Below are 576716 nucleotides of genomic sequence, written 5' to 3' on the forward strand. Positions count from 1 at the left end.
GCTTGAAAAAAAAGTATGAGACTGATATACGTTTGATTAAAAAATGACCGTTTATTTTGATTTCGTGAGATTTTCCTGATCTAGAAGGTATGCTGGATTCATGAATAAATCAAATTAAGTTAGTAAAAAAGTTACATCTACAAAAAATAATTCTAATTGACAAAATTTTCTTAATTATTTTACTGCTTTGAAAAAAGTCCAATTTGATAAAAACTTATTGTATGCTAACCAAAATCGAGTTTAATTGATCGAAATATTTTTACGGCAAAACAATATTTCCGAAATTTATTTCTACACTGAATAAATTGATTTTTTTCTGGTCATTTTAAATTATTAACCAACCTATGAATTTTTTGTAAAACAAATTTATTATTTTCTGATGCCTGCATATTTTTTAGATCAGAAAAGTTTCATAAGATCAAAATTCACATCTCTTTCCTTAAACGCAATCCATATGTCTATTCTAGCCTTTCGCGCTGTTATTCTTTTTTGAACATCACAACAAATTCAGGCTAGTTCAATTAAATTCGACATGGTTTTTTAATTTATTCAAATTCAATCGTAAGTTTCACCTCTTTCTTACAAATTGAAATCTAGATTCTATTTGTCTCTTTCTGAGAAATGGACATTGAAATTTTAATTTCATTTTTTAATTCAAAAATTCAATTTACTTTTGACAAAAAGAGACAATTATATTTGATTTAAGTTTGAAAAAGTAAGGGGCAATATTTAAATCGATTGAATTTCGCTCAGTTGAAAACGTGTGCCAGTGACATAAGGAATGGGAGGTAGATCATAGATTATGGGAAAACGTTAGAGAAAGACTGGAATGTGAATTTTGATTTTATGCAATTTTCCTGATCAGTTTGATACAAATTGATTTTTTTTATTCTTTCTTCTGAAAGGGTGTTGCTTGGAACCTTGTAAAGAGTTTACCGTCTTTATTTACTCTAAAATCATTCTTTATACATTTTAAAATTAATAAATGCACCAAAGCTATTTCGGTCACCTTCATTCTCAAAGTTCCTTGCCCTTCGGGAATTCATCCAATATCTTTTTCACGTCATCTCGTTTGTCGAATTCGAGGAACAAAAAAGGTGGCCGAAATTGCAAGCTGGCCGGAATTTGGCACACTTACGCTAAGCTTAAGGTTTATGAACCTAATTTATTTTTTCAAATCTTCCCATAATATCAGTGTGCTTTAGTAGAGTGTGAAGTTCTTCATCTTTTTGTGCCCTTAATTCATCAATAATCGGTTCTCTAAAATCCGTGTCCTTTATTGGATCTGGTGGAAGAGGAGCAATGGAGCTATCCTCTTGTGGAATTGCTCGACAAAATATTGCTCCAATTGCCTCAAGATTTTCCGCACTAAATCCAATGCTATTCCATGAATCCTGCCCAAAAGGCACAGATAGAGGAGCATTGTAGTCAGTCTGGAGATTCCTAATAGGATTTGCTGGACTTCCGAAGCCACAGTGATTGAGAATGTCTCTCACTGTCCGTCCCATTGAGCTGTTTTGAGTGGTATAGAAGGATACAGAAGCACCAATTTGATGAGCAATTGCCCTCAAGCATTTACAAACTTGTTTCTTAATTTCCGGATCTTTGTCCTGGAACATATCATACTTCCCGCCAATAATATAAACGGGAACTGGAAAGAGATTTTCTGTGATGTGCTCTTTAGAAAAGTTCTGCAAATGAGTGGCATTTTCTGGAGGTTTGCAATTACGAAGGACATTTTTTAGTTCGACCAATATTGAACTGATGTCATTCCACAATTTCTCAGGCCTCGATAGATCTATCATTATAACCACTGAAGCATTCTCCAGTCCATTGGACCTGAAGGGAATACAGAGGAGCTGTTCTGAATTCACCACCGTCCCGAGTTCCCACACATGGCAGATTTGCTTCTGAATGCCTTGGCCAGGACTTGTACGCCTTCCGTAAGAATACTCCAGGGCTAGTGTTGTCTTGGGACTCTCTTCCCGATCCAGGTAACGATTGATAAAGGTAGATTTCCCCTGAAAACCGCCAAATGCTAACAAAAGAGGAACTTCATACTAAATCCGCGATAACTTACGACATTCTTACTGCCAAGTATAAAGATTGTCCTTTCTTTGGGTCCAGTAAGAGTCACTTGACTCTTCACTTGGTCTTCAGCCAATTTAATAGCAATCTCCCTGAGACTTTCTCTCTGAATCTCACTCATTTCCTATAAATTACTTCCTACAACTAATGAAATTCTCGATTTGTTGTTTCATTTGGTTTCCTTAGCAACTCATTTAATGTTTGTTTAAAGCCTTTTGTAACTTCCGCAAGGGAATTATGGAAACACCGGGTTTTATTTTATTGGGAATTTCAATACCGGTCAAAGTAAATTACCCCTTGCATGATAAGTGTTCTAATTTTTTATCAACATAATGAGTATTAATATTACAATCATGAAGAAGAGAATACAATAAGGTCATTCCGTTACTTGGTTGTTTCGATTTTATTGATACAGGACTAGAGTCCCAAAACCTTTGCAAAATATCTTTAAGTCTCTGAAAATCGAGGAAAATTATTTTTCCAGGGATTGTTCCTTGATTCCTCATTATTAAAAGCTAATGAATCATATTTTTAATGGTTCATTTAAACTAATTTTTAAAATTTTGAAAAGGCAAAAGAGCGCCCTTGCGCCCTTCTATTTCATTGAAGGTCCATGAATCAGAAAAGTTGTAGAGAATGAAATACTCTTTTAAGTTTGAGACAAATAAAATTACATAAATTGTATATAAACTTTTGAATTTTGGAAAGCACCAAAAACTCAAATCTGACATTTTTAAAGGATTCTCTAATGATTTTATCTGAGATTTTACGACTCTCATTTAAGCGTGAGGAACAGAGGCTAATTCGGAACCGCTCTATATAAGTAGCAAATCAATTCAAGATTTTTTAGTCAAAAATATCTTTGCAAAGAAATCAATCGATTCATTTTGTTAAAAATACATACATAAGAAAATAACTTTTTAAGATGCAGCACAGATAAATGATTTTCATTTATAAATTGTCTCATATAACTGAAATATTAAATTAAATACCTTATTAAAATCTGTAGTTTTGTTGCTTAAAACTGGCCCAAGCCAAGGGGGAGATATTAGGATGAAAATGTGTACACCACTTCCAGCCAGACACTTCCACAATTTGTATGGAGGAGCCCTTTACACTTTCAGCATTTGGAAAGACTCCTGAAAATGCTGCAATACTTTCAGCACTTCTTGCACTTCATGCACTTCTCAGGAATCAATAATTTATTTAATATTATGAAAAATATAATAAAGAAACTTTAAAAAAATCTTAAGAAATTTATTTTTACATGTATTTTTTTTCTTCAAAATTTTCTTTATATTTTATAATAATATTTTAATAATAATATAATATTTTTTAATAATAATATTTTTTAATAATAGTATTTTAATAGCAGCAGATATTTTTGCATACTAACGATATTTTATTATTATCTGTATATTATGACCTACAGAATTTCTTTCTATGCATTTTCTAATGGCCTCTACACACTAGAGAAAAATATGTCCATATTTTAAAGTATTCCTACACAAGCGTAGGCAATTTGCTTCAATATGGACATAAATTTCTCTAGTGTGTAGAGGCCACAACAGACCAGTGAAGCTACTTCTGGAAAAGAGGTGCCAAAAAAATGTATTGTCGTTTATAATTGATTGAAATTATTTTGGAAAGTCTGCAAGAGACCAAAAGTACGAGTGCAACAACTAATTTAGCACTTTAGAAGTACAGAATTAATCAAACATTTCTTGATAAAGTTATATTCGAGAAATCAGGTGGAAAAATGCTTTTTTTTAATTTTTCTTTTTAAAAATGAGTTGCATGTAATCAATAAATATTATTTATGTATTTCAAAAAAAAAAAAAATTTATTTAAGATCGTATCAAAAATAATTGTTTTCCAAAAGTTAATCATTTTTATCGTCTAAAATTTTCTTGTCACATTTGAAAAAGTTATTTAATTTACTCTGCAAGATAGATCATCCGACAGCATATAGCGGTTAGATCAGTGAAATGTTTTTAGGGTTATTCTCGGAACTGCATGCACCACCACGTTCTTATTTCACTCCCGCTAGCCCCAAAGACGTCATACCTCATACCCGTTCAACCACAGCACAGAATCCGGCAAATCCTCTACTCCGGAATTGGATAGAGAAGTCTTTGATTAAAGTTACCACTAAAAAGTACCGTTATAACACGTAATACAGTTCCTACAGTTCCCTTTATTCTTATCAGTGAAAAGATGTGGCAGCCATGTATCAAGCTTTTAAATACATCCAAGCTTTTCTAAATAGCTGAAGTCGATCGAATTATTGTTTTCCAAAATCTTAATAATCTCTTTAACCTCTTCAATTGTCTTCCACTGGAATACGCACAATATTGCCGTTAATGTTAGAGACCGTTTAAGATAGAGTTGATCTTTTCAAGAATAAATCTCTATATCGAAATTTTTCAGGTCACTTTTCAGTCATTTAAACATGATCTAAATAAAAAACCCAAAATACCCAATGGAATGGAATGGAAGTCTATCATTTAGGCCTTTCCAAAATTGGATTAACATTAAATAACTACAAAGACATCTTTTCGTTCCTTACGTATTTTTGGCACTCGAATTTAAAATCTGAGCTAAAAGTAGCGTATAATCTCTAAAATTCGAAATTAAACAGAGAAGACTTTATTTTCGGACACTCCCACTTCCAAAGACTTCCAAGTACTTCATTTTCAGCTGTACACCTCCGACCCTAATATCTCAAGGTTTTTCAATGATTTTCGGATATGTTTTGTTGTTAATTAAGTTGAACGTTAATCCTTAGACATCTTTTACCGGAAAAATCGCCATCTTGAAATATTCTAAATCAAAGGACTTAATCCTTACCAATTTTGGTCAAAAATTAATTAAAATATTAATGATATTCTAAAATACCCTCTTCTTGAACAATTTTCAACTTCATGATGGTTTTATGGTGATTTATAAATAGATAAATTTAAATTATAGGTGACGATTTAAATTTTAAATCGTCACCTTTTTTTAAACAAAATTAATTATTTATTGATAAATTTAAATTTTCTACTGTCCAATCTACTAATTTACTTACCAAAATTTTTTTTTCCTTAATCATGTCGAGATATTTGTATTACAATGTACTCATTTTGAATGTCCTCGTGTTGTACAAATCTGCTAAGGCCAGCAGAATGTCCAGGAGGGTCTCTCAGCATTGTCCAATTTAATTGGTTTCTCCTTCTCACAATACACAATTAAAAAACCAAAATAGATTATTACCTAATTATTTATTTACACAATAGTTATATTTGATAAATATGTATAATTGTTACTCCTATTGCACTTAAAGTTTAAGAAACATTTTTCTTTTCTTTCATTTTAAAATTCACTTCTGTGCTCTCCGCAACAAAATGAAAGTGTTTCATGTTCTTTTTTTTAATTTAAGTTGCAACTCTTGCCATTTACTGTACAACATAAATAATTCTAATATACAAAAGAAATAAAGACTGAAAATTTATTTAAAAGAGAATCTAATTGGAGGAAAGAAATGTGGATTTGGTGAAGTGTCAAATAGAATCATTTGATCCAGATATCATTGAGACTCTCATCACGAAGTTCATTCGCCGGCATGGCCTTCAGTGTCCTCAGAGTCTCCAAATAGAAGGTCAGCTCGGACGTCACAACGCCATGCTGTGGCCCTCCATTGTTAACAATATTATACTTGACAATCTGCTCCCGGAGTTTATCCTTGAAGCTCCTATGGACAATCCTGTAGATACTGTGCACCTGAACGTCCGGCAAAATGGGCGCTATGGCCTCATGGAGCTTGACAAAGTGCCTAGAGATATTCCGGAATGCTTGAGATGGAACTGGTGGCCTAGCATCCCAACTGCCAAGTTGATTGGCCACCAGGGAACAAACAATCGACAGCACTTTATTCTCAATTTCTTTAATGTGACTCACAAAGTCCTTCTCAACAGTCTCATATCCCGTCACAACTGCCCCATTGCCCTCCAGCCGCTGAAAGTGCTCCTTGACATGCGGCAAAAGCCACAGCACGAGCTGCAGGGCTCTGGAGACAAGAGCCAAGTTTCCACTGGTAATTGTCTTAAGGCCAGCGACATGGAGTGCTCCTGCTCCGAGAACAAGTTGACAGCAACGCGAATTGAATGTTCGCAGGAGATCAACAATGCTCCGGGAGAGCTGAGCAGAGATTAGGGGCAATTGCTGAGCACAGCGACAGTATTCACTGACAATTTGTACGAGAAGCAGAGCAGCTCCCACCAGGGCATAAGGTTCACCATCCACAAGAAGAACCGCAGAAGGCGGAGAGCCTGGATGGATTTAAAATTTTACAACAATCATCATGGTGCTCAAGATCCTCAAACTCCAATATTAAAAAGGGACAGATAATCCTAACCGGCTTATGTAGGTGAGATTCTTAACGTGAGCTAGCTCGGAGTGCATGCAAATTCGATTTAGAGCTGAAGTTGGGAGACGCCATTCAGTTATCTTGAATCAAATTCGTGAAATTATGCAAATTTTGTATTTAAACCAAAATATCAAGGATTGAGATGAACTGGCAGAAAAGTGATATATGGGTGAAATGTAGACCAGAATGTTCTCTATAATTTTCCCATAGAACATGATCTCATCGATTACTCAGAAGCCAAGATAAGCGAGGTTTTTTGTTTCTTAACTCGTTTTTTCATCCAGAGTGCCCCAAGTAGTCATTTGTTGAGCTTCAACTATTTCAAAGAATTGTTGTATTTTGTGGGACTTTCCATTTAAACCCTATTTTAAGTGTCTTGGTGGAGTAGAGGCAGTCAAATTGGCATCTGAGTGATTTCAAAGCGTTTTTATGGGAAAAATCATTTTTTTCACACTTAAACGGCAAAATCGGAGTGATAGCGTAGTCTGAGCGGAAAATGATGTATGGACGAAATGTAGAGACAAATGTGTTCTACAATTGTGTCGAAGTAATCATCAAAATCGGTTCAGCGACAGTCGAGATAATTGAGGTTATGTGATATTGAAATTGGTTTTTCGACTGTGGCGCCCCTGGTGTTGGTCCCACGAAGTTCAAATATTCTAGAAAGTTGTAGCATTTGGTGAGATCTTTCGTTTAAGCCCTCACTCATCAAAATCGGTCACATAGAACCGGAGATATGATTTTTTGAATTTTGTGAACTTTGACCCCTCATATCTCCGGTTCTGTTTTAACCACAGCGCGCATACGCACCATTTTGGAAACGTCCTAGACTGGACTACAACATACTAAAATTTCATTAACTTGCACAATGCCGTTTTTGAGAAAAGTGACTTTGAATTTCGATGAATTTTGACGCTATCACAGCGCCACCTGTGGTGACTTTTTGAACTTCCATCTGAAAGTGCTCATCGAGACGAAACCAAAAAGGTAAAATTTAGGTCGCTATGTTAATTAGAACCGGAGATAGAGGCCGGTCAATGTTCGAACTTTGACCCCTTATAGCTCGGGTCAGGGGTTATGGATCGACTTAAGGTTTTTTTTATTTGATAGGTATAATCAACGGCTACAACATACTAAATTTTCAGCCCGATGCACAATGGAATTTTTGAGTTATTTAACTTTTAAGATTTAAAAATTTTCTTTTTAAAAAAAGCGCCCCTAGCGGTGGTTTTAATAACTTGCGATGTTAGAAGGGGAAGTGGCATTTCACGAGAGCTTTCCAAAAAGCCCTCACTTTTTAAATTCTGACAATTAGAACCGGAGTTATGGCCATTTTAAGAAATTTTTTTTGGACCCTTATAGCTCGGGTCAGGGGGGTCGGGGGACCTTAAGTTTGGTATTGATGGAAAGCTCTAAGGCCCAGCTATAACATACTAAAATTTGAGTCCGCTGAATGCCATAGGGGCGGAGCTATTGAGAAAACAAAAAAAGGGGGGTCTTCAAAATGGCGGAAGGAGGGGTGGGGGGTGGGGGGTCTATGCACCAAGTTGCAATTTTCACCCGATATATAACCTTTGCCGAAAACCGCAAGTCGATATCTTTTTTAGTTTAGGAGCTATTAAGCTCCAAAGAGCGGCCGGCCGGCCGGCCGGCCGGCCGGGAACGTAACTTAGCCACATATATATTCGGAATCAGGAAGTGGCGAAACACATTTTGGCCAAATTTGAGGTCGATCGGACGACATGAAATTTTGTTAGGATTATAGTAGGTGAGATTTTGTTAAGAATCTCACCTAATATTAACATGGAATATGGATGTTCCTGGAGTTTGAGATAAGGGTCTGAGGGACTTTGTTGACTGGGAGTTCCCTCATAACACAAAAGACTCATAAACTCTAATCCTTCGAGAGAATTATTAAATAAATTTTTAGTCACTGAGAGAAATTCGAAAAAGTTATAATAACATTCCGGAAATGTTTATTTTACCCTTCAGTATTGATCCAAAATAGGTGTAAATATTACCCTTTTTAGGTGTATTGAGGGTTAAAGTTACCCTTTTTCATGTTAATTTTACCCTTAAAAAGGTGTAAAATTAACATTAAAAAATGTTGATATATTTTTACACCTAAAAAGTGTTAAAATTATGAGGAAAAAAAGTTAATCGCACCTTCTTTTTTTCTCAGTAAAATAGAAGTTCCTGGAATATGGAAAGAGGTACAAGGGGACTTTTTGACTTTTGACTGGGAATTTTCTCATAACACAAAAGATTAGCAATTTATTCTATTTTCATCCTGAACAGGAATCATTGAGTAAGACCTTACTGTCTTCGCTCAGGAAGAAGTTTAAATTAATATTAACATTAACATTTAGTAATTTATTAGGTCAAGTAAAAAGTTCTGAGTCCTTTCTGCTAGATATCTTTAGTTAGCAATACAGTGAGTGTAAATAATTTGTTGCCTAATATATGTATGTTTGAGAAAACAAATTGATAAGTGAGGGCTTAAACGAAAGATCTCACAAAATTCTACAACTTTCTAGAACATGTGAACTTCGTGGGACCAACACTAGGGGCGCCACAGTCGAAAAACCAATTTCAATTTCACATAACCTCAATTATCTCGACTGTAGCTGAATCGATTTTAATGATTACTTCGACATAATTGTAGAGAACATTTATGCCTACATTTCGTCTATACATCGTTTTTCGATCAGACAATGCGATCTGTCCAATTTTGCCGTTTAAGTATGAAAAAATTGACTTTTCCCATAATAACGCTTTGAAACCACTCAGATGCCAATTTGACGGCCTCTACTCCACCAAGACACTTAAAATAGGGTTTTAAATGGAAAGTCTCACAAAATACAACAATTCTTTCATATAGTTGAAGTTCATCAAATGAACACTTGGGGCGCTCTGGTCGAAAAAACGAGTTCAGAAACAAACAACCTCGATTATCTCGGCTTCTGATTAATCGATTAGATCAAGTTCTACGACAAAATTATAGAGAACATTCTGGTCTACATTTCAGCCATTATCACTTTTATGTCACTCCATCCAAATCCTTGATATTTTGGATTAAATACAAAATTTGTATAATTTCACGAATTTGATTTAATATAACTGAATGGCGTTCCCCTACTTTAGCTCTAAATCGAATTTGCGTACATTTCGAGTTAGCTCACATTAAGAATCTCACCTACATAAGCCGGTTAGGATTATCTTCCCTTTTGTAGGTTTACACATTTCTAAAGTTTTCAATGGTAAATATATGTACATCAAAGTGGTGATAAATAAAAATAATAATCTCTTTTTATATAATTTATAATTTAGGTAAAAAATGACAAAATACAAAAAATTCAAAAGGTAGGAATTCGCCCAGAGATACTCCTAGGCGTCGTTAATTCAGGGGGTGACATTAGCTCTGAAAAATGCGACCGGTTTTAGTGTAATTTTTTCCCTGTTTTCGTACACATTTCACGAGATATCTCCAAAACTACGTATTTTGCCAATATAGGGTTTTCGGTTGTCTCTTCGTTATTAAATTGGCTATTATTTTCTGTTAGTATTGCTTGCTAATTCATTCTACAATGACAGAAAACAGCTAATAAACTCAAAAGTTTTTTCGGCTCGCTAGGAACATATGGGACATATGGACATATGGGAAACATAGGAAACGTCATGCCCCTGGTTAATTGCTAAATTTTATGGAAAATCACGTCAGTGTATACATAGAATATTCAAAATTTATGGTGAAGAGGTACGAGTACATTCGGAAAAACTACTGGTAGCCCCATGGGTTCGACTCAGAGGGTTTATAACCACATTATACGTATCTCTGATAGTGATCCCATGATGTGCGTCCTAAAAAAAATTCAGAGCTAGTTGAATGGACGTTTTCTGCGAGGCGACGCTCCACGATGGACAAGGACTAACAAACTGACTGACGACGACAAAACGAGATTGGACGTCGACAAAAAAAATGTGAGTGAAATAAATAGAGTCCAAAAGTATGAAAATTTGTTCTTTTCAAAAATATCATCTATTAATCTATTAATATTGACTGAATGGGTTAAGAAGCAAATTTATGTTTGTTCTCGGCAAAAAAAATTTTTTCTTGAATCTTGTGTCAGAATTTAAGCCTCTGAAAATTGTTTCAAATTATAATACTTTACCCTAAGGACAATTACTTCTCTGACCGTGAAATTATGGAATTGCCACAATGGGTACATTTTTTCTGACAAAGGTTTCTGGTTTCTCAGGTTCCGCGATGCAATTTTTTTTGGGTTTCTTGGGTTTATCAATGCATTTTTTGGGGTGCTCGGTTTTCGCGATGATTTTTTTTTTATTTTCGGGTTTCACGCTGCAATTTTTAGGTTTCTTGGATTTCACGATGGAATAATTGGCTTTCCTGAGTGTCGCGATAAAAAACTTGTGTTTCTCGGGTTTCGCGATGCAATCCTTGTGTTTCTTGGGTTTCGCAGACAATTGGCAGGGGTTTTTCTCAATATGAGTTACCCCTTTTAATTCATATAATCCCAACTGTGTCAGTTTCATCTTCAAAAAAAGCTTTAAAAAAGCCTCAGAACTTTTTACTTGACTCAATTCTTTAAGGACGATAGGGTCAAAAATTTAGGTTCAGAAAAATATTCTTTTTTTTTTACTTTTTATAGCAAATCAAGACTTTTTAGATGGATTTAGGAAAAATTTTTTCTTTGAACTTTCGATGTTCCGATGTAAGGATCAGATTTGGCTTTTCACATAAGGTTTTGTTAAGATTATAGTAGGCGAGATTGTTAAGAACAAGGTTAAGAATATCACAAATAATTATAAAAAAGAAAAAATTCTTACCGTGCGTGCCATCTTCATGACTCCACTCAAACTGCCCGCGTCCGATATGTTCGACGATCCTCTGAAATTCCGCCGGAACATCCGCCTGCTTCCACCTTTCGTTGTCCAGTAGCAGCGCCAACTTGGATTTTCGTTCTGTGTGGAATTTATTGGCAAAACGAGTGCCTTGATTAGTCACAGCCACTTTGAGAGCCACACTCTGACTGCCACAGATCTCCCTGCAGCCACTGCAGAAGTCCCCAACAATCCCACTTAGCCTTGAAATATCCTCAGCTGTCACTGAACTCCTCTCGAGGCTCTCATTGGACACGAGATTGGCACAGCGCTCATGGCAGTAATTGGAGATTGTGTGCAGAAGATCACCCAGCCTCAGTTGCACCACCCGATGATCTTCTGGCGAGAGGAATGCTTCAGAATCCAGAAAAGTAGCATCAACCTTTCCGGCACTTGCATCAGCCGTATGCTGCATGACATTGTGCACAGCTTTGACCCGTTTCAGGAGCTTTAGAAGTGTCCCTGTCGCTGATTCCAGAAGTCTTATCCATTCTCCCAGCGACAGACTCTGTGCCTCTTCTCCTGCACCCGTCAGACAAATCTCCTCATCTGCCGATGCTATCACCTCAATCACAAGTTGCTTCACAATCGCTTTAATCGCCACAATCGCTTCCTCCTTGTAGGTATCGATAAAACTGAAATTCTTCTTTCGCAGCATCCCAGAAATTATGCACACGAGCTTATCTTCATCCAGAACCTTCTCATCGGCACTCAGAGGGCGATTTAGATCAGCTGTGGAATACTTCTCAAAGTCCGTGGCCAGCATTTTGTCCACAAGACGCTCCATCTCCATCAATTGCGACGGAAGATGCCGGAAGCAGTGAATACCAATGAGTTCTTGAGCTACAATTTCCTGCGTTGTCCAGATGAGATCCAAGGCTGCTACGTAATCCTGAGTGCCCAAAAGGAGCTGAATCATTGGCTGAGTCTGATGCACAGTGGCCATCAGACGCAATTTCTCCAAAACGCTCCAATAGTGAGTTCTTGTTCTGGCCAATTTGGCCACCAGAAGAGCCTCCTTCACCTGAAAATTCATCATCAATCTTCAACAAAAATATTAAAGAGAAAAAATCAGAAATTTAAGCATATTGAGGTTATTGGCTTTTAAAAATCTCTCACTTAAAATAGGCCACGCCTCCAAATAAAACAATTATAAGGGACAAAAGATATTGTCACTCTGAAAAGAGATTTTTAAGCATTTCGAACAATTTTACGATTAAGCAGATAGAATTGATTGCATTTATCTGGAGAAAATACACAAGGGGCGTGTTTTATCTAAGAGAGTTGTCCATGGAGGCGTGGCTTAATTATTGACCTTAAGCTTTGGATAAAATTGAAACCAATGAGAAGCTTGAATCAACTTATTGTAAGTTAGTTATTAATTCCGAAGTATGGGAATATATTCTCCCTTCGAACGTTCATGCCTTCGAATAATGTGAATTTTCTTTTAGTTTTCTTAAGAGACTTACACATTTCTATTAAATATTAGTTGGCTTTCAATTGTTGATAATTCCGTGATAATTTAGTGTAAATCTTATACGAAAAACAAAAGAAATTCACATTATTCGAAGACATGAACGTTCAAAGAGAGAGCACTTTCACCTAATCATCATAATCGGTTAAATGGGAATCTGATACTTCAGCGTTGAAACGTCCAAGTCAAGTCCTAGAGTCGAGATAATTGTGGCTATGTGTTATTGAAATTAGTTTTTCGACTGTAGCGCCCCTTGTGTTGGTCCCACAAAGTTTAAATGTTCTAAAAAGTTGTAATATTTTGTGAAACCCTATAGTTGCACACTCATTCAACAAATTCGGTCACATAAAATCAGAGATACTGTGTTTTGAATTTCACGAACTTGATCGCTCATATTTCTGATTCTATTGAAATGACACAGACTCCTCGTGACTTTTTCCATATTTCAGAGCCTACACGGTAAAAAATTTTGGACACTGACCAAAATATTGGAACAAGTTTTCCTGGGACAAATATTTTTGGAATCAATTTGTACCTAGAGAAGATATTTGTTTGTTCCAAAAGGTTTTCTTTACAATTTTGTTACAAAATATAGTCACAATTTTGTTAGTTTTCCTTTGGAACGGTTTTGATACGGTGGAATGTCTACAATTTTGAGTTGATTTCGTTTTATACAAATTTATTCCTGACCCTGACAGTTGGAATAAAATTTGTTGCACACGGCTGTTTTGTTTCCTGTGTAAGGAAAAAATTGGTACATTTTCTTTATAACAATATTATTCCTACATCTGTAACATATTTCTTCCAAAAATTTTCGGTGTCCGTGGACGAGCTAATTTTTGAAACAAATATGTGTCAATTTTTTTTTACCGTTATCTCATTTATTTTCAAATGAAATTCTTGGAATTTCATTTAAAGAAATTAAGTTTCATCGTTGCAGTTTGCTTGGTCGATTTTTAAGCATTTGTATAGGAATGAACATCTTTTTAATTTATTTAAAACAAACAGCTGTACATTGTAAATATTCTTTGGAGAGCGAATAAATAATAATAATAATAATAATAATAATAACTATGATCGCAGAATTCCCCATTTTAAATTTTTCAATCTCAAAGTTAAACTATTCTGGGAGCCCTAGACTACAAACAACATACGGAAATTATATCAACACGGACAATGGCATTTTTGAGAAAAATCAGTTTCAAAAACGTTTTATATAATATTATAGGGACTTGTGCCAAATTTCGGACGGCTTGCAATATCGGGCATTTGTTATAATTCTCAAATGTTTATAAATTGTTACTTTTTTTTAAAGGCTATACATTGTCAAAGACACAAAAAATGTCACCTGTATCAACGAGATGTTATAGAGTTCTGGTAAGATAAGAAACTTCGAAAACATTAGTGTCCGATATTGCATACCAAGCAATGTTTATTGTAGTGTATGAGGTTAGACGGTTAGTTGATTGGTCGGGGAAAGCTGAAATGTCACTGAGAGATCTATATATAGAATCCGGTTTATTTCAACTTGTCACCGTTCCGGAGCGTAAACGGTAAGGGACATCAACTTCCGGTCTTCGGTGATACCTCTCCCCCTTCTCCCTAAAAAAAAAACGTTATCTAGAGACGTTTTTTCTTGTCCTTCAAAAGCATTCCCACCAAAACCATAATTTCTTGGTTTTCTCGAAAACGGCTCCAGAGATTTCTTTGATTTTTGGATATGTTTTGGAGGTAGTCCATGCGATTGTTTTATTGAAAAAAAATTTCGCCAGCGAATTTTCAAAGGTCAAAGTTAAACCACTTTGGAGGGCGCATTTTCAGACAGATTTGCTTAAATTAAGATTTTTTAGAAAGGTTTTGAAATTTCCAACCGGACTGTACTGGACTCAATCACCAATTAATCGATAAAGTACTCGTCAATTACGTATTTTGTTCGAAATTTTTTATTTATCTTTCGCATCTATTTTTTTCGATCTAGAGGCTAAATAAGAGATATCGACTTCGGGTCTTCGGTGACCCTACCATAACTATATATCTGCTCTAATTACTAATTACTAGTAGAACTAATTACTAAAAATGCATGCTCTTTTCCCAGCATTTCTTGTTATTTAGGGGAAGTGTACCAAATTTCGGCTGGCTTGCAATTTCGGCCATTTCTTTTGTTCCTCAAATTTGCATTAATTTTTAGTTTTTGCATTACTCCAGAGATTGTACAATATTTTGTCTAGGGGAAAATTTACTGCCTTTTCCTCTTAACCCCCTTCATCCTCCCCAAAACCATGATTTTCTTGGTTTCTGCTTTAAATCGGTTACAGCGATTTCTTTCGTTTTTGGGTAACATATTTGCGAAAATTTCGTCCAATATTTTCGACATCGAATTTTCGAAATTTGGAGTTAAGCCATTTTAGAGGCCCTATATCTCAGGATATTTGCTTTAATTTAGAAAGTAAACGGAAAGTAAAACCAGTGATAAGCCCAGATAAGCTTATGGTAGCTGAGATTCTTTACAGGTGACCTCGAAATGCGTGCAACTCGGGGTGCTTGCAACTTCCTATTGCATTATTTCTATTACATTATTGCAACTATTGCAGTTGCAATAATGAACATAGAATCGATGAATATTAATTCTATCTTATTTGGCAAAAGTGCCTTTGGTTACTAATTCAAATTTAAGAAATTCACTGAACATCCTTAATTATTGAAAATTTATCAAGTTCAATTTAAATTTCTCTGAAAAGCTGTTTGCTTACGCAGACAAAATAGATCTTGTTAAAATTTTGACAAAAGGATATCATTTACCCATTTTACAAAACATTTGCGTACGTTTTACTGCTCGAACTGCTCGAACTCCACAGAAAGAGCAATATATAATCCCTCATTTTTGAGTTATATTTTGACTCCTTGCCTCCAAAGGATCGTATCTTGATAGAATTTTGAAAACCTGAAGTTTCGAGTTTTTTGACGTCACGCAGTTTGTCCGTTTGTGCGTCTGACCGTCCGACCGTTACCAGGTTTAGAGTCCAAACGGTTACAGATAGACTAGGGACCTTCGCGGAACCCCCCATAAGTCGACCCTGGGTCCATCGACATGTCTCTCGTTTTCCTTCCAAAACCACGTTCTTCAGTGATTTCTCGAAATCGCGTCGGTTTTTCAAGGTTCAAAGGTTAATATGCTCTAGATAGCTTATCTATCAACCGACTGAGATCATGATTGGGCTCATTGGAAAGGTCTTGGAATTTCCGATAAAATTGAACCGGTTTCAATCAGTTCTGAATTGGTAAAGAACCAATTTATAACCGGTAGCTAATTTTTATCCGAAAATAATTTTTATTACTCCTAAGCTATTTTGGGCGCTCTTTTGAGTGATGCAATCTGTTCAATAAATCGGTTGAGAATCGGTAAACGTTAAGTTACGTAGAAGTACTTTCTAGATATAGCGTCTAAGTCACGAGTTCGAGCTTTCCGCAAAACTGAGACACTTTGTCACTCCTTTTTTCAAAGTAGGCTATACCTCTCCGGAAGGTGTAAAATTTTTTTCAGTCTTCATGGAAGGAAATGAAGTTAAATAATGGAAATAATCAAGTGTTATGGCTGAAATTAATCCTCAAGAAACCATGATAAGCCCGTATAAGCTCATGGTAGTTGAGACTCTTTTCAAGTATCCTCAGAGAACTTCTAAATTCGATGAAGGCAATAATTTTATTCACGAAGTTTATCGCTTTTTTATTTGTCTATTGCCACTTTTATTTTTTTATTTCATAGTCATTATGAATATAATATTCATAAAAGAATAGTAATGTGTATACAAAAAGAAGTAAAATGTTGCTATCTAGACTATGAAGTTTCCACTTTCTTCTGCTTCAGCAAACACATAGAGCAATTTACCAACAAAAAAAATAATTATACAAGTAAATAAATTGCCTTACTTATGTATTCTGAAAGAAAATGGTCAGAAATTTCTTAATATAAAACTTAATTACCTGAGCTTCATCAATTTGGCGCAATTTGTTCCGTAGTTGCCTCACATCGGCACTCGCCTCCCTCATCTGTGCCATAATCGTGTCCTGGGAAGTCATTGCATGGAAGAAAGCTGATGATTTTAGAGAAACCTGCCGTGCTATTTGCACTTCCACAATATCCAGATAGTGACTGAGTTTTTCCTGCAGAAGCCTTCCGGATTGACTGGTATTGGCACTATCCCCGACACCCGGGAACACCGAACTGAATGTTGCCGGATTGCTGAGCTCGAGATGGGGCTTCATGAAGATCTGTGGAATGTCTTTGAGTCCGTAATCCCCGGATAAATCACTGCCATTGAGATGGTGTCCAATGTGACTAGATGAGACAGAAAGATGCTTCTCAAAACGACTATGACGCTTGTATCGCTTTCCAATCTTCGTCAGGTAGATCTGAAAGTGATTCCACGTGATGTCCGGAAGGCGTCCAGTTGGCGGAGAAGCCGTGCGATCCACAAAGGAATCACCCCAGGTCCGTGTGAAGAAGGTGGTTTGTTTACTGCGATTGGGATCATTGAGCACTGCCGGGAGATTCTGAGCTGCCGAAAAGACTGACCACTGTTCAGGACCTTTGCTGATTTGACTGACATGGTATCTGTTCACATGACTCTCATAATCCCGGTCACTGACACCGTCCAGAGGAAGAGTGGCACAGACACTGTTGCTGCCATAGCGACAGACAAAGGAGCCACCTTCTCTGGTGCAGTGCTTCTCCCTGAGATGCCTGCCCATCAAGAAGAGTATATCAATTTTAACTCAATCGATACATGTTCTATATTTGCACGTCTTTGCGTGACTCCCGAGGAGACCTCCGGAGTCGCCCTGTACAGGGTACATCAAAAATTCCCGGACATACAGCTAGAAATTTTCATATTTAGGCTGGAGACTGGGCAGTGTTTTGGTAAAAGTGGCCAATTAATATGAAATATGCACAGTAAATCATAAAATGATAAATGGGCAAAACTAGTAAAATATTTTTGGCAAAGGGAAATTCATTTTTGAATATTCATATTCAATTCATATTCATTTTTGAATATTTTATTGACCAACATTGAACTTTTTAAAGAACGTTTTGAATTATTAACTGACTAAATTGTTAATTTGATGAGCAACAAGCGCCTGGCAAGTTGGCCTTGTTATATGGAGCAATTTGAAGCCAATTCCTAAATTGATCTCGGACTCAGCTCACAGTGCTCCGAGGAAAAAATTTATTTAAACAAAAATTTAGTATATTTATCTCTGCATACGGAAAGGTATCATATAATACGGAAAAACTTCTCACTTTTTAAATATTTAGCATAACGATCACGAGTGCAGAAATTTTCCCATACGCATTTGTATGTGAAAGTAAAGAAATTGGCTTCAACTTTGAAGGCCACTCGCCGGGGACTAAATGAGCAGAAATATTTAATTCATTTTTATATTTCCTAAGGTTGAAAACCTAAAAAGTTCTACAGAAGACATTAAACATTTATTCCGAAATATTATTGAGCCAAATTCTCTAATTTTGTAAATTTAATGCTATACAAATTGAGGTTATGTATAACCAAACTGACCTAACCTAAAAAATAAGAGGAAATTTTCAGGTTAGATTTTACGTGTTTACTTTTAAACACTTATTGCATTTCTAAATAAAAATTTTGAAACACGCTCAACAAATACTGACATAACGAAGTAAAATTTGTTGAGGTTAGAAGTAATGATCAAAAAAATAATTAATGGTGACACAGCGTTTCATAGAAGACCTAAGCCTTCTCGTAAGCGAAATTTTCGGAACATCCATTACCTCCATTACTACTTTTTTCTTATACAGGGATGGAATTATCAGTTTTAAGCTTCGTGGAAGCAAGAACAGTTTAGCTTACTGAACGCAATTTGAACACCCTTAATGCCAGAAAAATTCCTGATGACTCAAAGTAGATTCGACTCCAGGAAAAACAGTTGCATAAAAGAGTGAGAATTGGAGTCTATTAACTTATAAGAGTATTAGACTAAAAATAAGATAAGCTGGACTTCAATAAAGATATTATAAATTGTTTTGTTTTATTCGAACTAAACGAATTCTAACCTTAAAAGTTTCTAGTATGAATAGAAATTGGTGAAATAAAAATGCATAGTTCTTTTTTGTAAGTTTATTTTACAGTAGACTATCTCAAATTCGGGCTTTTGGGACCGAAATGTCACCCGAATTAGTGAGAAATTCGGGCGACAAATTTTTTGGAATGCAACGATTTTTTATTCATCTGCATTACATATATTGAGTTTACATACTCATATTTATGGTAAATTTCATGAAAGCCCCTTAATAATGCAAAAAACACATCAGAACTAGGACAAACCATGCCAAATTTGAGCATATTTGATTTATTTGATAATCATAATCAAATTTGAAAAATGTCAATAAATTTTTTTCAAATTTAACTGCTGCCCGAATTAAAAAGTAGTCCGATCTTAAAAGAGCCGAATTAGCGAGAGTCTTCTGGATTAAAACTACTAAGCTACTATAGCTTAGCGGCTAAGCGGCTAGTAGATTGGACTCGGAAGTTAACCAATAGGGTCAACCATAAACAATAAAGGCAAAACTATAAGAGAATGAATAAATCAGACGGTCTCATCATCAGGAGTCTTCTTTCTACGCATAGAAGTGTTTCAAATGATTGAATTTCATAAAGATTAAAAAAGTAAAACATTCCCGTTAATTATTGTTCAGTTGATACAGTTTTAGTTCAATTTTTTTTATAGAAATTTGACTTTTTATTGATCTTAGAATTGAGGCGTTATTAGCCGTTTAAAGATAACAAGTAGTTAAACTAATTACTGAAAAGACATGCTCTTTTCCCGGATTTTTTTTTGTTGTTTAGTGTAAGTGTACCAAATTTCGGCCGGCTTGCAATTTCGGCCAATTCTTTTGTTCCTCAAATTTGCATTAATTTTTAGTTTTTGCATTACTATTGAGATTATACAATGCAAAAAATGTCACTTCTATGAGCAGGACGATGTAAAAAAGGATTAGTAAGAATTCCGGAAGGTCAAGGAAGTATGAGAATGAAGGTGGCCGAAATATGCTATCAAAGCTATGTCTACGCTTTTATTTATTTTAAGATGTAATAAAAAATAATTTTAGAGAAAACAAAGGCGATAAACCATCTACAAGGTTCCAAGAAACGCTATTTAAAAAAGACGTAACAAAAAATTCAATTTGTATTAAAAATATTACATTTCAAATTTGAGACTTTGGCACTTGCATGCGACTATGCCGAAATTTTGGCACACTTAGGGGAGACTGGGGCAAAACTTGTCAAAACGCATATTTAATTCTTTCACGAGCTCTGAGAAAACTTAAACATTTTATTATGAGCATCTTATAGAAAATTTACTGCTCTACAACATTGTAGAAGACTATTATCCTCTATCTCGAAAGAAATGTGATTTTCGAATCATTTTCTAAAAGTCGATTTTGTGGAGATTCTTAAAATTGCTGGGGCAAATTTTGTCAGTCTTCGGATAATTTGTAACGTTTTACTCTCGCAAACGTTAAAAATATCAAATAAACATATTTTTATAGGAAATTTATTCCTCTACAACTTTGTCGAAGATAATTTTTCTCTATCTTAACGAGAAATGTGCATAAATTGAGCTAATCAGTATTGATATTTACTGTAAGCCAAATATTCCAAAAATAGGGCTCAAAATTTCATTATTTTTTATTTTACATAATCCTTCTTCGAATCCCTTGAAACTTTGTAAGTTTAAGAAGGTTCATGAAGGCTATCTATTATAAAAAAATTTCAAGCCTCAGTCTCTTTTATTTTAGAAAATAGTGAATATTGATATTTTCGTTTTGACAAATTTTGCCCCAGTCTCCTCTAACCCAGTAAAAAACATAATTTCTAGCTTAAGGGGTTACGTGGGTCACGCAGTCTAAAAAAACAGCATATTTTCTTTATATCTTTTTTCAACATAATACCAAAAATATTTAATTCGAGCTCTTAAAAGGATATAATGACAAGCGCAGAATAATTTTGTTTGTAAACATGTTTTCAAAATTTCCCATGAGAATGAGCGAGGTGACTAGATCTAGATCTCACTCACTCTCACTGAAATCTCAAAAACATGTTTACTAAACATAAGTTATTGTGCGTTGGGCATAAAAGTCATAAAAGTACAACATTTCAAGTAGATTTTCTGAACTTTTCATTTCAAATTTTTTACAAATATCACTAGTTAAGGACCAAGTATTTTATCTATTCCAATCCTGTCTCAAATTTTTCTGAAAGTTTTAAGATATTAAAAAAAAAACTTTAATATCTCTGACAGTTTCATTACACTTCAAATGTTTCGTAGTTTGTGATATTTCAATGTAAAACGTGTAATTAAAGGGTTAAAAAAATATTAAGAACTTTAAATTAAAATTAAAGTTTTGAGAATTCCGAGAATATAAATCTTATAAAAATTCTCCAATTTACAAATCTCAAGATTTTTTGGCGGGAAAGTTTTTGCAAATAAAGGGAAACTTCCTTTTACACTGAAATGCTTCTATCGAGAATTAAAAAAAATTAATAGATTAAATAATTTAGAACAATAATTTTTCGAATCTTAATCTTTCGAAGGTTCTGATTTCTTTATCAATAGAGATATCAAAGTTTTTTCAATGAAAAGAAAATAAATAAATGTTGTTCAGGAACTTTTGACGCACCCTGTATTTCACTGTAATCATTAAGTCCCAAAGACCTAAACCTAAATTATTCTTATGGCCAATTAAACATTAAACTATCTTTGCAATTTAGATAAAATATTTTACGACCACCCGAACCATCCTCCTGAATATTGCAGATAGCACAACTTACTATAGTTAATCAGAAGATAAGTACAACACATTGAAACTTACCTGACGAATTCCGACGATGACTTGAACACTTCCATTGGGCAGAAATCGCATGATTGCCAGGAATATTTTATATCACCCGCAATCGGCGCCTTCGCCATTTCATTGTGCACCGCTGTATGCATTAATAACTTCACAATTTACCACAATTTTCACCAATTTCCATTCCCTGAGACATCGTCATTTCTGCCAACGTCTTTGACAGCTCTCTGGCTCACTAAAAAGTCTCGCTGGCACCACCAAGTGACGTCATACTTTTCTTACCATATGGACTGCAAAATCGATGTTTTGTGTATGAGAAGTTTTAGTAGGGCTTCACTTAATAACTTTTATTGAGCACTTATTCAATTTAATTGAGGTAAACAATTACACGAAAGCATACTACAATGCACTATAAAATTTTTAAAATAGTGCTTTCCCAGAAGAAACAATATTTCTTCAGTGAAAATTCTTATTGAAATTTCAAGAAATTGTGCGGGAAAAATTCAAAAGCAGAAGAGATTATAAGTAATGGAGAGAGCATAGGAGAGACTCTTGCTAAACATAGACTAATATTTTTGGCGCCAAATGGTATGGACAACATAGAACTTTTACTTTTTTGGCGCCAAAACAGTAAGTTTCATGAATTCACTTAATGTTTGATAAAATTGATAAAATCAATTTTATCAAATAATTCGCCAGTTCCAGGTTCCTAAAAGTTATTTATGAGAATCTTGAGCATTCTCGATACAGTTTCCAACAATTATATAAATTTTCTGAAATACGAAATTGGCGAATTTCGTGTTCACTGATTTCAATTTCTTTACATTATTTCATTGCAAACACAATTTATTTTAATTCGTAACTATCTAAGAAAATAAATTGCTGTCTAGACTTCCAATTAGGAAAGAGAATGAAGGAAAATATTATCAAAATCGACGCGATGTCAAACTTTCCGAGCGTAAATTTATGTATAAAATCTGCATAACTTTTCGCGAACCGAGAAAGGAGCAACAAAATGTATTTCCTCATTTTCAACCTCCACTATAAAAACTCTCTCCGGAGGAATTTCACCTGAAACAAACAATCCACAAATATTGTTGTCCTCCTGGGCCTCGAGACAATTAGTTATTCCCTTTTCATAACCCAAGACACGGAGCTCATGCTCTCCCTGCAACGGACGGCCTTTCGAAGCCTGTCCCCTTCTCTACAGGAACTCTCTCCTTTTGGCCCTTTTCTAATGAGCGAAATAAATTGACTCGAGAATTTCTAATATTATGATCGTTGTTATTATAGAAGAACGGAATTTTCCAAAATTCCTAACCAAGAATTCCAGTGCAATGAGTATAGAATTTTTCCTGCAGATTGATAGAAAATGTCTGAGAATGGCCTAGAAAATTTTAGTGTAAAAATATTTGAGAATTGGGGTATTGCAATTGGTAATAGCGTTCGGCTCTTGAGTGGTGTGACCCGGTGCAAATGATTGAAGCGTCTGAATGGATATATTTCACGAAACACTGTAAACGCTGTAAACTGTAATAAATTTGTAAACTGAACTATGTGCGAAATGGCAAAAATAGCCCAGTACATCAAAGAACATATAAATAAATAAAAAATATTTGGGAATTTTTCTATTGGAAATCTTATAGAATTCCATGAGATAATTCAATTAGAAGTTTCTACTAAAATGATCTGGGGCAGAAAATTCAATTTTTCAGTAAGTACAAGTAAGTATAATTTTTCAGTAAGTAAGTAATTTCAGTAAGAATAAGGCTGTAAGTAATTTTTTTTCTTTTGGTCAAATAAATTTATTGATATATCTTGCAAGAGATATTGCTTTGGTAAACAATTAACGGGGATAAATTTTTAATTTAGTAGTACAGCAAAGTTAAAATATAACCATGAAAATGATTATGGCTAGCTAGCAGTCACATACACAGTTTCTGCACCTAACCTGTTCTTAATTTAACAAGGGGTAACTCATAAACAATCAGAGTTTCCGGTTTCCGGAAACTTCCCGTTGCCCAAAATAATATGTAGGTTCTTCGTTTTCCCCAAGTCCTCCCTGAAAATATTCATGGATTAATCTGTATTCCCTGAAAAACTTATGTTAGCACTAGTTTCTCCCCAACAATGAACCCCCCATTGATATTTGAAATTTGATTTGACATAATAAATGTCTTTCGGAGCGGAGACGATTTTAGTTCAATTTTAATTTAAGTTATGTTCATCTGATTTCGTCTTTTTGCTCCCCTTTCCATGCGTCCATCGCTGTCTTTGCGTTGATTCCAGCCTCCAGGACTAAACGATGGAAATATCTCTTCGCAGGCTGTATGTTATTTGCTAGAATATCATTATTACATTTGTTTTGGGAATAGGTAGGCCAGATAGAATTGAGAGAGAAAGAAAGACCACTTCCGAGCCAAAGGCTGTTTCTCCTAAGAGCATTCCTAGTGTAAGCCTGTTAGTTACCTCTTCAGGAGGGGTATCGTAGAGAGGATTAATATTGAGAGTTAGTTCATGTTAGATTGTTGTAGGGAATAGATCGTTGGGGGAACGCTGAGGATTCTAGTCTAGAAAAATTCCTAGCGGCCAGGGCACTCATTCACGCGATTTCCTTAAGGGCTTCACCCATATAGATTTCATGACTGATGTAACATTTATGAGTTCCCCAAAAAAATGTGTAATCCTCGAGATCACTAAAAAAAATTTGGATTTAAATCAAGCTTTAAAGAAGCAAATTAGATGCTAATTAAATGCCTTTATAGTTCCAGAAAAATTTCAGTGGATTCGAACCCGGGGTCCTTACATTGGAGCGTGCACACTACCTCTTTACCTACTAATTGCTTCGAAAATTTTAATTAAAAAAAAATCACAAATTATCTTATCAATACTGTTATAGATGTCTACCTAAACGGCAGAATTCGAATTGTGCAAATCGATGTGCAAAAGTCAGAGTGACTTATATAAAGTGAACATTGAACATGCTCTCCTTTTATTTATAAACTCTTGGTGTAAAATGGAAAGAGAGCGAGTAAAATGTTATCTCGTGAACTTTTCTCACTGCGTGCGTCGCGATGAGGCAGTCGGAAGAGAGTTTTCTCCCATTCAGCATCTCTTTTGCCTCATTCGTGTGCGAAATGTGAATGGAAGAGGCTGTGAATCCCTATCGAGACCACGAAAGTGCTATTTAACTCCACTTGAACTAGAAAAAAAACGTTAATTTTCGTGATAACAAAAATTGTTGCTTCCACTTTGGATGTTGACTGTGGATTTGTGAGGGCGCAGAGAGTTGTTGGGGCCCCCAATTGACCCTGGGTGGAAGAGACAAGAGTTGGGGTTGTGAGATTACGACGAAGTTGTGTATTGAAAAAGGTGTTAGCCATGTCAGTGGATGAGAGTGTTGGTGAGGAAATTGGCGGTAAAATGTGTCCCATGAAACTCATTGAGGAGTTATCATACGCCGGAACGGATTCCATACAATTACAGCAAGTTGTGAATCAGTATGTGAGTACCCACTTTTTTTTTAAACTCATTTTATCTATATATAAACTTCTGTTTCCTTATCAACGACGCAAGACAAATAGATTTTTGTTTAGATGCGGTTTTTTCTATCAAAATCATTGCAATTTAATAGAAACAAAATTTATTCTAGTGATTTAAAACTTTTGCACTTTTAATTAGTTTCGCAAACCCAGATTTATAAAGTTCTGAGTGAAAAGTTAAACCATAAAGCACTAAAAACTTTTCAATGCACTCATAATTTTTCAAGAATGTTCAAATTAGAGAAGAAGTGCAATAGAAGAGTAACTTTGACGAAAATTAAAATGCAATTAAATTAGAAATTATATTACTTCGAGTTTTCCAAAGACCCTAAAATGAATTTTCATTTAGTATATTCTTTAGGAAATGTTTTGCACTTGAAAAAAAAATGAAATGTTTAAAGTGCAAAAATTTCTTGAATGTATAGTCACGTATTTAACACTTTGCAGGAAAAGCAAAAAATTAGCACGTTTTGCTTTCCGTTTCTGAAATAGAATCTCTTTTTCTTTCTATTCAGATTTTTCCCTCGCTTTTTAGATAAGCATTTTAAGTTAAATATTTGCTTCAAGTTTGAGATAAAGTAAGCTTTAAGCTTTTAGAGCTTTCAAATATTTAGTGTCAAAGTTAAAGATGTCATATTGTGGGTTAAAGGTTATTGACGCTTTAATATTACAAGCTCACTTTGACATTTTCAGCATTTAAAAGGTTGAAAAAAATCCTCGTGACAGGATTTAAAATTTTCAGTTTCTGCGTTTTTACTCAAAAGCTTAAAAAAATTATATTTGAAAATAAAAGACGCTTATCGAATAAAAAGTTGATTTAAATATCCATTGCCTAAAGCTAAAGATTTCGTCCGACGGTTTCATTGATTATTATCGTATCTGAATTTGTTTAGTGCAGTCGAGCTTCTCAATATGAACAATATTTTCCGAAATCTAACGGAGTTCATGTCAAATTTAAAAATACCTTCAGAGAATATAATAAAATATTTTATTAATAAATAAATAAAAATTGTTTAAGAAGTTAATAAATACGATAATGTTGAGGAAACACCAATAATGGTTCTATTTTTTAATTCATATTCCACGCAAAATTTTCTTCACATAACCTCAAATTTTACCTTTTAAGTACAGTCTTTGTTGCAAAATGTGACGTTTGTATTGTGGTTTGCACAAAATGCAGATACGACAGCGGTAGATGCACTCGAATATTTGTATAACCGGGGTGTCATAATATTAATACTTTCTGAGCTGCGAGAATGGTAAAAAAAAGATGGCAAGTGTTTTATCTTGCCGCTCTACTGCTTACAAAGTTGGCAGTCATGAAATCGCTCGAAAACTGACCGAATCACAGTTGGTAACGCATAGAAAATTATTCGAATTGCTTTTCAGATGGTTCAGAAAATGTAGATGATCGTCGTGATCGTCCATTTTACTGATATTCCACTGGAGTGCATTCTTTCTAAAAAAAACGTAGTTTTAATTTAAAATTGTTTAATTTAAAGATGTTGAATTTCAAGATGTTGAATTTAAAAATTGCTGAAGTTTTATGTGTAAACTCAAAAATTGTTGAATTCTGTTTATGTTGAATTTTCATTTCATTTCGAAGATTTTGATTTTTTGCCTCTTTAGACATTTCTAATGTTTTTCTGTACTCGGGATATCCCCCCCCCCCCCAATGCGAAATGATTACATCTGATGCTCGAATCTTCACGATATACTTATTATACATATAAATATTTGATGTTCTATATGACTTTTTCCCAATGAAAAGCACCTCGACTGAAGTATAACTCTCAAAAGGAAATTCAACAATTTTTACACAACTTTTGTTTAAAAATTCAAAAACTTTAATATAATAAAAACTATAATCATACTATAATGGTGGTATTTTTTTAAATTTCTTCAACAGTTTTAAGTCACGAAACACTGTTGAAAAATTTTTATTACTATAATTGTAAGAAATTTTACACAGATCGCAATTAAATAATTAATTTATCCGATTTCACACTATTATCGTGTTAAAATTTTACACATTTTCAAATTAAACAACATTGTTGAAATTTTTTTAAACTATAATAGTGGTAATTTTCAATCACATGACAATAAATTACCAAAATGTTGTGTATTTTTTTAAACATTTTTAAATTAAACAACTAAAATCGTCGATTTTGCACTATTATAGTAGTAAAATTTTACACATTTTTTTACTGCGCATTTAAAATTTTGCATACTATACAATACACCTGTCCTTCCCCCTTTTCTTAAACTTAATATTAATATTACATGTGACACCACGGTAAGAATATAATATTAAAGATTTTCTATTTTGCGTGAGACTGATTTTTAAATTAAAGAAATTTAAAAACAATCAAAAAATTAAAATCCATTTCAGTTTATTTATTGCAGAGTTTTGTGCATTTTAATTTACAACATTGATAAGAAATTTTACACTTTACAATTAAAATTTTTAACATAAGAAAGTCAAGGAGTTGGACTCCTTCCAGATGCGTCAAGGGGTGCAATCCTTTCAGGACAGGAAAACACAAAATTCTTTGCCAAGTTTTCGACACTTTCACGCGCCTTCCTCGTGGTCAAATTTGTGATTTGTCTCTGAAATTTTGTCCACACGTCTATCCACTATTCTAATTGAGAATTTATAGGGAAAATTGGGAACTCTTCGCGGCTTCTACTTCCAACTGTTGGCTATCAATGTCTAAGAAGGAGCACATGCGACGAATTTCCAATTTTCAAATTACAGATTTGACCACTACTGAGGAAGATTCGTTGAAGCGTTGAAAGCTTTGGCAAAGAATTTTGTGTTTTCTTGTGCTGAAAGGATTGTACCCCCTAACACATCCGGAAGGACTCCATCTCCTTGACATTCTTACGCTATTGCTGCCGTCAGTAATCTAGCAAAAATTAAATTTTTTAAAAAAGAATAATATTTATTGACTTCTTTATTTCGATTTAAAGTTTAGGGATCTATACCTTGCATATAGCGCATATAGCATTTTTTCGGATTCCTCAGAGAAATGTCTCAATAAATATTGAATTTCCTTTCTTATTCGAAAGGAAACCCAAACCCCAAAAATAAATATTTTAGAATTTTTGCGACAAAAAAAAGGGAAAATATTTCCAATGATGATGATATACGTATATTTAAAGGCTGGCGCCCTCGAATACTGACCACTTTCTATAATTTTAATAAAGATTTGCAACTTACACTTTTGACTTTCGAACAAAGAAATTAGTAATAAAAGGATTAAAATGTTAGTAATAATCCATTTAAGTTTTACAAATCAAATTAATTCTCTTTTGCTAATGAAAGAGTTAAATGTTTTCGATAAAAACTTTAACGTGCTCTTTTACCCTAGAGCTTAAATACTGAAAAAAAAATTACAGGAAAAAGAAATTAGAGATCATAAATGGGTCATTGGAAGTATTTTAATTTTTTTTTGTTTTTCATTGAGTATTTTATTCACGAAGACTAAAAAACAGAATGTTTTCTCTAATTTTTTTTTTTCAATATAATAAAAGTATGCTTAAATCAATATATTTAGTGTATTAAAATAATTTATTAAGCTATATTTTCCGAAATTTTCATTCAAAAATGTTAAATATTCAATCGTTGGAACCTGATTTTCGGAGGCTTAAAAAAGACTTTGTAGGAATCACGATTACTCAGAATAGATTCATCTGAAGTAAAATAAACCAAATACTTCTTATTAAAAAATGATAAAAGATTCAATTAGACTAGATTATTATAAAATTGAAAGAAAAATTAATTTTGGACTTTTGGAAGAATTTTATATTAAAAAATTGCCATTTTCGGCGTATTTTACATCACGTTTCATCTTGTAAAATAAGTTGTGATCAAGGAAATAAAAAATCTTTCGTTTAAGTACTAGTTTATTTCATCTAATAACAGGAAATATTCTATTTTTTTGAGGAATCCACTATGAGTTAATCGTTACAACTGAAACCGTAAAGTGAGTTTGAGAAAGGTTTCTGTAAATTAGGCTCCAAAACCTCTGATTTTTTTTTTTAAATTTTAAACGAAAATTGTACTTTTAGGCTTAAGACTTTAAATTACATTTTTTATTGTAATAAAAATATATATTGACAGAAAATATGCTGTTTTTTTAGTGATACACATAATCCCTCTACCCTATTCACATTCAATTTTCTAAGTGTTATGTCAGAAGATAGTAGACTCTCAATAGAAAAAATGCAATATTCCGAATTTGAGTATATACATTAAAAAGCATCTTTAAAAAAAATACCTGCTCTTGGACACGATGATTCATCAATTAATTCCAATGTAAAAATTGGCAAGTTAATTAATAAAACTTTCACCTTCCCCTTAATCTTGTGTCAGTTGCCGAAATATTGCAGTCGTTCAAACACGTCGAAAATATCCAATCATAAAAGTGTGATAACTAATAATTCAGTTTCACATACCATAAATGAAAAGAAAAAAATATTTTTCAGATATGTTTATTAGTAAAAATTCTCAACAAACTCGCCTTTCATAAATGAATTTACAATGCTTCCTTCAGAGAACTATATCTTAATGCAGTTTACGTTTTTGAACTTTCAATATTTATAATGAAAGAAATAGTGGAAACTTTATATTATATAGGAGCAATGTCTTGGCAGAAGCAAAAGCACTATTTCTAGATATGCATTATTAAATATTCCTCTTTTGTTGAAATGAAGTTGTCAATCCCATGCCCCGTGAAATATAGTGCAATGAAGCTCAATGAATATTCAAATAGTTTTTAAGGCAAAAAAATGTATTGACTTAAAGGATATTGAAACTTGAGAGACTTGTTTCATTGAGCGATTGCTCTACTCCTTCATATATTACGAGTCTTAATTTTATTTTATTTATTTTAGACTTTATTTTATATAGTTTTTTTATACAATATTGAAATTTAATTATTGCATCTAATAAAATGCAAGTAGTACAGCGTGTCCACGACAAGATTGTTCCAAATGATTTGATATTTTTATGACAAATGTCACTAGCTCCGCATTTTCATTGTACGTAAGCATTGTAACACGTGTTTTTACCTTTCTTTTGGTGAAACTCTCATCAAATTCTGTTCATTTTTCACTGAGATACGAAATAATAATGGAAAAGAGAAGGAAACTGATCGTATACACATATCTAAAAAATCCTGGAATCAATCACGCGGACCTTGAAAAACTCACAAATACTTCACGCCAGACCGTCCGGAGGCTGATTCTTTGATTCTTCTGGCCGATCTGGTCGATCGGACCGCCCCCCGATCTTCTGACCAGATTTGTCGTCGTGGCATTATTCAAAAGCAACCAAAGAATGGTATGAGAACGACGTTCGTTATGTATCCAAGGAGATGAATCCGCCAAACAATCCAAATCTCCGTCCAGTTGAAACATATTGAGCTATTATCAAATACGATCTGAAGAAGAAGGCTAAACGCGTCTAGAACATCGAGGACTTCGAGAAAAATGGAATGAAACAATCAAAAACCGCGGTGATAATCTTGTACAGACATTGATGGGAGGACTCAAAAAGAAGATACGAGATTTCGCCAATCAAATATTTGAATAAAAAACTAATATATTTAATAAATCTACAATGAAAAGTTTCAAAAACTATTTTTTTTTGTAATATTACATAGACTTTATTATTTAAGCATTTTTCTTGAGAACAATCTTATCGTGCACACGTTTTAATAAGACATATTTTCATTAATCAATTTTCTCTTAAGGATAGATGTTCAAATTTTATATCCCAAATGATACAAAATATGATGCCAATATGACATAAGCTCTGAAAGTGCCAAGAAATCTTCCTTTGACTCTATAATAACATCTTTGAAGAAGATCTGACATACTTAACCAGTGCTACAACCATTTGCTGGTCTTGTCCTGACTCACGCTCACCTGTCTCCTTATCAAACCATCTAAACCACTTCCAATGTTGCAATTTAGCCAGAAATACGAAAGGCACCGCCGACATAAAAATTGGCCACGCCACTTTTTATACTATATTTTTAACATTTTGAATTTGATAGTTAAATAAAAAGAAATTTTCAAGTGATATTAAAAAAATAATAATTAAGAATTAGACGTCTTGAAGATGTCTCTTGGTTTATAATAATATGAAGGAGCTTTTTTTCCATGTTTTGATCTGGAGGTTGGATACCAGAGGTAAGATGGCAGTGGACACGATAAGCTAATAATTTTATTTTATTTCTTTTCTGCAGTACTTTTCGATTAATAAATATCTATCAATTATCACATTTTCAACAGAATATGTCAATTTTAATGCAAGTTTTTTTTTTAAATAAAAGTATTAGATTCTAAATAAATACAATGTCTTTCTATTTGGTCATCTATTATTATCGAACTTTGTAACGCTAAAATAAAATGGTATTTAATATTTAAAAAAGAACATGCTTTCGTGAATTAGATAATTTGTTCTCGCAAAGCGTCAAGTAGAAACTTTGAATTTTTCACGGAAAAGAATTAAGAACACTATATAAATACTGTATTTCCCTACCAATTTCAGCAAGGTTGGACTTGTTAAAAAGGTCTTGGGATTTTGGACAATTTTAAACTGATTCTAAGCAGATTGACAATTATTTTTCAACCAAAACGTGATTATTACTTTTATGCAATTTTAGGAAAATTATAAAGGAATTGTACAAAATTTCGGCCAGCTTGCAATTTCGACAATGTTCCCCAAACTCCCAAGAATTTTTAGTTTTCGTAAAATAAAAACAAAAAATGTCGCTTCGACGAAGGTAATGATGTGCAAAATGCTTTGGACGAATTCTGGAAGGGCAAGGAACTATGAACATCAAGATGGTCGAAATATTACCAAAACCTATTTCTATATTTTTATTCATTAGGGGAGACTGGGGCAGAAAGTTACAAATCGAAAATTTCAAAATTCAATATCTGCCAAGATGAATAAGATAGCGGCTTCAATTTTTTTCCATAGACAGCCTCCATAGGTCTTCTTTAATGTCGTAAGTTTGTTAGAATTTGAACAAGGAATTTAGAAATTAAAAAATATCGAAATTTTTATCCCTATTTTTGAAATATTTTCCGTGCAGAAGATATCAATTATTAGCTACTTATATTAAATTTGATGCACTGGTCAATATTTCCCAAATTATCTGGATATTCTTTGAATACGAATCTGATATCTATTATAGAATTTTACAAAGATTCTTTTCTCCAGAAATCCTTTTATTAAAAACGACCACTTGGGGCAAAAAGTAACAAAAGCTATGGAGCAAAAAGTAACAAAAACCGAAACAATTTCTGATGTTCCACGGTGAAAAGAAACGTGAATGCTATGTGTCGCCGCTTGTTGTTTGCATTGGTCAAATGATTTGCAGTCTTTTGTGTGTTTTTTTGTAAAATAGCTTAAAGTATGCTTTTCTCGCTCAGATAGAGAAAACGGTATTTTACAAAGGTGTAGAAAAATAAATTTCCTATGAAAATATGTCATCTAGGTATTTTACTTAAATTTTCGGAATCCCATAATAAAGCGAATCAGAATGTTATAGTATCTTATGCCTGATACTTTTTGCCCCAGTTTCCTATACACAATATAAAGATTTTCTAAAATGAAAAATAGAGCAGTACAGGAGAAACTTAAAATATTTGTGAAGATTAGAGTCAATCAAAAATACCGATGTTGACAATGTATGAACTATGTATTTTCTGAAAGGTCCATAATGGATGCTAATAAAGGATTATTATTCGTTTTATTCATTTTAAATTGTATTAAGAATGATTTTAGAGAAAATAAGGGCGATAAACTGTCTACAAGCTTCCAAGCAACACTCCTTAAAAAGACGTAACAAAAAAAATCAATTTGTATTAAAAATATTTACATTTCGAACTTAAGACTTTGGCGCTTGCATGCAATTACGCCGGAATTTGGTACAGTTGCCCTATATAATTTATAAATTGGTTTAAATTCTTTGTGGCTATAATTTTCGCGGACATTCATTACAATCTCTTTCGTGTATATTTGGATTCTAGAACAATTTTTTTTAATCTTAACAAATTATGCAATCTTCTCTTGAGGTATAATATTTAGGTTTTACTATTCAAAATGGCATTGTAGCCAAAGTTTGAAAGCCTGCGTTGAAAAATTGTAAAATTGAAATTAATATGTAAAGGGTCAAAGTTATGACTGGTGATATTTCTTCTGAAATTTATTCCTTGTCCCCAAGTGAAAAGTTGCAAAATGTCAATTGTATAATTTGCACCAGGAATCTTCTCCATCAAACCATCCCTTTTCTTGGGGGGATTTGCATAATAATGTGAAAAGATACGCTGGGGTTCAAATTGTACAAGGATCGATTTCACATAAATATATAAGCATCCAATTTATATCTCTAAAATGTTACCATCTTTTTTCTTTCTTCTTTTGATAAAAGTTAAAGGACGTAACAGGAGCTCATGTGGCTTTTCTCATGCCACTTATTCCTACCAGTGAAGAGGGTCTTCTCCAGGTAGTCGGAGGACGAGCATTGGATAAAGAAATTCGATTTTCGGTGGGTCCTCTTATCCAGCAGAGATTTTAAGTCTCTGAGGAGCTTTTCCTATTCAAAGCCCTTTTTTCCTGTTGCAGGTAACATCATCCGATATTGAAAATTTTTCAAAGAGTGGATTTCCCTTTTCTGTCAATAATCAGCACAATGATTTTTCAGAGATGATTGAACAGGTAATGCCATATTCTTATAAATATAAATCATATATTATTTACTTTGCTCTTTTTGCTCTTCAGATCATTGGAAGGGATAAAAATATCCTATTTTTCGGCATAAAACACCCTAAAGTGAATTCCATGAGCAATGAACATCAAATTGCGTTATTTGTGAGTTTGGTAATTGAGAGTGAAAATGACGAAAGTAATCCAATCCAGCGAGAGAAATACGAGAACAGTATTCAGAAAGTATTTAGGTAAATTATTTTAATCAGACTAATGGTGCAGAAGACTAACACAATGGCAATCTTTCAGCTATATTCTTGGACATCTGCTAACTGCTTTTGAGTTGTTCGAGGAAAGGCGTGTAAGGGGTCAATGTCAGAATCTTCTAAGGGTTGCTCGACGTCTTCTCGGGAAAATTGGTAAGATGCATTCTTTCTTCCTCCTTTTATATCAAATTATATCTTATCGTTTCGGATTATAGCAAAGTATAATTGAATTTTGTAACTTAACTGTCACTCGCTCTGATTGACGATTCTTTGTACAAAATAAATTTTATATTGCGCGTTTAAATTGTTAAATAGTTAAATCGTTGAATTGCTCGTAAATTCTCGCTATAAAGCAGCTACGTCCGACTATTTCTTTCCAATCTTTCCCTACTTAGTAATTCAAAATATTCAAATAAACTAAATTTGTACTTGAAATAATATTACACGATTTCGTATACGGTTTTTTTTAAATAGAAGAAACATAATAACAATATTCAATCTGTATCTCAACGGGACTAACATTTTTAATATTCATTGGATATTTGGTCTAATCCTAATCCTAATTTCATTTTTAATAATTTAGCTATTCATAAAATGAGTTCAACTAAAAGGTGGTTCATTGAGAATATTTTCATAATGGCTTGAAGAATGAATTGCTAAACCGAAAATGTTTGAAAAGTGTTTGCGAAAGCTAAGAATAAAGAATCCTTCGCCATTGAATAAGTCACCCCTTGAGTATAATTCTAGTTTCAATTGTCTTAATTTGATATTCTACAATGACCATTAGTATTGTTATTTCTCGTGTTGGTTCAATTAAAATAGAAATTAGCACTCTTCAGTAATATTAAAGTTACGTATTTTAGAGGTTTTGGTATCAAATTCTATTGATGGAAAATTTTCCAAGCAGCTTTACAGCTGAAATATAATTCTGCTTTAATTTTGTGATCTGTACAGCTGTTCATGTATATTAAATAAGATGGAAGGATGAAATTTAAGGCAAATTTGCGTACATAAAGAATAGCGTAAGAGTCAAAACATTGCTCTTCTGCTAAGTTATTCAAAACCATCTTCAACAAATTTACTCAGATTAAGAAATTAAGAATACTTTTGAATATTTCATATGAATAAAAGGGAAGATACAAAACTGAGCTAGTATAGATAATGAATATCAAATTAAATGATAAAATTCTTCAGAACAGGACAATTTTATGTTAGTCGAAAAATTACATTCGAATTTTCGAAGTTGAATATATCAAAATATCCATTTAGATTTTTATAAAATATTAATAGGGAAATGCTTCCAGGCTTCGTACATTGGTTATTTTTCTCTACGGAAATATATTTTTATAGCTAGTCTTAAGTTACATACATATTTTCTGAAAAAATAGGTCAGATTCATAAAAGGAATATAGGAAAAATATGAAGTGCTCAAAGCCAGGATGTGTGCGAAGCCTAAAAGCTTTCTCTTATGTAGTATCTGACCTCGGAATCCTTTTAACAAACTCTCCTAAGTAGGGGAAACTGGGGTACCACCAAACACGGGGTACCACCAAACACTGCGATTTTTTAATCGGATATTGGATATCAGAGGATAAGACCGATAGGAATTTATAGGCACTATAGGGATTCTTGTCTACCGAAGGAATGATCGGGATACTCCAAGTAGTTTAGAAATAAAAATTACTGTTTGGTGGTACCCCGTGTTTGGTGGTGCCCCAGTTTCCCCTAATTGGCCTGACTAGAACTTTTAAGGATCAGAAGGTCATAGCTCTGCTGAACCATATCTTTCGTGCTTCTTGACCGATCTCTATGACCGTTTCTTTATCATGACCTTAAACCAGCAACCCTAGGGTCACTGACTAAATGAACGTGTTCTACTTTAGTCATTTACATCCCTCAAGTGACCTACATAATTTTGGAAAGTTTCCCATTTGAGGTTAATATTGTATCATTCGAGGATACATAAGGAAGGATATAAAGAGCTGATGAATGTTCAAAACTTTTAACCAATTAAACAGAAAAGGTCAATAATAGGGCACAATGGAGTAATTAAAAATTAAACCAAATTTAGAATTTCAAGATTTCCTCACAGAAGACATAAAAAATTACCCTAGAGTGCAGGCAGGATACTTCCTGTTCCTCGTGATATTTGTTTCCTTTTTTACCATTATAAAATAGTGTGGAGATCTTGAAATTCTGAATTCGGTCTGATTTCAAATTACCCCATTCAAGCGCCTGGCAAGTTGGCCTTTTTATATTGAGCTATTTGAAGCCAATTCCTAAATTGATCTCGGACTCAGCTCACAGTGCTCCAAGGAAAAAATTTATTTAAACAAAAATTTTGTATATTTATCCCTCCATACGGAAAGGTATCTTATAATACGGAAAAACTTCTCACTTTTTAAATATTTAGCGTAACAGTCGCGAGTGCGAAAAAATTCCCATATGCATTTGTATGTGAAAGTAAGAAATTGGCTTCAACTTTGAAGGCCACTCGCCGGGGACTAGACCCCATTGTACCATGTACTTTAGTTGTGATTAAGAAACACTCGATCTTAAAAAGAAGATATGTACTGATGGCTTAAATTGTTTCATGAAACATAAAATCCAAAAAAAAAACGAGTAAAAAACTAAGAAATTTCTAGAAAAATTCATCACTTGAGTTCGCTGTTACTTGTCAACAACCTCAAATATTATTATTCATTCATTCATTCATTTTCAACCGCTTATCCCTATTGGGGTCGCGGGATATTATTATTATATTTCCAATATATTTTTGCATAATGTTTGGCCCTGTTTTGTTGTAGCTTTTCCTTTTCTGAACTCTATCTACATTAACCTTCTTACAGAAGGGAACTATTCAATTACATAACATTCGAACGAGATGATCAATCATCTTTCGAAAAGTGAAAAAAATTAAAATCCTTATTCTGGCGAGACCCTACTCCCTGTAGGGCTCATACCAAGTAGTCTTACATTTTGTTTATTTTTGAAAACTCAAAATTTTTGTGTCTAACTCCAGTGGACCGACACAGAGAAACCGACGAGAAACCTACGTTTCTCTAAAAATTACTTCACGCTGTTTGTCTGATCCGCCTGACTGTCACCAAAGCTACAGTTCAAGTAGTAAGGTGCGAAGGCATAAGGACACTTTTTTAAATTCAATTCACAAAAGTCTATAAAGAACTTTCTTTCTCAAACAACTTCGACAAGTTTTGGGTTCGTTAGAAAGGTCTTGACACCCCCGATGAATTTAAATTGATTCTATAACTCTTTATTAACTAGTAATTTAGCGGTTACACACCAAAAATATTTTTTTTATCTGAAATCCAATCGAATTGTTATCACAAAATATTTGTAAATTTTAAGGTTATCTCTGATCTCCAATCCGTAGAGGAATTCTGTAACGATATGACAATGTCATATGGCAAATTTTTGTGATAAATTCGGGAACAGGACAACATTAAAGACTAACGAGCATCAAATGACGATTACAAGGAGCTCTATGAAACTTTTATACTAACTGATGTGAATCTGCGGTGACATAATAATTTATTTTCGACAGTAGCGACTGTCTGTTCCGAAAAAATTAAACCACATTTTTTTTTTGTATCACATTGTTAGGTGTGATTCCTTCTAATCACACCTATTTTAAGAATGTCGCAATAAATGGCCCAACGATGCGTAAAAAGTTGTCATTCACTTAATCTAAGAGATATCTAAAAGTTATTCCACCCCTGATTTTCAATTAAGTTTTTCCGAATTTTTCATACAAAAAAATTAAATTATATGACATTGCCATACTGCTATGAGATTTCCCTATTGGTTCAACCAGTCCCGAGTAGAAGCATTTTAAAACTAGGACGCGTTGTCATCGTTTTTCTCTCAACATTATCTTGGAAAAAAAGACTTAGGGGGAGGTGGGGCTACTTTGAGCTGTAGGGCTACAAACTTGGTTTTGATATAACACTATGCAACACGGTTTTTTCTCAGAGGACTCAAATATGGTGAGTTTGATAGAGTCAAGTCGTCGAGTCCCCTGATTAAGATTATGGTCTTGGATTTGCTCAAACACGTCATAATTTTTTTTATTACTTTTATATTCTTTCTGCTTTGCCTTACATTATCTGCATTATATGTAGTCTTACAGCTTAAAGTAGTCCCACCTCCTCTACAAGGATTCTTTTTTTCATTCTAAAGTACCTGTATCTTAGGGCTGTGGCAGCCAAAATCCCGAAAGCCAAAATCCCGAATGTTCAAAACCCTGAAAGGGATGAAATAATATGAAGGATAATGTGTAGAATAATTTCCTACGACAGAGAAGATTTCCCTTTGCTTCCAGTAAGCGCGGTTGCAATCGTGGAAGTAGCTACGACACTTTTAAGAATTCTGGATTTTGGCGTTAGGGATTGTGGCTTTCGGGATTTTGACCAGGACCCCCTTAGAGATAACCCAAGATTATAAAGATTCAAGTAAAATATACATTTTTTAAAAGAAAACGTAATTATTTACTGATTTTTGTTTAGAATGGATTTATTTTAAAGGTATATTTTATTTCAAAATCTGGAACGGTATGAATCAATAAAGGTTTTTATTACAAAAACGTCATTTGTATTATTTCTATCTACTTTTTAGCGTATTCTATGTGATGATTTATTAACTGATTTGATGAATCGTTTAATAAAGTGGTACACACCCAAAAATAACAACAAAGGAAATTTAGCAAAATGCTCGAACATTCAAGAGTTCGAGCACTCTTCAAATTTTCCTTCTCCATTATTGCTTCATGCATCACTGTGCATGCAATTTAAATAATAAGTCAATTAATGTGAAGATTGGTTCTCAATTAAAATAACACTTGTATACATGTGGGAATTTTTTTCAGTGGTATCTCTAACATCAGTGATATGAAAATAAAATAATCTATAGCACAAAGCAAAATTTTTTTGCAGCACTATTATTATCGGTATTATCTAATATCTAATGTACATATCCACGATTTTTTTATTTACTTTACAATGTACATAAAAAAAATTCTACATATGTGGTGGTGAATCAATTTACAATTTTCACATGATATTTCATTCATTGTGCAGTCTCGAGGCGATTTTCATTCATTGAAACGCAGAAAAAAACTGTAACCATTCTCAACTCTCAATTGTTAATGGTATAATACATTCCGGAACATTCAATCGTTACCCCATCCAGTGAGAGATGATTGCACGAAAAAGAATGATTTTTTTAAAGTTTCTTCGTTTTATTGGATACATTCGCTAAAAATCAATAGAAAATACGTATGTATTTAGTGTTCAATTTATGTTTTGTTCTGCATTGAAAAATATCATGGGACTATCGCTGATTTTATTCAAACAATTTTCTGTTCTCTCTTTTTTTTATGTTCGTCGTGACAATTTTCTATACCCAGATATTATTCCTATTGTATATTTACTAAGTGGCTTTCCAAACAGAATTTATAGTTTAAACCGTAAGGATAAATATAAAGTTCTTCCTATTATCTCTCTTTGTACAATGCAGCCATACATCTTTTTGACTTTAGTATCGATTTCCCACTCTTCCAGTGCAATTATTTCTACTATAAATTATAAGGCACGTAGGTGTTCGTTCAATCATACTTTATAACATTTTTTTGTCGACATGGCGTGTATCCCAAGAGACTGAAGCTTCAACTCCCCTTTGGCCAAAGTGACTTTTATTATACCAATATAATGAATGTTTTTTGAAAAAAATGTAGAAAAGCTCTTATCAAAAGCATCGTAAAATATTTGGGTTAACTGGTGAAAATTCTTTTGGGATTCAGTAAGAAAAAAAATAATGAAATAAATTTGATTGGTATAAAATATTCGATGTGCTTTCATAGTGTCATAAAGGAAGAAAAATGCAATTTTGTCGTCTTTTATATCCACAAAATCGAGCAAATTGTAAGCTAGACAAAGTGCTGACTTAAATGTTATTTGGAAAAGAAAATCATTTAAATCTATTTATCATCAGTCACTGCATTCGATGTTTATGTATTATGATTTTTCTCTTTTTTGACTAAGGGCAGAATAACATTGACAATCAAGTGCTCACCGTCAATGTAAAAACCTCATTGTTTTTCCTTAATTTACGCATTTTCATTGCAATTCTCACGCAATTTCTCAAATATTGTATTACCTCATCAAGAAAATTGAATAAATAAAACGAAAATTCGATAAACGGTGAGCAAAACAAACTGTACGAGTGATTAATCGTACATTTTTTTTGCTCACCGTTTATCGCATTTTTATTTTATTTTTTCAATTTTGTTATATTATTTTCATCTAGTGCCTCTCAGAGTATAAAGCAGTCTTTAGACTACAGGTTTAACCCAAGTTCCGATGGTCTTAAAATCGTAAATAGCGAGCATTTTAATTTTTTATGTAAGCCAAATAGGTCACTTATCTTTAATAATTCAATTATAAGTCAATTTTTTCCAACAATTCATAATTGTTAAGAAATTAGAGCAGTTAAGCCATATGGCAAAGTTTTAAGTCTGAAGCCCGTATAAGACAAGGCAGTACCGTAATTAAGAATTCGTGTAAGAATTGCAATGAAAATGCGTAAATTAAAGAAAAACGGTCAATGTGATTCTGCCCTAAAGCGCCACAATTCAACGATCACACTTTATGTATTCTGGAATGTTCAAGTGTTTTGCAAAATCTACATAAGATGTTGAAATTCAACCAATCAATCGAAGATATGGTATGTTTTGAAGTTTATGAACTTTGAACCATGTCATCTGGTCTAATTAACATTTTAGGACAATTAATTACCAGTCTGAATAAAAAGAACCATATTAGCCGGTGGGTAAAAACTTCCAAATAGGATAGATATTGGAATTAACTTCATTTGAATATAAGTTCGGCAATTTTGAAAGCAAGACAAAGATATCAACAAACCGGTTTTCGGAAACCCTTCCATAAGTGAACACTCTCCCTAGACTTTTCACTTTTTCTTTGAAAAAGCTTCATAGAATTTCCTCTGTAGTTATTCCCAAATTCAGATAAATAATGAAAGATTTTTATCCATATCAATACTTATTTTAGATAATAATAGAGACAGAAAAATTGTGGAATGCTTGGAAGATCTTAAAGACTATACTTCGGTGTATAGTCTAAATTCTAAATTTCATTATCGTTTAGAAAAATATTTGAAAATACAAATTTATATAAAATAATTTTTAAAAACTTTAATAATAATAATAATGCTGGCACCATAGAGGAACTTGGTCTTCTCTCAAGCGAGATTTCTTGACATACACTAACCCTTTAAAATGTTAATTTAAAAAAGAAAACAAAAAAACTATTTTATTGAAGAAAAGTAGAAACTGAATCGTTGGCGAAAAATATTTGTATGATCCTAGGCTGATTTTCGAATGCTCGTTACTGTCTAACGCTCTGAAAGCCGTTTAAATAAACTATCGCTATTCGAATGATCTAAGGATCTATAATATTTAAATTTTTAGATTTAGAGTTTGAATTCTAGAGAGTCTTCCAAAGATATCGAAAATTATTAATCGTATCGAGACACTTTATTTTGTATTACAATGTAATCATTACAATTTGCCCCAGGTTGGAAGAATCTGCTGATCGTAGATCGCCCCAGAAACGTCTTCCCCATAGTGAATGCTTCTTCCATGCTCCTGAAGTTTTATTTTTTTTTAGGCAGAGGTAGTGCATTTTATTACGTTTTATCACAGTGAAAATGTATTTTTCTGACATTCGGTTTGCTTGCACCGGGCGGAATCCGTTAGAACTTCTTTTCTAAGGGCCAAAATAGCCTCAGGCTGATCTTCGGAAATATTTCGCATGTAACATTTAGCAGTAGAAGATTAGTTTGAGGAAACTTATGCAAACGACCTATATTCTATGATTCTAAACCTCAGTGAATAACAATTTGGGATAAATCTTTATTGCCAAATTTTTACAGGCTAAATATTTTTGAGGATCAGCCTAAGTCTAATTAGGCTCCCTAAAGGGATGAAACCTGAGGATCACCCCGTAGATTCTGAGGACTTTGGAGATGTCTGTCACTTGCGAGAAACAATGCTCTATATGTCAATAGAACCGTCAGAGTTTAGGAAATCTATTTCTGAAGCCATCATTAGAACTTTCCCTTGACCACCCCGAAGCAACAACCCCGAATCATCCCCTAACTACGCCTAGAAGAGTTCAGACATTCGATTCTGGGGTATTTTACTCGAATTGGAATTTAATTAGGAAATAAAATATCAGTAAAGAATATCACAATGTTTTTACGCCATGGTGGACGACACGAATGGGTTTTCTTCACCCCCTAGGAGGTAGTCGGTCCGCCAGGGTGCATTTTTTACAAGGGCAGGGGCTCCGCTTATTCATAACAATATTTTAGGTTTCTGGAACTCCAAAATATAGAAATCTAAAGATTCTAAAATTTTAAAATCTAACCAAGAATTTCTAAATTTCTAGGCGTCTATATTTTAAAATTCTAAAAATTCCAAATTTGCCAGATTGTAGATTTTTAGAATTTCTAGAATTATAAAATATAGGTATCTATAAGTTCTAGAGTGTATAATATCAACTTTCTTAATTTTAGGTTTATTAATTTCTAGATTTTTAAACTTTACAAATTTTCTATTCTTAAATTTCTAAAATGTATAATTTTCTAAAGTCTAGATTTCGAGTTTTATCTGAGCTCTTTACGATTAATTAGGATGATTCAGATTCAGTTTTTGAATTTGAACAATGATTTGAATGTGCTAAAGATGAACATATTTAAGAAAACGTCTAAAAATCAATGAAATTGTTTTGAACAACCCAAAACTGAAATTAAGAGAGCTTAGCGGCCCAATGGCCGTTTGTTCAACATACTATATTATATTTAGGATATAAAGTAGCTCTTCACAGATTAGTTGCTACATTTGCATACTTAGACCAAAATCGATAAACTAAAAACGAAACGAAATAAAATGAAATTTGGTTTTGAGTTAGCCCTTCAGCCACTATATTCACAATCCCAGGACTCAAAGGAGTTTTATCCGAAGATATAGCTCAACGAATAGCAATTTTACTTAAATGACAAACTAATACTTGAAATTATAGTCTATTTTGGAGAGTTTTCAATTGTCTAGTGCTATTCTTCTTGTGAAAATTACTTTAGATTAATGTTCGTACGAAAACTGCAACTTCATTCTATTTTTTTTTGCCCTTCCAAAAAAAGGTGACTTGGGAAAATTGATGAGGGGAGTAATGGCCGAAGCTAAGGACTTGGCTCAAGCTGAACGATGTTCCCTCTTCCTCATTGATAAATACACGGGGGAACTGGTGTCAAAGGTTTTTGATGGCAATGAAGCTACAGAAGAATTTCGCATTGAAAATGGCCAAGGAATTGCTGGTCATGTGGCCAACACGGGAAAACTGTTGAATATCAGAAATGCCTATCAGCATTCACTTTTTTATAAAGGCGTAGATGAAGTCACTGGATTTAAAACCAGGTTGGTGCAAAAAAACTCATTATTGATATTTCCTTTAACTTGAAGCATTTTTCCGTCTTAGAAACATACTCTGCTTTCCGATCTGCGACGAGGAAAATATAATCGGTGTTGCTCAGTTGTGTAATAAGGTGAGAATAGTTGTAGAATTCTCGAGAAAAGATTCCTGTAGTTAATTATTTTACTACATAAAACTGTTTTGCTTTTTTTCTTTTACTAAAATGAGGAAATAAAGAAAGTGTTCTTGACTCTTAATATATTATTATTCTCTTGCAGGCAAATGGTTTTCATTTTGATAAATGCGATGAAGAAATTGCCACAGCATTTTCAATTTACTGTGGCATAAGCATAATGCATGCATTAGTTCATGAACGTGTTCAAAAAGCTGAAGCTCGCCATAAACTGTCACAAGAACTACTTCTTCATCATATGAAGGTCAGAATTTAAAGTTCTATTTAAATATTGTCCAGAATTTAAGCAATTTTTAAGGATAAAAAGCATCAGCTAATAAAGCGTTAGTTTCAATATGGCGGACGCTTTCCTCGGCTTCAGAAAAATTCTTTAGAACTCTGTACTAATTTTTTAGTACAAAGACTTATAAATTGTATATATTGCAGGTACCGGAAGACGATGTCAAGTCAATTTTGCAAGATATGCAAACATCCCGCAATAAGATAGATTTCAATGAATTCACTTGCTTCACCTATTGTCCACGCGAAATTGACAAAAATGCATCAATTCACATGTCTTTTGAAATCTTTAGCTATTTGAAGCTTGTGCACAAATTCAAAATACCAAAAGACAAATTTCTGCGGTTTCTGCTTCTTGTGCAAAAAGGCTACAGAGATATGCCATATCACAATTGGACGCATGCCTTTTCTGTGACACATTTTGGATTTTGCCTCTTCAATAATTTAAAACTACTGGAAAATGGAATTGTAACGTAAGTTCAATTAAGACTCCGGTGCACCTTTTAGATCAGAAAAATTTTATGAAATCAAAATTTATATCCCTTTCTTTCTGAAATATATTGCGTATCTCTATCCCACTCTTTCGTACTCTTCTTCTTCTTGTGGATGTCAAATGAAATTTAATTTAGATTTGAGTGCGAAAGAGCAGGATAGACATGTACAATATGAGTAAAAAAGATGAGTAATAGATTTTGATTTTATGAAATTTTTCTAACCTTAAAAGAATTAAGTTTAAGGATCTTAAGATAACTCTACCAAATTTCGGCATAATTGCATACGAGCGCCAAAGTCTTAAGTTTAAAGTGTAATATTTTTAATACGAATTTATTTTTTTGATACTTTTTTTTAAGGAGTGTTTCTTGGAATCTTGTAGTCAGTTTATCATCTGAGTTTTCTCTAAAATAATTCTTAATACATTTTAAAATGTATAAAAATATATAGACATTGCTTTGGATAATATTTTGGCCACTTTGATTCTTATAATTCCTTGCTCTTCCGGAATTCTTCCAAAGTCTTTATGACATCACCTCGTTCGTCAAAGAGACATTTTTAGTTTTTTTTTTGCACTATACAATTTCTAGAATATGCAAAAACTAAAAATTCATGGAAATTTGAGGAACAGAGAAGTGGCCGAAATTGCGAGTTGGCCGAAATTTGGTACAGTTTCCTTATACTTTATTGCTTAATATTATGATTAGGAAAAACTAATTCTAATTATTTATAACGCAAAACAAAAGCAAAATTTGACGATGAACAAACAATAAAACTGCTTGAATTATCCATTTAGTAAAACCACGTAAAATTTTAGAGTGCAATATTATTCAAATTCGGTAGATAAAAGGAAAGTCTAATTAGTAAAAGCCATTATAAAGCGAATATTAAGATAAAATTAATAACGATGTCATCAAGAAGTTATGATGGAGCAATAAAGATATTGGTTTAATGCAAAGTGATAGAAAATAGTACATTTTATATGCACTCAATTTCCGAATTTTCACCGAATTTCCGCAAAAACAATAAGCTCTCTTTTAAATAAAATCAGTTATATTTCAGAAATTAAATTGCAGATTATTCGATTACAATTTAATATCCTTCTGTTTAATATAGTCGAAAAAATATTTTGATTAAAATTTCGATAATTTCCCATATTGCCTTATTTTAGCAATTCAAAAATAAAATTTATTTGCTGTGGGAATTATGTTGTTCTAGGAATATTTTTTTCCTGTCAACTACAGAATTTCAATTTAAATTAATTTTATGTTGAAATTGAAACTTTTATGAGTGTTTGATTTTGCGTTTTGTTGGTCAGATTTCACAAAGAGAACAAATAATATCATCGGTTGCATCGCCCGTTGTTGTATCTGCATTTGGAGACTGCTACTATACAGATATCGCGTTTTGACTGTATTATATAACAAGTGATAATACTCCTATTTTCCATCCTTCAAAAATTCTACCTTTCACATTTTAAAGAGTATCCTTGGATTATTGCCTTTGAAAATGTCCTTGAATCATTCCTAATAGAGTGTTTTCAAGGTGAAAGATAAAAGGACTTCAAGGAACGTGTTTCTCAACCGATTGTAACCATTGTGAGTTCATTAGAAAGGTCTTAGAACATCTAAATAGTTAGTAAGTACAGATTTCTAAGCGATTATGAACCGGTAATAAACCGTTTACCAATAACCAATTTTTGCTCGGAATTTAAGAAGTATTGGCATCAAATCTGAGACCAAAATCAAGATCAAGAAAATTTCAAAATTTTGGTATTCTGAAGTAAAAAAATAAATAAAATCGAGATGTCAAATGTCTTGGAATCTTGAAATCCAAGACACAAACCGTGTGGATATCAAGATTTGCAATTCTGGAACCAATATTTCAAGATTTCTAAACGTCAAATTTCTTGTTTTCTTGAAATAATTCCAAGATCCTCTCGGAGGTGCTTGGAATTTTCAAGATAGTAACAATTTAAAGAGTTTCATGCGGAAATCTTTTTTGATGAAGAATGTTTCTATAAGAAATGATACAAAAAGAGAGTGACTATGAAAAATACTATGTTTGATCTTGTAATTTAATCATAATGGTTCAAAACGTTCTGGATGTACGTTTTGAAGTGCAACACCCTGAGAATTCCTGCAAAAGAATGACATCTTGCATAAGCATTTCAGGGTTTATCACACGCCAAAAGTTTTGTTTGAATTTCTTTTATTCCCGATTATGGCCTGTCATATATTATTATTATTATTATTATGTCATATATTATTTAATACAACCTATAATTATTTTTTCTAATTTATATAGCGAAATTTCAACAAATTCGGCAAAGAAATGAAGATAATTGTCAGAAGTGACGTTTCGTTAAGTTTGGAAAATCTTGAAATCTTGGTTCTTAGCTAAGACATTTTAAATTAAATTCCATAAATGCTTTGCATCAGAATATGAAATCTTGATCTTGGAAATATTTGACAGCTTGAAATTTCGATCTTGATCTTGGTCTCAGAATTGAGGCCAATGTTTCTATAAGAGATGATACAAAAAGAGAATAACTATGAAAAATGCTATGTTTGATCTTGTAATTGAATCGTAATGGTTCAAAACGTTCTAGATGTACGTTTTGAAGTACAACACTCTGAGAATACCTGCAAAAGAATCACATTTTCGATAAGCATTTCAGGGTTTATTACACTCACAAGTTTTGTGTGCACTTCTTTTATTCCCGATAATATCCTGTCATATAATATTATTTAATACAACCTATAATTATTTTTTCTATTTTATATAGCGAAATTTCAATAAATTTAGCAAAGAAATGAAGATATTTGTCAGAAATGATGTTTAGTTAAGCGTGGAAAATCTTGAAATCTTGGTTATTAGCTAAGACATTTTAAGTTCCACAAATGCTTCGCATCAGAATATGAAATCTTGATTTTGTAAATATTTGACAGCTTGAAATTTTGATCTTGGTCTTAGAATTGAGGTAATTATTTCTCTTTGAGAAGATCTTGAGATGATTTTTGGGTTGGTTTAAATCAGTGGTAAATCGAAAAACATCGCTAAAGCTCATTAAACTGTTAAAGAGCTTTGTTAAGATCTATAGACAAAATATATAAAAATATTTTTGGCTTGAGTTGAGCACCTTTGAATTAAGGCGCCTTTAAAATAGGGCTTTTTCTCCTATTTTTAACTGAAACTTGACCTTATCATAAAATAATTGAGCTCTACAAAGCAATTGTGAAGCTAAATTGTATCATGATTGATAAGGCTCAGTTCCGTTTAAAAATAGGAGAAAAAACCTCAACTTTAATAAAGCTGCCCGTATTCAAAAGTATCCCACTTCCACCTAGCATTTTTTTCCCAGATATTTAAATTTAAAGGATTGGATTAAATTAAAAAAGTAATTACCGATGGAAAACCAAAGCACAATTCTCAGGGTCAAATTAAACAGTGTGGGACGTTTTTGATTTAGAGGGAATATTAAGATAGTCACTATTAAACCAAAACCAATCACACAGACCCAATTTCCTTAAATAAATATTTATCACTCCATTACAGGTATCCACACCTGGGTCAGATTGCTCAGAGGTATTGATTATCAAATGATAGAACCGAGAAATTCCAGTACTAATTATTTATTGATTTGTACGACTTAATTCAATAAATTTCGATTCATGATTAATTTTAAAGATAAATGTTTGCAAAAGATTTTATTGGCAGATTAATTCCAAATATTATTGATTTAACGCCAGAAGGAAATCTGTTTTGAAAATTTGATCAAACCCAAAGATATTACAATATTCTATTTATCATTTTACGAAATTATAAATGCTACCATCCTTATTTTAACATTTCTATTGTGTTGCACTAAAAATGAGTTACTAAATTTTACAAGTTAAATCGTTAAAATTTTGCAATTTTTTCAGGGATCTTCAAGCACTGGCATTTTTAATAGCGTGTTTGTGCCATGATTTGGATCATCGTGGAACAAATAACTCCTACCAGAAGCAATCCAGAAGTCCGCTAGCAAAGCTTTACAGCTCTGAAGGGAGCGTCAATGAACGTCATCATCTATCTCAAGCTATTTGCATTTTGAATGATGCAAATTGCAAGATACTCGATTCGCTGGACAATAGTCAATTTAAGGAGTGTATTGATGTGATTGGTGAATTAATATTAGCAACAGATCTTGCGCAGCATTTCCGCATTCTTGCAAATTTGCGTCAATTGACACCGGAGAATCTCAAAGAGAAGCCTATGCACCTACTATCCCTTATGATGACCTGCTGTGATTTAAGTGATCAAGTTAAGCCCTGGCCCACCACACAAATCGTAGCTGTAAGTTGACTTTTTCAATCTCGATTATTACATTAAACATTTCATGATTGAAAAGTATTGAGAATCCCAAAATCGATTTAATTTTAAGTTCGATTTAATTTATTTTAAAGTTTTACGGCATGATCATATTAATCAATTTGGAAATATTATATATTGGATGAGATTCTTAACAATCTCACTTATACTATAATCCTACCAAAATTTCATGTCACTTCATTAAGATTAACACTTAATTTCGCATAATTTTGCCATAAATATCACACAAATGTAAGAAAAAAAAAACGAAAAACGAACAATCACCTTATTTTGTCTTTCACTAGAAAACATGGTTGATCAATGAAAAATTCGATTATGGATAATGTACACTTTTAATTTTTTTGAGAAATTTATAAGTTAAAATTTGTGAATATAAATGGATTTTCGCTTTATTCGAAGCAAAATTAACTAAATAATGAAACTGAAGTATGGAAAATATATAAATAAAAATTTAATACTGCATTTATCAAGGAAAAAATGATGTTTCCATTTGCAGTAGCGAAAAGTTTCCATTTGGAACAGGTTTTGGATAAGCTTAATTTACCCTATGTTGTAGCAGCAGATTTTACCTATCAAGCAAAAAAATACTTAACCCTTTAAGGACGAGTGGAGCACCGGTGTCCAAAAAACGATAATATTTTTTTCTGACTATATATTTAGAGGACAAAATAACATTCCATAGTCTTATAAATTGTTTTTGATTTTGGGACACCGATGTCCCACTCGTTCTTAAAAGCTTAAATCGATCGATAACCCCTGACCCGAGCTATATAAGGGGTCAAAGTTCGGAAATTGACCGGCTTCTATCTCCGGTTCTAATAAACATTTTGACCTAAAATTTGGGTTTTTGCCTTCGTCTCCATGAGCACTTTCGGATGAAAGTTCAAAAAGTCACCACAAATGGCGCTGCGATAGCGTCAAAATTCAAACTCATTTTTCTCAAAAACGCCATTGCGCATTTTAGTGAAATTTTAAAGTGTTATAGCAACGACTCCTTCATATTATCATGGTACATATACAGGAGTCGTTGGTTATAGTCTAGGCTATGAAGTTTCCAAAAAGCGGCGTGGATTCACTGTGGTTAAAATAGAACTAGGGATATGAGGGGTCAAAGTTCACGAAATTCAAACCGCCGTATCTACGGTTCTATTTGATCGATTTTGACGAGTAAGGACGTAAATTAAAGGTCTTGTAAAGCACTACAACTTTCTTTAAACCAATTTTCATATTACATAAACTCAATTATCTCGACTTGTAGAGGACATTTATATACCTATATAAAGTGGTGGAAATAAGTATAATTCCACCCACTAATCCTAAAAGAAACTCAACAAAAAATGAAATGTCGAAAAAAATTCATACGTAGACCATAACATCCTTTCATGCCAATATAAAAAATAGACATTTTGATTTTTTATTCTAAGTATTTTTTAGAAATATATAATAGAATTTTGTTTTTTAGGGTGGAAATAAGTATAATTCCACTCAATAAATTGAGCGCTAGGGTATTTATTTTTGACCAAATTTAGGTTAATATCTTTTATTAATTACATTTTTAACTATAATTAGTAAACTAAGTTCCATTTTCTAAAGTTTTGCATTAACTTTTAACCGAAACATCGTAGGAAAAATGTTTAACGAACAAAAATAAGGGAAAAAATTAGTCTTGGTGGGGATGGATCTTAGGAACTAAGAAAAATGACTAGGTTCTATCAGATAATTGTCAAATTTGTCAATATATCCACCATACATGCCTCTTAATGTACCCCAAGGGTCAAAAACCTTCAATTGTTAGAGGCCAAAAGAGTTTTTTGCCTCTAACAGTGTTGCTTTTCAGTGGAAAAAAGAACTTTTCCACAGAAATTTGATTGTAAAACGATGGTTTCTGTTTATTCTGGTTAAGTCCTGATGCTTTTGTCTCAAAATGGCATTCGTTAGTGACCTCGGGTCATCGTCGCATAAAAACTAAAAATTATTGCAAAAAAGGTTTTTAACAGTTTAATCAACATGACATGTTTTACGCTCTGTGGCACTAGGTTAAAATATTTAAAAAATACTGAAGAAATAAAACGAAAATGCGATAAACGGTGAGCAAAAAAACTGTAGCAAAAAAAATCCTACAGTTTTTTTGCTCACCGTTTATCGCATTTTCGTTTTATTTATTCAATTTTCTTATACTATTTTCACCTAGTGCCACCGAGTATGAGATAAGGTAATACGGTAATTGAAAATTTGCGTAAGAATTCCAATGAAAATGCGTAAATCAACGAAATACGGTGAGCATTTTACTGTTAATGTGATTCTGCCCTAAGATCAAGTTTTGGGGCAAAATTAAAGATGAGATTCTGATCTATATTCCACTGTCATCTTTTTATCAGTTCACTTATATCTTAAATATTTTGATTTAAATAGAAAGTTTGCAATTTTTAAGAATGTCATTCCAAATTACTGTATAATGTCTCTCATCTTAAGTTCGAAATCGAATTTGCATGCAATCCGAGTTTGGTCACATTAAGAATCTCACCTACAATAAGCTGATCTAGGTTTATCACTAGTTTTTAATAGCAAGTCTTAAGTCAAATATTTCCTGAAAAAAATAGGACAGATTCATTGAAGAAAAACCTTTCCTTAGTTTTTTTAGCCTCAATAAGCAAGTACTAAAATGATAATTTCTTTAATTTAGGAACTCGTGTATGCAGAATTCTTTGCACAAGGTGACCTGGAGAAGGAAATGGGACTCTCCCCTAAAGAAATGATGGATCGTCAGAAGGCTTGCATTCCAGAATTGCAAATTGAATTTATTACAACAGTTGTGAGACCAACATTTGAAATTTTGGCAAATATTTTCCCAACTATCAACATTTGCCTGGACACCATCGACAATAACCGAAGAAATTGGGAAATTCTGAGGGATCAACAATCTCAATACTGTCTCAGTCCTTAGGAAAGGAAAGCAAGACACCTTGAGACATTTATCATAAAACTGTATTGTGATGTTCTGTTTGGCTTTTTTCTTAGAACAGAACTAAAAAGTGATCAATTGATAGAATCTAGAGATTTTCTCTTTTAAATATTTCAACTTAAGGTAAACTTGAAGGAGCAATGAAATTTTGGGACTCAAAGAAATTGATGTAGAAATGCATTTTTTTCATTTTTTTTAAGCTTCATTTTATTCCTCTTCACAGAAAACACTTTAAATAGCTTAACACAATTTTATTCTTTTGTGTATTCTCACTGGGCTAGAGGTTTATGTACTTTTTCGATAGGGGGTAAAATTTGTGGTTTCAATCTACGTAAGCAAATACACTTAACATACGCTAAAGATTATTGGTTTTTCTTCGCACACAACGAATGTTTAAATGTCTTTTTTCTTAATTTCAATAAATATTTTTTCATCTCATTTTAAAATTATTCTTTTGTGGACAATTTTGGTCACTAACATCACACTAATTCCAATTAATGTCTTAGATATCGCCAAAAAAAATCAGCCAAAAAATAACAATTCAATCAAAATTAATATCGGTAAAATTATTCAAAAAAAAAATTATCATAAAATTAGATATTTCTTCAATAAAACAAAAAAAAAATGAACTAAAAAATGTTTAAGTCACAATGCATAAATTCAAAACCTTCAATATTGTATTATCACAATTTCCGAAAATTTGAATATCAATTTATTGTTTTTCAGTTACTGTAAAACCGTAAAAAATGCAATATTGCAAAGACAAAGAAATAATATTAAAACCATAAAATGTACTTAATGAAAACTTTGAAAAGGAAATATAAATTAAATAGACAAAACAAAATTAAAAAAAAAATGTTTCTTACTTTTGTTTTATAAATTGTGACAGCGTTAAAGTTAAAATCACTGAGTTTCTTACTCTGGTTTTGGTATTAAATTGTATTTTGCTGGTTGCAACAGTTCCAGGACGATACCTTCTACCATCTCACTGAGTGTCTTCTTCAAACCACTCCAGTCACTTTAAGAAAAAAAAAGTTGGCAATATAATTCCAAAATCCTGACTTAATGTTATTTATTCGGATTTACCTCTGATTGGGTTCAGCGCACATTTCAGCGTAATATTTAATTTTTGGTTCAGTTCCAGATGTCCTCAGTGTTACCACTGTTCCATTCTTAAACGTAAACGTAATCATTTGTGAACTCCTGCTAACGGGAAAGATAGCCTTTCCATCCGATTGAGAAGTATCAAAACCAGTTGTTAAATCCCTAACATGCTTTACTTCGTACTTCCCATCAACAACCGCTGTAGGATACTGCAATATTTTATTTATTTAGATTAGAGAATTATAATTGTTGCCCGAGGAATACAGAGAAAGCAATAAAAAAATATTACTATGTAATAAATACGTCGTTTCCGGACTTAATATTCGTATACGATTTAAGTCTATAGACTTAAGCTTAAATGAAAAAAAAACACCAGTAATATTAAAAATCTCTAATTTTTTTTCTTAGTAGTATACTGAACGAAACCGAAATTTTATCGGTAGTCGAAGGCTAAAATCGGGGAAACGAAAAAAAATGAGAGTCGAATTAAAGAAAATTTAATGAAAAAAACTGATTAAAACTGAACGGAAATTGCATTACCGAAAATTAAACGAATGTCAAAACATCAAAATACCCAAACGATTAAAATCTAACTAAATGCTTGAAAAAATGATCGAAAATCAAATTGATGAAAATTTAACGCAAATCAAGTGTTTAAAAACTGAATGAAGATCATTTTACCGAAAATTGAACAGTATCCAAACATCCTTAAATTAAACGAAGATCAAAAGATAAAAATGACAATAAGCCAAACGATTAAAATCTAAGAGATTGAAAAAAAAAATGAACGAGAATCGAATTACTTAATATCTAACGAAAGTCAATTGATTAAAAACTGAATGAAGCTCATATTACTGAAAATCGAAAGTAACCAAATAACCTAAAATTAAACGAAGATCAAAGATCAAAGTGATTATAAACCAAACAATTAAAAGCTGAATTTTTGAAAAAAATTAACAAGAATCGAATTACTGAAAATCTAACGAAAATCGAAAGATTAAAAACTGCACGAAGATCATATTATCGAAAATCAAAAAGCAACCAAATAACCTTAAATTAAACGAAGATTAAAGGATCAAAATGACAATAAGCCAAAGGATTTAAATCTAAATGATTAAAAAAAAATGAACGGGATCAAATTACTTAAAATTTAAAGAAAGTCAATTGATTAAAAATTTAACGAAGATCGTATTACCGAAAACCGAACAGTAACGAAATGATAAAAAAAATTAAACGTAGATCAAAAGGTCAAAGTGACCATAAACCAAATAATTTTAAAAACCAATAATTCAAAAAAATATCGAGAATTGAATTACTGAAAATCTAACGAGTCAATTGATTAAAAATTGAACGAAGGTCATATTATCGGAAATCTAACAGTAATCAAAACAACCTTAAATTAAACAAAGATCATAGGACCAAAGTGACTAAGCCAAACGATTAAAAGCTAAATGACTGAAGACTTACTAAAAACAAAAAAATATATATATTGTAGTTCATTGCGAAAATCAAATGGTCGACAACAAAATATATTCAAAAAATAAAACTTGAAAATTATCGAAAAACTGATGACCAAAAACCTAACGAAGAGCTAATGACCGAATAATGAACGAAAGTTCAATGATCGTTTGGAACATTAAACCGTAGGTTATATTGACTGGAAGCTAAATCACTACAAAATAATCAAAAATTATTATGCCAGATATAAAAATAAATTTATGAAAAATACCATCTGTTAAAAAATTACAAAGTGAACGAAAATTAAATGACCGATTTAAAAGTACTAGCAAACCAAGTGACATAGAATAAGATAAGATAGATTCTTACAATAAAGAACAAAACGATTTATTATTAATGACTAGAAACCTAACCAGAAACTTTACGGGTCACTTAACGAAACTTAACGGTAACCAGAAACTTTACGGGAAAGTGTGCTACCTCCGGATCGGAAAGATTTGACCGGTTTGGATGAATTTGATACATTTGATCAAGGTGTTTTTTTCGTTTTTTTTTTTTTTAGAAAATATGAATTATAAGGTAAAGTACCCTGTAGTCGGCCGGTTTCTCAACTCGACCAGTGGGACTATTTATTCAATTTACTTAGATTTGCTATAATATGGGCTTACCGATCTAACATTATAAGGTCTATTATATTATATTTAACGTAACTCTTTTTATAGCATTAGAAAGCTTATATCAAGGCAATATAAAAAAATAAAGGACCTCCTCTAAAATCTAGGAAGCCACGCCCATTCCTGTACATTGTCTTTACCTCTTCATTGCTAATTGTTATCTTCTGTCATGTAAAATTGTGGAGAAAAAAATGGACATTTCTAAACATTGAATGATCATAACAATATTCCTGTTTTAATACAATCGTTATGGGGGGCGTGGTCTTTTTTTAAAATGGGTAGACTTTTCCGAGTGCGCTTATTTTGAAATTACGGTTCTGGCTTGTTTGGAGAGTTTTGTTCTAGTCCCTTATAGACAATTCCAAAAATTCACCATCCATTCGCAATTATTACAAAGGGGGCGTGGCTTTAATATTACTGGGCGGAGCTTCACTTCCACACAGTGAAAAACATAAGACCGCATTATAAAAATGTTTTTTTTTTAATAAATATTTTTTAACTCTTGATTTTCTAGTTTTAGATAATTTTTTCCGGGATCGGGAATTTTTGTTTTTCCATTTTGTATTTTACACTTTTGTTTTTCCCAGTTTGTCTTTGGAATCTTTGTCTTCGGTAATTTTTTTTTTTGGAAACTTTGTCTTTGGAAATCTGTATAAAAAACAAAATGGAAAAAAACAAAGATTTCGCCAACCATTTTTCCAGCTTAGGAAACTCGTATTACGAACCGAATTATTTCAAATATTGCTTTCTCATTGGTATCACAATAAACGTGAAATTACTCACTGTATTTTCTCCAGTGAAATTGCGAATGCGTTCAAAAATCTTCACAATAACTTCTGGATCGTAGCAAAGAAAGTAAGATGTGATGGTATAGTGAAACCCGTATGTTCTATAGAGATCCTCCAACTTCTCCGTAAGTGATTTATTTTCTTCTTGTCTGATATAGCAAGTCATTGTGGCCAGATAACATGCTGCACTAACCCCATCCTTATCGAGGACCGTGGGTGAAAACATAAAGCCAATTGCCTCTTCAAAAGCAAACAGGACAGTTTTGCCCTTTTCAATCAGTTCAACAGATTTATTTCCCATCCATTTGAACCCTGTTAGGGTTTCAATGAAATGCAGTCCTTCAATTTTTGCCACAGCAGCGAGCATCTTGGAACTCACAGTACTAGCTAGAAGGTAGCAATCATTGAGATTTGCTTTTGGATGATCTCTTCTGTAGCAGAAAATTGACCACCATCCGAGTAGGGCACCAAGTTCATTCCCTGTAAAAACTTTCCATTCTCCAGTTTGAGGATTTTTTTCGGCACAGGCCAATCTATCGGCATCTGGATCATTGGCCAAGATGACATTGCAATTGGTTTCGTTGGCAAGTTTAATGGACAGAACGAGGCTTGATTTACCCTCTTCGGGATTGGGAAATTGCACTGTGGGAAATTCTGGGTCAGGATCCCGTTGTTCTTTAACTGCCAGCGGAGGCTTGAGACCAGCTGTGGCAAAACCTTGTTCAACAAATGGCCAACCAACCCCATGCATTGCCGTATAGACAAATTGCACTTTGCTCTTTGCATTGCAATCATTAACGAGACTCTTGGGAATTACCCTTGAGAGCTTCTCAAAGTACAACTGTACCATTTCATCATAGGGATCACTAAGTAGGGGAGAATCGAGCTTATCCACATTCCAGCTTGTCGGCCACGGAATGAGATTTTGCAGGATACTCTCCTGTATCCCTTTGTCATGGGGCGAAATAATTTGGGCACTATTTGTCCAGTAAACCTTATAACCATTGTCATTTTTGGGATTATGTGAAGCTGTTACCATAACACCAGCTAGGCATTTTTTCTCTAGCACCGCAAAAGGTACCATTGGGGTAGCTACAGTCTTCCCATAGAGGTATACAGGTATATCAGCATGCAGAAAAATTGATGCTGATATCTCAGCAAATCGTTTACTTTGGTATCTTCCATCATAACCAAAAACCACCCCACGTTTTTGATCTTCAACATTCGGATAGCACTTCTGAACGTACTTAAGCAACCCTTGGGCTGTTTGAAGTACCACAAGTTCATTCATGCCATTGAATCCGGCTCTCATGGCTCCACGTAAACCAGCCGTACCAAATGAGAGTCGAGTTAACAAGAGCAATTTTAACTTTTCCCATTCGGAATCATTCACTAATTTCCTAATCTCCTCCAAAGTTGCTTCATTCTACCCCAAAAAATATAAATAAACACATTTTTTAAATTAAAATTGTGCTTATTTCTTTTACATTTAAAAAAATACTACCTTATCCCATTGCATCCATTCTGAAATTTTTCCATTTAACTCTTGTGAGCCTGAATTCAGGTTATCCATTATTTCAATAAAACTTCTTCACAATTCAGTTTAAAAATCTATCTGCAAATACCAAAAAACACGAAAAAAAATTGCTAAAATACCATTTTTCCCTTTGTTCAATTCACCATAAATCCAATTCTAAAAGGGGACTCTTTCACAAACATTCCAATTCACGCTCAAATTCATCAAATTGCCCCGATAAACATTTTTCAATTCACACATTCCATCAGCATCACAAAATTAAACAATTCCATTTGCAAAAACATTAAATCTCCACAAAATTGTCTTGATATTATACTGAGAGAGCGATAATTCATTCTCAATTTACTATTTACGGCAAAAAGTACAAAAATACACGCGAAAATCATATAGCAACTATCTTTGTATTAACACTGAACACAAAAAAAGTATTTTTAACTTAAAAGCTTATTTAAGAAAAATTTAGCAATGCATATTTTCATAATGAAGCAATATGGGAACATTCAATTCAATTTAGGTTATTAAATTCTATAAATAATTAGTTACTTTAAAACTTAATGAAGTTTGAGATTCAGATTAGTCATTAAGCATTCTTCTTAATTCAGAGATAAATCTTTAAGCCTTTAATGTTTGAATTGGTCCTTGAAGACTGATTTATAATCTCTGAAAAGGATCTTTAATTTTTAAGTGTCACATTTAGTTGAGATTTTACACGTAAACACAACACAATACACAATAATGAAGTTGAAATGAAAGTATTAAAGTCCATTGAGATTTCCTTAATTTCAAAGTTGGTGGAAATGACCTATAAAACCTTTATGTAACAGAAAATTTAATACAAGTAACTTTAATTTTGACAATAAGTACCTAATCTTTGAGCTTTCTCCATCTCAGAAATTATGGGATAGATTTTAAGTTTAAGGTTTAAGTTTATATAAGTTTAAAGCAAATATTCGAAATAACTATTGATTAATTGAATGAATGTAGGGATGAATTTATAACAGTATTTGCTGATGTAAATTAGTAAAACAACTGATTTAACCACATTCAATCATGATATATCGCTCACCTAACAGAATAAATTAGCAATCGAATGATACAATTAAGTACATACATAATTAAAGAACCATAAAATTTGCAAAACAATTCGCTTTCATTTAAATAAACAAAATAACGTAATCAATTAATTCATGACGAGGTAAACAGGGTAAACCAATTGTCAAAATCAGGACGTTATAGTAACTGTAAATTAGTACCTGAACGCCGCCGGCCAAACAAACCGCGCAAATTCACAAACATAAAAATTGTATACTCACAGAACATAGCCTCGAGTTCCCCAATAAAATATTCAAAATTTTATTTTAAAATAGAAAGGTGTTAAAAAATTATTACAATAAAGGTACATAAAATAACATTTTCAAACTTACTGCATAAAATATTGCATACTTTAAGACGTATTTGAAAATTTATTTTGCAAATTACGCTAGATCCCGGGATTATACGATTCGGGATTATGCACACACAATTATGCATATTTGCTTACCATTGTGTGTTAATTTGTGGAATCATTTTAGAGGAACTCGGGGCAACAGGTATTATTAATTGATATATTTTATCAGTTTTTAACAGTTGAATCTTTTTGTTCCGACTACTTTTGCGAAATTCGTACAACACTGGGTATGCTAAATTTCTGGACGCATATTGCCATTTCGCGCGTTTTTTTTTAGTTTCGAAAATATAAATAATCCCGGGATCAAGTGTAGCTCCTAATTGTAGGCAAAAGTCTCTGATTGTGTGTTATTAATAGAATAATATTACTCATTCCAAAGTATTTATCCCTGATTCTTTTTTTATCCTGTTTTTAGCAAAGCATTTAGGGCAGAATCACATTATTGGCAGTAAAATGCTCACCGTATTTCGTTAATTTACGCGTTTTCATTGCAATTCTTACGCAAATTTTTCATTACCATATTGCCTTATCTCATACTCAGTTGTCACTAGATGAAAATTAGTTATATAAGAAAATTGAAGAAATAAAACGATAATTCGATAAACGGTGAGCAAAAAATAACTGTACGAGAAATTAGTCATACAGTTTTTTTGCTCACCGTTTATCGCATTTTCTTTTCATTTCTTCAGTTTTCTTATGTTATTTTCACCTAGTGCCACCGAGTATGAGATAAGGTAATACGGTAATGGAACGTTTGCGTAAGAATTGCAATGAAAATGCGTAAATTAACGAAATACGGTGAGGCTACGGCAAGCATTTTATTGTCAATGTGATTCTGCCCTTATCCCTGAGTAATTCCTCTTCCGGAAATTCGGTATCCGGCCAAATACGATTTTAGAAATTCATGACTTTTGCACACTTTTAAGATTAGGAAAATTTCGTGTCAACGAAATTCACAAGAAAAAAAATAACAATGGATGTCCCGAACTCCCCTTGTTGGAAGGCCTAGTTCTTCTATGGAACGTTGTGCCACCATTATTATTATTATTATTATCGAAATTCACATCCATTTCTTTCTCAAACGTTTTGTACATGTTCATCCCACTCCTTCAAACTCTTCTTTTTCCTTTGAACGTTATAACAAATTCAATTTAGCTCAACCGAATTTGGAGTGCGAAAAAATAAGAGACATTATGCAAAATGTGTGAGAAAGAAAGAGCTGTGAATTTTTATTTCATGAAACTTTTCTGATCTAAAGGGTTTGCCAGAGACATAAATTTATAATTCAGTATACATTATTATTCTTACAGTAGAGTAACGGCGTTATCACACTTGTACATTAAAATTTTAATGTGATTCACATTAATTGTCGCTTGTGAGCGTCCAAATATGTTATTTGTGCCTTTGAATCACTCAATATTTGGCGTTTTACTATTTATTGATAAAGAAGTGGACTTGGCCTGCAAAAATAAGTGTAAATTTACCTAAAGCATAAATATTTTTCACATTAAAAAATTAAAGAGAAAATCGCATTAATTTTTCGCATTAATGCTATAAATCAATTGATATCAAATTTTGCGGGCCAAGTCTACCTTTTTATCAACAAATAGATCAAATTTTGAATATAAAATGATTCAAACACACAAATTACACATTTGGATTCTCACCAGCGACAATTAATGTGAATCATATTAAAATTTTAATGTGCAAGTGTGATAACACAGTAAGAAAGTTTGATTTGAAAGCAAAAAAACAACACATTAAATTGAAAATTTTATTTAGAATGGCCAGAGAAAAACAATGCCAGCAAAATTTTGGTTAATATTTTAGTAGTTTTAAAATTGTTCAATATAAATAAAAACTTGAAGATAAATTTTGAATACTTAAATAGTGAAATGTTCTTGGCAAATAAAAAAAACAAGAAGTTGTGATCTATTTTGGTATCTGAAGCAAAGATAAAAGTGATTTTAATTTAATTTTTATTAATTCACTGATCCAAAATGAAATATTTTAATTAACAATTTTAAATAATTTGAAATTCGCAATGTAGACCAAAAATTGAAACAGCGTCTAATTAATTGTAATCAGCTAAATAAGCGCTGGCTGTTTCAATTTTTGAATTACATTCCAAACCTCCAAGTTATTCTACAACTCTCAGTCGTTAAATCATCTTTATAGCACTTTTGAAAAGCTTATTTTCTGACCCAAAATACTTCGTATGGAAAAATTAGAATTCCGTACAAACCAATTTTAAAGTTCGGACTTTGTTAATCTGGTTACGTTTCAGTAGTCAGTGTAATTCCATAGAGTACGATGAAAATCGTTTGATTTTATATCAAATTTTAAGAGAGCTATTCAAACTCTGAACAGATTAATCCCGCATTCCGGATATTCCGGAACTCTCCCTTAATCGGAATTTTAAATTTTACCTCAATCAAATTTATTTTTCGTTCATGTGAATTTTGAAGTACTTTTTAAAAGCTAGATATTGCTGTAAGATTTTTTAGAATCCGGAACACGCATAGTCTTTATTTCATTTATTACAAACTTAAGAGAGATTTTGGTAAGATAATTCAAAGAAAACTTCTTTAACGTGTTAAGTGTTTCACAGTCGAATCGTTTTGAGAAATATTTTTTATAAAGAGAAGTAAAGGGCATTCGTTCCTAAAATAAGGCAACTGTACCAATCATTCTTAATACATTTTAAAATGAACAAAAATATAGTTATAGCTTTGGGTAATATTTCGGACACCTTGATTTACATAGTTCCTAGCCCATCCGGAATTTTTAAAAAGTCTTTTTCACATAATCTCGTTCGTAGAAATTACATTTTTCGGTTTTTTGCATTGTTCAATCCCTGGAGTACGCAAAAACTAAAACTTCATAGAAATTTGTGGACCAAAAAAAGTGTCCGAAATTGCAAGCTAACCAAAATTTGGTACAGTTCCCCTATACATTTTTGGAATAATAAATTTACAGAAGAAAATGAGGAAATTCCATGATAGATGATTCCGAAATTAAAAAAAATTGGAATAATAAAATTACGAAGCATAAATTGCTTAAAGTCAACTTAAATACATCTAAAGTTGATCTGTTTTTAAAGTTTCAGCCTTTCCAAATTTTAACCTTGATTTAATCTGAATAAATAACAATAATTAATATTTGGGAAAAGTGCTAACTGGCAAATGAGTTTAAAAAAATCAACTATTTGAAAGTTCCGTACCGTACCGTATATAAAGTAAATTTTGAATTATTATTTTAGACAACAAAACTGTATATCAATAGGTTCGAAATATGGAAAGGTTTCTCAAATTTCCCGCTCCCCCATTTAGTTAAAGAATCGAGTTTTCTGTCTTTCCTTTTCATCTTATTGCTTCAACATTTTACTACTTATTTGTGTGTTCTTTTACACCCGAAATATTTCTTCTAATGCCACTTATCTAAAGCACTGAGATTAGTGGAAAAATATTTGTAGTTCTTTTTTTGTCTATATGCTAACACAATTATCGCAGCGGCAAATGTATGTGAAATATAGAGCAAAATTTTAGCTATTTATTACATCTAAATGTGCTATATTTACAGGACATAGAGAAGTCTTAAAAAAATGCTTTGAACTCTAATAAACAAAAATTAGATAGAAGATAATTTATACACGTGCATACAGAGGCTTTTTTCTCTCTGGAACTTACTGACAACCCTGTAAGATTACAAGTAATTTCCCCATGCAGGACAATTTCCCCAATTTTAAAACGGAACTTGCGCAAAGCTTTACCCAAAGTTACTTCATCAATCAAGACTGTAGCTTTTCCCATCCACTAAAAGTCCACAGAAAGCCAGTGTTTTTATAGTTTTATCACACAAAAAATTAGTGAACTGCATTTTAAATATAGTGCTGTGTTTGGGTCCTAAAGAAATTCTCAATAATTGTTTGTAAAATTTAAGTTTCGTGGCAATTTGTAAGTCTGTAAAAAAAATCTTTACTCCACAATGTAAATCCCACTGCGGTATGAAACTGTCGGGATGGCAAAAACATTGGAAAGTAAGATTTTTCGTCTGTTAATACTACATCAATTTTTGTAATGAAAATAAGAATCTCTCTAATAAACTAAATTAATTGATTGTTATATTGCAGGTAAGGTGCACCAGTACCTCCTCTTACAGGACTTAATACACCAAACAAAATGACAAAAGCACTCACGTCCTCAAAAATATATAATGCAATCGATAATTGTTCCTAATCTTACTGCACACATACACACACAGTCAATGACAAAGTCTTTGAGGAAAGTATGTTAAAATTCTCACGCAATTAGATATTATTACGCGATTTAATGACTGATTGAGAGAAAATTGTAGGCAAGAAAAATACACTGTCTCTAATCTGATTGCAAAATTGGTGCTGAACTCAGTAAAATATTTCACTAGTGTTTAATCGACAATCTTCGGACGAATTGACTGCGTCACATTCGGAACTGATATCAAAGCCTATAATAGTACCAAGGGGAAATATATTCCAATATTATCAACAACATTCTGAAGAAAGATTGTATATTATTTTGGTCTTTGGGGCATATACCAAATCGATAAGATTATGGCTCGTATAGCCGACGACACAGACTTCGAGATGCTAAAATATCTCGTGGACGACAACGAAGGTTGGACACTGGAACTCTCAAAAGCCAACACGGAAGTATGGACACGTCCAGTAGACGGATGCAATTTTCACATGGTCAAAATAAATACATTGTTTGACGACATTACATCAGATACGCTTTTTGATGTCCTGCATGATCCTGACTACAGACGCGTCTGGGATACTCATATGCTAGCCAGTGAAGAAATTGGCATTGTTAACGTTAACAACGACGTGGGATACTATGCGAGTAAGTGGATTTTTATACCAAAATAAATTTTTCAGATAAGGAATGTGAAATACCCAAGTAGCGAAACCTAGTTTTCAGGACGTAAATCTTTAGTAAGTTCGACGTAATGATTTAGTCATATCTTAGCCTTATGAATGAAAATGGAGAATTGTCAAGACTTGATCGTTTTAACTATGAAATGTGCTTGCCGTGCCAAATGTCAATCTTGCCAATGAATTGTATTAAGTAAAGTCTGTTAAAACGTAAGAGCGTCAGTCAGTTGTTCAGTGGTAAGATCCACGCTTCATCCGATTAAATCGAAGGTCCGATTAATCGAAGTATCACTTTTAGAAAATTCAATGTCGAGCATTTCAAAAACTAGACAATGTTTTTTCTTTAATTTTTAATATGTTGTTGCTTAGGTCAAAACCGTTACAGTGATGGATCGCACTTTGTCCTCTATTTTTCCTAACTTGAACTATAATTAAAAATAACTTAACCGGACCATATCTTCGGTGTTAATGAAGCGAATGCATTAAGAATTCAGTATAATATAGGGTGAAAGGAACGTCTATTGATTGACACTTTAAGAACTCGTGTCAGCACCTATTGACACCCTACTCTGTACCATTTGGGATATGAAATTTGAACATATCTGTTTATAGTAAAATGTATATTACAGAAAAAAACGTTATAAGGGAAGAGTACCAGCGATCGGCAGTGTTCCTCGGATCGTCATCTTAATACCACATTTTTGCTCCAAATTAAATGATTTTTTAAAAATTATTAGCTACTTTTTACCATTTAACTCTCACAAGAATACAGTGCATTAACTCAGATTTAATTTATAAAACCAATTTTTCCTGAGACACTTGATTAAATTCCTGACGATCCGAGGTACAGACTGCAAGTTTGCAATTTCACATACTTTTTATTAATTTATTGTAAAAATTAAAAATTCAAAAGCCCAGATATAGTTAAATGGATCACTAATGTATCAATTAGCATACATAAATTTACCAAATAATGTTTTGTGGATTATATTTTCAACTAAATATGGAGCATGTCTCTTAACATTCCGATCCGGGGTACTCTTCCCTTATTACTTATATTTTACTAGATACATTAAATAATTTTCATCATTTTGACAAAAGTGTCAATAGGGGTTCCCTGTCGAACAGACGTTCCTCCGACCCTATCTGTGTTCGATATTTTTCTAACGATGGGTCCCATCCACCCCAACTCCACTTCAATGTACTCCAATCCTTACTAGGGTAAAAGGAACAATTGTTGAAACTTTAAGAACTCGTGTCAGGACTTATTGACACCCTACTTTGTACTATTTGGAATACGAATTTTGAACACTTATCCTTATCGAAAAACGCAGATTAATGAAAAAACAAAATATTACTTAGATTTTGTTAGATGCATTAAATAAGTTTCAACATTTTGAAAAGATTACCAATAGGGGTTCCCTGTTGAAGAGGTGTTCCTTCCACCCTATAATAAAATTAACCATATATCTCCAATTTTTATAAATCGATCTCAATGATTTTTTTCTTTTATTCATCTTCTGTACTCGAACTATTTTGACCAGTGATAAGCCCAGATAAGCCTATGATAGCTGAGATTCTTTACATGGGACCTCGGAGTGCTTGCAACTTGGAATGCGTGAAACTTCGATTTTGAGTTGAATTTTACCAAAACAGATAAAACTGGCTCAACACGATTCTTTACTCTTAACCCTTTATCGACGAGACACTTTTTACGGACTGAAAATCAACAATAAAAATTAAACTGAGAAACATAATCAATGATAAGTCTTACATCTAACCTTGGAAAGTCCAACAGAGTCTGATTCGGTGTATTTTGTGCTTTTATGAACGATAGGGACAAAAATAGCCCAAAAATTTAAGTAATTTTTCTGACAATAGCAATGAATAATATTTTTCGCTTTAATGAAAAATATTACGTATGCGTATTGTAGTTTTTATTGCCAAAAGGCTTTTGCTTAAAAAAAATGGGAAGTATAAAAAATAAATAAAATCAATTATTTATTATCTTTATTTATTATCAATTATATCAATTATTTATTATCAAATTAAATTAAAATCGCACACAGCGATTGATATTCAATAAGATTAGCATCATTGTAATGCATCAAATTGTAAAAGAGGGCTCTAAGTCCTATGAATGAATAAAGATTATTATTATTATTATTAAAAATTATGAATTTGAGAATTTAAAAATTCGTCATTTTTTAGCTTAAATATTTACTACATAGCAAATAGCTAGAGACTTGCAAAAAATATTCTAGATTCCTTCAACCTTCTACTTTACAATTATGTACAGACATAAGAAAAAAATAACTTTAGGTAATCCGGAAAAATTATTTTCTTTATGGAACACCGGTGTTCCAATCGTCCTTAAAGGGTTAAAATACAAGTCTGTTCGTTCGGCTATTACCACGTCTATAGTCCAAACTGTTAGAGATAGAGCATTGGGGCCTTTGTTGGGGAACCCCCGCCCCCATAAATCGATCATGAGACCATTAACAACATTTCCCCCCACCTCTCACATATTTTTCCAAACTCGTGTTTTTTTAGAATTGTTCGAAAATGCGTCGTACGATTTTTTGTTCGTTGTAAAATGTAAATAAAAAAAAAATGTAATGTAAAATAAAAATGTAAAGGAAATGTGAATAGGAAAACAATTTAAAGATAAAATATGATTGGTAAAATTATATCTTTTATACAAGAAAATTTCAAAAGTTGAATAAGTTTTTAACCCGGAAAATTTATTAAAAATTTGTTTTGTTCCTTATGAACTAAATTTTTCAATGATCAAATTTAATGAACTCGTTTTTCCAACCCCTCGATTAATGCTACTGATCTCACTTTGGTATATTGAATACACTTCTTTTTTTAATGATCAGTAAGTAATCGTACTGGTCTCTTTGACGATTTACCTGGTCAGTTGCACAAATTACTGTCCAAAAATTATATTATCAAATCAAAAGTAATTATAAAATTTTCTTTTGATTTATTTAAAGTGAGCTGCCCACCACCTCTAAAGCCCCGGGATTTTGTGCTTTTGCGCTCGTGGTTAGATACAGGACCCTTGGGAGAACAAATGCTAATCTCCCGTTCAGTTACCCATCACGACTGGCCACCTCGGAAAGGATACATAAGAGCTACTTCCCATTTAACTGGTTTCGTTTTACGTTCCCGGGGAGAAAAATGCATCTTGAGCTATGTTACGCATTGTGACCCCCAGGGAGCCCTTCCACCATGGCTGGTCAACAAAGTAACCCATACATTAGGTCCTCGAATGATCAAGGACCTGAAAAAAGCAGCTCTTGGCTACATCGCGTGGAAAAGTACACAGGAAAATTACCGAAAGCCTTGGCGTTTTCCAGAGGAAATGTCGCTACCCCGTATTTCACTATCAGAAGTAAAGATCTTTAAAAAAAAAACTATATAGCTCAAGAATATTGAAATATTTTAATTTCTTTTCCAGTTCCACAGCATAGATAACAAGCCAGCGGAAGAAAATGCTACTAGTGAGAATATAATTAAAAATATAAATGGCAAGTCAAACAAAGAAAGTAAGAAGAAAAAACGTCTATTCTAAGATTTGTAATACAGATTATCTGTATGATTAAACAGATAACACATAGAACTCTAAAAAAAAAACTCTTTTAGTTGAAATAAAGAGTTATTAACTGACTATTAGAATATTAAATATATTTAGAAAATCGTTTAGCTCTATAGACTATGGTGATATTTATAAAAGAATAAAAAATATTCTGAAGAACATAAAATATTTTCTATACTCTGAGATTGAAGGAAATTTGTCTGAGTCTGCAGAAAAGTTAATCATAAAACGATATAAGATCAATTAAAATTTGAGCCAATATAAATGCAATCATTGTTTTTCTAGCAGACTTTCTCTTCTAAACTCAGTGACAGAATATTCTGCAAATGTACAATGCCACAAAATAATGATATAAAGAAGTCTAAAAACAAATATATAATTGTTATTGTTGAAGAAAAATGTTGTTGACATATTATTGTCCACGCTCTTCCAAAAAACAGAACTCTTATTACTTTAATCAAATTCTTTTAATAACTCCTAATTCTTTGGAATTCAATTTGCGACATAAACAACAGTCAAACGATTATAACTTCCGATCTTTTCACATTTATTACTGAGCATTGAAATTTCTAACTTAGACAGACTGCATGAATTATAAATTAGTATTCTACTATTAAGAACTATATCAATTGGCCTATTGCTATTGTCATATTGATAAATTAAATTAGTGATTTTTACTTAGTGAACAAGAGCAACGAAAATTTCGAATACACGTATCTACTGAGCTTATATAGACGACATTATTTAAGTAATTCTCAATTATGAAAAAGATGTGAATTCTTGTTAAAGAATAACAACTAAAATTGATAAATTTACAGCACAGTATGTATAGTGTTGTTTAATTGCAATTATCATTTACTGTAGTTGTATTAATTAATGTATTATTGTTATTAAAACAAAAAAAAATTGTTCCTTAGCAAAGCACAGTTGAAATAAACTTGTGTTACCTTAAAAATTTTCTAAACACTTTTTTAAAACTTTTTTTTGTTCTTACATGGTACGTTACATTCTAACAGCATCGAGTGTTACAGACGTCAAAACAGGTATGAAATATTTAAGTAAATGCTGCCTTTGTGAGGAAGAAAAACTCTTTTAATCTCTGATTTTCGGCTCTTTTTGAAGTACAGGTTCTTTGGATATTTCATCTATCACTCTATTTTTCAAGAACAAAATAGAAAACTTCTGTGGTGTCCACTGTTCAACAGAATTAGTCAATAGTGGCTTAATTTGAAAGATATTTTAATTCTTAATACAACTAAATCGGTCCCAGCCGGTGATCAATCGGTTAAGTACCAATAGGGTAAGTGTACCAAATTTCAAACAGCTTGCAATTTCGGCCACTTATTTTTTCCTCAAATTTCCTCGATTTTTTTTTAATTTTTGCATACTTCAGAGATTATACAATACAAATAAAAACAAAATAACATCGCTTCGATGAACGAGATGATGTGAAAAAAAACTGTGAAAGAATTCCAGAAGGGCAAGGAACTATGAGAATTAAGGTGGCCGAAATATTACCCAAAGCTATGTCTATATTTTCATTCATTTTAAAATATATTAAGAATGATTTTATAGGATAAAAAAACTGTCTACAAGGTTCCAAGTAAAAGTAACACTCCTTAAAATTAAGTAACAAAAAAAAAATTGAATTTGTATTAAAAAAAAATTACATTTGAAACTTAAGACTTTGGCGCTTCCATGCCACTATGCCGAAATTTGGTAGACTTACGCTAATTAATTTTATGTCGAGATTTCATTTTTTTCGTATGATTCGTCTAAAGGCCTCTACACATTGGGAGCAATTTTTGTCAAAAATTGCATTTTTGACAGAATTTTGACGTTTCTGCCTACAGCACTGCAGCCAATTTCCATCAAAAAAGCAATTTTTGACGAAAATTGTGCTCAATGTGTAGACACCTTAAGGGCAAGGAATCATCTCGCTTAGATTATTAACAGTAGGATAGAGTCATCACTTATGGACGTTATCGACGTTATACAATTATGGACAGTTTGTAAAAAACTTTATTTCTTACTCAAAAAAGATTTGGAAAAACCACAAAAATTTTAAATCACATCATAAACTGATAAGTTTATGATTTTTCAAAATCCGTTTTAGGTCAAAAATTTGAGATTTTTGCAAGCTGTTCATAATTGTATAATGTCCATAAGTGATTACTCCACCCTAATGCTAATAATTTGCTGTGTAGTGCAAAGCCAGTGCAGTTAGAATAGTTAATGATGCAAGCAGCGATATACAAACTTCCTACCATCGATCATATGTAAGACTATCTTCCTTAGAAAATGTTGTTCCCCCACTACTATAACGCCTCACCAACTCTTTTAAAACTAAGTCTTTTACCAAAAGGTAACTGCGTCAAAATTCGGACATATTTCTTATAAGCCTCGCAGCCTTAAGTTTGAAGTGATATCGTCGGTTGTATCGGCTGTTGTCGTATCTGCATTTGTTTTGTATCTGCATTTAGTGCAAGCTACAATATAAATCGTCACTGCGCCGCTTTCGTGATATACTGATACAAAAGAAATATAGATACTACAGCGGTTGATGCAACCGACGATATCGTTTTAATATAAATTAAAATTCATTGTTAATTCTTTCTCAAAAGCTCTATTTAAAACCTTTAAAAGGAGTATATCTAATTTTCTCTAAAACAATTTCCAATTTAATATTGAAAAATAAATATAATAATATAGACATTTCTTTGTATGCAAAATCGGACACCAAGTTTCTCGAAGTTTCTTGGTCTTCTGGCAATCGTGCAAGATATCTCGTTCGTAGTCAGTGCTCTTTTGTATTTCTGATACAATACATCCTTCAGAAATTTAAAAAAAAAATAAATAAATAAATATTTATGGAGTTTTCAAAAACAAAAGAATTGTCTGATATTACAAGCAAAGCAAAATTTGGCACAGTTCCCCTATTTCGGAAATAAATTCTGAAATTTCTTTTTAACCATTTTCGGAAATATAATAAGGTCTAGCTTTTGACGAAAAAAGTTAAAGCCCTCTAAAATTTTATGGCAAAAAACAAACGAGCAGTAAAAAATTCTAAATGGGCAGTAAAAAATTAAAAATGAGCAGTAAAATTAATATCACTGTTTCAAATTTTTTTGTTACTGATCAATTTTAGCTTTTTACTGCTCATTTATTCAATGCCAAATTTTATTAATCGACCAATGTGTATTATGATTCTTTCGAGAGAAAAACGTTTAAATGCAAAATGAGACTTTTCGATTTACTTAATTGCTTCAATTGAGGACACAAAAATTCAATAATATCTTCTTGAAAATGTATGCCAAGTTTTGAGGAAAACTTTGAATTCACAGCTCTAGTTTGATCCTCCAAGTGTTCTGGACAAAAGGTAAATGGAACTCTACGTGCAGAAAAAATGAATGATATTCGGAAAATTCAAAATTTATTTTGAATCTTTAAACTAAATTCTCGCATAAGGTGAGCAAAAATTATGAAATACATGAAATTAGACTAAGAAAGCATAAAAAGTTAAGTATTACTCAGTGATTATGAGCCTTGTTTCTTGGATCTCAACATTGTCTCTGAATCTAAATAGTCCCGTAAAGATTCAGTTTTCTTTATTGTTTCGTTTATGGCGCTGCGACCGTTTTTTCTTCTGGGACATTCTTTTACCGCTTTCAGCCTTTTAGTGGGCTGATGTTCGCTGAAGAAAAGGGTGCATAGACAATGATCTCGTGACATATCCACTGGTAAAAAAAGGTGGATCATTTTGATTCATTCGCGATCCTTTTGGTGAATCAAATATGATCCATCATTTCAAATGTTTCATTTCGATCCTTTTTTGAAAGATCATTTTGATCCATTGCAAAAGAATCAAATTTTGATACTTTGAATGGTTCACTTTGAGGATCTTTTCAATGGATCAGTGAATGATACTCTAAAATTGATCAAATGGAACTTTTAAAATGATGACTTTTTAATCTTTTTTAAATGTAATGCATTTGCCCTTCAAAACAAATTAAAAGAAAAACATATATATCTGATATATTTTCAGATATGCGCTTCTAAATGTTCCGAAGCTTGAACGTAGAGCAAAAAACACTTTTTACACAATGAAAATCTAAGGATTTTTTTTTCACTATTTGATCAACAGAAAGTTCTCTCTTTCCGGGGGTGGAACACCGACAAAATTACTTGGAATTGTACAAATCCGTGCAACTGGGGATTATTTTAATTTTCGTTTTTTTTACTCACTTTTGGCAAATTTTTCACGTTTTTACAAGTCTCCAAACTTAATCCTTTTTAACCTATAACATTATAATTTGTAGAAAAGCGCCACTAAATATCTAAAAGGACACAAATTCCACGACAAGCGCACCCCGTTTATTTATGCGCTCAGCGAGTGTCAGTGACTGTCACTGACGTCACTAAAAGTGGCGTGATTATCCAAGTGATCCATTCAAATGTATCACTTTTGACATATCGTACCAAATTTTCAATCGCTGAAATATCACGGTTAAAATTTTAAAGCTATCAATTTATTAGTTTAGACACGTTCCCCTTATATGAGCAAATACAGTAAACACATTTTTTACTGTTTTAATGGTTTTATTTAGTAAGAAAATTCGTGGAAAATAATCGCAATAGTGATCCAATTTAAATGTTCAATTTGATCCATTTGAATGTATCCCATATTTTCTATATTTTTTGGCGTAATATCCTGAATATTGAAAATAGTTGTCTCAAAAATGTCTCATTCTGCCTTGTTATATTATTCCTTTAAACCTAAAAACTCATTTTCGCTATTTTCCTTTTATTAGTTGGCAGAAAAATATTCTTGAACATCGATCTTTCTGAAATGATCGATTCGAGGAACCTTTCAATGTATCATTGAATGTGATCTTTTACTTGGATCACTGAAGTGATTCATTAAAGAAGAATCAATTCAATTCAAGTGATTTGATGAAAATGAACCTTTTAGGCCATGATTCTTTTGAAATGATCCCTGGTGATCCATTCATTTTTACCAGTGTCGAAATTCGAATAGAAAGTACTTTAGCCACCATACGGACGGAACGAGAAGTAAAATTGTCTTATATTTGGCTTTCGAAACCTATCTTCGATATTTTTAAACTCGAGCTGTTAATAAACTAAAAGGATATTCATAAAAATCATGAAGTAGAAAATTTAACAGTGCGCTATAACTCATGAGTTCTAGAGGTTCCAGTACTCCTTAATGAGAACGACTTTTCGTTTTTATTACCGGTTCAGCCGTTAAAAATTGATTTATAAATCTCTTTAATATTTCGTAAAAAAATATGCGTAGATGTAATACAACTAAATTTTAAATAAAACTTCATAGTCTGTTCATGACCGGTGAGGACTTGTCAGCAATTCAAAGGCCTTTCAATACAATCCACTTTTGTTTCAATCGGTTGAGGAACAAAAGCGTTTTTTTCTAAATAAAAAAAAGTTAAAATAAAAAAAAGAAAGCGGATACCTTTTGGAAAAATCTTTCACTGAGAAAAAAAGAGGCTACGATTAACTTTTTTTCGACATAACTTTAACACTTTTCGGGTGTAAAAATATATCAACATTTTTTAATGTTAATTTTACACCTTTTGAGGGTAAAATCAACATGAAAAAGGGTAACTTTAACCCATAATACACCTAAAAAGGGTTATATTTACACCGATTTCGGATCAATAATTCAGGGTAAAATTAACATTTCCGGAGTGTTATTTTGACTTTTTCGGATTTATCTCAGTGTTATAATCTCATTTTCCTTCTTAATGACAAGTAACAATGTAATAATTTAATTGAAGCTTTGAGTAAAATACCCATGCGACTTCCTGATATTCGCAACTTTTTTTTTGCTAGTAAAAGCACCAAAAATTACAACATTATGTACAATGTACAGATGCTGTGTACCATGATGTATGAAAAATGACCCAAATATCCTCTTTTGGGCATTTCTTTACTTCGAGACAAATATATAAGCATAATAATTGAAATATCTTCACGTATTAATTGCAATTATATAATGTGAAAAAAGGAGTATTGGAAGTTTCCAAGCTTACGACGACTACCCTTATTTCCAACATCCTAAAATTTAGGAAGATGCCTTTTCGTTGGGTAATTACATATTCACACATTACTTGACAGTCCCTTTGAGTTTTGTATAACATATAAAAAAAAGAACATCCCACGCAAAAAGATAAATAATCATGTATACAAGTATACATACCCCATCTCAAATGTCCCCATATAGCTAAAACCCTGAGAATATTGCCACCCTTAAGATTTTACTTGCGAGGGAAATCTATGGAATACCACAAACCAGTCAGTGTTTGCTATCGAAAGGGAAAACATCCCCTGTAGGAGAGATCGGAAAATTTCTTCCTTGAACTCTCAGTATCACTTTTGTCTGTAGAAGCAACAAGTGACTAGGAAATTTAGAGAATTTTTTAGTGCTTCGTTTATTGATATCACGCGAATATTTGGCGCCACTTTCTAAAGACACGAAAGAAAATTATGAAAATTTTGTTTGAGATCAATTTAGAACAATTCTGTGAACTAACAGTGACTCTTTATGATATTTGAGCCTCGATATTTGCCCAATTTTATCACCTCAATACATATGGTAGCATTTGAATATTATAGCGGATATTGCAGTCATAAATCGTGAGGAAATATCCTGATAACATTTATGACTTGAAGAACCCAAGGATTGTTCTTCACACACAAATATTTGGGCACATTAGTGATAATTGCTATTAATATTAATTTTGTGGGTGAAGTCTTGAGGATGGAGGAACAAGAGAGACTATCTTTAGATGGCTTGCCCGTGTACAGTATATCATTATCACCCCCTAATCGCTGTCTTAAACGACTTCTCCACGTGAGTGACACAATTGTCTCTCTTTTGATCATCACACCCTTGGCTGTTGCCCATTGGAGAGGAACTTGGACATTTATGGATAGCCATGAGGATATATTTCCTGCCTGGCACTGTTTTCTCTTGGGCAGTGTTCTTCACACAGCTTTTGCCCTACTGAGAGAATCCCTTCATGAGGAATTCTCCAGCACAAGAGGAACCAAATCCATCTGCCGAACTATCCAACGATTTATCATCAGTAAAATCTACACCTACATTTTCAGTATTGCCTGCATTTTGCAATGGCGTGGAGGATGGGCTGTTCTTGATTTGCATTTTGGACACGGTGCCAATACCGCCATCATAGTCACAATCGTAACTTTTGTAATTCTTGTGTCTATACGGTGTGTCCGGAATACCTTAGCACCACCATTTGTCATAATAATGGACTACAAAGATTCCGTCTTCATCTTTCCAACAAGATTTCGCATTGAAGGTGTCCACAAACCTGGACTCTATGTATTGGATTGTGCATTTTCTGTACTTGGTGTTGGAAGTCTTGTAGTTTTCGTATGGCGTGGTGTCTGGCTACTAACGGATATATTCATTTTCCCATTGGATAAGGAACTTTCGGCATATTTCTCACTAGTGAGTCTTTTATTATTTCTTACGAAAACAATCTTCAAGCCTAATGCCCTAGACACACTTACGACTTATGCCGAGAAACGGCTTAGTGGAAAATGATAGAAATTCGGTTTAACCATTATTTTGAATACAATTACGCTAAGTCGTCTCTTGGGCTAATTCTCAAGTCTGTCAAAGCCCTAAGGTTTGATCATATTTCTCTTAATTGTTTTAATGCATTAAAAGAAACTCTAGATTTATGATTTTATAAAAGGGAAATTGATTTAGAAGACTTTGAAAAATCACTTAAAGTGTTTGTGCTTTATAAATTTGACTCTCGGGAACTAGGGTAACCTAGAACTGTACCATATTGTCAGGCAATGTGAAAGAAGAATGATCCTTAAAATAGAATTTATTATATCGTCCCTGGGATCAGGAATTGTCGTACGTATATTAGCAATTCTTTTAACAATATGGAAATACACAGATTAGGGGAAAGTGCCCATACTTCGTACGGTCCCAAGCTTCGTAATGATTAAATTTTTCCTACGTTTTGAACTAAATGTGACTCAACGCACCCATATTTTTAAAACTACAGGAAATTGCTCAATTTTTAACATATATTGCAGAGTCTCATTTATTCAGAAACATAGGAAAAATTTAGTCATCAAGAAGCTTATGATCTAACAAAGTATGGGCGCTTTCCCCTATATAAGAATTGCTGATAATTACAAAATTTAATTGTACAAATGATAAATCCAATTGATTAATTTATTAGATTCAATCGTAGAACAGGATAGAAGCAGTTGCAAAACCGGATAAAATTAATTGTAAAATAGGGCAAAAGCAATCACAAAATGGAAGTCAATCACTAAAAACGGTTAAAATCAAACACATAATTTGGATACAATCAATTGCAAAATATTATTAAATAAATCACAAAATTGTGTAAAATCAATCGTAGAATGGGAAAAAATCAATCAAAAAATGGGGTAGAATTAAACGCAAATTTGGGGTAAAATCAATTACAAGATAAGGTTAAAATCAATCAAAAATGGAATAGTATCAATTGCGAAATCCGATAGTAAGCGGTAGAATAAATTTTAAAATGGGGTAGAAACAATCGTAAAATGGGATAAATTCAATTAGAAAATCGGCCAGTATCGATCGCAAAACTTTTTAAATTACAATCCATCTTAAATTGGGATTTAATTAACTAGTTAGTAAATTTTATACATTTTTAGTTTTACAATATGATTATAAATTTCACAGCCCTTGCAAATGTTTGACTTTTCCTCCGCCCGGTTTTATTATCGGTTAATTCATTCGGTTTTATTATCCTTTTATTTTACAACGTTATTTTCATGCTATTTTAATTCTTTTATCAGAGTGCAACAAACCCATTTTATCTTTTTCAAGAAGTAATGCGGAGGCAGCCAAAATCCCGAAAGGGCCAAAGTCCCGAAAGACAAAATCCCGACAGCCAAAATCCCGAATGTTCAAAATCCTGAAAGGGATGAAATTAATGTGTACACTGAGAAAAAAAAGAGGGTGTGATTAACTTTTTTCCTTATAACTTTAACACTTTTCAGGTGTAAAAATATATCAACATTTTTTAATGTTAATTTTACACTTTTTTAAGGGTAAAATTGACATGAAAAAGGGTAACTTTAACCCCCAATACACCTAAAAAGGGTAATATTTACACCGATTTTCGATCAATACTGCAGGGTAAAATTAACATTTCCGGAATGTTATTTTTACTTTTTCGGATTCAGTGTAGAATAATAGACCAAGACACAGAAAATTTCACTTGGTCTACATCTACATCAAGCGCGAATGCAATCGTGGGAGTAGCTATGACACTTTTAAGAATACGAGATTTTGGCTTTTGGGATTTTGGCGTTCGGGATTTTGGCTTTCAGGATTTTGACCGTTAAATGATCCACTTTGGCCCGCAAATTTAGCATATTTCATAATTTTAAGATTTTAATTTTTAAAATTTAATCTGTTATTAATACGTAGGGGAAGGGTTTCAGACTTTACACGCGGTCTGGCTTCAAACGCTTCACTTCATATTTTTCCCATATCTCCTTAATGAATCTGACCTAGTATAGCAATAAATTTTTAATAGTTTTAAGTCACACATTTCCTGATAAATATTAGATCAGATTCATTAAAGGAACGTGGGAAAAATTTAAAGTTTTCGAAGCCAGAGTGTATGCAAAGCCTGAAAGCCTTCCCCTATTAATTTTAGTCCATTATTCCATTATTCTTTCTAAGGCAATTGGATATGGAACCGTGGTTTTTATTTTTGCCATACAACCCCTAATGAGATGGACATGTGAACGTCTTGATGGCTTTTGGCGTGTCGCAGCTACAGACGTTTTTCTTACTCTAAGTTTCATCGGTACAGTTAACATTTGGCGTGGAGTTTGGTACACCATAGATATCTATTTCTTGCCAGAATCTAAAGTAGAAAGTATCTGGATAACACACGGTGTATCCTTGATACTACTGGCCCTCCTAAACTGTTCCAACTCTGTACTACTTCGTGGTGTTTACATCGATGCTGAGGAACCAGCTGGACAATGTGTTGTTTTTCCCGTATATTATATTCGTCAACTCTTTCAAAAAGAAAGGTCACGCAAACAAAAACGACTTCTTAACTCATTAGAAAGGCAGGACAATAACACCATACTCCTAATAGAAGATCCATCAAATAGCACAATAGCTAATAGTAGAAAATGTGAGAAAAATCTTAAGAATAATTCAACTAGTAACGAGCAACAAGTGAGCAAATTTTCCTTGGGCAATAACAATTAAAATATAGGAGAATTGTTTGAAAGATTATTTTCAATCAATACATATCTCAGATGCAAGGATTTTCTCTGTGAGAGATAAGCTTTCAAAAAAAAAAAAAAAGAAAAAACATCTTCATTGAACAAATCAACTTCACTTCCTATCCTATTATCGTGCAATTCAACAAAATCTGTGTACTTGTTAACAATTTGAGAATATTTCATGGATATTAATTGAACTTGAAATGAAACACTTGTGGATTGTATTACATTGGAGTATGGAGAAATCTTATCATATGATACTTTTAAAATACACAAGAGGACACATTTCTCCTCAAAACTGGATCAAGATCATAAAATAAGAGATTTTGCGGAAAATGAGTGTATATTGCAAAATCGACATCAGTAATCGTGATTTTCCATCGAAGACATGACTTGAATACTCTCTGGGGATGGTGAAGAAGGAAATAAAACGCAGTGAATATATTTTGAGGAAAATTACAATACAATTTGTCTGGCTTCTTGGACAGTTTCATGACCTCATTAATTGAGGAAGAGATAAATATTTGTTGATACATTTGTGCTTTCTACACTTAGAGAAAGGTGAGTGCAAGTGGGAACACCAAATGAGTATTATCGCAAAAAAAAAATCAAGTTTAAACTTATTTTCAATAAGTGTTGTAATTACACACATGTGTTGAACATAATACGATTAAGTGTTAAAATAAGTGTTAGATTTACCCCTTGATGTTGTTCAATATTACAATGGGCAATAAAAAAGCGATTGCTTTAGTTTGAACATATTTAAACTAGCCCCATTTATACCATCTTTACAATTGGAAAATGGAAAGTTATACCTTTAGTAAGAATTGCCCACGCACTTAAGATATTTACACATTAGCATCAATTTTTTCCAATAACTTTTTTTGACGGAGTTTCGACACTTCAAAATTTAATTTCGGAATTTAAAAATATTTCAGGGAGCGTAAAGTGAGGTGTACCTTTCCAAAACGCGGTATTCTTATTCAAAAATGAATTTTTTTTAGGTAAACGAGTAAAAAAGGTCAGAAATCGTTCAATGTTTGAGAATTTATTCAACATTTAGCACTGCCTACGACCGTAAGGCTATCGGTGAGCCTCCGGAATTTGAACCCACCATTCATTACTTAAGGCTAGCTTTAGCTCATCGATACTTTGATATTCTTTAATCTCGGCCTTGGGCAACAAAATATCATTGTCACATAATGTCGAGCAGATTTGTATCAGGCGACTGTGTAGGACATTGTGTACTCGGAAACGTAATTTTTTGTACAATCTTATTTCGCGCGCAATTTCCGTACTTATTCCGAGTTTTGATAGAACATCCACTGCTTCTCTTCAAAATTTTTTGCGTACCTACGGATTCAGTACCCCTTCCACGACATTTTTCAATACACATTATCATTCATTTCATTTGTACACTGAGAAAAAAAGAGGGTGCGATTAACATTTTTTCCTCATAACTTTAACACTTTTTAGATCATTTTTTAATGTTAATTTTACACCTTTTTAAGGGTAAAATTAACATGAAAAAGGGTAACTTTAACCACTAATACACCTAAAAAGCATAATATTTATACCGATTTCGGATCAATACTGAAGGGCAAAAATAACATTTCCGGAATGTTATTTTAACTTTTTCGGATTTCTCCCAGTGTACCTCAATTCAGGTTAAGCGGATGAAAAATTTTAAACGTTTTCTGATTTTTTGTTTTTTTTCTTCTACCCTAGTTTGAAAATTGGGGCTTTCTTTCTCGTAGTTGAAGAATGAAAGAAAAAAAGTTAAGAAAATTCTAATTCCTACTTTCTCTTACGTCATATCAGACCGAAATCAATCAAATTAATTTAGAATTATTGAACTGTGAATTTTTGTTTTTAATTATGCCAATACAAACGTGTGTTATTTCAACACTCACTGTTTAATTCAATCCCAATATGTTTAAAATTTACACAAAAATAAGTATTAACAAAGTTTAATATTACACTTATTTTTCAGCAGCACGTGAAAATCAAAATTCAGTATTTAAAATGTACATTCAAGTAAGTACTTATAGCCAAAAATTATTAAATTCACATCTCCTCAGAACTATTTCCACCGTGATTGTGAATAATAGTCATTACTATTTTGCAAATTACAAAAAAATTAACACAAAATTCACCCATCAATTGTGTCATTATCATCATCTTTAGTCTACATCTTTGTGGATTCTAACGATTAGTGCAAATGGTAAAAAAGCATCTTCCAACGTAGATGAAATGGTGAAAACAAATCAGGTAAATAGAGGTAAAATAACATGCATGATTCAAAAATATATAATCCAATTGTAGTCAACAAATTATTTTCAGTTGATTTCTGTATCCATATCGATCTCCATCTCATGGGAAATCTTTTCCATTTTTCTCTGGTGTTTGCCTTAAATTTCTGTCTTTAGATTAATAATTTATCTTATAATTCATTAATGTGATTGTTCTCCTTGTCTCCTAATCTATCAAACATCCTAAATATAAATATATTACGTGCATAAAAATACAGTGAAATTATTATTAACGTGTAAATATTCTTGAAATCTATTTGTGTTAATATCATAAAAGTCCCTTCTCACGTAGACCTTGAGATTTGTCCTTTGACATCAATAGACAATATTAAATATTTGGTGAGACATTAACCTTCTCCCTATTCTCTATCCTTTTCCCAAAGTGTTTGTGTCCTGTGGAAAAATTACTAAAAATGTATGTGGGAAGAAGTTGATTCATTCACCCAATAAACGGAAAGTTCCGCAAAAAAAGGAATCGCAGTTGTTCACCCAAAAGATATCCTACAACAAATCTGTTATTTTTTTTTTGACTTCTGACAACGCATGGAAAGATATTTTTCGTAAATTACCAAAGAAAATGGAAAAGATGGAAAAGCAACCCCTACCTACAGGAAGTGACTTTTTCACTGTTTGGCTATCATCACCGCCTGATAAATGTACAAAACGTCTCCTTAACTTTGGTGACACTCTCCTATCCTGGTTCCTGATCTCACCCCTTGCAATTGCACATTGGCGCGGTACATGGGATTACATGGATCAGCGTCCAGATAAATTTCCTGCTTGGTATTGCTTTATACTGGGTGGAATTCTCCACACGGCCTTTGCCCTTCTCCGTGAACCCCTTCATGATGAATTTTCTCCACCAAGCAATGGCAACAAATCCCTCAAGAGGACAATAAGACGTATCATTGTCACGAAATTATATACATACATCTTTTCTGTTGGCAGTATTATGCATTGGAGAGGAGGTTGGGCCATGATGGAGCTCCATTTAGGTAATAATTATTCCTGATACTTTAAAATACTTCTAATACATTTTGCACACAATAGTTATAGAAATATTATAATGATAAGCTTATTTAATCTATGCTTGATGTTCTTAATATTTAGAATTCGAACTTTTTCTTAGCAATCCCTTTACAACAAACTTCCGCAAAAAGAGAAAATTATATTTATTAAATATTAAATAATATGAAGAATCTAATTTAGAAAAAAAATAAAATTTTAATTTTCAAGGTAGAAATAGGTAGGACTTCATTGAGCTGGAGCTACATTGAAAACGCTATTTTTCTCATATATTTAGAAGAAGTTGTACATAGTCACAAATTAATTTTAATCCTTAATTATTAATTCTATCTAAATTACATTGCGTGAAAATCCAGCTTCCTTTAGAAATATGCGAAAAAATAGTGTTCTCAATTTAATCGCAGCTTAATATAGCCCCACCTCTCAATATAAAGTATTTTTGTTACTTAAGTATCAATAAAGTGATTCTTCTTTGGTGATACTTAGATTGCAGGACGAACTAACGTTAGGCTTTCATTTAGAAGTTAAGAATGTGGAAAATTACTGGTTTAAATTTTATAAAGATTAATGACTATTGTCAGATTATTCCCTCAATTCTGAGATAAGGCAGTCTTAAAGTTTTAAGTTAAAAATTTTATGTAAATATTAAAAATATTCTATTCTGAGATGGAGCATAATGACGCTTTATATTACGAGCCCAATCAATAACATTCAGTATTTAAAGGTTTCAAACTTAAAAGTCCTTACGCTTTAAAATTGAAGAAAACTTGAAAAAGTTAGATATTTCCGTTTCAGCTTTGTTATGGTATGGAATTGTTTATACGTTTTTGCTTAAAGGATTAATGAAATATTATACTTTAAAGACTTTTGCCAGAGAATACGAATTCAAGAGTTAATTTAAAGATTGAACACTTAAAAATTTATCTCAGAATTTAGTGATATAGGGTCATAGAGGCTGTCGACCTTGGGGCAGACCTAGGACAAAGTGGCTGAATCAAATTCAGAATCTTGCTCTGGAGCGCTTTGAGATCAAACCCGAACATCTTTCTGAAGTGACGGAGGATCGATAAGCGTGGGCTGCCAAACTGGATGTCATAGGCCCGCGACCCTAATAGGAATAAGCGCGTGAAAATGATGAAACATATGGGCACTTTAAGAACTCATGTTAGAACCTATTGGCATCTTATTTTGTGTAATTTGCCATACAAATTTTAAACAACTATTCTTATAAGAAATGGTAGGTACACATCATAGTATTGAAAAAACATCTTAGTATTGATTTTTTTTAGATACATTAAATAAATTTCAATATTTTGACAAAATTGCCAATAAGTGTTCCATATCGAGCAGGTGTTCCTTCGACCCTATTTATAAAACTAAAATATAAAAACTGAAAAACGTGTTTTGATTAAAAGATAAAAAAATTAATTTAGGCAGCTTAATTTAAGTCTGGACAAATCTGGAAGCCAAACGGTTAGAGAATGCAAATTGTGGTTTTCGAATATTCGGTATCAAGCACATCACGAATTCGGCATTAATATTTTTGGGGTTTATCACGGTTTAACACGGGGTTTATTTATTTATTTACATTGGTTTGACAAACCATCAAAATTTTGAAAATCGAATAGAAATAATATAAAGTGCTTTACCGAAATTTCACGAATTCGTAAAGAGTGGTGACCTCTTGTAGTGATTTTAAAAGTATTCATGCTTTAAGATATTAAAAAAGTTGGGCTAAAATTTAAAAAGTCGGACACTTCTGTTTGACTTTCAGCATTGTCTAACTTTTAACAAACACCGTTATTAGTATCTTTCGAATAACAAACGGGTTGACAAACATGTCCTTTAAAATGTATTTCTGATCTTGAGAAATTCAAGAATTCGGACATATTTTTATATCGACGAAATCTTTATCTGTTCCACTTTCGAAACATACCCAAAAACGAAAAATGGAGTTGCATTCTAAATATACCAAAAACTCGGTTTTAGAGAGTTTAGAGAAAAAACAAGAGGAAAGGTGTTTACGAAAGAACAAAAACGTTCCTCAAAAATATTCACATATGGGAGGAGGAGTTCTGAAAAACTGAAAGCCAATATTTCACCCATCAGGAACCTCAGTAAATCAGAGGATAGAGTAATAGACTTATATTACAGAAGCCCCTGGTTCAAACGACGTTTTCTGTAAAACAGAGCTTAATTCTTGGAAAAAAATCAACTGGTAAAATTGCATTGTCAATAATCTAAATGTAGACTGAAATTTTGATAGAAATTGCATTATACAGAAACTGAAACAAAAAATGTCAGTATTATAAACGCATTAATTCAAAATCTGTAGTCGGTCTGTTTCAAAAAATGCTTTTGTGAATCATAAATCGCAATGTATAACGGTTTTTTTTTTACAAAGCTACATTTTTACGATTACAAAATATAGGTACTTATGGCTTCGGTACATATTTAGGATTGAGAAAATGCCATGAAATCAAAATCCACATCCCTTTCTTTCTCATACGTTTTGCATGTCTGTCTTATTCTTTAGCACTCCAAATTTGATTGAACTAAATTTAAATTGTTTTGATGTTTAAATGAAGAAGAAGAGTTCGAAAGAGTGGGACAGACATATGCAAAACGTGTAAGAAAACAAGGGATGTAAATTTCGATTTCACGAAATTTTCCTGATCTAAAAGGTGTGCCGGAGCCATTAAAAACGGTTTGTCTGAATTTTCTTCGTAGTGGTTTATTTCTATAACTCAATAAATTGTAAGCGAAAAATTTTGAAAAATTTGAAGAGATTTTCTTCTATAGAACAAAAATTAGGAGAAGGCTATCAGGCTTTGAACACACTCTGACTTTGAACATATATTTTTTCCCATATTTTTTTAATTTATATGACCTATCGCCAATATATTTTAATAACCAATTTTAAGTGATACATTTCCTGAAAAGCTTCGATCAGATTCATTAAAGGAATATGGAAAAAATATAAAATGTTCGAAATCAGAGTGTGTGCGAAGCATGAAAGCCCTCTCCTAATATTCGCCTTTCAATTTTATTTTATTTTATTTTTTTTTTTTAATAGGACCCGGAGTTTGGCCAGCCGTAATAGTATCATTTATTACACTCATCCCACTTCTTTTTCTACGTTCACTGAGAAACTCTCTAGCACCCCCTTACATCATCTTATTGGATTCCAAGGATGTTGCATTTACATTTCCCACCAGATTCAGAGTTGAGGTAAGATATTTTAATATTTTCTAAAAGTTAATTATTCTTATAATTAAAAAACAAATCAAAATGTCATGTAAAAGAACGAACTCGCTGTGGGTTGCACAAAATGAACTTTATGTCAGGAACTTTGTAAGTTTAGGGAAGCTTTATGGTTTTTATGTCACTGCAAGTATCAACTACATACATTTATTCTAATATTTGCCAAACACATCTAGCCAAATATTCTACCCACACATCAAGATAATCTAACTACATATAGTTGTGTTTATCATGGAGATCAAACTGATATAGCATCTCCAGAATCTCCCGTAAAAGTTTGATATTGTTAGAGCGTACAGTAGCAATATTTCACCTATACAACTGAAATATTAAAGAGAGAATTAAACGGAATATTCAGTGTCCATATAAAAGTTGACGACACACTAAGAGTCTCTTCAGAGTGATAAAATTGATAATACCAAACGCGTCTCTAGTGTCATTGTTAAAAGGGAAGATCGCAAGAAAAGTCATTCTCAGGAAGAAGTTTTATCCTCATTTCTTCCATTTATCGCCATAATCATTGAAATGTGAACGTTTTCTTATCATTTTTTCCTATTGGATAATCTCTATCAGTGGAAAACTCCAGTGAAATTAGAAGTTCAAAAACTACCATCAAAATCGCAATTCAAAGAGTGAAAGAAAAAGAAAACGAAAACATAATCTTATAACTGGATCAGTATCAGCTTAATAGACTAAAGTGATCTACATAATCTAATAACAAAAGTATATATAACTTGTGTATCAAATGTGTAACTATTGTGAGTGACAGACAACATGGAAATTGCATCTATTCAGGTGCCATAAGATGATTGCTAACCAAACGGTTGAATCTCTTATCAAAATAAACACATTTTTTCCACAAAAACTCTACCAAATCGAAAGGTATATAAGTGCAAATTGAGATCAATAGATCTAATTTATTGAGTTTTTTCCCGAAAAAGCACAGTTAAAAAAAACCTTAAATTGACAATGATATTGTGAGTTTTTTTTTTCTAAACAACCACTTCTCGGATTCTCATATGGTGACAATTATGGTGCTGTCGTTGACTAAAATGACCATAAAAATTCAGTGATAAGCTTATTTTAGTTTATGGTAGGTGATATTCTTATTGTAACCCTAAACATGCGAAAACTTCAGACCTTTAGTAAGGGATTTATTTGAAGAATTTCACTTGTTGGAGTTTTGTATCAAAATCGGACAATTTAAGAAAACTATAAGCACTAAGCGGAAAGCATTGTGTTAAAAGATAGACCCTAATGTCATGTGATATCAAGCAAAAACTGTAATTAAAATAGAGTAATTAGAAATCGGTATTAGAACAAAAAGATCAGTACAGAACTACAGTCGTAAAATCCTAAAATTAATTATTTATATCTTAGATTAGGGTAAATTTATCCAGTGAATTTTCTTAGGATTGAACACTGACTGAGAATATTTTCAAATTATTTAAGATCAATCCCGTTGGGACTGACTATAAACTAAAAATAAAAATAACTACATAATAAACTGTGACATTTTGATCCTAAAATTATCCTATAAGGGGAAATCATTCAGGTTTCGCACACACTCTGGCTTCGAATACTAAAAATTTTTCCCATACTCCTTTAATGGATCTGACTTATCTATGACAATGCATTTAATAGCTAGGTCAAGTTACACTTTTCCTGAAAAATTCAGTCAGATTCATTAAAGGAAGACAGTCATTCGAAGACAGTGTATGTGCGAAGCCAGAAAGGCTTCCCCTAAGTATCCTTAACCCTTTAACGACGAGACACTTTTACGGACTGAAAATCAACAATAAAAATTAAACCGAGAATCATAATCAATGATAAGTCTTACATCTAACCTTGGAAAGTCCAAAAGAGTCTGATTCGGTGTATTTTGTGCTTCTATGAACGATGGGGACAAAAATAGTACAAAAATTTAAGTAATTTTTCTGACAATACCAATGAATAATATTTTTCGCTTTAATGAAAAATATTACATATGAGTATTGTAGTTTTTATTGCCAAAAGGGTTTTGCTTAAAAAAATTGGAAGTATAAAAAATAAATAAAATCAATTATGAATTTGAGAATTTAAAAATTCGCCATTTTTGAGCTTAAATATTTACTACATAACAAATAGCTTAGAGTCTTGCAAAAAATATTCTAGATTCCTTCAACCTTCTACTTTACAATTATGTACAGAATTAAGAAAAAAATAACTTTAGGTAGTCAGGAAAAATTATTTTTTTTATGGGACACCGGTGTTCCAATCGTCCTTAAAGGGTTAATGTACGACACTATAAGTTATGATTGAGCAAAAATATCTAATTTTCTACTTAAAATGGGCTAATTTCACGATATTTTTTTTATATCTAAAAAAAAATTGTAAAGAATTGATTAAAAGAAAATCACGCATCCTACATACAAGTGGGATTGCTTTTCAGATGGATTTTTAGAAAATTTGTGACTGATTTCGTATTTTGGGATTGATTGCGAAACACGTTTTCTATAAGTGGGACTCATTTCAGGATATTTCGGAATTAATTTTTAGACGTGATTTTAAAAATGGTACGCTTGATCGTGCTTCTATTATTAAAAAAATAATTTTAGAACACATTAGAAGAATATAAAGAAATGTGATTAATATATTTTCACATTGTGGGATTAATTAAAGACTGTCAGATCAGGTACTTTGCAATAAAAGGAAATCGAGTATCGTTGAGAAATATGCACCTGGCCAGGGATTTTCTTAGAAGCCCAGTGATCTTTCTAACGATATGATATGAAAATAAAGATTAGGCTACATCCCCATTAGTAACTCCCTGAGCAGTCTCTCGGCTTAAGCCGTATGTCTATCTAGGGTATCACATTAATATACACTACCTTCGATACTCATTAGCAGGGGTAAGTGTTTAGCAGAAACGGTTTTAAAAGGAATCGATAGCTATAATTTCAATCCCAATACCAATGGGATGTATTTATTAATCGTATGGAGATATTTGTAAGGTAATCATTTTTACAATAGGGGAGACTGGGGTAAAAAGTAACAAAACGGATATTTAATTTTTTTACAAGCTACCCTAGCTCCCCAGAAAATTCTAATTAGTGCAGTTTTATAGGAAATTTACTGCTCTACAACTTTGTGAAAGTCATTTTCCTCTATTTTGTAAGCTTATTTTCGAGCTGTTTTCTAAAAGGTAATTTTGTGACCATTCTCAAAAATGCTGGGGCAAATAGTACCAGATATGGGATATTATCACATTTTGATTTGCTTCATTACGAGCTTTCGTAAATTTAAAAAATAGCTAGGTGACATATTTTCATAGGAAATTAAGTCCTCTACACCTTTTTAAAACACAGTTTTCTCTATATTAACGATAAAAGCGCTTTTCAAGCCAAATTAGAAAAAAAACACTCAAGAGACTGCTAATCGTTTGACCAATGAAAACAAAAAGCGACAGGACGCGGAAATTATGTTTCTTCTTGCCGTGAGACGTCAGAAATTGCTTCGGTCTCTGTTACTTTTTGCTCCATACCTTTTGTTACTTTTTACCCCAAGTGGTCATTTTTAATAAAAGGATTTCTGGAGAAAAGAATCTTTGTAAAATTCAAAAATAGATAGTGGTTTCGTATTCAAAGAATCCAAATCATTTAGGAAATACTTAACAGTGCATCAATTTTAAAAATAAATAGGTAAAAATTGATATCTGTTGCAAGGAAAACATTTCAAAAATAGGGCTAAAAATTTCAATATTTTTTACTTTCTGAATTCCTTGTTCGAATTCCAAGAAACTTACGACTTTGAAGAAGGTCTGTAGAGGCCATGTATGGAAAAAATTTCAAGTCGATATCTCTTTTATCTTGGAAGATATTGAATTTTCAAATTTTCAATTTGTGACTTTTTACCCCAGTCTCCCCTATAATATCTCGTAATGGAAGAATATGCTAAGTCCATATAGTGGACCAGGTAGACCGCACAGAAGCGCCTCACCGTACTGTGGAGGCTTCATTCGTGTTCCCGACGTTGTTGGGCAAATCATTTTTCATTTTTCCACCTGATTTCTCGAATATGACTTTGTCAAGAAATTTTTGGTCAATTCTGTACTTCTGAAGTGCTAAATTAGTTGTTGCACTCGTACTTTTGGTCTCTTGCAGACTTTCCAAATCAATTTCAATCAATTAGAAACGACAATACATTGTTTTTGAGACCTCTTTTCCAAAAGTAGCTTCACTGGTCTGTTGTGGCCTCTACACACTAGAGAAATTTATGTCCATATTGAAGCAAATTCCCTACACTTGTGAAGGAAAAACACTAAAATATGGACATATTTTTCTCTAGTGTATAGAGGCCATTACGCATTTAAATGTAAAAATTGTTCAAGTCGAGAATATTCAAATCTTTGTGACTGGAAATCACAAATGTGAGTCAAAGACAAGGATCTATTCGTCTAAAAGCCAATGTGCTTACCAATTGCACTACGAGATCCCCCCAATCTAACTTCAGAACTTTTTGAGATAGACAAATTATATATTTTTTTTAATTTCGGGATTTATTTTAAAATTCCACATTTTTTATTGTTTGAGATTAAACTTATCTAAGATTTTATGAGTCTCTAAAATGATGTAAAAACGGCCAAACGTATCGCGTAAACTTTTTTACGATTCTAGTTTTAGTGCTTTCCCTACTTCACTTTCATTTATTTATTTTTTACGCAAAAATTGCAACAATAAGAATCTCACCTAACATTAGCAAACTTAAGTGTTCTGTAGTAATAAAATAAAACCCATTCGTTAGTGACATAAAAACATACCGCTTTGGAATAATGAACAGATGCTTTAAGTAATTTAGTGCAAGTGATACCATCTTACAAATGAAAATGATTTAAGGTGATTCAAGCAAGTCATCCAGAATGGAATAATAAATATCTGGTAAAAATTGTAAAATTACTGTTGCGCCATCGAATTAACATCCCCAACATTTCCCCACAAGAACTGGTGGAATTATTAGAACAAGTGTTAGTGAAAGTTTATAGAGAAATCTCCAAGAGATAAGATGCGTGGAAGTACCGCTGGTTTGGCGGATGGTGTTCTCAATTCATCAAGAGATGCTCATGGCGTTCTCTTGGACTTTCTGGACACAATGCTATCAACCGTAGTTGTAGGACCACTTGTTATATCCTACTGGCGTGGCACTTGGAATCTCATGGAAGACTACTTGTTCCCTAAGAATTTCCTACACAGTTCCTACGCATCCTGCATCATTGGCGCTGTAGGTCATCTGGTTTTGACCTTATATCAAAATTCTCTAAGGAATAGTGTTCATCCTAGTCGTCATCGAATTGCCTATTACATCATCTCACGTCTCTACACCGCTATTTATGGTGTAATATGTGTCAATGGTTGGAAAGGTGTATGGCAATTAATTGATTACTATACACCAATGACAATACCATCTGTTGTTCTGTTTACAATTCCACCGATTGTATGTCTCGTAGTTCTCAAATGCCTAAGAAACATCTCAGCGGCACCCTTTACAATATGCATCGATGCACCAAATGAATATTTTGATATTCAGACGATGTTTAAGATATCGGTAAGACAACCAACGTCAATTAGTAGTTTCCTCATTTAAATTAATTGGCATATTTGTGTCATAAGCATAAGGTTTAACAAGTAATTATCAAAACGATACCATGAGAAGGAAAAATGTCTGAAGGTCTCTACACATCGGGAGCAATTTTCGTCAAAAATTGCATTGACAGAATTTTGACGTATCTACCTAGGATAACGTGTGGTATTTCGGGACACTTTTTAGCACTTTCAAATTTTAAACAGTTTAGTGACTTCTCAAATTACTTTTTTCTTTGTTGATACAAATATTTATGTTCCTTATTCTATCCAGAATAAGATTCTTACTGAAAAATGTTGAAAAATGTTGAAAAATGTACAATTTTTATTCAAAATAGCAAAAACTGTAAAGAAGGAAGAATTGTGTATTTCGGGACAATTGGGTATTTCGGGACAGACAATAATCGCTATTAAGCAAATAAATGTCACTGAGCCTGACTATTTACCTTGAAGTAGAAAGTCTAAACTTCACTCTTTCTTAAAAATTTTGTTTAAATTTCACTTGTAAAGTGGCTTAAATCGAAAAAAAATCAGCACTGTTTATGTTGACATCTGTAAAATTGACCACACTGAAGGTTTTGTAAAAAGTGGAATGTGATACTCACAATTCACGCATATTTCACACTTTAAATTAAATAAAATTTCAGAAGTATTATGTTTGTCTGATACGTAAAGAGCTTAAAATGTCATCTTAAAAATAATAAGAAAATAAATATTTAGAGGATTTTTGATGTGTCCAGAAATACTCATATTATGTCCCGAAAAGCATCTTGTCCAGAAATACCACACATTACCCTACAGCGATTCAGATAATTTCCTTCAAAAAAGCTATTTTTAACGAAAATTGCTCTCAAATTGTAGAGGACGTTAATTCTGAGACTAATAGCCTCTACACACAAAAGAGTTTTATGTCCATATTTAACTTTTTAGCTGAGATTCTCTATACAATCTCATTTTGGAATACCCTCAAATTTTGTTTTTTTCAATAACTCCTCCCCTATGGCATCGATCGATCTGAAATTTTAGTATGTTATAGCGGGCCTAAGAGCATTCGATTAAAAAAAAAGTTGGGTCACCCGACCCCCCTGACCCGAGCTTGAAGCTTTGGAAAGCTCTCGTGGAGTACTTTACAACGCTTATGGCATCCCAATTTCATCCGATTTAATCGAAGGTCCAATTAATCATAAAACTGATTTTCGAAATTTCAATGTCGAATATTTCAAAAATTGTCGAAGCTTTTTTTTAAATTTTAGTATTTTAAATTTTAGCTGAGGTCGAGACCTTTCTAACGGTAGATCACACTCCTCCCCCGAGCATAGGTAATTTGTTTCAATAGGGACATAAATTTCTCTAGTGTATAGAGGTCATAAGGTTGAGATTATTGGTCTCAATTTTAAGAGCAAGATCAAGAAAATTCCAAGATTTTGATATTCTTAAATTAAAAAGAAAAGAATATCAAGATGACAAACCTACCAAATGGCTTGAAATCTTGAAACAATTTATCGATTGACTGATTTTAACTATAATTTTGGTCATGACTTTATTTCTCATTATCTCATACAATACACCATCATTTTCCCTTTATCCGAGACACTTTTTATCCTCTTCAGAGTGAGACGAAATGTTCTGAAAAATTGAGTGTTTAGATTTCATTTCTTATGGGCTCTTGAAAGTAAATTAATTATCGAATTGACAGTAGGAAATTTATTGCACTACAATTTTGTCTTCCATAACAATTCTTCATTCTTTTTAAATGATTTGGGAGAGGCAGAAAAGGAAAACTGGAGACTAAAAGAGCTGAGTAAAAATGTTACTAAATGCAGATTTGTATTATACTTTTTATTTCAAAGTCATTCTCGAAAAGAAATTTGTGCCGGAAAATCATATCTTCGAATTCCTATTCAATGTATCTACACTGTGAGAAATCCAAAAAAGTCAAAATTACATTCCGGAAATGTTAATTTTACCCTGCAGTATTGATCCGAAAACGGTGTAAATATTACCCTTTTTAGGTGTATTATGGGTTAAAGTTACCCTTCTTTCATGTTGATTTTACCCTTAAAAGGTATAAAATTAACATTAAAAAATATTTTTACACCCAAAAAGTGTTAAAGTTATAACGAAAAAAGTTAATCGCAGCCTCTTTTTTCTCAGTGTAAATTATTCTGCAACCATGCTAAAACGTTTCTAGAATGATTAAATTTTAGAATTGCTAAATGCTTAAATTATATATTTCCCTAGATTATCCCCTTCTCTTGTTCATTTGCCTCTTTTTAGGGTGCCCGACAGCCACTATTGTACGTTCTTGATTGTTGCTTCTCTGTTCTTATCATCGGATCACTCGTGGTATTTGTTTGGCGTGGTGTTTGGGTATTTCTGGATCTTGTATTATACCCGAGTGATGCTAAACTCTCAGCATGGTATTCATTGGTAAGTCCATTGCTTATTATTTATAGAAAAATCCAATGCAAATATATACAAAAGCTTTGTTCAAATTCACATTGGAACATTTCTTGCACATTAGCAAATTTCTACTTTTCCCGCAAGAGATAAGAATAGATCTGTTTAGCATTCTAAAATCAACAGAAATTGTATGATTTATCATCTACAAATAACATTAATTATACTAGTCTTGTAAATCTTTGGGAATGAAAAATAGTGGTGATACGAGACATTTATTTAATGAGATTTGTAAATGAGATATTTTCAGCGGAAAACTCCATTATACCATATGTACACAAATAATTACCACTGGGGCATTTGTGATCTCGTTAAACAATTTGTTTTTGCTAATAAAACACTTACTTTAAATGCTGGATTTTCTCACTGTAAAACAGCAAAGACCTTTTCCCCATTGAGTTATGAAGTAGAAAAAAACATTTTTATAAAATATACTAAAATTTCAAGTTTGAAAACAAACTAAACCACGTGAATACTGTCGAATGGAAATATGTGATTTCATTCACCGTCACTCTAGTTTTCGCAGTGTGACAAATTCAATTAATTCGATTGCCTTTTGTTATCTAATCAAAATTTCGACAACACTCAGTTTAGAGCTACATCATTAAGTCTTATGTTGAGCCTCTCTTATACTTGAGATTCTTTCCTAACAGACACAGACTGTTAGTAAAACATACAAACTTAGTATGTAAACAGTTTGTCACTCCTTTTATTGCTCGAATTCTACAGAGCTTAATATAGTTATTTAATCTGCCGAGAGATGACTCTAAATTGACCAAATTCAAGCTGATCCTCGAGAACATCAAGTCTGTAAAATTTGGCATTAAAGATTTATTTGAAACTGTCATACACTGAGAGCTTAGGTTCCTCGATTAGATGACAGCCTAGAGGCTAGGCAGTAGGAGATATTCCCTTCGGGTTTCCGGTGACCCCTCCCCTATATATATTCATAAGGCTTTTTTTTATAATAAAACAATGTTTTTAAATTGTTTCGAAAACGTATATTATTTAAACGTGTATTATTTTATTTTCTGTTATATTTTTGAAGTAGATTATGGCCTCTACAACTAGTGAAATTTATATTTAGGGTGGAATTACCACATCTCGCCAGTGCCCCACTTCTCGCCACTTATATAGAAGTCGCTATTTTTCACGATTTATGAAATAAATGAGCCGCAAAGTTACTTGTATTTTTATTGCTGCTATGTATAGAGTCAAAAAACACTCATTTTTTTGTTTTGAATTTAAATGTTTGAGCATTTTTTAGAGGAATATTTTATGCAAGTGCATCGAATCCAATATTTCTTACCAAATATAATAAGTGTTATGAAACTTTTATCGAACAAAATTTCCGATTTTGAATCAATAATTTGTCTATGGACCATTTAATTACATTCGACGAATACATAAAATTTGTATTTAGTTAGTTAATATTTCATTTTATATTATTTTTATGTAAAAATGAGGCATGGCGGAAAGTGGTAATATTCTAAAATTGATTCACCACCTGTCGCCATAGCTTTTCAAAAGGCGACGCTAACTTCACTTCATACATTCTCAGTTGTCAAATTTGCTTTGTTTACTTCCTGCAATAGTCTAATAATTTGATTTCTCAAATAAAAGTGAAGAAAAAGCATTTAATAAGAATAATAATAAGGTGAACATGAAGGAGAAAAAATGCTAAATGTATTCTTTGCATAATATTGCTCAAAATAATCGAGTTTGAACTTTTCCAAGTGGGTGGCGAGAAGTGGTTACAGAACTGGCGAAAAGTTGTAAAAAGTGGCGACGAAGTGGTTATTTTTGCATTATTAATAAAAATCAGTTTTTTATTTACTCCCGCGTTAAATTGTAGGACAATTGTTTTGAAGAATCTAGAGCCAATATACCTAAGTTGCTTTGTATTAAATTTGAGTTATCTGATAATAAGTGATCAAAAGTTATAATACAATTAATTTCACTTTTTCCTAAAAGTGGCGATAACTGGTTACTCCACCCTATTGAAGAGTTTTTCTTGTAAAAATTTGCGGAATTTGCTTCAATATGGATATAAATTTCTCTAATGTGTAGAGGCCATTAGGGTGCATTACATTTTTATTTAACTGCAATGAAGGTTTTTTCTTATAAAAACTACTTCTCAACAAATTTGATTAATTCAACGTTAATAAACTACATTGTAAATTAAAAAATCTATTACCTATTTTTATGATTTTTAAGTGATTTTTGAAGAAAATAAATAAATAGATCCGATATAGTCAAAAATAAATGCAAAAGAAAATTTTTAACTTATCAAGATCGAATATCTCGCGAAGCTGAGACTCACCGTCACCTCCTTTTTTGGGATATTTTTTTTTATTAATTTATTTAATTTGTCTTTTTATTATTATAATAAAATTAATAAAACTCTCATAACCTGCAATTCAGTTTCTCTTTTTATCTTTTTATTTACTTAAACAAACTTACAATTAAAAAAAAAATACCCAAGTGAATAGTGGGTCTAGTGAAGATTTACACTAAGAAAAATAAAAGAAACATTTCAATAATTATTTCAGAAGGCAAAATGGTTTATTACATTTTTAAAGAACCAGTCTGAACTTTTCTATTCTTGATACACTTCCTGTCTGGATACTTTCTCAAGATATCTCGAGTCGACTAACTATTTTTAAAGAAGGATTACTTTATAAAACCTAAACTAACCATCCCGTAATACCTTCAAATAAAAAAATACTTTCAATGGATCTAATAGAACATCTTAATCCATTCTTTACCATGGTATTATACATATCATACGCAAATTGAGTGATTTTGGATGATTTATTCCTGGGCAACTGATACTCGAATTGCTGTCGGGAATGGATTTTTAGTAACTTTAGTTCTTCAATTACTTGAGAAAAATAGTCCGACAGTGATAAAAATACATTGTGTTATTGTTTTCTTAATTTGCGGAAGGTCATGCAAAATTTTTGCTCAAAATGGCGGACGGAAAATTCGACATCCCGTCGAATTTATTAAAATTGCCCTTTATCCTTTTTCCTGATTTGAATTCTGGTTGCTAATTTGTTTTCTTGGATAGTTACTCTATGTAAAACAATACAGTTTGTAATGAATTAATGCACAGAATTTAAATTCAGTGACCATTAAGACGTGTGTTTGACGGCGAATCCCCGCACCCCCATAATATTTTTTTTTTTTCTTTTCAAAAAATTAATCTATCAATCTGTAGGAAACTAATCACAAAATATAAACAATCTATCTCAAGTATTTTTGGTACATTGACTGAATGGGTTAATCACTGGTAAAGGATGCAAGAAGCATCCCGGATTACGAAGAATATATCTCAGTTTGTAAGATTTTCCTTGGATGTAGTTAAATTCAATCCTATTATTTTAATTTTTGGAACTCATTTACGTTTAACTCTTTTAGCATAGCATTTTATGTAGTCGTTGCTTTAAAGGTTACTCTCCTGAAGTATAGACTTAAGTGTTTGAAAAATCCGTTATCGGATTATATTAAGGGAAGCCCTCAAATGAAACGTGGGGAGTGAGCACCCTCGTTGCCTGAGATTCAACAGAGCCATTAGCGATGCTCTTGACACTCCTACGTCCTTCTTTGTCCATTCTTTTCTACGATACCACTCAGACCACCACCCCCTTGTCTAATACCAGAAATACTCATAGGAGAAATCGAAGCTGCTTCGAGAGACATCTATGACGTCAGTTTGAATACTAGACAAAGGTTTAAAGATTTGTCTAATTGTCGATTATATTCCTTTCGGAACCGCTGCACCCAGACCACTACTGTGGGTCCACTATGCACTCCCTATTCACTCTGATACACACAATACCGCTTTATATCACAGTAGACCAGTCTCGGATTGCGGATCTGGCTAGTTTTTCTATACCAACCTCTCTTTTTTAAGCAGTTCATTGCCAATGCATTTCCATTACTTTTCCATTCATTAACTGAACGAATTCGAGACTACTACAACAGCAATAAAATCTGCAGTTGCCTAGGCTCGAATCCAAGACCTCACAGTCATAGAGACACTACTCTATTCCACTGACCAACTAAGAACCCTAGTTAGTGTTTAAAAGAATAAATTAATCAACTTTGAATAACCTAACTGACTTTAATGAAGTGTCATTATCAATCGAAAGCTCTGACGAATCAGGTCCCTTTAGGCCTCCATTCTTTCAAAAGTATTCCCAATGATCCTTTTATTTTTTCTAGTGTAAGATATTTAGATTTACATCTCCCTTATCTCCATATAATTTGAGCAAGATAAAAATCAATGAACAGCCATTTATGAATTTCCATTTTATTTACGTTTAAGGCCATTGGATACGGAATAGTTTTCATTACATTTGCTCTTCAGCCCGTTATGAGATGGACTTGTGACAAGCTCACTGGATTCTGGCGACTTGCCATAGCCGATATCTTCCTTTTCTTCAGCTTTATTGGCACGGTTAATGCATGGCGTGGAATTTGGCAACTACTCGATAACTATTTTCTACCAGGTAAACAAATTTTCCCACGTCCTTTTTTTCTTATCAATCTCTATATTTAGCAATTAATATATCTACTACAACTACTATTTATTTTATTTGCAGACCAACGAGCCCTTAGTGATTGGTTAACCCATGGAATTTGCTTTATTCTTCTGGCTCTTATGAATTGTGCCAATACCGTTCTAGTTCGAGGGGTTTTTCTCGATGCCGAAGAACCTGGTGGCAAATGTGTTATCTTCCCAGTATACTATATTCGGCTGTACTTCCAAAAGGAACGTACGAAAAAGAATCAAAAAGCTTTGGACACAATGGACAAGGACGAAGGGGCAAATACTCTCCTTCTTATTGAAAAGCCTGCCAATAATGTGGTTGTAGTGAAGAATATTAATGAAAAAAATCAACTAAATAATGAAACAACAAAGAAATGATACATATTTCTACATAATTCACATTATTCCATTTTGAGAATAATTTATAATATTCTTGAATTTGGAATTTTAGTACCTTTTCATTGAGAAACAAGAATCCAACTGTAAATTAGTGATCATTTTATTGTAATTACTCGTAGATAAAAAAAAGAAAATACAAATATGCTAAATAAAATTTTCATAATTGGTTTTACCAAGAAAAAACACAAATAAAAAATTAATCTTAGAAAAAAAACCGGTGAAAAAAAAACAATTAGGACACCCTTGTACGGTTGTATTTGATTGGCTGTGGGACATAGAGAAGAAAATTTTCCGGTATGTTTACAATAAATTATTGAGTAATTATTGTGAAAATTATATAAAGACAATTACTATCTTATCTGTTAAGAAATTATCAATTTGTAATATACAAAAGAAACATGTGTATAGAATTAATAACATATTAAGTGAACTGCTGTAAGAATTAACTGCCTCAGAAATGAAGAAAATAAAACTATCGAAAAGATATTTCATTCCCATGTATTAAACAGCATTTAGTCACACTACAATAACCATTTGTAGTTCAGCAAATTATTGCCTATGTTGGCTTGGCAGACAGAGAAAATCAAACAGCTTGAAATGGACCACCAAGGGAGCTTTTGACGGGAAAAACCCTCTCAAAAAGACTGACGTTAACACAAGAGAAAATACATAATACTGCATATCCCCCTCATTTTTGCTGTTTTACATCCAACTTCCGACTATTTTGAAATTATTTCACGACCTACAATTCACAAATTAACCCTAAATTTGTAAACTTTTTCTCTTGCTGATTCAACGCCAATTAACAAATCATTTAAGAGGCGGAATTACCAATTAATAATACAACGAAGGTAAAAATTTATTTTCCCTTTGATCACATTTTATGCTCAAATTCTAAAGATAGACCAGAGAGAGAGATAGAGACAACTGCATGCATGTATAGTATTTTGATTTTGAGATATCTATATACGTGATTTGACCCCCTATAAAAATAAAGTAACAGTACTTTATAGTTTTTGCATCAGGAAAGACTTAACGACTAAGGAATTTAACTATATTTACTTAAGTTTTTTAGTTATAAAATCATTCAAAACTTTATGGAAGTTTTTACGCAAATACCCGGTTTTGATGATTAAGTGCAGGTGTTGATAAATTAAAAAAAATTATATCTGTTTACAAGTAGGGTAATTTTGCGAAAAGTTGGACACTCCAAAAGGCGATCTTAGCACAGATATGAAATCGAACTTTTCAATCCGATTTCGGCAGTTCGTAACCAACTTTTGTCGAAAAACGTTTTGACGCTTATAATTCAGGACTACGATACAAGGTAAAAATTAATCTCTTAACCATTTTTCCTATCCGTTTCTCCGTAGTACGAACTGTTCTGGATAGAGAACGAGAAAAGATATTGACTTGCGGTTTTCGGTAAAAGGTAATAATAGATGGATGGCCTAAGATATTAATACCAAATCCATCCTCTACTACGCCTTCCGCCATTATGAAATATTCTCCAAATTTAATTTTCCCAATAACCCAATTATTATTTTAAATTTTTAATTTCGGACAAACTAATTTGGAATTTAACTCCTTTATTTTACACATAATATTGATGTACTCTACTTTGCAATTATGCAATTCTAGATTCCAGAGTATTTATAAGATTATTATTTTATTAATTTTCTTTGTAAAAATTAAAGAAAACCAACCAAACTCTATAGTGGTATGGCGGGTACGTCATAAATATACTGCGTTGTCCGAAATTCCAAATTTTGTCATATCAAAAATCAAATTTTGAGCTAAGTTATCCAAGGTTCTGGTAATAAATACGCAAAATTCAGGTTTGTAATTTAAGTAAATCAACCCCTCTCCTTACAATTCTGTGATAAAGAAAGCTTAAAGATTTAACCCTCTAGCGGTGTTTTCTTTAATATGCGAAAAAAGTTCTAAAACAATGTTTTCTAGGATAATTATGATCCAATAATGTCGAAAAAACCATTCATTCTTCATTATCTTTTTTAGTTTAGGCGCTAGGTGATAAAATATAAAAAAATTTTGAAACTTTTTCCTTCTAAAATTCACATTTTTAGTTTTTTTCAAATTTTTTAAATAAAATATACAAAGTTGAATGACATATCTTTCCAGTAAAAAATAAATTTATTTTAATCAGATAACTTTAAATCAGTATTTTTATGGAAATTAGAAATGAGTTTTTTTGCAAAAATATTTTTTGTTGCTTTTTTTTTGACCTGTCACACAAAACTGGGAATAGCAACAAAACGAAGAGTCAAAATGAGTTCAAACTTTCAAGAGATGTTTATAAGACTATTACCGAGGACACTATAGCACTTTTAAATAAATAAAACCTTTATTGTCGCTGTAAATGTGATTTTTGTGAAGACCGCCTGGAGGCGGTCTTACCCGTTAGATGGTTAAGTTAAATATTTTGTGAAGAAAATCCTAATAAGGCTTTAGTAAAGTTTAAAATTGGCTTCAAATAGCTCCATATAGAAAGGTCAACTTGCTAGGTGCTTGAGTTTAAAGATTGATTTAAAGATTTCACGCTTCACGATTACCGAAAAACCGGTTTACCGCCCTGTTCATGAGACGATTTTAAAACCAGTTTTAAGCGGTCAAATTGGTTAAACCGTGTCTTTTTTTTAAATTCTTATAAGCTCAGATTTATTTATTGAAAGGCAAGTAGCACTGCATGGATAATGCGACACATAGCCTCTTCCCCTCAACATCCCCGTAAATGCAAGATTGTTACGAAAACTCGCAAGGAGCCTCCGATTGGACAGGCTTTACGACAGCGACCTATGCTACGTTTCTGGAGCGAGCTAACGGAGAGTCGCCAGAATTTTAGGAGGTTAGTTCGAGAGGCCCGGTCCCTTAAAGGGACGTTGCAGCCACGTAAGTTAGTAAGTAGCACTGCAATATTTGTTCGTGTATTATTTATTTGCTTAAGAGGATCGTCAAGGAAAAAAAAGCTCCAGATTCAAGCTCCCGCGGAGCTACTCAAAGCATTCGTGATGTCCTCTGGTGGTGAAAAGAGTCATCACCCGCCATCAGCTGTCTCGTTTTTTCTACTGTTTTTTGTTCACGCTCATCGTCTGTCTATTTTTCTCCGAAGCGCTCCCCAGAGCACACAAAAAACCCATTGAAAAGGTTAAAAACCCAAAGGCGAATTTTTAGCCTTGCGATGCATTATGAGATTTTGTGAAGGAAAGAAAAAATGAGACATGCATGTTTTACGTATATCTTTGTCTCTAAAAATTGATAAAAAAAATTAAATTTTCAAGTGACAAAATTTCTTTTTTTATTTTCTTCATAATCCAAAATTTCTATTTCTTCAAAGGACACGTGCATATGAAACATTTGAAAGATAGGGGGAGGTTTATTTTTTGGTCTTTTTTGGTAGGGGAAAGTACTCTCCTTTCGAATGTTCATGCTTTCGAATAATGTGAATTTTCTTTTTTTTTCGTAAGAGACTTACACATTTCTATTAAATATTAGTTAGCTTATCATCAATATTTATGATTATGTGATAATTATTTATAAGTCTCTTAGGAAAAATAAAAGAAAAATCACGCTATTCGAAGGCATGAACGTTCGAAAGGAGAGTTCTTTCCCCTATCCCTTACGATTCGAAATTTAAAAACTTTATAATATTGGCAGGTCAAACTAATAAATAATTAACATGACCTTTATTTTTCCTTCATTCTTTCCAAAAACCGTGTTCTTCTTGGGAATCTTTAAAAACGCATCCTGCGATTTTTTTTATTTTTAAATATGTTTTAGAGGCCGACTCGGTGATAATTTCATATAAGAAAATACTGTTGAATTAAAGATTTTTCAAGGTCAAAGGTTAAAAATGCTCTAGAGAGCGTATTTTTATAAACCGAATAGGGTGACATTTGGTATAGTTCCAAAGGTCATGCAATTTCTTACAATTCTGAAAAGGGTATAATTGATTATGAATCCATATAATAAACCAGTTATGAAACTATAACTAATTTTTATCTGAAGTCCAATTGTAGTATTGTTAGCAAATTGTACAATCACAGTAAAAACTTTTGGACACTGACCAAAATATTGGTAAAAATTTTCTTTAGAACAATTTGTTACAAGACAAATATGTGCCTAGAAAAGGTATTTATTCGTTCCAATATTTTTCCTCATGGTTTTGTTAAGAATAGTGACAATTGGGTAAGTTTTCTTTTAGAACCGTTTCGATACCGTGGAATACCGTTGGAATAGAATTTTGTTGCGCTCTACTGTTTTGTTCCCACTGTCAGGAACAAATTTGTAGATTTTTTTTTTCATAAAAATACTATCCCTACATTTGTAACATATTCGTTTCAAAAATTTTCGGTGTCCGTGGACGATTTAATTTTTGGAACAAAGATCGTTAATAATATGGGGAATCCTTTTGTCTCTCTTAAGAAGTACAAATTTGTTGCTAAAAGTCGGAACCAAATATAGACATTTAGTTCCAATTATCGGGAACAAATTAATGCAATTTAAAAGATCTCGTCCGTTTCGTCTAACAGTTAAGGTCTGTACTTAAGTCGAAATGGATTTCGATGGCGAAAGTTCACAAGGAACATCAAATAAAATTCAGCTTAACAGTGTTTTATACAGACTTGTGCATTACAAAATCACATGCGAGTGCTGGTAGCAGGAGGGGAAAAAATCTCGGGAATCTCGAATTAAAAAAAGTGAAACCGTAAATATTATAGCTTGAAAAATGCCACAAATTTAACGTCTTCCTCGCTGCGATGGTGACTTTCGGAACAAATTAGTTACTAATATTGAGTATCTTTTCGTTACTCCTGGAGGGTACAAATTTGTTCCGAAAATTTTCAGTGTCCATGGATGAGCCACGTTGCGGAAAAAATTCGTTTTCATATTAGGTATCTTATTGAGTCTCGTAGAAAGCACAAATTTTTTCCAAAAACTTGTGTGTCCGTGGACGAGCTAATTTTTGGAACATTATTTTATTATTTATTTATTTTGATGTACCAGTTTTTCTTCGCCATTTTGTACATTTTTCATTTTACAAGTTTTTATACAGATTACATTGTGTATGAGAAATATGTCCATTCAGATGCTTCAGTCGTTTGCACCAGGCGGGACTCGAACTCACAACTATGACAGTCGAGCCGGAGATCACACCGCCCAAGAGCCGAACGCTCTTACCAATTGCACCACGAACCCCCTATTTTTGGAACAAATATAGTCATTCGACGAGAGATGGAACACCTTTTTTATTTTCAATATTGCGGATGCGTTTTGAATGCGAGACAAAGACGAATCTCACTGGTTTATCATTTGAAGACTCTAAATTTAAAATACCAATATTAGAAAAGCTTAGACGAAAATAGTCACTTCGAAAAATAGGATTTAAAAAAAGTTGCATTTTGAGGCACTCAAAAAAAGTGCGCGTGAGATGGAACACCCCTAATTTTAGCAAAACATTTCTAGTTTATTTTATTAATTTAGAATAGTGATTTTAGACATGAACACTATTTCATTGAATTTATTGGGGTTTATTATATTTTTTCAGTATAAATGATTTATTTTGTGGAATATGTGGCTCATATACTTCGATGGCAATTTCGTTGAGTGTATCAAATCAATCTTACCATAAATTTTGGGAAAATAATATCTAAGATTTACTTGAAAAGATTTTGAAGAACATTGACCAAAATTCACACCGGAAGTGTTGCCAAAACTATTAAGTTCCATCTCTCCTCAACCCCCAAATACACATATTCTTATGGCGAAATAAATATTTTTGGCCATTTTTCAGACATCCAAAAAAATTCAATTTTAATTTTTTCGTACAATTTTAAAGGTAGAAAGCTGTAACTTGGGGGTTTCCAATAGAATGTTGAAGGGCACAAATAGACCAAATGAGGTGGAGATTGTGAATAAGGTGTAGGCAGGAGGCGAAGTGGTCCATCTCTCTCACTGTTCCATCTCTCCTCGAATGATTATATGTGTCAATTTTTTTCCGGGGAAGAAACTTCCCGAAATCGTCAAACTCGTGAACACTATACTTTTAGGTGCGATTCTTTCATAATCGCACCTACTAATAAAGAGTATATATTTGGAGCAAACCCTGATGCCGCAAATGAGCAACCGAATTTTCAGAAATCGGCGGTTCCTGAGATATTTTGAAAAATGTGTAAAAACTCAGTTTTTTCTGAATTATCTCGAAATACTATTATGCTTTTTCGCTCCTTTTAGGTTTATTTTGTAACTTCGCGGATCGCGGTGTGTTCGTGGATTTTAGTGGGCCGCGGAATTTTTCGTGTATTTTCGTGGATCGCGGTGTTTCTCCCGGATTTTCTCGGATCACGGAATCGTTCACGAATTTTCGCGAACCGCGAAATTTCTCGCGGATCGCGGAATCTTTTGCGGACCGAAGAATTTCTCACGGATTTACGCAGCCGGCAGAATTTATTGTGGATTTTCCCGGACCGTGGATTTTTTCGCGTATTGCGGAATAGTTTCTGAGCCATTTTGGCATTAAAGTTTTACATGTATTTTTGTGCATTTCTGGCAAGCGAATTTGCACTCTTCAATTTTCAACGACCTCGAGTTGCACGCATTTTGAGGTTTCCTGTAATGAATTTCAGCTACCATAAGGTCATCTGGACTTCGATTTTGCCCCCAATTCGAATTTGCAATGAAAGAATCACACATAGCATAAGCCCATTTAGGCTTATCACTGACTTTTTTCCTCTCCGAGAAAAATTATATCCGCATATTTTGTAGTCACCGATATTAGCTAGTTTTGTGAAATGCCAATGACGGTTGACGATTCATAATTTTTACGATTTTTCTACAATTTTTTGAAAGAACGAGACTGATCGTGAAAATCATAAAAATTCGCTCAGCTGTAATTCATAAGATTTCTCACACAGGAGATGAGTTTTGTTGTTTTGTATTCTTTTTTCTCCTCCGCCTGATCGCAAAAAACTGCAGGCGTGCTGAAGGTCAGAGAGAAAAGGAAAGACATGGTGAAAAATGCGACCAAAAATCCACGCGTTATCTTGTGGCGAATTGCTGAACAGTTTTGAGTAGAATTTCTCGGAAGCTCGGAAAGCTATCAAAAGCTCATGAAAATTTCCAATTTGCAGCATATTGTTTAAAATTTAATTGCAAAAAAACTATTAGGAGTTTTTCCAATTCTAATGTACCATTTGAAAGCTAATGAAATGTAGATTGGTACAAAAATAATTATTTATTCGGAAAAAATTATATTCTCGGTACAAAGATGCAATGAAAACTGTCATTTTTTGGACAATTTTTAATTGAAAAATACTTGGAAAATTTGTATGAAAAGTGAAAGAAGTGAAACAGGCATTTTATAGAGCATGTCTTTACGAACAAAATTAAAAAAAAATATACCTCTCTATCTTTCATATTCTAGGAGATAATGCAGCCTCTTTGTGGCATGTTTTAGGAGTATACGAATGTTTGGAAAATTATATTACGAAAGGAAAACAGTTTTTCAAAAAATTAAAACATAGAATTAAAAGATAATATAAAAAACTACCCTCAGTTAAATTTTCAAGGAAATATCTCAAAAATTGTAAGACTTGATACACTTTTAATTTTGGGTTTTTGTATGGAGCCGCCATTTTCTGGCTTTATGATCCTCTTAAGTGGTCGCTGGTATTTTGCTTTCTTTAGCCGCATTTTGCACCAGATTAAGATAATTAAATTCTACAACAATTTATCATTTTTACAGTAATCTATATTGCATTAATTTTTTCATGGTATTTATTATATTGAAAAAATTACCAGTAATTTTTCTCCATTTCGAAGTTTTCTGAACTATTCTAAAATATTATTTTAAAACAAAATAAAGCAATAAATAAACAAGTAAAATATATAAACTATGTGAGAAAACATTTTTTTGTTAAATCCTATACCAAATTTTAAACCCTGATAAATTAATCAAAATTTACTAATCTAATCCGAATTTTTAAACTGGTTTATAAGCGGTTACCCAGGTTCGCAGTCATCGAAAACCGGTTAACCGTCAATTCTGAAAACCTAGTTGGTAAAATCACAACTTACCATTCGGGGAAAATTATAAAAGACCTTAATGTTGCATTTTCACTTTAAACTTCGAGTGTTAGATTGTTAGTGCAAGTTTCGTATCATACAAGCTTGCAAAAATCTTAACTTATTATCTAAAACAGATTTCGAAAGGTTACAAAAGTGTAAATACATATCCATAAACTAATAATTTTATGATTTTTCGAAATCTATTTTAGGTCCATAAATCGTTCATAAATGACGACTCCACCCTATTCGAAATAACATTGTTATGTCAAAGGGGTTCATTGGAGTGTTTCTTCGTTCGTTAGCATACCTACTTCGAAGAGTGCAGACGACCAGAGATATCGATTTGAGGCAATAAGAGAACAAAATTTTAGTGTTTGTACGCACGGAAATGCCCTTGAATCAATTCTAACAACTGTTCTTCAAGATCAAGAGTTACAAGAGATTTCTGAGAGCGTATTTTGCAACCGATCGGGGCAAATTGGAATTTATTGGAAAGGTCTTGAATTTAATGCCATTTAATAATGGAAAGGTCTTTTAATTTTAATGCGAAATATGTGTATATGTAATTTAAAAAAAAATTAATGAAATCTGTGAATTAAGTTGTGTATGAATGGAGAAGAATTTTACAGAAAGCTCATTATTATGATTCTTTTTCATACAGTAGACTCGCGCTCAATCGGCTCTTTTTTAATCAGCGAAAAATTTTGTAGACAATATTCACGTTTGATTTTGAAACAAATTTGCTCAAATTCCCTTTAGTTCTTCTTGTTTTATCGTGATTCTTTATAATTGAAAGCTTTTTGTGGAATTTACAATTACTTTGACGCCCGATGCCCGAATCTCTCGATAATTTGGATGACATTTTGCCCCATATGCCCGATTGAGAGAGGGTCTACTGTATATATTTGACCGGTAAACAATATTCATAATCTAAACAAATAATGCCAAATTAATTTTGGAGTATACAATCGAAATCACGAATTCGAGTATTTCGGCAAGCTTGGACGCTTTACCATAGTTTTTGTTTAAGTTTTATATTAAATTCCCAATCAAGCAATAATTTCGCCCAATATCTCAATAACCCTTATTCCTCCTTCTAAGAATTTTCCAAAGCCAAAACCTCTTAGGATGGCATCTGGTTGGGATAAAATTAGAATCACTTGAAGGATTTTATGTACATTTTCTTAAATTTATACGATATTATCTCAAATATTTAATTCTGCTTTTAAACCTAAAGAAGACCTCCTACAATACCCAAAAATTTGAACTTGATGTAAGATTTTCCTCGCTATTGTCTTTCAGCTGTGTGATTCGTGAATCTTGCACAATTTTTGTTGTGTTCAAAATTGCAAAATTAATTTAAAGAGACAAATTTTTATTCGTTTTAGAAGAATCAAAATATTATTATGTTAAGTGATCTGCGCAAGTTGCAAAATCAAGTAAAAGAAATGCCTAATTTAAAGTACATAAGTTTTCTAAGTATGTCTGTGTGCTTCACAATCCCATCGTGAAAGTGCCTCAGAAAATATTCAATCACTCTCTTTTATAAATAGTCTTTTCAGTTTCGATCGTGAACACAATGATTGAAGATCATCCATCTACTGTCTCGCCATTATTATTTGTGAATTTCTAGAAAGGACTATCGACTGCAAAAAAAGTTCTAGTATTGCAAGTTAAAGTGAAAATATAAAGACTTTTCTTTCTTTTTTTTCAAAGAAATATCTTAATAGAAATATTAAAAAAAAAAATGGTTGAGTTGAATATATCATTTGTATCAGTGGATTTTGAAGTATTCGGACATGTTCAAGGTACTTTTTGTACTAGAGAAAAATAACTTGATAAATTCAATAGCTAATATTTTTAGAGCATGTTTAAATTACTCGTGAGATTAAAATCATCCGCAATTGCTATTAAAAAGCATTTCATTGAGCTTTCCATCATTAAATTAAAATTGGAATAAGTAATTGGATGAAGTGCAGTAATTAATTGCGGAAAACGCATTGACAGAAATATTAGTTATTGACAAAGGGGAAATAGAAATGTAATTAAGACAATCCCCTTTTCTGGACTATTTTCTATTATTTTATTTATTTATTTATTTATCACATGGTATGCCTCTAAAAAAGGATGTGGCTTTACAAAACACTGCCGTGATATGTGTGTTAAGCGAAAAATTGGTGGATGGGTAAAAAACTCCAAGACAGGCACAATTGTAGGGAAAATGCAGGGCAGCAAGGAATCCATCGATGAAATGTGAGTATAAAACAAGTGCATTTGTGACCCAATTAACATTCTATCACTCTCCCCATTTGCACATTCAATCCCCAATTAATCTTATAGATTAGATATTTTATTGCGAATTTATTAAGGATTTAACCATTTTGGCATAAATTAGTTATTACGATTTAGTCAAGTATCAATATCAATACTTTGTGCTCTTAAGATGGTTATGCTTCCCAAATGCGCATTAATTAAGTAATTCAGACAATAAAATTTTCTTATGCAATTCTTTTGGTTTTAACCCTTTCACAACGACAAAGAATCTTACAATAATTGCAAGCCAGATATTTAAAACAAACTTGTTTTTATTGGAATAGAACAAATTACGTAGGGAACTGTATTAGGGATAGTCAGGTTAAGAAAAACACTATACAATTAGTGGAACATAAGTTTTGAAAAATATTTAGAAATTTTGTTTAAAAAACTTAAATGGTTTTTAATTTTTACATTTTACAGAAATTAATTTAAAAAAAAGCGTAATTGGAAATATGCATCTGTTTTTCGAACAGTCATGCATTTATTTAAGTATGACGCGGATAATTGGTTTTACAGATTAGGTATGAACTAAACACAGTGTATCCTTGCGATAGTTAATTAGTAAAGTAAATTAATAATAACTAATTAGTAAATTAATTTGCTTTGGAACAACAATACGGAGGACTCCGGTGATCGTTTTTACCTTCTTATATAAAGATTTTTTTTAATTAGTTTAGAATTTAAAAAAAGAACTAGGTTAATATAGGATGGATACCCCGAATGATCCCACTGCCCCATTTGATGCAATCTTGAATTAAAGTGCCATTTTATCAATACTACGATATTTAAGAATCATTAAAGAAGTCTTTACAAACGTTTTGTATTTTCTCCTTAGGGCTAACAAGGGTAACATCTACCAGAACGCCCACAATCAGCGATTGTTTTTAGATCTCTTTTTGTAACTTTGCTAATGAATCGATCAATATGCAATATTCAGGGGTTATTACATACAAGTGTCTTGATTAAAACAAAAATATATTTTATTATTAAATATTTGATAAGACTGGTACATTTGGTACAGCAGAACTTGTATAATTTTTATCCGATTGATTTGAAATTTTCAGGGTCACATAGGGAAGCACATAAGATTTATTAGATTTATAAATAATTACATTTATTGCAAACACATAAAGTCAATTTTTAAGACAAAAAATCTTGTTTTTTTGTTCTTCAAGTTACTGGAAATTTTGCAAAAATCACTATTTTTTTTTTTTTTTTCAAAAAACAAAGCTAAGTAGAGAAGCTTAGATTTTAACCCTTTAACGACGAGACACTTTTTACGAACTGAAAATCAATAATAAAAATTAAACTGAGAAGCATAATCAATGATAAGTCTTACATCTAACCTTGAAAAGTCCAACAGAGTCTGATTCGGTGTATTTTGTGCTTTTATGAACGATAGGGACAAAAATATCCCAAAAGTTTAAGTAATTTTTCTGACAATAGCAATGAATAATATTTTTCGCTTTAATGAAAAATATTACGTATGAGTATTGTAGTTTTTATTGCCAAAAGGCTTTTGCTTAAATAAAATTGGAAGTATAAAAAATAAATAAAATCAATCATGAATTTGAGAATTTAAAAATTCGCGATTTTAAGCTTCAATATTTACTAGCAAATAGCTAGAGACTTGCAAAAAATTTTATAGATTCCTTCAGCCTTCTACTATATAATTATGTACAGAAATAACAAAAAAATAACTTTGGGTAGTCTGGAAAAATTATTTTCTTTATGGGACACCGGTGTTCCAATCGTCCTTAAAGGGTTAAGTACAGTGAGTGTCAATAGTTTGTTGCCTAATGGATGTTTGAGAAATCAAGTGAAAAAAATGATAGAAAAAAATACTTTTCCAAATTTTTCTTTTTGCAGATGAGTTCCTTGTAATCCGTAGATATTATTTATAGTTTTCAAAAAAAATAATTAATTTTATTTCATATCAAAAATAATTGTTTTCCAAAAGTTGGTCATTTTTGAAAAATCAAAAGTTTGTTGCCTCATTAAAAAAAACTAATTCAAAATGGTGAAAACGTGCAACCAACTTTATGTAAACCGGTTACATTTTGAGCTTATGTCATTTGATAGGCAAATGGTGGATTTGTACATTTTTAAGGCTGTCAATGGTAAATATATAGGTGTAAAAGTGATGATAAATAACAAGAAATAATCAGTTTTTTGATAATTCATAATTTAGGTTATAATGGCAAATTACAAAAAGTTGAAAGGTGGGATATTGTCCAGAGATACTGCTGGAAGGAATCGGCGTCGCTTAATTGCCAAATTTTATGGAAATTCATGAAAAGTTATACATAAAATGGTCAAATATTATAGTTATGAGGCACGAGTACATCTGAAAAACGCTACTGGTAGACCCAGGGTTTCGACTCAGAAAGTCGATAACCGCATTCTAGGTATCTCTGATAGTAACCCCATAATGTTTGCTTCAAAAATTCAGAGTCGGCTGGTTACAGAAGGCATACAGGCTTCAAAACCAACCGCAATTTAATGAAAGTGGTAAGAATAATTACTTGGTTTGCAGGTTTCCATTGGTAAACAAAACCAATCTGGTTAAAAGGTTGTAAATTCACTTGGAGCATGCTAAAAACGTAAAAATACAACCTCTTACGCAGTTTGGTTTTGCTTACCAATGGAATCTTGCGAGCCAAGTACCTATTCTTATATTTTCTTTCATTTTGAGTTTGATTTTCGAAGCATTTGAAGCCTGTATGCCTTCTGTAACCAGCCGACTTTGAATTTTTGAAGCAAACATGATGGGGTTACTATCAGAGATACCTAGAATGCGGTTATCGACTTTCTAAGTCGAAACCCTGGGTCTACCAGTAGCGTTTTTCAGATGTACTCGTGCCTCATAACTATAATATTTGACCATTTTATGTATAACTTTTCATGAATTTCCATAAAATTTGGCAATTAAGCGACGCCGATTCCTTCCAGCAGTATCTCTGGACAATATCCCACCTTTCAACTTTTTGTAATTTGCCATTATAACCTAAATTATGAATTATCAAAAAACTGATTATTTCTTGTTATTTATCATCACTTTTACACCTATATATTTACCATTGACAGCCTTAAAAATGTACAAATCCACCATTTGCCTATCAAATGACATAAGCTCAAAATGTAACCGGTTTACATAAAGTTGGTTGCACGTTTTCACCATTTTGAATTAGTTTTTTTAATGAGGCAACAAACTTTTGATTTTTCAAAAATGACCAACTTTTGGAAAACAATTATTTTTGATATGAAATAAAATTAATTATTTTTTTTGAAAACTATAAATAATATCTACGGATTACAAGGAACTCATCTGCAAAAAGAAAAATTTGGAAAAGTATTTTTTTTCTATCATTTTTTTCACTTGATTTCTCAAACATCCATTAGGCAATAAACTATTGACACTCACTGTAAATCGGATAAAAAAATACTAAAGTTCTATTACTAGCCGCAGAGTGCCTTACAAAACCAATTTACCCTCAGTTCGCACAGTGCTGCCGCATTATTTTCTATTCAAGATTTAAATAAATAATATTTTGTTTTCCCCAAAACATAGGTGTATAATAACTCGTGAAAATTTCATTAGTAAAATCGTAAAAAATTCACAAAAAACGTTAATTTTAGGCGTTGTGGTTGATGTTATCTCGTTTCTTGATCATTATTACAAAAAGTAATTAAAAATTCTCCAAAAAGTCCCAATTGCATCATTCCAAAGAATAGTTAGTGATATTTGGGAAAAAAATAAATGAATAGTGAAAAATTAAAATTGGTCAATAAAAAAATAAATTTGATCAACAAATTATTCCAAATGATCAGTAAAAATATTTAATTTTGACAGTAAAAATTTCGACTTTTTGTGTGAAAAGTAGAAATTTGTCCGTGAAAAGTAAAATTTAGTCGGTAAAAAGTAAAATTTGGTTAGTAAAAAGTTTAAAATTGATAGAAAACTTCAAATCGATCAGTAGAAATATTCGAGTTGATCAGTGAACCATATTTTATTTTTTACTGGTAATTTTTAATTTTTTGCTAATCAATTTTTGTTTTTCTCTGGTCATGTTTTATTTTTCACTAACCAAATTTTGTTATTTTTTTAATGACCGGTTTTAATAAAATAAGGTAAAGCGCCCTCACTCGACCAGTTCCTTGTCTCGACCGGTAGATTTATTTATTCAATTTATTTACATTTGCTATAATATTTTGCGTATAACTTAACATTAATAGGCCAATTATTCTATGAATAATACAAACCAGTGACATATTCTTAGAAATTGACCATCAAACATTCAAACACCTGCCGAAAAGAGGAACCCGGGCGAGTGAGGAAACTTGACCTTACTGCTCTTTTTTATTTCTTTACTAATCATTTCGAATTGCTGACCAAATTTTATTTTTTACTGCTCGTTTATTCGATGCCAAATTATATCCTTATACCTCCGGCACACCTTTTAGATTGGTAAAATTTCATTAAATTAAAAATTCGGGTCTCTTTCCTTCTGAAAAGATTTGCATAAAGGCCTCTACACATTGGAAGCAATTTTCGTCAAAAATTGTATTTTTGACAGAATTTTGACGTTTTCGCCTAGAGAAGTGCAGACGATTTCCTTCAAAACGCAATTTTTGACGAAAATTGTTCCTAATGTGTAGAGGCCCTAAGTCTATGTTCTATTCTTTCGGACTTCAAATTGGACTGAACTAAATTTAATTTGGTGTAATATTCAAAAGAAAAAGAAGAGTCCGAAAGAGTGAGATAGACATATGCTAAACTTTTAAGAAAGAAAGGGATGTGAATTTCAATTTTATGAATTTTTCCTGATCTAAAAGGTGTACCGAAGCCATTAAGAACTTTTTGCAATAAAATCTAAATTAGAAATGCTTCAACAATCCAATAAGTTTAAAGCAATATGTTTAATTTTTTTGTCTCAAGCACACGTTTTAAGTTATTCAAATTTTCAAAGTTTATTTCAAATTTGAATTCTAGGAAATCAAAATTCGCATCCTTTTCTCTCTCAAATGTTTTCATATGTTTATAACCACTATTTTACACAGAAAGTTCGATTGAACTAAATTGAATTTGTTGTGATGTATAAAAGAAGAAGAAAAGTGCGAAAGAGTAGGTTAGATATACGTGAAACTTTTGAGATGGATGTGATATTCGATTTCATGAAATCAAAATGGGACTTAATGGCTCCGGCACATCTTTTAGATCGGGAAAATTTCATGAAGTCAAAATTCACATCCCTTTCTTTCTCACATGTTTTGTATATATCTATCTCATTTTTTCGTACTCCAAATTCGATTGAGCTGAATTGAATTTTTTGTGATGTTTAAAAGAAGGAGAAGAAGAATACGAAAGAATGAGACAGACATATGCAAAATGTGTGAGAAAGAAAGGGATTCCAATTTCAACTTCATGAAGTTTTCCTGATTTAAAAAGTGTGCCGGAGCTATTAAAAATGTGTCAGAGGAATTAATAAAAAGAAATAATTGATTTTAGCTAATGTTCAATGTGATAATGTGTCTCCCACGTTTCTCTATCTTAGTTCCTTTATTTATTGTTTGTTCATTTTGAAATAAAATAAGATTTATGTCCAATTAAATTTTGTTTTGTAAACATGTTTCTGACATTTCAATGAGAGTGAATGAAATCTAGATCTTGTCGAACTAGTCATCTCGCTCTCTCTCATAGGAAATTTTAAAAATATGTTTACAGATAAAAGTAATTGTGCGCTGGGCATTAGGGTTACGAAAATAGAATTGAAGGTTTGCCTAGAATATATTTGAGAAGATTTTATTATTTTTTTTCGACAGCATAAAAGCCTTTCCATAACAAATTCGACTGCATTTAGGGAATCTAATTGTTTTTAAGAAATGTGTGACTTTATTAAAATATAGTACCATCACTGAGAGAAATCCGAAAAAGTTAAAATAACATTCCTGAAATGTTAATTTTACCCTGCAGTATTGATCCAAAACCGGTGTAAATATCACCCTTTCTATGTGTTAATTTTACCCTTAAAGAGGTGTAAAATGAACATTAAAAAATTTGATATATTTTTACACTGAGAAAAAAGGGGTGCGATTAACTTTTTTTCCTCATAACTTTGACACTTTTTAGGTGTAAAAATATATCAAATTTTTTTAATGTTAATTTTACACTTTTTTAAGGGTAAAAATAACATGAAAAAGGGTACATTTAACCCCTAATACACCTAAAAAGCATAATATTTACACCGATTTCGGATCAATACTGCAGGGTAAAATTAACATTTTCGGAATGTTAATTTAACTTTTTCGGATTTCTCTCAGTGTACACCTGAAAAGTGTTAAAGTTGTGAGGAAACAAAGTTAATCGCACCCTCTTTTTTTCGAAGTGATAGGTCAGATGCAGTAAAGGAATATAGGAAAAAATATGAAGTGTTTGAAGCCAGAGTGTGTGCGTAGCCTGAAAACCCTTTCCCTATCCCTATGTGTATTTGGCATTATTTTTCTGTTAAATGCAGATTAAACATATTTCATTTAAATATAAAAAATTGTACAAAATAAAAAACGATTTTTCTGCTGGACTTTCCAGTGCTAAATCTGGGACTCTGGCGCCTCTAGCGCCACTCAGACAAAGCTCAAATGTTCCAGAAAGTCTCTAAGAGGCCAAATGTAGTTATTTTGAAAAAAATAACAATAACATGCCCCAAAAAATGGTATTTTTAGACTAATGCCCAACGCACAATAAATTTTGTTTATTAAACATGTTTTTGAAATTTCAATGAGAGTGAATGAGATCTAGATCTAGTCATCTCGCTCATTCTCATAGGAAATTTTGAAAACATGTTTACAAACATAAGTTATTATGCGCTGGTCATAATGCTATGTAAAAAAAACTCTTCCGGATCGTTTTTGATTGAGAAGAACTTAAACACTGAGAGAAATCCGAAAAAGTTAAAATAACATTCGGACAATAACAACGGAAATGTTAATTTTATCCTGTAGTATTGATCCGAAATCGGTGTAAATATTATGCTTTTTAGGTGTATTAGGGGTTAAAGTTACTCTTTTTCATGTTAATTTTACCTTAAAAAGGTGTAAAATTAATATTAAACAATGTCAATATATTTTTACGCCTAAAAAGTGTTAAAATTATGAGGAAAAAAAGTTAATCGCACCCCCGTTTTTTTCTCAGTGAAGGGTTAACTGCAGAATACGCAACATTGAATAGAGAAGCTAAAATAAAACGAATCGTTCCCAATTGTATTTTCGTGTAATCTTTTTTTCAGTACCTAAACTTGTTATCAATACCCAGGGCAATATTTATTTTATTTTGCTATTAATTTGCATCAGAAAAAGGACTAAATAGTCAAGAGATTTGTCTAGGAAAAGTTTATTATGAAAATGATAAAATACGCCTTTCGATTTCGGGATCCTTGAAAAAGAAATTGGTCAAGGTTCAAATTATGGTTTATTGTCAGAGCACATGAACTATTTGGCAAGATGCAAATGAAAATACTTTGATAATGGGATTTACAGATGAGGATACTTTCTCTGCAAAAATCAGATGCCAACATGAAGATCACATTAACAAATTGAAGAGAGTTGAGGTATATAAATCATTACAGAGATCATTGAGGAAAAATATAAAGTGAAGGTCAATTAAAATAAATATATCAATGTTTAGTCTCGCTTATTGGCGCCCTATTATTCACTCAATTAAACAAATCATGTCCAAGTAATTAGTTGTTAGGTAGGATATTCAATGAAATCAAAATTGATATCAGAAAGAAATAGGAGATTTAAGGATGTTTTCTTCTATCTTGCAAAAAGTACAAGTAGCTTTTTAATGATAGTTTTTTTTATACAAATCTTGTCCCTATTGCCCCTTTATCCCCTATTTTTTCTATGATTTTGGTGAATGAACAAGGCATTTCCTCAATTAAATGACTCACTTAGGGTTCACTGCACTTTATCAAACTGTTTTATATGTTATTTGTAATTAAACAATATCTTTTTCTCTCAATTTTCAGGACAGATTGGCTGACGAACACCGGATCACCCGGATGCAAAATAGAAAGATGCGAGTTCAAAAATTGGCTAACCTTGCTTCGACCCGACTACCGGGACTTTGCAATTAGGTTCTAAGAATACACAATTATACAAATTTTAATCAATTTCTTCTATTTTTAATCACCAAGTGCTAAAAAAAGCTCCTGTTATCTTTGCAAAATAAAATCAACCAAAGCAAAACATAGCAACATAACCTCAAATTCAAACATCAATCATTCACTCAGCAATTTGATGATTTCAATCGTTCAGCTACATCAAGGGTCATAGTGCACCATGTACTTACCAACTCTGTAGCAATAAAAGGCTTTTTTGATGTTTCAATAAAGGTATTTCACAAAATATTCCACAAAACACAAATTGAATCTTTTTCAATGACGCCGCTAACTGCGCCCCCACCACTTTTATGATGAAACTTTTTCGCCGTACTTCGCCATGACAAAATATACCATCCGCCATTTTGGGAAATTTTCTTCGATTTGTGGGCAACTTCATGTAACCGCCATGGATGGGAATTTAGAAAAAAGCCGACAAAAAACAATGCAAAATTAATAAAATATGCAGGTAGGCTACTCAATTAGCAGTTATTTTGCAAAAGTCACAGATGTTTTTGTTTATCTTCAATTGCATTTTCATGTAAAAGTTCATTGGCACATTCAAAAGAGATGAAGAAGAAGAATTGAAAGCGAAGAAGAAGAAGAAGACGCTAACTTCAGTGCGATAAATTTCTTTTGTCAGTGGTGTGAATGATTTTGGTGGCTGCGACTGAAAAAGTAAAAATTTAACCATTTATAGAGCTAAAAAAGCCTCAGTGGCATTTGCAAATCCCAAAGAGACAACTCATGAGTGTTTGTATCATGTAGTTTGTACAGAATTGTAGGTAAATTGGTGAGAAAAACGTGCGCAAAAAGGCAACGATTGTCATTTTGGGTGGTCAGAGATTTTCTCTGCATTTTCTTAATTATTTCGGGTATTTGATCAATTTGGGGGATGCCTTTGGCACCAGAAAACACCTAAGCAGTGATATTATTGACCAAACTAATCAGTTTTCCAGTCTATATGGCTAAAAACGTATTTGCGTCCTTTAAATTTTCCTCCAATATAAAATAGGTTAGATTAGATCGAATTGCACCTTCTTGTGTGCAGAGGGACAAGAAAGTAAAGACGTCATATCTGTCCATTCTTTTCTAACGCATGGGAAATGTGTATGCGATAGTCATGCTATCTCACTCACTCAATCTGCAGCAGGCCGCTTTGGAGCGTGTTCACGCACGAAAATCTTCTGTTGTGGCTTCAGTGAATTTCCATGGAGGCTCCTCCAGATCAGACAGCCCAAAATGTCTATTTTCTTTTCTCTGGAAAATCATTTTAAACTCCCCAACTCGCAGATTTAAGTCAATAAAATCTAAATATATCACAACAGAGTCTCCATGGGGTTGCTTAGGTGAACAAAACCATAAGAATTGTTTTCTTAACAAACTTTTTCTTACGATTTTCCCTTCCGGACTGTTGATTTTTACTGCAGAACTCATTCTTCTGATCACTTCCCTTCCTTCCAGACAAAATACTTAATAACTTTCTCAGGGAGTAAAGTTTTCATTGCATAACCTCACAATTTTTGCAGTATTTTTCCGGGGAATTTTCTAACGAAGAAATCAATTCCGCAATGAATTTTATCAAAAATAGATCAAGCTTAAAACTAGGATGAAAGGTTTTAAAAGCTAAGGATAGCCTGGCCAATTGTCGGTCGTTTAAGTTCAAGTGAGACTGAATCGTGAGTATTTAATAAAATGTGCGTCATTGGATTTGGGTGACGCAAATGGGGTCCAAAAATTTTGCTATGAAAGGAAATCTGTGTGGAAAACTGTTGATCTTGGTGATCTTATGTGAAAACCTTAAATTTATCCTGATTTTTAATAAATGCATTCGTATTTGGCCTTTGCGTCGAGGCCGACATTCAGTCACAGTACCCTGTTAACCCTTTAAGGACGGCAAGGACTCGAAGCTTAAAAGCACTTTTTTTTTCTCTTGTTCAGAATTAGACTAAACAGCATTGATTTACAGATCTTATTTTATTCTTTTTAGAATCGAAGAACAGCACTTCAATATTTCTAGAAATTTCGAAACAGAAAGTTTCGGACTTGATATAACAACTCGGTAAAGTAGGGAAAGGTTTTCAGGCTTCGCACACACTGTAGCTTCGAACATGTTAGCATTAAGTTCTCCCCAATAGTTAAACCCCTTTGGTATTTGAATTGACATCATAGATGTCTCTCGGAGTGCGCCGATTCCTCCTAAGTGCGTTCCCTGTGTAAGGGCCTTGACAAACCTGAAGATTAGCCGAGAGAGGGCTTATGCTCTAGACACATTTACGACTTAAGCCGAGAGACGACTTAGTGGAAAATGATGGAAATGAGCCTAAACAGAAGTAGATTTTGATTTTCCAATAGTGTCTTGGATAAAAGGTAAATGGAACTCTACAGTAGACTCTTCGATATCCGGCACTTCGATATCCGGGTGACAGCTGCCAAACACTGGCGGTTGATATATTCAAAATTATTTTCACTAAACATGAAGTTTGTCCAGAGTGAATTAAAGTATTATTAACATTGTATCGAAGTTTTTAATACATAATTGTGATAAAAAATGAAACATAAGCACACCATGAAGAAAATTCTCTTTTTCTTTGTCAGACAGAAAATAAATTCACACTGCACAAAATAGAAAAACCGTTGATCATTCAAAAAACCTAAATGTCATTTTGTCCCCCAGTCAGCCGGATATCGAAGAGTCTACTGTATTTGCACAAAAAGTCGTTGAAGTTCGAAGAATTCAAATTCAATTTCGAATTTTAATACTAAATTTTCGAACAAGGTGGGGAAAATTTATCAAATATCACACTAAAAAGCTGGCAAAAGAGTTACTCAGTGATTATGGAGTGATTAAATACTGGGGCAAGAACAGTAATCGTCGTTGTTCTGTTTTTTCCTCGCCAATGTGAAGACCGTCACATTTTGACACTTGAGCACTTCGAAATTCGAACAGGATGTAACTTCCGCCACCTTGCGAAAGTATTAAGAAGTAAGAAAGTCTCTTTTTTGGATCTTCAAATAGATTTTCGAATTTTTCAAGATCTACTTCTGTACGGAATGAATGTAGTTTAACCATTATTTCTAATATAATTACGCTAAGCCGTCTCCCGACTAATCCTCATGTCTGTCGAGGCCCTTAGCGTAATTTTATTCGACATAATGGTTAACCCTTTAACGACGAGACAGTTTTCGCGGACCGAAAATCAGCAATAAAAATGAAACCGATAAACAAAATTAGTAAAAGGTTTTACATCTAGCTTTAGAAAATCCAACAGAGTCTGATTCAGTGTATTTTTTACCTCTATGATCGATAGGGACAAAAATAGCCCGAAAATTTAAGTAATTTTTCTGACAATACCATTGAATGATAATTTTCACTTTAATGAAAAATATTATGTTTGAATATTGTAGTTTCTTTTTTCAAAAACAGTTTGGCATAAAAAAATTGGAAGCATAAAAAATAATTAAAATTTATTTTCATTATGAGAATTAAAAAAAAATCGTCATTTTTTAGCTTAAAAATTTACTATATATATAACAAATAAATGGAGACTTGCAAAAAATATCCTAGATTCCTTCAACCTTCTAATTTGTAAAAACGTACAAACATAAGGAAAAAATAACTAGGTAGTCAGCAAAAATTATTTACTTTATGGGACACCGGTGTTCCAATCGTCCTTATGGGGTTAAACTTCATTTCCATCATTTTCCATTAAGTCGTCTCTCGGCTTAAGTCGTTAGTCTGTCTAGGGCATTAGCCTGTGAGTAGTGTTTGTGTTGTGATAATTAACAATAGCAGGGTAGTCTAAAATTAAAGACGATCAATTTGAAAAAAAAACTGCTGTCCTGCTAGTACAGTAGACTCGCTTATCCGTGGACTCTTTTTCCGGGTGACATAAAAAAAATCCGTGAGGCAGTTGAATTTTCAAAATTTTGATGACACATTGTTCCCGTTTTGGGTTTTTTTTTAAGCAAATGTGCTCTATCTACTGTAATTCTTACTCACTGTAACTTTTTTGGACAGTACGCATGTTTAGAGAGACTGTCGGATTCAGTCAGGTTAGGATTCACTCCATAAATTTTCAATGTAAACAAAAAAACCTTGAATTTCAAACAATTTGATGGATATCACTCTCAAAATCCATATGACATTTGGTCCCGCTCTCACGGATAAGCGAGAGTCTACTGTAGTTAAGTTTAGTGCCATCAAGTGTCATTGGATGATGAAATAACGAGTAGTTCCCTGTAAAGACTTTCTTTTTGTTAAAATACATTAAAGTTTACTCTACTTGAATGTTTCCTTTGATGATTGATCTAAAGAGATCCTCAAAAACACGACAGTTTGCAGGACTGGGTACCCAGTTTCTGAAAACCCGGGTACCCGCCAGTTTTTTCAACGGGTACTGAAATCGGTTCCCAGCCACGAAACCGATTCTGGAATCGGTTCTAGAATCGTTTTTTTTTTTTTTTAAGAAAAATTAAATTAAATTTTACCTCAAATCAGGCAAACTCCGGTTAGTTAGAGGTTAAAGAGTTAGTTCATGTTCGATCATCATAGGGAATAGATCGTTGGAAGGAACGTGGAAAGTTTTGGAGAAATCTCAGGTGGCCGAGGCGGTCATCCACGCGATTGCTTTGAGGTCTCTGCTCTTACACAGGTTCTCTGACGGATCTAACACACTTCACAGTTTTCCTATATTCTTCTAATGAATCTTACGTTATGGCAATATATTTTAATAGCAAGTCTTGTAAACATTATGCTGAGCAATGCTATTAACAATGAAAAAATAATTTGGGACGTTAATAATGCGTTTGAGAGTGAAAAATGTCAAACCCGGTGAAAAATGTACCACACTACCCTACTTGTAAACTGCTAATAAAATGTATATTCTTTTTTATTGTTTTTTTTTTTCAAAAAAAAAGTATTCGATCTTGATTTTATTTCTGGGTCTGCAGAACAAAAAAATATAATTGAGCCGTTCAGAATTAAAAAAAAAAATGTTGTTTTAACACTTAAAAGTCCGAAGTGACATTTTACGCAAATTTCTGTTTTACTCTGAAAAAAAGCTTTGTCGAGCGGAAAAATGAATCTTGTTAAAAGGACGGTGTTTGCCCTGTTTACAAACAAAAAAACACCTTTTTAACAAAATTCTCTTGTTAATTTGACAAGACATTTTGTTTATCAGAGTAGAATGTCCCGCAGTTCATATATTTCCTTGTTCTTCTGGAACTTTTCTAAGATCTTTTTATGAGTCTATCGATCGTGAAGACGATTCTTCTTTGTTTCTTTAGAAATTTCGTACAACATTAGCATCACAAAAATTAAAAATTCAAAGAATTTTGTGAAACAAAACATCTGTCCAAAATAAGAAACATAATTTAAGCTTCGCTTTAGCTGTAATACACTATTCATTAAATATTGAAAGAAAATTCAATAATTTTATTCAATTTAATTGTAGTGTCCAACTTTACACTTAAAGTGTCCAAAATTACAAGCTGTCCCAAATTACAAGCCCTCTCCCTTCTAAAAATTATAAATATTTAGAAGAAAAATTTTGCAATATTTGAATTGCTTTTAATGGCAGTGTCCGATATTTTACTCAAAATGGGCGGTATTTCAATCTGTGCGATATATCGCACAGTTTCCAGATACTGACGTTCTGAAAACTGCTGAAAACTTACTCTTGCCAAGAAGAATCAGAAAGTATTCGGATATATAAGCCTAATCTAAAAATTCAAGATATGTTTCGTATTTGTTTAATTCCTTTAATTATGAAAAAATGTAAAATTTGCCTCGCTTATTTATTTATATTTTTTAGCAGAAAACATTCTAAACACGCCGAATAGTAAAATGATAATGAATAAAAAAGTATAACAAAAAATATCACCGTCCTTAAAGGGTTAATATTGTATTCAATTACACGCTATTGAGATGTTTATTTTGAAATTTTTGCCGTAAGCATTTAACGATAGATCTCAGTGTTAATTTGAATCAAGTGCCAACAAACCAATCTGAAGATTCCATCTTTTGATGACGTTTTTTAAATGAAATTTTCCCAATCTAGAAATCGCCTCAAAAAGTTTGTATTATTTATTTACTCATTATTTGTTAAGTAAACAAGAAACCAAAAGTAGAAATTAATGAAATATTTGGATCCAAAATGTGCTTTAGGAAAATATATAGAAATTTTTCTACTTACATTTATAATTTTTATTTTTTAATTTAAAATAAAATTCGCGACGTTCTCACCTTTCCATATTCAAAAAAATCATGATACTTTCCATTAATGCTGCATTTAGGGCTAAAACATATTGACTGTGAAAACTATAAAATAGTGAGCCGAGACACATACCAATTGCTGATTAGGGGAAACTGGGGCACCACTAAACAGGGGTACCACCAAACACTGCGATTTTTTAAATAGGTATAAGATTTCAGAGAATGAGACTTACATGAAATCATAGATACTATAGGGATCTTTGTCCAGAGAAAGAATGATCCACATAGTTCAAGTAGTTTAGAAATAATCTTTTTTCGCAAAATTGTGAGTTTTTGATAATTTTAGTCATTTATATATTTACCTGGAAAATAAAACTGAAATAAGTTACATCAAATTTCACTACACCAGTACATTCCTACATGTTTTGGGATAATATTTATGTATCTACTAAAGAAATTAATGTTCACATTTTTTTAAAAGAATATAAAATCCATCACAAAGCAGTGTTTGGGGCACCAACAAACAGGCAAATTTCTCACAATTGCAGATGTCGCGAGCGTAGCTTGAATGGCAAAATTTTTCCTCTTATATTTCTTACTCTTCATCTCCCTCTTTGTTCGATTTCAGAAATTTATATCCATTCATGGGATTTTCATTCAAGACTCAGGAGAAATATAGTTTCAAGAACCCAATTTTGCATTAAATGATTCTTATTAATTCTTAAATGATTTTAATCAAAGATTGACGAATGATTTCTCGATTTTATTACAAATAATCAGAAGAGCGCGCAAAATTTGAACTTCAGGTATAGTGTTTGCCACGATTTTAGTAGCGCTGCTTTCCATTCAGAAGTCGAATGTTGTCAAAATGATGAAAAATCCCTTGAGAAATATGTTCGGTGTGCAGTGCTTTAGTTTTTTGTTATTTTGGTCACTCATTCTAAATTTTGCAGTGCTTTTTTGAGAATTATTTACATTTTCAATACCTTCTTTATAACTAAGAGTTGTGATGAATGCCCTAAATAACTTCAATGGGTGAGAAAACGAGGTGTTTTTTGGTGGCCCAGAAAGTGTTTGGTGGTACCCCGGGTGGTTGGAGAAAAGCAAAAAATGCATAGTGACACAATTTTCCTTTTTACGGAAAATTGAAGTGCTTCACATAATCAATGTATACATTAATATGCAGCCTATACCTAAGACTATTACATGGGATAAGCAACATTTTTCTAAAATTCACAGTTTTCTTAGGAAATTAAGTCAAAATTGCTTCTTTCAAAAGTGTTTGGTGGTACCCCAGTTTCCCCTACCTTCGCTTTCGTAACATTATATTCTCTAAGCTAGAAGGCTGAGCTAGAAGGGGTCAAAAATTAAATTTTCGAATGGCGATATCTCCGGTTCTAATTATCGGAAATCGAAAAATTTTGGTGTTTTGGAAAGCTCTCTTTGAGTACTACAACCCTTGTGACATCTCAATTTCATCTGATTAAATCGAAAGTTCGATTAATCAAAAAATCGATTTTCGATTAATCGATCTCGAATATTTCGAAAACTAGACGATGCTTTTTCCGTAAATTTTAATATGTTGTAGCCGTTGTAGCTGAAGTCGAGACCTTTCCAACGATGGTTCGCACTCCTCCCTCGATATTCCCTGACTTGAGCTATAACCAAAAATGTCTTGACCGGACCATATTTTCGGTGTTTATGATGCGATTTCGATGAAATTTTATTACTTTGTATCTGTGATCTAGACTTTTTGACGATAGGTCGCAACCGTCCCTTCCCCACCCCACTGTACGCTGATCCTTACTATATCGAAATTGACCGGACTTTATCTCTAATGTTTATTAACCGATCTCAATGAACTTTTTTTTTCTTTTATTAGCCTTCCCCACTCAGACTATTTAAAATAGAAAATGACCAGTGATAAGCCCAGATAAGCTTATGGTAGCTGAGATTCTTTACAGATAACCTAGAAATGCGTGCAACTCGGGGAGCTTGGGACTCGGAATACGTAAAAATTCGATTGTGAGTTGAATTTTGGGGGAAAAGAATCGCGTCGAGCAAATAGTTTTCGAACACCGAAATGGATAAAATTGGCTCGACGCGATTTTTTACCCCCAAAATTCAACTCACACGCGAATTATCACGCATTCCGAGTTGCAAATAAATGAGCCGCAAAGTTATTTGTATTTTTACTGCTGCTACGTATAAAGTCGAAAAATAATAATTATTCGTTTTGGATTGACGATTTTGAGCATTTTTAAGAGCAATATTTTAAGCAAGTGCATCGAATCCAATATCTCTTACCAAATATATTAAGTATCATCAAATTTTTATCAAGCAAAATATACCTTTTTGGATAAATAATTTGTCTATTGAATAATTAATTACACTTGTGGAATACATGAAATTTGTATTTAGTTAATTAATATTTCATTTTACATTATTTTTATATAAAAATGAGGCATGGCGAAAAGTGGTAATATTCTGGAGTTGATTTTACCACCTGTCGCCATCTCTTTTCACTAGGCGACGCTAACTTCACTTCCTAGATTCTCACTTGTCAAATCTGCATTGCTTACCTTCTACAATAGTCCTATAATTTGATTTCTCAAATAAAAGTTAAGAAAAATCATTGAAAGTGAGTAATAATAAGGTTATCATGAGGAAAAAAAAATGCTGAATGTATTCTTTTCATAACATTGCCTAAAAAATTCGATTTCGGACCTTTTCAAGTGGGTGGCGAGAAGTGGTTACAAAACTGGCGAAAAGTGGTGAAAAGTGGCGACGAAGTTTTTGCATTGTTAATAAAAATCAGTTTTTTTTAAGTAGTCCAGAATTAAATTGTAGGACTATTGTTTTCATGTATCTAGAGCTAATATATCTAAGTAACTTTATGTCAAATTTGAGTTATCTTGTAATAAGGGTTCAGAAGTTATAATAAAATGAATCCCTCTTCTTCCTAAACATGGCGATAAGTGGTTACTTCACCCTACCATAAGCTTATCTGGGCTTATCACTGGTTTTTAAAGCGTGATTATAAGAAAAGTCAATATTTCACACTTAAACGGCAAAATCGGAGAGATAGCGTAGTCTGAGCGGAAAATGATGTATGAACGAAATGTAGACACAAATGTCTTCTACAATTCTGTCGAAGTAATGATCAAAATCGGTTCAGCGACAGTCGAGATAATTGAGGTTGTCTGATATTGAAATTGGTTTTTCGACTGTGGCGCTCCTGGTGTTGGTACCACGAAGTTCAAATGTTCTAGAAAATTGTAGAATTTTGTAAGACCTTTCATTTGAGCCCTCACTCATCAAAATCGGTCAAATAGAACCGAAGATATAATTTTTTGAATTTCGTGAAATTTGACCCCTCATATCTCCGGTTCTATTCTAACTACAGCGAACCCACGCCTCTTTTTGGAAACGTCATAGATTAGACTACAACACTCTAAAATTTGATTAATCCTTTAAGGACGAGAAGGTCAAAAATCGGAGAACAGAAAGAATCACTTTTTCTGACTTTTTAGAACACAGCATAACTTTAGAAGATCGTAGGAATAATTTTATTTTTGGGTCACCGGTGATGCAATTGTCCTTAAAGGGTTAACTTGCACAAAGGAATTTTTGAGAAAAATTAGTTTGAATTTTGATGGATTTTCACGGATAATTTGGATGGATAGGTATAATCAGCGGCTATAACATACTAAAATTTCAGCCCGATACCCTGAGACTGTAATAAAGCATGAGAAATCTTTTGAACATGACAACCTAGCGAGCACCAAATGCTAACCGATTTCAATTCAGCTGAAAACATTTTTTTGTTCGATTCAGCAAAAATATGCTGAAAACACTGCTATTTTTAGCCAGCTGTGCTCGCTGGGAAGATGAAATTTATAATTCAAAATCGAATAATTCAGAATAGAGCTCGATGATTTTGGTATGTTGCAATGGCTAGATGTTGTGTGTCTCGGATAATAATTTTCCATTTTTGGCAGTCAATGTGGTTTTAGCTCTTACATTACTTTTAAATACTGAAAACAAAATGCAACGAGCTAAAGCTTCATTTTTCTCTTCTGTTGCAGGTTTGTGAATGTTGTGAATGAAAAAAAAAAACAGTAGCTGGAAATTGGAGAATTGTTTGATGCAGGAAGACGTGTAAAATTTAGCCCTGGGAGCAGCAATTTGATGCCACCTAGATGTGTTAATTTAACACGTGAGGCCGAAAGAATTGTGAAAATATCTTCACGATAGAACGAGACCGCACGAGAGAGAGAGAGAGAGTGAGAGAGAGACAAGGAAAGTGTTAAAAGTGATTGAAGTGATTATAAAGTGAAGTGTGTAAAATATCTTGTGTGAAAGGAAGAAGAAAAGCAAAGACGTGATCATGGCAACATTGAGTTCGGAAGAAGCACGCAAATTGCTGGATTTCAATGAGAAATTGGATATTGGTTTATTGGATAATATTGTGGAGAGTCTGTATGCCAGTCAAGGGGAACAGTTGAGGATGGCTCAGGATGTCCTGACGACACTCAAAGAACATCCAGATGCATGGACACGTGTTGATACAATATTGGAATATTCACAGAATCAACAGACAAAGTATTATGCATTGCAAATTTTGGAGGAGGTAATTAAGACACGATGGAAGATTTTGCCGAGGAATCAGTGTGAGGGTATTAAGAAGTATGTTGTGGGATTGATTATAAAGACATCATCGGATTCAGCTGTTATGGAGGCCAATAAAGTGTACTTGAATAAGTTGAATATTATTTTGGTGCAGATTTTGAAGAGGGAATGGCCAAAAAATTGGGAATCATTTATTGGGGATATTGTTGGGGCATCGAAGACAAATGAGAGTCTATGTCAGAATAATATGCAGATATTGAAGTTACTGAGTGAGGAGGTGTTTGATTTTAGTTCGGGTCAGATAACACAGACAAAGGCAAAACATCTCAAAGATACAATGTGTTCGGAATTTTCGCAAATTTTTCAACTATGTTCATTTGTACTCGAAGGATCACTCAATGCACCATTGATAGCGGCTACACTCGAAACGCTACTGCGTTTTCTCAATTGGATACCGTATGGGTATATTTTTGAGACAAAATTGGTGTCGACGTTGATCAGTAAATTTCTGTCTGTACCAATGTTTCGAAATGTCACACTCAAGTGTTTGTCCGAAATTGCCGGGTTGACCGTTAACAACTATCGTCACATCTATGTTGAGATGTTTGAACAAACAGTCGAACAATTCAGCGCCATTATCAATCCAATCACAAATATGAATCACATTTACTACAATGGTTCAGATGCTGAACAGAATTTCATACAAAATCTCGCAATGTTCCTCTGTACGTTCCTCAAAGAGCATGGACAATTGGTGGAAAATAATACAGCGTCCTTCAACAAAGCCCTTCACTACCTACTTCTCATCTCAGAAGTTGAAGATGTTGAAATCTTCAAAATTTGCCTAGAGTATTGGAATAGCCTAGCGGCAGCCCTCTACAAAGAGATACCGTACCAAGGACCCTTCCGTATCACAACGCCGTCACGGCGAAGTGTCTATGCGGAGACTCTTTCAAAAGTACGTTGTATCATGATTTACCGAATGGCAAAGCCAGAAGAAGTACTCGTTGTTGAAAATGAAAATGGTGAAGTTGTACGGGAATTCATGAAAGATACCAATGCCATCAATCTCTACAAAAGTATGCGAGAAACACTGGTTTACCTAACGCATTTGGATTATGTCGATACAGAAACCATCATGATATCAAGACTAATGGAACAGGTCAATGGAACAGAATTCTCATGGAAGAACCTAAATACCCTGTGTTGGGCAATCGGATCAATTTCCGGGGCATTTCATGAAGAGGATGAAAAACGATTTCTGGTCACGGTTATCAAGGAATTGCTGGGATTGTGTGAACAGAAGAAGGGAAAGGACAACAAGGCCATCATAGCGTCAAATATAATGTATGTAGTGGGACAGTATCCGCGATTCCTCAGAGCACACTGGAAATTCCTCAAGACCGTGGTGAATAAATTGTTCGAATTTATGCATGAGACTCACGATGGCGTTCAGGATATGGCATGTGACACATTCATCAAGATTGCCCTCAAGTGTCGACGTCACTTTGTTACAATGCAGACCAACGAAGCGTGCACATTTATCGATGAGATTCTAGGATCCATGAGCACCATCATGTGCGACCTTCAGCCGCAGCAGGTAAGGCAAAAATCAAGAAACAGATTTTTTTTCACAGATGGGCAAGGAGAAAACTGTTCTCAATCATCTGCATTACCGACTTGTCTCTGTGTTGGTTCCTGTCACGCCTATTTCGTGATTTTAGTACACAGCGGGTACAAAAACTGGGGAAAACAGTCAAGACAAGAACCAATACAAAGAAAAGACGATATTGCAGAACTACTTGAGAACAGTTATGTTCTAAAAATAATAATCAGAAAAAAGATTTCCTCTTATCTTTGAAATGAATATGTTTTTTAGCACGACTGTTCTCAATCATCTGCATTATTGACTTTTCTTTGTATTGGTTAGTATTGGTTCCTGTTACGACTGCTTCGTGATTCTAGAACACAGCGAGGACTGCGGAACAGTCGAGACAGGAACCTACACAAAGAAAAGTCAATGATGCAGAACCACTTGAGAACAGTTATGTACTAAAAACAATGTTCAGGAGAAAGATTTCCTCTTCTCTTTGAATGAATATGATTGAAATGAATATGTTTTTTAACGCTTGACTGTTCTCAAAGGCTTTTTCCTAATCGTCCTTTATCTGAATTGGTTGCTCTCACAACTGATTGCTAGTTTTAGAACACAGCGAGGACTGCGGAACAGTCGCGACAGGAACCAACGCAGGGAAAAGTCAAAGATGCAGAAACACTCGAGAATAGTTATGTACTAAAAATAGTGTTCAGGAGACAGATTTCCTCTTTTTTCTTGAAATAGCACCATTATGGTGCTATTCCAATGAATAATGAATATGTTTTTTAGCGCGACTGTTCTCAAGGGCTTTTTCCTAATCGACCTGTATTGGTTGCTGTCACAACTGTTTGCTAGTTTTAGAACACAGCGAGGACTGCGGAACAGTCGAGACAAGAACCAACACAAAGAAAAATCGATATTGCAGAAACACTTGAGAACAGTTATGTACTAAAAATAATGTTCAGGAGAAAGATCTTCTCTTTTTCTTGAAATAGCACCATTATAGTGCTATTCCAATGAATAATGAATATGTTTATTTAGCGCTTGACTGTTCTCAATCATCTGCATTATCAACTTGTATTAGTTCCTGTTATAACTGCTCGGTGATTCTAGAGTGCAGCAAGAACTGCGGAACAGTCGAGACAGGAACCAAGAAAAGTCGATGGTGCAGAACCACTTGAGAACAGTTATGTACTAAAAATAATGTTCAGGAGACAGATTTCCTCTTTTTTCTTTGAAATAGCGCTATTATGGTGCTGTTTTAATGAAAAATGCATATGTTTTTTAGCGCGACTATTCTCAATCATCTGAATTATAGACTTTTCTTTGTATTGGTTTGTATTGGTTCCTGTTATGACTGCTTCGTGATTCTAGAATGCAGCAAGGACTATGGAACAGTCGAGATAGAAACCAACACAAAGAAATAACGATGATGTAGAAACACTTGAGAACAGTTATGTACTAAAATCAATGTTCAGGAGAAAGATTTCCTCTTCTCTTTGAAATGAATATGTTTTTTAACACTTGACTGTTCTCAAGGGCTTTTTCCTGATCGACTTTTCTCTGAGTTGGTTGCTGTCACAACTGTTTGCTAGTTTTAGAACACAACGATGATTGCGGAATAATCGAGACAGGAACCAACACAAAGAAAAGTCGATGATGCAGAAACACTTGAGAACAGTTATGTACTAAAAATAATGTTCAGGAGAAAGATCTTCTCTTTTTCTTTGAAATAGCACCATTATGGTGCTAATAGCACCATTTTTCTCCGTGTTGGTTCCTGTCACGACTGTTTGGTAGTTTTAGAACACAGCGAGTAGAAAAACTGGGGAAAACAGTCAAGACAAGAACCAACACAAGGAAAAGCCAATGATGCAGAAACACTTGAGAACAGTTATATACTAAAAATAATGTTCAGGAGAAAGATTTCCTATTTTCTTTGAAATAGCACTATTGGCTCTGTTCAGTAACAATTTTTCGATGAAACAAAGCCACTCCAAAGTCAAGCCAAACCCATTCGAAAATCTACCGGAAGCCTAAAGTGCAAGTTCACGTACTCGCCGCTTCGCGAATTTCGATATTCTTGACACTTCAATAGTGTGCAAACGTTTGCTGCAAAAAACTAATTTTTGTGTAGTTTTGTGGAATAGAATGGCAGAATGTTTTAATTGCAATTTTATTAAGATAAATGTCCTTTCCATGAACTTGCTCACTTTAGTATAACTCGTCGGTTTAAAAAAAGTTCGAACTTTCAACGAGTTTTTGGGTAAGTTCTCTTTGATATTCCTTCGAATCGGTAAAGGAAAAACCTCAAACGGAGAGAGTTCTCAAATCTGGAAGGTTACTACTGAACGAGAGGAAAACCCTAAAAAGTCGCAGGCTATTGTCATTCATAGTCGCTTTCGGTGCCCTGCTGTACCTCCTATTGTTCTGCTGGATGAGGTGATTTCTTTCACTGATTGTGTGAAGAATCTTCGAGTAAGATTCAATGATACTCTCACGTGGAGTAATCATTTCTCTGAGGTGTGTAGGAAGGTTTATTATGGTCTTCGGACTTTGCATCGACTCCAGTCCTTTACCCCTATCGAGACTCGCCTACTTTTGGTGAGAGCTTTGTTCGTTCCACATTTCGTGTACGGAGCGGAACTTTTTTTTGCAACTGACAAAACTTCTTTAAAAATGCTGAATAGAGCATTTAACTCTCTTGCGAGGTATGTATTTGATCTTGGCCGTTTTGATCATGTCTCCTCTTGGGTCACCAAGATTCTGGGACGGACATTGCTGGACCACTTTCAGTTTCGGGCTGTTGAGTTTATCTGTCGCCTGTTATGGACAGGTCGACCGGCATATCTTGCGGAGTTGATTGAGCGTGGGCCGTCGAAGAGGTCGGTGGGTCGCATCCTGCATTGCTCTTTATTCGTTGGGGGAGTCATTTTTTGGAATGAAGTCCCACGAACTCGTAAGCGGGAGCGAGTCGTTTTTCGTCATTGATTGGGAGTGTTTAACTTTAAGATCTGTTTTTCCTTTTTCGTTTTATTTTCCTGTTGTTCATTTGTATTTTTTTCCTTTTATTATGTACACTTTTCTTGTATAAGAGGACATGCCCTACTGTTTTATCAATAAATGTAAATGTAAAATGAACGAGAGGAATGAAAGATTTTCAATTTGGTGTGAGTACAACTTCAAGCGCTGAAATCGGTTTTAGAAAAACGATAGTTAGAATCCTTATGTCCAGTAAAAACCTTCGCGATTTGAGAGCTCTCTCCGGTTGAGATTTTTTTTTCTTTACCGATTTTAAGGTAAATCAGAGAGAACTTAACTAAAAATTCGTTGGAAGTCCGAACTAGTTTAGTTACACAAAAGTGAGTGAGTTCATGAAAAGTACATTTTATTTTAATGAAATTGCAATTAAAACATTGTGCAATCCTACAATTCCACAAAACTACACAGAAATTCATTTTTTGCAGCAAACGTTTACATACTTTTAGTTAAGTCAAGTGAAATCATGTTCAATTATGTTTGTATGATCACTGAACTCTTACTTTTTGTACACTATAATTATTCTATTTTGTATTTAAAATCTTGAAGAATCATTAGAGTTGAGAATAAATTAAAAGAAGTTGACACTTTTATCGCCTTCTGCATTTAGACTAGTTAAAAGGGAGAAATTCAGAGAACCTATTAATGAACCACAAGGAAATGGTGATCTCATTATTCTTACTATTGAATCACAGAGATCTTGAGTAGTGTCTCAAAAGTTATATAAGATGTAAAAACACAATTTTAGATAGAATAAAGTAGACATCCAAAGAAACAAGAAGTCTTCTTTATTTTCAACTTTCTGATTTCTCCGCTCGGAAATCATAATTTTTTTGTTGAGATTGTTCTTCTTCTTCGCTTTAATGTAAAGACCGGACGTTCTGACAACATCCACACAGCCTGTTGACATTGTTGACGATTGAAGTGTCAAAAAGTCACGAATACCGGCAATTCGAAATGTCAGAACAATCAGCGCTAAGGCAGCGAGTTCGTGAACTTCCACTTTAGGTCTCCGGTAGATTTTTTAATATTGGGTTGGCTTTGGAGTGACTTTGCCTCTTTGAAAAGTTGAACAGAGATAACTTCGGAGATAGATTAATTACCGGTTTAGAAACGGTCTAGACTTGACGAGGTTTCCAAGACCTTTCCAACGAATCTAATGTGTCCCAAATTGGTTGAAAAATATCATATCTAAAGCTAATTTGACATTCGACCTTGAAAAAAAGGTATTAGGAATGGTTCAAGGTCATTTTCGAATTTTGCTAAAAATGGGTCTTTGCATGATGATCAAGTGGATTGTAAGAGTGAAACCTTTTTTTTTTGCTGTTCAGGTTCACACATTCTATGAAGCTGTGGGGTACATGATATCCGCTCAGGCGGACTGCGTGGCCCAGGAGGCGCTGATTGAGAAGTACATGATGCTGCCGAATCAGGTTTGGGATGAAATAATTTCGCAGGCGTCGAAGAATGTTGATTATCTGAAGGATATGTCGGCTGTGAAGCAGCTGGGTAGTATCTTGAAGACAAATGTGCGCGCATGTAAGGCACTTGGTCATGCGTATGTGACACAGTTGGGTCGCATCTATCTGGATATGTTGAATGTGTACAAAATAATGTCGCAGAACATTAGTCAAGCCATTGCACTCAATGGTGTCAATGTGACAAATCAGCCATTGATCAAGGAGATGAATGTTGTGACGAAGGAAACGTTGACGCTCATTTCGGAGTGGATTTCAAAATCGTGCGAACCGCAATTGGTGATGGATAATTTCATTCCGCCACTACTTGAGGCTGTTCTGGTGGATTATCAGCGCACCAAAGTGCCAATGGCCAGGGAGGCCAAAGTGTTGAGTACGATGGCATCAATTGTTAATAAATTGCAGGGCAGGATAACACCGCATGTGCCGAAGATACTGGATTCGGTGTTTGAATGCACATTGGATATGATTAAGGATAATCTTGAGGATTATCCGCAGCATCGTACCAATTTCTATGAATTGCTCAATGCTGTCAATGCGCACTGCTTTGAGGCATTCTTAAATATTCCACCTGCCCAATTTCGACTTGTTTTTGATTCCATTGTCTGGGCATTTAAGCATACAATGAGGAATGTGGCAGAAAATGGATTAAATATTCTCTATCAGGTGAGAATATTTTCTCTTTTTCTTTTCAGGAAACCAAAATAAATATTTTTTTAAAATAAAATCTCAGATGCTGGTGAATCTGTCATCCCATCCGCAAGCGGCACAGAGTTTCTATCAAACCTACTTCACTGACATCCTAACACAGATCTTCGCCGTGGTCACGGATACGTCGCACACGGCAAATCTTCTGATGCACGCCCAGATACTCGCGTACATGTTTACGCTCGTGGAAACAGATCAGATCACGGTGAACCTGGGTCCTATCCCGAGCAACGTCCTCTACGTTCAGGAATACGTTGCGTCACTGCTCAAGAGTGCATTTACCCATTTGACCGATAATCAAATCAAGGTCTTCGTCACGGGACTCTTCAACTTGGACCAAGATGTTGCTGCATTTAAGGAGCATTTAAGGGATTTCCTCGTTCAAATAAGGGTAAGTTCAAAAAAACTTTAAAAAAACCTAAATTTGAAATTAACAGCCCCTGAATGAAACGTTTTCGAAAAACAAAAAAATTGAACAGAAAAATCAATGAAATCCTCTGCCTACTGCGATCTCCTTTTAGAAAATGTTCCTTCAGACAATTCGGTTCTCTTATCAATTTCTGCGCCGATTTTAACTCTTTCACGATTTAATCGAGGTATAGTAAAGAAATGTAATCCCGATGCTTTTCATAGAGTGCGACTTTAACTCTTGTTTTTGGACTGATCGAATATTTTTACCCCATTCCAAATCAATAGAATTATTCTTTGTTTCATTTAGAATCATGATAGAAAAAGAATTTTAGCAATAATATTAAAGAAAATGTTAATATATGCGCAAGAACCTTACTGCGACACTTTTTTTCTAACTCCGTTGAATTCGATCAAACTCGGATGCTCATTTCAAGAAAAAGTTTAATGCATAAAAATGAGAAGATATTATTTCAAAAATATTTTTTAAAGTTTTATTTCATCAATTTATTTCATTAATTTATTAATTTAATTATATATATTTTTATTTATAGTAAAGAGAGGTAATTCTGATGCTTTTCATAGAGTGTGACTTTAACGCTTGTTTTTTGACTGATGAAATATTTTTTCCCAATTCCAAATTAATAGAATTATTCTTTGTTTCATTTAGAATCATGATAGAAGAAGAATTTTAGCAATAATATTGAAGAAAATTAATAAAATTACGATAATATTAATATATGCGCAAGAACCTTACTGCGACACTTTTTTTTCTAACTCCGTTGAATTCGATCAAACTCGGATGCTCATTTTAAAGAAAAGTTTGTTGCATAAAAATGAGAAGATTATTATTTCAAAAACATTTTTTTTAGTTTTAGTCCATCAATTCATTTCATTAATTTATTAATTTAATTATATATATTTTTATTTATTTGAATATTCTACTCAATTCTTTGATTTTTCCTCGCGATTAGCCGAGACACGGCTTAGCGTAATTATATTAGAAATAATGGTTTAACTACATTTCCATCATTTTACACTAAGTCGTCTCTTGGCTTCAGTCGTAAGTGTGCCTAGGGCATAAGTCTCAAAATCTTTAATAATCCAATCCTAAGTTAAATTTTCCCAAACAAAAATCATGATTGATAAGAAATTAGAGCAGTTAAGTCGTTTGGCTAAGCCTTAGGTTTGAAGCCCGTATAAGCTGAAAGCTTACTAAAGACACCAAGAAGGCTTTTCTTAAATGCTTCTAACAAGTAACAGGCTCTTTATAAGTCACAACAACTTTTTTGCAAAGTTTATTCAAAAAAATGCCTAAAATTCAATGCTAAACCGATTTCAATTATTTTGAGAAAATGTGGAAACGTGGAAAGTTTCAAAACTTCCCAGAAAGCTCTTCTAAGGCGATTGTAGCTTTTTTTGAAAAACGTTGATTTTATTAATCATATCGGGATAATCGGAATGATCGGAATATATTTTTAACAATGTAATTATGCTGTAAAGTCGTATATGCCTTTTTGAAAGAATGTGCTAAGTCCATTGTAGACCGTCCAGAAGCGCCATCTCCGTGATGTGGATGCTTCTTCCGTGCACCCGGAAGTTTTTTTGTAGGCAGAGGGGGTACGTTATAATACGTTTTATCGCAGTGAAAATGTCTTTTCCTGACATTAAGTTGCTTGGACCGGGCGGGACTCAAACTCACAACTGTGCTACTGATCAAAAGCTCCACCAGGGCTTTTGATAACGAATTTACGAACTTACGTAAAGGACACGAGTTTAAATATTTCATACAGTTTTACTTCATTACGGAATTCATTTTGAATTTTTTTTTTGAAGCGTCCCAGGCTTTGCGAAATGCTCGAACTCGTGATTTAGATGCTATACCGCAAAAGTACTTTCGCATCATTTACCGTTTACCGGTTCTCAACCGATTTGAACCGATTCATAAATCACTCAAAAGATCCCCCAAAACAGTTTTAAAAGTAATAGAATTATTTTTTTCATAATAAATTAGTTATTGGTTATGAATCGGTCCAATACCGGTTCAAAACCGATTGGAACCGGTTCAGTTTTGTCGGAAATTCCAAGACCTTTCCAACGAACCCTAAAATGACCCCATTCACTTGATAAATGCGCTCTCTAGTGTCTCTTTAACCTTTGACCTTGAAAAACCGTTGTTTAGACTGCCGAGAGCAGATTTCAAATCGTCTGACAAAGTTGAAGTTCGTCAGAAAGCATTCTGGCCAAAAAAAACGATTTCAAAAACTAATGAAATGAATTATCTCAGTTCACTTATTCATCGTTCTTCACTTACCTTCAATTAACAAAAAAAATGAGAACTTACCATTTTAATTTATTAGTAAGTTAATATAATACGATAATATTTACGAAACACCAAAGAAAAATGCTTCAAATTCAGATTCCATGCAAAGTTTTCTTCACAGAACATTAAGTTTTACATTTTGAATTCGATGATTTTACATATTTGAGGAACTTTAAGGGTAAAAGTGCCAAATTTCGACATAGTTGCACTGGAGCATCAAAGTCTTAAGTTCACTTCTTTTTAAGAAATGTTGATTGGAACCTTGCAGGTTCGAATGAGCACCTCTTCGACAGGGAACCCCTATTGATACTTTTGTCATAATCTTGAAATTTATTTAAAGTACCTAAAAAATGTAAATAATATGGCTTTTTTTCATTAATCTACGTATTTCGATAAATTTTTCAAATTTAGTATTCCAAATGGTGCAGAGTATGGTGTCAATAGGTCCTGACTCCTGACACGAGTTCTCAAAGTGTCAATAGGTGTTCTTTTCACCCTAGACAGTTTATCGTCTTTGTTTACTCTAAAATCATTCTTAATATATTTCAAAATGCAGGGGCTTATCAAGCCTATTAAAAAGTGAAGATGTTTTTCACTTTTCCTTGTAAAAATGTTGCAGATCTTGCACCGCGACTTAAACAAATTTGCTCGTAGTTTTTGTATTATTTCGGCGAACATAATGAAATATGTATTTTTAGATAGATTTTAATGCACGATTTCGAAATATATCAGACTGATAAGTTAATTCTCTTTAGGAAAAAACTTGCCAAGAGTCTGCAGTGCCTCTATGCAAAAACGTATGAAAAAATGAAATGTCGAGAGGCCCCTGTCAAAATGAGTAAAAATATAGACATGGCTTTGCGTAATATTTCGACTACCTTGGTTTTCATAGTTTCTTGCCTTTCAGGAATTCTTACAAAGTTTTTTTCACATTATCTTCTTTTTGTTGCATTGTATAATCTCAATATTATGCAAAAATTAAGAATTCATGGAATTTTAAGGAATTAAAAAGTGTCCGAAATTGCCAGCTGGTCGAAATTTGGTACACTTACCCTAATGGTAAAATTAAATATTTTTATAAATTAAGCCAGTATTGACCAATTCAGTTGAATAGTAGACACCACAACAGTTTTCTATTTTATTCTTGAAAAATAGACTAAAAATAGACATTGCCCTTCTGGATTTTTTCCAGAGTCTTTTTAACATCATTCCGTTCGTCGAAACGATATTTTTTGTTTTTTTTATTGCACAATTTTTAAAGTAGGGTAAAGTGGTACAAGTTGGACAGTGATAGAATTTGGACAGTAATGGTACAATTTGAACAGGACTTTTTTTCAAGATAAATTTAGTACTTCATTTTTATTTGTATATTTTTAATGCTTTAGTTTTATAATTTGGTTCCTTGTGCTTAAAAACAAATTTTGTACTGTATTTATCAAGAAAAAAGCCATGTCCAACTTGTACCGGTGAATTGTCCAACTTGTAACACTAATTCCAAATTATATCACTTTACCCTATGCGGAAAGTAAAAATACACGGAAATTTGGGGAAGAAAAGAAGTGGCCGAAGTTGCAAGCTGTCCGAAATTTAATACAGTTACCCCACTGTATTTCAAAAATTTGACTCGGAATTACTGCATTACGGTTACGTGCTCCGCCTTAAGAATATCACCTACAAGTTGATCTAGGATTATCACTAGATTTGTTTTTTTGTTTTCATTGAACTTTGCAGGAAGTGACTGGAGAAGATGATTCGGATTTGTACTTGGAGGAGCGAGAAAATGCACTGAGACTGGCACAAGAGGAGAAGAGACGTGTTCAAATGTCGGTGCCTGGCTTACTGAATCCACATGAAATGCAAGATATGCAGGATATATAATGAAAAAGAAATGATGGTTGAAGAAGAAAACACAAGAAAAACCATTTTGAATATGAACGTGAAAGAATGATTGGGTGAGATTGCTAAAAAAAAACAAAAGAGAGGATAAAAACAGACAAAAAAACACAAAAGAAAACTTGAGAGAGAAACTATTTGGAAGAAGAATCATTACAATTTAATTTAAGGTACGTACACATTGATTATTACTTCATCGAATGGTAAAGATTATTTGTTTAATGTTGTGAGAGAGAAGAAATAAAAGAAAGGAAGGTGAAAAAATGGTAAAAAAAAAACAATTTGACAAATAAAATGAATTCAAGTAGATTGAACAAAAGTTAGAAAAAGGAAAAAATGGGGAATAAAAAGAACACAATGATTTAATAGAGACAAATTTTTACAAAAAAAAAACATAAGCAGTTTTGAAATTAAATACAAACGTCATTAAAATGTATAAAAAATCACACACGTTAAGATTAAAAAAAAATAAATAAATAAAAAGAAAAACCAACTAATGGTTGGAAGAATTTTTCATTACGTAGGTAAATAAAAAAACAAAAAACAAAAAATATTTCATACAGCAAACAAGAAAAAATCCATTTGAGTGTGTGTGGTGTGAGCAGATAAAAGCATTAAGTAAAAGTAAAGAATTATTAATAAAAAGAAAAATGAAAATTTTAGAAAATAGCGCGTAAATCTGATTGAAGAGAATTATTCTGTTTTCTGTTATTTAAATAATTAAAAAAAAAAATAAATAAACAAAATGAGATAATTTGAAAAAAAAACTGCTTTGAAAAACTTTTGGGAAATTTTATTTGATTAATAAAAAAAAAGAAAAATTGAGAAAAAGCGATTTTGAATGGCGACTTAATGAGTTTTTTTTTATATTTAGGTACATTTATGGGAAAAATAACAATTAATATATTGATTAAATGTAGAAGGATGTCAAATCACCTTTTTGAATTTGAGAAATCAAGTGTAAGTGTTATTGTATTGAGAAAGAGTGTCTTTTTTTCATAATTTCGAGCAACACACTTTTAAGTGCGTAGATGATGGAAGAAAGCGAGAGAGAGAGAAAGATAAAAAAAGCAGTTTATGAACTGTTTTTGTGTGTTTGCTTTTAATTTTTTTTTCTTAGAAAGAAAATCATGTAATCTACTTTTGAATATTGAATAGAAAATCCATATAATTTTTTTTTGTTAGAGAATTAATTTCTTTTTTTTTCTTTTTGTGTCCTTTGAGTTGCGCAAGTAAATGATTAAGTTTATTTACAAATTGTAATAGATGCTTTATTTTTTAATTGACACACCTCAACTTCTTTTTTTCTCTTCCTTTATTATTATTATTTTTTTCGACAAGGAGATGCGATATGAATTTGATAACAGAAAAAAAGAAGAAAACTTTATGTATAATTCTTGTATCACGGAAATAAAATTATTTGAGAATTTCTTCCGTAATAAAAGAAAAGGACTTTTTTTATAATTACAAGAAAAGGAGGTCCTCTATCTGAATGTGGTTCCATTGAAAGAAGTGGAGAAGTTCAAGTATCTCGGGGTGTTATTTACGAGTGATGGTAGAATGGACGTAGAACTCTCGTCGCGGATCGGTCAAGCTTCTGCAGTAATGAGGGAGCTTGGCAGAAGCATGGAGAGGAAGGCCGAGATTAGTCGGTTTTCAAAGCTGTGTTCATTCACTGAGAGAAATCCGAGAAAGTCCACTGTGAGAGAAATCGGAAAAAGTCAAAATAACATTCCGGAAATGTTAATTTTACCCTGCAGTATTGATCCAAAATCGGTGTAAATATTACCCTTTTTAGGTGTATTAGGGGTTAAAGGTACCCTTCTTCATGTTAATTTTACCCTTAAAAAGGTGTAAAATTAACATTAAAAAATGTTGATATATTTTTACACCTAAAAAGTGTTAAAGTTATGAGGAAACTGATATATCTGGCGAGAGAAAGACTTTTGTTGGGTTTGGCCTGTTAACTACCTTATCATTCTTAGGTGGCCGGGGAGGAACAGAGCGAGGCTAAAGCGATCTCGCCTTTTATAGGATGAATACTAGTAGTGCCTCCTGAAGGGCGGCACTGGAAACATGTTATACATAACAGAAACAATGTTAATCGCACCCTCTTTTTTTCTCAGTGTCAAAATAACATTCCGGAAATGTTAATTTTACCCTGCAGTATTGATCCGAAATCGGTGTAAATATTACCCTTTTTAGGTGTATTGGGGGTTAAAATTACCCTTTTTCATGTTGATTTTACCCTCAAAAGGTGTAAAATTAACATTAAAAAATCTTAATATATTTTTACACCCGAAAAGCGTTAAAGTTATGACGAAATAAAGTCAATCGTAGCCTCTTTTTTTCTCACTGTTCCTATTCTCATCTAGGGTAAATGTTCTAATTCAAAACCATTTCCAGACGCTTTAATTTTGACAGATGATTCAACATATTAAGTTCATATTTTTTCTGAAGAGAATTACATAAATTTGCTCCTTGACTCTTCTAGTGAAAATTCTTTAGATATAATTTGAAAACTTCTTAAATACAAGAAAAATACGCGAGTGTAAAATGCTTCTATTGGAAACAAATTAATCTAAATGGAGACAAATGAATGTTTCTAATTGGAGACAAAGTGTAAGTGAAACCATGACGACAGACTTCCAAAACCTTGTTGAGTTGCTCTTGAGTGCAGGATTTGTTCTTATTCCTGGGGGTAAATTCTCTAACTTTGTGAGAACGTGAGAAGTGCTAAAAGTGAGAAAATACCGAAAGTTGTCATTAAGTGTGATTCTCTATGCCCATTTTTGTGACACCTGTCACGATATTTTCGTGACACTTCTCAATGGGCGATTTTTTTCGCGATTCTGTCACTGGTGACCAACTCACGAAAATTAGAGAATTTACCCCCTGGTCTTTTCTCCTTTCCCATCTAAAACAATAAAAAGATCTCTCCAAAAAAAATCATATTATATTTCCGGGGTTTCCTATTGAAGCATTTGCAGACACTTCAGAAAAACCCCTTTTTCTTCACGAAATAGGTAATTATTTCATTTGAAAACTTGACGTACCGTTAACAATAAAGATTAGCACTTAATTTAACTAAAATTAGCCAGAAATATGACATAAATGTTAAACAAAACGAATAAACAACAGTAATTTTATTGTGTTTTTCATTGGAAAACCTGGTCGATCGATGAAAGATTCGATGGAGAAAAGGTACACTTTTATTTTTTTTATGAAATTAACAAATTAAAATTTGTGAATATGAATGGATTTTCGCTTTATTTGGAGCAAAATTAACTAAATAATCAAACTCTGGTATAGAAAATATATAAATATAGCAATTTAGTACTGTATTTATCATAAAAACAATGACGTTTCCATTTGGAGTAGTGAAAAATTTCCATTTGAAGCAGGTTTTGAATTAGCTTAATTTACCCTAATGCTATTTCGCGCTTTTTCGGTCCCGAAGATGTGCTTTCTCTGTAGCAAAGAATCTTGTCTTGGTTCTAGTCCCTGAAAAAAAGAAACACCAGTGACGCACCCGGAAGGAGATCTTCTCTCTGCTTCTTAGAATTCTACACATCGCCAGTTATCGTTTGAATGGGTAAAGGAATATGGGAAAAATTTTAAGTGTTCCAAGCCAGAATGTGTGCAAAGTCTCAAAGCCTTCCCGTATGCAGGACTTCCAAGACTGAGCAGATTTATGGAATTAAAGAAAAACACGCGAATTTGCAATTATCAACATAGAATAATGCAAAACATCACTCAATATTTGAATCAATAACCCAAACTATTCTTACCATTTTCTCTCAATCTGACTGAATTTTTGAAGCAGACATCTTGGGGTCAACACCCGATATATTTACAATTCGGCTATCAACCCTCTGAGTCTGACTATCTTATGTATATCCTGTCGTGCTTTCCCATACAATTCGACAATTGACGACGTAGATTCATTCCGGTAGTATTTTTAGGTTTTAATATAATGTAATTTGCCATTTTAAATAAGATTATAAATTATCGAGCACACGAGAGAAGTGCTCAGTAGGGGAATTCTGTAACACTTTGGCAATGTCATATGACAAATTGCGTTGGAATCTCAGGAGAGGTTTTTCGAAAATGTGATTCTGTAGTAGTGATTTTACCATTTCAGCTTACGTGGCATTGCTAGAAGTCATATATTTGAGATGCCTGTAGGGGAATTCTGTAACAATATGACAATGTCATATGACAAACTTTCATGATAAATTCGGAAGCAGAATAACATTAGAAGCCGTTGAAAAGAGCTCTATGAATCTCTTAGTAACAGACATAAATCTGTTATTCGATTAGTTCTTCCGAATTAACCACTTAAAAAAATCACATTTGCTGTATGACATTGTCATAATGTTACAGAATTCCCCTACTAATAATTCAAATAGCAATGAATTTTATTAAACAAATCAAACAAGACGAACTGTAATATCGCTCAGTAAAGGGATTTTATTAAAAACATCAGTAAATTGCATTTTCGAATTCATGCGATATGTGAAAAAGCCCAATTGGTATTGTCAGGTTTCGAACTCACGTGTGACAATGCCGGAGAAATTTACAGAATATCCCATCTGGAGGGGAATTCTGTAACGCTCTGGCAATGCCATTTGACAAATTGGGTTTGAATCTCAGGAGAGCTTTTTCGATAATGCGATTCTGTAGCCGTGACATTGCCATTTCAGCTCACGTGACATTGTCAGAAGTCACCTATTTAATTTCAATTTCAATTTATTCAAAATACCAACACAAAATAGGGTTCAACCCTCTTACAAGTGTGTGGCTACAAAAAAAAGAGAAAAAAAAATGAGAAAGACAAAAGCAGAACGCATCAAGCAAGCCTGGACTTGAAATAACCCTCAATGTTTCTCACAGAAGCGCGAGCATCACGAGGAAGTGAATTGTAAAGCGATACTCCTCTGACAAAGAGTGTGTGATAAAACGTCTCTTGCATCGCTCTAGGGACCAGGTATCCTCGAACCCTGATCGAACCCCCCCTCGTCAAGAGGGAAGCCAGGTACGCCGGACTCCCAGTTGTTATTAGGCGATGCAGAAAGATAAGGGCACGCATCTGCAAGAAGGATGGTAAGTCACAACCAACAAAAACGTCCCTGTGCGGAGATATGTGGTCACGTGAGCCTAGAGCACAGATGTATCTCACACAGTTATTAAAGATCACCGTTAAGCGGCGAATGGTTTCACCATCCGCAGAAAAAAAGAGTTCAGCTCCATAAGAGATTATGGGCAAAAGTAGCGTTCGTGAGAGAAGCAGGCGAGTGTCATAGGGTGTAATGTCCCGGTAGCGTCGAAGGGTATAAAGAGAATAATTAATTTTACGACAAATGGAAGTAGCATGATCTGACCATGATAGGGTTCTGTTGAAAATAATTCCAAGGTTTTTAACCTGATCTGTAAATGGAATGATTTCGCCGCGGAGAAAAAGAGGGCTTAAAGGAAAGTTAGCAGATCTTTTAGAGATAACAAGGGCCTGTGATTTTTTAGGATTTAAGAGAAGTCCATTACTAGACGACCAGTGCTCAATTTTAGATAAATTCTCATTCATCAGATCGAAAGCTGACGAAGGATTTGAAGGGTCACCTTCCACATATATTTGCAAATCATCCGCATACAAGTGATACGAACAACCTTGCAATACAGATGGAAGGTCATTGATGAATAGTGAAAACATAAGTGGACCAAGTATTGAACCCTGGCCTATCCCTTTAGATAATGAGGCAGGTGAAGACACCTGATCTGAATGTTTGACAAATTGAGAACGTTGGCTAAAATATGAACGAATAAGTGAGATGATTAAGATGATTAAGATGATTTAAGATTCCTGGCAATTCAAATGACAATGAGTTTTGTTAAACAAATCAACCGAGACACACTGTACTTGCATAACATCACTAAGTAAAGGGATTTCTTTAAAATTATTAAAATAATCAGTGAATTTCATTTTCGAACTCATATGATATGACAAAAAAGCTCGATTGACATTGTCATTTTTCGAACTCACGTGTGACAATGCCACAAAAATTACAGAATTCTCCTACTGAACCTTTTTTTATTATACTTCTAGTTTAAGTTAACTCTTCAAGATAATTTTTAATAAAATAATAATAATAAATTTAATATTAAAATTAAAAAATGTCTTTGTTACCTAAAATCAAATCTCAAGTAAAATCTTTGTAACTCAGTGTTTCCAAGAAGAAAAGGAAGCATTTTTTAAAAGAATTAGTTCACCAGACTCATTTTTGTTTTGATACGGGTTAAATGATTTCTGCCCAATTCTGAGATACTAACTAAATATAGATTTTTGAATTTTCTACTGATTTCATTTAGGGTAAGTGTGTCAAATTTCGGCATAGTTGCATATAAGCACCGAAGTCCTGAATTTGAAATGCAATATTTTTAATTCATATTGATATTTTTTGTTACTTCCTTTTCGAGAAGTTTGTGTGGAATCTTGAAAACCAGTTTATCACTTTTGTTTTCTTTAAATCGCTTCCTAAAATATTGAAAAATTAATAATAATATGGACATTGCTTTCGGTAGTATTCCGGCCACTTTGAGTGAAATACCGGCCACCTTTTTTCTGACCACCTTTTGTGACGGAACGGATAGAAAATTTCAAAACGTCAAACAGAACGAGTTTAATATTTAGTTTAATACGTTTATATGACCCACAAACCCTGAGATCTTCCGTGTAATTTGTCATGAAAACCTGAAGAGTAGCATCTCAAATTTACGCGCAGATTCCCGTAGCAATTTGCCCCTTCTGAACTTTTTCAAGGCCTTTTCCACATCATCTTTTTCATAGAATTAATGGTTTTTTTCTCTGGGCATTGTAGAACTCAGAAATTGAAAAAAAAACACAAAATGAATAAGAAATTTAGGAAAGCAACAGATGTTGCCGGAATTGGCAACACTACCTCACCGAAGAGACGCTCACAAAGTATATACCTTTTTACGCGAAATACAGGATCCAGCTGTGAAATTTTACTCGAATTTTAAAGATTAGTTCACTATTAATATAAACAGAAAAAATATTTAATGAAAACTAAGCAATTTTCATGAGAAACACCGAAAGAAAACCTTATGCATTTCACCACAATTCGTAAGACTGTTAGAAACACAATCGATCTGTCACATTTTTTGTAAGACTCTTTCCACACACTGAGTTTTTACAACGCAATTTAAATTCAAATTATACCTAAAATTTAACGGTCTTTGTGTTAATACATCCTAAAATGAATAAATATTTAAAAGCAAAATGAATTCATTGACTATTCGAAGATTGCATACATAATTTTAATTAATTTATTTGCATGGCCGAAATTACACTCAAAGTGGCCGAAATTAGAAGCTAGCCGGAATTTGGCACACTTCCCCTATCAAAATTAATAAATAACTAAACTATTGAAAAAATCTGTGCTATACACTTTTACGCATTTCAGCGGAAGTAATTGCGTATATTCTTTTGATCTTACGTCTATCTCTATATACTTCATAATTTTCCTATCTCACCATGTGTTTATCTAGTAATGATGACAGAGGCTGAGACGTCAGAGGGCTATTTGTGACGAAATATTAAACATCTGTTTGATTTTCCTCGTTTCCTCTTCTATCAGATAAAACTGTTTTTTTTTTATCAAACCACCAAAGCCGAATTTATGAAAGTTATGTCAATGTCAAAAGAATTTTCCTTGGATTGATATTACTTTTAAGAATATTTTCCATATAGGCAAATCCTGTGCCATTCCCTCAGGATTAATTAATTCTCCGGATGAGGTGCTGACCTCAAAATGATGATCCATTAATTCTGGCAAAAGATGTTAGAATTTTCCTGATGCATAGAATCATGTCCGCATGAGAATGAGACCTTTGAGAGACCAAAACACAAACATTAAATTATTGATTTTCCATATATTTTCCAACAAAATTCCTCCACCCGTTTTCTCGCCCGGTTTTTTTTAGTACTTTGATGTGTGTGAGTGTTTTCGTTAGTTGGGCTAAAGTAATGCTATATTTTCCCATACAAAATCCCTTAAAAAATGTGCTTTTCCTGACAAGGCTATAGTGCATGAGCAGTGAGAGTTTTCGTACTCACACACACGGGAAATTCCGGTGCTTTTCGATGGAAATCTGCAATCCAGTGCGTCGAAGTGCTTGGGGAAAAGGGTGATTTTTCAGTTTGACTGCAACACAAGAGCTGTGAAGTTCGAATTTCTCTCCACTCAGCTTTTACTCCGCCATCCACTGAACTATATACTTATAAAATAATTTTCCAGCTTCCCATACCTTTCTAGCTTTTTTTTCCCCCTAATAATAGTTATTTAGTTGGTGTTACGAGGAGAAAGAAAAAAAAGAATCAAAGAGACTTTTATAAATGTGAAATTTTCCCTCCTAGAGATGTACAAGGGCAAAGTAAGTTCTCAAAAGTGAAGACGAATAGCATGAGAAATGTTCAGTGATGCAAAAGCTGTGATATGTTTGTGTTGAGGAAAACTCCTTGAAAATTGACCCCATGAGTGTATTTTCAAATAATTGTGTTAAGGCTGGAAAAAGAGGGTAGATTTATGGCAACTGACACACTCTCTGAAAAACCACATTAGGAAAAATATAGGTGCTCTAGTAAATCGATATTAAATAGTCTCTTTGGTTTCACGTGAGTTGTAGTAAATTGAGGAAGTCTAATTGAATTTCGTGTGAAAATAGTGAAACCCATTTTCAATCACTTGACACTGTCTAACCGCTAAAAGAGCTAGGGGGAAAATGGTTGATTGTCCATCAACATCACAGAAAACGAGTGGTGATGTGTTGAAAATGAAGCAACTTATGGGTCGAACACCTGGAATAATTAAATCGAAATTTTTATCAGTAATCGGCAGTAGCAATGAAATTTTAAATGGCATTTCAAGTAAGGTAAGTGTGTATGGAAATAAGTCATTAAAAAAAATATAGAACATGCAAAAGAATGATAAATTTTTTAACAAATGGGAAAGTGGAGCTGTTACGGGCAATATAAATTAATAATTTATATTGAAAGGTCAAGCTGTAAAATATCCATTTAGTCTTAAGCAGTACAAGATCTTATCCGGTTAGTAAAAAAAACAACTAGTCTTGAGAGAAATCCAAAGAAGTTAAAACAACATTCCCGAAATGTTAATTTTACCCTGCAATATTGATCCGAAATCAGTGTAAATATTATGCTTTTTAGGTTTATTAGGGGTTAAACTTACCCTTTCTCGTACTAATTTTACCCTTAAAAAGGTGTAAAATTGACATTAAAAAATGTTGATATATTTTTACACCCGAAAAGTGTTAAAGTTACGAGGAAAAAAAAGTAAATCGCACCCCCATTTTTTTCTCAGTGAGGGTACTACAACTGTGTCGGATGAATAAAGAGAAAACAAAGACCACGAAATAGAAGAAAAGGACGATTAAGAAGAATAGGAAAAGCTTTTCTTTTTTGAATCTCTAAAACAATGAAAAAATCTCAAATGTCCCAAATTTTAAATGGTTCCAAATTACCTCATTTTACCCTATTTTGTAAAAAAATTAGCAAAATATTCAAAATAACTAGTGACGAGGCAGTTAAAATATAACTTTAATCAGTAAAAAGTTAAATTGATATGTAAAATATTTAAATGTAACATTATTGATTGCTAATATTGCGTCATTGACATTAACTTAGTAATAAACAAGCCGAACTTGGATCACAAAACTATTTGAAACACACAGCAAAACAGACCTTAATATAGTTACAAATATGTAATATTATATAGTTTTAAAAATAAAAAATATAATAAATACGATTTTTGTCTTTAGGCTACAATTCTTGTAAGTAACATATGCCATGCGATGGTAACTTACAGCCAACGAATGAAAAGTTTCACTCGATACAGCCAGTGGCGTATCTAGACACTTATGCGGGGGTGCTGTTGTACACGAAGGCGCCCTTACCACGGTAAAAAAAACCCATTCTTAAAAATTTCAATTTTTTTAATATTTATCAGTATCATTGAGTACAATATTCCTTGAAAAATGTAACTTTTAATTTTGAGTTTAACAGATTTAATTTTAAAAACGCAGCGAAATGTTAATTATTTTTAATAAAAGCAAAAGTGGAAGTTCTCCTTTTCAAGGAATGTAGTACTCATTGTTGTTCAACAGTAAAAAATCAAAATTTTGAAGAATGGTATTTTGAATAAGATTGTTTTGAAAACATGCACAGCTTAAGCATGAAATGGTTAAGATTGTGCTGAAAACATGAACTGCTGTTAGACTTCTTAAAACAGATGGTGCTCATCAAAACCGGTACAGCCGAGCACGGCTCAAGAATAAAATGGATAAAATTGAGCATAGTCCTGCATAGCTCAAACAAATTTGAATCTACATTTTCAACAGTTTTCTTAATCTTAATCGGTTTACGTTTAACAGTTGTGCGCGTTTTCAGCGCAATATCCGTTTTATGCTTGACCTATGCAGATTTCATGCACAATATCTGAGAAGTACCAGTTTTATACACAATCTGAACCATCGTATACTTGAGCTATGCGTATTTTCAGTACAATTTTAATTTAATAATTTGAAGTATTCTTTATATTTCAACTCGAAACTTGAAAGAATATAAAGACAAAATGCGTTTCAGGACAGGAGCCAAGAGGAGCGCCAAGAAAGCTCTGTAAGAAATTAGGCGCCCCCAAAAAAGCATCTGAAGGAATTTAAAGTATCCTTTTTCATTTGAACACCAAATCTTGCAAAAATATAAGGGCAAAATGCTTTTTGAGAGCTTTATGGGCGCCAAGAAAGCCTATAGAACAATAGGACTCCCCAGAAAGTCAGGGAACTAAAAAAGCTTTATCTTTATTTCAACGCGAAATTTTGATAGATAGGGTCAAAATGCATTTTAGGAGCGAGAGGAGCGCCCTAGAAAGTCTCGTGAATAAATTAGAAGTTTTTTATTTATTTCAACGCGTAATTTTGGTAGATTATAAGGACAAAATGCAACTTAAGAACTAGACATCGTCCCAGAAAGTTTTTGAGAAAATTAAAAGTGTTAACGCAAATTTTGGTAGATTATAAGGACAAAAGACATTGTAAGAACTAGAGGGGCACTCTAGAAAGACTCGGAGTCTATTATATTAATTTTTTTTAACTTCAAAATAGCAATTATAAAGGGTCAGGGTTCAGTTGTCTAAAAAAGAAAAGGAACATCAGCGCCCCTGGAGGCTCGGCCCTGGGCGGACCACCCCGTCCGCACCCCCTTAGGTACGCAACTGGATACAGCTTAAGACATAGCTCAGAATTTTACTTTGAGACTGAGAGAATTATCTTTCATTTTGTAATACTGGAGATCGCCTCTGTTTGTCTGAGGATGATCTTGCAGTGGATACGGTGCATACCATTCTTTTGCCGATGTCTAAAGTTGCCCTTTTAGACTCCGGATAGAGACGAAGTCCAGCCTTCTAACTAGTTCACTTGACCCCTGGAAAAGGAAAAAGTGAACGCTGGAACTTAAGGGATGCTTTCAAGCCACGTGGAAGACGCAGGGAAGCAGATGAGATTCCCCGGGCGTACTGGAGATTCAAGGTGGCAACAAATGGTTCCGAGAAAAGCAGATATGCCGGAGCTTTATCTCAGAATCCTAATGGATTCCTTCCTATCCTTACTGGTAAAGTGGTCCATCTTGCCCATGGATGTTTTGAGGAATCCCAGCCTTCTACCGGGGGCTTTCCTAGACTATTTTAGTTAGGAACAATTAAAATAGTTTTGTGGGACTCTCTAAGTAAAGCTTTATATTTAGTACCAAAATTCTAGTAGTGCTTAGCGCTCTTGGTTCCGTTGCTGAGACTAAATGTAAAGTGGTGCACTCTTAAAGGCCTTTCAACCCTTTAAGTACGAGAGGGTCAAAAATTTAAGGTCAGAAAAATGGTTTTTCTGACTTCTTACAGCAAAATAATAATAATAACATCATATGAGAAGCAGTGCAAAACATAATTTTAGAAGACTGTAGAAAAAATTTTATTTTTGCGTCCCAATCGTCCCTAACCCTTTAAGAATGATTGGAATACCGGTGTCCCAACGGTTTTTTGCTACGGACTTCTTAAATTATGTTTTGCTCTTAGAAATCAGATGATAAAGTGATTTTTTCTGACCCCCAATTTTTGACCCTCTCGTACCTAAAGGGTTAAGTTAAAGGGTTAAAGGTGCATGATAAGACTTTTGAGTGACTTGGTTCTATAAGGCAGCTGTTTTGCTTCTTGGGTTATTTGGTCAACTCTTCGATGGCTAGTCAATTGAGGATGGTTTCATTGTGCTCAATCAGTACAACAACCACATGTAATCAAATACTTCAAGAGAAAGGTGTAAAATCGTATGCTTTCAAGATTTAAGTTATTAAGGGATACAATTGTCCAAGCTTCCACCAAGTTGAGAAGCTTGACCTAGAAGACGGATTATCTCAAAACGCTTGAGATAAGCCTTGCTCCTTTGAGATGGCTCCTAATTTTGATCTGAAGCTTTTTGTGACTATTGGATTGTCCCTCAGCGACTTAGCGTGTTTAGTAATTTGACTTTATACATTCGTCTCATTAATTTGCGTCAATCAAGAAAAAATCCCTTTCTTTACGTCTTTTTCGGATAAAGAAATAAAATGGACGATTTAGAATAAAAGTCGAACAACTCGATTATTTACAAAATTCGCTTTATTCGCTTTTTGGATACTTCTTTATATACCCTCTACCTTCCTTGTGAATATTATACTTGAAAGATAAATATTTTCAAAGTTATAGAGATTTTAAATCTCAAAAATCCTATACTCTGCATGTAAAATCTCAGCTTCAAATCGCTCTCCTGTAAAATTTGCCCACTGTGAGTTATTCGTAGAAATGCTGAGCGCGACTTTCAGTGCATTGCACTTTGCATTGGTCAAGTGATCCATATTTCGTAGTAGTTTTAAAATAGTTATATCTCCTTAATTGTTACTAGTAAAGAGTTAGAATGAATTCTAAAGTATTTTTAAAGTATTATAAAATGATCCTGATATAATTATATTTAGAAAAAGTGACCTAAAAGTAGTTTAATTCCGAGCCAAAGTTGTGCTATTTTTAAGTGAAAATAGCTCAACTTTTTGCCTAATATTACAAAAATATTATTTATAAAAGATTTTTATATTACTATTATAGTTTTTAAAAGTCACAAAAATAGTGTAGTAGAATTGTTTTTAAATAGGACTTATTAATTTATAAATTATAAACGTAAAAAGTTTAGTGGGGTATTTTATACAATAACTGATTTAATAGGGGAAAGCACTCTCCCTTTGAACGTTCATGCCTTCGAATATTGTGAATTTTCTTTTAGTTTTCCTGAGATACTTAGACATTTCTATTAAATATTAGTTGGCTTATCATCAATTGTTGATAATTCCGTGATAATTTAGTGTAAATCTCTTACGAAAAACAAAAGAAATTCACATTATTCGAAGACATGAACGTTCGAAGGCAGAGCACTTTCCCCTAGTGGTATTATCCTAGAAATGTTCATCCTGAACAACAATGGAACTAACACGCATTTTCGGCAATTTAAAATTTTAACTACATATTGTAAAAGAACCTTAAAAAATCTCAGTTTATTAAAAAGTATATGAAAATATCACAAAATAAATCATAATAAAATAATAATCAATAAGAAATCTATAAGCATAATTATGTATACAGAAATATTTTGCAAAAGTACTATGTTCAGAGCCAAGCAAAGAGCATTTAAAATTCTTGTTTTGTTACCAGTGTTATTGTACGCTGAGTATTAGAAAAAAAACAAGGAAAAAGTATTTTGTTTGTTTTTGCCAAAATAAACTTAATAATTTTAGTCAATTAATAAGAAAAATAGTGTTTTCTTAAATCCTCAAATTTATTTTACTTATTGAATAATTTCTTTAATTTCAAGCTCTTTAAAAAAAATTATTTAAGTGCTGTTTTTTGAAAGTTTACCGATGCCTTCATACAATTAAATTGTCAAAATTAAAATAAAATTAAGAAGGAAAATTTTATAAATTTCCTGCATAATTCTAGAAAACTTCACACCTTCAAAATGGGATAATAATATCTAATAAATTATTTTTATTTTTTAGGATGAAAAAAGAAACATAATATTTCAAGAAAAAAAATTAAAAATAATGTTATTTTAAAATTATTCAATATTCAATTCAATTTTTCAATATTTTTGTCCGAACAGCCCTACTTGCCCATAGTCTCTATCGTGTAAGGCAGAACTTGTACATAATTTCCACTGTTTTGAGTAATTTATTTTTCACAGTGAATTTAACTACTTTCCAGCTCGAAGCATTGAGTTTGAGTTCGTCCACAGAGACATCCAGAGAGACAGAAGACGAATACGATATTTTTAAGCCACAGCCCATCCCCAAGAAAACCCAACCAAGTCCGCCAGATTCAACTAAAACCAAGGAAGAGGATGAGGATGACTTTGAGGACTACATGATTGACTTTGAAGCTAGAAGAGTAAAGGAGAGGCGAGCTCACGAAGAAATACTGTCTGGACGCTATCGACATCCTAATATTGTTCCAAGTTCGACAATAATCCTTCATAAAAGAATTTTATTTACATAAACCAGATGAAAGAACTCAATCAATAGAGAATCAACATTTTCAATATAACGGAAAGATTCTAAATTCTATTGGTTGAGATTTTCTAACGGTTTAATCTGAATGAAATTCTAAGTATTTCATTTAAATAAAAAAAAATGTTTTAAATTATTTTTCTTTGTGTGATTTGTAGGAATGGCGCCGGAAAACTACGATATGTTAGATTTAAATCATCACGCGATTTCCTCATCAATTTCCACGGATATCAGCAACTGTTCCATTGACTCAAAATCCCTTCATATTGAAGATGATGAGACCGTGGATGGGAATAACTGTGAGAAAGTGACCCCAAAATCCACAAAACTTCAACTTCCACATCCTGCCATTGACATTCAGGCCCCAAGTGGACGAGCAACGCCCATTGAGGACAAGTTGAAGCCGGAAGTGAGTAGTGTCTCAACCAGTGAGTACGATCTCTGTCTCCCAAGTGCTGGAAGTTATGAGTCATCGGACTTAAGGGTCTGGATCCGATCGGAATCTGTGAATTCTGTTCCGTCCTGGGCATCCTCGATTAGCCTGGACAGTCAATCGGAGGAGATGGTGCTGGAATTCATGAGGCGCTTCCTAACCACACTCTTTGACAATTCTGGTGCCATCAGTTTAGAACTGAAATCAGAATTTGGTCAGATGTCCAGAACTGAAGCTGGACGGTTGTGGTTCTCTCGGTTGGTTAATGCCCAGCGTGCAAAATCAAAGAGAGTTGATGAGACGACATTCTACTCTCTGGTTCAGTACTTTGCCATCGTTTTATTTGAGTGCCACGAAAGTGAAGATTTCTCCCCTGCAAAGAGTCTCATGAACATGTGCTTTACCTTCTACCACGAGAGTAAGTATAATGATCAGGCTTAAATTTTGTTGATTACAGTCATACACACAGTACCGGGATTAAGCACATTTTCGGGATCGAAAAAAACGCGCGAAATAGCATTAGGGTAAATTAATCTATAATTCAAAACCTGCTCTAAGTGGAAATTTTTCGCTACTCCATATGGAAACGTCATTGTTTTCATGATAAATACAGTACTAAATTATTATATTTATATATTTTCTATACCACAGTTTCATTATTTAGTTAATTTTACTCCAAATAAAGCGAAAATCCATTCATATTCATAAATTTTAATTTGTTAATTTCTCAGAAAAATTAAAAGTGTACCTTTTCACCATCGAATTTTTCATCGATCGACTAGGTTTTCCAATGAAAAACACAATAAATGACTGTTGTTTATTCGTTTTGTTTAACATTTATGTCGTTTTTCTGGCTCATTTTAATTAAATTAAGTACTAATCTTTATTTCTAACGGTACGTGAAGTTTTAAAATGAAATAATTACCTATTTTGTGAACAAAAAGGGTTTTTCTGAAGTGTCTGCAAATGCTTCAATAGGAAACCCCGGAAATATGAATTTTTGGAGAGATTTTTTTATTGTTTTATTTGGGAAAGAAAAGACCAGGAATAAGAACAAATCCTGCACTCAAGAGTAACTCAACAAAGTTTTTGAAGCCTTTCGTCGCGGTTTCACTTACACAGTTTGCCTCCAATTAAAACATTTCCCTTGTCTCCATTTGGATTAATTTGTTTCCAATAGCAGCATTTTACACTCGCGTATTTTTATTGTATTTACGAAGTTTTCAAATTATATCTAATGAATTTTCACTAAACAGTAACATTCTAGAAGAGTCAAGGAGCAAATTTATGTAATTCTTTTCAGAAAAAATTGAACCTAATGTGTTGAATCTTCTGTCAAAATTAAAGGCTTCTGGAAATGGTTTTGAATTAGGACATTTACCCTACGCATCGACAAAATTTGCATACCCACAGGGGCTTTCTTTTGGGTAAATCGGCCGTAGAACGCATTTCGCGCGGAGTAAAATTAATCTGAACAAAAAGATTCAACTGTTTAATAAAAATGCTTTAACAAATAGTATTTTTTGTTCAGAGTTCTTCATTAAATGGTCAGAATATTTAAAAAATTTACCTTAATAAAAGAAATTAAAGTTTTATTCTGAAAGAGAAGCAAAGTGTTTGCAAATTTCCCGCGCCATGATATAGTATACATTCAGGCGCGTTTCAAAAAGATTTCAAAAATTGACTTCCAATGGTAGGCAAACTTGCATAATTGTATGTGTATAATTCCGTCAGGTGCATAATCCCGAAGTGCATAATGCCGGGACTTAGTGTATTCGTTGTCACCATCAACCAATGTCGTATTAAAATGGAGAATTATCAAGGGGCGAATAAGTATGGCGAATTAGTGAACTGTGAGTGATAGTCTAGCTAATCGGCGCCGATCTGTCTTCATGATCAGCTGGTTGAAACCGGTCAATTTCATAACCAGCTGATCGGTACCGATCGTCTCCACAACCCGTTTATCGGCGCCGATCAGTCATCATAATCAGCTGAGCGGTACCGTTAAGTCTTCATGATCGACAGATCAGCAGATATAGTGAACCGCGAGTGATAAATTAGCAAAATAGCACTGATTGATCTCTATGACTAACTGATTGGTATTGATCAGATTGTATAACCAGTTGATTGGTGGCGATCAACCTCTATGAACAGTTGACCGGCGCCGATAAGACTTCATGATCCGCCGATTGGTGTCGATAAGTCTTCATAATCGGCTATAGCTATAGTGAACAGCTGAACAGTGAGTGATAGATTAGATTAGCAGATCAGCCCGGATTAGTCGCTGTGACTAACTGATTGTTACCGATCAGTTTCCATGACTAGTTTATCGGAGCCTATAAGCCTCTGTAATCGGCTGATCGACAATTATAGTTAACCGTGAGTGGCATACATATTAGCTGATTGGCACCCATACACACAGAAAAATTTTGACTATAAATTTAAGAATATATAAGATCCTGGGAACTTAAATTGGACGTGAATCCCCGAGGCGTTTAAGCTTAGAAGCTCTGAGCGAAAAAAAAGGGCTAGAATCCCTAGCTCTTTCAAGTTAAGAGATCGGGAACTTAAGTTCAGCATTAGCTGGAAAATGAAAAATGTCTACAGATTTGCAAATTGAAACTAAAACTAAATGATCAAGGATTTAGAATTAGGGCATTGGCATTCATTGGATGGGATTTGAAATTAAATTCCTGGGTATTTCTGTTTAAGAATTTTCCATTTTTCTGTGTGTAAACCTTCCTGATCAGCTGATTGGCACCAATCAATCTTTCTGATCATCTAATGAGCGCCAATCAGTCTGCATATCCAGCTGATCAAGGTCAATAAGTCACCATGATTGATTGATCGACAGCTATAGTGAACCGTGAGTGACAGATCAGCTGCCCAAGAAGCAAAATAGCTGCCTTATGGAACCAAGTATTAGACAAGTCTTTTAGTGCACTTTTAAGAGACTTAAAGTGAAAATTTTCTGCTGAAATTCCCATAGCAGCTCCTAAGACCCTTAAGAGTGCGCCACTTTACTCATAGTAATCTCAGTGATGGAACCAAGAGCGTTATAATTATAAGTAAATAAATAGATTTTTGGTTCTATAGTGCCTTTCTTAGGGAATTCTACAAGACTATTTTAAGAAAAAATTGCTGCTTGGGTGATCAGCATCGATCGATCTCCATGACCAGCTAATTGACGCCGATCAGTCTCCTTGACCAGTTGATCGACGCCGATCTATCTCAATAGCCAGATAATTGGCGCCGATCAGCTCCATTATCGGCCGATCGGCATTTATACTAAACCGTGAGTGACAGACCTGTTTATCCCCTGGCAATTATGCAAATTACAACACATTGGCTGATAAAGACAATGATATAGCAAAAACCAGTTATTAAGAACCCCAGCTTCCACTGTTACACCTACAAATAAATTTTCTCTCCTAAAATTCCAGTCACTGTGCCTGGGATTGAGCCTTACCGCGAGTATTTGTACATCTACCTTAGAGATCAGCCAATTTGGCATTCCTTGCGATTCTGGAATGCAGCATTTTTCGACGCTCTGCAATGCGAGAGGGCTCATCGTCCAGTACCGCAAACCAAGCTAAAATCCTCCACAAAAGCCTGCAATGGTCGTCGAAATAGTTTACCCCGTAGTGACAACGATAGATCCCTATCAATTTCATCCAAAGACGATGATGAAATAGACGAAGAAGGTGATTTGAATGTGGCAGAGGATGCCATTGAAGAGAAAAATCACCTCTTTGAACTAACTGAAGATGTTAAATTTCAACAAAATATCACATTTGGACAATTGGGGTGAGTTGTCGTCAAACTTTATTTCCAACCAGAGTTTCTATTTTCTTCTTTTAATATTTAATTTTAGAACATTCACGTGCAATATGCACGCTTTCGGTCTAAGCAAACATCTGTGCCTTGAATTTCTCCGAAAGCAATGCACAATAGCAAATTTGAGCAAGGAGCACGAAAAACTCCTGCGAGACAATATTAATCGCATGTATCGAGAAACAGAACGTTGGAGCGAGTAAGAAAATACATTTCTTTAATTTAAACTTCACGGTCATTATTTTCTCAGAATCGGCTTCTTTCATGCTTAAACTTATTACTAAAATCTTATATTTTGCAAGAATATGGTATTAGATTTTTGGAGTAAGTTTCGCCCAAAGACAATTTTAGGCCACGCCCATTTAAGATTCAATGATTAACTGGATTTAGAATCTTTTGTATTTTGCAAAAAACTAAAGAGACAACCCATTCCTAAAATATTTATCGGAGGTTGAAATCTATGAGTTTGTATTTAATTTTAAGTCACACCCATTTCAGATTCTATGAGAAACAGACGTATTTATTATTTGAAATTTTAACGCGTAATATTAATGTATCGGCGAAATTAAAGAAAGAACCGTTTTCACATTGTTCTCATTGCTTAAAATTCTTAATGTTTTGTACATTAAGAAAGTAAAGCGAAAGCCTGTTCTCATAATTTTAATTATCAGCGAAGTTAAAAAGTGACTGAACATAATTTTAGGACAAGCCCATGACCACTTTACATACCGTAAAAAAAAGATTTTTTAAAATTATATTTATTAAAAACTGTTTGTAGAAATTTTTTAAAATTTTAATACTGGAGTGACAAATTATTCGAACGAATTCAATTTTCAACGGAATTCTACGTGGCCGAAAACAATTTTAGGTCACGCCTACTTTAGGTGAGATATCCAATAACATTTGATATATTTCAAACTTTAATTGTTTTATTTTAATATAATTTGGTAACGTGAAATTTAAAATGCTTCGTATCTTCTTAAACTAAATCGAGAAATCGTGTCTAAAAATTTAATTGTGGGCGGAATACCACGAGTCTTAAGATAACTTTAAGTCACGCCCACTTTAAATGGGAATGTCTACATTACTTTTTTTTAAGATTAGAAAGAGTATTATCATACAACGTTTCAGCACTGTCCTGATACAAAGTGCCTCATGATAATCACGGGGCGTGTCGCTTTCATGAATTTCACAGTGAGATCAGTATCTTTCAATTTCGATTTTTTAACGCCCAAAATTTCCACCTTCCACTCTCCGGAGAAGATTTTTCTCAACAAATCTTCAGCGTTTTAGACGATTTTTGGTAAATGATGTCACGCTGTTTGTCCGTCTGTCCGTCTATGCGCCTTCGTCTGTCCGTTTGTCCCTCTGTCCGTCCAGTCGTTAACAATACGATTAAAGCCCAAACTCTTATAGATAGAGACTTACGCCCTAGAGACACTAACGGCTTAAGCCGAGAGACGACTTAGTGGAAAAGTATGGAAATGTAGTTTAACCATTATTTCTAATATAATTACGCCAAGCCGTCTCTCGGCTAATCATCAGGTCTGTCAAGGCCCTTAGGACCTTCGTTGTATAAAGGGATAGCCGACGGTGGTGTAACTGAGCTAGGTTTTTCAGGACAATCTGTCCTTCCGGTGAGCGCCAGAATTTGTTGATCAAATCCTATGAATGAAACACACAATTTCACCAGAGCTTTCGACACTTATCGTGTTTTCCTCAATGGTTCTTGGTTGGTCTTTTCTTTAGGATTTTTGTCACTAATTCCTCTACTTTCCTATGCATCAGTTTTGAATTTTGAATTTTGGTTAAGAGCTAATTCTTCATTCTTCTATACACAGCGAACGGACTGGTACTTGAAATATAGACATACTCTACATGCTCTATATTTCAAGTACCAGTCCGTTCGCTGTATAAAAAAGAAAGAAGAAAATTAGCTCCTAACCAAAATTTAAAATTGCTGCAGAAGAAAGTAGAGGAATTAGTGACAAAGATAAGATAAGATTTTGCCAGGGGTCAGTTCTCCATTTCGGATATTCCGATGCATCCAGGCCACCAATTGGGCCCCTTATGCTTCCCCACTCCTATTCTATCTTATCCCCCGATACGGGTAGCCGCTCTATATCGCAGCTCTGTGTGGACAGTCAGTGCCGTCTCAAGGTCTTAAAATTCCTGACAAACCTGAATTGGTAAAGAACCGGTTTTTAACCGATAACTAATTCTTATCATCAATTCAATTAAATTATTTCTAAAATATTTTGGGCAATGATTTGACTGAGTTACAATCGCTCCAAATCAGTTATGAATCGGTAATGAACCTGTTATGAGCTGATAGGGGAATATAGGCATGGTTCGCACAAAGTGAACCTTCAAACGATGTGAATTTTCGGAATTTTTTGTCCGAAAATCAATTTTATTACTCTTAAAACTATTTTGTGGGGTCTTTTGAGTGATTTATAAATCGGTTCGAATCGTTAGGAACCAGTATGAGGTAAATAATGAGAAATTAACTTTTGAATCAATAAATGAAGTCCATGAATATCAATAAATAAATAAATGAAATCAATAAATCGGTTGTGAACCGGTAAACGGTAGACAAATGATACGAAAATACTTTTAAGCGTCAAGTCTCGAAATCGTGCGTTTCGCAACTCTTTGCCATCCCTTTTTTAATTTTGGAAAATTTCGGAGGTTTCTTAAGGATATTTAGGGCAAGATTTGTTTTTAGTGGGTGGGATTCCGTTAATGAAACGAATTTATAGGAAACACAATTAATTCCGAAAATGTGAATATTTTCAAATAATCTTGAAATGTAATTTAGCAAGGGCGAAATCATAAATCCAATCCGTTGGTTAATAATTCCGCGTTTAGATGATAGTTATAGGATCTTCGCAAAAAATGTTAAATATTAAGAAGTGGGCGTGGCCTAAGATAATTTCTTACGGATCAAACTCAGAAGTTCAAATACTACCTTCCTGCAAAATATAGAATTTTTATTGGAAATAAGTAAAGGCATTCCGAATTTCTTTCATTTTCCTTTAAATTGACAAAGAAAGACAAGTTTTCTTTTCCAATCAATTTACTTTATCTTTCTCTCTTCTTCAACAGACAGTAGAAAAAATACTTTGAACACTGACACATTATTACAGAGTACATTGTAAATGCAATAACATATTTTTGTGACTTTCAACAAACTTCCTGCACAGTTTTCAACTTAAGGGACAAGAAAAAATATGTCTCTTTTTTCTAAACTCCTAAAAAAGCATTTTTGGAGACAAATAAAATTCCAAAAAAAAAGATATTTTAATAACACATTTAATACACAGTTCTTCTCGAAATATATTGATAAGAAACTATCTTTAATCTCAATTTAAATTCAAATGTTTCAAATGTCTCTTATTTTTATTCGCTATTACTAAGAACTAAGAGTGTTTTAAGAGATATTTTAAGAGTTGGACATGCATCACAGTCATGTGGTGGATGTCTTGGATGATAAATCTTCTTCCTCGTCTTATGGAGTTGATTGTGAGTGTGAAAGAATTTCAAATAAATTAATTTTTTATACCTACATACATTATGTGGAATAAACTATTGAAATTTACACTTGAATGTTTATTATTTTTATTTTTTTCCGCACCCATTTCCCAAGATTGTTATTCAATATCCGCACAGGTTTTCTTATTTTCAAAAGAAGTTTTTTTTTCAGAAGTTATCATAGCACTTCAAGATACCAGATTGCCTTTGGGAAAATGTTGCGAAAAATTCTCTAAGTACTTCTTTTTAAGTTATATAATGTTAATCCACTATATGTTGAGTACCATTTATATAATAATTGTAAGTGTTAATACAATGACAAATAGTACAAACGTGATAAACTAAATTTTATTGGTTTATTTATCTGCAAGCGCCTTAGGAAAAGAGGCAGTCATTTTTGCAAGATTGCTTCAGTTTGAAAAGTGTCTATATTTGCTTAAGATAGAGATATGTTCCATATCAAATATTCAATACGGAGACAAGTGAAAATTTCCTCAAGGTATTTTTCACTTTAAAAGACCCCTTGAGATGCATGCAAATGGATAAAGTTACTAATAGCATTGATCAATAGGAGAAAAATTCCAGATAAACAACTAATTGTATTGTTTAATTTATCTATCTTTATACTGCTTTATATCTGGCTTTGAGCCAATCCAAGTCAATCAAAGAATAAGTTTTTCTTCCTCAAATGCTGTACAACCGCATTAGAATATACGTTAGGAGTCAGAAGACATCCTTTTGTTTGATAATGGAAAGTAAAAAAATAAATAATTTTTTTCTGTGTCCCTTCTAACTCAAACCTCAATATTAAATTGCACAATAACAAGATTAAAAGTTAATAAACTTCAAGGAGTTTATTCAGGTGAAGTACCTACTTTATTATTTTACATAACATTAGTTCTACTCATAAACTCCTTAAGGTTTTTCCTCAAGAGGTGTCTTATCATCATACGACCGTAATTATAAGGATTTTAGATCTCAAGTTTGTCTACATGGTTTAAGATCTATGATTTCGAAATAGACAAGTCAACTTTATACTTTTATAAATCAATACTCTTGATTGTTATTTAGTAATCACAAACGTTCGAAAACGAGGTTAAACCTCCATTTCAAGATCATTTTAATAATATTAATAACTCCTAAAGTACCGTTTAAGATTTAGAAAATTCAAATTACGAAAACCTATTTCGAATATCGATATACCGTAGATGTTGGTGACTTTTGTCCTTCGTGGCTGTGACTTTGACCCCCTCTTGTTCGTAAGTCTTTCTTTAATTCTAGCATTTAAGGAGGGTTTTTACCAGATGCAATCGGGTTAAAAATAAAAAAAAAGCTTACGAACAGTAGGAGCTAAAGTCACCCGCATCTACGGTACTAAGTTAAATGACCGAAATAAAATACCTTATTATACTCAAATATTTTGATTAATAATTTCCGTAAAATCTAAGTTTTAAAGGCCATTAACTAATCAGTGAATAATCTAGAACTTTTAATGTTAATATGCCTAAAAAGTTTTTATATGGTTTTAGCTCTACTACGGATTTGGTAGACTTGGTTGGAGAATTTGAAGATCCATTCATTTAACCACTCGTTCTTAATGGGACCAAGAGCTAAAGATGCCCTGAATAACCCTCCACACTTTTAGATCTTCCCCCATTTAAGAAGTTCGTTATGAGAAGTCCCTATGTAGATTATTTATGATTCTCGTTCTAGACTAACCTCTAAAGTTGTCTTCAGACTAAAGGTTTAGCCCAGTTCCCAAAGGTTTCAAAATCCTAAATTACAATCACTTTTGCTTGGTTTACTGGTTTTTGAAAATTTCATTGATCATTTACTTTCAGTATTTACGGGTAAGCCTTAGGTCTGAAGGCCGTATAAGTCGTCACTCCTTCATAGAAGTTTGCCTTCTAGGTAATCTTTCTTCCCTTATGGGCGAAGAGTATCGCTTAGGCGTCTGAAGTAGAAAATAGGAAAAGGCTCTTGTAAGCCACCTTAAAGCCAGCTACAGCCTGAAATTTTCGTATTTAGAAGAGGTCCTTTCAACATAACACCCTTATCTTCTGAGTACACAAAGAGGACCTCAGGTTTTTATCTTATCTTACAAAAACATCTTGCTAAAATCGTGGAGCCCTTAGGCCCAAATAGACTCAAGCAGATCCTCAAAAATACTAAGCCCATAAAATTTGGCAATAATTGACTAAGTAAAGGAAATTTATGCAAATAAGCTCTAATCCTTGATCAAAAAGCTCTCTCTCGCGTATATTTTACACGGATATGACCTGGTGCTTTTACACAAAGAATTTGTGGGAATGCTGAGATGAGATTGTCGATGAAAGAGTCAAAATTTCCGATTAGGTCAATTAGATTACTTGACGTTTTTTCCCAACATTTTTCCATATCTGAAAAAAAAGCACCAGGCCATATCCGTGTATATTTTACTTAATTATTTCGCTGACCGTAAAAAAATATCAAAAACTGTCAGTTTATGATGGTTTGTGTTGGTTATTGCGAAATTTAATTAGCTAAATATGCTCCAGAATCAACCTGAGAATATTTGGGGTTTTAGATGAAGGATGAAACATATGAAAAACCTGTTGCTTCAACTTTTCGTCGGGACACACCAAAATGATGAACGAGTTTCTGAAAAAGTTATAGGGTTGAAAAACCTAAAGACGACGACAGTATTTGTAAATATTTCTCACAAATGTGACAGGCTTTTGGACAGTACTAAAACTAATAAAAAAAAAACAAAAGAATAATTTCAGGATAACGTCAACTGCAGAGGAGTCATTCGTGGAATGACTCCTCGTCATCAATCAGAGAACAGTTGGAAAAAGTCGATATCACTTACCAAAAGGCCTTCAAGATCCGAAAAACCGTGAAATCACGAAGTCATAAAAATTAAGCAATAACCGGAACTTTATCGATTGATTATTGATTTGAGACCGATGCAGTTGGACAGGAAATTTCAAGAACTTTAAAAAAGCAAGTTTAAGTATTTTAATTGAAAACTCAGCTCTATAGAGCGGTTGAATTTTGACCTTTGAAAATTAAAAACGTGGATTTTTTCGGTCATAGTTTTCTAAGGACGAAATGTCTATCCTCATCAGTAGTATAGCATATTCTAAAATGTATGAAATCGCTATGGTCAATTTAGGGACATTCTAAGGATAACTAATTTTGAAAGGAATGGAATCGGGTTAGAGGCTTAAGATAAAAGGAATCGCTAATGATACTTTTTATAAGGGGGTTCACCAAAGACTGAAAATCAATAATCTTTTTCCGTTTAAGCTCTAAATCGATGACAAGTACAAAAAAAAAACGTAAAAGTATTCTCTCTTTCCTAACAGTTTTATATGACAAAAAGAAAAAAAGAACAACGAAGAAATACTCGCGAACGTAAAGTCTTGTACTTCTTCTTGGTTTTCTTTTTCTCTTTATGTATCTGACACAGTAATGAAAAAATTTAAAAATTTAAATTAGACATGGTTCCGAATTACTCCATCTTGCTTCGAATACTTCATATTTTCTCCATATTCCTTTAACAAATTTAACCTAGTGACAATGTAATTTTAATAGTTAGTATTAAATCACATATTTCCTGTTCAAAAATAGGTCAATTTCATTAAGGGAATATGGGAAGAATATGAAGTATTTGAAGTTTGAATCTAGAGCATGTGCGAAACCTGAAAGGGTCCCCTTACTAACTTACGTTTAATTCAATCAAAATTGGATTGTAATATTTTGCCTGTCTTTGAGTTCTAGCAATAAATAGATAAAAAAATATGGTAAGTAAAATATTTAATTTTAGTCATAAAGAAACCTAAATTTAAAAAAAAATAATCTAGTTTATATACAAAAAATAATACTTAGAATTATAAGTTTATTTCAGACTAAGCGATAAAATCCCTTATTTTTTGTTGCTGAAACCGCTGAAACTTTGTTTCTCTTTCGAAAGTGAATAAAAATTAAAATATTTTCTTATTTTTCCCTTAAGTTAAATTTTAGTAAATTGTATTGAAATATTGTGTAATCTCAATTATATTAGGTAATTGTTTTTCAGCTTTTCTCTCGAGATATTTTACGATTAAAAATTTAAAAAAAAGTTGAAGGACAATATGCAATTTTCTGATAATTATTTTTTTTTAATATTCAGTTAATCTGTTTTTTAATAATTTATACCTCAGAGAAAATAAGATATTTTTTCTTAAGATATCAATCCATTCAATCTCTTGTAAATTCCCAAAATTTTATAAAACTCTTTGCAATTTCTGTTAATCGACTATTGTACCCCTTATACAATTTGTATTAAATAGGGATTTTGAGTTGTATTAAATTTGAATTTAAAATTTCAAAATTAGGTGAACATTGCCTGAAAGTTAAGAGTTCACAAGAATGTCGTGAAACTTTTTGCCAAACTTATACAAAGTTCTGAACATATTTGGATTGTACATTAAGATATGGATTATACAGTTTTACCGTTCAACGAGAATTTCAAAGAAACTTCTAACTAATTTTGGATCATGGATTATTCAAGAGGATTGAAAAAAAGACGTGAGATAGTTATAAAACAAATTAAGCCAATAAAGTCCTTAAAACTATTTTAAATTATTTGTTTCCTTAAAATAAAAAAAAAACTTACAAATTGGTGATCAACCTCAATCTTTGTAGTCTCCGTAGTCCCGGCAACAATCAAATAAATAAAACACAAAAATTTGTAGAATTTTCTTCTTGTAATTCAGCTAAAATAACACGGAGAAAAGAGTGTTGTTTTTTTATTTAGTGTGTTTTCTTCATTTTATCTCATTCTTTATAAATAATATAACTTATTATAACTTAAAAACTTCTTTACAGCCATTTCACTACACAAAAAATTGTTCTCTTTTTGCAAATTTTCCATGGACATTATTTCTGTTCTTTTTTTATTCTTACTAATCTCTGTTCAAAGAGACAAGGGAGAAAGTATATTTTTTACATGAATTTTTTCAAGTTACTATTTTGATGAAGAAAATAAATCTACTTCCTATTGTATTATTATTGAATAACTAACATTAACTCATCATTTCTGTTAGAATGTAAATTAATTTATGCCATCAATTGAAAGATCCCTTTCCAAATTGTCTCACTGTATTTTTGCCTTTTCAAGATTTATTAAAAAAAAAAAAAACATCGCGAGAAAACTTTCAAAATTGATTATATTAGAATTTCTTTCTCTCATTTCTTTTTTTTTTGGCAGAATTGGAGGCATTTGGAAGGAATTAAGTGTCAATTGTAGTTGATCCTAAAAACAGAATTTTATAACACTCCCTCTCAGTTGTCTCAATCAACCATCAATTCTATATGCACAGATCCAGTTCGTTCTCGTCCACCTTGATAGTGAATATTCTTGGCCCATGCACGGCATTCAATATTGATCACTCGATTGACTGCAATGAGATAAAATATATGCATAGACTTTAGTCTTGTGGTTTTGTGGTGACAAAAAAAAATAACATTGAACTTCATCACTGAGAAGTTTTCAATGGTGAAGCCACATTAACATGGAACATAGCATAAAATATTTCTTTTCTTTTTTTGGAATTAAACAATTGCCAACATATTATGAGAACTTCACATCGTAATGGATAAAATGGAAATCACCAATTTTAAATAATTAAATATGTTCTGAAGATTTAAAAATTAATCAATATTGACCGGATTTGGATGAATAGATCAGTAGGTCTTAGGGTGCGGTTCGTGCAGATAATATCGTTGAAAAAGAGGATAGTTTTGGCCATTAAAACCAAGTTTAGAATAAGGATAATCCTATAAAAAATCTAACGAAAATGAAATTATTTCAACATTTTTATGATGGAAACGCTAGAAGACTATGAAATAAAGTCAGTGTATCTTAAACATTTAATATAGACCACTCAGAATGCTCAGAATATAAGTCGAACTACTAGATTTCTTACGAAAATCCCTTTATTCGTTTTTTGGATACTTCTTTATATCCTTTACCTTCCCTGTGAATATTATACTTGAAAGATAATTATTTTCAAAGTTATAGAGATTTTAAATCTCAAAAAACCTATACTCTGCATGTAAAATCTCAGCTTCATATTGCTCTTCTGTAAAATTTGCCTACTGCGAGTTATTCGTTTCTTATTCTGAGTGGGCGATATTTCCTAAATTTATCTATTAAAAAAATTTACGATAACAGTATGATCGTAAATTGAAAACATTTGATGAAATTATGTGAAATGGAAATATGAAAGATTAAAATGTGAAAGTATCACATGTGGTTTAACTTAGAACAGTAATCTCGTATCTAACCTAGACTGCCTTATATTCTGGAAACACTTATGACTGAAGCCGAGAGACGGCTTAACGCAATTAGTTATGATCAAAATAACGATTGAACTACTTCCCCATCAGTTTTCCACTAAGCCGTCTCTCGGATTAATCCGTAAGTCTGTCTAGGGCTTTAGGGTCAAAATAAACTCACGTTGATCCTCGAAAATATTTAACCTGCAAAGTTTGGCAGTAAAGATTTTTACTTAGGATCATCGATTAAAGGTGCTTTAGATAAATATCCTTTACTACCAATTTGGGCCTCTACGGTTTTGTCTCTTGAATTATAATTTAACTTTTTTTTTAATATCAATTCTTTAAAGCTCGCCTTTTGGTTTGCGTGGCTGAAGCCGTACAGTTCCAAATTGTCGTACTTTAAGAGTGGTGAATTATTTAGCATTTGTCATTAAAACTTAAAAAGCGGAGTAAAATCTGAAATTCTGGACAAACTAATTGAAAAGTTCAAAAATAATACTTTGAAAATTATTTCATTGATTTTTTTTCAAGTTTTTACGGAGTTGCCGAATTTTGAATTAGTTTGTTCAGATTTTTTTTCCAGGATTCCAAAATTTTGACCTAAGAAGTTACACGAAATGATTAATATTTCTTCCCTACTAGAAAATAATTTTTTTTAATGATATTCTAATGGTCCCTTAATCATTTTGACGTGTAAATCCAATATATAACAGTACAAAAGAATATAATACAATTTTTATGTTATCGGTTTGAAGAACAATTTTAACAATTAAAAAGAGAATTAATAATTTTACCTATTTTGTAAATGTTGTATAATTATACCATACAAATCTCATTTAGAAAATCCTGTTATTAAAACATTAAATATAGACCCCAATACATTTGAACAGATTCTAGACAGAAAAAATATATTTCGCAAAATTGTTCGTAAATGATCGTGAAGTCCCACTGGGGACTTACTCGTAAGAACTCGTAAACTCGTAAACTGGGAAATACTCGTAAGGGCAGAATCACATTGACAGTAGAATGCTCACCGTATTTCGTTAATTTACGTTTTTTTTTTTTGCAATTCTTACGCAAATTCTCAATTACCGTATTACCTTATCTCATACTTGGTGGCACTAGGTGAAATTATACAAGAAAATTGAAGAAGTAAAACGAAAACACGAAAACGGTGAGCAAAAAAACTGTACGAGTAATTCGTACAGTACCGTTTATCGTACTTTTCGTATCGTTTATCGTATTTTCGTTTTGTTTCTCAAATTTTCTCATATTATTTTCACCTAGTGTCACCGAGTATGAGATAAGGCAATAAGGTAAATGAGAATTTGCGTAAGAATTGCAATGAAAATGCGTAAATTAACGAAATACGGTGAGGCTTTGACGGTGACGGTGAGCATTTTAATGTCAATGTGATTCTGCCCTAAAACGTAATTTTAATTTTTCACAACTTGGTTCGTAACATGACTACTTGACGAACATTTTTTGTTATTTTACAAATATTTTTTCGTAAATGTTTGTAAACACACAGAAAAATGTTGATGAAATTTCCTCATTAGTTCGTAAAGTTTTGCCAAGTAAAGAAAAATGTACGAACAAATTTTTGGTAAAGAAAAAAATACTCGTTAAGCGATCGTATTACGAACAATGTTTGTGAAAAAAGTAAAGTACAAACTTTTACGAACTTTTTTGCAGTTTATGAAATTTATGAGCTTTTTGTAAGTCATTTGTAGGAATTCACAAACATTTACGAACAATTTTACAAAATATATTTTTCCTGTGTAGAATAAGTACAGCTAGGGCAATTTCAAAGAATATAAGCCATCACAGAATTTTCGAGGTACTCATGTGCTATGTTAATGTGTTTCCACCGTTTCATAAATATTTAAAAAGAGGTAAGAAATGAAAAACTTACGAGCTGGTCGCTCAAGATGCACTGCAATCAGAGGGCTGAGGTATCCGGGAATGTTAGTGAATGGATAGTAGTATGCTGCCATACCACGCTGCGGAACATACTTAATTGGTCCTAGGGCTTCACGATCGGACGGATGTTCACCCTGGCATGAGATCCAGACTTGTCTTCGCCTCTCCTTTTCCACATTTGCAATATGTTGCTTCAGATCATCAGGCATATCCTCCGGTAAATCATTTACATCATCGTAATATTCCGGTAACCAATTGAAGATCCTATTGAGCTTAACAAATATGCATGGGGATGATTTGTTGAATCCATAGCCATTTTCACTGGTACATTCACCAAATGTTGACATATCCACCGCACAGACACGACCTGGTTTTGGTGGACTATCATAATCACAAATCTCCTGATTTTTTCCACCTCCTGGGAGCAAAGTCTTATTCATATATGCTAGAAAACAAAAGGTAATACTTAGGTAACAGCGGTTAAGTGAATTAAATTGTTGAGATTTCGAGGTTCACAAAGAAAGTAGAGAACTGTTCTACAAAATTTCAACAAACTTCATTAAAAAGGAAGGAAAAAATAAATCTTCAACATTTCAGAACGTGTAAAGTTTTAATGCTGACCACAAATGGCGTCAAAATCGTAATTAATGGGAAGGCAAAACTAGTTAATTTGGTTTTACTTACGTGCCAGGAAGTTATCGAGTAGCTTAGTCCATGGACGAATGCTATCCTCATCGGAAGCCTTGTACCAGATGAGAGATCCTTGCGCGTCATCGTCTGAAATTGGTCGGAAACCAACTCCCGGATTAGTGCCTATCAGTGATCTATCCAACTGCCACTTTGGGTATTCTTGCGTGACTGTGTAGAAGAGAACTTGGAGACATATGGCAAAAAGTGCCGCCAATACTGTATAGAAACACGCGTAGAACAATAAGATTTTTGCTGCAAAAAAAAAACAAAAAAAATCAATAAAAATCTTTTCGAATCGTTATATTTTTGGAAAATAGATATATCAAACAATTTAATTTTTATATGGAATGTATTTACGTATGTTTGCCGGTTTATCATTTATTTATATTTGGGAATTCATTTGGGAATCATGAATTTATATTTAGGACTAGTAAGAAAATGAATTATCTGAATAATCATGCAGTAAGGATGATAATTATTTGGAATTCAAGAAGTAAAAGGACCAGATCCACTTAAATTATATAAGAGAATTATATAGAATATAGATAGATTTGGAAATTACGTAAATTATGTTTGAGATAAAAGCAGATATTCTAGGCTAAAATACTAGAGCTATAAATATGTAATAGATGAGCTCCATTGAGTTATGTTATTCAGTCTTTCATGGACTTAGGGCTTTAATTAAAATTTATACTCATATTATTTTCATGGTATTGAAAAAGGAAAACAAATGATTTCTTGTAATACTGAAACTCGTCTTATTGCATACATAGAATAAACAAAATTGTCAATATATCACCATCAATATTGTCAAGATATTATTTTTAAGAATGGATTAAAATTAGTTTTTTTTGTGCGATTTTTGAGAAAACTCTTTTTCCTTCCGTTCAAAAAACGTACGGTTTTGATGGAAAACTGTAATATATTTCATTTTACCTTTGCATGTATTTTTCCACATAACGTGAATCATATTGTACAAAAACCAAAACTTATAAAAAAAAATACTGAAAGAAAGTAAATATTGAAACTTTCAGAAAATAGATCAAATTGCTACACTTAATTTTACTCTGAAAAATCTTGTCTACTGAAAATAAGTTTTTTTTAGCCCAAATAAGCCCCAACAGGAGATACTGATAACTTCATAAAACATAGAAATTTTAACTTTGCTCCAACGGGCGAAACTAATAACTTAAAAAATACCGAAAATTTCCCTTTGCCCTAACAGTAAAGACTGATCATAAAAAGCTTGACGTTTGACTCTAAATTCAGCCTAAATTCCGTATCATTATAAAATTGTAAAATATATTTAAGACAAGATTTCCAAAGACAAAGTTTCTAAAAATCAAAGATTTACGAAAACAAACTCCAAAGACAAACTGAGAAAAAAGAAAATAAAAAAAAAACAAAATGGAAAAAACGAAAATTCCCGATCACCTCCAAAAATGATGTCTCCAATAATTGATTTTTTTTAAATTTTTAAATGAAAATTTCAAAAAATATAGGTTCTTTATAGTATTATTACTTAAGAAATTATTAAATACATTTTGTAATATAATGGAAAAAATGGGAACAAATTATAAGAAAATAAACTGTCTTTTAGACCTTTAGACCTACGTAACCCCTTAATAATTTTATTTAGCATATAAACCACAAGTATATTTTTAGGATTAAGTGCACTACACACTAAGAATGACAATTAGTATAAAAAACGAGTTATCTGAGACACATACCACATGGCTGAGTGCTGCGCCAAATATCAATTTAACTTTACAATTCTAGATAATAATAGTGGTTTCATAAAGTTTTCTTGATGATTTTTTTTTACATCTGTTTTGTAATGCGAGAAAGACTTGTATATAGTATAATAACAAACATCATAATAATGCATGAATAGCGACCGACTAAGAAAATATTAATGTGTTTTATTTGTGTTTAACCCTAAACCTACCAAGACCGGACAAATTAACCGGTTTATAAATCTTTTAAAACTAACACGCATTTAAACGGTACAATGTCACTATCAAACTTTATGAATTTCTTAAAATATGCATGTAATATATTTTAGAGAAATTTGTTAGGTATCCTACCCTATCGCGGTCTGTCATTTGACCGAGAGCGCTAGCAAAAAAAAAATCAAATATGGTCAAAAGGTTTAGGTCAGAATCACATTGACAGTAAAATGCTCACCGTCACCGTAAAAGCCCTCGCCGTATTTCGTTGATTTACGCATTTTCATTGCAATTCTTACGAAAATTCTCAATTACTGTGTTACATTATCTCATACTCGGTGACACTAGGTGAAAATAGTACAAGAAAATTGAATAAATAAAGCGAAAATGCGATAAACGGTAAGCAAAAAAACTGTAGGATTTTTTTGCTACAGTTTTTCGTACAGTTTTTTTACTCACTGTTTATCGCTTTCTTGTTTTATTTCTTCAATTTTCTTATATTATTTTCACCTAGTGTCACCGAGTATGATATAATGTAACACAGTAATTGAGAATTTTCGTAAGAATTGCAATGAAAATGCGTAAATCAACGAAATACGGCGAGGGCTTTGACGGTGACGGTGAGCATTTTACTGTCAATGTGATTCTGCCCTTAATGTTAATGTTTTTTTTTAAGTCATTGTTTTTTTTTTATTTTTGAATTTAAAATCTACTATGTCTAAGCCCAGATAAGGCTACATAAATAATATTATAACATCTAGAAAGAACTGAAAAACTAAGGCTGCCAGGATAGGATTTGGGTAGGTTGTTACAGCCGTCGTCGACTGGGGTTGACATGTGTTAAATAAACCGGTACGCTCTACACATTTTAAGTAATTTTAGCAACACTTTAAGAAAATTGTATTATCTCTGGTATTATATTGTTAATTAACCTTTCCTGTTATTTCGTTATTTATTTTTTAAATTTATAAACATACTTCACTTCAAAATTTTATATTCTTAAATTCTACAATTGGTCACTGACTGAGGCTCTGACTTGGTAAAAAAGTAATACTAATAAAAAGTATAATAATAATACTAATGCTGGCACACCATTTCATTAGGGGATCTCTAGACAAGCATTTCATAACCCACGGAATCAAGTTTAGTGAAGCTCACTGGAAGCAATGCAAATACCTTTAACTTAAAAAAAATCCTTGTGACCTAAACGAACCCGAGACACTTGCGAGTGCTAACAAAAAGGATATTTATCAAAATGAGAGTAACGGTGATAAGAAAATGACGGTGAATGTGCTTAAACCTTAAACTTTCAATCAAATAAATTGTTCTTATTGATACAATAAATTCAAATAATGTCTGTTTTTTTGTTCATATTTACAATAATTCGCTGTTGGTATAGTTGATTTTTTTTCTCTCAGTGTTTTAAAGAAATGTGCAAGTTATCAAAATCTGCATTACTATATGTATCGATGACGATCGCCTCGATCAATATGTACATATAGTATGTCAATAAATATATATACATATATGCAGGTAGATATATCATGAGATCGTCTGATGGTATTTATTTACTCCGCAAATTAACTTCTCAGCACGCAATTATTACCACCTTTATGCTCTTGACGTTGTCTGACGACTCTACTATCTAGTTTCAATTGGAATCTCCGGACTAGATCTTGCTAAACAACTTACATGGGTTTTGTCTCTTCCACACAATATATCACACATCCACCGAAAAAAAAGGAATGATTTTCCAGGGAATTTCATTAAAAAATTGTGCGTATTTTCCCAAGAGAAAAACAACAAAATTTAACAAATTTTCTATCAATTCTCTCATTCATAGACGATGAGATATAATAGAAAAGTTAAATATTGTACTTTTTACGAATAACTTTTGCTCACAATTTATCACAATTCTATACGAGGTTGTCTTTCAGTCAAAACCTCCAAATGATGTGTTTTCCTTGAAAATTCATTTATGACTTTTTCATTTAAAAAAGAAACACTTTGTGCGAAAAAAAACTGAAGCTAAAGATTAATTTTAAATAAATGCTAATATAGTGATGATAATTTCTTAATCTGGGGAAAACACAGGAATTTATGTAAAAATATAAAGATCAATATGCCAGTGAATTTCCATTAGGTGGTTTATCCTTGTTGGTTTTTTTTCTTGCTTCCTCATTTATCTTCGAAACTCTGAACTGAAAATGAACCATTGAATATCAAATAAGAGCGCATGGTTCCAACATACGTAGTTATTTTTTTTTGGAAGAGACAAAAAGTGATCATGAAAGAGCCAGCGTAAACTGCATAAAGCGGTTTAGGCAGGTAAAATCCCAAGCCAGTCATTATGAACATTTTAGTGATGTTTAAAGGCAGCAAAATAAGGCATAAGCAACTAAGAAATAATATTCCGACACACGAATAAATATCTACATATACACCTTATTTAAATGTTTATAAACTGCTTCTTGGAGGGAGTTTTAAGTAACATTTGTATTATGCAAATATTAAATATATGAGAAAATATTTGTAAGGCATAGTTTAACCTTTCTTTTCTTTTTTAGCTTTTATCATAAGTCAGAAATTATAGCTATATCATATAGGAAATTTCCATATCTTACTCCATCTATCTGTTATAGTATGGCTTTCCATCAGATGGAAATCTACAATAAAAGTCTATTTATCTTGGAAAGTCTTGCAAATAATTCCCCCATTATCAGTCTGGACTCTTTTCGCAAATATTGAAAGATACTCTGTGTGGAATTTTTGCTCATATAATGGACTGTCTGACAAAATTAGATTAACTTGGACACGAGATTGTTTACATAGAGGAGAATGGGGCAGTCTTGTTTTGGCAATACCTAAAAGACGATTATTGGTAATGTGGCTAAGTTCCAAACGTTAAAAAATTCAATTGTAGAAATTAATTCCCCTCCCTAAGGTGCACTGCCCTCTAGCGGAGGTGCAGCGATGCGTCATTTGGAACAAATACAGACACAAATCAAACGCAGTTAATACAGTTAATCCAAGCAACTAAAGTTTGAATGAGTTTGTAAACAGCTCCTGACTCGTCCATTTGTTCCTGATACCGAACCCAGGGTTTAGAATTTTGCTAGCACTATTTTTCTGTCTAACTGTGTTTTCATACTTACACATTAAAATTTTAATATGATTCACATTAATTGTCGCTGGTGAGAGTCCAAATGTGTAATTTGTGTGTTTGAATCATTTTATATTCAAAATTTGATCTATTTGTTGATAAAAAGGTAGACTTGTCCCGCAAAATTTAATATAAATTGATTTATAGCATTAATGCGAAAAATTAATGCGATTTTCACTTTAATTTTTTAATGTGAAAAATATTTATGCTTTAGGTAAATTTAAACTTATTTTTGCTGGTCAAGTCCACTTCTTTATCAATAAATAGAAAAACCCCAAATATTAAGTGACTCAAAGACACAAATAAAATATTTGGACGCTCACAAGCGACAATTAATGTGAATTACATTAAAATTTTAATGTGCAAGTGTGATAACGCCGTAATACACTTAAAGGGTTACATGAGTCACAAAGATTAGAAAAACCAGTATTTATAATTTTTATGTTTTCATTTCATTTTCAAAAATTCTTTGAGCTTAAATTAAATAAATTTTTGATTGTTTTGAAAATAACAATAACACTTTGAATTGTGAAGGTTTTTACCTAATTGGCTGAGTGCTCAATTTTCGTTTGAACCTCAGTATAAAGGTTAGAAAACAATCTGAGAAAAATTTGTATATGGACAAAACTGTGACTTAGGGCTTTGACAGATTTGAGGATTACCCGAGAGACGTCTTAGCGTAATTATATTCGAAATAATGATTAATCCGCATTTGTATCATTTTCCACTATAAGCCGTTTCTCGGCTTAAGTCGTAAGTGTGTCAAGGACCTAACAAAATATTCTATCAAACAGTTTTAGTTTTCTAGATATACAGTAGAGCCTCGCTATAGGCAATATTTGGTTGCAGATTTGACACTTGGGTTGCACTATAGTCCATGTTATTTTTTAAAATTATCAACGACTTTTAGTATTGTAATTGCTCGACGGCTTCTACTTTCTTTGCGATTGTGGTACTTGTCCTCGCTCTCTTCATTATGGATCACAATTATCACAACAACATTGCATGTCGTGTACTAAAAAACATTACCTTACTTAAAATCAGTGTTTTGAAATCAACGGTCGATAAATTGTGGACTATAGAGCGATGGCCTATAGCGGGGTTCTACTGTAATCGATTAAAGTTCTTTAAAAAAAATCTATTTTCTCAGTTTTTCTGATATATAATGAGACTGCAGCGCCTCTGGTTTCCGTTTTATGAACTTAATCCGTTATTAAGAACTGTCGGGAAACTAAAGGAGAATAACCATTCCTTTATAAAGAATTGAATCGGTTCAGTAGAATCGGACATTAGACGCTGAAGTATTAAAAATTTGCAAAAACGGTTTAGGCCAGATTCCAGGCAACATTGCCACTGGTTGCCTCGGTCATATGGCAGACAAAATACTCTTGAGCACTTCAATGTGTCTTGTCAATAATATAGTTGTGAAAATTTCGAGGAGAATCCACCTTCAGTGATTTGGAAGAAGGCAGTTTCAGCCAAAGTTATTAAGAAAAAGGTTTAAGGTAATAAAGCATGTATCAACCATGAAGGGTGAATCATGACTCGTCGTCTTAAAATAAAACTATGATTTTTTGAAAATTATTTGTCACTTAACTAATTGTTTTTTGAAAACTGTTTTGATCTAGTTAAGGCATTACATGTTGCAAAAAATAATTCGTTAAATGTGACGAATGATTTTGAAAAATCTTTTCTTTTCAGACGATTCAACCCTCATGATCGAAAATAATAATAAAATATTCTGACTAAAGGCCTTTACACATTGGGAGCAATTTTCGTCAAAATATTGCATTTCTGACTGAATTTTTGACGTTTCCAACTACAACATTGCAGGTATTTTCCTTAAAAATAAAAGAATTTTAACAAAAACTGCTCCTAATATGTAGAGGCAATAAAAAGGCTCGTAGTGTCTAACAGGTCTTTTTTTTTGTAAAAAAAGAACCTAAATAGCCTAAATTGTCTAAATTGTCTAAATAGTCTAAATTGCCTAAATAACCTAAATTGTCTTTAGTAAAAACTTGCCATTAGTCTTCAGTGCCTCTATGCAAAAACGTATGAAAAAATGAATGTCGGAAGGCCCCTCCTTCATGTCAGAATAATTTCAATCCAAATTCTAATTCAATTTTTGATTAATGTATTTCGTTATATTGTATTTTGACGCAAAAAATGCTTAATGTTTTGAAAGTCCAATTTTATTGTGATTATTATCTTTCTCCAGACATCGTCAATACTCCAATTTAATTTCAATTTATTTAGATTTAATATCGAGTCAGTGTATAATTATTTAACGGATTGGTATTAGTCCAATTTTTGTTTTAAAGTAAATTTACACTTATCGCTTATTAAAAAGTTAAGTAATCGAAAGAATTTCCTGAAATATCATAGATTTTAAACTCTGATTTAATCGTACCTTAACTCTTTCGTCTCTTTTGGGACTGTAGTACCCAAAGAAGCATATGAATGTTCTGTGAAAAATAATATTTTTTAATTATTCAGAACTGATAAAAATCCTATTCTTGTGGATGATTACAAACTATAAGGATATCCAAATGTAAGATATTTTTTGTAGGGCCTCAATTAATTCCTGAGCTTAGATATTTTTGATTAAAAAAAGATGAAATTGGCTTGCAGCATATGCTGCGGTCCGGAAAGAGTTAACCGATTTTCAAAGGCTGTCATTAAATTTTTAGATTTTTAGGTTAAAGAAAGAAATTAAAAAAAAAAATAATGAAAAAAATAAAGAGAAAGTAATAATTTTTTATATAAAATTAAAGGCCTTATTGAGTAAAGTGATACAAGTTGGACAGGGATTTTTTCTTGTTAAATACAGTACTAAATTTTTTTTAAGCACAAGGAACCAAATTATAAAACTAAAGCATTAAAAATATACAAATAAAAGTGAAGTACTAAATTTATCAAGAAAAAAAGCCCTGTCCAAATTGTACCATTGTCCAACTTGTATCATTGTCCAACTTGTACCACTTTCCCCTAATTCTTATGAAGATTGAGTAATCAATGTTAGGCTTATTGGAAAATAGAGAAAATAGTAACATTATGTGATATTCTAAACAATTTCATCTTTTTTCTTCATAATGAAAATATTTTGAAGACTTCTAGAATCAGATAGGGTAAGTGTGCCAAATTTCGGCATAGTTGCATGCAAGGGCCAAAGTCTCAAGTTTGAAATGTAATATTTTAAATACAAATTGATTTGATTTTATTCTTTCTTTTGTAAGAGTGTTGCTTGGAACCTTGTAAAGAGTTTGCCGTCTTTATTTACTCTGTAATCATTCTTAATACATTTTAAAATGAATAAAAATATAGACATAGCTTTGGTGCCCTATTTCGGCCACCTTCATTCGGATAGTTCCTTGCCCTTCGGGAATTCTTCCAATATCATTTTCACGTCATCTCGTTTGTCGAAGCAACTTTTTTTTGTTATTCTTTTTCATTGTATAATCTCTAGAGTATGTAAAAACTAAAAATTCATGGAAATTCAAGGAACAAAAAAGGTAACCGAAATTGCAAGCTGGCCGGAATTTGGCACACTTACCCTAAGTGTCTTCATTTTCATAAACGAAAAACAAAATTGTGTCAAAGGCACATTTTTAGTACACATTTTTTGTAAAATTACTATTAAAATATTGCATTTAATAGTTTACCAGAACTCGAAAAACTTTTTGTTTGGCTCTGATTTCTTTTAATTAATTCTTTTCTGAAATGTAAACTCTAACTGGGGATTTTTCCACAGATATTTTATTGAAATTAGCCTTTCATATATATATATAAAAATATTAATATTTCATATTTAGAGTTATGTTTACTAAATTTTTAGGAATAAAGTAAACAAATATTTTGTTTAACGTGTTTTTGTAAATAATTTGAGAAAAAAATAAAGCCAATTTGCAAAAAGAAACTGCCTCATCTTTCTTTAACAGTAGGATGATCTTGTGCAAATATTGTGACTTCTCTTCATTAATTTCTCACTCGCATTGTGAATAATCAGATCAAAAATGTAAATTTCATATAATTGTCCACTTCCACACCGTTCACCATTGAAAAGTGGTGCAATGTCATCTTGATCTCAAGTTAGTTCTCTATACCTTTAGAAGATAATCTGTATATAGGATTGATAATGAGGTAAGATTTCAGATTTCGTATAATTTTCATTGAAACTAGTATTACTTTCCGTTCGATCATCTTCGACTCATCTTCAGTCATTCGGTTTTGAGAACGTGATCTAAAAATCTAGGGGTATTTTTAAAAATATTCTCCCAATTTTTGGCACTTGTCCAATTTATTTCTCTCTCACTCACGCAAAATCAGAAATATTTATGAATACAATAGCAAACGATAGAATAACTTTTTTTTCATGCTCATCACTCTTTTAGTCTTTCACCCAAGAAAAGAAAAGAGACTACTTATCATTGACATCTTTATAAACTCCCTTGATAGGCTCTCTGCGGTGTTGATGGATAATAAAGTATAAGTAACATGTACAAATTAGGTGGGGAAAAAAATTGAAAGTTGAGGTCAGTGTTAAAATGAAAAAAGCATACAATAAAGTTTTGTTACAATACAATCAACCGTCTTCAAATGAGCATATTTATATCGTGTTGTTTATGTGAGGGAAATTGTTGGTAAATTAACACGACGTGCAATTCAATAGAGCCACCCAATTAATTTGCATGTTATTTAATATTTAAGTACAGGGTGTGTGAGTATCACATGCCCTGCCAAATTGTGACACCGTCCAGCATTTTCCATCCTTTTAATTAAAATAACATCTCACGGACATTTATTAAAATTATATATCAATTCTCTGTCATTTTTTTCTTTGTCCTTTTTTTTGTAGCTTTGTAAAATTTCAATGCCAAATACAATTGGACATTTCACATGGAAAATGCGAGAAAGGCAATAAGGAGCATGGAATTTGTGGAATTGTTCAATAAAAATTTCAATAAGAATAGAAGGAACTGTCTCTCATGGTAATTTTTACTTCAATTTATTCCTCTAATTTCCCAGTAGAATTTAAAGAAAATTTATCTAATTCTGCTTGGTAAAAGACAATTATTTAATTTTCAAACTTTTCCTATAAAAGTCTGCAATTTTTGAATTTAAAGTGTTGTATACTGTTAATTTTTAGTTGCTATACAGTGTTGTCGGACATAAGTTTTTTGACAAATCTATGTTCAACAAACTAAGTGGGAAAAATGATAGAAGGAATATCATTTTAAAATTTTTCTTTTTGCAAATGATTAGCTTACAATCCATAAATGTTATTTATGTATTTAAAAAAATTAATTAATTTTATTTCATGTTAAAAATAATTATTTTCCCTAAGTTGAGTAATTTTTTTATCGCCCATAAGTTTCTTTACACATTTGTAAAATTTACTCAAAATGATCAAACACGTACAACTAACTTCTTCTAACCCAGTTATATTTTGAAGTTATGTCATTTGAGTGTAGTCAGGGAACACTTACGTCTTTAAAATATTGAAATTTATTAAGTGTATCTAATAAAATGCACGTAATACAATGTTTTTTTTCATTTATACCATTTCCAAGAGGTACAGGTGTTTAAATTTCTTATCCCAAATGGTACAAAATAGGGAGCCAATAGATTAGGATAGCATACGATTTTTTTAAGTACCACTTCCTTTGACCATATTTTGATAAAAAATATTCAGTAAAATATTAAATTTAGTAAATGGATAACTATAGCAAAAATCATAAATTTTTAAAACATTGAACTGATGAAATACTTATTGGAAAAAGGAATATTAGAAAATTATAAATCATTTGGGCAATTTAAATGAAATTAAAATTAATTTACGATTTATTATTTTGGGCTATTCATCAATTTAAATAGAATATTATATTGGTCAAAATTATACTTTCGATTGCCAAAGTTCTGGTTTACTGACCAGAAATATTTGCTATCTTTATAATTGAAAATATTAGATTGCACAATTTTTTTTATCTTCAAATTTTTTATTGTGTTATAAATAAATGCAAATTTTTTTACTCAGAAAATCAAAAATTTATTCTAATATTTGCAACTAACCTTTCAATTTATACAAAGATAATTACAAAAAATTAAAAAGAAACTGTCATAAGGAAGATATTTACTCACACACATATTTGAATATATATATTGGCTTTCTGAAAAATATTTGCGTTATGAACAATATTCAGAGGATAAGTAGCGATATTCACTAGGGGAGACTGGGGCAGTAGTACACATCGGATAGCTCGAAACATTGATATTTTTATTTGCACTATTTGGGCGTATTTCGACCATTACTTCAGTGGACAAAGGATCCCTTTAGTATCGATAAATTCATATAGATCTCATACATCAATAGTCTAATATCTAAAAAAAATTGCAGTGTTTACAATTACCCCATGTTTACTGCTGCCCTAGTTTCCCTTATGTTTATGAAATATTCGCAATATTCACGTAAAAGTGTCGCCCCTCGCCATATATTCATAGGCAGATATCGTAGATTTGCAAATTGTTTTCATATTGAAAAAGTTTAGTTTAATGAATAACCCAAAAACAGATCACAAGAAAAAGTTTTTCCATATAAAATTTAGTAGTTATTTTTAGTAGAAGATTTGATAAAGAACGAAATAATAAAAGCTATATTCATACAAATAATTGACAGAACATCATTTTAAACACTCGGAAAATTTTTAAATAAATCCAGAAATATTGTTATACAAATTATGTTATTTTGGTTTTGCATCTTAAACAGCGTTTCGGATTATAGCAAATGATTTTATTTTCACTCGGAATTAATAACATTTTCCTTAGAGAATAATGATAAATTGTAATATTAAATGTGAGGAAATCGGTCTTCGAATTGTTAAAGAAAATAACAACAATTTAAAATATTTTATGGTTTATGGGTATGTGTCTCGAGTTAATGTTTTCTTTAACGATTAACTATTCTAGTCTAATGATTAATTAAAAAAATGCAAAGCAGAAATTAAAGTTCATTCTAAATAAGAATTTGAAAAATATCGAAACTTTTGACCGTTACAGAAGTAAAATTACTCTCTAGAAGATCCAAGAGTTTTTTAAACGACTCTAAAGGTCCATTCAAATTATGGTATTTCGCTGCGCAATCTCCCTTTTGAAATAAAAATCTCCTTTTAAGCTATACTCCAGCTAATTATTGTCTAATGTATATTTTTCGATTAAAATCTCCTTTGAAAAGCTTTAAGTTCAAATTATTTTTAAAAATTTGAGTTTCATTAATCAGTTACAATTTAAATGCAATTAGTATGGTTGGAAATTGAAGCATTTTCATTAAGATAATTGGAAAATTTACACTGTCGCAGTAAGTAATTTCTCGATTATTTAATTGCTCTTGATATTCCAATATTTTATCCTTATTTTAGGCAGTGTTTTTTGCGATTGTAAATTTCAAATATCTCAAGGAATAAGGTGAAAAGCACTACGAATTAAGTTTCAGACAACTCAATTTTTTATGTTCCTAATGGATTTCACGCTTTTCACCCATAGCTCTTTTCTGAAAATTTTAGACATTGGACAAACTATTAAAATATTATATTGGCCCAAATTAATTTAACACACATTTAAAAAAAGAAATTGTTCGAATCTTAAGTCGTTCGAAGGTAGCGCATTTTCCCCTACTCCCAAACGTCAGTTTCTTCGATTTTATGATTTATTAAGTGCGACCATATCAAGAGCTTGTTAATATATCGCTAATTGAAAAATTCTTAAGGTACTACTAGCTTATAAGGCTTTGCAAATGATATTTCCAGAATTTACAAAATATCCGTTACGTTCTAATTTTCAGTACATTTTAAATTTTATTATTTTAGTTATTCTGATTGCTCGTAAATAGACAGAGATAAACAAAAGAGTAGAAGATTTTTCTAAATTAGTGGCAATGTCAGTCACAAAATTCTAAGGTGAGATGAGATTAATATCCCATATGGTTTCTCAATCAACATTTTAGTTTAAAAAATGTACCACTTTTCCACAATTTTATGATATTTTTAAGTATCAAAAAGTTTGCAGGACATTTTAATCCAAGAATTTTTAGCCAAGACACACATGAGGAGATTATAACAGATAGCAAGGAGATTTTATCTCAGAAACGAACATCTAGGGAAGATTTTCCAAACTCACCGATGCCAGTTTATAGTATAGTACGGTGAATTTAGAAATATCCTCGTTTAAACGAACCTTCTTTAATCGTATTTAACACGAATTTTATAGCAATCTTCGAGACTGTTATCAATGCCCCACTTTTAAAGCACGTTTTAAGAATTATTGGTCCTTTAACTTATTTCTTGCGGAATTATAGAAGTCTATAAGAAATTGCGTATTGGCATTGTACTATGTCGAAAGTTTTATGTAAATGTGTCTTTTTTTTGTATAGTTTTAATTACAAAGATCACTTACCCCAACTCGCTGGTGTCCGTGACAGAAAGGTTCCTTTTTCCTTGTCATAGAAGAACTTGGCCACGCTCTTCTTCTCAGGTTGCCTCATGTACGGAAATTCATAAGTCACTTGACTCATTCCATTCTTGTCCTTTGAATTCTCCATGCTTTTTTCTTTACAAAAAAAGTTTCACCAATTTTTCTATCGACACACTTTCTTATCAATATTTCTCTTTTCGTTTTCCTCTGTCCAAATCGCCTCAGATACATGCACTGCAAAAATTTGCCAATGATTCTTCCGATTTACTCTTGTGGATTTTTACTGCTCGAAATGCCTTCACGTGGTGGCAAAGAAAGAGACTGGTATTAGGAATATTGATTGATTATCACACAGAAATTAGATAAATATTGAGGCAGAAAGATATATCGCGTATAATTGTGGTGGTAGAAGAGGTGATATCTTTTATTTTCAGCGAGTTTGGTATAAAACAGGTTAACTTTTTCGACTTTGTTCGTGTTAAATAAGATAAAAGAACTTTTTTCACACTATATTTCTTCACTAAATTGAAACACTTTTAGTTGGGATGTTTCTTTTTAAGTATCAGCAGCATATTATTAAGCGATTCTCACGAGGCACAAAGGATGGTTTTCTGGATTATTAAAAAAAAAAACCCGAGGAACCGTTTTATTGCAAATTATTCCCGTGACTCTATAATTTATTTTTAAAACAGTTGTAACCGTTTTTTTCGTTGGGGGAGTTGGAAGATTTATTTTTTATTTTAGAAAAGGAATTGTTGAAAAAAAGCACAGCAAGAAAGATGGAACACAGAGCTAAAATTGCTGAGCGACTTTTCAACTTCCAACTGGTTTACTCCAAGTCCAGAAAACGACTGAATCACATTAATATAGCATTAAAATGTGAGGCTCCGATTAAAACTCTAAAAATATATGGCACTATGCATTTACACACGATCTCCACCACTTTTACACCCAAACCATTATATAAATGATCTTTTCCACTGTTTTATCTGGCTTTGACGTCTTTTTTTCGATTTTGTCTCTCCTAGTTGCTTTTGTGTAAGAGATTTTTGTTGAAAAAGACAACTGTGTCTTATTTTTGTCGATACCGCAACTCTTATGCTCAAAATGTTGGAACATTGAGGGAAAATTTGGTTTGCAACACAGACATACAACTTATAATGAAACTTATGGTATGGAAGTTGATGAAAAAAAAAACCGCCAAGAAATGAGGAAGAAAAACGCGACAGACTTTGAAGATTTTCACTGGTTTGTGTGGAAGTTTCTCTCCCTCTCTCGCTCTATTTCCCTGATAACGTACACACATGGTATCAATTTACCACTTTTATCAGTGATACTGATACCAAGAGACTCCCAACTTTGTTTGTTCACTCTCTCTACCACATGCTTCATTTGGGAAAAAAAGCAATATATTTTATGAAATAAAATATACTAATTTTTTCTGGGCTTTGGCATGAAACTAAATTCCACTCTGAGTAATAGAAAATTTCAAAAATGAACAAAAAATAAAAAACGATTTTGCAAATAGAAACACCTTGAACGTGGCACAAGGAAATCCACAGGAAATTTAAGCAGAACAACATTTTGCAACTTTAATCACTTTTCACGCTTCATGTTGTTTCTCTCTTTTGTAAATTTAATTGATCTAATACACAATTCGAAAAAAAATTCAAGGAAAAACAAAGGTTTTCATAAAATCCCAATAGACGTTTTTGACCACAACACAATCCATAATTGATAAGACCATTGAACTACCAATGCTTATTTACTTGGCCAGTGATTTTGCTCTTTTAGCCCCAAGTGAATAATATCTGGGAATTCAAAAAAAATATTTTTAAGTCACGACTTCTGCAAAACTAAAAAAATACTGTTTTGTCAAAAGTTTAACACCAGGAGACCGATACGTCATCTTAGTGTTTTTATCAAAAGGAGGTCAATTTTAACGATTTTCACAAACATCTTTCTCGTTCTCAGATTGTCAAATTTGTTGTTAAATAAGAATGGAAAAATTGTTAAAATGCCGAAATCTTGTAATATCTTACCATAACGTTTTGCGATAATTTTGTCGAAAAAAGATTAATTCTAGCGAACAAGTTTGTGTTTCTCCGGAAGATAAATTTAGGAAATAAAAGTTTATTACAGCTTTAACTGTTTTGTTAAAAGGAGATCACTTTTAACAAAGAAGTCTTTCATTTTTCGATTTATTAAACTTTAGGCAAGAACAGTTTCTAGTATTAAAATTTACAACAGAGATAAAAATTTAATAAAGTAAAGTGCCCTAATTCGACCGGTGTTTTCGACTCAACCGGTGTCTTCGACTCGACCGGTGTCCTCGACTCGACCAGTGGGTCAATTTTTGAATATTTGATGGTCAATTTCTATGAAAATTGATTCGTATTATTTGAATAATGACCAACGCACAATAACTTTTGTTTAGTAAACATATTTTTGACATTTTAATGAGAGTGAGTGAGATCTAGATCTAGTCATCTCGCTAATTCTCATGGGAAATTTTGATAACATGCTTACAAACAAAAGTTATTGTACGTTGGGCATAATGATTGAATAAATAATTCTACCGGTCAAGTCGAAGAACCAGTCGAGTGTGGGCATTTTACATTGAATTGTTTTGTTATCTTCTTAAGACAAAATATTTTCTAAAAAAAAACTTTTCCTTCAATGGATGGATGTTGAATATAAAAAAAAACATTATATCTCGTAAAATAGTTCTAAGTTGTTCAAAATTTGTAGAATGCTAAAAGAAGAAAACAAACCAATTTTTCTTCTTTTAGAATTCATATTAAGCAAACTCTTGGAAAAAATTGCAAAGTTTTCTTTTCACACAAAAGAACCACCGCCAACGCTAAGGCAGCAATGAACACTGGAAAATAAATAGGCTCTCATCCTAACGTAAATTGTATAATATTATTTTTTAATAAAAATTGTTGATGATTAAATCTATTTTCATCTCTGTCTATCATATACGAGTGTTCACATTCACAAATTCCCACGAGAAAATGTATTCGAAAATCGGTATCGAAAACCAAAGGAAAGACTTCTAGTTTCGTCCGCATGGTGGCCGTAGTATTTCCTAATAGAATTTCGAAGTGTCTCGAGCATATTTTGCATTTTCCGAACATAAACGTAATTTTGTTCAAATAATAAGACTTTTAGCCTGGACACTTTGTAGAATCAAACTGTGGCTGTGAGCACACCGACTTAAGCAAATTCAGTCTCAAAAATTAAGTTACACCAAAAATGAGACTTAATTTACAGAAATATAGAAATTAGTCAAGAATTATTGTGAAAAAATGCTTCGCACAATGAAATTAACATTAAAAGGTGATACAAAAAGGAAAACTTTAGCAATTTCACGCTAAATTGAGTGGAAAGATGTAAGTCACAAGTTTAATCACTTCACAAGAATAGGATGCATTTAGTGCGATCTCAACCGGAGGTTGTTGATCCAAAAGTGTCTTAGCTAAAAGTCTTCTATATGAATAAAATGACGTTTAGGAGAAAGGCTCATAATTTTGGACAGTTTCTAAATTTGAACACAATGAGGGTAAAATTGGACAATAAAAATAAATTGATTTAATTTATGGATTTTTACTCCAATATTTGATGAATAAATTAATTCTATCTAAATATATGTTCTTTTTGGAAGATTCTAACACTGGAAATAGAGTAACAAAACAAAAATCAATTAGTATTGAAAATATCGTACTTCAAACTTGGAACATTTATGCCTGTTGATGACTGACTGTCCAAAATTATGAGCCTTTACCCTATATTCGAAAAATGCAAAAAATGTTCATTTAGATTTTTTTAGATTTTAGCACTTCATTTAGATTTTTTAACCTCCCAAAATTATCGCCTTCTACCCTCCAGGGACTACTTTTCTCGACAAATCTTCACATTTTAAACGATTTTGGAGAAATATGGTGTTTCGCTGTTGGTTCATATGTGCGTCTGTGCGTCTGTACGTCTATGTATCCTACCGTTACCACGTTTAGAGACCAGACAGTTAGAGATAGAGACATGGGATCTTCGATGAACCCCTCCCTCCCTTAAGTCAACATTGATACCATTAACGTACCCCTCATTTTTCCCTCACTCCTCACCATCCCATCCAAAACCATGTTTTTTTTGGGATAGCTCGAGAACGATTTGTGCAATTTTTTTTCTTTTTACAATTGACAGATACGTCATTTAAAATTTCCAAAATTTTCTATAATACTGAAAAATTTGAGTAGTAAGAAGATTATTTTTTTATTTTGATTGAAAAAAATGTATTAAATATATAACTGATCTCTCTTCAAGTTCGAGCAGTAAAATTAAATTTTGTGTAATGAAAAACAATGAATTTCAATATTACAAACACCATTTTTGACATTGACATACCTGACAATATAAAATGTATCAATCTTATGAAGACAATTGTTTTTTACTTTCATTAGAAATTTTCATGTTGTTCTAGATATGTTTTAGAAATTATTCACACGGATATTTCGCAAATGTACAAAAATCCCGTTCAATCATTCATAATAACGGGTTTTCAATATCAAAGGATAAAATAGCTCCAGAGAGCGTATTTCTCAACCAAATGATATTATATTTGGGGTCGTTGGAAAAGTCTTAGAATTCTTGACAAGCTTGAACCTCTTCCAATTAATTATGAACCAGTGATGATCTGGTTAATAACCGATAAATAATTTTTGTCCGAAAATCAATTACATTACTCCCAAGGTATTTGGGTGATTTATAAATCGATCCAAATCGGATGAGAACCAGTTAACGGTAAATTATGCGAAAGTACTTTTGAGGTATAGAGTCTAAATCACGTGTTCGAGCATTTCGTAAAGTCTAGGACACTCTGTAACCTCTTTTTTAATAGTAAACTCTCGTTCCTTTTCCCCAGGACTTCCTAAAATCAAACTAATTCAGTTTTTTCTTTATGATAAAAATTTTGAAGTCTCGGCTGTTAATGGGCGTGGTCTAATTTCCAAACGTTGAAATTTTATTGCTATGACATAAGGTTGATTGTAGAGAAATCACTAGGGGAGACTGGGGCAAAAAGTAATAAAACGGATATTTTATTTTTTTACAAACTACTCGAACGCCCCAGAAATTTCTAATTAGCGCAGTTTTATAGAAAATTTACCGCTCTACAACTTTGTGAAAGTAATTTTCCTGTATTTTGTAAGGAAATACGTTTATCGAGCCGTTTTCTAAAACGTAATTTTGTGACCATTTTCAAATATGCTGGGGCAAATAGTATCAGGCATGGGATGTTATCGTATTTTGATTCGCATTGTTTGACCAATGCAAACAACAAGCGGCGACACATGGCTTAGATGTTTTTTTTGCTGTGAGACATCATAAATTGTTTCGGTTTTTCTTACTTTTTGCTCCATACCTTTTGTTACTTTTTATCCCAAGTGGTCGTTCTTAATAAAAAGATTTATTGAGAGAAGAATCTTTGTAAAATTATAAAATATATAGCGGCTTCATATTCAAGGAGTCCAAGTTATTTAGGAAATAACCATCAGTGCATCAATTTAGGAAAATAAGTAGGTAATAATTGATATATTCTTCAAGGAAAATATTTCAAAAATAGGGCTAAAAATTTTGATATTTTTTGTTTTCTAAATTCCTTGTTCGAATTCTAAGAAACATACAACATCGAAAAAGGTCTATGGAAGCTATCCATGGAAAAAAAATTAAGCCGCTATCTTATTTATCTTGGAAGATATTGAATTTTGAAATTTTCGATTTGTGACTTTTTGCCCCAATCTCCCCTACTTTTTTTTTAAATTTGTATGGATGCAGATGAACCATTTGTTACTATCCCTAATAAATATATATTCTTTTTCAATTTTTTTTTCGTAACTTAGCATCCCAAAATGAAACAAAAATACCAGTTGATTAAGGTTGCATTAAATGGGGCATGGCATTTAATGGTTTCTCTACCCTAAGAATGGTAAGGACCCTTTACACATTTTTGAAAAATTAAAAAAAAAAATGTCATGATGTTTCCGGCAGTAATATACATTTTCTCACTGTGTAATTAGGAAATTATAATCAAGATTTACGTTTAATTCCACCATTCTCACTAAATCATAAAGGTAAATGTATCTCCTAATTTCTAAATCCCATTTTTTTGCCCAATTTTGTCCCTTAAGAAAAGGTTTTCTGTCTAATAAAATACCACAGAATTCTGAGTGAATTTTCTTGCTAAAGAAGATTTTCCTGCTTGTAATTGGAAAATTTCCCCCTGGCAACACAATTAATTGATGTGAAAGAACAATGTAGACTTATTAAAGGCTTGTGAAGTATAAATTAGTGAGGGAGGATATTTTCATAGAAAATTATGTGACAATATAGAAATCAATTGTCTCTTCATTTTCTCTATATTCTTGTGTATAGAATTTTGTGTATCGCTCCGAACATATCAATCACAAAATTTACTAATTTGTGGAATGAATAATCATTTTGTGGGGATTATTGTGCGGAAAATTTCACCCTATTTGTTCAAGTATTTGTAAATTGCAACCCCTCTTTTGGGTCATCTGACTTAATCATTATCCCCAGTAGAGCTACCATGGCTTTGGCATTATGAAGGTGCGGTACAATTTTCTGTCAATCGGGTCAATGAATAAATAATAAATTTGCATTTTATGTAAATTTTCTATTGCACGCAAAACATTGTGGAGAAAGAGAGAGAGAGAGAGAGAGAGAGAGAGAGAGAGAGAGAATATCTATGAAGGTGTTTTGAATTGTTTAACTATCCAAATAACTTATTTAATTTTAAAGTTGTTCTTTTTGGGATGTTATATAGGTACCCCCCAAAAACTTTTAGGATGCTTCATATTAAATGGACAGGAAACTTAAGGGCAAATTTCTGCTCTAAAGGGGTTCATCAGTAATTTAATTTGCATGAATGTGGCTAAAATAATTTGTCTAAAATTTTGAGGATATTGAGAGTATGTTGAAACTCTATCAAACAATATTATTCTTAAATTATTCATTTGTAAAATATACATGAGAAAATTTGAACTATGTGTTACATGAATCTCTATAAATTAATCAAGCAGTAAAGAAGTAATAGAGATACCCCAAATTTTCTCAACTTTTCCACCTCCTCCGTCATTTTCTTTGGACAGCGGGAAAAATAAACAATGTGGGAGAGTGTGTGAAAATCTATCTTTAGCCAATTTTCTCCGAGAAAAACCTTCAACTAAATAATTTTCCACCTCTTAAGAACTTTTTTCTTCACAATTTGGCATGGGTCTTAAGTCGAGGATAATTTTATAGCACGCGTGTGGCAAATTTGTTTAACAAATTATGTACAGGGGACACAATTGATGGGAATCGATGGCAAATGTTGTGGACAAGGATAGTATAATGTGCCTAATTTTTGCTCGGTGTCCTGCTCGTCTCGACGGAGGAAATTTATGTGACGTCGGCGCCTGTTGCTCTAAAGCACTCAATTCACGTCTCATTTGGAGGACAAACAGAGCTTTTACTCCACAGGACTTGCCCCTAAAATTCTCTAGGAGCGAATAATAAAAATGAATTTTTCACATGATCCGAATATTTGCCTTATAAGCTTTAAAATTTAATTAAGAGCTCTGAAATTTTGTATATCTCCCTGCTGAGTATTAAAACAAAAAAAACTCGCAAATATCTTTTTTTCTGGGATTAACTTCTTCTACCACCAATCCAAACACAGATTTCACAAACCCAAAAAAAAGTTTGCACAGTCAAAAAAAAAAGAAGATTGTTAAAATGTGAATGACACTCTTCCTACACTGACCTCTGATTCAGAGAAAAGAACAGGAATAAGATTGGAACACTGCGAAAGCGTGGATAACTTAACAGTGTGGCTCTCGAGGCGCCACTGAATCCAGAGATTAATTCTGGTCGCTGTTCATCTCCAAGCTCAGCCGAGTTTTCCCTCGTTTTCCGCCTTCGTGAGGGCATCCGAAGCTCACCACTGATGCTGAACATCTATGGCCAGTTGAGAGGCTCCGGCGCATTTTATAAAGATTTTATATCTGCGAATTTTACTTAGAAATTCTCACTATCTTAGTAATTTTATCAGTGAAGTAATTTTTGCCGATACGTGAATGCAATTGCATCACGAGGAAAAATTATCTCCAATCTAGTTGTAAAACGAACAATAAATGGCAATGAACCATCTTTTAGATGACCAACAGAAGATTTTGCATAGTAAAACTTGTAGAAGATGTGGCCAAAATTTCCATGAACGGATCTCATTGTTCACTTTTTTAAATTCTAACATCCGTCATGGATTTTCTCCCGTAAAAGATTAAAAAAAATTGAATTTCACTTTGTCAGATTATAAATTATTAAACTTGTAATAGAGTGCTCGAAAATTCTTAAGCCTCATGACCATGTCACATATAAGATTAATATTAAGATTAATACTTTCTGAACTGCGAGAATGCTAAAAAAAAAGGAAGTATTTTACCATGCCTCTCTCTCTCGCATTTATCCACTATGAACAAAGTTGTCCAGGGTTGTGCCTTTACATATTAAAAAATATTTTTTACATTTTACATGTAAAAAATATGTAAAAATGTAAAAAATACCCAAAATGTATAAAAGGAAAATTAAGCATTTTTGAATCTTTTAAACATTTCCTGTAAGCAATATCAATATTGATATTGCTTTCGAGGAATATCAATAAAACATTCCTGGGAAAGCCATGAACAAAATTTAGAACAACTTAAGCTTAAATGATTTCACTTGTATGTAATACACTAATAGCTTCAACACGAAAATGTTAAAATTGCAAATAAAGAGCGCACAGTTTCAGCACAAAATGGTTAAAATTGAATATAAAATCCTCACAGCTTCCAAACGAAAAGTTTAGCAATTTAGATCGTTATTACTCGAATTCTATGCAGATTTTATTAAAAATCGATATAATATCATAATTTCTGTGTGAATTTTTGTTTTTAATACGTTATTCTCATTTTAGTAATAAAGCGCGATGGTTTTTTTTAGAATATTATCACAGAAACATTCATTACCACAGAATCAGTGTTAGCAAGAATACACTGATTCTCTTCATGAACATTGTTTTCTGGAATGTGATGTCTTGGACAAGGTATATAGCAAAATCCCTCAAAAAATTACCGTTATGAAGAGAGTAGGAAATAAATCTAAATTTCAATGGTTTTTACAATATTGTTGATTAGCAGAAACCACAGAATGGTTACTATTATATTGGTTCAACCGGGTAGTAGAAAATTTGAATTAGGATTACCAATAAATTTCATCATGCATTTTAGACGACAAGCTTTACAGCAAAAAGCTGCAAAATGTTTTACTGATTACAGCGAAATCTTTGATTGAGTAAAAAAAAAATTAAACTTGTTATTTGATGGGTATCAATAAATTTTACATTTTTTACATTTTAACTTTACATGTTAAAAATGTAACACATGTTAAAGGCTTTTTCTACTATGTAAAAAATTATGTAAAATGTAACAAATTCGCCCAACTCTGGTTGGCAGCCATACAATCGCCCGAAAACCGACCGAATCACAGTTGGCACGCCTGAAAAATTGTTGGAATTGCCTGTGATACGATTAAGAAAACAATTAATACGAACAGTAATATCTTACTCATCGTAGTACTGCATTAGAGTGTACTCTTTCTAACACATGTATTTTTTCATTCGAAATTTTGCATACTACCCCATAGCAAAAGAAAGCGGAATAGGAATAACAAGCGAAAAAATCCTCGGAATTTTCCACTATTTGCCTTAAAAAATTCCATATGAATTTTCCATAATACGTTCCAAGGAAAATTTAATGGATTTATGCTGGATTTTTCATATAGAATACATCCATGGAAATGCTCGTGGAATTTATGTGGATTTTTCCACCAAAATAAAATGGAGAAAAAATGAAGCTGTCACATGCACCTCGTGATTTTACTTCCGAATATTAAAGAAATAGCACAGATTACGAGGATTATAATATGTTTTACTAAATCAGCAATAACGAATTAACACTTTGAGCAATAAAAAAATATTTTGTAAAAAAAAATAATTTTTTCGAAAATATTTATTAATTAACATAAAAACAGCATTATTTTAGGTTGGCGACCTATTTAATGTAATCACTTCATTATTATCTACACGAAACGCAGTGTCGCATAATTAATTATATTATAATTGCCACATGAATCACTAGAAATGTTTGCGGAAGGTTTGGAAACAAATTCTAAAAGTTGCCGCAACACCATTTTATTTGTTTGACATTTCAGAAAACTAGTGGAAAAATCCATATAAAACACTATGGAAAGATAGTGGAAATTTCCATATGTTTTTTCCAGCTTATCCCGCGGACGTTTCACGTGTGAGTTTCCATATAAATCTTCCGCGGAATACCGCGGAATTTAACGCTGGAATTCCAGCATGTCGTACTAGTAAATTCCATGGAGCACTATGATTTCCATGGAATTTCCGGCTTTAAATTCCATAGGAAAACTTAGTGGAATTTTAGCGTCAAATTCCAGCGAATTTAGCCATTTGGACGCAAGTTTTCCATTGGAATTTTTGCGGAATTTTGCTATCGGGTAGGGGAAACTGGGGTACCACCAAACACTTTTGAAAGATGCGATTTTGATTGAATTTCCTAAGAAAACTGTGAATTTTAGAAAAATGTTGCTTACCCCATGTTATAGTCTCAGGTATAGGCTGCATATTAATGTATGCAAGGATGATGTGAAGCACTTCAATTTTCCGTAAAAAGGAAAATTGTATCACCATGCAGTTTTCGCTTTTTTCCAACCACCCGGGGTACCAATAAACACTTTCTGGGGCACCAAAAAACACCTGTTTTTCTCACCCATTGAAGTTATTTTGGGCATTCACCACAACTCTTAATTATAAAAAAGGTATTGAAAATGTAAGTAATTCTCAAAAAAGCACTGCAAAATTTAGAATGAGTGACCAAAATAACAAAAAACTAAACCACTGCACACCGAACATATTTTCCAATGGATTTTTCATCATTTTGACAACATTCGACTTCTGACTGGAAAGCAGCGCCACTAAAATCGTGGCAAACACTATACCTAAAGTTCAAATTTTGCGCGCTCTTCTGATTATTTGTAATAAAATCGAGAAATCATTCGTCAATCCTTGATTAAAATCATTTAAGAATCATTAAGAATGATTTAATGCAAAATTGGGTTCTTGAAACTATATTTCTCCTGAGTCTTGAATTAAAATCCCATGAATGGATAAAAATGTCAGAAATCGAACAAAGAGGGAGATGAAGAGTAAGAAAGATAAGAGGAAAAATTTTGCCATTCAAGCTACGCTCGCGACATCTGCAATTGTGAGAATTTTGCCTGTTTGCTGGTGCCCCAAACACTGTTTTGTGATGGATTTTATATTCTTTTAAAAAAATGTGAACATTAATTTCTTTAGTAGATACATAAATATTATCCCAAAACATGTAGGAAAGTACTGATGTAGTGAAATTTGATGTAACTTATTTCAGTTTTATTTTTCAGGTAGATATATAAATGACTAAAATTATCAAAAACTCACAATTTTGCGAAAAAAGATTCTTATTTCTAAACTACTTGAACTATGTTGATCATTCTTTCTCTGGACAAGGATCCCTATAGTATCTATGATTTCATGTAAGTCTCATTCTCTGAAATCTTATACCTATTTAAAAAATCGCAGTGTTTGGTGGTACCCCTGTTTGGTGGTGCCCCAGTTTCCCCTATACACCTCTTTTTCAGTCTTTTCTCACCCTTTGTATTAATCTTATATGTGACAGCACGGTCATGATACTTATTCTTAGACTGCAATTATACTAAGAGAAGATTAGGTTTAAGTATAAATTTATAATAAATTTTAAAATTAAAATTTGGTTCTAGATATTGAGAAGACAAGAGCTTTCTCAAAACGTGTAATCCTATCTATCTATACCTGGAAATACTGGTGAAATACTTTGATTTTGCAATTCTGAAATGCTGAGATTTTGATAAACATTAAATTTATTTAAGATGGCATTGCATAGGTGAAGTAGCAAACTTCAAACTAAAGTACGAAATTTTGAAATTTTGAAATATTCGACATATAAATTTTTAAAATCAATTTTTGTGATTTTATAGAGACCGATTATACGACCTAAGGCTTAGCCATATGACTTAACTGCTATAATTTCTTATCAGTTAAGACGTTTTGAAAAAAATAATTAAGGATTGGATTTTTTAGGGAAAATAATCTCTTATATTCTAAAAAACAAATGAAATTAGTTGCTATTTCGGATTTTGAGATCTTCGGGAATTGAGCTAAACGTCTAGTCTGAAGATTGCTTTATTTATTGTACTCATAATAGAGGGACATAAATTATAATTATTATGATTATTTTATTGGTTCTTCTAAAGGTACCCATATAAAGTTGTGAAAATTGGCGGTCATACATGGCAAAATTTTGCCAACGGCCTAGGGAATAGGGATGGGAGCTAAAAAAAAAAAATAAAGTTGTGATGTTTTCAAAGACCTCCAAGTGTTATAAATATTTTTGTTTGAAAAATGAACAATCAAATTCTGACAATTAGAATGACTAAGGACTAGATTTTTAGATTAGATCGTACTGCTTGGCGACAATGTACAAGGAGTGCTAACCCGACCTAGTGGAAAGATGGTAAAGTATGTCTGTATTGTTTGATAGATTTGAACAAAAAAATCAAGGGGTAACTCATTCCCATTTTTTCTGACAAGGGTTTCTGGTTTCTCGGGTTTCGCGATGTAATTTTTGGGTTTATCAGGTTTCGCGAAGCAATTTTTGAGTTTCTCGGGTTTCGCGATGAAATTTTTGGGTTTCGCGGGTTTCGCGATGCAATTCTTGAGTTTCTCGGGTTTCGCGAAGCGTTTCTCGGACAATTGACGAGGGTTTTTTAATATGAGTTACCCCTTGAAAAAAATACATAAAAGAAATATAAAATATTAATACAAATATTTTGTTTAAATGGGATACTTTTCTTATATAAACCTAAAAAATCTAAGATTGAATTTAAAAATGTAGAATATTCAAAACGTTAAAAACACGCCGTAAGCGTCCAAATAGACTCAAGCTGATGCTTCAAAAAATTTTCAACTTAATTTTTAATTTCTTTAAAAAAAAAGCATTTAAACAAATTGCTCCTAATGCGTAGAGGTCTTTATGCAGCAGATGCCGAATTTCGAAAACTATTCCAATGTTTTTTTTTTTGGCATGAAAGGAGTATCAACCAATAGAAAATGATTATTTTCAATATGTATGTCATCATACTTGAGCCTCATTGGCTGGAGCATTTCCTTTCACAAAAATTTGACCGAAATATTTCTCGTCTTAGGATATTTGAGTCATAAAATTTTCTCAACTTGTCAGAACTTTAATGCTGACCTTCTATCCTGGGTTGAATGGCAAATGAGCTGAACTGAGATGTAATAATTCTATGTGGGAAACTTTTAGTCGCGCGGCAAAATTGTCTATTTAAAAATACCCTCAAGCTTCTATCATTTCCACTTTCTCGCTTTCTCTCTCTGTTCCATGTTATATATTGTGTTTTTGGTCCCTCCCACCCCCGCAATCCTGAAGGGTGGAATGCGGAAAAGTAATGTTTGGTCATTGGGGATATTTTCCCCAACACTTTGGAGGCATGAAAATTCACCCTTGGCTTGTCAAGCTTTCTATGTGGTATTTTTATGTTTCAATGAGAAATATTTTCCCAGTCCTTGATTAAATTGGCGCCTTAGTGATAAAATTCCTCAACTCACCCTTACTGCTGCAGCCTCTCTTGCATCCCTTGATTACTGGAAGAAACTTTCTCTGCACTAGTTTTATTATCACTATGAACTTGATGAAAACAAATGTCTCAGCACGTATTTGATTTTGAAGTATTTTTCTTCTAAAGTCAAAATAATATGACATAAACTTAGAGTTAATGTCCGAATACCAATTAAAATTCTCAATGCATTTTTCTCACGTCAGACTTTGGCAGCTATCGGAGACGATAAATACCAATGATTTACGTAATGAACAAGACTTTGTGGACGTTTTTTTTTTCCTCAGACTAGTCGCATTGCAGCAGTTTATTCAGGTGTAATCAGCCAGAACTGGATTAAACTGAATAGATCAAATATCTTTTATTTAACCACGAGATTTTAACTCTTCTCTAGACCCACTTAAACCGACTCAGCACTTTAGTCTCTGGAGAATTTTAATTTCCTCATGACACAGGGAACCTGTTGCAATATTTTATCTAATATCATTCATTTTACCACTAATCTCTAGCCCTAAAGAAAGCTATTGATGTTTAGTCAATAACATTTGCCCAATTTTTCCATCTTTCTTTTAACCTCAATTACAGATCGTCTTCATAATAGCCATCAGAAGTGTGCAATTTGCTTTTTTTTATTTTTCACGAATTGAAGCAAATTGCTAAACTAAATACGAGCTATTTATTGTTTATCAAAGTTCTTATCACGCTCCTTTTGTTCCACTCATCATGCGCAATTTTGTCGTCAATTGTGTGCTTTCGGATTGTAAACTGATATAGAGAGACGGTGAAGGGTGAATAAGTAGATCGTATGGAAAATCATAAGGCTTTAATTGTAAAGACTTTTCAATTTAGGTCACTCACTTCATCATCGAACATTATGAATTTTGACAAAAGACTTAAACATCCACAAGAAAATGTTTTCAATAGAAAATAGGGTACGCGATACAAAGCATATATTTTTTAAGGGTTTATGACTTTAATATGATTTTTGTTTAATTTATTATTATTAGTAAATGAATTGAAAGTATTAAAAAAAATAAAATGGTGAAATTTTTGGGATAGTTAAAAACATATACAAAACAGAAAAAAAACAAAAGCACGTAGAAATGGTTAAACGAAAACTTTAATTAAATTATATGAATTATTAAATTTACTAATTTTAAAAGAAAAGGGATAGAAATAGGGGAAAGTGTCCTACCTTCGGACAATTGACTTCAACGGATTTCACCAGTAGTTCTTTCTAGAAATTTGAGGCACTGGACTAGCTGTTAAAATATAATATTATAATGTGCCGATTTAATTTAAAATACATTGAAAAATATTTTTTTGTAGTCTGAGTCGTGCAAAAGTAACGCGCTTTCCTCTAATTAGATATTGGTAGTTAGGTGTAAAGCCAATACAAATGTTTCCATCGAAATCTGAAATAAACAATAAAATATAATAGTTTTGAATAAAATTATTAATTGGCAGGTTAAAGGATCTAAAAGTTTATGACCGAAAGTATAAGATCGCGAGTACAAGCTACCGAGATGAAGTACCTCTGAACGGTTAAGAAAATCCTTCATCGAGATCGAGTAAGGAACTTAGCCGTTTGTCGGGGAGTTGGTTCTTCAGGTTGAGACATAACAACTTCAATGGTATGATAATGATCATTGCATAAGTGAAGGAAAATTAGAGGCCTCGATCTCCGAAAAGACTTAGGACAAGGTGACTGAATCAAATTCGATATCTTGCCTTGTAGCGCCTTGGGATAGATCGCGAACATCTTCCTGCTTGCCAGTACCCTAGTAGGGCACTTGAAAATAATGATCATGAATCTAAAATCAAATTTATAATCAATTTCCATGGTGGTATAAAAAAGATTTTGTTGTTATCTTTACCTATACCCCATGCAGACTGAAATGTTTGTTTAATTTTAAAACCGATTCTATTACTTTTTTTTAAGATACATTTTGACTCATCAAATTAAATTTTTTAATGACCGACCAATTAACTCAATTAATTTTTTTAATTTTAGAGTGTCAAATTTGTTTTTCAAGACTTAAAAGTGAAAGTTAAGAATAAATAAGCGAAAATAAAAATAAACTTCTTTACACTTTCTTTATTTTCAAAGTTGATTGCAAGCGTTAATAGTTTTTAACACGGAATTGATTTTTTTTATAGTTTTTCTATTAATTTTTTTTATAGATTTTTTTTATTACATTTAATAATTTCAGAATTGTGGGGTAGACTTACTAAAGTACTCATTAACTACCTTTGGAATTATTTAACAAAAAAAAATCTTAAAGCACCAACAACGAATTGAAAAGAACAAGGATTAATTAACTAAAAAATGAAATGATGAGAAATAAAAAATAAAATTCCGATTCTAAATATCTTACTGATCAAAATAGGAGTGAAAACGATTTACATACAAATTTAATAGAGAATATTCATCGGTATTGAATTGTTGAAGTAGGAAGAGGTGAGACTACTTTGAGCTTTAGGTCTACATTAATATACGACTTTTTCACATATTTCTTAAGGAAACTTAAATTATGTCAAGGCCCATCATCCTTTAGAAATATTTTTAAAAAATCGTATATGAGTGTAGCCCCACAGTTCAATGTAGCCCCACCTTCTCTACTGATAATTCAATAACATTTTTCGGGAATTATTTTTTAAATTTGACTTTAAATTTGTTCCCGAGTTAGTGGTCAAATGGTAAGGGATAACGACTTCCGGTCTTCGATGACCCCTTTCATAAGTGGACATTATCTCGAACGGTCTATTTCAAGGTCTATTTTATTTAGCATTTTCTCTTTTTCTCTCTCTCCCTCCATCCTTGTCAAAATCATATTTTTTCGGTTTAGTCCAAGCTTTTTAAATGATTTTCGGTTGTGTTTTAGAGGTAGTCCTGACAAACATTTCGCCTAAACACATCTATGACTTCAATTACTATGTCAATTACTTTAAAGGGGGAAATTTTTCAACCGATTTGGTTGAATTTGGATTTTTTGGAAAGGTATTGACTTTTCGTATCCGGCTATATCAGTCTCAATCGGTAATGAATTAGTCAAATAATCGTAATTGATTTATTTTTCACGAATATCTCATTTTATTTGCCAGTAAGACCATTCTTAACTGTACTGTACACTTCCCAGAAAATGTCCTACACAGAAAAAAATATTTTGTAAAAATGTTCGTAAATGTTTGTGAATTCCTATGGCGGAGTTACAAAATGCTCGTGAATCGTATAACCCACAAACAAGTTCGTAAAAGTTTGTACTTTTTTCACAAACATTGTTCGTAACATTATCATTTGACGAACATTTTTTGTACTTTTACAAACATTTGTTCGTAAATGTTCGTAAACACACAAAAAATGTTCGTAAAATTTTGTCATTTGTTCGTAAATGTTCGTAAAATGTTCGACAGGAAAACAAACATTTACGAACAAATGACAAAATTTTACAAACATTTTTTGTGTGTTTACGAACATTTACGAACAAATGTTTGTAAAAGTACAAAAAATGTTCGTCAAATGATCATGTTACGAACAATGTTTGTGAAAACAGTACAAACTTTTACGAACTTGTTTGTGGGTTAAACGATTCACGAGCATTTTGTAACTCCGCCATAGGAATTCACAAACATTTACGAACATTTTTACAAAATATTTATTTTTTTTTGTGTAGTTCAGAATTGTTTCTAGATTTTTGAACAAATTTACTCGGTAATAAACCGGTAAACACCCAAAAAACATCCAAAAAACATCCAAAAAGATAATTCACGGATGGTTCTATCTCGTGAGTTCGAGCATTTCGCACAGCTGTAACGCTTTGTCATCTCTTTAAGGGTCATAACGCGGTATAATTTAATCATAAATAGTCATCCTTAAAAATAAATGAAATCTTTTAAAAAAACTAAAATTTACAATTTATATAATAAATTTTTTAAAGGGTCCTAATTTATTTGTATTTTCTATTCTTAAATATCTCTTGTTCTCTCAACAATTGGGCTTGAAAACACAAGTTTATACAAAATCCTTAACAAAATCAAAGGCATTTTATGAATGGGTTTCAATCAAGGTTTCAATATTTTATTTTCAAGCACCCTGTCTTACAAAGATTTTTGGAATACTACGTGTCATGAGGTTATGTAAAATTTAAAAGTATTTATCTCAAGACCCATCGATAACGGGGAAAACGCCATAGTCCAGTGACGTCATTGGTGTGATAGTAAAGAAATTTTTGATTTTTTTTTGTAGCGGCATCAGCGATAAAAGACCAGAAACACGGTATATGGACGTTGGAAATGTATATACCAGAAAATTGATTAGGACAGAGATCCATGACACATATTTCTGCTATCTAAGCGATTTAATCTTACCTTTAGGAAAAGTACCATACTTCTACATGAGGTAAAAAAAACTTCAAAATAAATATAAATTGTGAAGATTGAAAAAAAAGGATCATTTTTGTCCGTTCTTCAAATATTTGCTATAGATTATTTTCACACCCTGACACAAAAATCACGAGGATGAAGTTGAAAAATGTTAACACTTGAAAAATTTCTCAATATTTTCTCGTGTCTCATACCAATCTGTCGAAGCTCTTTTGCCCTTATCGCAACGGTTGGCATTTCTTGCGCAACGCTGAATTCACGTGTTGAATGGCAATCTATCTAATTGAGGTGCAGAAGGATTTTGAGAGGGTGTGATAGAGTACCGACCAAATGTTTACGTCATATCTATCAACAATTCCAACTTTTATCATATACAAAATTCTCCATGAAAAGAAGAAAAATCATCAAGGAATATGACGGGGGGATTAAGGGATTTTTGCTCTCTCTGCAGTGTTTCTATTTTTTTTTTTGGTGTGAACCACGCAAAATTAATTAGATAAGTTCCAATGAGATTTTCTTCATGGAAAACTTTTTTTTATGCCATTGACTTAGTAGATTTTGGAAGTAGATCACTTTGACGTGGATTGAATAATTCTTTTTCTCAAAATAATACTCTTAATCTTTCATTACAGCACGTGAAAGATTATCCCTTTGCCCATTGAAAAATATCTTTCTGTCCTCTTTGGCTTTTCTATTTTTCTATCTCTTCTTATCACCAAGAGGGAATATTTTCGACTTTCCTGATTCATACTCGGAGTTTTCCATGGAAAAATTCACAATTGCTATAAATTATTTAACACCCCACAATAAATGATAAGGGTACTAAGGAGTAATTTAGTTGGAATGTTGATAGAAATGCTTGTAAAAATTAATTATTTCCCCTCGGGAGGTTTTGATGGCCTTGCTGTTGAATTGTTCGTAATAAAAATAATATCAAAGGAAAATTTGTGGTTTTCGAGCATGCTGCGAATTTACCTGTTTTGAATAGACTCATAATCTTAACAACTGGAATAGCATGATGAAACAAGTCGATTAATTTTACAAATTTCAAATCTGGGGCGGAATGATAAATTTTCGATAGGGGAAAGTACTCTCCCTTCGAACGTTCATGCCCTCGAATAATGTGAATTTATTTTATTTTTCCTAAGAGACTTACATACAATTATCACTTAATTATCAATAATTAATGATAAGCTAACTAATATTTAATAGAAATGTGTAGGTTTCTTAGGAAAAATAAAGAAAAATTGACATTGTTCGAAGGCATAAACGTTCGAAAGGAGAGTACTTTCTCCTACTATCGAATCGAACAGATTACGCGGATTTTTGCAGGTAGCGATTTTTTCACGTATTTTAGCGGATCGCTAAATTTTTCACTGATCTTCGTGGTCCAAGGAATTTTTCACGGATTTTAGCGGGTTTTTCTGAGATAATCGACTTTAAAGTCTGTCAGATACTTTTATGCATTTCTAATCCAATTTTCCAGATCTTCAATTGAAATTTTTTACATCTCAAACCTATAAAAAATGCTCTAAACGGTTGTAAAGTTTGAGGTCTCTATCCCTCATAGTTTCCGAGATAATCGACTTTAAAATTTTTCAGACACTTTTACGCATTTCTCATCCAATTTTCCTCATTATAACAATAATAAATTACATACAGTTTAAGAATTACTAAACGAAATTTATTTTATTATTTATGTAAATATCACTCGAGTTTGCCACAATCCAAATTTGCAATGAAGGAAATGCATCTCTCTGCAATGAAGGAAATGATCTAGGCTTATCACTAGCTTGAGAATAGTGATGATCAAAACAATGAAAATAGTTAAAATATTAAAGGTTTTCTCATCTTTTGCCAATGAATATAATTTAAGCTAAGAAATCGGATGATAGGGAAATATTTGAAATAAATTCTAAATCTAGAAAAATACAATTGCTGAAAGTTTGTTTCTCAGCAACAAATTTTGAATAAATCACGAAAACGAGACAAAAAAATTATTAAATTTTATTTAGCAAATTTTGTTAATAAACCGCGTGATTGTCAATTATGGTTCTCTACTCCAAAACATTTAGGAGGGGATGATGCAGTTTCAGGCAGCTGAAGTTTCTTACAAAAGTTATTCCAAGACTCATTCACTAAACATTTCTGAACTTTTAAGCTAAGTCCTGTTAGATTCTTTTTAATATTGGCTATTAAAATATATAAGGGGAAAGCGCACTACTTACGCACGACTCAAGCTTCGGCTAACACATTTTTTCTATGCTCCTGATAGATTTGTTCCATGGCTCTTTTGAATAAATTTGAGGCATTGGACCGGTTTGAAATATACCTAATATTACAATGGATCAATTTCAATAAAATATTATTGCAGAAAATGAGTTGTTCGAAGCTTGGATCGTTCGAAGGTAGCGCGCTTTCCCCTACAACGGATTGCCCATATATATTAATCTTATGCATTAAAATTTTAAATTTATATTATTAAAATTACTTATACTTATATTTTAAAATTTTAATGTGATTCATATTAATTGTTGCAGATAGGGAAAACTGGTGCACCACCAAACACGGGGTACCACCAAAGACTAATTTTTATTTCTAAACTACTTGGACTATCTCGACCATTCCTTCAGTAGACAAGCATCCCTATAGTGCCTATAAATTCATATAGGTCTTATCCTCTGAAGTCGAATACCCGATTAAAAAATCGCAGTGTTTGGTAGTACCCCGTGTTTGGTGGTGCACCAGTTTCCCCTATGTGTCCTAATGTGAAATTTTTGTCTAGAGCTTTTAGAAATTGATTCATTCAGTGATAAAAGAGTGGACTCGGGTCACAGAAAATTGGTTAAAATAGATTAAAATAGCATAAATACGATTGATAATTAATGAGCAAAATAATGAGCAAAATTTGCTCATCGAATTTTCATCGGGTAACACTTTATTGCAGTTATTAGGGTAGTTTATTCGTGATTAAATTGTTATAAAAAGTAGTTCCATTCCAATACCTATTATTTATCGCGAACGAGATAGAGAAAGGACAAAAGACATTAAAAAAGATCGGTCAAGAACATAAGTAAGAAAAAATCTAAACAAAAATATGCTCGATCTACATTTTATATATTCCTTCATAAACTTCTAGGATTTCGTGGTCAAATGAGATGGTGGCCAAATTAATTGAGGCTGTGCATCAGGAATCCGTCATTTGGGACTACAAAATGCCGGGAATACAAAAAATAGAGGCAACCGATCTGATGGCTTTCAGTCCGTTTGCGACAAATTGAGAAACCAATCGCCAAAACTCACACATAAGTCGAGATGATTTGGGTGATATTGGTTCCCTCATTTTCGTAGTCTTCTTTTATAAATAAGGCAATAAGATTTGAAGCAGCTCTTCAAATTCCTCCGAAGTCATCCGGAGAAAATTATTATGTCCAAAAAATCGTCACTTACGATGTTGTCATAGAGATTTTCAACGAAATCGCCATGTGAAGATCGTATTAGAATCCAATTTAACACGGAAGAGAACTTCCTCTTCTTCACTGAAATTACTCATTTTCACTCAAACGACTGAAATGCTTCAAAAACAAAATCATTCATTTGACAACCCGCGTGCCATCGTGACATTGAGCAATTTGAGCAATGTGTCCTGACTAAATCAGCAATTTCGAATTATTCTAGAAGTTTTAATGAGCAACTTTTCACTTTAACTTTAACGTGAAATTTTCTAGTGTGATAACTCCGTAAAGCCCAAAATAGATACAGGGATCGGCTTAGGGATCAGCCCGAAAAATGAGGATTGGTATCGATACACTCAGGGATCAGCCCAAAATTTGGAGGATCAGGCTGATCTTCTAAATTCGTGAGGTCTAGTGAAGTTACGGGGATTAGGCGACATCAGCGCCAGTGCTGAAAATAAAAAGCTTCACTTTGGATGTTTTTGGGTGCTTTTCGAAATGTCAATTGGGTGAAAAAACATGGAGAGTAATGGTACGCAATGTCTCAAAATCTTAAAATCCATTAAGATTGGAGTAACGGGAAGGTCAGAGTGCATCTTTCTGTACGAAAAATCCATTGATATTGCACTTAAGAAGTCTTTCAGCACTCAAAGTGTGGAGATTTAATAGAAATTTACGCTGAAAACGCTAATCCTTGATCCTAAATCCTCAGTGTATGATAGTTTAGGCTGATCCTTTACCGCCAAATTTTTCAAGCTGAGTATTCTCGAGGATCAGCCTGTGTCTATTTTCGGCATAAGGCTATGTTTCAAACCAACTTACCTACCCCAAAACCGCAAAATAAAGCAAATTTTCTTTAAGGGCGGTCTAAGAAAGCATCACCAAAGAGTTAAAATAAACTAAAGAATATTAGGCAGTAAAATAAGTGAAACTTAAATTTAGTAATTCAAAATAAAATAAAATAATAAATTTTGAATTCATAAAAATGCTTCATAATAAATGCTCTTTTCCAAAGGTATTATGAAAAGGTATTGATAATTTTGGAAACTTATGAATGAAATAAAATAATTAAGATCAAATTTTCCGTTATTCATTGGCTTTTTTACTACCCTAATTATTTTTTTTTTTTGAACCAAATTGCTAATTTAATTAACCAAAAATGTTTATTTCAGCAAAATTCATATGCTTCTAAAAATGGCGAAATTTGGAATTCTGAAGAACGCGGGATTCTGGATAAATAAAAATCGTAAAAATTTTCGTAGACACATATTACTAAAATATGACTACATTATAAAAGTCAAAGCCACGAAAATGGTTTTTCAGTAGTTCACCCTTATTCAGAAATCCAAATTTTATCCTGTGTTTCCTTCCAGTGATGAGAAATCGAATAATTTGCATTTTTATTGCTTTTGTTGTTAATGAATCATTTTAATTTTTTAATTATTTTTGTATAATATCAATTATGTTCTACTAATGAAGAGGAATTGATAAGTGTTACGAGTCTGTTCAGCTGAAGAGTCAGAAACAAGAGGAACAGACTGTGTCAAATTTGTGAATACAGAATTTGTTCTGTATTTGAACTTACTTTTAGCTGTTTTTCACGGCCACCAGTAACGTCTCTTTCAAGCCACCGGGCTCAGTAATGCCTCCTGTTGTAGGCTACCCCCAGGTGTGCATTTTTTACGCAAATTTTCCATTATCGTATTACCTTATTTCATACTCGGTGGTAATAGGTGAAAATAATATAAGAAAATTGAAGAAATAAAACGAAAATGCGATAAACGATGAGCAAGAAAAGCTGTACGATTAATTTCTCTTACAGGTTTTTTGCTAACCGTTTATAGAATTTTCGTTTTATTTCTTCAATTTTCTTATATTATTTTCACCTAGTGCCACCGAGTATGAGATAAGGTAATACGGTAATAGAATATTATGCGTAAGAATTGCAATGAAAATGTGTAAATTAACGAAATATGATGAGGCTACGGCGAGAATTTTATTGTCAATTTGATTCTGCCTTTAATCTTGAAATGACTTTCAGTTTTGCGAAATAAAAGTCGGTAAATTAGTTTCTAATTTATTTTTTTTATCATAAAATCTACATAGAAATTTATTCTTTTTATCATCTTTAGAGGAATATGATTCCAGGACGCAATTTTTTTTTTGAAGAAATTTTTCATTCAGTGTTCACACAAATTTCAGAAAAAAATGTGAAAAGAAACTGACATAGAGTATTTGCAAAATAAATTTCGATATAACTTTTCTTTGTAATAATCTTGGCAATAATAAACTAATTTGTGCTTACTTGAGATTCTCACTCAGATCTTATTCATTTCGTAAATTGTCTTTTTTTGTATTTGTCAGTATAAAAACGAATTAAAAAGAAAATTATAAAATTGTCAGCACTTTTCATGCAAAGTCGACAGAAAACATGTCATAATATTGTGATCATGGATGATAAGAATTTTACCTAGCATTGTGCTCTTTATCACTGCAAGGAATTTCAATAGAGAAAAAAAATTAATAAAATATGGCTAATTGTCACTTAAAATTATTAACATTGAACCGATGTTTTTTCTACACTTTTTTTGTCTTTTTTATCGTCACAATACAATCTTTCATTCGAATTGTCTTTCCAATTGTCGCCAAATACTTTGAGAAACATTTGTCTTTTGTGTGGTGTAAATTTTGGAGATTCGTGATTTAATGATTTTTCGCCACTTGCGAGAAATCTTTAATTTAATTATTAAATTAGAAAAAAAAGATAAATTTCTTTTTTTTTTGGAACACGGAAGGTGTTAATCGATCATCAATTCAAAATGAACCGATCCTATTCTCTCCTTTCGATCATGATGGATATTCCTGGCCCAGGCTTTGCATTCGATGTTGATGATGATACCACCTGTGAGGGAATAATATTAGGTTAGTTAGTGCTAAAAAAAATATTGAGAAAATAAGAAAAATTGTCGAAAAATCATTTGTAACTTACGAACTGGACGAACAAAGTGAACAGCAACCAAAGGACTTAGATAACCCTCGGAATTTTCAAATGGATAGAAATATCCTGGGAAACCTTGACGTGGGTAATATCGAACTGGACCAACATTCTCAATATCTGCTGGATTTTCTCCTTCACAGGACACCCAAATTGTATTGAGCTGGAAAGATAGTAGTAAATATTATTTAGTAATTTCTTAATTTCTATGAGTTTAAATTTCTATGAGTTTTTTTGTTTTTTCATAGAGATTATACAATGCAAGAATAAAATAAAAAGAATAAAATAAAAATTGTCACTTCGATGAGCGAGATGATTTGTTAAACACTGAGAGAAATCCGAAAAAGTTAAAATAACATTCAGGAAATGTTAATTTTACCCTGCAGTACTGATCCAAAATCGGTGTAAATATTACCCTTTTCAGGTGTATTAGGGGCTAAAGTTACCCTTTTTCATGTTAATTTTACTTTTAAAGAGGTGTAAAATTAACATTAAAAATGTTGATATATTTTTACACCTAAAAAGTGTTAAAGTTCTGAGGAAAAAAAGTTAATCGCACCCTTTTCTTCTCAGTGAAGGATTTAGTAGAGGAATCCGGAAGGGCAAGGTACCACGAGAATCAAGTTTGCCGAAATATATAATATTACACAAAGCAATGTTTATATTTTTATTCATTATAAAATATTACTTCCTCTGTTCCAAAAAAGTCGTATGTTTGGTAAAAAGTTGGGAATTAAGGAACGGTTATACGGAATGTTTTTGTTAATAGTAGATATCTTAAGTAGGAACTATTCTCTATCTTAAGTGGTAATATTGAAGTCTACCCACGATGGTAAAATAAGGAACTGGTGTCTTAAAGATTTCTTTTTTTCGATTAGCTCCGATGGATATCCAACTTTTGAAAATTATACTGTAATTAACGTTATTAAATAGAATTTCTTTCAAATTTTTCGTTTTGTCATAACTATTGCTCTGGATTCACAAAAAGGGCAATAAAACCAATCTTTCTCTTTTTCTCTATGTTTATGATCTGGGTGTTGAATGGTTAGATTTATCGACTTGGAGTCTTCGAACAACCCCCCTTCCCCATAATACCAGCTTCAAACTGGAGGTTTAACTCAGTTCCCAAAGGTCTCAAAATCTAAATAACAAGAAATTTCATTGATTTTTCAAAATCTATTGGATCATTTGCCCTTAATATCCAATTCTAAACAACAATTTCAAGTATAAGTCAACTTGATGATTATTCAAGACAATGAGGCCATTTACACCGCCGCATTGGATTGAGATTGAATTGTCACAAAATCGGTTTTTTGGACAATGCAGTCAAAATCTAATATGTCAGTCTAAATTACCTTAATGAAATCGTTTAGAGTGCGACCTTAGATTAAGACTTAATTATTCGAAATCCGATTTTGGAACAATTCAAACCCAATCTAATACGGCGGTGTAAATAGCCTCAATGTTTTTTTTTTTTTTGATTGCTTAAAACTCGTATGATTTTTTTTCATTTCTGGGAACGTTTTAGAGGCTGTCCGGCGGTCATTTCATTCATATATAAAAATACCGTTGAATAGTTCATAAGAACGTTTTTTTTTCAAGGTCAAACATTTAAAAAAAATTCTATTAACTTATTAATAATTCATAGGACATTTTGTCCTCTGTAAAATAGGAATACAAAAAGTGTAGCTTCAAAAGAACAGCTCGTGTGGAACACGACGAATGCGTGGTAGCCACAAATCTAAGGATAAGCTCTCCCTACCGCTCGCGATGCAAGCCATTCCAGAGAACGATTCCTTCAGCAAATATGGCATCGCGGAGTATGCGACAACCCGAACCAGGTAAATAGAGACACGAAGCCCTAATGGATGATCCAGCCACCACAAGCTACACGAGATACCGAGGCACTCCAACACTCAATAATCATGAGACAAAGTCAATAGTACGAGTCTCTAGGTAAGGAAAATGTGCAACAACTAGGGATTGAAACCCTAGACGTACCGTACACAGGAATTGAAAGCTCTATTCCGCCGATTCTGCGTCTCAGTGTTATGCCCTAGATACACTTACGACTAAAGTCCAGAGACGACTAAGCTCGTTCATAGCCAAGCCAGTTCCTGACACACTAAAAACGTGGCTTAACATTCACTGGTATCCACAAAACATAGAATTTGAGACTTTTTATTCAAATATTTTTATTTTAATGTACATGTATACTCTATTAAAAAGGAAACTATTTGTAAAGTTGTATCTCAGTTCACGTACAATATTATTGTTAATTGCAATTATTTGTGAGGTGGAAGCTATTTTGCGACTTAGCCAATTTCTGCGATTCTAGTGAATAATTCTTGTTGTTATGCGTGAATTGTGAAGTAAATTTACAAGTAATTTCATTTTCAAAAGAGACACGTGCATTTAAGTAGAAATATCTGTTAATGTTAAATAATCTGTTAATATCTGTTATGTTAAGCCTCGTTTGTAGTGTGTCAGGAACTGACTTGGTTATGAATGAACTTAGTCGCCTCTGGACTTTAGTCGCAAGTGTGTCTAGGGCATTAGCACTGAAAAATAGTTTCATTCTCATATGTAAAAAAATGAACAATCAAAGCACTAATTAAGAGAAGCCATGTGCCCTGGGGTGTAAAGGACTGATAACGTTGTAAAGTTCGCAAGGTAAGGAAGACTTTCCTACAAATCTCAGCCGCATGATCGGACCAAGTAAAAATGAAAATGAAAGGTTGGTTCAGACTTGTGAGAAATTCCAAGACCTTTCCAACAACCCCAAACATGATGTCAATCGGTTGAGAAATACGTTTTCTAGAGCCTTTTAAACCATTGACCTTGAAAAAACGTTATTAGGAATAATTTTTATGTACGTATATGGACGAAATGTTTGCCTGAGTAATTTTCTTAAACATGTCCAATCCATAATGTTCGAGCAATCCCAAAAAACATTGTTGTGGAGGGAAAAGGGAGGGGTAGAGGGTATATGAGAGGCATGTTAATGGTCCTAGGGTCGACTTATGGAGGGCTCCCGAAAGTCCCAAGTCTCTATCTCTTCTAACCACTTGGCATTTAAATTTTACTGAAAATATTCGCAGGAAAGACGTTTTAAGAACACCTTTTTCTTATCTTACCATCGTGGGATGACCTCCATGTTACTACTGAAGATGGAGAATAGTATGTAAAAAAGATATTAACAATACACAAAACTTTTACTTTACACCGCCTCTTCATAGTGATTTTCTTCAAAACGTACGATTTTCTTTGGGACAAGAAGTTTTCTCAAACATACGATTTTTTTGGGTGGGACAGAAGGAGTATTTTATAAGAATGAGGGAGTAATAAGAATGATTTTAGAGAAAACCAAGACAACAAACTATATACAAGGTTCCAAGCAACACTCCTTAAAAGAAATAACAAAAAAATTGGTATTAAAGTATTAAATTTCAAACTTAAGACTTTGGCAGTTGTACACAACGTACACAACTATGCCGAAATTTGGTTGGATAATTCTTTTTGTTCCAAATCTAATCTAGTCTATTTAAATAAATAAATAAAATAAAATTATAAAGCAAAATAAAATAAAGAAATAAATTTGTCTAATTTTGTTACAAATTTTCTACTCAAACCCTCATGTAATGTTTTCTAAAAATTGCAATTTTAACCCTTAATTGACGATTGGAACACCGGTGTCCCATAAAGAAAATAATTTTTCCTGACTACCTAAAGTTATTTTTTTCTTTCATCTGTACACAATTGTAAAGTAAAAGGTTGAAGGAATCTAGAATATTTTTTGCAAGACTCTAAGCTATTTGTTATGTAGTAAATATTTAAGCTCAAAAATGGCGAATTTTTAAATTCTCAAATTCATAATTGATTTTATTTACTTTTCATACTTTTCCAATATTTTTTAAGCAAAACCCTTTTGGCAATAAAAAACTATAATACTCATACGTAATATTTTTCATTAAAGCGAAAAATATTATTCATTGGTATTTTTCTGAAAAATTACTTGAATTTTCGGGCTATTTTTGTCCCTATCGTTCATAGAAGCACAAAATACACCGAATCAGACTCTGTTGGACTTTCCATGGTTAGAAGTAAGACTTATCATTAATTATGTTTCTCAGTTTAATTTTTATTGTAGATTTTCAGTCCGTAAAAAGTGTCTCGTCGTTAAAGTGTTAAGAAAAGGTCTATTTTACTTTCTTTATTAATATTTAAGATAATAACACTGTGCGACACGTTGTGGGTGTCTTTGGCGAAAGGGCTAAAACTTGTTAGAGGGTCATTTAAGAATCTCAAATCTGAAGTCCAATTTGTCCGGGTTACGTCTAAATTTTTTTTTTTAAATTTATTTTTAGTTTTTTTCAGCTCTCTAAAATTCAAAAATTTATATCTCCGGATTTAATAATTCGATGATAATTATTTTAAGCTAAAACGACGCGCAATTTCATCTTCTACAACTCTTATAAACGCTGATGAACTACGATGAAATTAAAATATGTATTTTAAAGATCTTTTTAAAAAGTGCACCCTGAAATGTGCATCTTTCTGTATTTTAACTGCTCGAACTCCAAGAGAGAGCAGTTTCCACAATCGACTTTTTTTTCGACTTTTCAGCATCCTAGTTGCCAAACGGAAAGAGATATTCACTTCTGGTCTTTGGTGACCCCCCCCCCCACAAGTCAACTTTCTCTATAGAACTAACTTACCCAAATTACCCCCACCCCTTCTAACCACTCCAAAAACATGTTTTTTTGACTTTGCAAAAAATTGGCCCTGACGATTTCGTTCATTTTTGGATATGTTTCGGAGGTAGTCCAGCTGAATATTTCTTCCTGAGACACCTATCACCGGAAAATTCGTTATCTTAAATTATTGAAGATCAAAGGTCAACCAACCTGGAGAGCCTAATTTTTAACAGATTTGGACAAATTTGGACTTTTTTGAAAGATCTTTTAATTCTGTACCCAACTGCATCGGTCATAATCGGTGATGGATCGGAAAAGTAACGGTTATATCTTTGTTTTAAAAATAATGTTTTTCGCACTTTTTCAATCTATTGATCCATACAAAATTTAAACGGTAAGAGATATCAACTTTCGGTCTTCGATGACCCCTCCTCAAATGACGTGATCTCGAATCCAACCTCTTTATTTTTCTCCCGTCCCATTTAATGCATTGCCTATCCCCCAAAAATAGGCAAAAAATGAGGTTTTCAAACTTTGCAAAAAATTGGCATTAACGATTTCATTCATTTTTGGAAAGGTTTCGTAGTTAGACGAGCTCAACATTTCGTCCTTAGACACCTATCACCGGAAAAATTGCCATTTTGAATTATTGAAGGTTAAATGCCTGATTTTCATATAATTTGTTCAATTATTTAATTAAAAGGTTATGATTTTTTTGAAGCCCTCTTCTTGAACAATTTTCATCTTCAAGATGGTTTTGTGGTGATTTATAGACAAACTAAATGCGAAAATAATTTTATATGAACGAGAAAAATTGCGAAGATATATAAGGCAGAGCTCTTTCTCGGGAGTTTGAGCAGCTCGCAAAGCCTGGGATGCTTTGCCACCCCTTTTTAACATAACTCTATAACATTTTGAAGGATATGTGTGACTGAATTCTACCTATTAATTTATATTGACACTAGGTCAAATTAATTAAAGGAATAAGGTAAAAAATTTTGAAGTGTTAGAAGTCAGAAAGTGTGCAGAGCCTGAAAGCTTTCCCTTATAAAGAATTATTTGCAAATTTGAAGAAATTTTCATCTTTGATTTAAAAAGTAATATTAATAATAATAATAAATCTTATTTCTTTTTTATTGTCTCTTTAATTTTCTATTTATTGTCTTTTATTTATCTTTATTTTATTTTAATTTTGCCTTTAAAGCTTTGCGATTTATTAGGTGATAATTGTTTTAATGACGACAATTTGATATAAATACTGCTAAGTTTCCCTCTACAAAATCATAGATATTGCTCACCGTGTGTGGTGTCTTAACTTCCTCCTCATGAATGAGATCCTTCAGTTGCTGTGGCATTGCACTAGGCAGAGTACGAGATTCATTGTAGTATTCAGGGATCCATCCGTAGATTTTGTTCAGCTTCAGGAAGACACATGGTGCACTTTTGTGATAATTGTAGTTGTTCTCTTGGGTGCATGGAGTCCAACTCTTGATCTCTACATCGCAGACCTGTCCAGGAGGTGGTGGCCGTTGGTAGTCACAATTGTAGATATTCTGACCACGTCCCAGAGTTAAACCCGGCGTTTTGTAAACTGTAAAAAGAATTCAATTAGAAAATACTCTCTATAAATATAGTTTTATTTTAAAAGAGATTCTCTACTATCTGATTTTTAATTTGCAAAAAAGTCCAATTCTTAGAATAATTTGTAAAATTACCAACAATTTAAACAGTGTCAGTTTTGTTACTAAGCAGCGTGCTAAAAATTAATAGTTTCCTCAAATACATTCGTCTAAAAAACAGTCATAAAGTGACTTGGAGGAGAAATGTAAGGCAAAATTGCGATAATTGAGTGATAAAATTGAGCAATTAAGTGAATATACAAGGATTTTCTATTTCAAGAGAATCACGTAAATTTCAAGTGTGAGGATTAAGCACGATCATATGTGATCTTAGCATCAATTCTTCATGACAATTCCACCCAAAAAGAATATTAATAGATGAGTGTTTTGCATTATTATGTAACAGAGTGATTTCTGTGGCTATTTTTGCAGCAAAAAGTAAGAAAATGTCTCTTGGCCCAATGTGCACAATTATTCTAAACAGCTTTACATTTATTGCAACATTTTTTTTTCCAACTGAGTAAAAGTGTCGTGAAAGTTTTGGGTGATCATTAATTTTACCTGCCAGGAAGTCATTGAGAGCTTCAGTCCACATTTTGTAGTTATCATAGTCAGTGCCTTTGTACCAAATCAACGTACTCTCGACATTTTCCTCAGGCGGTAGTGGCCTAAATCCCAGACCTGAGAAGAAAGAGTATTTTAATTAGAAAATATACTATCTCGATGAAAATATGTAGCAATATTGACCACTAAAGTGTCCAATCAATCCATCCACAATTGCATTAACAATGACCCAATTGCACCTCAAACAGTATAACCAAAGTTAATCAATTGTGACACAATTCAATTGAGTTTCCGCCAGTAATTCTGTTATCGCATATTGCATGATAATTTTATCACTTCACGTGACACTTAAATATGCGTACCTGGATTTGTTCCAATCAGGGATTTATCCATCTTCCACTTTGGTATACGGGGATCGAGTGTTTGGAAGAAGACCCACATGCAAATTGCTACCAGAGCTGCCAGAACGCCATAGAAGACGGTGTAGAATATACCGATTTTTACTGAAATTATAATTTAAAATCATATATTAATTTTATTTAAGTAATTTATAAATTATCGATAGCAGGATCTATCAAATAATAAAAAATCTTATAAAATCTTTTTTTAAATAATATTTTTAATTGAAATATTTATAGCCATTGCTCTTATTTATTTATTTGTTTGCTTAACCTTAAGAAACACTGCATATTCTCTGGAGAACCTTTCTTGAAAAACATTAATAGATTTAGGGTCGAATGAACACCTCTTCGACATAATGTATCTAATAAAAAGTAAGTAATATGTCGTTTTTCATTAATCTATGTTTTTCGATAAGGATAAGTGTTTGAATTTCGTATTCCAAATGGTACGAAGTAGGTTGTCAATAGGTCCTGACAAGAGTTCTTAAAGAGTCAATAAATTTTTCTTTCACCCTACAAAATGGAAGAGCTTCTCTATCTAAAAAAAAAGAAACTAATTCCGATGTGAATGAATTTCATAAATAATGCATCTTGCCAAAGGTTAATTTATTTTTAAATTCTACCTTAATAGCGTTTCACACATTTATTTCTTAGAAAAACATGGGGTAAAATGTAATAAAACCAGATAAAGCCCATGTTCTATTTTTTTATGAACTTCTAGAATGCTTGAAAGATTTCCAAATTCACTATTCTAAATTCTAATGATAATTTTCCTTTGGCTTAAACGGAAATTTGCTTCTCAATCTATTTTCTTAAGTTTCTTTTCTTTTTTGTCGAAAATAATTTAGTCATGGGATTAAATGAAGCAGAAAAGGCGACCTGGAGACGATGAGGAAGATAGTCTTAGTCTATTTTTTCTAGTTTTCCTACACTGAGAGAGAAATCCGAAAAAGTTAAAATAACATTCCGAAAATGTTGATTTTACTCTGCGGTATTGATCCAAAATCGGTGTAAATATTATCCTTTTTAGGTTTATTAGGGGTTAAAGTTACCCTTTTCCAAGTTAATTTTACCCTTAAAAGGGTGTAAATTTAACATTAAAAAATGTTGATATATAAAAAGTGTTAAAGTTCTGAGAAAAAAAAGTTAATCCCACCCTCTTTTTTCTCAGTGTATGATTATACAACTTAAGAAACAGTTTTCTCCATATTCAATTATGGAGGTTGTTTACAGAGCCTAAAGCACTAGATGTACTTACGACTTGAACCGAGAGACGACTTAACTTAATTATCCCCCCAATTCTGAGATAAAGAAGCCTAAAGATTTAACTTAAATCTTTAACTTTGACACTAAAGATTTCAAATTCTGAGTTATAGGAGTTTTGGATAAAATAGCCTTTAGCGCCACTAAAGAGATTTGATTATCCAAGATGTCAAATTGATCAAAACAAAACACGCTAAATTTTTAATGCAAAGGTTTTTTGTGGTAAATTATTAAGAAAATGAGTGATTAGAGCCAAATGATTTCAAGTGGTAAGTAGTTTCAAACAGGAAGTGGTTGTCAACGCGTGACGAGCTCGATTTGTGTTTACAGGAGCTTCATCTGGACCAAAGAAAAGGAAGAAGGGACCCAACATACTTTTCAGTTCAAAAGAGTACTTCTTCGATTTTGTGATGGCGCACAAAGATACTTTCGTCACATTAAGCGACAGTGGTCAAAATATCACAGAAATCGAATGCAATGGGGCCACCCGACACCCGAGAGGATCATCGTTCATCGCAGACTGGCAAAGGTAAACAAAGATTGACGTTATGTTTTCTGTATTTCTTTTTAATTATTCTTGTATCATTCTTAGAACCTACAAAAAACAGAAATTCCCACCCAAACTCCATGAGCATGTTCCTAAGGCTACGGATGGAGAAGCTGGAGGAGGTGGACAAAAAATCAGAACAACAGGTGACGCGTTTGCAGAAGAAAAACACTTCAGGTCTTTGGAAAGATCTCTGTGGATGAAGATCATGAAATATGTGAACATACAGGCCACAACAGTCTTCCTGTGACGATTCTCCTCCACAACAGTCATCCAGTAATTTCATTGACCTAGAAGTTCATTCCAGAGCACTACATACTTCAAGTCCCGGATCCATTGGCTTCAAAACTAAAAATAAGCAGAAATATTTATGTAGATCATTTTCCACATGAATATACATCTTTGTGATAAATTAAACCCACCTCTTTGATTAAACACACTCCTTAAACAATTTAAAATAACAAATTGAACTGGACTTAAAGGTTTAAAAGGTCCTCTCGAGCAGCTTTAAAATTAAAGGCAATTTATAGACGTTTGACGTCTTTAAGTCTGTAAAACTTTAGCGTAGAATTCGAAATTTACTGTCTTAAAGGTTTAAATAAATTTGACACTTTAAAATTAAAGATTTTTAACAGAGAATACGAATCGGCCTTTAAAGGGCGATTTAAAGATTTAAGACTTAAAGATTTATCTCAGAATTGGGGCGTATAATTAAAATGCAATCGTAGCTCTTCCGGTGTTCGCCAGAGAGTTCGTTCTTTTCAAATCAAAAGACTCCGAATTTTTTCTAAAGCATTCAACCAAAAATTCGGAGTCTTTTGATTTGAAAAGAACGAATTCTCTGGCGAAAACCGGAAGAGCTACGATTGCATACACCTCCGCCAGATATATAATCCTACAATTAAAATAATGTTTTGACTAAATTCCCATCAGTTTTTCACTAACTAAGCTTCTTCTCGGCTTAAGCCGAATAATGGTTTAGTCAGAAATTGGTGAACATGTAATCTGATCATCCTGTTGATTAAAATTAGATTAAGTCCCATAACGGCTTAAATCGTAAGTGTTTCTAAGGCATGAGACGGTGGTGGCTGCTATTACTTAATCATAAATTCTTGTAAAATCTTAATATATCATAATATATATAAATAATAAATAAATAAATAATAAATGTATATAATATATATAAAAATGTTCAGAGATTTCTCGTGTTCATTAGAATAGCACCATTAATAGAACTTTTGGACCCCTCTTTTACCCCGAAATATCGTTTCCATACAATTCAATTTAATTTGTTTGTTAGGTTACATCAAGAATTACCTCAGCAGCAAGATGTTTCAAGTATAAGGTGGGCCAGATCGAACCGCCAGTGACGTAGATACTTTTACCCGACTGGTACAGTGTCGACAACTCAGATTTGTCAAACATTTGTAATAGAAAAATAAGAATCGAATAATGTTGTGAAGATTAATTAATTTGCTTTATAAGTGAAAATATATTTATTGTTCCTCGGCTAATGAACTTCAAATAAGTATAATATTATACATTTTGATTTAAAAAAAAACATCTTTTTACTAATATGACCACATTGGGTATGATATTAAAATTGCCTAGGATAAAATATCGTCCATATATGCCATTAAACTCAATCATTTCCTTAAATAGATTTTCCATTGTTAAATTTTAAAATTTAATCTTATTTTGCAGCTAATATGTTTAAAAATTGCATTCATTGTACACTTCTTAGTCAATTTTCAATTTTATTAAGTTTTTTGAAAAATTATAGACTATACAGAAAAAAAATTCACAGCATTCTAGGCAAGCTAGCCTTACCGGCCAATTCAATGTATGGGGTCGTGGAGCACCACATTTCTCTTTTTACATCGGATTTTATAGTTTCCATATCGATAAAATGGTTTTTCCAACAATTTTATTACCAAAGAAAAAGTAACACTTCAGAAAAATTAAAATTTTTTTTGATAGTTTGTTCCACTAAAATGATAGTTCCAATGAGTGTATTAGGCCCAGGCTTGTAAATAATACCTCGTTTAATGTTTCGACAGCAATATTTTCAGAAACTGTTCGAGATTCAGAGGCATGTACCTTCACATTCGAATGTAAAAATTGTACCATATGCCTTGGAACAAATCGATATTGCTTTTTTATTTGTCTTGTAACAAAAAATTAAGAACTTTAAATACTAAATGAGGTAAGCAATGGATCTTAATGAATTACAGATTCTTTTTGTGTAGCAAAAATTAAGATTAATTTTCGATTTTCCCGGAAAAAGATGGTAAAGTCTGAACTGCAGAGAGCATTTTCCCTAGCGTAACTTTCTCTTTGTGAAAAAATTATTTGATAATATTTTTATGATTTAAATTTTAAAAAATAAACCAAGAATCAGAATATTGGGAGATAATTCCAAAGTGCGATAAAGTGCCAAATCTTTTATAAAGAGTACAACATCATACATGAATAAACAATTGAATGGGTTTTACCACAATGAAGACTACAATGATCAAAAAAGGTCACGTTTTAATCCAGAATAGAAATGATGCGAATAACGCAATTAATTCTTAAAAATTCCGAATATCGTAAATATTTATCTCTCAAGTATTTCAATATTCAAAAAAAAAAAAACTCGCTAATGGCGAGAAAATGCCAATTTTGCCTTAGTGAATTCCCCTCGTTGGCAAAATTTTATCAGGTGATGATATTTTATATGTTTCGGGGCATGAAAATTGATTAAAAATCACAAAATACTTGTAAATGTAAAAATAATGGATAAAAATTAAGTCATATAAGATCCAAAATAGTCGTAAATTTGTACTGAAAGAACCATAAGTTGAGAATTCAAATGCCACCTTAAATTTCTTTTCTGAATTGCTCTTGACAGTTCTGAAAAAAAACTCATTCCTGACACATACGTAACGATGTCAATTTTAGAGGAAAATTTTAGAAAGTGTTGGAAAAAGAATAACTTAATAAAATAGCTTTTTGTTAATAAAATCAATGAAAACTAATTTTAAGATTGTTCTTGTTTTTTTTTTCTTAGTTTAACACAAAACAAAAAATGTGGAAATCTTAATGGGGAAATGGATTTATGAGTCCTTAGAACCGTTGTAGAAGTCTTACGAAATTATAGAAAATTTAATTTGCTTTTTGTTTAGAATATCTGAACTCGACATTTTATATCAATTTGGTATTCTACGTGATTTATAGAATTCTGTATCATTTTGCTTATTCTAAGTTTTTTCCAAAGAAAATACATTAGTATTGAAAGTTCTGAAACATTTGTGATTTGCTCATGCAATGTATGGTCTGCCGGGTTTCGTGGAAATAATTTTTGCCCAGTGGAATTTTGTGGCAAAGAAGTATGAGAAAAACAGAAACAACATCAAATATTAGTTTAATTGATAATAATAATCATTCCTGTTAACAATTAAACTAATAATTTTGATATATTCCCAACATTTTATAGAAAAGTATTCGCATGAGATTTTGGCGCGAGTCACGAACAGATGATTTTTGACATAACCTCCAAAAAGTATATACGTCATCACCAGCCCGATCTGGCCCACCTTATTACTTTGTTATTTGTTTTTATTCATCTTGGATCTGGCCCACCTTATTACTTTGTTATTTGTTTTTATTCATCTTGCCTCAGCAGAGTCTATTTATTGTTTAGTAGGATTGGACAACATTAGAATCAATTATTTTTAATAAATAAATCATTTATTTATGATGAGAAAACTTTAGAAAATCTTCAAGTTTGAGGAGTTGGCGTCAGATCAATGTCCATTTCACAACTTGGAATCGTGAAATATTAGTTCTAGAACTGCAAATCTTGAAATATAAAACGTGTGTATTTCAAAATTTCAAGACATTTGCCAGATTTGATATCTGATCTTGATTTTTTTTTTATTTCAGTATATCAAAAATCTTGATATTTTTTGATCTGGATTTTGATCTTGGTCTGAGAATTGAGGCCAAGGAGGCCAATATACATGAAAAATTTCAAACTTTTATGATTTTGCTAGTGAGCTATATCGTCTCACGAGTATTTAGTAAGTCCTTAACTGGAATCCAATGACATATTTTAAGAAATATATTACTTGATTTTAAGTACAAAAAATACATCATTGCCCTCAGTATTTTAATAAGTCGAAAGGTTATTTTTAGAATGAAAGGGTATCCCTTTATCAGGTAAGATCATTTAACACTAAAGTAATTTTAAATTACTTTAATGCATTTTACATGGCCCAGATACAATAAAGAAGTATTCAATCAATCAAACTAAGTTTAATCAGTCATAGTCTTACTGACATTTTTCCTGAAGTCAAATGTATAGCAACACAGTAAAATGTAAATTTAAATGCTGTGACACTGTCCATTCGTTGCGTTTCTTGGCGCATCATAACCGTTAGAGGGTTAAGGTGAACCTAACCTAACCTAGGTGAGATCAACTTTTAATTCTTAGGTTTTTCTTTAAATTTTTAGCTTAGTTGTAGGGTTGTTTGTAGTATAAATTATATTTAATTACAAAATTATAATATCCGCTATCAATATATATAGCTCCACTCCCCCACATTGAAAAAGCTCAGAAAAAGAAATTTGAAAAGAATCGAAAAAAGGGTTTGAATGTACTTTGAAACTAACATAAAATATTTAGATTTGGATTTGATTTAGAAAAATATGTTTTCTGTGCAATTTGATATGAAACAATGATGCCTATTTAGTCTGCTCATCTCCTGTTGGTTATGTCCTAAACTGGAATTCTAATTGATTAAGAGTATTAAGAGGAATATAGAGAAGTGGAGCTATATCCATTGCCATTGGAAAGTGTTTTCAATGGAGTTTAGATACTTTTTAAAATCTTAATAGTCCAAAATTTTACAGACTATTCGAATTTTTAAGCCTAAATTTATCAAAATCCTCAATATTTTAATACTTTTATTAAAAATTACAGAACCTAGAACTCAAAAAAGGAAAAACTGAAATTTTGACTTTGAAGAGGAAAAATCTTTTAAATAAGTATTTTGTATTAAAGTATATCTTATTGTTTATGAAACTAAAATAAATATTTTGTCAAAGTAAACATATTAAATGAAGAAATACAATAATTTTTACAAGAAAAAAAAATTGAGATAAATTTACTTCTATTTGTTGATAGATGACAAATTCGCAGTACATTTAATAAAAACTAAAAATGTTCTCAAAGGAGAAAATTACAAAATTTTCTTCATAATGTGTTTGATATCAGTTGTGAATTATTATGCTTTTCATTATTTGACATGTGATTACAAGAGGGAAAATATTTTTTAATATGTGTTAGGGTAAAGTGGTACAAGTTGGACAATGGTACAATTTGGACAGGGCTCTTCGTCTTGATAAATATAATACTTCATTTTTATTTGTATATTTTTAATGCTTTAGTTTTATAATTTAGTTCCTTGTGCTTAAAACAAATTTTGTACTGTATTTATCAAGAAAAAAGCCATGTCCAACTTGTACCGGCGAATTGTCCAACTTGTAACACTAATTCCAAATTACATCACTTTACCCTATACACATATTTCATGCCTTTAAAAGTATTTGGGATATATTATTCAGCACTGTTAAAAAAAACATTCCTGATCAGCGAAGTGGTATTAAAATTTCAAGAAACTAGAGATTTCCTGAATTTTTGTGTTTGCGTCAAGCCTAATAAATTTTCAAAAAAATCTAATTGCCAAAAATCTAATGAGGATCAATGTTAGGGGTTATCAAAATTGATAATTCAAGTTTGTAATTTACTAAACTTAAACTCAGTTGTTCAAATATAAAAAAAATACTATCGATGTAAATCTTTCTCTTAAAAAGCTTAAAAACAGGCCCCAAATTTTTACTAATTACATCTTCTATAAGAGATTCTGTGATCTGTTGTAGTGATAAATCGACAAAAGATTACTATCTCTTTCATAAAATGTTTTCTTCGCCTTTCATTCTATATTTAAATTCACAACCTTTTCAATTAATCACCCATTCTCATTCGTCATCAAAATTCATCCACAAAATGTTGCCTAATGCCGATGACAGAATGAAAAGGGAAATATTTGCACATTCAGAAATTAAAATATGCATTTGGAAGGTGGAAAAGTCTTGGTATGTTTAAAAGCCATTTTTCCACTTGTGGCACAATCTGTGTCAAGTTTATTTAATTTCCATTTTAAACAGTCACCAGTCTGTGCAATTTTCCCTCATTGACTAATTATTGTGCAATTTAATCACGTTCAAAATCTCTGTGAAGGAGACTTGGGACAAATACCAAAGATTACTCCAAATATTTACAAAGAAAAATTCCAATAAAAAAACAGAGAAAAGATTCTTGTGGTTGAGAATTGATAAAACTAATGGTATTCTTTACAATTTCTTATGAAAACTGAGACTTTTGTTAACCAGAAATACCATATGGATAACATGGATGGAACATGGGATTATTATATTGGTATATGATTGAATCCTAATCTCATGTTTTAATCGGAAAATATATAGCTTATGTTTTGCATATGTAGTGCATCTTTTTACTTTTATATATACTTGCAGGAACACCAGGTAACATTAAATAAAAACTCAATAAAGTAAATAAGTAATTCTCAACTTATTTATTCAATTTATTCTAATTTTTTTTGTATAGTAATGTACATATTATTAATTGTATACTAATGCACACAACCGATTATGAACCGATAAGTAATTTTTGTCCGAAAATCAATTTTATTACTCTTTAAATTATTTTGTGGGATCTTTCAAGTGATCTACAAATCGGGTTAAGTCGGTTGAGAATCGGTAAACGGTAAATAATTCGAAAGAACTTTTGAGGGATAGCATCTAAGTTTTGTATTATAATAGCAAAACTTGCAGGGGGAGGTGGGGCTACTTTGAGCTGTGGAGCTACATTGCTATTCAGTTTTTTTTTCAAATATTTCTAATGGAAACTGGGTTTTAACATGGTGTAATTTGGATACACAAAATAATTGTGGATCTAAATAAAATAATTGTAAAGACTAGCTTCACTTAGAAATAGGCGGAAAAGTCGTATAACAATCTAGTCCACAGCTCAAAGTAGCCCCACTTCCTCCTATTATTAAGTTTTGAATACGAAAAAAATTAAATAGGTTTTGAAGAAACTATGTAAATATTTTCATATGGAAGAAAGCTCTGGCGAATTAGTCAGAAAAGAAAATAAAACAAAATGACTAGTAAATTAAATCCATTTTGAACGGTAACTTACGCAAGATTATCATTAAAGTTCTCAAATTATTTTAATCTATTCTACTTAGTTGCAAAATAAGTTCATAAGAAGTAAGTTAGCAAAGAGAATATGGTACAAATATTTCACTAATTTTGTGAAATAAAAAATTAGGATATGTATTACATTTTAATTAATTACTTTTTAAATTCGAATTTTATTGATACATTTTTTAGTAAAATATTTAATAAAATATTTACAATCAAAGGTATAACTCTTTAAGGACGTGTGGGATATTGATGTTCGAAAAATAAAAACCATTTCTTCTAATACAAAATATCTTTCTTTAGTCAGAAAAGTCGTTTTTGCATTTGGGACAGCGGTATCCGACACATCCTCAAACGGTTAAATTTTTTATTGCTAAATATAAAAATTACATGATTGTTAACAGATTTATACTTAAGAAATGCTGCAGTAAACTAATAAAAGTATAAAGTATCAATAATGCTTATTAATTATATAAAGAAAGGAAAATTTAGAAGTTAGAATCTGAAGTTAATAACATGTAGGGGAAAGTACTCTCCCTGCGAACGTTCATGCTTTCGTATAATGCGAATGGGTTTTATTTTCCCTAAAAAAATTACACATAATTATCATGCAATTATCAATAATTGATGATATGATAAAATAACTAATATTTAATAAAAACGTACAACAAGTCTCTTAAGAAAAATAAAAGAAAATTCACATTATTCGAAGGCATAAACGTTCGAAGGGAAAGTACTTTCCCCTAATTTTAAAGTCTCTATCGATTAATATTTCAATTTTTACTGACCCAAATAAAATGTTTTACTGGACCACAAATATTTTTGTTAAAAAAAAGATATCTACTGACTCATAACATTCTATAAAATTATATAGCTTTGAAGTTCAAATTTTGGAGAGAACATAAATGATTATTTTTTAGTTGTGGTTATTTTATAGTTTAAAAAAATGTATTATATTTTATTTTTTTTATTTTTTTTTATTTTATTTATTGAAACTCCATTCAATTTTTTAAAAGAGTTTTACCGGTTTTAATCTCTTGTAATATTGGGAGAAGAAGAGTTAAAAAAAAAACAAACTTTATGCCAGTCATATGTAGACACTAAGCAATAAATGATGGTTACTTAGGACTTTAGAGTGGGTCCAATATAGCAAGATGTTCATTCCAAGATACATTCTGTCTAGTTCTATTGTATTCTTTCCCAAAAGTGTGTATTAGGGATATTGGGTTTGCTAAAAACTACAAATTTGTATATTTTCTTAACCATTGAAATAGGTTATAGAAATTAACTTACGCAAATATTTTATAGGCATGACCCAAAAAGCCCTATTCATTTCTCTTTACAATTATCAAAAAAAATCACATTGCGTATCTAATTAACATTTAATTTTTTAGAACAACGTTTTACAGTAATATAAAACCAAGTTTATAGAAGAAATCAACTCATTAATAAGTTTAATCATCCGGAAATGACTTTTTATTTAATTAAATTTAAAAAAATTAAAATTAAGTTATTTTATTCAGAATTGAGCTTTGTTCTTAAAAAGGTTAAAATGCGAAGTCTACTGACGTACATGGCATTAACCTTGTATTGGTACAAAATTTATCCTAAAGTGTATACAATTGTAGGATTGATATTTTTCAAAATACATATTTCTAAAAGCTTACTGAACATCTACGGTCTTCAAACTAGACGTTTAACTGAATTTTCTAATTTTTAAACAATAAACAATTGTCAAAAATTTCGCCTTTTAAAAACTTAGAGTCGGTAAATAGATAAGACTTCAGTTTAGAGGTCCCACATAGAGAATTCGCCGAGAATTAGCCTATAAAATTTGGCATCAAAACATTATCCTAAACTGTCATACACTGATGGCTTAGAATCATTGCTTAGAGGTCCTTTGCATAAATTTTCTTTACTGCCACATTATACATGGCAAAATTCTTGAGGATCAGCCTGAGTCTATTTGGGCCCTAAGCTCTGTCTATACGGCTCAAGTGATCCAATTTTTTAGGAGACAATTTTTTTGACAAGATTTCCTCACGTAAACAACTTTAGAACTTTGAGACCTTGGACAACTGGGTAAAGTCTTCAGTTTTAAGACCGTTTTAGGGTCGAGTTATCGAGGATCTGACTTTAATTACTCTCCAATAAAAAAACAAAATCCCAAACTCTAAAATCCCGAATGTTTAAAATTCTGAAAGGGATGAAATTATATGGGGTAAAATGTGTAGAATAATTTCTCAAGGCACAGAAAATTTCCCTGTGCTTCCAGCAAGCGCGGGTGTAATAGTAGGAATAGCTGTGACACTTTTAAGAATTCGGGATTTCGGCCCATTTCGGGATTTTGGCGCTCGGGATTTTGATTTTCAGGATTTTGGCTTTCGGAGTTTAGCCCGGGACGCTTTCAAATGTTTGTATAGAGCAGTATTGTGGTTCTCACTGTATTTAAGATCAACTATTAAAATTTGAACATTTATGTTAGAATTCGATTTTACATCTAGGGGAAAGTGGGGCATTTTTGAATTGGAGAAACTTTAAAATTGGGATTTTTCCTCATATTTTAAATGGTAGGGTAGACTTTGGCAAAATTTGTCAAAACGAAAATTTCAATATTCACTATTTTCTAAAATAAAAGAGACTGAGGCTTGAAAATTTTATTATAGATAGCCTTCATGAATCTTCTTAAACTTTCAAAGTTTCAAGGGATTCGAGGAAGAATTATGTAAAATAAAAAATAATGAAATTTTGAGCCCTATTTTTGGAATATTTGGCTTATGGCCTCTACACATTGAGAGAAATTTTTGTCAAAAATTGCTTTTTTGAAGGAAATTCCCTGCAGCTTTGTAGGGGGAAACGTCAAATTTCTGTCAAAAACGCAATTTCTGACGAAAATTGCTCCCAATGTGTAGACGTCTTTACAGAAAATATCAATACTGATTAGCTCAATTTAAGCACATTTCTCGTTAAGATAGAGAAAAATTATCTTCGACAAAGTTATAGGGGAATAAATTTCCTATAAAAATATGCCTCTTTGATATTTTTAACGTTTGCGAGAGCAAAACGTCACAAATTATCCGAAGACTGACAAAATTTGCCCCAGCAATTTTGAGAATCTGTACAAAATCGACATTTATAAAATGATTCGAAAATCACATTTCTTTCGAGATAGAGGAAAATAGTCTTCTGCAATGTTGTAGAGCAGTAAATTTCCTATAAGAATATTTATGCTCATTATAAAAAGTTTAATTTTCTCAGAGCTCGTGAAAGAATTAAATATACGTTTTGATAAGTTTTGCCCCAGTCTCCCCAACTGGATCTTAACTCTTTCGTCTCTTTTGGGACTCTGAGTACCCAAAGCAGCATATGAATATTCAGTGAAAAACAATGTTTTTTAATTATTCAGAACTGATAAAAATCCTATTCTTGTGGATGATTACAAACTATAAGGATGTCCAAATATAAGATATTTTTTGTAGGACTGCAATAAATTCCTTAGCTTAGATATTTTTGATTAAAAAATGATGATATTGGCTTGCAGCATATGCTGCGGTCCGGAAAGAGTTAACGTGATATAATGTAGCTAAACAAACCAATTGTGGAGCTGAATTGTATGATCATAAGACTCAGTTTCATCTAAAAATGGGAGAAAAGCTCAATTTTAATGCTGCCCCAATTAAAAGGTGTCCCATTACAAAGAATTTTTGAAAGTTAACAATTCTCCTTCCTAAAGTACAAATTTCGCTAAATTAAACAATTCCTAAAGCTGAATAATTAGGCCGGTATAATCAGATCTCAGTTGTTTTGGAAAAGAAGCAGTTGGTTTTGAATTTGAACATGATTTTGATAGAGTTCAGCGATGTTGCCAGAGATCAAAGTACTAATGCAATAAGAGCGGAGAGTGTGTGTCTGCTGTTGTCTTAATTAATTGTTATTGAATGACTCAGAGGGGTACCGTGAATTTCTTCTTCAAAACGATACAGAAAAAATACTGAATACTCCGGAGACTGAAACCTATCGAATGTCGTTTACTCCACGCACCATCAAAGTTGAATCGTTGGCGCCAGAAAGAGGAAATAGTATAACGACTTTACCTGGTCAGGTAGCGTGTGAGAGAGGGAGAAAATGGCAGGTATGTGGTGACACACCTGTGGGGAACAATACAACGGGGAAAGAGATAAAAAATACGAGGAAAAAGACGCTGATGAAAGGTACTTCCATTGATGCATTTTCCATCTAGGATTTATTTTGCAAAATTTAATTGAAATGGGCGAGGTGGCTATAAATATCACACACCACCCGAACAAGACGCTGGTCGACTTACTATAATCACATTTAACATTAGAAAATTATGGTGGCCTATAATTAGAGGCCCCGTAAAAGTGTTACGATTTTCTCGACAAAATAATGCCAACGTACACACATTTTTGCATGTGCAAGTGCACTTCTTTTTGCAAGCACTGTGAATCACTTTTGTGGCAATAGCTATTCCCTCTAGTATGGACTTTGTGTGGGGTCCCTACACAAAATGGGAAAATTCTGTATTGACTGTTTTCTATCAAAATTTCCACAATGCTGAATTAAGCCGCGATCTCAATTGTGAGTGCGAGTGAGATGAATATCTGGAATCGCGGTTTCCAGAGAGATGGGCAGGGCACCTCTGACAACAACATCATGATGCCCAAATGCTGCGCATGAGATTATGAACTTACACCAGGATGTTCCCGAGCGTCCCATCACTGTGCCATTGTCGGTGTTGTACAGGAATTTCCAGAAGCTGAAGGGCGGTGGTCTTCGTCGGACATAGAAGGGCTCATCCATCTCCATTTGGGGCAATCCACCGTGTACTTTGGACATTTTCTCAGTTAAACTTGATAAACTATTCACTAGAAATTACAAACACTATATGTATTTAGGATCAAGTATCTGCCTGCAAAACCACTCAAGGGATGACCTCAAAACGCGCGAAAATCAAACACTTCTTCCAGTACTACCAGTAACTTCCTAATTCTCCTGAGGACGGCACTAAAGTGAGGAATTTCTCACGGTGAATAAACCACAGAAAATGTGGTGCTAATTAGATCAATGAAAGAAAACAGTCCATCGAGCACCACGATTGAGAACGACTGACAAAATTTCCAACCACTTCAGAATTCACTCCCGCTTCCCTTTCGGCCCAAAATTCAGGTGGGATTATGTAAAAAGCCTAATAATAATTTAGGGTGAGTCGCAAAGGAGCAACTATTCCGACCCGAATGTTGATCATTGAGACACTGATCGCAACTCCCGAGCATAGTTTGGGAAGAGACTTGTTTGACACCAAAGACTGTTGTGGATGTATTTTCTGGCGTGCCACGCCGCCAACAAGCTTCACTACCACACCAAGAAAAGGCTAAAGAGTCACGCTTGAAGGGGCCACAATACTGCCCCTCTTTCTATCCCTTCCCTATAACTTTTTTTTGCCTTTTGAACTAACATCACGTGGAGAAAGTCATTGACTCAGGTCCGGAGTTTTTCATACGCACCCGCACCAAAAACTGTCGGGGCAATAACATTGGGCACACCCTTGAACTTTCACCTTTCTTCCCCATACTCTAATTTTCTTCAGTATATGCAGTAATATAAATAGTTTTGAAAATTTCATGAAATATTCCGTTACTTCTGAAAATTTCAAAATGTTAACCCTTTACCATTGAATAGCTATGACCTATATTTTTTTTCTTGATTAGTAATAGAGTAAGGCTTTCAGATTTCACACAAATCTGGCTTCGAACTCTTCATATTTTCAAATAGGGGAATTTGGGGCACCTCCAAACAGGGATACCACCAAACACTGAGATTTTTTTTCAATAGGTATAAGATTTTAGAGAATGAGACTTATATGAAATCATAGATACTATAGGGATGCTTGTCCAGCAAAAAAATGATCCACATAGTTCAAGTAGTTTAGAAATGAGAATCTTTTTTTTTCGTAAAATTGTGAGATTTTGATAAATTTATTCATTTATATATCTACCTGGAAAATGAAACTGAAATAAGATAAATAGAATTTCACTACACCAGTATACTAATCCTACATGTTTTGGGACAATATTTATGTATTTGTTAAAGAAATTAATGTTCAAATTTTTTAGAAGAATAAAAAAAATCAATCACAAAACAGAGTTTGGGGCACCACCAAACAGGCAAATTTCTCACAAATGTAGATGTTGCGAGCGTAGCTTGAATGACAAAATTTTTCCTCTTATCTTTCTTACTCTTCCTCTCCCTCTTTGATCGATTTCCGAAATTTATATCCATTCATGGAATTTTCATTCAAAATTTAGGAGAAATAGGAGAAATATAGTTTAATGAATCTAATTTTGCCTTAAAATAGTTTTTAATCAAGAATTGACGGATGATTTTTCGATTTTATCAAGAACAAATCTGAAGAGCGCGCAGATTCAAACTTTAGGTAAAGTTTTCGCCACGATTTTGTGGCGCTGCTTACCACAAAAAAGTCTATTGTTGTCAAAATGACGAAAAGATCAATGGAAAAAGGTGTTGGTTGTGCATTGTTTTAGGTTTATGCTTTTTTAGTCATTTATTCTAAATGTTGCAGTGCTTTTTTAAGAATTATTCACATTTTTAATATCTTCTTTATAATTAAGAGCTGCGGTGTATGCCCAAAATAACTTCAATAGATGAGAAAAAGAGGTGTTTACTAGTGCCCCAGAAAGTGTTTGATGGTACCCCGGGTGGTTGGAAAAAATCGCATAATACATGGTGAAACAATTTTTCTTTTTATGGAAAATTGTATTGTTTTATAATTTTATATCATGCTTATATGCATTAATATGCAGCCTATACACAAGGCTATAACATAGGGTAAGCAATATTTTTCAAAAATTCACAGTTTTATAGGGAAATTTAGTCAAATCGCATCTTTCAAAACTGTTTGGTGGTACCCCAGCTTCCCCTATTCCTTTAATAAAATTGACCTGCTTACAGCAATACAGTTTAATAGCTAGTATTGAGTCACACATTTCCTTAAAAAATTAGATCAAATTTATTAAAGGAATGTGGAAAATATATGAAATATTCGAAGTTAAAGTAAATATATGCGAAGCCTAAAAGACTTCTCCTACGTTTCTAATATAGTGAATAAATCGTACGGAGTTATCATAAAGTACATTAAAATTTTAATGCGATAAACATTAATGATCGTTAATAAGCGTTTAAGTGAGTAATTTATGTCTTTGAATGATTTTTTTTATTTATTTTAATATTTCAAGTATAATATAGTATAATTTGTGTAGTGATGATGGACTTAGCGCGCAAAAATGGTTTAAATTGACGTTAGTTGGGCACTTTTTAATGCAGGACTTTTACTCCTATTTTCAAATCAAGCTGAATCCTATCATATACAAGTAATTAAGCTCCATAATTGGTTTGCTCAATCCTAACTTAATTTTTTCCAAAAAAAATCTTGATTAATAAAAAATTAAAGTAGTTAAGCCATGTGGCTATACCTTAGGTTCGAAGCTTAACTAACTTGTTCAATTCACATGAAAGAGTGTTGTCTATAATGAATTAAATTGAATTGCATTTATGTGTCACCATTTTGTTTAATATCATCTCCTATATGTGTATTGCCTACCGTTAAGATCGACCTTCAGAGTAAAACCGTAGACAAGTCTCTTCATTTGAAATTTTAATGAAACTCTTTTTAGGAACTGACTCTAAAACATACATTTTTCTCTAAACTTTCAAAGTTTAATGTAATTTTTGAACATTTTAAACCATAACGTTTCTAGACAGTATGAAAATTTCTAATAAATTACAAATATTTGGCATTATTGTTGCAGTTTTAAAAGTTTTTTTTTTGAATATAAACAAGCATGTGGCAAGTTAATTTTTTTATATGGAGCTATTTGAAGCCAATTTCCTAAATTGATCTCGGACTCAGCTCAGAGTGCTCCGAGGAAAAATGTGTTTAAACAAAAATCTAGTATATTCCCTCCATATGGAAAGGTATCTTATAATACGGAAAAACTTCTCACTTTTTAGATATTTAGCGTAACGGTCGCGAGCGCAAAAAAATCCATATAAATTTAAATCGAAATATGAGAAAGTGGCTTCAAATTTCAGGCAACTTGCCAGGGGCGTGACTATAAATGTTGACGAAAACATCTTACAATGTGTAAGGGTCTCAGGGCAACAACAAGTTGTATCCAATATTTTAGTTTAGCCACTCTCAACTTAAATTGCTAATAAAATTATATCCCAATACCCGTACAAGAATCTCATTCTTTGAAACTTAAAATTCGAAATTTCAGAATTTTTTATTGTACTAGTATGAGGGTAGCTTAATAATTATTTTTCAAGAACGATTTATTTCTAAATTATATCGATTACTTTACATTTTTTTAACAATAAAATCAGTATTCAATGTTACTACACTTCTCAACTTTATACAATATTCAAAAGTATTAACAAGAATTTTAAAAAATATGGTTTATAAAAATAGTAAAGAAGAAAACTATAAATAAAAACTTCATAAACTGTTTAAAATTATTTGTAAACAACGTTTATTCTGGCATGCAAATTTACTAACTAAAGTCATAAAATTGTTTCCGCAAAATCGCTTTTTCAGCAGAGACTTTTCACAATTTCTTTGTAGAAATTAAAACGATTGAAATTTAGAATAAAATTTATTAAAATCTTAAGGATATGGCACCTGTGCTCGATTTCCTATTTTTTAGTTTTTATATTTTTTGTACAAAAAATAGTTAATGTAAGCAGTATCCGATTACTCCAGACTTCGAATATTGCATTTTTCCATTTTTTTTGAAAGCAAAAATTCTATTCTATTAATAGAATAGATTAGAAATAAATACTAAGTAGAAGAGAATTAATATATAGTAATTTTTTTCTTTTGTGAATTGCTGTATACAAGGCTAGCGGGTTCAAAAATCTGATCTCTTTTTCCTACATTTAAACTATACAGGGGAAAGTGGTCTGCCTTTGAATGCGCCAGCCTTTGAACATTCATTTTTTTCTCTTATTTCCCAAAGCCAAAATTTTATTTTGTTAATCGGAGTAAATATAAAATAGTTAGTTGTATTGACTCTAGTTTAAAGAATAGGGTTTTTGCTTCGAAAATAAGAGAAAAATTGAAATATTCAAACGCTGCCTCATTCAAAGGCAGGCCACTTTCCCTTAATTTTAATTAAAAAAAATCGTTAAAAGGCTGCAAGTGAATTTAATTTTAGACTAGAATTATTAGTTAGTTAAATGTTTCTCTCGCTTTTATTTTTTAATTTTTTGTATTCTTTTTTTTTTTAGTCTAATTTAATTAAATACAAGAGGTGCTAGGCTTGTACGTTCTGATTAAAATATATACATAACATATTAAAACATTTAAAAATGCATTTTAAAAAATCTTAGGGTGTTTAATCCTTATTATTAAAAAAAAAGAACTTTGATGTGAGAAAAATTTCAAAGTTTTCAATCACAATAATAGACAAGATACTAAAAAATTATGAATAAAGAGATTAATTGTTTTTAATATTTTTTTCTCTAACACTGTTAACTAAGTAGTATCTTAGAGTTATAATTTTAGTATCATTAGAAAATGTTTAAATATCTCTGTGGCACTGTAAGTGAAACATAATAGGTTCTTTTTTTTTAATTATTTTTAACCTCATTTGATCTCATTTATGATATTGTTTATTAAATATCTATATTATATATATTATACATATATAATAAGAAATCTTTCCGACTTAATTTCTAATTTTTCATCACACCCTAAAGTAAATTTGATTGTGTGGATCATCCAATACATAAACTTCTCTTTTCAATAAATGTGTGATGTGTTTTATTTTCTTATTTTCTTGTAGTGTTTCTGTAATTGCCCCCCACCAAAGTCTCAGAACAATCCGCGGTATTATAGAAGCCAAGAAGTTTCTCTGGTGTATTGGTAAACCCGATTATATAGTGTGCAGCCAACACATGGATTGTTCCAAAGCCCACGAGGGAGATGTGTGTTAGATACTATAATGTGCAAATAATACGAAATTCAATCTCATTTGAATATGCAAAACTACTAGCGACTTGGTTCCCTCTGTTTCTCAAGAAAGCATTCAAAAACCGAGATCGCAAACTGCTTGGGGAAGTTTCCTAAAACCCATTTTCAATTGTCTGTGATTGTTTTTCTTTTATAAATAGAACCCTTAAGAATTTGCCTTGCGTACTTCACCCTACGGCAAACAGATGACAAAGGGTGTATTGAATGTCCACTAGGGTTGGTTTTACGTTACATAAAAAAAGGTGTGCCTCTAAAGATGGTTATTACGTTATTTAGTAACGAATGTGCATGTTGAAATTTTTCGTTATTTCCTTACAAACTTTTCTCGCAGTATTTGAATGAACGTTGAATGCGTCCCCTCTACTATTAAGTGTCTCGGCTTATCTCAGACTCAATACACTACTCATTATAAAACTCTGAACAAAATATAAAAATTATCATATTAAATCTTACAAATAAATTTTTTGCATCACATATACTTTATAAACTTCCATTAAACAAATAACTATACATCTTCACCATCAATTCCTGACGTAACAGAAATTATCTCATTATTTTTCAACATTACAGACTATTTCCCGTGATGCTATATAAACAAATTTTATTGTTGCATTTCATATGATGTCGAGACCTCAGATTCTCCTGATAAGAAAGAGAAGAAAATTAAATTCCTCACAATTGACCTATTCTATTGCTTATTATGGTTCAGTTGCAAAATAATAAGAGAAATGCTATTTTTTTTAATAACTAATAATGACAGAGACAATAAAAATAGAACTTAAAAGCAATCAAGATGTAAACAAGTTTTATATCATTATTATTACTTAATTTTTAGAGGCTATAATGTCTCTACATTTTAAAACATAGGAGAGGATTGGGAAGTTTCACGCACCTAATCATTTATTCAAGATTCATGTGCTAAATAAGTATTAACATATTCAATCAAACTGAGTTCAGTCAGTTTCTTAAGGGCATTATCTAATATTTGAAAACATAACTACTAAAATAATCATTTATTACTCCAAAAATATCTATTTTCGAGAGTATTTCATGCGTGGAACTGCCCCATCCTGCTTTAATATTTTATAAACTATACCAAATTTGATTTATTTAGAAGAATCTTTTTTTTTAAGTTGCGGTTCAATTCAGGAAAGAAGGAAAAATCATAAAAGAAAATAAATAAGAGGGCAAAGAATTACATAGCAAAGAATTACACAGGGCATATAGAGGGAATGGGGGCACTTTTTTATAATTCTCTGGGATTTCTCCAACACCGCTTTCCACAATTTTCTTCACTTTTTCTTCTTACTTGGGCTTTGTTGAGGTATCCAGCAGCTTGTCTTTGTCCGCACTGATCTCTTTCTTTAAGAGATTAACAGAGGTCCAAAGGTTGCTTAACCTCTGGACTAGGAAAGAGATCAGCGCGGACAAAGACAAGCTGCTGGATACCTCAACACAGTCCAAGAAAGAAGAAAAAGTGAAGAAAATTGTGGAAAACGGTGTTGGACAAATCCCAGAGAATTATAAAAAAGTACCCCTATTCCCTCTATATGCCCTGTGAACATCCTGACCCAGTTAATGAACGAATTTCAGAGAACAATTGAAAGACTTGACCACTGATGAAGGCTTGGAGGCCGAGCCGAAAGCTCTGTGATAAGTTGATGAGTTTAACTATTACGTCGGTTTGTGTTTTACAGTGTCATAGGGCGTGTTGACCTATTAAAGTAAATAGAAGTGGCTTGATCAGGCCAAGAAAGAGCTATGTTGAAGATAACACACAAGTGTTTTTGATTTGATCAAAAAAGGAGTATTTTCACCGTAAAGATGTACTAATAGATAAAAATGAAAAGATGCTCCTTTTTATGAAATTGAAATGGCTTGAGATTTTTCGGGATTTAAAATCAAACCATTTGATAATGCCTGCCTAGTGATCAAGTCTAGAAAGATTAGCGTACATGCAGTAGAGAAAGCTTCTTGAAGATTGGAAGTGTCACCCTCAAAGTAGATTTGAAAGTCATCTGCGTAAAGGAAAAAAGAGCAATTCTGTGATATTGAGGGTAAATAATTAATAGAGGGAGAGAAGCAATGGGCCAAGTAGAGCCTTGACCAATACACTTATTTATCAGTGACCATCAAGTGAAGTAAGATTGAATAGGTTTGGAAGATTCCGGTTATCACCCAGTTTGATTAATTTGTCTTCATCTCAAGACTAAAACACCTTTTTAATCTTATCCAGAGCTTTCGGTCCGGATATACACCTCCTTCAGTGGCTATAAAGTGTATTTTATTTTTTATAAATATAACAATAATTTTATATATTATATAAGGTCGTGTTTCGGACAATTCCAAATTCACTCACTCGATTAAGACTATGTTTTATACCAAATTGCCCAAAAAATGATCTTGTATACAAAATTCTTGTAAATAAAACAAAAGAATCCTTTATAGCCACTGAAGAAGGTCCATATTCGGACTGTAAACTTTGGGTAACATTAAAAAATGTGTTTTAGTCTTGAGGTGAAGAAAAATCTCACTGATGATCACCAGAATCATCCAAAAAAACTCATCACAAAGATCGTGAGGAAAACTGAAAAGCAAAGAAGATCGTGAGGAAGACTGTCAAAAGCCTTAGTAAAATCCAATAGAACAAGGATCCAAAAGCGACTTCGATCAATAGAAGACGCAATATCATATCATAAGGGCTTTAGTAGTACTATGACCCTTATACGGGCTTCAGCTCTAGGCTTAAGCTGTATGGCTTAAATTCGCTAATTTCTTATTAGTCAAGAGTTTTAAAAAATTTTGACTTCTGATTGGATTATTAAGAATAAATGACCTATTAGATTCTGAAAAATCAATAAAATCGGTTGCTATTGAAGGTTTTGAAGAGTGAATTGGGCGAGTTGAACTGAACGAAGTTTGCCGAGTAAATGTCACATAGCAAAACAAAGGACAAAAGGTGACGGAGAGTGTTTTGTGTTTATGGATCTTCAAAAAAATTCAAGTCTTAAAAATACATTTGTGATGTTGGGAATTTCTCCAAAAATCATTTACAGTGCCCGCTTTGTTTTCCGGGTGATTGGGAGACAGTATGACAAATGTCCGCTTCGTAATCCGGAAGGATTTTTTGAATTTGTTCAACGTCTCGAAAATATAATACAAGTTTTTTTTGTAGAATTAGAATAAAAGTTTTAAAGAAGCTTAAAAAGACATAATTGGAGAATTCTATGCTATTATACATAATTTATTAAACAAAAACATAACAGGATAATTAATTTTCATTGGTGAACACACATGCATACATGACCTCAAAATCATAATTTAAATACAACAGTCGATAACTTGTCCGGATTACGCCGATCCGGATTAGAGAGCGGGCACTGTAATCTCTTCCTGTTTGAATTGTGCTGCATCAAAAATCATCTGCAATTTAATCAGAACCAGTGACTGGATATGCCTTTTCGCCGTGTGAAATGTCGGAATTATTCGTTTTTTGCCAATTATTGCCCCATGTGTTCTGACAAATTTTACCCCGAGTGGTCATTTTTGATAAATCTGAATCTGGAGGTAAATCACTTTGAAAATTCACAAATGGACAGCAGATTCGTATTCAGGATATCCAAATTATACAGCAAACAAACACTAATGCATTAATTTCGAAAAGTAAGTTAATGAAAATTGATATCTCCTGAAGGGCACATACTTTAAGGGCTCAAAATTTCAATATTTTTTTATGTTCTATATTCCTTACTCGAATTCCTTAAAACCTTTGCCGTTTATTGAGGTTCATGAAGGCAATCTATGGTGAAAATTTGAAACCTCAGTCTCTTTTTTCTTGGAAGATATGGAATTTTAAAATTTTACAATTGAATTTGCCCCAGTCTCCCCTAATGAAGATAACTTGAGTCCAGTTAGATTTTTGTTAGGTATTTAATTTAAAATATACGAAGGTAATGCATGCCTGATCTTGTCCTAATCTCCCCAAAAGCCCAAAAGAATATAACTGATTTTTACTCTATGTAATAATCAAATTATAAATTATTTATGTAAATTTTTTTATCATCTATGCAATGAAATATTTATTATGGTATAGTACACATGATAGCATCTCTCCATGTTGCCACTCAAAAAACGAGTTGATAATGTCTTTAAGAATATTTTTTTTTAAATCTTTCTTTATTTATAAGAATATTAGCATATTATTTATTTTGCGTTTAGTTTTCTTTATAATTCATTTCAATTTTAGGTTTTATAGCGAGAAGGAATGAGTTCAAGTTATTCTTATAAAAAGGATAAAAATTTCACTTGAATTTTTCATTCTATACAAAATAAAATTGGAAAAATATGTTTTTTGCACATGCAATTTTAAAATTTGAACACAACGCTTCTATGGATTTTTTTAAAAACTTTTTTATACTTATAATTACATCACTTATTCAATATAGCACAATGACAGCCGCTAGTTTGCTTTGGGTGGAAACGCTTGAAAAATTCTATTACTATTACAAAAGATAGAAAAATGAGGGAAAATAGGGCAATGAAAATGTTTGAGAACGCTAAGGTTCTTTTATTCAGGATAATCTTATGGCTTGAAAAGTGACCCAGTAACTTTGAATGAGGGATAAGTTTAATACAACGTAAATTTTACTTACTCCAACTTGATCCAGTCCGACCAAAAACGGACTTTTTCTTTGGATTGTAGATGAATTTGACGAAAGACTCCTTCTTGGATCTCTGAACAGGTCTCCTGTAATACTGCTGAAAAGCATCAATTGAGTCATCAGCGTCTGTTGGCATTTTTCACCAAATTCCAACAATCCTCCACGAAGATAAATTGCACAGGCTTAATTGAGGTATTTTTCCTGATTTTCACTTTAATTGTCACGTTTCACACAACAGAGATATGTAAATGGGGTAGGGCTTTTGAGCACAAAACTATGGAGGAAATTTCAACAGAACAAACTGAAGAGATGAGTTGAGAATTTAATCCGTTCGCGACGGAGTGTCTCAATTGACTGATCTCATAATCCCTCTGGTGTCGCGAACGTGTGGGGCTCAATCACTAAATGGGGACTTAATGAATGGCAATTTAGTAGAGTAAGATTTCAATAGAAGCATCTCTTCATGTGGTTTATAGCGTCACTAAAGTGGTCATACTTCTATTGCTGAATTTTTCCTCACCTATGAGAAGTTTTCTTTTGAGCTTTTCCCTTCACCAATCTCTCAGGCTTCAGAACTTGAGCACATTTTATTTAATCCCTGTCCAGTAGGACGAAATGAAGCTCTCTATCCTCATGATATTAGTGCAGTGTGACAATGAGACGATCTTCTGATTGAATCTCATTGCAATTGTTCTACTTTAACGTATTTAGAGTCAATTTCCGGCTTGGTTTTTGTGTCTTTTATTGTCAGAGTTTAAACAAACTTTTCTGCGTGGAGGGTGCAACTTTTGCCAATCAATGAACACGATCGTCCATTGATGTTCGATCCCAATGTCAGAGTTATTGCAAAATCCAGACACAATCTCACGTCATGTGATCCAATTTAGATGAATGAGTGTGACCAAGCAAAAGACACGCCGGCAGTCGTGTATAATTTTTTGTGGTCGTAGGTTGAACGGAAATTACCTATTTAAAGCTGTAGCTTACATTATGAGTGACATCCTGCATCTCGCGCTGGTCATTTTATGTCTTGACACACATTTATTGAGAGTAAGGGAGATGGAAGGTTTTCTCCTGAGGCGATCATGCAAATTTATGACCATGGAAGCAAATTTGGACACTAGTTACTCAGGATTTCTACAAAACATAAATCACTCATTTATTTTCATATTCTCCGGTATTTTCCATATCCCATCCCTGATGGAAATAATTTTCTTTGTATCATGGAGCAGAAGTAATCTTCAAGTGTTATGACTTAAAACTTTACTACCTTTACTGAAACCAATTGAAACTGTTGATTAGAAATGTAGAGAAAGTTAAACCATTTCTTGGAGCTCTGAAAGTTTGTATCATCCCTACCGACGGCGATGGACTCAAAGCCATAGAGGGTAGGCAGGGTAGGCTGTATTTTGTTATTAACAGATCCATCAGATCCTAAATAAAATCCCAAATCAAATCCCAAGATCAGCTACGAGATCGAGTCAACGGGATTGCCGAAGAGACCTGCGCGGGCGGTGTCTTCGGGTTAAGGTCTGAGAAAGCACAGGGCTAAATGGCTAATAGGACCAATGCAGATCCGCAAAGATTCCCAGAGAAGGCACAGATAAACCCTGGAATGATACCTCCAAGACTCGTGACAGTTTTACAGTTGTTTTCGCTCTGTAACCGGAGAACCTGCCCATGTACACTACACTTCTCCCAGTGATTGAGGACAATCTGAAACACGGAGCAATTCAATTCACTCCGAATATCTTGCACTTGCACCGTAGAGTAACTTTTGGAAGTTATGCCTTTTTCTCCGGGACTTCTGACAACTCGCTCAGAGTCCGGGCAGCGATAGGGTAAATGTCCTAATTCAAAACCATTTCCAGCCGCTTTAACTTTGACAGAAGATTCAACACATTAAGTTCACTTTTTTCTGAAGGAAATTACATGAATTTGGTCCTTGATTCTTCTAGAATGTTACTGTTTAGTGAAAATTCTTTAAATATAATTTGGAAACTTCTTAAATACAAGAAAAACACACAAGTGCAAAATGCTTCTATTGGAAACATATTAATCCAAATGGAGAAAAGGGAAATTTTCTAATTGGAGACAAACAGTGTAAGCAAAACCTCGACGAAAGGCTTCCAGAACCTTGTTGAGTTGCTCTTGAGTTCAGGATTTGTTGTTATTCCTGGTTTTTTCTCCTTTACCATCTGAGATAAAAAGAAATCTTTTCCAATCTTCCAATCGTTTCCAATTGAAGTATTTGCAGACACCTCAGAAAAACTCTTGTTCACGAAATAGGTAATTATTTCAGTTGGAAGTTTCACGTACTGTTAAAAATAAAGATTAACACTTGATTTTACATAATTTTGCCAGAAATATTACATATATCTAAAAAAAAACGAATAAAGAACAATCACCTTATTGTATTTTTCATTTATATAGATAAAAATTCGATGGTGAAAAGGTAACTTTTTAATTTTTCTAAGAAATTTATAAATTAAAATTTGTGAATATGAATGGATTTTCGCTTTATTTGGAGCAAAATTAACTAAATAATGAAACTGTGGTATAGAAAATATATAAATATAATAATTTAGTACTGTATTTATCGTGAAAATAATGATGTTTCCATTTGGAGTAGCGAAAAATTTCCATTTGGAGCAGGTTTTGAATTAGCTTAATTTACCCTACTCCAGCTCCAACTAAAATTCTATCAAACTGGCAAGACTTTTTAGGTGCTGTGTGTATGGCATTCCCTCCCGAAGTATGTCCTAAAGATAAAAAGGCCCTCATCTTAAGATTCCTGAGTACGCCAGCGAATCGATCACTCACCTGTTTTACTGTCATACTGTGGGCTCTACTACTACATTCCAGTCAGTGTTTAAAAATTTAAAAGATTTTCATGAGCGGATTCAGAATGAAAGACAAGTCATGGAATTTTAATAATTTAAAAAATAAGATTATTTTATTGGAGAATATATCAGCTCTTTGAGGTTAATAAAATAGATTACGTTATTTAATTATTGATATAGTCGATATAGTGTTTCTTATAAAGTTTACTTTCAAATTTTATATAACTAAACTAATGAAGAGTTAAACTACAGTTATATATCTTAAGCAGCATGATTTTTGTTTTTTATTTTATTTTTTATCACAAAACTTAGACAGTTAATGTTCTAATAATTATTCAGAAAAAGTAGTCTAAAACACAAAATAAAATATCACATTATGGGCTATAACAAGAGGTTTTTGCGTAAGAATTTTACTAAGAACATCTAATTTATTACAAAAATGTATATATTGTATAGTTGAAGAGATTGACAGTATTTCTCATAACATTTCGATAAATTCGCCATAAATTTCTTGTCAATTTAGCATAACCATAGATGACTATAAATTTATCTTAGTTAGTCTGATAAATGTATACAGGAAAATTTATCGAGTGTTCAATATTTTCACTCACCTGCAATATTTCGTACTCACGGAATTATACCACAAGAATTTGCCATGTGGAATTGCTGTCGTTGCAGATTTCGGTCTTTAATACGGAAAATGCAAAAAAGCGGGCGTGACTTGAAAAAAGACATAGATGTTTACTTTTCTGCCTTTTTTTTCAACCACATGTGAAATTTGTACCGTACTGAAAATCTACAAAACACTACATTGGTTTAGAATTTGTTTTTAAATTCAAGTCTTAAAGGGCGTGGTTCATTTTTTATATAGGGGAAGTATTTCAGGCTTCGCACATATCCTGGCTTGAAACACTTCTTATTTTCTCATATTCCTTTAATGAAACTTACATTTTTTTTCATTAAATGGTATATGGGAAAAATATGAAGTGTACAAAACCAGAAAATGTGGGAAGTCTGAAAGATTTCCCCTACAGTAAATTTTAAGTCACGCCCACAGCAAGGTTTTAAGTGTGTCTTAATATGGATTTGAGGTAAAAGCATTTCTAAAATATTTAAAAGCGAAAAAAGTCAACTTTATTTCGTTATATGTTTTGTGGATAGCGTGATATATCCATAGAGCTAATCTTACGGAACGGACAAACTAGAACATTTTTAATGAGATAGTGAAACGACCTCAAAAATTGAAATATAATTAAGTTTCCTCAATGCATGTGTTTTTTATTTGTTCTCCATAGTGTAAGTTAAATTTTGATGAACAGTTCTTAAGATCAGGATGACCTTTTTGGCAAAAAAGTAGAGCGGATAGTATTTAGTGATGATGTACAAAGCCAGGGAGTGTAACAATATATCAGATCAGTGAAAAGCTCGAATCTGAAGGTTTCTTTTAGTAAGTACATCTTGAACTTTCTTTTTAGATGTCCAACCACCGAGGGCCGCTATAAAAAAATGTTCTTCCACAAAAGGAAGAGAATATCTTTCTCGATTTTTTGGTGGGCCCCACGCAATTGGATATCTACTTGATAACGAGCTATCAATTAACCCTCTATCAGGTAAGACCGTTTCAAGACGGTCATTTTATAAATCGCATTTACTGCGATAATTTTACTTATTCGAAGTTAAAATATCTACAGTGTCCTCAGTTATAATCTTACTAACTTCTTTTCTGAAGCTGAACTCATTTTGACCTTTCGTTTGGTTACCATCTTCAATTTTGTGTGACATGTCAGAGAAAAAACAACAAAATGTCAAAAAAGATTGTTTTAAAATAATCTAACTGTAGTAATAATGTTATTTTCTGCAAGATTATGTTATTCTAGTTTGTGTATTTCAATTGATAAATGTGAAAAAAAACTAGAAGTAAGAGTTTTAGAAGAAAAAAGGAAGACCGCCTGTAGGCGGTCTTATCGGTTTAGGTGTAAAATTTCCAAAAATTACCGAACTTTTTATTTAATCGTTTTGGTTGTTCTGGCAAAATATATTACTGTTTTGCAACATATTAATCATGACAAACAATTTAAAATAACACGAAGACTGCCCAGAATGAGTAAAGCCGTCAATTACTGCGAATTAAGCGGGATTGATAAAAACACCGGACTTGTGATGATTACTTCCCTAATTCGTCCTTTAATATTCCTGAGCGTGAAATAAGGCCAGAAGATGAGCAATGAATTTCAAAGTACCGTCGAATTATACAAGAAAGTGACGTTTTCATACCTAGCCTGCGACCTATTAGTTAAAAATCAGTCTCATTGAAACAGCTTCAGCTTCATTAACGTCTAATTCTACAAATTATAAATGTTTATTTCTGCTAAAAATTTAAATGTTAAAAATTATCATTTCTTAGATAAAATCATACAACATTCATCCGTGAAAGACGGTTTAAATTAAATTCATTTACTTTACTATTTGTTCACTATTTTTTAATAAAAATATTTCAGTCTTTTGATGCCTTAAACAGAAATGGCCGTCTCCAGGTGGTCTTTACCTTTTCTCACCTGGCGCCCAAACGAAAAGAGATAATGAAGAACAGATGTTTTTTTTTAAGTTTAGTGGACCATTAATAACCCTAGGCAAAATTATTTAACTACTTTTCTTTGCATATTAAAGGAAAGAAGCGTAAAGTGATTGAATTCGTTATAAAAAGTGCGTCCATCTTCCGAAAAACCAGTTTCAGTTACGCTGATTTTGTCTAGTTTGAGGAAAATTATTTTATATGAAAACTGAGACAGATTTTTTATTCGAACGTCCTCTGTCGTCTCCGTAGTATTACTCTGAAGATATATAATTGTTTTGGGTGAGGTTTTTCCACTTGTAATGCACCTCTTCTTATAAAAAAATATTACGCATGTTTGTGAATTTTAATTGGTGACTTGCGAAATTCTCGTAAATCGTATAATCCACTAAAAGTTCAAAAAACTTTGTATTTTACTGCTCGAACTAGAAGAGAGAGAGCAGTTATATAATCGACTTTTTTAAACTTGTCACCGTCCTAGAGCTTAAACGGTAAAAGATATTAAGTTCCGGTCCTTGGTGACCCCAATAAAAAAAACGATAACTCTAGACGTTTCTTTTTATTCCCAAACCCTCATAACTCTTCCAAAACCATATATTTTGGTTTTCTCGAAAACGGATCCTACAATTTCTTTTATTTTTGGATATGCTTTGGGGGTGGTCTAGGCGAACATTTTTTCCAAACATACCTATGACCTAAAAAAATCGCTATCTTGAATTTTCGAAATTAAAAATTTAAATGGTCTTGAAAGCAGTGTAATGAATCAGTTGAATATCCGTGAGTGACTTATTTTTCTCGTGTTTACATTTTTTGTTTGTCCATATGCTTGTAATGACCAGCGCACAATAACTTTTGTTTGTAAACATGTGTTCAAAATTTCCCATGAGAATGAGCGAGATAACTAGATCTAGATCTCACTCACTCTCATTGAAATGTCAAAAACATGTTTACTAAACAAAAGTCATTGTGCGTTAGGCATAATGCCCAATAATGCACAATAACTTTTGTTTGTAAACATGCTTTCAAAATTTCCCATGATAATGAGCGAGATGACTAGATCTAGATCTCACTCACTCTCATTGAAATGTCGAAAACATGTTTACTAAACAAAAGATATTGAGCGTTGGACGTAACTCATGCCAGACGGTTTTAAAATGATCATTTATTTACCAATTTTTTATTTTGAAATTCTTTTGTGATTTATGAATCAATTTGATCTCTAGTTAGATCAGTAAGTGTAGGGGCTCAAATAACTTATACACAAATTGCTCTTCTAATTAAAACATTTTATTTAAAATTGTACTAATTAGTACAAGAGCCAAACTGGAACTGGCTCAGTGGCGGAGGAAATGCTTAGCTTCGCGGCATTCCTCTGCACCAACTGCAAGTGCCATATAAAGAAATTTGTTTATTAATCAAATATTCGCGAACTGGACTTTGATATGAATGAGTTCGAGACATAAGCATTAAAAGATCATGCGAAAAATTTATTCACGGCGAGCTCTATCTCGTGAGTTCGAGCACTCTGCAAGGCTGGGACGCTTTGCCATCTCTTTTTCACAAACATTGATCGTAATATGACAAACTTAACGAGCATTTTCTTTTGTTGTTTTACGAAAATTTGTCTGTAAATGTTCGTAAACACAAAGAAAAATGTTTTTAAAGTTTTGCCAAACAAACAGGAATGTATAGGCACAAATTTTTGTAAAGGAACAAAAAATGCTCGTTAAGTGCTAAAATTGCGAACAATGTTTGTGGAAAAAGTATAAACTTTTGTGGACTTTTTTGGAGTTATATGATTCACGAGCATTTCGTAAGTCTCCAGAAGGAATTCGCAATCACTTAAAAATACTATTTTACGATATATTTTTTTTCGTGTAGAAGATCTGTGTATTTTAAAGTTAAAATTTTTCAAAATTTCAAATGGTTAATCACATGCTGCTTTAGATTGCGAACAAAGAAAAATCTCTGTAGGGTAGAGTCATCCCTTTTGGCCATGTAAGCACTTTTGGCCACCTAAAGTAAAATCACATTGTAAGATAATTATGATTTTATTTAGAACAGGAAAATGGGTCTTATTTCGTCACCTCTAATCTAATGAATCAGAAAACTATATTTGATTTTGTGTCGACTTGATTAATTCTAAGTTATTGAAAGAAATTCTCGACAAGGTAAACAATCACTAAAAAAACATGGAATTCTTAAGAAACTTGTTTATGTTAAGAGAAATTGTTTTGCATTATTTCATATTCTTGATGAAAATATTTGATGTTATTTGATGAAAGTCCATTTCTTAATTAACTAAATTTTATTGTGATATCATCCTTAATAAGATTTTCTAACAAATTAAATGAAAATCAGAAGTGGCTAAAAGAGCTTACTTTTTTCGGCTGTGTAAGTACTTTTGGCCATTAATTTTCCCATATATTTTACACGTGGCGCACCTCGAGGATTTCAGTAAAAACAATCGTGACTCTGACTGATTTTTACATCAATTAGAAAATGTGCAAAAAGTCATTTAAAATACTCTAATAATCACATAAAATTGGTGTTAAATAAGAATAAGACTTGTGCTGTGTATTTGTGAAAGTATTCGAAAGCTATTTCTTCTGTTATTTTATTAAAATTCTATTGGAAACAAGTGGCCAAATGGGCTTACAAAGTCGCCAAAATTACTGAAACATGCATAATTGCATAAAATGCATTTTTCACTAAAATATCCAAAAAATTTTGGGAATTCTCTTAGATTATTAGGAAGAAACGGCTTTAAGGTATCTTTGTACAAAATTTCATTTTATTTAAATAAAGATTATAAAAATTACAAGAACATGAAACCTTAAAGTGGCCAAAAGTACTTACTCCCCCTACGCAGCCCTTAATGAAATTCATTCAAAACATTGCTTCGTGATCTTTTCTAACAAAATCCGATTTATGCATTGTTTTTTTTTTAATATCACAGACAAATAATGATTCCTTTCACTTATCGAAATAAATAATGTCTTGTCCAAATATTTTAGGCTTTAATTTAGCGATGGGAAAGCTCAATAAATATCTTTTTTTTTGTGGTATTTCGTAAAAGTTTTTGCCAATAAATCTTCGGGTAATGACCTAGAGAATAATCGTTTGACAGGGATGAATAAAATAAATAAAATTGATTAAAAGCCGGGTGTTGAAAAATAAATAACAGTATATTATTTTCATAATGTTAATGAGTGCTTGTATAATTTATTTACAGTAATTAATATATACTACTTTTCTGCAATAATATTTGATATTACTTAATGGTGTAATCTATAATTGTGATTAAATTTGGTAAAATATTTCATTCGTTCTCCTTCTGTCACATTAAGTGTTAAGTAGGAAAAGACATTGGATGTCCTTTCTTCCAAGTGTTTTTCATTTAAATATATTTCTTCTCTTTTTTAAACCTTCTCTCAGCCGAACAGAAAATTTGTTTTCTTAGGGCAAAATCAGTCGACTTTTTTTTTAATCTTATTTATTAATTCATTATACATTTTCCTTCACATGCATCAATTTAGATATTTGGGAAAAGAAGTGGAATTCCTTCAGTTTTTTTCTTTCTCTTTCAAGTTCTGTGTTTATTTCATAAATTTGTGTGATTTGTGACAATTTTGTCTTGTTACTGTCTATTGTTTTGTAGAGAGTGCCTATAGAATATTTTCTTTTACCTAACGATTACATTTGTGATTCTCCTTACCTTTATATCTCGTATCCATTCAACAGGTAATTATTTTTCTATTTTTTTTCTTTTGTTACTTTTACAGATATCAACGAGATTACTGTTACACCATTTGTTTTTTTTTGTATGTGAATTTCTTTTAAATACATCATTAGTGATAAAAAGTATAAGCTTAATGGAATTAATTAGATTTTCTTTTTTTTTGGGAGTTACTCGGGAGGAGAGAAGAATAGGGATGAATAAAATTACATCTACAAAGTTTTTTTTTTCCTGTAAAAAAGTCTACGATTTTTTTTTAATTTAAATATAACCACTCTTTCTCTTAGTAAAGTTAATTTGTTCATGAAATACTTGGCCTAACTAAAATTTACTTAGTTTCACAATATACCTAAACTCTGGGAGATTTTCTTTCGTATCATTTAATGCTTTTTCTTTTAAATCTATTTATCTCAAATTTCTTAAGTGATTTTTTTATGTACACATCTGGCAAAAATTTCACTCAACTTCTCAATGGATTTTTTTCATACATTGTTGCTCTGAACAATCACTAAAACATTTGCATTTAAATTAAGTTGAATTAATTAATCTTGGCGTAAAAGGGAAAAAAAACGATATACAACTCAATAGAAATTGATTTAACTTTCTTTCCTATACATTAAATTTCAGCTGAGATTCTTCTATTCTATTTTTTCAATCTCAAAAAAAAAAAAATAAATTCGTTCTGTCAGTAAATAATTTGCAATTCAGGATGGAATGAAAAATTATGGGCAAATGTTTTTGAGTGAAGCATGCAAGAACATTGAAAGTGCGGGCAAATGGAAAAAATCAAGAAAAGAAAGAAAACCTAAATCGATATATTGCTTTATGTCACAATCCTTTCCACAAAATTGAGATTGATTTTGATTTATATTTACAAAATATTCAATAGATGTTTCTTTTTCTTTTGTGAGTGTGTTGTGTCCATTATCTATAACACTATGGTAATTCTAGTAATATCTCTAATTTTTTTTTCTCGGGAAACAATTTTTTTTTCACAATCTATAGAGATATGATTTTCTTTTTACATCCAAACCACTTCTTGACACTATCCCTCAATTTCTTCAGCACACAGCCTCGGGATTTTTTTTCTACTCATCACTGGAAAAATTCTAATTAGAAGGAGATTCAATTAAAAAGACACTCAATGAGTACCTTCGGAATATGAATAAGAAATCATCTGCCATGGAATTTCATAAAAACGGTATTGAATGTATTTTCGAAGCGCTGTTTTCGAAATCAGGAATTCTGTTATCGAAATAAGTAATTTTCGAACACTGTTTAGGGTCTTTTTAGTACATGAAACGTCTAAAGGTAGACTACTTCTGTATGCTGAACACAAGTTAGATAGAAATGTTTCATAAATTTGACTTTTTAAACTGCGAATAGGAAAATATTTAAAGGTCAATAAAGCTACACATAATTTACTCCAAATTCGAAAACTGTCCAAGAATTCAAAAAAAAAAATCTTCTGAGAAAATAAAATAAAAATAAATGAAAAAGCCCACTATAAGTAATGGCGTATTTTAATAATTTTCGGAGATATTAGATGCTCGGTCAGTAGATTAATTTAGATAAAAAGAAACACGTATTTGAGGAGGAGAACGATCTAGGTCAAATCCGTGTTTCTTTTTATCCAAATTTTTGGAGATTTTACTTCAAATAAGCTCTAAATAAAAATACAATTTAATATTAAGGTATCTACACACTGGAGTTGATTTCATCAAAAATGACTTCAAAAATTTTTTAAAGAAAAATTCCTATTTTTGAAAGAATTTTTTGTAGAAAAATGCCTCCATATTGGATTTATTTTCTTTCAAAAATTTTTGACAGATTGCTATCATTCCTAAGTATCTTACTCTTGTGATTGTTTTTCATGAAAATTTATTGTTTCACTGCTGAAAAGAGTAAGAAAAGTGTTTGTGGAAGTTCCATTGGATAGTATTTAATGCATTTATGTGGAAAATTTCCCAAAAATAAGAAGGAAGAGTGTTTTGCTTGGAGATGTCGCAATCTCTAAGCAATCTCGAATCGTGTTGGTTTCATTCAAAAATTCCGTCAAAAATGACTTTGTTGAATTTAGTTCAAATGTAACAGGTAATTTCTTTCAAAAATTTTTAATAGAAATTACCTTGAATTGGATATGATTTTTGAAAGAAATTGGACAAATTTTCTTCAAAAATTCACCTTTTCTCAATACAAATAAATAAAAATTTCTTATAATGTATATACACTTTAAAAGCAGTTTGAAGAATATTTTAAAATATTTAGGAGGTTAGCTTAATTGTTTTTTTTTATAAAGATTATCTCTGTAGGAATTTTGTGGCTTTACTGATATATCCAGCTAGATGTTTACTTTATAGCTTGTAAGCTAGTACCACTAACCTTGTAAATTTGAAGATTTCTCTCAGATTTGAATATTAATTTAAATAAAGTGAGAAAAATTAAGAAAATCCAGCGTAAAATAAAATAAAAGGAAGCCTAGTAGATGAATTAATATATCGTTTTATTTAGAGATTCGAAAGCTTGAGTTCGAATAATTAAATCAATATAAAAGGGAATGGGTGTAAACAGAAGTAGATTTTGATTCTCCAATAGTGTCTTGGATAAAAGGCAAATGGAACTCTATTTGCACAAAAATTCGTTGAAGTTCGAAGAATTCAAATTCAATTTCGAATTTTCATACTAAATTTTCGAACAAGGTGGGGAAAATTTATCAAATATCACACTAAGAAGCTGACAAAAGAGTTACTCAGTGATTATGGAGTGATTAAATACTGGGGCAAAAACAGTGAACGTCGTTGTTCTGTTTTTTCCTCACAACAATGTGAAGACCAACGCATTTTGATACTTGAGCACTTCGAAATTCGAACAGGATGTAACTTCCGCCACCTGGCGAAAGTATTAAGAAGCAAGAAAGTCTCTTTTCTTTCCATACAGAGAGTTTTTCTTACGCAATAATAGGTAATTTGCTTTAATATGGACATGCATTTCTCTAGTGTGTAGAGGCCATTAGACTTTCGATATTGATCTTCGAATTGAATTATAACTTATCTGCTATTTCTAAAAAATTATATATATGAGCTGATATGGTCAAATGTTAACTGTTTGCCAGAACCAAAAATATAGCCTTTATATGATCAAATTTGAAAAGAACTCAAATATTCTTTGTAAACTTTACATCTGTATCCTGAAGCGTTATGGTTGTAATAAATTGACATAATATCAATTCTTAATTGCCATTTACGAAAACTCAAAGTTGGATATGAGAAAGGAATTTTGCTGTGTATAATAAATCACTTTAATTTAACAATTAGATTGTAGAAATTCTCAGCTAAGCTAAAGGCCTCTACACATTGGGAGCAATTTTTGTCAAAAATTGCTTGCTTGAAGAAAATTGCATGCAATGCTGCAGGTGGAAACGTTAAAATTCTGTCAAAAATGCAATTTTTGACGAAAATTGCTCCCAATGTGTAGAGGCCTTAATAAAAGAAAAAAATATAAAAATGCATTTTATAGAGCACAGATGTTAATTTCTTCGTGTGAATTATGTTATATAGGAAATTCCATTTTTTGTATTCGAAGAAGGGTATGGTCATTCATTAAAAGTATTTTGGCAACTGTAATTGCCTCTTGATGACTTATTGCATGTAATTTCTTTTTTAATTGAGGATCTTCTACTAGAAGATATCCTTGATATCCTTTGTTTACGTCAAGATATTTTCAGAAATGTCAGACTAATTTAAATACCTAACCTGAAATGTTACAGGTTGCTTTAAAAATTCGGAATTTTGAAATTTGTTTTCGAAATAATTTTGAAAACCCTTTTTCTAAATCTGGCTCCTTGAATTTCATATTTTTTCGTGATCAAAAGTTTAAAAAATTTTCAAATAGGGTAGTTTGCTAAAAATCGGACTGCATCGAATATCAGACACACTGAAAGTTCCATCAAATGCAGCTTCAGCATTCAAATATGTACATATGAAATTTAGAGCTGTTTCTCAGTCCATGTTTCCAAATTTTTCTCCATTTTTTTTAATTTCTAAATTGAGACATTTGTCAAGTTAAAAAAAAGACATTAGTAAAATAAATTAATACGTGAAGCAGGATTGAATAGTTCTGTAATATATCAGTACCAGAACTAACTTGAAAAAAAAAAACATGGAAGCTTCAAAGAATTTTTATAAGAACCCATAGTACTATAAAACAAAACGGTTTTTATAAATTTCCACGGCAGACCTTTGTTTTAATCTGGATTTACTAAAGACAATTTCTTGTCTTTCTCCTTTCTGTTTTCATCTAAAAGCCCCTTCCCTACTTTGTGGATTTGAGGTTTTCCTCTTCACTATACCCAATTTAGTCGTCACATGACAAATTAATATGTTATCGAGTTAGTCCTTAGTGAAAGATATTAAAACTGCAGGACTTGCAGCACTGCTGTTGAAATCGATGAAGACGACAAAGTCCCATGCCTCTGGCATTTGTGCAGTACTTAGAAATGTCCTTACAATCTGGATCTGTGGAGTAATTTCAGGAAGAAGAAGAAGAAGAAAAAAAATTGGATAAGAATTACATTTTCTCATACTTCCATCAATTGAATACTTGTGCTATTTTTGTGCTCTATGAGAGTTTATGATACGATCAATTATGGTGCTGTCTGTGCTTTCAGCTTTTCTGCTTTTGTGTTAATTTGGTCAAGCTTTGTGAGCTGTGCTTTTGGCATCATTATTGAGTAAATCCCTGGGAGGATCTCACACTCACGAGGCTCAGTATTATGTGAAAGGCTAGTGTGTGAATAGAGCAATTAAGGTAAAGAGATAATTTACTGTTTTTAATGCACGGTGGTGCCCGGCAAATTTTCATAACCATGGGTCGTGGTTGGTCCTTGCACGCGTCACCAGTTGTAGGTCGTCTCGTGCCTCGCCAGACACATTTCAGGATGCGATACCTCAGACCCTGTCCACCGCACAAGGCATTACACTGGACAGGAAGAAATAAATGAGTTTAAAAGCTCTTTTGAGTCAGCTTATTCTCGAGTTTGTTGGAAAATTTCACATGCGAAATTATTCATGAATTTTTAAAATTTAAGCAGTAACCGTATCGCACTATGGCTATTTTATTGACGCATTGAGAGACTGACTTTTATTGACTATTATAAGAAGTAGAATGTTTTACTAACATAATATACAAGCAAACTTAAAGTAGTAAAATGTAATACAATTTTTACTTTTGAAAAATTCTTCTCTCGATTTTGTTTTTAAACATTTTTTCATACTTAAAAGCAAAATTGTGTTTTTTTTATGAATTTATAAAAAGAAAAACGAAAAAAAATTGTAGAAAATTAAGAAAAAGCTCGAAAACTGTGTAGAAAAATATGTTCTCTTAACGCAATACAATGCCCTAGACACACTTACGACTTAAACCGAGAGACGGCTTAAGTGGAAAATGACAGAAATTCGGTTTAACCGTTATTTCGAATACAATTACGCTAAGTCGTCTCTTGGCTAATCCTTAAGTCTGTCAAAGCCCTAACACTTATCAATGTTCTTCAAACTAGAGGTTTAGCCCTGTTCCCGAAGGTTTCAAAATCTTCAGTAAGAATCAATTTCATCGGTTGATCAGAACCTAATGGACCATTTATTCTTATTATCCAATCCTAAGTCAATATATTCCAAAAAAACTTGACTTATTTAGGGAAGTTAAGTCAAATGACTAAGTCTTAACGTGGTACCACACTAGAGAATTTCACATTAAAATTTTAATGTGAACCATATTAATTTTTGCTGATATGTGTCCTAATGTGCAATTTTCATCAAGAGCTTTTAGAAATCGATTCATTTAGTGATAAAAAAGAGGACTCGAGTCACAAAAATTGGTTTAAATAGATTAAAATAGCATAAATACTATTGATAATTAATGAGAAAATTAATGAGAATTGAGCAAATTTATTAACAAAATTTGCTCATTAAATTTTCATCAGGTACTACTTTATTGCAGTTATTTGGGTAGTTTTTGCGCCACAATTTTCTCACTCAAATTTCCAAAAGTAGTAATAACTCCATTAGTTCTGAAACCCGTATTACACTATATTGTTTTTAATTGACAGAAGAGGATTAAATAAATTTATGACACTAATTTTTTAATTACATGTGGGTAATGTGACCACTGTACTATTGTGCAATAAATACTTAATTTTCAAACATTATAGAAATGAAAAAAAAAAGAAAATTAAAACAAATTTAAATCGAATTGAAATTTTAAGAAACATCGGAATCCCAGAAGTGCCCTACAAAAGCTCAAAAATAACGTTTAGAGGGTTACAGCCCTAGGTTATTATTATTAACCCATTCCTTACCATGGTATTATACATCATACACAAATTAAGTGATTTTAGATGATTTATTACAGGGCAATTGATATTCGAATTTCCGTCGGGAATGGATTTTTAGTTACTTTAGTCCTTCAATTACTTGGAAAAAAGTAGCCCGATAGAGATGGGAATACATTTTGTTGTCTTTTCTCGCTTCGCGTGAAGTCATGCAAAAATTTTGCTCAAAATAGCGGACGGAAAATTCGACATCCCTTCGAATTTGTTAAAATTGGCCTTCATCCTCTTTCTTGATTTGAATTCTGATTGCCAATGTGTTTCCTTGGGTAGTTACTTTATCTAAATCAATTAATGTCAATTAATTGTAATGAATAAACCCTTTAAGGACGATTGGAACACCGGTGTCCCATAAAGTAAATAATTTTTCCTGACTACCTAAAGTTAGTTTTTTTTATGTTTGTACGTAATTGCAAAGTAGAAAGTTGAAGGAATCTAGGATATTTTTTTTGCAAATCTAGAGCTGTTTGCTATATAGTAAATATTTAAGCTCAAAAATGGTGAAATTTTAAATTCAAAAATTTATAATAGATTTTATTTATTTTTTATACTTCCAATTTTTTTAAGCAAATCCCCTTTGGCAATAAAAACTACAATACTCATACGTAATATTTTACATTAAAGAGAAAATTATTATTCATTGGTATTGTCAAAAAAAAATTACTTAAATTTTTGGGCTATTTTAGTCCCTATCGTTCATAGAGGCGCAAAATACACCGAATCAGACTCTGTTGGACTTTCCAAGGTTAGATGTAAGACTTATCATTGATTATGTTTACCAGTTTAATTTTTATTGTTAATTTTCAGTTCGTAAAAAGTGTCTCGTCGTTAAAGGGTTAATGCACATAATTCATATTCAGTGACCGTTAAAACGTGTGTTTGACAGGGGCTCCCTGTGCTCCCATAATAGGTAATTTTTTTTTTCTTTTCAAAAAATTCATCTATTAATCTGTAGAAAACTAATCCCAAAATATGAACTTTCTATCTCAAGTATTTCTGGTACATTGACTGAATGGGTTAATCGTATCGAGATATATTTGTTATAATTCAATCATGTTGTCGGGATATATCGATTTAACCTTTTTATTTAATAAAAAAGAAAGAGTTCAAAAGCATTTAAAAGCTTTTGGAGAAAACTTACGCAAGGAAAATTTTCTCATTGGAATAATTCTCATGAGAAAACTCGAGAATAGCATTTTCCGATGATATCAGAGATAGAGGCTTTTGAGGGTAATACTCACCTCTAACCACGGATCAACTTTCCATACTCCGCGACACTCTTCGCTGTAGCACTCCTGCTTCGACACTGGCCTCTCTGCGGAGGAGCATTTACTAGCAGACGTTTTGATTCCACTGATTTCGCATGTGACACGTCTCCTCTGTATGGCAGTGTGCCAGCTGAAGCACTTGCTGGATGTGGCATTGCATGGACTCCACTCCCCAACGACCCACTTTGGACAGTCGATGGCGCCACACTTCTGCACACTTTCCGGCATCCGCAATCCGGCATCTTCGCATAGGGCACTATCCACATTCTGGCTAGTATTCCCCAGAATCACCATACACTGAACTGTTCGGGTCTGGAAGGCAAAATAGCAAATTCTTATTCAGCTCCTTGGCATTGTTTATAATGAGATTCTCAGCAGATGTTACACATTACGTTCACACCAAATGACTAGACAATTTGTGCATCTTCATTGCAATTACAGGAAATTAAATAAAGGTTTTCGTAATATTTATAGAAATGTTTAGCAAATATGGGAAATTTTGGAACTAGTTTAAATTAGCCCTTGGAGAGCGTATTTCTCAACCGATTAGGATAAGTATGAATTCCCCGGCTAACAAAAGGGAAGGTGTTACTAGTTTAATGACATAATTAAAGACATTGCCTATGCTCTTAAGAAAAAGCTTTCAAGAAGCAAAATAGCTGCCTAATAGAACCAAGATTTTGACAAGTCTTTTAATACACCTTTAAAAGGCTAAAAATAAGGATTTTCTATCAATACTTTACTTTTAGTATTCACAGTAGTGATGAATTCAAGAGCGCTATAAACAAATTATAAGAATTTTAGTTCTATAACGTCCAACTTAGAGAATTCTACAAAACTATATAAAAAGAATTTCTTCTTAAGAGCTTTGTCCATGCATAAAATAAGTCCATAATAAGTACTTAATAAGTCCTTAATTAAAGTATTTTTTGGCCGAACATATTTACATAATCGGAGTTTAGAATGTGATGGAGACATCTTAATAGAGATGGATAAGTATTGCTTACATATCCAAAAAACATAACCTAAAATTGTTAATAAATATCCCAAGAAACATTTTTTTCTTAATATAGTCATGTAGAATTCCTTAAGTAAGGCACTATAGAACAAAAAATCTTTTTATTTACTTATAACGCTCTTGGTTCCATCACTGAGATTACTATAAGTAAAGTGGCGCACTTTTAAGGATCTTAAGAGCTTCTATAGGAATTTCAACTGAAAATTCGCAGTTTAAGTCTTTTAAAAGTACACTAAAATACTTGTTTAATACTTGGTTCTATAAGGCAGCTATTTTGCTTCTTGGGATAGTTTCATTTGCAATTTTTTTTAAACATATTGTGATAAATATAGTAAAAGTGAAAATCAGTGAAATTTACGCTTTCTATTTTGCTTTTGTAAGTTTAACTAAAAGCCCTACTTTCCCTACTTATAGGCCCAGAAACTTGAAATCTCGGAATGTTATTTTTCCCTGAAGTATTCTAAATCTTATTAAATCTTTAATGACTTGCCCTCATCTTGCTATCCGTGAATGTAAATTGCGAAAGCGTGCCTTTCTCAAGATTACTCTTTAACTCGTGATCCAGGACTAAAAGCTAATCAAGAGAAACTTAACCCTTTACGTACGAGTGGAACACCGATGTCTCAAGAACAAAAACCGTATTTTCTGACTATTTAATATCGGAGTCCAACACATCCTTGACCCTTTAAGGACGAATGGGTCACTGAGTATAGCCAAAAACAGTTTTCTACGGCAATTTAAAATCGTGTTTAGCTCTAAAAAAAGCCAAACATTTGTTTTCTGACGTCCAATTTTTGGTCCTATCGTCTTTAAAGGCTTAAAGCTTTAAGAGTTGAATATTGATAAGTAGTCTCTCTAGTCCACACAGTGCATAATCCGGGAAAGTAAGGTGCTTTAACAATTTAAGGACCAGCCGGGCATCTGTATTCCAAAACCAAAAAAAATTCATGGCCGTAGAAATTTATTTTGTCATTTGAAAAGTATGATTTTTTTTGTTTTTCGGACAAAATTATCCCACTCGTCCTTAAAAAGTTAAAGACTATTGAACTTTAATTTTTCTTCCCTTAAGTTAAAGACTATTGAACTTTAATATTTCTTCCCTTAAGGCCCAAATAGACTCAGGCTAATCCTCGAGAATATTTAGCCTATAAGATTTGGCAGTAAATGTTTATCTTAAATTTTCCTATACTGAGGATCATTTCGTAAATTTCTTTTACCTAACCCTTTACTGCCAAATGTTATAAGCTAAATATTCTCGAGGATCAGCCTGAGTCTATTTGGGTCCTTAGCCTTAAGCGGTCTCCAGATTAGAGGTTTATCCCAGTTTGCGTAGATCCGTAGGTCTCAAAATCCTAAATAGCGTGCAATTTAATTTCTTTTTGGGGGCATAATATGTTATTTATCTTTAATAATTCAATCCTAAGTTAAATTTTCCCAAAAAATCATAATTGATAAGAAATTAGAGCAGTTAAGCCACTTGGCTAAACCTCAGGTCTGAAGCCCGTATTATAGATTCATGTTTTAGGAGTTTAACTTTACAAAATTTTTAATAAACACAAAATCTTAATGATTTTCTTCGTCTGGTACACTAGTTAAAACTATCTTAAACAAAATGTTCGTTCTGTCTATCGCAGCTTAAAACTACGTGTTGATTATTAAAAAGAACAAATGCAAAAATGGTTTGTTGGGAAATAAAACAAATATGGAAAATAAAGTAAAGTTTAATAGTCGTTAGAATAAGTACTTAAGAAGAGCTTAATCCAAAACCTTAGCTAAGCACTTAACGAAAATATCTTTCATATAGTTAGTTATGAGTCAGGGCATATTATTTTCTCTATTTTCCTGGATGTTCTACGATTTCCTAAAATTAAGCCCACTGAGTTGAGAAGAGAGATTTTATCGATTATAAACCATGATAATGAGACAGTTTTTTATTCTGATTTGGAATAAGTAATTTAGGTAATTTAGAATTGATTTAAGACTCAGCCGAAATAAATTTTGAACCGGCAAAAATCACAAAGAAACTAAGTTAAAACGCTCGAATAAGTTCTTCTGAGGCTATCAAACTGCAATGAACAGGCTATGGACTGATAAATAAATTTTATTGGAGTTAATTTTTTATATTAAGGGTCCATCTGGAAAATGATTGTCCCGAGTTAACTTTTGTCCAGAGCAATACGTTCATATTGGTTACAAATTGGTAGGCATTAAAAAGCAGTGAAAACAGATTTGGAAAGTGTTTTTTTTTATCAATTACCAACTTTATAACTCTATCAATTTACCAATTTTTTGCACAATTGCCAAGGTTAAAATACTCTGCCATTATTCTGAATTCCTAGAAATAAATCTTTTATGCACTAATTTAGTATTTTATATTACTGCATATATAATATTTCGAATATTTTGTGATATTTTTTCGGATATTTTCTATATTTTATAAATAAATCAAATTAAGGAATGAATGTTTAATTTTCAAAGAACGAGGGGATTGAAAAATATTTTCAATTCAATTCATTTTTTTCTTCCAGGAAAATATTATATGTCTTCAGATTGTCGTAGAAAAATTTGTATTTGGCATATCGATAATCCAATCGTCTTTAAAGGATTAATAGAATTTTATTTCATAAACATAAAACTTTACCACATGATTGCATTTGAGTGGCACAGTTGATTTTTTTTAATGAATTAAAGAGGAAATGGGAGGAAAATTGTGACCAAGAAATTATAGAAATAAATTTATTGTATATATGCAACTTTGTGCAATTGAAAATAATTGTGAATGTTTTTAAGGAAAAATCATGAAAGTTTTCTCTCTGTATGTATTTTGTAGAACACTGTAAATACGTCTCTTGCAGACGTGCTTACGACAATTCCATTTGTAGAAAATCTAATATTGGATGAAGCAACATTTGAGACCAAATGAGATGTCAATGTGAATAATTTATTTTGAATCCTTCATTTTGGGGATATGTACTTGGTTGTCATAGTGGAATCATATCATTGTGGTGGGACTTGTGGGAGAATTCCTTTGGGCTTACTATCTTACTTCAACTCAATTTCACCAATTACGAGATCAAGTATTTTCTCTCTTGAATTTTCCATGATCAAAATGACTCTGTGGAATTTCAACGATTGAGAGGATTTTTAATTACTAATTAGTGCATTCCTTACCTTAATCCCAAATCCATTACCACATGACTGAGAGCAATCGGACCAGGACGAAAATGTCCACTCGAATTTCAAATTTGTCGGTGAACCCTGACCGAGTACCACGGCTTCAGAACTATTGGTGATGTCACCGAAGAATTCAGCAGCTGTGATGTGTCGATGTGGCTGCTCATCGTTCAGAACTTCATCTCCAGCATTCTCAATGGCATTCAAGTGATGTCGAAAGTTGGCACTTGGTTGAATAAGTGCTTGTTGTTGTGGTCTATCCAATTCCATGTCCAATTCCGGAAAGTACTGACCATTCCTCATGAGCATATCATGTCCTTTTGAGTGACTGAAGCTCTGAAATGGCCACAATAGCTGCAAATCCAATTATTGAAGCGATATTACGATTGAGAAATTCACTAAATACAATTATACTTTACAATTATTAGCTATAATAAGAGAAACTTTAAGCTCACACAAAAGTTTGTAAACTATTGCACAGAGGTATATAGCTTAATCAAACTTGGTAAAAATAAAATTATAGGAGAAAGTTTGTTATATTGGCAAAAACTTATTTGTTGTTTCAACTTTATTGCAATATATATTATTATTCCACCATTCTATTAATAACATTTTGCAAGCGAGAAGTTTAAAATAGTCGACAGTCTCAATGAGTTAACAAACAATTTGGCATTAAAATAACGTAATCGAAATATTTTCATTAAAGAACTTCTTTACGATTATCACTCAATTAGGACTGTTAAGGCAGAAACACACTTTCGTTGAGAACTAGATGACAATAAGCCAAGACACATACCCGATAACCATGAAATTGAATGCATTCTTTATTATCAAATAAATTTTATGTTTACAGTTTTTCTCGGAAACCATTTCATTTCTTTTGAAAAACTCTTAATAAATAATGTGTAAAATAATTCAAATAATTCGCTTTTATAGTATCAGCCTAATATTGATAGCACTTAGGAGATACATAGAAAAAAAAATTGTAAAAATGTTCGTAAATGTTTGTGAATCCATATGGGGGAATTATGAAATGCTCGTAAATCGTATAACTCACAAACAAATTCGTAAAAGTTTGTACATTTTTCACAAACATTGTTCGCAACATGATCACTTGACGAGCATTTTTTGTACTTTTACAAACATTTGTTCGTTGAAATTGTCCAGACTTACTTATACATACAATAGTTAGAAAACATAGTAAGATGCACTGGTAAAAATAAAAGGATCAAATTGACCCTTTTCAAAAGGATGGATCGTATTTGACCCTTTGAAAGGTTCACTTTTGTATCTCTTGAAATTTAGTATGCACATTTATCACGAATAATCATGTTTTATTGTAAACTTATTACTGATATCATATTTCTCTCATCTGAGCGAACACCAAAGATCACTTTTTCATTGTTTTTTTATTCGTTTATTCTGGAATTAAATAGATGTCAAAACCGTGACCCTTTCGAAAGGTTCCTGGTGACCCTTTCAAAGAGTCAAATATGATCCATTCTTTGGAAAAGGGTCAAATTGACCCTTTTATTTTTACCAGTGTGTCCTTCTGGAAATGAATCTATTTGGTCCTGAATATAAGACGTTTTGAAAAAAAAGTCAAAACATTTTTTTTCGATTTTTATACTGAAATATCCAAAGTAAAAATAATAAGGGAGATTTCTAAATTAATACCTGTAAATTGAATCAAAACCGAAAATGTTAATTCATGTTATTGTCATTATTTTGCGTTTAGCAGATATGTGTCTTAGTTCATTTATTTATTTTTTGATTTTGACAGTAATTTACTTAATAAATAGTAATTGGGACTTAATTTTATTTTACATGAATAACTCGGTAACGGTTTTTCAGCTTATATTCAAAAATCTTATTGATTGAAATATGTATTGATATTAGTTGCTTTAGATGTTGTAATAAATATTGCAATAAACAAAATATCTATCAAAGGGAGAAACTAATTTTGTTAACAAACCGTTTATGTCAATTGTTTTACATTGGTATCACATTTGCGCATTAAAATTTTAAAGCATTTCACATTAAATGTCGCTAACATTCGTTCAAATATGTGATGTCTGTTTGAATCACTTTTTAGAGTTCGTTTAATTTATTCATAAAGAGGTAAACTTGGTCTGTAAATTTTAAATTCACTTTAAACTTGAGTGTTTTCACATTAAAATATTAAATAAGAAATACATTAATGCCTTAAGGGGTTACGTAGGTCAAAAAGACTGGAAAAGAGCATATTTTCTCAAATTTTTTCAACATAATTAATTTTAATTTCTAAGCATATAAAAGTATTATAATTTAAACTATAGGGGAGACTGGGACAAAGTCACAAAAAGGATATTTTATTTTTTTACAAGCTACCCAAGTGCCCCATAAATTTCTAATTAGCGCAGTTTTATAGAAAATTTATCGCTCTACAACTTTGTTAAAGCCATTTTCCTCTACTTTGTATGGAAATACATTTATCGAGCTGTTTTCTAAAATGTAATTTTGTGAACATTCTCAAAAACGCTGGGGCAAATAGTACCAGGCGTGGGGTATTATCACAATTTGATTTGTTTTATAACGGGCTTCCGTAAATTAAAAAAAAATACCTAGATAGCATATTCTCATAGGAAATTTATTCATCTACTCCTTTGTAAAACAGCGTTTTCTCTATCTGAATAAGAAAAATTCTTTTTAGGCTAATTTTAGAAAAACACACAAGAGACTGCGAATCGTTTGACCAATGCAAACAACAAGCGACGAGACATGGTAATAACGTTTATTTTCGCCGTAAGACATTAGAACAGAGGTGTGTAAAAACCGTTTGAAACCGAACAAACGTCAAATGAAACTTGTTCGTCAATTGTCAAAATGCTACCCGAACAAACTTATTTTGACGTATATTCGGTTTCAAACGATTCTTGCACACCCCTGCATTAGAAACTGCTTTGGTTTTTCTTACTTTTTGCTCCATACGTTTTGTTACTTTTTACCCCAAGTGGTCATTTTTAATAAAAGGAATTTCTGGAGATAAGAATCTTTGTAAAATTCTAAAATAGATAGCGGCTTTGTATTCAAAGAATCCAAATCATTTAGGAAATATTCATCAGTGCATCAATTTTGAAAATAAAATAGGTAAAAAATGATATCTGCTGTAAGGAAATTATTTCAAAAACAGGGCTAAAAATTTCAATATTTTTTTATTTTCTAAATTCCTTGTTAGAATTCTAAGAAACTTACGATATTGGAGAAGCTCAACGGAGGCCATCGGTGGAAAAAATTTTAAGTTGCTATCTATTTTATCTTTAATGGTATTGAATTTTGAAATTTTCGGTGTGTGATTTTTGCCCCAGTCTCCCCTATTTTCTGAAATTTTCAATGAAAAATTTTGAAAATTCAGCCATTGCGGCCTGATTTTTGGAGATTTCTTTGAAAAAACTTACTTTTTGATGAAGATTTCTCAGTGTATATTAATCGGAAATCAAAAAACCAAGTATTTCCTATTAGCTGATGAGTTAAACTCGTACCTGAAATTTGAGTTTTTTTTGGAGGTTTTTGTACAAAAAATTACCATTTTTGGCGTATTTTACAACACTTTTTGATTTGTAAAATTAATTGAGATCAAGGAAAAAATCAATTGTTCAAGTACAAGTTTAACTCTTCAGCTATCAGGAAATATTTAGTGTTTTGTCAGATGAATATACTAACCGCGAAGTAAGTTTTTCAAAAACCGTCTCCAAAAATCCGTTCTCAACGACTGAATTTTCAAAATTGTGAAATGAAGTAAAGTGTGCCCTCAAGTCGACTGGTTCCTCAATTCGCCCGGTAGAGTTATTTATTCAATTTATTTATATTTGCACTAATATTTGGCGTATGATCTAACATTGTTAGGTCAATTATTTCATAAATAATTACGAATCAGTGACAATTTTATAGAAATTCACCATTGAAACATTCAAATATTGACCACTGGTCGAGTCGAGGAACCGGTCGACTCGAAGGTACTTTACCTTACATACATATTTTAGAAAATATAGTTAAAATGTTGTAGCTTTATATGCTTATTAGATCGAATAATTTTTGTATTATGTTGACAAGAGACGTAGAGAAAATATGCTGGTTTTTTAGTCTTCGTGATCCACGTAACCCCTTAAATCAAGCGCCTGGCAAGTTGGCCTTTTTGTATGGAGCTATTTGAAGCCAATTCCTAAATTAATCTCAGACTCAGCTCACAGTGCTCAGCGGAAAATATTTATTTGAACAAAAATTTAGTATATTTATCCCTCCATACGGAAAGGTATCTTATGATACGAAAAAACTTCTCACTTTTTAAATATTTAGCATAACGGTAGCGAGTGCAAAAAAATCCCATATAAATTTAAATCGAAGTATAAGAAAGTGGCTTCAAATTTCAGGAAACTTGCCGGGGGTTGCCTTAAGTCAATTTAAGCCAATTTTTGCTGATCAAATTTACCGTATGATCAAAAGCCAGATCAAATTCAATTATTGATTCAAAGACAAAAGTCACGCATTTGAAAGTTTATTAGTAGCAATTAATGTGATTTGCATTAATTTTTTTTATTACGGGTCCACCTGGAAGATGATTGCCCTGAAAATTAAAATTTTTATGGGCAAACGTGGTAATACGGTCAAAGGGCAAGGTGGGCGTTGCCTAATTTTTGCAAGTAAAACTAAGATATTTTCTATAAAATACAAGAACCATTTTCTCTGTGGTTTCGATCTCAACACTTCGTCGTTCTACACTGAGAAAAAAAAGAGGGTGCGATTAACTTTTCTTCCTCGTAACTTTAACACTTTTTAGGTGTAAAAATATATCAACATTTTTTAATGTTAAATTAACACCTTTTTAATGGTAAAATTAACATGAAAGAAGGGTAACTTTAACCTATAATACACCTAAAAAGGGTAATATTTACACCGTTTTCGGATCAATACTGAAGGGTAAAATTAACATTTTCGGAATGTTATTTTAACTTTTTCGGATTTCTTTCAGTGTAGAAACCATTGATCATTCGCCACTTCAGGAAAAAGTTCACGGTCGCACAAAGGCGCGCCTATGCAAGATCCTGAATTTAATTCAGCCACGGATTTCTTTCAGTGTATACAAGCGGTAGGGGAAAGTGCTCTTCCTTCGAACGTTCATGCCTTCGAATAATGTGAATTTTCTCTTATTTATCCTAAGAGACTTATACACATTTCTATTAAATATTAATTAGCATATCATCAATTATTGATAATTACGTGATAATTGTATGCAAGTCTCTTAGAAAAAATAAAAGAAAATTTACATTATTCGAAGTCATGAACGTTCGAAAGGAGAGTACATTCCCCTAGTGATGAGCATCTATATTTGTATGTTTTGTATGTTAAATATTGCATTTTCAGTTGTTTCTTGTTTATTTTGTGTCTAAGAAAATATTGTGTGAGCTCTTGTTGGAAAATTTGGCTTTGAATGAGAAATGCTTCAGCGCGTAAAACTATAATCCGAAATGAAATGCATGGGAGAAAAAGCACAGGAAAAATAAATGAAAAGCTCTAGTAAAGCTCCTGTGAAGGCGTTAAGTCAAAGCAAAAGGAACGATTGAAAATTGCAAAGGGTGTAAGAGTGAATATATAGCGTGTATTTCGGATGTATGTATATTTTATTTTAAATATAAAGCAAAATTGCAATAAAATAATTACCTATTGAGTGTCCATAATCAAGTGTATTGAGTGGTTGTGTACGTGGTGTTAAGTGAAAGCGACAGAAGAAGAGAAAAAATAGTGGAGCACAAATAAATATGTTCAAACTAAATTGCTTTTCAAAATAATTATAACCATAAATCTGAATGGGAAAAGGCAAACTTTTTCCAATTGAATTTCTCCAAGGAACAATTCATGAGACTGGTAACTGAGCTTACAGAGGAATAGCTCAACATATCCCGGAACAGTAAACTCAGAGGGAATTTCAGAAACTTGTGCTACAGTTAAAAAAAAAACTTTCAACTACAATTTTTTCCCATTTCTACTACTTTTTTATTCTTTGTATTTCAGTGAAAAACAGCAAGTTTTCAATATATTTATGACCAGAATTACTTCTTCAAATGGTTTTCTCGTCTACGTTTTTTTTTCTCATGGCAATAATTTTTCAATTAAATTGTATCTGGAAAAAAAGTGAAAATTCGAACAAAACATTCCAGACACTAATATGAAAATGTTGAAAGAATTATTTGGTGGATGGTCAGAAAAAATAGGCAGACATAAATCACTATAAATAGAGAATTATTGTGTAACAGTGGAGAGATAGAAAGTGTGTAGCATAAAATCACTGTTTGTGGTTGTTCTTATTGTGAGTTTTATGGCAAGGGGAGAAATAAATTCAATGAAAAGCCATAAACATCAATATAAAATGTGGATGTTCGAAAATTGACACTGTTGTGGGTGGGAAAACTATATATATGTATGTGCGGTAGTGAAAAATTGTATATATGTCTCGTGGTCAAACAAGAGGAAGGGGGTGTTAAAAAAAAGAGCCAATAAAATTGTGGGAAATCCGTGATTTATGAACAATACAGAAATTATTTCTTTTAAAATAAAAATTATTGCATGCGTTATTCAATGCTTTCCATACTTTTAAGATACCGTGCCCTAAATTGCAAAATTGTTGACTTTTTTTTTTAAACTTAAGTGGCCCGAAAGTATAACATTCACAGTATAATAATTGTGTTGAAAATATTACGAGGTGTTAAGTATGTAAAATATTGAAATTGCTAAACTTTTCCATCTCACCTGAAGACTGGCCAGGAGATGCTGAAAGTGTGGCAAAGGAATTGTTCTTGTACCAGAGCTAGTAGCAGACTTTGTGGTGTAATCTGAAGCAGTCAGTTGTGAGCGAGATCTAAAAGGCTCCTACCAAGAAATAATTATTTAGCAGAGAATTAGTAAATGCAGATAATTATTTTAGACAGTCAAAAAGCAATTTGGTCAGTCGGAAAATTTGTTAAAAAGCAACTATTGATTCTGTGAATGTGTTACATTGCGATGCAACTGTTAACAATTCCGATTTAAAAGTTAATGATATTAGAGGAAAGTGAATAAGTTAAATTGATATCTCGCTCCTTGGAAATCACAAAGGGTTGATTCAGCATTTTTCGCAATTTTAAGGTTTAAATACTGTTAAGGCCTCTACACATTGAGAGCAATTTTTGTAAAAAATTACATTTTTGAAGGAAATCATGAAACTTTTGTAGGCGGAAACGTCACAACTCTGTCAAGTTGAAAAAAAAAATGCAATTGAAATGAAAGAGAATTATATAAAGATGATATGGAGCCACTAAATTTCGTTAAAGATAGATAACAGTTTGTCCTATTTTAAATTAAATAAATTGAACTGAAATTGAATTGAATTGAAATTTAATCTTTCATGCCTCTTCATGAAAAATGGTTCAGAATGAGTTGGCCCTTATAATTTCCAAGGAGCGATATAGAAATTTGCAATATATTTTCAAATAACCAACTAAAGAGAACATTGATAAACAATTTGAATGTTCATAAACATTTGGCCAATAGGTCTGAAAAAAAAGAAACTTCAGCTGTCTGAATTGCCCTACCCTCCCACGTCAGGAGTAATAAGATAAAATTTCTTGATGTAATACATGTAGAAATGATTGGAAAATTATTGTTTGACCTTTATTGGTCCACTTTAGTAGAGTATTATTAAATATTAAAATTTTGTCAAATGGACAAATGATAAATGTACTACATAGCTTAAAACGCATTATATGACATTCAAAATATGAATACACTTTTTCTTAACTACATTTCCAATTACACATATTAATTAAAAACAGTGCTTAAGTGTTATTCCTGAAGAGGAACTCAAATATTTTTGGCTATTGAGACAACTTTGAATAATCGTATTTTTAATTTCAATCACAGGATTTTTAGAAAAATAAAATAATTAATAATAACAACGGACAGTATAAAATCAATTTTCGGCAAAAATTGTTTTTTTGACACTTTAACATTTCCTCTTAATATTAGTTCAAACTATTATTTCCTTAAAAAGAGCGATTTTCGATGAAATTTTTTTCTAGTAAAGAGGTCTTTATACTATAAGGATGGAGTGAAATTAGAACTTCATTAGATTAAACACTTTTAATAACCGAAAATGTCGAGCGGTACAAACGCAATTTAAACCCAGGAAAACTATATTTCAAAGCTTATTTCCTACCTCTTAATCAGTTGCGTTAAATATACAGTACACTCTCTCTGAATCGGGCATATGGGGCAAAATGTAATCCAGATTATCGAGAGATTTGGGCATCAAAATCATTATAAATTCCCACAAAAAGCGCTCAAATTTACATACATTTCGGGGAAATACAGCGAATTTGAAAAAGATTGCTTTAAAATCATACGTGAAAATCGTCAACAAAATTTTGCGCCCGATTGAAAAAGAGCCGATTGATCGAGAGTCTACTGTAATGAGCTATATTTTAAAAATATTTACAATATTCGTAATACAATAATCGTTTGCTCTATTTATCTCTTCTCCTACTTTTTGTTACATAAAACAGCCTGAATGGCTCACCATGTAATACACTCTTTCTGAACTGTACGTTCCGAAAGATTGAATAAATTGAATTGAATTGAATTGAATTGAATTGAATTGAATTGAATTGAATTGAATATTCACCAAGAAATACTAAAAATATTTCTAATCTTTCGCCAAAATTCCGAATGGGTCGAAATACCGAAAAGCCAAAATACCGAATGGACCAAAATCTCGGAAATCCAAAATCCATAACGCCAAAACCCAGAATAGGTCGCAATCCTGAAAATCCAAAATCCCGGAAATCTTAAATCCCGGGAATTCAAAATCCCGAAAGCAAAAATCCCAAATGGGTTTAAATCCTGAAAATCCATAATCCCGGAAATCCAAAATACCAAAATCTAAAAACCAGAATGGTCGAAATCCAGAAAATCCAAAATCCCAAATAGGTCAAAATCCCGGAAAGCAAAAAATTCCGAAAGCTAAATAGTTAAATTCATTTTCAGGAATATTTTTTCGGGATTTGGCCACCGAGATTTTGGCGTTCAGAATTTTGGCGTTCAAGATTCTGGCCCATACGGGATTTTGATCCATTTGAAATTTTAGCCCATTCGGGATTTTTAACCATTCGAGATTTTGGCTTTCGGGATCTTGACTATCACTCTTTTTCAAACGTTTTACGCATGACTATCCTTTTCTTTCACACTCAAGCATGTGCTCACTAGAACAAAAAAAAGTTTGGTTAGGGTATTTAGGATACAGATAGGGGCAAGTGGTGCTATATTAGGCTGGAGCTTGAAAACGCTATTATTTCATATTTCTAATCGGAGGTGGACTTTAACGTAATGTAATTTAATGGGTCCAGCTTCCTTTAGAAATATTTTCGAAAAAAATAACCTTTTTCAAAGCAGTCTCATGGCCATGTCACATATAAGATTAATATTAAGATTAATACTTTCTGAACTGGGAGAATCCCAAAAAAAAAAGATAGCAAGTGTTTTATCTTGCCTCTCTCTCGTGTTTCGCTCGAAAACTGACCGAATCACAGTTGGCACGCATGGAAAATTGCTCGAATTGCCAATAATACGATACAGAAAACAATTAATACGAACAGTAATATCTTACTCATCGTATTACTCCACTAGAGTGTACTCTTTCTAACACACGTGATACTCCATTTGAAATTTTGCATACTATATACCTCTCTCTCCGGCTTTTCTTAATATTAATATTCATCTTATATGTGACACCACGGTCAGTTGAATGTAGCCTTATCTCTCCCTATGCAATAAGTTTTAAAGAAAAGCGAAAGAAATTTTAATTTAATTTAGAAATGTTTCAAATGATTAAAGATTGACCACGATTTTAAATATTTTGCTGACCAAATTTGATTATTACTGACCAAATGCTTTTGAGATTTAGAATATACTTGGTACAGTTTAACCCTTTAAGGACGAGAGGGTTAAAAATCGTGGGTCCGAAAAAATCGTTTTTTTTCTGACTTTTTAGAGCAAAACACAACTTTAGATGATCGTAGGAAAAATGTCATTTTTGGGTCACCGGTGACCCAATCGTCCCTAAAGGATTAAAAAAGTGACGATATTTTCTGACATTCCCCTATAAATTAACAATATCCTTAGATTGTAAGATTATAAACAGAACTGATTCTAATACTAAAATCTTCATTTGTCATTAGGAAAAATCAACGATTTTCTGTTTTTCTTTATATCTTTTAAGAACGGAAAAATAAAATTCAAATTCGATATTAATTTTTCTAAAAACAACCTTGCTGATCATTTTTTGTTTTAAAATCTAGAACTGTATCAATGCCCAAGAAAACTTTCTTTATTTTGTATTTTAATTTTTTAAGTTACTAGATGTGTTTTTTTTTACATTTTAATTTGACTAAATATTGTTAAATGTTTTCTTTTCGGGGTTCTTCCGTTCCTTACAGAGAGTTACTAAAAATTTTAAGATCAAGTAGCTGAATTAAGCGAAAACTCAAATTTCTCGTTAGAAGAGGGCTTTGTGAGGATTCAGAGCGTTGTAATTTTAAAAAGGAATTGCCAAGTAACTTGAGCACAATGTAGAAATGTGTAATGTTAGTTTTGATGAAGCAAAAGGTGGGAAAAGATCCAACCCAGAAGGTATGTTTGGGCGGAAAATCTCGCTAAAGCTAAAGTGTTTTAGAAGCAAAAGTTGTCGAATAATTATTCATTAAAATAATTATGATAATTAAATGTAAAACAAGATTTCTGTCATGGGGGTTCGAGAGGGGGGGGAAAGGGCTCAAAATCCTCTCCAGTTTCTCACTCATCCATTTTACACATTACAATTTAACTTTGTTGCTGCTAACTTCCACCCCAATGGCGCACATTATCTCACTCCGGTATCTCATCCACTTCCTCCATGGGCCCCATTGCGCCATTTGCATTTAAGTTCGCTGTACCCCACAGGAACATACACTTTCACCCCTATAGGGTTGGGTTTTTTGGTAGGTGAATGGAATTTACCTCTAATTAGAGATACTCAAATTCAACCACTCTTCTGCATTGCTGCTTATCCACAAATCACCCCCCAAACAAACATCTTCTCTTCTGGAGAAATTTAAAAGTCCTCCCCAGAGAAAAGGGCAGGTGCTTCACGAAATTAGCACGAAAAAAATAAACACTCGCCAATGCCTCTAATTGAATAATATTCTGGACATTTGCAAGCTTCGGAAATATTGCTTAAGGATTAATTTAGATTTCAGAGACTAATTACCTCAGACTCATCGTGTTCATGGTCCTCCCCCAAGACACCGGTGGAGCTGGATTTGTGCCTATTTCCTCCTTTGTGTGGATCACGTGATTTCCCCTTAGAACTGAAAGTCAATTTAATAATTAATGGTGAGACTTGCTAAATTTTTCACCAGACGATGCCGTGTTAGATGGGAAAATCAGAAAATATTCTTGTTTTTCACCCATGAGGCCCGTACAATGTGACATTTTCACCAGAGAAGGGTGGTAGGACATACACATATCTGCATTATTTATTACAAACAGGTAGATCGTAGGTGAAAAAAAAACGAATCGTCTCTCCAAACTCAAGCTCAGGGTTAATATCCGCCTCATGGTAAAATATTCAAAAGAATACTTCTATGTACAAGAGTGTGTGACAATAAAATGAGCAAAAAGGGGTACTGCTTTAAAAAGTTTTTGGATTTACATTGATTTTCGGAACTTTCTCGAGGTAAAAACACTGTAGATAAATTCTAACACAGACAAATCAATTGAGCATATGGTCGTTTGCATCAGCTGGTGTCGTATAAAAGTTTTATCTACTTTCCATTGAGATTGTTTTTATTTTGAATACTTTATTCCACGTGATTTCTGATACAGAAAAAGATTTAGTCAAGAAAAACCTCTATTTTTTTTGCAAAAATACAATATTACGGCTGTAAACAGTCGTAGTTTGATTATTTAAAAAAGTTTTGGGTAAAAGATGCATAATGTTCTACTTCAAGAAATTGTTAAGAATATTCGAAAATTCAAATTGAATTTCGAATATTTAAACTTTTCACAAAATAGTGGGAATTTATGAAAAATTAGAAAAATTATAATAAATCATATAGGGAAAAGCACGCCACATTCGGACGACCTAAGCTTTGAACGACGCATTTTTTCCGTCATATTTTTAATTAATTTGATACATTTTTAATATTATAATTTAATAGCTAGTACAGTGCCTCATATTTCCTGAAATTATCCATTTGTGTTATTTATTAAGAACATAGTAGAGAAATTGAGTTGTCCGTAGCGTAAGTCATGCGAAGGTAGTGCTCTAATTATAGGTATGTCATATAGTAAATATTCGTTGCGTTGATTTACCTCACTATAAAGTGAAAAGTATTATTATTGAGAGTCTTTAGTTAAGATCCCTTGGTATGGTTTGGTTTATTAAGTGATCCTCTGTGCAACGCATCACATGATCATACATACTATCTTAACCGTGATTTTGCGAGCTTATCGCCAATTTTCTCCAGTCTCATACTGCCCCTTACATCCTCATTGCGCACACTATCTCTTAGGGTGACTCCCGACCCGACGGACGTGAAGCTTTTGATCGTGGTCTTTGGTGGCTGCTATACATTCAGAGCCATAGAGGCATAATGACATTGACATTCAAATTTCTCTGAAAAACTAGGTCAAGGCCAAAGAAAATTGCCAAAATCTGTCGATGTCATATGAAATAACTCGAAAAATAAACATCAACGTCTTGAGTACATAAACAAATCGTAAACAGAGAAAGTCAATTGATATAGTGAGATATAAAAGTCTTTATAGTGAAAAGTTTTAAATGTTGAAAATCCGATTGGGATCCTTTTTCGTGGCAAATGATCGCCTCAGAGTTAACTCAGGAAAGAAAAATATAAACATTAAAATATAAAACAACAGACATTTACATAAATTTAGCAAACTAAATTTCACTTAACAGAAGTGGTTTGTTTGCAGCATAAAAATCAAAGTCATTAAAATGCTAATATGACTCTAGCTGATGCATGCGACGATATGAAAATTTACGCACTGATTGATATTTGGCATAGTTCATATATAAACAGAGCGTTTTTTTTATTTCAAATAAAAAAAGGTATTTCATACTCAATACATTTCAGCAGGCATATTCGTACCTAGGTATTTTACACCTAAAATTTTTGTTATTCCGGATATTTTCATGCATGATACATATCGATTTTTAATATTTAGTAAAAGTCACATTTCCTGGCTTTCTGTTTGTCAAAACTGTATGACAATTTACACAGTTTTTATTTACCGTATATGTGGGTGACTTTACCCTACGGGGTGATTTTTTTCTAGTTCCACGTATTTTTTTTAAAGGACAGTCTTCATTGATTTCATCTTCAATGTCAGATTCGGTAAAGATCACCTTTAAGAGCAAAAATTACAGAATAGCATGCGAATTAGTATCAGAACAAAGTCCCCTGTGTCTACCATACTTTCTGGTTTTGAAAATTTACCTTTTTACTGAGATTACCTAAACAAATATTGTTTGCAAAATCGAAACCCTAATAAAAGACTTTAAAATTTATCGAAGACGAACTATGAAATTATTCATGTAAAATCTTCTTAAAAACAAGGTTATGAAAACTGCTTTATGGATACGCAAATTGTACAACACAAATATGATTTTTGTAATTGTAAGATTTTATAGAATCTTATGGTAATAACGACAGAAGGTCCTCTATACAAGTGAATAAATATTCGATTTCACATAATTAGAGCTGAGTTGAGATTAACGCGCAGACTAAGGGGCTCTAGTAGAGAACATAGGTGTCTAATCACCTGCTAATTCAGGTACATTATTTTTCAATTAAAAAAAAACGTGTAAGGAATTTTACTCATTTTCTTTTTTTTGCCAAAGTAGGGTAAAGTGGTACAAGTTGGACAATGGTAAAATTTAGACAGGGCTTTTTGTCTTGATAAATTTAGTACTTCATTTTTATTTATATATTTTTAATGCTGCAGTTTTATAATTTGGTTCCTTGTGCTTAAAAACAAATTTTGTACTGTATTTATCAAGAAAAAAGCCATGTCCAACTTGTACCGGCGAATTGTCCAACTTGTAACACTAATTCCAAATTATATTACTTTACTCTACTTCACCAATGTAATATCTTTATGGATTTCACATACGAAAATAAATATGTAAAGAATCTTAGCTTTTTTTAACAAATAATATTTTTGGGAAATCCTTTTAAAAATTGCAAAAAGACATGAAAATTTTGGATTTTTACATAAAACTTGAAATATATTTTAGTATTACAGTCTCTGGTGCAAATGGTATTGAGATCTTAGGAGGTGAGAACTCTAGCTCACCTGTTACAATTTTCACGAAAAATTGTATACTAATTAAAATTTGTTAATATAGTGAATAATGCCTAACGCACAATCACTTTTGTTCAGTAGACATGTTTTTGACATTTCAATGAGAGTGAATGAGATCTAGATCTAGTCATCTCCCTCTCTCTCATAGAAAATTATGAAAATATGTTTACAAACAAAAGTTATTGTGCGCTGGGCTAATAAATAATGAATAAATAAATGCTTAAAGCATAATAACTTTTGTTTTGTAAACATATTTTTGACATTTCAATAAGAGCGAGTGAGATCTAGATCTAATCATCTCGCTCAGTCCTGTATGCAATGTTGAAAACATATCTACAAACAAAAAGTTATTGTGCGTTTGTCATAAATGTCCAACGTACAACAACTTTTGTTATGTAAACATGTTTTCGAAACTTCCTGTGAGAATGAGTGAGACGACTAGGTTTAGATCTCATTCACTCTCATTGAAATGTCAAAAACATGTTTACTAAACAAAAGTTATTGTGCGTTAAGCATAATGCCCAGCGCATAATGACTTTTGTTTTGTAAACATGTTTTTAACATTTCAGTGAGAGTGAATGAAACGTTGATCTAGTCATCTCGCTCGCTCTCATGGGAAACTTTGAAAACATGTTTACAAAGAAAAGTTATTGTGCGCTGGGCATAATACAAGATAGCAATATTTTCTTACTTTATAATGTAAATATTGACTTACTTCGGATCTCGAGATCGTGCCTCGGAGGAGCCTAAAAAAGTCGATTGCTGTGTATCTGGATTGCCATGTGTCCTTAATGCTTTTAATTCTTAAAAAAGTGATAAATGATTTTTTATAGTAATATTTAACCCAGAAAATAAAAAAGGGCTACTCACAATTATATTTATCTATCAAAAATATAATATTTTAGAATAGTAAATTAAATAATAGGAAATGCGATGTGCTATTTTCAAATAGCCAATACCCAAGAGACACTTCAGATGCCTAAAATTGTCCCACATTCCCCTAAGAATGTGCTTGCATAGTGTCATATTAATAAAATTCGGATATGCAATTTGTACAACTTCATGAAGTTTAAATTTGCATATGTCTGGTATTCAAATTTTGAATGAGTAGCCCCTCAAGTATAATGTGATGAAGGTGAAAACTTACCAATATCTTCTCTGTATTTCTCATATTCCTCCTGGGAAGGGAAATCTCCTGGCTTGGGCTTTACAGTAAGCTTCAAGTCTGCTGAACTCAAACTCGCATGACATGTATAAATGCCACTGTCTCGATATGATACATGAACTATTCGTAGAGCACCCTTTTGTGAAATTTTGAATTTTCTCGATTTGGTCAGAAAGACATTGTCCTTGCTCCATCGTATTCTCGTACGATTGAATCTGCTGAGAGAATTAGCATTGTAACAAAATGTCCATCAATATTCCCATTTTCTTTAATGCATAAAGGTAAAAGGGGATTGAAAGTGATTGATGTGACGTCATTGAGTCTATTTTTAGTCTGAATTTTATCCATAGAATTCTCGCACTTGTAAAAATGTCATAATTCAATCAAGTATTTCTCAAAAATAAAATTTTTACATTTCTCTTCATTTTCACAATTCCACACAATTTTAATGAGATTGTACAACAGGATAAAAAGTATCTAAACACTGTTCTATTTTAATTTACTTAATGAACTTTCAGAAAAGAAAAACTGTATAAGAATCTTTGTGAAAGAAATCAAGAAAATTGCAAAAGTTTCCAATAAGACATTACAGTACGTGAAAATTAGCTTAAAGATGAGAAAAAAGTGAAAAAGACATCAAATGAAATTGTTTGATCGAAAGTTTCTCATGAAAACTTTTTCAGAAACTAATTCATGTTTACTGAAAGAATCTCGTGAAATCACATGTGGAAAAATGCTCTATTGAATTAATGATTTTGTTCGTTAAGCGAAACACAATTTAAGAATTTATTTTGGTATTAAAATAAAAAGTATGATAGTGAAAAATTATTATGATTTATATTGTTTGCTAACAATATTGTGGAATTTTCTAATTAAAAACATTAAGCTTCATTTTAATTAAATTTGAAGCAATAACTCTTTGTGACAGCTTTGGAGAATTAAAGCGGAAAATATTAATATTTGAAAAGCTCATGAGGCATCGGGGTATTAACTAGAAATTTTATTTTACTGCTCGAACTCAAAAAGAGAGCGCTTTAATCGTTAATCGTTAATCGACTTTTATTTTAAACTTGGTACCGTCCTGGAGTTAAACGGTAAAAGATATCAACTGCCGGTCTTCGATAACCTCAAATAAAAAAAAAAACAATATCTCCAGACGTTGTTTATTTCCCCTGAACCTCCTCCAACCCCTCCAAATCGATGTTTTTTTAGTCTTTCTCAAAATTGGCTGAAGCCTTTTCAATGATTTTCGGAAGTGTTTTAGAGGTAGTCCAGATAACCATTTCGTGCAAACGGACCGGAAAATTCATAATTTTTAATTAGTGAAGGTCAAAGGTCAATCATCTTGGAGAGCTCATTTTTAACTGATTTGATTAAAGGAAATAGATGGAAACACTGAATCTATCTTGATTTTCGCAATTTTATTCTCTACAACGTTTGGAGGATGGATGTCCTGTTCATCAGGTATCGAATATAGCACGCAAAATCACGTGCAGGCGGAAGAGGTTACACTGCACTTGGACTTGGATCACAACTTGTTCCGCAATGTTCACCATTCGATTGACTGACATTCGTTGTCAGTCAGAGGAACAAGTTGTGGCCCAAGTCCAAGTGCAGTGTAACAACTCTCACTTGTACGTGATTTTTCTTGTCATATTCCATACCTGATGAAGAGGATATTGATCCTCGAACCGTGGTAGAGAATAAAATTGCGAAAATCAAGAAAGGTTCAGTGTTTCAGTCAATTTCCTGCTACATTCCATCGAACCGAAATTCTTTTGATTTGAAATTTGGATTTTTGGGGTAAGGGATTGAAATTTCGAACCCGGCTGCATCAATCTTTACTGGCTATGAATCGATTTTTGATTTTTTTTTGAAATTATTTTTTTTTACTTGACTTAAAGTTTGATTCCGTGCTAGAGATCAAACGGTAAGATATCGACTTCCGGTCTTTGATAACCCCACCCCCTTCCATAAGTGAACATTATCTCGGACGATCTTTTTTTTTGTTCCCCTAACCCCTCTATCCTTCCAAAACGTATTTTTTCAGTTTTTCCCAAAATTGGCCCAAGCCTTTTCAATGATTTTCGAATATGTTTTAGAGGTAGTCTAGGTGAACATTGTGTCAAATCGTACCTATGACCGGAAAATCGGTATTCTGAATTATTAATATTTTTATCTGGCTGTATCAGTCACAATCGGTAATGAAGTAATCAAGTAATTACAATGTATTTATTTGTTATCACAGTTATAAGACAAATCCAAAATGCACACTTCTCAGCCAATTTCCTAGTACAGAATTGTTTTCCGATTTTGAATGAATTTAATCGTTTATAAACCGGTATACATACAAAAAAACATGTAAAACGATATCTCACGAATAGGTCTGATTCGTGAGTCAGAGTATTCCGTAAAGCTGAGACGCTCTGCCATCTCTCATTCACGTAATTTGAAAGAAAAATATGTAGAATAGATTAATAAATATTTCAAAGAAAATATGAACAAGTTATGTATATGTTCAGTAGATTAAACATCGATTTGCTCTGTATTCTTTCTAAAACAAATTTTGATACCGGCCATCCGATATGTTTCTTCTCAATTTTCATTTTTTTTTCTAAAGTTAGTGAATGTGACTTTTCCATTGATTTGCTATTAAGGTTGGAATACGGATTACGACGATGATGGCTGTATGGTAGCTTAGATTGCACATAATGTGATTATTTAGTGATGTTTATGAATAAAATAAGTAACTGTATCAAATTTCGGCCAGTTTGCAATTCCGGACACTTTTTTTGTTGCTCAAATTTCCATTAATTTTTAGTTTTTGCATACTCTAGAGATTATACAATTCAAAAAAGCAAGAAATATCGCTTAGACGAACGAGATTATGTGAAAAAGACTTTGAAAAAATTCCGAAAGGACAAGAAACTATGGGAAATAAGGTGGTCGAAATATTACCCAAAGCTACTTCTATATTTTTATTCATTTTAAAATGTATTAAGAATGATTTTTATAGAAAACAAAGACGATGAACTTTATAGAAAGTTCCAAGAAACACTCTTTGTCCTTAGAATTAAGATTTTGACGGTTTTTGCATGTAACAATGCTGAAATTTGGTACAGTTACTCAGTCAGTTTTTTTAATACTATCAAAAAAACTTAACCTTTCTAAGTTCATACGATTTTCAATTCTCTTAGAATTTTACATACCTAATTTATTATTTTTTTTTAATATTTTATCATTAAAAAGAAAAGTTCTCACATCTTAAGAAAGAAGGTTATAACAAGCTAAGAAGGAAACTTAGCTGAGGGATAATACAAAATATTCTTGATTCTAGTTCTTTGTTAAAAAAGGCAATAACTCTTTCGTAGAGTTAATAAATTTACACGGAATGTACGAGTATGAAATAAATTTCGTAGTTACCTTTTGACTGGGCACTTTATCTTGATCTGCGTCCCGAAGAAGACTGTGGCAGCTCCTCCAACTTTGAGGGTGACTTTTTGGCGTTTAACATCGTGTTGGATGTACGTGCTGTTATTCACGGCAATCTGTGGCCGTTGATCCTCGGGAGCGCATGCTTTGGAATTGCAGGGCTTCCTGTCTGGTGGTTTGGCGCTGGGACACATGGATACTGGTCTCTCGACCTTGTGCTCCTGGGCCATTATCTGTTTGCATTCCACCCGACGCTCCTTAACACCACCGCCACACGGTCTTGAGAGATAAATAGCACCCAGAAAAGACAAGTTCTTGTAGCAATTTCACAGCCCAGAGTTCACCAATGAATTTAATGCTAACTATCTGGGGGTTAAACCCATGGCACTTTGACAAAGAAGCCTCATAATATAATTTCGTAGACTACCAACAAAAAAAATCACCACAAATCCCGTGTGGGGCTATAAAAGTTTGAGTAAAAAAATTCTCCAGTGGAAAACTAGCGGAATTTCCCTCTGCATTGAAATGGTACGTAAATGAATAACCAAGAAGAGAAATCTCATTAAATGTTACTCTCTCCAAGAATTTGTGGAGTTTCCACCAGACAGAAAAAGCTTTTGATTTCTCCCCATGGGAGGAAAATAGCACAAAATTGACTTGCCACTTGTGACTATCATTGAATTTACTCAAACTTAAATAAATCTACCCTAATAACACTGTATAGTTGCATTGGAATTTATGTGCATAGTTGCAAGAATATTTTATAGAATATAATATTTCTTTCGAAAACATTGTACATACATATAATAAGAATAGTTTTTAATCGATAAGGAAACACAAAAAATTAAAAAAAGAACTATTTTCCTTATTGAGTTTATGGTTGCTCAAGAGTGGAAAACAATTTCTTTTTCAATAAATACATTTCTGTTCAACCTCTATCAAAAGAAAGCAGTATTCGTATAATCTTTCTATTCTTTATTCGCCCATATATTCAACGTCCACCCCTCTAGAATAATATTTTTCAACAAATCTCTGCAAAACAGACAATTCTAAGAAATATTTTTATGCTGTTTGCCATCTAATCCGTCTGCTGCCTCATCTTCTCATCTGTATGTTGTTAGACCTAGAAGCCAAGCAGTTAGAGATAGCAACTTCGAACTTTCGGAGGACCCTCCTCTATTAACGTTATATTCGTTTTTCAGCCATTGCTCCTCTTATTCTAATTTTTTTTGAGGTTGCCTCGGAGGATATTTCGGACAAAACAAAAATACCGTGGAATCGTTCCCAAAAACTGTTTTTTAAAGTCCATAGAGAGCATATTTCTCAAATGATTTGGGTCAAGTTGCCATCGTTGGAAAGGTCTTGGAATTTCTGATAAGTCTGATATGGTTCTAAACGGTTATGATATGAACCGATATTTTTTTTTTAATCTTCATTGAAGTTTTAGTTTGAAGCATCCCAGAAAAATGCATAAATAAGTACACTTAGTCCCGGCATTATGCACTTCGGGACAATGCACCTGACGAGATTATACACATACAATTATGCAAATTTGCCTACTTTTGGGAATCAATTTATGAAATCTTTTTTGAATACGCCTGAATGTATACGATTCTGTGACGAAGGAAATTTGAAGACACTATGCTTATTTATCAGAATAAAACTTTAATTTCTTTTATTAAGTTAAATATTTTATAAATATAATACCAATTTATTGAAGAACTCTGGCCAAAGGGTACTGTTTGGTAATGCATTTCTTTTAAACAGTTGAATCTTTTTGTTCAGACTACTTTCACTCCGCCCGAAATTCGTTCTACGGCAAAGAAATCTCCTACGGGTATGCAAATTTTCTCGATGCATAAAACCATTTCGCGCGTTTTTTTACGGTCCTGAAAATGTGCATAATCCCGGGACTGAGTGTACATTTTATGAAACAGGATTTTGTTTAGGGATGCTAGACCAAACGAGACAAGTCAAAATTTTCAAAATTTGATATATTTTAAGATAAAATGTATCAACCCTTTAATTTTTATCACCCCTTATAACCTTATTGAACTTCCAAAATTACCCAAAGTTTTCAAGGTATTCAAGCTGTGAATGGAAAACAAATATTTTTAACACTTCATTCTTTTTGAGCATTGAAATATTAAATTTTAGTCAAAAAAAACCTAAATATATACAAGAAATCTAAAAATGTAATAAAAAAATCTTTTATTTTCATTTACTGATTTTAATTTTTAATTAAAGATCACTTTTAAGTTTTTACTACTCATTTATGAAGAGTCAATTTTTATTAGTTTATTTTCAAAAAAAAAATATGCAAGTGTTTCCAGAATATTAATTTTTCTCCTGAAAATTTTTTAGTACATGGCTGTCCTAATGTGCCTTTGTGTAATCGACTTTTCTTTACATTGGTTCCTGTCACGAATATTTGATCGTGAATATTGTATCGTGACAGTTTGTACTAACGCAAAGAAAACTCCATAACTCAGAGACATATAGGAACAGTCGTGAACTAAAAAAAAATGTTCAGGAGAAACATTTGTCCTTTTCATTTCTCAATGTAACATCACCATTGAATACGAATAAAATGTCCGCTTTAGAATTTTCCAACAAGCAAACGAGAGACACAAAAATTTTCACAGAACAGGAAATTACTTGAGCCACATCATCTCCAGTTTGCCTTTTTTGTCTTTCGTAAATCACCTAAAGAAAGGTTTTGAAAATAATTTATTGTTCTATTCAATTGAAAAAAAGGGGAAATTGCTCTTTTGCAGGGGAAGTCTATAACGGTATGACAATGTCATATGAGAAATCTTAAGTTTCTTGCACTGGCAAATCGATTCTTATTGGGCTTTTACGTTATCCTGATTCCAAATTTTCTACGAAAATTTGTCATATGACATTATCGTATAGTTACAAAATTGCCCTACTGAATTTTTTTTTAGTACATAGAAATACCTCGTTCCGCCCATGATTCGTGGAGCACTTTTCCGGACTCCATGAGCTCTCAGATTAATTTAAACTTATACTATATCCTTAATTTTAAGTTTAATTACAACTACTTTAATTTACATTCCTATAGATAGACTATAAACTAATTTTAATTTTTCTTTTTTTTTTGGGGTGTTGCATCCCCAAGAGGACGCAAACAACCATTGGCTACGCGCTCCCTCTTTAAATTTCATTTCGTATCCAATGATTTCGTAACCAACGCTGAGACGGCAGCGGACGCATGGTACGGGGGTTTATACAAAGTTGAATAAATTATTATTATTATTATTATAACAAAAAGTTTCTGAGTAATCGACTTTTCTCTCTGTTTGCACCTGTCACGACTGTTTGGTCTAGTCCTCGTCGAAGAAAAGTCGATAATGCAGAAGCACATGAGAACAATCATGTACTCAAATATGTAGAGAAGAAAGATTTCTCTGGGTTCCCTGACCAGATAATCCGAAGTGAGTTAAACTTTGTCTAATATTTGTGGAGCTCAGAGGCAAAATGACACATATCCTATGGCTAAAGCATTGGATATGTGTCATTTTGCCTTTGAGCTCCACATTTAGCTTTGGTTTATACGTTAGCGAAACAACTTCGTTACTGTGCCTAAACTATTGCATATTCCTTTAATTTTGTGATAAGCTCTTATTTGTTATAAAGTCTTCACTGAATTGGATATTAAGGGCAAATGATCCATTAGTAGACCTATTAGTAAACCTCTAGTTCGAAACCTACACTGTGAGAGAAATCCGTAAAAGTTAAAATAACATTCCGGATATGTTAATTTTACCCTGCAGTATTGATCCGAAAACGGTGTAAATATTACCCTTTTTAAGTGTATTAGGGGTTAAATTAACCCTTCTTTCATGTTGATTTTACCCTTAAAAGGTGTAAAATTAACATTAATGTTGATATATTTTTACACCCAAAAAGTGTTAAAGTTATGACGAAAAAAAGTTAATCGCAGCCTCTTTCTTTTCTCAGTGTACCTATATTACACTAGATCCCGGCATTATGCACATTTTCGGGACCGAAAAAAACGCGCGAAATGGCATTATGCATCGAAAAAATTTGCATACCTACAGGGGCTTTCTTTTGAATAAATTGACCGTTGAACGAATTTCGCGCAGAGTAAAAGTCGGTAAAAGTAGTTCAAACAAAAAGATTCAAATGTTTCAACTAATTCAACAATATAAATGCATTAACAAACAGTACATGGCCAGAGTTCTTCAATAAATGGTTAGAATAATAAAAAAAATACCTTAAAAAAAATAAAATAAAATTTTGTTCTGAAAAAGTAGCAAAATGTTTTCAAATTTCCCGCGTCGCACCATAGTATGCATTCAGGCGTATTTCAAAAATGATTTCATAAATTGACTCCCGATGGTAGGCAAATTTGCATAATTGTGTGTGCATAATTCCGTTAGGTGCATAATCCCGAAGGACTTAATGCCGGGACTGAGTGTAGTTTTAAACTGTTCTGTATAAGTTAATCATCAAAACTCAAAATAAGCGCTGTGAAATCGACAATTGTCAGCCTCCTTTTATTAGGTTCTTCCCTGTCATTAATCATAATATTTTGGATAGCAACCTCGAAAATCACTTAACTGTGACAGATTTTTTTTTGCCAGGCTATGCAAGGATATTGAGAAAAATAACCCGAGCAATGCCCCTGAAATATTGGTAAATAACATTGAGGGATCACTTACTTGGAACACTTGCTCCATTCGGACACCTCCCATCGGACTGGACAATCCAGCACATTGCAATACTGTCGATCACTTGGTGGTGGTTGAGGGCACATATTGTTTGGTACAATCATGATATTTTCTGGACCACGAGCCACTTCATGGATGCACTGTACTTCTCTCGTTCTAATCCCAATCCCACAGGATTTTGAACAAGCTGAATACTCTGAGTAATTCCACCGTGGTGGACATTGATGGTCATTGCAGGGACGCGATCTGGGCTCGGGTTTTGTATCCTGTGGACAGAGAAAGGGCGAAGCCACCTTTCCCGTGTCATCTCGTACGCAATTAATGATGAGCTCTTCTACTCCTCCCAAACACGTTGCACTGCAGGGTGAGTAGCCCTGTTCTCGCCATGAATAAGTTTTTCCCGGAACTGGAGCTTGAGCTTTTGAATCTCTGCCAATGAAAAAAAACACCAAGGGGCTTTTCAATGGGAATAGAGCAAAAAAAATTAAGAATAACAAAAAAAAAATCAGTAACATCAATGAAGTTATGAACAAATGTTGCAGAGCATTTTATGTCAACTAACACACTAAAAAAATTTAAACCATCCTGTCGCATTGTGAAAATATTCAATGTCGAAATTTTTAAGCGCCAGAGGTCTTTCACATACGAATATTCTTAAAACCCTCATGAACATCCCCTGGGAGCTTGGTGAAAGTCATATACTCTTTGGCCAAATATTGCGCATATCACTCACTGTCCTGTCCGTTTCCACCACAGGATAATATTCAATTAAAACCATTAAAACCGTCACTTTTGCCACTGTACCATTTTTTTAAGCTCCTGACACAGTGTGTGGAAGCAAATGTTTTATTCAAATATTTGTTACTCTCCTCCTACACCATCGTAATTGAATTAGGATCACAAAAAAAAAACAGCCTAAACATTGACTTTCTGAAGAGAATTTTAAATAAGCCAACGACAAATAGGAAAGCATCATTTTTGCGATGTGTTTTCGATTTACGTGATATTTCAAAGAAATGTCACATCAATTAATATTTATAATGGAGAATGTTTTGAATTATTTAGATGGTTCTTTACATTCTTTTGATAGCATTCTATTTATTGCAAAAATAAATTCTGTGACATTTTAATGAAAATTCCTTATCTATTATTCAGTCTGTTTTACTTATCAAACGATTTTCAAATTTAGTTTTCAAATGTTTACATAAATTAGGACGTGCTCTTGTAAAGAAAAACATTTAACTTATTTATTAAAATACTCCAAATTCAGAAACACAGCACAAAAAAACTCAATGTGAGCCAAGTTGAAATGCACACAAATTAGATTTGAAAATGAAGTTTTGGGAGATTAGATAAATTTATGAATTAATTTAGTTTTCTTATTCGAACCAAAATATCTTGGGTTTAAATGGTCTTAAAAGAAAATTATTATGCATAAGTACCCGTTTTTGTACTCTTCAATTTATCCTGAGAACTTAATTTTATTGAGTATGAGGGACAGTGAAACACGGTATTGACCTTTGGCTCCTTTCTCCTTTTAATTTCTCAAGCCGACGTTTCGGAGGGGTTTTCCTCCTTCTTCAGGTCTACAATTTGCAATTTTTTTACAAAACATTAAGAATACACAATGAATTAAACAATAACTAAAATGATCGCGAGACTTACATAGAAATTTTGGGGAAAAAATTAAACAAAATTTTTGTTGTTGGAGAAATTGTCTCTCGTGCAAAGTCCGAATTGTGCTCAGTGTAACGATTTTTGTGACAATTTTTTCCCCAAAATTTCTATGTAAGTCTCGCGATCATTTTAGTTATTGTTTAATTCATTGTGTATTCTTAATGTTTTGTAAAAAAATTGCAAATTGTAGACCTGAAGAAGGAGGAAAACCCCTCCGAAACGTCGGCTTGAGAAATTAAAAGGAGAAAGGAGCCAAAGGTCAAATCAGATTGTATGTTATTGATTTTGAAATTATTGAGATTTTAATTTGGTGTCCAGGAGTTAGCATAGAGTTCACAATTGCTGAACAATTAAGCTTTTCAATAAAGGCTTCAATGGTTGAACCAACAATGTACTGGATTCCTGAAGGAACCAAAATTATTTCTGGTCTTTTGGGTATAGTTTCAACACTGAAGTAGTCTACCCTATAATATCTGTTATTAAAAATAATTCAAACGATTATATAACAACTAGTTCTCATTTCATTTGCTTAAAATATTTCAGAGATTTAATACACTAAATCCACTAGACAAGAACAAGATCAACTTATAGAGGATTTTGTAATACAGAATCTACGGTTTGGTGTGTAGGCCTATAAAATTGAGACAAACGGGTAAAAATCAGGACTTTTTTTCATTTATTTTTTTTTCTAAAATAAAAGAAGACAAAATAAGATTCAAATCTACTTTACTTTCAGACTCAAGCCCTGACAATAATTGAAATAACAGATTTTTGTATTGATGAGTATTTCATGAGTCTGTCTCGACGAAAGTTTCTCGAATGTCAAAAAATAACACCAAAATTAATATTTTAATTCATTTCTAAACGTATTAAGAATAATTTTAGAGAGAACAATAGTGATAAAGTGCTTTTCGAAGTTCCAAAGGGAATCCAGAAAAAGCTGGTAACCAAAAACTGCAATTTATATTGGAAAAGCTAGAATTTTAGTTTAGGATTTTGGTGCTTATGGCTCCGGCACACGTTTTAGATCAGTAAAACTTCATTAAATCAAAATTCACATCTCTTTCTCTCTTAAACGTTTTGCGTATGTTTATCTCATTCGTTCGAACTTCAAATTCGACTGAGCTAAATTGAATTTGTTATGATGTGCAAAAGAAGAAGAAGAGTGCAAAAGAATGAAATAGACTGATGAAATAGATTTTGAGAAAGAAAAGGATGCGAATTTCGACTTTATGAAATTTTCCTGATCTAAAAGGTGTGCCGGAGCCATTGTATTCAACATGTTCACATATGTGATACCGTTCTTTCAGTCGCTTATTTGTTCCTAGAGCGTGTCCCGGGATAATGCATATTATCGGGACCGAGAAAAACCACGCGAAACGGCATTATGCATACAGATATTTGCATACTTTCAGGAGACTTCTTTTGATTAAGTTACGAAAACTCCGTAAAATGTGCAAAATATTGTTGGCGTCCATTTCTCGGACTATTTTCAGCGCCAACGGTCAATTGACGCACTTCAGATTTACAGCCCCGAAAAAAACTACATACAGTGGCGGCCAAAATAATACAATCATTTTGCAAAGCTTATATTTTTTTAATTTTTGTATTTTTTCCCAATTTGTTGATATAATTCTGATGTAGATTTTTGAAATTATTAGAATCGTAAAATAATGCCCTAGACACACTTACGACTTAAGCCGAGAGACGACTTAGTGAAAATTTAGTTTAACCATTATTTCGGATATAATTACGCTAAGCCGTCTCTCGGCTAATCCTCAGGTCTGTCAATGCCCTAAGGGTTGTTTTGGCCGCTAGAGGTCTCTATTTTACACAGAATACGTCAATAGTGAAATTCTGTTTGGCCAAAAAAAATTGGAAAACTGTCATTTATGGTTTCTAAATATGGCTTTATTTAAACTTATGCGAATCATAGACCACATTCTTTCATTTAAATGAAAGTGGTCCTATCGTGTTTTTCAAACCTATATTTCACTATTGATCTATTATGTGAAAAATAGAGACCTCTAGCGGCCAAAACAATATTTATTTGACGTAAGGGAATTATTTGAACATTTCTATATCAAAATTATTTCAACGAATTTTAATAAACAAAAATGCTAAAGGTAAAATAGTGGTCTTTGCGGAGCTGATTCTATTATTTTGGCCGACACTGTACATGTACATTTAGCTAAAGGTATTTTAAAAATGATTCCACAACTGAGCTCCTAATGGCAGGCAAAGATGCATAAATGTAATTTTCATAATCCCATCATATGCAGAATTCCGATATGCATAATCCGGGGACCCCCTGTATTGTATATTTTAAATATATTACAGATCTATAATATTCTGAAAAATAACTTTTTTCACTTTAATTTGTGACTGTTATGACCGTCACGATCTTTCATTTGAACAATAAAAAAAATAAATGAAATAAAATTGATTAGAAAATGTTTTGTATATGGTTATCGCCAATTCAGAGTACAAGTAAATTAAATATTTATTGTGCTATGTACAATTGTAGAATTATACAACAGAAAGGTTTTTTTACGGTGCCGGACAAAATCCTGAAAGTTAGAATTATAAGCCAAAATAAACGATATTTATTATACAGACGATAATGTGCAGTATAATTTATTTCCCAAAACATCGAAAATTTCTCCCTGTCTCTAACAAGCACTGGTGCAAACGTAGAATTCGAAATTTTGGCTTTCGAGATTCTGGTATTCGGGATCGGGATTTTGGCTTTTAAGGATTTTCGAGATCGGGATTATTTTGGCTTTTCGCAATTTTGGCTTTCGGGATTTTGATCGGAACCCTCTCTCTCTAATCTTTAGAACAAGAGTATCGGCAATGCAACTTTCTTATCATTCTACATAATGCTTCTGGGGAAAAAATTAATTAGATCTTAGAGTAATTATTAATATTATTAAGAAAAATATAATATGTATTTAAATAGTTTACTCTTTGAAAATTTATAAATTCACTATAAAAGTAAAAAAGAGGGTTTAAGACAAATACTTTTATATTGGGGACTTAGGACAGTATTTTGAAATTTGCAGACATTTGTGTAGATCCCTAACACCGCTGCCTTAAAATTTTATATTTTACTTTACATGGATGTAGGTAAATTGGAAAAATTTTAACTTTGCTATTTATGGAAAGAAATGTTTAAAAATGTTGTAACTAATTACTTTTACTTCTAGAACTCTACCGAGACAACAGTAATAAAAGTTTCTTCTCCCACTCTTAAAATTTTCACAAATTAATACTCTTCTGGTTCATATCAGTACGAACCAGTGAATATAAAAAATGTATATGCAGACACAAGAAACTCTTATATTATGCACATGCAATTCCCAAACTCTTTGAGCACATGGTTTTCCTCCACAATTTAAACATCAAAAAAACTCTATTAATTTGGGTAAATTATGCGAAACCTCTATGGGATACAGCAAATTATTCTACTTGTATTTTATATTTCCTTATTGCAAGGTATTTTTGCAATTTTTAATATCGATAAACTTCTCTTTAATACCCCGAAGCACAACTCTCTCAGAACATCTCATTCCGAGCTAATGGAACTAGTCCTGAGAGTCGGGTGTTATTCGTAGTGGTCTGAAGGCACTTTTTAATGTTTTGCATTTTGGGGAAAAATCGCTCCCCGGTTGCATTAAATACCATAAGAGACAAATAAATTCTCAAGGCAATTTCTGTATTGTAGAATGTGCTTCGAAGATTAATATTTGTTATCATGTCATAATATAACATTAGTTCCTAGCTTAATCCACAAGGGAATGTTAGAAGAAATGATATAAAGGAGGTGGCAAAGCATTCTAATCTTACGAAAGCTTGAACTCCTGACCTGACTTAGATGCTATAACTCGAAAGTAGTTTCGCATCATTTACCCAGATTAATAAAGTGCATTAGAGGCTCTCTATGAAGCAAAGACTGCATAATTCTGTTTTAAAATTTGCTGTGCGCAACCGATTCCAACAGATTTATAAATCAAAAACATACTTTGTGGTTTACTTCGAAAACAGATTTAACGATTTAATACATCTTCGAAAACAATTCAAAGTCAAGTCAAACTCCTGCCTGCACTCCAGAATCCCAAATAGGGCACAATTGGAGTCGGAAAATGAAGCTAAATCTCAAAGATCCAAAATTCGGAATGGGTTTAGATTCCGAAACTCTAAAATCCCAAACAAAAAAAAATAAAAAAAACGTAAATAATAATTTTTAAATACCTAAAATGCCTAAAATCAATGTAATATTCTTAAGGAAAGGAAAAATTAAGAAATCACCAATTATTTTGGCATTTTCGGTTTGATATAAAAGGAGTTGTTCCAAGGGATAACTAATATTGAGACACCCTTGCCAATTGTACGAAAAACGCTTCCCGAAACCCGGGAAATGTTTCGCGAAAACCGAGAAATCCGATATACCCAAAAATTGCATCGCGAAACTAGAGAAACCCAAGAATTGCATCATAAAACACAAGAAACCTAAGAATTGCATTTTGATACCTGAGAAACTTAAGGATTTCATTAAGAAACCCGAGGAAAGTGAGTGTTGATATCGCGGAACACAAGAAATCCAAGAATTGCATCTGGAAATCCCAAGAAACCCAGTTCTTGCAGCGTGAAACTCGATAAACTCAAAAATTGCATCGCGAAATCCGAGAAACCCAGTTTTTGCATCGTAAAACCTGAGAAACCCAAAAACTGCGTCGTGAAACCCAAGAATTCCATCGCGAAACCCAAGAAACACAAGGTTTGCATCGCAAAACTCGATAAATCCAAGAACGGCATCACGAAACCCGGGAAACTCAAGGATTACATCGCGAAATACTAGAAACCCATTTTTGCATCGCGAAACCAAAACTTCTTATCAGAAAAAATTTGAATGAGTTGCCCCTTGAGTTATGATCACTTTTTTCAGTTTTTACTGCTTGAACTCTACGGAGAGAGCGGTATAATCCCTCGATTTTTTCACCCCTCCCCCAAATTTCCACCTCCCACCCCCCGGAAACCACTTTTGTCAAGAAATCTTCACGTTTCAGACGATTTGTGAGAAATGTCGTTACGTTGTTTGTCCGTCTGTCCGTCTGGCTGTCGCCAGCTTTAGAGGCCAAACAGTTAGAGATAGAGACTTGGGACCTTCGGGGGACCCCCCTCCATAATTCGACCCAATGATAGTTAACATGCCCCTCATTTTCCCCCCACCCCACCCCTTCCCCTCCAAAACTATGTTTTTTTTGGGATTGCTCGAAAACGCGTCGTGCGATTTTTTTTTCATTTTTAGATACGTTTTAGAGATTACCCAGGCAGACATTTCGTTCTTAGACGAAAATATCCTTGAATCATTCCTAATAACGGTGTTTCAAGGTCAAAGGTTAAAAGGCCACTAGAGTGCGCATTTATCAAGCAAATGGGGTCATGTTTGGGGTCGTTCGAAAGGTCTTGGAATTTCCGACAAAACGAAACCGGTTCCAATCGATTTTGAATCGGTAATGAGCCAGTTCATAACCGATAAAAAATTTTTATCTGAAGATCAATCCTATTACCTTTAAAAATCATTTTGGGGGTTCTTTTGAGAGATTTATGAATCGCTTCAAATCGGTTGAGAACCGGTAAACGGTAAATGTTGCGGAAGTACTTTTGCGATATAGCATCTAAGTCACGAGTTCGAGCATTTCGCAAAGCCTGGGATGCTTTGCCACTCCTTCTTACAAACCAATTTGAATTTGTTACTGATGAGATTTTGGCAATTCGGTATTTTATCCATTTGAAATTTTGGTTACCACCGGCTTCAAAATCCTGCAATTCCAAACTAAAGTTCTTTCTTTGAATTGATTGGTTCCTGTCACGACTGTTTGGCGGTTCTAGAACACAGCGTCGATAATGCAGAAGCACTTCAGAGCAGTAAAGTTCTAAAAAAAACGTGCTCAATTCTAATTGCAAGACCACCATTATTATTTGATGTATTTTATGAAACTAAATTTCTTCTTTTGTTCTGAAAAAAAAAGTTCTATTGTCGGAAAATAGTGTTAGGGTAAAGTGGTACAAGTTGGACAATGGTACAATTTGTACAGGGCTTTTTGTCTTGATAAATTTAGTACTTCATTTTTATTTGTATATTTTTAATGCTTTAGTTTTATAATTTGGTTCCTTGTACTTAAAAACAAATTTTGTACTGTACTTATCAAGAAAAAAGCCATGTCCAACTTGTACCGGCGAATTGTCCAACTTGTTACACTAATTCCAAATTATACCACTTTACCCTATATAGCATTTGCTCATGGAGTTCATATGGCTTAATTTCCGGTTCTAACATGAGAATCCATGAATTGAATGGATAGTAACAGTTAAGCAGTTTTGTATGGTGACAGCCGTGACAGCTGTAAATTCGACTTTTGGTTGACAATTAAATTTCAATTAAACTTTAGTATGATGACAAAGTTTGGCGATTGATTTTCCACTACATCAAGTATGGAAATTACTTGGACAAATCGAGTTCTAGGAATATCCGTGCTAAATTGGCTTTTAATAGAACACTTAACACCATAATGGTCAAATGTGGAGTTAATTTTGTGCAATTACCGTGAATACGATTGATCATAGCCATAAAATGTTGAACAGGGCTCCAAGTAGCATCTCTCAACTTGATCTGCTGGCTTTGGTCCAGAGCACAGAGAATCATTGAGTGTGGCCATTGTCCTGGAAAATTCCAAATAGATCTTGCATCTGTAGAGCTTTTTTCTCGTTCCTTCGCCACAAGTAACACTGCATGGTCCCCAATCAGTGTCCTTCACAAATCTACCAAAAAAAAGGAAGAAGAAAAATATTAGAGAGACCGAGACATTGTCGTTAAAACCAGAACTAAAGCTATTCGTGATGAAGGATAAAAAGCTCTGCAAAAAAAAGGGTGAAAAAAATGTTCACCCCATATCGAGGTATCATTCTGTGGTTGAGGCGAAAACACCAAAAATCACTTTTTCCCCATATAACTGTGGTGAAGAGGATGGGGTAAAAAATGTGAAGTAGGAAGTTGTTGGTTTTGTTGTGTATTCAAATCATGGGGTACATTTTTTTTGGGTGTCCTGGCCAAAGCGCTTAAACCCCTCTGTTGCGTGAACTACGAGTAGCCTGTGGAGTAGGGGGTTGAGGAGGTGGTAGGCTATAGTGAAATATGTCAAAAGCATAATGATGAAATCTCCAACCCCATAATCGTGTCTATATGTCTCTCAATCAATCCCAACGACCCCCTCGGAAATGTTACGGGTATTTATTTGCTTTGCCAATATACAATTGCGGGGGAACTTCCTCATTCATCCGGCTTGGAAATTGACATCCTACACCACCTCAATGAATCACCTCCTCACCCTTGACGAATTGTATTTTATTTATAATTCCCCCCATTGAGAGAGAGGAAGAGCTTTTTTTTTGGTTCAATCCCCCACATCAATTTCAGATTTCATCCCCCAAGCATTCGATTTTTGTACCCATCCCCCATGCAATAATCACGCGATTGACTGTCGCTGTTCAGCAATCACTCATACTGGGAGCTATAGGGAGCTTTCACTCTGCCATATGTTTTTGTTCACTCCATTTGATTGTAATGTGAAAAATAGCGAGATTCTGCCGCACTTTTTTTTTATTAATCAAAACCATCATCCATCTACAATACCACGAAAATTCTGCATAGAAACCACATGATAAAAGAATACAAAAAAAACCGCTTCCCATGGGAAGGAAGGGAAGGAATATAAAATTGAACTTTCTGCACATTTCTGCAGCATAATCCTTTTCTCTTTCCCTTGAATATTCATTTAATAATATCACCCAATCAATTTCCATCGCGAGCTTTCGGACACTGCTTTTGGATGATGCGATAGATGGAATAAATGCAAATGTGGAATATTTTGCCACTTGAAATAATTGAAAAATGAAATGTCTGTGGAACAAAAAAAAAACCCCATCACAATACAACCCCTACGATTGTGGACAAAAAATAAATAAATAAAATAAAATTAATTAATTCAGACAGAAGTGAATGTTGAGCTCATCTCAATGGGTGCTTTTTTTTATCTTTTGTGTTGCTCCCCTGGGACAAACTTAATCGGCATTCATTTTGGGAGGTCCTTTTCATTACTTGCACCTCTTAACCCATTAGAGCTTGTCATAAACAAATTTTATAATGATGTTTTTTTTGTTAATTTTCTTTGTTATAAATGAATGTGCCTCATGTGCTTTTATAAATAAATTAATTTGTTTGGATGGTGTGTAAACCATACAAATTTTAAATGCTTTTCCGTCAATAGGATGTCCTTTTTTTTGTTATTTCTGAATGCTTGGCATCAGAAAAAATATGCACTAAATGTTTAGGGAAGGGGTTGGACAAGAACTCTATTTTCCAAACTTGTTTTTTTTTAAATAAAGAATAGAGAATCTCAGCTAAAACCGTGCTACCAATTTTGTAGAGTTTATTCATTGATATTCATTTATACAGAGTGCTTTAGTGAAATTTATAAATGCAGAGTAAAAGCCAAGATTTAAAAAACAGTTTACAAAAAATTTCAATTATATACCTTATATAAACGAGAGGAATGGAATAATTTTCAATTAAATATTATTGAAATTTTCATTTGAAAAACATTCTGCGTAAATATTTGCATTTATTAATTTTCCTTTCAGTTGAAATAATTAAATATCTTTGAATATGACAACGGGATAAACAGACTTTTGTAGAGCTGCGACTTTTTGGTCAGTAAAAAATAAAATTTGGTCAGCAAAAAATAAAATTTGGTCAGTAAAAAATCAAATGTGGTCAGCTAAAAATAAAATATGGTCAGTAAAATATTAAATATGGTCAGTGGAAAGCTATAAAGTCGGTAAAAAATTTAATTTGGACAATAAAAAGTCAAATTTGGCCAGTAAAAAATCAAATACGGTCAGTAAAAAATAAATTACGATCAGTAAAAATAAAATATGATCAGTAAAAAGTAAAGAATCTGGTCAGTAAAAAATCAAATACGGTCAGTAAAAAATTAATTACGGTCAGTAAAAAAATATGGTCAGTAAAAAGTAAAGAATCTGGTCAGTAAAAAATCAAATTTTATGAGCGTATATTTTGGTCAGTAAAAAATCAAATTTGGTCAGTAAAAAAATATTATTTGGTCAGTATAAAATATAATTTTGTCAGTAAAAAATCAAATTCGGTCGGAGAAAAGTCAAACTTGGTCGGAAAAAGTTAAATTTGATCAGTAAAAAATAAAATTTGGTTAGTATAAAATAAAATTTGGTCAGTGAAAAATCAAATTCGGTCGGAGAAAAGTAAAATTTGGTCAGTAAGAAATTCAAATTTGTCAGGGAAAAATCAAAATTGATCAGTAAAAAATGAAATTTGATCGGTAAAATATAAAAAATGGTCAGTAAAAAATAAAGAACCTGGTCAGTAAAAAATCTGTGCTTCGGGCAGTTATCTGTATCGCCTGTTGAGGCAAAAGGAAATTTTCCGTGCTTTGGGAAGTAATTTGTACCGCCTATTTAGGCAAAGGGAAATTTTCTATGATTTGGAAAGTTATCAGTAGCACCTGTTTAATTTTGGTACAAAGTTTAGGAAAGACTAAATATGAAATACGAAATGGTAAAATACGAAGTTTACGCAATACGAAATGTGCCATACTTTTTATCCGGATATGCAAAGTTTTCACTTTTATTGATTTCCTTTTAGTTTTTTATTGATTAAATTATTATTCACTGATCATATTTAATTTTTTACTGAAAAAATTTAATTTATTACTGATTTTTTAAAGTTTTTTACTGACCATATTTTATTTTTTACTGACCGAATTTGATTTTTTACAGACCAATATTTTATGTTTTACTGACCAATTTGAATTTTTTACTGACCAAAAAGATGTTGCCCTTTGGTAGCGGTAAAAAAAGTCTCGATTATTCCCTCTCCAAATTTAAGAGTAAATAAAGATCTCCCTATCCTTATCTATTCTTTCTGTATCGGGTGGCTGTGCTACTGTGGAAACTGGTTCCCACAGGTGGGTTGCCTCTGTGAGACCAGTCAGAGTGGAACCGATCGTTGCGGAGATCGGTGGTATTCCAAAGAAGTTCCGGCCCTTCCCAAAATTTGCTTCCGCTTCCGCTACACTTTTCTGCGATTGTGAGATTTTAATTCACATTCAAAGAGAATTTAATAAATTTTCAGATGATTAAGTCGTTAAATTTCGCTTTTAGAAATATTTTTCAAAATTTTACTCTGTTTCAAAATTTTGCGCAATTTTTTTAAGGGCCACAAAGTAGATTTATTAATAAGCTAAAATGCTGTCGGACACCCTGGTGAACTTAGTCACAGTCACAACTTCTGAAATTAATAGCCCCTCAACTTCAATCTTCTTTCTCTAATCTGATTTACCAGAAAAAATTCTATCACATGTGTCCTCGGAGGGATGTCACGACGTGTGAAAAATTCAATGGTGAGGTCTTAACCTCAGAGCACTTACGTGGCTTCGCTGGGAGCACGTTGATCACTGGCTAGAGGCTCACTCTGGTAATCACTCTCGTGGGACGCGAATGAGTCACGTCTTGAGGTGAGGGCTGCTGTTCTCGGTTCCAGGTAGTAGGGTTCATCTGCGTGATGGCCCTCCATATCATCTTCCACCTCTTCATCCTCACCATCCTGCCGGAAGAAGGAGAAAGTTATTTGTATGGCATTCTCGAGTCAATACCCAGGAATAACAGTATGAGGCGCATTTTTCTCCCGTTTCCTCTCATGTCTCACAGTGTCAAATGTCTTCTAAGCTACCAACATCAAGTTCCTTTAGAAATTCCCTGTCTCGCCTTTTGCCCACACCCTCCTCCAATGTATATATGTTTTGTCTGAGAAAATTTCCCTATACAGCTCTTATCGCTATCTATATGGCAATTTATCTTGCTGGTATTGCAAGTACTCAATTGATTTGTAAAAGATTTGTGTGCTCTCACTGTTTTTTTTTATGTAGCTGCCCTAGAAAATTATCTTATCAATTTCCTGACAACTTTAAGGGGACTTTTTTCGTGCTTTGAGAAATTGGGGCGTTTAAGAAAAGCATTTTTTATTGCTCACTTGAAGAAGAGCCAAAGAGAGTTTAGTCACTTATTCCACTTGCTATATAATTTAAAGATCAAATGGTAAACGATTAGGTAGCGAACTGCTCTCATTTATTCGTAACTTTGGGATCAAAATGTCACCCGGATTATCAGATTGAGACATGTAAAACCGTTTATTTAAAATTCAAAAAGTAACTATGAGTAAGAATCAAAGCTGAGGTTCGAGCGCATTTGCTTAAACAAAAACAGGGATGTGGTTGTTGATCCAATACCCCGTGGAATCAAGTGCAGTGAAGAGTGTAGCTCACTGGATGCAATTCGAAACACCTTTCACACCAGAAAAATTCCTGTTGACCTAAAGAGGATTTGAACCCGAGACACGTGCACCAAAGCGAATACCCTACAACTTGACCCATTGACCCATCTCATCTAATTTCTAAGGAATGTCAACTACCGTAAATGCGAGTGACTTTGTTCCCTACGGGTCACTTTGACCCCCTCCTGTACATAAGCTTTCTTTACTTCTAGAACTTAAGGATTGAGGATGGTCTTTACCGATCCCATCTACTATATCTGATCGGTGAAAACCGTTCTTAAGCATTAGAATTAAAGAAAAGCTCACGAACAGTATAGGGGATTAAAATAATCCGTATCTACGATACAATAGATAAATATGCAAATTCACTATTCAAAACCAAGTGTAATCATGTCAATTTAACGATTCCTTAAATTTGAAAAAGTCAGTATACTTCAAGCAATTTTAACTTTGGATTGTTCAAATTGAACTTTTAATTGCTCAAATTGAAATGCTGCTCTCTTAGAAAAGTTTAAATATAATTACTAATGAAAATTAATTGATCGGGTGATTATTATCAAATCTATTTAAAATAGTTTTTATAATCTTAAAATATTTTGCTCATAATAAATTTATTAATAGTGAGAACATATGCCAATATTTACGTGGATAAGTTCCGGCGATTATTTTATAATGGTTTCATATAATTATATTTGCATGTGTTAATTAAATGAAATCGATATCCCAACTAATATTGGTCACTAATTCCTTTTATTTTTCACAACTAATGCAAATAAATGGGCCTGTATTTTCATAAAGTTCAGAAAACGTTTTCAATAGTAAAGAGTGGTTTTTTTACTTATGTGTTGAAGCTTTTTCGAACTATATAGTAACCACAAGAAGAATAGAATGAAAGAAGGATTTTGCAGCATCGAAGTGGTACAGGCGATAAGAAATGGCTATCGTTCGAGTATCCTAAACCCTAAATATTGTTGCTTTCACCTAGTGAAGGCTAATAATCTGCAAAACGGCCAAATATTTCCAAGAAGAAGACAATTCTAATTACCTGGAGGTACGAGGAATTATGCATTATGAGCTACTAAAATTGAGCGAAACTGCCATTAGGAGTTGTTACCAAAACTTGTTAGGACTAAGGACTCTTTAGGACTTGTTATTGCTCGAAAAATTATCATAATAAATCTAACAACACGATAGGATGATATTGTAACACGACTACGTTCCATGGTATTGCACCTGTGTGGTCCAGGTCAACATCAAAACGCTGAATTCGGATGTCCTACCGCTCCCGCTATAGTCTCAAAACTTGGCCCTTTCTGATAATCACTTGTTCCGGTCGATGGTATGTACATGGTTTGGCTAAGCAACACTTTGCCAATTTCAAAGAAGTCGAAAATTGGATGTATGACTGGTTTTGATCGAAGAATGTCTCACAATAACTTCAGGGTATCTATTTATTTCCAAAAAATGATAAAAAGTGTAGCTAGCGAGAACAGGTATTTTGAATAAATTATTTTTGTATTTTCTCCTCAACTTTTTCATGTTTCTCGATCATAAAAAAAACCGCGGATTTCAAGTTGAGGACCTAGTATAAATACTTTAAAATAATAAATTTGAAGACAAGAATTAAACTTGAAAAAATTAAACTCATATAAAGCAATAAAGATTATATTAGATAGATATTTTTTAGGCGAATAATAAATTGGTTTGAAGAATGGTTTACTAAAGCAATTTGTAAGAAAATCCCAAAATATTAATTATTTTTACATAGGTAGAAGTAGTACACTACTAAAGTATGAGGTCTTCTATAATGTTTCACTGGTTTCACTATATTGTCCATTGCAGAGAAGTAAGAGCACTAAAGCTTTTTATTATTTATTCATAAAATACCACGGGGTAGTTTTTCAAATTTTCATGATTCAAAACACTCAGAAAAAATTCTCATGGCGGTTAACCCTTTAAAGAGGAGGCACTTTTCATTGATCAAAAATCAGCAAAAAAATGAAACCGATAAACAAAATTAATGAAAGAATGAAACATCTTACAGGTAATCTAATTCTGTGCATTTTTATCTCTATGGGTGATAGTGGAAAAAAAAACTTTAAGTAGATTTTTTTTTACAATACCAAGGAACCATAATTTTCACTCTAATACAAAAAAATATTATTAGTTTCTATCCCTAAAATGGTTTTCCTTAAAAAAAAACAGTAATTATAAAAAAATTAAAAATCATTCATCAGAAAGGTAATTTGAGAATTCGTCTTTTTGATTTTAATTATTTAATCAAATAGTTGGAGATTTGCAAAACATATTCTAGATTTTTACAACGTTATTAATTCACGGTCATGTTCAAACATTAGAAAGAAGGTATAGTCAGAAAAAATTATTTTCTCTATAGGTGTATTTGACATCAAAAGGTTAGAAAAGACATATTAACCTAAATTTTTCTTATAATAAGAATATGAAATAAAGCAATAAGATTTATGAAAAAAAGATTTTTTATACTGTTAGGTTCCTAATAATACAAGTATCAGAAAGTGTCAATGAAGGAGTAATTAAGCAGTAATAATTCAAAGTAGGTGATTCTGGGGCAATTTTGTAGTAGAAGAGGATGGAGAAATTTTACGCACCTTTCTAAGTTTTTTTTCATGTTTCATTTGACAATCTTTTGCTTATATAATATATATTTTATTTTTAGTGTTGGCAATTTGGAAATATTCAGAAAATTTGTTATTATTTTTTATCTCAAAATTTTATATTTTCGAAAGTCATTCAGGTGTGAAACTGCCCCAGTTTCCTCTAAGTTAAACATTGTAAAAATCAGTTTATTACAGATTCTTTTGGTTCGGTTGAAAACAAATTCATTATCTGTTTCAGAATTTTCTAAAGAGTTTTATATTAGCAAATTTTCTTTCAAAAATTATTAAGAAAGGTAAAAAATTCTACATTAATTGAATGATATTTAGTCGCTCCTCTTCTTCAGGTCGTATTTTCCATCCTTTCCATCTTTATTGTAAGAATAAAACGCATTGTAAATGAATTGTTTAATTGACAAATCTTGGGATAATACCAAAATAAATTTAGCAGCAAGATATTATATAACAACAATGAATTCTTATGTGCTGGACACACCTATCACTTAAGCCGAGAGACGGTTCAACGTAATTATAGCCAAAATAATGAATAGACTATAGGGTGAAAGGAACGTCTATTGACACTTTAAGAACTCGTGTCAGCACCTATTGACACCCTACTCTGTACCATTTGGGATATGAAATTTGAACATCTCTATTTATAGTAAGAGGTAGATTACAGAAAAAAACGTTATATTACTTATATTTTACTAGATACATTAAATAATTTTCAACATTTTGACAAAAGTGTCAATAGGGGTTCCCTGACGAACAGACGTTCCTCCGACCCTATTCCCATCAATTTCCCACTAAACTGTCTCTTGGGTTAAACCGTAAGTCCGTCTAGGGCATCAAAGCGTTCTTGGAGTACTTTTCTATTAAAAAAAGAGACCTTTATAAGAAAAAATGCTAAATAGCTTAGGTATTCCTAAAGGGATTTTTTTTTACAAATACTCCTTGCGTTCTGAAAAAATCGTACGTTTATTAGTAAATTTTCTATGAAAAAATCCAGTGGAGAACGCGCTACCTTCGGACGACTGGAGCTTCGGACAACTTAATGTTTTTCAATATTTTTAATAACTTTGATCTATAGCTCTTTTCAGGAGATTTGAGGCATTGAATCAGCTATTAAAATGTAATATTTTAATGGGCCAAATTCATTAAAAACGTATTGAAAAATTTGATAGATCAAAGCTTTAGTCGTCCTAAGGTAGTGCGCTTTCCCTTACAATTTTTTTTCAGAGCAGAGGGAATATTCGTGTCTTTAAATCATTTTGTTAAAAGATTGTAACTTTAGTTCTTATATTTCAATCAATTTAGGGTTTCAAATTCTTTCACAAACTACTTCAATCCGTTTTGAACCGGAAACGCATGGAATAATTTGGACAAAGTTTGAGAAAATGTTTACCATATAAAATAAAGTTAAAACGGTCACTATATAGTACGAATTTTCAGGACATTGTGTCGAAAGCTTGAGCACTTAAAGGAGTCTTTTGTACTCGCCTTTTGCTTTTGCTTATTATTACCTCTGAGTGTTCTTTGGAACATGAAATACCCGTGGTGCAGGTCTGAATGGCAATGGGTTTGTCATTTGGATCACACTGGGTGCTCATTCCACCATTCGTCTCCATACACTCCACGCTTCTCACTTGAATACCTTTGCCACAGGACACGGAACACTATAAATAGCAATAGAGTTGGATGTCTTGTAAAACGAAACAGGTAACAAATTCACTTTCCAAGATGCCATGAATTAGGAATTGCGCGAAGGTGAATTATTGAAAAATACTTTTTGCGAAAACAGCAGTAAAAATGTTTTAAGCGTCAAAAATGATAATCTCTGTGGAAATGGTGCCAGAGAAATATTGCTCTGGGATGTATTCTAAAGCAGCATGAAGCATCAAAATGTACAAGCAAGATATTAGTAACTATTGCAAGTGGCGAGGAATGGATTATATAAAAAAAAGGGTCACCGCTCCAGGGAATATTCTCAGACATAATCCCTTGGTGTAATGTAAGATTCTATCTGATTATGAGATAGAAAATGATTTGGCGAGGGTTATAGAATGTCTCCAGACACAAAAAGAGCTTCACAATTTTTTGACTCATATTTACAGAATTGTCCTTGAGAATGTGCACAACAGCTACAATTTCATTTTCCCTACAATTTTTACTAACTTGCAATATCTAATACTCAATTACGATAAGTACTCATAATAATATCTTGAGTAGAAATTTAAAATATTTCATTGAAATTAAGGGCAGAATCACATTGACAGTAAAATGCTCACCGTCACCGTCAAAGCCCTCACCGTATTTCGTTGATTTACGCATTTTCATTGCAATTCTTACGCAAATTTTCCATTACGATATTACCTTGTCTTATACTCGGTGGCACTAGGTGAAAATAGTATAGGAAAATTGAATAAATAAAGCGAAAATGCGATAAACGGTAAGCAAAAAAAACTGTAGGATTTTTTTGCTACAGTTTTTCGGACAGTTTTTTTGCTCACCGTTTATCACATTTTCGCTTTATTTATTCAATTTTCCTATACTATTTTCACCTAGGGCCACCGAGTATGAGATAATGTAACACGATAATTGAGAATTTGCGTAAGAATTGCAATGAAAATGCGTAAATCAACGAAATACGGCGAGGGCTTTGACGGTGACGGTGAGCATTTTACTGTCAATGTGATTCTGCTCTAAATCTAAAAATATAATAATAATACATTAAGTAATTTAAAAAAAATCATGGAAAAACATTTCAAATAGAAACAAAATTAAATCAATTAGTTAAAAAATATTTTTAAAAAATCAGGCACAATTCTAAAATATTTAAACCTTCGGAAATAAAATATTTAATTCCATAAAACCCTTTTGGTGTTCACTAATTGGTGAGCTTTGATTGCAATGGATGCTTTTAAGCCCTAGTCACTGAAAGAACACGTTGAGGATTAAAAATTTTATAAAATTAAAATTAAATGTTTAATTAAATGTAAATAAAGCTTAACACTTTATCATTTTGTCTTTTTGTAAATGATCTTTAATAGATACTCTCGCTTTTTTAAACATATTGAAACAGATTATCTTTAATTATTAATTTGAAAATTTCTCAAAAAATAACACTAGGGGGATATGGGGCACCTTTGAATTGTGGTAGCTTTAAAACCGGTTTTTTTCTCATTTTTTTAAACGCAACTGAACCTTACTGTGATATTATTTAGCTCCACCAGTCCATCGTGAAGCTAAATTACATTATAATAGGCATCAATTCCAATTTATTCCAAATTAATTCCAAATAATTTTAATTTTAAAATAATTAATATATACCAAGTAATCAAAAAATCTCTAATAGAAATTAATTGGTGTAATAAAATTTCTTAATAAAAATTACAAAATCTTTTGCATTTGACGAAAATTTAAGATTAATCAGCATATTTTTTATTCTATTTGCATATTACGTTAGATTTTTGTTTTTCAACAAGAACCAATATAAGAAAACCGGCAATAAGAATGCTTGAATGCTTATTTTTCTTTCAACAAAAAAATACTGCAGCCAAATTAATTACCAAAATTACAAAAAACTGAGAGTAAATAGTTTTACAAATCAGTAAAATTATTTTAGTGGGTATGCATTACAATTCATAAAAATAACAAATTCGGAAATTCTCTCTATAAATTGTTCCGAAGTCGTACCTTATGCGGAAGACTTTTACTTTGAGGATGACCTTGCACCCTACTGTTCGTAAGCTTTTCTTTAATTCTAGCACTTAAGAATAAGTCTCATCGATGTAGTGTATATCCGAACAGAAAACACTATCCTTAAGTTCTAAAATTGAAGAAAAGCTTACAAATATTAGCGGTCCAAAGTCACCCTTGGAGGTCAAATCCACCCGCTTCTACGGTACGAAGAGAACCTAATTTATGTTCACAAAAAAATTTTGATCACATAATTTTTTAGTGCCCGATTTTAAATTCTATTCCACAAATGACGTCGTAAGTGTCATTTTATGATTATTAATAATAAAAAAAAATTTAGAATTATATCTAGCCTCATTAGCCGTAGTTTAATTGGGTTCTTTTAGGTATTAGAAAATTGAAAATATCTGCCATTATTAAACATGATTTGCGATTCTAAAATTTTATATTTTTGAAAGTAATCGATGTCAGAAACTGCTTTAGTCTTCTCTAATTAATTTTACTCAAAATGTTACGTGTCACAAAAGAGATGAGTTTTAAACTTCATTTTTAAGGTAGTTCATAAAGCTACTAAATATAGCTATTTGTAAATTATTCTAACTCTTTATTATTGCTTACTGGACACTATTAGTGCTATTAGTATTGTATAGATACAGATAAGATAGGATGAAATGGGCTAATTCGGAATTATTTCTAATTCGGAATTTTGAGATTTCCTAAATATTTCAGATGGGCAAAAGAAAAAAATCAAGAAGAAATAGTCTTGAGTGTAAGGCTTGTATTTCTTCGTACTCTGTATCTTCTCTTTATCCACCTAAAACAGTAAGTAAATCCTGAAATTCCAAATTAAGAATTACACAATTTCACCCCAGAGTTGCATAACTAAAACCAATTTTCTACTAAATATGGAATATATACGAGAATGGTCTCAAATATTTGAATTTTCCTTATATTAATATTTGAAAATTTTACTGTCCTAAAACTAATTTCCAAAATTTATTTTTGATGTTTAAAAAAATTCATTAAGGATGGAAAATTTTGTGGTGAATTTGCGAAATATTAGGCTGTTGCATAATGAGTTGATACAATTTTTCTCGACAGAATAGTCTATAGCTTAGTAGAGTATGTGTGCCAAATTCCGGCCAGCTTGCAATTTCAGCCACCTTTTTTGTTCCTCGAATTTCCATGAATTTTTAGTATTTACATACTTTAGAGATTATACAATGCAAAACAAAAAATGTAGCTTCGACAAACAAGATAACGTGAAAAAGATATTGGAAGAATTCCCGAAGGGCAAGGAACTATGAGAATGAAGGTGGCCGAAATTGGGCACCAAAGCTATGTCTATATTTTTATTCATTTTAAAATGTATTAAGAATGATTTTAGAGTAAATAAAGACGGTAAACTCTTTACAAGGTTCCAAACAACACTCTTTCAGAAGAAAGAATAAAATAATCAAATTGTTTTATAAAATATTACATTTCAAACTTGAGACTGACGCTTGCATGCAAGTATGCCGAAATTTGGCACACTTACCCTAAGACCATTAAGTATACCGATTTCGATAAAATTTATTGACAAACTCCAAGAAAGCTTAAATGTGATCATCAGAAGCATTGAAAGAGGCTCCGTGTAGACATTAAACCTCTCAGAGATGATTAAAAGTAAATAGACACTGAGAAAAAAAAGATGCTGCGATTAACTTTTTTTCGTCGTAACTTTAACACTTTTTGGGTGTAGAAATATATCAACATTAATGTTAATTTTACACCTTATTAAGGGTAAAATTAACATGAAAAAGGGTACCTTTAATCCCTAATACACCTAAAAAGGGTAATATTTACACCGATTTCGGATCAATACCGCAGGGTAAAATTAACATTTCCGAAATGTTATTTTAACTTATTCGGATTTCCCTCAGTGGATTAATGAAAAAGCTGAATGATAGACAGTTTTTAGATTGGAGAGATATCCTCGTTTACGAAACGCATTTCAGAAAGCTGACGGCTAGGTGACATTTAAAGAAAACAATCTACTAGACTTAGTTTTAAAGAGTATATTGATCAACCAGACGTTTGCGTTCCATCAGGAAACTACCAGGCCACATATATCATTAACAACTTGTTAGAAACTTTGATAAGAATTTGGTTAAGATCCATGCATGCATTTTTCTTATAATTAATCTGATATTGCTTAACTGGATTATCACCTCAGTTTTCTTTAAAAGATTACTGTCAATAATAGTTCTATATTTTTCCAGTTGGTACAAGAGACTATATGAGAGCGGTGTATATTTGATCTAGGTGTTAGTGTGTTCAATGGAGTAGTTTCACTTCAAATAATCTTCGAAAATACACGTTTTTAGGGTAATGATAATCTAAAAGTAAAACTAATGGGGCTTGGTTTAAATATGGTTCATATCCATTTAGGTAATGAGTTTCGAATACATAGTTCAATTTTGTGAATCTTCTCCACCCATTAGGGGAGACCGGGGCAAATTAGCCACTTATAGTATTAGATAGTGGTATCTTATAGTTTGCCATCGAAGAAATATTTAGGAATCCACGCTTTATTCTATATACTTCCCTTATACTTTTTATTGAAATATTTATCAGCCTCATACAAACATTTTTTGTACAAATTATACGCAGTGAAAAATTTCATTTGGTGGCTAATTCTACCCCGGTCTCTCCTACTAATTATTTTGAATTTAACTTTATTAAATACAGTGTTTAAAATCATGTAAAATTCTTCAATTCATTATGGAACCGCCTAAAATGAAGTATCGTCATCCTTATTTAAACTTCATCGCATAATCATGAGATATATTTCCATCCTCGAATGCAGTAACTTTCACAGAATTCAATGCTTAGTACTGAGGTAATTTATAATAATTTTATAACAAGAGTTTTTTTTTGGCAAAAGTTTCTCTTCGAGTGGTAAAGTTCAATAATAATTTAGTAAGAAAATCAGACATCCATAAATTACAGTTAACTCCATAGTTCGAGAACCGGCATAAGGCTGAAATTTGTGGAAGTTTCTGAGAGATCTAACAAGGCTTAAAGTTTAAAGTAAGTTCTCAAAAATTATTTATTTAGAGTTCAAAATCCAAAAGTAACTTTTTCTTAAAATCATAAACAATGTCCTGTTAGTATCTTCAAAATTACAATATATGAAGTTCAAGTGTATATGAGTGGTAATTTCAAATCTATTGAAATGGACCACAATCCTTTTACTCTGATATGGTGAGATGGCATTTTGTAGCAGTATCTGTGGCTTGGTATGCAGCATTGCTAGGGGAGTTATAAGTAAATAAGTTGTGATGCTCTATTTTGGTGAGAACTCTCTCGAAGATTAAACAGTAAAAGGAAACTTTTCACCCAAGCAAATTCATCAAGTGCACACCAACCGCCACATCCTGAAATTTACCACCTTCACCCTGCTCAAAGAAAGCATCCCTGGAGTTAGTACAGTAAAGTGTGCTTGGGTGAAAAGTTATTCTGTGTATAGTGCAATATATACAACTTTTCTACTAATTACTTCTGGTGGGTGAAAATGAAATAATTTTTGGAATGGAACTCCGGAAGAGACAAACTTTGGCGTGCATCTAATGCAAAATGAGTGACGTGGCATACATTTATATGAGAAAATCGATTGAAATGTTCAAAGTCGCAAAATTTAATTATTCTCAAGTGAAGAGATTGTCCTTTACTGTCTCTCACAGAGGAAACTTCCATTACAACATTTCAGTCATTTGTTCTATAACTAAAATCTCAACTGAGCATTCAGTTCTTAATTCATTTTAATCATAGAAGAATGCAATTTAAAATAGGAATTCTGATTTAACGGTCAATGAATGACATTTTTGAAAAAATCGTACCTTGGAAGACTTTTTATCAAGAAACACCTACCCCACTGTTAATCTTGGCTTCTTGAATCGCATCAATGGCCTTTGCTCAAAATCATTAATGAACAACATTATCATGTAAGAATCAGTTCTTAGGGTAAAGTGATATAATTTGGAATTAGTGTTACAAGTTGGACAATTCGCTGGTACAAGTTGCACATGGTTTTTTTTCTTGATAAATAAAGTACAAAATTTGTTTTTAAGTACAAGGAACCAAATTATAAAACTAAAGCATTAAAAATATGCAAATAAAAATGAAGTAATAGATTTATCAAGAAAAAAGCCCTGTCCAAATTGTACCATTATTGTTTAACTTGTACCGCTTTACCCCATACAATAATCTTAACGATTTTTTTTTTGAAAATCGTGTGCAGTTTCCCTTCGTGGTAGCTAAAAGAGTATCGCTAGAAGAGAATAGTCAGTATTTATCAGACCATAGAACAGGCAACATCGAGCTCCGTGACCTGGGTCTTGCAAAGTGGAAAATTGATTGCCCCGAGACCCAGGACAACAATCATAAGTTTACCATTTTTACAACCATCTACTTTAAAATGGGTCTTTTTCCTTCTTAAGAATTATGTTAATTTTTATATTGATAGACAAAATTATGGAACGCAGTCAGGAGCAAAGTATGATTTGTATTGGAGATATCAGAGTGAATCATCTGCTCTTTGCTGTTGATTTGGCAATTTAGCCCTTATGGGACTTTTCGGAGAAAAGTTTCAAGTTTAGTGGACTGATTTGTTAATGTTTGTGAGGAAACAGATAGGAAGCTGAACATGGCTAAATCTTGAAGAGTTGTTCACGAATTGAAGTAGGATAGTCCCAAACTTTCGATATACATTACCTGGGTGTCATCATTGATGTTGAAATTCAGCAAAAGCACGGTGAACAATACTAAGCTTTATCATTCGGCTAAATTATCGTTTTTGAAACAAGAGTTGAATAGTCATGAAATTTGGGTAATGACTAAAGGCAGAATCACATTGACAATAAAATGCTCGCCGTATCCTCAGCGTATTTCGTTAATTTACGCATTTCCATTGCAATTCTTAAGCAAATTTTCCGTTACCGTATTACCTTACCTCATACTCGGTGGCACTAAGTGAAAATAATATAAGAAAAATTAAGAAATAAAACAAAAATTCGATAAACGGTGAGCACAAAAAATTGTAAGAGAAATTAATCTTGTAGTTTTTTTTCTCACCGATTATCGAATTTTCGTTTTATTTCTTCAAGTTTCTTATATTATTTTCACCTAGTACCACCGAGTATGAGATAAGGTAATACGGTAATCGAGAATTTGCGTTAGAATTGCATTGAAAATGCGTAAATTAACGAAATACGGTGAGCATTTTAGTGTCAATGTGATAATGCCCTAAAGGGAACGTTAGCGGTTGTGAAGAACTCAGGTCAAGATCGAGAAGCTGCTTCTTCCTTTTAACAAAACACAACTCCGATGGTATGATCATGTTAGGCCTATGAAGAAAGGTTCTCCAAAAAAGCTATGCGAACTTTACGAACTATTAAGGGCAGACGACCTCGGGGCAAGGATAAACTATCTAAATCAAATTCAGGGTTTTGTCTTGAAACGTTTTCAGAACTGGATGCCCTATGCTACTCTTAGCAGTTTCTCTTAAATATTATTGAAAAATTTATACCACACTTTCTATATAATTTATTTTATTAAAATTTTCGGAGGCAGTCAAAATCCCGTACGTCAAAATCCCGAAAGCCAAAATTCCGAACGCCAAAATTTCGAAAGGGCCAAAATCCCGAAAGCCAAAATCCTGAAAACCAAAATTCCGAAAACTAAAAACCCGAATGTTCAAAATTTTGAAAGGAATGAACTTATGGATGATAAAATGTGTAGAATAATTTCCCAAACCATAAAAAATTTCCCTTTGCCTCTAGCAAGCGCGGATGGTATCTTGGGAGTGCCTGTGACACTTTTAAGAATTTTGGCATTCGGAATTTTGATTTTCGAGAATTTGGCTTTCAGGATTTTGGCTTTCGGGATTTTGGCCCTTTCGGAATTTTGGCGCTCGGGATTTTGAGGTACGGGATTTTGGCTACCTCCGAAAATTTTAATAAAATAAATTATATAGAATGTGTGGTAAAAAATTTTCAATAATATCTAAGAGAAACTCCTAGAATTTTGTAATTTACGTAAGTTGTCCACGCCTAAACTACCCCAGCCCCCCTATATTCTAATATTTTAAAGTTTCCCTAATCCTGTGTAATATGCAACTTATCAGAGACTCTGATCAATTCTAATTCTCTTTTTGTTCTTTTTTGTGGTTTAGATATTATTTTTTAAAAATTATAAATATTTTTACAAAGAAAAGAATGAAATGCTTAAAAAATTTCTTTAAAATGATATAAATTATAGATTTCCACTGACGATAGTTCAATGTTTGAAGTTTTCCTTATAATTTTGTATTTAGAATTCAAATTATTTTTTAATTTATTACCCAATCTGTTTTCAGATTGTGTGATATTGACGGTTCCAGCAAAGTTTTCATAAATTTCTCCTATTTTGTAAAGTTACAATGTCTTTAAAATCCGTATTAAATAATAAAAAAAAGACATTGAGATGATGAGCAAATAAAGTTTATTTTTATAAAGACCTCTAGTATTTATTTGAAAAAATTCCATTAACCTAGATTTAAAACTTTAGTTAGAAGTATATTGCTTGAAGAAGGAACTATCAAATTGCAAGAAATTGGTAAGAAGAGCCGAAGTTGATAGGTTCTTAATTAAAGTCAAATATCTATCTAACTCTATCCAAGCGATGATGTTTAACTTTAATTTAGATTCGTTTCAATTAAATATAATTTTCACAGAATATACCTTCCTTCTGGTAAAGAAAACGTTATGTAAAAAGAAGAGATAAAATTCATGTTGTATTTTCTCCATTTAATTCTTCCTGTTTTAATTTACTTGCTTTCACTGCACAGCATTCCAAAATACTCTTCAAAAAGCCAAATTTCTTGCTAAACATAAATCTGAGTAGGGAAAATTATCACAGAATGATTTTGCAATTTTACCATATATGTACATATTCTTGTTTTTTAAGTATACTAAGTGTTTAAGTAAATCTATTCCATCTTCATTTATATGCATTATCATCGTGAAGAGGAAGGAAGAATGGTAAGTTTGGGAAGATTTTCAACTTCAAATTGTATGTTTTACGGTCAAATTTATGATGGGTGGAAATATTGCGCAAAACCTACATACGCTACTTTTATGATCTTGGCAGTAGCAATATTTTCTGATAGAGGAAATTAGGGTAGATCTGGACAATTTTGAATTTAACAAAAAATGTGACTTTGGCTTTATTTAATCCTTGAGTAAAAGTGTAGTCAGTATACTGGAAAATAAATCAAATTTTCTAGGAATATAAAAGTTATATGTCACTGTGCATTTTCATTGAGCATTATTCATTATTTTTATTTATTAGTTTAATAATTAAAAAAATGCGTTTATTTTGCAAAACAAAAAAGAACACTTTAAAATTAACAATGAATACACTGAGTGAGAGAAATCCGAAAAAGTTAAAATAACATTCCGGAAATGTTTATTTTACACTGCAGTATTGATCCGAAATCGGTGTAAATATTACCCTTTTTAGGTATATTAAGGGTTAAAGTTATCCTTTTTCATGTTAAAAAGGTGTAAAATTAACATTAAAAAATGTTGATATATTTTTAGACCTAAAAAGTGTTAAAGTTACGAGGAAAAAAAGTTAATCGCACCCCCGTTTTTTTCTCAGTGTAATTAAAATAGCGAAAAACCTGAAAGAATGATTATTGAAAATATTTTTCAATAGTTTTTTCAAACTCTTTTTTATATCATTCTAATTTCAAAAATTTCGTATAAAATTAAATTTATATGATTCTCATCTATTTTGTTTGTGAAAAAGTCAAAATTAACCTTCTGAGAAAATCCCGTATGGTACTGCCCCAAAACCGTATTAAAAAAAAATTATAATATTTTTGACCCAATAAATTTTTTGATCATTTCTTTGCCATGTAATGCAAACATCCCTATAGAGATTTCCTTTGTGGAGTCATATATTTGATTAAAGCATCGCATTGCTAGAAACTGTCCTGTGCCAATGGACCCCACTTTCCTCTATACAACCCGTTCTGCCAATGCAGACTTTAATAATGTCTTGCTAGTGCCTGGATGTTGTAAACGTTATTTTTTTAGGTATGAGTAATTAATTATCATACATCTCGCTAAAACCACTTTACCACTTACTATCCATCTGCACTAAAAATTAAAAATTACCACATTTATGTAATAGGGATTATAATACATATTGTAGTTGCACTCCTCATTTGTTGAAAATTATTGTTTACTAGTCAAAAATAGTTTGTTTTTTTTTTGTTAATAAGTATTATTATTTTTGAGAAGTTTTTTTTTCTAAAAAATATTTGACTTTTGTCTCTTTTCTCCTTTAATCTTTTAAACCAATGTTTCCGAGGGATTTTCCTCCTTCTTCCCGCTATGGATATTGTTGGGAAAAAATTGTCACTAAAATTGTTACTTACTACTGTATTGTTACTTACATTCTAGATTTTCTACAAAGAACACATCCTCTCGGGAGATTAAAGTCTGCCGAGAGATTAAAGGAGAAAAGAACCGTGCTTTACTACTCTTGATATATAATTTATTAGCCGAAATAATTAGATGCATTTATATCGTTAATACAAATATTTTCCATCATACATTTTTTACGATTTTCGTAAGTTAGGTCATTAAAGTTACCTACTTCAAGACTTGGCCGGAAATTTGCTAGATATTTTACTATATGAAGTTTTTCATGCACAGCTTAGGCTTAGAGTAAATGTTTATGAGTAGGCATAAGAAAAATAATTTACTACTAATTGCCTATTTGTTCTTAGTTGTGCTTTTAAACTTATAGGGCTGAGCAATTTGAAACTTCAAAAATACAAATCTTAATTCCAGAACAAGAACGAACTGTTCAAAAGCATTTTAAAGTTCTTAAAAATTCATAATTGAGGCTGTGATAATATATATTTTTTTTAATTTTGTTTATGCGTCCAATTTTGGAAATATTACTAAAAATCCAATATGGTAAAATGGCCAAAATGTAATGAATTCTACTTTACAATACTATTTATCTATTTAGTTTTTCCAATCAGCTGTACATATTATCTTTAAATGGAAAATTGGCACACTTTCCCTTCACTTTTTTCAATTATATCTAAATAATCAGAAATATTTTTTTTTCATAATCGGGATAATAAAAACTTTGCTCAATGGTGCTTTTGATGTGAAATATCTTTTTGTCATTCACGATTTTTTCCATTTGAAATATTTTATTCATTGATGTAGAAGTATTTTAATATTAATACTGCATTACTGATACAAATTTAATATCAAAAGATCATTAAGAATATTGGTCATGTAATGCTTTTTAATTTATTAAACTATGTGAATTATATAGAAACTTGTAATTGCATAATTACATAATAATTTGATGTTTATTAGAAATGGATTATAATTAATAAATTTTAGTATTTTTCGTGTTTCTTAATATCTATCCCTATGCTTCATATATTTCGAAAATAATAATATTTCAAGTTCATGAGAAACAAAGTATAATTGAGTTGTCCGAAGGTATTGTACTCCCCACTAAAATCTTAAGTATACAGAGAAAAAATAAAATTCGTAATATAGTTAATCAATGTTTGTGGATTTATACTAGGACAAAATGTTCGTAAAATTGTATCATTTGTTCGTAAAGTTTTGTTTGCCTGATGAACATTTTACGAACATTTTTTTGTGTGTTTACGAACATTTACGAACAAATGTTTGTAAAAGTATAAAAAATGCTCATCAAGTGATATTGTTACGAACAATATTTGTGAAAAAGTAGGGTGGAATCACCAGTTCTCGCCAGTGCCCCACTTCTCGCCACTTACATTGAAATCGCTATTTCTCGCAATTTATGAAATAAATGAGTCGCAATTTTTTTGTATTGTGTCTGCTTCTACGCATAGAATCGAAAAATAATAATTATTCGTTTTGGATTCACGATTTTGATCACTTTTTAGAGCAATATTTTAAGCAAGTGCATCGAATCCAACATCTCTTACCAAATGTACTAAGTGTCGTCAAATTTTCATCAGGCCAAAAATACCTATTTGGGTAAATAATTTGTCTATTGAATATTTAATTGCACTTGTGGAATACATAAAATTTGTATTTAGTCAATTAATATTTCATTTTATATTATTTTTGTATAAAAATGAGGCATGGCGAGAAGTGGTAATATTCTGGAATTGATTTTACCACCTGTCGCCATATCTTTTCAATAGGCGACGCTAACTTCACTTCGTACATTCTCAGTAGTCAAATCTGCATTGTTTACTTTCTGCAAAAGCCCCATAATTTGATTTCTCAAATAAAAGTGAAGAAAAATCATTTAAAGAGAGTAATAATAAAGTGATCACAAGGAAAGAGAAATGGTGAATGTATTCTTTTCATAGCATTGCCTAAAATAACCGAATGTGGTTCTTTTCAAGTGGGTGGCAAGAAGTGGTTACAAATTTTACAAAACTGGCGAAAAGTGGTAAAAAGTGGCGACGAAATGGTTATTTTTGCATTATTAATAAAAATCAGTTTTTTAAGTAGTCCAGCGTTATGTTCTAGGATTATTGTTTTCACGTATCTAGAGCCAATACATCTAAGTAACTTTGTGTCAAATTTGACTTATCTTGTAACAAGGATTCAAAAGTTATGATTAAATGAATTTAATTTTTTCCTAAACATGGCGATAGCCGGTTATTCCACCCTACAAACTTTTACGATCTTGTTTGTGGGTTACACGATTGACGAGCATTTCGTAAGTCCTCCATAGGAATTCACAAACCTTTACGAACATTTTTACAAAATATTTTTTTCTGTGTAGAAGTTTCGTAAAATATTGTACTTTTGTTACAAACATTGTTTGTAATATGACCAGTTGACGAGCATTTTTTGTTATTTTACAAACATTTGTTCACAAATGTTCGTAAATACACAGAAAAATGCTCGCAAAACTTTGTCATTTATTCGTAATATTTTTCCAACCAAATAAAATTGTATGAACAAGCGTTTGTAAAAAAGAATGCTCGTCAGGTGATAATCTCACGAACAAAGTTTGTGGAAAGTACAAACTTTTACGAACAATGTAGTGGGTTATACGATTTACAAAAAATTTTCAAGTCACTGATAGGAATTTACAAAGAATTTTACAAAATATTTAAATATATGTAGGAAAACTAATCTTCAGGACATAAATTTAACAAAATCTGATGTAATGACTAAATCATATTCGAAGTTTTTAAAGTCTGACAGAAAGTGATGATAAATAAGAAAACATAAAACATTGGACTTCCCAATATTAGTAAAATTGTCGTGGATTTATTTGGTGTGCCAGACACGTTTATCAATCTTGTCAAAAAATTACGACAAGAAGAGTCTGAGAGCGAGCAATGATGTTAGTATCTCAAATGTCGTAAATCCATATCGATTGAATGTATTGTATTTATAAAATAATTAGAACTGTATCAATGCTTCTCCATGATAGAGAATCTCGAATTCCCATTTATATTATGGGAAGCTGGGACCGTGGTAAACATTGGGCAGTTATAAACACTGATTTTGCATAACTGCTTATATATATAATTGCTTTTGCTTTTGAACTAGTGCTCTTGAAAGTATAATTTAGAGATAATAGAAATTAAAGAATTTCATATTTGAGTAATAGCGACCATCGCCGTCTTAACAATCGTTGGTGACTAATCTGTAATGAGTGAGAACTAAGAACGGTGGAAAACTCGTTCTCGGTGTCTAATAAAAATATCTCAGTCATCTCAGTATTTCTATAATTATCTAAATAAAACATTGTTGTGTATACAACTACCCTGTGATTAGTAGTAGAAAGTGTCCATGCTTTGCACGGTCCCAAACTTCATACTAACTAAATAATTCCTATGTTTTTCAATAAATGTGACTCTCACTAAAAAGCTTGCGTCCTTTTTAATGACCTCATTAAGAAGCTTTCCCCTACTGCCCCAGTTTCCCCTAACCCTATAAATTTCACATTATTTTTGGATTTTTTTTGCTTTAGTGACACTCTCAATGTAATATTTGTTACAGAAAAAATATTCATAGTCGAAGAGAAAACAATCGACGAAGCGACGAAGTTATCGAGACTATAAAGATGCCAAATTAATAAATTTTTTTAGTCATTTTGCTAATGTAAAATTGGAAACGTATAAACGACGTCTTCATGACCAAAGAAATTAATAAAGCTGCATGAATACTAAGAAAAAAAAGAGGGTGCGATTAAGTTTTTTTCATTTAATGTTAATTTAGTTTTTTAATGTTAATTTTACACCTTTTTAAGGGTAAAATTAACATGAAAAAGGGTTAATTTAACCCCCAATACACCTAAAAAGGGTAATATTTACACCGATTTCGGATCAATACTGCAGGGTAAAATTAACATTTCCGGAATGTTATTTTAACTTTTCGGATTTCTCTCAGTGAATGTCTAAAGTTATTGTTATGTGATAAAATTCGAATATCTCTTAGCAGAATTTAACAGGAATTTACAGGGACTATGATGTTTGGTAGTCGCATTAAAATCATCTCAGTTTAAGTTTAAACAGTATAGAAGTAGATGGCTCATAATAAAGTTATAATCCGAAAATCTTCCTATATTTCAGGGGTAATATGTTTCACAAACTACCCCACCAAAATCCCTTGGTCTTTCAACGTTATCATTTAACTTTCGACTCAAACAATACATAGCAATTGATATGTGGGGAAATCCCCCGGAAAATCTCATTTGCTATCAATTGCCAATTCAATGGAAATCTTAAAAGGTCTGGATGGGGATGAATATCAATGCAAATGCGTCTCTTGGGTGATTGATTACTGAACGGAGATGGAAAGCATGAGGGGAATGCCTGAGCATGCGATTGCTGATGCGTTATGAAAGCACTTTGGCATGCAGGATGGACCAGTACAAAATGTTCAACTTACCCCAGACCAATCCGATGCCACCCAATTGGGACAGTCGTGCATATTGCAGATCTCTTGTGTGTTTGGCTTTGGACTGCGACAATGTTCATCTGCAACCTTATTCTTAACACCCAGACTTTCTTCCACGCAAATCACCAAACGATCTCGAACACCACCACCACAGGTCTTACTGCAAATACCCCATTCGTCTGTCACCCACTTTGGGGGACATTGGTGGGTGTTGCAGTGAATTACGGCGGGTTCTGGTCGCGTGGCTGAACTGCACTGGGACTCATCCACTTCGATTCCCGTCACGCGATTCCGACACGTGGGTCTGGCCATTTTGTACCCTGAAAATGCATATTTCTCATTAGAGAATCTTTTAAGTGCACAAAAGTCCAATTACCGAAACTTTTTAAATTATTCCATAAATTCTACATATTCTTGAATGGTACGCAATTCATCAGTTGAAGCCTTTCAGTACAAAATTTAAAAGTTTTTCAGGTTATATTCTGAGGAATGCAATCGGAAATTCATTTATTCATTTGTGTATACCGCAATAAATAACTATAATAAGTATATGAACTAACTAGCAATTTCGGTGCTTCACCATTGAGTGCTGATATAATAACGTGATTGGGTCAGAAAAGGAGGTCAAGAACGGACACTCTACATTTCATAGCATAAACTTTTGATGGTAATGTAATATCAGTAAATGGAATCAAATATTCAGCATTTCATTGGCTATTTTCCAATTTATTTTTATATCAGTATGATTTTAGTTTAATTATAGTCAATCTGAATTCTTTTCAAAGAAATATAAAATTCTGGAACCGTAATTTTCCGTAGCGCAAACAATATCAAAAACGTTTCAGAGTAATTAAAAGGGGTTGGAAAGCTTCTTAACTTTTTGGAGTGATCCAACTTATGACTTAAGACGCTGTCCCCGAAATTAGTCAGTATCCTAAACAAGTACAAATTATGGTTATTTATAGCAAAATAATAGCGAAGGTTTTACATATTTTGTTTGTTTAATCCTTTGAAGACTAAATGCGTCTACTGATGAATCAAAAATAAAATTCTACCTAGGGCTTGCCCTAAAAACTCATAAAATGATTTTTTCTGACTATCAATTTTTGACCCTCTCGCCCTTAAACATTTAAATTTAAATTAAAGATTTAAATGGTTCAATTGTACGCATGATACCGTTTCTCCAGGCTCGTTGTGAGTCAAAAACGAGTTGAAGTGCACAGAGCAATTGGCTAAGAGCAGTGACAAAGACAATCAGAGTCATTGCCCCTATAGAGCTCAGTTGGTAGAGCATTCGCCTAGACAGCGAAAGGCCCCTACTTCAAGCTTGGGTGGAGGCAGGAATTTTTTCCTGTCTCTATTTGGGTTAAATTTGTGGGTTAGGAATCACTTGTTATGATTGTCGCTCTCTCTGTGCATAAACACAAAATTTCTTGGGATTACGTACCAAGCGAACAGAAGTCTGTTCAATCAGTTTCACATTAAAGATTTAGGGTAAACTGGAGCACCATCAAACACGGGGTAGTACCAAACACTAATTTTTATTTCTAAACTACTTAGACTATCTCGATTATTTCTTCAGTGGACAAGCATCCATATAGCGCCTATAAATTTCTATAGGGCTGCGACTTCTTGGTCAGTAAAAAATGAAATTTTGTCAGTTAAAAATTAAATTTGGTTAGTAAAAAGTCAAATTTGGTCAGTAAAAAATAAGATATGGACAGTAAAAAATAAAGAATCTGGTCAGTAAAAAATCAAATTCGGTCGAAGAAAAGTCAAACTTGGTCAGAATTTGATTTTTTACTGAGCAATTTGAATTTTTTACTGACCAAAAAAATTTTGCCATTTCTATACGTCTTGTCCTCTGAAGTCGCATATATCTGACTAAAAAATCACAGTGTTTTGTGCTACTCCGTGTTTGGTGGTACCCCAGTTTCCCCTAACCGCATAAAAAGTCGATATCCGAGTGAGTGTGGATTTTTACATCTGCATATAACAGTTGTTTTTATTTCAAATATGATTTAATAGAAAAAAAATCTAGTCTAAGAACTATGATTCCATTTTCATATATCTTTAAAATTTCTTCAAATATTTTTCACAATTGACTTATTAATTATATTCAACGTATCAATCAGATATTCTTTGTCTCATGCAGTTTTATTGAATAATGGAAATCAATGCAATGATTGTTTTCCGTTAGAGTAAACAATATTAGTGAAAAGGACAAAGAAATTCATTCTCAACTTAAAATTCTTATAAGGAAGCTAGAAACTTTAAGAAAATAAAATTGCATGGTTTTATTGCTATTTTCATAATATCATTAAAAAATGATTACAGATTTCTCTGAGTATATTGATAGATTGATAGAATAGAGCTCTCTAAATAGAGTCCTGTAGGGCAATCCCGTAAGTCTTATGGCATTGTCACACGTGAATTCGAAACCTTACAATCTTTCCATTCACAGCTGAAATTTAATTTTCCAATAATGTCTTAAATAAAAAAAAATATATGGAACTTTATTAGCATCAAATGTCGTTGTTCTCGGAAAATTCAAATTCAATTTCGAATTTTCGAATTAAATTTTCGTAAAAGGTGGAAAAAATGTATGATACATTTAACGTTAAGAAGCTATAAAAAGACATCTAAAGTGATTATGAGGGAAAATATAATGGATCAGGAATATTATGTGCGTCATTGCGTTATTTTTCTTTACATAAAAGCGAAGATTGAGACACGAGACTTTTCGAAATTCGAGTAAGTTGTATTCCGATTATCATTTGTTCAAATCTCTATCGAAAATTATAGGTGCAAAAATATGAATTTTCCAGAATCGGTCAAAAACCACTTTTCGAACTATCTTGAAGAAAAAGAGTCTTTTCAAAAAATCTTTTATCAGTTCATAACGTGATGAAATCTATTCTAATTTGCTAATGATTTTTGTTTTATCCATAGCATCGGGCAAGCGTCACATGATTTTTAAGAAATCTTTGTGGGAGAAATACAATGTGAAAGGGACAGATAATCCTAACCGGCTTATGTAGGTGAGATTCTTAACGTGAGCTAACTCGGAGTGCATGCAAATTCGATTTGGAGCTGAAGTTGGGAGACGCCATTCAGTTATCTTGAATAAAATTCGTGAAATTATACAAATTTTGTATTTAAACCAAAATATCGAGGATTTGGATGAACTGACAGAAAAGTGTTATATGGGTGAAATGTAGACCAGAATGTTCTCTATAATTTTTCCGTAGAACTTGAACTCATCGATTACTCAGAAGCCAAGATAAGCGAGGTTTTTTGTTTCTTAACTCGTTTTTTCATCCAGAGTGCCCCAAGTAGTCATTTGTTGAACTTCAACTATATCAAAGAATTGTTGTATTTTGTGGGACTTTCCATTTAAAACCCTATTTTAAGTGTCTTGGTGGAGTAGAGGCAGTCAAATTGGCATCTGAATGATTTCAAAGCGTTATTATTGGATAAATCAATTTTTTCACACTTAAACGGCAAAATCGGAGTGATAGCGTAGTCTGAGTGGAAAATGATGTATGGACGAAATGTAGAGACAAATGTGCTCTACAATTATGTTGAAGTAATCATCAAAATCGGTTTAGCGACAGTCGAGATAATTGAGGTTATGTGATATTGAAATTGGTTTTTTGACTGTGGCGCCCCTGGTGTTGGTCCCACGAAGTTCAAATATTTTAGAAAGTTGTAGCATTTGGTGAGATCTTTCGTTTAAGCCCTCATTCATCAAAATCGGTCACATAGAACCGGAGATATGATTTTTTGAATTTCGTGAACTTTGACCCCTCATATCTCCGGTTCTATTGAAACCACAGCGCGCATACGCACCATTTTGGAAACGTCCTAGACTGGACTACAACATACTAAAATTTCATTAACTTGCACAATGCCGTTTTTGAGAAAAGTGACTTTGAATTTCGATGAATTTTGACGCTATCACAGCGCCACCTGTGGTGACTTTTTGAACTTCCATCTGAAAGTGCTCATCGAGACGAAACCAAAAAGGTAAAATTTAGGTCGATATGTTAATTAGAACCGGAGTTAGAGGCCGGTCAATGTTCGAACTTTGACCCCTTATAGCTCGGGTCAGGGGTTATGGATCGACTTAAGGTTTTTTTTGTTTGATAGGTATAACCAACGGCTACAACATACTAAAATTTCAGCCCGATTGCATAAGGAATTTTTGAGTTATTTAACTTTTAAGATTTAAAAATTTTCTTTTTAATAATAGCGCCCCTAGCGGTGGTTTTATGAACTTGTGATGTTAGAAGAAGAAGTGGCATTTCACAAGAGCTTTCCAAAAAGCCCTCACTTTTTAAATTCTGACGATTAGAACCGGAGTTATGGCCATTTTAAGAAATTTTTTTTGGACCCTAATAGCTCGGGTCAGGGGGGTCGGGGGACCTTAAGTTTGGTATTGATGGAAAGCTCTAAGGCCCAGCTATAACATACTAAAATTTGAGCCCACTCGATGCCATAGGGGCGGAGCTATTGAGAAAACAAAAAAAGGGGGGTCTTCAAAATGGCGGAAGGAGGGGTGGGGGGTGGGGGGTCAATGCACCAAGTTGCAATTTTCACCCGATATATAACCTTTGCCGAAAACCGCAAGTCGATATCTTTTTTAGTTTAGGAGCTATTAAGCTCCAAAGAGCGGCCGGCCGGCCGGCCGGGAACGTAAAATAGCCACATATATATTCGTGATCAGGAAGTGGCGAAACACATTTTGGCCAAGTTTGAGGTCGATCGGACGACATGAAATTTTGTTAGGATTATAGTAGGTGAGATTGTTAAGAATCTCACCTAATAACAATGAAAATAGACGATTCCAGAAGTCATCGGGATGCACCAATCACTCAGGGAAAGCATAAATTAACTCCTGTACTTTCGGTTCGGTCTCAAAGTACTCATTAGCAGCTTCGTCTTTCAAACATTATTCTGTGTAAGACTTGTTTAGAGTTTTAGTCTAGAGAAAAAAACGGGGGCACTTTTGTACACCGTCTTTTCACAATTTTCTGATTTTTAACACAATTTTGATTTTTGTCTTCTTTTTGAATTTGCTGGGAGTTTTTCATTCGCATTGGGCAATCCGAAAGTGAAGAAAAGATTTTTATCTACAAAATTTCTCTCTGTGATTGGTGCTTTTCGACGACTCCTGGACAACCTTATTGTGATTTCACCAAAACGTTCTATTCGCGTAGATCTGTTTAGAATGGTGGTCTTCAAAACTGTAATTTTGAATTCAATTCCGATTTTGAGATTCTTTCATCAAGCGATTCTTTCATCAAGATATCAAGCGATCACCAAATGCTTGGGTACGTGTGTCGAATTCCGGCCAGCTTGCAATTCCGGCCACCTTTTTTGTTTCTTGAATTTCCATAAATTTTTACTTTTTACATACTCTAGAGATTATACAATGCGAAAGAATAGCAAAAAATGTAGCTTTGACAAACAAGAAGACGTGAAAAAGACATTGGAAGAATTCCGGAAGGGCAAGGAACTATGAGAATGAAGGTGGCCGAAATAGGGCACCAAAGCTATGTTTACATTTTTATTCATTTTAAAATGTAATAAGAATGATTTTAGAGTAAATAAAGACGATAAACTGTCTAGAAGGTTCCAAGCAACGCTCCTTAAGAAGAAAGAATTAAAAAAAACAATTTGTATTAAAAATATTACATTTCAAACTTGAGACTTTTTCGCTTGCATGCAACTATGCCGAAATTTGGCACACTTACCCTATCTGATTTCAATTCAGCTTAAAACCTTCGTAAGTACAGCTGAATTCTGCTAATCTTAAAATAACTCTCGCGAAGCAGTGCCACTTCCATATAATTGGTTACCACTTTATGTTCGAGAATTGCTGACCGATCAGCATAATTTGCTGATAGACTCTGCAAAAATATTCTGAAAACTCTGCTTTTTTCAGCTAACTATTCTCGTTGCGGAATATATTTAGAAAGTTCAAAAAAAAATACATTTTTTGCTATTAAATAGAAACTCACTATCAGTTAAACTTCTTAATAAAACCTGTTGAGATTCTGTTGAAATGGATTTCGAGTAGAACTTCTATTTGAGTGTCCGTCTTTCCCAAATTTAAACTACTGTGCATTCAGTAGATTTCGAATATTAATTTTTTTAAATTATGTAATAGCTGTACTAGCTTGAAGGAAAATGTAGATGATTGTAAAATAAATGAGTTTGTGGAATGAATGAATTTTATCAACATCATTGAACAATTTAGCAGTGTCTCTTACAGATTAATACGTTGGATTAAAAATTATGCAGGGTATTTGTTAGACTGACGAAGAATATTTTACATCTAAAGATTGCAGTACAAGATATTTGCTTTATGATACTTTTTATCATGTCCAAGAATAATTGCAAGGTAAACAGGAGTATACTGTGATAGAGGGGATAAAAGCAGATAAAAATTTCATTTTAACCCTCCTGAAGAATAAAGTTGCATTTGACGATAAGGTATCTCCTACTCACCTCCCCCACATGTAACTGAGCATAGAGACATTTCCGTGGTGTCCCAGTGATAGAGAGGTTGCTTGCAGGAGCTGCCATCGCCACCACAGACTCCACAGGCATCCACCTTCTTGTTTGACCCAATTCGCAGGTCACAGCCGACACGCTGCAAAAGAGGAACAATTTGCACATTTTATCAAAATATTCCTTCTGCCTAACACAGTACCAACATTTTGCCAACATTCGCCAACATTTTCCCACCAACTTGTCACTCATGGGTTGCGATAATGGCAATTGGGGGAATCCTCTGGCCTCAAGACTCATGCGAAAACTCTACGATGGAGTTTACACACCGCGAAATATTTCTCATGGCACAATTTAGTAAAATTAAATCCAGAGGATTAGTTTGCTGGAGAGTTGGAAAGCACGACATGGTGTTTGAGCAGGTAAATCAAATTTTATGTCGGCACACCCCCTATTTTATACACAAATTCACACTAATCCTCCTGAGGTTACTGAAGAGATTCTCATGAACACCTCTGCAGTGCACCTTGGAAAACTTTCATCCCTAGCATTTTCAGGGGTTGGTTGAATTTATGCTAAATCGAAAATATACTCTCTGCAGAGCTTTTTTTTGCCTTTCTGGGTGGAACTGTTGGATTTCTCTGGTACATATCAATGCCCAAGGAAAATTCGCAAAATGCTCGAAATCTCAAGTTTTTTTTGCTTTTGCTTTTGGATACCGAATAAAAGCGATACATAAATAATCTCAGGATATGTTTAACACGTTTAACATAATGTTAAAAAAAGGGTGGTAAAGCGTTGTAGACTTTGCGAAATGTTCGAACTCGAATGCGTAACTTAGATACTATATCTCGAAAATATTTTCTCATCGTTTACCATTTAACAGTTCATAACTGATTTGAACCAATTCATAAATCATTCAAAATATTCTCCAAAATAGCTTAGGAGAAATATATACAATTTTCGGACAAAAAATATTTATCGGTTCATAAACGGTCATTTACTGGTTTAGAACTCTTTGAAACCGGTTCAATCTTAAAAATAAAGTGATCGTTTGAACATAATTCACTGTTTTTCACTATCTTTTACAAATAGTGCTGCATTTCTCTAATGGAACACGTATATCAAAAATAAAGATACAAAACGGAATTCTTTTTAGGTATGATTCCTTCATAATCACACCTATTTCAAAAGAGATGGCAAAGCGTCCCAGCTTTGCGGAATGCTCGAACTCATGAGAAAGGCCTATCTGTGTTATCATCTTTTCGCATCTGGGTACATACAGCTTTACTATCGATAAAATTGAATGATAAATTTAAAAAAAACAACACCATTTCGAAATAGGAAACTGCTTAAGATAAGTAGATTTTAGATTTTAGCATGAGTAACAAGCTTTCGAACAATAAAAAAAGTAAATAGGAGAAAGATACATCAAATACAAATTCTACACCAACTCATACTACGTCGGACGCAATCGGGTTGGAAATTTCAAGATCTTTAAAAAAATGCAAATTTAAGCAAATCGGTTGAAAAATAGGCTCTCCAAAGTGGTTAAATTTTGATCTTCGAAAATTCAATATCGAAATGGTTTTAGAAACATACGTTTCAAAGCACGAAATATATACTTTGACTACATCTAAAACATATTCGAAAATAAAAGAAAACGTAGGAGCCGTTTTCGAAATAAACCAAAAAACATGGTTTTAGCGGAAAATGAGGGGGATGGCGTGAAAAAGAAAAAACACTGTCCTAAATAATGTTGACTTCTGGAGGGGAGGGGTCGTCGAAGACTGGAAGTCAATATCTCTTACCGTTTTGCCTCTAGCCGTGACACAAGTTGAAAAAAGCGGATTATATAACTGCTCTCTCTTTGATTTCGAGCAGTAAAAATCATTTTATATTGTGGTGATGATCCGACTTTCAATGTAAATTCATGCTTAATTTATGTTACACAAGTAAAAATTAAAGATTGATCTTTAATCTCTTTAAAAGATGGACCATATTCGAACCACTGCAAGATTCGAAATAAAACCTTTGAGTTTTAAAATTAATCCAAAAGATTTCATCCAAGGTCTTCGAGGAATCAAAATTTTTATAAATTTATTATTATTGTATGATATTGTATTGTATTGTATTTATTTTTCATTAAATATTTCATTAAATATTAAAAATTTCATTAAATATGTGTGATGAAAGTTTAACGTGAATCTTAAATTTTTACAAGTTTAAAATGATAATGTAAGCAGTCTCAAATACTGCACTGTGGAATTGAGTGTAGATTCCTGAACGCGAATTCTGTAACAGTCTTATAATTACCAATGACAAATTTTCTCAGAAAACTGGGTAGTAGGACAACATTGAGTAAAGAGTAATGCAACAAGTTGAGCCCTGAAGGACCATTGCAAAGACATGTAATAAGCTATTATTAATTTACAGAGTTTTCCTAAATTTATTACATAACATAGAGACTTTAACTTTGTGATATAATGTTCTCATACCGTTAGAGAATACGCCCCCTGGTAATGTATAGTGATTTCGAACTTGGAGAACTATCATGCATCTGAATGTTGAAACAAAGTATAAAGACAATTCGTGCACGATTTACCGCTTCTTAATTTTTTAACGTCAAATTGGGTTAAGTGACTTAATGCTAAAGTCAAAATTTAGACCCCCGATTTCGTACACAGAAAAAAAATTTGTAAAAATGTTCGTTAATTGTTTGTGAATTCCTATGGAGGTCTTATGAAATGCTCGTAAATTGTATAACCCACAAACAAGTTCGTAAAAGTTTGTACTTTTTCACAAATATTAATCGTAACATGATCACTTGATGAGCATTTTTTGTACTATTACAAATATTTGTTCTTAAATATTCGTAAACGCACAAATATATTTGTAAAATTTTGTCATTTGTTCGTAAATATTTGTTTGCCTGACGAACATTTTACGAACAAATGACAAAATTTTTACGAACATATTTGTGCGTTTACGAATATTTACGAACAAAGGTTTGTAATAGTACAAAAACTGTTCATCATGTGATCATGCTACGAACAATGTTTGTGAAAAAGTACAAATTTTTACGAACTTGTTTATGGGTTATACGATTTACGAGCATTTCGTTAGTGCCCCATAGGAATTCACATTTACGAACATTTTTACAAAATATTTTTTTCATGTAAGTGTAATTTTTAACTTACCGATGTAGTGAAATTATCCAAATTTATTCGTAGATTTTTCTCAAAAATATGGCTAAGATACCAAGTTGATATGACCTGCACTTTTATGGATTTAATAAAAATAATTAGGGTTTCACTTATGTACAGCTTGGTACAAAGCGAATTTTGTATAAACAAAAAGAAACATTTACCACAAATGACATCAATGGGTCACATTTGAAGTAGGAGTTGTGTTTTTTTTGCATTTTAAAGTATGATATGATTCCCCGTATGTGAATTGCAATAAGAAACTCAGCTAAAATCGAAGAATCTATTGCCCTTTCTCTTAAAGTGCGAGCAATAATAACTTGTTCTTCTCAATGACTGCACTTTTCCTCTTCATCTTACACATTATCCCAAAAGAGAGAAAATGTGTCTGAGTAGGTGGAAAATTGCTGTGGGGTTTGAGAAAGAAAAGTCCTGTGAATGGTGTAAAGTTAATTTTCTTCCATTTTCCTTCTGTACCAGGAAGACATGGAATGTAACAAGACCCACTCAATGGACCAACTTTTTCCTCCGTGAAATTATTAATGTCCTTCTGTGGCTCTTAACACCACGTCTTATAGCACTTTTTTTGACACATTTTTCGGCTGGTGATTTCATACTAAGTTTTAGCAAAAGGAAGAGTAACTTTTGTCTGTGACAATTTGTCGCTTCTTACCATTCCTATTTTCTTCCCCTCTTACTATTTTCAATGTTCAACCCAGGAAAGAACATTGCTTTTGCTCAGGGAATGGGTTTTTTCTTTTGCGGGGGAAATCGGAGAAAATTCCATGAAATCAATGTTAAAATGTTTTCAGAAAAAAGGTAGAGATGAAAGTAGAAAATTTCAGCATATTGTTAGTGTTACTGATCTTATATCTCATACCCCAAGCCCTAAAGAACCGTGAAATTTTGTCCCATCTTCTGAATTATTCCACCCCTGTGAAATGGTGTATTCACACAATCAACTTTCACCCACCAAATCCAGTTGAAATTCTTATGCGGATTTCCATGGAGAAAACTTTTCACCCAAACTCTCAAATTGCGAGCAAATTTGTACAGTATTTATCTCGCATTTCAGCAAGAAGAAATTCAACAAATTCAAATTGGCGAAAAATTGTCAAATTTACTGAACATTGCACTTGAATTTTGCTAAAATATGCTATGAATATGAGAAAAAAGTCTTCCTATTGAGGGACAATTTTTTCTCAAAATTATATCCTCTAAGAAAATGATTAATATTTTAGCTTTTTCGGAATTATCCTCACCCTAAATTTGTCGGAAATAATAATTTGAAAATCTGGCAAATAACATAGAAGTGAGAGTACAATGTTCTTTTCCTTGATCTCAATACATTTTAGTAATGTTTCATCAGTTTAGTGACAAATGAATTAAGATAAACCTTGATTTACAAAAAAATCACATTTTTGCAGCACTATGAATCGTAAGCTTGGATCAGTACCAGTGAGTTATTATAGTGACTGAAGTGAGCATCTAATTTCTTAACTTAGAAACTATATGTCGTACTGTCTAACTTAGGATTCAGACTACACAAAAAAAATACTTCGTAAAATTGTTCTTTATCGTTAAAGTTCTGCTTTATTTATAAACCCGCGGAAAAATTGTATTTTTAATGCAGCTCCAGCTCAATATAGCCCCATCTCCCTCTACACTCCTTTTTGCAAAACTTACATAATAATTTCAATACTTTTAATTATTTTATTAGGGGAGACTGGGGCAAGAAGTCCAAAATTTCTAATTAGTACAGTTTTATAGAAAATTTACTGCTCTACAACTCTGTGAAAGTCATTTTCTTCTATTTTGTAAGGAAATATATTTATCGAGCCGTTTTCTAAAAGGTAATTTTGTGATCATTCTCAAAATTGCTGAGGCAAATAGAATCAGGCGTAAGATATTATCACATTTTGATTCGCTTTATTACGGGATTCCGTAAATTTAAGTAAAATACCTAGATTACATATTTTCATAGGAAATTTATTCTTCTCACTTGTAAAACACCGTTTTCTTTATCTGAGCGAGAAAAGCGCATTTTAAGCTATTTTACAAAAAACACACTAAAGACTGCAAATCGTTTGACCAATGCAAACAACAAGCGGCGACACATACCATTGACGTTTCCTTTCACCGTGGGACATCAGAAATTTTTTCGGTTTTTGTTACTTTTTGCTCCATAGCTTTTGTTACTTTTTACCCTAAGTGGTCGTTTTTAATAAAAGGATTTCTGGAGCAAAGAATCTTTGTAAAATTCTGAAATGGAATTCGCGGATTTGTATTCAAAGAATAACCTGATAATTTGGGAAATATTCACCAGTGCTTCAATTTTGGAAAATAAGTAGCTAATAATTGATATCTTCTGCACGGAAAATATTTCAAAAATAGGGCTAAAAATTTCGATATTTTTTATTTTCTAAATTCCTTGTTCAAATTCTAACAAACTTACGACTTTGAAGAAGACTTATGGCGGCTATCTATGGAAAAATATTTTAGCCGCTATCTTATTTGTCTTGGAAGATATTGAATTTTAAAATTTTCGATTTGTGACTTTTTGCCCCAGTCTCCCCTACTGTTAAATTTTTAATGGATTGGATGACCAAATGAACCAAATTGGATGACCTTTGACCCTAAATAATTCAAAATGGCTAATTTTTCCGTCATAGGTATGTTTGAACAAAACGCTTGGACTACCTTCGAAAATCAGTGAAAAAGCTTCGGCGAATTTTGAGAAAAACCAAAAAACATGGTTTTTAGGTTATGGAGAGGGGATATTTGGAAAAGGGAAAAAACGTCTAGAGATATTGTTTCTTTTTATTGGGGGTCGTAAAAGACCGGAAGTCGATATTTCTTACCGTTTGACCTCTAGCTCGGAAACAAACTTAAGGTCAAATAAAAAAAAATCCAAAAAAAATTATTCAAAATCGGTACTTAACCGGTTCATTACCGTGGAAGACCGATATAGCCGGGTTCAGAATTTCAATGCCTTTCCATAAAATCCAAATTTAACCAAATCGGTTGAAAAATGGGCCCTTCCCTTGGGTTTGGACGAAATATTCGCCTGGACTACCTCTGAAACATATCCGAAAATCATTGAGAAAGCTTGGGCCAATTTTGAGAATTACCAAAAAACATGGTTTTGGAGAGGATGGAGGGGGCGTCAGGGGAAAGAAACAATGTCTGGAGATTTTTTATTGGGGGTCATCGGAGATCGGAAGTCGATATCTCTTACCGTTTAACCCTTTAAGGACGAGAGGGTCAAAAATTGAGGGTCAGAAAAAATGACTTTTTCCGACTTTTTAGACCAAAACACGATTTTGGATGGCCGTAGGAAAAAATTCATTTTTAAGTCACCGGTGACGCAATCGTCCTTAAAGAATTAAGTTTCAGGACGGTGACAAGTTGCAAAAAAAGGACGATTATATAACTGCTCTCTCTTTGAGTACGAGCAGTAAAAGTGTAGCTATCATTTCAATTTTTCAGAAAAAAGATATTATATCGTCATCCCATGTCTGCCACTTACGGTTTATTATGACACATCCTTTCAGGTAGACTAATCGAAACGATTAGACGACCATGGAGACTGATTGCTGCCGATTAGCAGATCAGGGAGACTGATCATCGCGATCAAACGAACATTGAGTCTCATTTTATGAGGACACCTCCGGTGATCGCCAGTGGAAATTTTCTTCAGTTCAAGAACAAAAACATATTTTCTGTCTGGCCCAGAGCTTTCACTCCAAGCCAGGTACAGAAAATTTAGATCAAGCAAAAATTTTGTTTTCTTTTGCTTTCTTTCTCTGGTGTTCTCATTGAATATTCATCATGCCAGCTTATTAATAAATTGAGTCTGATCTACACCGCTTAGCCGATCATGAAGATTGATCGGCGCCAATCAGCCGATAATCAAGACTAATCCACTGATTGGCTCAATCAACCGATCAGATTGATCGATCCCAATTAGCTCATCTACCACTCACGGTTCACTTGCTGACCATCTACATTTAGGGAAAACTGGGGCACCACCAAACACGGGGTAGCACCAAACACTGATTTTTATTTTTAAACTACTTGGACTATCGCAATCATTTCTTCAGTGGACCTGGACAAGCATCTCTATAATTCCTATTAATTTCTGTAAGTCTTGTCCTTTGAAGTCGAATATCTGATTAAAAAATCGCAGTGTTTGGAGGTACCCCGTATTTGGTAGTGCCCCAGTTTCCTCTACGCCCTCAAGTTTTATGCAAAAATTTAAATATTTCACAAAAAAAAAACAGTTATAGGGTGGAGTCATCACTCCTGGACGTTATATTCTTATGGATAGTGTGTAAAAATTCCTACCTAAAAACGATTTCGAATAAGCGCAAAATTGTCAATCACATCATAAATTAATAATTTAATGATTCTTCGAAATCTGTTTCAGGTGAGAACTTAAAATTTTTGCAAAATATCCATAACTGTATAACTTCATAAGTGATGACTCCACCCTATAAGTTCTTTGCAGAAATGCGATATATGATTCTTTTCTTGTTTTCAATATTATAGCTCTATGGAGCTACAATGATGCAAATGGAAGAAATAATAATAAATTGAACAAAAATATGCTTGACAAAATTTGAGAAAGAGCAAAACTTGATAGGATATAGCATTCTCCTGAAGAAGACATATTCAATATTAAGGGTGAGAAGGATGGGCAGTGAAAAATATAAAATTGAAATTTGCGACAATTTTACCATTTTCAACTCGATTTCCGGGAATTTATTGATATCATTTCCGCTCCAATGAATTTCTCTCCCATAGCTGGTTGAATCGATTTATTCAAATGCACCATCGAAAATCATGCTGTTAGCACCCTATTCCCCAAAAATCCCCCCAAGAGTTGCCCCTTTTCGAGACGATGATACTCTTGGTGAGAAGAAAATTATGGTTATTTCCTCACCATTATACTGGTATTTTGTAATCGTCTACTTTTACATCCCATACCCCATTTGATTCTCCTCGAGAGGATTTTCCACCACTTCATATTGAATAAAATGTGGGTCACAGACCATCCCCTCTAGCAAATTCATCCCACTCAAGCTTGTGTATACATCAATTGTAACCCTCCTACGCTATTCGCAAAACATAAACAGACTAAAATGATATTGAAATTACCCTGAGAAGAGACTACGTGGAATAATGTTAATTTTTACGTGGGCTTGTATTTTGGGCATGTGTGATTTTTTTTCCCACGACAGAATTGTTTACACTGAATTTACCTGACATTTCCCTTGGATACACATATCCAAGCTTCCGGGTCGACACCGTGTGCCATCCTGAACACGTGGTGATAGTTGCACAATTACGCTTGGTTCATCGTCCACCCCAGATTCATTTTCCACACTTCCAGGTATTGCTTCATCAGGCAGGTGAGCTGGTTGACCTCTGAGGTTAGAGAAAACAGAAAATAAATGGTTTTGTTTGAAAACCAAGTTGAAAACTCTAAGGCATTTAGCTATATGGCAAAAAAAACTCCCTACGAAACCATACACTAAGCAATTAATTTTTCAAGAGAGTTTATATGGCAGAAGAAAGGTGATGAAATGCTTTTAGAACGTCAACCGCCAGTTGAAGGATGTCAAAAACATTTATTAAAAACTCCTGGTTTGAAATGAAGCGTGCTCCCCGAGAAAATGCATTTTTCCACTGCTGGAAACTTTGACGGACAGCAAGAGTAATGAGTAAGACAGATAAGTTCCAAGGGGAGCAAGAAATTAAAAAAAAAAATCGTGAAAAACATGACGGGATAATAAGGTGGAAATACCAGAAATGTACGCTTCTGTGGCAATATTTAATTTTATCTTCAACCTCTGAGAAAGTTTTTCCTTTGCACACAAAAGCATGTTATAGAGAAAAAGTGGATAAAAAAGCTCTGGGCAATCTGGGTAAGAAAACCAATGGTAATACCCAACATTGACCCAAATATCACCCGGGATTTTCATAATGAAAGTAGATTTTTTGCTTGAATATGCAAAAAATATACACCTATTATACACTCCGATTATCACCTATTTTTTTTTAAGTTTTGAGTGTTGACAAAGGTTAAACCTAATACGCTGTTAAAGGTTTGTTGAAATCTGGGTAAAAAGCCATATTTTCTAGGGAGAAATTATGAAAAACTCTCATTTATGCTAAACATTACTGTACAATAAAAGAATTGTATTTGAAATACAAAAGAATCTCTTTACGTGGGAAAAAGTGTACAAAAAGACTTTAAGGGAAAGAATATCATGAATACCAAGGGGCCAATCACTTGCACTTGTGAGGATCTCAGTGGCGCAATAGGCAAGATCGCTGGCCTTGGGCGGACGAGATCTCTGACTTTCAAAGTTGATCTTCTTTCTGATCTTTCTGATCAAAGTTGTGAGTTCGAGTCCCGCCAGGTGCAAGCAACTGAATGTCTAGAAAAAAGACATTTTCACTGTGATAAAACGTAATATAATACACCGCCTCTGCCTACAAAAACTCTGGGAGCATGGAAGAAGCATCCACATCACGGAGAAGGCGCTCCTGGGCGGTCTACACATGGACTTAGCGGATTCTTCCATCACGAAATAAAACAGCAATAGGGTAAGTGTATCAAATTTCGGCATAGTTACAAAGGGACAGATAATCCTAACCGGCTTATGTAGGTGAGATTCTTAACGTGAGCTAACTCGGAGTGCATACAAATTCGATTTGGAGCTGAAGTTGGGAGACGCCATTCAGTTATCTTGAATCAAATTCGTGAAATTATACAAATTTTGTATTTAAACCAAAATATCAAGGATTTGGATGAACTGACAGAAAAGTGTTATATGGGTGAAATGTAGACCAGAATGTTCTCTATAATTTTGCCGTAGAACTTGATCTCATCGATTACTCAGAAGCCAAGATAAGCGAGGTTTTTTGTTTCTTAACTCGTTTTTTCATCCAGAGTTCCCCAAGTAGTCATTTGTTGAACTTCAACTATATCAAAGAATTGTTGTATTTTGCGGGACTTTCCATTTAAACCCCTATTTTAAGTGTCTTGGTGGAGTAGAAGCAGTCAAATTGGCATCTGAGTGATTTCAAAGCGTTATTTTGGGAAAAATCAATTTTTTCACACTTAAACGGCAAAATCGGAGTGATAGCGTAGTCTGAGTGGAAAATGATGTATGGACGAAATGTAGAGACAAATGTGCTCTACAATTATGTTGAAGTAATCATCAAAATCGGTTCAGCGACAGTCGAGATAATTGAGGTTATGTGATATTGAAATTGGTTTTTCGACTGTGGCGCCCCTAGTGTTGGTCCCACGAAGTTCAAATATTCTAGAAAGTTGTAGCATTTGGTGAGATCTTTCGTTTAAGCCCTCATTTATCAAAATCGGTCACATAGAACCGGAGATATGATTTTTTGAATTTCGTGAACTTTGACCCCTCATATCTCCGGTTCTATTGAAACCACAGCGCGCATACGCACCATTTTGGAAACGTCCTAGACTGGACTACAACATACTAAAATTTCATTAACTTGCACAATGCCGTTTTTGAGAAAAGTGACTTTGAATTTCGATGAATTTTGACGCTATCACAGCGCCACCTGTAGTGACTTTTTGAACTTCCATCTGAAAGTGCTCATCGAGACGAAACCAAAAAGGTAAAATTTATGTCGATATGTTAATTAGAACCGGAGATAGAGGCCGGTCAATGTTCGAACTTTGACCCCTTATAGCTCGGGTCAGGGGTTATGGATCGACTTAAGGTTTTTTTTTGTTTGATAGGTATAATCAACGGCTACAACATACTAAAATTTCAGCCCGATTGCATAAGGAATTTTTGAGTTATTTAACTTTTAAGATTTAAAAATTTTCTTTTTAATAATAGCGCCCCTAGCGGTGGTTTTATGAACTTGCGATGTTAGAAGAGGAAGTGGCATTTCACGAGAGCTTTCCAAAAAGCCCTCATTTTTTAAATTCTGACAATTAGAACCGGAGTTATGGCCATTTTAAGAAAATTTTTTTGGACCCTTATAGCTCGGGTCAGGGGGGTCGGGGGACCTTAAGTTTGGTATTGATGGAAAGCTCTAAGGCCCAGCTATAACATACTAAAATTTGAGCCCGCTCGATGCCATAGGGCCGGAGCTATTGAGAAAACAAAAAAAGGGGGGTCTTCAAAATGGCGGAAGGAGGGGTGGGGGGTGGGGGTCAATGCACCATGTTGCAATTTTCATACGATATTTAACCTTTGCCGAAAACCGCAAGTCGATATCTCTTTTAGTTTAGGAGCTATTAAGCTCCAAAGAGCGGCCGGACGGCCGGCCGGCCGAACGGGAACGTAACTTAGCCCCCCATATATTCGTGATCAGGAAGTGGCGAAACACATTTTGGCCAAGTTTGAGCGCGATCGGAGGACATGAAATTTTGTTAGGATTATAGTAGGTGAGATTGTTAAGAATCTCACCTAATAAGCATCAAAGTTTCCAGTTTGAAATGCATTATTTTTAATACATATCAAAAATTTCTCGTTACTTCTTTTTTGTGGGGGTTATTTGAAACCTTGAAAAGTAGCTTATCCTCTTTATTTTCTATAAATCACTTCGTAAAATATTGAAAAATTAATAAAAATATAGACATTGTTTTGGGTAGTATTCCGGACACTTTGAGTGGAATTTCGGCCGCCTTATTTGTAATCACCTTATTTGTAATTGCGAAACGTCATACGGAACGAGTTTAATATATAATTTAAAATACATTTATAGGACTCACGAACTCTGAGATTTTGTAATTTAACCTGAAAACCTGAAGAATTGACCTTGGTACCTGAAATTAACGCGCAGATTTGCAAAGCTATTTGCCCATCCTGAACTCTTCCAAAACCCTTTTCCACATCCTGTTTTTCACAAAGGTGATGCTTTCTTCTTTCTTTGGGCTTTTACAACCCAGAAATTGTAAAAGAACTAAAAAGATTAAGAATTTTGGGGAAGCAAAAGACATGGCCGAAATAGTAAGCATCACCTCGTTGGAGAGACTCTTAGAAATTGTCTCTTTTGTAACACGAAATAAGTGATCTAGCTGGGAAATTTCACTCGGAATCTAAAGAAAAAATCCCTATTAACATGAACGAAATCAATCATTAATGAAGACTAAATCAATTTTAATGAAAAACTTCGGAAGGAAAAATTTTTGCACTTCACCACAAACTACTAGACTGTCAGAAACACAAGCTATCTGTCACATTGGTTGTAAGACTCTCTCCACGCCAAAGATTCGATAACACAATTTTAATCCAAATTATACGCAAAACTTAACGATTTTAGTGTTGTTAAATTCCAAAAAGAATAATTTTAGAAAAAAAAATTTACTATTCGAAGAATAAGATCCATAATTTTAGTAAATTTAGATGCTTGGCCGAAATTACACTCAAAGTGGCCGAAATTGAAAGCTGGCCGAAATTTCGCACACTTACCCTATAACATGATTACATTGTAACAAAGTATTCCGATACAATTAATAATAATAACTTGCACTTATCGTTTCTTAGACCATTTTTTTTTAGAATATATAGTTTATTATTTTTGGTTTAAAAAAATTATTATTGAGATTGTGTAACTTTAAAATTGGTAAAAACACAGAAACCAAAATATTGTAGATTGGTTATAATTTGTAAACTATTATATTGTGAAGCTTTATGATATCAATAACAGTTGTGTAAAATGTTTTGAAAATTTATTTAGATCGTATACTTCAGTCGAGATGCTTTTCACCAGACAAAGATCAAATGAATTTTCCCGAGTTCAAGAAAAACATTTCAAACAAATATTGAGAAATTCATAAATATCTTAAACTGCAAAAAAATAAAAATTTCTAAAAATGAAAATTTTAAATATAATTGATAACGATTTTAATCAAATTAGAAATTCACCACATTCTAAGTAGGAGAAAGCGTTCTACCTTCGGATGATTCCAGCTTCGAATAATTCTTTTTTTTAATAAGTTTTTAATGAATTTAACTAATTATAATATTATATTTTAATAGCTAGTCCAATGCCACAAACTTTCTGATTAGAGTCATTAGTCAAATCCATAATCCATTTGAAGGTAGCGCGCTTTAGTTGTCCGAAGGTAGCACGCTTTCCCCTATAAAGCAGGTGTCAAAAGTTTGTTGATGAATGTTCAGGAAACCGGATGTAAAAAATTAATAGAAAAAAAAACTTTTTAAAATTTTTCGTTTTGAAAATGGTTTTCCTGTAATCCGTAGATCTTATTTATGTATTTCGAAAAAAATAATTCATTTTATTTCATATAAAAAATAATTGTTTTCCAAAAGTTATTCAGTTGTCATGTGTCAAAAGTTTGTTGCCTTATTTAAAAAAAGTTACTCAAAATAGTGATTAAACAACTTTTGGAAAACAATATTTTTTTATATGAAGTAACATGAAGTCATTTTTTCGAAATACATAAATATGATCTACGTCTACGGATTTCCCAAAGATATATGAGGCAACAAACTATTGACACTTACTGTATCAAAAAACGTGTAATATTATTAATGTAATATGATTTGGTTTTTTGAATTATACATTTTGTGTCATATTATAGAATTTTAGGTAATATTTGGTTGTTGTTAATCGATTTCTCTCGATTATATTTCACAATATATTTTTTAATTAAAAAGTTCATGTAACACAATTGAGCTTACTAATTTTTAAATTCAACAAAAGAATTTTCAACGTCTTTCAAGTGATTAGCCCCTCAATAAATGCTAAAAGTGCAATATTATATTCATACCTGCATGTTAGAGCACAAGGCTCGGTGTAGTCGTAATGTGGTGTCCATTTGAAGAGGGATCCATCGTAAGGGACATCGTCGTAAGCTGCACATTGATGAGCTCGGAAATCTTGTGATTCTGGACATGGCTACAGGATGGAATGGGAACAAAATTAGATGGACTTTTTAGCATATATCAACCCAAGCAGCACACCTTAGTTAGTTAACTGTTGGATAACCGTTCGATAACTTCGCAAAATGTAAAATGGAGTTGTAAAAACGTTGACCGAAGACCCAAAACTTGGTTGTGAGGGAGTTATGGAGCATTGAAATATACTTACAAATAACTTTGCGAAATAACCTTAAAATAACCAAACGATAACTTCCGATTAAACTCATCGAATTGACGAAGAAGAGAATTTTCTTTTCGCCACCGTTGTGTGGCGCAAGGGGCAAATTGTCAAACGCCTGGCGAATTGTGTTTAGTAAATGATGGTGCATTGAGTGACAAGTGTGGTGACAAAAACAATTGATAATTCATTGTGCGTATTTGGTGAGTTTTCTTTAGCTTCCTTGTGTGAAATGTTTATGCCAAAGTGCCGGTCTGGTAGAGAATTCACCGGCGCATCTAAAGAGTAGCTTTCCATTGCAAAATACACAAATATTGTTAATAATTTTTGTGAGATTTGTCAGTAGTGCGACAATATTTGCAAATTATGTGCATCAAAGTCATTGATTATTTTCATAATACCTCAAAAAATCAATAATTAATCTGTGGAGACTGTATTTAGAGAGATATTCAGTGTTAAATTTTCGATATGAGCCACTCAAAAAAAAAATCACAGTGAGCTCTCTCTCTTTTTCCACCATTGAAGGGGCTACTAATTGGGAAAAAGGGTACAAAATGAAATAAATTTTATTTATTTATTTATTTTTTTTTTTTTGATAGAAAACTGACAGTTATTTTTCTTCAATATATAATTTTTATTTTGGTTGCTATTGGTGCTTTTTTTTTTTACAAAAACTGACACTACGGAAATATTTATAGTTTGTCTTCAGTAGCTTAAATATTTACCATTTGGCATAAACATTACTAGAAAAAATATTTATATTGTGCAATTAAGAATCATTTGTTTGTTTTTTTTTTTTTTTGGAAAGAAAAGAAAAGATTCAAAGGGACAATGAACAGAATGTAGTGTTTTGAGGAACACCAGACGTCAGAGAAGAAAATGGTCCAGAGAATTCCGAATACTCAGGTAAAAAATATCAGTTAATTCGATGTATAATTTTTCTTTTTCTTTCGCATAATATTTGAAAAAACCAAAAAAATCTTTTAAAGAGAGTTTTCTATTAAAATAAGCATATTAAGGACATTAAAACTGCAATTGAATGCGATCAAAAAGAATATAAAGGTATAACATTTTAACTATATTTTCTAAAATTCTCCTTTTAAAATAATGAAAAATCCATCCATTGGGATCTGTTTTTTTGGGACAGTCTTTTTCTTGAAAAAAAATCTTTTCGGTGGACAAGATTTCTCAGAGAATACTCATCTGACGACAAGGCTTGCATGGTTTTCTGTAGAATTGTAGAATAATTGTATTATTCGTATTAGATTCTCCCAAAAATCCAAATTTCATTGAAAATGAATCGTTCAAGTAAAGTTTAACTTATCAACTAACTGGAAATTTTTTATTTATTTTTTTGACATGATAAATATACCCTAATTGAAATCTTGTCCGCCGAAAGTTTTGTTTTCTTTTCAAAGGTTTTTGAAAATTAGACCTCAACGGCTGAATTTTTAAGATTTTTAAATGAAAATTTGAGAAAACATAGTTAAAATGTTGTACTTTTATATGGTTAAGAACTTAACTCTTTGACATTTATCCCTTAACTACAATAAAAAAGAAATTAATGTTACATTTTAGCATGTTAATTTGCTTAAGCCAAATTATTTTGAGCAACCATATTTTTACATTTTGGTATATTTAAACGTGTTTTGTGGACCAAGTACTATGTATCCATAAATTAGTGAAATTCTATCAATTCAAATGGTTTTTAATACAAAATAACGCGTAGAAGCAATTAATGTAAAAATTGTTTTAATTTACAAATTGAAAAATCTTGTGATAGCACAGTAATATATTTCGATATATATTAGTATTGGATTAATATTCAATTCAAGTTCAATTTTGTTGTTTTTTTTTTGTCTAGGCTGAAACTGAATGCATGCAACGAAAGGAATTGATGACATCGGGAAGATTGTATCAACAGTGGAATTTCTTCATTTAACACTAAACCTACTGAAATTTTTTAATACCTATTCTTACCATACCCGATCAAATTGACCGGTACTGAAACAGTTATTAGAGACTACACTATCGCCTTCTTACAGTCTTGGATGTTTTAGAAACTCACCTAGAGGCCATTTCATCCATTCACAGCAAGAACGACCCACCGCTTCTTTCCCCATATGGTAACAATTTGGACAGAAAGAATTCTTCTGATCAGTTTTTTGACCAAAGGAATAGAGATAGCTACTTAGAATATTGTGACAACCCCTCCAAGTGTTAATGTAAGGAATCCAAATACCATATATGGATTTTCTTCTCATCCTACTCCTTTGCATCCAGAAACCACTCTTTTGAGAATATCTCAAAAACTAAATCATCGATTCCTTTCATTTTTGGGTATTTTTTAGAGGTAGTCAAGGCGGACATTTCGTCCTTAGGAACCAATACTTTCCAAAAGTTCCTTCCTAGCATTTTCAAGGTCAGTGGTCAATTTATTTAGGAGATTGGATTTTTCGACGGATTTGAAAAATAAATAGTTAAAAATACTAACCTTAAAACTGTGAGGAGGAGTTTTTGAGGAGTATTGGTTCCTAGTATCTGCGTAAACGTTATCTTAAATAAATTTCTTTTATTTAAATGGGATCAACTTTTTACCAATTAGTTGCCCCTTCATAAAATGATGTCACGCGGTATTCATATGTCATTGGATATAGCGCGCGGAGCAAACCTAACCTGGAAATTCTGTAATCATTGAAAAAATTTGTCAATAAACATAATTATTTCTTAAATTCAAAGAAATTTGTCTTTTTTTTTTGTCTTTTCTTTCGTTATAAACATCCTGATTGTTGTCAAATGGTTATTCCTCAGTTATTTTTAAGTAATATCGATGAACATTTAAAGCAGCAAAGTTATTTCTCAGTTGCCACATAACGTTAATTTAAAAATTCTAATAACCAATTTTTAACGTTGTTACAACGATAAATTTTGGTAAGGTTATTTTGTGCCGCTTGGGAACTGTTTATTTGATTTGTTCTGCTTTCGGGAAATTGTTCAACAGCAAAAATAAACCAAGTTAAACAAACAGCCCAACCCAAAACTTGTGAAGTATGGTTGTTGGCTGAGGGGAAAAAAGTGAATAAATTTTATGGTAAATATGTATGAAAAATCTACCATAAAAATTTAACAGCTATAAATTTTAGCAAATGTTGGACATTTACGAGACCATCCTTTCTCATTCTCATTCCATTGTCATGAGAATATGTGATGCTTAATGGGCGATTCTGCCTGAGCCTTTTTTTCTACTTCTGGCACCCAGTGATAGTAAAAATCTTCTCCTTGTTTGTATTGCCAACAAATGTCTGTTTATCACTGTATGACATTTTCTTTATGTTTTTTTTCATAATTTGGAAAATAGCCAATTTATTCATTAAGTTCATCTCAAATTATGTAAATAAATTTTATTAAAAATTAAATTTTTTATTTTTTAAATTACTTTTTTGTATCGTATGACTGGGAATCAGAAATAAACTTACCTGCATGTTGCAGATTTTGTACCGAATGGGATCTCCTCGACATCCTTGAGAAGCATGACATCGTCTGAGCTGTTGAGCCACTCCACCATCGCAGGATCTTGAGCACATTGACCACTCTGACCATGCGGACCATCCTGGATTTCGCCCACGTTTCTAAAAAGGACCACAATAAAAATATAAATAAAAATAAGTTAAATATTTCTTAGAAATTCAAATTACTTTTCTTAACTTTAAGATCGTGAATCATTCCTTATTACGGTTTTCGAATATTGAAATGTTGAATAATTGACTTCAACATGGATACATTGCAAAAGTATCGAAATACCGATTATGTAAATATAAATCAGTCTGAACTGGTTATGGATCACTGCGTTATGGCACTAGTTATGAAACCGAACACTGCAAATTTTATGATTATGTATTATATTTCAAAGGACGAGCTATGTATGAATACATAGACACTATAGGGATGCTTGTCCACTAAAGAAATGTTCGTCATAGTCCAAGTAGTTTAAAACTAAAAATGAGTGATCGGTGCTACCCCATGTTAGATGGTGCTCCAATTTCCTCTGTTTTTTTTAGTATTTGAAACTTTTCCTGGTAGAACGATTTTCTGAGCTTTCCCATCGATCTAATGGTTTCATAAGCCTGCCTAAAACTGCTCGTCATGTCCTTTTAGAACTTAGAACGTATTTTTTAAAATCATATTAGAATTCATAAAATTTATCTAGTGCAAGGTAGCAATTTTTATAAAAGCATTAGAAAACGGCATTATAATAGTGAGCAGTAAGAAAGTAAAAATCAGTTAGTGTTAAAGAAATTAGAAGCAAGAAAATCGTCTTGAAAAATTAAATAATAAATACAAAATATAAAATAAGACTCATTATTCTATAGATTTATGTTTTTACTAACCAAAATTAAATATTATACTTCTCCTTGTGAATTTTCTTTCAATCTTCAGGTTATTTTTGAAGATTGTAAAAAATATCAGAAAAATATGACAATTATGTGATATCTGAAGATAGCTATGAACAAAACTTCGTTTTGAAAACCTATAGATGTGAAGTAGTTCAACGATTTTGTACACATAAAGCATACTCTCTGTTGTAAAATAACATTACTTTTTTATAATTAAAAAGAACTTCGCCTTCTTCCACAGATAGGTATTTTAGAATGTTGTCTATATTAAATCCTCAACATGTTGAATTTTTTGATAGTTAAGGAAAAATAGAACCAAAAATTAAAATTAAGTAATTATGTAAATCAATGAGACAGAAAAATACATATTTTGCACTATTCGCAAATAGAAATATGGTATGACTTGATCCCTAAATTATTACTTTTAATAATAATATTACTTTTAATAATTTTTATAGTATTTATATAGGTTATTTTTAACAGACTTTGATAAAATGATGCCTAGAAGAACTTGCGATTTCGTGCATTTGCAGATTTTCAATAATTGTAATGTAAAAAGATGTGATCATGTAAGAATCACACCTGATATAATATAGTGATATATTGTCTATATTATTAATCACCATTTAGCCAGAACTTCAAACAAAAAGAAAGTGCTTCTAATAGAAGTGTTGGTCAAGAATTATTTAACTGTTCGTGTATATTTAAAAAGTCAATCAAAACTCTAAGAACAGAAAAAATTAAGGATTTTGTGTTCATAATACAAGTGGTTAAAACACACTGCTCAAAAAATAATGCCGTAATATATATTTCTAAATTTATATCTTTTTTCATAGAACCGAAACTTCTTCAGAATAAAGCGGTTAATATTATGTTCAAATCCTGCACAACTTAAGCTTAAAATGATTTCAGTTGTATGTAAAACTCTCTTAGCTTAAACACGAAAGGGATAAAATTGCACATAAACAGTTCACAGATTCAGCACAAGATGATTAAAATCGTGAACAAAAACACGCACAGCTGTAGCATAAAACAGTTAAAGCTGAATGTAAAATCCTCACAGCTTCCGAATGAAACGTTTAGAAATTTAGATCGTTTTAGTCGGATCCTGTGCAGATTTTATTAAAAATCGATACAATATCATAATTTCTGTGGGAATTTTTGTTTAATACGTTAGTCTCATTTTAATAATAAAGCACGATGATTTTTAGTATATTTAAAAAATATATATGTAGACATTCATTACCACAGAATCAGTGTTAGCAAAGAGATATTGATTCTCTTCATGGACATTGTTTCCGGGGTGTGATGTATTGGACAAGGTATATAGCAAATTAAGGTAAAGTACCCTTACTCGACCGGGTTCCTCTATTCGACCGGTGGGTCAATTTTTGAATATTTGATGGTGAATTTCATCAATTTCTATGAATTTGTCACTGATTCGTATTATTTAAAGAATAATTGACCTATTAATGTTAGATCATACACAAAATATTATAGCAAATATAATTAAATTGAATAAATAAATCTACAGGTCGAATAGAGGAACCGGTCGAATAAAGGGTACTTTACCTTACCAGAAAAAAATGTCGTTACGAAGAAAGTATGAAATAAGCCTTAATCTGAATTATTTTTACAATATTGTTAATTAGCAGAAGCCACATAACAATGGCAAACTCCCTGAACTTGTGGAAGTCCAAAAATTATGAGTCGTTTAGATGATTACAGTGCTTCAAACAGGTAGTAGAAAATTTAAATTGGGATTGCCAGTAAATTTCACCATGCGTTTTCGATGACAAGCTTTACCGCAAAAAGCCGCAAATTTTTTTTTACTGATTACAGCGAAATTTACATTCTTTATATTTTAACTTTACATGTTAAAAATAATGTAGAACATGTTAAAAACTTTTTTTTACTATGTAAAAAAACGATGTAAAATGTAAAAAATTCGCCCAACTCTGTTAATCAGTAAATTTTTTATATTTTTTTTTTATTTTTAAGGACTAAAATTAGTTCTGAATAAAATAACTACAGACTTAGAAGAGTGCAGCAACATCAGCGCTAAATGTGTTTACACAATTGAAGTTATCAATGATAGTACAAAATCGTTTAATGAAATGTATGAACTGTCATTTTAAAGTAGAGCATAATCAAAACATTTAATTTTATTTTGATGTAAATAAAAAGCAATAAATTGAAGAAATATTGTAACTTACCCCCAAATCGGTGTCAGTATCAGTTTCGGTGGGCCAAACATCGGAAATCTCGCTGTTATTGGATTGACGGTGGATGGCGGATGTATGTTTCAGTAGGAGACTCTGGAAGTGAAGAAAAGAATAAAATTCATGAATTATACACACGCACATTGTTCAACGAAAGGGTATATGATTTTTTTTTGGCTCCGTGAATTGAGAATATAAATTGGGTTCGACATCCACATTACACAACAACCTCCCAAGAGGAGGGAGAAAATTGATAGACAGTTGTGTCTTAGAGTCATATTTCACATAAGAAGGTTTCTGTGGATTTTCAAGAATGTTCTCATTCTTACTACTATACCTATCATAGAGCAAACACCCGGGCTTTCCCTTGCTCACCGTGAAATGTGATAGTTTTGACCTCAATATCAACTCCTACACACACTAACGTCATCTTGGGTCCCACGGTTGGATTTTCATGTCTAAGAAAACCATTGACGAGGATGCGAAGGGATCCTGCGTATATTTGCTGGAGAAATTGCTTAGAGTCACCCCCGAAAATTTCTCAAGGTATGATTGAGTATATTTCGTCATTTTTTTTTTTGGGAGGATGGTTAAGAGGCGAACAGAAAGATGTTATTGATTCTATCATATGAATTTTCGTCAATTTCCCTTCTTCCAATATCTTTTGGTTAGTCAGCTTAAACCACAAAGTGGGAGATACCTTTTCACTACATTCTGTTGGGCGAAGATGTTAAATGAAATAAGGACCATATTTGAGTGAATTTAGTGCTTTCCACTCCAAACATACAAGAATCCATTATGTAACGTTGATGAAATTATTGGTGCACAGAGGCATTTTGTATAGACAGGACTAGGGCATCTCTCTCTGGTACTCTTTCTCTATCCTAAAGTACCCAACTCTACTGCCTGAAGAGCTTTCTGCTTGAATATATTGAATACACACATTACTGAGCATTTCCTTTGATAGCAAAAGGGCGAATTTTCAGTCAATAGTCAAATGAAGCATTAATGCTTTTCTCCTTCAGATTTTCAACTGAATTTTCTGCACAGACTACTCCTTAAACTTAAATGAAGATGGAGTTAATTAATGAAATTTTTCAGAGTTTATAGAGTGGAAAAAAACGTTAAGAAACTTGTATTATAATCTACTTTCAAGACAGAAAATCCGTGAGAAGTATATATATATCTTGTGTTGTGAGATTCCAAAAGAAGTAGTAAAACTTTTCGTGTTTATATTCAATTACTTGAGATTATGTTTCTTTTCTTTATTTCATAAGTTGAAATAAAGAAAAATTAACAAAAATTAAATATCTTAATTTTTCATTCAGCTCCTGCAATTTATTTTAAAGGCGAGAAGGATATTAGACTGGTTTAACAGCTACGAGTATTTATAGAACTCGGTTTTAACACCACATAAACTTATAATAGGTGAGATTCTTTACTGACAACCTAGAGAGAAAAATTCAATTTGAAAATTATCGTAGATGCAGGTAACATTGCCCTACAGGGGTGACTTTGCCACTCTGTTTTTCTTTAATGGGTAGTAGATCAAATAGATTGAATCAGTAAAGACCATCCTTAAGCTCTAAAATTAAATAAAAGCTTAAGAACAGAAGGGGGCAAATTCACACGCATATACGGTATCTAGTATAGGGGAGAGCGTGCATGTTTGAGACGCTGGTGCTTTAAAAAAATAGTTTGCAAAAATTTGCATTTGGATGCAAAAATTGATTGATTTTGGAGATCAGCTGTAAATTAATCGAAAAATTTGCAATTGGGTGTAAATATTTTCATTTGGGTGTATTTTTGCAAATTATTGTCCTCCCTATGCAAATTTTTGGAAATTTTTGCCTACAACTGAACATTATAGCTGCGCCATCTACGCTGAGACATCATAAAGCAAATTTAGTATTCTTGTCTGTCGTATAGACACAAAATCGACGTACCCGAAATATTAATGAAGAAGACAATTGCACTTAACAGTTTTAATTTTACTACGACTATACACATTTTTTCACAATAAATTTTTCACACTTGCTATTATTATTCAATTTCTTGGAAAATTTTGCCAGTTGTAACCTAATCCAAGACGAATATTTGTAAAAATTTGAGCCGTTGGATTATTGATAAATGAATCATCCGACATGTCAAAAACTTTTGCACTGGGGATGCAACCTCGCGAACAAATCTTTAAACATTTCAGTGTTGAAGTCTTTTGGATACAAAATTTTTATCACGCAACACTCCAGGGACGTGAGCAAGCCCTCTGAATCTGAATCACAAAAATTTAATTTTGCAAATAAATAATTTGAGCAATTTTCCTGCAAAACACTGCTCAAATTTCATTTAATTTATGTCGGCACTGTCTTTTTCCGATCACAACACAAATCTCTACCGGAAGAGTTTTTCCTCCCAATTTCCACTGCGCCTAAACTAAAAAAGATAATGAAGAATGGATGGTTTTTTCGACTTTATTGGATCATAATTATCCTAGAAAACATTGTTGTAGAACTTTTTTTCGCAAATTAAAGAAAACACCGTTAGAGGGTTAATAAATGTGATAAAAAGGGTTAAAACATTACTCGGTTTATTTTAATAAAGTGTATAATATAGTGAGTATACTAAAAGGTATACAAAATTTCAAGATAATTTTTTGAATTTTATGAATAATACTTAAAGTCAAAACATAAAAAGTGTCTCAAACATATCGGCTTTCCTCTATTATAATATGGCAAATAATCGAGAAATTTAATCTACTAGGGGAAAGTACTCTCCCTTGGAATTGGAACATTCATGCCTTCGAATAATGTGAATTTTCTTTTATTTTCCTTAAAGACTTAAGGTGTCTACACATTGGGAGCAATTTTCGTCAAAAATTGCGTTTTTGACAGAAATTTGACGTTTTCCCCTACAACGCTGCAGGGAATTCCCTTCAAAAAAGCAATTTTTGACAAAAATTGCTCCCAATGTGTAGAGGCCATTACACAATTTTATTAAATATTAGTTAGCTTAATATCAATTATTGATAATTATGTGTTAATTATGTGTAAATTAGGAAAAACAAAAGAAATTCACATTATTCGAAGGCATAAACGTTCGAAAGGAGACTACTTAACCCTTTATATCAAATTAATTCAATATAACAACAATAAAAATTTGCATTACTTTATTGAAAGTAAAGCTTTATTACTTTATGTCAAAAAAATTATTTGATAAATTGTTATCAAGCCTTTTGTCATTCAGTGAGCAATTCTATTGTAAAATTACCAATTTGTGATAGATGATACTACCATTTAGATTTTTCTGTGTATAATTAAAATTGTTTATAACATAACAAGCTATTCATAGTTTAAGCTCATCCCCCGCAATTTGGCAAGAGCTTTTGAGAATAATACCCTACACGAATGTGTTTAAAAATAAACCCTCTGAAATACCTTGACCTCTCACAGAAGTGTCAAACATTCATGTTTCTGGAATGTTTTTATTGAAAAAACCACAAATCTCATGTCAATTCTGCTGTGGTTTTCCTTATCTCTAGTATTTTTCACAATTTTCTGTGTTGTTAGCACAAAAAAGAGATACACTCGATTGAGTGAATGATTCGAGGAGATAACAAAAGTTATATTGATAGATGGCAGAAGTTTTCTTCTTCTACAATGGGGAGTCAAAAGCATCGTCAATTTAATGTTGAACTTTTCCCTTCAAGTTCTTCTGTTAACTCTTTGTAAAGGTTCTTCTCCCTATTTATCTGGTCAAGTGAATTTCTTTGCCATTGAAAAACCATAAAAAGGAGAATAATTGTGGGGTTTGAATTTTATGGTGGAAATTTAGATAAATAGGATTTTCCGCTATTAAAGTGATTTCCGGCAAAATTTTGCTTTCCAGCACTTTCAAATGAGACTATTAAGCAAATATCAATGCAAATTATTGAATAATTCATGCAATTTGCTTCCAAATTTACGTTGTAGAGATTTTTTTTGCAATAGGGAGAAAAAGTTCCTCACTATAGTATTATTTATTCATGCAATTTATGCATTTTCGTCATGTTCTCACATTTTCTCCTTCTGCATCATTTTAACGAACGTTTTTCCATCTCTTCGTGCTAAATGAAATGAAATAATGAAAGAAATTTAATTCCTAATCACTTTTTTTTTTAAATTACAGACATACTCAAATAAGACGTTGTATAAATAATTTTTCAAACTGTAAATATGAGTTTTGTAACGTCAGGAGATATAATTATTCATTTGAATTCTTGAATATAAATAACTTTGACTACATTGAGAACAATTAATATGGTGATAATGTCCAATTCCAAAATAATTTCTATTTAAACATGATAAGTATTAATGTTACACTGTTTGTTTTATGGAGGAAAAGCACACCATAAACATCGATATTCACCGTGATTTCGCGTAATAAACATAATTAGCATGATTAAATTAATGTAAATATTAGCATTAGCAATGATAAAAAACACCTTTTTAGAATTCACGTTCAGTGCCAGATTACGGCCTTTTATTGCATTTAAAAATCAACTCACATTTAAAAGGAAACATTTATACTACCGGACAAGAATATAGAACCGCCCTGAAAAACCTCTCAGCGAACATAAAACGCTAACCGATTTCAATTCAGCTAAAAATATTTATATTTTCCTTAAGCAACCTCTAAAACACATCCAAAAATCGAACGTCGAGTTTTCGAATAGGGTAAGGGCTCATAATTTTGGATAGTTTCTAAATTTGGACACTTTGAGGGTAAAATTGGACACTAAAAATAAATTGATTAAAATTATGGATTTTTATTCCAATATTTGATGAATAATGAATTCTCTCTAAATATTTGTTCTTTTTGGAAGATTCTAACACTAAATACGTTAAATTTTGAATATGATTTGAATTAAATTTGCTTTGTTGAAAATTCAGTGTGAGCAATTGCTTACGAGAAATATGACAGAACTTTGTGTTTACTTCAGTCTTATTTAGCTGTGGTAACGTACTGACAATGTTTCTTCGCTTTTTTGAGTGATATTATTGAATATTCATTGAATATTGTGTTGATTCACGTTAGTGGTGATTTACACATGATTTGTAACAAAAACAATCAATTAATATTGAAAATATCGCACTGCAAACTTGGATCATCGATGCTTATAAGCAGACTGTCCAAAATTATGAGCCCTTACCCTAATCCAAAAAAAATGTGGTTTCGATGCGGAGACCGACCAATAGGTAGGTTCCGCGAACATTTCAAGTCCCTATCTTTAACTGTTTGGTACGTAGAGATGGTAGCATAACAGAATTTAATTTTTGTTACTTTGAAAAGTAGAGATATCCAGCATGCAAAACGATATTTATTCAAAGGTCTGTATTCTAAATAATACATGGATATAATACATGGATGAAATGATTCTAAATAGGGTAACTGTACCAAATTTCGGTCACTGTGTGTGCTTATATTGCCAGCAGTCTTGTGGATTGTGGTGAAGTAAAAAGAGTACGAATGTTTTTCACTAAAAAAATATCTATTAAAATTATTACACTTTAAACTTAAGACTTTTATGCTCATTTGCAATTATGCCAAAACTTGATATATCTACCCTAATAATGATTAAAATTTAGGCTTTATAGAGGTAGTCCTATTAGGGGAAAAGTGCCCATGCTTTGCATGGTCCCAAGCATCGTAATGACTAAATTTTTCTTAAATTTTTCTCAATAAATGTGACTCATCGCATCCGTATTTGAAAAACTGGGAGAAAGTATCCTGTTTTTAAAATATATTGCGGAGTCACATTTATTCAGAAACATAGGAAAAATTGAGTCATTATGAAGCTTGGGACCATGTAAAGCATGGGCACTTACCCCTTTGGTTTTTACTTAACAAGAGCCGTTCAAAAATTTGACTTTTACTCTCAAATTTTACATATTTAATTTTTAGGTGTTCACATGATTTTGAAATCATAATGTATTACCAAGTGTTCAGATGTGAATGTTCTAACAATGCCTCAATATGTCTTGTTAGAAAATTTTTCACAGTGTAGTTATAACACATTAACGAACAATTGCATGATAAATTATTATTTCTGTATTTTCTCATGTCCATTTTATTGTATAACATGTCAATCTTCGGGGGTAGAAGCACTGATGAGAGACGTTTTTGTATGAGAGGGGGAGGTTTATGGGATGTGGGCGTTGTGTTGTGACAAATTCGAAAAGCAGTGTGTGCGTTTGACGCTAGTGACACCGCAACCAATTCACATTAACGAATGTAAATTAATTACGCGCGAACGGAACAAACCTAACCAATTCCCACTTTCTGGTAAATTACACGCATTCATGATTGATGGTGAAATGAGCAACAATCGTGGTATAATTACTGTCCCAGAGCTTTTATTCCACCCGATTTGAGATAAAATCCAGAGTGGGATCCTAAGGTCATGCTGAGGCATTAAAATCAATTAATAAAAGACCATGTTAAGGCCTAAACAGGAGGGTCACATGGATGAAGAAGAAGACGATGGAAGTGCCCTCGAGTGTTGATTGCAAATTGATGGGAAAGTTCGTCTTGTGGTTTTTATAACTTCTTTTTGGTTTTTACGTCGCATATTGAGACTATGGGTCAGTGGCTTTGCCACTTTTTGTTACTTCTGCTTAACATCGGTGTATATGGTTTGCGAAAATGGGAGGAGTTGATACTGCCACCGATAAGACGTACTTTCAGAGAATACAAAAGTTGAATAGGAGCCTCATAAGATGTGATCTTTGGGTAAAGCAGACAAGGAAGAAAAATATCTTGTAAAATATTTTGATTAATTTTCTTGTCCATCAAATTTTAACTTGAGTTACTTGAAGTCACTTCAATTCATGGAAATTTATTTTCTTATCACTCCTTGGGAAACTTTAAATGGATTCACGGCAATATATATTTGCTTTACTCTTAGTAAGGGAAGAAAACCTTCGAGAAACTCTTCTGCATATTGCTATTGCTTGAACTTAAATAATTATAAGCATTTTGACAACATGAAAGAGCAATTTTTAAATACTGTATTACTAACCAATTTTGCGCAAAATTGCCTAAAATTTCATAATTGCTTAAATTGTATCTTAATTAATTCAGTACTGTTCGACCTTCTACCTTTTAAAAAATCACATTTTGACAAAATTTTACGAAAAAATACGTTATGGTATTTGTTTATCCTTTAGACATCAGACTCAGTGACAAAACGGTAGTAGATATAAAGATCGGCTCTCCAGAGAACAACCCAAAAATAAATTCGTCACTCGACTTTAATAAATGAGGAATCTTTACATGATAATACAGTACGGTATTAATGATTCTATCCCGTATTTTTTTCCAATATTTTGTTACTCATGCAAAATTTGGATTTTGTTCATGTACTCTCAATAAAGCTGTGAATCTTCCAACGATATTTAAAAAGACAATCCAATTTAAATATTAGTTTGTGATTTGATTCCGGAAAAAGTAAAGACTGGACCTGATAAACAATATCTTTTCATCAAGAGCAACTGAGGTACGTTTAAAAATTTTATGAAGATTCACAGCAGTGGATAATATGCCAGCAGCTCTGCTATGGTCCGTTTGGTTTTGAATTGAAATATCTCTCAGTAAAATTGTGTCAAATCTTGCACAGTTTTTAATATCGGACACTTGTTATTTTTCTCAAAATTTCACAATCAGTTTCTTATTTTTTTATATTCTAGAGGTTATACAATGCCAAAGTAACAAATGTGAAGCCCCTATGAAAAAGATGCTGTAGAGTAGTCTTTGAAAAACTTTTGGAAAGGTAAAAAACTTAGACAAATAGTTTGTCCGATATTATGTACACACAAAGCAATTAATGTATTTTTAATGATCTGTTAGGGATTTTTTTTATTAGGGATCCAAACTATACTCTTGAAAGTAAAATAACAAGACTTTTAATATGTATTAAAATTATGACGTTTCAAACTAAGAACATTAGTCGATGCAATCTGTCCGATAATTTATTTAGGAATGTAAAATTGAACTTCGTCTACAAAAGTTGGTTTGAGAACATGAAGATGATTTTATTACAAGCGTTTACGGGCAAGTTTTTTTCGAAAATCATTCTTAATACATTTTCAAATGAATAAAAATATAGATATAGCTACGACTAATATTTCGGCCATCTCGATTCTTGTAGTCCCTTGCTTTTCCGGAATTCTCTCAGTCGGCTTTACATCATCTGATTCGTCCAAGCGACAGTTTTCTTTTGTTGTTGCATTATATAATCTCAGAAGTATGCAAAAACTAAAATTCATGGAAATTTGAAAAACATAATAAGTGATCGAAAATGCATGGTGGCCGAAATTTGGTGCATTTCCCCTACAGAGAAATTATTTAAATCCATTTGAACCAATTTTTAAGACCCAAGTCAGGCTTAACTATCCCTTCTGAATAAGTCGAAGTTTCAAAGTTTATATAATTGAAGGCTGAAAAATGTATATCCAGACACTTAACTAGGGGCAATTAATACCAATCGTCATAAAATTATACTGTACAGTCTAATAGCAGGGTTATAAAAAAGGTAATAATAGTAAATTAAATTGAATTATAAAAAAAAATTGCGTTTTTATTAGGTATTTGTGAGATTTATTAATTTGCATTTAACATACAACCAAATTCAGGCTTTTACTAACCAACTACTTTATTTTGAGATAAATGCAATGAGATTGCAACAAATGCAAAGAAGTACGCTAACTTGAAAAAAATTAATTAAATGTTTAGATTCAAAATAAAAAAATTCCAATTCCGAGTAAAAATCTTTAAACGTGTTATCTATGGGAAAATGCTCATGCTTTGTACGATCCCAACCCTAGGTTCGCAATGAATAAATTTTTTCTGTTTCTGAATAAATGTGACTCTGCAATATATTTTAAATACTGAACAGTTTCCCCTAGTTTTAAAATATGGGTGGGATGAATCACGTTTATTTAAAAACGTAGGAAAAAATTAGGCATTACGAAGCTTGGGATCGTACAAAGATGGGGCACTTTGCTCTATCTCAATCTTACCTTAAAATTTTCTGTACTTAGGGTAAGTGTACCAAATTTCGGCATAGCTGCATGCAAGCGACAAAGTCTCAAGTTTGAAATGTAATATTTTTAATGCAAATTGCTTTTTTTTGTTATATTTTAATAAAGAGTGTTACTTGGAACCTCGTTGACAGTTTATCGTTTTTATTTACTCTAAAATCATTCTTAATACATTTTAAAATGAATAAAAATGTAGACTTTGATTCCCTATTTCGGCCACCTTCATTCTCACAGTTCCTTTCCCTTCGAAAATTCTTCCATGTCTTTTTCACCTCATCTCGTTTGTCGAAGCTATATTTTTTGTTATTTTTTTTTCATTGTATAATCTCTAAAATATGTAAAATCTAAAAATTCATGGAAATTCGAGGAACAAAACGGTGGCCGGAATTGCAAGCTGGCCGGAAATTGTCACACTTATCCTAAAGGTTTAAAAAATGCTACCGATCAACTTTACCCCAGTTCACTCTTGCGCATTACAATTTCAATACAATTTACATTAACTGTATCTAATGAACGTCCTTAAATGTTATTTGTGTTTTTGAATCGCTTTATTTTTAAAATTTAAACCATTTAGAGAGGAGTGATTTTTTCACTTATTTTTAAATGGAATTAGACATTACCGTGATATTTAGCTGCACAAACCAATTATGATGCTGTACTTTATGATAATGTTCAATTATACTTTGAAATTAGAGAAAAGCTGTATTTCAAAGGTGTTCCCAGGTAGACTTTGTTCGAAAAAATAGGTTTAAATTGATCTAAAATATTTTCAAATTCTAAATATTTTATGATGCAGAGACAAAGGCTCTCAGGCTTCACACATACGCTGACTTTATATTTTCCTATATTCCTTTAATGAATCTGACTTTTTTTCAGGAAATGTGTGACTTAATACTATCTATCAATATGGGAAAAAATATGAATGGAATGGAATGGAAAGGAAATAATGTGAATTTCAGTAAAAATCTTAATGTACGATAACATAATCAAAATTAAAGAACAACTAAAGATGTTTAATCTTTTCACTTTAGCTTATTGTTGAATTAATTATATTCTAATTTAACGATTTAAGGAAATTAAAAACATTAAAATTTAAATTATTTCTGAAGAATAATGAGCTTTTAAAACCAGACTTAAGAATCAATATTCAGAATTGAGAGGTAAATTAGATATTTTCGTCCTGATTTGTTTTTGTCTTTGAAAAACTGATAATAATAACTTAAATTTTTGGTTATACTTTCTTAGTTTGTTTCAAATGTATTTTCCAATATAGGGGAAAGGCTCATAATTTTGTCCAGTTTCTCATTTTGAACACTTTGAGGATAAAATTGGACACTAAAAATTAATTGATTAAAATGATGGATTTTTATTCCAATATTTGATGAATAATGAATTCTCTCTAAATATTTGTTCTTTTTGGAAGATTTTAACACTAAAAACGTTAAATTTTGAAAATGATTTGAGTTGAAATTGCTTTGTTGAAAATTCAGCGTGAGCAATTTCTTACGAGAAATATGACAGAACTTCGTGTGTACTTCAGTCTTATTTAGCTGTGGTGAAGTACTAGCAATGTTTCTTCGCTTTTTTTTTAGGGATATTAATGAATATTCATTGAATATTGTGTTGATTCACGTTAGTGGTGATTTGTACATTTGACCTGAAGTGAGATTTGCCTTGTGAATTAGATTTTTCGTGTGAAAAATGGGAAATTTTTTAAGACCTTTACCAGTGAGGTGATACTCCTTATTTTGGACAGGTGTTTTTCTCACGAAATTTTGTGAAGTTTTAGCTTTTGTGATGACTAGGTTGGACAAATGCCTGGAGAAACAAAGGAGCATCATCTCTACGAACGAGATGTAGCGAGAAATTCCTTGAAAGGCTCCCGGAAAGGCCAAGGTATGAGCGAATCCGCACGTACTGGGAGTACCGAAGTCAACTCACTTTAATGAATGATATGGAAAGTTTTCGGGCCTCTTGTGACATTCTACGTTTCCCTTACATGAACAGGAAGAGGACTAGGTTAGATTTGTTCATGAAATGAAGAACAATGGGCATCCTCTTGAGGCGGATTAGCTGTTCAAATATGTAACCAAGTTGTCCAAATTAATAACCAAGTTGTCCAAAATAAGAGTCAAATTCACCTCTACATTTCAATTCATTTTTAATCGTATTAAAAGTCATTTTAGTAAAAACAAAGACAATAAACCCTTGCCAAGTTTCTAAACAACCCTTCTGAAAAGAGAGTAACAAAAAAAGTCAATTAGTATTGAAAATATCGCACTTCAAACTTGGAACATCGATGATTATAAGCAGACTGGTCAAAATTATGAGCCCTTCCCCTAAGTGTTTTTTGTTTAAAAAGAAAGTTTCTTCAAACGGCATGACATTTTCACAGGGTACACTGTGTTTTCTTGGGCACCCCTTATATCAGAATAAATTTTTGCCAGTGTCGGGTAAAATGGAAAGGAAAAAAAAGATATCCTAAAGGCCTTCCTCTTTGTATACAATTAATTTAATCTTATCCTATTGTGGAAAAGGAATTTTGTGGAAATTGTGAGGGACGCAAATATTCCAATTAACATCACATTTGTTTTAGGATGTTCTAGGAAATGCTATCAGAGTGCAAAAAAAATGTTAGGGGTAAGAAAAAGATTTGACTTTAAAAGGACACTTCATGGGATTGAAATTAATTATCTAGAACACAGAAAATACAAGAAAATCCTGTGGAAAATATCCTTATCGCAGTGGTAAAAAAAATCTTTTGTTCTCCTTTCTTCAATTTGTATTGAGTTAGATCTATACGTATTCACTTACCAGCAGGAGAAGTATAATCTTATTTGCCATCTTCATCTCAGGCAGCTGACGACCATCTTTCTCAAGTCCTGAAAAGAGAAAACAAAAACCAATGGGAATTATGAGAAAATGGTCAAATGGGTAAATATTAATCGATTTTGTCACAATATCAATGGGTTTTTGCTCATTTATTGACTCTCACTGGCAGATACTTAATTAAAAGTTGCTGTATTATATGAAGAATGTGCTAGATGGAATTTTCTATTGGGACAGAGAGGTCCTTTAAGGGCGAGAATAATCAAGTGAGGTATATAGACCTTGATGATTAAGCATGTGAGAGAGACTTTCATGACACAGACTTTAATTCCTTCATTCTAATTTCTCCATCCCGCCCCATTTCCACAGCTAAATAAGTTCCAACATGAAATTGTATCATGGAAAAAGGTGAACCAACGTACTGTCTATTTTCTTTCTCTGGGTTGAATATAGAAGCATCGGAAGGGGTTGTACTGCATGCAACCATTACGAGGGATGTTGTTGGGAAAAAAAACCTAGAATTGTAACATTATATAACACCCACATCCTGACCAATTCCTACATAGATGTACGTGATATATGTGAAATGGAGATTTCAATTAAACAATACACTCCAGGAGAAACCCCTCATCTTTTTCCATTTGTTGGGATTTTACTGGGAGGTTGTGGAATACTGTAATTAATTCGTAGGAAATCAACCACAAAATTAGTGAGACTCATTCCTACCACTGCGCTGCACTTAATAATTCACTATTTGTATCGAAAGTTCCGCCCCAGAGCGAAAAAGCTCACAGCAAACTCAAGCAGAAAACCCTGGGAGGGTTAAATGGGAGAAAACAGCACAAAATTGACTGTTATTAGAAAATGCTTGGACTTTTTTTCCCCCAGTTTTTTTTTTCTTTTCAATACTTCCAGGACTATCCACCCACAATTGGATAATTTATCGAGCACTGCCTCATGAAAACAGAAATTGAGCAATATGAAAATCTTATCACAAGTATTCTACCGCACTCTGGAAAATGGGTTTCTACTTAAGAATATGGCAAACTTAATAGGAGGGAATGAAATGAAATGGAACAGCCCGACAGATGTTCATAAAAGTTTTGACATCGTTTTTTGAAACTGGTGCTGCCATTTAATTAAGAAATAGAGTTAAAGTTTTTAACACTAAATTAAAAGACAAATTAGGGATGAGTGCGAAAATTTACTTGAATTGGGTGGTTCTATCACCGAATTATGTCAGTCTCACCGTTGTATTCCAAGTGCTTCTCACCACTTATTCTTAAGTGCATTATGAGAAATTCCATCACAATAAGATACTTTACTTTCTCAAGAAGAGCTTTTCCATGATATTCACCACAGTCAAAATGCTTGTTGGATGTACATAAATTTGATTTCTGCAAATCTGAAAGTTTGCTCTTACCAAGAGTTAGTGAAATCACGGAGAGTTCGGAAATCACGGATGTTTGATCCGAAAGACCATTTACAATTCGCAAAATAAACGAATTTATCTCGTAAAAATGACATGAAAAAATATTTAGGAAATAATAAAAAATGGGTTTTTTAAGGCATAACACTTTATTTTTTTTTGCTTATTTATTTTATACTTAAATGATTAGCATAAGAATGTTCTACGTTTCTATGATTATACTTCATCTTGTGTATGTATTATTATTTAAATAGCTTTATAATCAGCTCTACGAAGGACTCTTAAAACCGTCTAATTCTCGTGTTTGACTGGAAGTTGATATTAAAACAACGGATAGGAATTGTGTACCACATTGTTTCAGCTAATTTATAATCTTCTCAAACTATGTACCCCAACCATGGGTAAGTATAGAACATGGAAGCGAAATTTTCTTAAATGGGTACAAATATAAATTTCAGTTTAAATAAAGTGAAATTCGTCGAAAAATCACTCATTTCATCATATTATTATTTTATAATTTAATTATTTTTAAAATGTTTTATAATAAATGGCCTTAGACCCAGGTAGTACTTTGTCAAAGGGAGTTGCCCTGATCACAAGCGCGCCTAAAAACTTTTTTGAGTAATTATTATCTTTTTTATTTAATTAATTTAATTTAAATTAATTTCATTTATTAATTATTAACTTTTTTGAGTTTTCCACCGTTTTACTCTGGAGGTTGGTTACCAACGCTAAGACGGCGGGGGCCGCTATCGCACAAACATTGAATTCTTTGTACACCTATATCTCTGTCTAAATTTTTGCTTTCAAGATCTCTAGCTCAAAAGCAGTACTTGAAATAAATGAAATGAAAAAATGAAAAATAATTGTCCGTAGGGGAATCTGGGGTTACTTTGAGCTGTGGGGTTACATTGATATTCGAGTTATTCGCGTAAGATAACGTGCCCCCGCTCGACCGGTTGCTCATCTCGACCGGTAGATTTATTTATTCAATTTATTTATATTTGCTATAATATTTTGCGTATGATCTAACATTCATATGTCAATTATTCCATGAAAAATACGAACCAGTGACAAATTCACAGAAATTGACGAAATTGACTATCAAACATTCAAAAATTGACCTACAGGTCGAATCGGGGAACCCGGTCGAGTAATATTTTTTTACCTTATTTCTAAGATAAACTGGACTTTAACGTAATATAATTGAAATACAAAATATGGACTTAAATTGAATTATGACAGTGCCTAGCTTTCTTTAGAAATATGCGAAAAATAGTATATCAATATAGCCCCATGGCTCAAAGTAGCCTCATATCCCCCTAAGCAGAACTTTTCAAATATAAAATATAAAATAAAATCCATCTTTTATATTTTTTGATTTATTTATATTAAATGATAAATGCAATTCAACTTTTTAAAAAAAAATGTACAAATTTTTAAAAATTCTACTACGCTTTTTCAAGAAATAACGTATAAGTTTTTCAAAAACTTTAGTAAAACTCTGGTAAATATGATTGTTCCTAACGAAATACATTATAAATCCAACACGGGACACATTGTAATGATTTCATTGTAATAGCTAGTAAAGTGTCTCCATACGATTAATAATAAATTAACACTATTGAAAAACTAAATAAAATTCCAGGATAATAATTGTCAAACTTTTAAACTACTTTTCCTAATTGAAAACCTCAGGAAATTTTCGCAGGGTATATAACTTAATAACATGAACAACTGAGTAAATAGAAAAAAAAACAAACTTAAGTTGTTCTGTATAGAATTTTCTTTAAAATTTATATAGGAAAACCGGGAAAACATTTCATTCCTCAATTTCCCCAAAAGAAAATTAAAAAACAAAAAGTAAAATAAGAGCTTTAATCTCAAAGTAAATACTAGAGTATTTTTTAAGGAGAAAGTGAAAGGACCACAATAGTTTAAATCTAATTGAATTTCCCTAATACATGTATTTTTTACTTGTTCTCCAGAGAGTAAATAAAATTTGGCGAAGAGTTCTTAAGGCCAGGATAATCTTTTTGGCCAAAAAGTGGAATGGATAGTTGATAGTGTTTGGTGATCAAGTGTAGTGCTAGGGAGTGAAAAAGTAAATTTTCATGATCAGTGAAAAGCTCGAATCTGAAGGTTTCATTTAGAGAGTAGGGTAAAGTGGTACAAGTTGGACAATAATACAAGTATTATTTGTATATTTTTAATGCTTTAGTTTTATAATTTGGTTCCTTGTGCTTAAAAACAAATTTTGTACCGTATTTATCAAGAAAAAAGGCATGTCCAACTTGTACCGGCGAATTGTCCAACTTGTAACACTATGTCCAACTTGTATCACTTAACCCTACATCTTGAACTTTCTTTTTGGATGTCCAAGGCCAACCAGCGAGGGCCGCTATAAAAAATGTGATTCCACAAAAGGAAGAGAATATATTTTCCAATTTTTTGGTGGACCCCACGCAATTGGACATCAATTTGATAACGAGCTATCAATTAAAAAAAGCGTGAATATTTGTCACGATAGATTCGAACAGACTAGGCTTTTCTACATCAAAAAATTGCGGCACCAAACCAATTTTTGCACCAATTTGATGTTTTTTTTCATTCTCTGAAACAATATTCTTTAAAATGAAACTGAATTATTAGTAAAATTTGCCAAATCTAAACACCTCGAATCAAGAGCAAAAAGCAATTGACTGGTGAATTGCTCTTTGCTCTTTTCTCAAGGTACTTATAAACGGACAATTTTACTAATACATCATTTTTTTTTAAAAGAATATTGTCTCATAAGGCGTAAAAAATAGGAGTATCAAATTAGTGCAAAAATTGGTTTGGTACCGGATTTTTTTGATTATTTTTTCCACGTGTAAAAAAGCAATGAAGGCGTAAAAAAGCAATGACCATGTAGAAAAGCCCAGTCTGTTCGGTGTGATTATGTCTTATCATAATACTTATATCATAATTTTCTCGTCTGAGCGAACACCAAAGATGACTTCTTTATTGTTTTTATTAATTTATTTCGGAGTTGAATAAGTGTCAAAACAGGAATACTTTGAAAGGATCCTCGGTGATCCTTTCATTTTCATCAGTAGTGTATAGGGAAATTGGGAAACAGAAGGTGACACGACTGATACTCACTTAGTCAATGAAGTACTGATGTTAATTGCCGTTAATTGCCAGGGATAATATGTTGGGTTTGTCATAGGAATGAAGGATTGGGATTGGTGAGTTTAGCCTTCGACTGGGTTAACAACTGTCAAATTGGCCGTACACTCTATAAAAGTGAATTTTATATTTTGATCATAATTGATTTGCTAACCAAAATTGATTAGTTTGTTGATTAAATTGAATTTCTACATTCTACAGCCAATTTTAAATTTATAACTGTAAATTTTTCATTGACTAAATTTATTTTTTAACTGCTCGAACTCCAAGACAGAGCAGTTTTCACAATTTTACTGAACAAAACTATTTTTTACTGATCAAATTAGTTGATATTTTGTATAAAAATGTTTATCGATTATAAAACTGAGACAAATCTATTTCTTCTGTGCAATTTTAATGCAAATTTTAAAGTGATTTATAAAAATTACGAGCACAATACACGGAAAGCTCTGAATTAATATGTTCGCTTCTTTCTTTGCCCTGTACAAGTAGGGTAAAGTGATACAAGTTGGACAGTGGTACAAGTTGGACAATGGTACAATTTGGACAGGGCTTTTTGTCTTGATAAATTTAGTACTTCATTTTTATTTGTATATTTTTAATGCTTTAGTTTTATAATTTGGTTCCTTGTGCTTAAAAACAAATTTTGTACTGTATTTATCAAGAAAAAAACCATGTCCAACTTGTACCAGCGAATTGTCCAACTTGTAACACTAATTCCAAATTATATCACTTTACCCTAAGTGAGAAGAAATAAATTTCATCAGTAAAACATTAAATTTTGGTCTGTAAAAAACCAAAATCTACACAAAAATAGATATGGGGAGATGGGGCTATTTTGAGCTGTGGGGCTATATTGTTATACGATTTTTTCGCATATTTATAAAGGAATCTGGGTTTTAACGTGATGTAATTTGGGTGGACAAAATAATTGAGGAACTAAATAAAATAATTGCAAGGATCAGCTTCATTTAGAAATAGACGAAAAAGTCGTTTAACAATCTAGCCCCACAGCTCAAAGTAGCACCACCTCCCCCTTTATCTAATTTGATATATGAAATGCTTACAAATAATATATTATATCGTGAATAGCACTTCATTTTCCCCTTGCCAAAAGTTGCATAAAACTTTCATTATATTTTAAGTTCTAAATTGAGTACTAATAAAATTTTATTTTCTGATAATCAAATTATTTTTTTTACTGTTCATTAGCTTTTCGTAACCAGTTTTTAGGGTAGATTTTACGAGTTCCAGTAAAGCTCAGACGCTTGTCGCTTTATAGAGAAATTTGAAAATCACAAATGGCATGATAATTAATTAGGATTAATGATATGTCTTCAACTTTAAGAATCCATTAGCTAAGGGATCAAATGTGGGATATTGTTGTAAAAATTGAAAATCTCACCACATATCTCTGAGAAGATTGTAATGGAAATTGCTTGTGGGTGCATTCATCCATCAATCCACTATCAATCTGCACCAAAACCACTTGATAAATGACTACAGCATCCATGCAGAGTTTAAAGATACTCTATAATATAGGATATAACGTCCTAAAGGAATTATCCTATATTTCCTTTATCCAAGATATATACCGATTCAATTCATATTCTACTGAATACATATTTGTTTTCACATATTTTCCTCTTTAAACCAATGCAGCATCGTCAACAGTCATGATTAAAAGTGTAAAGTACAGTTGTGGATTCGTATTTGTGTGACAGTGAATTAATTACTATTCATTAAAAATATATCAACAACAAGGATTAATATCATTTTCAGAATAGGTATAAAATTAAATCAAAATTGGTGGCATCACTTGAAATTTTTATTTCAATTTGTGAGTGTTTCTGATAAGTTTAATGAGTTTGGAATGCTCTTTGGTGAGTCAATAAATATCACTGATTTTATATTGTTCATTAATTGAATACCATATGAGAATATTGATGTTTGAATTCAAATCAAAATGTGAGATTTTCAATGAAAATTTATCCTCAATTCCAAACAGAATATGTGAACAAGAAAAAAATACAATTCATGCCCTGAATGAGTAATAGAGGAAATATTGTTGGACCAAAAATATGCTTAATTATTCAATGGTGACATATAAAAGCATTTTGTGATCCTCTTGTAATATTTATCCCCATGAGGCATGAAAAGCTTTTTTTCCACTCTATCGAACAGAATTTCACTTGAATTGGAAATTAGAAAAAAAAATAATGAAATTCTCCATAGTGAAAATTTTAGGGTTCAATTGCAAATCAAATCAGTGCAGAATCATTTAGCTTACAAGTAGGGATAATTCTGTAAAATATGCAGAAAATATCTAGATAAAAAATTTAATAGTTTAATTTAAAAATATATTCTCTGTAAATTACCCAGTTTTATTTATTTATTGTTCACAACTCTAAGTGATATTACTTATAATTATTGAAAAAGCAAATATCAAATTAACTTAGAAAAAAACCCTACACTCAAATTTATTAAAATGCTTAAGTTCAGCTTAAAGTATTTTTAAATCAACCCTCTAACGGGTAAGACCGCCTCCAGGCGGTCTTCACAAAAATCACATTTACAGCGACAATTAAGGTTTTATTTATTTAAAAGTGCTATAGTGTCCTCGGTAATAGTCTTATAAATATCTTTTGAAAGTTTGAACTCATTTTGAGTCTTCGTTTTGTTGCTATTCCCAGTTTTGTGTGACAGGACAGAGAAAAAGCAACAAAAAATATTTGTGCAAAAGAAACTAATTTCCAGTTTCCATAAAAATACCGATTTAAAGTTATCTGACTAAAATAAATTTATTTTTTACTGAAAGATATGTCATTCTACTTTGTACATTTTATTTAAAAAAATTGAAAAAACTAAAAGTGTGAATTTTAGAAGCAAAAAGAGTTTCAAAATTTTTTTATATTTTCTCACCTAGCGTCTAAACTAAAAGAGATAATGAAGAATGGATGGTTTTTTCGACTTTATTGGATCATAATTATCCTAGAAAACATTGTTTTAGAACTTTTTTTTGCATATTAAAGAAAACACCGTTAGAGGGTTAAGATCAGAAAAGAAAACAAATCGAAACTCTTGGTAATATTTTTGTGCTATTTTTCAGAGAACGTGATGAAATTTAAATACTTCAATGTGTCATGTTTAATAACGTATGCATAAAGGATAATGGGGATAATGTATCAAGTTGAAAATATCAACTCAGTAAAAATCTAAACACAGTTTAATTTTGAGAAAAAATATAGTCGATTCAAATTAAAAACATGTACAACTTTTTGTAAAATTAATAGTGCCTGATAGTGTGTACAGTGTTCTATAAAAATAACAATAAAACACTGCATTTAGTTTCAAGTAAAAAATGAAGTTTCTGTGTGACACATTTTACACAATGTTGAGAGAAAAACGTTATTGAAAATTCACTTTCAAAGCTTAATAAATTTTGCTCTAATTTTATACTTGTTTTTAATTCGTTTTATTTGTCGATATTTCGGTCCTTGGTCCGTTATTTAGTGCCTGTTGAAGCACACAATTATAAGCGCTCATAAACTTTCAAATAATACCGAAAAAAAATGCTTAAAAAACTCACATCAAAACTAGAGAGAACAATTATATTAATTGAAATATGCACTACTTTATTATACTAATATTAACCCGATCCTCATCTAACGCCAGCAGCAAATTGACTGATAGACACTGATTGACTGATTGAGTGTTGATCATCTGATTTTTCCCTCCTTTCCCCTATCGCTCACGTGTTCTCTTCCTGTTTTCTTTACTTGTTTTTCTTTGCATTCTCGTTTTCTTGATTTTAATTCATACAAAGTTGCAAACGAGAAATATAACGTAATTAATTTGAAGTAAATGAAGATCAAAGCATTTGCATTTTATTGCTCGAACTCAACCAAGCGAGCAATAATAATCCCTTTCTTACTATAATCCCCAATACCTTAATTTTTGCCTTCAGGATCTCTAAAACCTTCCTCTAAATTCCAGAGACAGTTTTTGATAAATTATATCACGTTACTTGTACACTGAGAAAAAAAGAGGGTGCGATTAACTTCTTTCCTCGTAATTTTAACACTTTTTAGGTGTAAAAATATATCAAAATTTTTTAATGTTAATTTTACACCTTTTTAAGCGTAAAATTAACATGAAAAGGGGTAACTTTAACCCATAATACACCTAAAAAGCATAATATTTACACCGATTTCGTATCAATACTGCAGGGTAAAATTAACATTTTCAGAATGTTATTTTAACTTTTTCGGATTTCTCTCAGTGTACATCTAACCCGTTTAAGCGTTCGACAAATGCTGGCACTCATCAATACTATGCTTTTACCCATAAATTGAACTTCTAAAAAACTAAAAAAAAAACTTTAATAATTTTGGGACTTAAAATCTGTGTCAATAGTTCAAGATTTTTGCAAAGCCTGGATGCTTTTCCAACTCTTTTTCCTTTACGAGATAGAGCCACAACTTTATGAGTTCTTTCCTCATTTTAATCTTTATGCTGTAAACTTGGGTAAAAATTTCAATTTATTAAAAGTTTCAATGCTATTTAAAAAAAAAGAGATGAAAAAGCGTCTCTAGTGCTTTATGGAGTGCTCGAAGTTTTTCGCATACTTTTTGAGTGTCATACTGATTTAATACCGATTAAATTGTTTCATTCTTCATAAACACAGATACAGCCGGGTTCGAAATATCAATACCTTTCCAAAAAATCCAAATATAACAAAATCGGTTAAAAAATGAGCCCTTCAAAGTTGGTCAAAGTTGACTTTTGCCCTTCTATAATTTAAAATGGAGATTCTTCCGCTCATAGGCAAGCTCATAGGTCTTCTGCTTAGAAGTGGAGTATTCAGATGTTGTTTTCGCTATCAATAACCTCTCCTGGAATGTCATCTGTGGCATAGTTACGCATCTGAGCACTCTTATAGTGTCCCGGATGTTGCCCCGTTGCCCCGAACTCATGCCACTCGTCTGCGGAGTGTCTCAAGAATGGTTTTGGAACAGTTGAGTCATTTTTTGCACGTTTGGCAGACCTGTTTCCTTGTGTGTCGCCCTTATTGTGGGGCTTTTTCTGGGATTTATGCCTCCTTTTTACCCACCTATTTAAAGCACTATAAGCTTTGTATAAAATACAGGCCAACGCAGTCATCCCTAAAACTCTACCCCATGGGACACCCCGTTGATGGGGCCGCTGATCTGGATGATCTGGTGATCTAGACGCAGTGACGCCCTTACCATAAAGGTTTATTTCCTTCAGATTCCCTCTGGTCCTTCCCCCCAACTCAGGGTCAATTCCGTCAATTCCAATCCCCTTCAATGTGTAGTTCTAACTTGTTCCTCTAATCTCTATAAATTCCAGTTTCAGCAACACGTGCCTCCTTTGTCCAAGCTGACACACTAATCTCTCATTATGCTTGCTCCTGTTGCTCTTATCCGGTGCAACAACTTCCACTTATTTAAAAATTCTAAACAGAATAAGGGAAAGTGGGGCATCTTTGAATAGGGGTGGCATTAAAATTTGACACTTTTTCTATTTTTAAAGAAAGTGGAACATATTGCGATATAACTTAGCTCCATAAGCCACAATTCATTTTAACACTAAACCTACCAAGACCCGGTCAAATTGACCGGCTTAAAATTAATACATATTTCAATGGTACATTGTCACTTTCAAACTTTATGATTTTTTTTTAAAATATGCATGTAATATATTTTTCAGTGTTTAAAATTTTAATATTTTGCTCTTTTCCAAGACAAATTTATTGAGTATCACACCCTACCGCGCTTTGTAATTTGACCAAATTAACGACCAAAAACGTAAAAACGTAAGTTTAGTGTTAAAAAAAGGAGAAAAAAGTCCAATTTTTAAAGTACCCCAACTTAAAGGTGCCGTATTTCACCTCATTTTATTGTAAACATAACTATTTGGCATATGCGATTAGTGATTCAGTGGTTTCTGCCGTTTATCTGATGAGATTGATAGTGAATAAATGAACTGAATGAATTGAAAGAGTCTTTTAAGAAATAATCTAAAACACATGGTTTTAAAGAAAAAAGGCATTCCGAGATAATGTTCATTTAAGGAGAGTCATCAAAAGTAATATGTATTAATATGTTCAAAAGCCAGAAGTCGCTATCTCTTACCGTTTTACCTCTATCTCGAGAGCAAACTTAAGGTAAAAAAAATATTTGTGCAAAAATGATAGAAATTATCGGTACTTAACCCTTTAAAAACGAGTGGGACACCGGCATCTCAAAAACAAAAACAATTGTTTGGACTAGAAAGTTATTTTGTCCTCTAAATAGTTCAAAAAATTATTTTTTATTTTTGAGACACCGATGTCCCATTCGTCCTTAACGGGTTAACCGATTCATTACCGATACTTCAATCATTAATTTGTAATTTGAAATCGGAATGCTCATAAAAAGCATTTAAATATTTTATACTAGGCAGTTTATTAGAAAAAAATTAAACATATTTCCAAAGATCTTCAAATTTGGTAATTTTATCCAAAAAGAAAAGTTAAAAAACGATTACAGAAATGAGCAGTAAAGATAAAGTACTGCTAAAAAGTACTTAATTTTTATTTTAAATAAATGTTATAATTCAGTTAATTAAAGATTATTCTAATCCTAAGATTAATTTATTTTAGAGATATTTGTAAAACAAAATTTTAGTATTTTTTTCCTTGGAAATATTAAAAACATTATCTATCTCTATGTACATTAGGTGAGATTCTTATTAATTTCATCAATTTATTTTTGGCAATGTTTTATAGAACATATAGTGCATATATAATTGAATAATACAACTTGGACACGAGTCAAATCCTATCTCAAGTTTGGCAAAGGGGAATGAAGCATCTTTCATATTTTTTGCAACCCTCTGTATGCTAATATTATAAATAAAAACATTTTTTGTTAAGATTTTTTTGCACTGACCAATTCTTTTGCCTACATCATCTGATTCTCAGGATGTTTCAATAGAGTGGATAAATATAACAATATTATTTCTTAAATAGGAATTATAATAATATCTGTAAAGTACACTGAGAAAAAAAAGAGGGTGCGATTAACTTTTTTTCCTCAGAACTTTAACACTTTTTAGATGTAAAAATATATCAACATTTTTTAATGTTAATTTTGCACCTTTTTAAGGGTAAAATTAACATGGAAAAGGGTAACTTTAACCCTTAATACAGGGGCCCATCAAGCCTAATAAAAAGTGAAGCTGTTTTTCACTTTTCCTTATAAAAATTTTGCAGATATTGCACCGCGACTTAAAAACATTTGCTCGTAGTTCTTGTATAATTTTGGCAAACATTATGAAATATGTATTTTTAGATAGCTTTTAATGCAAGATTTGAAATATATCAGACTGATAAGTCAATTCTCTTTAGGAAAAAACTTGCCAATAGTCTTCAGTGCCTCTATGCAAAAACGTATGGAAAAATGAAATGTCGAGAGGCCCCTGCCTAATACACCTAAAAAGAGTAATATTTACACCGATTTTGGATCAATATTGCAGGGTAAAATTAGCATTTTCGGAATGTTATTTTAACTTTTTCGGATTTCTCTCTCTCAGTGTAGTAACAGCCTCATTAAATGAAAGTACCGAGAGAACTTTCCACCGAAGAACTTTTTACAGAAATATTAAAGGATTTCCCTTGTATTTTAGTCAAATCTTTCTTCATCTGTTGTGAATGAAAAATGGAAAAGCAACTTATTTTTCACCACATTATTCTGGAATTTATTATTTTTATTTATTTTTTTGCAGCATTAACGCAATTTAATCTAAAAACTGTTTGTTTTTTTATATTAGACATCATTTTTATATAATAATACAGAGAAATAAGCTTTTGATTTATTCATAGAACAGCTTTAATGCAATTTATCATTTTTGCCGAGACGATCCTTCATTGAAAGCTCGGTGTATTGGGTAAAAGCTTGACTTATGTATTGAGCTGTAAAGAATTCTCAGTTCGTTCTATTTTGATGGGAAAATTCACCAACTTATAGCAAACTGCTTAAAGAATAGCAAAATAGCTTGAGGACTTTCCTCCTCGAGTTTAATATAAAGTCAATTTTCTTTATGACAGCTCATTTCTGCTGCAACATAACGACACCCATTCTATTTCTATCGTGTTTTCATTTGATCATCATCCATTTTTTATGGTTTATTCATATAAAAGCCAGTGTGAAAAGTATTATTAGATTGGCACATTATTCATTGTATGACACTCGGCGGCAATATTTTGGGATATTCACAGCATTTAAGTATATTCTCATCTGTGAGGAGAATAGTCAACCAATAAAACTTGTATTGTTCACATTTTACCATCCTATATTTCAGAATAATTTTGCTGGTTCAAGTAATTGTAGCTTTGGCAAGGAAAAATAAAACGAAAATCATACTGAAGAACTGAGAAAAATGAGCGGACGGAAATTTAAATTTGGGCTAAGAAGGAAAGAAAATGAAATAATCTCTCATTTGGATATGTCTTTTTTCTCTTATTGTGGTCTATAATCTTCAACGACAAGTTGCTAATTTTAAGATATTATCTGCGTACCATCGTGTTGGGCTCTTTTTGAAGTATCGTAGGGCTTATTTTTTTTTTGGCACAACAACAACGCGAAAAAAGCTCGCTGAAGTGGCGAAAAGGAAATTGCTACAATTGTAAAAAGAGATAAAATATGCGAAACATTTCTCACCCACTCAACATGATCATTATCATTATCTCAATAAAAAGTCAGTGAGAGAATGACGCTTGAAAAAGCCAATGGTGGAAGGTACGCCAACAAAGAAACCACTTTAGGGATTTGCCAAGACATGAAATATACCACAAAATATGCGGAAGAAAAACCCCTTTTTTCTCACCATCCTATAACAGCCTATTTCTCAAGTCAGAAACGCACAACTTGAAGCAACATCCGATGCTTTTGGATGAGATTTGAAAAGAGAAAAAAATTACTGCGTCATTTGGATTAAAAAGTTTCCGCGATTGTACGATAATTGCCAGACACTTGAAGGCCTGTATGTGGAGCTTTTGAGTGAGGGGATACACAAAAAGCTCTTACAGAAAACAAAATTTGAATGGACAATGTAGAAGAAGATGGGTTAGTTTCATACAGAAATTTTTCAATTCAAGGACTAAAATCATTCGACAATTTTTTGACTTATATGACGATCGTAGCTACCGATCTTGATGCTAGGGGAAACTGAAACACCACCAACACGGGGTAGCACCAAACACTGCGAATTTTTAATCAGATATTCGACTTCAGAGGACAAGACTTATAGAAATTTATAGGCATTATAGGTAAGGTTGTCCACTGAAGAAATGGTCGATATAATGCAAGTAGTTTAGAACTAAAAATTATTGTTTAGTGGTACCCCGTGTTTGGTGGTACCCCAGTTTCCCCTACATTTCTGTAACATGTACGTTGTATGTTGCTCTTACTGTTAATGACAACTATCACTTCATTAAGCCCTATTAGAGCTTACAAACAATATTCTTAATATTTACTTTTTTTTACTTCAGCTTTGCAATTTGAACTCCAAAATAAGCTCCTCCTATAAAATTTTGTGACACCCTCTCATGTGTGTTACCTAAACAAAATTCTTATTTTTATTATTCTCTGTAATATTTAATAACAGGATAAAAGGATACCTACTCAAAAAGCCAATGATCCCACTTTCATATTGAGAATAAAAACTCAAATGATCGTCTATAAAAAAGGGACAGATAATCCTAACCGGCTTATGTAGGTGAGATTCTTAACGTGAGCTAGCTCGGAGTGCATGCAAATTTGATTTAGAGCTGAAGTAGGGAGACGCCATTCAGTTATCTTGAATCAAATTCGTGAAATTATACAAATTTTGTATTTAAACCAAAATATCAAGGATTTGGATAAACTGACAGAAAAGTGATATATGGATGAAATGTAGACCAGAATGTTCTCTATAATTTTCCCATAGAACATGATCTCATCGATTACTCAGAAGTCAAGATAATCGAGGTTTTTTGTTTCTTAACTCGTTTTTTCATCCAGAGCGCCCCAAGTAGTCATTTGTTGAACTTCAACTATATCAAAGAATTGTTGTATTTTGTGGGACTTTCCATTTAAAACCCTATTTTAAGTGTCTTGGTGGAGTAGAGGCAGTCAAATTGGCATCTGAGTGATTTCAAATCGTTATTATGGGAAAAATCAATTTTTTCACACTTAAACGGCAAAATCGGAGTGATACCGTAGTCTGAACGGAAAATGATGTATGAACGAAATGTAGAGACAAATGTCCTCTACAATTATGTCGAAGTAATCATCAAAATCGGTTCAGCGACAGTCGAGATAATTGAGGTTATGTGATATTGAAATTGGTTTTTTGACTGTGGCGCCCCTGGTGTTGGTCCCACGAAGTTCAAATATTCTAGAAAGTTGTAGCATTTGGTGAGATCTTTCGTTTAAGCCCTCATTCATCAAAATCGGTCACATAGAACCGGAGATATAATTTTTTGAATTTCGGGAACTTTGACCCCTCATATCTCCGGTTCTGTTTTAACCACAGCGCACATACGCACCATTTTGGAAACGTCCTAGACAGGACTACAACATACTAAAATTTCATTAACTTGCACAAAGGAATTTTTGAGAAAAATGATTTTGAATTTCGATTAATTTTGACGCTATCGCAGCGCCACCTATGGGGACTTTTTGAACTTCCATCTGAAAGTGCTCATCGAGACGAAACCAAAAAGGTAAAATTTAGGTCGCTATGTTAATTAGAACCGGAGATAGAGGCCGGTCAATATTCGAACTTTGACCCCTTATAGCTCAGGTCAGGGGTTATGGATCGACTTAAGGTTTTTTTTGTTTGATAGGTATAATCAACGGCTACAACATACTAAAATTTCAGCCAGATTGCATAAGGAATTTTTGAGTTATTTAACTTTTAAGATTTAAAAATTTTCTTTTTAATAATAGCGCCCCTAGCGGTGGTTTTACGAACTTGCGATGTTAGAAGGGAAAGTGGCATTTCACGAGAGCTTTCCAAAAAGCTCCCATCTTTTAAATTCTGACAATTAGAACCGGAGTTATGGCCATTTTAAGAATTTTTTTTGGACCCTTATAGCTCGGGTCAGGGGGGTCGGGGGACCTTAAGTTTGGTATTGATGGAAAGCCCTAAAGCCCAGCTATAACATCCTAAAATTTGAGCCCGATCGATCACAGGGGCGGAGCCATTAAGAAAACAAAAAAGGGGGGTACTCAAAATGGCGGAAGGAGGGGTGGGGGGTGGGGGGTCAATGCACCAAGTTGTAATTTTCATACGATATATAACCTTTGCCGAAAACCGCAAGTCGATATCTCTTTTAGTTTAGGAGCTATTAAGCTCCAAAGAGCGGCCGGACGGACGGACGGACGGACGAGAACGGTTTTTAGCCATCCATATATTCGTGATCAGGAAGTGGCCAAACACATTCTGGCAAAGTTTAGGGCCGATCGGACGACATGAAATTTTGTTAGGATTATAGTAGGTGAGATTGTTAAGAATCTCACCTAATACGCCACGCCCCCTTTAAGTTAAAATTGTACAATAAAAATTTATTTTAGATTCACTATTGTAATCATTGTAATATTAATAACGGTGGTAAAATGTTCCATAAAGGAACTTAGGCCTTCCCGCAAGGGGAATTCGGAACATCCATTATTATTTTTTTCTTATACAAGGATGGGGTTGTCAGTCCTATGCCCCGTGGAATCAAGTGTAGTGAAACTCAGTGGATGCAATTCGAAAACCTTTAACGCCAGAAAAATTCCTGGTGATCTAAGGGGAATTCAAACCTAAGACACTTGCATCATAGAGCGAATGTTCTACCGCTTGACCCATTGAATGCACTATTACTCAATTAAATCGTTTCTTAAAATTTCACTATAGGAAAAGGAAATATTTAGCAACATTAGAGAAGTTTATTTCCGTATTGATAGTTTTCCTTACACAAGTGTAGGTAATTTGTTTGAATATTGATATCAATTTTTCTGTGTATGGGCTGTTAGAAACTACACTTAGCTAAAAACATATTGTTATTGAGAAAGAAAATACACTAATAAAAGCCCAAAATTTTCATTCTTTGACTAAAAGATTCACCAAGAAAAAAAAAGAGGGTTCGATTAACTTTTTTTTCTCATAGCTTTAACACTTTTTATGTGAAAAAATATATCAACATTTTTTAATGTTAATTTTACACCTTTTTAAGTGTAAAATTATAATGAAAAAGGGTAACTTTAACCCATAATACACCTAAAAAGCATAATATTTAAACCGATTTCGGATCAATAATGCAGGGTAAAATTAACATTTCCGGAATGTTATTTTAACTTTTTCGGATTTCTCTCAGTGTTACGAAATGTTAAGTACATGCTGTGAAGTGATAACCCGATATATTTTTTATCTGCCTTTGTGTTTTATTGGAACTCTTCGAGGAGAGATCAATCTTTGCCAAATTTAACTTATCATCAATTTCAGAAGGAATTCCAGGTTGATTTCTGGGAAATTTTGTACTGATTGACTTAACAGCTGACACATGAACTGTCTCATCAACTTCACTACCAAATTCGGGAATAAACTTGTCAAATTACCTCGTGCTCTATACATTGGACTTTGAGAACATCAGCTTCAGCATTACGTTTCCTTGAGAATGACTTCTTGATTTACGAACACTGAGAAATTAGTATTCTTGAATGATAGAAACAAAAGACTCTTTTTCAGTACAGATGTAATAGCTCTTTCCCATTTTCTCTAATAATGTTAAAGTAAGTATCACATTTTAGAGCTTTAACTATGTAAAATGACACCTTCATGCAAATAAGCGACCTAATACTTTTTGAAGTTTTAGATTTTACTCTACAAACGCAGAAGAGGGCAGTTGGTAAAGGGAGTTCGAACAGTAATAATAAAGCTAGTTTTTGTGATAATGTATGGCTTTTGACTGTATGAAATTTTCCTAATCTAAAAGGTGTGCCTGAGTCATAAATAATAATTCTCCAGATTTATTCCTGGCTTTTCAAGTTGAAAGGTTAAACAAATCTAAAAATAGCCTTTGAACCGATAAAGGTATAAATAAACGTAAATTTATTGGAAAGATTTTTGAATCTAAAATCCGTCTGAACTGGTTTTTAGGTATGAACCAATTATTGATCAGTACAGGTCAAAAGAAAAGTAATGAGAACGGCACTTCTAAATAATTAGAAAAATTATAAACGATTATTTCACTATTTAGTACTAGGGTAGAGTCAGTACTTTTTCGCCAGTAAGCCCTTTTTCGCCACCTAAATTAAAATGACATTTTAAGAAAATTATGAGTTCGTGGAACTACGAAATGAGTATTATTTCATGATCTTTAACCAAATGAATCAGAAAACCATATCAGATGCTCCACTGACTAGATAATTTGCAAGTTAGGGTAAGTGCTCATAATTTTGGACAGTTTCTAAATTTGGACACTTTGAGGGTAAAATTGGACACTCAAAATAAATTGATTAAAATGATGGATTTTTATTCCAATATTTGATGAAAAATGAATTCTATCTAAATATTTGTTCTTTTTGGAAGATTTTGACACTAAATACGTTAAATTTTGAATATGATTTGAGTTGAAATTGCTTTGTTGATAATTCAGTGTGAGCAATTGCTTACGAGAAATATGACAGAACTTCGTGGCTTACTTCAGTCTTATTTAGTTTTGGTGAAGTACTAACAAAGTTTGTTCGCTGTTTTTGAGTGATATTATTGAATATTCATTGAATATTGTGTTGATTCACGTTAGTGGTGATTTGTACATTTGACCTGAAGTGAGATTTGCCTTGTGAATTAGATTTTTCGTGTGAAAAATGGGAAATTTTTTAAGACATTCACCAGTGAGGTGATGATTCTTATTTTGGACAGGTGTTTTTCTCACGAAATTTCGTGAAGTTTTAGCTTTTGTGATGACTAGGTTGGTTGGACAAATGCCTGGAGAAACAAAGGAGCATCATCTCTACGAAAGAGATGTAGCGAGAAATGCTTTGAAAGGCTCCCGGAAAGGTCAGGGAATGAGCGAATCTGCACGTACTTGGAGTATCGAAGTCAACTCACTTTAATGAATGATATGGAAAGTTTCCGGGCTTCTGTGACATTCTACGTTTCCCTTACATGAACAGGAAGAGGACTTGGTAAGATTGGTTCATAAAATGAAGAACAATGGGCATCCTGTTGAGGCGGATTATCTGTCCAAATTTACAGACAAGTTGTAAAAATTAATAACCAAGTTGTCCAAAATAAGAGTCAAATTCACCTCTACATATCAATTCATTTTTAAACGTATTAAAACTAATTTTAGTAAAAATGAGATGATAAATAGCTTGCCAAGTTTCTAAACAATCCTTCTGAAAAGAGAGTAACAAAAAAAGTCAATTAGTATTGAAAATATCGCACTTCAAACTTGGGATATCGATGCTTATATGCAGACTGTCCAAAATTATGAGCACTTCCCCTAATTAAAGAAATTGTCGACAAGGTGAACAGTCACCAAAAAAATATGGAGTTCTTAATAAACTTGTCAACGCTCAGACAAATTGTCTTGCAATATTTTATGTTTTTGCAGTACAGTATTTGATATTTTTTCACTGAAAGTCACTTTGTTATTAACTAAGCTTCGCTCTAATATCATTATTTAATAATGTTTTCCAAAAAAAATAAAGAAATACGGATGTGGTGAAATAGGGCTTACTTTTTTCGGTTGTGTAAGTACTTTTCGCCACTCATTTTTCCAAGCATATTACAAGTGGCGCTCCTCGCGGAATTTAGTTGAAACAGACGTAATTTTCAATTGATTTTTGTCGCAAATAAGAAATGTGCAAAAAATCATTCGAAATACTCTAATAATTGTGTAATATAGGTGTTAAATAAGAAAAGTACTGTGCAATGTACTTTTGCGGGTTTTCGAAAGTGTTTACAAGGTGGCGAAAAGTACTGAAACATGCATTGTTGCAGGAAATATACTTTTTCAACCAGATACTCAAAAGTTCCCGAAAAGTCTCCTGGTTCAATAGATAGACAATGCTTCAAAGCACTTGTACACAAAATTTCATTTCATTTCGACAAAAAGTGTAAGAATTATAAGAATGTCAACCCTTAAGATGGCGAAAAGTACTTACTCTACCCTACTCTTAATATGCATTTATGCCAAGTTTCATATGGATTTGACAACTCTTTTTTTCTTCCAATCCAATTGAATTTGACATGTGAGTGGATTTTTCAACATGAATATTTTGCACTACGTGCACTGATCAAGTTCATTGATAAAAACGTTTAAGCGCAATTAAAATTCATTTAAAAATTAGTAAAGTAAGTAGAGAAATTTACACTTTCGAAATCAGTTGATTGAAGCTGGTCATTTGAGTTTCAAAATAGACTACGAGTCCTAAAATTTGATCAAAAAGAGTATTATTCCAAAGAAAAAAAAACAATTCAAGAATACATGTTATTGTTTCTGCAGATACAAGAGTGACTGCACGTTAAATTGCTTATGCCGTTTCTTACAGCAGTGTTTATAATACATTTTGCAAAAATAAATGGGGTAAAGTGGTACAAGTTGGACAGGGCTTTTTGTCTTGATAAATTTAGTACTTCATTTTTATTTGTATATTTTTAATGCTTTACTTTTATAACTTGGTTCCTTGTGCTTAAAAACAAATTTTGTACTATATTTATCAAGGAAAAAGCCATGTCCAACTTGTACCGCCGAATTGTCCAACTTGTAAGACTAATACCAAATTATATCACTTTGCCCTATCTACTAAAAACCAACTAAGGAATGTGATACCGCGTACGTGAAAAATTCTTCAAGAATGTCCTCCAGAGTAAATTACACAGCTTTTGATCATTTTAAGGAAAATAAAAACTAATTTATGTATTATTTTGCAACTAACGGTGATATTTCGATCTTCCACGATAATTCTAAAATAAGAACGATTCCAGTGGATTTAAGTTCGATTTTGAGCTCCAATTAAACGAAGCGTAAAAAATCGGAAAAACGTTTATGATCTCAAGTTTTTAGGAAGCCTAACTTATTTTGTAAATTGAAAACCAGTAAGATAATTAATTCTGAATCTTATGACATATCTTAAGACCCATTAGACATAAAAAATCGATAAAAAAGACAACAAAAGGCGAAGAAAAACCATTTTAATCAAAGCGAAACATAATGCTAACGGAGACGTTTTATTAATCTTCAAGTTCAAAAAATCGAATGAATTAATATCTGCATGACATGGGGACCATGCATAAGAAACAATGTAAATCACAAAATGGCGCAAGTATCAGTATTACGTTTTTATGACAACTTTATTACCACATACAAATTACATAATTTCATTACGTTGCAATGAGGCAAATTTAAGGTTAAGACAATTCATCTTAAAGCTTCTGATATAACAATGACGAAATATTGATGTACTTCTACTCACTAAGCTCGTATAGAACAGGTATAATAGCGTCTTTATGAGGTTCTCACGTCACTAAGAAATTTTTCCCACTTTCTACATCATTTTGAGATATAGTATCAAATGTATCAGAGTTATAAATTCGAAAATTCTAGCTAAGACAGTTTGCATCGTATTTTTCCCGGATGATTTAAAATGATTATTACTGGTACAGCTTGCAAAAATCTCAATTTATTTATTCCTTTTTTTAATAATTTATTTTTCTAAATAAACTCGCAATTCCTAGAATATCTGTTTCTTGAGTCTTACTTTTGCAACAGTTCTTTTTGAAAATCAGTGAATACTATTACAATCTTGATTACAATTATATTTGTAGTTATAACTGAAACAATCTAAAACTATTTTAATTTAATAAATAAATTATTAATTAAAATTAAAAAAAAATGCTAAAACTTGATAAACCTGGCATCGATGAAGGGTTTAGCGAACATAGATTTTTGATATTGCTGATAGAAGATGTTAGCGTGCTTTTAGCAAATAAATTATTAAAAAAAAAGATGAAAATGAACTTGTGTCTTAATGAATTAGCCCATTGTCCCCTATAATTAAAAAATGATTTTTTATTGTTATTAACAAGGATGCACAAATGAAATTGACGGAGAGATGTGACTGTAGTAAATGTGGAGAGCAACATCGTGGTTGAGGGTGCTTCATTGCAATCATGCTCTTTATATGAGCATAGTGTTGCTGTAAAGCAAATGCAGTGGAAACAGTGAACAATTAAGTTTCACGTCACATGTATTGACAAGTCTATTAGCCCTTGCTACAAGCTCTATGTCTGGTTTCAAGACATTTTCTCCAAAGTATTTGGGAGGACTGAGGAGGATGTAAAATTTTCATGAATTGGGTTGAGAGGCAGATAAAATAGAAGGGAAAAAAAAGAGAGACGGAAATTCAGAATTAGCAGCACAATGGATTGACGGTTCATGTTAAATTTATCCATTGAAAAAGCTCCTCCCAACCTCCCAAATGCTCCTTCAGTGACTTGGCAAAAATTTTAAAATGGCAACAATGAAACTTTTGTCGAGGGTTTGAACTTTCCACAGGAGTGGTCTGAGGGTAGGAAAGTCAGATGCTTTTGTCTCAATTTTGACTAAAGAAACCAATACATGATTCGCGCTTTTTTCCCAACACCATTTTCTTCCTTATTGTTCTCCCCCACCAGAGAAGATGATGCTACTTAGGAGAACGGGAAAACCATTTAATTCCCCAATTTCTATTCAAGACCCAGTAATAGCAATGATATTTAGGAGGTTGATGTTAAAAGCGTAGGCAAATTAGCCACCTAAAAGGTGACTGTTTGACCGCATGTTAATTCTTTGCAAATTGCGAAACCCTCGTGAGAACGTGAATTTCATACGAATTGGTAAACAAACAGAGGGTCCCTTCTGAAGGCTTATTTGTTCAGTCGTCGAAACCCTCCATTGTGACTTTCCCAAATTTCACCCCAGGGGCAATAGCGAATTCTAAAGACAATTTCTTCCACGCCACGTAGGGACATTTTCATCATGAATAAAGCCATTTCTAATATTGATTAGGTCCCATCACCAATTAGTATCTCATTTTAAAACCTTCCTTGGATACATCCGTTTCCCCATTTTTGAAAGCGCTTTAAATTTCTGTTTTTCGCTGAATTTTTTGTTTAAAATGAATTACTGATTGAGTCACTCCTTACCAGATGGTTTAAACTTGGTTACGTTAGAACTTAGAATAAAATTGTCCAATGCCTCGACCATGTATGATTTTTTCGTATAAAATATATTCTCAAAGATATGAACTCACTTAAAAATGCTCAATATATCGTCGATTGGATCAGCAACTGTGCTAAATGCATTTACTTTGTGTCTGTATTCTTTGCAAACTCCACGCTGTGATGAGTCGTTTACAAGGAATGCAGACCCAAGGAAAATGTAGTTAGCACAGTTCCTGACTCGGCCTACGATATACAAAATAAAAATAACTACGCCAGTTTAGTTTAAATTAATTTTTGTGGAATATTACAATGATAACAATAATGCAAGAACGAATCATTGTACATTTTTTACTTTGCGATTTTGAAGTACTGTGCACTTTTATTGGTCAAACCAGGGACCCATTAAGCCTAATAAAAAGTGAAGCTATTTTTCACTTTTTCTTGTAAAAATTTTGCAGCTACTGCAGCGCGACTTAAACAAATTTGCTCGTAGTTCTTGTATAATTTTGGCGACCATTATTAAATGTGTATTTTAGATAGCTTTTAATGCACGATTTCGAAATATATCAATCTAATAAGTCAATTCTCTTCAGGATAAAACTTGCCAATAGTCTTCAGTGCCTCTATTCAAAAACGTATGGAAAAAAGAAATGTCGAGAGGCCCCTTGGGTCAAACTCTTCATAAATAGCAATAATAAGAATATTTTGAAAACTCGAAATGTTAAAATTTCTTCATCTATTTGTTCTTCCCTCTATCTTGACATCTTGACTAAATCGTCTTAAGGCACATTAATATAGGAGACGTAGGATAGTTTCATGCTTGCATTGGTTTCAAAAATAAACATTTTTAAAACAAAAAATTTAGAAAGTGTTTTGTATATTATCAGACAGTAAATACTCCAAAGAAACTAATGGAACATAACTAGCTTGAATATGGTTTGTATTTGTTTAGCAAATGAGTCCTGAAAAAAAGTTAAGAGTAAAACTGTTCCACCCTTCCCTACATGTATAATTTTTAAGTGAACTCCAGCACTCCTCTCACCCTTGAAATTATGTATTTCTAGAATTGTTCGAAAATTTATTTCGCGTTTCGTTTTTTTTTTTTTTTAATTATGGACGATTGAATCATCCCCAATAACGATTTGTCAAAATGGGAAAAGTTCAGATACTAAATCGATGGCTCAGAATAAGACTTACAAATGGTAAGTTTTACACGAGAGCGATTTGAAGCTAAGATTTCACATGCATAGGGTTTTTACTATTTAAGAAACCTATATTTGTGAGAATAATTAGCTTCCAGATATAATATTCATGAGGAAGGTAGGGGATATAAAGGGGTATCCATAAATGTAAAAAGATTAAGTTTTTAAAAATTCGAGTTGTTCGAGTCTTATTCTGAGCCATCGAATTAACGTATTTCTGAATTGGTAGGGGTAAATCTACATTCGTTGGATAGGTTTTGAAATCTATAATAAGTTTCTACTGATTCGGACCTATATCCCAACCACATACTATCGCTTTTACTGTGGAAATTATTTGTATTTCTCGTATTTACATTTTTTTTGTCCGTATGCTTGTAACTTAAGCTTGAATTTGTAAGTCAATTTAATCGATAGTAAACTAGTCAGTACCAAAAGATCATGCTGAAAACTAATTCACGGAGCGATTTATCTCGTGAGTAAGGGTATTCCGCAAAACTGAGGTGCCTTGCTATCTCGTTTTGGGATTGCTCGAAAACACGTAGCACGATTATTTCATTTTTGGATATGTTTAAATATTTCTAATGACGGTTTTTCAAAATCAAAGGTTAAAAAGGCTCTAGAGAGCGCATTTATCAACCGAATGCTGTCATATTTGGGCTCGTTGGAAAGGTATTGGAATTTAACATAAAACTGAACCGGTTTCAATCGGTTCTAAATCAGTAATGAACCGGTTCATAAACGGTAACTAATTTTTATTCTAAAATCAATTTTATTACTCCTAAGCTATTTTGGGAAATTTTTGAGTAATTTATAAAATAGTTCAAATCTGTTGAGAACCAAAAAGCATCTATAGAATCTAATTACAAGTTCGAGCTATTCGCAAAACTTGGGACGCATTTCCACCCCTTTTTAATGGAACTCGACCTTCCTATTCTTATTTCAAAGTCGCCCCACTTTTCCTATTCTAAATATTACCTTTTTTTAAGTTATTTGGGGTTTATAGTTGCCCTTATGGACAACAATGTACCCCTCAAACGTTGTAAAATTTATATAAAAAAAATTGATAATTTTTACATCTAAAAGTCTAGGGGAATGTTAGCATGGTTCGCACAGAGTGAACCTTCAAACGATGCTCAAAGAGAATTTCCACATCGTTTGAAGGTTCACTCTGTGCGAACCATGCCTACATTCCCCTAACAGTTGTTGCAAAAAAGTTTATTCTGCCCTCTTTTTTCTTAGTGTATTGATTAATTGTTGTTAATATTTAACAATGTTTATTAACAGTTTCATCAATTCCAGTCAATAATCCTTGCAGATAGGCGACAATAAATAATATTCTTAAGTCTTTTCCTTTTAAGCAGAACAGCAAAGCTTCCCAATATAATGTTGGGGCATAAAGTATGATATTTTCAATGTAAAAGAGAAAACAATGTTAGAAATTGGAAACTATTTTGGAAGTTATAAATACTATTACCTGATACAAATATGCTCAAATAATGCTATAAAACAGTTAACTACGGGAATATACTCATATACTCCCAATTTGGTTCATTTTATGAATCGCACTCTGAGTAAGTGTATTTATGCTCATTGCTGGTTTTATTTTCATAAATTTCGATAAATTTAAAACATAAATATTTTCAGCAAACTCCAGCAATAATTTTGTAAATAAAATTCCTGACATGCGGAACAATGCAAAAGCGCTAAAATTTACAATTTCATGAAACCGAATAGTAAAAAAAAATAGTAAATTATCCAGAAAACATCATTCAATTTTTACATCGAATTGATATATTTTATCATAATTCATATAATATTTTGCATAAATTTATCAATATTTACTGGTGAAATTTCTAATTTAATTAGTACCACACAATAAATTCTTCAGGTGAAATTGCAACTTAAAATAAAATAATAAACAGCATGAATTTAGAGCTTGTGGTGGATTTTAATTAAATACTTCTCGGTAGAGCTCTCTAATTTAAATATTTGTGCAATTTCATTGCAATTTCTAGCCTCTTGTGTCTTGCACTGTGCAAAATTTTAGCAAAATTCAGTCTAAATGAAGCCACTAGAATTCTCACGAAAGCTCATAGTTTTGAAACTATTTTATTAATTTTCTATGAAACATAAATATTTGAAAGTTTTTTCTTTGGCCAAAACACAAGTCAAATTTTTGTTTGTGGTCAAATGTGGGAAAGTATGGTGACGGTGGATGAAGAATTGAATGAGTTTGTTCGTTGGTTGGGAGTGAAATGTGTGAAAAATTCAAATTCAGATCGATTGTCACCATAAATCTCAACGGGGGATTTTTAACCGTCCAGAAGCATCGATTGAACTTGTTCTAAAAGGTATTCAAATGGCTAAACTTTCTCTTACGTATCGTGCCAGTGATGTTGACTCTCCACCACTGAATTTACTTTCGACAGGTGGAAATTTCTGGGTATAGTGTCTATGTATTTTTCTGATTTTGCCTTCTTTCGGTCTACACAGATTTCAGTGTTGGGTGGCCAAAAAGAGCATACAAGGTGAAATTTATGTGGCGAACATTTGTACAAGAAGTTGTTTGGAAAAGGTGGAGATGTGCCTTTTGCTAGGGCCAACAAAAACGTGTGCGCTCTACAATAGCGCACGGCTGGGATATAATTTAATTATTTTACGGTTATTGTTGAACAAAAAAAAATTCCCCAACTTAGTTGGGAAAAAGGCCCACGGCTATAGCAACATTTTTCAATATGCTCAAAGAAGTATTATATTGCGATTTGCATAAGGAAAATTGCTGTTCCCAACACTCACAAGGAGAAGAACTTCCATGAAATGAACATTTCCCGTATCAAAATCAGCTTTATTTAAAATTAAGAGTGACGAAGGAAAATTATTTTTAATTCCACAAATTTCTTAGAAACTAATAAATTTAGTTTTTCTAATCCTATGCAATTATATTCAAGGTGAAATTTTATTGAACCAAAAGATATTCAATTTAAAAGCCCCATCACCCTCTAAGAATGAGTCAGGTTTGTTAAATCGACACCAGAACCTTCTAGGCAGTGAGCAAAATACAGGTTCTTTTTTGAAACTTTAAATAAAGATTTCTAGCGAACCGAATTCTGCATTGTATCTTATACAGAATTGGGTTTATGACCTATATTAAAGATATCTAGGGGAATGTAGGCATGGTTCGCACAGAGTGAACCTTCAAACGATGCGAATTTTCTCTTTGTTTGCAAAGAGCTGACCTACCATTTCTCATCTCGTTTCATGAACTTAATAATGATCTATCATATGGCTAAAAGATGACGAACTACCTCTTTGGAAACAAAGAGAAAATTTGCGTTGTTTGAATGTTCACTCTGTGCGAACCATGCTAACATTTCCCTAATATTATAGCTTTCATATGGCATTGGCTATTTAAAAATAATAAATTTTTAATATCTCAAATTTTCTTATTTTCGTAAATCATTCGTGATTGAAACTGACCTGATTTTCCTATTGCATCCTTCAGTTCTTTCCGCACCTCTTTCTAAAATCTCGATAATAGAGCTTAAACAAAAGGAAATCAAGGGAAAATACGATTTTCTCCGACAACTTATTATTTTTTAGATGTTCCTTAATGTGGTCGATGCACAGCAATATTTCGCACTTCCACGATTCGAGAGGCACATTTAGAGTCTGGGTATTTCAAAAAAAGAAGCCCTTGAACATTAAATTACAGTTTTTTTATATTTCAAGTGGCATGATGTTGAAAAAAGCTTTAACACAATTTTCACTTGAAAAACGTTTTTATTTCTAAAGAGACACTACTGTTACACTTAATTTCAGCTACATATTGAGATATGAAAATGTCATATTCCGAGCGTATTTTCTGACCTGCCCTACGTTGTTTTCACAGTAAAATTAAAATAATTTTATAACTATGCGACTTTATAAAACATAACAAAAATAATTCGTAGAATTTTAAGAATCAAATGCAATATTTTAAGCAAGAACATGTTCTTTTAGCATAATTCCACTCTTATTTTCAGAAAACGCCATTATTACACTTAAAATTTATAAAGATTTCGTTAGTCATTTTTTCTCCAAATGAGGCGCACTACACAGATTTATTCAAGATTTTTTTTAATAAATGATTAATAAAATAAATTTATTTATGTAATCAACTGTCATATCATTATCATTATCTGAGTTGTGTGTAGCGTATTGAGCAAAAATCCCATTCTCTTTTTATTTAAGAAAATTTTGTTAACGTCTCTTATACAGAAATTAAGAGATTGAAAAAATTTGAAATTCCAGAAAACATTTTAAGATAAATCAGAATTCTAAAAGTGCAAAAAATTTCTATCTTATTCTATAATAATCGAAAAAAAAACAAAAACAAATCTCAAACGCTACTTAAATCGCGGAAGTGCGACATATATATTTTAATATATTAGTCCAGTGTATCATATTTCCTGAACAGAACCATTAAAAGACATGGCAAAGTGTCCTAGCTTTGCGATGTGCTCGAAATTACGAAAAAAAACTCTATCTGTGTATTATCTTTTCGCAAGTGCCCGCTACAATCCTGTAGGGATAAACATCTTCTACGAAACCAAGAAGGTTACTTGTTGTTAAAAAGATTCTTGGGTTTATTCAAGAAACCGACTGATTTTAAACCCAAGAAATGACACATGGGGGATCCAAAGGGCTTTATAGCCTAAGTATCAAAGCCCGCTTTTGTTCAATCTAATCTAATCTACTCTATTATCTTTTCGCAAGGTCCTGATTGCATACCGATTAACTACCGATTAAATTTATTCATAAACTTAAGGAATGGCAAAGCGTCTGAAGCTTTGCGAAATACTCGGAACTCGTGACCTAAATGCTATACATAAAAAGTACTTTCGCATCATTTACAGTTTTTCGGTTCTCAACTGATTTAAACCGATTTATAAAATCACTCAAAAGATCCCTTAAAATAGTTTTGTTTTTAAGAGTAATAAAATTGATTTTTGGACAAAAATTACTTATCGGTTTATAACCGGTTTATTACCTGTTCACATCCGATTTGAACCGATTTATAAATCACTCAGAATATTTCCCAAAATACACACCAGGAGTAATATAATTGAATTTCGTATTAGGTGAGATTCTTAACAATCTCACCTACTATAATCCTAACAAAATTTCATGTCGTCCGATCGACCTCAAACTTGGCCAAAATGTGTTTCAGCACTTCCTGATCACGAATATATATGTGGCTATTTTACGTTCCCGGCCGGCCGGCCGCTCTTTGGAGCTTAATAGCTCCTAAACTAAAAAAGATATCGACTTGCGGTTTTCGGCAAAGGTTATATATCGGGTGAAAATTGCAACATGGTGCATTGACCCCCCACCCCCCACCCCTCCTTCCGCCATTTTGAAGACCCCCCTTTTTTTTGTTTTCTCAATAGCTCAGCCCCTATGGCATCGAGCGGACTCAAATTTTAGTATGTTATAGCTGGGCCTTAGGGCTTTCCATCAATACCAAACTTAAGGTCCCCCGACCCCCCCTGACCCGAGCTATAAGGGTCCAAAAAAAATTTCTTAAAATGGCCATAACTCCGGTTCTAATTGTCAGAATTTAAAAAGTGAGGGCTTTTTGGAAAGCTCTCGTGAAATGCCACTTCCCCTTCTAACATCGCAAGTTCATAAAACCACCGCTAGGGGCGCTATTTTTAAAAAGAAAATTTTTAAATCTTAAAAGTTAAATAACTCAAAAATTCCTTATGCGATCGGGCTGAAATTTTAGTATGTTGTAGCCGTTGATTATACCTATCAAACAAAAAAAACCTTAAGTCGATCCATAACCCCTGACCCGAGCTATAAGGGGTCAAAGTTCGAACATTGACCGGCCTCTATCTCCGGTTCTAATTAAAATAGCGACCTAAATTTTACCGTTTTGGTTTCGTCTCAATGAGCACTTTCAGATGGAAGTTCAAAAATTCACCACAGGTGGCGCTGCGATAGCGTCAAAATTCATCGAAATTCAAAGTCACTTTTCTCAAAAACGGCATTGTGCAAGTTAATGAAATTTTAGTATGTTGTAGTCCAGTCTAGGACGTTTCCAAAATGGTGCGTATGCGCGCTGTGGTTAAAACAGAACCGGAGATATGAGGGGTCAAAGTTCACAAAATTCAAAAAATCATATCTCCGGTTCTATGAGACCGATTTTGATGAATGAGGGCTTAAACGAAAGATCTCACCAAATGCTACAACTTTCTAGAATATTTGAACTTCGTGGGACCAACACCAGGGGCGCCACAGTCGAAAAACCAATTTCAATATCACATAACCTCAATTATCTGGACTGTCGCTGAACCGATTTTGATGATTACTTCGACATAATTGTAGAGGACATTTGTCTCTACATTTCGTCTATACATCATTTTCTGCTCAGACTACGCTATCACTCCGATTTTGCCGTTTAAATGTGAAAAAATTGATTTTTCCCATAATAACGCTTTGAAATCACTCAGATGCCAATTTGACTGCCTCTACTCCACCAAGACACTTAAAATAGGGTTTTAAATGGAAAGTCCCACAAAATACAACAATTCTTTGATATAGTTGAAGTTCAACAAATGACTACTTGGGGCGCTCTGGATGAAAAAACGAGTTAAGAAACAAAAAACCTCGATTATCTTGACTTCTGAGTAATCGATGAGATCATGTTCTATGGGAAAATTATAGAGAACATTCTGGTCTACATTTCACCCATATATTACTTTTGTGCCAGTTCATCCAAATCCTTGATATTTTGGTTTAAATACAAAATTTGTATAATTTCACGAATTTGATTCAAGATAACTGAATGGCGACTCACAATTTCAGCTCTAAATCGAATTTGCATGCATTTCGAGTTAGCTCACGTTAAGAATCTCACCTACATAAGCCGGTTAGGATTATCTGTCCCTTTAAATTAGTTATCGGTTATGAACTCGCTCATTATCGGTTCAGAACCGATTAAAATCACCTCAATTTCGTAAAAAAATTTAAGATCTTTCCAACGAGCCCAAACATGACCCCATTTGCTTGATAAATATACTCTCTTGGGCCTTTTTAACCTTTGACCTTGAAAAACCGTTATTAGGAATGATTCAACGGTATTTTCGTACATGGTCAAATGTCCGTCTGAAATGAAAAATTAAAAAAATCGCTCTCTACGTATTGGGTGTCCCCCGAAGGTCCTATGTCACTATCTCTAACCGTTTGGCCTCTAGATCTGGTGACAGCCGGACGGACAGATGGACAAACAACGTGACGACATTTCTCAGAAATCGTCTGAAACGCGAAGATTTATTGAGGAAAGTGGTCTCCGTTGGGAGGGGCGGGGGTAGAAGGTGAAAACTTTGGGAGGGGGTAGCGAGGGACTATACACTGCTCTCTCTCTCTGGAGTTGGAGCAGTAAAAATGCTTTAACAATCACAGTTTAGAACATTTTAGTATGAGTAACAAAACAAGTATACGGACAAATAAAAGAAGTTAATTCGGGAAAGGTATATCATTTAGGGGTATATTACTGATATATTACCGATTGAGCCCGAAACAGCCTGATTGAAAATTCCAAGATCGTTAAAAAAAGAGCCAAATTTAAGCAAATCAGTTGAAAAATAAGTCCTCTAAAGTCCTCTTCGAATAAGAATAAATCCTCTCCGAAAATTCGGTTTCGAAACGTTTTTCAAAGTTAAAGACGAATACACGAAATATTAACCTAGACATATTCGCATATGAAAAAAAAATTCTAAGAGCCGCTTTTAAAATAAACTAAAGAACGTGGTTTTGGAAGTCGATATCTCTTACCGTTTGACTTCTAGTCGTGTCACAAGTTGAAGAAAAGTGGATTATATAACTGCTCTGTCTTAGAATTCGAGCAGTAAAAATCGTGAATTTGTTTTATAGACGTATCTGGAAATATGTTTTTAAGAATAAGTAAGGTTATAGTAATAAAATAATATGATATCCCAACGTTCATTTATCTTTTAAAAATATGAAATTTTAGTATCTTGAGAAAAATGCGATAAAATCATTGGCAAAGTATCAAAATGTCAAACTGAAAAGACGAGTTCTAATTGATCCTCTTAAGTCTTTTATTTTCCTCAAGTTTTGAAAGTCTTTTAGAAATTTTTGACGAATATTAATAAAAGTCCTCTTTCCCCAGGGCAATAAATTAGTTTAATATTTTGAGGCCATTTTATCATTTGAAAGCTCAAATATTTAACTGAGAGTTGAAGAGGGTGTTCTCTATACTCAATTTTTGTTAGTATGGTCAGACTTTGCTGCTTGGAATATTTTGGAGCTTCGTCTAAAATTGAATCGACTTAGAATACTGTCGTTGGTGACGATCAATATATCTATAGAGGCAAGTGAGACCCTTTTCAAAATGCCAATCTTTGGACATTTATCCACGCCATGGAGGAATTTCCGGTGAAATTGGAGCAAAGTTACAAGAATCTGTACTTAATTTTCTCCCATAGATTGTTTGTGGGTTCATTGTAACCCTCCTCCAAAAGTCTCTGGCTAAAATGCAAATTCCACCCCTTCTCCAATCACCCCATATGTGACAGGGCAGGAAAAGCTCTTTCTGAAGTTGCTCCAAATTGCGAAACAAATTGGTATTGGGGAGGACAAAGAATGGAAATAATGTGCTATATACATCAATTAATTTTTATGTATTAGGGAAATAGGTGGTAAAAGTAGGAAAATCACCTGAAATTGCCTTCATTTTCCGTTTTTTGCTTATTTAAATTGCTTTCAACTTAAAAGTTTTCATTATAAAAGCTGACAAAAGGACGTTCACCAACTGGTAACGTTTTACAAAAAACTTTTATCCAGATTTTCTCGATTATTCGGAGCTTTGTGACTCTTTATTCGTTCCATTGTCAAGAATTCATGTCAAATGGAAAAACATGCATATTGTTAGTCTTTTAGCTTGCAGAAGGTTATTTTAGGGAAGAACACGATGGGGTCAATTGCATTCGCCTCGAGGTTTCATTATCAACAAAACTTTCTACTCTCCTGCTCTTTTCTGGCCAACATATGCAAATACATTCCTGCAGAATATTTCCACAGGGTATATTCGTTACAATGGAAATTTTCGGACAAAATCCACTAGAGAAATTTATCCACCTTTTCCACCCAAAATCAATACAAATGAATGAAAATCTAATCTTACCTTTCTCTCAATTTAATTGGACGTTTGCAGAGTAGCATTGGGTAAAGTTTGCACAATTCACAATATGCAAATGTTAAGAAAAATTCCACCTGAGATTTTCTCTAAATAAACATCCTTTTTGCATTAGCTAGACAGTTTTAATGCTTGCACTGCTAGGATTACATTTAACTTTCTGATTTCTCTTAATTGAATATCAAGCTGGCAATTAAAAAAACGTAATTATACTTCCACAATCCTCTGAAATATCGTTGATAAATCAGATAAAAAAAATCCCACGAATACCTCTAAAAATGCCTTCCAATTAATGATAGAATAAATGAAGTGTTCACAAGTTATTTAGACATTATGATCATATTAAAATCATTTACAATACGCCAAGTCTCGTAAATGGCATAATTTATCACATCAAAAGAAATATATTCCCCACCAAAAATCTCATGTATTAAGCCACAGTCGAGGACACAGAATTTGGTCAATCGCGAAGGCAGAAGCTCAGTGAATTTAAATATGAATGGTGAGATGAATGGCTGGGTGGATTAAGCCAAGAAGCATCGAAAAATATGATTTTCATTAAAGTGGGAGAAAATCACACGATATTGTCTCTGGTCCAATCTCCCAAAAATTCATGCAATTCATTTGCCTGCTAAGGAAAACAAGAGAATGAGTCTCTTTTATGTACAGAAGCTTTCACATCGTGATTTACCAATTTCTCAACAATAGAAGTAACTTTGGAGTGGCATGGAAATTGCTGCCTCATCAATAAATGACTTCCATACTTGGGGGGATAATCAGTGGAAATGGCAGAAGATTCAATGAAAGAGATATAAATGTGAGGCTGCTCACTTCTAAAATTTTAAATTGATTTTTTTTTCTCTAAAAATTACGCAAAAAGAATGTCTGGTAAAATTCCTCCCATCTTTGGGATATAAAAGCACTTTTGTGAAAATGAAAGTGTTCCCGAGTAACACAAGTTAAGATCTCATTTTCAAAATGCTATACCAAAAAGCACTGTCCATGTTCTTATATTAAAACTTTGGCCAAGTGCATAAAGTAAGTTCTTAATGAGCCCAAACAGAAGTAGATTTTGATTCTCCAATAGTGTCTTAGATAAAAGGTAAATGGAACACTATTTGCACAAAAAGTCGTTGAAGTTCGAAGAATTCAAATTCAATTTCGAATTTTCATACTAAATTTTCAAACAAGGTGGGGAAAATTTATCAAATATCACACTAAAAAGCTGACAAAAGAGTTACTCAGTGATTATGGAGTGATTAAATAATGGAACAAGAACAGTAAAACGTTGTTGTTCTGTTTTTTTCCTCATAACAATGTGAAGACCGTCACATTTTAACACTTGAGCACTTCGAAATTCGAACAGTAGGGGGAAGTGGGGCACTTTTGAAAGTGGGGTACCTTAAAAATCGGGATTTTTCACCTATTTTTAAATAAAATTGAGCCTTATCGTGATATAATTTAGCTGCACAAACAGATTGAGAAGCTAAATTATATTATGATATGGCTCAGTTCCACTTTAACATAGGGGAAAAATCTCAATTTCAAAGGTGCCCTACTTTCAAAGGTGCCCCACTTCCCCCTATGTAACTTCCGCCACCTTGCGAAAGTATTAAGAAGTAAGATAGTCTCTTTTTGGATCTTCAAATAAATTTTCGAATTTTTCAAGATCTACTTCTGTACGGAAAGAATGAGTACTTATTATAAAGTCCTTAATTAAGGCATTTACTTGGCAGGAGAAGTGATATCTGGCGACAAAAAGTGGAAATTGGAAAAGATATTGTAATGGACAAATGTTAAGCATTCTATAGAAAGAGATCTAATAATATAATAATTCAGAAAAAGACTTAAAAATTATATCAAATGTTATCTTTTATTCGAAAAACTTTACAGTTCTTCATTACTATTATTACTGTTATTTAACAATAAAGGACAATGAGCAGAAATGTATGGAAGATGGTCCAACCCTTCGCCAGAGATGGGACCATTTTGTAGCTATTACTGTATGACTTAAAAATTACCGAGACCCAAGTCAAAAAGGACTGTCGGTCCTTGGGAAATTAACGATATAAGGTAAAGTACCCTTTATTCGACCGGTCCCTCTATTCGACCGGTAGATTTATTTATTCAATTTAATTATATTTGCTATAATATTTTGTGTATGATCTAACATTAATAGGTCAATTATTCTTTAAATAATACGAATCAGTGACAAATTCATAGAAATTGATGAAATTCACCATCAAATATTCAAAAATTGACCCACCGGTCGAATAGAGGAACCCGGTCGAGTAAGGGTACTTTACCTTACTTATGAAAATTCTCAACTTTGACAATTTATTACTCGAAAACGGCTTGCCCGATCTTAACGAAATTCGACTCAAAGTCGACATACGACTTAAGTTTTAACCCTTTAACGACGAGACAGTTTTCGCGGACCGAAAATCAGCAATAAAAATGAAACCAATGAACAAAACCAGTAAAAGGTCTTATATCTGGCCTTCGAAAAGCCAACAGAGTCTGATTTGGTTTATTTTTGTCTCTATAAACGATAGGGACAAAAATAGCCCAAAAATTTAAGTAATTTTTCTGACAATACTAATGAATAATAATTTTCAATCTACTGAAAAATATTATCTTTGAGTATTGGAGTTTTTTTTCCCAAAACGGTTTTGCTTAAAAAAATTGGAAGTATAAAAAATATTTAAAATTAATTTTCATTTTAAGAATTTAAAAATTTGTCATATTTGAGCTCAAAAAATTATTATATAGCAAAAACCTGGAGGCTTGCAAAAAAATCCTAGATTCCTTTAACCTTTTATTTTGCAATTACGTACAAACATAAGGAAAAAATAACTTTAGGTAGTCAGGAAAAATTATTTTCTTTATAGGACACCGGTGTTCCAATCGTCCTTAAAGGGTTAAGTAAATATTTTTAGATTTTTCCTCGGATTGGTGCATCTGGTAGCTCCCATACAATCTTGTCCTGTTTTAAAGTCATCGAGCATTGCAAGGCAATAAAACGAAAACTTTTTTCGTATATAGGGAAACCACTGATATTTTCAAAGTCCTTGGTGTGTGTTCAACATATCTCCCGAAGAAACTTATAGTGCATCACGTCAAGTTTCTACGATATCTTAAAATAAGGGTTCTTAAGAAATGGGTAGGCCTATTTTATGAAACTTTCTTTTTTTCTCAATAACAGCGTACCGCAAGTTGTTGACGTAAAAGAACGATTTCGAAAGTAGAACTCAAGGAACATTTCCTAGAAGAAACCATTTCCCTATCTCTCATATTTTTAAATAAGTAAGACATGCTTTTAATTATACTGGTATTTCACTATGTCTAGTGGTATTACACTATTAGTATTATACTGGTATTACTTCTTAAGTATTCAAACAAATCCTAATCTAAAAGGTTAAATAAGCTTGAATTAAGAAAAAGTCCATACAGTGGCGATCAAAATAATAGAAACATTCCTGCAAATATAATATTATGGGAATGCTTTCAGGCTTTGCATACACTCTGCCTTCAAACACTCCATACTTTTTCCCATATTCCTTGAATGAATATGCCCTATGGTAATATATATTAAAGATAGTCTTACATCACACATTTCCTGAAAAAATTATGTAAAATTCTTTAAAGGAATATGGAAAAAATATCAGGTGTTTTTGAAGCCCTGCAAACCCTGAAAGCTTTTCCCTATTTACTTTTGTTATTTTTTTTTTAATTCTTTGCAACACTTTTTATACAGAAATATATTATCCGATATTTAATTAATATACAGGGACATGATGTACACTAAATAAATTAATTTCAATTAAATAAATAAAAATAAATAAATACATACTCAGTTAATTACTTTTACACAGAATAAATGTTTTTTTCGTTGCAAAAGGTTTGAATTTTGACACAGAATTCGTCAATATTGAAATTCTGTTTGTTCAAAAAGACCGAATCACTTTCATTTATATTAAATTAATCAAATTTATTTCAAGTGTTACAATAATAACAAAATTTTAAATGTGAAATAAATTATTATTTGATGATTTAACTACAAATTTTGCAATTGAAGCAAAATTTAAATAAATATAAGGGGAAAGTGCCCATATTTTACACGATCCCAAGCTTAATAATGACTAAATTTTTCCTATGATTGTTAATAAATGTGATTCCGCTATATATTGAAAAAAAAACAGGACACTTTCCCTTGGTTTTTAAAATAAGGATGAGCTACATTTATTGAAAAAGAGGAAAAATTTAGTAATTATGAAGCTTGGGACCGTGTAAAGCATGGGCACTTTCCCCATCATCTTTTCTGTTGGAGGCTCTACTGTTAGAGTTTTGAGGTTACGGGAGCATAAGTGATCGTAAAGTTTTAAGATGGACAAAAATTAAGAATATATCAGGCAGTAATAGTATATTATTTATACGTAAAGATGAGATTTTTGAGGATCTCCCAGAGACCAATCGCTCACATTCTCATCTTTGTGAACAATCCAATCGATCATGTTTTATTTATAAATATTCCAAGACTATATCAAGACATTTTTAATCATAAATTTCGCAGATAAAACCCAACGAAGAAATTCTAGGAGCATAAAATAAACCAATAAAAAATTACAGAATTTAAAAATTTTGATTTGAAATAGTTAAATGCATTTCAAACTGATAATATCAATGAGATTTTCGTTCAACTAAAATTCTAACAGAAGCTTTTGCTCCATCTTTTATCTACAATCTGCAAAATTTATGATAATTTTGAAACAGAAAATGTGTTCCATGTCCAAAATGTTATCCACTGTAGTATCCCACGGCAAAATAGGTAGATAGAGCAACACACAAAGTTGCAAATAAATTTTTATCATCAACCCCCAACTCAATTTGGTATTATTTATTGTGATTATGTATGCGATATTGAATGCTATTAGGCTCTATTACTTTATTCAATGGTGGGTGGGCTTTAGCGCACTGCTAAGTGAATTCTAGGGGTCAAATTGTTACACAGGAAAGGGAAAGGATGGCCAGTGAACATTTTGTAGCAGCAAATGGGTTAAAGTATCTTTATGGAAAATAGCATAATTCACAGCTGGGGAATTTGTAATACCAGAAAATGAAGAATCATTTTCTTTTTAATTATTTGGTGAATATATTTTTTTATTAATTTTTTTAATAGTACCCTATCCTTGAAATTTTATGGCTTACGAATTTTAATGGTACGTCCAAAGGGGAGATATAAGGGTGAAAATGTGTACACCACTTCCAGGCACTTCCACAATTTGCATTGAATAGCCCTGCGCACTTCCAAAAATTCGCAAGAATCTCGAAAATGCTGCAATACTTCCAGCACTTCCTGCACTTCATGCACTTCTTACACTTACTAAATCAATAATTTATTTAATCATATGAGAAATCTAATTAAGAAAACTTTGAAAAAAATATCTCAAGAATTTATTATTCCGCATATTTCTAATATTTTGTTTATATTTTGAATTTCTAGCGACAGATATCTTTGCACTTGCATACTTTCAGTTCTTTAATATTATCTTTGCTTTACGAAGGGGTATCAACATATTTTGAATTTTCCTAATAGACCAGTGAAGCTACACTTGGAAAATATAGGGTAAGTGTGCCTAATTCCGGCCAGCTTGCTATTTCGGCCACCTTTTTTGTTCCTCGAATTTCCATGAACTTTTAGATTTTACGTACTCTAGAGATTATACAATGCAAAAGAATAACAAAAAATGTAGGTACGACAAACGAGATGACGTGAAAAAGATATTGGAAGAATTCCCGAAGGGCAAGGAACTATGAGAATGAAGGTGGCTGAAATAGGGCACCAAAGCTATGTCTATATTTTTATTCATTTTAAAATGTATTAAGAATGATTTTAGAGTAAGTAAAGACGATAAAGTCTTTACAAGGTTCCAAGCAACACTCTTTCAGAAAAAAGAATAAATAAAATCAATTTGTATTTAAAATATTACATTTCAAACTTGAGACTTTGACGCTTGCATGCAACTATGCCGAAATTTGGCACACTTACCCTAGTCTCTAAAAAATGTATTGTCGTTTGTAATTATCGACGCTGTGCCAGAAAGTCTATAAGAATCCAAAAGTACGAGTGCAACAACTAATTCAGCACTTCAGATGTATCTTCACATTTTATTAAGCTTAATTCTCTCCCTGGTTTCAAAATTCTTTTAAAATTGAAACGTTTTGCACTCTTGGGAAAGGTTTTTAGTGACTGCTAATTAACTTTTTCTACAAGCTCGGCTATTTTTTGCAGGACCTTTTCCGTTATTGTTGTATTAGAGAAATTTTTCCAAAATTATTTTTCAACATTTTAATAATCTCTTCAATTGATATCGAAAAATTTTCTTCCTCTAGAATACTCACACTATAGCCATGAATATTAGAGACCGTTTAAAATGGAATTGATATTTAAATTGAAGGATAAATTCCTATTTCGAAATTTTCAAAGCCACTTTTAATTATCTTTAGAGCAAGGATACGATCTAAATAAACCTCCAAAATGTTTTTTTGTGGAAGTCCATCACTTAGATTTATTCAAAATTACGCAAAACATTAAATATTACAAATGTTCCTTTTCGTTTCTCATTTTGTAAAAGTTTTTAAAAGCACAAATCGACCTCTTTGAAGAGTACTTTTGAGGAGACACACTAAAACCTTTCCAGCATATATGCAGAAACGTAAACAAAAAAAAATGGTGGATATGCTCTATGGGATACCCCTTTACTACATTTGCGAAAAAGTCCCACGAATTTATGCAATAATCCAATACATATTACGATAAATTATTAAAAAATATATATACATCAAATTGATTTAAAGTCAATTGCAACAGCTATGTCATTATTTGTGAGCAACTATATGAATTTTAAATATCTGTAAAAATTAAAGAAAACTATTATTCGGCTGAATATTTCCTCGGAAAAATAACAACACAAATTAGGCTGTAATAAATTTGAGCATATTTGCTCCATTTCATTGTCATAACCGAACTTGTAGAATGTCAAAAAAGATCTTTTCAAATTATACTACCGTTCGAATTAAAAATCTTAAATAAGAGTAGCGTAGTCTGAAAAATATGGAATTAGGCAGAAAAGACTTTACAATCGGGCACTTCCACTTCCAAAGACTTCCAAACACTTCATTTTAAACCGTACACCACATCCAACCCTAATATCTCCCCCTTGTGTACATTCAATTTTTATCCAGACAAAAAAACATTGGGGTTAGCTTTCCTTTCAACACTCGATCTATTGCTAAACATTTCGGCCGCTATAAGGGAAGAGCACCCTGGATCGGAGTATTAAGAGACATGCTCCTTATTTCGTTGAAAATCTAAGCCTCAAAACACTATTTGGTATTTTTTTGTAAACTAATCGGTATATTAGCGATCCATTTAACTATATCTGTGCATTTGAATTTTAAATTTTTACAATAAATTAATAAAAAAAATAGATGTAATTGCAACTATGTTCTCTGTACCTCGGATCGTCACGAATTTAATCAGGTATCTCTCGAAAAATTGGTTTTATAAATTAAATTTGAACTGTTGCACTGCATTCTTGTAAGAGTTAAATAGGAAAAACTACTTAATAATTTTTAAAAATTAATTTGAATTCGTGCAACAATACGGTAATTACCTGACGATCCGAGGAACACTGTCGATCGCTGGTGCTCCTCCCTCAGTTGTCTCAGCCACTTGCAACCATTTTATTATTTTCAAAAATAATGGAAAAGATTTTTTTAAATAATTTATGAATTGTTATTTGCAGTAAGGTTGAGTTCACGGGATATTGAGGAGTTTATGTCGAGGTTATGTCGTATGCATCTGGGACAAACCTTATTCACTAATAACGATCGATATGTTTGAACCCTACACTGAGAAAGAAAGAGGGTGCGATTAACTTTTTTCCTCGTAACTTTAACACTTTTTAGGTGTAAAAATATATCAACATTTTTTAATGTTGATTTTACACCTTTTTAAAGGTAAAATTAACATGAAAAAGGGTTAATTTAACCCCTAATACACCTAAAAAGGGTAATATTTACACCGATTTTGGATCAATAATGCAGGGTAAAATTAACATTTCTGGAATGTTATTTTAACTTTTTCGGATTTCTCTCACAGTGTAAGTGTTAAATTTGAACTTGCAATTAAAATTGCAAATTTCGAACACTCCGTGAATTTTCCTCCTCCATAATTTTTTTTAGAGGAGAAAAAAAAACAGAAAATTTTCCTAAGATACATTTCTCTTTTACATATTATCTTTTCTTCCTGCTGATACAAAAATTGCGCCTCTGTAGCAATATTTAATTTTGGAAAATGAGCAATTGTGAATTTTCCACCGTTTAATGAATAAAACATGCAATACATGAATGTTGATCATCATAACTTCCTAGAGGGAAAAGATATGGACTTTTTTTTCTGGGGAATTTCTCACTTTTCTTCCTAAGAATATATACCGAAAATAAGTAGATATAGACACCTTCAAAATACCTCTCAGGCCCGCCGTAAAATTTTCTTGATTGCATTTTTATCGCACAATTCTGCCAAAGTTCTGTTCTTCTTCCATTCATTGCTTCATTTCACTGGGTATCATGAAATAGGTATGCACAGGTAGAGATTCTCAAACAGTAAAGTTAGTCTATTTAATTTACCATCACACTCACTGCAAAAGATGCTACTTATTGAATTTCAAATCTCCTCTTTTTCTTGTCGAAATTTTCTTTCGTTTGCTATTTTCTTTTTCCGCTTTGGAATGTATAAGGGATTTTTTTTTGCTGCCGCAGTAATAAGAATAACATATTTATTGGGGGATGCTGGCAGAAAGAATTGTGCATTTTCACAATTGAATGATTAAATATTTAGATGAGATAAGCATAAATATTTTGTGGATCAATCTTATAAGTCAAAGTCGATGGAATTTCGGAATGTCGAAATTTGAAATTTTTCACTAGCATGAATATAAATCGATTGGCATTTTTTGGATAATGTTCTGAACATGGAAGAAATGGCAAAATTATAAATAGCATCTTTCTCCGCTCAATTTCAATATTATTCCCAGCAGCATGAGATTTTGAAGTTGTCGATGTGATTATACAGCGAATAGTGCTAATTAATTCAACTTGATATTTATAGCATTTAATATAATTCACCAGAAAATGTCAAAACTTAATTAGCGATAAATTTCACTGGTAGATTCAGTTACTACACACCAAATGTCCAAACACATGAGCTCCCAAAGAATTTATTGAATGTTGAGGAGCCTATTAAATTTAATAATAATGTAATTTCTCTGCTGTATGGGCAAAATTAACCCTTTGACCTCCTCATGGCAAAATCAATGAAGAAAACGCCACAATAAATCCCACGAATAGCATTGTGTGTTGTGCTGTATTTTCCTAAATGCCCAAAAATTCTTATGGTTTATTTTGATAATAAACCATAATATAATGGAGAGAAAATCAATGTAAAACATGGGGCAATTGTGTTAAAAAATTCAACAAAGGAAGGTCAAAAATGTTAAATATACTCTTCTGGGATATAAAACATCGTGCTCTCAATCGCAGGCATTTTTTTCCACCTCTCGCACAGTTACTCAAAAGACCATAACTTTAAATTTGAATTGCTTCCCAACCGTCCCACATTGGATGTTATTGGAGTTCACCTGATGCCCTGGACTAAAGCATACATAATTTATTAATTCGACGGTATATCATTTTAACGTAAATTAAGTTGTGAATAATGAAGTATGAGACAATAAAAGTATCTCTGGATGGTTCTTCAGTTTTGTGCCTTTGATGGGCGGCCCAGTGAAGTTATTTAAAATGAATGAATCTCACGTTTAGTAATCTCACATGGAAATCTTTCACGTCTCCGAGATTCTCAATACACACCCATTCCAAATGCAGGCAGAAAAGCGAATGCTGATGAAAAAAATATTGAAAGACGAAAAGAAGAGAATCAAGGTCTTGTGAAAGGACCTCACATCCAAAGTATGTAATTAAATTAATAACAAGGGATAATGAAAATTACATTTTTTATACTGTTTGTCCCTAAGAAAGATAATGTCATAAAATCTCTAATTAAATTCTATGAAGTAATCCTAATATAATATCAGAAAAGCAAATATTGTTGCTTTTTCTCATTTTTACTGAAAGGAATATTAGGATTGGGAAAATTTAATTAAATATATTTATCAATGGAACTCTATACAAATGAACAATAAAAAAAATTTGACCAGTAAATAATCAAATTTATAGGTATTATATTTGGAATTTTAAAATGAGTTTCATCGTAATGTAATGATAATGAAAAAAAAAAGATTTTAAATTCAGCTTTAACCGTTTTAGATATTTATTATAAAAAGTGAACCTATTTTATTGCTCGAACTGCACCAGTATCTATAATCTCCCGGTTTTGTGTCCCTGTCTCCTCATCTCCTAAGAGGTCACATTTTTGTAGTATTTTGGAAATTTTTAGTTTCGAGTTTTTTGACATCACGCTGTTTGTTTGTTAGTCCGTCATTTCATCCGTCTGTTACCGCGCTTAGAGGCCAAACGATTAGATATAGAGACTTAAGATCATCAGAAGACCCCCATATAAGTCGACCCAGGAACCATTAAGATGTTCTTCACTTTCCTTCGAAATTCAATTCTATCCATTCTATCACTCCTAAGTTATTTAGGCAATGTTTTGAGTTATTTATAAATCTGTTTTGAATCGCTAATAAACCTGTTATATTTTTGAAATAATATCTTTTTATTTTTAAGCATTAAATTTTTCCTTAAAATGAGCATCCGAGTTTGATCGAATTCAACGGAGTTAGAAAAAAACATCGCACAGTAAGGTTCTTGTGCATATATTAATATTATCGTAATTTTAATAATTTTCTTCAATATTATTGCTAAAATTCTTTTTCTATCATGATTCTAAATGAAACAAAGAATAATTCTATTGATTTGGAATGGGGAAAAAATATTTCATCAGTCCAAAAACAAGCGTTAAATTCGCACTCTATGAAAAGCATCGGGATTACCTCTCTTTACTATACTTCTAAAACTATTTCGGAGGATCATTTGAGTGATTCATGAATCGGTTCAAATCGATTGTTAACCGATTTAATGCTGTGAAATTGGTACCAAAATTTTCTAAAATTTGTATCATAATGCTTTAAAAGCAATGCTAAAATAATTTAAAATTTATGCCATAATTCTCTAGAATTTATATCAAAATCCTCTAAAATCATTAAGTCAATCTTTCAGGATATAATATAATGCAAAATGAAATATCAAATAATGAGATTTTTTCAGGACGTTTTACAATTTAAGGGGTGGCAAAGCGTCCGAGGCTTTGCGTGCACGAACTCCCGAGGAGCTCTGCCTTATATTCTTTTTCGGAAATTTTTTGGATGCTTATACAAGGTTAATTTGTCTATAAATTACCGCAAAACCATCTTGAAGTTAAAAATTGTGCAATAACAGGGTATTTTAAAAAGTAATTAATATATTAAATAATTTAATTTGACCAAATCGGTTTAAAATTAGACTCTTTGACCTTGAATGATTCAAGATGGCGAATTAACCGGTGAAAGGTGTCTGAGGACGAAAGGGACGAAATGTTCAGCTGGAGCCAATTTTGTGCAAAGTTAGAAAAACCACATTTTTGACGTATTTTAAGGGGATAGGGAACGGATTAATCGGGAGGGGGAAAAATGAAAGAGATTATCTTCGAGATTATGTCATTTTAGGAAGGTCATCGAAATCCGTAAATCAATATCTCTTACCGTTTCAATTTTATATGGGTCAAAAGTATAAAAAAAATACAAAAACAGTATTTTAAAAATAGAGATATTACCGTTACTTTACCGATCCTTCACCGATTATGACCGATTCAGTCGGGTTCAGAATTTAAAAAAACTTTCAAAAAGTCCAAATTTGTCCAATCCATTGAAAAATAAGCCCTCCAAGGTGTTTGACATTTGACCTTTAATAATCTAAAATAGCGAATAACCAGTGAACGGTGTCGATGTTTTAATCTTCAGCTGGACTAACTACAAAACATATCCGAAAATCATTGAAATCGCTAGGGCCAATTTTGAGATAAGTCAAAAAATCATGTTTTGGGTAGGAAGGGTAGGAATGAAAGGGGTGGTTTGTGTGAGTTAGTTCGCTAGATGACTAGATAATATTGACTTGTGGGGGGGGGGGGTCACCGAAGACCGAAAGTCAATATCTAGCACCGTTTAGCAGCCTGGATGGTGAGAATTTGAAGAAAAATTGGATTGTAGAAGCTGTTCTCTCTCTTGGAGTTCGACCAGTTAAAAATACTGTGTTGATGGCTTCTTTAAATGATTGGATCGAGTGAGCTACTCGGAAATTTTAAATTCACCCAAATACTGCATTGGATTAGAATTTACTAATTCCGACAATTTAGCAGACTGTAATGTAAAAGTTTCACATCTGCTTATAATAGTTTAGTTAACTATCAAAGATTCTACTTGGTTAAAATTGAAACTATTCATAGATTGATCATTAGTTCATCTCTCATTACCTCAATAACCGAAAAAATAACCGATTTTGATCGAAATTTCTTCCGTTCATATTTAAATTCTGTTTGGATTAGGGTAAAGTTTATAATTTGGAATTAGTGTTACAAGTTGGACAATTCGCCGGTACAAGTTGGACATGGCTTTTTTCTTGATAAATACAGTACAAAATTTATTTTTAAGCACAAGGAACCAAATTATAAAACTAAAGCATTAAAGATATACACATAAAAATGAAGTACTAAATTTATCAAGACAAAAAGCCCTGTCCAAATTGTACCATTGTCCAACTTGTACCACTGTCCAACTTGTACCACTTTACCCTATACGGTAAAAAAATAAAAGAAATCGTACAAAAAAATAATGATTTGGAAAAAATTTTTGCGCTTAAATCAATATATCAGTAGCTTATTTTTTTCAAAAAAGAAAACATATCTAGCAAAAATACTTAATTCTCATAAGCTAGATATAAGAAATTTAGAGATACTGCCCCTATTTTGAACAGTACCACTGTAGCTAGCGAAGTAGTCTGAAAAGCATAAAAAATCCTTAAATCGAAAAAAGCTCAGGTACGACAATGAGTAATGGAAACAACGATGTGTTGAAGTTGTAAATAGACATAATTATGAAGAATTTGTCATAACCGAATTGTAAAGAAAAGTTATTAAGGAACCCAGATTTCAAATAAAGATCAGAAAAACTTTTTATATTACTCTTTAAATAGAGTTTAAGCAATAAAATGTAGTAATAAAAAAATTATATGAGCAAATAGAATACTATTGTTTTCAACATGGTCTACGTCTTAAAAAAAATATACTGCTTAATGACTTTATTTTGACACAACCATAAGAAAAGGGTATACTTTTTTTTTTACTATTTATTTTACTATTTTCTTTTGCTGATTAAATATATGAAGTTGAGTTACGATTAATACCTGTAAATTTAATAAGGTAAAAAGGAAATTTGCGCCTGCTTCTAAAACTACCATATTTACGTGATGAGATTGCACCATAACCGCATTCATTAATCGTAACTCCCTGGGCCAAATATTGCTGTGCTAGCATTTATTGAACAGCCCATCATGAAATTGATGCATTTATTGCAAATGACGCGTGATTGAGAAATTACTACCTCTTTTGACGTGATAGGCTTGAAAGGTGAAAAATTAATAATTTCATGAGAGAGAGAGAGCATCAATGGTTGAATCACCTCCCAGACATAATCATATGGATCATATTAATCCACATATAATTGTGATAAATTATCATGAGAAGGTGGATTTTCATTTCAATTTTGGAACCTACAATCTCTCAAAACTGCATTTTACACTGCAGAGTCACTGGCGGAGGAGTGAAAAGGTGTGTTTTGGAAATCTTTCAGCACAGAATCATGCAACACCATCATCCATCAATTTAGTCTCTCTGGGATCTCAACAGAGAGGGTTACAGAGGCCAACCTGAGCGATATATCCCCATGACACGTTTGAAGACTTTACTAGAAGATTTAACGATTGCCCTCATATGAGAATGTCAGGTTGTTCGGACAGCAGAACGTGCCTTAGAGACAGTTCTGATTTCGCAAAAAAAATTGTATATCAACGGGGAATTAGGATGGAATCCATACCAAAATACATAAAATTTGTTTTTAATCTGCTAATCTGGGAATGGAAGAAATTTCTCCGGGCAACTTCCAGTAAATTGTCCAACAAAAATCAATTGATTGAAAGTTTTCGAATTTAAATGGTACACAACCGTCAGTCAACAGTTTCCCAAATCCTCTTAACCCTATCCTAATTACTATTCCAAGTTAATACATATTAAGATCAGCAATATTAAGTTCCAAATCAAATAGCACCCTCATCCCCCAATTTATTCTGAACAGGAAAACCCTTTATATCACATTTCCAATCCTTCAACCACCCATTATAGGGGGAACAATTGAATTTTGTATGCCCCTCAATTGAGGGTGACTTTTAGCCCAGTAAATTGATCCGATTTTCTCCACAATGAATTTCAAATGAGCAAACGAACAATATAACAGTGGCCACTAAAATAATGCAAACACCATAATTCTCTTCAAAATTCATTTAAAGTGCAAACAATCAAGATCATAATATTAGATTATTTGAGGTATTTAAAATATTTTATATTATATTCGAAAAAAATATCGATCAATTAATTTTTCGTTAAGAAAAATGTATAGGGAATATTTACAGGACAGGGGATCTCATGGTGTAATTTGTAAGAGTGTCAGCTCTTGGGAGCATAAATCTCTGGCTCGATTTTGTGGTTGTGAGATTGAGTCCCGTCCGATACTACTTTGCAATTTGCAATTTTTTCTGTGTCACTGGAGTGAATTCGCGGGTGTTTTTCAGCCTGAGAATTTCTTGTTTCTAGTCCTTCAGACTAGAGGTTTAGCCTAGTTTCCAAAGGTCTCAAAAGTCTAAATATCAAACAATTAATTTGTTCTTTTGATTCGAATTGATTATTTCCACTTAATAGTCGATTTCTAAGTCAAAGTTTTCCAAAAAAAATCGACTGATAAGAAATTAGAGAAGTTAAGCCTTATGGCTAAGCCTATCGGCTTCAGACTGGAGGTTTAGCCCAGTTCCCGAAGGTTTAAAAAATCTAAATAACAAGCAATTTTATTGAGTTTTCAAAATGTAATGAATCATTTTCCCTTATAATCCAATCCTAAACAACAATTTTCTAAAAAATCCTGCCTGATTAGGAATTAAGGGAGTTAAGCCAGATGGCTAAGTCTTAGGTTTGAAGCCCGCCTTGAAGTCCGTATTACACTTAAGTATAAATCTTATATAGGACCAGACGGTCAGTTTTTCCAGTGAGAATGTGTGATCTTAGTAAATACGAGGGAGTTTTCCTCATACGCGCTGCTTATGGGTCGTGTAAAAGGGCTCCCCAATCCAGGAGAAAAGTCGCGATCCAGAAATTGTATGCTAACGTGACTTTCACATGTTTTCTTATAAAATCTCAATGACAACCAGGGTTGTGCCTTTACATAGTAAAAAATATTTTCTACATTTTACATGTAAAAAATATGTAAAAATGTAAAAATGTAAAAAATACGTAAAATGTAAAAAAGGAAAATAGCATTTTTTAATCTTTTAAACATTTCCTGTAAGCAATATCAATATTGATATTTCTTTCGAGGAATATCAATAAAACATTCTTGGGAAAGTCATGAACAAAATTTAGCACAACTTAAGCTTAAAATGATTTCACTTGTATGTAATACACTAATAGCTTCAACACGGAAATGTTAAAATTGCAAATAAAGAGCGCACATTCTCTTCAGTTTCTTCCGGTGTTCGTCAGAGGATTGCCTTCTTCTCAAATCAAAGACTAAAAGTTTTTCTCCATTTTTTTTTTTCTTTTTTTTTTTTTTTCTCCAAAGCTTTCAACCCTCGGTATGGGTCTTCCTCAGTGGGCTGAGAAAGATTTCTTTATTTTAGATAAATTTCTTTATGGACAATCTTACAATCTCCTCTCCTACTTACTCAATTATAGTCTTTCTATTGATTTGGAAACGTTTTTCGTCCTCTTAACACTACACATAGCCACAAAACTTTCTTTTCTTGGGAAAATTTACTATTATGTTTTCTTAATATAATTTTATTTTTTTGTTTGCTGCTTCCTCTTCAGTGGTTTTGTTCCAACGAAAAAAAAAAAAAAAAAAAAAAAAGAGCGCACAGTTTCAACACAAAACGGTTAAAATTGAATATAAAATCCTCACAGCTTTCAAACGAAACGTTTAGCAATTTAGATCGTTATTACTCGAATTCTGTGCAGATTTTATTGAAAATCGATATAATATCATAATTTCTGTGTGAATTTTTGTTTAATACATTAGTCTCATTTTAGTAATAAAACACGATGGTTTTTTAGAATATTATCACAGAAACATTCATTACCACAGAATCAGTGTAAGCAAGGAGACACTGATTCTCTTCATGAACACTGTTTTCTGGAATGTGATGTCTTGGATAAGGTATATAGCAAAATCCTCCAAAAAAATTATCGTTATGAAGAGAGTAGGAAATAAATCTTAATTTCAATGATTTTTAAAATATTGTTAATTAGCAGAAACCACAGAACAATTGGAAAACTCCCTGAGCATGTAGATATAGAAGTTCAAAAAATTATTAATCGTTTAGGTTTAGATGGTTTGGTTCAACTGGGTAGTAGAAAATTTGATTTGGGATTGTCAGTTAATTTCATCACGCATTTTAGACGACAAGCTTATCAGCAAAAAGCCGCATTTTTTTTAATAATTACAGCGAAATCTTTGATTGAGTAAAAAAATGAACTTGTTATTTGATGGGTATCAATCAATTTTACATTTTTTACATTTAACCTTTACATGTTAAAAATGTAGCACATGTTACAGGCTTTTTTTTACTATGTAAAAAATTATGTAAAATGTAAAAAATTCGCCCAACCCTGATGACAACATTTTAAGATTTGGACCTTTGAAAATGATAGCCAGATTTGTCAAGAGAAATAACACTCAAACTATAAGAATTAATTATAAAAAGCTCGGCAGAAGGGTAAAGTAGTACATGTTGGACAATAATGGTACAATTTGGACAGGGCTTTTTGCCTTGATAAATTTAGTACTTCATTTTTATTTGTATATTTTTAATGCTTTAGTTTTATAATTTGGTTCCTTGTGCTTAAAAACAAATTTTGTACGGTATTTATCAAGAAAAAAGCCATGTCCAACTTGTACCGGCGATTTGTGCAACTTGTAACAATATGTCCAACTTATATCACTTTACCCTACTACTCCTAGGAGTGCTTAAAATTTACAGATTTGTTATTTATTTTTATTTAAGTGATTGTGAGTTAGTGACAATTGTTTCACCGTGTAGGTTTTGCGGTCATGATAGTTCTAGGGCCTGAGACTTGGGATAGAGAGAAAAGGGTGGGGATATTAAAAAAAAACATTTAAAGTCGTGACTTTTCAGCCTTAATGATTTCCTCCAAATGATTTCGGATGAATTCGTAGAGTTGCTTAATACAGTGGAGCCTCATTAAAAAAATACCACTGAAATGAGGTGGTGTACTATTTCTTTATAACAATTTAATTACGAATAAAGAACTCGTGTGTAAATTGTGCTGCAGAAACTACCCACGGTGAAAACAAAAGGATCAAATTGATCCAAATTTGATCCTTTTGCAAAAGATGAATCAAATTAATATCTTCTATTATGATAAATGTGCATTCAGAGTTTGAAATTTGATCCATCCTTTGCAAAAGGATCAAATTTGGATCAAAATGATCCTTTTATCTTTACCAGTGCCTGAATGACTGCAAGAAAGTAGTATCCGATGAAAATCTAATTAGGAAATTTTCCTCAATTATTTGCTTAATATTAAATTGCTCATTGCTTTCTGCTACTTTAATCTATTTAGATCAATTTTTGTGTCCTCTGGTCCACCTTTTTATGACAAAATAAATCGATTTCTAAAAATATTCGCCAAAAATTGCATCTAAATTCTAAATCTCTAACCGCATTGCCATAAATGCTTCAAAATTTTAAACTTAAAAATATGTCATCTTTTATTACTGACCCAATTGTTTCATTGGCCACTGTAGATATGAACATAATCCCTCTATTGGCCTCTTCTTGTGACATAAAACCAATGAAAAATTCACTGCAAAAACTGTAAAAATTACATTTGATGGAATTCTTTCAGTTCAGCTATAACTGAGAAGAAATTTTCAATTATATATGAAGATTGGGGACACCACAGGATTCACTACACATCCTTTTTCCTCAATTTCTCGGTTATAAATCAGCACCATTTTTGGGGTACTTTTTGCCAAATGAAAAAAAAGGAGGTTGAGGATATAGAACAAAAATGTGGCCATATGAGAATTGAGCAAGGACGCTTTTGAATGGCGCATAGAGATTCATTGACCAATTCTCGGGGTGGCCTGTGTCCGTGGCATAAAATACATTGAAGATCAATTTTATTGGAATGAAATCTGTATAGCTCTGGGCATCTAATACTAGGGCAAATAGTGCAATTTGTGGGTGGATCTGAAACATTGAGTTAGGAGAGTTGGATATAAAACGAACAACGTAAAAAGGACACATTTCCGATATATCAAAGGATATTCCAAACCCAGGTCACTTTTGCGCACCATCCCAAAATCATTTTGACTTTTTTCTCACCTCTTTTTCCACCTCACTTTCTAGCTGGATTTGATTGTGCCTTTTTTCCTGTCGCTTGAACTACAAATTGACGAAATGAAAAAAACTAAAAGTTCTCTTTACGGTTGGTTTATTTGCATTTTTTTTATTAAATTTTTTTTAGAATTGTGCTTGTGGAACCATTTCATTCACGCTACGTAATTTGAGAATCCTTGTTATTCTTCTCTAAGTGAACAAGATACCACAACTTTGTTTTGGTTAGTCCTTAATACAAAAATATTTGGGATTTTTTTATATTGTCAGACATATTTCAAAGATTTCCTCACTTTTTCAGCACAACCAAATGGCCTTACATCCTTACCCAAAAATTCTTTTTAAGATTAAATGTTAAAGAGCTCCAGAGAAAATATTTCTCAATTTATTAGGCCAAGGTTGAATTTGTTAGAAAATTACTGGAATCGCAAAGAAATTCTTTTTTAACAGATTATGAATCGATAAAACCTTAAACTTTTTTATCGGAATTAAGAGCTTAAATCGTTGTAATAAAATTTTTAATTTTAAAGTACCAAAAGCCAAAAACTGTAACACACTTAATAGTAGGGGAAAGTAACCTGCCTTTGAATGCGGCAACCTTTGAATATTTCAATTTTTCTCTTATTTTCTAGGGCAAAAACCCTATTCTCTCAACCATAGTCAATAGAGATAACTATTTTCCATTAACATCGATTAACAAAATAGAATTTTTGCTTTGGGAAATAAGGGAAAAAAATAAATATCCAAAGGCTGACGTATTCAAAGGCAGACCACATTCCCCTAATCTGTTCGAAGGAACACCTGTTCGGCAGAGAACACCTACTTGCAACCTACGTGCCAATAGGTCATAATATGATACGATTTCTTAAAGTGCAAATAAATGTTCCTTGGACTCTATAAATGCCAAATTCATTTTAATTATCTCCCATTTTAAAGGCCGTCATAAGGACTTAGGGTAAGTGTGCCAAATTTCGGCATAGTTGCAAATAAGCACCGAAGTCCTAAGATTGAAATGCAATATTTTTAATTCATATTGATATTTCTTGTTACTTGTTTCTTCGAGAGGATTGTATGGAACGTCGAAAAGTAGTTTATCATCTTTATTTTCTTTAAATCACTTCCTAAAATATTGAAAAATTAATAAAAATGTGGACATTGCTTTGGGTAGTATTCCGGCCACTTTGAGTGAAATACCAGCCACCTTGTTTGTGACCACCTTTTGTGAAGCAACGAATAGAAAATTTTAAAACGTCATACGGAACAGGTTTAATATTTAGTTTAATACGTTTATATGACCCACAATCCCTGAGGTCTTCAGTATACAGTATACTTTCTCAAATTTAGGCATTTGGGACCGAAATGTCACCCGAATTAGAGAGAAATGCGGGCGACAAATTTTATGAAATGCAACGATTTTTTATTCATTTGCGTACACATCGAGTTTACATACTCATATTTTTGTTAAATTTCATGAAAGCTCCTCAATAATGCAAAAACACATCAGAACTAAGACAAATCATGGCAAATTTGAGCATGTTTGTTTCATTTGATAATCATAATCAAACTTGAAAAATGTCAACAATTTTTTTTTTAAATTTAACTGCCAACCGAATTAAAAAGTACCCCGATCTTAAAAGAGCCGAATTAGCGAGAGTCTACTGTAATTTGTCCTGAAGACCGTAAAGACCTGAATATGAATGAATATGTAAAAGCAAAATGAATTCATTGACTATTCGAAGATTACATACATAATTTTAATTAATTTATTTGCTTGGCCGAAATTACACTCAAAGTGGCCGAAATTAGAAGCTGGCCGAAATTTGGCATACTTACCCTATCCTATTAAAAGTTGAAAATTTCGGAGTTATTCTGCATCGTAATTTCATTAGCCTCTAGTTTAGATTAAAAACTTTAGTTTAAATACTAAATATTTAACGTAAATCGTTGAACTATATTAACATCAAAATGTTCTACCTTCGTTTGAAAGGACGATTCAAGGGATGATTTTTGGCTTTGTAAACTAAAGAAGGATGTTTTCTAAGCCTGAATATCTATGAATTGTAGCCATTGTAGCAGTGCTAGCGAAACGTAAATGTTGTCAAACAAATACGGTTCAAGACTCTTCGATGGCCTGGTTAATTGATTTGATAATTTGTGGATGATCCATCCTGGAAAGTTTTTAAAATCTAATTAACTATGACTAATCCTTGAATTTATGTTTAAATTCACTGTTAAACTTCATGTCTAAAAAAATGCAGACATAAATTCTTATGTTAATTTTTGATTCAACTTGTTTTTCCGTCGGATTCCTAAATGATGTGACACTGCAGACGAAAGTGTTGCTCGTAAGTTTTTTTGTGCTCTTTCTGCACAAAACTAACTACCTCGGTGTCACAATTTTAGGGTAGATGATGTTTATTTAGGGGGGAAAAAAGTGCGAAAGATAGAAAACGGAACAACTACAAAAGGGCGGTGAATTGTGGGTGACTTTGTCAACAATTCGCTTACAGGGATCAAACTTTCCTCAATTTGCTTCTCACATCCTCCACTCGAGTTTCTGTACAATGTGTCAATGTTGGAATATTATTTTGATGCTGGAGGCTTAACATTCTTTTTTCTTTCCACCTAAACCTAAGGGAAACATTTTATTTTAGTCTTTGTGTATTCTAAAAATATAAGATAAAAGAAGAATCTTTAGACGGATTAATAAAATTGCTTGTTCGTAATCAAAATATGTCAGTGCATTCACTTTTATGTGATTCGTGCTGTAAATGTCGTCGAAATATTATCATATTATTTAATTCATGATTACCAAATTGAGTTAAAACTAGTGATAGGCTTATTTTAACTTATGAGAGCTGTGATTCTTTTATCTGAAATATGAAATATTTGGCAAATCAAATTAGGTTTTCCAATGAAATTATAAAAAAATAAAGGTCTTTGATAATAAATGCTAGTTTAAATAGTGCTTAAGAGTAATTATTCTCATATTAAAATTTCAATAGGGCAATGCGTGCTACCTTCGGACGTCTCAATCTTCGAAAAATTCTTTTTCTTTAACACGTTTTGAATGAATTTGGCCTCTTATAAAATAATATATATTAGCAGCTAAGTTCAATACCTCAAATTTCCAGAAAAGATCTATATGGATTGTAGAGCGTACGGCCTATTCGACGCATGTCAACCCAAGTCCACGACTGTAACACACCAATCCTAATCCTTTATTCTTTTGACACGCCCAACCCACTTAGTTTCCAACTAACAAAGTTGTTTCTCATCTTAAACCGATAGACGGATAAGGTTACAGATTACATTAAGCCGTCTTTCGGCTTAAGTCGCAAATATGTCCAGCACATAAGAGACAATCGTAAGAAGTAGACCTTTCTTAATTTCTTTCCGTTAAACCCTTCGACCATTTACAAAGAATGGTTGTCTTCTTCAGCATGTAGAGAATTTTGCACATGGTATAGACTGTAGACTATAAATGTAGAACTATAGAGGAGACTGGGGCAAAAAGTCACAAATCGAAAAATTCAAAATTCAATATCTTCCAAGGTAAAAAAGATAGCGGCTCAAATTTTTTTTTCTATAGATAGCCTCCATAGACATTCTTCAATGTCGTAAGTTTCTTAGAATTCGAACAAGGAATTTAGAAAATAAAAAATATCGAAATTTTTAGACCTATTTTTGAAATATTTTCCTTGCAGAAGATAACAATTATTACCTACTTATTTTCCAAAATTGATGCACTGGTGAATATTTTCTAAATAATTTGGATTTTTTGAATACGAATCCACTATCTATTTTAGAATTTCGCAAAGGTTCTTTTCTATAGAAATCCTTTTATTAAAAATGGCCACTTGGGGTAAAAAGTAACAAAAGGTATAGAGCAAAAAGTAATAAAAAAGCGAAGCAATTTCTGATGTCTCACGGTGAAAAGAAATGTCATTATCATGTCTCGGCGCTTGTTGTTTGCATTGATCAAACGATTTGCAGTCTTTTGTGTGTTTTTTTCTAAAATAGCTTGAAAAGTACTTTTCTCGTTTTCACACTTTTCTCGCAGAGAAAACGGTGTTTTAAAAAGGTGTAGATGAATAAATTTTCTATGAAAATATGTCCTCTATGTATTTTTTCAAATTTACGGAAGCCTATAATGAAGCGAATCAAAATATAATAATACCCAATGTCTGGTACTATTTGCCCCAGCATTTTTGAGAATAGTCACAAAATTACCTTTTAGAAATTGGCTCGTTAAACGTTTAAACGTACAAAATAGAGGAAAATTACTTTCACAAAGTTGTAGAGCGGTAAATCTCCTATAAAACTGCGCTAATTAGAAATTTTTGAAGCGCTCGAGTAGCTTGGAAAAAAATAAAATATCCGTTTTGTGACTTTTTACCCCAGTCTCCCCTAAGGTCATCATTTAAAAGTATTTGACACATAAGAAGCAGATCAATTGTGTGTAAAATTAAGTTCAGTATTTCTGTAGGGGAAAGTACTCTCCCTTCGAACGTTCATGTACGTCACAAAGACGTAAGAAAAATTGGTAAAATAGAAATATTCTACAGTCGTCTACGTCTTTGTGTTTGGTATAAACAGGGGTTTCGAGAGATTTAAGAAAATAGTTATTTTATTTATTAATACGACATATCAAAACTCTTTTCCAAAGTTTTTAAGTCAATTAGAATAAAACCACTAACAACTTATATTATTAGATTTAACCAGTAAAAAGTCAAAACTCGATTTTTATAGTCGGTTATAGGTGCCCTCCCTTCGAACGTTCATTACTTCGAATATTATGAATTTATTTTACTTTTCCTAAGAGATTTCCACACGATTGTCATATAAATATCAATAATTGATAGTGAGCTAACTAATATTTAATAGAAATGTTTAAGTCTCTTAGGAAAATTTAAAGAAAATTCACATTATTCGAAGGTATGAACGTTCGAAGGGAGAGTACTTTCCCCTTTGTGCTTTTCGTGTATATTAAATTCATAAAAATAATCAAGAAAGATCTGATGAAATCAAGGGCTGTTCAATGTATATACCCTTGCGAATGTGAAACAGATCTGAAGTAATTGACCGATCCGAAGCATCACTATAGCTGTTATTTTATGAATGAATCAGAGCTAATAAAAACTGGAAAAGTCCAAAATTGTGCTCATCTTCACCAATCGCGCAAAATGCGTGGAATCTGGCAAAACAGGTGTTTGTTGCTCTTTCTGTGTATTTTAATTTTAATGTAAATCTCTCGCGTGATTTTCTGATCAATTTAAACATTTGCATTTTATGGATCCGCCAAGGCAGTTGAATGAAGCTTCACCTGTTTATTTTTATTGGGCTCCACCTCCCAACCCCACCAGACGCCAAATCTCACAAAAGCCTGGAGGATGCAAAATTGACTTTGTCGAGATCCCCCTGAATTGTTTGCTCTTGTGTCTGAATTTTCACTTATTCATCCAGATCAAAAGATAAACCATATTTCGTCCCAATGTGTGTATAGATACCTTGCTTTTTCTCAAGCTCATGGGAAATTTGTGCTGAGGGTGAAAATAGGATTTTAGGCGTATAGGGTTTGGGGGGAGGGTATGATTAATTCCAAATAGGTGCAAAGTGATGGTCGGTGGTGCGTCCAAAGAAGGTGTTAACGTAGATAAATACGAGCAATTTAAACAGTTTAAACTTTGCAGTAAATTCACTCAGCAAGATTTAATTAAATTTGAATATTCACCATATATGAATTCTGGAGGAGCAGCAGAATATGGAGCTGAGAATAGGAGTAAGAGACACCAACAACAGCAAAATGGAGAGAAATACCAAGTGAAAATTAATGGACAGACAGGGAGGTGGCTGCAAACTTTTCTATTATTCTATTTGCTATTCACAGTGTAATGTTTACAAGGTATTTTCGTCTTCTGATATGCGTGATTTGTGGAAGAAACATGGGGGCGAAGAATACTGCCATAACTGGTTGAAAAGTTTTTAGATTTTCAATGAAATTCTGACTATATTGCCTCTACAGCTTTGATTATTGCTAATAAATTCGCTATCAACTTTGTTTCTACTTCTTTTAGTTCTATCCCAATAAATTCACAGTTAAAAATGATTTTGAGATAGAAACACATTGACATAACTTAGTATCACTATAAAAGTTTATTAAATACAATAAATTCAATCTGATAATAGAAAGCACACACTGTCTCTTTATTGACTCAATATGTGATACTTTTTTTTTAAATACAGTTGATATTATGAAATTATTTTAACTGTGATTGTCAGTTCTTATAAACATAAGAGAATTTACAGAGAAGACGTTCTATTAGAAAATTTGTAAAGAGCATCTCAAAGTACGCAATTCCTTTTAATTTACCATTATTATTTTTTTAATTTTTGGTTTTTTTTCAGTTTAAATTGAAAATTTCATTGTTTTATCAATAAATAAATTATAATATTTAGAATTTTACCCTTAATTCTACAATGAAAATTCTAACTTGAGCAATGAAATTAATTAAGAATTTTAGTGGAACATATGTAATGAATCGCATTAATTAGACACAAAACTTAATATTAGGAGAATAAGGTTTAATTTAAATTAGTTAACAATTCTCATATTATAGATAAAAATTATTTTTGTGAAATGTAAAAAATTACAAAATTTTAACATAAAATTGAAACTTTTTAGTGAAACATTGAACAGAAATCAATTAAACCACTGAAATTATGTTTATAATATTTTCATATATCAATACGTTAATTCCTTTTGATACTTTAATTCTTTACTGAACATATTATTTTATCAACAAATGGAATTAAAAATTAACTGAATCATTGTTTATAATATTCGTCAATTTATTTCGGAATAAAAACAGTAGTGGAAAGGACTAGCTTCGGTCAACCCAAGGTTCGGACAACTCAATTTTTTGTCTTATGTTCTTTGTGGATTTCACCCATAGCTCTTTTCTGGAAATTTGAGGCATTGAACTATTTATTAAAATATAATATTATAATGGGCCAAGTTCATTTGTAACACACCACAAAAAATATATTGTTCGAATAAGCTTGAGTCGTCCGAAGATAGCACGCTTTCCTCTACTGTATTTTCTTTTTCCATTTTTATTTGGAGTATCAAGGGTATCAAGCTTTAAAATGTACACAGTATTCACTGACTTAAGGTCTAGCCATATGATTTAACTACTTTAATTAATTATTAGGCAAAATATTTAAAGGTTTTCTGATTTAAGGGGTTACTGTCGTCAAGAAAACTTTAAAAAAAAAAACACATTTTCTCTAAAAGAAACATAATAAAAAAAACAGTTATTTAATTCAAGCTATTAAGCTTTTAAAAGTACGACTTTAAGCAATATTTTCTAAAAATGTCTTTTACAAATTATTAAAATTCTGCAGTTTGAACCTGATTTTCAGAGACCCTTTCTAAAAAACTTATTAACATTCAAAGAAAAACTAAATAGTTTTCCATCACAGAACTGAACGAAGATTTAATAAATGAAACTTCTATTTATTGGAAAAATTTTATACAAAAAGTTCCATCATAGCCGTATATCTTACATTGTAGTATTGTAAAATAAATAAATAAATAATGCATGTTTTCTTCAAATTCATAAAAAACATAACATATGTAGTATTTCAATTTTGATTTTTACTTTCAAAAAGCACTGTAAAATTCAGTTGTAAATTTTCTTTATAAAATAGCGATGAAAATTACTGAAAAGTTTTCGCGTAGTAAATATCCCTAAATACTTGACCGAATATTATTATATTATGGAGAAATTTTGTAAATTAATTTACACAAATATTATAAAAAGTTAAGAATTTTGTTTTAAACAAAAATTTTTTTGAAGTTAAACCAAAAAAACTATTTTATGGCACAGGGCATAAAGCCAACAGCTTAATCGAATAAGCAAATTTGAGATAGAAAACACAACCTTGAATTTAAGAATAAATACGAGGATAATTAAAGTTATTTTTAGTATTTCAAAGATTTTAATTAAAAAAAATAAAATATATAATAATTAGGAAATATTGGTATTATCATTTTCAGTATTGAACCACTATTATATTTTAAGTCAGATTTTTTTTAACTTTCTCATTGTTTGTTCCATTTTGATAAATTTATATGCAAATGAAAAGCCTTATATTTGTTATAATCCCCTTTTGAATCGGTCTATTTATTTAGAAGAATAGCATTATGATACTCATCTTATTCATGCAATTTTTATAAAATAGTGAAATATGAAACCATTAATTTTTCAGAGATTAAAAATGTCACTAGAAGTACAAAGAAACCCAATTATTTGCCTTTTCTTAAAAAATAGGTGTGATTATGAAAGTATCACACTCAATTCATAATTGAATATCTAATACTTAAAGATACTACTTCTTGTAAATTGTTGCATAAGTTCAGCAGAGTATAATAATATGAGAATGAAAACTTTAAGTATGCTAAAAGTTTATTATTTGTAAAAATTAGATGTGATTACTTCATAGTCACATCTATTTTGTATTGTTCTTTTACTACCCGTAAGCGCTCCTTATTTATTTTTCTTAATTTCCTCAAGAAATTAGATTTTGTAAAAGTTTAAATTTGTTAATTTTTCTGGCTACCCCAATGAATATTTTGGCGTACTTTAAAACAGAAATTGTAATTATTGGAGATAGAGAACTGCTGCTTAAGACACAAATAGAGTCAGGGTGATCATCGAGAATTATATAGCCCGTAAAATTTTGCAGTAGTGTGTACTACACTATCATACACTGAGAATTTATGATCAGGGACTAAAGATTCTTTTCACAAATTTTTTTTATTTGATCTTTTACCGTTAAATTTTACAGGCTACATATTTTCGAACATATACTTCAGGATCCAAACAGATTCATACTGATCCTCGAGAATACTCAGTCTGAAAAATTTTACAGTCATAATTTATTCTATAACTGTACTGTCAGTAAGTGTCAGACACTGAACGCTCATGTAGTATATCCGATTAGAGGCCTTTTACATAAATTTCTTTCACATTATTCTTTACTGACTCTACACTTAAAACTCTCAGGACAATCTCAAAATTCGTCCACTATTAGTATGAAATTGCTAGAAAACATCACAAAGAAAAACTGGAAAACCTAAGAACGAGGAGAAAAATAAAATCTCGGAAAGCTCCATATCGAAACAGTTTTCTAAAAAGAATTTGAAAAAAATCTAACGAGAAACATTACAGTTTAAGTGATTTATGTATTGCTCAATGGCATAAAATTTTGCAGCAATCTATTCAAAAACGTAAGAAAAATTGGAAAAATAGAAATGCCCTACACTCCTCTACGTCTTTGTGTTTGAGATAAACAGGGATTTCGAGAAATTCAAGAAAATAGTTCTTTTATTTATTAATACAACACATCAAAACTCTTTTCCAAAGTTTTTAAGTCAATCAGAATAAAACCACTAAAAACTTATGTTATTAGATTTAACCGCAAAAAAGTGAAAACTCAATTTTTATAGTCAGTTATAGGGGAATGTACGCTCCCTTCGAACTTTCATGCCTTCTAATAAAGTGAATTTTCTTTTAGTTTTCCTAAGAGACTTACACATTTCTATTAAATATTAGTTGGCTTATCATCAATTGTTGATAATTCCGTGATAATTTAGTGTAAATCTCTTACGAAAAACAAAAGAAATTCACATTATTCGAGGGCATGAACGTTCGAAAGAAGAGTACTTTCTGCTACATTTGCTCAAAACCGAATGCACCGACTTCATTGAAATTTTGAATACTTTTTCTAAGAAGGGATTACACGGGTTTAACTAAAAGATTTTTTGACAGATCAGAACTTAGTTAAAATAGGAAACGTGGTTTCATTTCCATTCACACATTTTTTCTAGCACTGTACCAAAAATTCAATTTTCAACTTTTTTCATTAAAATCCTAAAATTAATCCCAAGATATAACTTATAATATTACCGGAGAACATTTGGCTTTTGAATTTGAATAAATCAGGGCTAATTTCTTTGATCGTAGTAAATGTATTAAAAAATAAATAAAACGTAGTTTAACTGTACAAAATTTCGGCCAGTTTGTAATTTCGACCACTGTTTTTGTCACTCAAATTTCCATTAAGTTTTAGTTCTTGCTTACTCTAGAGATTATACAATGCAAACAAAAACAAAAATGTCTCTTAGGCGAACGAGATGATATAAAAAAAAAACTTTGGAATAATACAGGAAGAGCAAGGAAATATAAGAATTAATGTGTCCGAAATTACCCAAATTACCCAAAGTATTACCCAAATCTATGTCATTATTTTTATTCATTTTAAAAAGAATGTCTTTTTAATTCATTTTAAAAAGACACATACAATAGACTATCTATAAGGTTCCAAGCAACCCTCCTTAAAAGAAGGAACAAAAAATTAAATTTGTATTAAAAATATTAAATTTCAAACTTAAGATTTTCGCATTTGCTTACTACTATATCGAAATTTGATACAGTTACAGTAGAGTAAATTTAAATAAAATTTGTACATTTTTCTTATTAAACTGCAATAAAAATTCAAATGTCAGTTTTTTAATCAAATCCTCAAGATAATCTTGAGCTAGACATCTACTAATGTTAAATAAATTGCGAATTAAATTGAAATGAATAAGGCTTTAATTAAATATTTTTTGAACTCATAGAATAGTTTGTTAATATAGCTTAGCCAGGGCTTCATCAAGCCTAATAAAAAGTGAAGCTATATTTCACTTTTCCTTGTAAAAATTTTGCAGGTATTGCACCGCGACTTAAATAAATTTCCTCGTAGTTCTTGTATTATTTCGGCGAACATTATGAAATATGTATTTTTTGATAGCTTGTAATACACGATTTTGAAATGTATCAGACTGATAAGTCAATTCACTTTAGATAAAAACTTGCCAATAGTCTTCAGTGCCTCTATGCATAAACGTATGGGAAAATGAAATGCCGAGAGGCCCCTGGCTCAGCTCGATTTTTTGAAAGAGGTCTAAGAAAATCAGGTCCCACTAGCAAAATTTTTAAAACTTTTAAAAGAAACTTTCAAGAAATACTCTCTAAATATCGTTCTTTAAATCCTTAAAATTTTAAATTAAATTAAATAAATAGTTTTTAATGTAGTATATAAAAGAAGCGAAATACAGAAAATTTAATTTCATTCTGCCTTTAAAAATCAAATAACACTTGGACACTGATTTAGTAAATCACACATAAATGTGGTTCTGTGTCTTTTCTGTGGAAAAGCTAATGCTATGCTTGTGGATTTATGTTAATGTGTTTCTAAAGTTCGTTATTGATTGTATCAAACTAGGTATCACAATCATTAGAATTGTTGAATTCTAAAAGAGTGATCATTTCCAATGATAGTAATTTTTCACGAACAGGATATAATTTCAGAAACTTCCAAAAATCATCGCTTTTTATTTGGTGTTCAACATTGACAAGAGACACTGTGATATTCAGTATTGCACGTGTTGGACAGCATCTTGTGTCATTAATTTCCCTTCCACGATTAGGAAAAACAGAAACAAGAAACATCATTCATGTGAGACAACACACGTCGAAAGAACTTGTTTGACTCTTTCTTTTTTTTTCTAAATTTTCGTATAGTTTATCTTGTGGTTTGTTCTGTCCCCAAAAAGATAGGTGTTAATGGATGATAATCGCAATACTCACATTAAGTATAAATTTCCATGTGAATGCTAATTAATCCAGAAATTACAATGTCTTGCTCGCCTTTTTCCTCTTATGTATTATGCCTCATTATGTGACTTCAGTTAATAAAAACTTTTCACTGAGAGTGCATTAATCACTGACAATTTCACTTTTCGGTTGTTGGATGATAGGCTTTTTCTTAAAAAAAAAACCAAAAACTAAGAAACTTTGTCGGCTTTTTGAGTACCTATAGCTTAAGACTAAGAAAAAAAATAGACACGATACACCTTACAGTCAAATCAATAGCTGCAGTGCTGAATTAAAATTGAGTATATATTCACTTTTATGGATTAAACACACATACACGGAGGAATTGTGCTTCAAATGTGCCAATTGGCGGGTAATCAGTCTGTTATTGGAAATCCAATTAAGGTATGACGAGAACGTTCACATAGTCCACCTGGCACGTCAATGCACTTACACCATAAATCATCCCTCTTGACTTCAAAAATTGCACCCGCACCCCAATTTTGAGATCACACTATGACCCTTTGGTGGGTTGTCTATGGCATGCCCAACCACTCCCGGATAGGAAGGACTTTCACAACACAGAGCCAGATTCAATCTAGAAAGCACACGTGAACTCCAGGCTTAGAAGATTGCGGAGGAACTGCCACCAAGCCGTCGGACGTCCTAGTGGAGAATGAAGGCGAAAAGTTCGCGAGACGACAGAGAGACCAGAAATCACAGTGTTACCACTCCAAATATCTCTCTCATGGCTCTCCACACAGTTGTGCCAAGTGAAAACTGGCTACATTGGAGAGAAAAAGCACATGTACGAGAGAATAGCATGAAGGGGTGGCCTAGAAGCTACCAAAGTGGGGGGTTGGTTCGCAATTCTGAGCAACTCCACTGTACAAGTTAAGTGTGGAAAACTCTCTGGAACATCCACGCGACTACCACGAGAATTTGCGGCTGTCACAATCACGATGAGCCTTCGTTGGAATGTGAGTAATTTTGAGAAAGAAATTCACACCCTCGCCATCAATCAGATTGGTCTGGGCTTAAATAAGAAATTCCAGATGTTTTCCCATGCTTAGGACTCATGAAAATGTCATTTCAACCACCACATTGCTAGTTAATTTATTTCATCGCTCCAGGTGAAGCTTTTTTGAAGAACAATTTTTTACTTGACCTCTACAAAGGGAATAATATATATTGTATCAGTGTGCTCACAGCCTGAACTTTGTTCTTTAAGAGTTTCGGCTAAAAGGTAAATATAGGAGAAACTGGGGCACTACTGAACACGGGGTAGCGTCAAACATAACGTCGAGCACTTTCAACTCCATCTAGCGGAACTATAGCGATATCGTAACTTGAAAATAGCCGTCGTTATAGCACCCCTGAAAGTTACCACCCCAGCTGAACAGTGATTGGTACCGTTGGCTTAGAAAAGTCTTCGTTAGGACAGGCTTTCTCCCTCCAACTCATACATGTACGCCGTCTTAGCGTTAGTAACCAACCTCCAGAGCAAAACAGTGAAAAAGCTCTTTGTCAGGATATTTATTTTAGTTATGTAATAAAATGGTCACGTTTTTAGAATACACAAAATCCTAATAAAACAAAGAAATAAACAATGAAGACAGCGACTTATCGTTATCGGGACCCTCCGCTATTAATATATCATTGTATAACTAGAATTACTCTAATTTTTTCCAGTCTGTTTTATCTACTCTGAAAAAAAATGTTTTGTTAAATTAACAAGACAAGTTTGTAAAAAGGATGTTCTTCCATACAGAATATGGAAAAGTTTTGTCAAATCGGTGGCTAACTGGATCTTGTTAAAAGTTTGTAAAAAGGGTGTTTTTCCATATAAAATGTAAGAAAAAGCTTTGTCAAATTGGTAAATCACATGCTTTTGACAAGATTTCAACAAAATCTATTTGTTCGTTTAACAAGACATTTTTTTTCAGAGTATTCATGAAACATGCTTTTATAGTTTCTTTGTAATAAGCCAAAAGTTGAGATACAGTGGACACAGTTCCAGGTATACCAGGTTACAGATTTCCATTAAAGAAATCAATCATTTTTGTCTTTAGTCTCAACCTCTTTGGCCTTTCGAGGCACTCGTCATTAGAACAAGATGATTATTTACGAGCAAAGAATCTAGAAAGTTACGTCCTTACTTGTAGGGGAAAGTGCTCTCCCTCCGAACGTACATGCCTTCGAATAATGTGAATTTCTTTTATTTTTCGCAAGAAATTTACACTAAATTTTCACAGAATTATCAACAAATTGATGATAAGCCAACTAATATTTAAAAGAAATGTGTAAGTCTCTTAGGAAAACTAAAAGAAAATTCACATTATTCAAAGACATGAACGATCGGAGGGAAAGTACTTTCCCCTATACGATCAACTAGCTAACGCAGCAAATCATCGAAGAAAAAAGTCTCATCCACGAATGGTGGCAGATAAGAAGTATCTGACAGAATAAAACTGGGATTAGAAAATTAAGGAAAATATTAGTATTGCTCTTCAGAACCATGGTTGAAGTATATTGCTATACCTACGGTGAGCAAAGTAAATATTGTGAGGATTAGGGCTAAAACACATTGACCGTCACCGTCAAAGCCTTACCGTATTTCGTTAATTTACGCATTTTCATTGTAATTCTTACGCAAATTCTAAATTACAGTATTACCTTATCTCATACTCGGAGGCACTAAGTGAAAATAATATAAGAAAGCTGAAGAAATAAAACGAAAATTCGATAAACGATGAGCAAAAAAACTGCACGAAAAACTGTAGCAAAAAAATCCTTTTGTTCACCGTTTATCGCATTTTCGTTTTATTTCTTCAATTTTCTTATATTATTCACCTAGTGCCACCGAGTATGAAATAAGGTAATACGGTAATTGAAAATGTTTGTAATAATTGCATTGAAAATGCGTAAAACAATTAAATACGGTGAGACTTTTAATGTCAATGTGATTCTGCCCTTATTTCTAAAGTAAATGTTCGATAAATTATACGGCTTTGATAATTTGCTTAATCTTCTCAGTTTTAAGGTGCATTCAATGGGTCAAATGATTACTCTCTCTTTAGTGCAAATGTAACTCTATATGGTGCAAATTTTACTATAAGTAAGCTTTATTTTGATTCCACGACGCACGAAAATGAATATCCCGTCTCTTCTTCCCTGCGAGAGACCTAGTTCCTTTTTAGGATATTCCTGCCACATTATTATAAAAATTTATTAATATTATATCCTTAACAGCAAAATTAAAACAGTGAGTTGGCTATATTTTAGTGATCGTATATTTTCGGTTTATCAAGGTTAGAAGTTGAAAACATTCTACGATATAGGATAGCGTATTGCCTAACCAATTGGTACAAATATGGACTCAGAACGACAAGTCAAATTCGATTTCAATAGGTCATGAAGAACTAGTAATGCACCATTCATAAAATTAATTTGTTCCGGAAAACAAATAATAATTTAAAATAATTTTATAGTTGTTAGACAAAACCATTTATAATGGTTGTGAATTGGTGAAAATAGATAATGAAAATGATATCATTAAAATTACTTAATTTTAAGGAGTTGTAGAACATTTAGCTACTAAACAAAACTCAAAATAACAAAACTTATTTGACATAACTCAGCTTTTACACTTAAGTACTTAATTAAGTAGTTTGTATTAAGGATATGAAAATTATTTCACTAAGTACTTATTTAAGGACTTTTTAAGTAGTTACTGTAGTGCTTAAAAAATATATTTTTAATTCCTCATATATGTTTTTCTTAGAAACAACTCAAAAATAAGACTCTTGACTAATTGATTAAATAAATACGTTTTTACCAGTTCTGTTGAGTTGTTCGAACCAACTTTTAATTTACTGCACATTTTTATCAAAATATTATCCAATCTGCTGCTACATTTCTTAACAGCACCTGAGACATGAGGCTGAGCAAAGTACTTAGAAATAGAAAGATTAATTTACTTTTTTTATTATGGAACAAATGAAAAAACCAGTATCTATCGTGTAAAATAAAAAAATATTAGAAGAGATGCATTGAGCAAAATATTAGAAATAATACTCTAACACTCCTAAATGCGTAGGATGTTATAAGATCTGTGTTTGTTATATTTTATTTAATGTACTATTACTTATTTAAAACATTCACAATCTTTGCTTAAACATTCTGGGTTTAACAAAGGAAATTGTATATATTTTAATAATCTGATGATGTCTTTTATTATAAGTTTTAAATAGTTATATGAGTATAATCATAAACTATTTAATACAATTTTTATCGATGATTTGCATAGCTAGCTATAGCAGCTATAAAATTTTAGATAAATATCTTAACTGAAAAATTTTCATCATTTTGCAATTATGACAACAAAATAAATTGTTTTATTAACAAATTAGCAATTTAAGATAAGCACGATAAGCAATAAAATTATATCATATTTTTGTTGTCAAAATGTTTATGTTCAGAATCTCATTAACATTACTCAATTCATGTTATCATGTTTCAATGATTTTATTTTGTGTTACAAGTATCATTTATCTATTAAATAAATTCGGAAAAGCATTGAGTAAAAAATGGTATTAAACATTTTTGGATAGTATAAAATTGAATGTCGCTGGAACACTTTTTCAATTTAGTAAAATTGGATGGATTAAAATATTACCTCTTAGTCTTACAAACCGAAAATTGAAATTTAACTATTCTGAGCCACTATTTCAAATTTGTCAAGAAACTTTTGGGCGATTCTCTAATTTCATATTTTTGAGAAGGATATTTCACTATTTTAATCTGTTTCAAATTTACTTATTATTCCACTGACCTAAGTTTACCGAAATACTTCTAAAGTCTTCAAAAATACACTTTTAACTCACTTTTTATACACGCTCAATCAATTACACGTTTTTATTTATATTTTAATTTTATGCCTCTACATATCATAAGAAATTTCGTCAATATTTGACATTTAAAAGTATATTTTATATATTGATTGCTTTATGTTTCAATTAATTAGTATAATTAATATTGCTTAAGCTAGTATAAAAAAAAACCGTCAATATCCTATTTCATATAATACATTGAATATGTAGGGAGAAGTGGGGTACTTAGTATTGATATTTTTTGTAAGCCAAATATTTCAAAAATAGGGCTCAAAATTTCATTAATTTTTATTTTACGTAGTCCTTCCTCGAATCCCTTGAAGCTTTGTAAGTTTAAGAAGGTTCATGAAGGCTATCTATATAATAAAAATTTCAAGCCTGAGTCTCTTTTATTTTAGAAAATAATAAGTATTGAAATTTTCGTTTTGACAAATTTTGCCCCAGTCTCCCCTACTTGGACCTTACGGTGATATTATTTGGCTCTAAGAATCAAATGAAAAGCTAATTATATTATAAGGTTTAGTTCTATTTACAAGTAGCAGAAATAGTCTAATTAAAGTGTTGCAATTCAAAGGTGCCCCACTTCCCCCTATTCAATATTAAAAAAAAATTCTCATAGTGTATAGAGTTCATAACGTTAAAAAGATGAACTTTATGTAAAAATAAACCAATAATTTGTCATTATACAGTTTTTATTGTGCATGTTTTTAAGCCTTAGGATGTGAATATGGTCTGAGAATCTTGATACAAAATTCTTTAATAAAACTCGTCTTTCTACCAAAAATCTCTCCAAACTATGTTATCGTTTTTATTGAAACCACAAATTTTAAATTAATATTCAAGGTGCTATTTTATAAGACCTGGCATTTCCGAGCATAAACTCTCATCGTCAGACTAGGAGAAGAAACTGATTTTGCGATGCATGAAACTTAATCGAATTTTGCGATCAAAAGACTGAGGCACACCAATCACCAATCAATTCATTCTTTTGCGTGCTAACAACGTTTATATAGAAAAAGTCAGTAGAGATTAAAATGAACTAAAGTTAATTAAGGAATCGTTGAAAAATCTATCCTTTGCTAGAGTTAACTTATGTTAGAGTCGTATGTGCATTCCACAGTGGGAAAAAGGGTACTTTTAATTAACATCGTGAGCCAATTCATTAGGATCTTGATGACATATCGGTGGTTGCAAAATGACGAATTTTCCTGTACAAAAAAAAAGTATCTAAATATTCTCCGCCTTTCACTTAATTAACTCCTCACAAGTGAACCGTTTTTGTTCGTGAATGTGGGATTAGAGGGTTTTATTTTTGGCGGGAAGTAAAAATTAGATATACAATTAGTGGCTAATGAATGAGACAAGAGCAAAGTGTCTCACATGATCAAGTGGTTTCACATTTGAAAAATGATAAATTGACTAATTTTCCATCACTTCATCATCTGGCTCTCTTGTCGTCGAAGATGGAACATGACTTTGTGAAAATGTATAGAGGCTAGCAAATATCGATCTAATCTGCGGCAAAATTCATCACCATTCCGTCTTACCAAGGAAGATACGCATTAGTCCAAGGTTCTGTTTTAGCATGGGTGTTGTATAGAATTACGCTTATTATTTCTGACGGACCTCCAATATATTTATGTATAATAAGCGTATCACGCATTATAATGTCCGACAAGGCACAAAATATGCATTCGTGCCTTGATTTATGGTTCTCAGTTTCTTTTCTCATAACACACTCTCTCTCTCTCTACCCCCGAAAAATCTATCGACAAAAAAAAACAGCTCTTAGCCCAGAAGAAACTACACACGATTATTGCCTTTTTATGCTGATGATTTGAATTTTATGGTAATCGATGCTGTGCGCGAAACGGTGAGCCGTATTGAGAAAAGTTGGATTTTTGTGAGCTGATTGATCGTACATTATGACAAATGCTCTGAGCAAATGATTCTGATATTTTTCCCTCTTTACTCATGCCGACAATTACTTTTCCACACAATCACTTAATATTCTGTCTGGCGTCGATATTCCATGACTTCTCATGAGGGTTGGTCACTGGGACGAACATAAAAAAAAACCACCAACATTTTCATAAATTGCAAAAGTAACTTACTTCTTTCGTAAGAAATACATTTCAATATTCTTCAATAACGCCACACGATATTTCTTTTCCAATTCATCCACTTCAACTACAAAGTTTTCTCTTTAGCCTCAATTTAGAGTCACTAGAGCTTTTTGTATTGAAAGCTTTCTGAAGAATCGTAAATTATATCAATTATTGCCTGTTTTTGTAGAGGAATTTCGCATTGAAGCACTAAATTCGTATTGGTATGGAAGTTGTTCGAAGTTTTTGTTTTCTAAAAAAAAAAGATACTCAATCTATATCTAAATTATTATTTTTGTTCATATACAAAAATTATATTTATCCAATTCGTTCAATTTTAATAATATTAAATATATAGGGGAAATTACTCTCCCTTCGAACGTCCATGCCTTCGAATAATGTGAATTTCTTTTATTTTTCCTAAGAGATTTGCACATAATCGTCACATAATTATCAATAATTGATAATACAGCGAATATTTAATAGTAATGTTTAAATGTTTCATGAAAACTTAAAGAAAATTCACATTATCCGAAAGCATGAACGTTCAAAGGGAGAGTACTTTCCCCTATGTGCTTTTCGTGTTTATTAAATTCATAAAAATAATCATAATAATATTTAAATTTAACCTAAGCTGATTAAATGATGTCAGAATCAGAAATTCCTTCCTACTTGAACTTGACCACTGCTCCAAAATTACATTTGTTCAGTAAGAAATCTTATTTAAAAAGGTAGTCTTCAAAAGAAGTGATATCAATATATTTTTGGGAAATTGTAAATAAATATTAATTCATTTTCCCTACAACTATTTTATAATAGATGCTAAATTATTTAAATTCGACCCATTTTTGGTAAATATTCAGGCTTTTTATCCTGCTACCACAATCTGTATTAAAATTTTATGGCAATTTACATTAATTGCCGATAATGTGCGTTTAGTGATGTTATTATGAGGTTCCAATTGCGTGAACTCGTAAACATTTATTTATTTATTTAATTAATATAAATAAAGTATTTCAATAAATTAGGAAATAAAAATTGGAAAAAAAACATATCTATGCTGTTTAAGTCTTGTTTAATGAATTTTTGTGGGCCAAGTCCAACTTCTTTCTCTCTAAATAAATCAGATGAACTAGCAGTAGACTCTATCAAATTCGGGCATTTAGGATTGAAATGTCATCCGAATAAGTTCGGACGTCAAACTGTTCAAAATGCAACGATTTTTGTTTATCTACTGCGTACTCGTATTAAATTTATAAACCCATATTCATGGGATGACACTAGCTCTGAAATATGCGACCGGTTTTTGTGCAAAAATTTTCCTATTTTCGTACACATTTCACGAGATATCTTCAAAACTACGTAGGTTGCCAATTTGGGGTTTTCAGTTGCCTCTTCACTATTAAATTGGCTTTTATTTTATATTAGTATTTTTTGCTAATTTATTCTACAATGAAACATAGGAAAATGTCATGCCCTTGCCCATATTTATTGTAAATTGCATGAAAAGCCTCAATAATGCAAAATCCCATCATAACTAAGACAAACCATGGCAAATTTAAGCATAATTTACTTTATTCGATATTCATAATCAAACTTGATAAACGTAAACAAACTTTTTCAAATTTAACTGCCGTCCGAATAAAAATGCAGCCCGATCTTAAGGGGTTACGTGGGTCAAAAGACTTAAAAATAAAATTTGTTTTCAACATAATAAAAAATATTTTATTCAAGCTCTTAAGCATACAAAAGTACAATATTTAAATTATATTTTCTGTAATTTCCATTAAAAAGTTATAAAAAATCACCCGTTTTAACCTGGGTTTTGGAAACCTCTTTGAAAAAAAAAATTACTTTTTGGTGGACAAGATTTCTCGGAGAGGGTTCATCTGATATCCAAAAAAAATTTCTGTTAGCTAATGAGTTAAACTAGTTCTTGAACTAAGTATCTTTAAAAAAATGGAATTTGAAATTTTAGGAGAATTTTATAGAAAAAAAACAAACAGTAAGAGTAATCACAACAGTGAACAAGTTTTGATTAAGTAAACATAAAATCCTTTGTTCAAAGACGAGTTTAAGTAGTTCAACCCTACTGTGAAAGATCTTGTCCACTGGAAAGTAAGATTAAATGAAAATTTCAGAAAATATAGTTTAAATGTTGCACTTGTATACACCTAAGAGCTTGAATTAAATCTTTTTTATTATACCGAAAAGGAAATTTAAAAAAAACTGTTTTTTAGGCTTCTTGATCCACGTAAAGCCCAAAATAGACACAAGGATCGGCTTAGGGATCAGCCCGAAAAATGAGGATTGGTGTCGATACACTCAGGGATCAGCCCAAAATTTGGAGGATCAGGCTGATCTTCTAAATTTGTGAGGTTTAGTGAAATTACGAGGATTAGGCGACATCAGCGCCAATGTTGAAAATAAAAAGCTTCACTTTGGATGTTTTTGGGTGCTTTTCGAAATGTCAATTGGGTGAAAAACCATGGAGAGTAATGGTACACAATGTTGCAAAATCTTAAAATGCATTAAAATTGGAGTAATGGGAAGATCATAGTGCTCTTTCCTGTATGAAAAATCCATTGATAATGCACATAAGAAGTCCTTCAGCAATCAAAGTGTGGAGATTTAATGGAAATTTACGCTGAAAACGCTAATCCTTGATCTTAAATCCCCAGTTTATGATAGTTTGGGCTGATCCTTTAACGGCAAATTTTTCGAGCTGAGCATTCTCTAGGATCAGCCTGTGTCTATTTTCGGCATAAGTGTCTTGACAGACTTGAGGATTAACCGAGAGACGGCTTAGCGTAATTATATTCGAAATAATGGTTAAACCATATTTCTATCATTTTCCACTAAGCCGTCTCTCGGCTTAAGTCCTAAGTGTATCAAGGACCTAACCCCTTAAAATAATCGAACTAGAGAGAGTCAACTGTACATGAAAGTTCAAAATAATATAACTGAATCTGCGTGATTAACAGGTTTTCTCACCAAAATTTAATTTTGTTACTAGTCAAAATTATTGGAACTTTAGACATTATAAAGGGGGAAGTGGGGCTACACTGATATTCGATTTTTTCGTATATTTCTAAAGGAAACCGGGCTTTAATGTAATGTATTATAGATAGACAAAACAATTGTGGATTTAAATTAAATTCTGCTAAGGTCTTTAGGAGTATGCGAAAAAACCATATATCAATGTAGTATGTAGCCCCACAGTTCAAAATAGCCGCACCTCCCCCTAATTAATGTTCAGGATAATCCTCAAATCTGAAGATCGTGTTACAACTTTCAATATGTTTGCACTGAACTTTCTGACTATTTAACTTAAGATCTGAAAGGTTCTTTAGAGTTATAAATCTGATAATTTTCGCAAAATTCTGACACATTATGTTCAGAGGATGACGCAAAATTTGAGTTGTGATGTACTATGGAGGTGATTGAGAGACGGTGCTCCATCATCCTGTCTGATATTTCCGAAACAAGGTGGCACACATACACATGTGTTAGCAACGGATCAACCAGTTAACAAGTAAAATATATCACGATCACAAAATTTATTGGGCCTAATAAGAAAATTGCCTCAACACAAAATTTCCATTCAAAGCTGCTGATCTTCGTAATTTAAGAGATGTTTAGTGATGCAAGAAAAATTCAATGATGCTGTGAAAAATGAAGAGTGAATATTTATTGCATAATTTTGAGTGTCTGGCCTTTTTGTGATGGTAGTTTCATCAGCTTCTGTTCACCTCAGAGCTATAAAAAAAAATTCGATGCCGCATATATACTTCATTATTATTGCTATAAATTCTTAGAGAGAAAGAATAAGATTTGGTGTAGTCATATGAGATAGTCATTGATGGGTCTTTTATACATTATTACAATAAAATTGATGATGAAATTATGTAAAATACCATGGAGTTGGAATTTTTTTTTTGTCTGTCGGTATCTTTCACTGATGGAGTCACATTCCCTTGGCTCTTCCATCTACCCATCATCCCGTCATCTCAAAATATATACTTTTTTCCTCCCATATATCCTTCAATGGTTTATATGTAATAATATATTGTATGCGGATGTAAGTTTACTAGTATAGCAATGTGGCACAATTGTAAGTCATGAAGAGAGAGAGGAGAGCACTGAAATTGTGGTCCAGAGGATGGAGAAGAATGGTGAAGATATCATTTTCATAATGGCGTTCCATCTTTGACTATGAACCATCGTTCGATAAAAGCGTCGCCAGTTAGTCTGAAAATCTAGTAATGATTGCCAAAAGTTCCATGCTCCTCTTTATTTATTCTTATTTATTGTTACTACATGCGATACTTCTCTTCGCTATATCCGTAAATCAGTGCAAGCGTCTAGACTCAAAAAAGAATCACACCATTTCACCAGAGATATTTTTCTTCTTTATGGTATTTCTCTTTTTCTTCTCCTGCGGCTCAAAATCCCGGCCATACAATGAGGATACACTCGAGGAAATTTTTGTGGAACGGAAAAGTTCAACCGAGAAGAAATATTTGTGAGACTGCAAGAGGATTAAAGCATTGCAAGTGCATTCAACTACAACTTGCCAAAAAAAAAGTAAATCGGAACGAAGGCACTACAATGCTAAATTTTTTGTAATGCCTCTAAGCTAGTTATAGAAAAAATACGAATTGGCATTAAAAATTCTATTTTGGAGCTAATGTAAACATCCAGTTGATAATATTAGTTCCTAAACTCTTTCTTGCCAATTTTCCAATTTTTTTCTACACGACCGACTTAGTACGAAACAGTTCTTCACAGAAATCTTTTTTAAAGTTTAATTACTTTTTTGAAATCTTTACACAAGATTGCATTGGCTATTGTATAGATATAATATATTATTATTAGAACTCTGTACAATGCACATTTCGTAGATATAAAAGATATCTACTACAGAGTGAGACAATTGACAGCATGCTTTTATTTTACATAACAAATAGTTTATTTTACATAAAATTTATTTATAAAATAATAATATTTTAAACACAATAAACTAACTATACCAATATTACTTAATGTTATAGGTTTAAAACAATAAATTCTCTGATTCCATTGAACGCAACACTTTTCGGAAATTTTAGACTTAGGATTGGATATCAAGGGTAAATGATGTAGTATCTAGAAAACCCAATTAAATTGTTCGTTGTTTGGGATTTCAGAACCTTCGGAAACTGGTCACACTTCTACTCTGGAAACCATCTAATTGTAGTATAATTGGCCAAATAACTCAAATGTGTCGATACATTTCGTGTTTCAATACGTAAATCGGTACAGGGATCCTGGCACTGGTTGCATTGTAAAAATAATAGTCGACATACATCGTTTCTAAAGTCAACAGAGAATTAAATGAAAATAATGGGATATTTTCGGACAATTATTCGGAAAGGATCACAATGTGAAGCTTTAAAAATTCTAGAAGTACTGATCTATGGCCAAAAGTTAGGTTAAGTTTCACTCGATCGTGCATAGTTAAATATCGATTTCTCTGACCAGAAAATTCAATCATTAATAAACAAAATGATCGTGTCTGGTCTACCTTAAAGAAGATTCATACGATCATTCAGTCAGTATTATTATTATTAATCGTATCGAGACACTTTATTTCTAGTAGAATGTAATCTTAACAACATGCTCGTGTTAGAAAAATCTGCTGATAATAGATTTTGAGTTTTTTGACGTCACGCTGGTTCTCCATCTGTGCGTATGTGCGTCTAGGTGTTCGGTCGTTACCACGCCTAAAAGTCAAACGGTTAGAGATAGAGATTTGGAAACTTCAGGAGACCCCTATAAGTCGAACCTGGGAACATGACCATAACCCTCAGTTATCTCTCCCCTATCCCTCCAAAACAATTTTGGTTTTGTTATCCATTTGGTTTGGTTAACCATTTTTTGGTTGATTTCAAAAACGACTTCTAGATTTTTTTTTTATTTTCGAACATTGAATTTTCGAGTTTATCCACTTTAGAGGGCAAGAGGGCCTACTTTGCAATCGCTTTGCTTAAATTTGATTTTTTATCTATTGTGAAATTTCTAATCCGGCTCCATCGGACTTAATTGGTAATGAATCGAAAAGTACCCGTAAATGATATACCTTTCTCGGATTTAGTAAAGCCCCTGCCAAGTTGCCCAAAAGCTCATTTTTACATACAAACGCGTATGAGAATTTCACTACATTTGCAACCGTTGCATGAAATATCCTAATATTTGTAAGACAAATCGGTTTTGCTGCTAAAGACCCTGCCGTTATTTTGAATCCCTAAATACTGAGTTTGACTGAAGGGTTCTTTGAGTTCTAGAAAGTTTTTTTATGTGTCCAGGGTATTTTGCAGGTCTCGAATGGGTCCTAACGCATATCAATTAATGTTACTAAAAATTTAAAAAAAAATCGATCTTAGTTGGAGCATAGGGGAAGTGTGCCAAATTTCGGCCAGCTTCTAATTTCGGCCACTTTGAGTGTAATTTCGGCCATGGAAATAAATTTATTAAAATTATGTATATAATCTTCGAATAGTCAATGAATTCATTTTGCTTGAAATATTTATTCATTTTTGGATGTATTAACACATAGACCGTTAAGTTTTAGGTATACTTTGAATTTAAATTCCGTTGCAAAAACTGTGGAAAAAAAGTGTGGAAAGAGTCTTACAAAAAATGTGACAGATCGATTGTGTCTCTAGCAGTGTTGTGATTTGTGGTGAAGTGCAGAAGGTTTTCCTTCGGTGTTTTTCATGAAAATTGATTAGTTTTCATTAAAGATTGTTTCTGTTTAAGTTAATACTGAATCAATCTTAAAATTTCGGGTGAGATTTCCCAGCTGGACCCTGTATTTCGCGTAAAAAAGTATATACTTTGTGAGCGTCTCTCCGGTGAGATAGTGTTGCCTATTCCGGCAACATATTTTGCTTTCCTAATTTTTTTATTATTTTAAGTTTTTCTTTTCAATTTCTGAGTTCTACAATGCCCAGAGAAAAAACCATCGTTTCTATGAAAAAGATGATGTGGAAAAGACCTTGGACGAGTTCAGGAAGGGCAAATTGCTACGGAAATCAGCGCTTAAATATGAGATGCTACTCTTCAGGTCTTCAGGACAAATTACACGGAAGATATCTGGGCTTGTGGGTCATATACACGTATCAAATTAAATATTAAACTCGTTCCGTTTGAAGTTTTGAAATTTTCTATCCGTTGCATCACAAAAGGTGGTCAGAAAAAAGGTGGCCGGAATTTCACTCAAAGTGGCCAGAATACTACCCAAAGCAATGTCCATATTATTATTAATTTTTCAATATTTTAGGAAGTGATTTAAAGACAACAAAGATGTTAAACTAGTTTTCAAGGTTCCACACAACCCTTCCGAAAAGGAAGTAACAAAAAATATCAATATGAATTAAAAATAATCAATTAACTTAGGACTTCGGTGCTTATATGCAACTATGCCGAAATTTGGCACACTTACCCTATATCTCTTTTATGTGGCAAAAAACGAATTGAGTGAAAATTTGATAGCCGACCAAACATTTTTAGTAATTTTAAGCAAATATAAATGCTACGTAGTATAATAATAGTAATAATTTATTCAAACTCTGTATTTCCCCCCATGCCATGCGTCTGCCGCCGTCTTAATGTTGTTCCCCAGTATTTTGTGGTTATTTATTATTGAAATAATATTGGATTCATTTAATTTTTGCATTGAATGAGACTGATAAAAACTGGTTACTCAGAATACAGTGAATATTTTAATTACGAATACGCCAACAGTTGGCGCAAACGACGATTTATCAATTTCCATATCCATAAATAAGAGAAAAGTTTTATTGAATAAAATAATTCATTGTGAATATACTGAATCCGGATAAAGTTTTTTTCTTGATTCTGGTTGCCAATTGATTTCAATGTTGGATTTCAATTCGTAAAACGTGCAGCTCACGAAATGATCCTAACACGCTACCACATTCCTTGTCGTATCAACAATTTTCTTTTGATTTTACTCTCCAGACATGACTTTTCTTTTCACGTGGTAATATCTAACCAATATAGGAGGTATAAGTTCAAATGTAGTGAAAGCACAAAGTTGAAGTGTGTAGAACATGAATTTTTCAAAAAGTATTCGTCAATGCAAAAGATAGTGCAGACATTTGGACGCCTCTTGTTTCTCTCCACATTACACTTATGTCTGACAATTTTCCTCTCTCTCTGGCTAGATGCTTTCATGGCTTCGAGGACTGATGCTATATATATAGATACGTTTTGGCTTCAACTCCACAGACAAAATCCTCCCATTAAGTACATCAGACCAACGCGAATATGTTCCTATCATGAAATCGATATTATTGTGATATTTTTATGAGCTTTCGGTTTACCAACGATGGACATTCTATGGAACTCGTATGTAATATATTTAGTACATTCCACCTCTGATTGTGAAAATATCTATGCATTTTACCTGGGTATTGGTTCCGATTAAAGCCCCATCAATGAACATGCCAACCACCATTTATAGTCACGTGAATGGACAGTGAGGTGAATGAATCTATATACGATATCCACTTACTACAACCATTTTTTGACATTTATCCAGACTTTTCAGTTGCAGGGGGAAATCAAGTCTTAAAAGCTGTATGACAGTGGCTAAAATCCATTTAGCAGACAAATTTTCACAGTTGAATGCTTATAATGTATTTGTTAATTCATTTTATGTACCTTCCATCCCCGTTATTTTGCAACCCTTCTCCCCTTGTGTCACTAATGCGCGGTTTGCGCACGAGCACACCATGAATTTTACAGTGACCTTTCAACTTGTCTGTCACCCAATTATAGAACAGTTTTCCGTCGGATTGGACCAAATTAGAGATGAGGTCAAAAAACTTCCCAAAATGTTCAAATATAGATTTTGCGGCGGTAATAAATATCAAAAGCAATTATCTTTAGTTTATAAACTACTGCTTTGGTAATGTGAAATTTTGGAAATTCTATAAGGAATCTCTGGTTGACTTTTATGCTAAAAAAAATTAATTTACAAAAATTATCAACCTCTGTAAGAGAATCTAAGGGAAACTGGGGCAGTAGGAAAACTCTTCCAGGCTTCACACATAGGGTAGATGCTGGTAATACCAAAACGCTCCTAATATCGATCAAGCGATGCTTGTAATATCGACTTCTCTTCCAATTGATAAATAAAAAAAATCATTTTTCTACATGAACTTTAATTATTATATGATTGTTTAATTATTTTATGTTTCACGATATCAAATAAAAAAATTTCCCAATTTTTCCGGTAACATTTACACAAGAAAAGTGTTTTTTAAAAATGTGTGCACAAAATTACAATAGTACACACAGAGAAATATTAGTGGCATAACAACTCCAAATGGTGTTGTCGGACACACCAACCTCAACCCCAAAATCAACTAACCCCAATTCGGTGTTCAGAATACACCAAGTGGTATCACAAAGCAACTAACACCGGCTTTGGGTTTCTGATTACACCAATTTTACACCAATTATTAACACCAAATTTAGCGTTGTTGGAACACCATTGTGGATTTTGTATCACACCATCTCAAGAAAATATAGGTGTTCCTTTTACACCAATAAAAGTGTAAATTCCCCACCTTTTTTTTTAAATATAACGATTTTTTTAAATGATCCCATATCGAAATCCATATCCGTATCGAAATAAAATAAATTATACACAATTTTTGTATCTCTGATAATCATTTTTATTTGAAGGATTTTTAGAATAGCATTTAGAGTATTTACATTATTTTTTTTATAATTAATATTTTTTCGATCACATATTTTTATACTTAAATATTTTTACATTTCCAATAATTTTTCAGAGTTCATATTTGCGGTCTTATACATCACAGTTCTTGTTTTATTTTCGTGATATTTTATACAGCTGTGAGGATATTTTACACTTCTACATAATTTACAAAAATACTTATTTTAACCCTCTAACAGTATTTCCTTTAATATGCGAAAAAAGTTGTAAGAAAATGTTTTCTAGGATAATTATGATCCAATAAAGTCGAAAAACCATCCATTCTTCATTGTATCTTTTAGTTTAGGCGCTTGGTGAGAAAATATAAAAATTTTTTTGAAACTCTTTTTGATTCTAAAATTCACATTTTTACTTTTTTAAATAAAATTTACAAAATAGAATGACATATCTCTCAGTAAAAAATAAATTTATTTTAGTCAGATAATTTTAAATCGGTATTTTGCTTGAAATTGGAAATGAGTTCTTTTGCACAAATATTTTTTGTTGCTTTTTCTCTGACATGTCACACAAAACTCTGGATAGCAACTAAACGAAGATCCAAAATGAGTTAAAACTTTCAAAAGATGTTAGTAAGACAGTTTTGTAGTGAACAAAGAAATTATGCTTAGATTTCAAATAACCAAATAGCTTAACGTATTCAGTGTGGTGTTTTTCAATTAGAGAATTTAATTTTTCTAGTTCTTCGGTATTGAATTCAGTCTTTAGAATCATTTCTAAAATTTCGTCCTTTTTCAGTTTCGTTGACGATGATGCTTGCACATTTACAGGGAGATTTCTGAATTACTGACCGTAATTAATGACCGAATTAATGACCGTTTCAGAATATTTCCTTGATGTCGCTTTCCGTCATAAATTTATAAACACTTTCGTCGATTTCCAAATCTGAAAAGTAAATATAAAAAAACAATGTCAATAAAAATATATTTGTTACGATGTTACGATACAAAAATGTAAGACATAGTAATTACTATTAATTAATTAATAGAATTTTAAATAAATAGGATTTTTGAGATCTAGTGAGGAGTAATTCCCTTATATGATTAATCAAAAGATAAACTCACCAAGAAATCTCTGCGCAATTTCCACTGGAAACCCCCATTCACATAGAAGAGAAAACACTTCTGCCACTGAAATATTGTCCAAATTATCGGCAAATAAAAAACTTTCAAGTTCTATGTGTTCCAGAAGCCACTTATTTATAATTTCACTAGATTATATGGAACAAATAGATAAATTAGATAAATCACAGAAAATTGCGCAATATCACTTTCTTCCGTACTCTTCACTGATCAATTTGGTACTGATGCAGCGGGGAGGAAAGAGAGTGCGCGAAGGATAATGTGGTCGATGGTGAGCGACGAACACCGTTTGGCGTTGCAACAACACTGTTTAGAAAATTGATGGTGTTTCTTTTGCACCATTTTAGAGATTTCTGTGGCGGAGTTAATACAACACCGCCAAAACATTTCATACAACACCATTGATTCAAAACTAGGTGTTAATTTGGTGTGAATGCTACTACGTTTGGTGCTCAAGCAACACCAACACCAAATTCAACACCGCTTTCTCAAAATCACTTCTCTGTGTGTAGCCATTCCAAAAATTCACTTTGCTACCATTTGCCTTAAGCAAATACAGTCAGTTTTATCAGTGAATTGAACAGTTTGTGCGCTTCTTATCGATACAATTGGTATAAATATTGGAAACCAATTAAGGATTGAAGCTTACATATGAAGATTTCATAGGTAAGTACTGTTAGTTTTAAGCGTAATAAGAGATTTTCTGTGATCGATAATCTCAAATTCTGATGTATGGAATATCGATCACATTTTTCTTCAGCAAAAATATGGCAAAAACACCAAAAAAGAACGCCTTTGATACCGGGATGATGAAATGGAAAAATCCCTTAAGGATGCCAGGAATAGACTTAGCATTAGAGAGGCAGCTCGGATATACAGTGTGTCGTACGGAACACTGTTCATAAGTATTTGAATTATCTTTTTTTCTATTTTATCGAAAAATAGAAAATACATATTTACATTTCCTGATGATAGGGGAGGGTGGGGCAGTTTAACGACGGGGCAGTTTCAATTTTTGCATATTCTTCTTATCTCTTTGAAAGGAATGAAATAAAACCATTATGTTACTGAAGCTATAACTGAGACCCATGTTCATAAAAATAATTAATTTCGTAACACTTCTCGTTTGAGTTCTGTAATTGATTTTATAAAACTGCAATAAAATGAAACTTTTTATAATGTCTTATTTTCAACAATTTCTGAAACGTTGCACTTATCTATCGAAGTAACATAATTGTATTAATTTACTAGTGGTTTTATGATTATTATAAGGCATTTAGCGTTGAATGAATTCTAAGACGGTTCTGACAATTTTAATTTGAGTTCCGAAAGTGTGTAAGGGGCAGTTTCAAACAAGCACATGGAGAAGTTTCCTGTGTCCAATAATTTACTTTTTTAATCAAAATTAACTTAAAGCAATCACTGAGAACGTTTTGTAGCTGTTTTTGTCGATAAAGATCGAAATTTTAGGAATTAGATTTTCTAAAAACTCATTAACAAAAAAATTAAAAAAAAACAATCTTTCAATGATTTTAAGTGCTTAAAAACGCTAAAGTTAATTGTTATATTTCTCAGAATGTTTTCAGTAAGATATTATTTTTTTTGTAGTATTATGACAATTCAAGATATTAAAATACTATTATAAAACTGTTATACTAAAAACGACATGTTCCAAAGCGACATATTGATCCATTTATGTTCCGAATTAGCTTAGAACTACAAAAGACATTTATTTCGTATAAAATATTAAAGAAAATTGCTCAATTAATGAGAAATAGGATTGGAAATTTGTGGCGATAATTTATTTTCACTGTATGATCAATAACAGTTAAAATTCTGTTATAAAGTTCTTGCTCGATTATATTTTTATGTTTTAAAGTCCCAGAAGACTTTAAAATAGTAATTTTAATCAATTCTGATATCGCAAGTTTCATATAAACACATTTTTTCTTTCTCAAAAATTGCCTCATTATTTATCTTGAAATTGCCCCGCAACGGGGGACTTTCACGCATTCTGCCATTCAAATGAAATCATCTTCTCCACAATAGACTAATGAAGTTAAAGGATTATTCTTATTGTTTTAATTAACCCAAAACCCAACTGTAATTCACAGAATATATAAAGTTTTAATTCTGTTTATCATATTTTTACAAAATGGTCTCAAAATCCATTTTGCAATTTAGGGGTGAACTGCCCCACCCACCCCTACGTGTAAAACCCATTTCTTCCTTCACTGTGAAAAAAGAGGCTACGATTAACTTTTTTCGTCATAACTTTAACACTTTTCGGCTGTAAAAATATATCAACATTTTTTAATGTTAATTTTACACCTTTTGAGGGTAAAATCAACATGAAAAAAGGATAACTTCAACCTATAATACACCTAAAAAGGGTATTATTTACACCGATTTCGGAACAATACTCTACAGAGTAAAATTAACATTTCCGGAATGTTATTTTGACTTTTTCGGATTTCACTCATTCAGTGTTGATCGACATTACAAGCATCGACTGATCGATAATACCATCAACTGATCGATATTACACGCAAATGCACTTCGTAAAGTTTTTCGTGTTTTAAACCACTCAAAAATAAATATATCAAGAATGTGAATGGTCGATCTTGTAGAGGTCATCTGCAAGATTGACTGTAACAAGTTTTCACTTCAAAAATACGAATATATATATATGGTTTTTTGTCTGTTAAAGTTCATCATTTCCTTAACTGATGGATAATACCCCCATCTACCCTACACTGGCTTCGAACACTTCAGATTTTCCCAATATTCATTTTCAGAGTAAATTCATCAGAAGTCAAAAACCAAATATTTTCTGTTAACTGATGAGTTAAATACGTACTTGGACGATTTACTTTTGAAAACAAAAGAGAGTTTTGATTTTTCGGTGATTTTTATACAAAAAATTACTATTTTCGGTGTATTTTATTGTATGTTTCGTTTTGTAAAATAAATTGATATCAACGCCACAGAAATTCCAAATTCGTTGAAGTACGAGTTTAATTCATAAACTAATAGGAAAAATGTTTTTGTTTTTTTTTTTGTTTCGGATGAATCTACCTTGAGTAATTTTGTCTACCTCAAAGTAAGTTTTTTTTTTTCAAAAACCGTCTACAAAAAAATCCCAATGGTCGATGTTTTAAAATTTTAAAATGAAGATTTTGGAACATAATAGTTGAATTTGACGTAGTTAAGAGCTTGAAAAACATTTTTTAAATATTTTTTTATTATTTCAGAAAAAATAAAGAAATTATGTTTTTTTAGTCTGCGTAACTTACATAACCCCTTAACGTACAATAAAAATATAAATTTTGACGTTAGTAAATGAATTTGAATTTACAAAATTTCGAGCCAATGAAGTAAGGGACCGGGATGGAACTAGTCAGGGGTAGAATTAAATAGTAGGGCGTTATAGTCTTCCTTAAAGAATATTGACAAAACAACTATTTTTTCAGAGTAATTAACTCCTTCCCGATCCACTGCATTATTTATTAATCGTATTCAAATATGTTTTTCAGGATTTACAGACACAGAAAAATTTCATCAGCTGGCTAATACTGCCCCGGTGTCCTCTATGTTACAAAATAGACAGAAACATTACACTTGTCTTGATTTTCTGATACACTTCATAAGATAAAAATTCTTCAAATTTACTTACTGCGACGTAAAAAACGTTTTTCTCTTAGTTAAGTTTGGAATTTGATTAAAAATATTTGTCGAGTTGGATTGGTTGAATTTCATCATGTATGCACGCGATACTAACGGCTAATATCCGGATAATAAATACAAACCGATTTTCCAATATAAATACATATTTTTTTAAAGATAATTATTTATTATTAATTTATATGATTGCACTGCCAATAATCCTTTGCAACTTATTAAATGGAACAATTGGACTGTATCTTAATTTATTTTTCCATGTGAAATTTGAAATATTGCATAACCTTCTGATCATTCATGAGCGATTAATCCATTTATTGACTTTATTTTATCAGTCCATTGAACCCTTAATCATTGACAGGAAATTGGTACTCTTTACTGCTCAAGTGCGAAATTTATTGACTTTAACTTTATGCTAATTAGGACACAAAAATGAATCCAATTAAATTTTCAAAGTGTTTTTTTTTTGTCAATTCTTCAGTAATTCTCAATTATCTCTTAAGAAGTGCCTCAATCATTGGGAGACTTAGGGACTTCCCTTCTTAAATTCGCCAATTATTTCTTTTCAAGAGAAAAAAAATATCATTCCCGGAAGTTTTTTCAAGTATACTCTCCAATTTTCTCTCACAAAAACCTCGTCAGATGGATAGTTGAAGTGGATAACTTGGTTGTTACTTCATTGGAATGCTTCATCAAAAGAAGGTAAAATATTCCTCAAGTTATTTCTGTATTTGGTATTTGGTTGCAATTAATTATTCACGATTGATTCTCGCTTCCGCTCAGTGTTTTGGAGTTTTTGTGAAGTTATAACGCGGTTGTTTCCAAATTCACCATTCTCATTTTCCTTGCCAGCACCACATCCCCCCTGGGTAGATCGAGACGGAAGCTAAATATTTCCAGAGAGAACGTTCACTCTTCTCCTCTTGTGCTTACAATTTTATTTTTAGTGTATATTTACTGAAACCCCATGGAATAATTTATTTATTGCTTTTTTTTTGTTAAAATGCCCCAGTTTTCAGTTTTTTTTTTTATTGAAGCTATTCTCGATTTTTGTTGAATAGTTCACATTATTGTAATTCAACGTTATATGGTAAAAAAGACTGATATACAAATTATAAAAATAGTTTTAAACTTATATATAATATAATATATCATACTAATTCTTTTTTTCTAGTCTATCGTTGTTCTTTGAATAATTGTAGAATTCCAAGTAATACAAGATATACGACGGAATTGGTAAATAGTAAGTTGATCTAAAATAACTTAAATTTAAAAGATTTGCATTAAGGGGTTACATGGGTCAGAAAGACATGGAAAAACACCATGTTTTTCTCTAAATATTTTCAACATAATAAATTTTTATTTTTATTTTTATTTTTATTTAGGTTCTTAAGCATATAAAAGTACAATATTGTAATTACATTTTCCGAAATTTTCATTTAAAAATATTAAAAATTCATCCATTGGGACCTAATTTTCGGAGATTTTTTTTCTTTAAAAAGTAAAGGTATTTTGAAAATTTCTCGAGAAATATCCTCTACAACTCTCATAAGTTCCTCAGAAAAGGCAATGCGAGAGCTCATCTAGATAAACAAAAAAAAATCGTCCCAAACATCTCCTTTTGCGTCCCATACTGCCCCAAATCGGGGAGGTTTGGGACAAAGCGTCAAGTTAAATGTTTTATCTTCTCCAAGAAAATTTAGCTGTTTTCCAAGTTCTATTGAGTACTTTTTATAAAGTCAATACCCATAAGTATCCAATAGACCGTATGAAATTGTAATATATTATCGTGATTTTTTGGAATACTGTTCCAAAGTCAAAACATGAAAAAGTGTCCCAAATCTCCCCAGTCTCCCCTACTTTTCAGTGGACAAGGTTTTTAATAGTATATTCATCTCAATTGAAAAAGAAAAACTTGAGTGATAGTTACACTCGTACTTAATAGATACAATTTTTCTTTTTAAATGAAATTTCGATTTTTGGTAGAAATTTCTACAAAAAATACAATTCTTGGAGAACTTTTCACCACATTTTATCTTGTAAAATAAATTGTGATCAAGATTGAAAAAATTCTACCGTTCAAGTACGAGTTTAATGCATCAGTTTACAGGAAATAATATTTTTTGACGTAAGATATTACTCAAAAAGAAATAGTCGACGGAAAAGTTTTTTTTTTTTTCAAAAACCGTCTCCAAAAATCAGGTCCCAATGGCTGAATTTTTTTTTAAATTTTGAAATGAAAATCTTAGAAAATATAGTTTAATAATTGTACTTTAATATAATTAATCTTAAGAAAGAGCACGAATTAAGCATACATTGCTGTTTTTTTTTAGACGGCATGACCCACGTAACCCCTTAAAATAAGTATTTATTAAGTTCTTAATAAATGTTATTGCATTAGCCCGGATACTTTCCAAATTTTACATTTTTTATAATATAAAATTTAATTTGGAAATCTTTAGCCTTCTCTATCTTTAGTCTTGAATTTGATTCTATTAATTTTTTTCGTTCTCATAAATTGCTGAACAGTCTCTCGGTATAAATATACGGTGGAATATAACTTCAGAAAACAAATAGGGTATTTGAAATAGCAAGAGAAATTCATTAGAGAGCTTTGCAGTAACACAATCCAGAAACTAATTAGTAAGTTTCCAATGTTTATTAACAACATAGAAAAGACTTTGCATAGCATAAAAAAATAATTAATATAAATATTAGCAATAGAAAATTATATTGCATTGATTGTATTCTGATTAATTTAATTGCATAAAACCTTCGTAGAAAGAATGAATAGAACGTGCGTTATAAATTAGTACTATAAAATAGAGAAAAATTATTTAAAATGGTGTGCCTCATGGGTGGAATATTTTAAATAATATGGACCAATTTTGGGTAAATCCAGTGTCCAGAAATAAAATGGAAGAAAATGTTTATCACTGATCACTTTGAATAATTCACTCATTGAATTTTTATTTTCCACCTTAAATTTTTCTTTTTCTTTAATCGAAGGAAAACCACCCTGCCTTAAAAATTCCGACTGACCCCTTTAATAAATTATTACATCACTATAACGATTAATCCAAAATTGTAAATCCTATCGAGAGAATATAAGAGAGAGTATAAAAATATCCGGATGAGAGTGATTCTGAATTTCTCGAAGGAAAATTTATGAGAAAACTTTCCCTTAGCATCTTGAATGTATCTTCTTCTGAAACAATCGATAGAATCATCGAGAAGCTGCGGATGAAAAGTCACTTCATGACACTTTTCTTCCTTCTTGATAAAAAGACACAATTGCCAGTCACATTAATTGGTATACTTGAGACTAAAGTACCCCTGTCATTAACTTAATTACATGCAAGTATAATTGATATACAACTTTCCTCAAAAAAGTTTCCTCAATTCAAGAAGAAAAACTATAAAGAAGAGTTCCAAGGGCCTCTTGCTCATGACATTCAAAGGTTTCACTTACTACCTAGGAAGTCAAATTGCAGAATTTCTAATGGTTAATCAACTTCTTTAAAAACTGTAGGGAAAAATGGGGCACTTTCAGGTAGCTGAAGATATTAATACTTTTTTGCAAAATGTTTATGAATTGTATGGGGAGGTGGGGCTACTTTGAGCTGTGGGGCTAGATTGTTATACGACTTTTTCGCCTATTTCTAAATGAAGATGGTCCTTATGGCTCCGGCACACCTTTTAGATCAGGAAAATTTCATGAAGTCGAAATTCGAATTCCTTTCTTTCTCACATCCTTTGAATATGTCTATCTCACTCTCTTGTACTCTTCTTCTTCTTTTAAACATCACTCCAAATTCAATTTAGCTTAATCGAATTTGGTATGCGAAGGAATGAGATAGTCATATGCGAAATATGTGAGAAAGAAAGGGATTCGAATTTCGACTTCATGAAATTTTCCCGATCGAAAAGGTGTGCTGGAGTCATTATAATTATTTTATTTAGATTGACAATTAGTGTATCCAAATTACATCGTGTTAATACCCAGGTTCCATTAGGAATATGCGAAAAAACGTATAACAAATGTAGCCCCATCGTTCAAAGTAGCCCCACCTCCCCCTATAGCATATTGAATTCCAACTTTAATTTTATTCATCACGTCTTTTAGCTTTACTACCTTCCATGAGACTACTGCCGACTTAGCATGGTCCACACACCACCGGATTCAAACGATTGAAATCTCTCTTCACTGGTTGTACGTTCTGGCTTTACAATATGTATTGCATTTAGATTACGATTAGACAAGTCAAAAACGAGTGATGAACTTCCCTAAAGCACCATCAAATTTAATATAAATATTTAGAATATAACCTAACTAAATTCGAAAAACTAAATTCGTGTCGATTTAAACTGAGTACAATCCATAACGAAAATTTTGTGTTTAGTATACGTAGCATAGATTGTTGTCTTACCCTAGGCTTCTTGCAAATTTTCTTAACAATTTTACGGGGAAGGGTGGTTTCCCTCTCGGCCAATCCTCCCTTAAAGAGTGACCAGGAGGGGAATTCTGTAACGATATGACAATGTCATATGACAAATTTAAAAATGTTTATGTGGTAAATTCGGAAAAATTAATTGAAAATCAAATTCATATCAGTTGCTAAGAGTCTCATAGAGGTCCTTGCAACAGCCATTCCATGCTCACTGGGCTTTAATGTTGTCATGCTCTCGAATTTACCAAAAGAATTTGTCATATGACATTGTCATATCGTTACAGAATTCCCCTACAGATCCGTTGTTAATATGCCTCAGTTCTGTGACTTCTCAGTGAGTTGGGTACCCAATTTTCTATCACTTATCTAAGTACAGTGGGCCCTACTAGCTATCTAGCATGTTTCGAGAGTTCATTCCAAAAAATTCCAAATGATTACCTTTGTAAATGAATATATCTCGATACGATTAATAATAACTCCAAAAAAAAGCGATAGTTTGAAGTTGTGGACAGGATCTTCAATTGTTAAGGGTGCTAAGGTGCTGCATGGACAAAACAGAACTGGGAAAGGTTAGTAGACAACTACAACTCTGAGTATTCTGAGTTTGCGTTGTTCTTTGTTCGCCTTGGGTCGACTATCACAGATAATAAGGAGATCTAAATCTCTAATCCTAGTTTGAAGCATCAGATTCAGCATCACTGGCGCATACATAAGGAGTCAACCTGTCTATTGCACCTTGTTAGTGTTCTTCTATAGCAGGCAAGAAGATTGATTCCAAACCCTATCGGACTAAATATCGTCAAGTAAATGTGCCTCAATAGTCTCCGGTAGGATGGTTAACTGGTTCGCAAGAATGAGGACAATCCATATCCAACCTTGAAAGTTTTTAGAATCATAGTGGCAATACTTCAAGAAGACCATACACTTCCGGATATCGTTATGGATGCGAAACTGAATCGCATTAAAAGCTCGAGTTTTGAGTGTGGCCAAAACCAGTAATTGATTTGTAGGTTAGATTGAGTAAAAAATAAGTATACCAGTCCTTGGGAATAGCTTTACAAAGAAAAAGTTTTTCCTATGCTAATCCCCAAAACTAAGTTAGATCAATAAAAAGGTCATGTTTCTCTTATGACTGTGAACACAATTAGCGTATATGATAAGGGGTGAAATGTGACTTGATAAATACACATTTAATTGATTTCACATCAACCGGAAGTGATTTACAAACAAAAGCACGCAAGTACTTTTTCCCCATCCTATTTCTTAGCCATTACCCTCTTCGCCTTACATCGTGATAACATAAAGCAATTAAAGGAAACTCATACATTATCCCGTGTGACTTGGAATTGTACCACAAACTTGTGTCTAACACAAACATTATCCAACTCCTTCGCCTTCACCGGGGTGGATGGCACAACTTGAAGCCCATTAAGTGGAAGATGGTGGGGAAAGGGCACAAAAGGCTGAAGCCCATTCTTTGGGAGCTTTCGCAGGCCCTTAGGTATGAGGGTTAGGAAAAAAGGGAAGCTACAGCAGAAAAAGTGAATCAAAGATGTGCCGGGGGAGGATTCTGTGTTTACACGAGAGAAGAAATCTCATGGAAACAAATAGAAAAGACCAATGAATAAATTTTACTCCATCCCAAAAATCTTTCCATGACTGGTATGCATGGCGGAGGAAAGAACAAATACCGCACTGTGTGGATTTTCCAACGAGAAAAGCTCCTAGTTTTGCAGATATAAGAGCCACTGTGTAATTTTCTCCTCTTGAAATGTAATCTGGTGTAAGTGTGAGATTTAAGCTCTCTTATCGTGTTCTTTCTACACTTATGAATGACCCGATGATGGTTCTTTTTTTCGGCCACAGAGGTTTCTTTAACCAAGCACTTTTGAGTGCGAAAAGCCACTTCATTATGGTCAAATGGATGCTGGTATTTACATGTCCCCTTCCCATGGATTACTACCAAGCTGCAACAATGGAATTTAACACCCGTGAAAGTGCCCCTTGTGACCTGAATCAATAATTGCCGTGTGGGGATTTTCACGTAGATAAATTCTCAAATAACAATGCCATGATTTTCCAACAATACTCACGTAAAATTTATGTTATAGAAACTTATCGCTTCGGCATAGAGAAAGAGAGAATCAAAAATCTAATAAAGAACTTTCAGCAAACTAGCGGAAGATTGTGTTTTTCTTTACTACCCTAATCAAATCTACAGTATTCTTTAAGATTGATTGATGAAACTAATTTTATTGTTTCAAATATTAAATTAAATTTACAAATATTTTATGTTTTTTACCCTAGCGAGCACCACATGCTAATTGCTTTCAATTCAGCTGAAAACATATGTATTTTCAGCTGAACTCAGCTAACCTTAAACGAAAATCGCGAGGCAGTGCCATTTTCATATATTTGGTTAGCACTTTTTGTTCGAGAACTGCTGACCGGTTAGCATATTTTTGCTGAAAACCCTGCTTTTTTTAGATAACTGCGCTCGTAGGAATGGGATGGAACTTGAACTTGTACCGTCTTTGCGGGTGATTTTGCACTCGAGGGGAGACTTTACAGTCTGCTGTTTGTAAGACTTTTATTAATTCTAGCACTTATTCACAGTCCTCGACGAATTAGAAATTATTATTTTTTTTAATATTTATCATAAAGTGCAAAATCACCCGCATCTTGGGGAATCAGTGGCGCAATAGGCAAGACCGTTGGCTCTTGGGCGGATCGATTCCCCGGCTCGATTCACTGTTGTGAGTTCGAGTCCCGCCCGGTGCAAAGATCTGAATGTTTAGAAAAGACATTTTCACTGTGATATAACGTAATAAAAGTGCACCGCCTCGCCCAACAACTCCGGGAGCATGGAAGAAGCATCCACATTACGGGGAAGGCGCTCCTGGGCGGTCTACAATGGACTTCACAGATTCTTCCAACACGGGATATGACATTGTAAAAATGATTACCTTGTAATAAATATCTCGATACGATTAATAATAATAACCCGCATCTTATCCCAAGTACAATCCTTTTTTCTTTATTTTTTAGCATAGTAAAATTTAGTAAAATAAATAATAGTCACACAAAATCCATCCATTAACAACTGAATACAAATAATTTTACCCATTAGCCCTCCCCCCTTTTATTTTAACTACCCACTTTTAAAGAGTAAAGTAGGAAAAATAGTTCAAAGTTACTCGCAATGAATGATGGTAACTGAATCTTTTGCCATAAGGGTCACCGACGAAGAGATAAATTTACCGTATTACCCGATAAGTCCTTAAAATATAAATTATATTTGAAATAAATAAAATCAACCATTTGATTTTTTTATTTTAAATTTATTTTGAAAGACCTTTAAATTTCTAACTCAACTGCATCTGCCCCAATTGGTAATGAATTAATGAAGAACCACTAATTGCTTAAAAATTGCTTTCTTTATTTGTCAGCAGGGTGAAGTAACCACTTAACGCCACTTTTAGAAAAATGTGAAATTAATTTGATTATAACTTTTGACCACTTATTATAAGATATATCAAATTTGACACAAAGATACTGAGTTGTATTGACTCTAGATTCACCAAAAAGTAGTTATCCAATTTAATGCTGGACTACTTAAAAAACTGATTTTTATTAACAATGTAAAAATAACCACTTCGTCGCCAATTTTTACGACTTTTCGCCAGTTTTGTAACCACTTCTCGCCACCCTCTTGTAAACGTCCAAACTCGATCATTTGATGGCACTTGTTATATTTGGTAAGAAATATTGGATTCGATGCACTTGCTTAAAATATTACTCTAAAAAGTGCTCAAAATTTTAAATCTAAAACGAATAATTATTATTTTTCAACTCTATATGTAGCAGCAATAAAAATACAAGAAACTTTACGGCTCATTTATTTTAAAAATTGTGAAAAATAGCGATTTCAATATAAGTGGCGAGAAGTGGGACACTGGCGAAAAGTGGTGATTCCACCCTACGTTTCTTCCCTGGATATAAACTAAACGTTAACAGATATTAAACCCCAATCCTAAGTAACCCCAATAAGTAATACATTCTATAAGATTAAATAGATTCCCGTGGCTTCATAATGTATTAAGGGTGATCAATATCCAATCCATGTATAATAAATAAGACGTTATTAAGTTGAGCACAGAACACAGCTGTTTAGTATAAAAGCTAAGCTATTCATATTCTATTTCAAATTATAATATGACTACAAAAAATTGTATTACAAACATTTTAAAATAAAACTATTTAAAGTGTTCAATTATTTCTTAAATTGTACACATTTATATCCTTATTCCACTCAATTAAACAAAGTGCTTAATTTTCAAAAATTAGTCATAATTCCGTTAATTCACTAAAATTAATTGAACTTCTGCAAATACACTTTGCTATACATAATTCTCTAAAACATGTGATTTCTTTTTATCAATTCTGCCAAAAAAATGCATAGTAGCAAATATTGACAATTTACATAATTTCTTGTTCACTGATCTGCAAAATTGTCACGGGTTATTTAATTAGCTTGGCTCAAACAAGAGAGATTATAGTAGTGAAAATCACCGTAATCCCTTTTTATTCTGTTTGTATCGATGCACCCCCATATGGAATTTAACCTAATTAAATACATTTTGTATTAATTTAAAATTATATTGACTATTGTCCACATACTTTCAATACAATCGCTTTAATCAATTTGTTGTGTTAAATTTGCAAATTTTTCAAACGTAAATTAACAATGGATTTCAATTGCAATTAATAGGGGTTGAATACAATAATTATTATGTGTTTTTATGCGGCATTTAGGTGACTCGAACTGCCCGAATAAGCAAGATATATGTATTTAAGTGTTTCCACTGAATTTCATTCAATACAGTCTTTAGTACGGTTTTTTTAATTAAAAGTGTACGTAAAAATGGTGTTAACAAAACGCAGCAAAAACACTGATAACCATCTATCAAAGTGATTCAGATATTTATTGTTGCTCGAAATCCACTAAGTTAGCGACAATCCCAGTGTTTCAGTGTTTCGAAATTTTTCAATTCTATCTAAATAAAGGTGTAACGCAATTTGTCCGAGCCATATAAAGTGTGCATATACTAGAATCTTGAGGAAAAATGGTTGGAGATAAAGACTTGACGTCTTTAGAAGACCCCTCATAAAGATCCTCGCGCTGTTCGCATCACTAACATTCCCATCATTTTTCTCTCATTCTTTACTTTCACCAACCTGTTTCGAAAACTATTTTCAAAGGATATCTCTAAAATATACAGTGTAAGTTTTTCGTTTCCGGGTATGATTTAGTAATTATCCAGGCTAAATTATTGTTCATATACGAAAATGGCTTCCATTTAGGCGTTATCAGAGCTTAAAGCTAAGCAGTTACAAAAAGCGACTTTGAATCTTTGAAGGATCCCCTAATTATAAACGAGACCTATAGAATGGTTTTGTCCTTCTTTATTTAGGTCAGCACACATCTCGGTAATACGACAGAGAGTTGAGGGACAACGTCGCGCGAGAGGCCGTAAAGTTCGCAGACAATACGACTTGCGAACTCAAGATCTTTATCGCAGAGAACCGGGCATTTTAGCAAAATACGTACATGACGCCACCCAATGGACTATAGAACCGGAACAGCGTTGTCCTTCTACTATGAAAGAATTCTACCGATTCATTTGGGATGTTGAGACCACCATTAATCCACCTGATATTTGGTCATCAGATGTCAGTGTTCTTTTGGAGAGCGTGATGGGCGTTATATCAGTCTTTAACGTCGAACGCCCCATTGGTTGCAGAAGTTCAAACCACCCTCTGGAAGAAAAACCATATCACACTGATCAGGAAAGAAGAAGTGACCCGGCGCGACCTGGCAGATATTGTCCGATTACAATTGGATCTATACTGCTTCGGCTGTATTGGGGTATCTTGGATAACAAACTCAGATTGATCGTTCAGTTCAGCGACCACCAAAAGGGATTCGTCTTTGAATTCGGATGCTTAAATAATGTGCAATTTTTTCGTGAGGTTCTCAAATTAACAAAAGACTGCTGGGGACCGACCATGGTCAAGCTGGACGTCACAGCTGCTTTCAACACCGTCCCTCACCAGGCAGTGAGATCGGCTTTGCACGCAAAGGATATTTCTGATGCTATGATTCGTACACTGAGAAAAAAAGAGAGTGCGATTAACTTTTTCTCCTCATAACTTAACACTTTTTAGGTGTAAAAATATATCAACATTTTTTAATGTAAATTTTGCACCTTTTTAAGGGTAAAATTAACATGAAAAAGGGCACCTTTAACCCATAATACATCTAAAAAGTGTAATATTTACACCGATTTCGGATCAATGCAGGGTAAAATTAACATTTCCGGAATGTTATTTTAACTTTTTCGGATTTCTCTCAGTGTATAGTCGAAGAGTCATATGCTGGAGTGAGCACGACGACCTTCACAAAGGATCACATTTCGAGGTGTCACCCTACAACAATGGGTCAATTCTCAAGTAGAGGCATTTAACCCTTTAAGAACGAATGGAACACCAGCGTTCCAAAAATAAAAACTGTTTTTTGGACTATCTAGAAATCAAAATAACTTTCTGTACGAAAAAACAAAATTTTTTTTTCCAGCGTTGTCCCACTCGTTCTTAAAAGGTTAAGGAGAACTCGAAAAAGAAAACACTGTCACAATGAGCAGACAATAAATCTAAAGGATCCATAACAACCGCTTTCATGATAACTGTTTTGACAACAGTTGGCTATTCCGAGTAAAAAAAAATGTAGTAACAAGAAAAGTACAAAATCTACTGTTCTCAAGAACAGTAAAAATTCACTGTTCGCAAGAACAGTAAAAATATACTGCTTATAGGAGAATAAAGAATTTACTGTTGTGCGCAGGAATAGTACAAAATAGTATTTATTTGCAAGAACAGTAAAACTTTACTGTTCACAAGAAATATAAAAATTTACTGTTCCCAAGAACAGTAAACATTTACTGCTTACAAAAACAGTAAAAATTTACTGTTCGCAAGAAGAGTAATGGTGCTATTCCAATGAAAAAATGAGCATGTTTTTTAGCACATTACTGTTCTCAAGTACTAAAAAGACCATGACTGTTCCCACATGTTACAGTAGAGTCTCCTAAATTCGAACGCTCGGGGGGTATTTTTGACATTTCTCACCTCCCAAATTCGAACGATTTTTTTCAAAACTAACGAAATTTATGTGAGATTAAATTGTACTTTGAATCAAATTCCCGTACTTTCTCGCTAGTCTTAGTGATAACATACTTTCTTTTCATTTTACACGACCATAATGTATGTAAACATTCAGGAAGAAGCACATAAATATGATTTTCATTCACCAAGAATACGAACTTTCTAACATAACCTCACAATTGACATTTTGAATCCAAACGTCGTTCGAATTTGAGAGATTCAGATTTGAGAGACTCTACTGTATTTCAATTAATGTCAGATGGCATTATGATCGGGTGAAAGCTTACTTGGCGGGAATATTCAAATTCGGATTTCGGTTAAGAAATCGACAAGATTGATTTAATGTTTTTACTTTCATAGAATTTTGTACATTTTCTTTATAATGATAGACAAGATGTAAGGTTCTTACACAAAAACCTCATATTTTCCCCCGTTCTTGTCGTGTTCCAAAATAACCAAATAGTCATGACAGGAACCAACACAAAGGAAAAGTTCAACCGAAATCCGAAATCCGAATTCGAATATTCCCTCCGACTCTAATCAAGCTTTCACCCGATCACAATGCCATCTGACATTCAGTCAATGTGGAGTAGCCTGTCTTTCCAGCTTGGTGGTGTGATGCAGTTGGATGGTCGGGAGTTGGCAACAGCCTCTAAACCGCGGGTTTTCCATGAGTTTTCCCGTGAATGCTCAGTGGTGAAAAGTCGGCGAGTAGCATTAATATTCTCTACTCAATATTTTCCGTGAAATGACGTATGGGAACAGTCATGGTTTATTTTAGTTCTTGAGAACAGTAATGTGCTAAAAAACATGGTCACTTTTTCATTGGAATAGCACCCATAAAACTTGCTGTGGGGATTCTCCCCAGAAGGAGAAGTAGGGAAAGAAGAAAACATTTGAATTAATTGGAACTGTCAAGTTTTGGCGGTAAAACCGAGTCTGATGGCGTCTCTTGGTAGAGAAAGCAAGAAAAAAACGTGCTGTGTGAAAATCTTGTTAATAAAAGTTGATTTTGATCACATTCGGCTCTGAATCTGAATTGCTGTGTCCACTCCTCCAGGAGACCGCTTCAATACAGACCTGGTGATAAGATAATTTTATCTCTATTTGTTTTATCTACAGGTTGGTTTGTGTGGCCAATTCGTGGTGCCTTGAGGAGGCCTAACAGCTATTAACCCTATATTGTCTCTACAGGTTGGTACTTAATCGTACACTTGCTTAAAAAGCAATATTCACTGTTCTCAGAAACACTAAATATTTACTATTTACAACAGAACCACCAAACATTCTTTGTTCTCAGAAACACTAAAAAATTACTGTTCTCAGGAACAGTAAAAAATTGCTATCCCGAGGAACTGTTTGCAGAATCACTTAAAAAAAAAAGTTTTCATTCACTTATTATGAGATGAATTTCGAATCGTGATTAGTTACATGATCGAGCATTTCACAAAGCTGTGTTGCTTTGCCTCCTCTTTGCATTCATATGTAATTAAATTAATTCACATATTTTTCCCTGAAATGAAATTGCACAGAAATTGTGTGTGAGCAAATGTATGAAAAGCTTTGGAAAAAGTTCTATTGTGAGCGAAAAAAAATATCAATGGTGTATTTGAAAAATTTTTCTCCCATAGAGTCAAATATAATAAATTGTTTGTACAAATGAGGTTTGCAGACGAACAACAGAAAAAGGGTGGAAGATTGGGAAGAAAAGCAAGAAGAAAAAGCTCATGCAAAAATACCGCTGAAGGAGTATAAAGTTAGAAAATCACAGAGTCAGCACTTTCGAGGTAAGTTTCACAAGGAATCTCAAAATCAAAAGATTTACCACTGAATGGGGTGAGTGCGGAATAATCGCTCAAATTCCCATAATTCACCCCATCTACCGATGGCAGATTTCTATAGACACTCATGTACAATGACGAGGAAAATACAACAAATAAATTTTCCCTTATGAAGGCTAAACTAAATTATATACTCACACAATAGTGCCGCCCTTTTTTCTGGGGAGGCAAGAGAGGATACAAAATAATTTTGGGAGAAAATCCTGGAAATTTCCATCCTGATGAATGGACAAGGGGTGGTTTGAACGGGAAAAAAAAGTCAATTTGCCTTTTTTACGACCAACATATTGGTCGGGAAGTTTCACTGAAATGACCACATTCTGTTGAACCACCCGGCGTCTCCATTGCCCAAATAAACTTTATGTCGCCAGGAATGATAAGTGAAAGGCGAGATAGTGTCACTGTCGCGCCAATTTCTTTTTCATGATCAATTGAAAAAAATAGCATGATTTATATGGGAGTTGGTCTGGTGCACAAATTTAATTTTAGACGCCAGCATCGATATATTCCAGAGGCGTTTTTAGCATGATTTTCCTGACTCAAACCTTAGAAATAAAAAGGTTCTAATTCTAATCCAATTAATCCTACTTTTTCAAAAGCAAACTTATCCTGTAAACTTCTTTTCCACCTAAAACTTTCACACCGCTATTACGCATTTTTTCCTATGCGGGAAGACTTTCAGGCTTCGTACACAATCTGCCTTCGAATACTTCATATTTTTTCTATATTCCTTTAATGAATCTGACCTAATTTTTCCAGGAAATGTGTTAATACTAGCTACCAACTTATATTGCTGTGGGTAATATTAATTAAAAGAATATGAGAAATATATATGAAGTGTTTGAAGCTAGAGTGTTTGCGAAGCCTGAAGGCCTTCCCCTATATTTTTTATGTTAATGGAAGATCAACAAAAATCATACTTAGATCACAAGTCAATATTTCATAAGGGTGTTTAACCTTTAACTAGAATTCACATTAAGAAAAAAATCATTAACATTTCTGCATAGAAATTTTCTTATGAAAAATTGTATTGCATTTGGAAAAACAATTTTTTGTGAAAATGTTTAAAAGTGATAAAATGTGGATAATTTGAGTAAACTTGGCATTAAATTCTTATATCTGTCCATTTTTGCTGATTTGAAAAACGACCACGACCAAATTGAATACAATTATCTCACAAATGAGAAAAATGTTCGCGAATTTTTAGAAAAAAAAATCTTAAATATTATTTTCCAAATTATTTACAAAAAAATCACAAATATTTTTGCATTTCGGCTCTCCTTAGAGTCAATCATGACATTGCATTGTCTTTGGATAGAGCCATGTTCAGAATTCTGGTCCTTCTGGACTTCTCCAAGGGTTTTGATAGCATTCCTTATGGTCTACTCTGTAAAAAGCTTCTGAGACTTTTTTGACTTTTCTATGTTATCCGTCCGTCTTATTTCGTCCTATATCTTGCTTCCCGATCCCAGCTAGTAAGGTCCGGGGATTCCACCTCGTTTCTCCTTGATCTTACTCACGGAGTTCCTAATGGTACTATTTTAGGGCCCATTCTGTTTTCCTTTTTTATAAATGATCTCTCGCAAGTACTCAGATTCTGCGGATATTATTTGTAAGCTAACGACCTTCAGATTTATTGCTCTGAGGATGCGTCATATTCAGTCTATGCTTCTGAGGAAATGAATGATGATCTGAAGATAATAACTTTCTGAGCCTAGAGCAATGGGTTTGTGCAGAATGTCAAAAATCCTCAAGCACTGATCATTTATTCTAGAGGTAGGAACCCTTCTCTACATCCACTTTATCTTTCGAACGAAGTAATTCCACCCTCTTGGAAAGTGAAGAATCTTGGTGTCATCTTCAATGATACTCTAACTTGGTCGAACAGAACAGAACACTAAATTAGGATAAGGGCTCATAATTTTGGATAGTTTCTAAATTTGGACATTCTGAGGGTAAAATTGGACACTAAAAATAAATTGATTAAAATTATTGACTTTTATTCCAATATTTAATGAAGAATAAATTCTATCTCAATTTTTGTTCTTTTTCGAAGATTTTATCACTAAAAGTATGATTTGAGTTGAAATTGCTTTGTTTATACTTCAGTGTGAACAATCGTTTACAAGAAATATAACAGAACTTTGTGCTTACTTCAGTCTTATTTAGCTGTGATGAAGTACTAACAATGTTTCCTCGACATTTTTAAGTGATATTATTAAATATTCATTGAATATTGTGTTGATTAACTTTAATGGTGATTTGTACATTTGCATTGTGAATTATGTTTTTCGTATGAAAAATGGGCAAATTTCTAAAACATTCACCACTCCTTATTTTGGTCAGATGCTTTTCTCACTAAATTTCGTGAAGTTTTAGCTTTTGTGATGACTAGGTTGGACAAATGCCTGGAAAAACAAAGGAGCATCATCTCTACGAAAGAGATGTAGCGAGAAAAGCCTTGAAAGGCTCCCGGAAATACCAAGGAATGCGCCAATCAGCACGTACTTGGTATACCGAAGTTAACTCACTTTAACGAATGATATGGAAAGCTTCCGGGTTTCTTGTAATATTCTACGGTTCCCTTACATGAACAGGAAGAGGACTAGGTAAGATAGCTTATTGGGCTTATTGAAATGAAGAACAATGGGCATACTATATTGAGGCGGATTAGCTGTCCAAACTTACAGCCAAGTGGTCCAAATTAATAACCAAGTTGTCCAAAATAAGAGTCAAATTCACCTCTACATTATCAATTCATTTTTAAACGTAATAAAATTAATTTTAGTAAAAACAAAGACAATAAACAGCTTTCCAAATTTCTAGAAAACCTTTCTGAAAAAAGAGTAATAAAAAATCAATTAGTATTGAAAATATCGCACTTCAAACTTGGAATATTGATTCTTATAAGCACCCTGTCCAAAATTATGAGCCGTTACCCTATCGACTCCATTCTCAGTATTCTACTGCCCGATTATCTCAATATCCGTGTGGTGATTTTCATTTTCATGCTTCTTTCCACTGGTAAGCCACGATACCTCGCAGAGCTCGCAGAGATTGTGGTTGCTGGATCATCTTCCAAGTCTTCAGGCCCAAATTGACCCAGGCTGATACTCGAGATTATTTAGCTTTTAAAATTCTATAATAAAACATTAGGCAAAGGAAATTTATGCAAAGGACCTCTAACTGATGATCCTAAGCCCTAAGTAAATGACTGCAGTTTGAGATAAATCTTTATTGCTAAATTTTACATGCTAAATATTCTCGAGGATCAGCCTGAGTCTATTTGGGCCCTTCGTATCTCCGTGTTCACGGTTCAGGGAGTCACAATTTTCGCAACTTCATTTCTGCGGAGGGTCTCATACTCTGGAACACATTGCCCACAGATTAAAAGAGAGGGCTTATCCTGAGTCATGTGACCTCTGCAGGTTCCTAATTTACCTTAATTTATTATATAGGGCCGTTTATATACAGAGTACAGTTTGTTCAATTTTAAATAAATAAATTGAAATTGAACTGAAATTTTTGTACTGAAATTTTCTTTTCAAAAATGTTATCAAATATTTAGAAGACAAATTTTACTTAAATTGATCGTAGCCTATTTTTAAAAACAAACTGTAAAAAAATTAACTCCAAGTTTACAGAAATTAGCAACACTTTAAATCTTCTAAACATTTTTACGATGGTAAAGAAAAACAATTGTTTCTCAAACCCAATGCAATTTTTTATTTAAATAAATACTTTTATTTATAATTTTTTTTCATAATGCGAATCAGCTCTTAGGTATAAAAGAAATTGTATGAGAAAATCTATAAGGAAAAAAAGCAAGCAATTAATTAACTAATTAAGTGACTCAAAAACTTTTAAAAGAAATTTATAAAATGATTTAGAGTGCTTAATGTTTCATTATCGTGTTCTTCAGAGTTTCCCTTTTGTGAGGATTAATTAAATTTGAAAATCGACGATACTCTGCATCTACATTCAATTCAAGCATGAAGTGATGGGTTAATGACAGAGTTAATGATCTTAGCTCTATTGAGCACCATAAATTATCGATTTATCCTATTTGAATGAGAGCTTTAATGTACCTTGCCAAATACAATAAAATAACTAAATCAGCTACACGGAAAAGAAACTATTTTGTAAAATTTTTCGTAAATGTTTGTGAGTTCCTACTGAGGACTTACGAAAAGCTGATAATTTGTATAACCCACAAATAAGTTCGTAAAAGTTTGTACTTTTCCACAAATATTGTTCGTAACGTGATCACTTAACGAGTATTTTTTGTATTTATACAAAAGCTTCTCTTTGTTTGACAAAACTTTACGAACTAATGACAAAATCTGACAAACTTTTTTACAAGGGGGAGATATTAGGATGAAAATGTGTACACCACTTCCAGACACTTCCACAATTTGTATGGAAGACCCCTTCGCACTTCCAAGATTTTGGAAGACTCCTGAAAAAGCTGCAATACTTCCAGCACTTCTTGCACTCCCATGCACTTCTCATACTTAGGAATCAATAATTTATTTAATAATTATGAAAAATCTAATAGGAAAACGATATTTTAATATTATCTGTGTTTTATGACCAACAGAATTTCTTTCTATGGATTTTCTAAAACACTGGTGGAGCTACTTTTGCAAGAGAGAGTCTCTAAAAAAAATGTATTGTTGTTTCTAATTTATTGAAACTGTTTTGGAGAGTTTTTCTGGTTTTAGACAGCTTTCAAGGAGTCTTCAAGATTGAAGTAAATGATAGTCTGAAGTGTCCTGAAAGATATTCTAGGTTCTGGAGAATTTTCCATTGCAACTTCTGAAATTTTGGCAGTGCCTATTGTTCGACGCATGATTTAGTGCTGTCGACTTGCAAGCTTATGCCCTTTCTTTCGTACAAAATCGGACGTTTTTCCTAAAAAAAAAAATAAGCGCATTGAATCTAATGAATTAATCACTGTGCTTATTTGATGGCATTGTAGTAGCCCAAGAATTCCATAAAATTTGCAATCAACACTGGCTATTTTGTCCAAGACCTTTTCCGTTGTTGCTGTATTAGAAACCTGTATTGTACACCTGTCACAAATCTGATCCAGAAAAGGTACTTTATCCCAAAATATCAGGAGGGAAATCGCTACCACTGGAAAGTATCTTGTAGTTTGGATTTTACTCTTTCTTGTGCGCCGAGTTAGATTTACTTCTTGGAAGAAATTGTTGGTCTAATTCTAGTTGCAAGGGACTATAACAATACTAATTTGCCTATCGTTCATGAATCAGAGATCACACACATGTCTTTCGATACAAGGCTCCAGCTAAACGTTCTAACCTTGATATTGCAACACTTAACCTATCCACCAGATTGGCATAAGGTTTTTCGCAGTTGGGTATCAACCAATCTAGCCCTTAAACAACTCTTTTTCGCAATTTTAAGTTCGGACCAGTATATATCGCAACCACCAAAATAAAAAAAGGGGATTTCTCAATTTTTATATCATCAATAGTAAAGTAAAATGTCAACAAACTTTTTTCAAATAATACTGCCACTCGAATTAAAAATCTGAGCTAAAAGTAGCGTATAGTCTGCAAAATTCGGAATTAAACAAAGAAGACTTTATTTTTAGACACTCCCACTTTCAAAGACTTCCAAGCACTTCATTTTCAGCTGTACACCACTTCTAACCTTAATATCTCCCCCTTGCTTTTTTATGTGTTTACGATATTTCTGAAAAAAAGTACAAACATTTACGAACTTTTAAGTGGGTTATACGATTTACGAGCATGTCGTAAGTCCCCAGTACGAATTTACAAATGTTTACAAAAAAATTTACTAAAAAATTTTTCTATGTAAATATTCTTCAAAATATAACAAAATTTATGAAAATCAGCATTTTCAAAACTTATTGGTAATACAATACCCCTTCAATTTAGAAATCAATCTTGCACATCAATACGACTTAAACTTGTCATAAAAAAATAATGAAATTTTCGTGTTACCCTTCAATGGGAACTTTCACCTCAGAATATCTTATATGCTAACATACATCTGGGGTGAAATGGGGGTGAAAATTAATAAAGTTATTGGTAATGAAATAAATATGGTGATCTACCATGAAGTAGTAGGGGGTGTTTGACCCGATAAAATTGCCATTCAGTCAGACTCGCGACTTCTTTATTGTTTCATCCGCACAAACTTAACTCGTAGCTGGTAGAGCTGTCGAATAGAAAATGGGAATAAATCAATAAACTTATAACTGAAATGGATAGAAGAAGTTTTAATATCGAAGAGGAATGCTCCACAAATGTGAATCATTGTCTTTTCGCAGGCAGTCAAGTAAGGGTTTGGGGGGGAGCTTGAACACAGAAAAATCGATTATGTGACCTCTTTTTTTATGCTCCCACCCATGGTTGAAAAGGTGCCATCCTTTCTGGAAAATTCATCCAAAGTGGAGGAAACATGAAAAGTTTCCCCAGCATAAGAATATTCCCATATCAATTCGCTCACCTTTAAGCAATCCCCTTTCCATTTTCCACATTTTCACGGTATTTTTGGGATATTATAGGAGTTTTGAATGCGATAGACAGAGTTAGCATATAATATGTTAAAATATCAATTTTCATTATTATTTAGATGGCTTCATGAGACGAAAATGGGATTTTCACGTATAAATTATTCAGTATGTCATTCAAAAGTGTCACAATTTCAAGCATTCCTAGGCTACATGAGCTTCCTATCTTTCTCGCTTGAAAAATACCGAAGTGTCAATCTCTTTACGGTTTGAATCCCATGAAACTTTTATTTTCAGGTCTCACACCTCCCCCTTCCCCCCATTGGCCTCTAACCCCAAACCACCTTTTCCCGTCAACTGAATAATTTGTGTGGTTATATATTGTGTAAAGAGTTGAAACAAACTAACTCAATATTTCCACTATACCAAGTACCCCTCTTAACCCCAACTGCCACATTGAAGGACAAATTGTGCCAGTTTCTCCGGAAATTTCTACATATTTTGCATCTGGCGTCTATAGAAAGGGATTCTCAATGGGGGTGAATGGGATGAAAACTACAATATTAATGGTTCATATCATTTTGCACCCACTCCCATGCACGCAACATGCCCGCGTGAAGACACGAAGAGCGATGTTTGAGGCTCGAGATGCTTTTAAGGCAATCAATAGTCTAGCCATTTATCTTGTATCTGAAAAAGAATTTTTTTCTCACCATTTTTCTTTTTTTTCTCGCACTTTATGTCGACACATTTCCCCATCCCACTTCTGATCCACATAGCTAAAAATCTCCCTTTCGTTTATTCTTATTTTTACGTGATCATTTCCTGCAGAAGAGAGATGGAAAATAATGTAATTGATGAGAATATCAATTTTGAGCAATTTTGAAGTATCTAAATTATGCGAGATAAATTAGGCTGAAACTTTTTCGGAGTGTCTATAATGGCTCGGCACAGAACTCCTACTTGTTTTCAATAAATATTTATTTCATTCATTCATTTATTTATTTCATATAGGGTAAAGGCTCATAATTTTGCCCAGTCTGCTTATAGGCATCGATGTTCCAAGTTTGAAGTGCGGTATTTTCAATACTAATTGACTTTTTTTGTTACTCTCTTTTCAGAAGGGTTGTTTAGAAACTTGGCAAGGGTTTATTGTCTTTGTTTTTACTAAAATTACTTTTAATACGATTAAAAATGAATTGAAATGTAGAGGTGAATTTGACTCAAATTTTGGACAACTTGGCTGTAAATTTGGACAGCTAATCCGCCTCAACAGGATGCCCATTGTTCTTCATTTCAGGACTTGGTAAGATCCTCTTCCTGTTCATATGTAAGGGAAACGTGGAATGTCACAAGAAGCCCAGAAACTTTCCATATCATTCATTAAAGTGAGTTGACTTCGGTACTCCAAGTACGTGCGGATTCGCTCATTCCCTGGCCTTTCCGGGAGCCTTTCAAGGCATTTCTCACTACATCTCGTTCGTAGAGATGATGCTCCTTTGTTTCTCCAGGCATTTGTCCAACATAGTTATCACAAAAGCTAAAACTTCACGAAATTTCGTGAGAAAAACACCTGTCCAAAATAAGGAGTATCATCTAACTGGCGAATGTCTTAGAAAATTTCCCATTTTTCACACGAAAAATCTAATTCACAAGGCAAATCTCACTTCAGGTCAAATGTACAAATCACCACTAACGTGAATCAACACAATATTATGAATATTTAATAATATCACTAAAAAAAAGCGAAGAAACATTGTTAGTACTTCACCACAGCTAAATAAGACTGAAGTAAACACGAAGATCTGTCATTTTTCTCGTAAGCAATTGCTCACACTGAATTTTCAACAAAGCAATTTCAACTCAAATCATAATCAAAATTTAACGTATTTAGTGTTAAAATCTTCAAAAAAGAACAAATATTTAGATAAAATTCATTATTCATCAAATATTGAAATAAAAATCCATGATTTTAATCAATTTATTTTTAGTGTCCAATTTTATCCTCAAAGTGTCCAAAATAAGAAACTGGACAAAATTATGAGCCTTTCCCCTACTACTTTTGAGTAGAGCTCTTGAAAGCGAAATAATTTAAATACACAGGGTTACAAGGAATTCAATTTTTTTTTTTTTGATAGTGACCACCGTTGTCTTACTGTTGATCACCACCTCCCAGAGTAAAACGATGGAAAACTCTTTTTTAGGTTGTATGATCTATCTGGATCATAAGATCATAAAATAATAAATAGTTACTGTTCTTCGCATTAAAATCGAGAAAATATGTATTGATAGGATTATATTGCACCAATTAGATCCCATATACTCAATAATGACTTAAAAGGGACAGATAATCCTAACCGGCTTATGTAGGTGAGATTCTTAACGTGAGCTAACTCGGAGTGCATGCAAATTCGATTTAGAGCTGAAGTTGGGAGACGCCATTCAGTTATCTTGAATAAAATTCGTGAAATTATACAAATTTTGTATTTAAACCAAAATATCAAGGATTTGGATGAACTGACAGAAAAGTGTTATATGGGTGAAATGTAGACCAGAATGTTCTCTATAATTTTTCCATAGAACATGATCTCATCGATTACTCAGAAGTCAAGATAATCGAGGTTTTTTGTTTCTTAACTCGTTTTTTCATCCAGAGTTCCCCAAGTAGTCATTTGTTAAACTTCAACTATATCAAAGAATTGTTGTCTTTTGTGGGACTTTCCATTTAAAACCCTATTTTAAGTGTCTTGGTGGAGTAGAGGCAGTCAAATTGGCATCTGAGTGATTTCAAAGCGTTATTATGGGAAAAATCAATTTTTTCACACTTAAACGGCAAAATCTGAGTGATAGCTTAGTCTGAGTGGAAAATGATGTATGGACGAAATGTAGAGACAAATGTGCTCTACAATTATGTTGAAGTAATCATCAAAATCGGTTCAGCGACAGTCGAGATAATTGAGGCTATGTGATATTGAAATTGGTTTTTCGACTGTGGCGCCCCTGGTGTTGGTCCCACGAAGTTCAAACATTCTAGAAAGTTGTAGCATTTGGTGAGATCTTTCGTTTAAGCCCTCATTCATCAAAATCGGTCACATAGAACCGGAGATATGATTTTTTAAATTTTGTGAACTTTGACCCCTCATATCTCCGGTTCTATTGAAACCACAGCGCACATACGCACCATTTTGGAAACGTCCTAGACTGAACTACAACATACTAAAATTTCATTAACTTGCACAATGCCGTTTTTGAGAAAAGTGACTTTGAATTTCGATAAATTTTGACGCTATCACAGCGCCACCTGTAGTGACTTTTTGAACTTCCATCTGAAAGTGCTCATCGAGACGAAACCAAAAAGGTAAAATTTATGTCGATATGTTAATTAGAACCGGAGATAGAGGCCGGTCAATGTTCGAACTTTGACCCCTTATAGCTCGGGTCAGGGGTTATGGATCGACTTAAGGTTTTTTTTTGTTTGATAGGTATAATCAACGGCTACAACATACTAAAATTTCAGCCCGATTGCATAAGGAATTTTTGAGTTATTTAACTTTTAAGATTTAAAAATTTTCTTTTTAATAATAGCGCCCCTAGCGGTGGTTTTATGAACTTGCGATGTTAGAAGGGGAAGTGGCATTTCACGAGAGCTTTCCAAAAAGCCCTCATTTTTTAAATTCTGACAATTAGAACCGGAGTTATGGCCATTTTAAGAAAATTTTTTTGGACCCTTATAGCTCGGGTCAGGGGGGTCGGGGGACCTTAAGTTTGGTACTGATGGAAAGCTCTAAGGCCCAGCTATAACATACTAAAATTTGAGCCCGCTCGATGCCATAGGGCCGGAGCTATTGAGAAAACAAAAAAAGGGGGGTCTTCAAAATGGCGGAAGGAGGGGTGGGGGGTGGGGGGTCAATGCACCATGTTGCAATTTTCATACGATATTTAACCGTTGCCGAAAACCGCAAGTCGATATCTTTTTTAGTTTAGGAGCTATTAAGCTCCAAAGAGCGGCCGGACGGCCGGCCGGCCGGGAACGTAACTTAGCCCCCCATATATTCGTGATCAGGAAGTGGCGAAACACATTTTGGCCAAGTTTGAGCGCGATCGGAGGACATGAAATTTTGTTAGGATTATAGTAGGTGAGATTGTTAAGAATCTCACCTAATAGTAAGTCTACATTTCTTCAAAATTTCATAAAACTGAACATTTTAAATTATATAGGGTGAATTGTGGAAAGATGAACACTTAAGAAAAATTACAATTTTAAATCCATTTTTAAGCCGAATAAATATTTATTTTTTTTCATTTTTTTTATCATAAGATTGTTTGTGTAATACTCTAACAAAATCTTAACAGATTTTATTAGAAATTTCGACCAGAATACTCAATCAAACTAGAAAGCAATACATTTTGAAAAGATGGACAAAATTTTAGAAAGTGGGACAAAAACTTTTGGAAAGATGGACATAGTAATATAAATGACAAAATATTATTCGAAATATGTAGAAAATCAATTGTTGGGGTTTTTCTGCGTATACTTGCACATTGGATGGCTATGCTAATCCCTCCTTTATGTCCGGGTAACACTTAAGGAATCCTAATTACCTAATACCTAATACCTAATTGGTATAGGATAATTTGGGATAAATCTTTTTTATCAAATTTTGGGGGATAAATATTCTAGAGGATCACCGTCTAATTGGTCTTAAGGGTAATATTTAAAAAAAAAATCATGATATATTAAAAAGAATACAACTGAACATTGGTGTTCCTATCTTCAAGGATCTTAGACACAGTTCATATGGGCGAGCATTCAAACGATGCTAAACCTATCGTTATTTAGAAAGATCTGTTATTTAGAAAGAACTCATTCCTTAGCCATAAGACAGGTAACTAAATATAAACCTGATGATATGGCTGATAAATAAAGAATCTACAAAAAGAAAATTCACATAGTTTGGAGATTCAACCATGCGAACCATACCTTCATTCCCCTGGTCTTTTTTGCTCTCGTGTGTGCTGGTATCCACCCATTCCACCAACTTGTAACTCAGAAGTACTTTCGTGCATAAAATACATTAATTCAATCAATTGTGTCGTCTTCGATTTTGACAATTTTCTGGTAAAGCAATGGCAAAGAAACATTCTCCAAATGCTCGAACTGGCGAGTTTTACTTCACATTTGCTTTTGAGATGGTAAGTAGTTCATTTATAATAATAATAAAATAATAATAATGCTGGCACAACATTCCATGAAGGAACAAGGCCTTCCCGCAAGGGGATTTCTAGACATGCATTATTATTTTTTCTTGTACAGGATGAGGTTGTCAGTCCCATGCCCGTGGAATCAAGTGCAGTGAAGCTCACTGGATGCAATCCGAGCACCTTTAACGCCAGAAAAATTCCTGGTGACCTAAAGAGGATTCCAACCCGAGACACTTGCATCATAGAGCGAGTGCTCTACCACTTGACCCATTGAGTGCCACAGTTCATTTACTAATTTAGGGTAAGTGTGCCAAATTTCGGCATGGTTGCATGTAAGCACCGAAGTCCTAAGTTTGAAATGCAATATTTTTAATTCATATTGATATTTTTTGTTACTTCCTTTTCGGGAGGGTTGTGTGGAACCTTCAAGACTAGTTTATCATTTTTGTTTTCTTTAAATCACTTCCTAAAATATTGAAAAATTAATAAAAATATGGACATTGCTTTGGGTAGTATTTCGGCCACTTTGTGTGAAATTTCGGCCACCTTTTTTCTGACCACATTTTGTGACGCAACGGATAGAAAATTTCAAAACGTCAAACGGAACGAGTTTAATATTTAATTTAATACGTTTATATGACTCACAAGCCCTGAGATCTTCCGTGTAATTTGTCCTAAACACCTGAAGAGTAGCATCTCAAATTTACGCGCAGATTCCCGTAGCAATTTGCACTTCCTGAACTCTTCCAATGACTTTTTCACATCATCTTTTTCATAGAAGCGATGGTTTTTTTCTCTGGACATTGTAGAATTCAGAAATTGATAAAGAAAACATAAAATGAATAAGAAATTTAGGAAAGCAAAAGATGTGGCCGAAATATGCAACACTACCTCACCGGAGAGACGCTCACAAAGTATATACTTTTTTACGCGAAATACAGGATCCAGCTGGGAAATTTTACCCGAAATTTAAAGATTGATTCACTGTTAACATAAACAGAAACAATCTTTAATGAAAACTAATCAATTTTCATGAAAAACACCGAAGGAAAACCTTCTGCACTTCACCACAAATCACAACACTGCTAGAGACACAATCGATCTGTCACATTTTTTGTAAGACTCTTTCCACACTGAGTTTTTACAACACAATTTAAATTCAAATTATACCTATAATTTAACTGTCTTTGTGTTAATACATCCTAAAATGAATAAATATTTGAAAGCAAAATGAATTCATTGACTATTCGAAGATTACATACATAATTTTAAATAATTTATTTGCATGGCCGAAATTACACTCAAAGTGGCCGAAATTAGAAGCTGGCCGAAATTTGGCACACTTACCCTAAATCATTTCTCAAAATGTATCAAAATAATTTTAAAATTCCATAAAATTTAGAAAAACTATATAATCATTTTTTTTAAATAAATATCCGATTGATTGCATATCTCTCTGCCTCTTTAAAGTTCGAGCAATCTCTCTGAAGGATTTCCGCTGAAAAAATGCGATTGATGGAAAATGGAACAGTCACAATGTTATTTGAGAAAATTAATGTGCTAGAACGGAAATATTCCAATTAATTGATGGTTCGAGTGAAACTCTCGATAGGAAAATGAGCTTTCATCGCGAAGAAAAAGGAAGAACCTTGCGGTAGATGTTGGAGGAAGAAGCGATAAAAAACGCTCATGGTTATTGTTTCCTGGCCCTCCTGCACAGCAAACCTTATTGCACCATCCCATCTTCGTCTTCTGAACAGCAAGATGAGCACATTTGTGATGACAAACGGAAACACTCACCATCTTTTGCGCGGTATCAAGGCACTGGGCGTCCTATAAAGTGTCAGTGAAATGACTATGTGACAGCAAATGAGATTTTCAAGAGAGCTGGCAAAGTATGGAATTTTCACCGTGTTTACACCCATTTTCTTCCATGTACCACACAATCTTCTATTTTTTCTCCTCACCCCTTTTTTTGTTCGCCATGCTCATAACTAAAATTTATTTCATCGCATACAATTTCTTCCACCCAACAACTTCCCTTGCCGCGATTTTTGGTTATTTCTCTTTTTTTTTTTTTTTGTCCTGAAAGAAGAAAAAAGTAGTGAGAAAAGAGATTGAGAATACGAGAAAAGCTCGAGAGTTGAGAAAAGTCAATGAATTTATATCTCTTTTTTTCCCTCATCTGTGGCACACTCAAGAAATTTTCAATGGTTACAACTTGCTGAAATAAACCCTTGAGCAGGAGAATTTTTCTTGCCATCCTCACCATCTCCAAATCTGCATTGTCTGACGAGATACAAATTTATTCACCAGGAGATGGAGGAACAAAAAGCCCTCATCATCCCTCCCCGGAATAATCTTCACATTCAATTGCGTATGAATCTGTCTGGAAATCATCGAAGATGATGGGCATGTTATGCAGACAAGTTTCACTCTATGCCGTATTATTGCCCAATAATCCCTACCAGTGCTTTGTCAGGGGACAAGAGTCTCGAGGAGATGCTCTAACAGCTTTTACAGATCATGATGGATGGACCTCAATATTGGGGTTAGTCAAAAAAGTTACAGTGCTCTGATATTTGGCATCAACCCTTGGTAAACTTTATCGACTTTATCTATTATTCTTTTAAAAGTCTCACGGTATAAATACATTAACATAAGCAACACAATTAACATACTTCGAATTACTACATTACATCATATAATAGTGATACTTACTTACTTAATTTAATTAGGGGAATGTAGGCATGGTTCGCACACAGCGAAACTTCAAACGATGCTAATTTTCTCTTTGTTTGCAAAGATTTCGTTCGTCATTTCTTATCTCATCTCACGAGATTTATGATTATCTATCTTATAGTTAAGAAATTGACTTAATAGCTCTTTGAAAACAAAGAGAAAATTCGCAACGTTTGAAACTTCACTGTGTACAAACAACGCCTATATTTCCATCTCTCTTCTGAATTGCCCTAAGTTAAGTCATAAGAATTGTAAAGTACAAAAGAAAAAAATACATATAAAAAATAAAGCAACTTAAAAGCTTCTTTAATTAAATTCTTTTGAAGAGGTTAACACTTAAACGTATACTTCGGGAGAGAAACCCATAAAGAATTCACGAGGATCCTTTGAAAGTGTCCCTGTTTTTACACAAATTTAACTCCGGAATAAATGAATAAAAACAATGATAAAGTCATCTTTTATGTTCGCTCAGATGAGAGAAATAAGATATGAATAATAAAATTACGCGGGGAAATCATCTTCCAGATGGACACCAAATAAAGAGCAAATAAAATTACGATCAAACATAATCTATCGTGATAATGTGCATACAAAATTTCAAGAGACCCAAGAAACACTAGTGATCCCTTAAAAGGATCAAATATGATCATTTCTTGGACAAAAGAAAATCCATTCTTCCCACTCTGGCAAAAGTGAAATTAGTTGCGTTATGCCCCAGACTAGATACACTTACGACTAAAGATCAGAGACGACTAAGCTCGTTCATAGCCAAGTCAGTTCCTAGGCCCAAATAGACACAGGCTGATCCTCGAGAGTATTTAGGTTTTAAAATTCGATAACAAAAGATTACAAAGGAAATTTATGCAAAGGACTTCTAACTGATGATCCTAAGCCCTAACTAAATGACAGTTTGGGATAAATCCTTATTGTTAAGTTCTACAGGCTAAATATTCTCGAGGATCAGCCTGAATCTATTTAGACCCTAACACACTACAAAAGAGGCTTAGCATTAACTGTTATCCACAAGACATAGCTTTAGTGGGTTTTTCTTGTTTCTTCTTGAAAAAATCTTGTTGCTAGGGGGAAGTGGGGCGCCTTTGAAAGCGGTGCACCTTTGAAATTTTGGGATTTTTCTCCTACGTTTAAGTGGAACTGAGCCATATCATAATGTAATTTAGCTTTTCAATCTGTTTGTGCAGCTAAGTTAAATCACGATAAGGCTTAATTCTATTTAAAAATTGGTGAAAAATCCCAATTTCAAAGGTACCCCACTTTCAAAGGTGCCCCACTTCCCCCTATACGTGAATTTTGAAGTAAATTTACAAGTAGTTTAATTTTCAAAAAAGTGTTATAGTACAGAATCTCCAAAAATGTAAATAATTTATAAAGTAAAAGATGAATTTGTTAATTGTAATTAGGCCCTGAAGAAGATTCCATCCAGGATCGAAATGTTGGCTGAGAAATAAATTGAAGAACAAAAAAATAGACCGAACTCCTACCTTGACTTGCCTTATCCATACGTTCGACAATCATAAGTGTATTATAGTACATTTCAGTAGGAATATCTGCATAAAAAAAACCACGAAAGTTATGTTTTGTGAGTGCAAGTAATATGTTAAGCCTCGTTTATTGTGTTTTTGGTTCTGATTTGGCTATGAACAAACTAAGACGTATCTGGACTTTAGTCGTAAGTGTATCAAACACATTACCGACGCTAAACTGACAGGAATTCAATTAAGACATGGGATCAACCGACACAACTCTTTCTCTGATAGTGAGTCCCTTAGAGTCACAATGTCATTTCTGCTGTTTGACAAAATAAACACTTCAGTATAAGATGGAAAATGCTTCCTCACGTAGAATATGACACATTTCGTGGAGAATTTTACCTAATAGAAATATCTTTGATGAAAATTCAATTTAGAACCTGTCTAGAGCTAGAAATGAAAAATTGAAAATATTTTTACAATTTTTTTTTTCAAATATTAGATTTTGTATCAAAAGCCAGCAGACCGAGGACAGCAGCTACAAATCTGACGGAAAGAGAAAAAAATAAATCATTCATAAAATATAGGGGAGAATGGGGCAAAAAGTCACATAACGGATATTTTATTTTTTTTATTAGCTACCCGAGCACCTCCGAAATTTTAAATTAGCACAGTTTTATGGGAAATTTACCGCTCTACAAATTTGTAAAAGTAATTTTCTTCTATTTTGTAAGGAAATATATTTATCGAGCCATTTTCTAAAAGGTAATTTTGTGATCATTCTCAAAAATGCTGTGGAAAATAGTATCAGGCATAAGATACTATCACATTTTGATTCGCTTTATTACGGGATTCCGTAAATTTAAAAAAAAATACCTAGAGGACATATTTTCATAGAAAATTTGTTCATCTACACCTTTGTAAAACACCTTTTCTCTATCTGAGCGAGAGGAGCGCATTTTAAGCTATTTTACAAAAAAACACACAAAAGACTGCAAATCGTTTGACCAATGCAAACAACAAGCGGTGACAGCATTGACGTTTCTTTTAATCGTGGGACATCAGAAATTCTTTCAGTTTTTGTTACTTTTTGCTCCATGGCTTTTGTTACTTTTTACCCCAAATGGTCGTTTTTAATAAAAGAATTTCTGGAGAAAAGAATCTTTGTAAAATTCTAAAATAGATAGCGGATTCGTATTCAAAGAAAATCCAGATAATTTGAGAAATATTCACCAGTGCATCAAATTTAATATAAGTATAGCTAATAATTGATATCTTCTGCATGGAAAATATTTCGAAAATAGGGCTAAAAATTTTGATATTTTTTTATTTTCTAAATTCCTTGTTCGAATTATAACAAACTTACGACATTGAGGAAGACCTATGGAGGCTATCTATGGAAAAATTTTTAAGACGCTATCTTATTTATCTTGGAAAATATTGAATTTTAAAATTTTCGGTTTGTGACTTTTTGCCCCAGTCTCCCCTATACTTTATGCGAACTTTACTGACAACCTGTATATAGGTTCTTTAAAAAATATTTTGTAATTGTTCTTAGTTCATAAATAATATACTGTAAAAACATATTCTAAAAAATGTATAATCTTTTTCTGATCACGAAGTGTTTTTGGACGATTTCAAAAAAAACATGCAAAAAGAAGTGGTGGGGAAATATGAAGGGTATATTAACTGTTTTATTAATTAAAATTGGGTCAAAGTCTAGGATGATTAACTAACGGATGGAGCATTTTAATTCAGAAATGGTACATTTTTTTTTTAATTCTTTATAATTTTTATGTCTTAGATCCCACAAAAATAAATATAACACGAAATGGCAGCCACATGTAGGGTAGAGTCAGCCCTTTTCGCCATGTAAGCACTTTCTCGCCACCTAATATAAAACAACTAATTTAAGGCATTTAAGAATAAGTAACATTTCAACACTCATAATATGTTCTGTTCTAATATCCCAATACGTTATTACGTCTCTTAATTAATTGAAATTCGTTTTAAAACAGGTGGCGAAAAGTACTGAAACAAGCATAATTGGGGAAAATGCATATTTTTCAATGAGATTCTCTAAAATTCTCGAGATGTATCCTAGATATATAGATAGATATTGTTTCAAAGTATCTTTATACAAAAATTCATTTTAGTCTAACAAAAATATCACATCTTACGAAGCCCCTAAATCTTAATGGTGGCGAAAAGTACTGACTCTACCCTACAGAAAATATATTTTTTGTTGAATTTAAAATGTTAAGGGTGTTACAAATATAAATTTTTCATAAAGGTTTTAGGAGTTTTAGGAACTGTTATCCTCGTGCAATCATTATAAATTTTGAGTCAATAACATAATATTAGATACTCTTTTATTTGGTAAAAGTTTTAAAATGATTGCATTTGGTTTTATACTAAAACTAAAAAATCACTTAAGAAAAAATATACCATACTTTTGTACGGAAAATTTATGGGAATGCTCCGCCCTGGTCAAAGTATATGGCGATGCTCTAAAAGTCCCAAGTCACTATCTCAAACCGTTTGGCCTCTAGGTCAAATGGTAGCTGGAGAGATAGATGAACAAATAAACTTCTGAGAAATCGATTGAAAGTCGAATATATATTGAGAAAGGTGGAAGGTGAAAATTTTGAGAGGTGAAAAAATCGAGAGATATAGGTAGGGGATACCGGGGCAGATTCACCCAGTAAATGAAATTTTTCATTTCGTATAATTTGTTTGTAACAGGCTAACAAATACTTCATTGAATAGGAAGGAGGTGTTTATTTGGAATAAATAATGGTTTCTTTAATAATTTCCAAGGCGAGCTATACCATCAAACTATCTAATACCATGCGTGGCTAATTCTGCCCCGGTCTACTGCTACCGGGGCTGAATTAGCAAAGCTTATTGCTCTCACTGCTAAGTTCGTGCAATAAAAGAGTAACATTTTTGCCATCCATTAGCTATTATTAATTAAAAACAGATTTTTATTTATGTTTCAATTTTGAATAATGTCTAAGGATATCTAAAAAAAAAGCCAACGAACTATTAAAAAAAACTTTGAAGATAATAAATTTAGTATATCATATTTTATAGCTTTTCCTATCACGTGATTGCAATAAAATTGATAAAATTGCTGTAAAATGAGGCGCGTACGAGTGTTAAATTGAAACACCAATAATTCACTTAATTCCATGGTAAAATTGAGAAATAAGTCACATAAGAGACACAAAATTGTTTAAATGTAATTAATTGTTCAGAATGAGGTTAAATTCCTTTGGGGGAAATAGAAATTTCACATGACTTTCTTTTGTACTTTGTGCTCTTCCTTACTCATTTGTCGTAAAATGGTTGAGTAAATGAGTGTAATGGCAAGGAATGGTGCTAAAATAATTCTATATGAAAATGTGTCATGAATATTTATATAAAATTGCTCAATCGTCTTTTCCTTCAATTACACACACTTTTCCATCCATTGGGGATTTCCATCTTTCCCCCCATCAACTACATCATAGTTAATTTTCCTGCGCACCAAGTGAGGAAGGAATTTCAATGGGATTTATTCACTTGCATATCAAAATGAATAAATGACATACATTTTCATGTTGATGATGCTACAAGGGAAAAATATGTCTAATGGGGGTTGAATTCCATTTAATGTGTATACATCCCCTTCTCTCAAAAAATAAAAAAATGCACCTCAATCTCACATTTCATTTAAAACATTCCTGACTTCTTTTCATGAAAATGATAATGACGATACAGTGATAAGTTCACATTTCCGCTTCGCGTTTTCGCAATGTGATACACAGTGCAAATGAAGGCATGAAAGACGTGAGCATAACGTCACAATGCCACCGTTAAGGAAAAGATGATGGAGGGTTGTAAGTAAGGGTATGAGAGATAAATGAAAGTACCATGATTTTCCCACCATAAAAAGTCATGCTAAAGGAAAGTTCTTCAGACACGAAAAGACATCATTGGGAAATATTGTTATGATTCTCTCCCACAATTTGTGTGGCGAGGGTGCAAATTCAATGAGGGGTGGAAGCGATTCTCACCATTAATTCTTTCTTCCAAGACACTTGTGGGCGGTACGGAAAAAACTCCCTAACTCACCATTTTCGAAGAGCTTTTACAATGATGTGTCATCTGGGGTATTTCAAAAGAGATTTGCCATATTGCTCTATATTGCCTATTAGATAAGTTCCTTAACATTGTCACTAAAAACAGAATAACTTAATTTGAACTCTTCAGATTTGGCTTAAGCTTGGTTAGGACCCAAATAGACTCAGGCTGATCCTTGAGAATCTTTAGCTCGTAAAATTTGGCAGTAAAGATTAATCCTAAACTGTCAATCACTGACGGCTTAAGATACTTATGCCCTAGACCCTAGACACACTTACGACTTAAGCCGTGAGACGGATTGACGTAATTAGAATAAAAATAATAATCAGATTACATTTCCATCAATTTCTGACAAATAAGTCTCTCGGCTTAAGCCTTATGATTTGACTAAATGAATTTATTCAAATCATTTTATTTTGATTATAAATACATTAAGCCGTCTCTCGTCTTAAATCGTAAGTATATCTAGGACATTCGGATTATCGATTTGAGGACCTTTGCATGAATTTCTTTTACCTAATTCTCTACTAGGGGAAAGTGCCCATGCTTGATACCATTGGAAGCAAGCACCTGACAAGTTGGCCTTTTTATATGGAGCTATTTGAAGCCAATTCCTAAATTGATCTCGGACTCAGCTCACAGTGCTCCAAGGAAAAAAATTATTAAAACAAAAATTTAGTATATTAATTTATCCCTCCATACGAAAAGGTATCTTATAATACGGAAAAACTTCTCTCTTTTTAAATATTTAGCATAACGATCACGAGTGCAGAAAAATTCCCATACGCATTTGTATGTGAAAGTAAGAAATTGGCTTCAACTTTGAAGGCCACTCGCCGAGGACTAGATTGGAAGCTTCGTAATGATTAAATTTTCAATGTTTCGCAATATATATGTGACTCATCGCAAACATTTTTTAAAAGTATGGGAAAGTGGCCAGTTTTTAAAATATACTGTGGAGTCACATTTATTGAGAAACATAGGAAAAATTTAGTCATTACAGCTTCCAATAGTATCAAGCATGGGCACTTTCCCCTACCAATTTTTACAATCTGAGTATTCTCAAGGATCAGTTTGAGTCTATTTGGGACCTTAAACAATTCTTTGAATTTTCTCGTGGCTCTTTCCTTCAATTTTCTTTTAAGGCAGAAATATGAAAGAGGTCGTGGTTCCATGCAGTTAAACTTTTATTAAAGGCCTATTTTCTAAACGAATTTGAGCTATGCAAACTAACTAAATCCTATTAGTTACTCGAGTTCGAGTTATCTGAAAATACACACCAGAATTCCTAGATCATAATTTTATTACTCTGCCTATGGAATCAAATGCAGTGAAGCTCACTGGATGCAATCCAAACACCTTTAACGCCGGAAAAATTCCTGGTGACCTAAAGGTGATTCGAACCCGGGATACTTGCATCATATAGCGAATGCTCTACCACTTGACCCATAGAGTGCCCTGCCAAAGAACGATTCCCTCGACAAATGAGGTGTAGCGAAGAATACGACAACCTGAATTGTGCACACGAAGACACGAAGCCATTGTGGATGATTCAGTCACCATAAGACTTTCTTCAGACTAGAGGTTTAGTCCAGTTCCCGCGAGTCTCAAAACCTTAAACAGCAACCGATTTTATTGATTTTTCAAAATGTAATAGGTCATTTGCCCTTAATAATCCAATCCTAAGTCAAAATTATCCAAAAATTCTTAACTGATAAGATATTAGAGAAGTTAAGCCATATGGCTAAGCCTCAGGTCTGAAACCCGTATAAGCTCCACGAGACACCATGGCATACCAACACATAGTAGAAATGAGACAAAGTCTACAGCACGAGTATCCAAATAAGGAAAAAGTAGAAGACCAAAGATTGAATCAACCCAAGGAGAAATTAATATGATCAAAGTTGTGGAGTCCGAAGATATACCGCACACAAGAATTAAATGCCCTATTCAGTCGGGCCTCTGTTTCAGCATAAGCACTGAAAAATAGTTCAGCCCTAGTTTAGTTTAAAAAACGACAATTAAAGCTCTAACTAATAGAAGCCTTGTACCCTGGGGCATGAACGACTGCAGGCGTCGCAAAGTGAGGAAAACTTTCCTGCCAGGGGCCCATCAAGCCTAATAAATGTGAAGCTATTTTCCACTTCTCCTTGTAAAAATTTTGCAGCTATTGCACCGCGACTTAAACAAATTTGATAGTAGTTCTTGTATAATTTTGGCGAATTTCGAAATATATCATAATAATAATAAGATAAGTCAATTCTCTTTAGGAAAAAACTTGCCAATAGTCTTCAGTGCCTCTATGCAAAAACGTATGGAAAAATGAAATGTCGAGAGGCCTCTGCTCCTGCAGATCTCAGCCGCATAATCAGACCAAGTCAGAGTTTCATTGAAAATGATGCCCAGATTATTGGTCCTAGAAACGAAAGGAATCACTTCATTTGAGAGATAAACTGGGTGAGGGTCAGGATTCTTCATCCTGGTGTGAATGATTAAGGCTTGAGATTTAGCAGCATTAAGAACAAGGCCATTTTAATCAGCCCAATGACCTATTCATGAGAGATCATCATTAATGTCCTCAAATGCATAAAATGAACGGGACGAATTTCCAGAGCAGTACACCTGAAGGTCGTCTGTGTAAAAATGATAACCGCAATAGCTATGTACTTGCGGAAGATCATTAATAAAATGTGAAAATAAGATGGGTTCTAAAATAGAGCCTAAAATAGAGACTGCATCGGTCTTCATGCGTAAGAATCAGTTCCCGAGCTGAGAGTCAAACGGTAAGCGATATCGATTTCCGGACTTCGATGACCCCCCTATAAGTAGATTTATATCTGATGATCTTTCTTGTCCTTCTTGCCCCCGCCCTTCTACATCCCCGTCAAACCAAGTTTTTCGGTTTCTTTCGAAAACGGTTCTGTCGATTTCATTTATTTTAGGATTTTTTTTTCAAAATATCAAGAATTCAATTTAATTCAATATCTTGAAAAATATTTTCTTTAATATTTAATGAAAAAAAAGTGAAATTCAGCGAACTTCGGGTTAGGACAGATTCACATTGACAGTAAAATGCTTACCGTCACCGACAAAGCCTCACCGTATTTCGTTAATTAAGCATTCTCATTGCAATTCTTACGCAAATTTTCCATTACCGTATTATCTTATCTCACACTCGGTGGCACTAGGTGAATAATATAAGAAAATTGAAGAAATAAAATGAAAATTCGATAAACGGTGAGCAACAAAACTGTACGATTATTTTCTAGTACAGTTTATTTCTGCTCTCCGTTTATCGAATTTTCGTTTTATTTATTCAATTTTCTTATATTATTTTCACCTAGTGCCACCGAGTATGAGATAAGGTAATACGGTAATGGAAAATTTGCGTAAAAATTGCAATTGAAATGAATAAATTAACGAAATACAGTAAGCATTTTACTGTCAATGTGATTCTGCTCTTAATTGAACATACAGGTTAGGCTTTATTGAAGAATCCCACCTGTCACAGGTTAAGCTAGGCTTATCAATGCTTTTTTTCTGGGAGTAACATTATTTATTAAATAAACACTAAAGTGATTTTAATTCACTGTGTTTTCATTCTGATGGGGTGTGTAAATTATTATAAATTTTCGAAATTGTTTTTTAACCACGCGTTGTCATATCTTTTGTTGTTTAACAATTGTGAAAATTAATGGCGATTGTTTCACCTGGATACCCAATTAAAATGTGTATATAAAATTTGTCTATTGGCCAAAATATCATTTAAATATATTTACTACACATCAAATATTTTAATCGCTTTTGATATATATTTCCGCTGCAATCTCCATGAACATCTCTCTCTCTCTCTCTCGATTCTGCAGCAACGTTAAATTTTTTTAAAGTTATTCCGACATGTTAGAGCCTTCAGGGTCTGCATGGAAGATTAGTGTCCTCTAGCAGACTGTGCTGGGGTTTTTTTTTGCTCTTATCAAGGTGGATGGTTTTTTGGGACAGGAAAGTTGTGGGAAAAACAGTGTAGTATCACAACATTCCGCCAACACTACATTATGTGTATCTATGGCACCTCTTTTCGTGTGAGGGTCAGAATGGGGCGACATAATGTGGGAATGAGTGGGAAATGATGCCTCAAGAGCACTTTGCAGAATTGTAAACATGTCAGGGGAAGATACATTACATGGTGTGGTAAATATTTTCTTCAAGTATATACTTAAAGGACATGGTGGAATTCCCCCATCGGGCTGTACATATATGTTTTTTGGGGCTGATTTTGGATTTGCAATGAAACATCATAATTGCCAACCAGGCCCCAAGTGAGGACTTCAGGGTGAATGTTGCGCAAAAGTCTTTTCATTTATGCATGATTCTCCTATTTTGGGCGTTTTTGGAAGATTTCTCTGCACCCAAAATTGTTGTCATGTGCCACACATCCTCGAGACACAAGGATATTTTATGCATGCCAAAACAGTTCTCACGAAACTATTCCACTTGCCATCGTTTTGAGAAAATTGCTCTCGATACTTAGACAAAATTCCTATTATATTGCAATCCTTTTTTATTTAATATCCTCCAGTTTGGGAATATGTTTCAGGAAAATTGAACTAGCATCATGCTCAATTGTCTGTTGGCTCTCTTGCAGAAACACATAATACAATCTGATAGTGTGGAGTCAATAGCCATGGACAATTTATAAACCTCTTGATGGTAATTGATGTTTCAGTAAGAATAAACTGAAGATGTAAAAGCATGTGATAAGCCAAGATTAGTTTATCCTAGTTAAGAGTATCAGTGTGAACCAAGCCGGACAACTACACATAATCCGAGTTAAAGTTTTCTAATAAGTCTTTTGATAGAATAATTTGAATCAAAAGAATTCAAAAAACAATGGTGTTTATTAAATGAATATGGAAAAGATACTTTTCACAATAATACGAAAAGCTTTTGACAATTTTAAAACAAGATAATCCTTTTGACTAAATTTAAATTAATAATGTTATAAAAGTTTCTTTGCAGAGCACTATTATACGAATGATAAAAAAATCTTCCATGGCAAATTTAATAGCATGAAAGCTTTTGGCTTTATTTAGTTAGGGAATTGAATTTTCACAATAATCCTGTATTTATAAGAATTTGCGGATTACATCGACCTTAAACTGTGTTAATAGTTTTGAAATACTTAGGTCAAATGTGCTAAACCAAGTGCATATTACAGTACGACTCCAAAAGTGTCAACCCATTAAAATTTCAAACACCTTTGAAAAAAATGTAAAATTCCAAGACAAATAGCAAAATGTGAGAAAAATTCAGAAGTATAGGGTAAGTGTGCCGAATTTCGGCATAGTTGCATGCAAGCGTCAAAGTCTCAAGTTTGAAATGTAATATTTTAAATTCAAATTGATTTTTTTATTCTTTCTTCTGAAAGAGTGTTGCTTGGAGCCTTGTAAAGAGCTTACCGTCTTTATTTACTCTAAAATCATTCTTAATACATTTTAAAATGAATAAAAATATAGACATAGCTTTGGTTCCCTATTTCGGCCACCTTCATTCTCATAGTTCCTTGCCCTTCGGGAATTCTTCCAATATCTTTTTCACGTCATCTCGTTTGTCGTACCTACATTTTTTGTTATTCTTTTGAATTGTATAATCTCTAGAGTACGTAAAATCTAAAAGTTCATGGAAATTCGAGGAACAAAAAAGGTGGCCGAAATTGCAAGCTGGCCGGAATTTGGCACACTTACCCTAAATACATTTTGATACACTTTTCTAGCCTATAGCGAAAGTTATAGAAAATTCATGCAGGAAGGTACGCTTGGAAAATTTAACATTGCATCGCTTTTGCTAATATTTTTCTTCGTTTCTTTAACTTGATTTGAATTCAAGATGAAATATTGTTTTCTTGGTTGCATTTTATAAATAAATAGAGTTTGTAATGGTTTGTTGCAAGGAATTTAAATTCAGTGGCCGTTAAGGCACATAAGGCGCATAAGGCGTTAAGGCGCTGCATTAATACTTCTTTTTCCATTTCGAAATAATCTCATTATCAATCCTATAAAGAAAATATCCAAAAAATATAAAAATTCTGTTTCTAGCACTTAGTAAATAGTTCTAATGAGTTAGTACAATTTTATTTATCTTTTAATTGTAAAACGCTTATTCATACGATCCTAATGATAGTATGAAGCTCATCCGTATCTATCATGCCTTAGTGCGAAAAATCTAAATTGGAAAGTCAAATAGATTTATTATTTTAAGTTCCATATAGATACTGATCTTTGCTCTGTAGTAGGGGGAGTCTGTAACAATATCATATGGCAAATTTTCCTGATAAATTCAGGAACTGAATAACATTAAAACCCAGTGAGTATGGACTATACTGATATAAATGAAATATTCGATTAGTTCTTCTGAATTTACCACTTGAAAAATTTTAAATTTGCCTGTCATATTGTTACAGAATCCTCCTATTTGTGCTTTTATTCCCCTACTGTTCGTAAGATTTTCTTTAATTCTATCACTTAAGGATGGTCTTCACCGATATGATATAGTAGATCTGATTGGAAAAGATCATCCTTAAGTATTAGAATTAAGGAAAAGCACGGACAGTAGGAGGCAAAGTTACCCCCGGAGGGAAAAGTCACTAGCATCTACAGTTTGTTCACTAAGGTAAAGGGTAACTAATTAAAGCTAAAGCTTAGTAAGGTTTTTTTTAATTTGAAAGGGAAGTAATAAGTAATGGAACTGGTGTGATGAGTTGATTATAAAATTCCGGTGATCATCAGTGAGAGTTTTCTTCACCTCAAGGCTAAAACACCTTTTTAATCTTGCCCAGAGCTTTCGGTCCGGATATGCATCTTCTTCAGTGGTCGACTAAGACTGTGGTTTTGTGGTTTCTTGAGGATCCGTTCACTTTGTGGTAGTTAAGGAAAAACATCACAGCAGAAAAAATCAGTTGGGAAGGTTTTTATGGGATTTAAATATTTCACAATTTAATAATTTCTAAATTTTCTTTCTGCAAAGACTTTTTCAGTGAAATTTTTCTTTCTTTGCAGAAAGAAAATTTAGAAATTATTAAATTATGAAATACTTAAATCCCATAAAAACCTTCCCAACTGATTTTTCCTTAATTCCCACAAAGTAAACGAATCCTCCAGAAATCACAAAAACATAGTCTTCGTCGACCACTGAAGAAGGTCCATTACCGGACCGAAAGCTCTGGACAAGATTAAAAAGGTGTTTTAGTCTTGAGGCGAAGAAAACTCTAACTGCTGATCACCGGAATTTTTATAAATTGAAAGGGAAGTTTCTAAAATAACCTCGTATGCCTCTAGAGAACAAATTATTAACACCGCCTTGACTTAACTAAGTTACTTCTGTAGACCACTGTATAAAAAGGGACGAAAATGCCATTGTTCTTCTTTATCTGGTTTTAGATTATAGCCGATCCATTGCAGTTGCTATTCTACATAACTTTCAAATTAAGTTTCAGAGAAATAAATTATTTGATTTCGTTGTCTTTTTATGTAGGGTAAAGTGATACAAGTTGGACATTAGTGTTATAAGTTGGACAATTCGCCGGTACAAGTTGGATAGGGATTTTTTCTTGATAAATACAGTACTAAATTTTTTAAGCACAAGGAATCAAATTTTAAAACTAAAGCATTAAAAATATACAAATAAAAATGAGGTACTAAATTTATCAAGAAAAAAAACCCTGTTCAACTTGTACCATTGTCCAATTGTACCACTTTACCCTATATTTTTTTATTTATATTCATTAATAATCTTTATCTTTCTCTTACATTCTCATGTTTTTTACAGTTGTGAGAAAGATGATTCTACTTTTGTTAATTAATAAACATTAAAGTCGAAGGACCACATATCGAACAGAAAACACTTGGCATCAGTCAATACATTCAAATTTATTTAATATTTCTAACAAAATAACAGCAATATGACATGTTTTCCGGAAAAAAGTGCTCTAATTTCATATCCTAAATTGATACTGAGAGAGTATCAATAGATGTTCCTTTCACCACATTAGATTACTATTACAATTGAATAGTAATGCACAAAGGACGATCAATATAAGGTAAAAGAGATGTTTGTACCAGTAAATTTGCACAGAAATCAAGAAATTAATTAAAACAAATTTTAAAATCAAGCATTTTTACATTTGATTAGCAATTTTTTACTAGCCAAACAGAACATAACGAAATATCGTTTTACAAAAGTCGCAGGCTTATTCACATGGCAAAAGTAGAGACAGATGAATCGGAAGCTAACCGTTTGTATAGTTCGCTTTGCTATGAAAAATTCTTAATTAATAAAATAGGAAAAAGTTAGGGAGTCCGACAGCAGACTAAAATTACATACTTACATATTTATTATCAAACGGAATATTTCTCGAATAAATTGGGAAGGGAAGAGATCAGTGTCCAGAGTTGCAGAAAACATAGATAAATTTTAGAAACGGACGTTACAGTACTTGGAATGATTTTTAAAAATTTAATCGATTCGTGTAAATGTGTAGATAATTTCGGATACGTGAGCCGAAGATGAAATTTCATTTTAGTATTTCAGGACAAATTGTTCTTCTGAATGGTTTAATTCAAAATTAAAACCCTTAAGCCGTTAAGGACGAGACGTTTTTTTCTGATCGAAAATCAGTAATAAAAAAGAAAGAAAGAAATAAATTTGATTAAATTTCTTACATCTAGTCTTGGAAAATCCAACAGAGTCTGATTCGGTATATTTTTGCTTCTATGAACGATAGCAACAAAAATAACCTAAAAATTTAAGTAATTTTTCTAACGACACCAATGAATGATAATTTTTACTCTAATGAAAAATATTATATATGAGTAGTGTACTTTCTATTCTCAAAAGGGTTTTGCTTAAAAAAAATTAGAAATATAAAAAAATAATAAAGATCATTTATCAATGCGGTTAATTGAAAAATCGTGACTTTTGAGCTTAAATATTTACTATATAGCAAATAGTTAGAGATTTGCAAAAAATATCCTAGATTCCTACAACCTTCTACTTCACGATTACGTACAAACATTAGAAAGAAAAAACTTTGGGTAGTCAGGAAAAAATAATTTTCTCTATGGGTCACGGGGTGACCCAATCGTCCTTAAAGGGCTAATGTTCCAGAGCTTTCGGCGCTGTATTGTGGCTTCTGCAGTGGTTCTTGATTAGTCTATTATCTTGGCTATCGAACCAACTATAACCTAGATATAAGAACTACTGAATGTAGTAGGACTGTTGATCTTGGAGGAAGCAAATCCGTCCTGACGAAGACTCTTCTAAACCAACGGTACCAATCAATGTTCAGCTGGGGTGATAACTTTGAGAGGTGCTACAACGACAGCTAACTTCAATTTAAGATTTCGCTATAGTTCCGCTAGGTGGAGTTGAGAGTTCCCGAGGAGTTATTCCGAAGGCACAATCGAATCGGCAAATCAGTCGGTCTTCACCAGTGAAACGAGGAGGACGCTGGATTTGTGGCCTTCTTGGACTGGGCAATGGGGCTCAATCTCCGGGAGGTTAGCGATGAAGGGTGCTCCAGCATGTTCTGGTGTGTAACCTGTAACATTCGTGCTACATGAAGAAGCCACAATACAATGTCGAAAGCTTTGAAAGCTTGAATGTTCTAATTTTGGATTAAACAACACCACCGACGCTCATCGAAAGGACAATTTGTTCTCAAAGAGCAGACTAAATGTACAGAGAAAATTTTTTTTTCTATGAATATTTTTATATGGAAGAAATGAGATTGAACACTGAGAAAAAAAGAGGGTGCGATTAACTTTTTTTCCTCATAATTTTAACACTTTTTAGGTGTAAAAATATATCAACATTTTTTAATGTTAATTTTACACCTTTTGAGGGTAAAATCAACATGAAAAAAAGGGTAACTTTAACCCATAATACACCTAAAAGGGTAATATTTACACCGATTTCGGATCAATACTGCAGTGTAAAATTAACATTTCTGGAATGTTATTTTAACTTTTTCGAATTTCTCTCAGTGAAGTAAAGGAAGACAATTCAATTTAGTCGTTTATTTGAAAATTTTCAGAAATACTCTCAACAACATTTCTCATGTGATAAATCCTAGAATTTGCAGAATCAACCCTCTAAATTAAACCATTAGATAAAACTCAGGTCTTTAAATCGTTCGAATTCGCATCCGAAATGTGATCATAGAATGTTTAATACTTTCAAAAAGTTCCAGCACAATCTTGACGTGAGATTTTTCTGACAATTACAATAGATGTGACTATCTCACCTAATATATGACAACGAGGGGTTTGAAATATACATATCGCGAAAAATTGAGAAGAATTATTTAGTGTCTATTGTTTTGTATAAGCTGCAAAAATTTCCAACATCTCTGGAGGATAGCTTGAGGGATAATGCTAAAGAGAGAGAGAAAAAAGGGGTGAGAGAAACAATAGAAAAGAACGACCAAATGGACTGTCGACAAATAAATGGTGAAGAATAACGATTCAACTGGCGACAGAAATCTTACTCTGGCATCCAAGAAATTCCCACTAAAAATATTACATCGTCGCTTTTTCTTCACATTTGGTTACAAAGTGTCAACTCTATATCCGACTTTTATGTTCTTCTCCAGCCCTCTTTTCCAAGCCATCCCACAAGAAAAATACACACGCCAATGCAAAAGAACAATAATTCAACTCTTTTCATATTGTATTTTCAAAAATGCCAAAGAATTTACCACTTGCGTAACAGCTAAATTCACCATCAATCCACCCACTTGTGCAGACACCCACCACAGATAGTAAATTGTTCCCAGTTCAAAGTGAAAATTGACAACATGCTCACAAATTTATTGCTAAACCACCCGGAAGAGGATATTTATAGAACTAATGGGGAAATATACAACTGATTCTACTAATTGCTACCACTAAATACTTAGTCAATTGACACTAAGTGGAGTCATTTCACTATTCACTGCAGAGCTTTCAGTAATACCCATGTCACGTACATCACATTCGTCTTCAAATTTCATTCCAGGGCAAGAAAATACCAGTCTGTGCGGTATTTTCTTCAGAGAAATTAATTTTCCATGAATCTGAATTACATATGGAACACATTTTGAAACAATTTTGTCTTACCATTTGAAGATAGGTTAAAATATTTTCCGCAGTTTGCAACCATGTTAAATCGATCCATTAAAATGTACCTAAAATTTGTAAGAGCAATACAATTAAATTTTTGGTTGAGAGCTTCTTCACTGCACTGAGAGAAATCCGAAAAAGTTAAAATAACATTTCGGAAATGTTAATTTCACCCTGCAGTATTGATCCTAAATCGGTGTAAATATTACCCTTTTAGGTGTATTAGGAGTTAAAGTTACCCTTTTTCATGTTAATTTCTCTCTTAAAAAGGTGTAAAATTAGCTTAAAAAATGTTGATATATTTTTACACCTAAAAAGTGCTAAAGTTATGAGTAAAAAAAGTTAATCGCACCCTCTTTTTTCTCAGTGTGTGAGAGAAATCCGAAAAAGTTAAAATAACATTCCGGAAATGTTAATTTTACCCTGCAGTATTGATCCGAAATCGGTGTAAATATTACCCTTTTTAGGTGTACTATGGGTTAAATTTACCTTTTTTCACGTTGATTTTACACTCAAAAGGTGTAAAATTAACATTAAAAAATGTTGATATATTTTTACACCTAAAAAGTGTTAAAGTTATGACGAAAAAAAGTTAGTCGTAGCCTCTTTTTCTCAGTGTAGGAATCTGTCCAGAATTTAAAGACCTTTCAAATGAATTCATACTTCTGCAAATCAATTAATAAATATCATATTTAGTGATGATTTTATCATGAAAAACTGTTAAAAGAAATGATTAAAATTTAAATGATATAGGGGAAAGTACTCTCCCTTCGAACGTTCATGTTTTCGAATAATGTGAATTTTCTTTTAGTTTTCCTAAGAGACTTAAATATTTCTTATACATTTTATCAATTATTGATAATTATGTGATAATCATGTGCAAGTCTCTTGGGAAAAGTAAAAGAAATTCACATTATTCGAAGGCATGAACGTTCGAAGGGAGAGTACTTTCCCCTAGTTGAAATATGCTCTTAGTGAATAAAGCCCAGATCGGATTATGTGGGGTCCCTCGGAGACCATAAGTCGCTATCTTTAAGTTTAGACACAGCAACCCTACTTTTACTCACTCGTCATTCATTCTTCACCTCAAAAGCTGATATTCTTATAAATCACAGCAAATTATTAAATTCTCTAGAATTTTCTACCTAGCAACAATGAGGAAAACATATATCAAATGTTTCTGAAAAGCTGTTCAAAAGAATTTTCAACGCTTGTAGAACTTAATACATATTTAATTATTAGAGACAATGAAAAGCACCTTAACTTCACACATTCCCAACAATAATTTCATAATGAAAAGTAGATCTAAACCACTATTCTTTCACTATATAATTAATTGAAACAATCAACTGCAGTATAATATAAAATTAATTGAATTTTTATTAGACTGCTCATTGGAAAACTTTATCGAGTGAATTTTCCATGAATAAATTAACGTGGATAGTACATGAGGAAAAGTTGATGTGTGAAAATTAATGGCTTTCCATCTCGTAAAATTTCTACCATGGTCAAATAATATTAAAAAATCTCTACTAGCTTTCAGTGTACTATATTAATGCTTTACGAGATAATAACTACGAAAATCACAGCAAAATCTTGGCAAGAAATTATTTCTATAGCGACTATAGTTTTTCTGACATATAAAATTTACCTCAGAACCATTCTTCAACAATTCTTATTAAAATTGTTATTGACAAATTACCTTATCTGCTCCGAGATACTAAAACATTCACGTAATATACTATTATCAGAACCAACTTATAAATCATCTAAGTTTGATTAACTGAAAATCCAAAATGTAATAAACATTTTAATGCAGTCATACCTAAAGCTTTAATGCGAGGTGACACTTCAAATACCAAAAAAAGTGTTGGAAGAGATAATTTTTGAAATATCAATAAAAACATGCCTACACTGCGAAAAAAAGAGGGTGCGATTAACTTTTTTTCCTCGTAACTTTAACACTTTTTAGGTGTAAAAATATATCAACATTTTTTTATGTTAATTTTACACCATTTTAAGTGTAAAATTAACATTAAAAAGGGTAACTTTAACCCATAATACACCTAAAAAGCTTAATGCTTACACCGAGTTCGGATCAATAATGCAAGGTAAAATTAACATTTCTGTATTGTTATTTTAACTTTCTCGGACTTCTCTCACGTACGGTGTCTTGCTTAATTTATGACTTCCAACGTGAATAAAAAAAAATATGAAAATATTGCTCGAAGTCTAGAGTACAAACAATGCGCAATAATTATATGTATAATATAATTTACCTATTTTAGGTTATATATTACAGAAAAATATTCTATTTTATGTAAACAATTAATTCCCATTAAAATGTGTTCATAAAGTGTTTACAATTTCCAATCAGAATGTGGTACTAATAGTTATAATTATTGTTAAAATGTGGTCATAATATGGTAATAATTCCCATCATAATATGTTCATGAAGTGGGTATAATTCCCATAAAAAAATATTGTAACAAAATTACAATAATTTCCGTCAGAATGTGGTAATAAAGCAGGAATAATTCCCGTCAAAATGTTGTTATAATATCCATCAAAATGTGGTCATAATGCAGTTAAAATTTCCATCAAAATGTGGTCATAGTAAATTAATTAATTAAAATAAAATTAATATTTTTCTGAAAAAGTCTGACTCAGTTTCAATTCATTGTAAACCGATAAATAACCAGTTATTATTGTTTAAAATCAAGGAGAGAGTAATAGATACAATCGAAAAATTTTTAATTTGTTAATCAGATCAGAAGTCAAACCAAGTCAAACGGTATAAGATATCAACTGCCACTCCTCGTAGACCCTTTGCCTAATAAGTGTACATTGGCCTCAATTCTGAGACCTAGATCAAGATCAAGAAAATTTCAAGATTTTGGTATTATGAAATCAAAAAATCAAGATCAAGATGTCAAATCTGTCAAATGTCTTGGAATCTTCAAATCCAAGACAAAAACCGTGTGGATATCAAAATTTGCAATTCTAGAACTAATATTTCAAGATTTCAAGACGTAAAATTTCTTGTTTTCTTGAAATAATTCCAAGACAAGGGGTTATTCATAAGCAAATAGAGTGGCTCGAGTTCCCTGTTCCCTGAAAAAATACATGAGTTCCCCGGGTTCCCTGAAAAAATACATGGGTTCCCCGGGTTCCCCAGAAAAATACATGAGTTCCCCGGGTTCCCCAGAAAAATGCATGAGTTCCCCGGGTTCCCTGAAAAAATACATGGGTTCCCCGGGTTCCCCAGAAAAATACATGAGTTCCCCGGGTTCCCCAGAAAAATGCATGAGTTCCCCGGGTTCCCTGAAAAAATACATGAGTTCCCCGGGTTCCCCAGAAAAATGCATGAGTTCCCCGGGTTCCCTGAAAAAATGTATGAGTTCCCCGTGAGTTCCCTGAAAAATGTATGGTTTCCCCGGGTTCCCTGAGAGTTCCCTGAAAAATATATGGGTTCCCCGAGTTCCCTGAAAAAATGTATGAGTTCCCCGTGAGTTCCCTGAAAAATGTATGGGTTCCCCGGGTTCCCTGAAAAAATGTATGGGTTCCCTGGGTTCCCCGAGAGTTCCCCGGGTTCCCCATGAGTTCCCCGGGTTCCCCGTGAGTTCCCCGGGTTCCCCGTGGGTTCCCTGGTCAGATTGGCTCGAGTTCCCCGAAATGAGTTACCCCTTGTTCCAAGAACCTCTCGGAGGTGCTTGGAATTTTCAAGATAGTAACAATTTGAAGAATTTCATAAGGAAATGACTATTGATGAGGAATATTTCTATGAAAGATGGTACAAGAAGATAATTACTTCGAAAAATACTGTATTTCACCTTCTAATTTAATCGAAATGGTATGCATTTCTAGATGTACATATCGAAGTACACCACCCTGAGGATATTTGCAAAACAATCACATCTTGCATAAGCATTTCTTGGTTTACCACCAGGTCACATGTTTGGTTTGCACTTCCTATACTCCCGTTTATGGACTCTCATTTATTTTTTTATACAACCTATAATTAATTTTTCTAATTTTTATGACGAAATTTCAACAAATTCAACAAAGAATTGAAGATATTTATCAGAAGTTACGTTTCGTTAAGTGTGGAAAATCTTTAAATCCTGGTTCTTAGCTATGACATTTTAAGTTCCACAAATGCATCGCGTCAGAATATGAAATCTTAATTTTAGAAATATTTGACAGCTTGAAATTTTGATCTTGATTTTGGTCTCAGAATTGAGGCCATTATCTATAGAGTTTTATGATTTTTACTATACCCTACTCTTTCAAAATCAAATTTCTTATGGTTTCTCGTAAAATGCTTCAGCGATTTTATTCATTTTGTGATCAGTTGTGTGAACAATCCATCAAATGATCGCTTTGTTCATACGTCCCTATAATCGGAAAATTCGTAATTTTGAGTTTTTCAAGGTCTAAGTTTAAACAATCTAGAAATTTATTGCTCAAGCAAGTTGGTCAGATTTGGATTCTTGGAAGGTCTTCAAATTAAAAATTAGACAACAGTAGTTCCAACCTGTAATGAAGCAGTAAGGTAAGGCCCCAAATTGACTCAGGCTAATCCTCGAGAATATTTATCCTGTGAAACTTGACAGAAAAGATTTATCTCAAAGTGTCATAGATCGAGTGTTTAGGATCATCAACTAAGGGTTATTTATGTAAACTTCCTTTACCTAATACTAACTACACTACCTTACAATTTTTCCTTTATCGGATAGTTAGTTTGTATCAGAAAGAAAGAAAGGGACAGATAATCCTAACCGGCTTATGTAGGTGAGATTCTTAACGTGAGCTAACTCGGAGTGCATGCAAATTCGATTTGATGCTGAAGTAGGGAGACGCCATTCAGTTATCTTGAATAAAATTCGTGAAATTATACAAATTTTGTATTTAAACCAAAATATCAAGGATTTGGATGAACTGACAGAAAAGTGTTATATGGGTGAAATGTAGACCAGAATGTTCTCTATAATTTTTCCATAGAACATGATCTCATCGATTACTCAGAAGCCAAGATAATCGAGGTTTTTTGTTTCTTAACTCGTTTTTTATCCATCAGAGTGCCCCAAGTAGTCATTTGTTGAACTTCAACTATATCAAATAATTGTTGTATTCTGTGGGATTTTCCATTTAAAACCATATTTTAAGTGTCTTGGTGGAGTAGAGGCAGTCAAATTGGCATCTGAGTGATTTCAAAGCGTTATTATGGGAAAAATCAATTTTTTCACACTTAAACGGCAAAATCGGAGTGATAGCGTAGTCTGAGTGGAAAATGATGTATGAATGAAATGTAGAGACAAATGTCCTCTACAATTATGTCGAAGTAATCATCAAAATCGGTTTAGCGACAGTCGAGATAATTGAGATTATGTGATATTGAAATTGGTTTTTCGACTGTGGCGCCCCTGGTGTTGGTCCCACGAAGTTCAAATATTCTAGAAAGTTGTAGTATTTGGTGAGATCTTTCGTTTAAGCCCTCATTCATCAAAATCGGTCACATAGAACCGGAGATATGATTTTTTAAATTTTGTGAACTTTGACCCCTCATATCTCCGGTTCTATTGAAACCACAGCGCACATACGCACCATTTTGGAAACGTCCTAGACTGGACTACAACATACTAAAATTTCATTAACTTGCACAATGCCGTTTTTGAGAAAAGTGACTTTGAATTTCGATGAATTTTGACGCTATCACAGCGCCACCTGTAGTGACTTTTTGAACTTCCATCTGAAAGTGCTCATCGAGACGAAACCAAAAAGGTAAAATTTATGTCGCTATGTTAATTAGAACCGGAGATAGAGGCCGGTCAATGTTCGAACTTTGACCCCTTATAGCTCGGGTCAGGGGTTATGGATCGACTTAAGGTTTTTTTTGTTTGATAGGTATAATCAACGGCTACAACATACTAAAATTTCAGCCCGATTGCATAAGGAATTTTTGAGTTATTTAACTTTTAAGATTTAAAAATTTTCTTTTTAATAATAGCGCCCCTAGCGGTGGTTTTATGAACTTGCGATGTTAGAAGAGGAAGTGGCATTTCACGAGAGCTTTCCAAAAAGCCCTCATTTTTTAAATTCTGACAATTAGAACCGGAGTTATGGCCATTTTAAGAAATTTTTTTTGGACCCTTATAGCTCGGGTCAGGGGGGTCGGGGGACCTTAAGTTTGGTATTGATGGAAAGCTCTAAGGTCCAGCTATAACATACTAAAATTTGAGCCCGCTCGATGCCATAGGGCCGGAGCTATTGAGAAAACAAAAAAAGGGGGGTCTTCAAAATGGCGGAAGGAGGGGTGGGGGGTGGGGGGTCAATGCACCATGTTGCAATTTTCATACGATATTTAACCTTTGCCGAAAACTGCAAGTCGATATCTTTTTTAGTTTAGGAGCTATTAAGCTCCAAAGAGCGGCCGGACGGACGGCCGGCCGGCCGGCCGGGAACGTAACTTAGCCCCCCATATATTCGTGATCAGGAAGTGGCGAAACACATTTTGGCCAAGTTTGAGCGCGATCGGAGGACATGAAATTTTGTTAGGATTATAGTAGGTGAGATTGTTAAGAATCTCACCTAATAATAATTATTTTTGTCCATAAAATTCAACTTATTGAAGTGAATATATGTACCTAATGATTATCTGTCACTAAAATAATAAATTATTAATTTTGAAGAAATAAATATGAATCCTTGCCGAAGCAGACATATTGTTAGTTTTTATAAAAAACTACACGATAAAAAATCACAGAACTCACAAAGCTTTTTATCCTGTGTAAAGTACTTCCGCAAGGTAATTGTTGAACATTTTTTCCATTTATTTTTGGTAAATTCCTCCAACAAAGAATGAATAATTTTTTTCATCTTTGCAAAAAAAAATAACGTTTTATTATTCAAATGTATAAGGAAGGCATGTCTTTGTGAGTTAAATAGAAATCCGTAGAAGGAGTAGAATTAATGGGCAATGTGAATAATGCCTTATAAAATTTCCACGAGTTTATTGAGGTAGAAGAATTAAAGAAAGCAAATGACATCAATTTTCTTTGAAATTGTATAGTGCTACAAGAATCGTGAAATCTAACAAAAGACTTATTGAAATATTGATTGAGCGCTCACTATTACGAAATGCAGATAAAAAACTTTATTCTACTAAAGCGCAGAAAAGCGCTAACGTAAGTCTAAATGAATATTTGTGAATGCTTTCATTTGAAGTCGATGGAAGAATGAAAAGAAATCATTGTCTATACATTTACAAGACTGGATATCCGAAGAACCAAGAAGTGTATTTGTAAGTTTTCTTTTATAAAAATGTGGATAAATCAAGAACACTTAAACTATCATTAATTGATATTGCTTTTGACCAAAAAAAATACTGTAAAAAGATATTTATCAGAATTATATTAAATTACGTGTAAATTCTAAAATACTTAAATAGAAGGACTTTAATTTTTTAATAGGCCACTAAAATTAAATAAATAAATAAATCGAAATCAATGCACTAAAACTTTACGATTGCATGATAACCTCAAATTTTCTTGATCGGTATCAATTATTGTGTATTATGGATGTTTTTCTCACAAAAGTTTTACGTAGTCAAATTAATAGATACATCAACATTGGAACGCCCCGTTCGGGGAGATACAGCATTTACATAACGATGTGATATTATTTGACCAAGTCAATTAGAGTTAAGTATAATTTCAAATTTTCAATTAAACATTTCATTTGAAGAAATCTAAAGTTTATGAAACTTTTAAATCGATTTTTGTTGAAGGTTTTTCGAACAATTTAGTGGTAAAATATTATTAAAATCAGTAAAAAAAATAAATTTAGTCAGTGTAGAAACTAAATGGTTATCATAAATTTAGGATTACAGTAGAGTCTCGCTATAGGCCATCGCTCTATAGTCCACAATTTATCGACCGTTGATTTCAAATCACTGAAGTTATGTTTTTTAGTACGCGACATGCAATGTTGTCACAATTATTTTAATATTTTTGGCAAACTTTATTGAGTAGTTGTGATAATTGTGATCCATAATGAAGAGAGCAAGGACAAGTACCACAATTGCAAAGAAAGTGGAAGCCGTCGAGCAATTTCAATACAAAAAGTCGTTGATAATTTTAAAAAATTACATGGACTATAGTGCAACCCAAGTGTCAAATCTGGAACCAAATATGAACTATAGCGAGACTCTACTGTAATTTTATTTTTATTTTTACAAAATTCACATTTTCACTGATAGTTTAAATTAACTCAATAAAAACGCTTATCACAAATAAGATTTTTTTACATAACGCAAAATTTTCAGAAATTGCAACCGTAGATTAAGTTGCGAAAACGGTTAATGTCTTCTTATTTTTTTTTAACCGAAAATACTTTACAATTTTATTATTTCCCATAAAATTATTTGCAAACCAAATTTAATTTATCCTAGAATCTTTACCAAAATATTGCCGTATCTGCTACAACCATTAAGAAGAAGACAAATAAAACAAAATAGGGGAAACTTTTGCAGTTTCGTAATGTTCTAGCTTCATAAAAGTTGATTAACCCATAGCCATAGGTGAATGTAGGTATGGTTCGCACAGAGTGAAGCTTCAAACAACGCAAATTTTCTCTTTGTTTACAAAGAGCTAGTTCATCATTTCTTAGGCATAAGATAGATAATTAGTAAGGTCATGAGACGAGATGAAAAATGGTAAATCAGCTCTTTACAAACAAACAGAAAATTCACATCGTTTGAAGGTTCACTCTGTGCGAACCATGCCTACATTCTCCTATATTGATAGCTTGACCAACAACTCACATTTTCTGAAGAAAATGAGAGGCTAGGTATTTTTTCCTAGGTTCAAGTAGTGAAAATAAAAATGGGCCTAACACTATAATTTTAATGTGTAATACTTTATGTATTTTTCCATACTTCAGGCATCTTTTCAGAAAATCTACTATTACAAGTTGTAGGTGGTTTATCAAGGTTAATATATAAAATTGTTTTGCTCGAAAAGGGCTCTTTTTGTTTTTTTGTTTTTTTTTTTTTTTGAAAAAAATCACAAACAATACTACCTTGGCAGCTTGGGAATATCGAAGTTTTGCAGCATTGGAAAACTATCAATCAAAATGCTCAAGACTATTGACCATCAGCTTTGAGGATATCCACACTGTTTTGAGTCACACTATGCAAGCCACTCTAGAATATTTGACAAAACTTAGCATGATATTAAACATTCCTCACGAAAAACACATACTTCCATCTCAAGATGAGACAACATCAAATGTTTTGGTTTTGCTTATGTCTAGTCAAACATTAAGCTTAAATCTGCTTATGATATATGTGATTCTTCCATTGTCATTTCGGTGTATTTTTAGTAAATATTTGTCATCTAATTTTCCTTGATTTCAAATGGAATTTCCCACATTTCACTTTAAATTTATGACTGATGATTTTTGGAACAGTTATGCTAAAAAGATTTTCTAGAAGATTGATTAAAAGTGGATAAGAAAATCCTATGAATAGATGTAATTTTTTCATACCTGACTCTCTAAAATTTCAGTAAAAATGACTCTCGAAGTGTCACAAAAACACCTAATAAATATAATAATAACGTATATATTACCGATTCATGTCCATATCCATGTACACGGTAGAAACTTTTGGACACTGACCAAAATATTGGAACAAAAATTTTTGGAATCAATTTGTACCTAGAGAAGATATTTGTTTATTCCAAAAAGTTTTCATTACAGTTTTGTTACAAAATATAGTTACAATTTTGTTAGAGTTTTCTTTAGGAACCGTTTTGATAGGGTGGTATGTCTACAAATTTGAGTTGATTTCGTTTTATATAAATTTGTTCCTGAAAGTTGGAATAGAATTTGTTGCACTCGGCTGTTTTGATCCAATTGTTAGGAACAAATTGGTACATTTTTTATAACAAAATTATTCCTACATCTGTAACATATTTGTTCCAAAAATTTTCAGTGTACGTGGACGAGGTAGTTTTTGAAACCAAATTGTCACTCATATGGGGAATCTTTTTGTCCCCGTTGTCGGGAACAAATTCTTGTAAAAGATTTCGTCTTACAGTTAAGGCCTATACTTCAGTCGAGATGGATTTCGGTGGAGAAAGTTGATAATGAGGATCATCTGGAGGAAAATCCAAAGATTTCCAGGAATTTTTTGAAGTGGGATCACAAACCTGTATGTAAGTAAATAATAAAAAAAAATCTTAAAATTTAGACTTCATTTTCTGTACGAAACTGCAAAGGTTTTCCTTATATAATATTACTAAATATTCAGAATTTAGTTTTTAAATCTTAAAGTCATTTGCATGGTTAGTTTATTGTTTGATTGTGGACAGAGAAATTCAATATACATGAATTGGTAATATAATAAACAAATTTTCCCCAGCTTTTACTATTATATTTTCATTTAATCATTTATATGCCAATTTACGTCCTTGGCATAAATTTTTCCAAGCGTAAAATTTAATCATATTTTTGAATTTGTAATAAATTTGTAAAGGATTGAAATAAAAATGAAAACTTTGAACAATCTGTTTAGTAATGAAACTAAAACAATAATTTATAAATTCAATTTAGATCATGTCTAAATGGTGGAAAAATAACAAATAATTTCGCTGTTTGATAGAATTTTCTATGAAATTGCTTTGTTATACTATTTATGTCAGTTGCAAATCTGCAATATTGAGTCACAATTAAAAAAATGTACAGCAAAATGGTAAAATTAATGCAAAGATAATAAGAAAAATGTAGATGTCGAGTTTAGATAAAGTATTATTAAATAATGTTCGTTGAATTATTCTTGTCACAAATTTAAATTTTTTTTTGATAATTGATGGAAAATTAAACCTTTTATAACCTATAAGTGGAAAAATCATTATACAATTTGGAAAATTATACACTCCAAAGGAATTTAATGAGATAACGGTTCCAACACCTCATCATCTTGTTAACCCAACAGCTATATTTGCCCTCAAACTATATGTTCAACAACTATACTAGTAAATATTTAATGATACATAAGCTCTGCAATAACTGAGAATGGACAATAAATAGGTGGATTGAGCAACTTTCCACAGAGTATCGCACAGAAGTAGTCAAAGATGACGGGAACAGTTGAGGAAGTGTCTCTTAAGAAATTCGAGAGACTAAATAAGTTTTTCGATTGGTGCATTCGACTGTTAAACTTTGGATATCGCAAGAGGGATGCTCGCTTCTACAATTACTTCTTTCCGCTTATTTTCTTCATTAGCACGTGCTTCAATGTGAAGCACGTTATTTTGACCTACAATAGCACAAATCGCGTTCAAGCCACTTATACGATAATCTTCATTGCTGTGCACATACAATCTCTAGGGAAAGCTTTTATGATGGTCATCAATTATCATGATTTCAAGGAGCTTTTTCTCGAACTGAAAAAATTCTACACGACCAAAGAACATCCCATGATCACGGACACTCGAAATCGCCACAATTCAACTCATATTCAAGGCATCACCTATGGAGTTGTGTGAGTATTTTTTATTGATTGCATTATGCATAAAAAACTTTAAAATGCAAAATAGACAAAATTAATATAGATTCAAAGAAAAATTTTAATTATTATCCGAGACATCATCATCATCATCGTCATTTTCAACTGCTTATTCTCTTATCCCTATTGGGGTCGTGGGCTTGGGACTTCTAGGTTAGAAGCCCAGGACTATACCGATCCTCCACCATTTCAAGATGGTATTCACGGTCAATCCCAAGAAGCTCCCATGCAAAAAATTAAACTTCGAAACTTGAAAATTAAACTTCGAATCCCTTGGAAATTCTGGTGCAAATTTTGAAACCAAGACCAAAATCACGATCAAAATATTTTCAAGACTTCAGTATTCTGAAATCAAAAATCAAGATCAAGAACTGTGTAGACTTCTGGTGGTGCAACTCTCTAACAAGTACATATATTGCAAGATTTCTAGACGTTAAATTTCTTGTTTTCTTGAAATAACAAGTATCAGAGGTGCTTGGAATTTTCAATATACTAACAATCTGACGAGCTCCATATGAAATTTACTCTTAATGAAGTATGTTTCTATTCGAGAGAATTGCGAAAGGAAAATAAAATTAAAAATAATCGGGATTGTAAAGGTTGGAATGAAAAGAAATGGTTGTATTTCAAGTTGCATGTATTGAGGTATAAAACCATTGAGAGTTTGTGCAAAAGAATCATATCTATATTATTTATAAACTTATTTTAAATTATAGTCTCTGAATTTATGATTATGACATCTCATAAACGTGTTCTTTTAAGAATGTCTCTCATTCTACAGGAATTTAAGGTTTTTATTAAAATAGAATGAATATAACATAATAAAAAATAAATAAATTCAAGCACTTAGACTAGGCATACGACAGTACAACATTTTAACTACATTTTCTGGAACTTTTCTTCAAACATTTTAAAAATTTAGGGCAGAATCCTATAAGGACCTGATTTTCGGAGATCTTTAAGAAAAAACTTGGTTTTTGGTAGTCATGATTATTCGGAGTTGATTCTTCTGAAATTAAAAAAAAAAATAAGGTAAGAGAAGTATATATCGGCCAATGTACCTTGTATCGGCCAGCTTGCAGAAGATATCGGCCACCAAGATAAAAATGAATATTTAAAAATTACTAACTACGTTTTACCAATTATCTAATACAAAATATATTACGTTTGTTCATATATGATCTTCTGAATTAAGTTTTTCGTCGACTTTTTAACAAAATATAATTATTCATCTAATTAATTGAATCACTGTGTCAGAGTCTTAATCAAAAAGTAGCCATTTCTCAAATTCTTATGATTTTATACTAGAATTTCAGTGACACAAAATAAGGTATTATACCTTATTTAAATTATTTACGAAAATATCTGAATAAAAAAAATACTACTCAATTATTCTACTTTTAGTATCAGAACACTTTTTAATTGTCTCGCTACGCATATTTAGAATTAATTTGTTAATTGAGAGGAAGTACGTTTTGTTCCAAGTACAGAGCTCACCGGCCATTTTTTATCGCATTTCGATGTCATGTTCGCGAGCAGTTGAGGTTATGTCGGTAATGTTTTTGTTGTGAAAAAGGATTTCCTCAGTGTGAATTTCGCATTTTATCAATGTTAAACATCTTGAAGGAGGTCTTTTAGAAACTGCAATATCAGAGAAAAGATTGAAAAATGTGCTGGATGTCATGACGGCACGAGAATCTTCTTGAAAATGACTGCAAAGTATGGAGTGTCCAGAATGATCCTGAATGATAAACTTTCCGGAAGGCATTCAAAAGGGAAATCACTGGTAAGCTTGTACTACGTAAACTTGTGAACCGGAGGATCGTGAATCAAGCCGAAACTGGATTTCTTATCCTTAAGTCCGAGCTCCAGGATTGGATCAAAAATATGGTGAAAATGAGAAGATGCAGACAACCTTCACCAAAAATCTCCCTGGAAAGTGCTAAAAAGTGGTCCTGATGGTTGGGTTCTGGTAAGGGGTGGATGTCAGAGAGTGTTTCTTCGAGTACAACGTAATCAATTAGAAAAATATTCAAATTTATGATATTTTTTTTTGGGTTTTATTTTCCGGCCGATGCCTGCTACACTCCTGGCCGATATCTTCCTGATCTGCTTTTATATGGCCGATGCAATATGCGCAGTGCATGATTGCAATTTTACCATTTTTTAACTAATTTCTCTAAATAGTAAGAAATCAAATGTTGATATATAGATAAATGTAATACTGGAGTTCCAATTGGCATATTTTAGAATGTCAAAAACTGGTTTAGATCATTTATTTTAAGCGAATTATGGAGTATTTTTCTTAACTGGCCGATACATACTTCCCTTACCTTATACATTTCCTGTTAGCAAATAAGTTAAACTAGTTTTTGAATAAAGGATTTAATAGTTTTTTAATAACACGTTATTTATTTTAACAAGTTATTTAACCGAACTCCCCTTGTGAGAAGGCCTAGTTCCTCCATGAAACGTTGTGTCATTATTATTATTATTAACTTATTTAACAAAACAAAACATGATGTAAATCCTCTGAATCCGAAGTCACCTGTAAAGAATCAACTCTATGGTAGAGTTGAATTAACTCTACGAATATCGATGTAATTGTTTCTCTTTTTCGTTGTAAATTTTAGTAAATAGAGTTAAAACAACTCTTCATGCGAGTTGAATTAATTCGTCGGATATCGATGTAATTAACTCTTTTTCGATGTAGAATTTCATCTCGAGTGAAGACTAGCTTAAGCGTTTTCGTCTTAAGAATATACTTCAGTCAAGAAGATTTTCGTGTGATAAAGTTCATATGGAACATCAATTAGAAATATGCGTAACAGTGCTTCATAAAGACATGTGCGTGCATCATATGTGATATTTCAAGAAAATATTAATAAAGAAAATGATAAAATAAAAAAAACATAAAATGGTAAAACATATTCATTTTGGAATTTAAAAGAGTTATTTTAACTCTAAAAAAGATTTTTTTTACTCTTGAAAAGAGTTATTTTAACTCTTACAACGTGTTATTTTCAGTCTTATAAAGAGTTATTTACACTCTTTTGTCATGTAAATTTTAGGAAAAAAAAGTTAAAACAACTTTTCTGAATATTACACCTAAATAGAAGTAAAACCAACTCCTGAATATAGTTAATCGAAAATCACAACAGAAAAGAGTTAGGGCAGAATCACATTGACAGTAAAATGCTCACCGTCACCGTCAAAGCTCTCACCGTATTTCGTTGATTTACGCATTTTCATTGCAATTCTTAAGCAAATTTTCCATTACGATATTACTTTGTCTCATACTCGGTGGCACTAGGTGAAAATAGTATAAGAAAATTGAATAAATAAAGCGAAAATGCGATAAACGGTGAGCAAAAAAACTGTAGGACTTTTTTTGCTACAGTTTTTCGTACAGTTTTTTTTGCTCACCGTTTATCGCATTCATCGTAATTGAGAATTTGCATAAAAATTACAATGAAAATGCGTAAATCAACGAAATACGGTGAGGACTTTGACGGTGACGGTAAGCATTTTACTGTCAATGTGATTCTGCCCTTAATTGAATATTTTTCTGAGTGTAGAGAATGTGGAAAGTCCAAAGGCAATTCAAAAACTCTGGAATTATACGAGAGTCGGATCAAAGTCGTGGCTTAACTAAATTCTTATGAGTGAAGATTTTTTTGAAAATATTTATTTATGGCTCCGACACACCTTTTAGATCGGTCAAATTTCATGAAATCAAAATTCGAGTCCCTTTCTTTCTCAAAAGAAAGTTCTGTGTCAGTCAGTCGAATGGTGAATATCACGGATCAATTTGTGATCAAAACTCAAGTGCAGTGTAACAACTCCCACCTGTACGTGATTTTCCCTGTCATATTCGATACCTGATGAAGAGGACATCCATCCTCGAAACGTCGTAGAGAATAAAATTGTGAAAACCAAGAAAGGTTCAGTGTCTCCGTCTATTTCCTGTTAATTTTACAACTTTTTAAGGGTAAAAATAACACGAACAAGGGTAACTTTAACCCCTAATACACCTAAAAAGCATAATATTTACACCGATTTCGGATCAATACTGCAGGGTAAAATTAACATTTCCGGAATGTTATTTTAACTTTTTCAGATTTCTCCCTGTGATTGACCTGTGTTTGAGACCTTCCGGAAAAATTGCTAAATCTCTAGTCTATAAACCCCTTTACATGTTATGAGGAAATAATTTTGCAAATCAATTTTCAGGTTGTACTGGGTGAGCTTTTGGTTTGCTGAAATTTTCCTCCAAGCCTTCATTCGTCGTTTGGGTGGAATAGAGTTTCCAATGCAGTACACAATTCCCTTCATCAGTGAGGACAATCCAGCCTTCTACGTAATTAATTCGTCTGTTCAGAACTTTATATTCTACGCTGCTCTCACGGTAATGAGTCTCAGTGATGTGATGGTAATCATGATTGCCTTCCAATTTCGCAGTGAATTGGTGAGCCTGGCGGAAGTTATTGCCACATTAGATGACATTGAGGTGTACAAACAGCGGGATGGAATCCTCTATGATGTTTATAGGATGCATTGGAATATTCTGCATCTGTTCAATGTTCTCTCCAACATGTACTTCTACATGTCCTTCTCACAAGTCACCTCAAGTTTCCACGGAATTTGCTTTCTATTCTATGCTGTATTTGTCCATGGATTTGATATTTCCAGCTTAATCATTATTCTTGTGGTCTTTTGCCAAATTTTCATCCTCTGCCTCTTCGGTGAGATTCTTTTTGCCAAGACATCAGCCCTACCAAATGCACTTTATCTCACCAAGTGGTATGAATTCAAACCGCGTGACAAGAGAGATTTTCTCTTCATCCTCCAGCACACCCAGAAACCGTGTGGCATAAAAGCTGCGGGAATTGTCGATGTCTCAATCTATACATTTGTTGAGGTGAGCTAGTAAAAGTCAATTTAGCGCAGACTTCTGCCAACACCAACTAAAATTCTCATTCTTCCGAATAGGTTCTCAAACTATCTGGATCTTATTGTGCCATTTTCTATGCACTTACCAACAAGAAGTAAAAACTATTTCAATTTTCTGGGAAAAATTTTCCAATTAGTTCAACACCTCTTTCACATATTTTTTTTCTGGCCAAACTTCAGGTAAAACTTTTTCAGAACTCATTTCTTGCACACAAAAATAGAATTGTGAAATTGGTTAGTAAAAGTTGTTTTTATATGCACAGAAAATATCATTTATTGAGAGACCATCAATAAACCAATGATTGTTATCTACAACATGTATTTCAAATACAATACAACTCTTTTAATAGTGTGAAGAATTTTAAATTCTGAACACTTCAAAACCTATTTCCTTATAACTAGCATAGCAAAAATAACATATAATGCTTGAATTCCATAAAAATGGGTGGCCAAGCATTCCATGCTATGCGAAGTGCAACTCACAAGGAAAGAGCTTTGAATTTTTCCATAAGCCATTAGAATCTCCAAATCTATATTAAAAGCTTATCAAATGGCAAATTTAATTTATATTTTTTGTAAAATAATTCTTGTACCGATATATTTTACCGATACATCATAGATGTAATCGAATTTGAATTTTTTAGTGCCTTTCGAATAAAAGCAAATTTAACGAAATAGGTTGGAAAATAGGCCTTCCAGAGTGGTTGAACATTGACATCACAAAATTGCAGCTGGATTATCTACAAAACAAGATTTAAATTCGAAAATCATTGAAAAATCTTTAGTCAATATTCAAGATGTTTAGATAAAAATCATTTTTGACGAATTTGAGGGGTCTAAAAATATAAATCTCAACATTAATGTCATTTTAGCAGGGGCCATCGAAGATCGGAAATCTATATTGCTTACCGTTGGTCTTATAGATAAGTCATAAGACCAAAAACAAACGCAAAACCGATATTTTCAAAAGCCTGGAGAAGATTGGTTTGAATTTTGGTCAACAAGGTAAGTAAAAATGGGAATTGTATTAACATATTATTGGCAAAAAATTAAAAAGTTATGGCTCAGGCACAACTTTTAGATGAAGAATCTTTCATGAAGTCAAAATTCAAACAGCTATTAAAAGTTTTGATTATGCCTATCCTACCCCTTCGCACTCTTCTTCATCTTCTTTTCAACATCAAACCAAATTCAATTTAGTTCAGTGCAAAATTGAATTTGGAGGAACGTGAATTTTGATTTCATGAAATTTTTCCGTTCTAAAAGGTGTGCTGGGACCATTATAAAACAATTTCATATTTCACTGACCAAAATGGATTTTTTGATTCACCAAAATTCGTTTCTTTTATCAACCATTTTTAATTATTTACTTACAAACTTGTATTTTTTACTTACTAGTTTTTATTATCAAAATTGCTTTTGCTTTTTCAAAATAAATATATTATCGATATTTTACCAATTCATAATCGATTAGAACTGATACAGTCAAGCTTGGAAGTACAAGACTTTTTCAATAAACCCAAATTTGACCAAATCAGTTGAAAAATAGGCTCTCCAGGATTGTTGAATTTTGAAAATAGCGATTTTAGTATTCGAACTTCGTAAAGATTTTCAAACTTCCAACTTAGACTCTTGGGAAACCACTTTTCTCAATATATATGTGTGTTTCAGGTGATTTCTGAAGAATCACGTCACATTTTTGTCCGTTTGTACTGTACGTCTGCATTGTAACATCGCTACTAGCCAAACGATTTGCGATAGCAAATTAAGGACACTCGGGTGATCCCCCGCCTATAAGTTTTCCCTGGGGGCTATAAATGCACTTCATTTTTCCCTCGCCCCTATTCTGTGTATCCAAAACCATGTTTTTTGGAATGCTTGCAGACATTTCGTTCATAATACCGTTGAATCATTCCTGATATAATAGGTTTTCAAACTGAAAAGTTAAAAGCGTTCTAGATAGTGTATTAGGTGAGATTCTTAACAATCTCACCTACTATAATCCTAACAAAATTTCATGTCGTCCGATCGACCTCAAATTTGGCCAAAATGCGTTTCAGCACTTCCTGATCACGAATATATATGTGGCTAATTTACGTTCCCGGCCGGCCGGCCGGCCGGCCGCTCTTTGGAGCTTAATAGCTCCTAAACTAAAAAAGATATCGACTTGCGGTTTTCGGCAAAGGTTATATATCGGGTGAAAATTGCAACTTGATGCATAGACCCCCCACCCCCCACCCCTCCTTCCGCCATTTTGAAGACCCCCCTTTTTTTGTTTTCTCAATAGCTCCGCCTCTATGGCATTCAGCGGGCTCAAATTTTAGTATGTTATAGCTGGGCCTTAGAGCTTTCCATCAATACCAAACTTAAGGTCCCCCGACCCCCCTGACCCGAGCTATAAGGGTCCAAATAAAATTTCTTAAAATGGCCATAACTCCGGTTCTAATTGTCAGAATTTAAAAAGTGAGGGCTTTTTGGAAAGCTCTCGTGAAATGCCACTTCCCCTTCTAACATCGCAAGTTCATAAAACCACCGCTAGGGGCGCTTTTTTTAAAAAGAAAATTTTTAAATCTTAAAAGTTAAATAACTCAAAAATTCCATTGTGCATCGGGCTGAAAATTTAGTATGTTGTAGCCGTTGATTATACCTATCAAACAAAAAAAACCTTAAGTCGATCCATAATCCCTGACCCGAGCTATAAGGGGTCAAAGTTCGAACATTGACCGGCCTCTATCCCCGGTTCTAATTAACATAGCGACCTAAATTTTACCTTTTTGGTTTCGTCTCGATGAGCACTTTCAGATGGAAGTTCAAAAAGTCACCACAGGTGGCGCTGTGATAGCGTCAAAATTCATCGAAATTCAAAGTCACTTTTCTCAAAAACGGCATTGTGCAAGTTAATGAAATTTTAGTATGTTGTAGTCCAGTCTAGGACGTTTCCAAAATGGTGCGTATGCGCGCTGTGGTTTCAATAGAACCGGAGATATGAGGGGTCAAAGTTCACAAAATTCAAAAAATCATATCTCCGGTTCTATGTGACCGATTTTGATGAATGAGGGCTTAAACGAAAGATCTCACCAAATGCTACAACTTTCTAGAATATTTGAACTTCGTGGGACCAACACCAGGGGCGCCACAGTCGAAAAACCAATTTCAATATCACATAACCTCAATTATCTCGACTGTCGCTGAACCGATTTTGATGATTACTTCGACATAATTGTAGAGGACATTTGTCTCTACATTTCGTCCATACATCATTTTCCGCTCAGACTACGCTATCACTCCGATTTTGCCGTTTAAGTGTGAAAAAATTGATTTTTCCCATAATAACGCTTTGAAATCACTCAGATGCCAATTTGACTGCCTCTACTCCACCAAGACACTTAAAATAGGGTTTTAAATGGAAAGTCCCACAAAATAAAACAATTCTTTGATATAGTTGAAGTTCAACAAATGACTACTTGGGGCACTCTGGATGAAAAAACGAGTTAAGAAACAAAAAACCTCGATTATCTTGGCTTCTGAGTAATCGATGAGATCATGTTCTATGGGAAAATTATAGAGAACATTCTGGTCTACATTTCACCCATATAACACTTTTCTGTCAGTTCATCCAAATCCTTGATATTTTGGTTTAAATACAAAATTTGTATAATTTCACGAATTTGATTCAAGATAACTGAATGGCGTCTCCCAACTTCAGCTCTAAATCGAATTTGCATGCACTCCGAGTTAGCTCACGTTAAGAATCTCACCTACATAAGCCGGTTAGGATTATCTGTCCCTTTCTCAAACATTTCTCTGGCATTTTTGGGCTGTTTAGAAAAACTTGGTTAAGAACTCTGAATCGATACCAAACGATTCTGAATCGGTTATAAACCGACAAGTAACTAAGAGACCGGGCGATCTTCTGATTTACAAATCGGTTCAGATTGGTTATGAACCGGTAACCGGTATATCATGCAAAAGTACTTTCGAGTTATAGCTTCGGAGCCACAAATTCGAGCATTCCGCAAGGCATTAGACACTTTGACACTCCTATTAGTTATCTCATACACTCTCGCTCTCGCTCAATAGGCTCTTTTTCAATCAGGCGAAAAATTTTGTTGACAATTTTCACGTGCAATTATGAAGCTAATTTGATCAAATTTGCTATAGTTCTTCCTATTTTATCGTGATCTTTATAATTCAGCGCTTTTTGTGGAATTTACAAAGGCTTTGACGCCCAAATCTATCGATAAACCGGATGACACTTTGCCCCTAATGCCCAATTGAGAGAGAGTCTACTGCATTAGTTCAATTCACGGCGTGTAGTGAAGGGTTATAGGGGAAACTTAAGGTAATTTAAGTTTTATTTATGTAATAATTTTTTTTATTATATTTAATATCCTTTCTAAATAAAAATTGTTTTTTCTACTTGTTTCTTTCATGCCTTCGAATTCTATTTCCGTTTACAAACTGCGAGTTAAATTTATTTATTTTTAATCGACTATTAAAATTTTAATGAACAACAAAGAATTCACAAGTTGCTTTTATTTTAATTTCTTAAGGAAATTTGTTTTTGAAATTTCATTTATGGGTTTAGTAAACCCATGAAAAAGTAAAGCACATGATAAAGGAATGTAGTTAATTGATAGAGAGGGACGTCTTTTGAAAAAATATCACCATTTTCAGTACGAATGGTACAATTTCCGGTTAGTAGAGGGATAGCATCCTGAAAGTGGGAAATTGATATAAATCGAATGGTATCGATGATAGTGTAGGATGGTATTCAGTGGAAAAGTCACCACGTTTCCAGCAGATGGTGGGAAGAGAAGGTATCAAAGTTACACGTGAAAATCAGTACAAAGAGTGATTGATAACAAAAAGGCAGGTGGAGTACAAGTGAAAGAGACAAGTCGATTGGGTTTTTTTTTTTCACCGAATATTGGAACGATATTGCAAAATTAACCAGCCGCTCCAATAGTTTTTCCCATTGGAGGAGAGACTCATTCAAGTGTTACGTTCTTCTCCAATTTCCTTTTGGTATTTGGGAAATTTCCCACCTCATGAATAGTATCAGCAACTGAAACTTTGTCGGTTCTATATACTCATACTTCTTCAAATTATCGAGTATATTTTCCCAAAATTCATTGCCATCGTCCACCGGAAGGATGATTTTGAGTAACTCACCAGCAACGACAAACTCCAACAAATGTACATACATTATCAATGTGGAAAATCTTCCAGCAAGGACTCATGGGAAATTCTCCCAATAGGATGTGCCAAGTTTCCCACAGTTTCTTGGACTCATGCCTCTAGCCATATCAGATGCATCTCTTCGAATTTCCTCTCTTGAACAAGATTTATCGTTTTTCACTAATTTGTCTGAAATTCCACACCTTCTAAATTTCCGTTTTTTAAAAAATGGAATTCCTACACAATGCCGTATTTTCCTTTATTGTCTTGTTTTGCAGGAAAGTAGAATTTGACTTCCTGGATAAGGGTCTTTCCAGAATTAATATCACCTGAAGAAATTGATGTTCTAAGTAAATTTTTGCTCTGGGCGGAATAGATAAATAAGCCACGCCCAATTTATCTGTGGTGTAATTTTACTGATCAAACTCAAAGAGAGAGCAGTTAAGTACAGTAAAACCCCGCTATAGGCCATCGCTCTACAGTCCACAATTTATCTACCTTTGATTTCAAAACACTGATTTTAAGTAAGGTTATGTTTTTTTTAGTACGCGACATGCAATGTTGTCGTAATTATTTTAATATTTTTGGCAAACTTTATTGAGTAGTTGTGACAATTGTGATCCATAATGAAGAGAGCGAGGACAAGTACAACAATCGCAAAGAAAGTGGAAGCCGTCGAGCAATTTCAATACAAAAAGTCGTTGATAATTTTAAAAAATTACATGGACTATAGTACGACCCAAGTGTCAAATCTGGAACCAAATATGGCCTATAGCGAGGCTTTACTGTATAATCCAGTTTTTTCAACTCGTGACACGCCTAGAGAACAAACGGTAAGACATATCGAATTCTAGTCTTCTGCAACCTCCCCACCCCGTATGTCAACAATATTTAAGACAGTCTTATTTATAAAGCTTGGAACCATGCAAAGTATGGGCACTTTCCCCTAATACCGAAAACATTTCGATATCGAATTTTTGAAGGTCAAAGTTTAACCGCTTTGAAGAGCCTAATTCTCAATCTCAACGGATTTACTTAAATTTGATTTTTTTTTTTAAAGATCTTGAAATTTTCAACACGTCTTCTTCAGATTTAATCGGTAATGTAACCGTAATTGATGCATCTTTCCCAAATATTTCTCAAAAATCTTCTTTCCTCTTCAAATAGAAGAAGAGCGAAAGACAGAGGGATAGACATATGCAGAACATTTGTGAAAGAAAGGTGAATTTTGATTTCATGGAATTTTGCTGATCTAAAAGATGTACCAAAGAAACGAACATTTAGAAAATGGCCCTTTAAAAAAATGTCAGCTGTCTGAAACTGTTCCGCGCTCCCCTAGATGGTACTCGCAATTTAACTCAAATTTCCATTCTTTTTCATTTTTCTACTTTTGTACAATATTTTCCAAGCAAAAAGTACAGAAATACTCTCCAGTTGAAATTTAAATGATTTTCAGGAATATGAGCGAAATTTTCAATTCTGGCTGTTTCTGACAGAAATTTAAACCATCACTGCTGAAAAGCAATTATAAAGAACTACATTAGAATGTGGAAGAGTCGGAAATGTATAGTTTCTCATACAAAGAAAAAGTTGAGAAATTAATTTTAGTTGAACAAAATAACTCATTTTAACCAGTTTACAAATTTTGGATGTAGTAAACATCAAGCGATTGAAAGTGATATGTGTCTTTTAGTCCACCGCCCTATTACTGAATTTTATGTTGTAGAGCTCAAAGGAAGCTCAACTTTTCCTAAAGCTTTTGACTCGAATTCAATACCTTCCTCAGTAGGAACTAATAGCTTTAGGAAAAGTTGAGTTTCTCCTCAGCTGAATGACATACTCAAAGTAATTTGGAATCGCCTCTCGAAGAATATCTTATTACTCAGAGTATCAGATCGGAAGTAAATTTATAATATTTTTTAAAGAAAGAATTTTCCAAGAATTTTTTGAGTTCTATAAATAACCTTAATAAGTAATAAAATGATGGGAAGTGTATTAGCTTTGCCGAATACTCAAACTCATTCATGACGTTAGAGCTAAATCCCAAAAATTGCTTGCATATTGATTTTTCGATAATTATTTTTGTTTTAAAAAAAGTTAAAAGTTTAAAAGACTTCAGGAAGATGTCCGTGGTCATTCCTAAGGCGCTTCCAGTCGAAATCCTGAATTTGATTCGCAGAAAGTTTGCCCTAGGTCTGGCCCGACCCGAGGTCGATACCCCTCTATAATGGTTTGCATAGCTTTTCTGGAAAATCTTTCTCCATTTATGCGCTGAATATGACTAAGGTAAGGTGCCCTCAAGTCGACAGGTTCCTCAATTCGACCACCGGTTATTTATTCAATTTATTTATATTTGCACTAATATTTGGCGTATGATCTAACATTAATAGGTCAATTATTCCATAAATAAATACGAATCAGTGACAATTTTATAGAAATTTACCATTAAAACATTCAAATATTGACCACCGGTCGAGTCGAGGAACCGGTCGACTCGAGGACACTTTACCTTAAACTGTTAAAATTGTGATCTCTAAACTCGAAGAAGCAGCTCTTTACGAACGGCTACGTTCCTCACTCGATCTCGGCGAGTGATTCCTTTAACCGACCGAAGTTGCCTCATCTCGGCAGCCTTTACTCTTGATCTTATTTTTTCGGTTTTTTTAAACACAGCTTCGAAAACCGATATTAACACAACGACTGAGCTCGGTCTTCCTCACAACGTTTATTTTAAGCTCCCTCGCAGAAGCATGATTGATCCACTACGAAAGTTCAGCATCTATCCTACCATCACTCGTGACGAACACCCCGAGATACTTGAACTTCTTCATCTGTTTCAATAGAACTCCACTAACGTCTCTAGAGTGCATTGTACAGGCTAATATTAAAAAATATTAACAAATCGGTCAAGTTCACTCTAATGCTTTTCTTCTGAAGATCCAAAAAAAAACAAATCATCCGCAAAGAGGAGATGACTTACTCTGGAATCCCCAATACGAATCGCATTCTGCCCCCAATTGTGTTCCATCATCTTGTCCAGATATAATATGAACTATGAACAACAATGGTGATAGAAATAGAATACCCCTGGCGCAGTTCAACACCCACCTGACAACCTTCGGATTTGGATCCGTTTACACGAACATAACTAGGGGAGACTGGGGTAAAACGTCAGAAATCAAAAATTTCAAAATTCAATATCTTCCAAGATAAATAAGATAGCGGCTTAATTTTTTTTCCATGGATAGCTTCTATAGACCTTCCTCGATGTTGTATGTTTCTTAGAATTCGAACAAGGAATTTAGAAAACAAAAAATATCAAAATTTTTAGCCCTATTTTTGAAATATTTTCCTTGATGAATATATCAATTATTACCTACTTATTATTCAAAATTTATGCACTGATGATTACTTTGAATGAAAAGAAACACGGATTTTGACCTAGATCCTTCTCCTCCTTTATTACTAGGACTATGTCCTATTATTATTATGTCATAGTAATAAAGGAAGAGAAGGATCTAGGTCAAAATCTGTGTTTCTTTTCATTCAAATTTATCTACTGACCGAGCATCTAATATCAACACTGATGATTATTTCCTAAATGACTTGAATTCTTTGAATACGAAGCCGCTATCTATTTTTGAATTTTACAAAGATTCTTCTCTCAATAAATCTTTTTATTAAGAACGACCACATGGGGTAAAAAGTAACAAAAGGTATGGAGTAAAAAGTAAGAAAACCCGAAATAATTTATGATGTCTCACGGCAAAAAAAATATCAATGCTATGTGTCGACGCTTGTTGTTTGCATTGATCAAACAATTTGCAGTCTTTTGTGTGTTTTTTCTAAAATTGCTTGAAAAGCGTTTTTATCGTTCAGATAGAGAAAACGGTGTTTTACAAAGGTGTTGAGGAATAAATTTCCTATGAAAATATGTTATCTATGATTTTTTTTAAATTTACGGAATCCCGTAACAAAGCGAATCAAAATGTGATAACATTCCATACCTGGTACTATTTGCCCCAGCATTCTTGAGAATGGTCACAAAATTACGTTTTTAAAACGGCTTGATAAATGTATTTCCCTGCAAAATAGGGGAAAATTACTTTCACAAAGTTGTAGAGCGTAAATTTCCTATCAAACTGAGCTACTGAGAGAAATCCTGTCTACCGCAAGGTCTGTTTATTGAGGAATGGTTCCGAAAATCAGCTACCAAGGGTCGAATTTTCAAAATTTTTCAATTTTTTATTAAAATTTTGTTCTAAAGTTACTCTTTCATATCCCAAAAGTTGGAATTTCTAAAATATTTTCGACACAATAAATTATTATTAGAAAAAAGGCCTATTTTTTGGCCTGAGAGACCCATGTAACCCCTTATACCCTAAATCGATTTTTTCAAGCATTTCATATTGATTCTCATTAGAATCACACCTATACCAGCTGATCTAGACCTATTACTGTATTTTATTGCTTGTTACTAAAAGTGATTCTTGTCCCCTGTTGTGTCACCCAAAGTCGTAAAATATTTGTGTTCATACTCAATTTAAAGGATATAAATCCTGTATTACGTGTTAGTTTATACATTGTATACAACAAAGGTGAAAAAGGCTGTTTAGAACTTTTCCATCGTCTCTACATGGTGTGAATGGAGGTTCATTTGCTATTTTGTCATCAGTTTTGACACAATCTTTCAGTGCGATATAAAAGTGATGTTATTCCATCCTTTGACATCACTTTTTTTAATTCTTAAGACTTTTGTTGCACTCCTGAAGAATCACTTTTCTTTTCAGTCACGAAGTCATTTCAACCCATTATGTCTGTATGAGAGTTCTTTTGATAAAAATTTTTCACCGTATGAATAAATGAAAGAATCTCTTGTATGCAAAAATTGTTCTTTTTTTCTATGTTGCGTGTGAGGAGCATAATGTTTATTTTTTTTACCAGCTCGAACAAAACTGAAGGAGGAAAGATACAAGAGAGCTGAAGAACTCTATGATGTGAGCTTTTGAGGGTGAAAAGAACATGAACTTTTTATATTCACCTCACAAAATGTACCTTGGAGGTGTTGTGGCAGAAAAGCGCATATAAAGAAGGTGAAAAAAAGCCGGAAGGAAGGTGAAAAATTTTACCTATGTATAGGGAAAAAATATCTATAGATGAAGAATAAAACAATATCTTCTCAGAATAAGTGTTATCTGAGACAGATAGAGATGTTCCAGCCAGGAAGAATATTATCTCACGTGAATACCAAAACCCAACCTGACGACTTTGCAACTTTATCCTTCTTTTACTCTTTCTTCCATAATGCTATGTTGAACCCCTTTCTCTATTTACTCCTCGGGCCAAATTATGGCAAATTTTATTGTAATTCCGCGCGTATTATTATTCTAGGGAGCACCTTGTTATTTATTAATTATGAACTAATTAGATCGAAAATCTTATTGTATTAATAGGTTATACTTTAAGGTTTTCTCCCTTTGGAACTCATTGGATTTGCTTGAGCATGAAACGCAACCCGATGTATCCTCTTGAGATGGAAATGTATTAATAATTCACCGATGAATGCCTTTTAGCAAATCTCATGAGAGTAAAACCATGATTGTACAAGTTTTTCTTGAAGGAGTTTCTTTAGAAAATCGATATAGCAATGAATTGATACGATAGGGTAAGGCACTTTCATCTACACCGTTTTTTACTCCATTTAGTAGAAAGGAACAAGCCAAGGCATTCGTATTCTAAAACCCCTTTATACTCAAAATCATAAATTCGTAATGCTGTCATTCAAATTTTGTAGGTTATTTTCGATTGTGATTCTTTTATAAAATTACAGCTATTGTGACGTTGCTCTGGTCAATCACATTCCATGGATCTTCATAGAGTATATGTAATATTTTGAATATTCCTAATTTAGAGAAAAAGGCAAAAAAATAATAAGGGAAACTGGGGCATCACTGAACATGGGGTAGCACCAAACACTGATTTTTATGTCTAAACTACTTAGATTATGACGACCGTTTCTTCAGTAAACAAGCATTTAGTATCTATGAATTCTTGCAGGTCTCCTCCTCCGAAGTCTAATATCCAATTAAAAAAAGCTTTCAGCATTTGGTGCTACCCCGTGTTCTGTCATGCCCCAATTTCCCCTAAACAAATAAGTAAATTTAATAAGTAAAAAAATCTATTTTTGTAAGTTAAATATGAAAATTGATCATAATTTCTAAATTTTCCCTTTACCAACAATATTCGTCATTTTAACTTACCATTTTGAATTTTTACTTACCAATCTGCTGCAGGCCTGGCACAGTTGTAACTTCGAATCCAGTTCAATGTAAAAAGATTCAAACGTCTGAAAGAATATTTTTCGCGATAGGGTACTTGGGATAATTTGCAATTACTACCGATTTGGAATTTTGAGATTAAACCTACATTCTAAACTGTATTTCTTAAATGAATAATCTTTAAAATGGCAAAAATGTCCCAGTAAATCATTATAAAATAAAATACTTGTTCCCTGAATTTTGAAGGTATAGGGTAAAGTGGTACAGGTTGGACAGGGCATTTTTTCTTTAGGGTTTTATAATTTGGTTCCTTGTGCTTAAAAACAAATTTTGTACTATAGGGGAGACTGGGGCAAAAAGTAGCAAAACGGATATTTAATTTTTTCTCAAGCTACCTATGATCCACAGAAATTTCTGATTAGCGGGATTTTATAGGAAATTTATCACTCTACAACTTTGTGAATGTCATTTTTCTTTATTTTGTAAGGAAATATATTTATCGAGCCGTTTTCTAAAAGGTAATTTTGTGACCATTCTCAAAAATGCTAGGGCAAATTGTGTCAGGCATGGGGTAAAACTATCACATTTTGTGAAAAAAATACCTAGATGACATATTTTCATAGGAAATTTATTGCTCTACACCTTTTATAAATAAAGTGGTCATTTTTAATAAAATGATTTCTGGAGAAAAGAATATTCGGAAAATGCTAAAACGGATAGCGGCTCCGTATTCAAAGAATCCAAATCAGTTAGGAAATATTCACCAATAATGCATTAATTTTGGAAAATAAGTACTCTGAAAAAAATGTTTTGTCAAATTAATAAGACAAGTTTATAAAAAGGATGTTCTTTCATACAGAATATGGAAAAGTTTTGTCAAATCGGCGGCCAACTGGATCTTGTTAAAAGTTGGTCAAAAGGGTGTTTTTCCATACAAAATGCAAGAAAAAGTTTTGTTAAATTTGTAAATAGCATCCTTTTGACAAAATTTCAAAAAATCCATTTGTTCGTTAAACAAGACATTTTTTTCAAAGTAGATAAAAATTGATATAGGGTAAGTGCTCATAATTTTGTCCAGTTTCTTATTTTGGACACTTTGAAGATAACATTGAACACTAAAAATAAATTATGGGGCAATCATCTTATTGATGAACCCCTAATTAAAATAAAAAAAATAAATAAATAAATTGATTAAAATGATGGATTTTTATTCCAATATTTGATGAAAAATGAATTCTATCTAAATATTTGTTCTTTTTGGAAGATTTTGACACTAAATACGTTAAATTTTGAATATGATTTGAGTTGAAATTGCTTTGTTGAAAATTCAGTGTGAGCAATTGCTTACGAGAAATATGACAGAACTTCGTGGCTTACTTCAGTCTTATTTAGTTTTGGTGAAGTACTAACAAAGTTTGTTCGCTGTTTTTGAGAGATATTATTGAATATTCATTGAATATTGTGTTGATTCACGTTACTGATGATTTGTACATTTGACCTGAAGTGAGATTTGCCTTGTGAATTATATTTTTCGTGTGAAAAATGGGAAATTTTTTAAGACATTCACCAGTGAGGTGATGATTCTTATTTTGGACAGGTGTTTTTCTCACGAAATTTCGTGAAGTTTTAGCTTTTGTGATGACTAGGTTGGACAAATGCCTGGAGAAACAAAGGAGCATCATCTCTACGAAAGAGATGCAGCGAGAAATGCCTTGAAAGGCTCCCGGAAAGGGCAGGGAATGAGCGAATCCGCACGTACTTGGAGTACCGAAGTCAACTCACTTTAATGAATGATATGGAAAGTTTCTGGGCTTCTTGTGACATTCTACGTTTCCCTTACATGAACAGGAAGAGGACTTGGTAATATTGGTTCATGAAATGAAGAACAATGGGCATCCTGTTGAAGCGGATTAGTTGTCCAAATTCACAGCCAAGTTGGACAAATTAATAAACAAGTTGTCCAAAATAAGAGTCAAATTCACCTCCACATATCAATTCATTTTTAAACGTATTAAAACTAATTTTAGTAAAAATGAGATGATAAATAGCTTGCCAAGTTTCTAAACAATCCTTCTGAAAAGAGAGTAACAAAAAAAGTCAATTAGTATTGAAAATATCGCACTTCAAACTTGGGATATCGATGCTTATATGCAGACTGTCCAAAATTATAAGCACTTCCCCTATCTTCTGCAAGGAAAATATTTTAAAAATAGGACTGAAAATTTTAATATTTTTTATTTTATAAATTCCTTGTTGGAATTCTAAGAAACTTACGACATTGAAGTAGGTCTATGGAGGCTATCTATGGAAAAAATTTGAAGCTGCTATCTCTTTTATCTTGGAAGATATTGAATTGTGAAATTTTCGTTTTGTGACTTTTTACCCCAATCTCCCCTATTTATCAAGAAAAAAGCCATGTCCAACTTGTACCGGCGAATTATCAAACGTGTAACATTATGTCCAACTTGTATCACTTTACCCTACGCCTTTTTCAACCTGTTTTTTTTTATTGTATCTCGAAACTCAGTTCAGATTGGGTCACGGGTCACATTTCTAATGATTTGCTTTTCAAAAAAAATTGAAGCTTTAATCTTTTATTATAAATGGACTTTGAGAGCCTTCTTGAACTCCAAAAATAAAGAGTGCTGCACAAAAAAAGGACATTAAAAAATAAATTGATTTTCTTCTAAAAAGGAAATATTTGTATGGAGCATTGACACGATATTTACATGGAAGCGATTTACTTCAAAATGCTCCATTTTGATTTTTTGAAAAAATCAAAATGTTAGTTAAACCATATATTAAAATAATTAAATTCTCAAATCAGCTTTCGCTTAAATTTTCTATTTATTGTGGTCAATTTACAGTTGATAGGCGTATTTGGTTTAATTCACCAGGAATAATTTGTTGTTATACAGACGTTTGTTAGAGAAAGCTTAATTGAAGCTTTCTTCAGCATGATTAACCATCAACAAAGTAATTTTACTTTTAATTGCATATACATGGTGTGAGATGAATAGGTGTTTATGTAAATTCTCAGCACACCCTCAAATCATCCACTTATCAGATCAATCCATTAAATTTAATGGAGTATTATTAACATGATGAGTGACTGGTAAGACAATAAATATGGGGACAAAAGGAGTCACGAGCAGGTATGCCAAAACGTATCAACGTGATATCCTCACAAAAGACTTGCCAATAGGGACCAATAACCAAAATAGTGTTTGTTCTCGGGAAATTTCTTATATGAGTCCCACCCATATCATCCCCATGTCAATCCTCCATCAATCGAAAAAGAGATAAAGTGAAATTCGATTAGAACACGCTAGAAACTCAATAATGTACCCGATTTTCTTTTCTGCACATTACAAATACCCACTCACATATTGATCGTCTGCCGAGTTCCAAAGAGGGTGGCAAATTCCAATGGAGCTATAGCATGTAGGATAGAAAAAAAAAGGTTGATAGAAGGAAGCAGTTGAGAGATCCTATAGTCTCAATCTCGGCTCATGCCGCCTCTCGGATTTAAATGGGGGATCTTGACTGAGACATTATATATAAAAGCTCTTTTGGAATCAGAATGGATCAATACATGGCGTCTTTATTAAATATTTTCAATAAAATTCCACGAATTAGTCCGTAATCCTCCTCAACATTCAACTCTAATTGATTTTTATCCACCAAGTAAGAGGCTCAGAGTTATTTCTTCCAATCCAAGACGTGAGATGAAATATTTAGCAGAGATAAAAATACCATCTTGGTAGATGGCCCTTTTTTTGCAGTTCGTGTCTCACAATAAACTCAGTGATTCTTGATATCAACCGTAGCATGATATTTAAGTATTTGTCCATCTCTATTGAGATAAATTGAGATGCAATTATCAGGATAAATTTCTCAACTAAATCTCTTCTTCTGCTCTATTTACTATCAGTCACAATTAAAGAGGAAATTAAGGAAATTATTTACAGGAGTCTATTGTAGTATTTTCATTAAACCTATTTAACACAGAAACTTTACATAAATTATTATACAGATGCTCTAGAATTCAATTGTTGGATTAACATTTAATCGTTTGTTTAAGCTATCATAATGTCCTCATAGTAAACCAGTGATAAGCCCAGATAAGCTTATATGGGAACTGAGATTCTTCACAGGTAACCAGGTATCACAGATTAAATTTTGGGTTCGCGGAAACCTCGTATTTTACATTTCGTATTTTACATCTTCGTATTGCACATTTCGTATTGCGGAAACTTCGTATTTCAGCACATTTCGTATTTTACCATTTCGTATTTCACATTTCGTCTTTCATACATTTTGCACAAAAATTGAACATTTCGTCTGCCATACATTTTATACAAGCATATCAACCAATAAAATAATAGAATTGTAGTTTTATAAGGTCAAGGGCGCTATGCGCCTCGGGTCTAAGTTTGAAGTCGAACATCATGCTTTTTAATTATTCATTTATTTAAAATTTTTATGTAAATTTCCAACTGCTTCAGCAAATATTTCAAATTTTACCACCAAGTCTGAGAAATATTGGTAAATGTTTACAATATGCTCTTAAAACCCATTTGAGCCTTTTATTCATAACTTTATCAAGACATTAGATGGAGATTTTATAAAAGGGAAACGTGACCATTAAAATGGATTTTATAATAATTCCTTAAGTTTTTTTTGTAGATATATCTTGTGTAGCCGGGCTTTTGCCCTGAAAGATTCTTTATGGAGACCAAAGCTTTTCGCGGCCAATTGCCCAGCACCGCCCAGGCTCTGTGCCTCCATCCGATCTCTTCCAGGCCATGTTACCGACTGGCTGACAGTTCTCTTGTCTTATCTCCTGTTATCCTGTTAACCAAGGCCAAGCTCACAGACGACGAGCAACCGAACCAGTAAAAGGCCTTGCTTGGAGCGGGAGGCGGGAAATATGAAGTTGCTGCGAACAGGGAAGGGATAGCCGAGCCATTGCCCTTAATTCGGGCCTACCCCCAGCAACGAAAGTTCCCTGTTTGAACACCATTCAGCAAACGCGTTCGGAACAGGGTTCGCTTCAATGTAAATCCTTACGGCGTGGGAAAAAACGAACGCGGTTGAAGCAATAGTTCTCCTTGGTGGCCACCACTTTCTGAACATTTGGGAGGCCGTGACCGTCGGGAAATGTCGAACAGGGAACTCTTTCGTTGCTGGGCCGCTCAGACCTTGCCGATTAGGGCTGAAATAGTTCCTAAACCAGGGCGTTAATTAATGGCTCAATGCTGGGTCCCCTTACCCTGTGTCAGACGTGTCGTTTTTATTTATGTTTTTTTATTTTATATTCTTTTTATTTCTTTCGTTTTGTTTTTCTATATTTTTGTTTCCGTGCCTTTGGTTTTTTCATATCTGAATGTGGAATACGACGAAGTTGAAAGAAAATAAAATTCGTAAATTTTACTTTATATAGAAAAATTTTATTGCTAAGATAGTGAAAACTGAAAATTTTGAGAAATTCCGCGCTAAAATTTAATTATAGATCGGTTCGAATAGTCGTTTACGACTACTTTAATGCAATTTTCGACAGCCGCATACTTTTTCTTGTACGGATTTCATTAAAAAAAATGTTTGGCAAAAAAAACGTAATATATAAATAGGCTGCAGTTTTATGTGATAAAAAATAGAAATTTTTAAGTGTTAGAGAAACTTTCCTCCTGATAGCGAAATTGAGCTCGGCCATTGCCACTCTGAATAAGGATAGGGAAGTGAGCGTGTATGACAGCCTGCTGATGATAGCTGCGTTAGTGTGCGACTTTGAGAATGCTCAGTTGTTTGCATGCGAAATGCTCCCACATTTTCTTAGTTTTTCCAACGACTCCTTCATATACAGGAGTCGTTGGTTTTTCGATAATTTCTTAAGTTTTGGTGAAAAAATAACATTCAAATGTGGAGGTAAAATCCACTTTTGCCCGCCGTGTAGGCAGAACTGGGGCTTGCTCTCACTTGCTCGCAACCCCTCTTCGCTTGTTCCCGAAACTAATCTGACTGAATGGGCAGTAAGATAACTCCTTTCTCGAACTTTTGGAGAGAATGTCTTCTTCTCTCGCTGTCTAGTGATCGACTAACACTGAGGGTGAGCGAGGATCGAACCGAGCAAGCGGCGCTAGCCGGCGATGATAACATCACAAAAGGGAACTACCACACAAATTCCTTAAAACAAGTAATTTTTTAACATATAGTGATGAAAAACTAGTGAAAACAGTCCAAGAAATGATTAAAATCGCTAAAAGAACGAAACATAACCTAAATTTTGAAATGTCAAATGGACTCCGATATTTTGCTTCGAAAATGGGGCCTAAGTTATTAAATGGGGCTTCGAAATTGGTAAAACTTGGTGCGGTGATTCATGTCCAATTAGTCTTCAGTGATTTTTGCTCGAAATCTAGTCAATTTTTAATAGTTTTAACGAAATCAAAATACACGGTGTCACAGGACGAAATGTTCACTTGGACTACCTCCATCTCATATACAATAATAATAATAATACAGAGCGGCAATGGCTCGGCTATCCCTTCTCTGTTCGCAGCAACTTCATATTTCCCGCCTCCCGCTCCAAGCAAGGCCTTTTACTGGTTCGGTTGCTCGTCGTCTGTGAGCTTGGCCTTGGTTAACAGGATAACAGGAGATAAGACAAGAGATAACTGTCAGTCAGTCGGTAACATGGCCTGGAAGAGATCGGATGGAGGCACAGAGCCTGGGCGGTGCTGGGCAATTGGCCGCGAAAAGCTTTGGTCTCCATAAAGAATCTTTCAGGGCAAAAGCCCGGCTACACAAGATATATCTACAAAAAAAACTTAAGGAATTATTATAAAATCCATTTTAATGGTCACGTTTCCCTTTTATAAAATCTCCATCTAATGTCTTGATAAAGTTATGAATAAAAGGCTCAAATGGGTTTTAAGAGCATATTGTAAACATTTACCAATATTTCTCAGACTTGGTGGTAAAATTTGAAATATTTGCTGAAGCAGTTGGAAATTTACATAAAAATTTTAAATAAATGAATAATTAAAAAGCATGATGTTCGACTTCAAACTTAGACCCGAGGCGCATAGCGCCCTTGACCTTATAAAACTACAATTCTATTATTTTATTGGTTGATATGCTTGTATGAAATGTATGGCAGACGAAATGTTCAATTTTTGTGCAAAATGTATGAAAGACGAAATGTGAAATACGAAATGGTAAAATACGAAATGTGCTGAAATACGAAGTTTCCGCAATACGAAATGTGCAATACGAAGATGTAAAATACGAAATGTAAAATACGAGGTTTCTCAATCCCAAATTTTGAGGGTTCAGAATCCCGTCCAGTAAACTGTTCTCAGTGGTGTTCTCAGTTGTAGCGGAAATTTATTCCTCTACAACTTTGTCGAAGATAATTTTTCTCTATCTTAACAAGAAATGTGCTTAAATTGAGCTAATCAGTATTGATATTTTCTGTAAGGGTGTCCACACATTGTAAGCAGTTTTTATCAAAAATTGTTCTTTTGAAAGAAATCGTCCGCACTGTTGCAGGTAGAAACATCAAAATTCTGTCAAAAATGCGATTTTTGACAAAAATTGCTCCCAATGTGTAGAAGCCGTAAGCCAAATATTCCTAAAATAGAGCTCAAAATTTCATTATTTTTTATTTTATTGGGTGAACAAATAAGTCTTTGCTGTTTTTTCGAGAAAATTAATCTTATATTGAAAAAAATGAAGAAAATACAGGCTAATCAAAATATTGCCCCTTGCTTGCCACTACCTTTGCCCATCTTTCAGGCAACTTACGAATCCCAGATTGAAAGAAGGACTTTGGTTTGGACGCAATCCAGGAATCAACCCAATTCTGGACATCATCATACTTCTTGAACTGCTGACCAGCCAAGTCATTAGTCATCGTCCGGAATAAGTAATAATCAGAAGGCGCGATGTCTGGAGAATACGGCGGGTGGGGTAGAACTTCCCATTTCACAGTTTCCAAGTAGGTCTTAACCGATCTTGCGACATGAGGTCGAGCATTATCTTGCTGAAAAAATATCTTGTCATGTCTCTCTCCATAATGTGGCCGTTTCTCCTTCAGAGCACGATTGAGACGCATTAATTGCTTTCGGTAGAGCTCTCCCGTGATGGTTTCATTAGATTTGAGGACTTCATGGTACACGACACCTTCTTGATCCCACCAGATGCATAGCATGTTTTTGGATCCATGAATATTCGCCTTGGCCTTCTGTTTTCCTTTATGACCAGGCCTACCCCATGATTTTTTACGCTTGGGATTATTGTAGCGAATCCACTTTTCGTCTCCAGTCACGATACGATGCAAGAAACTCTTCTTCTGATGCCGTTGGAGTAGCAACGTACATGTGGACAAACGACGCTCGACATCTATTGCTTTCAATTCATATGGTACCCAAATGTTGTTCTTCTGAACCATTCCCATGGCTTTTAGGCGTCTCGAAACGGCTTGTTGGGTTACTCCCAATGACTTTGCGAGTTCCTGTTGTGTCTGACATTGATCTTTATTCAGCAGTGCTTCCAGTTCGGTGTCCTTAAATTTCTTTGGTGGTCCAGAGCGATGTTTGTCCTTAACATCAAAACATTTGTTTTTGAAGCGCTGGAACCAAAATCTACACGTTTCCACTGATGGAGAATGGTCACCATAGGTCAGCACAAGATTTCTATGTGCTTCAGCTGCTGATTTGTGCTGAAGAAATTAATGCAATAAAAGTTCCCGCAAATGTTCTTTTTCTGACACGATCTTCGACATTTTGAGAGAGTTCAAAAAATATGTCTTTCACAAAATGGCGAAATAGGATGTACTGTCAAATATAGCACAATAGTGAAGCTTTACAATGAAGTTAGTCGCAAGTCAATCCGACATAAACGGGCTGAGCAATAACAAAATCAAAAAAACAGTAAAGACTTATTTGTTCACCCAATACATAATCCTTCTTCGAATCCCTTCAAATCGATTTTTTGATTAATCGGACTTTCAGGGGTTCGATTTTGAGGTGTTCAGAATAGTTATATGGGCACTCAATGGGTCAAGTGGTAGAGCACTCGCTCTATGATGCAAATGTCCCGGGTTCGAATCCCCTTTAGGTCACCAGAAATTTTTCTGGCGTTAAAGGTGTTCGGATTGCATTCAGTGAGCTTCACTGCACTTGATTTCACGTGGCATGGGACTGACAACCTCATCCCGTACAAGAAAAAAATAATAATGCATGTCTAGAAATCCCCTTGCGGGAAGGCCTTGTTCCTTCATGGAATGCTGTGCCAGCATTATTATTATTATTATTAGAATAGTTATAGCCTTTTGCGAGAGCTTTCCAAATCACTAAATCGAAAATTTGGCCATTTTAAAATTAAATGTTTGTTCCCTTATAACTCGGGTCAGGGGGGTTTGGGGGAGTTTAACCCTTTAAGGACGATTGGGTCACCGGTGACCCAAAAATGAAATTTTTCCTACGGCCATACGAAGTTGTGTTTTGCTCTAAAAAGTCAAAAAAAAAAACGATTTTTTCTGACGCCTAATTTTTGACCTTCTCGTCTTGAAAGGGTTAAATTGTTTTCAATTCAAAGCTGTTAGGCCCTGCTATTTATAACTTACTAAAATTTAAGACCGATCTATCAATGCCATAGGGCCAGAGTTATTGAGAAAACAAAATTTGATGCTGTTCCAAAATGGCAGAAGGGGGGTAGGGGGATGGATCTGATATGAACCAATTTATGACGCTCTTCAAAATTTTGTTCAAAATATCGTGGAAAGGATCCCGGTCAAAATCCCAAAAGCCAAAATCCTGAACGCTAAAATCCCGAAATTCAAAATCTCGAAAGTCAAAATCCCGAAAGCCAATATCCCGAATTCTCAAAAGTGCCATAGTTACACATACGATTGCACTCGAGCTTTCTGGAAGGGAAATTTTCTGTTTTTTGGGAAATTATACTACACATTATCCTCCATACAAATTCATCCCTTTCAGGATTTTGAACATTTGGGAATTGAGCTTTTGGGCTTTTGGCCCTTTCGGGATTTTGGCGTTCGGAATTTTGGCTGCCTCCAACGTGGAAATGTTATAACTTAATTTTGGGGAAAAATTCTCTTGTTTAATGGTTCATAACTGGTTGAAGCCGATTTAAGCTTATTCGGTGACTTCAAAATCTTTTTAAATCCTTTCTATAAAATCCTTTCTTTCTTTTTAAATCTTTTTAAAAAAAATGTTTCCTTGATCAGTAGCGAGAAGTGGAATACCTTTTAGTTAAAGCCTTTATGTAATAGTGTATTTTTAACCTATTTTTAAATGGAAGTGAGCCTTATGATAATGTAGTTTAGCTCCTGGTATAGTCCAGTTTCGTTTAAAAGTGGGAGAAATATACCCTATTGCAAAGGTGCCCCAATTCAATGGACCCCACTATCCTCTAGTAGTGATCATTTGTACTATATTATGATTATACTCTATTTATTTAATTAAAATCTTGAGATTTATATGGTAATATCGCGATATAGTTTCTAGAAAAAACTATAAAAATATATATTTTCTGAAGAAAAAAATTATGATAATAAAAAAAACTTTGTGGAATTGTTATTTTATGTGAAAATTATATTAATCTCAATGTCAATAACATGTATTAGCCTAAGGATATTCCTTTGGTTCATTCGAACAAAGTTATCATAAGAGCCTAAAATCCATTAAGCTAACAAAGTGAGGACATCCCCTGCAAAACCATAAAAAGTATATTCTTTGTTTGACTATTTAACACAAAAATCTCACCAACTAATGACGGATGAGAGAACATCTGTTTTGAGTTAATCTTCTCTAACAATATCCCCTGATGGACACATTAAATGCGAAGCAACGCCTCAACTTTTCTCCCCTTTCACATGTGGATTCTCAACCATAAAAACTTAGGTCTAGAGACTATTTGGAGATTGTAGTCACGTTATTTTTTTTTTCTACTAAAAGAACGATATTATCAGAATGACAGAGAAAATTGAAATTACTGTCATGCAATTTATCTGAAAATTCTTGGGCAAATATTGAAGTATTTCACATTGATGTTCCTTAGGATATGGGAATACACAAACTTACAATAAATTGGTAATTTTGTCTCCTGACTCTGCACATTGTAGCTTTATAAGACAGCTGAAGGGTTGGATGTGCTAAATGACTAAGTGAATTTACCAAAATTTGTACAACCCAAAAACCACCCTCCAAGACCCGTTAAATACTCACTCTGACTCTGCATTTGTGAAATTGCAAATTCTTCCAGTTATATGAAATTGCAGTCATTTCTCTTGCCAGAGCTCTTAATGTGCATTGCTTTTAGGATTTTCATTCTATCTCATACCTCAATTCCGAAAGTGCATTTTAATGGAAGTTATTGAAAAGAAGTTGAATGGAAATTTCATGTCTTTTGGCAACTTCTTGTTTTTTTTTGTTCTTCAATCAATTTATTCATGCAAAAATGATTATTCTTGATTCATATTCTTGACATAGATGTTATCTTCAAAATATATTTCATCATAAATTGTGTTAATAAAGTGGTTTATGATGGTTTTATTATCAAAAACGGTTCAAACTCCCCGCAGATTCAGAGACCTTTCTAACGAATCTACATTTTCCGCTATTAGATAAGAAATAAGCTATGTAGAACTGATTAAAGAAAAATGTCCGGAAAAGCATCGTCGAGAGTTGGAATGTGAAATATTCTAGGGGTCAAAAATTTCAAACAATAAAATTATGAAATGCTTAGGGGAGACTGGGGCAAAAAGTCACAAATCGAAAAATTCAAAATTCAATATCTTCCAAGGTAAAAAAGATAGCGGCTCAATTTTTTTCTATAGATAGCCTCCATAGACCTTCTTTAATGTCGTAAATTTCTTAGAATTCGAACAAGGAATTTAGAAAATAAAAAATATCGAAATTTTTAGTCCTATTTTTGAAATATTTTCCTTGCAGAAGATAACAATTATTACCTACTTATTATCCAAAATTGATGCACTGGTGAATATTTTATAAATAATTTGGATTCTTTGAATACGAATCCGCTATCTATTTTAAAATTTCACAAAGGTTCTTTTCTCCAGAAATCCTTTTATTAAAAATGGCCACTTGGGGTAAAAAGTAACAAAAGGTATAGAGCAAAAAGTAACAAAAAAGCTAAGCAATTTCTGATGTCTCACGGTGAAAAGAAACGTTTTTTTCTAAAATAGCTTGAAAAGCGCTTTCCTCGTTTTCTCACTTTTCTCAAAGGCAAAGGGAAATCTTCTGTGTCTTGGGATATTATTCTAAACATTTTCCTCCAAATAATTTCATTCCTTTTAGGATTTTGAACATTCGGGATTTTGGCTTTCGGGATTTTGTCTTTCGGGATTTTGTCCTTTTCGGGATTTTGGCGTTCGGGATTTTGGCTTTCGGGATTTTGGCTTTCGGGATTTTGGCTTTCGGGATTTTGGCTGCCACCGTTATATTTAATCCGGTAAAAGATAGAAAACGTGTAAATCGATAAAAACGAAAACGTCATTTGCAATAATTATAGCAAAATATGATCCCTTATTTGTCAATAGGCTCATATAGAATAGTGTAAGCCATTCAATAAATAAATTTATGTTTCCCAATAATCCAAAATCAAAGAACCGCAAAGATTTTTCTCTCTTTGAATTCAAGCTATAAAAAATGGGGTTAAGGGGTATAAAATATACAGCCTACGGAGAACATTATTATGAGTTTCACACAATTGAATCATGGGAAAAATGCAGTAAATAAATTCATAACCCATAACTTCCGATACACAATCTTTTGTTCTTTTACCAGAGAAATCGTCCAGAATTTTTTGGCAAAAATTTTTACATATGACACCCTTTCTCCATTCCTCTTGCCCTTAACTCATCCAAACACATTTACTGCAAGTGGCGTCCCAATGTCTGGGCGGCCTGTCTGCATCTAATATCCTTCTCTGTGGTTTATACGCGCTTCTCTGCGACAGAGAAATGGTACGACAGGGAATTTATTGTTTCATCTCAAAAGATTTTATTCGCTTCTTCCGCCGATTCTACTACCCGTCCAGTATTTGTTGCACCAACTCCCCACTTGGATTATTTGTGAGTCAGTCAGGGGGTCTCACCATGAGCCACAGGAGCTAAATATGTGGATCAGCAGTCCTGATTATGTGCCAATTTAGGCTAGAATGTAGCATTAGACAGAAATTGTTATTCCAAATCCGATATGTTTATTTCCCAAATTTTATTTACAATGGGAATTTACTAAATTATCGCTAGATGACATTATGACTTCTAAGCACTTACCCATTACATTTCTTATAGAGCAAGAGATGTTTAACCCATTAGAATAATGTACTAGAAATACTGGAGCAAGCATGATCATATTTTGGAATTTGCTTCTCACAGATTAATAGTTTTACAGTAAAAATAACGATCTGAAATTAAAGTACAAGTAAAAAATTGAAAAGTTTAATGAGCCCAAACACTGGTAGATTTTGTTTCTCCAATAGCGTCTTGGATGAAAGGTAAATAAAACTCTATTTGCACAAAAAGTAGTTGATGTTCGTAGAATTCAAATTCAATTTCAAATTTTTCTTACTAAATTTTCGAACAAGGTGGGGAAAATTTACGAAATATCACACTAAAAAGCTAGCAAAGAGTTACTCAGTGATTATGGAGTGATTTAAAGGCTGGGGAAAGAACAGTAAACGTCGTTGTTCTGTTTTTTTCCACACAACAATGTGAAGACCATCACATTTTGACACTTGAGCACTTCGAAATTCGAACAGGATGTAAGTGACTTCTGCCACCTTGCGAAAGTATTATGAAGTAAGAAAGTCTCTTTTTTGGATCTTCAAATAGATTTTTGAATTTTTCTAGATCTACTTCTGTACGGAAAGAATACATCCCAAGATAATTTGTCTCTTCTCGAATTTTTACTATCGATAGCCGTCGTGAACTTCCTTTAGAATCCAAAGTCTTAAAGGATTCGACTGAGGGATACATTTCGAACCCGTTTTAAAATAATTTTCTCACCACGATTTTAATGATTTTAACCAACGTTTTTTTTTTTCAAAGTTTATTATTTAATTGGGGACTTGTAGGTCAAGTGGTAGATTATTTGCACTGTAATGCTTGTTTCTCGAGTTCGAATTTCGAATTTCGAATTAAATATGTTCGAATTTGGTGGCAGCCTAAATCCTGAAAGCCACAATCTGGAAAAGGTCCAAATCCAGAAAGGTGAAAATCCCGAATTTGTCGAATCACACTGGGGATAATGTGAAATAATTTTTCAAAATACAGAAAATTTACCTTTCTCCCCAGCAAGTGGGGTACTATCGTGGGAATATAGTAAGGTGGGGTAACTGGATCGTTTTTCGTAGAGTGCTACTTAAACGCTGGTTTTTGGACTGATGAAATTCTTTTTTACTTCTTCTAGGGTAAGTGTGCCAATTTCCGGCCAGCTTACAATTTCCGCCACCTTTTTTGATCCTCGAATTACCATGAACTTTTATATTTTACGTACTCTAGAGATTATACAATGCAAAAGAATAAAAAAAATGTAGGTACGACAAATGAGATGACATGAAAAAGATATTGGAAGAATTCCCGAAGGGCAAGGAACTATGAGAATGAAGGTGGCCGAAATAGGACATAAAAACTATGTCTATATTTTTATTCATTTTAAAATGTATTAAGAATGATTTTGAGTAAATAAAGACGGTAAACTCTTTACAAGGTTCCAAGCAACACTCTTTCAGAAGAAAGAATAAAAGATCAATTTGTATTTAAAATATTACATTTCAAACTTGAAACTAAACAATAAATGTTTTCAATCAACCAGCTGTCATTAGCGAAAATATCACTGCTGAAAAGTTTTTAGTGCAGAACCCAGCTGGCACAAGTTTGAAATGAGTCGATTACACTCAATTATTTAATGGATAAAAATATTATTTTAGCTTTTTCTTAAAGTTGAATAGTTATATTATGTTACTGTAGTGACTATATTACAGAAATAAAAATAAAAATATTATTTCAAGTGGATTATCTAGTTAGCGTAGTCATAAACGATCCAGATAGCGAAGCGCCCGGATTAGCACACTTGACTATGGCTATATGCAACTCTTACCAATTCGAAATTTTGGCTTTCAGGACCCCTTAAAAATATATACGAAAAGCTTCTCCGCACTTGATTTCAATTCAAGTCCAATTAATTAACAACCTTATTTTCGTATAAGAAAAAAAATCATGGTCCAAAACAAGGGGTGATATTAGCTCTGAAAAATGCGACCAGTTTTAGTGTAATTTTTTCTTGCTTTCGTACACATTTCACGAGATATCCCCAAAACTACGTAGGTTGCCAATTTGGGGTTTTCGGTTGCCTCTTCGTTATTAAATTGGATTTTATTTTGTATTAGTATTTTTTGCTAATTCATTCTACAATGACAGAAAACAGCTAATAAATTAAAAAGAATTTTCGGCACGCTAGAAACATATGGGAGACAGGAAATGTCATGCCCCTGGTCCAAAATCTCGTTTGTGCGAAGAACCAATTCCTCTGGACCTTATCATAATATAAATTAGTTCCACAAACCAATTGTGAAGCTGAATTGTATTTACGATTATAAGGCTCAGTTTTATTTAAAAATGGTAGAATAGAGCTCAATTTCAAATATACCCCAATTCAAATAACTTCACTTCCCCTACAAGCCCCTCCACTCGGCTGAGGTTAGGTGACAAGGAACAACTTTAGAAGACTTGTTATTATATTTCACATTATTCAAAGAAAGGAAGGAATTCCTATTGTCTAAGGATTCATTTCATAAACCACCTGACTGCTTACCAAATTCTGTAATTCTATTCCATTCCGCGTGAGAAAATTTTCCTGCTTTACCCTTAGAAAGCATAATATTTTGGTTTTGAAACAATTCAAGGAAAAACAAGAGTTTAGTGCCATTACTATATTAATTCACAAAAATTTTACCTAGCCGTGAAAGGATGAAATTGATAGGAGCAGGTCTGTGAATCCATTGGGGCATTGCGTGTTTTTACAAGAAGAACCATTTGCATAAATTAATTAAGTCGCTCTACTTAACAGGCGATAACCATCGATAATCCAATTTGTGCAGTGTAAACAAATCAGGGCATTGGTGGTAAATTTAACAATTCCCGCACAACTTTCGATCGATACACTAGTGATGGATCAACTGGCCCACAAAATATACATCCCGTGCCCATTGTACAATGCTCTCTTATGTGTCCCAGTAGGAAACAGTGCACGCAGAGTTTATGAGGACAATTTTCGTGTGAGGATGCCAATTTACGAGATAGTGAATCACTTATTTGCAATTGTAGAGAAATACCCAATCCCATGACAAACAATTTACCCTTTTGAGACTCCATCGGCGCGAAAATTGAGTGAATTTCATTTGAAATAATATGGAAATGTTTACTGGTTCCACTGTACGTGCTGAATTTTCAATGAAATTGCTGCTTATGGCATTATTCTGGCTTCGTATTTTTTGTCTCCCTCAACTCATTCACCTGAAACTTGCTGTATTAACTACCAAGAGGTGAATTTTCTTCAGATACTCCGGGGTGTGCCTTTTTTCATGGTATATGTGTGTATACTTGGTAAAATTCATAAAAGGTAAAAATGGAAATTTTCATTTTACTCCCATTTTCCTTTATTAACTCCACTACTCCACCTCTTAGTAATTCTACAAGCTCCACCTCCCTATACCATCTTTCTTGTTCCTCAAAAAAGAGTATATAAAATAATTTCTTTAGCAAATTATTCATAGGGTTTCATCCCCTATTTTATTTGGAAGGAAGTGCGTCTCTATTTGCCAATTTTTCCAGCAGCCACATAAAGCTCAATGGAGAGACTAGAAAACAAGAAAGCACCTAAAAGAAAAAAAGAGGAGAAACACAAAATGTTGAGCTAGAATTTGTGGCAATGGCCCAATGGACGTCTTTTTTTTTTGTTGGTGCAGATATTCACCCCAAGAGTTTAACTCTATTTGCTCACTCTGGCGATAATCTTATCAGTGAAAGTATCAGAAGAGTAAATTATGATTATCGTCTCAATGGGCTTTTTCGACGTGTCTCCATTCTCTCGGAGTGCCTTTGTGTTGTTATATATCCCTCCCCATCCTTTTAACCTCTCTGGATTATATTGATTCCCCATGCCTGCCTCGTAAGTATAGAGCTGTTCCAGGAAGCTCTCACAGATTCTCTGAACAAGATGGTAAATAAAAGGAGATTGAGGGTGTGGGAACAAAGAATATACACATTGCAATTGAATTGCAATCACTGGCCGCTTATTTGTTTGGCATCACTCAATTTAACCACCATGCGGATATACAACGTGAGAAGATTATCGGTATACGTTGAATTGCGTTTTGCACAATCAACCACCTAGTAATTTTACCCTTCACAATACTATTCTTATTTACTCTTCTCTTTCCTAACTAGACAATTCGTGCTCCATGAAATCTGAATTACATTGTTATGTTCAATCGTCTAAAGTTACACAACTGTACTGCTGAAGAATGTAGGATAAATTCGTAAAGAATCATTTTGTACCATTTTAGTTCTTGAAATCCACTTTAAGAACAATATAAAAATCCATGATTGCAAAATATATAAAATTGACTCTTTACCATCATAATTTTACTGGAATCCTGAAATTTTGGTAAAAAGTATCGTCACGAAGTTCATCCATCCATCAATTTATCACCACTGCAAGAGGTCGAACGATTATGGATAGCGACTTAGGGCCTTTGAGGACACGTTTATTTTTTTTACTTGCAAAAATATTTAGGAATATGACAATATGTGGTTATTCAGGAATTTGAGGTTAAAGCTAGATCAGGTAATTAGAAAAAATAAACTTACAGAAATTGCCATGCGGTATTGAGCTTCCAGTAGCTTCCGGATATGATGATTCTCAGCCGAAGACACTGATCAACACTTTAGGTTGCTCCTGACGCAGCATTCAACGGGTATTCTCTTTTCCAGGAGCACCTTCCAAATCTCCAAAGACTCATCCATGATTGTTCCATGACTCATCTTGTCCTTCCCCAATTCCAGAATCTCCGGGTTTTCACTTCAGGCGGAGCTTCCGAAGAATTTCAGCAGAATTTTACTAAAAATTGAATAATTGACTAAAAATTTTTGAATGCATTGTGCTAGTTGTTGACCTTCTTCTTCAATTCAAGTAAAAAACAGTTGGCCTCTGACCAATTTCCAGTGAAGTGCTCCCGCAGAGAGATCCCAAAATTCCCTGGTAGAATGATTAACATTTTTTAAAATAACTAAGAAAATCTTGCACATAATTATGTATATATTTTTTCCGTTAAATGTTTAGTGTACCCTCATTAGGAGTAGTGGAGATAATTTCAAGACAATTTTCAGAGACATAACAGTTTGAGTGAGTTGAAAAACAACAAAGAAATGTGTTCATGACAGTCTTCAATAAAAAAGTCCCTCCTTTTTAGCCACTGAGGAAGGCGCACTGCAGCGCCGAAAGCTTTGGCAAAGAATCCTTTGTGTTTTTGGTGTCCCTGAAGGACACAAGGAGTCCCTGACCCGCAAGGAATTGATCTTCCCACATAACGTCAGTTACCACTCGAATTTCAGCAGAATTTATGCGGAATTTCCGCAGAATATCTGCGGAATATCCGCAAAATATTTGAGGAATTTCTGTGGAATTTCAGCGGAATTTCTGCGGGATTTCCGCAGAATTTCTGCTGTATTTTCGCAGTGGGGCTACTTTGAACTGTGGAGCTACATTGATATCCCGTCAAATCAATAATCTACCTGCCGATTTTGCTCGGAGGTTTTTTGAATTGTAACGGTATATTCCTCAGCGAAAATCTGTAGATTTTCGGCAGAATTTCTACCTAGAAAATCTGCATAGTATCCATTATATTTCACAAAAATACCCACCAAATCATTGCTCTATCTGCCGATTTTACTCGGAGGCCTTTTGAATTGTAACGGTATATTCCAGAATATTCAGAAAAAAATTGTAGATTTTCGGCAGAATTTCTCACTAGAAAATCTGCATAGTGTCCATTACTTCATAAAAGTATTGTTGATTTATGAAGAAAATGTAGAGTGTAGAAGTTATAAATAAAATGATATGTTCTGCTTAACAAGCATGACCGATTAAACATTTTAGGGATTTTAGATAAGTAAAACAATGCGAGAAAAAATACTAATTTCTTAAAAATCGCCCATGGAACAATACAAAAACACGAAATTTAGGTCGACACTCTGCTTAAAGTTTTCACTTCACTATTTTCTACTTATAACACAGCGTCGCAGAATTCTTTATTTTATATAAACACTGTGATGTCAATAAGAATCACTCTATTGAATTTTCCAAACTTCAGTGAAAATTATTTCGTCTTTTCAGACACAGCTGCCTAGAAAGTCTGGAATGTAGAAGAAATCCACAGAAAATCGGCAAAATATCTACAGAAATTCTCCAGAGTATGCACCAGGATTCGTTAGAAAATCTGCAAAAATTTCTTAACGAATTTTGTCCCAAGCTTAAATAAAATTCGTAGGAATATCTACAGATTTCTCGGCAGATTTTCGGCAGAGGTGTAGATATTTTCTGCAGAAATCTTAAAGATATCCGACAAAATTATATAAAGGATATGATTTTTTTGCCCATGAAGCTGGCCTTTACAATTATTTCATTTAGATCCACAATTGTTTTGTGTATCCAAATTACATCATGTTAAAACCCAGTTTCCTTTAGAAATATACGAAAAATCGTACAACAATTTGGCTGTAGCCCCACAAGTCAAAGTAGCCCCGCCTCCCCCTATGTAATACTGATAATAATATAAAAAGAAATTATAATAAATAACATATATTCAATTTACTGAGTGCAAAAAACAGTATTTCCAATGGATTTATTTTTCAAAAATCTTTTTATTTGTTAGAAAACTTGTGACAAGGCCAGAGGCTAAACGATAAAAAAATATCAATTTCCGGTCTTCACTGACTCCCCCATCAAGTCAATATTTTCAAGAACAGTATTTTTTTTTTACTCCTCCCATTTCATTTTTTTCATTTTCAAATATGTTTTGAAGGTAACCAATGTAAATATTTCGTACATAGACACCTCAATGTTCGAAAAACCTTTGGATATCGAATTTTCGAAGGTGAAAGTTAAACCAATTTGCTTAAATTGGCTTAAACTGGGATTTTTTGAAATATCTTGAAATGTCCAATCCGGCTGCATTGGATTTAATCGGATTTACTTTTTTATTGGTTAGTAGGGGAAAGTACTCTCCCTTCGAACGTTCAAGCCTTCGAATAATGTGAATTTTCTTTTATTTTTCTTAAGAGACTTGAATATTTCTACTAAATATTAGTTAGCTTCTTATCAATTATTGATAATTATATCATAATAATGTATAAGTCTTTTAGCAAACATAAAAGAAATTCACATTATTCGAAGGCATGAACGTTCGAAGGGAGAGTACTTTCTCCTATGCTTGTTACTCAAGCTAAAATATTCTAAAATGTGCTTTTCTGAAGCATTTTTTTTTATTTCGGAAAGTTGTTTTTTTTTAATTTATGAATCAATTTAATCAGTAGTAAATCGGTATGCACCCAAAGAAAATGCGAAAAGAGAAATACACAGAGAGCTCTTTCTCGTGAGTTCGAGCACTCCGCAAAGCTGGGATGCTTTCCCATCTCTTTTCTTTTGCAGTTTAAATTTGCTTATTTTTTGTGTATTTAGTATTTAAATGTTGTTAAAAATTCAAGAAACATATCTACAAATCTATGAATATGGACAGTAAAATTATACCAAAGCAGTTACCCCGACATCCCCTACATTAGATTTTACGTCAAGCGTAAATTTTTCGCAGAAAACTTTCGAGTGGATAGGAAGCTCTGAAAAATTTGAATGGCTAATACTCCTTTATTTTATTTTGTTAAACTATACATTTTCAAAGGGGAAAAAAAGCTGTCTCAAGGACATAAAGTTCTTCATGCTCCTCGTGAAACTTTTAAAACTTGTCCAAAGTGTCCAAAGAGAGCACGAGCTTTGAGCTTTCACCTTCCAACTCGTTGACGACATACAAGAAGATTTTCTATTTGCTCCAATGACCCCATTTTTTTGCAAATTCTCTATAAAAGAATCTGCCAAGTAGGAACTTAAGATGTTAGAGAATGTAAACTTTAAATATTTCCTTTTTGTTTATATCTTTTTCAAAATTAACTTTTACGTAATTGGAAAAATAGTTTTCTCGAGAATTTCATGATGGATTTTTTTTAGTAATCTTTATTTAAGTAATCAAATATTTCATTGCTTGAGCCATAAAGTTGTGTTGCTATTCCCAAAGGTATTCACAAGAGATTTCTTTTATATTTAATTAAGTGAAATATTATCTTATCATTCCTGAAGATATACCCCAAATAAACATCAATTCATCTGGCGTCTTGGGGAAAAGTATTTTCTCCTTGTACATAGTTACTTTGTGGAAGCTAAAGACAGATGATATAAGAAAGGATTGGTATGGATGGAAAGAGAGGAAGAAATCTTAGATATTGACATGTTCCCAAAGGGATTTTCTTCTCATACAACTCCCTCTCATTGAATTGCAAAATAAAAGCCAGGTTCAATTGTTAGAAGGCACCAGGAAAGTCTGTTGAGAAAAAGAACTAAGAGAGATAATGCTCAAGTGTCTCGATATTCGCTCTGAAGTTGTTGTAAGAAATTAACTAAGTGTCCCTGAGGATATAAAATTTCAACTAGTTTGTTCTTGCGAATGTACAAATAAAAATAGTAAATCATTTAATTATAAAACTTTTTCCCATTGACTGGTATACCCCAGCCAAGAAAACTTTGACATTCTCCAATCTAACTCCATTGGGGGAGTAAACAGTTTCAATATAACTATGAAAAGTTTTATACCCTTTTTTTCCTCTCTGTCTTTCACTTTTCCTCCATGCCATACAATTATCGAGTGTTTACTTATGAGATAAGTTTTGGCTAAACATTGAGAGAAATAGAGAAGTGCTCTTGATTGTTTAAATGCTACAAACTTTCAACCAATATAACCCGATAGACTTTTAAGGGTACGAGGTATCCTGCGTAGTCTCGCACCCAAGAGCCTTATCAAAAGCAATTACATCTCAATACCATCCCACTTTCTCCCTCACTGAGAAAATTTACCACTGTGGCAGGATGGAAAACAATACGAATCCATGGGTGTCAGAAGCTGGAAAGAGCGACGCATTGTCTGGAAATTTCCCCACTGAATCTCCACGGATTTTGATTTAAGTACCACAGCATACATGCAAATTTCCACCGGAATATTGTGGAAAATGATATGAGCATTGTGCTCAGCTAACGCAAGATATAATGAATGATTGTTAACCAAATAGCAGTTGGGATTTCTACGCGAAGTGGGTGACAATACATCCGGTATTATCACTAAAACTCCAAAATATATTTAGGGGCATATGGGGCTATTTTGAATGTAATGTAGATTTACTGCATTGTTGTCAACATAAGTAATAATGCATTTAAAAATCATAATTCCTCCTGATAAACTCGAGCTGATCCTATACCCCTGCTTTATTAAGAAACGTTGGGAAATATTAAGTAGTATGAAACTTGCATAGTCTAATGCCCAACGCACAATAACTTTTGTTTAGTAAACATGTTTTTGACATTTCAATGGGAATGAGTGAGAACTAGATCTAGTCATCATCTCGCTCATTCTCATGAGAAATTTTGAAAACATGTTTACAAACAAAAGTTATTGTGCGCTGGTCATAAAGGGTTTGCGGAATATTTGTTTTTCTATTTTGTTTTTTACACTTTTGTTTTTCCCAGTTTGTCTTTGGAATTTTTGTCTTCGGTAATTTTTGTTTTTTAGAAAATTTGTCATCGGAAATCTTATCCTTCATATATTTTAAACAAGTATATTTTATTAAATAAAATAATGATATTACAATGGTGTTTTTTAAAGTTTTTAGTTTCTTCCTTCAGGGCATTGGGAAATTTTCTGTGTTTTGGGAAATTTTTAGTTTCGTCTTTTGGGACAAAGGGAAATTTTCTGTGTTTTGGGAAATTTTTAGTTTCGTCATTTTGGGCAAAGGAAAATTTTCTGTGTTTTGGGAAATTTTTAGTTTCGTCATTTTGGTCAAAGGAAAATTTTCTGTGTTTTGGGAAATTATGAGTTTCATCCTTTGGGGCAAAGGGAAATTCTCTGTGTTTTGGGAAATTTTTAGTTTCGTCATTTTGGGCATATGGAAATTTTCCGTCTTTTGGGAAATTTTTAGTTTCGTCCTTTGGAACAAAGGAAATTTTCTGTGTTTTGGGAAATTTTAGGTTTCATCCTTCAGGGCAATGGGAAAATTTCTGTGTTTTGGGAAATTTTTAGTTTCGTCCTTTGGGACAAAGGGAAATTTTCTGTGTTTTAGGAAATTTTTAGTTTCGTCCTTCAGGGCAAAGGGAAATTTTCTGTGTTTTGGGAAATTTTTAGTTTCATCCTTTGGGGCAAAGGGAAATTTTCTGTGTTTTGGGAAATTTTTAGTTTCGTCATTTTGGTCATATGGAAATTTTCTGTGTTTTGGGAAATTTTTAGTTTCGTCATTTTGGTCAAAGGAAAATTTTCTGTGTTTTGGGAAATTTTAAGTTCCGTCGTTTGGGGCAAAGGGGAATTTTCTGTATTTTGGGAAATTTTTAGTTTCGTCCTTTGGGGCAAAGAGAAATTTTCTGTGTTTTGGGAAGTAATCTGTATCGCCTGTCGGGACAAAGGGAAATTTTATGTTTTTGGGAAGTTTATAGTATCATTCTTTGGGGAAAATAAGAATTTTCGGAGAAAACGAAAATTTATGGAAAGTTATAAAATATACTTGTGCAAAATGTGTTAGTATCAAAATTTACAAACCCGCTCAAACGGATTTCAGATTTGGGACCGTTAAATTACCCTCTAACAAGTTTTGGCAGTCTCGTCAAAGACACCCACAACGTGTCGCACAGTGCAACTATTAACTAAGTGAATAAGTGGCTCTCAGAGTGAAGCGAGAGCGGCGATCGGCACAATTTCGCCAAAAATTGGCAAATCGGCAAATTGACAGGAGATCGTCACATCGGCACCATTTATGGAAAGACTGACAGATCGGCACTTGAGTGAACCGAGAACGACACAGTTATCTACCCCTTGTGTTTTATTAACTTTATCTGTTCTACAGAATTGTCAGCCATATAAAGGTGTGCAATTTTACTCTTATAGTAAAGAATTCTATTGGTTCAGTAAAATCTCAGCTATAATCATCTATATAAAAAAAATCCAGTAAAAATGGTTTTTCTTAGGTTGAGACCGCAAAAGCACAATGACCAATATTTTTATAAATCATTATACGGAAACGTTAAAGATAAAAGCAAGAATCCCAAAATGAAAATTATGTTTGAAAAAGCCCCTCTTTCACCTACAAAATGTATATATATCCAAGAGCTTTTTATTGCTCCAAAGACAACAAAATTACCAAGAATATTACCCATATCGTCTGTATGTTAGAAAATATTTTATTTGATTTAACCATTCACATAACCTAAATTAAATTAAAGATGGAAACATTTCCTTCTCATCAAACATCCACAAAAGTGCATGTTATCTCAAACAAGATATTTTCACCCTCTCGTTAAAATTTTCACATGAAAATCAAAATCGTGCACACGCTATTGCTATGCTAATGAGAATTTTCAGCAAAGTGAATTCATCAAACTTATTCAACCTCAATTTTCTTATTGGAAAACTTCATGGAATTTATTTTTTTAAACATATAAAATTTATTAATTTCTTTTTAATTATTTGAAAATGTTTGCATATAAATTAATTTTAATTTGAAAAACATTCATAAAAATAATTTTCTCTGAGACTGAATAAACGAGTTTATTGAGTGTATTATCTAGATTTTTTATTCTTACTTATACCAAATTGTCCAATGAATAGAGCTTTCAAATTGAAATATATTTCAAAATTAATTTATATTGCATTTCATAGCTCGGAGATTATTTATGGAGGAGATAAATTAATATTTATCGGACCACATGTGCGTGAGCTAACAAATAGTTAGATGAGATTTTTTTTATCAAGAGGATAACAACGGTCATTTATCGTTTGTTTAAGTACCTGTTGCTGATTTTTTCCATCTACACCATTTTCTCCTGGTTTTACCTATACATGACTTGCCTTTTTCCTGGGTAGAGCTGAAAAGTGAATCAGGTAAATATTTCTGACCAGTGACCAACAAGAATGGTTGAAGGATAATAGGGAAATGATTGGACGATGGAAGAAGTGAAGGAATAAATTGACGCTAAAAGCTTGATATTGAGATGATATTCACCGGACTAAAACGTTCTACATTGAAAACCTTTCTCCCATGTGATTTAGTTCTATGTTATTAAAGTAGAGGCTAGAAATAAAATGAAAAGAAGCCTTTTGAGCAGTTGCTCTTAATTTTTCCTACCGGATTCAAAAGCAATACTTCAAAAATTCCCAACTATAATGTCAAGGAACCCATTTCTGCCACTCTATAAAAACGTATTTGCTTAAAATTTGAGAGCGTTTGGAATAATGAAAAAGGGTTCAAAATAAAACGATTTTCTTCCATCTTCAATCATAAAATAAATATTAAATATTAAATTTTGCATAACGGTGTTTAGGGGATGTTGTTATGTCATATATCAAGAATTATTATTTATGTATCCTATGAATGATTAGCATATACAACCTGTGAAGGTGTTTTTCATCATTTTCACTCCGGAGGTTGGTCATCAACGCTAAGACGGCGGTGGCCGCATATACGCAAAACATAATTACTTTAAAAGAACTCGAGTGTAAGCACAATAAATAAATAAATAAATAAGAGTGAAATCCATACCAAAAAGCCTTTGAAAAGTTGATTTAGCTGAGATTCTTACAACCTATTTCTATTGAGTTATTTGGGATTTTTCAACACATTCCGGAATCCCAGCCTTTTTAAATACTTTCGTAGGTACGATCCTTACACTCCCAAACTAATTTTGATAAATTTTGCCTGAGTATATTTTTGAGCAACGTGCATTATGATTTTTCCAAAAGTTTTTACTCAAAAACTTTTAAAATAAATTCTCTCAGCATTTGTGAAAATTTCTATAAAAAAATTGTTTGAAGAAAAAGTAATGGCTACAGCAGGTTGGATCGTTTTTTTTTGGCAAAAATTACCACACTACTCGAAATTAAATTTGATAAATACATTGGTTATTTAAAAAGGATATCATGAATTTTTAATGTCGAAAAAACATTAGAATTTTAACTTATTTAAGAATTTGGTTTTTCGGAATAGCGACCCGATCGATATTTTCCTTCTTTGACATTTTATCCCAAGATTTCCCGGAATTTCGACTTATTGAAGATTTAGGATCTTTGAGATTTTGAGTCTTTATAGGATACCGGTCCATATGGAAGTTTGGCTGTTAAGAATTTCGACCTATTCGGAATTTTGGATCTTAGAGTTTGTCGACTCTTTCGGGATTTTGTCCCATTCGAGATTTTGAGTATTAGAAATTTCGACTTATTTGGGATTTTGACTTTTCGGCATTTCGACATACAGTGTCCGCTTTCTAATCCGGATCGCCGTAATCCGGACAGGTTCTCAACGGTTACATTTAAAATACTTTTGAGGTTATTTATGCATGCGTGTTCTGCAATGAAAATGAACTATCCTGTAATGTTTTTGTTTAATAAATGAAGTATAATAGAATTGACTTCTCCAATTATGTCTTTTTAATCTTCTTTAAAAGTTTTATTTTAATTCTACAAAAAAATCTTGTATTATATTTTCGAGACGTTGAACAAATTCAAAAAATCCATCCGGATTACGAAGCGGATATATGTCATTTTGTCTCCCAATCATCCGGATTACAAAGCGGGCACTGTATTCAAAATTTTTACTCTTTGGAATTTCTACTCGTTCAGGATTTAGGTTCATCGGGATTTTGAGTCTTGGGGATTCCGATCCATATGGGAGTTTGACTATTAAGAATTTCAAGCCCTTCGGGATTTGAGATCTTTGATTTTGTCAACCCTTTCGGGATTCTGTCTCATTCGAGATTTTAAGCATTCAGGATTTCGACTTAAAATCTCGGCTCATTCACGAATTAGGATCATCGGGATTTTGAGTTTAGGAGGTTTCGATCCAAACGGGAGTTTGACTATTAAGAATTTCAACCCCTTCGGGATTTGAAATCTTTGATTTTGTCAACCTTTTTGGGATTCTGTCTCATTCAAGATTTTAAGCATTCAGGGTTTCGACTTATTTGGGATTTTGTCTTTTCGGCATTTCGACCTATTCAAAATTTTTACACTTTGGAATTTCCACTCGTTCAGGATTTAGGTTCATCGGGATTTTGAGTCTTGGGTATTCCGATTCATATGGGAATTAGAATATTAAGAATTTTAAGCCCTTCGGGATTTGAGATCTTTGATTTTGTCAACCCTTTCGGGATTCTGTCCCATTCGAGATTTTGAGCGTTCAGGATCTTGAATTATTTGGGATTCTGACTTTTCGACATTTCGATCTATTCAAAATTTTAATTCTTTAGAATTTCGACTCATTCACAATTTAGGATCATCGGGATTTTGAGTCTTGGGGATTCCGATCCATATGGGAGTTTGACTATTAAGAATTTCAAGCCCTTCGGAATTTGAGATCATCGATTTTGACAACCCTTTCGGGATTCTGTCCCATTCGAGATTTTGAGCATTCGGGATTTCGACTTATTTGGGATTTTGACTTTTCGGCATTTCGACCTATGCAAAATTTTTACTCTTTGGAATTTCTACTCGTTCACGATTTAGGTTCATCGGGATTTTGAGTCTTGGGGATTCCGATCCATATGGGAGTTTGACTATTAAGAATTTCGACCCCTTCGGGATTTGATATCTTCGACTTTATCAACTTTTTCGGAATTCTGTTCCCGAAAGATGTTAACTCTTCGGAATTTTTACTCATTCAGCATTTAGAATCTTCAAGATTACGACCTATATTCGGAATTTTAGCTTTTCTGTATTTCGATCCATTTAGGATTTTTGTTTTTTCGCAATTCCGATTCATTCAGGATTTAGCAGCCTCAGGATATCGACCCATTCGGGATTTTGGCTCTCGGCATCTTAACGCATTAAAGATTTTGACTCTTTTGAATTTTGAATCCATTTGAAATTTAGCTCTTGAGAATTTCGCTCCATTTGGATATCAACCTTTCGGGTTTTAGATTCTTTGAAATTTTAATCTTTTCGTGATTTTGGCTTTTCAGAATTTCGGCTACTACCGGTATAAATTAAAGACAGTTTCTGAAACACTTAAAAATAAGGGAAATGTTTAAAATACCTCGAATTTAACGAATTTAAAAAAAAAACTTTAAATAAAATTGTATAAAATACAGTAATAAAAAAATTATTGTAATATGTTTCTGATAATATTTAGAATAGGATAAAATTGAAATAGGAAATTGAAATTATGGGAAATTATTGAAAATATGAAAATTGAAATAATGGGATATCCGACCCTATACAAGTTATAAAAGATTCTTGTGAAATTTCAATAGAAATCTTTCGCATGACTCTGACAACAAACTATGAATGATGTTAAGGGTAAATTTTCTTTTTGAATGATGACATTCTTGATGGTCTCTGGTTGTACAGAGACCATTAAAAAACATTCAATGCGACGCTGGATTTACGCAATGTTAAACCAACAAGAAAACACATGGAATAGGTCATGAAGTAAATCAAACAAAACAATCTCCCATTTTTCACGTGATGTTCCATTAAATGTGGGAAGATGGACCGAGTGTAAGGGGTAAAGGGCGTGGGAGGGTTTAGCCAGCAGTAAAAGTTCTATGCGGTGATGGAGGCGCCGGGTGGTGGTATACATTAAATCACAGTGAGAGCTATGTGATTTTTTTTCCATTTTCCCCACTCACCTCAACTCGGGAAAAGTTGCAACTTTTCTTTTCCACCCCAAACCCCGACACAACTAACTTTCTTTTGCCATTCATTTACACCCTGACAGACATTTCTGAAGGTGTTTGACTTCCCTGAACTCTAAGTCGAGATAGTGAAATATTGCTATAGTAAGATTTATCTAAAATATCTCCACTAAGATTACATTTGATCAACTTTTGCCACAACTTTTTCTTTTCATGGCTTATTGCAAATAAATTTTCAATAGGAATTTATTGAGTATTGAGATTATATCCCACCTCTGGAATACTATACGAAAAACCAGAATAAATCGAGAATAGTACAGTGTTCCAGAAAATGTTTTTTTTTTTCAAGAAATGAAATTGTTCACTAAAATAATGAAATAGTTTACTCAAAAGACTCAAAATAAGAAGAAAGCAAAAACTATCTATTTATCTAATAAAATTTCTAATAAAATTTATCTATCTATTTATCTGTATATGCATAAAATTCTGAAACTCACAACAGTTCGAGTGCTTTTGAAATGTTCCAATTCTTTTTTATGTTCTGGTTTATGTCCACTATTTTTGGAAATATTCAAAATTTAATTAAAATTCTAATAATATTCCACTATGGATTAATTACAGTTGTAGCTGATATAAAAGTACAGTCTGCACTGCAGGACCCTCTAAATCAATCCAAATTTGCCCAAATGGGTTGATAGATATGAATTTTAGGTATATTTTATTTATTTATTTCATCAAATTTTGGAAATTTTCGTTTTCCAAAATCACTTATGTCATTTGAAAAGTCAAAAAGGGCATTGAATATGTACAGTAGACTCTCTAAAATTCGGGCATTCGGGACCGAAATGTCACACGAATTAGAGAGAAATTCGGGCATCAAACTGTTTGAAATGCAACGATTTTTTGTTTATCTGAATACTCAAATTAATTTCACATTTAACTCAAATTAATTTCATATTTATTGTAAATTTCATGAATACCTTTTAAAAATGCAAAATAACATCATAACTAAAACAAAGCATGGCAAATTTAATGATATTTGCTTCATTCGATAATCATAATCAAACTTGAAAATTGTCAACAAACGTTTTTCGAATTTAACTGCCGCCCGAATTAAAAAGTAGCCCGATCTTAAAAGAGCCGAATTAGCGAGAGTCTACTGTATTAAAAATTTCATGAAGTTTTAATAAAATTTTCATGAAATTTTAATTTTTAATGTTTTTTAGATCTTACTCAAAAACAAATCTGCAACGTAAAATTAACTTTAAATTTCAAGAAAACACTCATGAAAATTTCAATTTCAAAATTTTGGCTTTCGGGGTTTCGGCTCTCGGGATTTTGGCTTTTGACTTTTCGGAATTTTGGCTTTCTGGATTTTCGCTTTCGAGACTTTGACGTTCGGAATTTTGGTTTTCGGAATATTAGCCGGCACCGTTTTAAAGTTATACGTTTGCATATAATGCACGTTAATCATGCCAAAAAGCATAAAAATCCTTCATTTTCCCGAAAATTTCTTTCCATATGTAGAATCATTCTATTAAGCAGATATAATCCTAATGGGAAAATTGTAGGGGAGACCGGGGTAGAATTAGCCACCAAATGAAATTTTTCATTGCGTATAATTTGTGCAAAAAATGTTTGTATGAGTCTGATAAATATTTCAATGAATAGAATGGGAAGTATTTAGTAGAATAAAGAGTGGTTTCCCCAATATTCTTTCGCACGAAAGCTATAAGATACCACTATCTAACAGAGGCATGACGTTTCCTATGTTTCCCATTTGTTTCTAGCGTGCCGAAAAAACTTTTGAGTTTATTAGCTGTTTTCTGTCATTGTAGAATGAATTAGCAAAAAATACTAATACAAAATAAAAGCCAATTTAGTAACGAAAAGGCAACCGAAAAACCCAAATTGGCAACCAACGTAGTTTTGGAGTTATCTCATGAAATATGTACGAAAGCAAGAAAAATTTACACTAAAACTGATCGCATTTTTCAGAGATAATGTCACCCCCCTGATCTAATACTATGCATGGCTAGTTCTACCCCGGTTTCCCCTAAGTTAAAAAAAATTTATGGATTACCAGAAGAATATTAGTAGGGGAAAGTGCTCTCCTTTCGAACGTCTTTGAATAATGTGAATTTCTTTTATTTTTCGTAAGGGATTTACACTAAATTATCACGGAATTATTAACAAATGATGATAGGCCAATTAATATTTAAAAGAATGTGTCAGTCTCTTAAGGAAAATTAAAAGAAAATGCACATTATTCGAAGGCATGAACGTTCGAAGGGAGAGTACTTTCCCCTAGTTGAAAATTACAACCTAACGTCTTTGTTTGTACGGCATTTTATTTCCATACTCAACAAACTGTTTTTGGAACTTTTTTATTTTCCAGAAATGAATTAAAAATGTTAATAATAAATAATTTAAAATAGTTCAATTTTTTCTCTATTGGCATATTTATTTATAAAAGCTTTAAATCATAAAATATAGCAACATTTAATGGGAATTTATATAATCCTAGTTTCACTAAGTTTAACACGAAATTTCCGGGAGGAATTAACTTACCAAAATTACATGACGTATTTAACTCGCAAAATATTCAATTTTTTTATAGAAAGAAGAAAATATAGAAATATTTTAATCTATATGTTTAAAATAGAATTGAATTGAATTTTATTGTCAACTCTGTTTTTTTATCTCTTATACGGCCATCGCCGTCTTAGCGTTGTATGGGAAGATCGGTATGCTCCCAGTGCCAGGTTTGATATTTGCAACAAATAAAGATTTTTCCAAATATTCATAATCAAAATAGTTTTTATGAAATATTCTCGATATTCAAGTAAGCGAATTTGTAATACTCGCGAATTGTTCGCAACTTGGAAGATTCAGGTGTAGGTATTTTCCATTTGATAAAGTAAAAAAAATTACAAAGTATCACGAATATTTTAAAAAGTCACATATTTTCTCAAGTTGAGCTAAAAATGTTGAAAGTAGACAAGGTGATATTTGCAAGTTACCACAACGTCGATTTTGAAAATTGAACGGAACAGAATATAACGGAAATAAACGGAACAGAGCGAGGTGAAACGGAACAGAATAATTGGATGAAGAACTCACGTGATACGCATAGATAGGGGACTCTCCGGTGATAAACAGTGGATTTCAAATAACCTTACTAAGAAAAACACTTCTCCAATCTTGCCCAGAACATTCGGTCCCAGACATGGACGTTCTTCAGTGGTCGACTAGGCTATGTTTTTTGTCCATATCCAGGCCCGAATGCTCTGGGCATAATTGAAGAAGTGTTTTGTCTTTGTAAGGTGACTTTAAATCCACTGCCCATCATCGGAGAGTCTTCTATCTATACTGAACAGAATAAAACAGAAAAAACGATACGGAACAGAACGGATCGGTACTGGACGGAATGAGACTGAATGGAAGTATTTGTGATCTCTGAGGGTCAAAAGGAATGTTTAATTTATCGAAAAATTCTAAAACTTCTGATCCGTGTTCACCTGAAATGATTCAGAAAACATTCGCAACAAAATTAAATAATAATAATAATTATTATTTTTTATTTTTCATGTTCTATTCTTAACGAAAACATGTAGTAAAGAATTTGAAATCTCCGTTTTTTTTTGTAATGAAAAAAATTTAATTTTGAAAATTTCAGGTTGTCAAATTCAGCCTCATGTTCCTCTAATGATTCTAGCTGAGATACAGGTTCATATGGATGATGCAACCTGAATTAGTAAAATCCTTCTTTATGACAGATCATTTATCTTGATTTTTAAAAGATTCTTGTATTTTTGAGCTGAAGCACTAAAATATCTATTGCAACCTCTCGGAAATTGAAGCCAGGCATGAGAATCACAAAAATGTCCTATAATATCCCTTTTGGTATGGGATGAAAATCATCCTTGAGCATTTTGGTCACGTTTCTCAGTAATCAGGTGAAAATATACCCTCAACTTGAAAATTTCCATTCTGGGAGAATCATTCTCCAGAGTGATATCCCGCATACATGAGGAGCTAAGCAGTGCCATAGCTAAAATTTTGAGGATTGAATCTCAAAATCCCCTTCACAAATGCCCCACCCAAATTACTATGAAGTATAAATTTCAGAATTTGTTATAAATAAACGTTCTAAAATTGTGCGAACCATAAGAAATATTCAGCTATGGATTTCACAGTAAATATGCAAATTGATGGGTAAATATTGAAAATTGTTCTCAACATCATTTTTCACTCAATTTATTCTACACATAGGAAAAAAAGCTCTGCAGCAAATTAAGAAGACACTTTTTTAATATAGATTTCTTTTCTGCTATTTTGCACAATTTTCCTTGATTTTGAAATTCTCTATTGATCTTCTTAATGGAGTTTAATGTGAGTGATTTAGATTTTGCTCAAAATAAATTTATTTGAAATTTGCATTTCTCCTGCTATTATTCAGATTTTATGTCGCATTACATTTTCTAAATATAGAACATATCATGCTTGCATTTAATAAAATCCCTTCGGATTTCTTGACTTCCACTGAACAATCCATCGCAAAGAAGTAAATTTAAATAGAAAAGAGAGAGGAAGGAAAAAATATCTCAAGAGTTTCTTGGTCACTGAGGATAAATCACTCTTGAGTAATTTATCCTTGGTGGAGAGCTTTTAAATACTCCCTCAGATACTCAATATTGAATGGTAGACTCTTTTTTCTCCTTCACCCACTTTCGCCTTTCCAATTTAGTCACAAAGTACCAATTAATCTTTGTTACATCCACTTGCGGTGGCGTGAATTAACACTGGGACATAGAACGCAGCTACTTCTCCTCTTAACCCATATTGATTGTCCATTGTGAATTTACCATGATCTCTTGAAAAGCTTTCCTGAAGTAATTTAACTTAATGCATGCCATACAAAAAAGACACTATTTAGTGAACTGTCAGATTAGGATCGTATAAAGTTTTTTTTGATCTTTTTTTCTTAAACTTACATTTATAAAAATTAAACCATAATTTTCGAGAAAATTTCACTATATTTTGAAATTTACAAAAATAAACTGCGAAATTTCTAAATTACTTTTATTCGTAGAAGAAATTCAATATTCACCAATTGACACTTAGCTTTCGTAATGCATAGTTTCAAATATATATAAAACCGATTAAGAAATCATTTCAGAAGATATTTATAATCCCTACTTTAACACAATTTAAAAGATATTCTGGCCTATCACTTTGATCACTGACTAATTTTCAGTAATTAAATACATGACCTATCGGAATTTACTGAAGAAAATTTTAATCATAAAATAATTACCGTTAACAATAATATTCCCTAAAACCATTTATTAACAAAAGTACAAATTTTGAGGCAAAAGGAGCAACATTTTTAAATGAAATAAATAAAAATGATAGCAGAGAATCCCAGGCTTTACAAATTGCTCGAACTCATAACTTAGATGCTACACCTCAAAAGTACTTTTGAATCATTTACTGATTAACTTTTCTCAACCATTTTAAACCGATTACAACCGATTCATAAATCACTAAAAATGTTCCGCATGATGGTTTTATGGATAATAGAATAGATTTCTGGATAAAAAATGACCTATCGGTTCATAAAGATCCATTACCGGTTCACAACCGATTTGAACCGACCCGTCTTATACATGGTAAGAGAGACCCAACTTTGACCAATTAATAAACACCCAGCTTTAGGCACTTTAGCCCTCATCGGCAAGATCTGAACGGTAGGCCAGAATTAGGGACTAAATTTTGCCATCGTACATCAATGGTAGTCGAATGAAATAGTCAAATACACCTCCTGATTGCATTTCGAGTATTTTACAATTTTTCGAATATTTTTCTGATTTTCGAATATTGTACAAACGGTAAAAGCTACAAATATAGTTATGTGTTTTATTTAACCAGTAATAAGGATTTAACACCTCAGAAAAGCAAAAACCGCAAAAACCGTAAAAACGTTTCTCCTGAAAAATACCCATCAGATAACTCAGAATTAATGCGGATCACTCAAAATCTGCATTAATTTTAAAAGTGCATAAAATCTCTTGAAAAATATTACATCTTATCACTGATAGCTGAGGAACACGGCCGGCAAAGCCAGCAAGATAATTTTCGTAGTTCCAATGCACGCCGCTACGAACTCAAAACAGTGTGTTTCACATATATTTTCTGAGAGGCACTTTCTATGGAAGCTTCTTAAAAGATAGATATAAAAGATAGGAGTTAATTCAGGCTTTAATTTATGCTTGACTGGTCAGGCGGGAATTTATAATTAGTTATGGGTTGTACGAGTAAACCGGTTTATTACCGGTATATAACCAATAGGTCCAATCTTGTCAGGAATTCCAAGACCTTTCCAACGAGCCCAAGCGTGATTCCATTCGGTTGAGAAATACGCTCTTTAGAGCCTTTTAAACCTTTGATCTTGAAAACCCATTACTACGCTTGATTCAACGGGATTTTCGTATAACGCCGAAATGTCAGCATTCTGAATCACGGACTGGAAAATAAGGGCATCTGCATTGCATCGGACAGCAAGCAACTGTAGAAGGATTTACTGATTCATTACTGATAAAGGAAGCAAGAAATTACCTTAAGAAACTGTCAGCACAAAATATAATTATTTTATTCTTGGTCCCAGGACACGCAAATATCCTGGGAAATGAGATTGCGGACAGGCTATCGAAACTCAGTAGGGAAAGGTCTGTCATATGACCCGAAAATGTGATAGGAGTACGAAAGGAAACAAAAAATTATTGATTAAAGAACATTGTTCTCAAGGAATACAAAGAAAAGTATTGGGAAATTACAAATGTCTGCAGAACCTACAAGAACTATGGTTGGATTACTTACAGAACACTGGTTGAATGCCCATCTATTTAAGATGACCCTGGCCGACAGCTTCATATGCAGATGGTGCAAAGCTGCGCATACAACAATGGAGCACTTTCCAGGAAACTATCCAACGGTATCTTCACTTAAGACGCATAACTTTTGGAAATAACCCCATAGACTTCAATGATTTTCAAATCATCCGATTGAATGATCTATTCAATTTCTGGAACGGAGCAGAAAACGAAATTAGGATTAGGGACTAAACATCTAGACATGCAGAACTCATTACCTGCTCAACATGGCTGCATCCCATCCTAGGATTCAACAATCTACAATCTAAAATCAAGCTGTAAAATAAATAAAGTTGAGAAAAAGAGAAATTTTGTACAGATTTCTGCTACTTTATCACTCACAGATCCACACATCTCACAGAGAAGATATGAGAAAATCATTAGAATTAATAAATGGCAAAAAACAAACGATCAGTAAAAAATTCTAAATGGGCAGTAAAATATTAAAAATGATCAGTAAAATATCTAATTATGGTCAGTAAAATACTTAAATCTTTACAAAAATGGGCCTAATTTACATATTTAACATTTAAAATTGTTCTATTTAGAGTGAAAAGTCCTTTATTTTCCCTTTGCCAAAATTTGGACGATAATATCACTGTTTCAAATTTTTTTGTTACTGATCAATTTTAACTTTTTACTGCTCATTTATTCAATGCCTTAATAAACTTCTTATTTATCAAGGAAATCTGCAGTATTTCTCAGTCGATTTTTAAATCCTACTGTGAAATTTTCACTAATCCTTTAAGGACGAGAAAGTTAAAAATTTGTAAGTCAGGAAAAATATTTTTTATCTCTTTTTAGATCAAAACACAACTTTAGATAATCATAGGAATTTTTTTTGGGATCACCAGTGACCCAATCGTGCTTGAAGGATATTGCATATTCACTAAACGATCATTTAAGAATTTGGATTCTGTCATAGGACTTTTTCTTCTCTTTTGGAGAATGACAATAAAAGTATTTGGAAATTTTCATTAAATCTTTTACAAACTATTGGCAATGTTTATGCCATTTTATACAACTCATCTACTTTTTTTTCAAATAGGGTGGAGTAACCACTTATCGCCATTTTATTATCAGATAACTCAAATTTGACACAAGGTTACTTAAATATATTAGCTCTAGATTCGTCAAAACAATAGTCCTATAATTTAACGCGGGAGTACCTAAAAACTGATTTTTATTAAGAATGCAAAAATAACCACTTCGTGGCAACTTTTTACCACTTTTCGCCAGTTCTGTAACCACTTCTCGCCACCCACTTGGAAAGGTTCAAACTCGATTATTTTGGGGAATATTATGCAAAGAATACATTCGGCATTTCTTTTTCTTCATGAACACTTTATTATTACTCACATTAAATGATTTTTCTTCGCTTTTATTTAAAAAATTAAATTATTAGACTATTGCAGGAAGTAAACAAAGCAGATTTGACAACTGAGAATCTATGAAGTGAAGTTAACGTAGCCTATTGAAAGGCAATGGCGACAGGTGGTAAAGCAATTTTAGAACATTACCACTTTCCGCCATGACTCATTTTTACATAAAAATAATATAAAATAAACCTTAGCTAACTAAATACAAATTTTATACATGCGCCGAATATATTTAAATGATCAATAGGCAAATTATTTATTCAAAATGGTAAATTTTGTTCGATAAAAGTTAAATGATACTAGGCATATTTGGTAAGAAATATTTGATTCAATGCACTTGCTTAAAATATTCCTCAAAAAAATGCCCAAACATTTAAATTCAAAACAGAAAATTACTATTTTTCAACTCTATAAGTAATAGCAGTAGAAATACGAATAATTTTACATCTAATTTATTTCTCAAATAATGGAAAAAATTGCGATTTCAGTATAAGTGGCGAAAAGTGGGGCACTGGCGAGAAGTGGTGATTCCACCCTACTTTAAAGTTAATTATTTCAAACCAGCATCAATACGTAGAAACGTAAAAAAGACTATACCCATTTTCATTTAGTCGCAGTGTACTGAAATAAAATTTCAATTGCACAAAGGTGTAAAAATAAACATTATTTTAGAATAAAAACCACAATTTTTATACTCTCAAAACTTTAATAACTGAGAAGGAAACATTATGGGTTAACCAATAAAATGCCATCGTCTCTAGAGAATTGTTTTTAAATTGAGGGAATTATAGGATAAATATTGGAGCAGTCTCAGATAGCACAGAAGATCAATTGATTTAAAGTTCCCCTGACTCTTTCACCGGAAAATTCCTCTTAATTTAATGCTAATTAATATTAACACACCCTTCCGGCCAGGAAACTTTCACATGGTGTTAAAGTTATTGCTGTGTAAATTTGCGGAGGTAGTAAAAATGGATAAAACCATTTTAATTATCTTCCTGAAATTTAATTTAACACTCTCGGTGTCCTGTGAAAAGCCATCTCACATCCGGAATTTATTACACATGTGCTAGATTCAGAATAATATACATAATTCTATGAATGCAATAAGAGTATATTCTAAAATCCAACTGATACTGAAGAAAATCTCAATTTACAGATGGTTTGCTTGGAGCTTTCTTGTCCTCCTACTCCCCTTCTCAGAAAAATTCCACGGGACCTCTCAATATGCAGAAAATCAAACGTGCACAGAGGTAAAATAATCCCCTTGAGGAGTATTCCTTGAGGCCAATTGAACTGATAAGAGAAAGAAGCCTTTTATGATTGCAGAAAAATCGCTTTCTTCTGCATGAAAATACACCTTCAAACATATTACTATGCTGGGAAAAAAATTCCACCACCCCCTCTAACATATTGATGGTAAAAGTACCATGGAATACACGCTCAAATATTGAAAGACATTTATTGTATATACAAAAATATAGCACATCCATAAAAATTTCTCACTCAATATTCTACACTCTTTTGCATTATTCTTCTTTCCACAATTTGGGGATGGGAATGGAGTCCAAAATCAAACAGCGAATAAAATTTTCCAGAAAATATTTTGTCACATGAGTTTTCCTTTCCATATAAATTGCAATCGGTTTTTTTTTGGTCGTTGTATTGCGCTTGAAGCTTTAAATAATGACAGGAAGACAATTTGGTGGAAAATGAAATGAAAAATTCTATATTTTTTTCCTAAAGAAGAGAATTTTTTGGCAAGATATGTTTTTTTCTAAACTCTAGTTAAAAGGAAAATCTTGATTCCAAAACTATAATTCCAATTTGTTCTAAATAAGCTGTAGATTTAAAAAACATCTTGATACATTTTAATAGGATTTTAAAAAAGATTGACTAAAAGTAAAGACTCCTTGAGAAAGATGTCATTTTAGGTATCTTGCAGATAAAATAAAATTATAAACAACTTATCTGAAAGTTCTAGATAGTGAAATTCTTAAAAGCAAATAGTGTTTACCCCATTGCAAAAGAAAGCGGAATAGGAATAACAAGCGAAAAATTCCTTGGAATTTTCCACTATTTTTCCTTAAAAAATTCCATAGGAATTTTCCATAATAAGTTCCAAGGAAAATTTAATGGATTTATGCTGGATTTTTTCTATAGAATACATCCATGGAAATGCTCGTGGAATTTATGTGGATTTTTCCACCAAAATAAAATGGAGAAAAAATGAAGCTGTCACATGCACCTCATGATTTTACTTCCGAATTTTATAGAAACGGCAAAGATTACGAGGATTATAATATGTTTTTATAAACCAGCAATAACGAATTGACACTTTGAGCAATAAAAAAATATTTTATTAAAAAAGATTTTTTTCCTAAAATATCTATTAATTAACATAAAAACAGCATTATTTTAGGTTGGCGACCTATTTAATGTAATCACTTCATTATTATCTACACGAAAGGCAGCATCGCATAATTAATTATATTATAATTTCCACATGAATCACTAGAAATGTTTGCGGAAGGTTTGGAAACAAATTCTAAAAGTTGTCGCAACACCATTTTATTTGTTTGACATTTCAGAAAACTAGTGGAAAAATCCATATAAAACACTATGGAAAGATAGTGGAAATTTCCATATGGTTTTTCCAGCTTATCCCGCGGACGTTTCACGTGTGAGTTTCCATATAAATCTTCCGCGGAATACCGCGGAATTTAACGCTGGAATTCCAGCATGTCGTACTAGTAAATTCCATGGAGCACTATGATTTCCATGGAATTTCCGGCTTTAAATTCCATAGGAAAACTTAGTGGAATTTTAGCGTCAAATTCCAGCGAATTTAGCCATTTGGACGCAAGTTTTCCATTGGAATTTTTGCGGAATTTTGCAAGGGATCTGGTCCTTCTACAGAGGTTTTGTTTGAGGTGCTAACAACCCCTCCCCGTAAAAGCAAGATCGTTACGAAAACTCGTAAGGAGACTCCAAGGGAACGGACTTCACGACAGCAATAGAAATAGGAATACTTACATTTCTGAGAGCGAGCTGACGAAGAGTCACCAGGAGTGGAGGAGGTTAGTTATACAAAATTTCAAGATAGTTCTTCTGGTTTTGGAAATAATGCTTAAAGTTAAAACATAAAAAAGTGTCTCAAGCACGCAAGATCTCCCAGCCTTCAGTCCTAAAACTTATTTATATGCTTTAACTACTTAATTTGTTAACCGGCAAAAATGTGAGTTGGAATCGAATATTAAGCATATTAAGGGTAGTGGATCAATAGTATGTTTGAAAATTCTTATAATTGCTTCATGTTTAGAAATTCAAGATATTCTTGAACTGGGCTAAAATCTAGTCTGAAGCACGTGTTAGAAATAGAGATTTAAAGCTTACGACATAACCTTTATTTTCCCCTCAATACACCTTTTCCCATATACGAAAGTTCCGTTGGAATGTTTCTTGTAACGGGTTTTCAAGTTCAAATGTAAAAAGGCTCTCGAGAGCGTATTTCTCAACAGAATAGGGTCGTGTTTGTGCTCATTGTAAAGGTCTTGGATTTTTCGACAAGACTGAAGCGATTCCAATCGGTTACGAATAAGTCATGAACTAGTTATGATTCGATATTTTTATTCGCAGTTCAATTTGACGGTTCCATTCCATACTATGCTAAGTCGACTTAGCCTTTTATTACTCCGAGAGATTTGTTGTTCCTGGGATCGAGATCTACAACTGGTGAAAATTTGGTGGGTGATATACGTCCGGGTAATGAGATATTCTATTTTTTCGAAAAAAAATTACACAGGCAACATAGGAAGTCGCCAACTTCAAATCCCAATCCGCAAGAAATTACTCTGACTCAAAAATGACTGGTTTTTAGTGTGCAAGAAATGGTCAAAAAGATTACTCCTAATTGAAATCTTCAAAATTAGTCGTATTCACGTCGTATTTTGGTCACAGCATTACTCAAGATTGAATTAGTAATATTATCGTCATTTTACGGTTCTAAAGTTTACTCTGCCATGCAGTAACAAAAGCGACTCCAAACGACGGTCTTTTTCCGTACAAAAAATGACGCGCCAAAACAATGCATTATTTGGCGTCCTTCTCTACAGCATAGGTACGAAATCGACGTACGCACTTTGAATGAAGACGTTAAGTCACTCTGGGGCACTGGAAGTCGGCATCATATTGTTACGATTTCGGGGTAGAAGAGAACTTCCTAACCCTTCGCATGCACCAACCAGCTGATCGAATGATTCATAAAAGAAAAACTTGTTTGATGGATTTAGACTAGTCCCTGTTTATTCAACTCTTTTATTTATAAACCACATGTTCCTTTTAAATGTCACTCCTTGTGAACCTCACCATCTTCTCTGGAACCAGGCAAACAAACTGTGGGGATGGAACTCCCCTCGTCTTCCTGAGAGTGGCAGCCTCCTCTCTCCTGAGAGTGGCAGCCTCCTCTCTCCTGAGAGTGGCAGCCTTCTTCCTTCGCTGCCGCCTCTTCCACGCCTTGGTAGGCTTTACAATCCACCCCAGTCTCTGCCTGACTGTCCTGTGCCTCTCTCCGTTCTCTCGCACCCCCGAATCGAGCGGAGGGCGTCGATTGTCCTCCACTTTCCTAGATTCGCGGATCTCGCGGTAGCTCGTCGACGGGGATGACTGGCGTTGGTCTCTGAGGGAGCTGACCACCTCCACGCGCCGTCTGGGTGGCTTTATCTCTGTGCGTACCACGCCTGGAGATAACCCCAGACACCTGGACGAGCGAGATGGGCCGTCCTTCACACGCACCCTGGGCCCAGTGGTAGTGGTGGAGTTTCCACTTGCTTGCGCCGCTCTGTAGATGCTCTCTCCCTCTCCCGCAGTCGTTCCGCAGAAGTGGCCCGCAGCCCACCTTCAACGCTCCCTGCTGCCAGTTCTCTCGCCACTCTTTGTCGCTTCTTCTCCCTCTCTCTCCGATCTCTTCTTCTTTGTGTTTCTGAACGGTACCTTTCCAGTTTGTCTGTAAAGAGAGAGACAACACGATAAGCCACAAGCCTCGTGGCATGGGCAACTTAAAACGTGGCGATGTGGCCCCTCTTGGGGCGGATTCCCTCCTGATAACCGCCCTCAAGATTCCTCAATCTTTTTCCAGCTGCCGGGACGAATTCTATGAATCGCCCACGGCTACTGGGGCGAATTCTCTGGGAATCGCCCGCGGATTCCGGGGCGGATTCTCACGGAACCGCCCTCGGATAACCGGGGCGAATTCATGGTGAATCGCCCTCGGATAACCGGGGCGAATTCATAGTGAATCGCCCGCGGTCCACTTACCGGACAAATCTGAAGGTAACTCTGCTTTGTAATTAAATTGGTGACTGCTCCGGTGATCTCTGGAATTTTACAACCGTCCTATTCAACAGCCAGAATCCAACTGCTTGGTTCAAGTCATTATCCCTCACCCCTTCACTCTTCACTCACTCTTCCCATTTTTCCCCTTCTCTTGATGCGACTTTGCGTACTGGGCGCCAGATGGCGATTTTAGACCAGCTATCAAAGAGTTTTGCGCGCAGCACATACAAAACCGCAACAATATTTTAGTCGCGAGCGAGTAATCTCAGAGTTATTATGACGCCAAATGACTTCCGTAATTACCGTCATATTATTCCCCACTTTCCATCATTCGACTCTCTGACGACCGTCATAGGACCCGATTTTGGAATCCAGAATACATACATCCAACGGTAATCTTACTTCAAATTGCTACTTGGGATGGCTCTCCAGAAAAGTTGTCATTCTGAGATAGCATAGTATGGAATGGAACCGTCGAATTGTATTGCTCCTAAGATATTTTGAACTGTCTTTTCAATGGTTTAAAAATCAGTTCAAATTGGTTACAAACCTAAATTTAAAGAGAAATTGTGCAGTGAAAAAAACATTGCAAAAGCCTTGAACTTTTGGACACTTGTGGCTTTTCTCATGTATAAACCTATTTTATCTAGGTAAATGTTGCAAAACTACTTTTGGGGTATCGTATCTTAAGTCACGAGTTCAATCATTCCACAAAGCTGAAAGGCTTTATAATCTTCTTTATAAGCTTTGAGAATTTTTAAAGATTGGAACATACGGTGGCAAAACTCCTGAGAAAATATTTAAAGAATCAAATAGTTTTACATACAACCTCACCTTTCTACATTCATCACAAATATATTCCTGTGAATTCTTGATAAAGAATCACAGCACCAAATGAAACTGGAAGAGAAGATTTATTTGATTGGTGTCGACTAGAAATTCTCTCTGCCATTGAGAATTGTTTATGCAGCAATTGAAATCCCATTTTGAAGTGGAGGATGAACGTGTGCTGATGCAAAAGCGAGACACCGGAAACTCGTCCTGAATAACAAGATGAGGAAGAAAGAAGTTCATTGGAAGAAAAAAAATACTAAGACTCCACACGATTTTTTTCTACATCTATATATACCAATGCTTTCTCACTCACTTTTTGTTGGATTATCTTAGACATTTCTCTCCCATTTTCTTTACTCATCCTCCGGTTCATTTGCATTTTCATGTCGAATACAAATTCACTATTGAATTAAGAGGGTGGCAAAGTTAGAGTGCGAGCCAGGAGAGAAAAAAAATAAATTCGCAAGAATAGTGGCAAGGAAGTTATGTTTACTTGAATCACTTCCAACTCTGTCATTCGATTTTGCTTCCAAGAAAACCATCACCCTGTTCTTTTTTTTAGCTTAGGAGAGTATAGTGTTTGTCGTGTGGGAGGTAGCAAACGGGGAAAAAAATTAATAAAAATTCATCTCTATGTTTGTGCTAGATGATCAGAAAGGAAATGAACAATTTTCTGCAATATAAGCATTTTCCGCGAGAATTTTTCCCATGCGACAATTCCTTTTTTTATTCCTTTCAACTTCAGCTATAGAATGCATTGATTTTGTTTGAAAATTGGAATGGTAATTTTGCTCAAAGAAGAAAATAGGATTTGTAGAGAACGCTGAGGTGTATTATGTTCACATTATTCAGAATTTCCAATTTGATTTAACTGTGTGAATTAAATGTGAAGTGCACTATTTTATCAAAATTATTAGCTTTTCAAATGCCCCGGAAATATCGAAGGATGAAATGGATACAATATGAACAAAATTTCACTTGACATCTCTAAAAGCTGAATAACTCAAAATTGTACCCACTAAATCGCATAAATAAATTTAGAATCACACAGACAATACGAGAATAATTGATCGGGTAAACATTGTAGACTGTTAATTAAATTGATTTACAATTATTCTAGTGACTCATTAGAATTGTTCCTCCAACTAGATTCTGCTGTATTTTCTATTGATCCCTGGAGTGAAATTTCACAGTGGAATACAATTGAACGTGATGCGAATTTTCTTGCATTTTCCCATGGCGTGAATTTTGAGAGCCTCCCAGAGGACGATGTAAGTGAAGACTTAAACCGACCCATTTTATTTCAAAAGAAATAAAATGTAGGGGAGGGTGGGACAATCTTAGGAAGAGGCTGGATGTCAACCACTGAATAAATTTTAAAAATATCTATATAATTTCACCTTAGATTCCAAAGGTTCCTGAGGAATACTTAGGGTAATTGTGCCAAATTTCGACATAGTTGCATACAAGCGCCAAAGTCCGAAGTTTTAAATGTAATATTTTTAATACATATTGAATATTTTGTTACTTCATTTTAAGGAGTGTTTCTTGAAACCTTGTAGACAGTTCATCGTCTTTATTTTCTCTAAAATCATTCTTAATACATTTTAAAATGAATAAAAATGCAGACATAGACATAACTTCAGAGGCCTATTTCGTCCACCTTCATTATCATAGTTCCTTGCCCTTCCGGAATTCTTCCAGTCTTTTTCACATCATCTCGTACGTCGAAGCGTCATTTTTGTTTTTTTTGTGCATTGTATAATCTGAAGAGTATGCAAAAAAAAATCATAGAAATTTGATGAACAAAAATAGTGGCCGAAATTGCAAGCTGGTCGGAATTTGGTACACTTACCGTACTCGCTCAAATGTGTTATTAAGATAGTTAAGGCTTCATATACAGACACCTATTACAGAAAAACATTTCGATAGTGAATTTTCAAAGGTCGAACCTAAACCAATTTGGAAAACTTTAACCAATTTGTTTAAAATTAGATTTTTTTTAGAGGTCCTGGAATTTCCAACTTGGCTGCATCGATTTGAATCTCTAATGAATCGGTGAAGTAATCGTAATTGTGCGTAAGTGGTGTACCGTTAAATGAACCAGCCTTAGAATATTTGAATTTTTCTCTTATTTCCCAAAACAACAATTATATTCCATAAATTATAGGTAATAGGGAGAGGAGGGGCTACTTTGAGCTGTGGGGCTACTTTGTTATACGACTTTTTCGCATATTTTGCGCACTTTTCCTTAAATTGTCCAACAGTGGGAACTTTCAAATATCCTGTCATTTAATTGAAATCGTCTTCATCATGATAAAACAATAAAATCCAATAATTATTGCGAATATTATTAAGGCTAAATCTATCCTGTTACTTAAAAGATATAGGAAGTGTTTATCATCTTTAAAACATCTTCATTTAAAATCCATGTCTGAACTTCCCCACTATCCCCTACAAAATACTCTATATATATTTTTTAATTCTTAATTTACATTTTTCTTCTTCCGTAAGGAGCAACGACGAAGGCGGTAAATAAATAATATAGAATAGAGACAAATTCAAACAAAGAAAGTACATCACAATAATCCCCCGCCAAGAAAATATTCTTTTGTGATGTTTCAAGATGAGAGAGAAATTAATTTTTAATGAATTTAATTGAAACGACATTTTGAAACATTTACAATAAAAACATGCATTTATTTCATGAATCCCCATGAACACGGGATTATGCTTCAACCAATTTATATTTAAATATTCACAACTAAAATTGAATGAGTCAGAAATTGTTTTAGAAGTTTCCTAAAATAGCATAACATAGGGTAAGTGTGCCAAATTCCGGCCAACTTGCAATTTCGGCCACCTTTTTTGTTCCTCGAATTTCCATGAACTTTTAGATTTTACGTACTCTAGAGATTATACAATGCAAAAGAATAACAAAAAATGTAGCTTCGACACACGAGATGACGTGAAAAAGATATTGGAAGAATTCCCGAAGGGCAAGGAACTATGAGAATGAAGGTGGCCGAAATAGGGCACCAAAGCTATGCCTATATTTTTATTCATTTTAAAATGTATTAAGAATGATTTTAGAGTAAATAAAGACGGTAAACTCTGTACAAGGTTCCAAGCAACACTCTTTCAGAAGAAAGAATTTAAAAAAAAATCAATTTGTATTTACAATATTACATTTCAAACTTGAGACTTTGACGCTTGCATGCAACTATGCCGAAATTTGGCACACTTACCCTAGAAGCAATACAGATTTACATTAGTTCACAAATCGTCTAAACGTTATCCCAAAAACAAATAGAAGTAGTAAAATTAAATTAACAATAAAAGGTGAACTATCATTATTTTGACGAATATTAATTCCGTGGTTATGTTTCAGCCGTTAAGAAATTTAATTGAGATGGAATTAATTTCCGCTCTGTGATGCATTGCCCTCTAGTGGGAGTATTATAATTTCTTATGACCTGCAGAGGTTAATTGTGGGGCAGAAGGGGAGTAAAATGCACATAAATAGTGCACTAAATAGGAAGTTACGCTTATTACAACATTCCAAGACCTTTCAAATAAAATCTACAGTGGAGGAAATTTGAATAGGTATTTTTTGAAAGGGGGTGGTGTGGGTGAGGGGTTGGTCCAACAAACCTAGTTTTATTATGCCAAGTAAAGGTCTGCCCAAGGATCATTTTTATCATAGTGATCCGCACTCACTCTCGTGCGTGCGTGAACACCAGTCGATAATTCGAATTTTTGGTACAAATAGGGGGGAAATTTGAATAGGTATTTTTATTTTCTAATATTACTGGAACCGTTCTTTTATAAGAAATTGTTTATATTGACAATAAAATGATCAAATCTGTCTTTTCCTTCAAATTAAAGCCTTCAACAGTAAGAAAATTTTATTTAATAACTATATAGTATTTTTGATTGATAGAGGCCATAAGATTTTAAATAATAAAATCGTTCTAATAAAGGGCTTTAAGGAGCTTGGCTTAACAATACTTGCTATTACGTAGAGGATGAGTAATTCAGGAAACATTATTTGCCAATTCGTCAATAAAAAGGACTCCTAGGGACGAAAATAAGGTACTTTTAATGGTAATACCATGTTTTATAGTAAGGATTTAGTACGAATTTCTTATAAAACAGTGAGTTTTACTTATTAAACTTTTCAGATACATGTAGAATATTGAAGTACCAATTACTACACGTCGCATCTGACCAATCCTGATGGCTACAATCTGCCTAGATTACACAAAACCTTTGAAGAAACCACCATTTAATAAGCATAATTTTGAGGGTCGATTGGAATTCAAAGAGAAATGAATTTCTATCACAAAATTTGGCGGAATGTTATAAATTAAAGTTTTTACCAATAGAAAAAATAATATTTCGTTAGTTTTCATCCAGAGAAATTCATTTTTATTGAATACCAATCGAGCGACAAAAAGCTGTTTCTTTACTGGTAGTTTCTTAAGAGATTTTGTCAACTGTAGGTAGATTGTAGCCATCAGGATTCCTCGGATGCGACGTGTAGTGATTGGTATTTGAATATCCTATCTGTATTTCAGAAGTTTGTAACGTAAAAGTCACAGCTTTGCAAAAAGTTTGTACCAAATCCTTATCAAAGGGACAGATAATCCTAACCGGCTTATGTAGGTGAGATTCTTAACGTGAGCTAACTCGGAGTGCATGCAAATTCGATTTGATGCTGAAGTAGGGAGACGCCATTCAGTTATCTTGAATCAAATTCGTGAAATTATACAAGTTTTGTATTTGAACCAAAATGTCAAGGATTTGGATGAACTGACAGAAAAGTGTTATATGGGTGAAATGTAGACCAGAATGTTCTCTATAATTTTGCCGTAGAACTTGAACTCATCGATTACTCAGAAGCCAAGATAAGCGAGGTCTTTTGTTTCTTAACTCGTTTTTTCATCCAGAGTGCCCCAAGTAGTCATTTGTTGAACTTCAACTATATCAAAGAATTGTTGTCTTTTGTGGGACTTTCCATTTAAAACCCTATTTTAAGTGTCTTGGTGGAGTAGAGGCAGTCAAATTGGCATCTGAGTGATTTCAAAGCGTTATTATGGGAAAAATCAATTTTTTCACACTTAAACGGCAAAATCGGAGTGATAGCGTAGTCTGAGTGGAAAATGATGTATGGACGAAATGTAGAGACAAATGTCCTCTACAATTATGTTGAAGTAATCATCAAAATCGGTTCAGCGACAGTCGAGATAATTGAGGTTATGTGATATTCAAATTGGTTTTCGACTGTGGCGCCCCTGGTGTTGGTCCCACGAAGTTCAAATATTCTAGAAAGTTGTAGCATTTGGTGAGATCTTTCGTTTAAACCCTCATTCATCAAAATCGGTCACATAGAACCGGAGATATGATTTTTTGAATTTCGTGAACTTTGACCCCTCATATCTCCGGTTCTATTGAAACCACAGCGCGCATACGCACCATTTTGGAAACGTCCTAGACTGGACTACAACATACTAAAATTTCATTAACTTGCACAATGCCGTTTTTGAGAAAAGTGACTTTGAATTTCGATGAATTTTGACGCTATCACAGCGCCACCTGTGGTGACTTTTTGAACTTCCATCTGAAAGTGCTCATTGAGACGAAACCAAAAAGGTAAAATTTAGGTCGCTATGTTAATTAGAACCGGAGATAGAGGCCGGTCAATGTTCGAACTTTGACCCCTTATAGCTCGGGTCAGGGGTTTTAGATCGAGTTAAGGTTTTTTTTATTTGATAGGTATAATCAACGGCTACAACATACTAAAATTTCAGCCCGATGCACAATGGAATTTTTGAGTTATTTAACTTATAAGATTTAAAAATTTTCTTTTTAATAATAGCGCCCCTAGCGGTGGTTTTATGAACTTGCGATGTTAGAAGGGGAAGTGGCATTTCACGAGAGCTTTCCAAAAAGCCCTCACTTTTTAAATTCTGACAATTAGAACCAGAGTTATGGCCATTTTAAAAAAATTTTTTTGGACCCTTATAGCTCGGGTCAGGGGGGTCGGGGGACCTTAGGTTTGGTATTGATGGAAAGCTCTAAGGCCCAGCTATAACATACTAAAATTTGTGTCCGCTCGATGCCATAGGGGCGGAGCTATTGAGAAAACAAAAAAAGGGGGGTCTTCAAAATGGCGGAAGGAGGGGTGGGGGGTGGGGGGTCAATGCACCAAGTTGCAATTTTCACCCGATATATAACCTTTGCCGAAAACCGCAAGTCAATATCTTTTTTAGTTTAGGAGCTATTAAGCTCCAAAGAGCGGCCGGCCGGGAACGTAAAATAGCCACATATATATTCGTGATCAGGAACTGGCGAAACACATTTTGGCCAAGTTTGAGGTCGATCGGACGACATGAAATTTTGTTAGGATTATAGTAGGTGAGATTGTTAAGAATCTCACCTAATAACATGGTAATACCTATGAAAGTACCTTATTTTCGTCCCTAGGAGTCCTTTTTATTGACGAATTGGCAAATAATGTTTCCTGAACTACTCATTCTCTACGTAATAACAAGTATTGTTAAGCCAAGCCCCTTAAAGCCCTTTATTAAAACGATTTTATTATTTAAAATCTTATGGCCTCTATCAATCAAAAGTACTAGTTATTAAATAAAATTTTCTTACTGTTGAAGGCTTTAATTTGAAGGAAAAGACTAATTTGATCATTTTATTATCAATATAAACAATTTCTTATAAAAGAACCGTTCCAGTAATATTAAAAAATAAAAATACCTATTCAAATTTCCCCCCTATTTGTACCATAAATTCGAATTATCGACTGGTGTTCACGCACGCACGAGAGTGAGTGCGGATCACTATGATAAAAATGATCCTTGGGCAGACCTTTACTTGGCATAATAAAACTAGGTTTGTTGGACCAACCCCACACCCACACCACCCCCTTTCAAAAAATACCTATTTAAATTTCCTCCACTGTATTTTGGCCAAATCGATTGGGCAATAAACCCCCAAAAGCTATATAAATTTAACCTTTAAAAGTACGGACAAAATGTCTTCCGGAACTACCTTTCAAACATATCCATTTTCAAAAGAAATCAAAAATGTCAAGAATCTCTGTATAGACTGATGTGAAGGTCTTCTAAAATCAGATATCGATATCTGTTATGATTTAAATTCAATATATAAAGACGAAGAACAAATATATGGCTTCATTTTCGCGAATTTTTATGATTTTTAAATATAATTCGCTCTATTAAATTTTTCTGTGAATTACACGATTTTCTCCAATAATTAATTAAGCATTTTTTATTGGATCAATATCAATCTTCACTCCACTCGAATTGAAATCAAATCTCAATAATTCTCGTATGGAGAACTGGGGCACCTTTGAATTGGGGCAGCTTGGGCAGCTTTGAAATTATTTTTTTTTTCTATTTTCAATTGTAATTGAGCCTTATTATAATGTAATTCAGCTTCTTAATTTGGTTTGTAGAGCTAAATTGTATTATGATAAGGACCAGTTTTATTTAAAAATAGAAGAAAAAAGCACAATTTCAAAACTGCCAAAATTCCAAGGTGCCCCACTCGCTCCTAACTTAATTGAGAATTATACAGTTCATTAGCGGCAGAATAAGTTACAACAATTGCTGATCTAAGTGACGATATATAACTAAAAATCTATTGATTATTTGTATTCCTCTCATAAAACACTTAAAACCTTCAGGCATTCCTTTTCCAATTTTTATTATTTTCCACTATTCTTCACAATTTCTACTTTGAACGACCATTCGATGCATTATTTGTTACCATTATAATTTTTTCCTCTGCATGAGGGCATTGTTTTCTGCAATTTACCTCAAGTTTTATTTTCAAAAAAATTAATTTAATTGTTTTACTTTAAGTCGCTACATATTTTGAAAAATATTCATCAAAATTGAACATTTGAAGCGACTAACGTGAACTTCTGTGCGATTTACTTCAATTCACCATTTTGACGAAAATTTCGTTTTAAAAATTGTGGATTGCTTGTAAATTGGGACAGCTTGTAATTTTGGACACCATAAGGGTAAATTTGGACACCTCGAATAAATTCATTACAATTGTAGAACTTTCTTGAAATATCTAATAAATAGTGAATTTCTTCTAAGTATTCCTTAGAATATTAACACTAAATTCGTTCAAATTTAGATTTAAATTACAACTGCTTATAAGAAAATTATAGAACTTTGTGTTTACTTTCATTTTTTTTAGCTTTGATAAAGTACTAATGTTTTCTCTTTGATACTTTAAATTTAAAGTGAAATATTACTAAATATTGATTAAAAATGATGTAAATTCACGTTAACAGTGGTTTGTTCATTCAACCTGAAATGAAATTTGCCTTATAAATTACATTTTTCGTATGATAAATGGATAATTTTAACAGAAGTTTACCAATGAAGCTATATTGCTTATTTTAGGTTCCTCGAAATTGTGTGGTTGTTTTTAAAACTTTTATGATGATTAGACTGTACAATACTTAAAGAAACAAGGAAACTTACGAACGATATGCAGTGCAAAATCTTTTAGAAAAGCTCCGGGAGGACAGGAGAATACATGAATCTGCGCGTACTTGGAGTGTCAAAGTAAACTATTTTTAATGAAGGAAAGTTTCCAGCCTTATTAGGACATTCCATGGCTCATCCTCATAAAAACGAAAAGGATTTGGTAAGTTGGTGTCTTAAAATCCTTGAAAGAGGAGAATGAGCATCGATATACGATAATTTGTTTCGACCGTGTGGATGTAGATGATGTCAGGAATGGAATTTCAGTCTTCTTGTTCTTGTTCTTCTCTTTATTTTATTTTGCCGACGCGACGTTTCGGTTCTTTGGTTGGGACCTTCTTCAGGGCCTACATTATATATACATAAATTAGTAATTTATTTTTTGTTTAAAATGGTTTTTTTTTTTTAAATTTTTAGTGACTCACATCAAAATTTAGGAGAACAATTGTTAGTTGATTTTGTACAAATCACTACTGTAATATTTTTCACTTTTTGATGTTCATCCATGAATGAGCATCCAATCACGGAGAATCAGCTATCCGAAATTACAAGCAAGGTGTCCAAAATTGCAGACAAATTAATGCTTATTTCTTTATTCATTTTTAAACGCATTGGGATTATTTTAAAGACAATAAAGGCGATAAAATACTTTACAATGTTCCAAATACTAATTGATAAGGAAGTAACAAAAAACTTTGAATTGAAAATATCGCACTTCAAACTTTGGACATTGGTATACGCACCCTGTCCCAAATTACGAGCAGCTTCCCTATCTTTTAAGAAAATTGTCTGTACTACTGAAGGAAAGTATCAAAATTTCATTTAAACGTATCTTCGCAAAAATTGCTTCCAGGGTATAAAGTCGTAGCATTAAAAAAAAATAACAATAATTAAAAAAAAAGCTAAAATGAGTGAAAAATCAAAAAAATGTTCCAAGATTCAATTTCTTCAGTGTGTAAAGTTATATAACAGCTTTTCTTCATATGAATTTAAAATTTATACAATAGACTCTCGCTAATTCGGCTCTTTTAAGATCGGGCTACTTTTTAATTCTGACGGCAGATTAAATTCGAAAAAAGTTCGTTGACATTTTTCAAACTTGATTATGATTATCAAATGAACCCAATATTGTCAAATTTGCCATGGTTTATCGGAGTTTTGATGTAATTTTGCATTATTAAGGGATTTTCATGAAATTTACCATAAGTATGAGTATTTAAACTCAATCTGTGTATGCAGATGAATAAAAAAACGTTGCATTTCAAAAAATTTGTCCCCGAATTTCTCTCAAATTCGGGTGACATTTCAGTCCCAAATGCCCGAATTTGAGAGAGTCTACTGTATAAAAATTTCAATTAAATATGTTATTGTATAGAATTAAATTTGTACATGTTTCGAATAGTTCAATTTATTGATGTTTCTTTGTTTTCATGAGAAATCATTTTAGTAGAGAAATTGTGCCAAATTTCGGACATGTTGCATATAAATCTCAAAGTTTTAAGTTTCAAATGCAATATTTTTAATTAAAATTCAAAGTTTTTGTTACTTATTTTTCAGAAGTGTATTTTAAAAGCTTGAAAAGTTAGCTTATTATCTTTGGTTTCTGGTAAATTATTTTAATAATTAAAATTTAAATTATTGCTTTGTGTGTTATATCGTACATTAAGTTTCTTGCCCTTTCAAATCTCTTCTAAGATTTTTTTAACAGCATCTCATTTGTCGAAGTGATGCTCTGTTATTTCTTTGGCATTCTACAATCTCCAGAAATAGAAAAAAAATAATGAAATTTTAAGAAACATGACAAGTGTCCGAAATTGCAACATATTCAAAATCTGGCACATATCTCCTAAAGGCAGTAAAATTAAAATAACTGTTCATTTTTTTATGGATACCAAGGACTGGTCAAAATTAGTTTAAAAGGCATTTTCGAATATAAATAGAATACAGTACAACTCCAATAAAATCAACACATTTGGTTCTTATATACCTGCAATATTTTAAGTTATTAATTGTTGTAGTTACTATTTCACTCGATAAAATTGTCTATGATCTTACTTAACAAAAGTTATTTAAAAGTTTAGCATTAAGCCTGGAATTTTACATAATTTTTCACGGTTTTTTAAATTTTTAAGGGCTGATTCTATCGGAGTTGTACTGTATCTAATATCGTTGTAGAAATGTGGATTCTCCTACTGAAAACTCAGAAAGTATTCCTGAATTTTATCCTCAAATTTTTGTTACTCCTTATTATATTTTTTCCTAGGATTGAAATAAGGGGAAAGTACTCTCAATTTGAACGTCCATGCCTTCGAATAATGTGAATTTTATTTTAGTTTTCCTAAATTACTTACACAGTTCTATTAAATATTTGTTAGCTTATTATCAATAATTGATAATTACGTGATAATCATGTGTAATTTTCTTAGGAAAAGTAAAAGAAATTCATATTATTCGAACGTTCGAAGAGAGAGTACTTTCCCCTAGTAGTGTTAATATAGTTTTCAAGCTTAGTTTTGTTGAACGCCCTTAACTTGAGAGTGAAGTTAATAATTCCCATTTATCAATCTCCATACAGATTTTTGCGGACGATTTTTTTTTGGGATTTGTAACTCGGTGACGTGATTGATTGATGATCAATTATTTTGTGGTTTGATCCTCAATATATGGCTGAAGGGAAAAGGGTTCGGAGTTAAAAGCTCATGCTCAGAGGAAATTTATCACAAACGCCACTCATGCGGCAAGTTTCTAAGAAATTCTCTGAAATGCATCCGGAAGAGTTATCCGGGATGGTGGATACTGGAGAGGGTATAAATTGCTGCAACATATAAAATTAGGACGATAATATTTGAGTTTCCCACATAATGGAGCCTGGAAAGCACTTATTTACCAGTTGGATGGTTTCACTTCGTTTTAGTTGGCTGGGATACTCCCTTGGCAGGATATGTGGTGGTTGTAAATTCTAGATCTACACTCTCGAGAGGTTGTACAATCAAATGAATTCTGAACAGAATAGGCACTACTTTGGCTTTTTTTTTAAAGGTACAGCATTAATTCTTTCACAAAGTTTCGCAATGGAAAGGATACTTTCTTCTGAATTTTCATGATTATTTGCAACAAGTCCCTTGTTCCCCTGCAAACAGATGTCTTCCTGACCACGATTCACAACTTAGACAGCCCGTAATCCCTGTGTCTCAATAACCACTTCAATCTGTGGTCACGTACTTTTGTCACACCCCTCATTTGACCGAAGCAATTGATATCTTCAGGCCAGCAACGTGACTCCCAATAACTCTTTCACCCAAATATCTCATCACAATTTTCCCTCAGCTAAACAATCTCATTTTCTAAGGACACCCATTGTGTTCCCAATTCTGAATATTCATCTGCAGTTGGGGGTGATTGTCCACTGCAGTCAACATTAAATATTAAAGAGACTGCAGGGATAAAGAGATGGATATGAGAAACTCCCAAAAATTTGCGCTTGCACAATGCATGACTTCCCAAACTCTTGATGCATTGTATCTTGATTCTCTGCATCTGGAGGCAAGATATTAGTTTTTGGTCAAAGTATCTTTATGCAAATCCGTATAGCAATAATTGGTATCTCTGGTGACAATATATTGCAATACCCAATATAACCCTCCGGACGTTCATCAATCGACACAAACACTTTCTTCTCCGGGGGATGATTGTTGGGGAGGACAAGTGAGGAAAATTTCATTAGTGAAATGAAAGAAGGGATGAACCAATTAGTTTGATATACTCATTCAAAGAGTAACGAAGACATGGTACTGACTTTGGGGCTATATCTGACGATGAAAACGTGTCAGAGAGGATGGTAAAATTACCCACAAATTTTTTCCTAATTATTCTTCTACTTTAAATGTTATGCAGCTCATGCAAAATGAGGCAAATCTGAAATTTTTTTTTAAGAAGCGGATAAAGAACCAATGATAAGCCCGTAATCTTATAGAGTAGATGGATTCTTGCAGGCAACATTGGAATACTTGCAGTTTGGAATGTGTGCAAATTCAACGGTAAGTTGAATTGTAATGGTCGAAGTCGAGAGCAAACCAATCTCCATGGTATGAGATTGCTGTTAAAGTATCTCAGCTTCTACAAGCTTAATATGGCTTTATCACTGGTTTGAATATTCTAAATAGCTTGAGTGCAGAATAACGATACCAAATATAAGGGAATAAGGAGTAACCGAATATTCAAATTTTAAAACGATTTACAACTGCACAATTTTTTTAAACTTCCGATAACTTTATTTATTTAACTATGCGCTATAGTTTGTGATAAAAAGCTGGACAGCTCTCAGAAATAGGCTGAAAGAAACATAAATAGCCCGTAGTTTCTCAATGAGATTAATGACCACCGCACAATAACTTTTGCTTGTAAATATGTTTTCAAAATTTCCCATGAGAATGAGCGAGATGACTAGATCTAGATTTCACTCACTCTCCATTGAAATGTCAGAAACATGTTTACAAACAAAAGTTATTGTGCGTTGGGCATAATACATTTCTAAATATTTTTCATGAGAAACCATAAAATTATACACAGCTAAAAAACTATTCAGTATTTTATGGCGATTCTGCTTATTTACTTACATAAACATTAAATTTCGTATCAGAATGTAGGGAATGGACATTGATATTAACTCAAAAAAAAACAAATCCGGTGATCGTCGGATGGGAGGAGGTTCGGCCCAGAATAAAAATTTCTTTTCTTCCCAGAGCTTTCGGTGCGTATGCACCTTCTTCAGTGGTGCGTAGAGCACCGAAAGCTCTGGGAAGAAAAGAAATTTTTTTTCTAGGCTGAACTTCCTCCCATCCGACAATCACCAGATTTGTTTTTTGAGTAAATCTTGTATACTGATATATATTTATGTAATTTTACACAAAATGTGTAACAAAACGTACACAATTGTGTGTGTGTAATCACAATTGTTATATTATTGTGCCTCTTGTCTTAAAATATTTTTTAAGAGTATATTCTGCTATTTCAAACAGTTTAAATTTAAACCAATAGCCGTGGACCAAGTTCAGCTATCTATCACTAAATAACAGAGCGATGCAACTTTATTTTCGTATCTTATAAGATAAGATGTCAAACTTTGAATTATAAGAATTGGGTATGCAAGATTAAGTTCTATAAGTTGAGTTTATTTGAACGAGACTGCCATGCAAGCTAGAGGTGTCATTTAATGCCCGCGCTAATTTTGTTCATTAGAAAATAGAAGGCAGGAAGAAAAAAAGAGAAAAAGGGGAAAATATTTGGTGAAAAAATTAATTTTAATGAAACTATGGAAAATGGAATTGCAAAAGCTTAGTTTACTGGTAAGTAGCGATTTTTCGAAATCAAAAAATCCATACATGCGAGAAGACAATAGATTTTTTTAACAGATCTTTGAATTCTTTGCCAAAAATTGCAGTCTTTTCATCTCCCGGAAGTATTTTCAGATTATTCTAGACTAGATTATGCGATCAGAAAGGCTAGAATAATCCCCTTAACCTGCAATATTGTAAGCAGAACTATCAATCTGTTCAAAAAAAACTTGAGATTATAAAAGTCAATTTATAAAATAATACTTTCTAAAAAATATATAGGGTAAGGGCTCATATTTTTGGACAGTCTGCTTATAAGCATCGATGTGCCAAGTTTGAAGTGCGATATTTTCTATACTAATTTACTTTTTTTATTACTCTCTTCTCAGAAGGGTTGTTTAGAAACTTAGCATACTATTTATCGGCTTATTTTTACTAAAATTAGTTTTAATACGTTTAAAAATGAATTGATATGTAGAGGTGAATTTGACTCTTATTTTGGACAACTTGTTTATTAATTTGGCCAACTTGGCTGTAAATTTGGACAGCTAATCCGCCTCAATAGGATGCCCATTGTTCTTCATTTCATGAACCAATCCTACCAAGACCTCTTCCTGTTCATGTAAGGCAAACGTAGAATGTCACAAGAAGCCCGGAAACTTTCCATATCATTCATTAAAGTGAGTTGACTTCGGTACTCAAAGTACGTGCGGATTCGCTCATTTCCTGGCCTTTCCGGGAGACTTTCAAGGTTTTTCTCGCTACATCTCTTTCGTAGAGATCATGCTCCCTTGTTTTTCCAGGCATTTGTCCAACCTAGTCATCACAAAAGATGAAACTTCACGAAATTTCGTGAGAAAAAGGGACAGATAATCCTAACCGGCTTATGTAGGTGAGATTCTTAACGTGAGCTAACTCGGAGAGCATGCAAATTCGATTTAGAGCTGAAGTTGGGAGACGCCATTCAGTTATCTTGAATAAAATTCGTGAAATTATACAAATTTTGTATTTAAACCAAAATATCAAGGATTTGGATGAACTGACAGAAAAGTGTTATATGGGTGAAATGTAGACCAGAATGTTCTCTATAATTTTTCCATAGAACATGATCTCATCGATTAATCAGAAGCCAAGATAATCGAGGTTTTTTGTTTCTTAACTCGTTTTTTCATCCATCAGAGTGCCCCAAGTAGTCATTTGTTGAACTTCAACTATATCAAAGAATTGTTGTATTCTGTGGGACTTTCCATTTAAAACCCTATTTTAAGTGTCTTGGTGGAGTAGAGGCAGTCAAATTGGCATCTGAGTGATTTCAAAGCGTTATTATGGGAAAAATCAATTTTTTCACACTTAAACGGCAAAATCGGAGTGATAACGTAGTCTGACCGGAAAATGATGTATAGACGAAATGTAGAGACAAATGTCCTCTACAATTATGTCGAAGTAATCATCAAAATCGGTTCAGCGACAGTCGAGATAATTGAGGTTATGTGATATTGAAATTCGTTTTTTGACTGTGGCGCCCCTGGTGTTGGTCCCACAAAGTTCAAATGTTCTAGAAAGTTGTAGTATTTGGTGAGATCTTTCGTTTAAGCCCTCATTCATCAAAATCGGTCACATAGAACCGGAGATATGATTTTTTAAATTTTGTGAAATTTGACCCCTCATATCTCCGGTTCTATTGAAACCACAGCGCACATACGCACCATTTTGGAAACGTCCTAGACTGGACTACAACATACTAAAATTTCATTAACTTGCACAATGCCGTTTTTGAGAAAAGTGACTTTGAATTTCGATGAATTTTGACGCTATCACAGCGCCACCTGTGGTGACTTTTTGAACTTCCATCTGAAAGTGCTCATCGAGACGAAACCAAAAAGGTAAAATTTATGTCGATATGTTAATTAGAACCGGAGATAGAGGCCGGTCAATGTTCGAACTTTGACCCCTTATAGCTCGGGTCAGGGGTTATGGATCGACTTAAGGTTTTTTTTGTTTGATAGGTATAATCAACGGCTACAACATACTAAAATTTCAGCCCGATTGCATAAGGAATTTTTGAGTTATTTAACTTTTAAGATTTAAAAATTTTCTTTTTAATAATAGCGCCCCTAGCGGTGGTTTTATGAACTTGCGATGTTAGAAGAGGAAGTGGCATTTCACGAGAGCTTTCCAAAAAGCCCTCACTTTTTAAATTCTGACAATTAGAACTGGAGTTATGGCCATTTTAAGAAAATTTTTTTGGACCCTTATAGCTCGGGTCAGGGGGGTCGGGGGACCTTAAGTTTGGTATTGATGGAAAGCTCTAAGGCCCAGCTATAACATACTAAAATTTGAGCCCGCTCGATGCCATAGGGCCGGAGCTATTGAGAAAACAAAAAAAGGGGGGTCTTCAAAATGGCGGAAGGAGGGGTGGGGGGTGGGGGGTCAATGCACCAAGTTGCAATTTTCACCCGATATATAACCTTTGCCGAAAACCGCAAGTCGATATCTTTTTTAGTTTAGGAGCTATTAAGCTCCAAAGAGCGGCCGGACGGCCGGCCGGCCGGGAACGTAACTTAGCCCCCCATATATTCGTGATCAGGAAGTGGCGAAACACATTTTGGCCAAGTTTGAGCGCGATCGGAGGACATAAAATTTTGTTAGGATTATAGTAGGTGAGATTGTTAAGAATCTCACCTAATACCTGTCCAAAATAAGAACCATCACCTCACTGGTAAATGTCTTAAAACATTTCCCATTTTTCACACGAAAAATCTAATTCACAAGGCAAATCTCACTTCAGATCAAATGTACAAATCACCACTAACGTGAATCAACACAATTTTCAATGAGTATTCAATAATATCACTCAAAAAAAACGAAGAAACATTGTTAGTACTTTACCACAGCTAAATAAGACTGATGTAAACAAGAAGTTCAGTCATATTTCTCGTAAGCAATTGCTCACACTGAATTTTCAACAAAGCAATTTCAACTCAAATCATATTCAAATTTTAACGTATTTAGTGTCAAAATCTTCCAAAAAGAACAAATATTTAGATAGAATTCATTATTCAACAAATATTGGAATAAAAATCCATAATTTTAATCAATTTATTTTTAGTGTCCAATTTTATCCTCAAAGTGTCCAAAATAAGAAACTGGACAAAGTTATGAGCCTTTCCCCTAAATCCAATTTTCCAAGGAAAAAATACTTTATTTTAATATATTAAATATTTATCAACGTCAAATAAAGAAAACAAGTAGTAAAAGAATTATTCTTTATTTTTTCCTCCCGAAAATCACACAAAAACAGAGAATCTCGTACTTTGCGGCACCTCTGAAAGTGTCCAATGGTTATGAGACGTTTTGAGGTTGGAATTCATATTTTATAAAATTCACCACTCAGAGTTGCATCGCAAATCTCGTTCATATAAAATCTCGTTCTGAACAGAGCCTGTCAATAAAATTACGAAATTTGACATCTCGTTCATAAAGTTGCATCGCAAATCTCTTAAGTTAATAGACTAATAGACGAGATCTGTAAAGTTGCATCGCTCTGTAAATCTCAATCTTATAATTTCAGTTATCACTAGAGCTAGCCAAAATATGCAAAAAAAAATCTTCGAAATATGCGACATAACAATGAACGAAAAATCATAAAATATGCAAGAAAAATATGCATTTATATAATTTATGTTTTAGCCAAATAAGAGTGTAGAACTTTAACATAAAAACCTTTATCTATTAGAAAGTTACTTTTTATTAGGATCTGACTCCAGTAATAATTTCACGTATTTTATTTCTTAAGATGAATTTTCGAGTTCCTTAATAGGCTTAATAGTAGTACCTTTTAAAAATGCACCACTTTATTGCTTAAAGCAATATTTTTGAAAAATATACAAAATGACAGCTGTAATAAACCGAACTCGCAGTATGGCAAGATAGCTTCAAGAAAACTTGAAACGCGTTTATCTCACAATTTGCTTTCTAAATTAAGAATTTGGTTTTACTTAAAATAAATTTAGTATGTTTTTATTTTGCGCCAATAATAGATAAATATAAAACCAGTCGACGGATTGAATACGATTTAAAAAGATTTTAAACAATGTCTGTTAATTTAGAAGTAGTTGAATACAACATTTAATAACAATTTGAAATTTAAAAATATGCTTTTTTAATTCTTAACTTCCTTTGTAAAATGTGACAAATGATATTTTACATTTTATGACATTATTATGATCCAAATCTTTCTCTGATACAGGAAAGTAACTTAAAGCTATCCATAAGTGCTGCCTGTGTTCCAGTACATTTGGGATTGATTTTAGAATTTGTACGATTGTTTATAAAAATTTTTTACAGTATCAAATCAAGAAACCTTCTGGATTGATTTTAGAAACTTAAGACTTAATTTTAGAAGCTTTGCACGATTAATTATATAAATTTTTCCGGTTAGTTTTAGACACAGAACCCTTAAGCTTATATTTTCACAGATCGATTTTAGAAAACTCGCACACCTTAAGCATAAAAAAGGGTTAATATTATACATCAAATCCCAACTGCCTCAGCATGAACGACCTTAGTTGTGTGTAAAATAACACGCACAGACCAATCATAAAACGGTTTAGATTGCGCTTAAAAACACGAACAGCCTAAACATAAAACGGTTCAGATTACGTTTAAAATCACGCACAGCTTCATCGTAAAACGGTTGAGATTGCGCTTAAAATCATGCACAGCTCAATCATAAAACGGTTAATGCGCTTAAAATTACGCAGAGCTCAATGATACAACGGGTAAAATTGCTCTTAAAAAAGCGCAAGCGTAATTTTAAGCGTATTGATCGTTTTATGATTAAGCTGTGCGTGATTTTAAATTCATTAACCGATTTGTCATTGAGCTGTACGTAATTTTAAGAGCATTTACCGTTTTATGATTCAGCTATGCGTGATTTTAAGTGCATTAACCGATTTGTCATTGAGCTGTGCGTGATTTTAAGCTTTTAACCTGGACCGTTTAACGTATGTGCTGTACGTGTTTTTAAGTGTAATTTTGAGCGTTTTATGTTTAGGCTGTGCATGTTTTACCGTTTTCGTGTGTGCTGTGCGTGTTTTAAGCACATTCTTAACCGTTTTATGATTCAGCTGTGCGTGTTTTTAAGCGCTTTCCGAAAAACCGATCTAAGGATTTCTTGTTCTTTTAAAATATCGTACAGAAAACGTAATTGAACATCATTTCATCCTTATACAATAACTTTAATTCATTCCTTCTATCAATTTTTTCACCGTCAAATATAATGCAACACTAGTACGTTTTTCTAACTCCTTTAGCAGCTTTTAAATAATTGGAGGGATAAATGGTACTATTCTCTCTGTGAAGTTCGAGCAGAAATAATTGAAACAGTAGGGAAAAGTGGTCTGCCTTTGAATACAGCAGCCTTTGGACAGTTATTTCTCTCTCTTATTTCACAATCCAAAAATTCTATTTTATTTATCAAAGTTAATAGAAAATAGTTAGTTGTATTGATTATAGTTTAGAATATAGGGTTAATGTTTTGGATAATAAGAGAAAA

The 576716-nt window shown here is 32.8% G+C and overlaps 14 protein-coding genes and 1 long non-coding RNA gene across 50 annotated transcripts; 9 read left to right on the forward strand and 6 right to left on the reverse strand.

Annotated features, from left to right (window-relative positions):
• Positions 1–870: 870 nt before the first annotated feature.
• LOC129807080 (cytoplasmic dynein 2 light intermediate chain 1) lies at positions 871–2220 on the reverse strand. The gene is made up of 2 exons (XM_055856104.1): positions 2081–2220; positions 871–2021 (listed from the first exon to the last, which is right to left on the reverse strand). The coding sequence occupies exons 1-2, from the start codon at positions 2207–2209 to the stop codon at positions 1161–1163; spliced, it is 990 nt and encodes a 329-aa protein (XP_055712079.1). The 5' UTR covers positions 2210–2220; the 3' UTR covers positions 871–1160.
• A 3112-nt stretch (positions 2221–5332) lies between these two features.
• Positions 5333–22016, reverse strand: LOC129807040 (vacuolar protein sorting-associated protein 54). The gene is made up of 4 exons (XM_055856009.1): positions 21778–22016; positions 16854–17613; positions 11345–12422; positions 5333–6398 (listed from the first exon to the last, which is right to left on the reverse strand). Exons 1-4 carry the CDS (start codon positions 21897–21899, stop codon positions 5641–5643), a joined length of 2718 nt encoding a protein of 905 aa, XP_055711984.1. The 5' UTR covers positions 21900–22016; the 3' UTR covers positions 5333–5640.
• Positions 22017–24736: 2720 nt separating this feature from the next.
• On the forward strand, positions 24737–52955 carry LOC129807044 (cGMP-dependent 3',5'-cyclic phosphodiesterase-like). The gene is made up of 11 exons (XM_055856022.1): positions 24737–25260; positions 33752–33868; positions 33946–34038; positions 34102–34277; positions 34336–34445; positions 43530–43803; positions 43865–43931; positions 44077–44235; positions 44418–44743; positions 48689–49100; positions 51820–52955. The coding sequence occupies exons 1-11, from the start codon at positions 25138–25140 to the stop codon at positions 52078–52080; spliced, it is 2118 nt and encodes a 705-aa protein (XP_055711997.1). The 5' UTR covers positions 24737–25137; the 3' UTR covers positions 52081–52955.
• LOC129807051 (phosphopentomutase) lies at positions 52279–116475 on the reverse strand. Of its 4 annotated transcripts, none has more exons than XM_055856035.1 (5): positions 116346–116475; positions 57627–57737; positions 56118–57548; positions 53185–53411; positions 52279–53116 (listed from the first exon to the last, which is right to left on the reverse strand). In XM_055856035.1, exons 2-5 carry the CDS (start codon positions 57693–57695, stop codon positions 53014–53016), a joined length of 1830 nt encoding a protein of 609 aa, XP_055712010.1. In that variant the 5' UTR covers positions 57696–57737; positions 116346–116475; the 3' UTR covers positions 52279–53013. The 4 variants fall into 4 exon arrangements, with proteins under 4 accessions (XP_055712010.1, XP_055712012.1, XP_055712013.1 ...); XM_055856037.1 differs by lacking the exon at positions 116346–116475 and adding an exon at positions 63305–63563; XM_055856038.1 differs by lacking the exon at positions 116346–116475 and adding an exon at positions 63412–63507.
• LOC129807090 (START domain-containing protein 10-like) lies at positions 63608–68580 on the forward strand. The gene is made up of 3 exons (XM_055856129.1): positions 63608–63989; positions 67021–67421; positions 67488–68580. The coding sequence occupies exons 1-3, from the start codon at positions 63698–63700 to the stop codon at positions 67599–67601; spliced, it is 807 nt and encodes a 268-aa protein (XP_055712104.1). The 5' UTR covers positions 63608–63697; the 3' UTR covers positions 67602–68580.
• LOC129807070 (uncharacterized) lies at positions 74047–78043 on the forward strand. Its single transcript, XM_055856076.1, has 2 exons — positions 74047–75141; positions 77401–78043. Exons 1-2 carry the CDS (start codon positions 74425–74427, stop codon positions 77941–77943), a joined length of 1260 nt encoding a protein of 419 aa, XP_055712051.1. The 5' UTR covers positions 74047–74424; the 3' UTR covers positions 77944–78043.
• LOC129807072 (uncharacterized) lies at positions 80301–98080 on the forward strand. Of its 11 annotated transcripts, XM_055856079.1 has the most exons (6): positions 80301–80508; positions 80656–81267; positions 84375–84529; positions 92455–92607; positions 96971–97154; positions 97248–98080. In XM_055856079.1, exons 2-6 carry the CDS (start codon positions 80850–80852, stop codon positions 97571–97573), a joined length of 1236 nt encoding a protein of 411 aa, XP_055712054.1. In that variant the 5' UTR covers positions 80301–80508; positions 80656–80849; the 3' UTR covers positions 97574–98080. The 11 variants fall into 11 exon arrangements, with proteins under 11 accessions (XP_055712054.1, XP_055712063.1, XP_055712055.1 ...); XM_055856088.1 differs by lacking the exons at positions 80301–80508; positions 80656–81267; positions 84375–84529 and adding exons at positions 84872–85655; positions 89282–90142; XM_055856080.1 differs by lacking the exons at positions 80301–80508; positions 80656–81267; positions 84375–84529 and adding exons at positions 84872–85655; positions 89300–90142.
• On the forward strand, positions 107216–116419 carry LOC129807104 (acylphosphatase-2). The gene is made up of 3 exons (XM_055856146.1): positions 107216–107487; positions 107806–107932; positions 116023–116419. The coding sequence occupies exons 1-3, from the start codon at positions 107427–107429 to the stop codon at positions 116135–116137; spliced, it is 303 nt and encodes a 100-aa protein (XP_055712121.1). The 5' UTR covers positions 107216–107426; the 3' UTR covers positions 116138–116419.
• A 282-nt stretch (positions 116476–116757) lies between the features above and the next one.
• Positions 116758–139898, forward strand: LOC129807033 (exportin-1). Of its 6 annotated transcripts, none has more exons than XM_055855986.1 (5): positions 116758–116832; positions 126460–128603; positions 132971–133783; positions 133851–134216; positions 138288–139898. In XM_055855986.1, the coding sequence occupies exons 2-5, from the start codon at positions 126762–126764 to the stop codon at positions 138432–138434; spliced, it is 3168 nt and encodes a 1055-aa protein (XP_055711961.1). In that variant the 5' UTR covers positions 116758–116832; positions 126460–126761; the 3' UTR covers positions 138435–139898. The 6 variants fall into 6 exon arrangements, with proteins under 6 accessions (XP_055711961.1, XP_055711965.1, XP_055711963.1 ...); XM_055855988.1 differs by having other exon boundaries at positions 116772–116947; XM_055855985.1 differs by having other exon boundaries at positions 116772–116939.
• A 6754-nt stretch (positions 139899–146652) lies between these two features.
• LOC129807056 (uncharacterized protein KIAA0513) lies at positions 146653–160991 on the forward strand. Of its 2 annotated transcripts, none has more exons than XM_055856052.1 (6): positions 146653–147398; positions 152813–153062; positions 153273–153965; positions 156991–157354; positions 157422–157580; positions 160490–160991. In XM_055856052.1, exons 1-6 carry the CDS (start codon positions 147249–147251, stop codon positions 160494–160496), a joined length of 1623 nt encoding a protein of 540 aa, XP_055712027.1. In that variant the 5' UTR covers positions 146653–147248; the 3' UTR covers positions 160497–160991. The 2 variants fall into 2 exon arrangements, with proteins under 2 accessions (XP_055712027.1, XP_055712028.1); XM_055856053.1 differs by having other exon boundaries at positions 146653–147393; positions 152844–153062.
• Positions 160992–165629: 4638 nt separating this feature from the next.
• LOC129807083 (sodium/potassium-transporting ATPase subunit beta-2-like) lies at positions 165630–197573 on the reverse strand. Of its 13 annotated transcripts, none has more exons than XM_055856118.1 (5): positions 197238–197573; positions 183395–183708; positions 169832–170089; positions 169140–169592; positions 165630–166341 (listed from the first exon to the last, which is right to left on the reverse strand). In XM_055856118.1, the coding sequence occupies exons 2-5, from the start codon at positions 183537–183539 to the stop codon at positions 166235–166237; spliced, it is 963 nt and encodes a 320-aa protein (XP_055712093.1). In that variant the 5' UTR covers positions 183540–183708; positions 197238–197573; the 3' UTR covers positions 165630–166234. The 13 variants fall into 13 exon arrangements, with proteins under 13 accessions (XP_055712093.1, XP_055712097.1, XP_055712090.1 ...); XM_055856122.1 differs by lacking the exon at positions 197238–197573 and adding an exon at positions 191232–191472; XM_055856115.1 differs by lacking the exon at positions 197238–197573 and adding an exon at positions 191159–191312.
• Positions 197574–207148: 9575 nt separating this feature from the next.
• On the reverse strand, positions 207149–239550 carry LOC129807082 (sodium/potassium-transporting ATPase subunit beta-2-like). Of its 2 annotated transcripts, none has more exons than XM_055856108.1 (6): positions 239169–239550; positions 215321–215461; positions 214956–215075; positions 214074–214366; positions 208073–208241; positions 207149–207985 (listed from the first exon to the last, which is right to left on the reverse strand). In XM_055856108.1, exons 1-6 carry the CDS (start codon positions 239311–239313, stop codon positions 207882–207884), a joined length of 972 nt encoding a protein of 323 aa, XP_055712083.1. In that variant the 5' UTR covers positions 239314–239550; the 3' UTR covers positions 207149–207881. The 2 variants fall into 2 exon arrangements, with proteins under 2 accessions (XP_055712083.1, XP_055712082.1); XM_055856107.1 differs by lacking the exon at positions 239169–239550 and adding an exon at positions 229157–229824.
• A 12432-nt stretch (positions 239551–251982) lies between these two features.
• LOC129807031 (protein madd-4) lies at positions 251983–420123 on the reverse strand. 4 transcript variants are annotated; one of them, XM_055855981.1, is made up of 21 exons: positions 419463–420123; positions 355701–355768; positions 343804–343905; positions 340670–340822; positions 336865–336992; positions 331334–331499; positions 322861–323005; positions 316336–316664; positions 301183–301335; positions 296125–296300; positions 292208–292423; positions 283913–284350; positions 279195–279482; positions 275754–275989; positions 275322–275409; positions 271485–271584; positions 266957–267076; positions 260171–260527; positions 255955–256293; positions 253155–253308; positions 251983–252845 (listed from the first exon to the last, which is right to left on the reverse strand). In XM_055855981.1, the coding sequence occupies exons 2-21, from the start codon at positions 355734–355736 to the stop codon at positions 252727–252729; spliced, it is 3843 nt and encodes a 1280-aa protein (XP_055711956.1). In that variant the 5' UTR covers positions 355737–355768; positions 419463–420123; the 3' UTR covers positions 251983–252726. The 4 variants fall into 4 exon arrangements, with proteins under 4 accessions (XP_055711956.1, XP_055711955.1, XP_055711958.1 ...); XM_055855980.1 differs by lacking the exon at positions 419463–420123 and adding an exon at positions 361721–364003 and having other exon boundaries at positions 260171–260509; positions 275754–275986; XM_055855983.1 differs by lacking the exon at positions 419463–420123 and adding an exon at positions 363905–363992.
• Positions 337348–339894, forward strand: LOC129807110 (uncharacterized). The gene is made up of 3 exons (XR_008752239.1): positions 337348–337396; positions 338007–338099; positions 339058–339894. It is a non-coding gene; the product is annotated as an uncharacterized LOC129807110 (long non-coding RNA).
• A 76790-nt stretch (positions 420124–496913) lies between the features above and the next one.
• Positions 496914–502396, forward strand: LOC129806737 (odorant receptor 85b-like). The gene is made up of 3 exons (XM_055855509.1): positions 496914–497320; positions 501578–502265; positions 502337–502396. Exons 1-3 carry the CDS (start codon positions 496914–496916, stop codon positions 502394–502396), a joined length of 1155 nt encoding a protein of 384 aa, XP_055711484.1.
• Positions 502397–576716: the final 74320 nt, after the last annotated feature.

Source organism: Phlebotomus papatasi, chromosome 3 (genome assembly GCF_024763615.1).
Source record: "Phlebotomus papatasi isolate M1 chromosome 3, Ppap_2.1, whole genome shotgun sequence".
Classification (NCBI taxonomy): domain Eukaryota; kingdom Metazoa; phylum Arthropoda; class Insecta; order Diptera; family Psychodidae; genus Phlebotomus; species Phlebotomus papatasi.

Bases quoted from the DNA above. Each gene is read 5' to 3' on its own strand.
- LOC129807080 (XM_055856104.1), bottom strand. From the start codon at position 2,209: ATGAGTGAGATTCAGAGAGAAAGTCTCAGGGAGATTGCTATTAAATTG. The intron at 2,022-2,080 runs GTAAGTTATCGC...GGCGGTTTTCAG, and splicing joins TACTTGGCAGTAAGAATGTC to GGGAAATCTACCTTTATCAA.
- LOC129807040 (XM_055856009.1), bottom strand. From the start codon at position 21,899: ATGCATACAGCGGTGCACAATGAAATGGCGAAGGCGCCGATTGCGGGT. The intron at 17,614-21,777 runs GTAAGTTTCAAT...CTTGATGGGCAG, and splicing joins TCATCGTCGGAATTCGTCAG to GCATCTCAGGGAGAAGCACT. The intron at 12,423-16,853 runs GTAATTAAGTTT...ATGAATTTTCAG, and splicing joins GCCAAATTGATGAAGCTCAG to GTGAAGGAGGCTCTTCTGGT.
- LOC129807044 (XM_055856022.1), top strand. From the start codon at position 25,138: ATGTCAGTGGATGAGAGTGTTGGTGAGGAAATTGGCGGTAAAATGTGT. The intron at 34,278-34,335 runs GTAAATTATTTT...GCAATCTTTCAG, and splicing joins AGTATTCAGAAAGTATTTAG to CTATATTCTTGGACATCTGC. The intron at 49,101-51,819 runs GTAAGTTGACTT...TCTTTAATTTAG, and splicing joins CCACCACACAAATCGTAGCT to GAACTCGTGTATGCAGAATT.
- LOC129807051 (XM_055856035.1), bottom strand. From the start codon at position 57,695: ATGGATAACCTGAATTCAGGCTCACAAGAGTTAAATGGAAAAATTTCA. The intron at 57,549-57,626 runs GTAGTATTTTTT...TTTTTGGGGTAG, and splicing joins AATGGATGCAATGGGATAAG to AATGAAGCAACTTTGGAGGA. The intron at 53,117-53,184 runs GTAAATCCGAAT...TTTTTCTTAAAG, and splicing joins TGCGCTGAACCCAATCAGAG to TGACTGGAGTGGTTTGAAGA.
- LOC129807090 (XM_055856129.1), top strand. From the start codon at position 63,698: ATGGCTCGTATAGCCGACGACACAGACTTCGAGATGCTAAAATATCTC. The intron at 63,990-67,020 runs GTAAGTGGATTT...ATTTATTTAAAG, and splicing joins CGACGTGGGATACTATGCGA to TGAGCTGCCCACCACCTCTA. The intron at 67,422-67,487 runs GTAAAGATCTTT...TTTCTTTTCCAG, and splicing joins CCCGTATTTCACTATCAGAA to TTCCACAGCATAGATAACAA.
- LOC129807070 (XM_055856076.1), top strand. From the start codon at position 74,425: ATGGAGGAACAAGAGAGACTATCTTTAGATGGCTTGCCCGTGTACAGT. The intron at 75,142-77,400 runs GTGAGTCTTTTA...ATTCTTTCTAAG, and splicing joins TTTCGGCATATTTCTCACTA to GCAATTGGATATGGAACCGT.
- LOC129807072 (XM_055856079.1), top strand. From the start codon at position 80,850: ATGGAAAAGATGGAAAAGCAACCCCTACCTACAGGAAGTGACTTTTTC. The intron at 92,608-96,970 runs GTAAGTCCATTG...TTTACGTTTAAG, and splicing joins TCTCAGCATGGTATTCATTG to GCCATTGGATACGGAATAGT. The intron at 97,155-97,247 runs GTAAACAAATTT...TTTTATTTGCAG, and splicing joins CGATAACTATTTTCTACCAG to ACCAACGAGCCCTTAGTGAT.
- LOC129807104 (XM_055856146.1), top strand. From the start codon at position 107,427: ATGGTTGAGTTGAATATATCATTTGTATCAGTGGATTTTGAAGTATTC. The intron at 107,488-107,805 runs GTACTTTTTGTA...CCTCTAAAAAAG, and splicing joins AGTATTCGGACATGTTCAAG to GATGTGGCTTTACAAAACAC. The intron at 107,933-116,022 runs GTGAGTATAAAA...CTCAATTTTCAG, and splicing joins AAGGAATCCATCGATGAAAT to GACAGATTGGCTGACGAACA.
- LOC129807033 (XM_055855986.1), top strand. From the start codon at position 126,762: ATGGCAACATTGAGTTCGGAAGAAGCACGCAAATTGCTGGATTTCAAT. The intron at 128,604-132,970 runs GTAAGGCAAAAA...TTTGCTGTTCAG, and splicing joins GCGACCTTCAGCCGCAGCAG to GTTCACACATTCTATGAAGC. The intron at 133,784-133,850 runs GTGAGAATATTT...ATAAAATCTCAG, and splicing joins GATTAAATATTCTCTATCAG to ATGCTGGTGAATCTGTCATC.
- LOC129807056 (XM_055856052.1), top strand. From the start codon at position 147,249: ATGGTTGATTGTCCATCAACATCACAGAAAACGAGTGGTGATGTGTTG. The intron at 153,063-153,272 runs GTTCGACAATAA...TGTGATTTGTAG, and splicing joins ACATCCTAATATTGTTCCAA to GAATGGCGCCGGAAAACTAC. The intron at 153,966-156,990 runs GTAAGTATAATG...CTAAAATTCCAG, and splicing joins CTTTACCTTCTACCACGAGA to TCACTGTGCCTGGGATTGAG.
- LOC129807083 (XM_055856118.1), bottom strand. From the start codon at position 183,539: ATGGAGAATTCAAAGGACAAGAATGGAATGAGTCAAGTGACTTATGAA. The intron at 170,090-183,394 runs GTAAGTGATCTT...TTTTTTTTGCAG, and splicing joins ACGGACACCAGCGAGTTGGG to CAAAAATCTTATTGTTCTAC. The intron at 166,342-169,139 runs GTAAGTTTTTCA...ATCTCATTGCAG, and splicing joins GCATCTTGAGCGACCAGCTC to TCAATCGAGTGATCAATATT.
- LOC129807082 (XM_055856108.1), bottom strand. From the start codon at position 239,313: ATGCCAACAGACGCTGATGACTCAATTGATGCTTTTCAGCAGTATTAC. The intron at 215,076-215,320 runs GTACGCATATTT...CTTTCTTCTCAG, and splicing joins CCTGATTGGAACAAATCCAG to GTCTGGGATTTAGGCCACTA. The intron at 207,986-208,072 runs GTAAGTTACAAA...ATTCCCTCACAG, and splicing joins TCACTTTGTTCGTCCAGTTC to GTGGTATCATCATCAACATC.
- LOC129807031 (XM_055855979.1), bottom strand. From the start codon at position 361,828: ATGGATGCTGTAGTCATTTATCAAGTGGTTTTGGTGCAGATTGATAGT. The intron at 267,077-271,484 runs GTAATTAGTCTC...ATTTCTTGGTAG, and splicing joins ATGAACACGATGAGTCTGAG to GAGCCTTTTAGATCTCGCTC. The intron at 253,309-255,954 runs GTGAGTATTACC...CTTCCTGTCCAG, and splicing joins AAGTTGATCCGTGGTTAGAG to TGTAATGCCTTGTGCGGTGG.
- LOC129806737 (XM_055855509.1), top strand. From the start codon at position 496,914: ATGACGGGAACAGTTGAGGAAGTGTCTCTTAAGAAATTCGAGAGACTA. The intron at 497,321-501,577 runs GTGAGTATTTTT...ATCAATTTTCAG, and splicing joins GGCATCACCTATGGAGTTGT to GTTGTACTGGGTGAGCTTTT. The intron at 502,266-502,336 runs GTGAGCTAGTAA...TCTTCCGAATAG, and splicing joins CAATCTATACATTTGTTGAG to GTTCTCAAACTATCTGGATC.